Source organism: Muntiacus reevesi, chromosome 1, assembly GCF_963930625.1.
Source record: "Muntiacus reevesi chromosome 1, mMunRee1.1, whole genome shotgun sequence".
NCBI lineage: Eukaryota > Metazoa > Chordata > Mammalia > Artiodactyla > Cervidae > Muntiacus > Muntiacus reevesi.
The window spans coordinates 238,630,288-239,204,152 of record NC_089249.1 but is presented as its reverse complement, the minus strand read 5'-3'; the positions used below and the strand labels follow the sequence as shown (position 1 = coordinate 239,204,152).

The 573,865-nt window shown below is 47.2% G+C and overlaps 9 protein-coding genes, 2 long non-coding RNA genes and 3 other non-coding genes across 28 annotated transcripts; 6 read left to right on the top strand and 8 right to left on the bottom strand.

Moving 5' to 3' along the window:
- Window positions 1-18,350: 18,350 nt before the first annotated feature.
- Window positions 18,351-51,630, top strand: CAMK2A (calcium/calmodulin dependent protein kinase II alpha). Of its 3 annotated transcripts, none has more exons than XM_065918900.1 (15): window positions 18,353-18,471; window positions 18,581-18,653; window positions 21,554-21,656; window positions 23,018-23,101; window positions 23,242-23,336; window positions 24,357-24,479; window positions 24,850-24,933; window positions 26,427-26,469; window positions 28,945-28,985; window positions 33,546-33,578; window positions 34,567-34,615; window positions 41,205-41,280; window positions 43,901-43,995; window positions 47,980-48,208; window positions 48,454-51,630. In XM_065918900.1, the coding sequence occupies exons 2-15, from the start codon at window positions 18,627-18,629 to the stop codon at window positions 48,473-48,475; spliced, it is 1,104 nt and encodes a 367-aa protein (XP_065774972.1). In that variant the 5' UTR covers window positions 18,353-18,471; window positions 18,581-18,626; the 3' UTR covers window positions 48,476-51,630. The 3 variants fall into 3 exon arrangements, with proteins under 3 accessions (XP_065774974.1, XP_065774972.1, XP_065774973.1); XM_065918901.1 differs by having other exon boundaries at window positions 18,356-18,471; window positions 48,472-51,630; XM_065918902.1 differs by lacking the exon at window positions 33,546-33,578 and having other exon boundaries at window positions 18,351-18,471.
- A 9,235-nt stretch (window positions 51,631-60,865) lies between these two features.
- SLC6A7 (solute carrier family 6 member 7) lies at window positions 60,866-80,050 on the bottom strand. Its single transcript, XM_065935953.1, has 14 exons — window positions 79,982-80,050; window positions 74,892-75,075; window positions 73,100-73,231; window positions 72,755-72,989; window positions 70,961-71,099; window positions 69,507-69,641; window positions 68,522-68,625; window positions 68,275-68,399; window positions 67,469-67,581; window positions 67,015-67,146; window positions 66,420-66,519; window positions 66,129-66,229; window positions 65,386-65,553; window positions 60,866-61,774 (listed from the first exon to the last, which is right to left on the bottom strand). Exons 1-14 carry the CDS (start codon window positions 80,012-80,014, stop codon window positions 61,565-61,567), a joined length of 1,911 nt encoding a protein of 636 aa, XP_065792025.1. The 5' UTR covers window positions 80,015-80,050; the 3' UTR covers window positions 60,866-61,564.
- LOC136168471 (uncharacterized) lies at window positions 62,444-99,259 on the top strand. The gene is made up of 3 exons (XR_010663319.1): window positions 62,444-62,573; window positions 63,700-63,842; window positions 99,153-99,259. It is a non-coding gene; the product is annotated as an uncharacterized lncRNA (long non-coding RNA).
- Window positions 63,695-63,850, bottom strand: LOC136156528 (U1 spliceosomal RNA). Its single transcript, XR_010661066.1, has one exon. It is a non-coding gene; the product is annotated as a U1 spliceosomal RNA (small nuclear RNA).
- Window positions 88,171-104,361, bottom strand: CDX1 (caudal type homeobox 1). Of its 2 annotated transcripts, XM_065935934.1 has the most exons (3): window positions 103,917-104,361; window positions 89,202-89,347; window positions 88,171-88,377 (listed from the first exon to the last, which is right to left on the bottom strand). In XM_065935934.1, exons 1-3 carry the CDS (start codon window positions 104,359-104,361, stop codon window positions 88,171-88,173), a joined length of 798 nt encoding a protein of 265 aa, XP_065792006.1. The 2 variants fall into 2 exon arrangements, 1 of the variants encoding a protein (XP_065792006.1); XR_010663317.1 differs by lacking the exons at window positions 88,171-88,377; window positions 103,917-104,361 and adding an exon at window positions 94,986-95,104 and having other exon boundaries at window positions 89,216-89,347.
- A 10,308-nt stretch (window positions 104,362-114,669) lies between these two features.
- Window positions 114,670-151,950, top strand: PDGFRB (platelet derived growth factor receptor beta). 3 transcript variants are annotated; one of them, XM_065918897.1, is made up of 24 exons: window positions 114,670-115,092; window positions 121,928-122,035; window positions 130,511-130,556; window positions 131,654-131,977; window positions 132,503-132,769; window positions 133,483-133,610; window positions 133,726-133,897; window positions 134,485-134,677; window positions 135,357-135,472; window positions 136,812-136,935; window positions 137,372-137,583; window positions 139,869-139,963; window positions 140,861-140,993; window positions 141,530-141,634; window positions 141,973-142,083; window positions 143,104-143,263; window positions 144,297-144,457; window positions 144,992-145,110; window positions 145,351-145,473; window positions 146,232-146,343; window positions 146,762-146,861; window positions 147,416-147,521; window positions 148,383-148,615; window positions 149,913-151,950. In XM_065918897.1, the coding sequence occupies exons 3-24, from the start codon at window positions 130,517-130,519 to the stop codon at window positions 150,088-150,090; spliced, it is 3,312 nt and encodes a 1,103-aa protein (XP_065774969.1). In that variant the 5' UTR covers window positions 114,670-115,092; window positions 121,928-122,035; window positions 130,511-130,516; the 3' UTR covers window positions 150,091-151,950. The 3 variants fall into 3 exon arrangements, with proteins under 3 accessions (XP_065774969.1, XP_065774968.1, XP_065774971.1); XM_065918896.1 differs by lacking the exon at window positions 121,928-122,035; XM_065918899.1 differs by lacking the exons at window positions 114,670-115,092; window positions 121,928-122,035; window positions 130,511-130,556; window positions 131,654-131,977 and having other exon boundaries at window positions 132,516-132,803.
- A 51,385-nt stretch (window positions 151,951-203,335) lies between these two features.
- Window positions 203,336-235,653, top strand: CSF1R (colony stimulating factor 1 receptor). Its single transcript, XM_065918885.1, has 21 exons — window positions 203,336-203,535; window positions 208,299-208,556; window positions 208,986-209,270; window positions 211,292-211,428; window positions 212,089-212,248; window positions 217,552-217,738; window positions 220,317-220,432; window positions 220,565-220,685; window positions 220,761-220,948; window positions 222,518-222,633; window positions 227,984-228,110; window positions 228,245-228,349; window positions 228,798-228,908; window positions 229,583-229,745; window positions 231,858-231,949; window positions 232,065-232,162; window positions 232,739-232,861; window positions 232,940-233,051; window positions 233,621-233,720; window positions 234,571-234,679; window positions 234,770-235,653. Exons 1-21 carry the CDS (start codon window positions 203,487-203,489, stop codon window positions 234,905-234,907), a joined length of 2,895 nt encoding a protein of 964 aa, XP_065774957.1. The 5' UTR covers window positions 203,336-203,486; the 3' UTR covers window positions 234,908-235,653.
- A 133-nt stretch (window positions 235,654-235,786) lies between these two features.
- Window positions 235,787-292,723, bottom strand: HMGXB3 (HMG-box containing 3). Of its 2 annotated transcripts, none has more exons than XM_065918882.1 (20): window positions 292,308-292,723; window positions 288,878-289,016; window positions 287,823-287,997; window positions 283,975-284,472; window positions 282,539-282,637; window positions 277,268-277,399; window positions 273,115-273,521; window positions 270,820-270,995; window positions 270,585-270,682; window positions 268,212-268,310; window positions 266,514-266,663; window positions 261,222-261,523; window positions 260,345-260,472; window positions 247,544-247,675; window positions 246,468-246,652; window positions 242,090-242,309; window positions 240,746-240,879; window positions 239,875-239,991; window positions 237,996-238,205; window positions 235,787-237,047 (listed from the first exon to the last, which is right to left on the bottom strand). In XM_065918882.1, exons 2-20 carry the CDS (start codon window positions 289,012-289,014, stop codon window positions 236,580-236,582), a joined length of 3,867 nt encoding a protein of 1,288 aa, XP_065774954.1. In that variant the 5' UTR covers window positions 289,015-289,016; window positions 292,308-292,723; the 3' UTR covers window positions 235,787-236,579. The 2 variants fall into 2 exon arrangements, with proteins under 2 accessions (XP_065774954.1, XP_065774955.1); XM_065918883.1 differs by having other exon boundaries at window positions 266,520-266,663; window positions 292,308-292,441.
- Window positions 283,077-283,148, bottom strand: TRNAC-ACA (transfer RNA cysteine (anticodon ACA)). Its single transcript has one exon. It is a non-coding gene; the product is annotated as a tRNA-Cys (tRNA).
- A 176-nt stretch (window positions 292,724-292,899) lies between the features above and the next one.
- PDE6A (phosphodiesterase 6A) lies at window positions 292,900-413,606 on the top strand. 3 transcript variants are annotated; one of them, XM_065918888.1, is made up of 22 exons: window positions 292,900-293,013; window positions 349,927-350,079; window positions 350,700-350,789; window positions 351,337-351,477; window positions 361,160-361,234; window positions 368,720-368,784; window positions 375,314-375,380; window positions 380,169-380,216; window positions 382,702-382,851; window positions 383,398-383,541; window positions 385,240-385,305; window positions 385,527-385,673; window positions 386,583-386,690; window positions 388,521-388,630; window positions 390,168-390,255; window positions 390,460-390,560; window positions 391,086-391,193; window positions 408,998-409,061; window positions 409,327-409,401; window positions 410,065-410,148; window positions 412,431-412,578; window positions 412,977-413,606. In XM_065918888.1, exons 2-22 carry the CDS (start codon window positions 349,999-350,001, stop codon window positions 413,048-413,050), a joined length of 2,034 nt encoding a protein of 677 aa, XP_065774960.1. In that variant the 5' UTR covers window positions 292,900-293,013; window positions 349,927-349,998; the 3' UTR covers window positions 413,051-413,606. The 3 variants fall into 3 exon arrangements, with proteins under 3 accessions (XP_065774960.1, XP_065774958.1, XP_065774959.1); XM_065918886.1 differs by lacking the exon at window positions 292,900-293,013 and adding an exon at window positions 338,612-339,085; XM_065918887.1 differs by lacking the exons at window positions 292,900-293,013; window positions 349,927-350,079; window positions 350,700-350,789 and adding an exon at window positions 338,612-339,085.
- SLC26A2 (solute carrier family 26 member 2) lies at window positions 303,988-386,793 on the bottom strand. Of its 6 annotated transcripts, none has more exons than XM_065918891.1 (5): window positions 386,637-386,777; window positions 323,632-323,700; window positions 314,866-315,045; window positions 312,429-313,137; window positions 303,988-310,961 (listed from the first exon to the last, which is right to left on the bottom strand). In XM_065918891.1, exons 4-5 carry the CDS (start codon window positions 313,110-313,112, stop codon window positions 309,441-309,443), a joined length of 2,205 nt encoding a protein of 734 aa, XP_065774963.1. In that variant the 5' UTR covers window positions 313,113-313,137; window positions 314,866-315,045; window positions 323,632-323,700; window positions 386,637-386,777; the 3' UTR covers window positions 303,988-309,440. The 6 variants fall into 6 exon arrangements, with proteins under 6 accessions (XP_065774963.1, XP_065774961.1, XP_065774964.1 ...); XM_065918889.1 differs by lacking the exon at window positions 386,637-386,777 and adding an exon at window positions 325,634-325,859; XM_065918892.1 differs by lacking the exon at window positions 386,637-386,777 and adding an exon at window positions 325,208-325,226.
- On the top strand, window positions 349,230-349,336 carry LOC136156635 (U6 spliceosomal RNA). Its single transcript, XR_010661127.1, has one exon. It is a non-coding gene; the product is annotated as a U6 spliceosomal RNA (small nuclear RNA).
- Window positions 413,607-418,175: 4,569 nt separating the features above from the next.
- Window positions 418,176-531,515, bottom strand: PPARGC1B (PPARG coactivator 1 beta). Of its 2 annotated transcripts, XM_065918880.1 has the most exons (13): window positions 531,414-531,515; window positions 449,670-449,843; window positions 448,338-448,424; window positions 442,145-442,360; window positions 438,135-438,251; window positions 435,098-436,223; window positions 434,140-434,176; window positions 433,542-433,615; window positions 431,589-432,378; window positions 428,437-428,512; window positions 426,316-426,437; window positions 423,025-423,179; window positions 418,176-421,909 (listed from the first exon to the last, which is right to left on the bottom strand). In XM_065918880.1, the coding sequence occupies exons 1-13, from the start codon at window positions 531,489-531,491 to the stop codon at window positions 421,809-421,811; spliced, it is 3,153 nt and encodes a 1,050-aa protein (XP_065774952.1). In that variant the 5' UTR covers window positions 531,492-531,515; the 3' UTR covers window positions 418,176-421,808. The 2 variants fall into 2 exon arrangements, with proteins under 2 accessions (XP_065774952.1, XP_065774953.1); XM_065918881.1 differs by lacking the exon at window positions 448,338-448,424.
- Window positions 526,098-529,057, bottom strand: LOC136156268 (uncharacterized). The gene is made up of 2 exons (XR_010660920.1): window positions 528,800-529,057; window positions 526,098-526,425 (listed from the first exon to the last, which is right to left on the bottom strand). It is a non-coding gene; the product is annotated as an uncharacterized lncRNA (long non-coding RNA).
- Window positions 531,516-573,865: the final 42,350 nt, after the last annotated feature.

Here is a 573,865-nt window from a genome sequence, read left to right as displayed (position 1 = left end):
CACAGAGTCCCACACATGTGCTAGATGCCGGTGAATGAGACAAACCCTCCTTTCCTGCCCCTCCACTCCCTGGAATCCTCAGAATCTTTCCCAGAAGGGGCCATTGGAAACACGGTCTCTCCTCTGGGGCTTCTGAGAATCACGGCCTCCCACTGGGCAGGAACCTGAACGTCCTGGTCTGAGTAGGGTGGGCACCCTCCTCAAGTACCTGGTCCTGTTTCTGACACCCCAGACTGAAGCCCTCTCCCTGTCTAAGTTCAGTCCCTCTCACTTAAATCTACCTCCTGTTCCTATAGTAACATTTCTGGAGGCCCTGTTGGTCCTTAGGAACTCTGTCTAGAGGATGGACAAGCAGCCGTGGTCCTGGGTTAGGTGGGGAGGTGTGGTGTGCTGTGTCACGGGAGGGTGCTTCTCAGGGAGGGAGACCCGCTGGGCTGGTCCCTCCACGTGGAGGACAGGCAGAGCCACCCAGCTGGACAGTGGTCCGTAGCTGTGCCCGTGAGTTCTGGCCTTCCCCAGCTTTCCTACGAGGTCATATTTCCTGGCCTCTAGCCCACCTTCCAGATCTTTCTTCCTCATCCTTCTTCACAGTTTCCCACCCATTCCCTTCATGCTGCTCAGACACGAAGCCAGTGACAGAACACCCTGGGGCCTGTGAGAACGGGCATCTCTGCCAGCCTGCAGGCTTCCTCAGTGCCTGCCAGCATCCGCCCCTGCTCCCATTAGCTGCATCTGTGTAGCTGGGACCTGCCTGTGTGCTTAGGAGAGGGAATCAAAGTTTGGAAGATATGGTGGGGCATGGCCATGTCAGGAACCTGGGTGTGCAGGCCCGAAAGCGGCAGGCTCACTGGGTGGAGAAGCCCCAAATCTGGGGTGTAAATATCTGAGTTCAAAACACAGCACCACCTGTAGCTGGCTCTGTGACCTCATGCAATCTCCCCTGAGCTTGGGCTCCACCTCAGACTTAAGGAATCAGGATCTGCCTTTTAACAAGACGTCTGGGTAATTCACATGCACATTAAAACTGAGGAAGGCTGCACGGGAGACTTGTTTCTTGCCATTAGCCTGTGGTTAGGGTGGTAATAGAGCTTGGGGAGTGTCTGGCCCCTTAGGGGCCTCCTTTGTGATGTGAAGGAGTTGTGCCAGATAATGTTTGTAATAAAATGTATAACATGGCACCTAGATGCCAGATCTAGCCCTCAAACTAGTTTTGTTTGGCAAAATATTACATTTAAATTTGTTTTGATTTATTTATTTTTAATTGGAGGGTAATTGCTTTACAGTATTGTGTTGGCTTCTGCCATCTATCAACATGGATCAGGCCACAGGTATACCTATGTCCCCTCCATCTTGAACTTCCCACCCCATTCCACCGCTCTAGGTTGTCACAGAGCATTAGATTTGGAAATTTCCTGCATGACACAGGGAGCTAAATTTTTTGGAATAAGATACCAGTATTTAACGGAGAAGGCAATGGCAACCCACTCCAGTACTCTTGCCTGGAAAATCCCATGAATGGAGGAGCATGGTAGGCTGCATTCCATGGGGTTGCTAGGAGTCGGACACGACTGAGCGACTTCACTTTCACTTTTCACTTTCATGCATTGGAGAAGGAAATGGCAACCCACTCCAGTGTTCTTGCCTGGCAAATCCCAGGGACAGGGGAGCCTGGTGGGCTTCCGTCTATGGGGACGCACAGAGTTGGACACGACTAAAGCTACTTAGCAGCAGCAGCAGCAGCAGCAACCAGTATTTAAAATTTGGGAAATGTCACTAAAATATCCAGAATTTTAGTTTTTCTTTAAAAATCAAATAACATGGAAAATGGGCCACGTTCCACACGGCAACAATGTATCCTATGAGCCTTGAAACCCACAACCCTTGCTTCAAGTTCTTCCAGCCACAAATATTTTGAAGATAAAAACCCAGGAGCCTCTAAAAACACATGAAGAAAATGTTCAGCTTCACTCTTGATATAAGAATTCCAAATTAAATCTACATTGAGTCACCATGCTCCATGTCTCACTAGTAAAGATATAAAAGTTTTATCACACATTGTATTGACAAAGGCAGAAAGAGATGGTCCCCTCACATATTAGCATGAAAGTTGGTACATCTCTAAGATGGATCGTTTCTCGTTATCTTTCAGAAGTACCCAACAACACTTTTGTATTGTTTTGTCACTAAGTCATGTCTGACTCTTTTTCAACCCCATGGACTGTAGCCTGCCAGGCTCCTGTCCATGGGATTTCCCAGGCAAGAATACTGGAGTGGCTTGCCATTTCCTTCTCCAGGGGAAAACAACACCTACCCTTGACCAAATAATACCTGTTCTAGAAGTTTATTTGCAGACACTTGTATACATGAAAAGTGAAAGTGAAGTCGTGTCCAACTCTTTGCAACCCCATGGACAGTAGCCTACCACTCTCCTCCATCCATGGGATTTTCCAGGCAAGAGTACTGGAGTGGGTTGCCATTTCCTTCCCCAGAGGATCTTCCCAACTCAGGGATCGAACCTGGGTCTCCCACGTTGTAGGCAGACGCTTTACCATCTGAGCCACCAGGGAAGTCATGGGAAATGTAATTCTAAGGCACACATGTGAGGTTAGGCATTGCAGCACTGTTTGTCATAGCCATAGACTGCAGCTATAGACTGGGACTAACCTAACTGCCTGTCGATAGGGGACTGGCTAGGTAAGTTATAGGACAGCCACATGATTAAATGAGAACTCTTTATGTGTTAATATAGAAGGAGGATCTCTGAAAAAATTTCTGAAGAAGATGGTACAGAGCAGCATGCAGGGTCCAGTATTTGCATGGGGAGTGGGGGAAGGTATCTATGGAAAGATGCTCTGGTAACACTGGCCACCTCTGGGCAAGGGACCTTGGAGTCTGGGCTATAGGGATGGGAAGGAGTCACTTAACTATCCACACTTTTGTATCTTTTGAACTTTGAACCATGTCAGTGTGTTAACTACACAAAAAATAAAAAGCTGAAAACTTCCAGGGACCTGCTGCTGCTGCTGCTGCTAAGTCACTACAGTCATGTCCGACTCTGTGCAACCCCATAGACCGCAGCCCACCAGGCTCCCCCGTCCCTGGGATTCTCCAGGCAAGAACACTGGAGTGGATTCACTTTCCAGGGACCTAGATTCTGTGATTCTAACATTGCATGATTTTAGTGCTTTAGAATTTGTCGAGCCTAACTTAATATGACTGGACAAATCTCATCTCTCACGAGGCCAAGTTCCTAACGATTTACTACCAGTGGTTCCCATGGGTCTCCAGGCCTGCTCTGTCCCAGAGGTGTGCCACTAGCAGCCGCTAGGAGCTCGAGCAGCCCTGAGGGAAGGCTCCCTCCCAGCACAGAGCAGCTGCATGAGCTGTGGGGTCTCCTGGGAATGCAGCCCTTGGGCCCTTGCTCACCCTCTTTGCTTCTCTGTCCTAGGGGAGCCTTCTCAGTGGTGCGCAGGTGTGTGAAGGTGCTAGCCGGCCAGGAATATGCTGCCAAGATTATCAACACGAAGAAGCTCTCGGCCAGAGGTAGGTGCCATTTCCATGCCTGGCCCGCTCTCCAGGGCTCTCCTCCCTTCAGCCCTCCCTCTATGCCTTGGGTTAGAACTGGGGCCTGGGTCTCTCCTGGGTGATGCTGCTGTCAGAGCTGGGGGCTCTTCTTCCTGGGGGTACTATGAGAATAGACTCCTCCATATTTCTTCCTTTGGGGGTCTAGACTGGATGCCATAGCCTCTCACAGGTCAGGCTCTCTGTCCCTCATCCCTCAACCCAGGTAAACACTAAGCTGCCGGGTAGGCCTTCCTTCCCTTGCTTTTCTGCCATTCGCCTCCATTCTCACTGCCAGACCTCTGCACCTGCCTCTCTCTCTGCCTGGATGCTCTTACCTGGCTCCTTACAAGACTGGCTCTTTGTCAGCCTTCAGGCCTCAGTTCAATGTCACACCCTTTGAGAGACTTCCCTGACCCCCCAGATCTGAGGGTGACCTCCCCATTTTATGTCTCTTGTTACTGTTTACTATCTTTGTAGCTTTCTTCCAATGTGGAGTTATCCCATTTACTGGTTTGGTACCGTGTTTAATGTTCATCTTCTTTTATGACCATGAGCACCAAGAAGGTGGGGATGGGTCTCATTCCCTGTATGTGCCCAGCACGCGGGTCAGTACTGGACATATCTGGGTGCTCAGTTAGCGTCCCATGAACACCAGCTGCAGTATGCCTTGACCGCGCCGGTCTACCTTCTGGTTCCTAAATACTCCCTTGGACAGTGGCTTCCCAGCCTGGAATCCCCTGGAGAGCTTCAGACATTCCTCATGCCTGGATCCCACATCCCAAGGTTGTAATTTAATTAGCTGGGGCTGTGACTTGGGTTTTTGGAAATGATCCCCAGGTAATTCTAATTTGGATGTGGTTCTATACCCGCAGCACCAGCATCATTAGGAGATTGTTAAGAATGCAGATTCATAATTCCAGATGTAAGCGATCAGAATCTGCATTTTGACAAGACACCAGTAATTTGCATGGACTTTAAACTTTGGAGTGCCTGCTCCGAAGCTATGTCCTTGCCCTTAGCATGTGGTTAGGGTGGTGATGGTGGTGACCACAGCCAGCATGTTGGGGGAGACTGTCCTCAAAGATCTCCACTCTGAACAGTGGGTCTGAGCTGCCTTAGGGACCCCCAAGGTGTGGGGGGCATTCTGGTGGGTGAGGCAGGTACAGGAGGGGGCTGTGCAGCCATGGCTTGCGCAGCCTGGAAGGGGGTTGGCAGTGTCCAGGTGTTTGTCTGGCATAGCGGCAGCTGTCTGGGCCAGGGCCCAGCAGGTGTGGGTTTCACAGAGGCCGGGACAGGATGTTCACATCGGCCCCCACGGGCCTCCCAGCAGGCTCTGTGTGCACCGCGTGCTGCTGCCTTTCATGTCTCTGGCTCAGCGTCGCTGGGAGCCCGGCACTTTCTAGTTACCGAACTACCCTGCAGACAGATCAGCATCCTGCAGGGAAAAGAGGCTGGGGTGGCGGCGGTCCTCTGAAGACCGAGGCCCGCCGTGGCACACAGTCTGTGTGAATGCTCGTGTGGAAGGGCGAGCCCTGCGGAAGGTCCAGGGCCAGAGCCTGGGGCGGGGAGCCAGGGCAGGCAGGAGGGCCAGCCGGAGCACCGCCTCACACCCGGATGCCGGGGCTCGCCTGGCCACTGCTGTGTGGCTAGTGGCTGTCTGGTGCCCGCTCTGTGCCTTATATCACAGTTGGTCAAGGGAGATGTCCCAATCCCTGAGATACAGCAGGGGCAGGGCTAGAGCCATGGCTTGGGGTGACAGGTTGGGTTGCCCCTCCCCCGCCACAGTGAGGGAGAATCAGGAACCAGGGTCCTCCCGGGATGCTGGGGAATCTTGGGTCTGTTCACCACAGTCTCAGAGCCACATCCACACATGCACGAGACAGAAAGAAACACGTGTGGGGGAATGCAAGGAGCATTGCCTCTTTTCTGGAAGGTAACTAAGGATTTGGGGGAGTGTAGACTCTGGTCTGTGCGGTAACTGCCAAGCCCCTTCTCTGGTGATTTGAGAAAGCTCTGACCTCCTGGGAGGAAGGTGCCCAGGCCTAGGTCAGGGTGAGGGGCTGGGGGGAGGGTCTCAGAACCTTCCCAAAGAAGTCTGCCGACTGAGATGCTTTTCTCCCAGCGCGTGGGGGGGCGCAGAGCTTCCTTTAAAAGCAGGTTTCTTTGTTCATCCCTCCTGGGGCCTGTGGTGGGGAGTGTTTTAATGCTGGATCTTTGGCAAGACACTCCAAGCTTCTCCTGCTGGCACTCCTGGGTGACTCTGGCAGTTCCCAGCAGGGGGCCAAGCTCCCCGGGGTGTCCTCCACCCCCCACCCCGGGAGCTATGGCTTCCCCTTTCCCTTGGGGCCAGCCTCTTTTATTGAGTGGCTCCCAAACCCGGCAGATGATTTTTGTGTGTATTTTTAAACTACTCTTTTTATATAAAATGCTCGTACTATAAACAATTCCAAAAAGCCATAAAGAAATGAAATGAAAGGTAAAAATGTTTTCCTGTCCCATTCCCTGCCAAATCCCCCTGGGAGCCTTTTGAAAACTACAGCTGCCCCAGTTCCACCCCTGAGAGTGGGGGATTCAATAGGTGAGGGCCCAGTTCCTGCCTTTAGAAAGTCCTGTCAGCAGTGACAACAGCCAGTAGACACTCAGCGCTCACTCCCTGCCAGGGGCTCTGGAAGCTTCCTAGCCACAGCCTCACCAGGCAGACAAGCAGAAAGAATTAATCAACATTTTAGGGGATGGTGGGCCCATGGACCTGGCTAGTGCTGCCAGAGTTGACTGGCCCCCATCCAGCAACCTCCACAAGCCTCACTGTCCACCTGGGCGCTGGGGGGTCACTTCCTTGGCTCCCTAATGACCAGTCCCAGGATACCAGGTGGGAAGCATGGTATGAGCTCCTTCAGCTATCCCTGAGCTTTAGATTTATGCAAGGGAGCTTGCAAGGAGGCAGTGAGAAGCAGTTTTCTTGTCTTTCTCATCTACTTCCCCACCCCTTCCCCCTTCTTGGTCCTCCAGATTATTTCTCCAACTGCCCAGGATCTGGAGGCTTTTTGAAGTCCTGTGGAGGGAGGGGACATTTCCTGTTCTGAGACTAGAGGTCTATTTTCTGCCCTGGCTCCTGTGCCTCTAGCCAGAACCCCGCTGCCCACATACCTGCTGGAGCCCACTCACTCTGCTGGCAGAGCCCTCAGGCTTCCCCAGGTTCTGCTCTACCTCGTCATGCCCTGCTGGTCCTGTCTGGCCCCAGGAACCTCTCTCTCTCCCCAGAGTTTCCACCCACCCACTGCCTGCCGAGCTCTGGGCAGAGCTGGCTCCCTTAACCCCAACATCCTGGAAGTCTGCCCCCAGAGAGGAAGGGAGAAAATTCACAAAGCATCTATCACAATGAGTATTGGGAGCAAGGCTTCCTGGTGCCCAAGCAGGAGGCTGTAGACTAGCTTCTCTCAGATCTCTCACCATCATGGGATTTCACTGAACTGGATGGATTGATTTCTCAATTATGAAAATGGGAGGCAATACAGTACAGTAATTATGAACACAGTTTGAAATCCCAGCTCTGCTACTGCTTGGGTATGGGAAAAGCTGCTTATGACTCTGGGTCCTGGGAACATGGCAGAGACTGACAGTCAAGGTCTTGCTGTCATCACACCTGTTTTCTAGGGAGGAAGACTGAAAAGAGCATTAAACACACAAGTAAGCTGGGTATTTTCAAGTAGTGATGCGTGTTAACAAAGAAAATAAGGCAGGGTAATGGGGGTGTGATGGGGCTCGAGGAAAAGGCAGCTGGGGAAGCTAAGGAGGTGACATGGTGCTGGGACCTGCTTGAGGAGAAGGAGGCAGCCATGAGAAGACCCAGGAGAAGAGTATTTCAGGCAGAGGGCACAGCAGGTGCAAAGGCCCTGAGGTGGGAAGGGGTTTGCAGTGCCTGAGGCCACAAAGGAGACTAGTGTGGGGGGAGCTTCAAGGCCAAGATGAGGCAGAACTCAGCACCCTGCAGGGTCTTTCTGGAAGTTTTTGAGGGGTGTGGATTGTATTATAAATACTTCAGGAAGCTGTTGGAAAGTTTGAAAGCAGAATCTCATTTATATTTTAATAAGAAGTCCTTGGCTGTCCTCTTAACTATTGACTGGGGGGCTGGGGGGAGTTTTTAAGAGTGGTTCCTCAAAGTTCTGAGTTGTAACAAGGCTTGACCACATTGATGATTACCTTGATTTTATCAAGAGACTGCTTAACAGACCAAGGCCTCAGAGGTCAAGAGGAACTCAGTCCCTATATTTCTTGAAGTTCCCTGCATATTAGACAATGAAAACATTTCAAACAGAGTTACAAAAATTATTGTATAATGTATATGTTTACATTCAACAAATTAATGCTTTTAGCACTGAAGTTTGCAATGCAGTGTAATTGTACTATGCACAAGATGATTACAAGACTTATAAAAACAGTTCCTAGCATTTCCAGCAGTGACGTCTGGTAACCAGTCACATGTTTAAAGCTGTGTGACCAGCGTTTTCTTCTTTCAATTCTGTTAGTGTAACTCTGCTCCCAGGTGACCTTACATGGAGAAAAACATCAGAATTCTGGATTTAGGTCCTTTGTCCCCTGAGTGTGTAGCCTGAGCTAGGAGTCCCCTCGCCCCCTCTGATAGGTCCCACTTTGAGCTGCCTGGCTTTTGGTTCTGCTGGGGATGCGTGGGTGGGGGGCAGGGTCTGGAGCTGGAGAGGATTCAGTCATCCTTTGCTTACTGAGGGCTCTTGGCCAGCTCTGGATGGGGATCCCCCTCTTTTGCCTGGGAATTGACCTTCCTTCCCCTCCACCTCCCTACCCTGAAGGATTTGGAAGGAGACAGGGAGGGAGGAGAAACGAGGATGCCCCCAGCTGGGCCAGCCGTCCCCGCTAGCCTGCAGCTGCCTTCAGCTGGGGAGTGGAGCTTACACTCTACCAAGAGAGGATTGGACTTAATTGCTTTGCTGATGGAAAAGCCACATTTCAGTATTGATCTTGGTTTCTGCAGCCCTTGGAGGATAGCTGGTGATTCCGCTAATGGAGAGGGGAGGGGACAGGAGAGCTGGCAGCCTAGGGACAGGGCTGGGATTTTCTTCCTCCTCATCACCCTCCCTGGTGCCCACCTTCCCTGGAGGGGCCATTCAGAGAGCGGGGTTCTAGTCCTGGCTCCACCTCTGAGTGTCTGTGCGAGTTCCCTCCTGTGGGCCTGAATTTTCCCACTCGGGAATAGGAGGCAGATGGAGATGATAGTGATGAGTCAGGGTATAGAGACCAGGACAGCACTGGGTTTTGAGTTTTATTTTTATTTATTTATTTTTTGAGTTTTTTTTTTTTTTTTTTGCTGTGCCTGTAGGATCTTAATTCCCCTACCAGGGGATGAAGCTGAGCCATGGCAGTGAAAGCCTAGAATCCTGACCACTTGGCCACCGGGGAACTCCCCGACAGGGTTTACAGCTCACCCGTGGAGCCTGACTACCTGGATACAAAGCGTGGCTCCACTGCTCATCGCAGTGTGACTTTGAGTCAGACACTTAACCTCTCTGAACCTCTGTTTCCTCCTCTGTAAGGCCAGCACAATGGTAGCGCTATCCTCAGAGGATTATTGGGGGGCTTGAGATGTACATAAAGGGCTCTGCATAATACCTGACACATAGTAGATATTCTGTATTTGTGACTGGCTCCTATTATACTGTTAGGGTTTTTTTTTTAATTAAGGCATTAAATACCAACTTGTGAGAAAAGCACCACAAAGGAAATTGAAAAATGTTTTAAACAGGGACAGTGATGCCCACAGCCCGGGCTTGTCAGGAGGACCGAATGGGGTCATGTGTATGATTGTGTTCAGCAGTCTCAGAGTCAGAGATCATGGGTGCAGATCCTGAACAAGGCCTCTCTCCCAGGTGGGCAGGGAAATCTAGGGAATTTGGACAGAAGTCCCATGAAGCAGGTGGGAGATCTCTGGGTAAGCCTCCATGCTGCCATGGACAAGTTCTACCCTGCAGATTCTTTGGGGCTCTCTATGTCCTTGGTGCTGACTTCTCTCAAAGGAGGCATCTTCTGTAAATTAATACAACCCTTCTCCTGTAGAGAACACCCACTCCCTTAGAAAGATTCGTTTATTCAATCATTTGTTCTTTCATTTAGTTATTTCTTCTTCTTTTTTAAAGGTTTAGCTTTAGTCATCTTTTTATTTATGCATTTTAAAAATTGTATTTATTTATTTACTTTTGGCTGTGCTGGGTCTTCATCGCTTCGCAGGCTTTCTCTAGCTTTGGAGAGCAGGGGCTTTTCTCTAATTGTGGTGTGAGGGCTTCTCTTTGTAGTGGCTTCTCTTATCGCGGAGCATGGGCTCTAGGGCAGTTGGGCTTCATTGGTTGTGGCTCCCAGGCTCCAGAGCACAGACTCAATAGCTATGGCATAGGGGCTTAGTTGCTCTGAGGCATGTGGGATCTTCCTGCTTCAGGGATCGAACCGGCGTCTCATGCATTGGCAGGCGGATTCTTTACCACTGAGCCACCACGGAAGCCCATTCAGTTATCTCTTGAGCACCTTCCATGGGCCAGGGATTTAGGTAGATGCCAGGGGTACAACAGAGACCAGGTCCTTGCCCTCAAGGACAGTGACATCCCTGAGACAGAGTGGCATGTTCTGTCTAGGGGCCCTGGGAACGCAGAGGAGGAGCCCCCAGCAGCTGGCAGTCAGGGTGGGTTGCCAGAGAGAGTGACATCCAAGGATGGATAGGAGTGAATGATGGCCAGTGAAGAGCAGGTGGGAGGCTGAGAGGGAACTCTCCAAGCTGAGAGAACCACGTGTGTGAAGGTCCCAGAGTGGCAGGGTGTGCCTGGAGAGCTGAGGTTCAGCAGTTCCCCCGGTTGAGGTGCAGTGGGAGGGGCAGGGAGGGGGGAGGCAATCAGAGCCTGAAGTGGGGGTGGGGGTGTTCCAGGCTGCCTGGAGTTTGGCTCTGATACAGGCAGGAGATGCCCCTCGGTTGAGAATCCTGAAAACCGAGACCCAGAGCAGGGAAGGAACTTGTGCCTCACTGCAGCCTGGGTCTCCCTCTCTTCCGCTGCATCCCACTGCCTTCTTGGAGAACCCAGAGGTTCTGCCCAGGCGAGCTTGCCCAGGCCCTGGGAGGGAGAGGTCATTAGAGGCTGTGACAAGGGAGAGATGGGGTGGGTGGAGGTGCCTCCCTCCCCTGGACTCATCTGGGCATCTGTGTGTTTCAGATCACCAGAAGCTGGAGCGTGAAGCCCGCATCTGCCGCCTGCTGAAGCACCCCAACATCGGTGAGCATGGGGGATGGGCGAGGGGTGTGGGTGGGGCCTGGCCCAGCTCCCTTGCCTGCCCTGGTGGGTGTTTGTTGAGGGAAGGGGCAGCTGCTCTCTTCTTGGGGACGGCAGCAAATAGAGGTGGCAAAGGGGGTGTCTTTCATGGTTTCCATACTCCTCAGCGAGCAGCTTGGTTGGGGGGAAGGTGAAGAAGGGGCCCTTCCTCCCAGCCCACGCTACCGGCAGCCTCCTTCAGAAAAGCTGTTTCAGGAAAACTTCCGAAGCTCTGAGAGATGAAAATAGGCCAGGCTCAGCCTTGACCATTGTGGCCCACTCCCCAAGCTTACCCCCATGCTGAGTCAGCCTGGCACCATGGCCCTGCCCGCCTGCACGGGCCTGCAGTGTCGGCCTCTGCAGGCCAGCCCCAAGGTGGCCCCTGCCCCACCGTGGACTGAATGCAAGCTGCATGGGGTGGTTGAGCCCAGGGCAGGCAGGATGGCCCTGAAATAGCACCTGGCCGCCTGACCTCCCTTCCCCTGGCCCTGCACAGCTGAGGGGCTGTATCACTGCGTGGCAGGGCTCTGAGTCATGATGGGGAGGGAGTGCAGATTCTAGATATAGTTCTGTCAGGGAATGTCTGTGTGACCTTGGGTAGGAGCACTACCCTCTCTGAGCCACTTTCTCCCATCTTCGCAAGGAGAGGGCTGTCTGGACCAGCTGGGCATCTTGTTAAAAGGTAGATTCTATTAAAAAAAAAAAAAGTAGATTCTAGTTGAGTGGGTCCGGATGGGGCCTGTGGGTCTGCATTCCTAACACACTGTGAAGTGATGCCAAAGCTGCTGGCTCACCAGTCACACTTGAGCAGCAAGATCTAGGTGCTCTGTAAGGAACATTCCAACTCTGACAGCTACCATGCCTTCTCCCTCAGGAGGGAAGCATCTCTCTGTGTCCAGGGCCCCAACAGTTAACTCCCCTGCAGAAAAGTAACATCTCCATCTGCTATTTATACCCAGAAGGCACCTCCCCTTCCCCGTGCCTGGGAAAAGGAGCAGAGCTGCACAGACAACAGCTGGAGTCTTGGGGCTAGAGTCGGAGAAGGGGTAGCAAGGCGGCTGGTGGGGAGCCACCCTGGTTGGCCCCTGACCTGTTTATGACCATGGGCAGTTCCTGCCCAATCTGGGCTGGCCTCCAGCTCCCCAACTGTACAATGGAGGGAGTCGTGAGTGTTTTGTGACTGTGTAAAATTCCACGGTTCTTAGAAAGCCCATTAGTCCTGGAAGAAGGAGATGGGGTGTGTGTGTTTGTGCATGCGTGCATGTGCCACTGCACAATTGCATTTGTCTCCAGTCAACACTTCCTCATCCTTCAGTCGCTCATTCCCAGCTCTAGTAGGGAGCAGTAAGTTATGGGCTCTGGGGCTGACAGACTACAGTCAGATCCTGGGGTTGCTGCTTAATTGCTGTGTAACCCAGGACATGTTGCTTAACTGCTCTGAAGTTCAGTTTTCTCATCTGGAAAATAGGAACGATAGATACCTTGTAGGCTTATGATAATCAGACAAAGCATAGCACAACGACAGGCCCCAGGGAAGTGCTCTGGATCATTAAGCTGCTCCATCTTTTCTCAACCTACACCCTTCAACAGAACAATCTTACCGGAAGACTTACCTTTTGCCTGAATCTTCGTGTGATTCTCGTTCCTCTGAGCCATCAAGATTTTGGGTCATTGGTTTGGGGCACTATATATAATATGCTGGTTAAGAAAATGGAATTTTCAGTCAGACACACCTGGGTTCAAATCCCATTTCTACCTTTATTTGGTATCTCAGCTTGGGCAGGCTATGAACTTCTTGTACTTAGTACCCTCCTCTGTGAAATAAGGATAATCATGGTACCCACTTTCTAGAACTGTTGTGAGGGTTAAGTGAGATATTGCAAGTAAAGTACTTAGCACAAGCCTGGTAGGTGGTAGAATCTCAGAAATGGCAGCCATCATCTTCATCATCATCACTTGAGTTATGACTCCTTCATTCATTCACCTAATGTCAAAGACATCTGAGATCCCACCATGTGCCAAGGCCTCTGCTAGTCTCTGAGGACGTGTGGAAGAAATGAGGGTGGGAGAGGAGTGGGGTAGCTGATGGACAGGGAAGTAGAGAACAGAGTTGAGATCCAGAATAGGAAGATGCTTAGAAGAACCTTAAAGCTATTGTCAAGGATGAAAGGGTCCTCGGAGGGTACCAATTTCTGAGCCTCCAAGCACCTCAGTTCAAAGTAGTTGTAATCAGTCCAGAAGAGTGCAGAGAAGTCCAGATGTGGCTATAGAACCTGAGAAGTGGGTCTGTGCCCAAAGAAACTAGACTATTCAGCCTGCTTGGTGATCCTAGCCAAGCTCACCGCTCTCTGCCTGTGTGTGGCCACAGCCTCGCCTTAAGAGACTGTCAGGGAGGTCGCTGGCTCAGCAGAGGGGGAACAAGCTGTACCACACACAAAGCGTTTCCCTCCTAGATCTTGCTTCGGGGAGGACAGCACTCTGCTCTCTGTACCATTAGCACCTGCTGATGAAGTGGACCCCGCCCCCCTCCCCCACCTTAAAAGCCGCCCAAGGAGCAGGAGGAGATAACCTGAGAGTTTAGCAGGTGATATGGGGTGGCCAAGGGAAGTGAGGTTAGTGATGAAGATGGCGATGTCTTCACTTACTAAGTTCTTCCTAGTGATAAGCACTGTGTTGAGTGCCTTACTAGCTTCTTGAATTAACTCCTGACACCGGTCCTGTGTAGTGGTATTGGCTCTGCTGCTAGGAAAGGAGGCTCAGAGAGGTTGCATAATTTGCCCAAAGCCACACAGTTTCTAAGAGGTGGAGCTGGAAGGCAAAGTCAGAGAGTCTGACTGCAGAGCCCACGTTCTCAGTCCTGTGACCATCAGGAGTGTCTTGTTGGGGGGGCAGTGGCCAGAGGAACAAGTATGACCCTTCAATTTCTGAGAAAGAAATGGTAACTGTTGGAAATAGGACAGAATGTCAGAAGTTCACGAATCCAGCTACACAAATGAAAACTAGGTTACAGATTCGTTTGTTCTGTGACAGTGTAAGTTCGTGGGCACAGACATGCCGGTCTCCCCACCAGGCAGTGATACTGTCACATAGGCCATAGCCCTTGAATCCTTACCTCTCTTGGGCTCTAGGCTGAGTTTTTCCTCAGGGCGGCCTCCAACCACAGGAAGAGAGGTTTTGTGCATGAAAACAGCACTGAAATGAGGAATCCTGTCTCCTGTGCTCTGAGCCAAGATTTAGCCACCTCTTGGGGACTGAAGCCAACCCCAGGATCATCCCGCAGGTGGGGACTGGAATCCAGCCCATATCCCCCTGCTCAGAGGGCCAGCCTTCAACAATCAGCACAAAGGCACCATCAGAGCTAGAGGAAGCTCTGGAGATGCTCTCTCCCATTCTGTCCATTTCCCTGAGCCCTGAGGACCTTCTCTAAAAGAGGCTGAGGCTTCTGGCCGGAGGGAACCCTAGTCTTCTTGGAGCTCCTCCCAAATGGCTGTTGACCTGTTTCTAAAAACCCTTTTTTGAGATGGTTCAGGATGCAGTTTGGCTTCTCAGAGATTCTCACAGTCACAAAAAAAGTACTTTAAAACCTCAAACACCTGAGCAGAATAGAGGAGAAGGAGTTTGCTCCTGAAGAGTCCTTTTGGAGTAAAGGGTCTTTCTCAAAACTTTACCTTGGTACACTATTAAAGCAAGTTTATGGTAGATAAATGAGAAGACAAATAATTTTAAAGTATCTCCTATAATCTTAGCATCTGGACCTAACATTGATGATATATACTTCCATGTGGTATTTGATGTCTGTAGCTTCCTAAGGACATCTAAACATACAAGATCAGGTTTCCTAGGAGCAGAGCCTGAGGCAAGGATTCGGGTGTGTGTGGGAACGTGAGGGCGTGCTCCCAGGGGAGACCTGTAAGGACAGGATGAAGCAGGATGGAGGAAGGGGAAAGGAACCAAGCAGAGGTGTGGCTTCAGGCCAAGTCTAACTCTGACCTGATCCCAGGTGGAGAGTGTAGTGAGGAGGCCTCTGGAACATAAACCCTGTCTTGGAGCTGTCCCTCCTTTAAGGCAGACTGGCCCTTTGCATGGCCTCTGCCTCCCCACATTAGTTCATCGTTGCCTGAAGGCTGTAGATAACCTTGTGGGCAAGGTGGGCAGTTCCATCAGCAGTGGGCAGTTCTCCAGAGAAGGAAGGAACCTGTGCATGGTTAGCCAACCTCCCCCAGCAGCTGCAGGATGGCTGCACCATCCTCCTACAGGAGGTCTGAGCAGGGCACCAAAATAGGGCTTTCAGATTCTGCACACACAAAATATAAGATGCTCAGTTCAAAACACACATTTCAAAAGCCTATTCTTGCTTTGAAATGCATTTAAAAATGGAAATAGATTGAAGGATGAAGGGATGGATAGAAATATAGTAAGGCATATATAAGAAATGGAGTAGGAAATGACAACCCACTCCAGTTACCTTGCCTGGGAAACCTCACAGACAGAGGAACCTGGCGGGCTACAGTCCATGGAGTCACAATGAGTCAGACACGACTGAGAGACGGAGCATGCACACACATATGAGAAAACACTAATAAGAGAGTCTAGGTGGTATGTGCATAGGTATTCACTTGACTGTATTTTGAAATTTTTTATTATAAAATGTTAATTAAAAAATTAAAGCAGGACTAAATTATACATACTCAGGCTAGTTAGTTTTTAGTTTTGCTTTAAAACAGTTTAAAAACATATTTAAGTCATTATTTATAAATATATACTATTTAAGATTTAAAAAAACATTTTATTTAAATTTGTATCCCTTCATCCTCCATCTCAGGTCCCCATCTGTGTAGGCACCCACTCTCCAAACTTTATGCGGAGAATACTTTGGCCACTTGATGTGAAGAGCTGACTCATTGGAAAAGATTCTGATGCTGGGAAAGATTGAGGGCAGGAGGAAAGGGGGACAACAGAGGATGAGATGGTTGGATGGCATCACCAACTTGATGGACACGAGTTTGAGCAAACTCCGGCAGATAGTGAAGGACAGAGAAGCCTGGTATGTTGCGGTTCATGGGGTCACAAAGAGTTGGACACGACTGAGCAACTGAACAGCGACATGAGGGCCATATGCTTTAAGGGACTCAATATTGTATGTGGCAGAAATTCAGAAGGCACTAGGGCTTACAGTGAAAAGTCTCACCCGCCCACAACTCCAGCTGTCCTAATTCCCTTCCCCAAGGCCACCTCAGTGCCCACATCGCTGGATCATTCCAGAGAGACTGATGCTATACCCAAGCTGAAATGCATCCTCCTTTTTAGAAAGGACTGTGCATACTGCTTTGCTCTTTTACCAAACAACAAAATTTAGATATGATTCCAAACTAGTGAATAAAGAACTGCCTCATTATTTTAACATCTTCCATTGTGTGATGTACCATAATTCTTTGAGCCCATCCTCCCCCCTGCCCATGGACCTGTTTAGGTTGTGGTACAGGGAAGGACATGAACTTGACCTGGGAGGACTTGCCCTTGGTTGGCAGAGTCAGCCCCAGGCCTTGGGCTCTCCCTCCTTTTTTTTTTTTTTGAAAGAAGCTTAGGGGGTAATTTTGGAAGCTCTGGGCTCCTGGGAGCTTTGCCTCTGTTCTTGGTAAATGAGGTATGAAAAGATGACAGTTTCTCAGCAGGCCAGAACTCTGGGATTGCTGTCACTCCCTCGTCCACCAGCTCTGTTAGCTCCTCAGACCTGTAAGCGGAGGAGGGCTACTAGCTCAGGGCCAGCACTGAGTCAACATGGATTATGTGCCTCATGGAATTCTCATAACAAGCCTGCAATTCCAGGAGCTTCATTCTCACTGTCCAAGCAATGAAAGTGAAGTCGTGTCCGACTCTTTGTGGCCCCATGGACTGTAGCCCACCAGGCTCCTCTGTCCATAGACTTTTCCAGGCCAGAGTACTGGAGTGGGTGGCCATTTCCTTCTCCAGGGGATCTTTCCAACCCAGGGATTGAACCTGGGTCTCCCGAAATTGCAGGCAGACGCTTTACCGTTTGAGCCACCAGGGAAGCCCTCCAGGCAAGGAAAGAGGCTCAGAAAGGTATAGCAACTTGGTCAAAGATGCACAGCTAGCAAGTGGCAGCGATTTGAGTCACAGGCTCTTTCCATGACCCTGAAACTTCCCAGCAGGAAACTTCTCTTCTTAGAGAGGGAAGGGGGCTAAACTCTGACCAAAGCTGTGGTCTTTTGTCTTTACGCTCAGGCTTCTTTGGGTGATGCCTGAGGTCAGTGAGGGCTTTCCTGGTAGCTAAGACAGTAAAGAATCCACCTGCTAATGCAGGAGATGCGGGTTCAATCCCTGGGTCGGGAAGATCCCCTGGAGTAGGAAATGGCAACCCACTCCAGTAATCTTGCCTGGAGAATCCCTTGGACAGAAGAACCTGGGGGGCTATAGTCCATGGGGTAGCAAGGAGTCAGATATGACTGAGTGACTAAGTCGACAAAGGCGAGCCTTTGTTCATGCTTTGTCAAAGCGCCTGGTAACTGGCGTGAGCTCAGTGACTTTCACAGAAATTGGAATGTTGGCTATTTGATGGGTGAGAGGGGGGTGAGTGGGGAGCCCTGTGTCCTGCATAACCAGCTACCTTGGCCCCTCCTGCAGTCCGGCTCCATGACAGCATCTCTGAGGAGGGACACCATTACCTGATCTTTGACCTGTAAGTTTGGCCTCACCCTGGGGTGTCCAGTGGGGAAGGGGCAGCCCTGGCAGGGATGACTTCACTGGGTCCCTTGGTTTGAAGTGTCCCCACAGCCCCCAGATTGGGCTGAATTCTCTCTTCTGATAGACTTTGCAAAAATGTGGTAGGCCTGCCACCCAAGCAGTGCAGGCTGGTTTTCCTGACACACCAACAAACACTTTTAACTTTCATCATCACATATTTAGTTTTGCTTCTATTTGTGGCCAGTGATGCTGGTTTTCCATTTCTAGTGGTGCTCTGAAGTTTCCTTTCAGAATAAATTTAAAGTTTTTAAAGACAGGCAATTGAATGAAAAGCAATCACGAACTAAGAGGCCTCAGTGGTTCTCGGCCTCATCTGTAAAGAACAGCACTTGAGACAATGGGGGAGGCTGTGCATGGCTGGGGTCGGGCAGTGGGGCTATTGGAAATCTCTGTACCTTCGGCTCAATTTTGATGGGAACCTAGAGCTACTCTTTAAAAAAGTCTATTAAAAAAAAACAACAACAAAAAGCTCCAGCCCTTGGATTTCCAAGAGCCTGATGAATCATAGTGACATGTTCTGAGTGTCCCACCCCCAGTCCTGACCTCAGCCTGGCTCTGGTGGAGGAGAAGCCCGAGGATGCAGGGGAGGGTGGACTGGAAGTCAGGAAGGGGGTTATATCAGGGGGCATCCCCGTGGACTCTGGGGCCCCTCCCTTTGGGGCTGAGGTTCTGAGGTCCCTGCGCCCCATCCTTAGCTTCCTGGAGACGCGGCACCTGGGGCCTCTGTGGGAGGGTGACTCTCTGCCTGTCTCCCCAGCGTTACCGGCGGGGAGCTGTTTGAAGACATCGTGGCCCGGGAGTATTACAGTGAGGCGGATGCCAGGTGAGTGAGAGGTGCAGCCCGGCCGCGACGCCTGGGGGCGGGGCACGCCCTCCTGGGACCTCCCGGGGGAGGCCCGCCCTCAGCCCCGCCCCTTCCTCTCTCCCCCCAGTCACTGCATCCAGCAGATCCTGGAGGCCGTGCTGCACTGCCACCAGATGGGGGTGGTGCACCGGGACCTGAAGGTGAGTGACCCCCCCTCCCGCCCCCCACCCCAGCGGCCGGCTCACTCGGAGCCTGCGCACTTGCGCCCAGCCCCTCCCTCAACCTGCGGAGCCAGGGCTGTTCTCATAGCCCCGTTAGCTTTCCTGAGTTGGGCTGCGTGGGAAAATTTCCCCTACTCTTCAGATGAGGAAACTGAACTCAGGGTAGCAGAGCATCTGGACTCGGGACCCAGGCCTCCCGACTCCCAGCCTCAGGTGATTTGCCCCAGGCCAGGTGAGAGGCGGCTAGACTGCCAAGGCTGGCTCTGGTGGGGTCCAGATTCCAGCGAGGCCACCTTCTAGCTGCAGGGCCTCAGCTTCATTAGAGTGGGGGTTGCCATGGCAACCTCGGTACAGGGTCAGTGAGGATGTCAAAGGAGGCAGGACAGTGCCTGGAATGTAGAGGCGTTGTTAATCTTGCTTCCGGTCTCCGGAATGGAGTGATGGGTAGGAAAGCAGGCTTTGAGGCCTTCCGAGTCCTCTCTCTTCCCGCTTGAAGAGATGAGCAGGACTAAGCCGATGCTGGGTATAGGCTTGGCCCTGGCTGCACAGCCTGGCCCAGTCAGCACAACCGCATGCTGCTCCTCAGCTGGGCCTCACAGCCTCAGTGACTGGGAGCTGCCTAACATCATCTCCGTTTTGCAGAGCGGGAAACGAAGGCCCAAAGAACCCAAGGGGTTTTCCTGAGAACATGCAGTTCAGCCTGAGCTGGGGCTGGCGCCCTGGCCTCCTGACCTCAGGTCCCCTGCCCTCACTGGGCCAGGGCTAAAAAGCCACTGACTGCACCTCCTGTTTCTGTAGCAGCCCCTTCTAGGTGACCCTGCTGCGTGTCCATCAACCCTCTGCTTTTTGACTTTTGGTGACTATGAACTCACTTTTTATGGGGTAGCCCCTTGAACTGTTAGGAAATGTTCCTCCAGTTTTTCCCCATGGTGGGGGCTTCCCCTGTGACCCCCAGTTCTACCCTTTGGGGCCACACAGAGGTCAAGTTCCCAGCTCAGAGCAGCCCTGAAGGCACATGGGTGGCTTTGCAGTAGCTCCGGAGGCTTCTGCAGGATGTTCTCCATTCCCCCCAGGATGGAATTTCCAAGCCTTCCTCATCCTGGCCCCCTCCCTGGGCATCCTCCTGTCAGTTCAGATCCCTCTTTGGGGTGCAGTGCTCTGACCAGAACCCCTGCTCACCCCTGACGGTCACGAGCCATCTGGGGCTCTGCACCTGAGCCCAGGTGAGCTCCCCGTGTCTCAGTCTAGACCCGCAGGCAAGTGTGCATGCAAAGAGGGTCTCTGGCCAGATTGCAGGGCAGCTCTCCCCAGGGGCCTGTTCCCATTATAACCACAGCCCCTGACCGAGAGGAGGAACAGGGAGAGAGGCAGCACAAATTTAGGCCACTCTGGGTAGATTAATTAGTGGTGCCTTCATCAAATCAGGGCAGAACAGCTACCAAGACCCAGGGCATGCTGGGAACACAGTCCCCAGAGGACCAAAGAGGCCTTAACCAGGGGCAGATGGAGCTATACTTGTTTGCGTCCTGCCTAGCTTTGGGCAGTGAAAGGTCAGATGTGGATCTCCTAAGTTCTAGTGGGAAAGCGGGTCAGAGGAAACCAGCTATATGTAGAGATGGGGGTAGCCCACACCCCGCATCTACAAACAAAAAGTATGAGTACTGATGCCTATCAAACACTTGTAGGACACTGGGAAATGCTTTATAGGGATTTATTGCAATTAATCCATATGCCACCCCATGAAGTAGGCATTATTCCCACTTTTGGAGAAGAAACTGAGGCCAGAGAAGTGAGATGAATTTACCCAAGTTCCATAGCATAGAATGGCAGCACTGGGATCAGAAGCTAGAGCCTTCTAACTGGAAAGTCCCCACTCTTACTACCTCTCTGTCCTGAGGAGAAGGATTTTCTGTCCTCAGACTCAGCAGAAGATGGCAGCCTTCATGCCTCCATAGGACAGGTGGCACGTAGGAGGCCCTGCGGCAGTCAGTCTGGAGGGGCTCAGAGCGCATCTCTAGCCAGACTGTGCCTCAGTCTGGTTCTACCATCACCAGCTGTGTGACCTCGGTCGTGATTTAACCTCTCTGAACCCCAGTTTCCTTATTTTTATACATACTTCAATGCCTGCTAGTGCTGCCCACTGTTTTAGGTGCTAGTGATACATTGGTGGACAGAAACTCGTATTGCACAGAGGTGACAGATAATGAATAAGCACATAGACAGATGGGAAAACACTTAGAAATTTTGATGGGACTATGAACGTAGCAACAAGCTGCTAAGATAGAAGATACCTGGGAACTCCTCCTTTAGATAGAGTAGTCATGGAGGGTTTCTTGAGGGAGGTGACATCGTGAAAGCTGGATGATGAGAAGGAGCCACACCTGTGAAGCCCAGAGGGTGAGGAAATCATGCAAGGGGAGCAGGAAGGACAAAGGCCCTGAGGTGGAACGAGAGTGACTGTCTGAGGATGTAGGAAGGCCACTGGAGAAGGAGAGTGCTTACCCTAAAGGATTGTTGGGATGAAAAATCGAATGATGTATGCAAAACCCTTAGCCCAGTGACTGGCATATAGTAGAAGCACTGTCCCACTCCACCTCAGCCCCAGAACCAAACCCTGCTGGAAGCTGAAGGAGGGCTTGGCAGGCTGAAGGAGGGTCTTGCGTTTGCAGCAGACGGAGGGCTGCAGTGGGGTAGTCGTGTCTCTGGGAAGTGCAGGGGTCCTGTGCTTGGGGCTGGAGGGAGGCAGGGGCAGGCAGCCTCTGGATCGCTCAGCTGCTCCTCCTGAAAACCCAGACCTCTGGAGGTGAGATTCTGAATCTGCTCACTGTCCCCTGACTTCTGCCTCTCCCGTGTTTCCTCTTCTCTCTGGTCCTGGGAAGCCGGAGAACCTGTTGCTGGCCTCCAAGCTCAAGGGCGCTGCAGTGAAGCTGGCGGACTTTGGCCTGGCCATAGAGGTAGAGGGCGAGCAGCAGGCATGGTTTGGTGAGTGGGGTCAGGGGGTGGCAGGGGTGTTGGCGGCCAGCCTTGAGTTGACACATTGGCCTCTAGGAACCCTCTGCCCGAGCGGGGCCTGGTTGGAGGTGGCCATTGCCCCAGCCAGGACTCAGGGAGCAGAGGGCCCCTTACCCAGTCTCTTTGCGTCAGTGATTGTCGCCCATCCTAGCTCCCTGGGGTCCAGGCCTGGGACTTGGTTGTCATTAAAACAGTACATGACTTCTTCACATGTGCATCCACCATTGTCAGCTGGGGGCTTCCATGAGTTCCCCAGCAGCCTGGGTGCTAGATTATCATCTTGATTTTACAGATTAGGAACAGAGGCTAAGAAACTAAGAATAGGTGAAAGGAAATTAAAAGGGGTGGAGTCAGTTGACCCAGCATGCTCTTGAGACTTTGGCATAATTGAGTCCTTTTGGCTATCTGGGAATACTTTTTAGTGAGCAATGTTGGTCAGTGGTTAAGAGCTTGAGCTCTGGGTTCAGAGTTCCTGACTGTGCAATTTACAAGGTGTGTGACTTTGAGTGAGTCATTTCTCTGAGACTTCATTTCCTCGTCTGTAAAATGGGGACGATAAAAGTATGTTCTTTGGGACTGTGTGAAGATTAAACGAGATCAGGCATAGAGAGTTCTTAGTCTTGCTTAGCATACATACTCCTTAATAGGAACTATTCTCACAATAACTTACCAAAACATTTGGGTAACTTACCGAAACTTACCCAAAAAATTGGGTGTCCTTTTTTTTTAAGTAGTTCTTGCAACAGTGCTGGGAGGTGTTTAGGATAGAAATCCCTAATCCCTTGTTTCACAGATGAGGAAACTGAGGCCCCAGGGGAAAAGGGACCTACTTAAGGGGCTTAGGGCAAAGTCAGTGTTAGGGATAGGCCTCCTGCCACCCTAGGGCCAGATCCTGGATGGAATGGGGAGTGAGTGAGGGTTCAGCTCAGCCTGGAGCTGACAGGCTAGGACCTTTCACCTCGAGGATCACCAGCACTTGACTGGTGGAGGCTTCTGGGAGGGTTCTGCCAGAAAGCTGTGACTCTGAGGCAGGGCCCTGTGGGAAGGACCCTGGGATGGATCAGTGACTCGGCCATGAGGCTCTCAAGGCAGGTGGTGACAGTATACTCTGTCCTCATCCACCCTGGTCTAGAGGTGTTGCTGTCTTACCAGGTCAGGGCTTCTAGCTCTTGGCCAGCTCTGGGGGCAGGGGGTGTTTTCCCCATCTCCAGGGCAGCCTTATCCCTCTTCCAGCAGGATCTTGCTCCTGGTTACTTATGTGCCAGGAGGTTACTTATGTTACTTATGTGCCTCTGTGTATGTGTCTGCCTGTCTGTGTGTCTGGGGAGCAGGGTTCGCAGGGACACCTGGATACCTATCCCCAGAAGTGCTGCGGAAGGACCCTTACGGGAAGCCCGTGGACCTGTGGGCCTGTGGTGAGTCCATCTGAAGGTCCCTCCATCCCCCTGCCTGCCTGTCCTCTGGTGCCCTCTCTTTCCTTTCCCATCACTCTCCTCCATGTGCCCCCCATCCCTCCTACTTCTGGGGCTCAAGGTTCTCCTCGTCCTCTCCCCAGGGGTCATCCTGTACATTCTGCTGGTGGGGTACCCCCCGTTCTGGGATGAGGACCAGCATCGCCTGTACCAGCAGATCAAAGCTGGCGCCTATGATGTGAGTGGTGCTCCTGTCTCCAGCCTCCTTGCCAGCCCCTGGGCCCCGTCCAATGAGAGTCAAGGCCTAGTGAGGCCAGAGACCCAAGGACGCCTCCCTCCTGCCTTCCTGCCACTCTCTAGCTATGGGGTGGGGGTGACCAGCAGGTGGAGCCTGAGGGCTGACTGGGGCCAGACAGCGAACTGGCCATGCCAGTGACTGGAGCATCTAAGTGATGGGGATTTAGTCCATGGGGCCCCAGAAGGCAGAATCAGCACAAAAGTAGGGTGAGATATAGAGGGGGTAGGCCCCAGAAGCCAGATTATCTCTCCACAGTTATACACACACAATTATATATTGTATGTATATAGATAGACAGTAATAATAGCTAACACACATAGCAGTCTTCTAAATGCTTTCTATTATTATAATCTTCATACCAATCATGACATAGGTACCGTTATTACTGCTTTTTTACAGATAGGGAAGCTGAGACACAGAGAAGTTAAATAACTGGCCAGACCACATAGCTAAGAAATGGTAGAGCTGGGATTTGAACCCAGGCAGTCTGGCTCTAGTGTCCATGCTTCTGCCAACCAAATATATTGCTTTTCTACACAACTGATATCTATTGAGCCATGTACCATGCATTTTATATCATATTTAAGCCTTACAACATCTCTAGGGGTAACTTGAGGGGTCACATGTCCAAGGTGACTTGTCCAAGGTCACACAGCCCAGGAGGCAGAGCTGGGACTTGAACCCAACCTTCCAATTCTAAAGTCTGGGCTTTCACCACTGACCTGCTGCTCTCCAGATAAGGCACACGACCTCAGAAGAGCAGAGGGAGGCCTCCTTTCCCCCGGCTATTGCTCTGATCTGTCCTGGGGTCGGGGACCTCGCCCCAACTCCTCCTGGTTGTGGATGCCCGCATGGACGGGCAGTAGGACCCCTGCCTGCTCCCCTGCCAGTCAGGGGCTGGGGGATCGCAGGGGTGGCCTGGGGTAGGCTGGGCAAACTTGGCCCCTCTGCCCCTTCCAGTTCCCATCACCAGAATGGGACACCGTTACCCCGGAAGCCAAGGATCTGATCAATAAGATGCTGACCATCAACCCATCCAAACGCATCACAGCCGCCGAGGCCCTCAAGCACCCCTGGATCTCGGTGAGCCTTCCTCAGCAAAGCCCCTCCTGAGGATCCCTCCAGACCTCAGGATCAAGGCCCTCACAGAGTCCTGGACCTGCCCGCTGCCCCGCAGGCCCAACATGGGGCTGAGGGGGCTTAGTCCAAGAGACTGACTTTGCTGTGGTTCTCAGGTGGAGAGTGGCAGTGGGAGGCATTCTGAGTGGGCACCATGATTGGTGGGGGGGAGCTATCAGCTTCAAATGTCTCATGCCAGGATGTTTCTACCATCCCCTAGAACAGAGAATTGTTCTTTACAAGATACCCACCACATCCACAGGATATTCTGGGAGTGGGGGGACCTCGGGTGGGCCTGCCTTCCACTCACAGACCTCTCCCCCACTTCCTCCAGCACCGGTCCACCGTGGCCTCCTGCATGCACAGGCAGGAGACCGTGGACTGCCTGAAGAAGTTCAACGCCAGGAGAAAACTGAAGGTAACCGCGGGTCCTCATCCTTCGTGCCCACAGACAAGGGAATAGGTTGGCCTGGGTCTGCACAGAGGCCAAGAGGCCCTTTCACTAGTTCTTTCCTTCACTGAGTCAACGAGATTATCGACCACTGGCTGTCTGGGCTGGGCAGTGAGCGGTGGCGAGGACAGACCAGTGACCAGGACTTTACGGGGCAGTGGTGAGTGCTGTGACCGCCTGCCCTGAGGCTGTGGGGATCCACAGAGGGGCCAAAGAGGGGAACAGATCTGCATGGACTAGGGAAGGATCCCAGAAGTCTTTCTGGGCAAGTGGCATTTGATCTGAGATCCCGAAGGATAAGCAGGTATTAACAGTGTAAAGTCAGAGGGGCAGGTGTTCTAGACACAGAGAATAGCCTGTGCAGAAGTCTAGAGGCATGAGCTTGACCCCTTAGGGGGACAGCAAGTGTTTCAGTGGGGCAGGGAGAGGTTTCCAGGGATGATATGTGACCATGGCAGGGGTGAGAGACCGCAGCTGCCAACCGCTGGAAAGGAACGGCCAAGGGACTTGACAGGGGCTGTGCCCTGAGGAAGTTACAGTGTGCCCGAGGTGAACCCCGAGCTGCCGGCCTCTCAGCAGGTCTGTGTGTTCTCAGGGCTGTGACTGGTCCTGTCCGAGAGCTTGCCGGGGGCCCTGTGAGCAGGTAGGAAGGATGACCGAGGGGCCCCCAGCTGGTTGGAACAGAGAAGCCACCAGCATGCTGAGTGACAGATGCTGAGGCCCTGGCTCCTTGAGAACTTCCTCACCAGCTGCCCCCAGGTGTGGTGGCTCAGGATAGGGACATGGGCCAAAGGGTGGTGGTGAGCATGATGCCAGGGAAGCTGAGTCTCACCCCCAACCCCCAGTGGGAGCTGTCATAGATGTAGTCTCAAAATGTCAGAATCAGGGAGTCTTAAAATCATGGACCACTGGACTCAGAGAATTCGAATTGGCCATTGGTCTCCAGCCCCCTTATTGAGAGAGGAGGGTTTTTCCTCATTAATCCAAGGTTCTGAGCCCAGTAACTACAGAGAGGGGGATGAGCCAGTACTAGAGTGAGGAGCTGTGTGTCCAGGAAGAATATGGAGACAGAGAGAGCTGAGGGGTGCAGAGTCTAGTGTCCTTGGCCCAGCAGCAAACTTCCTTGGCCTTTAGGAACCTCCCCCAACAGGTGTCCCCGAGCACATCCACCAGCTCTGGCCAGGCCGGTGGGATCTATTAATATCTGCTCCTTGGATGGCCCTATCCCCTGAGCAGTGCCAGCTAAGGCCTAGCTCACCTCTGCCTCACCCTTCTCCCGGGAGGCGGGGATGGTCTCAGGGCTGTGGGGTGGGAGAAATGGAGGGCAAGGAGCTTCAGAAGGTTTTTGTGTCTGAATGGAGCCTCTTCCTCTCCTTCCCCACCCCCTCCCGTCTCTGTCTCTCCTCTCCCCTCACCTCTGGCCTCCTCTCCCCCAAACCGCCTTCTCTTCTCTGTTGCAGGGAGCCATCCTCACCACTATGCTGGCCACCAGGAACTTCTCTGGTAGGTGGCAGGACCTCGGATTCATCCTCATACACGTCCTGCGGGAGCTGGGGGCATTGTCGGATGGGCTATCTGGGTGCCCTCAGGCCAGATGGGGGCTGTAGAGGACCCAGTGACTAAGAGCTTAGCTCACCTGATACCACCTGCAGAAGTGGTAAAGGTCAAAGGTCATCAAGCCAAGGACCCACTAGGAAGGGTTAGAAGTTAACCCTCACCTCCCCTACCTCACAGCAGTGCTGGGTTCTCAGGCTGGACCAGCCTGGGGGAGGCATCCCACATGTCAGGGTCCAGATGTGGGAGGGACTGAGCCAGGCCCAGGGAGAGCGGCATCCCTGTTCCCCACAGTCACCAAGCAGTTCCCATGCTTTCACTCATGTGGCCTTTGTGCCAAGGCGATTGCCACCCCTGTTTTCTGAATGAGGAAGCAGAGGTTCAGGGAGGTCAACTCTGACCCACCCCAGGTCACGCTGCTAAAGGGAGCTTTCAGGGCAGGTGTGAGCAGTCCAGAGCACGTGCCCTTACCAGGCCGAATCACCAAGGAGTCCAGGGTAGGAACCTTTGGCCTTGGTCAAAGCCAGGCTGGTTAAGGCAGGGAAGACCCAGTGACCTGCGGCATGTGGCCCCAAAGAGAGAAGGGGAAGGGATTAGCATCAGGGCTTAGCAAGAAGCTCCCCTTGGCATGTTGGAGAGTGCCGTGGCCAGCGCCCGCCAGAGGCTTCTCCCTGGGGAGCCCAGGATGGCTGACGGGGCAGCTGAGCAGATATAGCAAAGCTTACCCGAGGGGCCCTCTGCCTGGGGCTGGTGCCGGGGCCAGCCAGGGAGGGCTGCTGTGGACAGCTGGCCAGCCCCACCACGAGGGCTCCGCTCTGGGGAGCTGCAGGCCTGGCTTCTCTGAGAGGGCCCACCTGACCATTTAAGCAGCTGGGAGAATGAGACCCAGGCCCAGGAAGGCCCTGGAACTTCAGATTTGGGCTTTCCCCACCACACAGAGCTGCCTTCCCACGCGCTCCCCAGACAGGGATCCTGCAGTTCCTTAAACTGAAAGATGAGCCACCCAGGCAGTCAGTGTCTTTTTTTAACAACTGAAGGGCCCCTCGGGCACTCTAGTCCAGAGCTCACAAAATGGAGTGCATAAGTTATTCCCTCTCTCTCCACGTGCTTGAGGGGCCAGCGGTGTTTAAGAAAAATTTTTTTTGGGAGGGGCAGGTGGTGATCAAGAGTTTCCAGCATTTAAAAACCAGGAGATTTCATAGAAAACCTCCTGAAAATTAGAATGCGTGGCCTCTGGGGACCCTCAGTCCTGTCATAGTGGGCTGGAGTGAGAGGGGGCCCCCTTGGAGGTGTGAGGGGCAAGTCCTCCCCTTGCTTGCTGTGTATCCTGGTCTAGCCCACAACGTACATGGAGGATGGAACAGCTATTCCTCTCGGCTTTGGGATCTAGAGGTACCCCGCCCCCCACTTGCTTTGCAAGGTGGAAACTTGGCAAGAGGGGAAAAATGCACGAGAGCCTGAGAGGGGTCATCGGTGGGAATGTGAGAATGATTGGGGGACTGGGCCAGCTATGAGTCCCATCTTTCCAAACCTCTGGGGCATCAACGTTCAGTACCACCCCTCCTCCCCAGCTTGCGCTCGTCTGGTGAAGGACTTAGCATGGCTACTGTTTACTGAGCATCTACTGCATACATGTCAAGTGCTATGTCTCATTTAACTTAAAGCCATTTGCTTGAGATCTGAAGCTAACAGAAGTCAGGCTGCGCAGGGCTAGGCGTTCATGCCTTGTCCTGACGAAGGAAGGAAATGGGAAATGCCAGGTGAGGTCTCCTCAGGAGTCGTTGCTCTGCTTTTCCTGGCCACTGGGGAGATGGCCAGCCCCAGCGCAGAGCTCTAGAGTTTGAGGATGGGGAGGCCTCTTCAGGGAATGGGTGCTCTAGCTGGGTTGGGTCCCAGAGGAGCAGGGAGTTGGAGGTGGGGGGGATCTACTTCTTATCACCGGCAAAATGCAGCTCGCAGCTGTCCAGAGTGAGTAGGCAGGGCTGACACATGACCTCCGCAGCAGCATGGGGCTAAAATTAGAGCCGGCCGGGAAGGGGAGGGAGCGTCCAGCCCTGGGCTGGGGAGCCGGGCCTCCGGGTTGGCCACCGCCAGCACGAGTGGTGACCGGGATCTGGAGGGAATCCCCAGACTGAAAGCGCTCCCACGGTCTGGGGCACAGTGGGCACCTCCTCAACCCATGGAGCCAGAGGGTCACGCCTGACATTGCTGAGAACCGGGGGGAGCCCAGGCCCACCGCTACGCAGTGGGCCACCGGCAGTCCCCAGGCCACCCAGCAAGGAATAAGAGCAAGAGGAGGAGGTCTCCTCGCGCAGCTGCTGCGGCTCCGCGTCCTCTGCGGCCTGTGGATGTTGCTCTTCCTCGCGCTGTGGGCCCTGGTGCCCTGCCTAGTGTTGATAACCCTCTACTTTTTCTCCTCTGCAGGCGGGAAGAGTGGAGGAAACAAGAAGAACGATGGTGTGAAGGTAAGCCCCAGCCAGCCCAGCAGGGCCTGCCTCTGGCTTGCAGGGCCCAGCTTGCAGGGCTGGGGTGAGAGCCAGGCTTGCCGACAGGGTTCTGGGCAGATGCGCTCACCCATCCAGCCTGGGGTCCCCAGACCCAGAGACCTGGGCTTCGGTGCCCACCCTTCCACCAGCATGGATGGGGGCAGGTGGGGGAAGGGAGGGTTGAAAGAGGGTGGGAGAGGCAGGTGGCTTACGGTTGGGGTGGGCATAAGGGTCAATTAAAGGAGATCTCTGTGATTCTGGAGGACTGGTGAGTGAGAGGTCACAAAGAAGGGACAGAGATGTCATGAGGGGTGACCTCCTCCTTCCCAACTGTGGGCTGGCTGGAATGGGCCCCTGACCCAATGCATGCCCCAGTCCAACCTACAGAGCCTGCAGGGGATGGACAGCCAGTCCTCTCGGATTTGACATCCAGAGGTACCCACCCCCATCAAGGCCTGCCGGTTCAGTGCCAAGAATCCCCTCCTCCCATCCCCCCACCCCACCCCACCCCCAACCCAGACCTGCCCCGTCCCCACCCCTGATGCCCGAGCTGCTTCCCTCCACACCCCGCTGACCCATCCCTCCCTCCTCTCTCTTCTCCCTCTGCTCTCTAGGGCCTGGTCCCCTGCTCTCTGCAGCTCCCTCCTCCCCTGCCACTGGCTCGCCTTGTGGGTTCTCCTCTCTGGAGACCCTGCCTTTTTCTGGGCTCGGAGCCCTGCCTGGCCACGGGCCCCAGGGCTGGTCTATGCCCAGAACACTGGAAGGTGTGGGATGTTGTCCAAACACAGCCACCCAGGTGGTCTGGTGGCTTCTTGGCTTGGTTCATAGTGGCATGTAGAGTCTCAGGCCCCTGGCTTTGATCTGCCAGGGGTTGCATGGAGGGGACTGGGCTGTTTGCCTGAAGCCAGGATATGGGCCTTCTCTCTGCTCTTAGCCCTCTGAAGGCTTGAGTCTCCCCATAAGTACAGTGGGGAAGCAGGGCGATGTGAACTCCATGATTTCCAAGATTTCAGCTTTAAAAACAAGCAAAAAATCATTTTCTCTTCTCATCTTGGGTGCTTGAGGAATATGTAATTATTTGGTTATCAGTCAAAGCCCATGATTTTCAAATGGAACTCCTTGGAGCCCAAAGCTTCTTGGGAGGCACCTCTGGCAGCAGCTGGAGAGGGACTGAAAAGTGGGAGGCTGAGCAGAGAGGCCGGGGCTTCCTCACCTACTTCAGCCAGAACAGCTCCACGGACCAGCTGTCACAGTGGTTGAGAGAGCCTGGGTGAGCTTAGGGCCCATTTGAATCTCTTGAATCTGTCTTTCTTTGTTCAAGCAACGGGTTGAAAGGGTCTCCCACCTCCCAGAGCTGTTTGTGAGGGTGTACTGAGACACTGTGTTTTGAGGACTTAGCACAGTCCTGGCGTGTGAAACCCGCTCATGAGAGGCTAGTCAGTGGTATTATCTTTTCTGCTCTATGTGTTGGACTTTTGGGTACGGTTTCTTCTGAAGTGTGCTCAAAAAAATATTTGGAAACCACAGATCTAAAGCCAGCCTAATTTAGAAAGTTGACACACATCCATCCCAGATGCTGTAATGGAATCCAGGATTGAGTTTTGGCTTACCTGCTCTTTGGGGTTACCCAAGAGTCACCCCCTCCTCTCCCAATTTGAAAGGGTGGTAGAGGGCTGTGCAGTGTGGGTGGGGGGCAGGCACGGAGCAGCCGGGGCTCAATCTGGCCCTTGTGTGTAGACACTGGGGGTGCTGGGTGCCATGGGAAAAATCCTATTTGGGGGATATGGGGCAGAGACCACAGGTGATGGTGGGCTGAGGCCCATGTAGAAGGAGGAGGAGGAGGGTCCCAGGTAGGGCTGCCGAGGTCTGCTTGGTACTCGGGTGTAACTCTGGCAAACTCTTGGTCAGGGCCTCCCTCAGGCCAGGTGGTGGAACGGAGCTGTAGTCTGGCTCCTCTCCTGTTGTGGCAGGAGGCGGAGGCTGTCTGAGGGCAAGGACATTCTATAGCATGGCAGGGCTCTGGTTGGTCAACGCAGGACCATCCAGTGGGCACAGCTGAAGAGCGTGCCTCTGCTCCCTGTAGTGCAGGACAGAATCCGGGTGACTTTTCAGGGTGGCCTGGATGTGGAGGAAGAGACACACAAAGGTTGTTCCTGGCCCGACCCTTTCTCTGCAGCTCAGCCTTCTCCCCCTGCTTGGGATGAAGGAGGGGGAATGTCTAGTAGGAAGATAAGAGTGACCCAAGGGGCTTGGCCCAAGATCTGGCTTACAAGATGTTGTTTTCGGAGGTCCATTCATGTTTTTACTCTGACTGAAACCGGACCTCAAGTCAAGAAGCCAGGGTTTTGAGTCTGGGCCCCACTGTTCCCTCCCTTGGGGCTCCGTGTCATCAGTTCCGTCATCTGTGCAAAAAGAGAAGAGCTGTTTTCGGGGTGCTGGTGAGGGTCTCCCACCGGGGCGGGCCTGGTGGAGCCACACCATGATGCTGTCTGGTAATCAGCATGTGCTCAGCCAAAGTGGGAAATACACAATTCCTCTTCCAACTCGGTCCCTAAAGACAAACCACTGATTCCACCATGAGCTTGGTTGAAGAAGCACTGATTGGTTCCGGCGCTGGAGGAAAAACTGGCTGGTTCAAGATATGACACAATACAGCACTTTATAGGCTTTTAAGGGCTTTTCAAGGCTAATTTTGACCATCGTCCATTTCTACCATCCTTGCCAACCTTAGAACCATCTTCTCCATGTGGTTCTAAGAGATGTGACTCTACTTCTGGTGACAGCCCACTTTTGAAATGAAACTAACATGCTGGTTGGTGTGGGGTTATTATTAGCTTCATCATCATCTTTATGATTCAGGAAAATTGAGTCTTTCCATTACCAAGAAGCAATGCCACCCGCCCCCCCCCCACCCCCGGTCCCAGCCACTACTAGGCCACTACTTCCATGAAGAGGGGCTGCTGCTCCCACCCCTCAAGCCCACTCACTGCCCCTGTTGGTGTCCCATCCGTGCGTCATGACCCCACCCTTCCATGTCCCATCCTGTCACTGTATGTCCGAATCTGATGCAGTCTCTGCTCTGTGTTTCCTCCTCGTGTCCCGCCTGGAACCTCCTGGCCCCCACGCCACTCTCGGGTTTCTGCTGACAGCCGAGCTGTATGGGCCTGTCCCATCCAACACGCACTGTGCCTGGCCCGGCTCCAGCCAGGAGTGAAGCCGACACTAGAAGGAAAGGAGAGGGGAGGAGATGAGAGGGGAGGGGAGGAGGTACTGGCTGCTGGCTGCGGAAGTCACACCGCCCGGGCCAGCTGGGGCAGAGGCAGGGGCTGTGAGCACTCACACTGGAAAAGCCCAGTGAGCCACCCTGGCCGCTTCTGCAGAGGCCCTGGGTGGAGAGGAAAGGATCTCAGGCTTCTGGACCTTGGAGTCAGAAAGCCCAGAATTAGACCCAAGGACCCTCAGAGAATACCCAGTGCCTCCCCTGGCAAAGGCCTACCTGGAGGGCATCTCAAGTCTCCCTGCTGGTCCCCACACAGAGCAGCTCAGGGAGCAGCCTCCTGGCCTCTCAGATGTAAGTGCTTCCAGGATGAGCCATGAGGAGCCATCAGGCTGTGGGTACCTGAAGACCTAGACAGGGCAGAGGGCCTGCATCAGGGGTTCCAGCTTCTTCATTGCTAGTAGCTATCTGAGCCACCCTGAGCCCGTTTCCCACCTGTGCAATGCAAGTGTCAGTCTTGACCTGCAACCTCCTATGAGTGTGAGTCTTTAAGACTCCAAGTTTAGAACTGAAAGAAGAAGAAGAAAAGTTATGTGCTCCTTTTTCCTTCCCTTGAGTCCCACAGGATACATGACAAATCCCTGCAAAGTTAGAATAGGCTGAAGGGAGGACCCTCAGGATTTTTGAGGGTACTTGGGGACTGGTTCCCACTCCTGTCTCTGCTTTGGAATCACCTGGGAATATCATTTAAAATAAATATGCCCAGGCTCTGACGCAGACCTAGTTATCAAACTCCTGAGAGGGGGCCCAGTTATGTATATTTTGGACAAGCTTCCTGAGTGACTGTGACACTCAACCAAATCAGGAGTGGGGTCCTTTCAGCAGAGACACAGGGAGAGCCTGGGAGGAGACACTGAGCCTCGTCTCCAGACCCGAGCATCCTTTTGTCCCTCAAGAGCTTTGGATTCTGGAGGTCTTGGGCAACTAGTATCTGAGACCCAGGATTTGTCTCCACATCCCAGTTTGGCGTAAGGGGAGCCCTGGTCCAGAAGAGGCTCGGCCTGGAGCTTGGTGGCTGGGTTGTTGAGACCCAGGCAGCTGCGCGTAAGGCCCCAGAACTCCAGGCTGGAGAGGACTGTCCCTGCCGGGTCAGCTGCTGCTGGTGGCCCTGACCTTGTCCCAACACTGGCTGGCCAGGGGCCACAGAGGATGACCCCGAGGCCCATCCTCCTTCCAACCCTCCCCTGTCGTTCGTTCCTCTGCTCCCTGCCGTTTTCACGCTGTGTCTTTTCCTGTCCCATCTCTTCTCCTTGTTTTTCCAGAAAAGAAAGTCCAGTTCCAGCGTTCAGTTAATGGTGAGTGTCTGCCGTCTCCCAAACGCCGGTAAATCCTGGGCCTCGAACCCTCGCTCCTGCCTCCCTCCTGCAGGCTGCAACGGGAACCCGGGGCGGGGAGAGGGGGCTCAGGGCGTGCTTGGTACGTGTGCCTCGTGTGACAATATGTGTGTTGTGTGTGCGTGTTGTTGGTGTGTTTCTGTTGACACCTCCAACTCCATGGCCCAGGCCAGCAGCCTGACAGTAGACCTGGGAACTCCCTTGGAAGCAAAGGTTGATTTGAACCCCATCCCACATCCAGCCCGTGGCTTCTCGCTTCTCCCCACCCTGGCTCTGGGAACTCAGCTCAGGGCTCGGTTTGTGCCAGTTGTGGCCGCTGGGGGGCTTGGTTTGGCCAAAGCCGTGGAGGCCCTTGTTGAGCTTCTGCGAGGCAGCCCAGGGCCTGCCGGTGGCAGAGGAGCCACCAGCTGCTGCCTCTGTCTAGGGGTTCGTGTGGTGGCATGGTGGCCCACGCCCCTCTTCTGACTCCATTGCTGTCTCCCTCAGTTGTGTGGTTTTTCTCCCCCTGAAAAGCCCAGGCTCTCTCACACTGGGCCTCCCCCTCTCTCTCTTCCTCCCCCGCCAGTGTGTGTACTCCTTCCCCATCCTGTGGCCACCACGTGCCTCTCTGCCCTCCACACCCCCTCTCTGCTCCCTCCAGCAGACGGGGCTCGGGACAGCCCGCCCCCACCGCCCCACCCAGCCCTCCCAGAAAGGCCAGGGCTCTCGCGCATCCACCCCTTTTCTTCTCACTCCGCTCCCCGCCACCAGCCGCCTGCTGAGTTGGGCCTGTCCCCTCCTTAGGCTCGGAAGGCTGATGGGATTTTTCAGTGCAGCATCTGGACGGCAGAGCCGATGAGGCTTACGGAAACGGGGCCGCAGCATCGGGCAGCTGGGGCAGCCCCCAGCTGACCCCACCTCTTTCTGCTTAGCAAGTGGGCCTCACCGCCTCCCGTCTTCTCTTTGGCAGGAATCTTCAGAGAGCACCAATACCACCATTGAGGATGAAGACACCAAAGGTAGGAGGGGTCTTGCCTTCAGCATCAGGGCTCCCAGGCCTCCTGGTGGGCCCCTTCACTGACAGTCTCCTGCCTGGAGGGGCCCCTAGGTCAACTTTGTGTCCCGTTTTTCTATAGAGAGCCTTACCTTGCTCCCTATAGGCTGGGTGCATTGTGGGGCAGCGTTTCCCCGTATGGCGTGCCTGGCCCACTAGTGGTATCTGGATGGACTTCTCTTATGGCAGCAGTTACGTGTTGACTTTAACATGTATTAAATTAATTCAACATGAAAAAAATTAACATAGTTAAGTCATAAATGTAGTAGTATACATTTTCCTTTGGAAGTGTTTTTGAAATTTTTAAAAAAGATGAGTTGATTTTAAAAACTTAAAGTAAAGGAAGGGAAAGCAGAAATGTAGAAAGTTCAACAAACTGGAATATGGGAAACACTGCCTAAGACCAACCCAAGGACTTCTCTGGTGGTCCAGTGGTTAGGACCCTGAACTTCCAGTGCAGGGGGCACAGGTTCAATCTCTGGTTGGGGAAGTTCCGCGTACCACTCGGCATGGCCAGAAAAAAAAAAAAAAGACCAACCTAAAATGCAGGGGTTGTAGCCAGTGACTAATAGTCTTCACCAGCACTCAGATGGAAGGGGGAGCAAGACCCCAGATAAATGTGATTTGATAGTAAGAGAGGAAATAATAGAATGGCAACAAGAATAATGGCTATCTTTTATGGGGCACTTGCTGTGGGCTAGACATGTTTCAAATGCTTGATATTCAGCCTAAGCTTTACAGCAAGCCTAGGAAGTAGGTACTGTGATTAACCCCATTCAACAGCCCAGAACCTGAGGGGTTGAGTAAATTTGCCCAAAGTCCCAGAGGTCATTAAGGGTACAGTTAGGATATGAACCCAGGCAGTGCACCTCCAGGGCCTGGCCTGTAACCTTGGCTGGGGAGGCCTTGCTGGGTGGAAAGTGTGCTTGGAGCTTAGAGGAGGGAGGGTGCGTGCTGACATCTGCACCAAGTCGTTGGTGCTGGCCTGCTCTTCTGCCTGTACCTGGCCCTCCTTATTGCCCCGGGACAGGGAGACCCGGCAAGGCTGGGGGTTCTCACACTCAGACATGTAGCCAAGATGCCTGGGGAGTCTCTGAGATCTAGAAAAACAGCACTGACCTGGAGAGACCACAGTGGTGCCAGTCGAGATATTTTCAATTTAGACGACTTGCTTCTAAAAGAATACAGTCATGAGGAAAAGTGTTTTCTTATGTAATACATATTCTGCACCGTTACCAGTCAGGCTGATTTAAGGCAGTTTTGACACGCTGAACACTGTGACTGCCTCCTGACTCTACCAGGATGTTTGGAAGAGTGGTCCCACCCTGTGTGTATCCCACTCTGGTCATTCCCAGCTGGGAGTGGGGCGGGGTGGGGGGCGGTCACTCCATCACCATTGCCTGGTGCCAGAGCAAATCAAGCTTCTACCATGGCACTCGGGACAGCCTTCAAAATGCATTATCTTGAAGAATTCTTTGGGATCAGGCCAGCATTCTCAGCCCCTCGAGCATTTATAACCGTATTCCTGGCCCTGCTTGTGTGGATCCTGATTCCATAGGTTTGTGGTGGGGCAATAGAGGGTGTGTCTGAGACATTGGCTGTATTTGAGGCTCCCGGTCCCAGTGGTAAGAGTTGGGTGCTGGGTGTTTTGAGGAGACTGGTTCTGGCCTCATAATCCTGGTCTCAGAGCAGACAGAGTCTGTGGAGGCAAATGAGCTCTGTGATTGTTCACTGGAGTCTATTTGCTGGGTGACTTTAGGCAACTTACTGAACCTCTCTGAGCCCCTGTTTCCTTAACTATAAAGAGATGCTGATAACAGTACCAAGCTCAGAGGACTGCTGTGCAAATGAAATAAGAGGCTGTGTCTAAAGTGCTTACACGGTGCTTGGCATATGGTCACTGTTTAATAAATCTTAATTTCTTTTCTTTCAAATTGGAGCTTATGGTTGAATGACTGGAAGCCATACAGTATTTTCCCGGAGCGCCGCTTTTACTCAAAGATTACTTTAAGATAAATATTTATATGTTAAACAGACAGAGAAATGTTTGAAATAGAATGTAAAGTTTGTGTGCACTATTAATGTAATGTGCAATGTGCAACGTGACCTGTTAAAGACATTTTCCACCTGGAGTAACGGCTCTGGGTTGTATCCCTAAGGCCTGACATTTACAATCATTATCTTCTGCTTTAGAGCTATCAGGATGGGAACATTTGTGAAGTCTTGAATTTTAGTTCATTTGTGTCCCTTTTAAAGAGGGGAGGAATAAGCTATCCTGGTGGTCCAGTGGTTAAGACTCCCCACTTCCACTGCAGGGGGCATAGGTTTGATCTCTGGTCGGGGAACTAAGATCTCACATGCCTGTAGCACGGCCAAAAATAAATAAATAAAATAAAAAGAGGGAGGCTGAAGCCCAGAGAAGAGAAAAGGCATGTCAGTGTTATTAATGGTAGGACTTAGAGCCCATTCCCTGCCTCAGTTCCCATACATGTAAAGGGCCATGTCTGCTGGAAGAGATGCTGGCCCATCCAGGAGCTTCTCCCACTGTCTGGCAGGAGAGAGGAGCCCTGAACCTCCCCCAGGTTCTTCAGGCCTCAGAGAAAATTTCCAGAGAACCATTTTCTGGTGTTAATTTGTTAAGTCTTCTTACTAAGTGAGAATAGCAGCTGGTAGGGTGGATTCTGACCTAACATTAAAGTTAATTAGAAATGTCATCCTCCAGGGAACATTTCCCCCTGAGCAAAGAAGGGGACATGAATATTTCAGAGCCCCTCAGGCTGATACACAGGCCTCTCACCCTCCGAGCTGCACAGGGCTCTGCTACGCTTCCTCCCCACCGCTCTTCTCCTGGCCAGCTCCTTTAAAACTCTGTTTCTTTTCCAAAGAGCTGCCTCCAAATCTGGGCAGAGACATTCTGGGAAATATTAGCTGGGAATGGTGATCTCATCTCAACCGCCGCATGCTGTGTGACCTTGAGAGAGTGTCTTAACCTCTCTGGGGCTTCAGCTTCCCCAGCTATGAAGGAACACTCTTGGTTGTCTGGGTGAATGCCTAGAAGATTAAAAATGCCAGAGTTGCTACTGAGCAGCTGCTGGATGAATCTTTCATAGAGCAGTGGGTCCGCTGAGGGCATGGGAGGGGCCAGCAAGAATGAATTTCTCCAGATCTAAGGAGCACCAGAGCCCCAGATCTTTGGTCCCAGAGAGTGAAGTGAGGGAGATTCCTGCCTGCCAGGCTTTAACTGTTGGCAAACTTGGTGTCCTATGTGGGTGAAGGCCAAGTTAGGCATTCGGGCCAACTTGTCTCGGGCTGCATTAATAGAGGTATAGTGTCCAGAAATGGGGAGGGGATAAAGAGTGCTACCCTAGGCCTTAGATTCTGCAATATTCTAGCTACATCTAGGACTGTGTGCTCATACTCACAGAAGCATCTAACAGCTTAAGTACCCCAGTAGAGTAGATAGCCAGCTTGAGTGAGATCCTGCAAACCACATGGAAGCTTTCAGCCCCGAAAAGAAAAGGCTGGTGGGTGGAAGGCATAAAGTCTGGGATATCAGGTGCACGGTGCAGGGCCCCAGTAACTAAGGGGCTTCTAGGGGGAAATTTCAACTTAAAAGAAGGACATGGGTGCAAATGGAAGAAGCTCTTCAGCAGTGTGGTGGCCTCTCAGGCAGGCTGCAAGCCCCAAAGCTTCAACCAAAACTGAAGCATCATGTATCAGGCTGCTGGGAAGCGTCCCGGCCTGGCTAGAGGCTGTCCTCAGGGGGAACTTCCAGTTCAGAGCTTTCCACTGAGGATAATCACAGCTCTCAGTTATGGAGCGCCGGGCACTGCTCTCAAGGCTTTACATAATGCATCATTATTTACATAAATGACTTGATATAAAGGGCTTGGAACAGTAGCTGGTTCTGAGTGAGGACCATATGTGTGTTAGTTATTTTTGTTGATATATTCTTAACTCAACCCTCAGAACCACCCTATGAGGTAAGTACTATTAGTAGCTCCATTATACATATGGGAAACTGAGGCAAGGGGAAATAGCTTGCCCAAGGGCACATAGTTATTTAGTAGAGCTGGGGTCTGGCTGCAGAATCTGTGCCCTTGACTGCTTGGCTAGTCTTTCTGACATGCTGGGGAGAAGCAGCCCACAGGAGACAGGGTGTTAAGCAGAAGCTCATGGAGTGTCAAGCAGGAAGGGTACGTAAAGCCATGCAAACAAGACAGGGGGAGGGGCTCGGGCCCCAGGGCCTGCCAGGAGCCTGAGAATTTGCCCTGGGTGGTCATCATGATTCCACGTGGGAGCGGCTGGGATGAGGTATCTCCTGATAGAGGTGCGTTTCTCTCCATCCTCAGTCTCTAGCTTGACCAGGAGACTCGGTTGTTGGGCTCCAAGGGACAGAGGCTACTAGGCAACTTGGGCAGTTCCAGGGAACAGGGCAAAGACAGCAGCCCCAGACCCTGACTTGGTTTATCCACTCATTCATTCATGCTGCCTATCTCAGCGCCAGGCAAGACCCCAGGGTCACCCGGCAGAGCTCATGGTCTAAGACACTCATTCCCAGTCCTGGTGATTCTTAGCGGAGCCAGGAGATAAAGACTGTGTGGCTCACTGTGGTGGCTGACACTGGAGATGGTAACTTCCAAGATGGTTACGTCTACGGAGCACTTACCACGTGCCAGGAGCTGTGCTGGGCATCGGGCCCTGCCCTGAGGGGCACATGGCGGGGCAGAGACGGTGATGATGGCTTTGTTGCTGCGCAGACACCGGAGCAGACCATTTCCCCTGTCACCCCCAGTGTGGCTGGAGCCCATCTCTGACTGGGGAGTGAGCAGCATAGGAAGCTGTGCTGCGAGGCTTCAGGCTCTAAGGCTTGAGCACTAGCACGCTCCCTCGCTCTGCAATGAATGTCCGCGGAGCCAGGCCTACTCCAGGGGCCAGTGAACCTTTGGAGTGCTCATATTAAATATTTGAGTTGGGGAAGAGACAGCCCATGGGCGCAATGTGACGGGGAATGTGTTGGAGCTCCCGGGTTCTGGGAAAGGCCCTGCGCTGGGAGCCAGACGGCACACCCGGGATGTTCTGTGTCCTTGGGCAGGCCACACCTCTTACCAGGCTTCTGTTTCCCCAATAGCTGGATAAGGAGGCTGAGTCTGTGGTCTCCAAGGTTCTTGCAGCTTGGGTGCTCTGTGATTCTGTGTCCTTTGGGCCTGAGGTGAGCTCCCCAGTGTGAGGTGAGGCAGGGTGGCCCCTGCAGTTGGTAAGGAAAAGGGCAGGCAGGGTCAAGGGCTCTGACAGGAGCAGTCTCCTTCCCACGCTGTCAGCCTGAGAGATGGGCAGTATGTCCACCCGTCTCACCTAAGGCTGCTCTGGCCAGCCAGCTCACTGACCAGGTTTGAGGCCAAGTTTGAGCCTGGGGAAGAAGGGGAGGCCCCAAGAAACTGAGTGAGGCTTCTGGGAGGACCGCTCTGCTGGGAGCCAGGACATTTGGCTTCCAGTTCCTTCATTGCCTCTTGGTGTCTTCATGTATCAAAGGTGAGGAAACTGGCCTTGGCTCCCCCCACCCCCAGGCCATGAGGAGCAGATGCAACAGTGCATGTGGGAGGATATAGAAAGTGGTACTTATGGTGTGTACCTTTTATGCGCCAGGCTCTGGTCCAAGTGCCTCGGGCATATCATCTCATCCCATAGTCATAACAACTCTGGGATGAGGGCATTATTGTCTCCATATGATGGATGAGAAAACAACTTTGTGGCCCATAGCTACACAGCTAATAAGGACCCAGGCTGGGATTTAGATGAAGGCTGTCTGATACTGAAGCCCAGGTTCTTTACACCACTTGTTCAGCACAGTATGAGAGGTGATAGCATCCCGATTTTACAGATGGGAAAGCTAGGGCACAGAACATCACACACATAATAAGAACACTGACATCTAATCCTCTACCAGAAAGCAGCTGTTTGTGGTGTTTCAGTGGCAGACAGGGGAGGCCAGGTATCAGTAACTGGGATTCATTATGCCTGGAAAGTTCTGGAAAGCTCAGTGCCTGATTCTTGTAGGTATGGAAATGGAATAAAAACTAACCCAGACCTAAGGGATAAATAAACCCTAAGCCCTTCCTTAGTGGCCCCAGTTTGGACCACAGGGGAAGCTCTGGTTTTTGGCTGCTGGTGGTGATCATCACAGGTAACCTTGCTTGGATTCAGGTGGCAAAACAAGGTGATGGAGAAGTGTATTTTGGAGTCAAGATGTGGGTTCAAATCAGACCTAGAGCCAGAATCATGCTCGCTCTCTGGAAACAGAGGCTGCCAACTAAGACACAGGCTCTACCCTTTGTGGTTGAGGGGACTTTCACACCCTTCCACCTTTCTGGGCCTCAGTTTCTTCTTCCATGAAATGGGAGTGATGACACCCAGGGACAGTGTGGGGACAACTGAGACAATGTGAGGCCCTCAGGGCAGGGGCTGGTGCGTGCGGAGGGCTCAGGATCCAGGGGCTGGCGCCACATCTCCATCACGATCACTATTATTTCCCTGTGTCCCCTCCTGCCTTACAGTGCGGAAACAAGAAATCATAAAAGTGACAGAGCAGCTGATTGAAGCCATAAGCAACGGAGATTTTGAGTCCTACACGTGAGTTGGCTGGGTACATCCTGCATGTCCTGCCTGATTCAGGGGCCACTGATGGCTAGCGTTGGGGGGTCTTTGTCTCTGACCCTCATTCACTCACACTGCATGTGCCATGAATCAGGCTGAACTCATTAAGTCTGGTGTGCCTTCAGACTTTATGCTTTCATAATGAAGCTTTTTGCTCACAGTACTTGTCTATATCTCAGTCCTGCTCCTCTGCCTGCTCCTATCTTGTTGTTTAGGAAGAATTCCAACAAAACTCTTTTCCTTCCCCAAGGAAAGAGGGGGTGGCTTCCACTGCAACATGGGCCTCCTCAGGAGATAAGCTGGGAAGGAGGGGAGGGAGGCAGGCCCTTCCTCAGTCCTGCCATGTGGGCCTGGGCCACACTGGACTTCCTCTGACCTCAGATGAGCAGGAGCAGGCAGGAAACCAAACTTCAGTGAACAGGCGGGGAGCAAAAGAACTGCAAAAAGCAATTCTGAGCCATCCAGGGATAAGGCAGAGTGCACAAAAATAGCATGATATGAAACAAATGGTGTGAGACATTCCCTACACACCTGGGCCAGCCCTTGAAGTGACCAGTGCACAAAGACTGGGCTGGAGCGCCCCCTGGTGGCCATCTTCAGCCTTGCTGGTCGAGGCCAGCAAGGACCTCAGCGGGCCCCCAGGAGAGCCAGGATTCTGGGCTGAGGCCTCAACGTCTTGGCCAGGGCTGACAAGGCCCGGGTCTGAAGCCCCCACCTGTGCTTTTTGGTGGACAAAAGCTGCCAACTAAGGGCAGAACGACCCTTGCCTGTTGGGTAAAGTAGGAATGACCTGGGTGGGCTTTGCTCCTTGGGCAGCCTGATCCTGGTTACTGCTATGCCCAGGAGTTGAGAAGTTTGTCTGTCAAAGGCTGGGCAGGCCAGGTGCATCCTGATCGTGGGAGGGTTTCAGCAGCAGTGGGTGACAAAGCCCCGGCAATCTGCTGATTATCTCTGGAGAAACAAGGACCCGGAAGGTGCAGGTGTGAGACGGAGGCCGCATGTACACGTGAGTGTGATGTACCTATGCACACGTAACATGCACGTTTGTGACTGCGTGCATAAGGGATGTGCATGGGTGTGTGTGCATCTGTGCCCCTGAGGGTTGCATAAGAACATGGAAATGTGCTCTTGAACAGATTTTGCATCTGGCCTTGGAAAGAATTAAGTCAGTGTTGAGAGAGCCTGAGAGTGACTCTGAGGACACAACTATAGGGAGGGAGGGAAGGAGAGGTGTCTCCTGTTGACCCCAAACCCCCCAAGTCTTCCACCTCTGCAATATCACTTCCTCTGTAGCCTAGGTTTTGACCCCTTGCTATGACCTCTGGGGCCTGTGGTGCTGAGTCTGACCCTGTGTCACCCTGGATAAGCCCCTTCATCTCTCCGAGTCTATTTCCCTACATGTACAATGGAACGGGAGCAGATGGTTTCTGAGTCCCTTCAGAGGCCCAGAGACCTCCTGCAGAGGGGTTCCTTGGAGAGAGCAAGGGGGTGCTTAGTCTTCCAGATGGTCAGGGCTCAAAGCCCTGCCTTAGAGAACTCTGGATCTGGAAGGATCCTGGGAATCCCACATGATCTGAGAACAACCCCGCTGGCCAATCCGTCAGGAGAAGCTGCGGTTCTGAGTGGAGAAGCGAGTTGTCTGGAGTCACACAGACAGAGTGGTTAGGGCAGAACAAGGGCAGGGCGCCCTGCACTCACCGCAGCTCCAGCTCACCGAGGCTGGGCCCTCCGCCGTTGTCTTCAGTCCCTCCCCAGGTTGGGATCTTTCTTTCTCCTGGGGTACTTTCTGTCCCTGGCTTCACTGTCATTGTCACAGGGGTCCACGTTGTGTCATAGAAGATCTCAGAGACCTAGGGACGGGGGAAACAGTTTTTTCCTTCCTCCATCTGGCTATTCGGGTCTCTCAAAAAGCAGACCGGAGTGGGAGCCCTGAGCTGAAAATACACGCAGAGGGCCCGCTCAGCCACGCCCCGGGCTCCTTCCTCCCTGGCGTCGCTTCTTGGACTGCAATTTTCCTCATCTTACAGAAGAGGGACCAGGGGCTCCCAGAGGATGCTGCTGCCAACAATAGGACACCTTTGTTTAGTGTAGCAAAACACAATCCCTCCAGGGACACACCTGCTTGGTGAACAGAAGTCAATTTAAAGTGAAGGAAAAGGTCCCCCTGCCCAAGGAAGACAAATTAGGAAAGCCCCCTCTGGACGCATCTGCTGCCTGAGGTGGGGGGTGTGATGTAATCTGGAGAGTTGTATACAGGCTGAGTTATCGCCGCTGGCATCTTGGTATGGCCCTCTTGCTCAGAGATGTTAAGCCATTGGTGGGGGCAGGGGGTGCGGTGGTGGTCTCATGGCGTGTAAGAGGCAGAGCCATGGTTTGGACCCAGGCTTCCCAGTTCCCAGGAGCACCTGCCAGTCAGCAGTGTCCACACTGTAGCTGTCCCAGCCCTGTCCCCTCCACAGCCTCATTGATCCTATGAGGTGGGTGCAGTCACCTTTGATTTCACAGGCTCACCTTCCTGGGGTCCAGGCTCTTGGAATTAGAGGGGGCACCCGAGAGGCCACCCCAGCCCATCTTTCCTCTGACTTCCTCCCCCCAGGAAAATGTGTGACCCTGGGATGACGGCCTTCGAACCCGAGGCCCTGGGGAACCTGGTCGAGGGCCTGGACTTCCATCGATTCTATTTTGAAAACCGTGAGCAATCCCTTCCCTCTGGGCTGCCTGTTGTCTGCTCTGTTCGGCGTCCTGCCAGATGGCACAGCAGGGTGACGGGCAGGGCCCCTGGGGCGGCCAGGAGCCAGTGAGGAGGAACAGCCCGTGTGGGCAGGGCTTGGTACCGCCTTGGTTCTCTCTCCGAACCCGGGCCCGTCCAACCGCTGTGGCTGCGGATGGGGACTTGGATCAGTGACAGGCCCTCCCAGCCCTCACCTGCCCATGACCCTGGGAGAGCCTGGGGAAGACCTTTATTCCCTTTCTACAGATAAGGGAGCCCTCCAGGGGCACACCCCCAAGTTACAGTCACCTGAATGCCTGCGGGCACCCCAGCTGACCAGCTGGTTGCAAACTGGCACGCAGGTTGTCATGCAGGTGCCCCGATGGGTGGGCATGGAAACGCGCTCGTAGGTGAGAAGAGGGGACCAAGCTCACACTGCTGTGCCCGGCCTGTTTGTCTAGGTCTCTGTCCGCATGTCTGTCCTTCCCGGGCCTCTCCTTTGCAGGAGGGACCCTGGTAGCTTTGCAACCCGGGGCTGGCAGGGGGCTGAGGCTGGGCCTGACCTCGGGCGCTTTCTGCCTGTGTCTGTGTCTCGCCTTGGCCAGGGGTCAGACAGGGATAAACCAATGCACTCGGAGGGAGGCCCTGAGAAGAGGCACAGTCAAGGTCCCCCAGAGGGAAGCACTGAGGCAACGCTCTTTGTTTTCCTGTTCTTGTGGGCACCCCCTGAAAAAGCACTGGTTCACACAGTGAGAAAGTGGGTCCCTTTCTAAATTCTCTTTCAATACATCTGGCTCTGCCAAGGGGAAAGGCTCACTTTAATGTTAGTCTCTCTTAAATACCTACCCACTTTCTTTCTTTCTTTCTTTTTTTTTTTTTTTTTTAGTTCTACCACTTTATTGCTACCAACCCAACTCCCTCCACCCTCGTGCACACATGCTCAGTCATGTAATCCCATGGACTGCAGCCCGCCAGGCTCCTCTGTCCATGGGGATTCTCCAGGCAAGAATACTGGAGTGGGTTGCCATTTCCTTCTCCACCTACCCACTTTCTAACTCACCTCTTTATCAAAAAGAGAGCAGCCTCAGGTCCAGGTGCCTTGTAGGAAAGAGCATGGAGCTAGGATTATATAATTTGATTTCATTTTCACTGGGCTTATTAAAAGTGTATTCTGTAAGACTGGTTACTCATTAATGATTGTTTTAGAAAATTGTCTTTTAAAGTAAATGTATATACATTAATAAAGTGAATTGATTTAAGGAAATATTTTCATAAAGTAAGTATGTGCACATGCTAAGTTGCTTCAGTCATGTCCAACTCTTTGCGACCCCACGGACTGTAGCCCACCAGGGCCCTCTGTCTATGGGATTCTCCAGGCAAGAATACTGGAGTGGGTTGCCATAAAGTATAGGTAGATGGTAAAAATAAAGGTAGTACGTAAGTAACTGGAGTTGGCTCTAGTCCAACTCTTCATTGTACAGAGGGAAAACTGAGGTCCAGAGAGAGGAAGCGACTTGTCCAAAGGACCCAGAATGTTGGTGGCAGAACCTGGTCCCGACTGCCTCCAATACCTCCTTCCTTCCCCGTGCTCTCCCCTCACCTGGGCACCAGAGCTGGGCACTCCTCTCCTGTCTGCCTACAGACTAATGGACTCTTGCAGAGTACAAGGGCTTAAGAGCATCCCCAAAAAGCTATGAAGAAGGAAAGAAGGAAGTTGCATTTTCTTTGACAAATCAAACTCTGCTTTTCCAAGGCTAGCAACAGAGGTAGAGTGTGAAGAGACGTGGCTGGACCCCACAGTCAGTCCCACTCACCCTGGAGCTCTCTAGCTCATCACCAGGGGCACCTCTCTACTGGTCTGTCCTCTAGGAGGCGCTGGTTCCCCACAATGAACACCACAATCCCTACAGAGCAGAGATCAGGCTGAGCTGCCTTTTAAGACTCAGGGATGCAAAAGGGGAAGGAGACACGGAAGTCTGTGTAAGCCCTTGGCCTAAACTCTGGCAGTGAGTCCCATCATAACACTGGCTCCCTGGACTCCGGGCTTGAACACCTGATCACATCAAAAGATCGAAACGAGCAAGACACAAGGTAACTTGCCCTGGGGCAAGTCTTACCCTCCTGCCTGCTTTTTCCTGCTGGAGGACCTGGCCCTTTCTCCCATGCTACCCACGAGGGTAGATGTTGGGAGCCTCAGATCCGTTCAAGAGATGCCACGCTAGGGTGACCACTGCTTTACAAATGACTCTCAGGACCCCAGCCCTGGCAGACAGCAGTAAGGCCCAGTGCCCTCAATGGTGCTAAATTCTGTCCCTTTGGGGATTGTTCTAGATTGTCCTAATTCAGTCACACCTAGAGACTGACTTCTTTAGGTTCTACTGCATTTCTTTCAGAGACTGGCCCAGCTTTTGGACAAGTCCAGTTGCTTCTCTGGACCTCAGTTTCCAGATCTGCTAAATGGAGGCATCGAATTAAACAGTGTTGAGAGCCTCCAACCCCAAATGCTGCTGAGGATGGTCACAGAGGCCTCCTTGCATTTTGTGGGAGGGTCAAGGGGTGACCTCTGATCTCTGAGGTCACTCCAAAGCTTATAGTGCAAAAGCTCTTCACTCTTGCTATACAAGAGCCCCAAACTGTAAAAAGCCTCTTAAGTTTACATATCTAAGACTCAGTGATTTGGGGTCATTTATCCAAAACTGGGGTATAATGTGAATATAATATTTAGGCCCAGATACTATTAGATGCTTTCTGCAGTTGTGAAAAAAATTTTTTTTTACATTTTTCAGGAAATCAGTGGCTCACAAACCTGGCTGAGTATCAGAATCAGAGGATGGGGAAGGGGAGGGAGCTTTTTTAATATGACAGATTCCTGAACTGGCATCTCCAAGGGTGGGGCTGGGCAATCTATATTTTGAATCAGCTCCCCCGTGGGATTTGGGTACATCTGAGGGAAGGTGTGAGGGTTCCACTGAAGCCCAAGATCCTAGTGACCCCTGTCCAGGCCCTCCCGAGGTGATTGTCTTCCTGTGTTTTGTTTTCTATCTTGCTGAAAAGAATTGAGAGTTCCTAGAACCAAGATGGTGATGATGATGATAGTCATAATTGCGACTCACATAGTACATGAAGAGGGCTGGTTTTGCTAGTTCTAGCGTGATTACGAGAGCTGTGCCTTTCCCCCTAAGTCTGGAAAGCTCCGCGACCACATCGCGAGGCGACCAGTACCATCCCTACAATTCCAAGATTCTACAGGTTTAATATTCTTCAAGTTTCCATAATTCTATACGTTGAGAATCGAGGTGCTAATGAGGTGCCCATAAGGCGTATCTGACTACTCGTGTTTCATGTGGTCTGCATGATGTTTTAAATTTGAAAGCAATAATTAAAACTGAGGCATTTGACATAGAAATCCAGATTTCTAGATTCTCTTGAAAAATGAGGTGTGGAATACGAGTCGCACTTACATAGCAAACGCCAGGGAAGCTGCGGACAGGGCACCTCCTTAGAAGGGACATGATGCACTATTCACCACTGTCTCCACCACTCCCCACTGTCCGCCTCACCCAGACACAGAGGGTCCGTAGCCATCTAGCATCTCGTAACCAGTTCAACGCCTTGTTTGTGTACTCCCCCGGCCTCTGTAGGGACCTGGGTTGAGACTCTGGTCTAAGCTCACCTGACACTACATTCAGCTGTATGTCTGAGATACCATGATTCTCTAATTCCATTCCCCTGCGTTTGAAGAATTCACCTTGTCTTGAAGTCCACTGTATCTCCGCTGGGGTCTGATCTGCAAGCTGTGCCCTGACTCCCAGGTAGCTGAGCCCTGTCACAGAGACCCGCTCCTCTGGACGTGAGGCAGGCAGAGGTGCTGTGCTGAGGCAGTTGCTGAGAAGTGGGGAAGGGGAGGAAGTGAGACGGAGGCCCCCAGGTGCAACTCCTCCGCCCCCTCCCGTCCCCGCCTACAGTGTGGTCCCGGAACAGCAAGCCTGTGCACACCACCATCCTGAACCCCCACATCCACCTGATGGGTGACGAGTCGGCCTGCATCGCCTACATCCGCATCACGCAGTACCTGGACGCCGGCGGCATCCCCCGCACAGCCCAGTCGGAAGAGACCCGCGTCTGGCACCGCCGGGATGGCAAATGGCAGATCGTCCACTTCCACAGATCCGGGGCGCCTTCCGTCCTGCCGCAGTAAGATCCCCTCCTTCCAACAATCAAAAGGACGGGGTGGTGTAGGTCTGGAGGTGGTACACGCTGGGGAACCCGGCTGCTGGTCGGGCCCTGAGGCGGGGGTGGGGAGACCACTGGGAGGAGGCCAGGCCTGTGGGTCCCAGGGGGTGGGGGAGGAGCCGCGGGTGGGACCCACAGCAGGCAACTTGAACCCCATCCAAGGATGTGGGCATGGTGCCCTGAGAAGCGCCCATGTTACCCACCAGGTCAACCGTATCTTGCAGCTGAAGGACCAGGCTGGAGGCCCTGTTTCGCAGAGATCCACTCTTTGTCTGTGGAATGTGGCTGCTGGTTCTCCCACTTGGATTTTGCTGGAATTCCCCCAATCACATCATCCCACCACCACCACTATCGCCGTCACCTTCATACCTGCATCAAGAAAACCTGTCCGTTCGCAAAAGCCATCACGACTTCAGAGCAAATGGCCACATCTCCCCATCTCCACCTGTCACTCTTGCTCTCTGTCCCCTGCTGGGGTGGGGCTTCCTCAGGCCCAGGTGCCCTGGGTGCTGGCCCCAAGGACCCCCCTCCCAGCTGTCATTGGCCCGGTCTTGCCTTGGCCGGAGGCCACAGTCCCAGCTGTGTGTTCACCCAGGGCCTGGGGAGGAGGGGCAGAGCCAGGAGGAATGTGGCACCTGCCAGAACCCCCTCCCTGATCGCCCCTCTTCTGGGGTCCTCGGGAAGGGCAGAACACCCAGCCCCCCGCGCCAGCCTCCCCGGTGGGAGAGGGCAAACGCGGAGCAAGATGTCAGGAGCCTCCTGCCTCAAACTGCCTTCCTAACTCTTCTCCCATCCTGTCCTGCCCTCTTGTTCTCCAGCCGACCCTCCTCCCTCAGTGTGGGGGGCTCGATCCTCTCAGGGTGCCCCCACTTCTTCCTTTCTTCCTTCTGCTGATGTTTACTTCCAACACTAGCTGCCCATTCCACCCATCCATCAGGCCTGGAGAATTCCAGCTTCATCATCCGAAGGAGAGAATCTGATTGTTTTTTGAAGGCAAAAGAAAACCTTTAGGTATCACTTCTACTTGGACCGCATGCCTTTTTATAGCCAAACTTCTGTGTGTTTCGTAAATGGATTTCGCGTTAATGGATATTTATGTAATAACTAGACCTCTCAAATTATTGTGAGAAGGTTTGGGTTGGGAAGGGAGGTGGGAAGAGGGGTGAGGGGTAGTTTGTTTTTTTTTTTTCCTGTTCTAGGTCTTTTTTTTTTTTTTGTCATCTCTGAGGTGGACTTTGTCACTTGTGGGTTATCTGGGGCTGAGGTGGACTCAGCCTGACGGGGAAGGATCTCTGACATTTCAGTCCCCAGGTTCCCTTGGGGACTGGAGAAGCATCAGATGTTAGTACTGATGAAGAAATAGCAAATCCGGGCAGAGAGTGGGGGAGGTTGTCAGGGCGGCAGTATCTGGACTTTATCTTGCTTGCCTCCCAAACTGAGGTCCTTTCTACCATGCTGCCCAGGATTCCATTACATCTGTGCACCACCCTCAGCGCCCCCCCCCCATCCATCCATCTCTGGGGGGTTCACAAGCATGTGTCTTCATGCGGGTCCAAAAAGAACACTGGGAGTTCTCCTCTTCACACCTCCTCCTGCGGCTGTGGTTTGCATCTCTCTTTTCCTTTCTCTTTCCCTCTTCCCTTGGGATTAACTCTGATGTGGAATGCCTTGGCACATCCACCTGGATCTACTGTCTGCACTGTTTTCTTTGCATGACTTTATATGCAGTAAGTATGTTGAAACAAAAAAAAAAAAAAAAAGAAGAAGAAGAAATAACACTCAGCAAAACCAATCTACATGTTTTGGACAAAAAAAGAAATAGAGGTTGTATTCTCAGTGTCCGACTCGGAATTATGTTGCTGCCTCTCTGTGCTTTTGGCCTCTGTGTGGCCGTGTTTTGCCAGCATGAGATACTGTCCCCTCTGGAGGATTTTAGGGGAGGAAGAGCCACATCTCCAAAGATTTGGAGGAATCTCTGATCCCTCCAAACCTCTGGGGTATCCTGGGTGTTGAGTAGAGCAGGACTGATGGGATGTGACCCAATACTTCCTGAGTTTTCTGATCATGAGCTGTCTGCTGGGCCCATTCTCTTGCACTCTTGCCCCCGGGACAGGTGAGGCAGGCTGGGCAGGGGCCGCAGGCCAGGAGAGAGTCGACTCAGCCCTCCTGGTCTCCAAACTGGTTGATCACTAGCCTCGCTCCTTGGCAGAGACCCTGCTGCCGAGGCCCAGGGCAGGCACTTGGTCTGTCTCAGGTCCAGAGGGCTTCCCAGTAAGGCCCAGTGATCCCAGCGTCCCAGCAGCAAAACTGCCTGCCTCGCTTGTGAGCTGCCAGCTCCCACAGCTGTCCCCAAGCCAAAGGTGAGGGATTGCTGCCATTACCAAGGCAAAGTCTGGTCCTTTCTTCAGCCTCAGTTTTCTCCTCCATTAAAAGGGTTAAATATTGCTGCCCAGCCTATGTTACAGGGCTGACGGGGGACCGGACAGAACACTGGGGTGGAGACTGAACACTGAATACATTCATGAGAATCGACAGGGTGAGTCACTGGCTGGATCCCTGTCCTTTCCTGGGCCGGCCAGTCCCCCTGCTCTCCCCCAGCTGCCCCTCAGCTCCCTCTTTGTGCCTGTCCTCTGCTAATCAGCGGAGGACTGCGGGGGAAAGAGCCACGTTTGGGGGTTCCTAGGATTTCCTTCCCAGCTCTGACCAGACTTGCTGTGTGGCCTTGGGAAAGTCCTTTCCCGGCTCACCCCTCGGTTCCCCACCAGAGGGAGCTGAGCTGGAGGACACCAGCATCCTGCCTTTTGTCTGCTGACACGCCCCCTGTCCACTCTGCCCCTCTCTGGATGCCAGAGAAGTGGAGGCTGGTCCCTACCCCAAGTTGAGATGGCTCCACTGCGAAGGCCACGCCTGCGGGTGTGCAGCCAGCTGATGTGGACCGCAGGGCATGGCGTGATCCTGAGACAGCAGGCAGGGAGACTGGCAGACAAAGTGGCCCAGGGCCCAATACCACCAGACAGTCAAACATCCCGTAGATGCAAAAAAATCCAGACCTAAGACAAGTCCTAGGCTCCAGCATGCAAACACGTTCACGGGAAAGCATTCTCCCGTGTGTGCGCCCAGCAAGCGCTGATCCTGACCCCGGCCTCCTGTCTCCCTTCAAGGGGAGACCCTTTAGGGGATGTATTTGCCAGACCCCCCGTGCTGGTATTTTTGTTACTATTTGTTTGGGGGTTTGTTTCAGTTCTTTCTTTTTTAAAATATGTGGCTGTGAACTTGAATGACCACTGCTCAAACTTTCTGCTATTGTGGGGTTGGGGGGAAGAAGGGGTGTCTGTTTTATTCTTGGTGTTTTAGTGCAATAAATAGCTACCAACTTCTGTGCACTTGCTGTCTCTCTGTCTTGGTTAAGCAGAGCACTGGGGGAGTATGTCCATTTCCTGTTCTAGTTCCTCTCGGTTGCAAAATAAAGGCCCAGGTCTTTATTCTGATTGGTCTAACTTGGTCACAAGCTCAAGGTTGAGCCGATCACTATGGGATTATGCCTGGACCTGTGTGTCCTAGCCTTATAGACAGGGATGGGGCTGGGGTGCCCTCAACAAGAGCAATGAGTTGCCACCAATGGCCAATAGAAAGTCTCCCTTAGGGACCTGGGGCAAGGCTCTTCTCCTCTGGGCCTTGGTTTCCTTGTACAGTGAAGAAGCTGTTCCAGAAGTCCCTTCCAACCCAATATTTTTCCTCTGCCAAACCTCACAGACAAGGCCTCAGGCCCCAGAGGCCTTGACAGGGGGAGGGAGGGGAAGGGTCTCTTTACCCACAGACTATATGTGAACCTAGAGTCTAGGTGCTGTCTAGTCTAGAACCTAGAGGCCTTGGGGCTGGAGAAAGGAGTGGAGGAAAAGCTCCATTGGGGGAAGGGAGGCCACTACCACATTAGAGGTTAGTTGGTTCCCCGACCTCAAGTTGGTCAGGCTGACCCAGGGTGGTGATACAGAGGTTTTGGCCCCCTCAGGCCATGACAGGGTGACCAACCATTCATTGCTGACATGAATTTTCAGTACAAAACCCAACAGTCTCATGCAAAACAGATGAGTTGATTACTCTAAGTCATGCCCCCACCTAAGAGATGTAACTTGAAAAAAAAAAAAAGCACAATGTGAGAGTTGCAAGGTAAGGTTTATTTGGCAGCAAAATGAAGACTATCCAAGGAGACAACATTTCAGAGAGCTCTGAGAAACTGCTCCAAAGTAGTAGAGGGGGAAATCAGTATATACATGATTCTGGTGAAGGGGGGGAGTACATGCAATCAAGCACATATTTTTTGCAGAATGTTTCTGCTAGTCACGAGGAGCAGTTGTCACCATGAAGGATTTTGGTGCTTTTCTAGACAAGAGGAGATACAAGAATCGGGCTCATAAAATCAGCACCTAAAAATATCTCACAATCTGAAGACCTGTTTTGCCAGTTTTTCCCAGAGCACAGAATTCCTAATTTCTGCTCTCCACCCTGAACTTCTTTCAAGGAGTATTAAGAATCAGCAGCTGCAGCAGCACATGATTTAATCCTTGTAGAGCTAGATCGCAAGTGCTGATGGCAAGGCCAGTTTGTATTTGATGAAAGCCTGATTCCACAGGGCCGGGGGGCGGGGGTGGGGGGATGACTTCTAGAGCCTACAGTCCTCTTCAGACCATGCTCTGGGTACCTGGGCTTCAGAATTCCCGCACCAGCTGCTTTCTGGGTCTATCCTGGCTGCTGGCATGTGAGATGGCCAGAGGGCATTTCTACAGGGCATATGCAAGGAGATTGGCAGTAAGGCTGAAAAGGGCAAGGAGGTGTGAAGCAGAGGGATCCAGGCCCTTCATTTGCACTCTTGTCTTGGAGTCTGGCATGTCAGCGCCAGGACAGCTTGAACCTGAGCCTTCAGGTGCCCTGAATCTCCCTCCTGGGCTACAGGAAGGACTTGAGAACTTGAGCTGCCATTGCAGATACTCGCCGGCAGGTGGCAGCACAGGAGCAGATTACAGGAGGTCCAGCGTTGTGTGAGTCTATGAAGCTCGGCGGAGAAGGCAATGGCAACCCACGCCAGTACTCCTCTTGCCTGGAAAATCCCATGGACGGAGGAGCCTGATAGGCTGCAGTCCATGGGGTCGCGAAGAGTCGGACACGACTGAGCAACTTCACTTTCACTTTCATGCATTGGAGAAGGAAATGGCAACCCACTCCAGTGTTTTTGCCTGGAGAATCCCAGGGATGGCGGAGCCTGGTGGGCTGCCGTCTATGGGGTCGCGCAGAGTCGGACACGACTGAAGCGATTTAGCAGCAACGGCAGCAGCATAAAACTCTGGGAGCTCCCGGTAAACCTCGAGGTATCCTTTACCTCACAGTGCCAACTCCACTTGAAGCGCTATTATTATCTACAAGAGCGTGATCTTATAGAGTTCACAGGGTGCTTTCACACCTCTTACCCTAGTCGGAACAGTCCTATTTCGAAGGTGAAGAAAATAAGACTCAGAGGCAAAGAGGCTTCTTGCAAGACAGAGAGTCAGGACTAGCGCAAGCAGAGCTCTAGGGTCTGTTTCCCCGTCTGTGGATAGCCAGCAAACAGTAGCTGCGATTCTCAGGAACCTCCCCCTGCTCAGCCCCCCTTCTCTTTAACCGCTATCCACTCCAGCTGGTGCCTCATCTCTTAGTTGTCTACATCTGTAATCTCCACCTCCTCACTGCCCATTTACTCCAGAACTCACTGCAGAGGACTGGATTCCTTTTTATTCCTTGCTCAGTGCATAGCAACATCTCGGCTCCCTTGAGGACACAGCTGCGGTACCTTCTCCAGGAAGCCCCACCTCCTTCCCAGCATGCACTGCGTTAGGTCCCTCCACAGGCTCCACAGTCTCCTCTACCCACTCCCAGCGTGCACTGCGTTATGTCCCTCCACAGGCTCCACAGTCTCCTCTACCCACTCCCAGCGTGCACTGCGTTAGGTCCCTCCACAGGCTCCACAGTCTCCTCTACCCACTCCCAGCGTGCACTGCGTTAGGTCCCTCACAGGCTCCACAGTCTCCTCTACCCACTCCCAGCATGCACTGCGTTAGGTCCCTCCACAGGCTCCACAGTCTCCTCTACCCACTCCCAGCGTGCACTGCGTTAGGTCCACATGTAGGCTCCACAGTCTCCTCTACCTACCTCACCAGAGCTCACTGATTTGAAGTCACCTGAGCAAGTGTCCACAAAACCATGAGCTTCTTGAAGGCAGTCAGCACCTTGTCCATGTTCCGGATGCACGCAGCAGGTATCGTCATCCTTGCCGAGGGTAGACCCCTGACAAATGTGTGCTGCTAAAATGTTCACACCTGACCTCCTTTATATGTGCTCTCTCACGACCCTCCGTTCACCTCTCTGTGGGGGCACTACGATTCTCTGCATTCCACAAATAAGGAAACTGTGGTGCAGGAAGTGAAGACACTGGCCCAAAATGGCCCAGGGAGAGAAGGAGGTGAGATTCAGAATCGGAACCACTCCGAACACCTGCTAGGGCGTGCAGCAGCCAGACTGGGCTCCGGGAAGGACGGCAGAGATGAGCTAGCTTGTCTCCTGTCCCCAGGAATCAATGACCCCCATCCCAGAGAGTGAGAACCAGCACTCAGGGCAGACTAGGGTGATGGCTGGACCTGGTAGCAAGGTTCAGGAGCCAGAAGACGAGGCAGGAGAGGGTGGCAGCGCCTCGGAGTTCTGGGAGGATCTGTATGGATGCTTAGCAAATTGAGATGTGGGGGAATCATGCAGTCAAGAGCTGGGCTGAGAAACCTGACCGGTGGGTCGGTTAGAGGTTAGGGGAGAAGGGGGCCAGAAGTGTCAGAAGGCTGCGAGTGCCCCTGACTCTACCGTGCTGCTTGCGTGCTAAGTTGCTTCAGTCGTGTCCGACTCTTGCGACCCTATTGACTATAGTCTGCCAGGTTCCTCTGTCCATGGGGTTCTCCAGGCAAGAATACTGGAGTGGGTTGCCATGCCCTCCTCCAGGGGAATCTTCCCCACCCAGGGATCGAACCCGCATGTCTTATATCTCCTGCATTGGCAAATGAGTTCTTTACTACTAGGGCCACCTGGGAAGCCCCCTATCGTGCTGGGGGCATGCCTTTCCAGGGCATGGGTGGGTCTCCAGCAATGGAAAAGGCCTTCCCCAAGCCAGGGCCATAGTAAATCTTTTAGGGAACATCCCCCAGCCGGTGCTGGGAGTGTTTGCAGAGGGCAAGGTGGGGCAGGTCCAGTCCTGTGGGAATGCCCCCTACTATGTCCTTCCTCCTGGGATGAGCCCCACCCTACCTTCTCAACCTGGGCCTGCCAAGGTCTCCGTGGCCACTTCCCTCTGGGCAGCCATCCTTTCCAGGGCCCTGGCCCATGGCAGGCAGGGAATGGAGTTATCTAGTAGTGGACTATAGCTTCCCTCAGGAAAAAGGGGTGGATTATCATCACTGTATGACCTTGGGTAAGTTACTTTCCCTCTCTGGACCTCAGTTTCCTCATTATTACAACTATGGGGGTAAACCTGGGATCCCCAAATATGAAAACTGGGCTGGCTGCTCAGAGCCACCCCAGAAGTTTGCTAAAAATACAGATATTCTAGGCTCCACCCTCAGGGATTAGGACACATTAGGACTGGGCAGGGCTCCAGACCACTGTTGTTTTCGTAAGGATCTAGTTTGGGAATTCTGTATCGAGCACCCCCCTTCCTTGGTTCCCACAGTCACACTGGGATTCAGTTATCGGCAGGCCCCACCCCAGCCTTCCTGCTTCCCCATCCTGCTCCCCTGACTCAGCTAGATCAATATTGACCATCGGCCCCTCCCCTGCCTCTGACTTCTGTCACCCCAACCCCTGAAACTCTCTGAGACCCTGACCCTGGGGCAGCAGAGTCAAGGTCAGAGCAAGGCTTTTGGCCCAGGGAACTTTATTCCTGTCCCACTCCCCGACCCCAACCCAACACCCCCCACTCCAACTGGTTTCGCAGAACATGCCAGCTCACTGAAGAAACCATCAGGGCTCCTACTCATGAAGTCCATCCTGCAAGTGAGGACAACCCCTGAATCTGGCTCCAAAGAGGCGGTGCTCCCCACATAGCTCTTCATGACACAGTCACTGACAAAAGGCTGAATTGAGCAGGCAAGGGCTCAGAGCTCCCTTCTGCCCACGGCTCTCCCTCCAGTCACCTTTGTGGGGCACAATGAGCTTCTTGTCCAACCCATTCATCTTATTGATGGGGTCACTGGCCTTGCCTCCAAGGAACTTGCTCATGGAGCTGGAAGGTGCAAGCCCTGCGTCTCCATTTTGGCCCTTCTCTGGCTCCAGGCACAACACCCTCTCTCTGTTTATCTGGACAGCAGGCTCATGAGAACCATCCCACCTGGAGAATTTCTACATGCCATGTTTTATGTGAAGCACTCTAATCATTTTTTTAAGCTATACATCAGCCAGCTATATTATCTCATTTAATTTCCTGTTATTCTCCCCATCTGCGTCTGAGGACACCTGGGTTCAGAGAGGGAAAGTCGATTCAGTTGGTCACACAGTCAGTGAGCAATGAAGTCAAGATTGGACTCTGGCCAGCAGATGTCCGAGTCCTCCTGGACTCCTCCGAGTCCTGCTACCCACTACAATACTCAAAGGGATACAATTCACAGCTGCGGTGGACTTTAGTGGGAAAAGTCTTCCCTCACCCCCTGCCCACACCTCGCAAATGAAAAGTAATCCTGGATAGGGGCGCTGGGAGGAGGCCTCCATGTGGCCAGAAGGGGCCGGCTGCTGCTCTGTCCTGGGGGAGAAGGTCAGGCAGCAGGAAGTCAGGCGGACATGGAGCAGGAGTGCTGACCATAGCTCTGCAGGCGGGAGGTTACTCTGGATGCCCTTCCAGGGCAAGACCAGCGTCAGTGAGGCCTCAGGCCCCAGAGGGAGCGGTCTGGAGCTCAAGGAGCCAAACTTTCCATGAGCCATTAGCAAAAAATGAGCCTGGAGAACAGTGTCCACCGCAGACCCGGAGACTCAGTAACCCTGGGTCACGTGGAATTCAGAGGGGCTGGGACTGTCTTAACTCTTCCCTGGCTGTCCCCAGAGCCACCAAGAAACTGCTTTCAGATTGATGCTACACCCATCGTGCAAAGCTGTGAAGTGGCAGTGTGGGTCCCCCAGGCCACACAGACAAGACAGGCAGAGCTGGAAATGACCCCATGCCTGCATGGCTGAGCAGTGCACCCATCCCTCCCATGGTACCCTGCTGCTGCCCCAAGCACTTGGGTCCAAGGAGTGTGAAAAAAATGTCTTCATAAGTCCATGAAATGGTTTGTCTCAAAAGACCATAAGTGCCCTGTGCAGACTGGGCTGGGCTGTCAGAGCTCGCTGGATGTAGGGCTGAGTCAGCCCCCATCAAGACTCCAGGAGTCCATACCTGGATGCTGAAGAGTGTATAGAGGTTGGCCCTAAAAGGATGGGCAGGATTCCAATGGGTAGATGGAGGAGGCACTAGGTCAGGGAGCCTGGACCTACACAGGGAACCATGCAGGGATGAACTTGGCTGGGGTGGTGAAGGGGAGCGAAGAGGGCAGGGCCTACTGAGGATCAAACACCAAGATAACCAGTGTGACCCCAGTGTTATCTGTTGACCCTCACTTGACCTTGGGAATATGGCTGCTCTAATGTGTGGCCAGAAGCCTCTCTCTCCTCTGCCCCACCCCCACCCCCATTTGCTCTCACAGATCATAGGCTGGAAGTCACTGCATTTGGTCCAGGGCCCCATCTCAGTGCCTCCCAGCATTGCCCAAGGAAACACCTTTTCTGAGGAATCCCAGAATAGGAATGGAGTGCCCCAGGCCACCTTCCACCACATCCCAGCCAGGCACATTCATTGCCTCCCAGAACCCTCCACCAGCCTCCCAAAGTCAGGGGTCCACAGACACAAAGATCAACTAAGACAGGAAGCAGAGTGCTGAGTAAGTGTGGGGTGCCCTGGGTGGGGCTGAACTCTAGGTTATTCTCACTGGGAATTCTCAGGCAAGCCCTGCCTCTCTGACTGCTAAGCCCCTAAGTCTGCCAAGCTGTTGGCCTGCATTGAAGGCCCAATAGGAGGCCTTAATTGAGCCATGCTGCTTTATATCTTTTGAATCATTTTAAAATGGGACATATTTTGTAAAACTTCAGATTTCCCTCTTCTCTTAAAAATCCAGAATATCTGGCAACCTGGGTCCATGCTTCTGAGGGGTAGCTGCTCCTTTAGAGAGACAGACCTTCTTTCCCAGATCACCACAATCCACACCAGGCCCTCTTGTCTCTCTAAAACTAAGGGTCAGCTGCCATTTACTCTCCCACTCACACCTACAGCTTTGCTCGCCCAGCTTCCCTGCCCTGTAGGCACCTGGGTTTGGCACCTGCTGGAACATTCTAGGATTCCAGGCTAGGGTTCTACTCCAGACAGGGCCGATGTCTTCTCTCAAGTAAGAACTGTGCCGTCAGGGTTTCCTCCAGCTGTGGGTCCCTGATCCCCAATCAACTCCCACTGCAATCGGGGCCTAACTGGCATCTGGTATAAGGCAGGGAGATATGAAGTCAGTATGGGGACCAGGATGGGGGCAGTGGGGACATGGTGTGGGCAGGGAGGGAGCAGGAGTGTGGTGTGGCAGGGAAGGCTGTGGGAGCAGTGAAAATGGGGAGAGCAGGAAAGACTGGAAGACTGGGCCAGGGAGAACAGTCCAGGAACTGCAGAGGCAGGGGGAAGCAGGGCAGATGAATGAGGTTGGAGAGGCTGAAGCTGGTGGGGGCCTGTAGAAACCTACAATCCTCCAAATGCAGACTTGGAATCTAGGAAAAGAAAAGTCTAAACTCTTAGGATCCTCCATTCCTGACTCCCAGCACCCAGGCCTACAGCTCAGTCCTAGGAGCTGAGGCTCAATCCTAGGTTTAGTCCTGAGCGTGCTTCCTCCAGGGCCAGGGCAGCTCTGAGCAGGCTGGGCACCAGGGGCTCTGTGAGCAAGGCTTGAGCCCACCCCCACCCCCAGGGTGTGGGAAGAAGCCTTCTGAATTGTGATGGCCATTCCTGCATCCTTTGCAAATTAGCAAACCCATCTCATCCCCCACCTAGAGCCCCAAAGAGGGGTGGGGCGGAGGGGGCTCTGACCCTTTGTTAGGGGAAATTTATTAATATCCGAAATATGCAGCAGCCCCTCCTCTCCACCCCAATCAAAGCCTCTGCAGACACCTGGGCCGCGCATTTGAAAGGCCCTGGGGCCCTTTTATATTGGCAAGGTCCTGCCAGATGGGGGTGGGTAGAACCAAGAAATTCTTCCAGCCTGGGAAACTCTTGGCTCCTCCCAGTCCCTCTATTGGAGCTCTAGCTGCTACTGCAGGTAAGGCTGAGGAAGACCTGGGAAGGAAAGGAGGACAGCCAGCCAGGGAAAAGAAGAGGACTGGTGGGCCCTGGTTTGTCCCCGGCTCTGCCTGTCTCCACTGGGTAGCCTTGAGCAAGTCTCTACCCCTTGGTGGGCCTTGGTTTGTCTATATGTATAATGGGAGACTAAATGGTCATTAAGGACCTTCCTTATCATCCTTCCTAAGCCCCACCCACCCAGCACTGCCGTGGACAAATCGCAAAGCTGGTGTCAGGCCAGGAGGGCCAGGAAAGGAGGCAGCTGAGCTTCAGTTTCCTTATCTGTCCACTGAGAACCAGAAAGTTCTGTGCTGCCCACCTTGTGGATCTCAGTGGCAAGGAGACAGGGTAAGGAAGATGACTTCATTGGTGTTTATTAACAATAAGCCAACAGGACACAGATGAGTTGGGGAGACATTGGGGGAGAGAGACAGCAGAGGCTGGACAACTGCTCCAGGCCGCCCTGCCCCACAGAGGATGCCCTGTGCAGGGAACCTGCTCAGGCATTTTCCCACCCCACCCTCATCCTTCAGGGACGGAGGGACCCTAGGGCAGCCCCTCCCATGCCTGGGGTTTGCAGACACCAAAGTCTCTGGGCAGCCTGTCCCCAGGTCACAGGCCTGGGGTGTCGGTTGCTCTCTGCCTCTACCCTCATGTCCACGCCCAGGGACCCGCATGCTGAAGCAGAGTGGGCAGCATTGGGACCAGACAGTCATGTGTGTGAACCAGCTCCAAGTCTCTTAGTTGCCCGTTGGTCCATAGCCAAGGTCAATTCCCCAGCAATGCCTGGAACTGGTGGAGACAGTGAGGGCTGCCAGGACAAGGAAGAGGGGAGGAGGGGGACCCTAGGTCCTGACTGTGACCCCTTGTCTCCACCTCCACAGGGCAGGGCAGGTACCCCCTCCCCCAGTCCTAATTGTGTCCACGGCTCCCTGCACAGGAGGAAGTGGGGTCCTCCTCCTTTCCTTTCCCCCCACCCGCTTAACACCCCAGATTAGGCATTGGCCCCTATGCTCTGTCCTCAGCAGTCTTCCCACCTCCACCCGGTGCACTGAGCCAGAAATATATTCTGTCTAAAGCACAGGGTCATGCAAATGGCCTGCCTGCCCATGTCCCTGCCTCCCCCACCCCTCAGTCTTCATTCGTACCCGAATCCTGTTGTAACCTGAAAATACTTGCTTCTCCCACCATTCTCCCTGCTCACATGCCCTTGGTCACTCCCTGGACTGCCTCCTGGCCCCAGGGGAGGAAAAGGGGGCCATATTCTAACCCCACCTTGACTGGGTGAGCGCCTTGTTCAGAGGCCCTCCCCACCCTGCCCTCCTCTTTTTCTCTCCCTCCAAATCTGCCCATCCTCCAGGGCCTCAGGCCCTACCTCCTTTAGGAAACTTGGCCTGCACCGGTGACCCCACAGGGATCTTTCTCCCACTTGACTTGCTAACCCTTGATGGGGCTTCACGAACCTTGGGACACCCAAGTGTCCCTGCCCAGCTCCAGATTCTGACTGCATTGAAGTGTATGGGGCAGGCTCCCTTAGGGAAAGAGAGGGGACTGAGTCCTGAACAGAGATGAGCGGGTGCTGCCAGCTGTCATGTGAGAAAGGAGCTAGCTGGTTAGCAGGCCTAGGGTCCAGTCCCGTCTGCCATGTGACCTTGGATAAGTCCCTTCTCCTTGGCCTCAGTCTGTCTGTCTATGAAGGAAGGGCTGAGCTGGCTCATCTCAGCTTTGAATGTCTGTGTGTGTGTAGGGAGCAGACAGAGGTTTTGGGAGAGGCAGAGGTCACAAAGAAGGACTTGCTTTGGGGACCAGCATCACCATGGCAGCCTCCAACAGCCTCAGGCCTCTCAGAACCCCAGAGGGTGTGCCGCTCCCCTTGGGGGCCGACAGGGCCTGGTGTCTGCCTTCTTTCCGTCTCACATCATGGATTCCTCCTCTTCTGCAATCTCACGGTCTACTTCGATAGCCGTGTTCTCGAAGCTGGTGATGCCCCCGTACTTGCGCATGTGCACCATCAATGGCTTGGGTGACTGGCTCCCAGCCAGCGTAGCCACGTACATGCCTGTCCGGTTCTCCTCCAGTGATGGGCCCCAATCCATGGTCGGCCGGCTCGCCTGCTGAAGCCGCTGCAGCAAAGCAACCACAGGGGTGAGAACCAGGGTTGATGGAGTGCTTCTTGCAGCTAAGCACTGGCAAAACCCTCACCAAGTCACCTGGATTAGTCTGCAAAAACTGGGGAAAGGGAGGGGGCGCTGTCACTTCCCCAGAGGAGTGTCACATGAGTGGAGAGAATCCTGCCCTGCAGCTCATAAGTTGGGTGGGTGGTCTTTGAGCATGAAATTTAAGCTCTGCTTTCAGCATCTGTAACTTGGGAAACAGGATGCCTTCAAAGGATGGTTAGTAAGACAGTGAGATGAAGCTCTCAACGGGGTAACTGGTAACAGAATAAGCCCAGTAAGTGGTGGCTATTGTTGTGGTTACGTGACAGGCAGTCTGGGAGTCCACTCTGGGTCCCTTCCACTAAATGGTGAGTCTTGAAGAGCTAGGAGCTTTGGTGGGACACCCATGCCCTAGGAGGATGGAGACAGAGTGACCATTTAGTCACAGTGAGTGGCATGTGGGATCTTAGTTCCTTGATCAGGGATTGAATCCACATCCCCTGCATTGGAAGCATGGAGTCTTAACCGCTGGACCACCAGGGAAACCCCAGAGTGGCCTTCTCTGACACCCTGCCTCTGTTTTACTCTGATGTCTAACCTTTCCCTCTCTCAGCCCAGTTTCCATGGAATGAGGGAGCTGACTAAGATGATGACTAAGCCTGGACATTATAGGGTTTCGTCTTCCTCAAACCACATTCCCAAAGTTCTCTGCCTGCCCTGCCAGGAAGAAGAGCCCCAGACTCTTCAGTGAAGAAAGACACCAACAGTAAGTGGAGCCACGGGGTGTAGATTCCAAGGGAGATAATGTATGTGAGCCCTGGGCTAAGGGCCTCACATCGCCCCATACTCAAAGCATAGTGATGTCCATTAAAATGTGTTTATTGAAAGCAAACTTGTCATCTCACTTGGAATGGAATCCAAAGTGCTCACCTGGCCTTCATGTCTTGGCCCCAGTCTATCTTTATGATGTTGGCTCCTGCCACACTCTCTCTACCAACTCTGATCCAGTCTCACTGACCTCCTTGCTGGCCTCAAACATGCTAGCCTCTCCTGCCTCAGGGCCTTTGCGTTGACTGTCCTTCTGCCTAGGATGCTCTCCCCTTAGACATCTAAACCAATCACCTTGGTGATGTAGTCAGGTCTCTATCACCTCCTCAGGGAGGTCTCCCCTGGTCACCCTGGCCAGAACTTCCTTCACTCTCTATTCCTGTATTCTGGCTTGGTTTGGTTTGGTTTTTAAGTATTACACTTACCACTGCCTTCATATGTTTGTTTATTGTCTATCTCCTGCATTAAAATACAAGCTCCCTGAGTTTAAGGACTGAAATTTCTTTCCAGTTGCACTCTAGTGTCTAGACCAGGTTTCTCAACCTGAGAGCCCTGCTGACACTGTAGTCAGAGAGGAGTTCTGCACACACAACACTGTGTAGCAGGATGCCTGACTTCTAGATGCCAGTAGCATCCTTCCTCCAACCATACCCTCTCAGGACAAGCAAAAAGTCTCCAGACGCTACCCCATGTCCCCTAAGGGCAAAATCACCCTGGATTTTGAGGTGATTTTGAACTGGCTTAGAACTGAGTCTCGTGCATCCCAGCTCTGTGCTGAGGATGGGATTATATAATCCTTAGAGTATCCCAGTGAGAGGGTATTATTATTACCTCCAGCCCCACAGATACTATCTGAAAGAATTAGTTAAATTGGCTAAGGTCGCATGGGGGAAGTAGTGGCGCTGGTGTTTGAACCCAGGCAGTCTTGACCACATCCTGAACTTGAAAAACACCCTGTTTTTCTGTGTCTCACAGTACTGACTATGTTGATGAGCTTTTTCTTCTCACAGCAACCCTATGGGCAGGTATCACTATACTCACTTTTTTCCTCCTTTTTTTCTAAGGAGAGAGTGAACTCAGCCCCCCACTACCACAAATTATGCAGTTGAGTTTTCTACACTTGGGCAAATCACAGGGGTCAGCACATCTGGAGTGCAATGGATGAACCACACCCTGTGGTTCGTGATCATGGCAAGTCCCCTGACAGGTAAGGACACTGCCCTCATTTTAAAGACAGAGAAAGCAAGGTTCAGAGAAGTGCATTCACTTGCTTAGGATCCCGAAGCTGGCAAGTGGCAGGCCCAGGAGTCCTATCCAAGTGTGTCAGTGATGGGTGGGAGCCCTGGTCTCTGAAGGTGGCACCCCTGAGCTGGACCGTGACTCCTCTGGGGGACTCACAGAACGCCCGTGCCCTGGCCCCGCTGCCTGGCTGTGGGTGGTGGCGGCAGCAGGACAGGAGGGAGACAAAGCCAGGCTTGGGCACCACAGACTTCCTCCTTCCCCTCGCAGACACCCTGGCTCTCAACATGGAGACAGCCTTCCTTTGGCAGCACAGGTGGGGCTCCTGCGGTTCAGAGAGGGAAGGGGTTGGCCTCAAGTCACACAGCAGTTGGAGACAGAGCAGTGGCTGGACTGCAGGGCTCCTTTGTGGTCTGTGCTGTGTGACCACAGTCCACTTCTGCCAGGGAAGGGCTCTGAGCTTCTCTTCAGAAACTGGAAGGTGGGATGAGGGACAGCCAAGGAACAGTGCAGGTGAACGAGCAGGTGGGCAGCAGTGTGCTGGTTAGCAGACTGGGGAGGAGTGGAGGGGTATAGGAGTCCTGATTCCTAGCCAGTTTCACTGTTATAATTATTCCCACCCTTGTCAATTTCAAGTTATTAATGCTTTCACCACTGGCTCACAGTTCTCCTGAATATTTAACAGTTAGCTCTCATGAAGCAGTGCTGGTGGGTCTAGCACACTTCTGATGGTGGGCATGTATGTGTGTGTGTCCCAAGGCTATCTCTGGGCCCTAGCATGCTCACTCAGCCCTGCTTACTCTGAAACCCTCTTGCCACCAGAGGACTCCCCGCCCACTGCCTCAGAAGTGGAGGACTCAGTGTGTGCAGGGCACTTGAGGTTCAGAGGGGGTGGGTCTCCAGCAGACGCAGCATCCCGGCATGTCCACTGACCCACAGAGGGCCCCGGCTCCCATATTCTGAGCCTCCAGAATCCCATGCCAAACGGCTTGCACTCTGTGTGCTTCCTGGGTCTCCCCACAAAGCCCTGGCCATGGGCAGGGCTCCTGGTCACTGGAGAAGGGTGACAGCTCATCCTTGGGGTCCCTCCCTGTTGCTTCAGACCCTGAGTTCCACAGGAAAGCTAGCAACCCAAGTTCAAGTTCTGACCCGTGCACAACTCACCATGGGATGGTGGATAAACCCCTTGTCCTTTCAGGTTCCCCCAGGACAGGTGGGCATTGACCAACATTAGTGGTCTCTGGATTGCGCCCTTCCCCTGCCAGAGGCCCCGCGTGGTATGAGGGGTCACAGAACAGGACTCTGGCCCTCAGAGCCTGCTGCAGCTCAAGCTGATCAGAGCTGATTCACAACTCAGGCTACTGGTTAGGAAAAAATGCTCTTCCCAGTTAAAGGCACTCTGCAGGCCCTGAAAAAGGTGTTGGAGCAGAGATTGTGTGCTCTAGAGGTTGGGCGCAGAGCAGGGCCATGGGGTTGGGGGCTGGGGGCAAGCAGGGGTGGGGCAGACTCACCTCCCAGAGCGAGCCCTCCTCTCGAAGCACGGCTACCAGCATGCCAGCTGGGATCATGAGGCAGGACAGCAGGCCCATCAGGATGCCCAGCAGCTCTGCCCAGGCTGGGAAGCGGTAGCTGCCATACACTGAGGGCTGGTACTTGACGATGCTATACACCAGCAGGGCCTGCAGGTGGGGGCTCCTAGTGTCACAGAAGGCCTTGGGCAGGCCCCAGAGCTTGGGATAGCCCAAGTCTGAGCTACTGTAAAGCCTGAGATAGCTCAGCCCAGGGCCATCCCAAGGCCTGAGAGAGCCCAGCCCAGAGCCACACAGTCCCTGAGAAAGCCCAGTCCTAAGCTATACCAGAACCTGAGCTGGTCCATCTTTGGAGCCTTTGCAAGTCCTGAGACAGCCCTGTCCAAAGCTGACCCAATGCCAAAGTCTGAGACAGCCTATCTCTGAGCAGCTCCAAATCCAAGGCTAAGAAGCACAGCCTCACCACCCCAGCCCTAAAGCTCTGAAGCCCAAGAAAGCCCCACTCATTCTGCTAATCAAACAGAGGGCCAGACCCAGCACAGCTACAAAAGCTGGGGACACCACGGGAGAGGGGAGTAGACCAGCATCCTGGTACTCACTCTATCCCCCAGCCCTGACAGAGGTCCACTGAGGGCCAGGGCAGTCCTCCCAGACTGAATGCCCAGAGGGGCCCTGCTCTCACCCCTGAGCCCCCAGCCAGCAGCCCTCCCTTCCACCCTGGTTACCAGGAGCGTGGCTGGGGACAGGAACAGCCAGCAGGCCCTGAAGTAGAAGCCCGGCTTGAAGCCCAGCATCATGTGGATGTCCCGGCAGAACCTCTGGATGCCTGCACGGGGAAAGGAGGAGAATGGCCCCACCCACAGCCCCACAAGCACCATCAGCCCCTCCTCCTACCAGTTGCCCCCACTGGAAACCCTGGTCCTTGGGACCAGGGACCCAGTGCAGGGGGGCTCCAGGGTAGACTCCCATTCTCCCACAGCGGGGAGCCTGACTCCGCCTCCCACAGCCCCTCTCACCATACACCCGGGTGACGGCGAGGCACGTGGTGATCACCACCACCATCAGCCCGAAGCTGGCGCTGTAGTCATCCAGAAGGACCAGCCAGTACATGCCCCCCTGGAACACAAGTCACAGCTCTGGAGTGCCCTCATCCCAGCCTCGATCCCCAATGCTGTCCCTTCTCCAGGCAGGAAGTGAGCAGGGAGCAGGCAGGCCAGTAGAGAGAGCAAGATGGTGAGAGTGTGACTGCTGTCTGCCTGCCGAGCCCTCTAGACACACCATCCGATTTGAGTCTCACAACAAGCCTATAGCCTATATGTAGACCCCACTTTATCAGTGGGAAAACAGGCTCAGGGAGGTGAAGCCACTTGTCCTGAGGTCACTCATCAAGTGCAGGAATAAGGCTTGAAGACTTTTCAGACTCCAAAATCAGAACTCTAGGTCATAGGCCAAGCTGCCTCTTGAGAAAGAGGGTCTGGGCTGGACTAGCTTCCTCCCAAAGAGGAAGAGGCAAATAGCTTGGGGCATGTTTGGCCTGGCCACAGACAGAACTGTGGATGTCTGCCCCAGCCTTGCCCACCAGCTGTCCGCCCACCCCACAGCACCACTCACATCTGTGGTGAGGACCAGCCCCATCAGGTACATGGCCACGCAGATGAGCCCCGAGAACACAGCCTTCTTGGGCCGAAGGTAGTATGGAAACTCGTCCGTAACAGCTGTCACAATGGTCTCCAAGAAGGCAAACTAGGGGGAGGAAGGGGGTCAGAGTTCTGCCCCCACCACACACATACAAATACACACAGAGATGTACATCCCACAGATCCAGATACACACACAACACACACATATCATCCACACATCACACATATCATACACACAGCACCATCACGTGAAGATACATACACAGATACACAGTCATACATTTCACACTTGGACAGATACACACAAACATAGATACACACACAGACAGAGACACCCACATCACACACAGATAACTCATGCAGCGAGACAGACACACATTGCAGACACGTACCACAAGGCACACCCACTGGCACGGGCAGCTCACCTGGCTGTCCAAGCCGAGAGTCAGCAGCATGAAGAAGAACAGGAAGGACCAGAAGGGTGACAGAGGCAGCATGGTCATGGCCTGTGGGTAGACGACAAAGGCCAGGCCAGGGCCTGGGCCAAGGGCACACGGGGTCAGCAGCCTGGGGAACGTGGGGGCCCCACATATGTACTTAAACACACATGGTTACTACTTACACCCACATGGGCCAAACCCAGAGATGTACACTCACTGCACACTTCCAACACTTTCTTAACTCCTAAGACACAGGCCAGCACACTGTCCGTGCTCCATAAACACAGGTTGATAAAAAAAATTAATTAATTATGAGTACATGAGTAAACACAAGACCAAATATAAACCCTCATTTGAATACACTTACGTGCACAAACATTTGCACAAACAGTTCCATGTACACACACACTCAGATACTCCCATTGGCACAAGACAGTGATTCACAGCATCATCCAAACCCTCAGCTCACTTACACAGGCATCTCCATACAGGATGTGACTCATCTGGACGAGCAAGGGAAGTTCCTGAGATGTGACAAAACACGACAATCTCCTCCAGAAAGTCACTTCTCTCCAGACACAGGGTGATACATACTCATTTGCACACCCATCCTTTTGCACTTGAACACTCAGAAAACAGTTCAGACACATTCATTTGCATGCATGCTATGCATGCACACACACACACACCATACCCATCCAAAGCCTTGCTGGTCCACATGTATGCTCACTTGCCCAGCCCAGCTGTGCCGGATGTACCCTCCACCCACCAGGGCCAGGCAGCCTGCCCACCTGCTTTGGCCACTTGGTCCACAGGTACACCCAGCTCCTGAGACATGTAGCCCAGCACGGAGAAGATGGCAAAGCCAGCCAAGATGCTGGTGATGGCGTTGCCCAGGGTGACAATGAAGGTGTCTCTGCCAGGAGAAGTCCAGGCACAGGCCGGGGTGAGTGGCCCCAGTCCTCACCCACAAGGCCCTCCCCGGCCAGCCACTCTCCTACCCACTCCAGCTGCCGGGGTCTGGGAGGCAGCACTGACCTATAGATATTCTGGTGAAATGTGTTGTAGGAGGCAAAGGTGAGGAGCCCCCCGAAGCCCACACCCAAGGAATAGAAGATCTGAAGAGCAGCTTCGATCCACACCTGTGGCAGAGAAGGATGCAGAGGGAGGGCAGAGAGGAGAGGCTGGCACACCGTGGTGCCCAGAGAGGGAAGGAGGTAGGGTGAGAGCCAGTTGACAGGCCCAGGGATGCTGTGGTGAAGGGCCTGGCTAGTGAGTGACAGCGTCTGGGAGCAAAGCCCGCTCTAACCCTGCAGGACTTGGTCAAGTCCCTTCATCTCTCTGGGCCTCAGTTTCCCCATCTAGAATCTAGAAGATACTCTCTAAGCTTGGTCCAGTTCTGAAGAAAGTAGTGCCTTGTATAAATTTTCAGTAGATGTGTACTGACAATCAGCCCCTGTAACCCTTTTACTGCCTCTCTAGAGTTGGAGGAACCTGGATTTGAATCCCAGTTCCCCCACTTTCAAGCTGTGTAGACTGTCCGAGCCAATTACCTCTCTGGGCCCCAGGTCCCCGTCTGTACTGAGGGGATAGGAATGGTACCTGCCTCATAGGCTGGTGGTAAGGATCACATGATTCCATTATGCACAATGCTAGGGTAGGGGCAGGCGTAGTCATCCACCAACAAATAAGAATGCTAGCTGTCAGGACCATTGTTTCTATTGTTATTACTAATACCCTCCTTAGGTTTTAGAGGCAGGTCTGGGTGGAAATCCCAACTCTGCTGCTCCCTAGCCGTGTGATCTGCTAATTCTTTGGGGCCTCAGTTTCTTCATCTGTAAAATGGGAGAATAATGTCTACTGCATAATAATAAAGGAGAAAGACACACAGTGCCAAGCACAGTGTCTGGTACAGGGGATTCACCATGTGGAAGGCCCTCCCCCCACTCCCTTTCCCAAGGGAGTCTTCCTTCCACTCCGTAGCCTGATGTCTCCCTTTACATGCTAGCCTTGAGGGTCTCACCTTGGAAGACAACAGGTGGTGGAATTGAGGGGTGAGATAGAACTGGATGCCCTTCCAGGCCCCAGGGAGGGTGACTCCGCGGACCAGCAGCATGAGCAGAATGAGGTAGGGGAACGTGGCCGTGAAATACACCACCTGAGAGACAGTACATGGGGACAGAAGGGGTGACCTTCTCTCTTCTCTCCTCCTCTTATTGAAACCCCCATCTCACTGACTCACCTCCCCAACCTTCACGTAGCCCAAGTTGGAAACAGCCACCATCTATGATGTTCTCCTTCCTTCCCTCACTCCCACCACACATCACTGCTTCCCAGGGCTATTCCCATCCATCCACTCTCTCCAGCCCTGCTCCCTGGTCCAGGCTCCCCACCCCTCCTCTCCTCCCACACAAACCCAGCCTGCATAGTCATCAGACACTGGACATGCCCAAATTCTCCTCTGTCCTGTCCTCACCTGTTCCCAAGCCTCCAGCTTCACCCTCAGCAAACACCAAGTCCCAACCCCCTCACTGCCTTGGCTTGCACCATGATGACCTCTCCTGGCTTTCTAATGGTCTCCATGCTTTCTAACCTTTCTTTTAATGATTCTTTTCCTCATGGACAACATCTCTCAGCACTTTGCAGAGAGATAAGTTCTAATTTATAAATGATTGAGTAAACCACTCAGAAGGTTTCCAACTCCTGAAACAGCTCTATGGCCCTTCCTGCCCTCCATAAGCTACAGTGGGCTTTGTCTCCACATAACAGTTGCCTGACTTTTCCACCTGGGGCTGATTCAATTTCCAGCTCCAGGCCCAGCCAAGCAGAGCACTCCACCCTTCTGCCCAGGGTGACTGGTCCAGAGATAAGTCTAAAACCCATCTATCCAGTGAGACTCAATTCTAGGATTTTTGAAACCTAGGGCAAGGGAGAACACTAAGTAGGAAAGATGTATGCCTGGAGTTGCTAGGGGCAACCTCATGAAGAATGAAGCCTGAGAAGTCATTCTGGAGGAAAGCATTGCTGAGAGACCAAGAGAACATTCCTGATCTGAACCCCTAAATCCAGCTGTACCTGAAATAGACCCTCTGGACTTTACAACTGAGTTTGATAACTGGCTTCTAGTCCTTGCATTTCAAAGAGCTATGACTCATGCCCACCCTCCAGGCATTCAATAAACACTTGCTGAGCTTCTCCAAAGTGTCAAGCACTAGATTAGGATACGAGCTTGAATAACAGATAGGTCCTGCCCTTAGCATGTTTCTAGTCTAGTGAACCAGCTTAGCCACCATCCAGCCCCATCTCCACATCTTGCTTCAGGCAGTGCCTCCCCCTTTCCCAGTCTCAATGTCTTCTCCCTTCCCCTCTTCCCAGCTGAAGTCCATTCATCCTCTCAGGTTCAGTCCACACCCTGCCTCCTCCAGGAAGCCCTCACCCTCCCCAGCCTCTCAGGCCTCCAGGGCCTCCCAGCTTCACCTTGCCCGAGGACTTCACACCCTTGAGGATACAGAGGAACACGATGACCCAGGCAAGCAGCAGGCAAAGGCAGAGGTTCCAGCGGATGTGCCCGGGACTTCCGATGCCCTGGCTTCCTTGGATGTGGAGGACGTAGCGGCTGTGGGAGACAAGGCCTGAATGTCCTCTGGTCCCCTTGCCATGCTCCACAGACACGCAGTGAAGCCGTGGCCAGCCCACAAGCCTATCCTGGCTGTTCTCTGCTTGATTCCTCTCCGTCCTTCTCTGATCAGCTCTGCACCCAGGAGTTGGGCCTCTAGAGACACTATCACCCAGGCTCCTTCCTCTTCAGTTTCCACATGGGTCTGGCTAATAGGAGGCAACAGCAGGAGACTGGATGATGGGTTAGGGTATTTGCATACATGCGTGTATACACGTGTAAGCATGCACACCTGCACACCATCAGAGGGTCTGGCTGTGACTACCTTTTCTACAGCACAGCTGGTTAGGTGGCCCTTCCTCTGAGGCTTTCAATCTGCCCTGGTTCTGATAACACTGCCTCCTTGCCTCAGGGGTGATATGACTATCTCTCTTGCTAGCCCTTGGTGCCTCACATTTCCATATGGATCCCTTCACCCCTGTGAAGTCCCTCCACTCACTCAACTCCCTTCAGTGAAGCCCTCTGACAGTGCCATCTGCTTCCTGCCTACTCCCCAAGTGATGCAGCAGGCCATGGTGTTGCCATGGAGAACCTAGGCAGCTGCCAGTGACCATGTCACATTCTTTGGTTTTTGGTTGCAGACCCAAGCCTGTTCTTCTCCACTGGTCAGATATATTCCTCAGCAGGTGCAGACACTTTAGATTCATTTCAAATGGACAAATGAATGAACTATGTAATAAATGCAGGTTGGAGGCTAAAACCTTTAAAAACATGGGGCTCATTTGGGAGAAAACTCCTAAGAGTAGCCTTTTGCAGGCAGAGGGGTATGGTTATCTGGTCTGTGTCCTCTGGGCCAATGGTCCCTACCTAGGAACAAGGCTACTCTGGAATGTTCCAGAACAGGACCAGGCGTCAGGAGGCCTTGGTTCCAGTACTGCCTCGGCTAGTAAGTACTGAGCAAGCCCCCAGGCCTTGTTTTCTCAGCTATAAAGTGGGACTTTGGGACAGGCCAATGGGCAGTGATGCCCTTCTGACCCCCACCACTCACAGGGGCTCATGATAGGGCTGGTTCTGAGTTACCAGTGTCATTCTCAAGCAGCCCTCTACTCTCCTAGAGTCTCCTCTCTCCTGTTAGACTAACCGGAGATGGTCCGTGTGACCATGGTCTCTGCTAAGTGTTTTGCCTACTAATATAGTCGGCGCTCAATAAACACAGATTGAATGAATAAACGAGTGACTGACTGATACCATCCTATGAAGCAGGGACTCTTACTGCCCCTTATACAGAAGAGGAAACTGAGGCTCCACATGTTGACAATGACTGTTATCATCAGCACCATTACTATCAGCTAGCATTTATTGAGCACTCACTATCCACCAGGCTGAACGGCACAATTTATATGCCTTCTTTCCCTTAATCCTCACAGTAGCCTTCAGATACTATCACACCCGATTCAAAGATAAGCATCACAAGCCAAATAAATTGTTCCCGGTCACACAGCTGGTCAGGTGAAGAGCTGGGATTAGAACTCAGAGTCCATCCAACACAACACCTGAACTCAACCTTTGAGGTGCATATAGAGCCCCATAGGAGCACGGGCACAATCCCGCCCTCTGTCCCTCCCTGCCTGCTGCTGGGCCAGCAGGGGCCTGACCTCCAGTACTCCTCGCTGGGGCTGACAGTGCTGGTGAGGTTGAGGGGCAGAGCCCCGTTGCCATCCGTGGAGCCTCTGTGCTCGAGGCAGAGGTCCGTGTTCCACCAGTTGCCGCAGTGTTCCCAGGGCAGGGTGCTGGTGAGGGAGGCGAGGAGGTAGAAGAGCACGTAGGCGATAATCATGTTGTAGTAGACGGCCACCAGGCCCACGATGAGCAGCATGGCTGCACCGGCACCTGCGGCAGGCAGGGGCGGCCTTCAGGCCAGGGAAGCCATCCCCCTGCTAGCGCTCACCCCCCTCCCTGCCTCCCCCAGGCTTTCAACACCGCCGCCCCCAAGGCCTCACCTTTGAAGAGCGGGCTGATTTTCCAGACGGCCAGGGGTCCCAGACTGGAGAACTGGCCCAGAGAGAGCTCGAGGAAGAAGAGGGGGATGCCGCAGATGGCCAGCATGAGGAAGTAGGGCACAAGGAAGGCGCCTGCAAGGAGGAGGGAGGGTGGGGAAGGTCTAGGGATGGGGGGTCAGCTCCCCTGAAAGCCTAGCTGTAGCCCTGCCCCCTCCCATGACTGGCAGACACCTTCACTTCTCACGTGGGGCTGGGCATTGCGGGACTGTCTTCTTTTCTGTCAGGAGATCACTGAGGGCCAAGTGGACGTATGGGGATTTACTTACCTCTGTAGCCCTAGTGCCCAGGCCAGGACTGGTCTCAGAGCAGACATTGAGTGAATGAATGAACAAATGAGTGAATGAATGAATGCATTCCCTGCCAGATAAAGTACAAACTCTTCAGTACAGAAATCGATGACCTTTAGAATCTGGCTCCTGTCTACCTGCTCCTCCCCTCCTCCCAATGCCACCTCAGACGCTTGTGGCTGCCACCTGTAGTCGCCTGTGCCCAGCATCCCTCCTCCTTTTCTTCTCATTTTGGCAGCTAGCTCCTTTACAGGACTGCCCACCACCATATGGCTCTGGAAGGGCTGCCAGTCACACCAGCCAACCCCTGCCCACCCTTCCTGGGCACATATCCCAAGGCAGGCCAATTAGAGACCTTCCCTGCAATTCAGCATAGATTCATTCAGAGGGAACAGTTCTGAGAAGGAAGTCATTCCATAGTTGTCTTTGGCCACCCCCGACACACCTGTAGGGAGGAAGTCTGATTCAGGGAAAAATGAGGTCAGCACACAGAGAGAAAAAGCCTCAGGAACCAGGGAGAGGGAGGGCAGAGACCACTGTGGACATCCCTGAGTTCCTGGAGCTTCAGAGGCTAGCACTCATCCCATACTTCCCCATCGTCCCAATTCATTTTGTCCTCGCTTCATCTAGTTTCACTTGCATTTCTGTTGCTCTGCCAATATGTGCTTCTTTAAGGAGTTTGGTAGACATGGGAGGAGACACGGAGTGCCGGCAGGAACAGATTGGCTCCAGAGATGATAACCCTGGGGTAGAACGTTGGGTCGCCACTGTGTGACCTTGGGAAAGGAACCTGGCCTCTCCAAGCACAGTTGCCTCATCAAGACAACAGTGCCCACCCAGGTGGTTGTCATCAGGGTTAAGTGAGGCAGGCCTGGGGTCTGGCAGATGGTGAGTGCTCAACCCCAGCTATTGGTGATGAGACTTAGAATAGCCACTTGATGAAGAAGCAGGAACAGAGAATTTAAGATGGAAAAGATGTTGTATTTGCAGCTTGAAAGGAAGGAACCAAGAGGCAAAGCTAGATTGAAGATTTAAGAACCCAGAAGTAACTGATTGATGGAGTGAGGTTCCAAGGGAGGTGAGGTGGGAGAGGAAGGGATGGGGAGAATATTGAGAGCACAGTAACCACTGACAGGCAGATACAGCCCTTTATCACAAAGCAGAGGCAGCCCCCTCTGCCCATCACTCAGGGCTCAGGAAGTGCCAAGGCTTAGGGAGAGAATTGAGTGAGTATCCACGCTGGGGATGAGAGAGGAAGGAAGGGACTGGGAGAGGAAAAGGGATGAGGCAGGGTGAGCTCCTACTTCCAGCCCAGGTCACCGCTTTCAACTAATTCCGCCCAGGGTCACATAGGGGACAGTGGCCAAGGTCACTTAAAACCTCACTCCACCCTGAGCCTTGGTCCATTGGCCTCGACGCCCCTCGTGCAGGCATCAGACTCATACCTCCTCCATTGGTATAGGCTCGATAAGGAAAACGCCAGACGTTCCCCAGGCCGACACAGTAGCCAATGCAGGACAGCAGGAAGTCCAGCTTGCCTGTCCAGTTCCCCCGGTCTGCGGCAAAGTCCACATCCAGGTCTACATCGCCCTGGTCGCTTGGGGTCATCAGCAGGTCTGGAGTGACAGGCTGCCAGTAAGAGACACCAAAGAGGTGAGGCAGAAAGGTGAGGCCAGGTTGAACTGGGATCCCCACCCTCCACCCCCATCTTAAATAAGAATATGAACTCAAACAGGGCTAAATGCAAAGAACTCTATTGGTTCAGATAATCAACTGCTCTCACTGTTAACCTGGGCTGACAGGTTAGCAGGCAGGAGATCCTCAAGATTTCTGGTGACTACAAACTTTTGAGAGTAGTAGGGTGGCTCTGGCACTAAAAAAGCTACTTTAATCTTAGTTTGGCTAACAGAGAGGTCAAATTAAGTGATGGTCCTATTTTGATGATGATCTTAATAACAGTTACCATGTGTGAGCACTTATGCACTCACTGTGTGAAACATTTTACTCATTTTACCTGATTTCATTCCCAAAACAATTCTGAGAGCTAGGTACAAACAAAGGTATGTGCATACTCAGTTGTGTCTAACTCTTTGTGACACCATGGACTGTAGCCTGCCAGGCTCCTCTGTCCATGGAGATTCTCCAGGCAATAATACTGGAGTGGGTTGCCATTTCCTCCTTCAGGGGATCTTCCCCACCCAGGGATTGAACCTGTGTCTCCTGCATTGGCAGGCTGATTCTTTACCACTGAGCCACCTGGGAATCTCTGAGAGCTAAGTATACATCAAAGGGAAACTGAGGCTCAAAGAGGTATGTATCAATGACACATCCAGAGTTTTTACAAGGCTGACTAGTGGGAGAACCAGGTCTCCAGTCCAGACTTGCTAATGCTGAAGTCCAGATCTTCAATCACCTAGGTCTGGAGTCCTGCTACTCCATTCTGGGCGCCGTATTTTAAGAATGATACCAGCAGTTTGGAGCATGTGCACAAAGCAGGTGGCTGGACTGGAGCATGTTCAGGAAAAGCAGTTACAGGAGGACAAGAGGAAGAAGTGGGGGCCCTTAGCATAGAAAGGATGGGGCGTAGAGGGAATGTGGGCTCCCTTGAGTTTAGATTTATGCTGTGTGGCTCAAAGAGGCCTGCTGAGGACTGTGAATTTTAGTTCCAAAGCAGGAAGAAGCTACTGAAGCCCCAGTCTGTCTAAGGAAATTGTGACTTTCCTGTCTCTGGAGGAGAGATGCTTGCACAGAGGGGACTGGGAGCCAGCTGTCCCTAAGATCCCCTCCCATAGTTTGAGGAGGGTGGAGAAGTTCACTGGGCATCCTCCCTTTAGGCTGGGGCTGGGAGATGGAGGCCCTCCTCAGGGTGCTTGCAATCCTGGCCCAAGGGATGTGAGGTGCGTGTCCATGAATTGTCTGGGCTTTGGACTTGAAAGGAAGCCCAAAGTCCCCAGGATGACTATCTAAAATTCACACAGCAGTTCCCAGAAGTGAGTCTGGGAACGGGGCAGGAGAAAAGGGGCAGTTAGACCTTTTCTGCTTGACTCTGAAAGCCATGTCCCACGTAGAGGAGAACAGAGCTGCAAAGAAGGCAGGTTATCAAATAGTGTCGTGGTTTTCAGAGAGGAAAAATTACCTCCTGCTTCCTGCTGAGGAACAACCAAGGGAAACAGTGATTCCACTAGACTGGACATCAGGAGATGATGATTTTCACCCCAGGTCTGTGCCAATTCACCATGCAACCTTAGGAAAGACTCTTCTTAGCCTTAATTTCCCCATATGGACACTGAGGAGATTTCCAAAAACAAATCACTTGAAATGTTTGTAGATGTTTGAGGGAACATGGGATTTTTGAATCAAAAAAGTTTGGGAAAAGCTGAGTTATCACAAGGTAAAACAGGTTTCTTTGTTGCAGGACTTGTCAGATCCTTTAATGGGCCACTATGCACTGTGACTCTCTGAGTAGGGACTAAAACAGACAAGTATCCTCCAATTCTACTTAAGAAAAGGGTTTCAAGGAGCTAGCATGCCAGGATATACTTGGCGGAAAGGCAGGTCTAGATAATCTTTAGTTAGTAGTCTTTTGGCTCTGATGGTCTGTGAGGCAAGATTCATCAAGGAGACTTCACTGCAGTGGTCACGAATCAGATCAGGTCCAAGCACAGGGATTCAGCAAACAGCTACTACCCAATTTGTTTTATCTCCTAAAATTGCCCTTCCTGGCACCAGCCCAAGGAGGTGTCTACATACACATCAGGTGACAGAGGAAACTTTGCTGGTGACTTGTCATGTGAGCAGTGCTAGAATGAAGATGGTGAAAGGAGGGTCCAGGTGTCACAGGACTGGAGGTTTCTGGCTGCGGTGGCAGAAATGTGGTAACAGCATTGGGCCCTCGGTGATAATGACAGCCATGGTGGTGATCCTGCCTGAGGCTGGCTATCGGCCAGAGGGGCAGTGGTGATGGGGGCAGCCTAGCATGATTATGGGTGATGGTGACAATGAGAAAGAGCATGAAAAAGCTGCTTTTCAAGTAACTGGGCTCTAAGGGTTGAAACCATTATGTTGTTGGTAATTTCTTAGCTGTGATCTCAAACATGCTGGGGTAAGGATAGCAGCAGCTCCCAGAAACCCACCTCTTCCTTCTGATTCCCCTTTCCCTCTCCAGCTGAATGGGTATCAGCCCTCTGGAGCCACTCACTCCCAGGTGAACTCTAAGAGGGATAGGGTAGCAGCCATTGACACTGGCCCCTGGTATTGGATGGGGAGGCAGGCCTGACACCCTGTGACTCCCCAGTCCCATTCAGGCCAGCTGGCAGGAGGGCCCGATAATGAGGTTCCTCTGATCCCTCCTGAGAAGCTGCTGCCCTTTCTGTGTTCACAGAGCGGTCCTGGCTCTCTGTTTCCATGGTGACAAGAGTTTCAAGAGCAGGATGCTGTCAGCTCCTCCCCCAATCAGAGGGAAACCTGCTTCTCCTCCAGGGACAGAGGATGGGGTCCTCCAAAGCTGAGCCAATCCAAAACCCATGTGGTGCCTCCATCCCCACCTTGGGATAGATCCCAGGGGCTGGCAGAGCGAGGATGGAACTAATTGAGAGACAGGAAAGCAACCAAACCAATGGGGCAGGCTGGAAGCTTAATGAGTTAGCTTCACACTTCTGCCTGAATGTGAGGCTCCCACCCCTGATCCCCCCGCTCCCCACCCAGAGTCACAGAGGAACACACATCTAAGTTTGCCAGATCCACACCCCTCTTTTAGGGACCAGCAAATGTAGTCACCAGCAGCAGCAGGTCTGGGAGAGGTAGGATTTCCCAAGCCAAGGCTCTCATACCTTCTTCAGGATGAGAGAGACAATAGGAATCTGGAGTCTGACTTCATCATTGTGCAGAAATGAGTTTCAGAGGAGAAGGGGTGAGTTCAAGGTCAAATGATAAGTTAAGGGCAGAGCAAAGCCAGGACCCAGACCCCTGGCTCCCAGTTGTATGCTCCTCTCTGATCAACACCATCCCTTTGCCACACTTGGTACTTTCTCACTCCCTGCCCCCTTCTCTAAAAGACCAAGAGAGGGGACCCTGAGGCCAAGGGCCCCACCCCTACCCTGTTGGTTTTAAGTTCCTCAGCTTAACCTTCAGGAAAGCAGTAAGTTGCACCCCTCTGTGCCTTGTCTATAAATGGGGGATAATAAGACCCAGCTCCCAGAATTGTTGGAGAATTACTTGAGATAAGGTTTCACACAACATGGGTATTTACATAATGAGTGGCCTTGTGCCAGTGAGGGGCGGGGGTTTTTGTGGGGAGGGAGAGGAAGGAGGAGAGAGTAGGATGGAAAAGAACAGCGGCTGGACTTAAGACCCAAAAGACCCACAAATGACCCTAACAAGTCACTCATGTCAGTAAATAAAAAGAACCCATTTATCACAGTAGTTCCACACTCAACTGCCCAAGGGCAGAGCGCTTGAATGAGTGCATGTTGGGGGTGAGGGTGTGGCTTGTGTGAGAGGGGGTAGTCAACAACACCAGCTGTTGTGAGTTCATGGTATCCTCCCACCCCAGGACTGGGGGGGCCTACTTTGGTGCCCCTCACTGGGGACGGACCAGCGATCATCCAGGTTAGAGAACATACTTGTCCAAAGTCACCGGGTAAGTGGCATTTGAAGAAACACTACCCAGGAGTTGGACTCCTTGGTTAATATTGGCACTTTTAAGTCCAAAGCCAGAAACTTCCCCCAAGACTCTCCCTTCTCAAGCACTTGCAACTTGGCTGGGAGGTCCAACCCCAAGGACAAGGTGGGGAGGGGCTGAGGTCTGGGCCCAGGAACACAGAGACTTAGCCTTCTCTCTCATGCCAGCTTCCACCCCACCTCCTGAGCTGTGGGGTCTTGCATTTTTTCCCTCCTTGCCTTTGCCTCCCTTGCGTCCTGCTGAGGGGCAGCCTGGGGTCTTAGCAGGGAAGCTAAAGCTGCCAGGAGAACGAAGCCGGTGGGGAGGAAGCAGGTGGTGGGCGCTGCAGGGCAGGAGCACCGGCAGGAAACCAGAATGCCCCTGTTGGCTCCTGGAGGCTCCTTCAGTGTAGCGTGCACAGATAAGGACCTGGTCCAAGCCCCCAACCCCATTAATCCAGCTCAAGTCTGTCTCAGCTATTCCAGCATCCCCCACTCCCCTAATTAGCTCCTGGGGGAAAGGGATGCAGGTACTGGGGAGGGGCGAGTGCCTAGTCCCAGCACCCCTAACTCCCGCCTCCTGTGGCTGCAGACACCTGTTCGCAGAACCCGGCCCAGTGAACCCTAGCCTCTCCCCGCCTCCCCTCCCCCCGCCCCCGTCGTCACACTGCATCCTGACCCCCAGATGGGGAAGGCCCCCCCCAACCCCCCCCACCCCGCGCAGTCCGTGACCCCTCCCCTCCCTGCAGTCCCGCTCAGTCGGCCTCCCCCAGAGCCCTCAGCCAAGCGTAGGTGTCCTCTCCAACCCTCCCAGGGGGCTCGAGAGGGGGCGGGCCTCTGCACCCCTCCTTCAGGGGGGCCTGCCCTCGTGCCCTACCTTGCGGAGGTGAGCTCCCTGGAGCTTCTTCATCTTGGAAGACAGGTCGCTAAGGCTTCCCGGCTTGGCTTTTCCTGAGCGCAGAGAGCGGGCGAGGGAGCAAGAGATCGTGCCGCTGGCCGGCTGCCGCGCCTTGGCCTCCGCGACTCCCGCACACCGGCTGGGGGCCGCGGGCGCAGGCGCTGCCGTCTGCTGCGGGCGTGGGGCGCGGGCTGGGCGCTGCAAACGCCCTGCCTCTCCCTGCGCAGCGCCCGAGGCTGGGGAGGGGTGCACCGCTGAGCCGGTGTAGATTCCCAGACTGATGGGCTGACTGATGGACAGCGGAAGAGGGGAGAGGCGGGGGGAAGAGATGCACACCCCCGCAAGCAGAGCTGCGGATTGGAGGGGCCCCAAGCGCGTGAGGAGGGGAGTCTAGGAAGGAAACCCTCGGTGTTGAGGCCTCAGCTATCGCTCCCTGCGTGACCTTGGGCAAGTACTCTGCCCTCTCTGGGCCTCCCTCTCCCTAGCTGGGCAATGAAGGAGATAGGCCATGCACATGAACACTAACAGCCCGGTCTTGGGTTCCGGCATCCCTGTGCCTCCTCTTTTCTGTGGAGACCCTGTCCACCTGACTTAAACTCTGTGCTGTCGCTTCTTTACCTGGAAAGTGGGAACAACAAGCTTACCTTCCTGACAAGGATGTGAGGAATCTAGGAAGTTTGTGCAAAGAAAACTTTTAGCATAGGGCCTGGCACATTGTAGGGGCTCAGTAAACATTTATGGACCAGTATGGGTTGTCCACTCTTGCCAACAAATGAACAGCCAATAGTCAGGTATTTATTCAATCACCTAACCTACCAATATTCATTGAGTATCTACAGTGCACCAGATCCTGGGCTGGTGCTAATATTTTCTCAACACAGTGACCTGGAGAAGAGGTTGTTCTCTTTATTTAACAGAAGGGGAAACCAAAGCACAGGGAGGTTGAGTTAAGTTCACAGAGCTAGTGAGGGACCTTGTGACAGAGTCAGGCCTCATGAACCTTCTAGACTAGTAGTAGTCCTGAACATGCCTCTTTCCTTGGGATGAAAGTGAAACAAGAACTTTGGGGTACCGAGAAAAATTAGGGGATGTACCACTGTATGGTGGTGATAATTAGCGACTTAGATCATGAACACATGGGTTCCTGTTCCCCAGAAGTATGACCTTGAAAATGTTCTAGTTTCCTATCTGTAAAGTGGGTCACCAGCCAATTTGGGCTTGGCTGACTTCTCAGAGTGTTGTGAGGGTCCAGTGAGCCCACAGATAGGATGGGAAATTACTAGCTAGGGCTTCCTAGGTGGTACAGTGATAAAGAATCTATCTGCTAATGCAGGAGATGCAAGAGACTCGGGTTCTTTCCCTGTGTTGGGAAGATACCCTGGAGTAGGAAATGGCAGCCAACTCCAGTATTCTTGTCTGGAAAATTCCATGGACAGAGGAGCCTGGTGGGCTATAGTCCATGGGGTCACAAAGAGTCGGAAATGACTGAGCAAGCACGATTATATGCATTGGTTTGTGGAACTGAACCCGTATTTGGTAGCAGGCCCAGCATATACGTTGCAAATCATGCTCCTTGCACTCTCAGAAGTGTCCCAGTTTAGACACTCACGGCATTGCCCTACTCGCAGCCAACATGGGGAGATCTCTGGGGAGAAAGAGATTAAGTGTCTGCTGCCTCTCCTCTCCATGGAGTGGGGGACAGGAAGAGTTTAAAGCACAGCACAGGATTGGATAAAGGACCTGGCGGGCTCCCAGGCCTACCTCTCCTCCCCAGGTCCCACTTGTTGTTATTCAGTTGCTAAATCGTGTCTGACTATTTGCAACCACATGGACTGCAGCATGCCAGTCTTCCTTGTCCTTCACTATCTCCTGGAGTTTTCATGTCCATTGAGTCAGTGATGCCATCCAACCATCTCATCCTCCATCACCCCCTTCTCCTCCTGCCCTCAATCTTTCCCAGCATCAGGGTCTTTTCTAGTGAGTCGACTTGTGGACAAAGTATTGGAGTTTCATCTTCTGAATCACTCCTTCTAAGGAATATTCAGCGTTGATTTCCTTTAGGATTGACTGGTTTGATCTCCTTGTTGTCCAAAGGACTCTCAAGAGTCTTCTCCAGCACCACAATTCGAAAGTATCAATTCTCTGGTGCTCAACCTTCTTTACAGTCCAGCGCTCACACCCATACATAACTACTTGAAAAACCATAGCTTTGACTATACAGGCCCTTGTCAGCAAAGTAATGTCCCTGCTTTTTAATATGCTCTCTAGGTTTGTCATAACTTTTCTTCCAAGGAGCAAGCATCTTTTAGTTTCATGGCTGCAATTACCGTCTGCAGTGATTTTGGAGCGGAGTGGTTTTTAGGTCCCACCCAGCTGCTCCTTTCTTTAAGCCTGGCCTCACAGGGCAGGCAGGGCCTCTCCAGACCCAGGAAGAAAGGAGGCCCTTAGCCGTGAATGTGAAGTGAAAGGGAATTCATTGAGCCCTACTGTGTGCATTGATGAGCTCATATCCAATATCTAAATTTTAGTTCTTTCCAACAGCCTGGAAAGTCAAGTTTGTGCATCCCCATTTTGCACCTGAGGAAACTGTCTTCGAGGAGTGAGGTTGTATGCCCACTTCACTAAAATCTTTGCGCTTTGAAGATAAAGCCAGGAGGGCCTAAGGCCATGCCTCAGTCAGTTCAGTTTAGTCACTCAATCGTGTCTGACTTTGCGACCCCATGGACTGCAACATGCCAGGCTTCCCTGTTCATCACCAACTCCCGGACCCTGCTCAAACTCATGTCTATTGAGTCAGTGATGCCATCTAGCCATCTCATCCTCTGTTGTCCCCTTCTCCTCCTGCCCTCAATCTTTCCCAGCATCATGGTCTTTTGCAATGAGTCAGTTCTTCGCATCGGGTGGCCAAAGTACTGGAGCTTCAGTTTCACCACCAATCCTTCCAATGAATATTCAGAACTAATTTCTTTTAGGATTGACTGGTTTGATCTTCTTGCAGTCCAAGGGACTCTCAAAAGTCTTCTCCAACACCACATTTCAAAAGCATCAATTCTTCGGTGCTCAGCTTTCTTTATAGTCCAGTTCTCTCATCCATACATGACTACTGGAAAAACTATAGCTTTGACTAGACGGACCTTTGTCAGCAGAATAATGTCTCTACTTTTTAATATGCTGTCTAGGTTGGTCATAGCTTTTCTTCCAAGGAGGAAGTATCTTTTAATTTCATGGCTGCAGTCACCATCTGCAGTGATTTTGGAGGCCCCCCCCCAAAAAAAAAAGCCTCTCAAGGTTTCCATTGTTTCCTCTTCTATTTGCCATGAAGTGATGGGACCAGATGCCATGATCTTAGTTTTCTGAATGTTGAGCTTTAAGCCAACTTTTTCACTCTCCTCTTTCACTTTCATCAAGAGGCTCTTTAGTTCTTCACTTTCTGCCATAAGGGTGGTATCATCTGCGTATCTGAGGTTATTGATATTTCTCCCAGCAATCTTGATTCCAGCTTGTGCTTCAGCCAGCCCAGCATTTCTCATGATGTACTCTGCATATAAGTTAAATAAGCAGGGTGACAATATACAGCCTTCATGTACTCCTTTCCCAGGTTGGAACCAGTCTGTTGTTCCATGTCTGGCTCTAACTGTTGCTTCTTGACCTGTATACAGATTTCTCAGGAGGCAGGTAAGGTGGTCTGGTATTCCCATCTCTTGAAGAATTTTCCACATTTTGTTGTGATCCACATAGTCAAACGCTTTGGCATAGTCAATAAAGTAGATGTTTTTCTGGAACTCTCTTGCTTTTTCGATGATCCAACAGATGTTGGCAATTTGATCTCTGCTTCCAGGCCATGCCTGGGGAGAGGCAAAAGTCAGTGGTTCCTGGATCCAGGGGCCTGTGGCTGCCATCACACCTCTTACAGGATGGGTGGCAGCTTGACTGAACCACTCCCTCTCATTGACTTGTAGATTTCATTAGACTAAGCAAGGTGCAGAGAAGCATGGGAACAGGGAGTAGAGACAAGGCATTGGCTCAGGAACCCTAAAAGACTTGCCTCCTTGTTGCCACTTCCCAGTAGCACCTGCTCCCCCGAGATCCAGCCCTGGAGGGAGCCAGCCCTAGAGGAGGAGAAGGGAATGGGGCTGGGACATTAGCCATTCTCAAACACATCATGAGGTGACCACCAAACAGCACCAGTAGTCACTGGGGCTCACCTTTCACATGGGGAAAGTAGGCCCAGAGGAAGCAGGACTTGGAAAATCATTCAGTGAAGTAGAGGCAAGTGAGACGAGGAATCAAGGAGCCTGACCCCACCCAGGCTCTGCCCTCCATATCGTAGCTTCCTCCATCTTCACCCTCATCACCACAGCCCTTGTTGGAAAAGTCTGTACTTCATACAACAAACAACCCCCCCAACATTTTTCACAAGACATTGTCCACATGAGTCAGTCACCCTCTGAAACTCTGATTTTATGATCATGCAACTGGCCATGAGTTCTGCCACTGAGCACATTTGACAGTTGTTCTCAACACTACCCCTTCCCCCTCCAAGGGGAAATTTGGGTACCACTTGGCAAAATAACTAGTTAGGAATCCAAACCTAATAAATAATCTATTTCTCTTTCCCCCTTCCCTCTCCCTCTCCTTTATTTTTCTTAGTCTCACATCAAACCAGAAAAATGGGGATATGTACTGGTCTTAAAGAAAATGTGAGATGAAAATGTACTTCCTTTTATTATATAGGAAGATATTTTTAAATGCATATAAATAAACATTTTTAGTTTGCTTAAATGTTCAGACTTTATCGCTGAAGAGCATGTGTTTTGTTACACCAGCCAGTGGTGACTGTGAAAGATGAGGATCCAGACTGCTAGTCCATCTGGTGAGATTCAGAGAAAGTAGTTCTGGAGCGGCCATACCCTCTGAAGCTGCCCCATCCTACACCTGCTCTGCTTCCAGCTTCTGTGTCCCACTGGTTGGGCATCTCATCCACTTAAAGCCAGGTCGGCTTCCTGGCTAGAGACCTCCCCTGTGTGGATACTCCACTCCCAACCCCGAGTCCCTCCCTGGTCTTGATCTGTGGCCCTCTCCACTCAGCCCACACCAGGCTCTTGGCCATCAGTGACAGAGTCTTGTCCACAAGACTCAGGTTCTCAACATGGTGTTAGGGGTCTACAGAAATGTAGTGCTAACACGCATGTTTCGGATTTGCTAGAGGCCATGACTAGGCCCTGGGCCTTGCACAGCCAGGCCAGGTCAGATTTCATTTTTGCCTCCACATTTCTCCCATCTCTAATACCAACTCAGGGCCTGCCACCCAGCCAGGGGAGAGGCACAAAGTCACTATATGCAATGCAGAAGCAGCACCGGTTCATTCCTGATAGGAAAACCCGAACACCTCTTAGCACTGGGGTGACTGCAGGATCTGACAGTACATGAGGGGTCCTTTTCCTGAGCCATTACAACACCCCAGATCTGGTGGAACTGTCTGTGTGGCAGGGAATGGATTATCTCACATGGCATCTCAAGACACTGCTTGGAAGTTGTCTTAGATCAGTTTCCTTTCCCATGAAGCTCAAACAGCAGTTGACAGGTGATGGCCAGCCCAACCTGTGGGTCTCACCCAACCCCCGGACTTTCCAGTAGACAGCAGCTGCAACTCCCCCAGCCTGCCAGCCTGGAGACTGACCTCCAGCCCCACAGAGGTCTTCCTGTAGCTGGGGACAGGTTTGTTCCGCCTCAGATCCTCCCAGCCGCCATCTGTCCTCAGCCCTGGGGGCAGGGTAGTTAGAGCAACAGTCGGGCCTGCCAGTGTCTCACCCTAGGATATAGCAGCCCTGGGAGCAGGTGGCTAAAACACAGGACTTATTGCATGTCAGGCCCCGTACTAAACACAATTCTGAGACAGCTTAGAGTATTTTATTTCCATTTGACACATGGGGATGCTGAGGCTCAGAGATGCTAAGTAACTTGCCTGAAGTCTCACAACTTGGGAGTAGCCAAGCTGGAGTCCAGGCCTTGTGACAACAAAATCTTGCTAACTAAACACTGAGTCACAGCTGAAGTGTGGCCCTCCAGCCCCACACTCCAGAGCACACAGTGTTCTGTGGGGTGCTGGTAGATGCCAGTAGGGGTCTCCTGGATAGTGAAGCATGAGGAATGCTGGATTAAAGAAAATTCAGGGGGTTTCTTTGCTGTGGGACTTGTCAGTCTTTGATGTGTTAATGCACCACTGTGACTATCCCAGAAGGGTTGAGTCTCCAGGACTTCCCAAACTTACTTGACCACAGTCATTTTTTTTCCCTTGATGAACAAGCTCCTTTGTCTTACAGATGGGGAAATGAGGCTCAAAGGGGGGAAGCAATTACCCAAGGGTCACACAGCAAATGTTTCTGAAGGTCAGAAAACTATATTCAATCACTGCTAGCCACCCTGCCACCAGTCTTCTTCCTCTGCTCCTGGAAGCCTGGTCCTTTCCCCTGGTTCCACCAGGTCCCCATGTCTTAGATGTCCACCATCCTCAGTTAAGCCATGATGCCTCCCAGGCTACCAGGAGGAGAAGGAGGAGAGAGAAGAGCCTCTACTCTTCAGGGACTCATGTGGGGACTGGATCCACCTCGCACATTGTTGTAATGTGCCCCAGGAGCAAAGGGCAGGCAGGCAGACTGCACACAGTTTTTATGGCTGGGCCACCTCCCAGAACAGTAAACAGAGGGGCAGGCAGCTGGCACCGGAACCCTCTAGGGAGTGAAGGCCCCAGGCAACAGACTCCTCTCCACCTCTGAAAGGGAGCTGAAAATAGCAGCTTTTCTCAGGAGTTTCTAAAAAGTAGACTTCAAGCTCATGTTGTTCATAATCTCTCTTTTTTTTTTTAACCATTCCTCCTTCTTGGCTTGACAACACCCACTAGTCCTATAGGCCTCACTTCAAACATCACCTTCTCCAGGAAGCCTTCCAGACCCTCGAAGATAAGCTGGGAGCTCTCTCTGGACTCCCTGGATGCTCTGCTCCCCTGATACCTAAAGCATAGCTCAGACTGGGAATTCTGGGGGCAAGGAGTGTGCATTCCCTATGCCTGGCAAGTGGGAGTGCCCAATGAATGTCATCTGTTAAGAGAAATCCCTGAGTGTTTGAAAAATTCAAAAGACTGAGAGATTGAATCTGATGATTCTGCTTACAAAATGGACTTAAAATTTGACATAGTCTCATAGACTTACTCTAATGATGTTGTGTTTTGATCTTTAAAATGTGTTTTAAAGGTGACCTTGTTGTAGGCCTGCAGAGACTAGGAGGGACTATGCAGTTGCTGAGAAAGATGAGGATGATTTACACTTTTTTAATATTTTCGTGCTATGTATAATGATTTTTATACATTTTTAAAAAGAGAAAAAAAAATTTATTCTTGACGCTGCATCCAAGAGATTCCATTCTCTGTGCAACACACTTGCCCAGTTGTGAGGTCTGTTTGGTTCAGAGCAAGTCCTCTGGGGGCTCTCTGAGGCCTGCTCCCCAAGGGACAGCCTGGTGGGGTGGTAGAAACTTGGTAGGGTAGACTCTGCCCCTGTGTCCCCTTCAGAGGCCTCCCCACAATCTGGAAACCCCACTGAGAATGGGTGTGAGGGGATATGCTGTGTAGATCAGAGAGGACGGTCATCTCTTGCCCAGGCTCAATCCTGCGGGCTTTGTGCTTTGCATCCCGCAAGGAGAGGGTTCGAGGCACGTGATTATGGGGGCAGGTAGACGTGAGCCTGCAGGAAAAGGCAGGTGGTGGCTGACACCCTTCCCTTGGACCCCCTCAGGTCTTGGTCTGCAAGCCATCTTCTCTGGATTCCATCTCCTTTCTCCAGGAGTCTGGTCCCTACAACAGCCTCCCACCTTTGAGCCTATGGAGGAGGAGCTAGCCCCTCCTCACCTAGCCCCCTGGGGATTAAGACTTCCCACCCCAGGCACCCTTATCCCCCTGAGGCCTAGAACACCAAAGCCGGGAAAAGGTCCTATTCAACAGGTTCACTGCACGGGTGGGCCCAGGGGATGCAGGGAGTAGGTGGGTGATTTGTCCAGGGTTACTCAGAAGGTCAGTGGCATGGCTTAGGACTCAGATTCCTAGGCCCCAACAGGAGCCACATTCCCAGCACCTGAGTCCTCAAGGCCCCCAGCCCACAAGGCTGGTCAGGGGGCTATGGAAGATATTCCTCCTTGACAGGCACTGGGGAGGAGGCACCCAGGAGGCTGGCCGAACTGGGGCACAGGCCCCCCAGGGGTGGCCCTGCTGGGGTGGGGGTGATGTCATGGGCTGGTGGGGGTGGCTGTGGAGGCTGCTGCTGTTGTTTCTTCTTGTTCACTTTGCGCTCCTTGGCCCGCCGGTTTTGGAACCAGATCTTCACCTGTGGGGTCAGAGAACAGAGATGGGGCGGGCAGTGTGGAGACTGAATGACAGAGCAAGAGGAAGGGAGAGTGCAGCGGAGCTCTTGTTTCTTAATGTGGCATTTGGGGCTTCCCTCCGGCTCCAGCTACCCCAACCGTTCATGTACCCTGAACATGTTCTCCCCTTCTGGAACTTATTCCCCTGCCTCTTTTTTTTTTTTCTGAAGTAACGGTAATATTTTTTTATCCTGCCCAGCAATATATAGGAGTTGCAGCAGTTCCTCCATCCTTTTACTTTACTTTTTATTTTAATTTTTAAATTTTATTTATTTTTAATTGGAAGATAATTGGTTTACAATGTTGTGTTGGTTTCTGCTGTGCAACAACATGTGTCAGTCATAAGTATACATGTATTCCCTCCCTTTTGAGTCTCCCTCCCACCCCCACAGCCACCCCTCCACCCCTGCTCCTTTACTCTTAAGACAACTTCTTCTGTAACCGTCTTCCTCTCCATCTTCCAAAGCCATGCTCCAATATCCCTCCTCCAGGAAGCCTTCTCTGTGCTCCCTGTGACTGCTCCCTCCTCTGGATTTAAACAGCACTGATCAAAGCCCGCTGTAGCCTATAATTAATCAGACCCCCTATCCCCCTATTGGTGCCCAGGGATAATAGGTTTTATTGGCCAGGGGATTTATGGCAGCAGCTCAGTTCCTGTTCTGTTGTATGACCATGGCCAGGAGACAGCCTCTCTGTTCTCCCTTGACTGAGCTCCATAATCTGCCTAGTAGCCTGGAGGCCAGACTCGCAGTACTGCTCCTGCAGCTGAAGTAGGGGCCCTACACACCTGACGTTCAGTGAGCCCCAGGTTGGCAGCCAGCTCTGATTTCCGCCGGATGGTGATGTAACGGCTGTAGTGGAACTCCTTCTCCAGCTCCAGGCGCTGGTGGTCGGTATAGACCACGCGGTATTTGTCCTTGGTCCGGGTCTTGCCTGAGAAGCAGAAGTGCCAGGAGGAGAGATGAGTGGGGAGAGGAGCCTGCAAAAGGGCAAGGCAGGGCTCCCAGCAGGAAGAGCAATCCAGGCCCCCTGAAGAACGCTGAGAGAGTAACAATCAAGCTTGGAGACTCCCAACCTGGGAGTCAAGCACTGTTCTCATGCTCAGCTGGGGTCCCTAACACTGGGAGAGAGGCTTCCCTGATGGTTCAGCAGGCAAAGTATCCACCTGTAATGCAAGAGATGCAGGGAATGTGGGTTCAATCCCTGGGTCAGAAAGATCCCCTGGAGGAGAGTATGGTAACCCACTCCGGTAGTCTTGCCTGGAGAATCCCATGGACAGAGGAGCCTGACAGGCTACAGTCCATGGGATCACAGAGTCGGACACGTCCGAGCGACTGAGCACAAGGCTCAGAGCCAGGATGCAACTTGCCCAGGGTTACCCAGCAAGCTGCAGGTGAAGGAGGGGTTTCAGCCAGGTCTGCTGACCCAGAGCCCTACTCTGACTGCCAGGCCCACCAGCCTTTATGCACCAGTTCCCAGGTGTGGCCTCACATAGACACATGGGGAACTTGTGAAAACCACAGCTTCCAGAGCGTCACTGAGCATGCAGACTAGAAAGCCTTGGGGTGGAATCTGCATCTTTCACAAGCTCCCCAGGTGGTTCTAATTCGGGGATCCTTGGAGGAACACCAGGCAGCAAGGGTAGGTTGAGATAGAGACAGTGGCTGCTCTTCTCTTCTGTGGTGGAGCAAGCAGGAGGGGCCGCCACAGCCAGAGACTGGAAGCAGGAAGTTTTCAGGAACTGCCCTGGGGTATATGCTCCTCAATTCCTGTTGAATGCCAATTGGTTGCTGGCCAAACAATCAGACAGAAAGTATTGGGGCTGCTGGTTGTTCCCCAGGACCTGTCAGGTTCCTCAAAAGACCCTGGTTCTAGACACAAGCCCTGAGCTGCATGCCAGGGGCTGGTCTGCTTGGAGCCATTCACACTCCAGCCTGAGCCCAGACCCACGCAGGAGTGCTCAGATCATCCCACAAATATTTACTGAGTTCCTGATGTGGGCCAAGTCCCGGGTACAGCAGTGAGCAAAATTAAAAGTCCCTGCCCTCATGAAGCTTAGGTTCTAGTGTAGGGAGATGAGTAAAAATTAAAAAATATGAAAATTATTTGTTATGTTAATTGATGAAAAGTATTTCAGAGAAAAAAGAAGGACTGGGAATTTAGGGAGGAGAGAAGCTATGATTTTAAACAGAGTGGTCCATGAAGGCCTTACCTTGAAGGGGAACTTGAGCAAAGATCTAAAGGAAGTGAGGGAAAGAACAATGCAGCTGTCTGGGGAAGAGGTGCCCAAGCAGAGGGAACAGTAGGTGCAAAGGCCCTGAGGTGGGGACGTGCCTGCTGTCTGAAGAGGGAGGAACAGTGAGGAGGCTGGTGTGTCCAGGATGCCGTGAGCAGAAGGAGTGGGCAGGTCATGCAAGGCCCACAGGCCATGGAAAGGACCCTGGGTTTTGCTCTGTCTGCGACAGGAGCCATTACAGGGTTTTGAGCAGAGGAGACATGAGGTTTGATGTAGGTTTTAAGATGCCTCTTAAGATGCCTCTGGCTGCTGCATAGAGAACAGACTGTGAAATGGCAGAAGTGTGGGGAGACCTGCCGTAACTCAGGAGAAAGAAGGTGGTAGCTTGGCTTCCCCATGAGACTCAGCCTTGGACCAGGAACTGGATGGGTTAATGTCAGGGATCTCTTTTGGGCTGGGATCAGAGGTCTGTCTGGAGAGACTATTAAAGAGTCATGCTTGGCCTGGGCTGCTGTGAGGGCCTGCCTCAATACCAGTGTCCTTTTGTAAGAAACTGGGCACATGGCTGTGATCAGGAGGCACACGCAAGCATTTTCAGACCCAGCCCTGCATCCCACCAGGGCCTGGTCGGTCTGAATAACCATCGACCCCCTCCCACTTCACCCAGATGCCCCCACAACAACCTGACCTTCATCTCCGTGGTCCCTGCTCTGGGCCTGCCTGTCCCTCAACACCCCTGCACTAACTGCCCCCCCAAACTGTTCCAGCCTCCGCCTTCCCCACCCAGCCCACACAGCTTGGCAGGACAGTGCTGGGCTTCCCAAGAGCCAAATGGTTTGTGGAGAACAGGAGACAGCAGATGTTCCTGGGCTCTTTCCCTTGAGTTTCCTGCCAGAGCAGCAGAACCACACTGGACTCTTCCACAACCACTGACCTCAGCCCATTGCCTGACACAGCACGAGACAGCCTCGGCCCTCAGCCAGGCCTAACCCAGGAAAGGGACCAGGGAGTGGCCGCCGAGGCCTTGGCTCCAAATGGGGCCCCTTCTTGACCTAGAAAATTCAACGCCAGCTCAAAAACAATTCTGCCTAATGCCACCACCGCTGGAACCCAGCAGATCTCTGAACCCACAGCCCTGCTGGGCTCACTGGGCCAAAGCCAGAAAGGGTCATAGAAGTTCAGTCTCCTCCCACATTATAGATGAAGATATTGACGTTCAGAATGGTTATACAGCAGCCAGAGGTCCAAATAAGAGAGGCCTTGTGAGTTCTTCTAGTCCAAACTCCCTGTACATTCAGGGTTACTGAAGCCCCAGGCAGTTACCAGGCCTGCAGCTCCTGCTCTAGTGCATAGGTCCTCACCCCGCCAGATTTGGGGTCCACAGAGCCTGCTCCATGGCCCTCTAAGCACTGGCATTAGGAGCTCAAATTGCAGACCCATGGTCTACTTGTATTTCTGAAAGGGAGGGTCCAGACCATGGTGAGGGCAGATCCCCAAAAGTCCTGGTGGGGGCTGGATGGCCCTCAGGTTGAAAATGCCCAAAAGATTCACTTTTGGCAGTAGGGGGAGGAGGCTTCCTACCCACCCAGACCTCAGCCTGAGAGATTATAAAGACATCCTTTTCCTCAGGCATCCAACCCTCACTCCTATCCTCCCTGATGAGCAAGTGGGGGAAATCAAGGCTCAGCAAAGGGCACTTGCTGAGGGTCATCCTGCCTGGTAGTGGTATCAATCTGGGCTCAGGTTTTCTGACCTCCAGCCTGGGCTCTTTCCCCCAACTCTGGGGGCAGTAGGAACTAGACAAGAGATGGGGTTCTGGCTGCATAGTTACTCCTCTCTGCATAGTTGCACCTCTAGCAAGACTGCCAGTGAAGACCCAGGACCTGTTACAGCCTCCTGGACCCAAGAGAGGGGCTGGTGGGCTCAGGAACCTACTGACCAACTTCTATCTGGGGAAGTTGCTCAAAGCACACAATTTACTGCGGAGAAAATGGCTCTGCCAAAGAACCAAATGTTTGAGATCACACTGTGTGGTCCAGGAACCAGAAAGTCCCATCTACTGGCCAGAGGGTGATAATGGGAATGTCCTCCTTGGAGCCCAACTTGGTGATCTCAGCCTCATTTAATATGCACATGCCCTTTGACTCCTGGCTCCCTCTTCCAGGGAGTGATCCCACAGAAAACTGCCCAGAGAGGTAGCTGTTTCAGATAGCACAAAAGTAAGGACAATGTACATGTCTGTGAGTCAGGACTGGTTAAGAGATGGTACATCCATGGAGAGGATCATTAGGCAGTCATTAAGAAGAAAGTATAAACCTCTGTATGTGCCAATATGGAGCAATTTCTAAAAACATTATGTTTTTAAAAAGGCAAAATGGTGTGAATAGTATGTTACTATTTTCATATAAAAATGGAATACACACACACACACACACTCAAATATGTTTTTGCACCCATAGAGTTCTTTCTGAAAGAATAGACAGGAAGCCAGTATCGGGGCTGCCTGGAGAAGGGACTGAAGCCTGGGGAGCCACAGGGAGGAGGGAGTCTTTGGGGTATTTGCATTTTTACCCCCTGAAGATGTGAATTTGTATTTTTAATGACAATCTGGCACCCTGGGCTCCAGTCCCAGTTCTGGGCCAGAACTCCCCACTGCTTTGAACAACCCTCCTTTCCCCTCCTGTTATCACCTGTGTCACCCTGGGGGCCCAGGAGGGAGGGGAGCAGGGAGGTGCGTGACAGCGGTGGGGCAGGGAGGGGGCCCGGGATGAATGATTTACAGGCCTTTGGGACACTGGGCCTAAGAGGGAAGTCCGGACTCCTGTAACAGGTGTCTGATGGGGGCCAGGCCACTCCCAGTCACCTAATGAATAACCCTCTGGGCCAGATGCCAGGGCACGTAGGTGGGAGAGAGGGTGGGAGTCCCCCACCAGCTCTTAGGGGTGAAGCATGGGAGGAGAAGAGCCTTGGATAACTCTCCAGATGAGAGTCTTTCTCTCTGCTCTGGTTGTAGGATGCTAGGAACGGTCCATCCATATGCATCAGGCTGCCATAGAGGTTAGCAAACTCCCCACCCCTAAAGCATGCACAACAGAGGCCCTGGGAAGCTCCAGGCTAAATGTCCTGACTCCTGACCAGCAGCCTCGAATGCCCGAGGAGCCTTTTAAAAGCACAGATTCTGGCCCAGAAGTTCAGACTCAGGGGGACAAAAATTGGGCTCAGGGATTTGATACTTGAATAGCTCTCCAGGTAACCATGACATGCGGTTGTTTGGGCAGGCAGACCTCTGGGGCTTGCTGTCTGGCTTCTCACTGGCTGGGTGATCTAGGACAGACCACCTTACCTTTCTGACCCTCATGTTCTGTATCTAGAAAATGGCGATAATTATTCTAATAACAGCCAATATGTCCATATGTCAAGAACTTTGTATACATCTCTCAACAACCTATGAAGCTGTGCAGGTGTTAGCCCCAGTTTACAGATGAGAACACTGAGGTCCAGCAAGGTCTGCACATCTGCAGGTGGGACCTGGAGACAGACCCAGGTCTGTCTAGTTTTAGAAACAGCACTAGAACCTATCACCCAGTGTAAGGTCTCCCATAAATAACTCTCACCCCGAGTATACAGGGGATCACTTGAGATGGATGAATGAATGATGCCTAGCATATACCGAACACAATAGTAGGCATGCAGGGAAAGGTAGATCCTAATGATTTCCATGGTGGGATAACCATATGGCAGGGATGCTGGGAAATGGATCTAAGCAATGGATTGTATGTTGGATGAGACCATTTATTTATAAGGTCTCTTCCAACTTGGAAACATGAAGCTCCCAATGTTTGTTGATGCTCTGATTATATTTGTTATTATTGCTGAAAGAATTCTAAGACTGATTTCCCTGTCTGAGAGTCTAGAAACAAAGTCTGCCCAGCTGGAGGGTGCGAGCAGGAGCCTGGCAGTCTGCAGTGGGGCCTCCTCATCCAGCCTGGGCCAGGCAGGGACAGAGTTCAGCCTCTGCCCCCAGGGCGGAGTTGGTGGCTCACAGAAGATCAAGTGGCCTCTGGGTCAGCACTTCCTTTGACCTCTTCCTGCTGAGTCTGTGGCCCTGAGGGATGACACTGCCAGCTCTGGCCCTCAGAGCTTGGAACACAAATCCGTGATCCCTCTCTGTGTGGTCCAACCCCACTGGCTTTACGTCAAAATCCCCCACACCCAACAGACATACACAGACACAAAGAAATGCACAGAGGCAGGCATGGATGCTTGTTAAAAATCCATATTCACAAGCTCGGGCCTGCTGCATCCTGGTCTCTCTACCATCTTTAACCAGCTTACCAGAGGGGGCTCTGAATCACCAGCTGGAGTCAGTAGGTCCCGGTGCTGTGCCACCTGTGTGGCCGTAAATCAGTTCCTTCTCCCCTCTGGGCCTGTTTCTCCTATGCAGCAGCAGAAGGTTGGGTGTCAGCTCCCAGGGCCCTGTAGATTCTGAACTTCTCTGTAGCTCTGAGCCCATCCTTAAGGACCTGGGCCCAGGTCTGCATCCTTAGCTAATGGATTTAACAAGTGGTTGAACTTCTTTGGGCTTCCCTTCCCCCTGGGGAGCAAAATGGATGTGAAAGCAGTTTGCAAAGGGCAAAGAGCTATGGAGAAGACAAGCTGAACTGAGCTATTTGTAGAAGCGGATGTTGGAGGGATCCCTTGGGAGAAGGAGGAATGCTGCCTGATGGGGGCCCGCAGGGCAAAGAACATTGCCTGGGGGTGGGGCAGTCTGGTTGGGCCACCAGCTGGACATGTGATGTTCAGCTTGGACCCATTTCCCCATGTGCATGACCAGTGGGTGGACTTCTGCTGCCCAGTTCTATGATGGATGGATATCCTCCCTGGGCCATGAGGCACTCTCTATTGGGCCCATGATTAGTCCTTGTTTTGGATGGTTTGCCAGTCCTAGCTGCTCTAGCACAATTCCTCATTCACTCCTGCTCATTCCTGGAGCAAGAGTGAGGCTAGCATGGGTGTGGGGGTGAGATGAGAGGATGGCCAGACCAGCCACACTCAGGGTCCCTGCAGGTTTATGCAAGTTTCTCCACCCCTGTCACCCTCCTTGCTAGGCAATAAGTTCAGTCAGCACCGCCCCCTCCTCCTCCCAGGCTGCCTCTGCATCTTCCCCTCACCCGGCTTCTTCAAGGAGGTCCCCAGTCTGACTTGGCTATGGGAGGCAGTGAAGAGGACAGAAAGTTCATAGTCAAATAGACCTGATGGTTCTAACCCAGCCCGGCTGTGGGCTAGCAGTGAGAACCCAGGCAAGCCACTGAACATTTCTGAATCCCATTACTCATCTGTGAAACAGGACAGGAATACTTCCTTCAGATATGGAAGCTGTGGAGACTAGATGTGATCATGTATTTAACAAGGTATTATTTAACAAGATATTAATAAAAGCTATCTGTGACCATGGAGAAAGAGGGGGAGGGAGGAGGGGGGATAAGAGGGAAAGGAGGAGGAACAGGAGGAATAAGATGATAATGCAGACACAAAAAGATGATGACTGCAGAGACAAAAGAGGCAAGAGAATCCTCAGTGGAGAATAAGGGGCACATCAGGAATGGATTACCATTCTAGGAACTCTGGAGAGGAATTTTCCTGCACTGTCCCATATGACAGCTACTAGCCACATGTGGCTACCTAAATTGAAATTAATTAAATAGAATTAAAAATTCAGTTTTTTAGTCATGCTAGCCACATAGCAAGTGCTCAGTGGACACGTGTAGCTCATGGCTAGCACACTGGCTAATGATGGCTAGAGCCATCATTACAGGAAGTTCTGTTGGACAACACAGCTAGACCAAACTCCCAGAAAAGTCCAGATGCCCACACCCTCATAGTGTATACCTAACCCGACTGCCTGGACTGTCTGCAAAGCAGCCTGTCCTTGCGTTCATCACACAGTTATATTCTTCCTAGGATGTTCCACAAGGTGCACCAGAAATAGGGGGCACCTTTGGCCTAGAACAGCCCTTCTGAGAGTTACAAGCAGCAACTGCATCCCTCTGTCTTCTGGGCTGAACAACCTACAGCCTCTCAACTGTCTCCTGGTGGAGTTTCCAGGCCTCTGCCCTACCCTGGCCATCCTTCTCTGGTCTGGAGGTGAGGTCCCTGCCTAATCGTCTACAGGTGTGGGTCCTGAAGAATCACATCTGGGGCAGAGGTGCAGGGAGGGAGGGGCTGTGGACCCCAGCCCTTTTCATGCTCACTGAGGGACCTTAGCAAATCCCTACCCCTTGGTTCCTGGCTCCCTACATGCTCCATGATGGTAGAGACCATGCATCTTGCTCATTTGGTTCTACAACTGTGCCAGACACACACAGTGAGTACTTGATGAATCCTTTTTAAACTTAACACAGACTCACTGCTTCCTGGCCTTCTCCTCACAGTAAATGGCCCCTCTCCTCCAGACACTCAGGCCAAAAGCCTAGGTGGCAATTTCCCTGCTCCCCACATCCCATCCATCAGCTGGTTGGCTTAACCTCCAAAGGGCATCCTTCTGTCTAACTCCACTGTTTGCACAGCCTTAGTCACAGCCACTACTCTAATAGAGAAATGTGTTGTTCCGGGGTCAAAAATACTTGCATTTAAAAAATAGTGAGTACTCAATAGATGGTAGTGCATACTATTATTACTATGGGAAGTGCTTGGTACTTATTTGTTAAATGGTTCATTCCCACTTTCAAGGGTGGGGGGTAGATTAAAAACGAACCAGCATAAGAAATAGTTACGAACTGTGATTAGTGTGAAGGAAAGGAAGCATAGAGCTCAGAGCATAACCTCACACCCCTTACAGTTATGATTAAGATGTGGGGGTGGGGTGGCAGGGGGCAGAGAGCCTACTTTATTTAGCTTAAGGAAAGTGTCCTGGAGGAGGTGACATCTAAACCAAGATCTGATGGTTGAGAAGGAGGTCTCTATGCCAGCAACAGGGAAGAATATCCCAGGAAAACAGAAGAGCATGTGCAAAGGCCCTAAAGCAGAGAGAGTAGCAACAGAGGGCCAGACCCCCAAGGGACCCCATGTGCCTTGCCCTGGCAGGAATCCCCAGCACCCAGCAGAATAGAAGAAAGACTCGGAGACTAGCACCACCTCCTGCCTCATGAATGAATGAGAGAGGCGAGAGAGGAGGCTGAAAAGGCTAGCAGGGTTTTGAGCCCCAGAGTGAGGGGCTTGGGTTTGACTCTGACTCTGAGAGCAGTGGGAAGATATCAGAGCCTGGAGGGTCAGTCTTGGCTTCCACTGACACCTGTTCCCTCTCTCTGTTGATGCTGAGGGGTCTTTGTGGGGCACCCCTATAAGGCTGAGGGGCAAGTATGGCAGGGGGAGGGCTTAGCCTCTTAACATGGTGATGGACCTGACTCCAGACATATATGTTGTTTCCAGGTCCCAAGAACTCTGGGACAGAAACTTGAGGGGCATCTCATTAAGATAATTCCCACCGATAAGAGAGACCTGCAGCTAATAAAGCTGTTTTGGTCCTTCAGAACAATTCCCCAAGCTCTTGGCAGCAATATCTGCAAGGTGGGGGGAAAACACCCAACCAAAAAAAGCCTTCTGCCACCTTCTAACTGGGTCATTCCCCCTTTCCCAGCTACATCTGAGAGACGAGGTGTCGAATGGAGCTTCTGCCTGGAGAACGGGTTTTAAACAGCCTGCTGTGCCCATCCTCCCCCTTCAGCCTCTTACAGCTCATCACTGCCTGGCCTCCTTTTCCCCACCTGGACTGGAATGCACATGGGGAGAGGGGCTTGGGCTCCCATTCTGAGTGTGTTGCTTCACCTGATAGATGGTCGTCAGGCTGTAGAGGCGAGGTTTGAACCCTGGGCAGCAGCAAACCTGGCTGTGTGAGCTTTGGCAAGTCACTTTACCCTCTCCAAGCCTCATTAACTCTATCTGTAAAAATGAAGCTAACAATAGATCCTCACACCTCTTACAGCTATTATGAGACTTAAATGAGATCACCCATGCGGAGTTTTTGACACAATGCCTGGCACGTGGTAGAGAATCAGCTGATATCACAGTTATTAGCTTTTTCATAAGCTCCTACTATGTGCAAGGCATGAGGAGGAGGATGAGACTGACTAGGACTGTTCCTTGAGGGGATAACACATGGTAGATGGCAGAGATCAACAAGACAGTCAGTGATAAATGTTCAAACAAGGATCTGATACAGTGCTGGGAGGGGAGGGAACCAAGGAGGGCTTCCTAGAGGAGGTGGCCTTGGAGAAGCAGCATTTGACCTGGTAAAGATAGAGGAGGACAGTTCAGGTCAAGGAACCCACACTAGAGAGGCAGGGAATATGAGGTATGTGCTCTCATGCACCTGCTAATGACAGGTAGAGATCGATAGTCACTGGCACTAGTACACTCAGTACCTACTGTATGCCAGGCTCAGGGCTGTGTTTTACAGGAACCATCGCTTCAAGGTGTAATCCTGTTATCATCTTGATATCACAGTGGAAGAAACTGAGGCTTAGAGGAATGATCCACATCAATTTGACTGCAGCTAATGAAGCTTCTAACAGAAATACAATTCCAGGCTTGAGGCTCTGAAGCTGGACTCTTAACCGTCCCAGGTAAGCATTTCTGTATCTCAACAAACTAATGGGAAAGTGGCTTCAAGAGTGGGTTGGGGCTGGTTCTCAAGAGGACTCTGAAATGGGGCTGAGTTTTCACTACAGCAATTGAATGGTATAAAACAAAAGGGCAATTCCACGGCAGTGGGGAGCCATGGGATGCTCTTGAGCAGAGGATGAGCTTTGAGAAGGTAAATCCAGTAGTGGTTTAGAACAGTGCCCCCCCCTCCAACTTTTTGGCACCAGGGACTTGGAAGACAATTTTTCCAAGTGTGGGTATGGGGGATAGTTCAGGTGGTAATGTGAACAATGGGGAATGGAAGATGAAGCTTTGCTTGCTCACCCACTGCTCACCTCCTGCTGTGCCAACCATTCCTAACAGGTCACACACCAGTACCAGCGGGTTGGAGACCCCTGGTTTAGAGGACATCGAGGGCAGTAGGGGGGCTTCCCAGGTGGCTCAGTGGTAAAGCATCTGCCTGCCAATGCAGGAGACACTGGAGATGCAGGTTTGATCCATGGGTCAGGAAGATCCCCTGGAGGAGGAAATGGCAACCCCTTCCAATATGTTTGCCTGGAAAATCCCACTGACAGGGGAGCCTAGTGGGCTATAGCCCAGGAATTGCAAAGAGTTGGACACAGCTTAGCGACTAAACAGCAGCAGCGGCAGCAGGGTATTGGGGAGAGGCTGAAGGTGAGAGTCCAGGTTGGTGGCTGTGGCAATGAGCCAAGGGAGAAGGCCTGGAACGTAGTGGGGGAAGGAGGGTTCATCCCCTCCACGGGCCTCAGTTTCTCTGTCTGATAGCTAAATAGGCTGGACCAAGATCCAAGCCCTGCTACAAGTCTTATCATCTGAGTGGACATTTCCCTACTTGTATGGGACTTCAGCCACACCAATGGGCCATTAACCTGTGAAAAACTATTTATTGATACTGCATCAGAGACTGAGCCTTTGACAGAGGATGATTTATAACATTCCTAAAGAAAACATTTATAGACGCAAAAGGGGAAGACAAGAATAGAGCCGCTTGCACTCATTTACCATCCTGGCCTCAGTCAAGTGAGAGTCATCACTCAGAACTGGTTAATATTTTGTATATGGACAGCATAATAGCCTCTCCCACACCTTCCTGAGCTTTGCTGCCTTCTCCTTAGGTAAAGCTGACGTTGTAGTCCCAGCCTCAGCTCCGCCAATTCCCCACGTAAGAACAGAGTACTGACCATCCATGGAATAGGGAGAAAGGGGCAACCAGGCTTCCACCACTGTCATGAGCGGCTCAGCTGGACAGTTGTGGGTCCCATCTTCAGGTCTAGATCTCATCTCTCCTCTGTTCTCCCAGAGCTGTCTTACTGTCCTTCAGACACTTGCCCTGTTCATTCATTTAACAGAAAATATTGAGTACCTACTAAATGCCACACATGGAGCTGGGTGCCTGGAATGCAGTGAAGTGAAAGTCTCTCAGTCATGTCTGACTCTTTGTGACCCCATGAACTATACAGTTCCTGGAATTCTCCAGGCCAGAATACTGGAGTGGGTAGCCTTTCCCTTCTCCAGGGAATCTTCCAAACCCAGGGACTGAACCCAGGTCTCCCACATTGCAGGCAGATTCTTTACCAGCTGAGCCACAAGGGAAGCCCAAGAATACCGGAGTGGGTATCCTGTCCCTTCTCCAGCAGATCTTCCTGACCCAGGAATCAAACTAGGGCCTCCTGCATTGCAGGCGGATTCTTTACCAACAGAGCTATCAGGAAAACACAGTCATGGGTCAAATAAACATGGTCCTGGACTTCATGGGAGTTTACCTTGGTGGGTTGGTGTGGGAATAGACACCACACAAACACACAGATAAGTAAGTTAATGTTCTGAAGGAAACAAGGCAAAGATTATCAACGGGTATGTGGGGGAGGCACCGACTTCAGAACGTCATGGAGAACCTCTCTGAGGAGGTGGCCATTAAGCTAAGTAAGACCTGAAAGGTGAGACAGCTTGCAAAGAGTCTGGGGCAAGAGTTTTCCTGGAAGAGGGAATACAGCAAATGTATAAGACTTGCCTGTAGAAGCACATATAGCTTTGTAGACCTCAGGAAGGAGTGTAAATTTTGCCTTAAATATAATGGGAAGCCATCAGAAAATTTTTAAAGGACTCATCCAACATATACCCCAGCCCAGCCTCCACCTGTGTAAAACCAGAACATTCCCTTACAATCTCCAGGCTTCAGTTTCCCATCTGTATGTCTGGTCTCTAACTGTCCAGTCAGATATTCTAGAGTGCTAGAAGCACAGAAGGCAAGGAAGGGGCAGGAATGATACCATCAGATCGGGGACCAGCAGCACTGGGCGGGGGCGGTGGAGGGGGATGGCGTGCACTAACCTACCCTCTGCTGTTCCAGACAACAGCGTTACCCAGGAAACACCCCTGGAGACCCCACATCTTCATTCCCCAGAGGGAGAAACTGAGGCCAAAGAGGAAAAGGGCTTGGCCCTCTCTCAGGGAGGGTCTGTAACCTCAACCCAGTTCTGCCCTCGCCTCAAGAGCACTGGTCAGATTCAGATGCCACCTGAGTGGACAGGCAGCTTCCAGCTTCCTAATGGCAGAGTGGTTCTCACCTGGCTTCAGGGGTGGCCACTTTCCTTGGGAACCCCCAAACCTCCCTTGGCCCACCCTTCTACTTTCTGGTAGTGAGAGTGAAAGAATGTTTGCCTTTGGGCAGTGTTACTCCTAGGCCTCCAATGTGCCCAGGGCAACAATTTCCAGATGACTTTTGAGACCTGAGCCGAACTGGGTTTGGCAGCTCCAGTGCCCAGAGAGCCAGGATTTGCCTGACATCACACAGCCTGGAAGCTCCTCAGTGCTCCTGCCAGTCCTCTGACCCCCACAGGCCCCTGGAGAACCTCCCCATCCATTTCCATAGTCGGCTGATGAGCAGGAAGTAGCAACTGGAATAAAGGAGCAGGACAAGTGGACTTTCTTCTTCAGAGAAGAGACACAGAACCGCAGTACCCCAAGTGTCTGTGGCTCCAGACACTTTCTCTCATATAATCTAAGGTAAAATTATCAACTGAAGTTTATGGATAAAGCTTCTAGGGGCCTTTGGAACCCCTGAAATTGTCTGCCCAGTTAGAAAACACTTTTTCTTTTTTCCTAGGGAGAACATTTATGCTTTCCACCACATTTTTCAAAGGAGTCCTTTTGTAACTCAAACAAATGTACAAGACCCTTCTCGCTCATGTCACAGCTGGTAAAACTGAGACCTAGAAAAGATGCCTGATTTAAGGGACTCTGTTGAGAGGATTAGAGCACAGGCTTGGTCACATCCCAGCCCCACCATGTACTGGTTACAAAAGTATAACTATATATGTCCTACTTTGTCATCTCTCTATGCCATAGTTTCTTCATCTTGAAAATGGGGGTGATAATAGTCGCCATGATAAAGTTAGAAGGATGAAAAGATCTTAGGTCAGCGCCTGCTCTGTTAGTAGGTACTCTGTAAGAATTAGCTGTTATTTAGCCACAGAGATAAGTGGCACAGCGGCAGCAGAAACCTCAGTCCTCTGAGGCCTCTGGAGGCAGATAGGAGGTTCTGCGTCCCGGGGACTCTCAAGGAGGCGGTACAGTTGCAGTCAGACCTGTAGCTGCTGATCACCCGCTCCGCAGCATCTGCCCCAGGATGAGCTGTCCGTGTGGGGGGACATGGGGGTGAAGAGAGAGAGGGCGGGGAGGTGGGGAAGGCCCAGGCTCACTCACAGCTGGGGGAAGGGGAGGAGGGGCTGGACATCAAAGGGTGGGCAGGCCAACTTCCCGCCCCTAAGGCCAGGTGGCCTTTGTCAGGACAGGCCAAACACAGTCAGGACAATGGGGTATCATGTTCACTTTCCGGCCGACAGGAGTCACTACCGAGCCAAGGCCCAGTCTGTTACATGACAAAGGGGGGACCTATAAAGAGGTCAGGCTGCCCCCTATTAAAGCTGAGCCTTTGTCCTGTCCTCTCCCCTGCCTTTGAAGAGGGTGGATCCCAGAGGCCTGCCTGGGGGCAGGAGGTTCACAGGCTCAGGAGCCAAACAGTAGCCACCTTCCCAACTGCTGCTGCTGTCCCCTCCCCCAGGGTCAAGAGTTCAGGGAGAGTCCTGGATGGTAAGGTGGGGACCCTCAACCACCACCGATGTAACCAAAGAAGGCTCTTTTTTAGCCCAAAGGATATGACCTGCCAATCTCTTCATTATATGGATAGGGAACAGAGACCTGGAAAGGAAAGTGACTTGTGTGTGTACACAGATAGTGCATGTCCCTTGGGGGCTTGCAGCTTGGAGCCTGGGATGGGGTGCAAGGAACAGATGACCACCTGGACCAGTGCTGCCAAAACTTTACGCGGGGATAAAGGTCTGGGGACCTGTGTTTAGTTCCTACAGGGCGTATTTCTTCATTGCTTGGGTCTCAGTTTCCCTACCTACAGGGAAAGACAGGTTGTGCTTTCCAATGCTCTGGCAGGCCGGGATTCAGAAGGGGGCAATTGAGAGAACAGCCTCCAGGGAGAGTGGTCGGGGGCCACATTCTGGAACCCAAGCAGGGCCACGGCAGAGGTCAGACAGCACCTGCTGGCGCCCAGGGGAACCATTCGGAGGCCCAGAGCGAGAGAGGGATCCTTACCGCTGCCACCGCCGCCTCCAGCCGCCACACTGCGCCGCATCCACTCGTAGGGTGTCCGCCTTTGCGCTCCGGGTGAGGAAGGTGTGCCTGGGCCGCCGAGGGGCTGCGCCAGGAGACCCGGGCCAGGCCCCGGGGGCGTGGGCACCGCGCCAAAGTCCGGAGGGGGCCCGAATGCCAGCGGGGCCGGGCTGGCGGTGGGAGCCGTGGGGCCCGGGCCGTAGGCAGCGGCCCATTCGTCCTTGGGCGCAGAGAAGGGCGCACTCCAGGCTGCAGGGGGCACGGGGCCCGGCTCCACGTGAGAGTAGCCGGTGAAATCAGGGTACTGCGGGGGTCCAGGGGGCGGGGGCGGAGGGCCGTAGGCTTGCGGGCCCAGGCTGAGACTAGCGGGCCTGGCGGGGCCGGGGTACACGGGGGAATCCTTGTCCAGCACATAGCCCACGTACATGGTGGCCGCGAGGCCGCCCGCGCATGCTGGGCCCTGGAGCCGCCGCAGCCGGCTGCCCCGACGAGCGACTGCACACCTGAACGCCCAGCCCCGCTGCCGCCCGCCCCACCCAGGCCTTTTATAGCTCCGGGCCGCCGGCCGCCCCAGCCGCGGCGGGTTTGCATTTCAAAGCGGGGGGAGCCTCCAGGCCGCGAATCAAAGGGGGAAACCCGTCGGGGGCGGGGGGTTCAAAAGGAGACAAATTGCCGCCCCAAGCGGGAGGTGGACTCTGGGGCAAGAGAGGGTGGGGGCGCGGAGGGCGCATCCCGGCGAGCATCGAGGCATCACTAGGTATGGGAGCCTCTGCAAGGCCCCGGCCTAGCGGCCTTGGGGCTAGTCCTCCCCGCGGCTTGTTCTCCCTGCCGCCACACCGACCTCTCCGCAACCCCCTTTTACAGGTGAAGAAAGGGGATCTGAGTGGTGGTAGTGGGGGGACTGCAGGTTAGCGTCACACAGCCGCACCGGGACTGTGGCACAGTCGGTAGGGACCAGTTTGAGGTGAAAGGGAGGAACCGCTGACTTCAAATAGGGTTCTCGTCTTTAAGGTAGCGGGTCCTTATATCTTTTTTTTTTGGGGGGGGAGGGGTCACGACCCCTCTTAGTCTCTCCTGAAAGCTGTGGATGTTTTTCCCCTGGGGGAAATGCACATATGCACATACAAGAGTCTGCAAACAATTGGGGAGTTCACCTGAGTTGGCGCTGCAGAGGAAGTTCTTACAGAAGTCGGGTAGGAGCATTCTTTTAGAGATATTCTAGGGAACCTTTCACAATTCTCTTGACAACCCCCCCTCCTCCCCACCCCTACCTTCATCTTAATGAGAAGTTTCCAATACACACAAAAGTAGAATTGTAGAGTGAATCACTATAGACCCGTCACGAGCTTCAACCATTATCAAGATTCTGCCACACTTATTTAACTGTCTCGCCTCCCTTTTCTTGCTAAAGTATTTTAAAACAAATTTCCAACATCGTGTCATTTTATCCCTACATACTGCAGCATGCATCACTAAAACAAATGGACATTTTCTTACATAATATGCTATTATCAAACCTAAGAAAATTTAACGCAAATTTCGGTGTATTATCTAATACCCATTCACATTCAGAGTATTTCAGTTGATTTTTTAAAATGTCTTTTTAATAGTTGGTTTATCCTAAAGCCCTAATCCATTTATTATTATACCTGGGGACCTCTTGGATTTTAAATGTCTCATGCATCCCCCCCCATCCTACCCAATTAAAGACTGTCAAACATTTCAGAGCTATGATGTAGGGCGGGGGGGGGGGTGCGGTGAGGATAAAGAGTTGAGAGGCCATTAGTGAACTGAGAGTGGGGAGCGAAACTGAGGGTTTGGGGGAAGGATTCATGAAGAACAGGGCTCTGGATCAGAAGGCCTGTAAAAAACCCCTTATGGGGTTTGATCCTCCAGTGTTTCCTGGGAGCCCCCTAAATGTGCAGGGACATGTGACCCCGAAGGTGGAATCAGAGTCTTATCTATTCAGCTTGTCCCTCCCTTGAGTTGCCACACTAGCCAGGGCAGGTCAGCATCATTTCAGGACTAGACAGATATGTCAGGATGAGGATACAGTTCACAGGGCCCAATACAAAATAATGTGAGATCCCTTGTTCAAATCTCATTTTAAATTTTAAGATGGTAGCCGCAGAGTGCACAGCCAAGCACGGCACCTTCTAAACACTGGGCCCTGCGTGACTGCACCGGTGTCTCGGTCATGAGGCTGATCTTGGTCAGCATCTTGTCCTTCTGGGACTCTGATGGATACCATAACCGAGTGAGGGACAGTGAGCGCAGGATGCCCTTTCGTGCTTGGAGGGGCTCTTTTCATTGTACAGGGGGAAGCACCAACATCCAGAAAGGAAAGGGGTTGTGCCCAGGTCTATGCAGCAAAATGAATGCTGTTCATGGAAGAGAGGAAAGAGGGCTTCCTGGTTTGTGGCTGACATGGATGAGCTCCCTACAGCTTCAGCAGGGAAGGTCAGGAAGTGGACGTGTTGGGGATGGTTTGCTCAGAAGCCATCTGAACCCAGGACCCAATCTTTCAAGGGGTTGGTGAGCAACCGGGAAGTACACAGAGAAGGGATAAGAGACCCCAGAGGACTGGGCTCTGTTCTCTGAGCTGGTGTAACCAGCACTGCTTAGACTGGACTGCAGGAAGAAAAGACCCGGAGGGTGGCTCGAAGGTCTGAGTTTGAAGAAGGAAACAGGGCAGACCTAAGACCTGAGAGAGAAAGCTGCAGGTGCAGACAGATTTCAACTCCTCCATAATAAAGTGCTCTCTAAGGGGCCGTCTGTCATGAAAGGACAGTTGTGAGAGAGTGAGTTCACCATCACAGAAGGTATGCAAGTGATTGTTGGAGGTTCCCAGTCAGGGATGCTGCTTACAGGATGCCTATCCTGGGAGGTGAGGACGTTGGTGCCCTCTAGGTGCCCTCTGGTTCCAAGAATATGTTACCTTAGAGCTAGATGGAAGGCTTAAAGTTTGGGAGTAGGTATAGGAATTCATTTGTTCGTGTATTCCTATGTTTGGTGGTAGTTAGTTGCTAAGTTGTATCCAACTCTTGCGATCCCATGGACAGTAGCCTGCCAGGCTTCTCTGTCCATACGATTTCCCAACAAGAATACTGGAGTGGATTGCCATTTCCTTCTTCAGGGGATCTTCCTTATCCAGGGATTGAACCTGGGTCTCCTGTATTGCAGGCAATCTCCTGCATTGCAGGCAGTTCATATGTTTGGAAAATGTGTATTAACACTCCTCCTTTATGCTGACATTGTGTTAGGTACTATGTGAGGCTCTGTCCTTGGGGTGCTTACAGAATGGGAAGGGGGAGAAGCAGGTATGAATCAAATGATCACAAATAAGGGTAAAATTACGTTTTGGAGAGGGCCAGGAATCCAGAGAGTTCTCCCAAGGGAAGGAGACTTGGCAGTCTTGCAAGAGGATGTGACATATGAGTCAGGGCCCTGGCGAGTAGGAAAGGGCACTGTGGTCAGAGCGACAGTGTGAGCAGAGGGGCTGACGCTGGGGACACGTGGTCTTCCAGAACTGAAAGAATGATTTGGAGTTCATTGATGGTGGCGGGGGCACAAGACAGGGGCAAGAGATGAGTGTGGGGAGAGATAGAGCAAGGCTTGGCAGAACAAGCTTGATGAGGGATGGGGGGGTTGTTATCAAGGGTTTTGCTTGGTGGGAAGGGGGCTATGGCTGGTGTGTGGAGAATGAGCCAGAGGAGAGGCGGGAAGCCCAAGAGCTACAGGGAAGCTGGGCAGGGGTCCAGGAGTGATGAAGTGTTCGGGACTTGGGTGGTGGCTGAGGGAGGGGGGACTTTCCAGGCAAAGCAGGGACTATTTCGCTAGCCAGGGAGAGAGCAGAGTCGGGGAGACCTGAGGCCTGGAGTTGGGGGTGCGTGGGGATGGGGGGAGGGCTCCATGGCCCCCTCATTGCCATCCTCTCCCAGGGTGGAGGTAGGGGTGCCTACCTCTCCACAGACATCTCCTGGAGAGGCCTCTACCCATCTCTTTGTCACCCCATCTTGGGCCTGTTCTTTCCTGAGCCCTGGGTACTGGTGGGACAAGCTGCCCTCATTTGCTGAATGAGGAAAGGAAGCAGAAAACATGGAGGGGCTAGGTGTCTGGCCGGAGTGACACATGGCTGGGCACAGAAGCTGGGTGCCTTTCTTGCTGCCCAGCCCAATTACCCGAGGGCTTCTCAGCCAGCCTGGCTGATCCTCCAACTCACTCCTTTTACAGATAGAGAAACTGAGGCCCAGAAGCCTAAAGAAAGCAGGGATTTTTTTTTTCCAGGTTCCCTCAGCAAGTCAGCACTGTACTGGAATCAGATCCAGGTCTTCTGATGCCCAGCTCAGCACCCTTTCACTTAATCTTTCTGAGGTTGCAGTGTTTACTCTTTCACCTGTGCTGAAATAATAATAACAATAGCATCATTATTTGTTGAGCATTAATAAATAATGCATAATAAATATAAATAGATGAATAATCGGTAAATGATAATATAAAGCATCATTATTTATGGAGTGCCAGGCATCATACCAAGTTGTTTGCGTGTATTAATCTCATTTCATCTTCACACAACCCAGTAAGGTAGGGTCATTGTTATCCCCAGTTTGATTTGCAGATGAAGCAGCCAAAGCTCAGAGAAGTGAAGTTACCTGCCTGAGCCCACACAGCAGGTCAGGGGCTTGTCTGGAAGTTTCTCTTTCCTCTCCAGCTGAGCTGCCTGGAAGGATAGTGAGTCTGTATGTGCCTCTCCTTCCCACCCAGGGTTTTGCCTAAACAAATACTTAGTTCTTCTTCCTCTTCTGGCTTCCTCATGCAAAAGAGCCTCAGCTACCCCCCACCCTCACCCCTCTGTGGACCCCTCAATCAGAGACCTAAACTACCCGTCATGTTACAGGTTAAGAGGACACTATAACCTTGTTTAAAACTTTCAAGCTGGGCACCTGAAATCACAGGTCTTCCCCCTGCCTTGGCCTCTGACTCACCATGTGACCTTGAACCCTTGCCTCCCTGGGCCTCAGTGTCCCCAAGGTACCCACTGGGGGCTGGCTGCTTTGGACAGCCATCTAGCTGTGGCACTGAGACCCTGTATAGCAGGAGAGCCCCCACCCCCACGTCACAGCCTCTTCCTCTGTGACAGCCCCTTATCTCTGGGAGCGGCTGTTTACTGGGCCCCTCTTCCCTCTGGAAGTCCTCCCTCTGGGCTGCTCTCACACACCCAACCAGGGCCTTCTGGGGTGGGGTGCAGAGACAATGGCCTCATAAAGATCTTGGTGATAACTTGGTTTTTAAATCAGGTTTATGGCCCTGAAAGAGAAGAGGTTCTGGGCCCAGCTTCCTGTTGGAAGTGATTTGCCTAAAGAGAAACTGGTGGGCACCAGGGCCAGCAGGAGGCTTACCTGGATTGCTCCCCAGTCCCAGCCCAGCCTCAACCTCACTCTGTGACCTTGGGCAAGGAACGCTCCCTCTCGGAGCTGTTCCTGAGGTGGAGGTGGGGATGGCGACCTCTGCCTACCTCCAGGGGACAGGTGTGAGGCTCATGGGTGTGTGCTGGGGCTCCTGGGAGCCCCTCCCCACCTCCGTCTCCCCTCTCATCATGGTCCCCTCCACCTCCTGCCCCTCCGGAGGCTGGGGGTGCCACCTGCTGGCTCTGCGAGGAACTACTCAAAGGCTCACTGGGGGCTCAGTCTCCACCGTGACACAGGATGTGCTGATTCCCCTCCTCGTGCAGAAACAAGAGGCGTAGGGGAGGGAGGCAGTCTCCAGCACACAGCTACTTAGGGAGCAGAGGGGACACTCGAGCCAGAGGTCCAGGGGCGGAATGTGCTCATCCGAAGGAGCACTGTGTTGACCTGTTGTTCAGAGGAGATGCAGAGGCCGGGAAAGGAAGGTTACCCTGTGAGTCAGAGGTCAAGCACGGACTAGGGCTGAGAAGTTCCAACTCCCAGTTGGAACATCCTCCAGCCTCTGGGATGGACAGAGTCAGGGTGGGGACAGTCAGCTCATAGTCGACTACCATAGCCTCCCCACTAGCCCCCTGCCTTGCCTGACCTCTCACCTCTCACCTCTCACCATCCTCCTCAATGTACCACCATAATCCCATCGATCTCCTATTTAAAATCCTGCACTGGCCCCTGCTGACCCTCAGGACAAAGGCCAAACTTTATTACCTCTCCAACTTTATACCCCACTATGTCCCCTCTGTGCCTCAACCACGCTTTTCTTCTTGTTCACACACACCAGGCTCTTTCTGGCCTCCAAGCCTTTGCACATGCTGTTTCTTCTGTCTAGAACACTGTTCCTGCCCCTGCATTGTATGTAGCCCTTTAACCTCAGATGTCAGTTGAAATATGTCTTCCCCAGAGAAGTCTTAGCCTACCTAAACAAGAACCCCTATATCCAGCCTGTCATCCTCTGTTTCTTTCATCATTTTTTTTCTTTTTTTGGTGTGGCATGTGAGATCCTTGACATTAGTTCCTTGACCAGGGATCAAACCTGTGCCCCCTGCAGTGGAAGCACAGAGTCTTAACCACTGGACTGCCAGGGAAGTCCTTGTCATAATTTTTATATTATTAATTTGTGGTTTCCTTAGTGTTTGTTTATGAGCTCTATGAAGGTAGGGCTCAGTGTAGGTGTTCCACTAACTTGCATCGTTTGAGAGAAACAGAGAACCTGAGAGTCAGAGGTCCCACTCCAGACCTGCTGTGTGCCCTTAAGAGGATTCTAGCCTTCTCTGGGCCTCAGTAGACCCAGTGAGAGGGAGGTATGTGGCCTCTGTGGGCCCTCTTGGTCTGATGATCTGTGAGCCATCTGTGTTCCAGAAGGACACACCCTTGTTCCCAGGGGCCCTAAGACCAAGGCCAGCTGGAGGCTGGGGAGAGGCTGAGATGGGCAAGGTCTTGAAGCCCTTATCTCCGGGGACCCTGTCAAGCCTTGGTGGTGACAGCCTGGCCCAGCAAGAGCAGTTCTAGGAATCTAGGGTGGGAATGTGGCCTGAAGTCCCCGCTGGCCCCTCTGCCCCACCAGATAGCCACTGTGCGGAGTGTCCGGGAGGGGGAGGGGCAGTGTCCTCTGTGTGCCTCTTTTGGTTCCCTCGCTTTTAGGTACAAGGACCTACCTGCTCAGGGTGTGCAGGATGGAAAGACGCTGCACTGGGCGTCAGGAGTCCTGCCTTCCCGGTCCCTTCTGTCTCTGCTGACCTCAGGCAAGCCCCTCCACTCTCTGGGCCTCGGTGTCTGTGCCTGTCCGATGGAGGCACTCTTAGGGCTCTTCAGGGCCTGACATCCAAGATGACTGTGCCAATGTGTGGGACATGCATGCTGCGACCTCACCCCAGGCAAGGGGAGCCTGGAGGAGGGGCAGTGCTGGGAGCGTGGGAGAGCCAGATGTGGTGGCTGCTGGCGCTGCCTGATTGAGTGCTGAAGCGGCCTACTGGGAATTCTCCCACTCAGGCGCCCTTTCTGGCCCCCCTCCCTCACCCTACGGAGAGCTTCAGCTTCCGGCTCTAAGGAGCGTGGGTGGGGGCTGAGGAGGGGGGTCAGTTCAGCCTGATGCCCTCCTTTAGAGAAGAACATGGTCCTGAGAGTCCAGACCAGAACCTGGGTGCCTGTCCTGGACTCACCTCATAGTCACTCTCCATCCCTGGGCCTCAGACATCCTGGCTGTCAAATTAGCGGTTGCACAGGCTTTCCTCCAGCCCTGGTGGTGGACTTCTGGGACAGCAGCTCCTGGTGACACCAAAGAATCAGGCATCTTTTGTGGAGCTTTCTCACTCTGCCCTAGTCCTTGAACAAAATGCCGTTGGTGCATCACTTACTCAGGCCTCTCAACAACCCCATTTTACAGCTCAAAACACTGATGCTGTTTGAGCTCAATTCATGTAATGTGTCCACAGTCACACGGCTAGGACATGGCAGAGTTGAATTGGAACTACCCATATTAGAGCCTTGGTTCTTAATCCCTGAGCATGACACTGTGCAGTGGGAAGGGGATATACTGAACCCCAAGGCCTGCAGCTCCTCTTTCCCTCTGCACTCTCTACCTCAGGCAGGGCTCCCCACACCTCATGCTCTGCCCACTCACCCTCACCCTAGCCTCTCCCAAGACAGGATGGTCAGAGGACCATAGCATCTGGACAGGTGGGAGACTGCTTGTGGCTCGTCCTGTCCACAGCGGGGCTGGGGGCCATGCTGACCACCCCAGTGTGATGGCACTGCTCTGCCCACTGCTCACCCTTTCAGAGTACCCAGGGGAAACTGAGGCCCAGGAGTTTAAATGACTTGCCCAAGATCCTATAGCTTCGAACTGCTAAAGCTGGGATTTGAACCAAGCTCCATCTCCATTTCTGAAACCTGCCCTGTCAATCATGACCCTTCTTCCTCAACTGTCTAGCCCTCGATGAGTGCCCTGTGGTGTTCCGTGTGATTCTGCATCCCCTAACCCCATCTCAGCTGTGAGGAGGCGTAACAGCCCTGGTGCCTGCCAAGGGTTAATGGTGGTAGGGGCTAAGTGATTCCAGATGGGCCAGCCGGACGGCCGGGCTGGCCGGAAACCGGCGGCCGCCAGCTTCCCAGGGGAGCAACCAACAGCCGCCCCCTCCCCTCTATGCTGCATCTCTGGCCCCCAGCTGTCCCCTTGCCCTGGGGCCCACCCGCCTCCTCTCCCTAGCTAGAGTCCAGATCTAAGAAACTTGTAGACAGAGCATCCCAAGGGCCCTCCAGCACAGTGAGCCCATGCCTGCTATGAACAGATGGGAAAACTGAGGCTCAGAGAGGACAAGGTACCTATCCAAGGCCACACAAGAAGTGCATAGCTGGGTCTTGTGACTCCCAGACTATCTGGTTTGGGTATTAGGATTTGAAATGCCTCCTTGTTCTCCCCCACCGGCCCCACTGACCTGGTCCTAGCAGCTGGACCATGGTTTCAGAGGTGAATGGCCAAGGCAGATGCTAGGAGGGGAGTTGCAAAGACTGATGAAATCTTTGGACAGGAAGGCCTGACCCTGCGGTCTTTGGAGTCCCTGGACTTCCCCTATGACTCCCTTGCCACTGAGCTGGACCAGGCGCCCTCCCTTGGGAGACTCGCATAGCCCCCACCCCAGCATGTGCACCTAGCCTGAAGAACCCTTCTCCCGCTGTGTGGTCTAAACCAAATGTTCTCTTGGGCACTCCCCACTGGGACAAGACCAAGAAATGAGCACAAGATTGGTGACCATGGTTGGCATGAAATCCTAACCTCCTTCCCCCATGAACAGACACCTGGGTTGACGTGTTGGAGGAAAAAGGGTGTAGAAAGAGGGCAGGATGGAAGGAACTCTGGGCAGAGTCAGGTCGGGTTCCACCTGGGACACCTCTCTTTCCCTCTCAGGGACTCCGTTTCCCCATGTGTTACATTAGTAGGGATAGGGTGACACAACCCAACTCTCATTAAAAATGATGCCCTTGGTCAGGAATCTGTGATTAGAGACTTGTTCTGATCTAAGGAAATGAGGGTTGAAGAAATGAAAGGATGGGACTTCCCTGGAGGTCCAATGGTTAAGACTCTATGCTTCCACTGCAGAGCATGTGGGTTCAATCCCTGGTCGGGAAATTTCTGCATGCCATGGGATACAGGCAGGAAAAAAAAAAAGGAGAGGGTGAGAGGTTCAGGGGCTCCCAGAGAAGCCTTGGCAGACCTTGGTACAGAGGTTGGAAATGGAACACAACAGTCCTGGAAGATAAATGAGAGTTGGGGAAGGGATAACAAGGAAGAGGGTAGGATAGGAGGGCCAGTCGACACTGCGGTGTGGGTCTTCCGTTGAGGTCAGAGCACCTGAGTCTGTTCTGGTATATACAGACCTGATCCTGCCTTAGCTCTGCTGTAGCTCTGTGAGCTTGTGAAGCTCATCTGACTCCTCTGGGCTTCAGTTTCTTGTCTATACAACAAGGAAATAATCCTTTCCTGGTCCTCTGGGGATTTTGAGATGATAGAGGAAGATGTCTGAAAATCTGAAGTTTGCTGGGTGACCTTGGGCATGTCTCTTTCCCTTTCTGTGCTAATTCACCCATGGACCTTGATTTCTTCTTTTGAGAAGTGATTGATAACCTCAGAAGGGCTTTTTCTCTCTTCTAAGTCACCTTTTTTCAGAAGCCCTTTCTGATTCCCTCAAGCCTCAGGGAGTGCCCCCCTTTCCGGGCACTGTATCTCCCACTAGCTGGGTACCCTGAAGTCAGAGACTGTAGCTTACTACTGCAACCCCAAAACCTGGCACAGTGTCTGGCACGGAGTAGGTGCTCAGCAAGCTTGTTTAATGAATGAGTGTCGACTGAGTCACCAGATGGGTTATCAGAGCCCCCTCTGCAGATGGGAAAGCAGAGGCCCAGAGAGGGGACCCACCCCTGGGTGCCACAGCCAGGGGAGGCTACCACCCGAGACAGGCATCAGGCTAGTGGGCCAGGCCACTCTTTAATAAAAGTGACTCAGCGGCTGGCTGGCGTGGGCTGTGGAATTTCTAAACATCCCCTCACATCCTGAGTGAGCAGGCTACGGGAGGGAGCAAGCAGAGGGAAACGAGGAAGAAAAACAAGAAACTTGGGGGAAAAGAAAGAGGGAGGGGGAAACTAAAATTGAAAACAGACACACGCGTCCACCCTCCCCGCCCCCAGCCCCCCTTCTCCCAGCTGAGCCAATCAGAGGCTGCTCTGCAGCCTTTCCCCCAAAGTAGGGGGGTGGGGGCAGGGAAGCCCACAGTGGTGTGAGCTCCTGGGGCCGCCAGCGGCCCGCAGTCCCTGCCCGCCCTGTCTGGAGCCAGAGAGAAGGAGGGACTGGGAGGAGAGAGCCGGGGCCCCTCTGACCAGCGCCACCAGGCAGCAGCCCTGCGCTGAGCGACCCAGGCAGCCAGACCCAGGGCGGCCCCTCCTGGCAGCCCTTCTCCTCCACAAGGATGCTTTGGGAGTGAGGCCACTCCTCACCCTGCAGTCCTTCACTCCCTCCATTCTCCTGAGGCTCTGGGAGCCTGCAACGCTCCTCACTGTCCTCCCGCTCTGCCACTGCCCCACTTCAGGTCCAGCAGAGTCCTTCTGATGACAGGGGAGAGTAGGCAGTGAGGAGGTCTTCCTGGAGGGGGTGACAGCCCAGAGCCCAGGACTTTGCCCACACTTCAGAAGGCATCAGCAGCAAGGTAAGCGCTGGGAAGAGGAGGGAACCCCAGACTCTTGTCCTGTCCCCTTGTCCCGGACTGCGCCTTCTTGGGTAGGTCAAAAAATGGAAAATATTTTTAACAAAACCAGATGGGAGGAGGCTCTGAGATTGTGGGCGACATCTGGGCTGGAGGAACCAGCTCTCTCCTGCTCAGGCTGATTCTGGGGTGGGTGCCCCTTGCCCTCATCAAACAAATCCCAGGGGTTTCTGGCAGTGAGGGGGGGAGGAGAGGCTTCCAAAGCAAAGCACTGCCTGTGGGGGGCCGCGAGGAGAGCTGGAAGGAGTATGAGAGAGGAATTGGGAGATGGATCCGGGGATGTATCCATGTATCCGGCCAGATACATAGAAAGGGAATCTAGCAGGGGGCCGGGGACCTCAGACGCACAGCCTCTGTCCCTGGGCCCAAGCCTTGTCCCTAAGAATCTGTCTGGCTCTAGGCCAGTCGGCCGCCAGGCAACCTCTCGGGATTTAAATGGATTTGCAAATTTTCCGGATTCCTAAGATGTCCTTCCAAACCCCCAGCGGCTGGGAAAGTGCGAAGGCGAGGGGCAGAGGCAGGCCCGTCCTCATGCAGGCTGGGCTGGGGGTCTGGGATTCAGCCTGGGGGCCCCTCTGTGAAGAAAGGGAGTTGGCTGTTGGGCCCTTTCCTCTGGTCAAAAGCAGTTTCTCAGGCCTTCTCATCTCCCGTTTTTTCCGCGCCATCCTAAAACATGTATCTGATCACCATCCCTTCCGTGAGTTTCCCCAGAAGATGGTACCTATGAAGCCCAAACTCCTAACAGCAGCTGCCACTCATTGACACATTGCATGCTAGGACCATTCAGGGTGTTTTCTATGCTGGATTTCATGTAGCATTCACCAGCAAATTCGAAGGCAGGGACTGATTTTATACCAAATTTATGGGTGAGGAAACAGAGACTCAGGGCAGCCACACAGCTGGTAGGTGGCAGAGCTCAGGAGATAGTAAGCTCCCTGCCTCATCACACCAGACTTGGGTTTTGTGTTCCTGCCAGTCAGATCCCAGGATTCCCAGAGGAATTTTCATGATCCTGCCTGTAGGCACGCCCTTCCTCACTACCTTCCCTTTTCCTTTAAGGACCCTCCCTATTCTACCTCCTCCAGGCAGCCTTCCTTGGTTCCTCCAGTCTTCTAAGAGCTTGCCATGCCCATCATCCTGGAGCCTTGTTGCTTGACCCTCTGTTTGTGTTCTGTTTACATATCAGAGATTGTTTGGGTCTCAGGCTTCCCCATCCTGTGTTCTGACCCCAGTGTCCATGGGAAGGCAGTGGGACTGAGCAAATGTGGTTGTAAAGGGGAGAAGGGACCTACTGAAGACTTTGTGTTTCCAAGGGTGAGCCCAGAACCCAGGCCTCTTATCTTCCTTCCTTATCACCCTCTGGGTGCCTATCCAGTATCTTACATGGTCTTCCCGACTTTTTCCTATATTAAGGGGGGAGTGTTCCTGCCTCTGTGATCCCAAAGTACACAGAGGCCTCTAGTGAGGTCTTCTGAAGTCAGGCCATCTTCCCTTGCCTCCAAGCAGCAGGGCCTTGAATCCACAGCAGTTGGGAACATGCAGATTATGTTGGTCACCATCCTGGAGTGCTTACTCTGTGCTGGGTAAAGAGCCTGGAACCTCTCAGGCCTTATAATCCCCATCGCAGGTCTTTAGAAGCAGTATTATGGTTACCCCTGATTTGAAGACAAGGAAAACAAAGCTCAGAGAAGTTAAGTGACTTTCCCAGGGTCGCACAGTTGGTAGAGTTGGTATGTAGGCTGAGGTCTGCCTGAAACTAAAGACTTAACCTCCTTGCTCCCAGGGAGGCTCTGGTAGGAGGGGAGTGTCTCCATCTTCCCGCAGAGCCTGCTCCTGGGTCCAGCACCTTCTCCAGCAGAAAGTTTAGCTCCCGGGTCCATGCGGCCCAGGCTTGGTCCTGAGTAAGGAGGGAGACCATCTGGTGAGCCCCCTCCCTGCAGTAGTGATCAGGCAGCCCTCCTCCTCTGTGGGAAGAAGAGCTGAGACTTCTAATTACCCACAGATGTGGGGCAGCGGAAAGCACCGTGGATTCAGAGTCAGGAGACCCAGTGCTGGTCCTGGCTCAACTCAAATCCTCTGTGTGGCCAACCTCAGGCCCCCACGTCCTCTTTCTTGCTGCGTCTGCATCTGGAAGGCAGTGGGCATGGTGGGTAAACAACACCAGTTTCGGGCATCCGATGACGCCCCCTTGCCTCTAGCTAACTGTGTGACCCTGGGCCAGTGCTCTGCCTCTCTGGGCGACAGGCCCCTGCTCTGTGAGCAGTAGGGTGGGACGCAGGGTCGACAAGGTAATAATATAGATAAGGCACTTAGCGTGGTTCCTGCATCTCGTGCGGCTGGACCCAATGCCTAAGAGAGCCAACAGAGTGCCTCTGCTCTCCCCGCCTCCTGTACAGGACGACACGGCTGTGAGACTGGCCTGCACCTCGTGAAGGGCTGTAGCCAGGAAGGGAAGGGACCTGGGCGTCATGGCTGTGCTGAAGGCTCACTTCCATCCTCCAGGCGCAGTCTGGCTCTGAGACCAGCTGCCTTCTGGGCTGAAGGAGGGAATTCTGGGCCTTTTGCTCAGGTTGGGCTACTGAACGGTGAGGAGGGAGAAAGGAATGAGAGGGCCCCAGGCACTCCTGAAACCCCATGCCCTACTTCTGGCAGATGGTTCAGAACCCGCAGACAGTGGACCCTTGGAAGGGGGAGGTCTTCCCCCACTATTTTCCACACCTCCCCCCTCTGCCCATTGGCCATGTCTTCCCATCATCAGAGCTTGAAACACCTCAAATGGGAAGCCGTGTGTGAGAGAGGACAGAACTGGGAGCAGCCTTCTCTGAGCACTTTCACTGTGCTTTTTACATCCATTACCATCAAGTCCACGGCTGTATTCCTCAGCACTTAGAACAGGCCTGGCATTCAGTGACTGCTTAATAAATATTTGCGGAACTAATTTAATCACCGCAAACTACCTCAAGGAGTGGACGTAAACTCTCCATTTTATAGATAAAGAAATGCCCAGAGAGGTTAAGAGGTTAAGTCAGTTGCTCTAAGTCCCACAGCTAGGATATGATGGAGTCGGGACTCAAACCTGGTGTTTTTGACTCCAGAGTCCATGACTGAGGGACTGGGTGGGGCCGGGCTTCAGCCGTGGGGGCCCCCTCAGAGCTCTAGAGGTGGTCATCAGACCCTGGAACCCATCCTGTATGACTGTGCGTGAGTCAGTCCCTCTCTGGGTCTCAGTTTTCCCATTGGTAAAATAAGGATTTTGAAGGAGATGATCCCTGAGTTCCTTCCAGCCGTAAAACAATTCCAGGATTCCAAGCCACGCCAGCCCAGATTGGCAGCCACACAAGCCCTGTTGTGTACTCAGGGATCATGCATATTTAACTTCACAATGAAAGGGTTTTTTTCTTACCCTTTTTCTGCACGTTACAGAAAGCGGTCAGGATCGATGACCACTAATGGAAAATGGTGCCCTATAATCAAGAGGAAGAACTTTCTGACAATCAGAGCAGCCTGGAAATGCACTCTATTTCTTGGGGGAGCTCTGAGGGTGTGTTTCCCCAGCACCCACAAGCCCATTTTTCTTGGATACTGAGGAAGGAGGGTCAGGAGGTGTGCCTGTGAAGGGTTGTGTGTGGATGCTGTGACGCTTTGCTGATTTTTGAACTTCATATGGTCTGATTTCAAAGCAAGGCTTTGGCCCGTGGTAGATGGACAAATGGTGGGGTCCAGAGGCAAGGGAATGAATACAGAGACCCACATCTAATGAGAAGAGTGTGGAATTCACATACTGTTGCTCCCAGTGTAGAAACCAAACCCTAGCCCCTCCCAAGACTTCAGGCCCAGAACCCTCAGGCCAAAGAACTTCCTGAACCTCCAGGCCATGGCCCCAGGAACCCCCTTCCTAACCCCAGCCTAGTGCAGGAGGTTGAAAATCAGTGTATCGTTTTAGCTGCATTAGCACCCTCTCTTCTCCTTGCTTCAGTTCAGAGATCTTTAATTTCTCAGGTGCGCAAAACCTTTCATCTGCCAGAGGTACCAGCTTCTCTGCCCTGTGATGGAAGGGGTTGTCACTTAGGAGGTGGGGGCAGCAGGGCCAGGGGGTCAGACAGCTCCTGAAGGTCAGAGATGAAAAGGACTATGGGGATCACTGTGTTCAACTTCCTTGTTGTATACAGGGGAAACTGAGGTCCAGAGAAGAGGAGGGATGTGCCTCAGCTATAGCACTGAGCCCAGCACCCAGACTGCTGGCCTGGACTTTCCTCTGTGCCAGCACATGTTGGATCCTCTCCATCCATCTCTGTGGCCCAGGGCTAAGTCTCCAGCTCTCACTAGGTTGAGGCCACAGGGCAGAGTTTAGGCTGGAATGTAGCAATGCCACCCCAATGAGGGATGGGACCCCCTCTGGGTAGTCTTGTGGACCATGGAGCCTTTGATTACATCTTTGATTACATCACTTCTCCATCCTGGCCATAATTTCTTTTTATGCAAAATGAGGGGGCAAGGGGACAGTTCAGTGACCCCAAAGGTTACATCCCGCTCCATCCTTAGCCCCTGAGAGCTCCTGTTGGGCTTTGTGTGGCTGTGTCTCATCTTATTGCTGTCCTGGTTACCTTCTGTCTTGGTAAGTGGGGCCATAAGGGCTGTGACACCCTCCTTTCCCTCCTCTTCTAGCTTCTCTGCTCCTGAGGCTGAGCCTAAGAGGTGGATAGTGGGAGGAGGTTCCAGGATCAGCCCCAGGGGGCAGGGCTCAGATTTACAAACCTGTCGCTGAAACCCTGACTTCTCCTAGCCCAGGGCTTTGGGCATGAAGGTAAAGGCTCAAGGGTGACTCAGTAGACTGTGGGCTATTCCAGTCTTACCTATATTTATGTTCTTATCACACTAATCTTATCATGTTCTTAATCAGGCCAGGGCCTTTCTGTTGAATGGATAGTAAAAGTGATAAGTACATGAAGAGATGGATAAACAGGTTGGTGGATGGATGGATGGACAAATAGATGGCCTCTGCTTTAGTCCAGGGAGCAGGGATGACTTCATAAGCATTCAACATGTGCAGGCACAGAGGATTTCATGCTTAGAATGGCCTTACCTTGAAATGCTTAATAGTTTTTTTTTAAACAAGGGTCCTGACATTTGCATTTTGCCCTCAGCCCACCAAATTATATAGTTGGTCCTGCCAAGGAATTCAGGCTGGGTTTGAGATGGCTTCATCCCCAAAGCTGGTCTCGCTGCCTCTCCTGTCCCCATCCTAATCTACACCATCCCACAAAATGCTGGGCCACTCCTGTCACTCCCCCTTGTGGAGGCCCTCCATCCCCATAAGTGCTTAGATGTGCACTGTTGTCACCCCAGGCAGCAGCCAGCTCCCCACCCTCACTGTCAATACCCTGACAAGTTGGCTTCCCAGTGCCTCCAGGGCAGAGCCCAAGTCCTTACCCACATCCCAATCTTTTCCCAAAGTGACCTCTGCCCTCCTTCTCTGCCCATCACCTGCCTCTTTGCTGACAAGCCCCCGTTTCCAGCCTCACAGTACTTTCCTTGCCATCACCCGATGCCTCACGATCTCCCACTTCCTTAACTGCTCACACAGAGCTTCTGTGGAATAGCCTTCCCTGACGTCATCCCCTAGAGAGTCCCAACTCACAGCCTCTCCTCCCCCTCAAACCATCCTATAATCATAACAGTTACCATTGACTGAGCCTGTCATGTCAGGAGCCTTTCATCATCATCTCTAACCCTCACAGCAATGGAAAAGGGTGTCTCTTTTGTGGTTTTCCAGGAAAATGGGACTCAGGGAAGTTAAACTCCGAGAAGTCGCGTGGTTACGAGGCAGTGGATTAAGTGGTGGTATTGCTGCTCCTGGCCTGGCCGAGCCCCTCCGTGTGCTTTCACTTCCCTGGGAGGCATCAGGCGCCACCCCTTGGCATCAGAGTCCCATAAAGCTGTTCAGTCCCCTCATCACCCCGAACCATCACCTCCCTAGATGGGAAGGGTCACCATCACCTATTATCCCAGTGTCCCAGCCCAGGGAGTCCCGAGTCATTACAGGGCAGCTGACGACCAGAGAGCTGACCTTCCACAGCCATTTGATCTCTCATGCTGAGTAAGCATCTATTGAGTACCTGTGTGCATGCTAAGTCACTTCAGTCATGTCTGACTCTTTGTGCCCCAGTGGACCATACCCCGCCAGGCTCCTGTGTCCATGGGATTCTCCAGGCAAGAATGCCAGAGTGGGTTGCCATGCTCTCTTCCAGGGGATCTTCAGGATCCAGGGATCAAACCCACATCTCTTATGTCTCCTGCATTGACAGGCGGGTCCTTTACCACTAGCGCCAGCTGGGAAACCCATATTGGGCACCTACTGTAAGCCTAATCCTATATGAGGAACTTGGAGATATCCCCCAGATTGTTGGGCTTTCTCTTTTGTGAAAAGTCGAACTAAGGGACTAAGACAAAGAGCAGGTTGGCAGATAGTGGACTGGGAGTCATTAGCCTTGGGTTCTGGTCCTGGAGGAGGAGACCCCACCCCCACCCAAGCTGAGCCTGCTGACACCTAGTAACAAACAGCAGCGACGCTTCTTGGCTTTCTCACTACCCCGTTTCCCACACAGACCCCTTTGCTGACAAGCCTAGCCTAGCCGGGTCTCAAGGCCAAGTGAGTGAATGAGTGAGTGACTTATTCTCCCGTGAGTGAATGAAGAAGAGTCACGTGGCCACTGACTTGGCCGAGGGCTGTGCGCCAGGCCCTGCTCTGTGCATTTTACTTGTATTAACTCATTTGAAGGCCTCGACAACTCGATGACGAGCCCGGACTTACAGAGGGGAGACCGGAGGCACAGGGAGGCTGAGTAACAGTGAGTGGGAGACTCAGGGTGAGCACCTGGAGGAAGAGGTGAGAGAACAGATGTGGGGAAAATAAGGGGACTAAAATGTGGGAGTTTTCTCCCCTCTGGTTCTGCCGCGCAGGAGGGCTATGAGGGGAATCTCAATGCTCTGTAATTGGCATCAGTTAATGGCAGGTTCTTGTTAGCTAGCTGCCCCGCCCGATGTGTGGACTCTGGGCTGCTGGGGGAAGGCCGCGTGCTGGTGGGTCAGTCCACACGGCCGAGGCCCACCTGCCCCCTGCCCACTTGGCTCTGAGAACCCATTCTCTGTGCGGCCCCCACCCCAGCCGGGGGCTGATCCCGGGCTGGCAGCAGCCAGGGGAACAGAAGGTTTGCTTGTCTGCGCCTGCCGCACCCCCCTCCCCAGTCTGAGCCTGGGACCCCTCTCGGGGGCTCCTTTGGCTGCCAGGGCCTGGCGCTCTCTGTTGCCATGGCACCGGCCGGAGATGAGGCTCTGGGGGGCAGTGAGGGGCGGGGGTTGAAGGGAGGACAGCCGAAGGATGATGGAGGCCTAGAACTCTGCAGCTGCAGGGGCCACTGGGCCATCTGAACAGTGGAAAGGGGGTGCTGGGGCCCCAGCAGGGGTAGGCCTGGACCCCGAGTGCAGCATAGCATTGCACCTAGCCCGACGAGGCTTTTGGGACAGGGCTTGTGGCAGACCAGAGCCCTGCTGTCCTCAGCAAAGTCTCCTCTCCTCAGTGTAGATGCTGATCCTCAGGCTCCACAGTGATGTCCCAGAAAGGTTCTGAGATCCCGCCTTGCTTAACTTCCAGATTCGTGGGTGAGCTGGGGTAGATCCCCTGCTCAGGACTCTGACCTCTGAGGACCTCAAATACCTGAGAGCTTGACCCCGTTAGGGTGAACCCATGTGGGAGTGTTTCTCTGTGAACAGACCTGTTTCTGGGCAGAATCCAGGCAGTCCTACACAGCGGTTAAGAATACATGTTTGGAGTCAGTCAGATGGGCCTGAGTTTGAATCCCAGCTTATCACTGGCTTTTATTCATTTGCTGTGTGACCTTGAGCAAGTTGCCATACCTCTCTGAGACTTAGTTTCTTCCTCTGTGAATAGGAATAGTGATTGTACCCTCCTCACAGGATTGTTGTGAGGATGAAACCAAATTCCCAGGTCATGTCATTTAGCAGAGTGCTTGGCTCTGAATTAGTAAGGGCTTTTGTTTGTTTTCACATTGTGGAGCATCAGAAAAATGAACGGGAAGAAAGATGCCCTGCTTGTGGGAACAGGGGGGCATTGACAGTGGTGAATGGAAGCAGGAATAATGGGTTGAGGATATAAAGAGATAGACTGAGCACATGTAATAAAAGTTTTCAAATAGCCTGACCCCTGAGGAACCTGAGCTGTCCAAGAATGGAACAGGCCATGGTGAGGTGGTGAGATCCCTATCATGGGAGGTGTGCAGTTGGGAGGCTGGACAACCTCTTTGTTTGCAGAGAGCCTGAGGAAGATGTGAAGTAGGAGGACTTACAGCCCATCTCACACCTAAGAAGATAGGGTTCTGTGAAAGATGATGTGACTGTCTGCCTCTTTGTTCTGCCAACTTCAGTTTCACCCGGCTAAGAGGGGAGAGGTTAGGAAATACAGGGTGAACAACAAGCCTGCTGACTCCTTTACTGAGCTCATACACTGTGTCAGGCACTCAGAATCTGCCTCCTGCCTTAGAAAGGCTGTCACATGGGTGTTGATCCTGTGTGCTCTGGGATGAGTCCACCCGGGATCGAGCGCGGCTCCACCACTGGGAACTCTGTGACCTCGGGCAAAGGATTTGCACTCTCTGTGCCTTGTTCTCCTTATCTATAAAATGCAGAAGCAACACCGATGTCATGGATTGTTCTGAGACCATTCACATTAAGAGCTTGGCCCAGGCATTGGGTGATAAGAACTAAATCAGAATTAGCTATTCTTCTTATTTTCAAGGTCTTCTAAGTCCTTGTTCCTTTTCAAAGGGGGCATCGAGGCCCAGCTGGAATCCAGAGGACTCTAGTCCAGGGATCCACTGGGCCTGGGCAGTCAGGCCACAATGGCCCAGGGGGTGGCCATGGGGACAAGCAGGGGGCCAGTGAGGCGCCGGAGGAGGCAGGAAGCGTTTGCTTGGCGGGCGGGTGGACAGGGGTATGTGGCGGGCCTCCCTCCCTCTCTGACCTCCTTCTCAGGCCGGTTCCCAGCCTGTGTGGGGACCCAGACCCCCTCCCCTGGGCCCCCAGTGGCCGTGAGGCACACACTGAGTGCTTTCCCACGAGCCGTTCCAAGTAACTAGGTCTGCTCCCCCTACCTCCAAGCGCCTGCTCTGCTACTCTGCGGCGGGTGAGGGGTGTGTGGCAGGAGACGGGGGCTCGGACTGGGAGGGATCAGTCCATGTTTTATCAACCTGGCTCCGATCCAGACAGATGTTTCGTTTTATTTTGAACTTCCAGAAAAGAGGTCATTTCTTTCCATTGTGTCCCTGGGGAGGCCTCCTGGGGAGAGAAGAACAGAGTGAGTGACAAGAGCGTGGGGGCCTCGCTTGGGCCCCCAGGGAGCTGGAAGGACAGCATTCTGCCCCCTCTGTGGTGATGAGCTGTCTGTCAGCAGGGCAGGGCGTGAAGGTTCTTACAGGCCGGGCTAAGAAGCCAGCCTTTATGTAGGGTGGATGGAGAACCGTGGAGGCACCAGGGAAGGACATGGTTGGGTGGGGATTTCAGGAAGGTTCCTCTGGTCAGGGGGTGAGGACAGGCAGGAAGGCTCAGACTAAAGGCGATATGGGAGTGTGTGGTACCATAGGGTAGCCAGAGGCCACCAAACTCGTGCTGGAGGGGGTGGGGTAGGGCCATCAGAGTGATGTTCCATGGAACTGGCACTGTCCTTTCACCCCACGTGGACTTCCAGAACAGCTGGATCCCATTGCAGGCCACAACTTCACTGATTTCTGCTGCTTTGTTTGGAGGACCTCATAGATACCTGGAAAACAGGAAGGTCCTCTGGGTCTAGAAGCAGCATGGCAGAGAACTGGGCCTGGGTGACTGTGTGGCATCGCTGTGTACCTCAGGTCAGGTTGCTCACCCTTTCTGGCCTCCACGTGATCCTGAGGTTTGTGGGGAGGTTCAGTGTGTAGGGTGGAATGCTGACCTTCAGCAGCAGAAGGGGCACTGGATTGAGGGAGGCAGGTGAGCGCTCCACAACCTCAGCCACTTTCTAGCTTTCTACCCCCTGCCATAACTATCTCCCAACCCAACAGACCCTGCTCTCCTTCCTGGCTCCCAGGATGGGGTTCCATACCCATGCTCCAAGATCGCACCTCCAGCTCAGCCCACTTGGGGTGAGCCCACAGAGCCACACCCTCTGCCATCACTCTCATACTCCCCCGACTGCTGACGGGAGGACTCAGGCTTTGGCTCCAGATCCTTCTTGCCCCCACACACTCCCGGGCCTGGAGCTGGCTGCCTTCTTTGAGCTGAGTCATGACATCCTGGCCAGGGCCCCTCCCCAGCACCCCACCCCCACCCCAGCATTTCAACTCAGCACGACTCCTTCCAGACCAGGGTCCTGAGAGTCACCCATGTCAGCCCCAGCAGTGTTCTCAGGACAGCCCTGCCCACCCCATGTACAGATGGAGAAACAGGCTCAGAGAGGGGCAGGACTGTAAAAGCAGGTGACAGAGCTGGGCTAAGCCCCATATCCCCTCCTCTCAGCTGGGGATCTGCCCCTGAAGTTTGTGTCTGGGGCTGTGAAGTGTCCGTGGTGTGCAGGGGGGAGGACCAGACCACCAGGCAGGAGACTGGAGTCTGCATCCCACTTCTGACAGCAACTTAGCAAGTCGCCTCCTCTGAGTCTGTTTCTAATCCCTGTCTGGCTGGGACAAGGCCGGGAAAGTGATATAAAGGCCTATGTGTGGTGGGTGGGGGCAGTATCCTGTGGGGAGGGAGTGGATAGCAACTGTTGTTCAAACCCTGGGCCTTGAACCACCAGCTTCACATCAAAGCCAGGGCTGGAGGCAGGGGCTGCCCAGTCAGATAAACTACAGCGCCCCATTGGCCCCCTGAACATGGCCTGCTAGGTCGAAACCCTGACACTGGTCCCTGTCCTTCTCCAAGCCTCAGTTTTCCCGTCTGCTCAGTGGTGCACAGGAAGAGGGTTGGATCAGATAGATGGTCCCTGAGGGCCTCAGAGCTCTGACATTCCAAGACTCTAACCCCATGACCCCAAGGCCAGGCCTCCCCCTCCCTCTGGCATCTTGTTTATTCAGAGCATCCCTGGCCTGAGACTGCAGGCCTCAAGCACCCCTCCTCTGTGAAGCAGGGCTTCCTCCCATCCCCATCTCACTGCTATTTCTGCCCAGCCTGATCCTTGCCTCCAGACTGAGTGTTCCCCTGTTCCCTCAGGTACCCACATCCCCTCCAAATCCTAAAACCAGCTCAGGGCCAGCTCCCACTCCTGTTCTGCCTCATTCTCATCTCAGAAAAAGATATTGTGCCTCTAGGACAGACACATTCCTGCCCCCTAAGTACTCCAAGCCAGAAATAGGAGTGGGGCTCATTTAGGATACCTCTTTCTCCAGCCCCTCTACGTCCAGTCACCACATCCTGTCATTCTGAGCTGGACAAATCTCAGTCCTGTCTGTTTCCATCAGTCCCCGCTGACGTTGGAACAGCCAAACCTAGTAAACACAGTAGTGCTGGCAGAGACATCTGCCTTGGCTCAATCTCTGCTCTGTGCTCTTAGGCAAGTAAATAAGCACTCCCTGCCTCAGTTTCCCCATCTAAAACAGGGTGATCCTTGTATCTGTCTACCTCATAGTGTTGTCTGAGGAGCAAGTGAGCCAGTCTGTGTCAAGTGCTCAGGATAGTACCTGGCGCAGTAAGGGCACAGCACACCTTGACTTTGTGGCTTGTCTGTGCCCACATGTGCACGTGTGTTCAGGTGAGTTTGGGGTCCCATGGGCATATGCTCTATGCATGTTGCATGTGCGTAGCTTCGCTTGTGCTAAGTACATGTGCGATTTAACCTGCATGTGTGTACCTCACATGGGCACGTGGGAGAGCACCGAAGTGGTGATCCAGGCGCAGTGGAGCTGCATACTCCATGCATGTGTGGGCGTGCACGTCTGGTGCTGGCGTGCGGGCTGGGCACACACAGGGCCCGCCGCACATGGGTGTGTTTCAGAGCAGTGTGTGAGCGAGCGCGTAGGCAGGAGCCTGTGCTGTGTGTGCACGTGCTCTCCGTGTGTGAGCCTCCCCCACTGGCAGCCGTGCAGGCCCCCCTCTCCAGCCTGCCTGTGTCGTGGGAGCCTTGGGACCCTGAGGGAGGGAAGCTGCTGCTAGCGGATGTGGCCAAGATGGACTGGATTTATTTAGATTAAGGCGGTGGGAAAGGAGTGGAGGCTTGTATGAGCAAGGCTGAGGCTCTGAGGAGGAATCCTCAAGCACACTTGTTCCTCTGGACTTTAGGTCTTACCCTGGATGGAGGGGGTACCTCTGACTCACTGTGAGGAGCTGGGCAATTATCCCATCTGTGGATCTCTGTACCCCCAACCTAGCCAAAATAGGAAGAATCACGAGAACGTCCCACACAGCACTCGCCTCACAAACAAAGGGGAGATCCCTGAGGGTCCCCTTCCTCTCTGTGCTCCAAGGGCTTTCTGAGGCAGGAGAGTGTGGTAGGAAGGGGATTCCTCCTCCCTATGACACCCACTTTGTCCCAGGTGGCTCCTCCCTGGAACGCAGTCCTGCCCCTGAAGAAGAGAAGTGGTCACAGGCAAGCCCTCTTCCCCTATATCAGCCACCTGGGCCTTTCTGGGGTCGGCTGGAAACATACAGCCCCTGGGAAGCACAGAAGTCTATAGGTAATGGGTGGACCACTGGAGGGGTCAAGGAGTCATCCAAGATGGCCCAGGAGGTTGGGTCCCAGTCCCCAGTCTGGTTCTTCCCAATCCACCAGCTTGTTGCCCATGCCACTCTTCCCCTGTCACCTCCACAGGGCCATATTACCTGTTTATTTGTCTGGAAGTCACCTGAAAAACAGAAGCCCAGAGAGGGAAAGAATTTGTCAAAGTATACACAGCAAATCTGGGACCAAATGGTTAGGGAATTGAATCCATGGAATGAAAATGGGTTATGGATGCTCATTTTGCTCCAGCCTCAGGAATGTCGCCTTTCCTCTCATCAACAACCCCATGTCCCCAGGCCACCCCAGCAGGAATAATAGTGACTAGAACCTTCTCTCTGGCAGTGTTAGAGCAAGGCTGGCTCTCTGATATGATCCATCCAAACCTCTCCCTGTATGGAAGGGGAAACTGACTCCCAGAGAGGGCTGGAGACTCAGTCTCATGGTGGGTCTGAAGCCCCATGTGAAATGCCCATTTCATGGAGGGAGAAGCCAGTTCAAGGTCCCTGGTTATCTGTACTCTCCCTAAGGTGTCTCCCCTCTCCCTGAGCTCCTTTGCCCAACCCATCCTCTCCCTGCAGCCTGATTCTGCCTTTTTGATGTGACTGGGCCATGACTCTGTCTGTAGTCTCTGCTGCCTGTTCAAGAAGGCCCCTTCCAGCTCAGAGCCTCAGGGACTCAAATCCCCCTGAGCTGCAGGCCTAGCAGAGAGGAGCCAGGGTTGGGATCTGCTCACCCAGGGGCCTAGCCCACAGCCTTCCAGAGCCAGGCCAGTCCTAGTTGTCATGACCTCCCATCTCCAGGCCAGCCGACCAAATTCCTCCTTTAGAATAATAAACAGTGTGGCCAGCCAGGGAGGTGGGGAAGGGATGGGCAAGGAGGCTGAAATGACCCCTTCCCCCAGCCTCCACTGCTAATGATTTTCTTTGGCTGAGATCTCTAGCAGGAAGGGGGGATCCAGAGAGGCACCCACTAAGGGGCAGATAGGCCTCTGTGGGGGCTGCTGGCTCCACTGTGGCGCTGCTTCGTCCTGCCGGAAGCGGTCTGGCAACCAGCTGGAGGGCTGCAGCAGGAGGGGTGGGCGGGGGGCACTGGGGATGTGGCCTCAGCATGGCTGGGCTTTGAGTCTAAAGCATTTGGGAGAGGGGAGGGGGCCCTCAGGCAGGCTGGTCTGAAGGAACTGGGAGAAAGAGGAAGAGGAGAGCAAATTTATTCAGGGAGTTCTTAGGGTGCTGAGCAGAGAGCTGAGGCCAGCGGTCCCCAGTCCAGGGCCCTTGCCTGTGTCCCATGATGAATGTGTAAACACAGCCCTGCAAGTGAGCCACTTGCCATCGTCCTTTTTTTTGAGAGCTGGAGATGGAGGCCACTGAAATGTGATGGTGCGGGAGGTAGGCCTGCTGGGGCTCAATCTCAGCTCCTAGCCCTGTATTGCAAACTAAAAGGGATGAAACGAGGGTGGAGTGGGCGCAATCTGGCATGGACTTAGGAGCCAGGCCAGGCTGGGCAGCCACTCAGGGAAGGCAGCAGGTCTTCTGGTCTCCTTGCCACCTGGTCTCTCCCACATTTCTGGCCTTAGTACCCCCACCCACTTCTGGCCTCCTTCCTTTTGATACTGCAGTCAGAACTTTGCAAACCTGGTTATGGCTGGTTCTTTTGGACCCTCGGATGGGGCTGCCAAGGGCAGGGAGATGGTAGGACCCATGTGGTTCGATCTGTCTCCCTTTGTGTCCCTGCTTCTCTTTCTGTCTCCATCACTGGGTGATTCCAGTCTGTATCTCTGAGTCTTTGTCTTTCTACCCGTATCATTCCAGTCACTTTGTCTCCCTCCAGAACAAGCTCTGCCATGTAACCTTAGGCAAACTTCTTCCCCTCTCAGAGCCTCAGTCTCCCCATCTGGACACTGAAAGTGTGGGTGAGGGGGCTTGGATTCAGTAGTTTGCAAGGATGCCTTGCTGTGTGGTGAGGCCTCCCCTGGGTCCAGCCCCTGGCCCCTCCCCCTGGGCCTCCCCGTGCAGCTTGGAGCTGAGTTAAGGGGGCCAGGCATGGGGGTGCCCCCCCACATTCCACAGCCCCACTCCCCCGCTTCCCTTCCCAGAGCCGCCTCCACTTCCTGTTGTGCTTGTGGAACTGTGGGAGTTCTCTGGGTTCTGGCTTACCCCCTCCCTCTCCCTCAGGCCTTTCATCACACTTTCCTAAATATTTGTCCTGGCAGATAAGAGCCTGGTATTGGAACTGTCACCCAGAGGACAGGCTGTTAGAACCGGTGGGCCCCTGAACAGCATCCAGGCCAAGACCCCACCCCCACCATACGTGCAGAGGAACTAAGACCCAAGGAGAAGCAGGGGGTTCAGTCAAGGCCATCGGAGAAGAAGAGGCAGAGCCAAAGCAGGGTCCAGGCACCCCGAGACTTGGCCCAGTTCAGGGGAAAGAGCCCCTTGGGCATGAGTGCCCTCTTGGTGTGGAGTATGGGTAGTCTTTGACTTTAGCCTAGTGGATCCAGGGGTTGGGTGGCTCAAGCTGGGGCTTACTCTACAGGACCCAGGGCAAAGACGGGCTGTGGCACTGCCTCTGGCTACTCTGGGCCCTGACTCCTGTTTAACTTTGCAGGATACCATGCAGCTTCCAAGCACCATGCGAGCTGTTGTCCTCAAAGGTAGGTAGCCTTGGGCAGGGATAGAGGGCCCTGGGGAGCCTCCAGGTAGGACCCTGGAGCTGGCAGGGTGGCTCATGCTAGCACCAGGGCCTGGGAGCCCAGGGGCGCTGCTCTGCTTTTGATCTTCAGTTCCCTGCCTTTCTAGTGGGTCTCAGTGGAGGCCTCCTTCCAGTGTCCACCCCTCAGCCCAGAAACCTCAGTGGACCTGTGCCTGTCCAGAGCCATCAGCTCAAATCCTTGGGTTGGCCTTCCATAGCCCATGTCCCCTCACCAACTGTCCCCACCCTCTTCCCTAACAGTCACCCTGGTCTCCCATCTCTTATCAGCACTTACTGGTATCAGTCTGGCATGTCTGTTTCCGGTGAGGGACCCCTCCTATTCATGGACCCCTCATTGGCTGTGAGCTCCCAAGTCTGGGTGGGCTTTTTCAAGCAATCAGTGCTGACCAGGCAGTCAGTGACCAGCCAAAGGTTCACCCAAGGATATCTGACCCACTGGCTGAGCACCCACCCATCTAAACGGGTACTTGTTTTCACCTCCAGGGTTTTCAGCTGCTGGGGCTGGGTGCAAGGCCTACAGCGTCCTTCCACAGGGCATCAGCAGGCAGAGGGAAAACCAATCACTAGACATCCCCAGCACCTTCAGCCTCCAGGGGCCTCAGTCTCTTTTCTGACCTGATCTGCCCCACTCTGGACTATGTTGGCCACCACCTCCCCAAGCAGGGCCATCTCTGGGCTTTGGGCACAACCTGGGCAGCTGGGGCAACTGCAGGGAAGAGGCTCAGAAAGTGACCTGGGAAGTAATGCAGGAACTGGGGGCCTGGGAATTGCTTCCCAAGGATTTCCTGATGCCTTTGAGAGAACATGCCTGCAGTCTGAATGCTGCACTGCAGAAGGACTGCAAGGCTGGGGGTCTCTTGGCACTGAGAGCAGGAGGCCAGGAGTCCCTGGGGACTAGACCCTGGGCAAGCAGGTCTCAGAGTCATGGGTTCCAGTCTCTGTTTTCTGTGGATTAGGGAGGTGTGTTCCTCAGGGTCAGCTGTGGAAAGAGGTACTATTGCTCTTGTGCCCTGATGTCTGATGCCTCCTCTTCCAAAGGCCAGGTGCTATTGCTGCCCCTGCTGTTTCTGCTGGGACCACGGGCCTTCTGGGGCCTGGTCATCATACCCCCGGGGCCAGAACTTGTCCTCAACCTCTCCAGCACCTTTGTTCTGACCTGCTTGGGCCCAGCTCCAGTGGTGTGGGAACGGATGTCCCAGAAACCCCCACAGGAAATGACCAAGACCCGGGACGGCACATTCTCCAGCGTGCTGACACTGGTCAATGTCACTGGTCTAGACACAGGAGAATACTTCTGTGGCTACAAAGGCTCCCATGGGCTGGAGGCCAGTGAGCGAAAACGACTCTACATCTTTGTGCCAGGTGAGGATCCCTGGCCTATGTGCTACACCTCTACTGCTCTTCTTAGCTGCAGGCATCTGGGGGAAGCTCAGAGAGCACTTTACTGATATGGTGGAACATAGCCATCTCAGAAATGCAGATGAATCAGGGAATCCAGCCTGGCTCGGTCCAGGAGTATGTCCACTCCCACCCCTGGGTCTGGATATTTGTCTGCTGTCTGCCAGTCCATCCCATTCCTGGTTCCCAAGAACGCTGCATTCTCAGTTGGTTCCAATATGCACCCCCTTGGCTTCCACACCCCATCTTCCCCATTTTCCAAGCTCAGGTACCAACTGTCCTTCAGCTTGTGACTTATCTTCTTTCTCAGGTTGATGCTGTCCATATCAAATGCTAAAGCTAGAAGGGACCTCTGAGAGCATGCTTCTTCTGTAGAAAGTAGACTGAGGGGCAGAGAGGGAAGAGACTTGTTCAAGGTGATAGAGTAAATCAGTGAAGAGCCAGAAACCCAGCTCCTCTGACTCACATTCTTGGCTCTGCCCCTGGCAGATCCTTCTGTGGGCTTCCTCCCTGTCGACCCTGAGGAGCTATTCATCTTTCTCACGGAAATAACTGAGACCACAATTCCATGTCGAGTGACGGATCCGAGGCTGGTGGTGATGCTGCATGAGAAGAAGGTGGATGTCCCCCTGCCCATAGCCTATGACCCTCAACGTGGCTTCTCTGGTACCTTTGAGGACAAGACCTACATCTGCAAAACCACCATTGGGGACAGGGAAGTGGATTCCGATGCCTACCATGTCTACAGCCTCCAGGGTGAGCCCCCTTTCTTGCCTGGTGCTCAGCCAAGGCAAGTATAACTGTCCACAGAGGGACTGACCTTTTCAGATTATCAAGTATGCAATTCCATTTTCACTGGATTCTCACTACAGCTATGGAAGGCAGGTGTGTTGCCCTATTTTACAGATGAGAAAACTGAGACTCAGAAAGAGGATGAAGTATGCCAAAGGTCATGGGAAGCATTAGTGGTGGAACTGGGCTGTATATACTGTGGTAGGCAAAGGTACAGGCTTTCAACCAGTGGGATTTGAATCCCAGCACTGCCACTTCCCATCTGAGCAACTCTGCACAAGGCAAATAATCTCTCAGAGTCTGCTTCTTCCTCTGTAAAATGGGTTTAATACAGACCATTTACCTAGGATTATTGTGAAGATTTAAAAAAAAAGATGGAGAGTAGCTGTTAGTGCTCAGTAAGTTTCTTTTGTACTTAGGTACCCAGAGAGTATTTTGATTTCAAAACATTCTAGAATGCCAGTTTCATGAGGACAGGAATTTTGTCTGTAGTATTTCCTGCTAAAGCCATAATACCTAGAATAGGACTTGGCATATAGTAGGTATTTAATAAATATATGTCAAAAGAATGAATCTTTCACACACCAGTCATGCCCTCCCTCTGTGGACCCTGACCCCATCCCTAAGCTGATGCTGGTGGTGACTTCCTCAGCCCTAAGCCAATCTCTTTCCACCAGTGTCATCCATCAATGTCTCAGTGAATGCAGTGCAGACTGTGGTCCGCCAAGGGGAGAATATCACCATCATGTGCATTGTGACCGGGAATGAGGTGGTCAACTTCGAGTGGACATACCCACGCATGGAGGTAATGCCAGGCCACAGGTTAGAGGAAGGGTCAGGCAGGGATGGATATTTCAACTTATAGCCTGACTTCCTGGACCTTTTCTGATGTGGGGGGCTTGCCCCAACTGTCCCTACAGAGTGGGCGCCTGGTGGAGCCAGTGACTGACTTCCTCTTTGAAATGCCCCACATACGTTCTATCCTGCACATCCCCAGTGCTGAACTGGGAGACTCAGGGACCTACATCTGCAATGTGTCAGAAAGTGTGAGCGACCATCGTGATGAAAAGGCTATCAATGTCACCGTGGTTGGTGAGTGCCTTGAGCTTAGCCCCAGCCTTCATTCTGAACTGGACCCAGACCTTGTCATAGCCCTGGGGTACTGTCAGCCATGTTCTAATCCAGCTCAAGCCTCAGTGCCAACCAAAGCCCCATTTCCAGGATCAACCCAACCAAAGCACAGTATCGGCTCCAAGTCCAGTCCCAATCCCAACCTAGACTTCCCAGCTAGCCAGAACCCTAGCCTCAACCCGATTTCTAAATCCCTACTGCCATTCCAGGCCCAGGCCGCCCCATCCCCAAAATGAAGCAGGCTGTAACTCATCTCAGCCACAATCATCAGACAGAACACACCTAGAGAGCACTGCAACTCTAGTCCCAACCTTGAACCCTGCCCCCAAACCAATATCAGACTCAAATTTGGTTCCTGCTCCAGTCCATCCAAGTCCCAACCTGAACCCCCAAGCTCAGGTTCAGTTACTAAAGCCTGAAGCCCCGCCTCCAGGACGCTGGGCTCCTTCTGCGTACAGCTGATGCCCCGCCCCAGGAGCCCCGCCCCCAGGAGGTGCTGCCCCATTGGCTCAGGGCACAGCCCCACCACCTACGGCTGCCCCTTGCAGAGAACGGCTATGTGCGGCTGCTGGGGGAGCTGGACCCTGTACAGTTCGCCGAGCTCCATCGCAGCCGGACACTGCAGGTGGTGTTCGAGGCCTACCCGCCGCCCACCGTCATGTGGTTCAAGGACAACCGAACCCTGGGTGACTCCAGCGCCGGCGAGATCGCGCTGTCCACGCGCAATGTGTCTGAGACTCGGTGAGCAGCCGCCCGTCCACTCTATTATAGTTATTGTTCTCTGCAGCCGCCAGGCAGCCCACAGCCTTAAGGCCTATCGAGGCCCATCTTTCCTGAGAGCCTACTCTGTGACAGGCACCCTGCCAGGCCACTGTGCCAGGCACTGGGGACACTGCCTGAATAGAGACAGACAGTCCCATCCTTCCTAGAGCTTCCTCTCTAGAGGGGAAAACAGACGCTCATCATATGACCGCCCAGATGTTTAGTTGTCCATGTGATGGGTGGGGCCAGTAGGAAGCAGCCCTGGAGGCAAAAAAGAGGATGACTAGGGAAGAGGGTCCCAGGCAGGCCACTGCCTCCTATGCAAGAATGTGTCCCTGCAGGCTGACCTGAGGTGCTGTATGTTAGAGTAAGGCAGTGTCAGGCCTTTCTGAAAGGGATGAAATGTGGAGGAAAAGAGATGGTGCTTCCCCTCCACCATGCCCTCCACCCCAATCCTTCTAACCCTCCATCTTGGCTCACTGGAGTTGCCTATGGGTGGAGACCCAAAAGTCCTGGCACTGCTACTGACACCCATGTGACCTTGGCAATCCTCTTCTACTCCCTGCGCCTTGTTTTTCTTATCTTTACAAGAAAGGTGGGGGATGTAAGAGTTCTTCCAGCTCTGACAGCTGGTCCCCTGGTCTGTCCTCCTCCTCAGGTATGTGTCAGAGCTGACACTGGTGCGGGTAAAGGTGGCTGAGGCTGGCTACTACACCATGCGGGCCTTCCATGAGGATGCTGAAGCCCAGATCTCCTTCCAGCTGCAGGTCAATGGTGAGGAGCCTTCCACCCTGCTTTCCTTCCCCTGACCCTCCCACCTCTGTTCTCTCTCCATTCCTACACTGGCCATCCACCCAGAGGAGGAGCAGAAGAGGGAGTCCAGGACTCAAAGGGCTGGATTCTAGACAAGGCTCCAACACTGACCACTGCTGTATGCACATCCCCCCTTTGCACCTCAGTTTCCCCAGCTTTTTAAAGAAAGTCATTGCACTAGACTGGCATTTGCAAAACCTCAGGCATTCATGTCCCAGTGCCATGATTTTTCCTTCTCACACACCACTTACACTATACTACCAATTAGATATTTATTGAGCAGCTACACTATGCCAGTCCATTCAAGGTTCTTGAGGCCCTGCCACGGTAGAGCTTGAGTGGGAGGAAGAAAAACATTCAGTGGGGGAAAAAACAGCAAGCCAGGTACAAGGTTAGAAGGTAACAACTGCTGTGAAAGAAAACAATAAAAGCTAGGTAAGGAGGACAGAGACTCCTGTGGACTAGGGAGTGAGGAGAGCTACAGTTTCAATAGCATGATCAGGACTGACTGCATGGAGATGACATTTGTGTGAAGACTTGGAGAAGGTGAGGGCATTAGCCAAGTGGCCATTTGGGGAACGGGCACACCACGCAGTACGAAGGCAACACTGAAAGACTTGTGTGGCCGGAACAGAGTGAGAGATAAATGGTGCAGATGAGGTCAGAGATGACCTTGAACAGTGGGAGATGAAGTCAGAGCTGAGATGGGCAGTTGGGGGCCCATGGGAGGATAGATAGTCTAGGCCCTCATGGGCCTTGTATGGACTTTAGCTTTTACACTGACTGAAATGAAAAGCCACTGCAGGGTTTTGAGCAGAGAAATGAGACAATAATGACTTAATGTTTTGTGGACTGACTTCCTAAAAATAAATTTATTTTGACTGAAAATTGAACCTCTCCATTGTAGACGGAAAATCAGCATCACATGTCATAAATATAAAGCAACCACTAAAATAAACTCTGAGAAAACAAAAAAAATGCTATTAAATCCTGGCTCCATGTTCTTGCTGATCCAGGACTCTGATCCGAGGCTTGCCCTCTCTTTGTTAAAGGGAAGATTAGAAAATCTTAGGTGTTAAAGACAGACTAGCTCCTTACAGGCATTCCCTTTGAAGTACCCAGAAGGGGAATCTGTCAGTTTTCACGTGGGATTCCTTGTATTTAAGGCTCACCTGCAGTCTGCAGTTCCCCTCCCCTTCCCCCAAGGGAGACTCTGGCCCAGGTCTTCCCTGAGGGCCTTGCTCACTGACTGTCAGTTCTGACCTCTCCACCTCTCTCTGCCTGCTCCCTCTTCATGCAGTGCCTGTGCGTGTGCTGGAGCTGAGCGAGAGCCACCCTGCCAATGGGGAGCAGACAGTTCGTTGTCGCGGCCGCGGCATGCCCCAGCCACACCTCACCTGGTCTACCTGCAGTGACCTCAAAAGGTGAGCAGACCCTCAAGCCTCAGTTTCCCTGGGTACCCACAGCTAACTAGGTGGACTCAGTGAAAGTCATCTAGTCCGGAACCTTCCTCCGGGAACACTGTTCCAGGCTAGAGCCATAGTCTAGAAGACGTGGCTTCTTGGAGATGCTCTGCATGATTTAAACTGTCGCTTTTTCTTACCTCGACGCTGAGGGTCAAACGAAGGGAGTGGATTTTGCAATCCAGGGTTCCCAATTCTAGGGTAGGAGCGCCCCTGCTGGTCAGTCGAGAGATCACAGGAGGAACCCACTAAGGAGCAGGCAGTGGGTGAAAGAAACTGGTCATGCCCGGCTTCTTCCTTCCACCACCACACAGTGGCGCTGCCTGCTATGGCCTCAGTTTTCCCGCCCGTGTAGGGTGGGAAGGGACTGGAAGTCGACCTGGCCGGTTCTCTGCAGGTGTCCGCGGGAGCTGCCGCCCACGCCGCTGGGGAACAGTTCCGAGGAGGACAGCCAGCTAGAGACGAATGTGACCTACTGGGCGGAGGAGCAGGAGTTCGAGGTGGTGAGCACACTGCGCCTGCGCCATGTGGATCAGCCGCTGTCCGTGCGCTGCACGCTGCACAACCTGCTGGGCTACGACGTGCAGGAGGTCACCGTGGTGCCACACTGTGAGTCCTCCATCCTCTGTGGCCCCTTGACAATCCCTCACCCCCGCCTCCACCCTGCTATACTTGGATCTGTGTCTGTATGCCCATGGCAGGCCAGAGTTGGCGGAGCAAGGGCACTCAGGAGCGCTGCAAGTGTATGTTCCTATGTGCTTACACAACAGCACAATATTGGCGCACGTGTGTGTGTCCACGAGTGTATGTGTGTAAACCATGACTGTGAACAACTCTATCTCCTTATGTATGTACTTTGTATATATGTGTGCTTGAGCATGCCTGATCCTTGGACGTTGGTTTAAACCCTCCAAGTGTAGATTTGTAAAGCAGGCAGTGAAGTATGTCTGGTCCCCACATACATGCATAAAGCTTGAGCATGTGTTTGTAAGCATGTACACAAGCATATTTGTGGATGTAAACCTAGTAAGTATAGGTTTGTAAACCACATACATGAGCATCCCAATCTCTGGGCAGATATGTAAATCCACAAGTGTATGTCTGTAGGTGTGTATATGTGGTACACAATCCCCATATAAGTGTGCAAACAGCACATGTACAACCCCTGTGCAGCGTGCACAGTGGCATAGTGCATGTCTGTAAGCATGGAGATGCAGCACACCTTTCAGTAAAAGTGTGCAACCCAATCCCCCTACATATATGCTTGCTGTGCCGTGCATGTCTGGTAGCAGACACACATCCATGCATAATTCTCACCCATATGAACAGTCACTATGGTGCCCCTATGCTTTGCTACCTGGCAGTCCCAGTGCATATATGGACCTGTATGCATAAACTTCATTTATGCACCTGTTTCCTCATTCAGTAAATAGTCACAGGGTCTCAGCTTCTCTCTGGAGAAAGCCCAGCCCTGCCTGTCCTCCTTGTGCCCATGGCCCAGAAAGGACACAGACAAGGAACTAGGCTACCTCACTGTGAGGGTCAGCTTCTGGGGGGAAAGCCTAGAGGAAGAAGGAGCTCCATCCCCATCTATGGGATTCAGAAAAGTATCCTGGTGAAATGAAGCTTTAGGCCAATACCTGAAAGATAACTAGGAGTTAGCCTAGTGAGGAATGGTGTTCCAGTCAGAGGGAACAGCCTGTGTAAAAGCCCAGAGGCAAAGTGAATTCGGAGCAATTAAAGGAAATCAGTGTGGTTGGAGAACAGAGTATGTATGCATTTAGGGGTTGGGGGAGGAGACTACAGGAGAAGCCAGCAGCCAGTGTGAGCAGAGCTAGGAAGGTTGCACAAGGTGTTTTAGACACACTTATACTGGCACCTAGGTAGGTCTTTGGGCTTGTATAAGCAGATACTTCTTTATACGGACCTGCCTTCCCCTGCCCTGTGGTGGCATGGGTGGAGGTTTTAATGCCTTATCTCATCCACACTCCCACACATGCATTCATATTCCTGAGCAAGTGGGCGCCTACTGACCAACTCTGAGCAAGGCAGAAGTAAAGCTTTTGTGTGCCATCTGAGGGAGAAGCCATATACCACCCCACTGGGAACTGTCATGGCTGGGTTAAGTCCCCTCTTTTTGCTCAGAGATAGCTCCCTAGAAGATGTAGGCTCCCTAGAGTTCTCTAGGGAGCAGAATAGGGCCTGTGGGGGACAGGGGAGGAGGGAGGGAGTTCCCAAGGAACTTCATGGGTGGCCAGAGGGGCAGGACAGGGTTGATGAGGGTCTGGCTGAATGTGGAGGGAGTGGGAAGAAGTGGGTATGTGCAGCAAAGAGGCTGAGGCTTTGAGAGTAGAGGAGACTCAGGGTTTGGAGGCCCAGAGTTGGCCCTGTTTGGTTACCCCTGTTTCCTGGCCCCTGCCTCAGTCTGCTTGACTGTTGCCATCACCATGGGGGAGGAAACAGGCTCCTTTCTGGAGTCTGTATGCCTCAGGCTGTGGGAGTTCAGTTATTGTATCCATTGGCCTCCATCCTAGCTGTGACAAGCCCCCATGAGGGCATAGATTCAGAGGAGAGGTAAACCACAGCCCTGTTCTCAGGAGTTTGTATTCAATCTGGACCTGTGGCAGACAGGCCAGACTGACCCTGGAAAGGGCTGAGGGGATATGGAGGCCAGTGGTGATCCAGGGGGAGTTACTGTGGGATATTTAGGGTGAGGCTGGAGGTGTGGCCCAGAAGGGAGAGGCTAAAGGTCTGACATCATAGGCCAAAGTGGGGATGCGGCTGGTTCCATTCTGGGCAGGATGGGCAGAGAGGTTTTTGCAGAGGTAGATTGCAGGGAGGGGAGCTGCCAAATGCCCTGTTTATTCATAAACATCTCTTGTCTCTGCGTCCAGCCCTGCCCTTCAAGGTGGTGGTGATCTCGGCCATCCTGGCCTTGGTGGTCCTTGTGATCATCTCCCTCATTATCCTCATCATGCTCTGGCAGAAGGTAAGCCCCACCTTTGCCTAATGGGTTCAGAGTGGCACACCATTTTTTTGCATGGACCTCTGCCATCCTCTAGTGCTGCAGGATCTGGCCATGTCTGGGGCCCAGCATGGAGCTCAGGTGATAAAAATGATATAAAGTGATGCGGGGTGTCTGAGCTACCTACAACCCCAGCAGCCTGGACCAACATGGGCCTGGTCCAGACCATCTGGAGTGCCCTGACTCTGCTGTGCACCCTACTCCCCACCCAGCATCCTGCTCGGGCATCATGCCTGTTTATCCCAGTCACAGGACACAAGACCTTCAAGGTGGACTGCCTGGGTTCCAACATTCTTCCAACTCTCACCCACACACCTAGGATTCTACTGAAAGGCATTCTAATCCTGCTAATCTCTCATTTCAATGGTCTGTTCTGTGGTTTCACCATTCCATGATTCTACCATAGAATTGCTGCACTCGATTCTGTCATTCTAAGATTCCAATCCTGTGATTCCAGCATCTTATGATTTCAACATTCTAAGGTTATATTTTTCTGAGATTCCCACTGTGACTGACCCGGCATGGGGAGGAGCCAACCACATCTAGTAGAATGTCCCTGCCTCGTGTCACTTTCCTGGGCTACATATTCCTTATTGCCATCCGAGGAGCAGCTGAGGTTCTGGGAGAAGCTGGTGAGGAGGTTCTGATGAACCTGCCGCTCAGCTGTCAGCTGCTTCTCAGCCACCTCCTCCTTGCATCTGTTCCCATGGAGCCCATAAAGGCCTTGGCTCTATTGATAACTTGCCGTATGACTTCAGATAATCTTTTCTGGGCTTCAGTTTTTCTTGCCTCATCTGTTTCATAAGGAGCTGGACCTAGTGGTTCCCCTCTGATGATCCATCCCTGATCTTGGTTCTGCAGAAGCCACGCTACGAAATCCGATGGAAAGTGATTGAATCTGTGAGCTCTGATGGCCATGAGTACATCTATGTGGACCCTATGCAGCTGCCCTACGACTCCACCTGGGAGCTGCCACGGGACCAGCTTGTGCTTGGTCAGTCCAAGGAGGCCTCAAGTGGCAGTCTGGGGACTTGAGACGGGTGGGAACACTGTCTGACACGTGGGCCCAGCCTTGCCATGATTGGCTTGAGACCTAGGGCTGATGTCTTGCCTTCTCTGGCCCTCAGGCCCTGCCCTCTGTACAATGGGTGTAAGATGATCCCCTTGAGGCCCTCTAGCCTTTATGTTCTATGATCCAGAGATGAGATGAGATGAAACCCCTTTGTGGAGAGAGAGGAAGTATTAATGAGTGCCAGGCCTGTGCCTAGTCCAGCTAGAGAAGCTGAGAGGGTACGGAGAACCTGTGCTCCCCTCTGGGGGAGAGGTTTTCCAGGGACTAAAGAGGGGCCAGAAAGCAGGCAGGACTAGGGTGAGACCAGGAAGGACCACAAAGCTCTGTGATTTTAGGAGCCTTCATGGGAGAAACACCTTAAGTCCAGGGTGGCTTGAGGGATGACTAACTTGACCTCAGAGAGCATACATGTTGAGATTCTTTGTGGGTCAGCAGCTGAGAGATCATCTCTTTCCCAGGCCGCACCCTGGGCTCCGGGGCTTTTGGGCAGGTGGTGGAGGCCACGGCTCACGGCCTGAGCCATTCTCAGGCTACCATGAAAGTGGCTGTCAAGATGCTGAAATGTGAGTCCTGGGAGCCCGCCCCTCTCTCCCCTCACCCCCAGCTCCCCCGCACATTCAGGCACTCCCAGAGCAGGTCTTGTGCTGATTCTCTGGGCACAAAAGTACAGGCATACCACAGCCAGCAACACTCCCGATTCTGCTTTGGGAAAGAGGCTTCCTCGCCCTGCCCCCTCCTCCAGAAGCCCCCCCGCCCACCCTCCTTCCTTTCTCCTGCCCGTGGGTCCTCACCATCCTTGACCACATGGGTCTAACAGCACAGACTGGGGCAGATGAGCCAGAATAGGCTCCACTTAAGCCTCCGTGACTGGGCCAGGCCTGAGGTCCTCTCTCTCCCTCAGCCACAGCCCGCAGCAGTGAGAAGCAAGCCCTCATGTCGGAGCTGAAGATCATGAGTCACCTTGGGCCCCACCTGAACGTGGTCAACCTGCTGGGGGCCTGCACTAAAGGAGGTACAACCATCTCCCAGAGAATTCTGGGGAAGTGCCAGTGGCCAAGGCCTGGCCCCTGCCTGCCCCCTCCCCAGTCCAAGGACAACAGGACGCTCCCCCTGGAGAGTCTGTGCCTACCCAGTCCAGTGCTCTCACTTCACAGAGCCAGATGTGTGTCGGATTAGCAAGTCACAAAATCACATCACCTCCAAGACCAAAGCACCCTTCAGGTCACCATTCCTAGCAGTTTCCAAATCAAGGAGTCCTCTGACATTTTAAACTTTTCACAATTGATTTTAAAAAGGGTAATAAGTAACAGCTCATGAGACATTGAAATGAGCCCTTCCTCTGGAGACCACCAACCGGCTTGCTCACTGAAAGCTGCTTTCACTCGGAACGTAGAACAAGTAAGGTCTCTCCAGTTGAGTGTGTTTATTTGAAACTCTGATTACAAGTTAGGCCGCAAAAAAAAAAAAAAAAAAGTTATCACTGTTTGCAGCTGCTTATTGTGAGATTTGGGATTTTCCTCAGTATTGTGCAACCAAAACAAAATACAGAAGTACACTATGTGCGTGGACCAATTTATGTCTGCAGTGGTCACACATTTCAAAATGTTTGATTCTACCAGTATCTTCAAACTGCCAAGTCAATGCATTATGTTTGAATTTAAACAGTAACCTGGTAATAATCAGTTGACTTTGTTTGCTTTATATCCTGGGCTCAAAATTCAGCTTCATCAACAACAGCTAACTCTGTGCTTGCAGTTTGTCAAGCCCTGAGCTGAGCTAACCAAAGGCATTATCTCATGAATACTCATGAGATACTTTGGGGTGGGTATTACTAGCCCCATTTGATAGTTGAGGATAGTAAGGCTCAGGGAGATTGCCTTGCTCACAGCCAGGAAAATCCAGGTTTGCCTGGGGCCTGAGCCTGTTTGCTGTCCCACGTGCAGCCTGTCATCAGCCTCATGGCTCTGACCGGAAGCCTGACCCCACCCCCACCTCCTGCCCTGGGACTGTCGCTGAGCCTGTCCTTCTGCAGGGCCCATCTACATCATCACCGAGTACTGCCGCTATGGCGACCTGGTGGACTATCTGCACCGCAACAAGCACACCTTCCTGCAGCGCTGCTCGGACAAGCGCCGCCCGCCCAGCGCCGAGCTCTACAGCAACGCCCTTCCTGTCGGGCTCCCCCTGCCCAGGTACCGCCGGGGGGCTGGGGCCTGAGTCGGCGGGGAGCCCTGAGGAGCACCTGCTCACCCCTCCTTGTCCAGGACAGGAAGCTGAGGCCAGGGTGGGCAGAGCTGCTCCTCGAGCCAGCTGTCACTTGTTTCACCAGCCAGCCTGCAGCCTGGCCCCCTTGGCCACCCCCGAGGTGGGCATGACAATAACAGTGGTGAGGATGGTGGCTGCCGCCTGCTGATTGTAGGTGTGCCAGGCCCTGCACTGAGCACTCTGCAGATGTGACCCCCTTTGACCTCTCACCAAACACACATCATTGTCTCTCCATCAAGGGGGAGCACTTGTTGACTGTTCCAGGTTGACCCTCACTGTAGCGCTCTCCACTCTACTCCTCCCTTGCTGCAGCCTTCCCCCTCCTCCACACAGCAGTCTCTCCAGTGCCTCCACGGTAGCTATCCTCTTTCTTCTTCTTGTCCAAAAATAACATTTCTTTTCTCTTTTGCTGATGGCAAAAGCAATACTTGTCTATTTCAGAGGCAAGATTCAGTTAAGAATAGCATAAAAAGACATTAAAATTCATCCATGTTCTCGTCAACATTTTGATTGATTTCCTTCCAGTCTTTTTTCTCCTCCTAGAGACACATGTGTACTTCGTCCCACAGCTCTCTGGAGAGCTGATGCTGCAGGCAGAGACATTAAGGTGATTCACTGCTCACTTGCAGGGCCTTATGGCTGGGCAGTGTCCTTCCTGTGACCCTTGTCTTTGGGTATTGGAATCGCCCTGGGCATGAGTTCTCTGAGTATACAACCTAGGTCTTAACGTCATCTTGGCAGCCCCAGTGCCCAGCTCAGGATGGGTCTGAGGTTGGCTGGAAGGTCTCACTACATGGTCGTTCGTATTGTGACAGATTGTGAGTGGAGGATGCTTGAGTGAGGGAGAGAAGAAATGCTTAAGTGACAGGTCCTTTCTGGCCCCAGTGGTGAGCAGAGGGGCAGGGGGGATGAGCGGGGAGAGCCTGTGCTACTGCCTCTGTGATGCTCCTCTGCCCCCAGCCACGTGTCACTGCCTGGGGAGAGCGATGGTGGCTACATGGACATGAGCAAGGACGAGTCGGTGGACTATGTGCCCATGCTGGACATGAAAGGAGATGTCAAATACGCAGACATCGAGTCCTCCAACTACATGGCTCCTTATGATAACTACGTCCCCTCTGGTGGGTGCACACAGGGTCCTCACACCTGTGTTGTCATATATTCTTTCCAAACCCTTTCCTCCACCCAGTCTGGAAACAACCCTGCCAGGAAGGTGGCCTTGTGCCCATTTCATAGATGCAGAAACTGAGGCCTGCCACCTGCCCAAAGCTCCTGTGTGGTGGAACCCCAATATCAGCCCCTGTTTCTGGGTCGAGAAATGTGCACACAGCCTTCAGGGAGGAGAGGAGTTTGGGTTGGAGGGGATGCCTGACCTGCTGGGGCCTCAGGAAAGAGTGGTCTGCTCAGAGCAGGCCCCAGGCTGACTAGTGCCCAGATGAGCAGGCAGACCAGGCTGAGCAAAAGTGGCCCAGGGCTAATGCCAGAAGTTTTTTCTGGAAGTCGGAGAATTTAAGAGATATTTGAAAATTATTTTCCTTTTGGGGAAACCTTAGAGGATCAGGAGTCTCCTCTCTGGGCCATCCAGCCTCTGCGAGCCAGAAGCCAGGGTTCTGTGGCCCTGGGGGGACTCAAGACGTCCTTCTGCTCTTCCCTAGCTCCTGAGAGGACTTGCCGGGTGACTTTGATCAACGAGTCCCCAGTGCTTAGCTACACGGATCTTGTGGGCTTCAGCTACCAGGTGGCCAATGGCATGGAGTTCCTGGCCTCCAAGAATGTATGTGTAGTCACAGTGAGCAGAGTGGGGTCTTGGGGAGGGGGGGGGTCCCCTGACCAGCCAGGGTCCTCCAAGTATGTGACCCGTACAGCGGCCTTCTGGTGGCTGAGGATGGCCAATGCCCTCACACCTGGTGGCCCCTCACACCTGACCAACCATGTATTTTTCACAAAGCCCTTGACCCGGAGAGCCTTTCCCACAATCGCCCCACAGTCTCAGCTCTGTCCCTTCTGTCCCCAGTGCGTCCACCGAGACCTGGCAGCCAGGAACGTGCTCATCTGTGAGGGCAAGCTGGTCAAGATCTGTGACTTTGGCCTGGCTCGTGACATCATGCGGGACTCGAACTACATCTCCAAGGGCAGTGTGAGTGCCTTCACCGTCATCATGGTTCACGTGGCTTTGGCTCATGGGAAGTCAGGCCAGAGTCCTCGTGGGCTCTGCCTGCCTGGCCCTGTGTGTAGGGACAGGAAGAGGAGCCACCAGCTGGGCATGGGGAGGGGTGGGGGTGAGATACCCAGGCCTGTGGGGTGGGCCAAGGGCTTAGCTTTGCTGGGCATGGCAGGGGCCAAGCGGCCAGCTGTAAAGCTTCTGGGGGAGGATGGATAGGGAGCAGGCCAAATGTGCTTCTCAGCAGTGATGGCGGGCAGAGGCCGAAGCCCAGATGAGGGAGTGGCAGGTGGTACTTGGATAAAAGGTGACCATCCTGCCTTACACTCATGTCCCCATTTTCCACACAGGGACAGAACTGGAGGGACACTAGGCTCCAGAGATGTAAGGCAGCTAGGATGAGAGCTGGGTGACACCTGTGCATGACCCTGCCACCCCCCAGCAGGGGTCAGGAAAGGGATCCTGCTCCCCAAGGAGTCTCAGACCCTGGGGCTCTTCCTCACAGATAGGGGTTGCTGTGTCCCCAGCTTGTGAGAAGAGAAACTCAGCCTCCTGATCCTCTGACTAACCAGCATTGGGATGGGTGTGGGAACCGGGTATCGGCAGTGATGGGCCCTGGGGGGACCAGGAAGTGAGAAATAGCTGGGGTGGGGACTGCTGGGCTCCTCCTGCCTCCCAGGTGCAGAGTGGGGCGCAGTCCCTCCTTGCGCTCAGCAGTCTCTGCCCTCCCACAGACCTTCCTGCCTCTGAAGTGGATGGCCCCTGAGAGCATCTTCAACAGCCTCTATACCACCCTGAGCGACGTGTGGTCCTTCGGCATCCTGCTCTGGGAGATCTTCACCCTGGGTATACTTCCCTCATTCTCCAGGGCTCACCCACACATGGCATAGCGTCCGCCCTGAGCGCCCACACCTCCATCCTAGGGGAGCAGTGGGACAGGGCTCAGAAGCTCTGCTCTTCTCTTGTTCCTGTGTGACCTTGGCAAGTGTCTTGCCGTCTGGATCTCCTTACCTCTGCATCTCAGTATAGATGGACTTGGACAGTGACGTCAAGAAGCCTGGCTCTGGTGTTCTCTGGTTCTGATTCTGGGGAGGGATTCAGTCTGTGTCCAGAGCCTATGAGGGGGTCCGCATTTCCCAGTGCCAAAGCCACGATACCCACACCGCTCGCTGGGCTGGTGTGCCTCTCCCTGTCCTGTAGGAGAGGATTCCTGCCACTTTCCCAGCACCCCTGAGCCTGTGTCTCTTTCTCTGCTCCCTAACAGGTGGCACCCCGTACCCAGAGCTGCCCATGAACGAACAGTTCTACAACGCCATCAAGCGGGGCTACCGCATGGCCCAGCCTGCCCATGCCTCTGACGAGATGTGAGTGGAGCCTCTGGGAAGATATTTTGGGCTGCAGACAATACATATCCAACTTTACCAGCTTAAGACAAAAATAGATTAGTTCAGAGATGTAGAAAAATTAGGTATAGCTGGATCCAGTTGTTCACAGACATCATCCACAGTCTCTTGTTCTATCCTGGGGCTCTGTTCTCCTTCATGTTGGCCTTACTTTCAGGCTGGCACCATCCAAATAGCTTCAGCCTGGCTGCTTTCACCATAGTTGCAGCAAAAGACCCAGAGGTGGCTGTCAAGGGCTCTGCTGGGGTCACAGGCCCATCCAGAACCAGCCACTGAGCTGAGGGGATGAACCCCTACTGGCCAGACCCGGTCATATGCTCACCAAGGTGCGATCAACCCCATGGAAGCACTGAACTGAAGGTGAAGGAAGGGCTTCTCAAGGGAACATGCCGGAGCAGTAAAGGGAGGACCCCTCCCCTCCTCCCCTCCCACCTCTTTTTATTTATTATTCACTTTGTCCTTGGAGGCAGCAGGCCCTGAGCCTGAGGCCCTGACCTCTCTGCCCCTTTCCCCAGCTACGAGATCATGCAGAAGTGCTGGGAAGAGAAGTTCGAGATCCGGCCCCCCTTCTCCCAGCTGGTGCTGCTTCTTGAGAGACTGCTGGGTGAGGGCTACAAAAAGGTACGCTGAGGCAGGGTGGGGGTGGGGCCGGAGAGCACCAGTCCAGAAATAGACACAGGGTACAAGGCTCACTGTGACGCACTGCTGTTTGGGGACAATCCTTGCCCCTCTCTGGGCCTGTTTCCCTCTTGGTGCCAATAAGGGATGTGAGTGTAGTTTATTTTAGCAGCACAGAATTTCTTAAAGTGAAATCCTACTTGGAAGCTGATTAATTTAAACTGGAGGCAGGGAGCCTACAGCCCCCCACCTCATCCTGCATCCTTCCACTTGCCTTTGCAACCAGACCAAAACGGGGCCTCCGTCCCAAGTCTGAACAGCCCCAGGCGCAATGACCACTAAGGACCTGACCGCTTAGACCCTGTGGCAGGCTCGTACAAGGCAGATGTTGCCAGCGGGACCTTAAAACCCTCCCTTGCCCCGCTGCAAAGCTAGTGCGAGGGGGATGCATGTATCCTTTGTGCAGACACAGCCTCTTCCCTCAGTCCATTCCTCAGCCCGCTCCCAACCACGTCTGGTTATCGCTCCAGGACCAGTAGTGAGGGAAACAGGCCTCAGCGAAGGAGGCCGTGGCAGGCAGAGAACCCACGCCTGTCTCCCCTGAAGCAGGGGGAGTTAGGGTCATGGGTGCTGGTCTGAGTACTAACCCCTTCCCAGGTGACCCTCAGCTCACCTTGTCTGTTGAGAGGCCAGAGAGGAGGGTAACTTAATGGCTTTGGGCAATTCTCCTTCCTCTCTGAGCACCAGGGACCTTATTTACATAATGCTGGAGGGGCTGGCTCAGAATCTACCTGTTAGATGATCTCTAAAGTCATTTCTGGTCTGACCCTCCCTTGTCTCGGATTCTTCCTGCCCCCTGAGCAGAAATATCAGCAGGTGGATGAGGAGTTTCTGAGGAGTGACCACCCAGCCATCCTTCGGTCCCAAGCCCGCTTGCCTGGCTTCAGTGGCCTCCGATCTCCTCTGGACTCCAGCTCCGTTCTCTACACTGCCGTGCAGCCCAATGAGGGGGACAATGACTACATCATCCCCCTGCCTGACCCCAAACCCGAGGTTGCTGATGAGGGCCCACTGGAAGGTTCCCCCAGCCTTGCCAGGTAGCTATTCCTACCTGCAGCCCAAAGCAGTGGTGTACATAGTGTGTGTGTGCACACATGCGTGTGTGTCTTCGTGTGTGTGTGTGTGTGTGTATCAGTCTGTATCTTCATACCTTCAGACCTGGCTTAGAAGTGAGTTACCTCAGGTGAGTACTTATTCCTGCCAATGAGTAGAAAAAAAGAATGGAACTCATTTGACCCTTGATGACTTCAGGTGGAAATGGCAGGCTGGTAAGAGAAAGAATGGCATGGGATGTATTTGCAAAATATCTGTTTGCTTTAAAGGAGCCCCCACAGACCATCTACTTTGTTCCCTCTCTCGGCTGTGACTTAGCCCTAAGGAGGGAAAAGGAAAATCTAATTTCCATCCCCAGCACCACATGTATTACTCTGTGATCTGGCCTTCAGCACCATGCCCTGAGGACCCCAGGGAGCATGGAACAGGGAGGCAGAGGTGTCTGCAGAAGTTCAGGCCAAAAATCAGACTGGGGAGAAGATTCATGCTTTTCTTTTGCCTTGGGATGTGAAGATCAGCATGAGGAGAGGGTTTTGGAGGAAGGCCAGCTATTGCCTGGACTAGATGTTCCGCATGAGGCCAGACCCACGCCCAAAACAAGATCCACCCTGTGGTGAAATGGCTGGGGCTGCAAACTGGATCCCAGCTGTATCTCTGCCACTTGCTGCAGTGAGACCCGGCCAGGGACCTTCGCTGTGAGCCCATCTCTCTACATGCACTAGGGGCACACACAGGACTTAGAAGGCCCTCACCACCCTGTTTGAGAAGCTAATATTCTAAGGCTCCAAGCAGCCAGTGTACAGACGAGTTCAGCTAAGTTCAGACAGCTTGGGGTGTGAATGCTGGGGCTGCTCTGAGCCTTCAGACCAGCTGCTTCTCCTCTCTGAACCTCAGTTGCCTTGTCTGCAAGATGAAAACAGTAGGAGTACTTCAATTTGGAGGTTGTTATGGGGATTGAATGAGGTCATTATCCATTCAGGCATGTGGGAGATGGAGACTGATGAGTAAGCAATGGACTTTGGAGTCAACTAGGTCTGCTCTAAGTCCCCACTCCTATACTTAGCCACTTTGTGATTCAGGGCAATGATATAACCTCTCTGAGCTGCACTTTCCTCACGACGCCTGCCTCGTGTAATCTCTACAAGGATTTTAGTGAGCTGAAGTGTGTAAGGTGCATGCAGCCAGCTCAGGTAGATAGAAGGCTCTATGTTAATGCTGTTATGCTGTTCTTTCACTGAGGTTCCCTCCAGCCTCTCACTCACTCCCCCTCCCCGCCTCTAGCTCCACCCTGAATGAAGTCAACACCTCCTCTACCATCTCCTGTGACAGCCCCCTGGAACCCCAAGAGGAGCCAGAGCCGGAGCCGCAGCCCGCCTCCCAGGTGGAGCCAGAGCCGGAGCGGCCGCCGGATTCCAGCTGCCCGGGGCCTCGGGCCGAGGCGGAGGACAGCTTCCTGTAGGGGCTGGCCCCCACCCGGCCTGCCCTACTCGAAGCTCCCCTCTACCTCCCAGCACCCTGCACCGCCTGGCCGGGCCCGGCCTCCCGTCAGCCAGGCTGCTCCCGTCAGCTGTCCCTTTCCGGAAAGCTTCTGCCCCGGCACATCATCCCCAAACCCTGGGGCTGGCTTAGGAGGCAAGAGAACTGGAGGAGCCGTGACCAGTCCTCTGCCTCTTGGAGCGCCGTGTGACTCTGAGCCAGCGCTCTCCCAGGGGACTCAGTTTCCCCATCTGTAAGATGGGAATGGTGGGCTTGGCAGCCCACAGTCTGGGATTCTCACCCTGCCTGACAGGTGTGGAGGATGGAACCCTCAAGTTTCGTGAAGTGGTGGATTAACTCTTTTCTGTTCAGCCAGCTGCCCCTCAAGGAGCTGCAGCTCTCTCCTTGCACTTTTTTCTCCAAGAACTGGGGAAGGGAACCCAGCGTCTCTGGCTCCTGGCCGAGCTAGGGCCTGGCCTTGGACAGTGTTGCCTCATCCAGGAGACACCTGCCCTCAGTGCCAGTCTTTGCTTTCCCAGGCCCAGGCTGGTCTGGGGCCTTCTGTGCCTAATTAATGCTGGGGGCTGAGCCACGTACAGGAGGCCCTGGCCTGTAGCCCCAGGCCCAGGCACTAAGGGTGCACCTCCCCATAACATGCCTTGTCCATGTCTTCCTGGCCCCATGGATCCAGAGATCTTCTTCCTCATCACTGCCAGTCTTACTCCACTCACCAGAGTCTCCAGGGCCAGATGAGCCCCACATCTCTGATGCGTGTGTTGACATGCCTGCAACAGGTGCCTGCATGTGTGGACCAGTATGGCATTGGACCTACTACAAGAACTTGGAGGATTCCTTCACCCTCTCTGGGGCTGTTTTCCCTGTTGAAAAATGAGCGTTTGGACTCACTGACTTCTGGTACCCTGCCAGCACTAACATTCTAGAGTATTTCAGGGGTTGTACACTTGCCCAGATGAAGCAAAGATAAACACTCCAAACCTCTATCCTGGGATCAGCTGGGGCCTGGGGAGGCCCTGATCACACATCACACATATCCGGGCATTCAGGAACTGGGCCCCTTCCCCAGGGCCCTGGCAGGTCCCCAAAGGCCCAAGCCTTGGCTCTGAGTGATAGCCAGTGTCCTGGAAAGCCCCCAGAACCTGCCCCAGGGATGGAGGGAGACCATGGGATCCCTTTCACCACCCACATGACCTCTGGCTGGAGCTATCCTGGGCAAAGGAGGCAGGCAGCAAATCGGAGCACCTAGCGCATCCCACCACTCCAGCACCTTTTGTCCAGGGCTGTGCTGCAGCCCTCACTGACGGACAGTGAGAGGACAAGACGTCTTGAAGGGGGGACCTGAGGAGGGGATGCAAGATGTGGGTACTTTGCAGGTTGCCTTCCCACCTTCCAGCTGCCCCACCCTGAGGAAGGAACTGTGGGAGATGGCTTTGTCCGCCCAGGGGTGCTCACCTCATGCCTCTGCCAGCTCATTGGGCAGTGGAGGGGCCTGGAGAGTGAGGGCTGTGGCCAGGACCATTGGCAGGGGAAGGGCTGGATAGGGTGGGGGTGGGTGGGTGAGGGAAGGTCAGCGACTCTGGGAACCAGCCTCCTGTGTTGGTTGGCACATCCCTGCCCTGGGACCCCCAAAGCCTGGTCAAGGAGAGGGCATGGGTTCTCACTACGGTACCAAAGATGTAATCACCTAGGTTTACAAGTATTTTTAGGACTCACATTAACACACATTTATATGACAAAAGTGCTATTTTGTACGCCATCAAATTTTCCTCTCTGTGTACTTTTTTAAGAGAAAGATTTTAATATTAAACCTGGTGCTTCTCACTCACAGACTTCGTGGTGTCCCACAGGTGTGGGTCCCTGGGCCCGGGAGGTGGCAGGAATGGGGTGGGGCAGCCGGGCTCACCCAGCCATAGGATCCCCACATGGCCCCTCGGCTCAAGTCCATTTCCATCTGTGAGATGGGGTTTTTCACACTTCCCCCTGCCCTTCCCTGGTAGTTGGGGGACCTGGACCTCAGACTTTGGTTTTCCAAGTTGTGAAAGAAGGCTCTTCCGGCTCTGTAGTGCTTGGTTCTGGGTGGTGGCCCTGAGCCCCACTGCCACCCCCACCCTGCCCCACCATGTGCTTTGGCTTTGGCCATTAAGCCAGCCCCGCTCCTTGCAACCTGTGGCCCAGGTCCAAGCTGGTGTGGCTCATAAGAGGCCTTCGCTACAGCCCAGATCCCAGGCCCTGGAGACTGGTGGTCAGGGAGACAGACAGTGTGCCCGAGGGAGCAGAGCGGAGGAAGGAGAGAGAAGAAGAAACAAGGAAGATGTGGGTGAGTGTGGCCACAGCACGGCCAGGGCAGGGAAGCAGGGGCCCAGTTGTGGCTCTGAGCACAGAGTCTGCCAGGCTGGGAGAGGGGTGCAGACTCACCCCTCATGGCTGTGGCAGCTCAGTCGTGTGGGGCTGGGATGAGCCAGGCATCTTGGTGTCCACTGGCCAGCTCAGTACTGGTTGTAGGCTCCACTTGCCAGCCCAGGTCTGGGAGACCAAACAGCAGAATGGGGCCAGGGCAATAGAGCTGCTGGGGCAGAGGGCAGAGTACACAGGCCCTGGCCCTCCTGCCTGGCCCCTTTGCGACGGGTCACCTGAGGGGACACCAGTGTTCTGCCTGAGACCTGTCTCATCTCACTGTGTGACCTCGGCCATTACTTGCTCTCTCTGAGCTGGGGTTGGGGCATCTCAGTTTGCTTCTGGGGACTAGCACCTCCTTTCGGAACCACAGGCCTCCCTGGACTGCCTCCAGAAGTCTGGGGCCGTGGCTGCCAGTGGGGAGAGGAACAGAGACGTGGGGCAGCTCTGACTCACGGGCCCAGCCGCCAACTCAGGGGCAGCTGAGCCGCCCCCAGGGAAACCCCCCTGCCCCACCTCCCCTGTTGCAGAGCCTGGCCACACAGAGCCCACCCTCCTGGGGGTCCTGGCCTCGAGCCCATGACCCCATCTCCCCTGGCTGTGTTAGGAGATGAATAAGCCACACCCGGATCTACCCTGTAAAGAGAATAAACAGCCACATTCCAGATGGGGATTATCCTTGCCTCTGAGAAAGCCTCCATCTGGAGGTCAGAGGACCTCGGTTCGCTTCCCCTCAGGCCTGCTCCTTGTGGGGTCTTGGGTGGGCTAGACCAGCAGTAGATGGAGCTAAGGCACCACAGAGAGAGGGGGGAGGACTCTGCTGGTGCCGCTTACCGAAGAGTTCCTCTGTGCCAGGGCTGCCCTGATGCTGCACACATCTTCCCATTTGCCTTCACATCCACCCTGTGAACCTAGGGCTGCTCCTGTCCCCGTATTACAAGGGGGATACCAGTTCAGGAGAGGTTGAGGTGACTTGCCTAAGGTTGTCAGGTTGGTACAGCAGGGAGGTGATGAGCACCTGGGCCTGGCCGAACCCTGGGTCAGCTCTCAGGGGGGCGAAGGGAAGCCTGGGTCCCAGCTCCTGTTTCCTGACTCCAAACCTCTAGGGCTGTGGGTCCCCAAGAGAAAGTGCTGGGGGGAAGGAAGAAGCTAAGAGACTCTGAGGGCTAGGTGGATGTAATAAACAAGCATCTGGTGGGCTGGGAGCCCACACATCCCTGTGCAGAGGGGATGGGGAAACCTTAGCTCCTGTGGCTCTCCCATCCCCACCACACAGACGGGCCCATGGGAACTGGTGAGTTGGAATTTTCCTCCCAGACGATGAGCCACTTGACTACACAATTCTTCCACCACCCTATTCACAGCCAGGGTCCTTGTTCCTGGAAAAAGAGAGAAAGACTGAAAGCTTTTGCTTCCAGGGCCCTAACCCTCAGCTGATGAGGGGCCCCACAGCCCCATTAATGTGCCTTCTTTGAATTAGAGCCCTGTCTCCACGAGTTCTCTTCTATTTCAGTTTCTCATTCAGCTTCATAAACATTTAAAATTACTTTTATAGAAGCAATTATATAATATATGCCTGCATTAAAAAGTACCCATTAGCAGATATATAACACAGAAAGAGACCCAGGAGACCCTGGCTCTGTCTCTGTCCCTCATCATTTAGAGCGGGTTCTGCTCTGTAAGCCAATGTGATGTTCACAATAAAGCTAGGCAACAAGCCAAGGGAAGACCCAGATGAGAAAGCTAAGGCTCAGAGCCATGAAGTGCTGGTCTAAGCTCACATTGGGAGGCTCATTCCTGCCAGTCTGGTTCTTTGCTACTGCCTTCCTCAGGGAGATTTGGAGTCCAGTTTCTGGATCCAGAGGGGATAGCAGGCTGAGAAGCCATTGAATCAGGTTGCCAGCCACCCACTCAGGGTGAGGGTCTTGGAATTCCCTGAGTAGGCTCCTCCTCGGAGGGAGCTTCTGGGGCTTCTTCTGGGCTGTGATCAGTTCCCACAGCTCAGAATACCATTAGCCATGACTGCTTTGGAGCCTGATGAAGGGGCCTCGGCCTGGGGCAGGGGCCTGGGCCTTCTCAGGATCCAGCAGGGACTTGGGGACATCATAGAAACCAGACTATCTCCTTGTGGTCCCCTCCAACTGGCTCAGACCCTGCCCTTCTCTCTGGACACCTATGGCCTGAGTGTCGGCTCTTTCCAATGGCTTCTTTCCACCTGACAGGATTGGGTCAGTTCCAGTCTCTTTCTGGTTTAGGGTTTTGTGGGTAATCACTGCAAGGAACTAGAAAGTCACAAACACGGGGAAGTAACAAAGCTTCTGGAAAATCACAGAATTCTCAAGTGTGGTTGTTCCCCTTCTGAAGGGACAAGATGGCAACTTCCATGTCTGAAAATTGTTCTTCTCCGTTACCGATCTTCTTGAAGCATACTATGATCTTGTCTCTCTTTGCTCAGATACCTTTGATGGCTCCCCATGGCCCAACAAAGTCCAGACATCCTTATGTGGTCATGAAGGTCCCTCCTGACCTGGCTTCAGCGTCTTTCGCCTCTCCCATGTCTGCGCTCCAAGGCCTGTCTACTCCTGTGTGGACCACAAGCTGTCCAACCTTCCCGCAGTGCACAAGGGCTCCCTTCTCTCCACATCCCACCAACACTTGCTGTTGCTTGTCTTTCTGATAGTAGCCATGCTAACAGCTGAGAGGTGATTTCTCATTGTGGTTTTGATTTGATTTCCCTGATTATTAGTGATCTTGTGGATCTTTTCATGGGCCTGTTGGTAATTTGCAAAAATATCCATTCATCTGTCTGTGTTTTAATTGGATTATTTTGCTGTTGAGTTGAATGAGTTCCTTATATTTTGATATTAACTCCTTAGCAGATACATATAATTTGCAGATTTTCTCCCACTTAATAGGTTGCCTATTCATCATGTTGGCTGTTTCTTGTGCCGTGCAGAAGAAACAGCCTGCCCCTGCACCTCTCTGGGTGCTGCCCTTACCACCTGGGACACTCAGCCCTCTATGACTGAAAGGAAAATTCTTGCTCTAACTTCCAGCCCAGCTCAAAGCTTCCTCCTCCAAGAAGCCTTCCTGAAACCCAGCTGGAAGTGGTTTCTTTGCCCCGTCCTTTGCTTGTGCCTCTGATGGGCCCTCATCAGTCCACTAATGTCCTATGTGCTCTCTCACCTCCAGGCCTTTATCATGCTATCTCTCCTTCCTGGGAAATTCCCACTCCTCTCTGCATCTCTCCCCAGCTCCTTCTCAGTTCAGGCAGACTCTTTCTTGTCTCTCCTGCAGTGCTCCCAGGATGTCTTGCAATGCCACTGCCATCCTGATTGTTCTTCACCAGCTGGCCGTGAGCTCCAAAGAGGAGCTATGCCTGCCATGTTCAGCACCATTCCTAGGGCCAAGCAGAGTCGGTGCTTGATAAATATTTGTTGAATGCACTTCACCTACCATTATTGTCTCACTGAATCTGAGTTAGTAACCCTTCCCCTGTTTTACAGACAAAAAAAACAAAAAAACAAAACCTTAGAGGCCAGGACCTGGCTGTGATCACACAGCTATGAGAGGGGAATGTGATTCCCAGTCTGTCTGGCTCCAAAAACCAGGCCAGTCCCCCTCTACCCTAGACCTTTCTAAGAGCCCCAGCCATTACTGAAGCAGGTAGTTAAACACATGGGCCCTGGGGCTGAGTTCCTCAGTTCAAATCCACCTCTGCCATGTGTCAGCTGTGTGAGGCTGAGCAGAACACTTAACATCTCTGAGCCTGTTTTTCCTTATCCATACCTATCATCTAAAGCTATCCCCTTAGATGGTTATGAGAATCAGATGAGATGACTTGTACAGAGAGTTTAGTCTGAAGATTCTCACAGAGGAAGTGTCTAATGAAAAGGGGACTCAAGACAGCCCCTCTCTGTGTAATTGTTTTACTGCAATTGTCAATGGCACCCCTTTGGGTCTCAAAGGTTCACATTTGGATGACAAATCGAGCAAGAAAGATTGATGTGAGTGTTATCACTGCATTATAGTACCACTGCTAAGGACGGGGAGGGACCTGCAGGTAGGAGACAGCCCTGAGTCTCTCTTTCCTGGGCCCAGAACAGGGCATGGCTGGTTTCTGAGAGTGGAGAACTCCTTTCACTCTCTTTTCGTTTGTTTACGGGCTTCCCTGATAGCTTCCTCAGCTGGTAAAAATCTGCTTGCAATTTGGGAGACCTGTGTTCGATCCCTAGGTTGGGAAGATCCCCTGGAGAAGGGAAAGGCTACCCACTCCAGTATTCTGCCTGGAGAATTCCGTGGACTGTTATAGTCCATGGGGTCACAAAGAGTCAAACATGACTTAGTGACTTTCACTTCACTGCCTGCAATGCAGGAGACCCTGGTTCAATTCCTGGGTTGGGAAGATCCCCTGGAGAAGGGCAAGGCTACACACTCCAGTATTCTGGCCTAGAGAATTCCATGGGCTGTATAGGCTCAGACTGCTGGTCTCTGAGAGTGGAGGACTCCTTTCACTCTCTGTTTATTTGTTTATATATTTACTCACTTATTTGTGCATCCAGCACTGACTGAGCTGCCACCACCTGCCAGGCATGGGCCAAGAAAAGAGGGTGTGGGGAAACCAGGAGAGGTGCAGGACTGGCTGGGAAGCTGTGCTGGGGGTGGATGGGGTCAGTCAGCAGGACGTTACATCAATAACGTTCCCCACTGAGAACAGCCCTTCACTGAGAAGCGCTGTGACCTCAGCGGGCCAGTGTAAGGCAGACACTGGAGGAGGGGTGAGTACAGACCAGACAGAAGAAGGACCACATCGAGCAGTAAGAGAGCAGGGTGAGTTCAGGAGCTGGGAACTCGGGCTTCAATCCTGCAGGGAGAGCAGGTGGAAAGAGCAGAGGAGCTCAGGCCAGGTGTGGGCAGGTAGCAAAGGCCACTGCTAGAGCGTGGACCTGACCTACACCTCTGGGCTGGAATAGTAGATGGGAACAAATACCCTTGGTAGCCTAAGGCAGACACTAGAACTCTCTATCCTCAGTCCTGATGGGAGTCAAGTGTCCTGATGATAGTCCCTGTGTCCTGGCTTGGGCCCCTCCTCTCCCTGGTGGGGAAACTGCCTGCATGGGCTGGGGCTGGGGTTGAGTGGTCAGGAACGTGGGGGCTGAGCTTTCCCTGCCACGGAGTCTAGAGGTGCCAAGACCCCAGAGCCAGGCAGGGAGATGAGGAGAGACACTCAGCATGTGCAGGAGTGTGACAGGCCCACACAGTTGCTTCAGGATTTCCCAACATTTGGGCTGACATGCAAATCCTTTGCAAAGTTCCTCTGCCACAGGAAGCAGTGATGTCAGTCTGGAATCCCTGTTCATCACCCTCCTAGCAGCATCACTGCAGCTTCCCCAGCCAGGGGTCACCCCTACATCACCCCCACTGTGCCTTACAGTGAGCCCAGGGCACTTGCACCCACATTCATGGGTGGTCAGCATCCTCACAGTCGAGAAAGACCCGGGGTCACATTGTGCTTTGTGGGGGTCATTAGCAAAGTCTCTGCAGCCAGCTCGGTCACTGCTGGTTCTGAGACCTGGGGCAAGTGCCAATCTTTCTGAGCTTTGCCCTCCTCATCTGCAAAATAGGGATAATTAATAGAACCAGCCTCCAGGTTGAGAGAATTTAATGTGATAAATATGCAAAAAGCCTGGCATGGCATGATACCTGGCATGTAAACAACACATGAGCGATGTTAGGCCTCCAAATGCCACATTTCTAGGAGGGCAGAGTGCCTTCCTACTCATAGAACTTTGGAACACAGCATTCATTCACAGATTCATACATCCCTCAAACATCTAAAGTCAGTGGGTCAGAATGTTCAGGTACACCACAGGCTCAGGAGGCAGAAATACCCTAACCAGCTGTGTGATCTCAAGAAAGTGACTTAACTACTCTGAGTCTTGGGGTAAAAGCCACACCTACCTGTAAGTGTGGCCTGCAAGTGAGGCAAGAACTGAGATGGGGGTGAGCCCAGAAGGCTTGGAATGCATAGGAAGGACAGGAAGGTCCCTTCGAGATAGTCCAAGCTGTTGGATTTTCCGGGTGGACAGAAGTAATAGGACAAGCAGCTGAGCAGCTTCCTCTGATCTCTGGGACAGGGACACTCTCTGCTGAGGCCACCCCTCAAGTCCACTGTTGACTTCCACTACCCACCCGGGCTAGACCCATCTCTCCTCCACCTCTCCACCCTCCACCAGGAACAGGTCTCTGCCAGCCCCAGTCAGGGACTCTGAGAATCTCATGGAAGCTGAACACCCTACCCCAAGACCAGAGACAAACTTCTCCTACATCTTAGAGATTCTCAGGTTTCCACAATGCCATTTGTGAGCTTTCAAGGGCAGTGGCCTCAGACATTAGTAAGCATCAAAATTCCCTAGAGAGTCTGTCTCCTGTGCAGATTCCTCTCACTTCTAATTCTGCAGGATGGCCCTGGAATCTGCTTTTTAACAGGCCCCCTTGTGATTCTGAGGCTGGGATTCCTGGACTGTAGTTGGAGGTACTCTGTCTGCCGGCTCCCAGGAAAAACTGTGGCCTTTAGGATAAAGCCTAAGCTCCTGGCCATGTGGTCAGTGATTCTTTGCACTTGGATGTCACCCCTTCCTACCTCTACCTCTGCACCCTTCCTCTGGGGAACTCTGACTTTTTGTCCCCTGCGTCCTCATGCCAGGGAGTCTCCTGAATTTCCTTTCTGCCTCAATGACTCCTCTGAGGACCACCTCCAAAGTCACTGCTCATGAAGGCCTCAAAGACTCTTCATCCTGTGCCCTTGTGAAATCTGACTGTGCTCCTTTCACCATACAAAGGGGCTCCCTCCAACTGGGTGGAACGTGAAAAAGTTAATGTCACATTGGTGACCCTGCATATTGTTGAAGATCTGATGAGGGTGAGGCTGACCAGATGTGCTGGGAGACCATGTCCCAGGAGGGACCTCTAAGGGACCAAAGTGTTTGACTTGGAGACATGGTGTGTCCAGGGACTCAGGGGAGGCCCCACATTCCTGGAGGCCTGTCAGGGGACAGGGAACAGAGGTACCTGGGGATCCTGAGTGCAGAACCAGGAGCAACAGGGGGTACCCCAAGGAGACAGTTCTGTTTCCCGATGGGAAGCACATGCTGAAGCTTTCTAACTACTAGATGCATGCAGGTGACCTGCCAGGAATGCTATGAGTGTACGGGGAGTGGTTTGAGTGGATTAACTTGATAGCAGGGAGCCTCTGAGAATCCCAATTCCCGCTCCAACTCTTTCCTAAAGTCCGTATATCCTGAGATAAGTCACTTACCCTCTCTGACCCTTCTTTTTCTTATCTGGTGGAGATACTATGCAACACACTGAGTCCCTGTGGCCCAGGCGTGTATGAGAAAATGGAAATGAAAGTGCCCTGTAGACAATTAGTGGCTCAGCCTTCCTCAGCAAGGTACAAAACCCAGAAACCAGAAATGAAAACACCAGCAAATTTGACAACATACAAAGCTTCTGTTGTAAACTTCTGTGTAAATAGAGAGAAAAATAGAAAGCTGAAAGAGATGTGGTGGACTGGTAGAGAATATTTTCAACATATCTGATAATAGGGTTAATAGACATAATACAGAATATAAATAGTGGCAACAAATCAATAAATGATAAGAAACAGAAAATGGATCAAGGATATATGCAGAAGAAATCCCAAAAGCCAAAATACATGTAAAAAAAGTTCATTTCACAATCAACCATGGAAATGCATATTAAAATCTCAATGAAATAACATTTTATTTTTCCGTTCATGTTGGGAACATTTTTAAAAGATCAGTAACAGCCAACGTCAGCAAGAATGCAATGAAGCTGGGTTTCCCCACACACTTTTGGTGGGAATGCACATTTATACAGCCTTTTTTAGAGGGCAAGTGAAGAGTAACTGCACATTTAACTGTACCTACCTTCAGACACAACAATCCTTCCTCTAGGAATGGATTCCACTAAAGTGATGTCACACACGCACAATGATTCACATGCTCAGATGATCACTGCGATGGAGAAGAATCAAGTAACTAAAGTGTTCATTCAGTAGAGGAATGGTAAAAAAATTATGGGATATTCACATCATCAATACAAGAAAGCAATTTAAAAACCAAGGAGGTAGCTGTCTATGTACCCTGCATATAAGCTAAATAAGCAGGGTGACAATATACAGCCTTGACGTACTCCTTTCCCAATTTGGAACTAGTCTGTTGTTCCATGTCCAATTCTAACTATTGCTTCTTGACCTGCATACAGATTTCTCAGGAGGCAGGTCAGGTGGTCTGGTATTCCCATCTCTTGAAGAATTTTCCATAATTCGTTGTGATCCACACAGTCAAATGTTTTGGCATAGTCAATAAAGCAGAAATAGATGTTTTTCTGGAATTCTCTTGCTTTTTCGATAATCCAGCAGATGTTGGCAATTTGATCTCTGGTTCCTCTGCCTTTTGTAAAACCAGCTTGAACATCTGGAAGTTCACAGATCACGTATTGCTAAAGCCTGGCTTGGAGAATTTTGAGCATTATTTTACTAGCGTGTGAGATGAGTGCAATTGTGTGGTAGTTTGAGCATTCTTTGGCATTGCCTTTCTTTGGGATTGGAATGAAAACTGACCTTTTCCACTCCTGTGGCCTCTGCTGAGTTTTCCAAGTTTGCTGGCATATTGAGTGCGGCACTTTCACAGCATCATCTTTTAGGGTTTGAAATAGCTCAATGGTGATGGAATTCCATCACCTCCACTACTTTTGTCCATAGTGATGCTTCCTAAGGCCCTCTTGACTTCACATTCCAGGCTGTCCGGCTCTAGGTGAGTGATCACACCATTGTGATTATCTGGGTTGTGAAGATCTTTCTTTGTACAGTTCTTCCATGTATTCTTGCCACCTCTTCTTAATATCTTCTGCTTCTCTTAGGTCCATACCATTTCTGTCCTTTATTGAGCCCATCTTTGCATGAAATGTTCCCTTGGTATCTCTAATTTTCTTGAAGAGATCTCTAGTCTTTTCTGTTGTTTTCCTCTATTTCTTTGCATTGATCACTGAGAAAGGCTTTCTATCTCTCTTTGCTATTCTTTGGAACTCTGCATTCAAATGGGTATATCTTTCCTTTTCTCCTTTGCCTTTAGCTTCTCTTCTTTTCTCAGCTATTTGTAAGGCCTCCTCAGACAGTCATTTTACTTTTTTACATTTCTTTTTGGGGGGATGGTCTTGATCCCCGTCTCCTGTACAGTGTCATGAACCTCTATCCATAGTTCATCAGGCACTCTGTCTATCAGATCTAATCCCTTAAATCTATGTTTCACTTCCACTGTATAAGGGATTTGATTTAGGTCATACCTGAATGGTCTAGTGGTTTTCCCTACTTTCTTCAGTTTAAGTCTGAATTTGGCAATAAGGAGTTCATGATCTGAGCCACAGTCAGCTCCCGGTCTTCTGGTCTTGTTTTTGCTGACTGTATAGAGCTTCTCCATCTTTGGCTGCAAAGAATTAATCAATCTGAGTTTGCTGTTGACCATCTGGTGATGTCCATGTGTGGAGTCTTCTCTTGTATTATTGGAAGAGGGTGTTTGCTATGACCAGTGCGTTCTCTTGACAAAACTCTATTAGCCTTTGCCCTGCTTCATTCTGTACTCCAATGCCAAATTTGCCTGTTTCTCCAGGTGTTTCTTGACTTCCTACTTTTGCATTCCAGTCCCCTGTAATGAAAAGGACATCTTTTTTGGGTGTTAGTTCTGGAAGGTCTTGCAAGTCTTCATAGAACCGTTCAACTTCAGTTTCTTCAGCATTGCTAGTCAGGGCATAAACTTGGATTACTGTGATATTGAATGGTTTGCCTTGGAAACAACAGAGATCATTCTGTCGTTTGAGACTGCACCCAAGTACTGCATTTCAGACTCTTTTGTGGACTATCATGGCTACTCCATTTCGTCTAAGGGATTCTTGCCCACAATGGTAGATATAATGGTCATCTAAGTTAAATTCACCCATTCCAGTCCATTTTAGTTTGCTGATTCCTAAAATGTCGATGTTCACTCTTTCCATCTCCTGTTTGACCACTTCCAATTTGCCTTGATTCATGGACCTAACACTCAAGGTTCCTATGCAATATTGCTCTCTACAGCATCGAGCCTTGCTTCCATCACCAGTCACATCCACAAGTGAGTGCTATTTTTGCTTTGGCTCCATCTCTTCAGTCTTTCTGGAGTTATTTCTCCAATGATCTCCAGTAGCATATTGGGCACCTACTGACCTGGGGAGTTCATCTTTCAGTGCCCTGTCTTTTTGCCTTTTCATACTCTTCATGGGGTTGTCAAGGCAAGAAAACTGAAGTGGTTTGCCATTCCCTTCTCCAGTAGACCTCATTTTGTCAGACCTCTCCACCATGACCAGTCCGTCTTGGGTGGCCCTACACGGCATGGCTCATAGTTTCATTGATTTAGACAAGGCTGTGGTCCATGTGATCAGATTGGTTACTTTTGTGTGATTGTGGTTTCAGTCTGTCTGCCCTCTGATGCCCTCTCCCAGTGCCTACCGTCTTGCTATGGTTTCTCTGACCTTGGATGTGGGGTATCTCCTCTCGGCCACTCTAGCACTGTGCCGCTCGCCGCTCCAACCTTGTAATTCTTTAAGTGTCTATAGGATTGCTGGTGATGTCCACTCTTTGATTTTTGACATTTGTAGTTTATGTCTTTTTTTTCTTGGATATTTTACTCTTTTTTTTTTTTTCTCAAAGAAATAGCTTTTGGCTTTACTAAATTTTCTTTAACATTTTCTGGATTTCATTCATTTCTGTTGTTACCTTCCCTTCCTTATAGTTACTATGAATAAGTGTTCTTTCTCTAGTTTCCTATGCAGAAACTCAGATCATTGATTATTTTTTCATTCCATTAAAACAATTTTCTAATTTCCCACGTGATTTCTTCTTTGACTCAAGGGTTGCTTGTAAGTGTGTTGTTCAATTTCCATATATTTGAATTTTCCGGTTATCTTCCTGTTAATGATTTCAAGTTTAAATTATTAAACCTGCACAAGAATTGTGCAAGTTATTGCGCAATATTTGTATGATTTAGATATTTAACCTTTGTATGCTTTTAAAATTTTTAATGGTTTTTCATATAGATAAGGTATGGTACATCTAGGTGAATGTTCCATGTGTCTGTAAGAATGTGTATTCTGCTGTTAAGTGGAGAATTCTATTAATATCAATTAGGTCAAGTTGGTGTAGAGTTTGGGTCAGGTTTTCTGTATTCTTACTGACTTCCTATTAATACTTGTACGGTCTATTAGTGACAGAGAAATGTCACCACAGATTTTCTATCTCTTCCAGTTCTATCAGTTTTGTTTCATGTATTTTGAATATCTGTTCTAAGGTACCTATACCTTTAGAATTATTGTCTGCTTGAATAATTGACTCTTCATTTGTGATATTCTTCAGTATTCCTAGAAATATAACTTGTTCTGATGTCTATTTGTCTGATGTTAATACATCACTCCAGCTTTTTTTTTTGACTACTGCTTACATGGAATATCTTTTTGCATTCTTTTACTTTATCCGACCCTTGTCTTTCTATTTGAAGTGGTTTTCTTTTTTTAAATATTATTGATGCATAGTTGATTTACAGTGTTGTCTTAGTTTCAGGTGTTCAGCAAAGTGATTCAGATATATGTGTGTATGTATGCATATATATATTCTTTTTCAGATCCTTTTCATTATAGGTTATTATAAGATATTAAGTGTAGTTCCCTGTGCTATACAGTAGGTCCTTTTTATTTGAATATTTTGTATATAGTAGTGGGTTTATGTTAATCCAGATTCCTAATTTATCTCCCCCTTTCCTCTTTGGTAACCATAAATTTGCTTTCTATGTCTATGAATCTGTTTACTTTTATAATTAAGTTCATTTATATAACTTTTGTAGATTTTATATATAAGTGATATCATGTGGTATTTGTCTTTCTCTTTCTGACATCACATAGAATGATAATCCCTAGGGCCATTCATGTTGCTGCCAATGACATTATTTCTTTCTTTTTTATGGCTGAGTTACATATATACGTATACAGATAGATAGATAGATAGGTGTGTATTCTTAATGAAACCAGCCTTGATCACCATGTTGGAACAGGTGGGTAAAGGAGAGACAAGGAAGCAGGAAACAGGAAAATTCACCCCAGAAGAACATCCCTGTGTCTGGCCTATAGGAAATTTATACAGCTGGGCACATTTTGATTCTTCCTCACTGAGAATTTTAATCCTCTTTTGCATGAGCCAAACAAGCAGGGTGTTGGCATCAAATGGCTTTTAAGTGTGTCTGTGTCCATAAAGGAAAGTTTGTCTTGAGAAACAAAGATTGTGGTGGTGCTAAGGCCACATGCCATGTGAGGTCTTGGACTGAATGTTTTCTACTTGGAGATTTCCCAGATGATGATGAGCTTGTTTTTGATATCTGCTGGGGAGGTAAAATGTTGTGGTCATCTACCTGGAAGATTAAGCCCCTACATGCTCAGAACATGAGGGAGGTCTTGGATATCTCAGCCTGTGTGCTCCTGAAATCCCTTCTCAGAGTCAGCCCTGACTGAGTCTCAGACAGCCCCCTCCTCACTTTGGTTTTTTCAAAGGCATAGAGCCAGCTCCTTCACCTGCCTCCTCATGGGGGAAGTTTTCCAGGTAGTGAGACAGAGTCTGGCCTCTCCTAGGCTCCCCTGCAATGGGAAGCCTGCCCTCAGCACTCAGGGAAACTCTTAGGAGCCTCTAACCACAATGGCTACAGTCTCAGAACTGCCAGGACAGATTCCTGGGCAGCTGAGCAGCACCCAGGACCTGTAGGTAAGTGGCCCCAAGTGCTGCCTATAAAGAAGCAAGTATGCTCAGAGCCTCAATTGGCAAGTCTTGGGGCTTCCCTTCCCCTCCCATGAACGCTGGGGTTTCCTAGGTGCAGCCAACTTTGCAGGGTCTCGCAGCATCACGATGGGCCCAATCCATGAACACTGGGGAGAAGCATCAGGCATTTGGTGAAGATAGTTGTTACAGGCTTTTCTGGGGTTTTGCTGGCCAAGAAGTAAATTATCTTGAGCACCACAGTGGAGGAAACCCAGTCAGCCAACTGCAGAGCCGAGTCTCTCTAAGGGTTTGGTTTTCTTCCGTGGATAAACTCCTGGCTGTTCCGTATCAGCTCAAGCATAGGTAGGTAGGCACAGGACTCTGCTTGGAGCTGAGGTGCTGACACAGAGGGAGGTGGGTGTTCTGCCCGTAGTCCGAGTCCCCGGTCAGGAAAGAAGACTCCTCGAAACAATGCAACTCGCAATAGGGGAATTTATTACTGACTCGAGCCAGGGCCTCCCGCCCTCACCAGGTGTGTGAGGAGGAAAGGCCCCGAGCCCCAGTTCTCTCGAGTATTTATTAGGTCAAAATAAGCAGCAGGTAGTTGGCGCAAGCGGATTGGTTACACAGTGGGTAGTTGGCATAAGCGGATTGGTTACACAGTTGCAAGGTAAGTTTTGTTGGCCCAGCGTGGGGCTTTCAGCTTTCCCCTGATAGGTTCCCTTTTTTCTGGCTAGGCATATGTTGATTGGCTGGCTCCAGGAGGCCTGATAATTATGTTACCCCGGGAAACCAGGCCTACTCCTAATCTAGGCTGCCTGCCATGGCGTTAGCTGTGACAGCCTCACAGTGGGGTCCTGGGGGGTGGGGGCGGTTGAGGGGAAGGAGATAAGCCCACAGTGCAGCCCCGGCTGGCAGTCCAGTTGGAGAGCGGCTGAGGCCGGGCTGGGGCAGTACCAAGCGGCAGTCACGGAGTCCCCAGTGACTGTGCCAAGTGCTTGGAGTGACTGGCAGAGCAAGGGAGTAGGCAGAAGGGAGGAAACTTTGCAAGTGTGACCCAACTGAATACTCGGATTGGGAAAAAGAAATGGAGGAAGTAGGATGAAGGGCAGAGCGAAGGCTCCTGTCTACAAAGGGGATGATTCTTCACCCTTTACCCCTTACCCTCCCTTCAGAGTATACCCTCCCTTTAGTTATATGACTTTCTTCTGTGTTCGATCCCTGGGTCAGGAAGATACCCTGGAGGAGGGCAAGACAACCCACTCCAGTATTCTTGCCTGGAGAATCCCGTTGGAAGAGGAGCCTGGAGGGTTACAGTCCACGAGTTCAAAAGAGTCAGACGTGATTGAAGCAACTTAGCACACACCCAGTTTGTCCCAGGGCCTACTGTGCCTCAGGCAAGGCAACATCCTTTAAGACAAATTCCCTCAGGTCTAGAAGATCAAGATCCACTCAGGGTGTTTGTGTGCCCTCCCCACTTTTCTACCTCTGATCTATATAACTGTAGGAAAAAACTCACACCTAAAGGGCAGCTCTCTCTGTATGCCTGTATATTCCCTTTTGGGGAAGAGATCTACTAAGAGAATTAAATGATTTTCTACTTTTCAGGAGAAAGTAGGCATTAAAAAACTTCCAGGTCCATGCTATATCCTGACACTGTGCTGTTAGAATCAGGAGACAAGCCTCAACCAGAAGTCTCTGAACAAATGCTACAAAAGGTTAGGAGTGGATGTATGGGCTGACAGGAGGCCAGGAAGGGCCAAGAGGCTGACCCTGGAGAAGTTAAACTCTGTAGATGCCAAGGCTCCAAATGTAAAGCAATACCTTTTGAATTGGCGTGGGCAGGAAGATTCAAAGCCTCTGATAACCACCTTTCTTAAATGCCTGTTAATATGACCCTGTGAATCCCCATAGAACACTCCAATTCTACTGATACAAAAACCTGGAGCCAGAAATTATTGTTTAGTACAGGATTGGAAACTGCAGAGGATGTGTATCTGGTTCTGTCAAATCCTTACACTTGCTTACAACTTTATCTGGAAACTTTTGCTGGCTTATATTTCTGTCCTTGTTGAATTATAGGAGATATATCTACATAGATAGATATATTCTAGATGCTTAACACTCATATATATTTTGCAAATGATTTCTGCCATGCTATGTTTTCATTCTCTTGATGGTATTCTTTGTACAAAAATGTTTAATTTTTTATGAAGTCTAATTCATTTTTTGGCTGCTTGTGGTTTTGATTGCATAGCTATGAAATCACAGTCATATGCTTTCTTCTAAGAGTTTTATAATTTTGCCTCTTATAGTCAGGCCTTCGATCCATTTTAGATTAATTTTTGTATATGGTATAACACAAGGGTCTGACTGCATTCTTTTGTATGTGGATATCCAGTTCTCTTAACACCGTTTGTTGAAAAGACTGTTTTTGCCCATTGAATGGCCTTGACATCCTTGTTGATAATCAATTGGTTGTAGATGTGAAGGTTTTTTTTCTGAATTATAAAGTTTATTCTATTGATCTCTGAATCTGTTCTTATGCCATTCCACACTGTTTTCATTTCATTAGCTTTGTAGTAAGTTGTAAAATTTAAAATTGTGACTCCAATTTCATTTTTATTTGTTATTTTTTTCAAGATTGATTTGGCTATTCAGCATCCCTTGAGATTCCATATGAATTTGAGAATCGTTTCCACTTCTGTAATAAAGGACACAGGGGTTTTAATTTTGAATTTATTTATCACTTGGAGGTATTTTCATCTTAGCAATATTAAATCTTCCATTATGTGAACCCAGATGTCTTTAAATTCATTTAGTGTTCCTAATTTTCTTCATTAGTGTTATGTGGTTTTCAGTGTTTATGTCTTGCATCTCTTTGGTTAAATTGGTTCCCAAATATGTTACTTGACTCATTTTAAAGTTATTAAAAAACAATTATTCTTAAATTTTTCTTTTCAGGTTGTTCATTGCTTGCATATAGAAATACACTTGAGTTTTGTATGTTGATATTGTATCCTGTGACTTTGCTGAATATATTTATTAGCTCTAACATATTTTGCGGGATAGTAGATTCTTTAGGGTTTTTCTCCATAGAGGATTATGTCTTCTGTGAATAAAGAAAGTTTTATATCTTCCTTTTAATTTGGACACCTTTTATTTCTTTTTCGTGATTGCTCCACCCCTAATACAATATTGTATAGAAGAGGTATGAGCCAGTGTCCTTGCCTTATTCCTGATGAAAATGATGTAAGGCTGTGGTGGGGGAGGGAGGTTTTTTGTTTTGTTTTAATGCCCTAATTATGTGGAGGATGTTCATTTTAATTCCTAGACTTTTGGACGTTTTATTATGAAAGCATGCTAGATTTGTTAAGGTCTTTTTTCCTGCATCATTTGAGTTAATCGTGTGAGATTCTGTTGTTCTGTTGATGTGGCGTGATCAGTTGATTTTCATGTGTTGATCCATCTTTGAATTTCCAAGATAAAGCCCACTTGGTCATAGTGTGGCTCTTTATTTTAATATGCTGTCATCATTTTAATATGCTGTCAGATTTTGTTTGCTAGTGTTTTGTTGAGTATGCTTGCATCTCTTTTTCTAAGGTATATTGGTCTGTAGTTTTCCTGTGATGTCCTTGTCTAATGTTGGTATCGAGATAATGCTGGCTCCTAGAATGAGTTAAGAAGTGTTCCCTCATCTTTTTTTTTTTTTTTTTTTTTTTAATGAGTTCAAGAAGGATCCAGGTTAATTCCTTAAATGTTTGATGGAACTCACCAGTGAAACCGTCTGGTCCTGGCCTTGTCCTTGTTGGTAGGTTTTTGATGATTGATTCAATCTCTTTGCTAGTATGGTTCTGGTCAGAATTTCTAGTTCTTAATCAGTTTCAGTTGGTATCCATGATTGTGAAAGGTATAAAGCACTTTGCTAAAACATTAAGATTGGGTGAGTGAGTGATAGTCACTTAGTCATGTCCAACTCTTTGCAACCCCATAGAGTATAGCCTGCCAGGCTCCTTTGTCCATGGAATTCTCCAGGGAAGAATACTGGAGTGCCATTTCCTTCTCCAGGGGATCTTCCTGACCCAGGGATTGAACACAGGTCTCCTGCATTGCAGCCAGGTTATAAAATTTGTATATCTAGGTGGATGGAACGAATGTCTGGGTAGACAGAAATAACAGGGCAAACAGCTTCCTCTGATCTCTGGGACAGGGACACATTCAGCTGAGGTGGCCTAAGCCACCCCTCAGGGCCACTGTGACCTCCAAATCCCTGACCAGCCACATCCCTTCTCTACCTCAACACCCTGGTGGGTGTTCAAAGTCAGGGACTTTGAATTACATGGAGCTGAGCACCCTGTCCTGAGACCAGACACAAACTTCTCCTACATCTTAGAGATTCTCAGGTTTCCTCAACACCATCTGTAAGCCTTGGAGGGCAGTGGCCTCAGACATAAGTAAGCATCAGAATCTCCTAGAAAGCCTATTTCCTGTGCAAGCTTGTACTTTGGGTCTGGAATGGCCCTAATTTGCATTGCAACAAGTCGCCCTGTGATTCAGAGGCTGGGGTTCCTGGACTGTATGTAGTTGGAAGTACCCTGTTTGTTGGCTCCCAGGAAGAACTGTGGCCTATAGGATAAAGCCTAAGCTCCTGGCCACCTGGTCAGGGACTCTTTGCTTTTGGACGTCATCCCTTCCTACCTCTACTTCTGCACGCCTCCTCTGGCCTGCCACGAGGAACTCTGACTTTTTGTCCCCTCTGTTCTCATGCCAGTCAGTCTTCTGGATTTTCTTTCTTCCTGAATGACTCATCCAAGGACCACCTCCAAAGTCACTGCTCATGAAGCCCTCAAAGACTTTCCATCCTGTCCCCTCATGACATCTGACTGTGCCCCTGTCATCACATGAAGGGGCTCCCTCCAACTGGGTGGGACGTGAAAATATTAATGTCACACTGGTGACACTGCATATTATTGAAGATCTGATGAGGGTGAGGATGACCAGATGTGCAGACCAGGTCCCAGGAGAACCGCTAAGAGACTGAAGAGCTTGACCTGGAGACACTGTGCCTCTGGGGGCCCACGGGCGGTCCCACATCCCTGGAGACCTGTCAGAGCACAGGGAACAGAGGTATCTGGGGGTTGTGACAGATGCTTGTCATGACTGATGGGTGCCCTGAGGGAAGCATGTGCTATAACTTTCCAACAATAGACATGCAGGTTACCTACCAGGAATGCTGGGAGTGTGGGGATGAGTGGGAATGAGTGTGTGGGGAGTGGTATTAGCCCATTGACCCCAGCTGTCAGGAATGGTAGCCTGGCCCTGACTCTGAGAATCCTATTCCAGCTCTAAGTTTTCTCCAAAGTACCTGTGTGACCTGAGATAAGTCACTTACCCTCTATGACCCTTCTTTTCCTTATCTCTGGTGGAGATACTAAGTATCACACTGAGTCCCTGTGGCCCAGGGCTGCATGAGAAAATAGAAATGAAAGTGCCCTCAGCAAGATACAAAACCCAGAAACCAGAAATGAAAACACCAACACACTTGACAACATAGATAGCAAAAAACAAAGTTGAAAGAGACATGGTGGTGGTAGAGAATATTCAACATATCTGATAATAGGGTTAATAGACATAATATAGAATATAAATAGTGTTGACAAATCAATGAAAGAGAAGTAACAAATGGGAAAATTGGCCAAGAATATCTATAGAAGAAATCCAAACAACCAATATACATGTCAAAAATTTTTTTTTCTTGCTTCTCCATCAACCAAGAAATGCATATTAGAATCTTGATGAAATAACATTTTTCTATTGGATTGGGAGCATTTTTAAAGATCAGTAATAGCCAACGTCAGCAAGAAACTAGTGAAGCTGGGTTTCCCCACACACTGTTGCCGGGAATGCACATTTACACAGCCTTTTTTGGAAGGCAGTTGAACACCACCTTCCCATTGTACTGTACTTAACCCTAGGACCCAGCAATCCCACCTCTAGGAATGAATCCTGCTCAGATGATGTCACACATGTACGGTGATTCAGGCACTCTGATGTTCACTGCAGCATTGTTTGGAGAAAAATCAGTTAACTAAAGTGTCCGTCCAGTAGAGGAATGGTGAAAAAAAGGAATATTCACATCGCGAATATGATAAGGCAATTAGAAAAACAAGGAGGTAGGTCTCTAGGTACTGACATGGAAAGGCTTCTGAGATATATGGTTAAGTGATAAAACCCAAGCACCTAGCCTAATATCATATGAGGCTATTTTTTTTAAAACCACAAACTCTGGTTGAATGGATGGATGAATGGACACATGGATGAGCATGCAGACACACAGACCAACATCAGGAAGGGTGTATTGTGTGCACGATTCAAACCAGTGACTGTTGCTGGGAAAGAGGCTTGGTTGGGAGAAGGCGGGGGAGAGTGGATCCCTCTTTATGTGAGACCATGTTACAGTGAGCACTGTGGGAGCAGAGAGGACTGTAGCACCGTGGTGGGAAGGAATTCCTGGCTCTGCTGCCCTCTGCCTGCTCCTGTAACTGGTGGTGGTTGACTAGCAGGTCTGCTAATTGCCTTTGCTGTTCATTTTCTAAATGCCCTTTTTTTTCTTCCTTGCCTCTGCATGGCAAAACACAACCCTCCCCAGCCTTGGCACTTATCCCAGCTCAATACATTATTAGTTAGCTTTTCTTGTATCACAATCAAGCAAACAAACCCCCACATCTCACAATAAAAATTTAAAAAAGAAAAAAAAAAAAAAAAAAACATGTCCTTCTCTCTCATCTACACCTTGTGCAGCTGATCTGGTGGCCTTAGTAGATTAGTAGGGATCACTCATGGATCTACAGGACAACTGGGGGTTCTGCTCCAGGCTGGGTTTAGAAGAGATACCTTAGGTGGTGCAACCTTGCTTTACATGTTTTCCTTCCTCCTCTTAGGAGCAACAGGCCTGCTCAGTAATATTAGAAGCATCTTCTTACCTTTCCAGAGATTTGTCCATTTTATCTAGCTTGTTGAAGTTATGTGCCTAGAGTGCTTCATAGCATTCCCTTATTGTTCTTTTACTGTCTAGTGACACTGTGGTACTGTGTTCAGAGGCACTGTAGCCCCTGGCGTAGTGTATCTAAAGGCACTGTAGCCCCTGGCATGGTGTAGGCCCTCCCCTCAGCTCCTGAGAAGCCACCTAAAGCAAATTTGTGTAGATGGTCAGCTGTTGGGTTCCTATTCCCTGGTCTGACTCTCCAGGCTCCTCAGTGCTCATTTTAATTTTGAGAGAAGAAATGGCTCCTACATCAGATGTCTTTGTGGTGAGCAACCTTGCTAAAATGCACCTGTGTCTACATTGGCTAATAACCCCACATTGTTGGTTAGAGTTCCACCCCAAGGGAGACAATATAGAAGGTTAAAGCCACTGACTTATGCAAAAGATCCATCAGTTTTGAGTTCCAGACCCTGGGTTGGATCCCCGCCTTTGCATTGGTCCCCATCTGACTGTTTTCTTTGTTAGGACTGGCTAATTCAGATTGGTGTGTCGATGACTGTAGCAAATGGCAACCCACTCCAGTATTCTTGCCTAGAGAATCCTGTGGATGGAGGAGCCTGGTGGGCTGCTGTCCATAGGGTCGCACAGAATTGACACAACTGAAGCGACTTAGCATGTATGCATGCATGCATTGGAGAAGGAAATGGCAACCCACTCCAGTATTCTTGCCTGGAGAACCCCAGGGACAGAGGAGCCTGGTGGGCTGCCTCTATGGGATCGCGCAGAGTCGGACACGACTGAATCGACTTAGCAGCAGCAGCAGCAGCAAACTTTCTTAAACCTGATTTTAATGGGGGTCCTCTGATTTCAGGGGATAATCCTGTTGCTCCCTGGCTAAGCTTGCCTTACAGAGATGTCGGGAGTTTTCACCTGTGTTTAATATGATTGCTGGGAGGTATTGATATAGGTGTGTATTCTTAACGAAACCAGCCCTGATCACTTGGTTCGGACAAGCGGGTAAAGTAGAAATGAGGGAGTAAAAAGCAGAAAAATTCACCCCAGAAGAACATCCCTGTGTCTGGCCTATAGGAAGTTTATACAGCTGGGCACATTTTGATTCTTCCTCACTGAGAATTTTAATCCTCTTTTGCATGAGCCAAACAAGCAGGGTTTTAGCATCAAATGGCTTTTAAGTGTGTCTGTGTCCATAAAGGAAAGTTTGTCTTGAGAAACAAAGATTGTGGTGGTGCTAAGGCCACATGCCATGTGAGGTCTTGGACTGAATGTTTTCTACTTGGAAATTTCCCAGATGATGATGAACTTGTTTTTGATGTCTGCTGGGGGGTAAAATGTTGTGGTCATCTACCAGGAAGATTAAGCCCCTACATGCTCAGGACGTGAGGGAGAGTGGGTATTTCAACCTGTATCCTCCTGAAATCCCCTCAGAGTCAGCCTCACTGAGTCCCAGCAAACCCCCTCCTCACTTTGATTTCTTCAAGGGGATACAGCCACCTCCTTCACCTGCCTCCTCATGGGGGAAGTTTTCCAGGTAGTGAGACAGAGTCTGGCCTCTCCTAGGCTCCCCTGCAATGGGAAGCCTGCCCTCAGCACTCAGGGAAATTCTTAGGAGCCTCTGACCTCAATGGCTACAGTCTCAAAACTGTCAGGGCAGATTCCTTGGTGGCCAGGCAGCACCTATGATTTGAGGCTACAGTTCTGACAGCCCTCCTCCTTCAGAGAACCTTCAAATGCAATCTGGTCATCTTTGGGACTGCCCATTCTCCCCTGTGTCTTCTCCAGGGAATTCTTACGGTCAAGTTGGACTTCCCTGGTGGCTCAGATGGTAAAGCGTCTACCTACAGTGCAGGAGACCGGGTTGAATCCCTGGGTCAGGAAGGAGATGGCAATCCACTCCAGTATTCTTGCCTGGAAAATCCCATGGATGGAGGAGCCTGGTAGACTAGTTTACGGGGTCACAAAGAGTCGGACACGACTGAGTGACTTCACTTTCACTTTCTTTTCACTAGTACATTTGCTTGCTGCTTTCCAGAAAGCATGCTAGGAGATGAAACTGGATCTAAAATCCTCAAATTCTTGCTTTCTCTCTCACACTTCTTAAAGCTGTCTGAGTTCCCTCTGCTTTTATGAGGGAGTGAGGGAAGGTCATTTCCTAGAGACTTGAAACCCACAGACCATTCTCAGCTCTCAGATTTGAAACCTGGGATATTGACCCAGTCAGCCAACTGCAGAGCCCAGCCTCTGTAAGGGTTCAATTTTCTTCTGTGGATAAACTTCTGTCCTTCCTTTATCAGCTCAAGAGTAGGTAGGCACAAGCCTATCCTTGGAGCTGAAGCACTGATGCCCAGAGGGTGGGGTGGGGGTGGGGGTGGGACTGGGGGAGTGAGAAGGAGGTGATCTTGGGGGAGGGGAGCAGCCCACTACAGCCCTGGCTGGCAGCCAGAGCACCAGAGGCTAGGGCTGAGGCAGCACCAGGTAGGACCCCAGGGTCCCTCTAGAGCAGCTCCCAGTGGATGTGCTGAGAGCTTGGAGCGAATGTCAGAGCAGGGGAGTAGGTAGAAGGGAGGAAACTGAATACTGAGGCTGGGAAAAAGAAATGGACAAAGCAAGATGAAGGGCAGAGGGAAGGCTCCTGCCTACAAAGGGGATGACTCTTCACCCTCTACCCCTTAGCCTCCCTTTGGTTGTCTGATTTTCTTCTTTTGTTAAGAACACCTGGAAGCAGTGCCTCCTTCAGGGCTGTCTGGGGGCTCGGCCCATCCACTTCCTGGGGTGCGTGCCTCTCCCTCTCCCTAGCGTCCCTCCCCCCTCCCAGGTGCCCGCTGTTCAGTGGTGTAGATTTCTTCTCCCAGATGCGGGGCACATGTCCCAAGGGACAGGACCCTCTCTCCTTAGTCTTGGCTCCTGGAGCTCTTCATAAGGAGCTGGGGGAGGGGGAGGCACAGGAAACGGGAACTGAGCTGAAGCAGGGGCTGAAACTGGGCTGGTTGAGGGTGCTCCTGGCTCCCAGCCTTCCTGGGGTTCTAGCTGCTGCTCCCAGGCAAAATATGGTCTCCCCTGCCCTGCTTGTGGGCCCCACAGTGTGATGCTGTGTCTCTGTGTTCTACACAAAGGTACTGTCCTTTCCCTTCGTAAACTACATTTGATGTGGATTAAACTCGTAAACTCATTTGATGTGGCTCAGACAGTAAAGCGTCTACCCGCAGTGCGGGAGACCTGGGTTCAATCCCTGGGTCAGGAAGATCCCCTGGAGCAGGAAACGGCAACCTACTCCAGTACTCGTGCCTGGAAAATCCCATGGATGGAGGAGCCTGATAGGCTACAGTCGATGGGGTCGCAAAGAGTCAGACACGACTGAGTGACTTCACTTCACTAAACCAGTTTAAACAGAGTAGATAGGTACAATGTTTGAACAAGACTGGTTTTTCTAAGTTATTTTGCAAAATAAATTTGAAGAAGTGATGTAAAACTATACCCTATACCCAATTTGCCCCAGGGCCTACTGTGCCTCAGGCAAGGCAGCATCCACTGAGACAGGTCTAGAAGATCAAGACCCACCCAAGGTGTGTGTTTGTGTGCTCTTCCCACTTTCTACCTCTGATCTACATAATTGAGGGAAAAAATCCACACTTAAAGGGCAGCTCTCTCTATATGCCTGTATGTGCCTGAATATTCCCTTTTGAGGAAGAGATCTATTAAGAGAAATGAGTTTCTAACAGGAGAAAGTAGGCATTAGAGAACGCCCAGACCCATGCTATGCCCTGTACGCTGTGCTATTAGAAACAGGAGACAAACCTCAACCAGAAGTCCATGAACAAATGCTACGAAAGGTAAGAGTGGGTATATGGGCTGATGGGAGGCCAGCAAGAGCCAAGAGGGCTGACCCAGGAGAAGTAAAACTCTGCAGATGCCAAGGCTCCTAATGTAAAGCAATACCTTTTGAATTGGCGTGGGCAGGAAGATACAAAGCCTCTGATAACCACCTTTCTTTCTTTTTTTTTTTTTTTAACCACCTTTCTTAAATGCCTGTTAATATGACCCTGTGAATCCCCATAGAACATTCCAGTTCTACTGATACAAAAACCTGGAGCCAGAAATTATTGTTTTGTACAGTGTTTGAGAGTCATTAACACAATCATAGAGGATGTGTATCTGGTCCTGCCAATCCTTACACTTTGCTTTTAGTTGGAGACTTCTCTGGGTTTATAGTTCTGTTCTTTTGTAATTAATGGAGAGAGATATAGATATATTCTAAATATTTAGCCCTTGTGTATAGGGTTTGCAGATGTTTACTGCCATGTTGCGTTTTTAGTTTCTTGATGGGATTCTTCATACCAAAGTGTTTAATTTTGATGAAATCCAATTCATTTTTTGGTTGCTTGTGTTTTTGATGACATAGCTATGAAATCATTTACAAGTCCAGGTCATATGCTTTCTTCCAGGAGTTTTATAGTTTTACCCTTTATATTTAGGTCTTTGATCAATTTGAGTCCATTTTTATTTATGTTATGAAGTATGGGTCTGACTTCATTCTTTTTTATGTGGATATTTAGTTGTCTTAACAGCATTTGATGAAAAGGCCTTTTTTCTTTTTCTAAGTCTCGGCATTTTGTTGAAAATCACTTGACTGTTGAAGTGAAGGTTTTTTTGTAAACTCTGAAGTTAATTCCATTGACCTCTGAATCTATTAGGCCGATACCACACTGTTTTCATTTCTTTAGCTCTGTAGTAAGTTGTGAAATTGAGAAGTGTGACTCCAGTTTCCTTTTTCTGTTTAACTTTTTTTTTCAAGATTGATTTGGATATTCAGCATCTCTTGAAATTCCGTATGAATTTGAGAGTCATCTTTTCTATCATAAAGGCCATTGGGTTTTAATAGAGACTGAATTTTTTGTTCACCTTGGGGGTATTGTCATCTTAACAATATTAAATCTTCCAATCTGTGAACACAATGTCTTTAAATGTATTTAGTCTTCTTAAATACTTTCAGCAGTGTGTTGTGGTTTTCAGTGTTTACATCAGAATCTCTTTAAACTGGTTCTGAAATATTTTACTCATTTTAATGCTATGATAAATACAAAATTATTTTAACAATTTTCTTTTTAGGTTGTTCACTGCTCGTGTATAAAAATACATTTGAAAAAAATACACTTGAGTTTTGTATGTTGATCTTGTATCCTGTGACTTTGCTGAATATACTTATTAGCTCTAATATATTGTGGGGGGTTATAGTCTTTTAGGGGTTTTTTGTATATTGGATTATGTCATTTGTGAATAGAGAAAGTTTTATTTCTTCCTTGCAGTTTGGGTGCTTTTTATTCCTTTTTCTTCATGATTGCTCTGACTGGAACCTCCAGTACAATGTTGTAGAAGCTGTGAGAACAGACATTATTGCCTTGTTCCTGGTGTAAGGATATAGTAAGGGAAGGAGTTTTCATTTTATCATTGGGTTAGCTGTGAGTTTTTATATATGCCCTTACTTATGTGGAGGATGTTCATTTTAATTCCTAGCCTTTTGGATGTTTTATTACAAAAGGATGCTAGATTTTTTTAAGGGCTTTTTTGGGATCAGTTGAGTTAATCATGTGAGATTCTATTGTTCTGTTGATGTGGTGTGGTCAGTTGATTTTCATGGGTTGAAGCGTCTTTGCATTTCTGAGATAAAGCTCACTTGTTCATGATGTTTAATCATTTCAATGTGCTCTCAGATTTGGCTTGTTAGTGTTTTGTTGAGTATGTTTGCATCTCTGTTTCTAAGAGATATTGTTCTATAGTTTTCTTTTCTTGTGATGTCCTTATTTGATGTTGGTATTGAGATAATTGTGGCCTCTGAGAATGAGTTGAGAAATACCCCCTCATCTATTTTTTGATTGAATTCGAGATGGATCTGGGTTAATTCCTTAAATGTTTGAGGGAACTTACCGGTGAAACTATCTGTTCTTGGGCTTTTCTTTGTTGGGAACTTCTTTATGATTGATTTTATCTCTTTGTTAGTTATGGTTCAGGTCAGAGTTTTTAATTCTTGATCAATTTTGGTTGGTATTCATGACTATGAAATGTTCAAAAAACTTTGTGGAAACATAAAGATTAGGGTTATAAAATTTGTATATCTAAGGAGATGGAAAGAATGTCCAGATAGAAAATATCAGGGCAAACAGCTCCCTCTGATCTCTGGGACAGGGACAAGTTCTGCTGAGATGGCCGAGGCTACCCCATGGGACCACTGTGACCTCCACCTCCCTGACCAGCCACATCCTTTCTCCACCTCAACACCCTTCACCAGGGAGGAGTCCCTGCCAACCCAGGTCAGGGACTTTGAATTACATGGACCACTGTGACCTCCACCTCCCTGACCAGCCATATCCCTTCTCTACCTCAACACCCTTCACCAGGGAGGAGTCCCTGCCAACCCAGATCAGGGACTTTGAATTACATGGACCTGAGAACTCTCCTGAGACCAGACACAAATCTCTCCTACATCTTAAGAGATTCTCAGGTTTCCTCAAGACTGTCTGAAAGCCTTGGAGGGCAGTGGCCTCAGACATAAGTAAGCGTTGAAATCCCCTAGAGACCCTGCTTCTTGTGCAGGCTCCCACTTTGGGGCTGGGATGACCCTGATCTGCATTTCAACAGGTCCCCCTGTGACTCAGAGGCTGGGGCTCCTGAATTGTATTTGGAGGTCCCTGCCTCTGCCAGCTCCACGAGGAACTCTGACTGGTAGTATAAAGCATTAGCTTCCAGCCATGTGGTCAGAAACCTTTTGCAGTTGGATATTGCTGGTTCCTCCCTCTGCCTCTGCCCCTTTGCTCTGGCCAGCCACAGAGAACTCTGATTTTTCACCCTGGAAGGCATCTGATTGTGCCCCTGTCACCACATGAAGGGGATCCCTCCAACTGGGTGGACTTGAGGAACAGTTAATGTCACATTGCTGACCCTGCATGTTGTTGAAGATCTGATTGTATTGAGGATAACCAAGTGTGCTGGGAGACCAGGTCCCAGGAGGACTGCTAAGAGGCTATTCCACAGCACTGGAGCCCTGTCAGGGGACAGGGAACAGAGGTTCCCGGGGGTCCTAAGTGCAGTGACTGGTCCTAAGTGCAGTGACTGGTGTGTGCCCCAGGGAGGCAAATCTGTTCCCTGATAGTGAAGCATGGGCTACAACTTTCTAACAAAAGGCACACAGGTGAACTCCTAGGAAAACTGTGAGTGTGTGGAGAGTGATATTGGCAATTGACCTGGGCAGCTGGTAGAGATAATCTGGGCCAGACCCCTGAAAACCCCAATTCTGATTTCAAGTCTTCCTGAAGTTGCTGTGTGACCTGAGATAAGTCACTTACCCTCTCTGACCCTTCTTTTTCTTATCTCTGGTGGAGATCCTATGCACTTCACTGAGCCCCTGTGGCCCAGGCCTGCATGAGAAAACAGAAATGAAAGTGCCCTGTAGACAATACTGGCTCAGTCTTTCTCAGCAAGATATAAAACCCAGAAACCAGAAACGAAAGGATCAACAAATTTGACAACATATAAAGTAAAACTTTTGTGTAAATAGAGATAGCAAAAAAGAAAGTTCAATGAAATGTCTTATAGGTTGGTCAATAATTTTTTCTTTTTTTTTTTTTTTTTACTATTTATTTTTAATTGATTGATGATTGCTTTATAATACTGGTTTGATTTCATCATACATCAACATGAATTAACCATAAGTGTACATATATCCCCTCCCTCTTGAACCTCCCTCCCATCTTTAGCCCATTCCCACCCCTCTAGGTTATTACAGAACCCCAGTTTGAGCTCCCTGAGTGATACAGTAAATTCCGATTGGCTATATATTTATGTATGTTAGTGTATATGCATCCATGATACTCTCTCCATTCATCTCACCCTCTTCCTCTTCTCCCCCACCCTTGTCCATAAGTCTGTTCTCTATGTCAGCGTCTCCACTGCTGCTCTATGAAAGGTTCATCAGTACCATTACTTTAGACTTATATATATATGTGTTAATGTACGATACTTGTTTTTCTCTTTCTGACTTCACTCTGGGGAATAGGCTCTAGGTTCATCCACCTCATTAGAACTGACTCAAATGTGTTCCTTTTTATGATTGAGTAGTATTCCATTGTATCCATGTACCACAGCTTCTTTATTCATTCATCTGTCGATGGACATCTAGGATGCTTCCATGTCTTGGCTATTGTAAATCGTGCTGCAGTGAATATTGGGGTACATGTATCTTTTTCAGTTCATGTCTGATAGGGTTAACAGACATAATTGAGAATATAAATAGTACTGACAAATCAGTATAAGACAAGCAACAGATGGGAAAATGGACCAATATAGAAGAAATCCATATAGCCAATTACATGTCAAAAAATTTTTTTTACTCTTTTCACCATCAACCTCAGAAATGCACATTAAAACATCAATGAAATAACATTTTTCTATCGGACTGGGAACATTTTTTAAAGATCAGTAATAGCCAACGTCAGCAAGAAAGTAGTAAAGCTGGGTTTCCCCACACACTGTTGCCGGGAATGCACATTTACACCGCCTTTTTTGGAGGGCAGTTGAACACCACCTCCACATTTTACTGTACTTTACCCTAGGACCCAGCAATCCTGCCTCTAGGAAGGGATCCCGCTCAGATGATGTCACACAGGCACAGTGATTCAGGCAGTCTGATATTCACCACAGCACTGTTTGGAGAAAAATCAGGTAACTAAAGTGTACATTCAGTAGAGGAATGGTGAAAAAAGAACTACAAAATATTCACCCCATGAGTATAATACAGCAATTTAAAAAATAAGGAAGTATAGATCTCTATGTACTGACATGGAAGGACTTCTGAGATGTGTGAATAAGTGGTAAAACCCAAGCCCCCAGCCTAATAAATAGCATATGAGACTATTTTTTTAAAACCACAAACTGGTTGGATGGATGGATGAATGGACACATGGATGAGCATGCAGACACACAGACCAACATCAGGAAGGGTGTATTGTGTCCACGATTCAAACAAGTGGCTGTTGCTGAGAAAGAGGCTTGGTTGGGAGAAGGGTGTGGAGGGACTTCCATCCTGGGGAGAGTAGATCCCTCTTTATGTGAGACCATGTTACAGTGAGTGCTGTGGGAGCAGAGAGGACTGTAGCACAGTGGTGGGAAGCGATTCCTGGCTCTGCTGCCCTCTGCCTGCTCCTGTAACTGCTGGTGGTTGACTAGCAGGTCTGCTAATTGCGTTTGTTGTTCATTTCTTTCTAAAGGTCCTTTTTTTCTTCCTTGCCTCTGCCTGGCAAAACCCAACTCTCTCCAGCCTTGGCATTTATTCCAGCTCAGTACGTTATTAGCTTTTCTTGCATGGCATTCAAACAAACAATATCCCACAAATCCATAATAATAATAATACAGTTATTTCTCTCTCATCTACTCCTTGTGCAGCTGATCTGGTGGTCTCAGTAGGGATCACTCATGCATCTACAGGACAACTGGGGGTTCTGCTCCAGGCTGGGCTTAGCAGAGATACCTTAGATGGTACAGCCCTGCTTTACATGTTTTATTCCTCCCTTAAGGAGCAACCAGTCAGCTCAGTAATGCATCTTCTTGTCTTGCCAGAGATTTGTCCATTTCATCTAGCTTGTTGAAATTACATGCCTAGAGTGCATTATAGTATTCCCTTATTACTCCTTTAGTGTTGATAGGGTTGATGGTGATGACCACTCTTTGATTCTTGACGTTTGTAATTTGTATCTTTCTTTCTTTTTTTTTTCTTGGATACTTTATCAATTTTTTTCAATGAAACAGCTTTGACTTTACTGATCTTTAACATTTTCTGAATTTCATTCATTTCTGTTGTTATTCTCTTTCCTTCCTTATAGTTACTATGAATTTAATGTGTTCTTTCTCTAGTTTCTAGTTTCTTAAACTAGAAGTTCAGATCATGATTATTTTTTCATTTCATTAAAAATAATTTCTAATTTCCCATGTGGTGATTTCTTCTTTGACTCATGGGTTGCTTATAAGTGTGTTGTTCAATTTCCACATATTTCAATTTTCCAGTTATGATTTCAAGTTTAGTTCTGCTATTGTACAATAAATACTTTGTATGGTTTAGATATTTAAACTTTATATGCTTAAAAAATTTTTTTAATGGTTTTTCATATAGATAAGGAATGGTACATCTAAGTGAATGTTCCACGTGTCTCTAAAATGTGTATTCTGCTATTAAGTGGAGAATTCTATTAATATCAATTAGGTCAAGTTGGTGTATAGTTTGGGTCCGATTTTCTGTATTCTTGTTGACTTTCTACTTGTACTGCCGGTTACTGGGAGAGAATTGTCACGACAGATTTTTTTTGTCTCTTCTTTCAGTTCATTCAGTTTTGTTTCATGTATTTTGAATGTTCTAAAGTGTATATACATTTAGACTTATTGTCTGCTTGGATAATTGACTTTTTGTCAATATGTGTTATCATTCAGTATCCCCAGAAATATTCTTTGTTCTGATGTCTTCTTTTTCTTATATTAATTCAGTACTCTAGCTTTTTTTTTCAATTACTGTTTACATGAAATATGCTTTTCCATTTTTTTACTTTTATCCTGGTGGTGGTGTAGTCACTAAGTCATGTCCGACTCTTGTGACCCCATGGAATCTAGCCTGCCAAGCTTTTCTGACCACAGGATTCTCCAGGCAAGAATACTGGAGTGGATTGTCATTTCATTCTCCAGGGCATCTTCCTGACCCAGGAATTGAACCTGGGTCTCCTGTATTGCAGGCAAATTCTATAAAGATAATGACTGAGCTATGAGGGAAGCCCCAAAATGGAAGTTTTAGGTGTTGGCTATTAATTCAGCCTTCTCCTAACACTACCTGTGTCTTTATATTTAAAGTGGCTTTCTTTTTTAAATTATTATCTACTTTAAATTAATGATGTATAGTTGATTTAAAATGTATTAGTTTCCGGTGTACAGCAAAGTGATTCAGATATATGTGTATGTGTGTGTGTATATATATATCTTTCATACTCTTCTCCATTATAGGTTATATAAGATATTAAATGTAATTCCTGTGCTATAAAGTAGATCCTTTTTGTTTATGTATTTTGCGTAGTGTGTTTGTTAATCCCAAACTCATAATTTATGTCCCCCCTTCCCCCTTTGGTAACCATAAGTTTGTTATCTATGACTCTGATTCTGTTTATCTTTTGTAAATAAGTTCATTTATTTAATTTTTGTATCTTTCACATATAAGTGATATCATGTGGTATTTGTCTCTGTCTGACTAGACTTACTATGATAATCTGTAGGTCCATCCAGGTTGCTGCCAATGGGATTATTTTATTCTTTTTTATGGCTGAGTTATATATTCAAACACACACACATACATATACAGGTGTGTATTTAATGAAACCAACCCTGATTACCTTGTTAGGACAAGCAGGTAAAGGAAAAACGAGGGTGCATGAAGCAGGAAAACTCTCTACCCTAGAAGAACTTACTCTGGTTCTGGCCTAAAGGAAGTTTATACAATTGGGCACATTTTAGTTTTTCCTTACTGAGAATTTTAACCCTCTTTGGCATGTTTAGAGAAAAGGGGGGAATTGAAATAGCACCTTGTTAAGCTGGTTTTGCCTCCTTAAATGTGTTGTTGATGAATCAAACCTTTATTTTATGGAGACAATAGAGCCCTGCTTGTGTGCAAGATGGGAACCCATGCCTTCAGGGTAACCCCAGAACAAAGAGTATTTAGTCTGTTAAACTCAAAGAATAGAAATGTTGCCACCAACGTGCTTTACAAAGTGAGAATCCTTCATAAGTAAAATCTGGTTTCCAACAGCATTGCAAGTAGCTTATATGGACTGATTTGAGACTAGCCAATCAGCTTCCAAGCTTGAAATTTCCCTGAACCCCTTAAGTGGAAGTGAGTGAAAGTTGCTCAATCCTGTCAGACTCTTTGTGACCCCATGGACTATACAGTCCATGGAATTCTCCAGGGCAGAATACCAGAGTGGGTAGCCTTTTCCTTCTGCAGGGGAACCACACAACCCAGGGATCGAACCCAGGTCTCCTGCATTGCAGGCAGATTCTTTACCAGCTGAGCCACAAGGGAAGCCCAAGAATACTGGAGTGGGTAGCCTATCCCTTCAGAGCTGACCCAGGAGTTGAAATGGGGTCTCCTGCATTGCAAGTGGATTCTTTACCAACTGAGCTGTCAGAGAAACCCTTAAATTTCACCCTAAATCCTGATGAAAAGAGATTTGAGAGCTTTACCTCTTATCTCCTTGCCAGTAGACCTCACAATGAAACTTTGTTTTCTCAAAAGCTAGTGCCATAATATTGAACTTCTCTGCATGTCTGGTACTGAGTCCTTGCTGGGTAACAACCAGGAGTAAATTTCTGAGTCATGCGGTAATTCTCTGTGTAACTTTTTGAAGAACTCAAATTGATGGCTGCAGCAACTGCACCACTTTAAACTCTCATGAGGGTTGTATAAATGTTCCAATTTTTCCACATCCTTGCCAACACTTGTTATTTTCTGATTTTTTTTAATTGTGGGCAACCTAGTTGGTGTGAGGCAGTATCTCACTGTAGTGTTGATTTGAATTTTCCTAATGACTAATGATAGTAAGCATCATTTCATGTACTTGTTGGTCATTTGTATATCTTCTTTGGAGAAATATCTATTCAACTATTTTGATCACTTTTAAATTGAGTTGTCTTTGTTGAATTACAGATGATATATCTAGAGGAAAATATACATGATACTTAACCCTTGTATAAGCGGTTTGCAAATATTTTCTGCTATTCTGTGTTGTGTTTTACTCTCTTGATATTCTTTGCACCAAAATGTTTAATTTTGATGAAGTCCAATTTATCTTTTTTTTTTTTTTTTTTTTTTTTTGTCTCTTATGGTTTTAGGAACATAGCAATGAAAACATTTTCAGGTCCAGGTCATGGATATTTACCCCCATGCTTTCTTCTAAGAGTTTAATAGTTTTAGCCATGTATTTACACTTTTGATTCAGTCTGAGTTCATTTTTGTAAATGGTATGAAGTAAGGGTCTGACTTCATTCTTTTGAATGTGGACATTCAGTTCTCTTAACACCATTTGTTGAAAAGGCTGTATTTTTCCCAATGATTTGTCTTGGCATCCTTGTTGATTATCAATTGGCCGTACATGTGAGGGCTTCTTTCTGAACTCTCAAGTTTATTCTCTTGGTTTCTGAATCTATTCTTATGCCAGTACCACACTGTTTTGATTTCTCTAGCTTTGTAGTAAATTGCGATATTGGGAAGTGTGAATCCAGCTTTGTTATTTTCAAGGTTTATTTGCTATTTGGCATCTCTTGAAATTTCATATGAATTTGAGAATCAGATTTTTCCATTTATGCATTAAAGGCTATTGGGATTTTGACAGGGACAGTGTTGAATCTATAGATCACTTCGGGGAGTATTGTCATTTTCATTTTGTGTGTGACTTCTCAGTTGCTAAGTTTTGTTCTACTCTTTGCTACCTCATGGACTGTAGCCTGACAGGTTCCTCTGTCCATGGGATTTCCCAGGAAAGAATACTGGAGTGGATTGCCATGATCCAGGGACTGAACCTGCATTTCCTGCGTTGACAGGTGGATTCTTTACCACTAAGCCACCTGGCAAGCCCGTGTTAACAACACTAAATCTTCCAATGTATGAATACAAATATCTCCCCACTTACTGAGCCTTCTCAGTTTCTTTCAGAGTGTGTTGTGTTTTTCAGTGTTTATGTCATATCTCTTTGGCTGCCAAGTGTTTTATTCATTTTGATGCTATTGCAAATACAGTTGTTTTACTGGATTCAATGCTAGTGTATATAAATGTGCTTGAGTTTTGTTGATCTTGTATCCTGCAACTATGTTGAATACATTTATGAGCCCTAATAGATTGGGGAGGATTATAGATTTTTTAGAATTTTTCTGTGCATGGGATTATGCCATCTGTGAATGAGATGGTTTTATTTCTTTTTATTTGGATGCTTATTCTTTTTCTTCATGATTGCTCTGACTGGAACCTCCAGTACAATGTTCAATAGAAGTGATAAGAGCCAGTGTCCTTGCCTTGTACCTGATGTAAAGAGGTGGGGGAGGGACCTTTCAGCCTTTTATCATTGAGTAAGCTGTGACTTTTTTGTATATGCTCTTAATGTGTTGAGGATTTTTTTTTTATTTTAAAAATCATTCCTAGTGAAACATTTATTTTTTCAAATAATTGTATTTGGATTTAGTTGATTTACAATGCTGTATTAGTTCTGCTATATAGCAAAATGAATCAGTTATACATATACATAGACCCACTCTTTTTTAGATTCTTTTCCCATATAGGTCATTACAGAGTATTGAGTAGAGTTCCCTGTGCTATACAGTAGCTTATTATTAATTATCTATTTTACATATAGTAATGTATATATGTAAATCTCAAACTCCCAATTAATCCCTACCTTCCCTTTCCCCCTTAATAACCATAGGTTTTTTAAAATATAAATTTATTTATTTTAACTGGAGTCTAATTACTTTACAACATTGTATTGGTTTTGCCATACATTGACATGAATCCACCACAGGTGTGCATGTGTTCCCCATCCTGAACCTCCCTCCCCATCCCATCCCTCTGGGTCATCCAGTGCACCAGCCCTGAGCACCCTGTATCATGCATTGAACCTGGACTGGCAACTCGTTTCACATATGATAATATACATGTTTCAACGCCTTTCTCCCAAGTCATCCCACCCTCGCCCTCTCCCACAGAGTCCAAAAGACTGTTCTATACATCTGTGTCTCTTTTGCTGTCTCGCATACAGGGTTATCATTACCATCTTTCTAAATTCCATATATATGTGTTAGTATACTGTATTGGTGTTTTTCTTTCTAGCCTACTTCACTCTGTATAATGGGCTCCAGTTTCATCCACCTCATTAGAACTGATTCAAATGTATTCTTTCTAATGGCTCAGTAATATTCTATTGTGTATATGTACCACAGTTTTCTTATCCATTCGTCTGCTAATGGACATCAAGGTTGCTTCCATGTCCTGGCTATTATAAACAGTGCTGCTATGAACATTGGGGTACACGTGTCTCTTTCAATTCTGGTTTCCTCAGTGTGTATGCCAAGCAGTGGGATTCCTGGGTCCTATGGCAGTTCTATTTCCAGTTTTTTAAGGAATCTCCACACTGTTCTCCATAGCGGCTGTACTAGTTTGCATTTCCACCAACAGTGTAAGAAGGTTCCCTTTTCTCCATACCCTCTCCAGCATTTATTGCTTGTAGACTTTTGGCTAGCAGCCATTCTGACTGGCGTGAAGTGGTACCTCATTGTGGTTTTGGTTTGCATTCATCTGATAATGAGTGATGTTGAGCATCTTTTCATATGCTTGTTAGCCATCTGTATGTCTTCTTTGGAGAAATGTCTGTTTAGTTCTTTGGCCCACTTTTTGATTGGGTCTTTTATTTTTCTGGAATTGAGCTGCAGGAGTTGCTTGTATATTTTTGAGATTAATTCTTTGTCAGTTGCTTTGTTTGCTATTATTTTCTCCCATTCTCAAGGCTATTTTTTCTCGTTGCTTATGGTTTCCTTTGTTGTACAAAAGCTTTTAAGTTTAATTAGGTGCCATTTACTTATTTTTTTTTTTTTTAATTTCCGATATTCTGGGAGGTGGGTCATAGAGGATCCTGCTGTGATTTATGCTGGAGAGTGTTTTGCCTATGTTTTCCTCTAGGAGTTTTATAGTTTCTGGTCTTACATTTAGATCTTTAATCCATTTTGAGTTTATTTTTGTGTATGGTGTTAAAAAGTGTTCTAGTTTCATTCTTTTCCAAGTGGTTGACCAGTTTTCCCAGCACCACTTGTTAAAGAGATTGCCTTTTCTCTATTTTATATTCTTGCCTCCTTTGTTGAATATAAGGTGTCCATAGGTGTGTGGATTTGTATCTGGGCTTTCTATTTTGTTCCATTGATCTATATTTCTGTCTCTGTGCCAGTACCATACTGTCTTGATGACTGTGGCTTTGTAGTAGAGCCTGAAGTCAGGCAGGTTGATTCCTCCAGTTCCATTCTTCTTTCTCAAGATTGCTTTGGCTATTTGAGGTTTTTTGTATTTCCATACAAATTGTGAAATTATTTGTTCTAGTTCTGTGAAAAATACCGTTGGTAACCTGATAAGGATTGCATTGAATCTATAGATTGCTTTGGGAAGTATACTCATTTTCACTATATTGATTCTTCCAATCCATGAACACGGTATATTTCTCCATCTATTTGTGTCCTCTTTGATTTCTTTCACCAGTATTTTATAGTTTTCTATACATAGGTCTTTTGTTTCTTTAGGTAGATATATTCCTAAGTATTTTATTCTTTTCATTGCAATGGTGAATGGAATTGTTTCCTTAATTTCTCTTTCTGTTTTCTCATTGTTAGTGTATAGGAATGCAAGGGATTTCTGTGTGTTCCCTTTCCCCCTTGGTAACCACAGGTTTGTTTTCTACATCTCTGACTCTATTTCTGTTTTATAAATTAGTTCATTTGTACCATTTTTTTAAGATTCCATGTATAAGAGGTATCATATGATATTTGTCTTTCTCTGTCCTACCTCACTCAGTATGACAGTCTCTAGGACCACCCATGTTGCTGCAAATGGCATTATTTCATTCTTTGTTTATGACAAGTAATATTCCATTGTATATATGTACCATATCTTTTTTATCTATTCATCCATCAGTGGACATTTAGGTTTCTTCCATGTCTTGGCTATTGTAAAAAAAAAAAAACACTGCAATGACATTAGGATGCATGCATCTTTTTGCAGTGTGATTTTCTCTGAATAAATGCCCAGGATTGTGATTGCTGGACCATATGGTAGCTTCATCTTTTTTAAGGAACCTCCATACTGTTCTCCATGGGGCTTCTGCAATAGCTCAGATAGTGAAGAAATCTGCCTGCAATGCAGGAGACCCAGGTTCGATCCCTGAATCGGGAAGATACCCTGGAGATAGCTACACACTCCAGTATTCTTGCCTGGAGAATTCCATAGACAGAGGAGCCTGGCAGGCTACAGTCCATGGGGTCACAGAGTTAGAATTTACTAAGTGACTAACACTTTCACTTTTTATACTGTTCTCCATAGTGGCTGTAGCAACTTACATTCCCACCAACAGTGTTAGAGGGTTCCCTTTTCTCCACACCCTCGTCAACTTTTAATGTTTGTAGGGTTTTGTTTTGTTTTGATGATGGCCATTCTGGCTGACGGACTTCCCTGCTGGCTCAGATAGTAAAGAGGTTGCCTGCAATGCAGGAAACCCAGGTTCGATCCCTGGATCAGGAAGATCCCCTGGAGATAGCTACCCACTCCAGTATTCTTGCCTGGAGAATTCCATGAACAGAGGAGCCTGGCGTGTTACAGTCCACGGGTTTGCAGAGAGTCAGACACGACTGAGCAAGTAACACTTTCACTTTGATTCCGACTGATGTGAGGTGATACCTCATTGTAGTTTTGATCTGCATTTCTCTAATAATTAGTGATGTTGAGCACCTTTTTAATATGCTTTTTGGCCATTTCTATGTCTTCTTTGGAGAAACAACTGTATTTAGATCTTCCACCCATTTTTTCATTGGACTGTTTTTTGATATTGTCCTTCATGAGCTGTTTGTACATTTTGAAAATTAATCCCTTCTTGGTCACTTTGTTTGCAAATATTTTCTCCCACTCTGAGGGTGGTGTTTTCATGTTCTATATGGTTTCCTTTGCTGTGCAAAAGCTTTTGAGTTTAATTAGGTCCCATTTATTTATCTTTGGTTTTATTTTCATTATTTATTTCATTTTCATACTTTATTTCATTACTTTCAGTGAGTGGACCAAAAAAGATCTTGCTGCAATTTATGTCAGAGAGTGTCCTGCCTGTGTTTTTCTATAAAAGTTTTATAGTAGGTAGTCTTAAATTTAGGTGTTTAATCCATTTTGAGTTTATTTTTGTGTATGGTGTTAGAGAATGTTCTAATTTCATTCTTTTACATGTAACTGTCCAGTTTTCTCAGCATCATTTATTGAAAAGACTTTTTTTTCTCTGTTGTATGTTCTTGAATCCTCTGTCATAGATTAGGTGACCATTGGCATGTGGGTTTATCTCTGGATTTTCTATCCTGTTCGTTGATCTATATTTCTGTTTTTGTGTCAGTACCCTACTGTTTAGATGACTGTGTCTTTACAAGGTAGTCTGAAGCCAGGGAACCTGATTTCTCCAGCTCTGTTTTTCTTTCTCAAGGTTACTTTGGCCATTTAGAATCATTTCTGTTTCCATACAAATTGTAAAATTATTTATTCTAATTCTGTGAAAAATGCTATTGGTAATTTTATAGGGATTGCATTGAATTTATAGATTATTTTGGGTAGTAGTGTCATTTTGACAATATTAATTTTTCCAGTCTAAGAACATGGTATGTGTCTCCATCCATTTGTGTAATCTTTGATTTCTTTCACCAGTATCTTACAGTTTTCTGTGTTCAAGTCTTTTGCCTCCTTCAATAGGTTTATTCCTAGGTATTTTATACTTTTTGATGAGATGGTAGATGGGCTTCTTTCCTTAATTTCTCCTTTTGACCTTTCATTGTTAATGTATAGGAATCCAAGAGATATCTGTGTATTAATTTTGTATCCTAGAATTTTTGTTTTAATTCATAGTTTTTTAGGTGTGTTACCGTGAAAGCATGTTAGATTTTGTTAAGGACTTTTCTCTGTATAAATTGAGATAATCATGTAAGATTCTATTGTTGCTTTGTTAGTGTGATGTTGATTTTCCTGTGTTGAATCATCTTTGCATTTCTGTGATAAATCCAACTTGGTTATAGTGTATAATCATTTCAATATACTGTCAAATTTGGTTGCTAGTATTAAGTATCTTTGTTCATATTAGTATGAACTTTGTTCATTAAGTATCTATGTTCATAAGGGATATTGGTCTGTAGTTTTCTTTTCTCCTGATGTCCCTGTGGATTGATGGTATTAAGGTAATCCTGGCCTCTTAGAATGAGTTGAGAAGTGCTCACTCATATTCTAATTTTTTAATGAATTTGAGACAAATCTGGGCTAATTATTTCAATGTTTGGTAGAACTCAACAGTGAAACTACTAATATCTGATCTTGGGCTTTTCCTTGTTGGGAGGTTTTGACGATTGATTCATTCTCTTTGATAGCTATAGGTCTGGTCAGAGTTTCTTATTCTTGATGGTTTTGGTAGATGTTCGTGATTAGTGAAGATTCAAAACACTTTACTAAAACACAAGTGTATCTAGAAAATTTATATAGCTAATGAGATGGAAATAATGTTCAGATAGACAGAAATAACAGGGCAAACAGCTTCCTCTGATCCCTGGGACAGGGACAGGTTCTCCTGTGGTGGCCTAGGACACCCCTCAGGGCCACTGTGACCTCCATCTCCCTGGTTGGTCACTTTCTCCACCTCAATATCCTCCACCATGGAGGGGTCCCCCCTAGCCTGGGCCAGGGACTTTGTGACAGTTGTATGGAAGCTAAGCACCCTGTGCTAAGACCAGAAACAAACCTCCCCAATATCTCAGAGATTCTCAGGTTTCCTCCAGCCCCATCTGTGGGCTTTGGAGGGCAGTAGCTCAGACATAAGTAAGCATCAGATTCCCCTAGAGAGTCTCTGCAGGTCCCCACCTCCCACCTCTAATTCCACAGTCCTGGGATGCCCTGAAATCTGTAGTTTAACAAGTCACCCTGTAATTCTGAGTTTGGGGTTCCTGGGCTGTACTTGGAGGTCCCCACCTATACTGACTCCTTAGGCTCATAGAAGCTCCAGCCACCAAAATGTTTAATTTTGATGAAGTTCAATTTATCTGTTTTTTCACTTTGGTTACTTGTAGCTTTGTTGACATAGCCATGAAACCATTATGAAGTCCAGGTTATGAATATTTACCCTTATACTTTCCTTTAAGAGTTTTATACTTTTAGCTTTTGTATTGGGAGAAGGCAATGGCAACCCACTCCAGTACTCTTGCCTGGAAAATCCCATGGACAGAGGAGCCTGGTAGGCTGCAGTCCATGGAGTCACGAAGAGTCAGACACGACTGAGTGACTTCACTTTCACTTTTCCCTTTCATGCATTGGAGAAGAAAATGGCAACCCACTCTAGTATTCTTGCCTGGAGAATCCCAGGGATGGCGGAGCCTGGTGCGCTGCTGTCTACGGGGTTGCATAGAGTCGGACATGACTGAAGTGACTTAGCAGCAGCAGCAGCAGCCTTTGTATTTATGTCTTTGATCCATTTGAGTTAATTTCTACATACGGTGTGAAGTCAGGGTCTGACTTAATCCTTTTGCATGTGGATGTCCAGTTCTCTTAACACATTTGTTAAAAAGGCTTTCTTCCCCATTGAATTTTCTTGGCATCTTTGTTGAAAATCAGTTAATTGTATATATTAAGGTTTCTTTCTGAACTCTCAAGTTTATTCCATTGATGTCTGAATCTATTCTTATACCACACTGTTTTGATTTCTTTAGCTTTGTAGTAAGTAGTAATGTTCAAGAGTGCGACTCTAACTTTGGGTTTTTCCTGATTGATTTACTATTTGGCATCTCTTGAAATTTCAAATGAATTTGAGAATCGGCTCTTCCATTTCTATCATAAATACCATTGGAATTTTGTTACAGACTGATTTTGTTGGTCACTTTGGGAATATTGTTATCTTAACAATATTAAATCTTCCTATCTGTGAACACAAATGTTTTTAGTCTTAACATCTTTCAGCAGTCTGTTGTGATTTTCAGTGTTTATGTGTTACATTTTTTTGGTTAAACTGGTTCTCACATATTTTATTCATTTTGATATTATTGCACATAATCTTTTAAAATTTCATTTTTGGGTTCACTGCTGACATGTAGAAATACACTTGAGTTTTTTTGTGTTGATTTTATATCCTAGAACTTTGCTTAGTGCATTTATTATCTCTAATAGTTTTCAGAGTATTTTGTAGATTCTTTCAGGTTTTCTATATATAGGCTTATGTCCTTTGTGAATAGATGAACATTTACATCTTTTAATTTGAATGCATTTTAATTCTTTTCTTTGTGATTGTTCTGACTAGAACCTCCAGTAAGTGTTGAATAGAAATAGTTAGTGACAGTGTCCTTGCCTGGTTCCTGATGTAAGGGGGTGAAAGAGGACATGGAGCTTTCAATCTTTTATCATTGAATTAACAGTAAGTTTTATATTTAAACTTTTAATAATTTTGAGGATTTTAAAAAATTTCTAGTCTTTTGTGTGTTTTATCATGGTAACAATGTGAGGTTGATTTTCCGGAGTTAAATTATTCTTGCATATGTGGGGTAAATCCCACTTAGACACGGTGTGTAATCATCTTAATACTCTGTCAGATTTGGTTTGCTAGTATTTGGTTGAGTATGTTTGCATTTATGTTTATAAGGGATATGTGTGCTTCATCACTCATCATGTCCAACTCTTTGTGATCCCATGGATTGCAACCTGCCAGGCTGTTCTATCCATTGGGATCCTCCAGGCAAGAATACTTTAGAGGGTTACCATGCCCTCCTCCAGGGGACCTTCCAAACCCAGGGACTGAACCTAGGTTTCCTACATTGCAGGCAGATTCTTTACCATCTGAGCCACCAGGGAAACCCAAGAATACTGGAATGGGTAGCCTATCCCTTCTCCAGGGGAACTTCCCAACCCAGGAATTGAACTGGAGTCTCCTGCATTACAGGCAGATTCTTTACAAGCTGAACTACCAGGGAAACCCATAAGGGATATAGGTCTGTAGTTTTCTCGTGATATCCTTGTCTGTTGATGGTGTCAAGGTAATGCTGGCCTCACGGAATGAGTCAGGAAGTGCTCACTCATATTTTAAATTTTGAATGAGTTTGAAATGAATTAGAGTTAATTCTTTAATTGGTACAACTCACTAGTGAACCTATCTGGTTCTGGGCATGTTCTTGTTGGGAGGTTTGATTCAATCTCTTTGCTCGACATAGTTCTGGTCAGAGTTTCTAGTTCTTACCCCAACTTTGGTTTGTGTTCACAATTAGTAATGGTGCAAACACTGCTAAAACACAAATGTATTTGCAAAATTTCTGTATCTAAGGAGATGGAAAGAATGCCCTGGTAGACAGAAACAAGAGGGTGAATAGCTTCCTCTGACCTCCAGGACAGGGACAGGTTCTGCTGAGGTGGCTTAGGCCACCCCGCAGGGCCACTGTGACCTCCAGCCCACTGGTCAGCCCCCTTCTCCACACCAGGAAGGGGTCCCCAACAGCTCCAGTCAGGAACTTTGTGACAATTGCGTGGGAGCTAAGCACCCTATCCCAAGATCAGACACAAACCTCTCCTACATTTTAGAGATTCCAGGTTTCCTACAGCTCCATCCACTGGCTTTTGAGGGCAGTGGGCTCGAACATAAGTAAACTTCAGAATCCCCTAGAGAGCCTGTTTACTGTACAGGTTCCAACCTCCTACCTCTAATTCCACAGGCCTGGGTTGGCCCTGGAATCAGCATTTTAACAGGTCCCCCTGTGATTCTGAGGCTCACGTTCCTGAACTAAATACTTGGAGGTCCCCGCCTTTGCCAGTTCCCTGGCTTATAGGATACAGCCTAAGCTCCAGCCACCAAAATGTTTAATTTTGATGAAGTTCAATTTATCTATTTTTTCTTTGGTTGCTTGTGGTTTGATGATATAGCTATGAAACCATTATAAAGTCTCGGTTGTGAATATTTATCCCTATGTTTTCCTCTAAGTGTTTTATACTTTTAGCCTTTCTATTTATGTCTATGAGTCATTTTGAGTTAATTTTTGTATATGGTATGAAGTCAGGTCTGACTTCATTCTTTTGTATGTGGATATCCAGTTCTCTTAATGTCATTTATTGAAAAGACTTATTCTGCCTGTGAATGGTTCTAGCATCCTTGTTGATAGTCAATTGCCTGTAGATGTGAAGGTTTCTTTCTGAACTTTCAATTTTATTCTATTGATCTCTGAGTCTATTCTTAAAACAACACTACACTATTTTGTGTTTTTATTTCTTTTAGTTTTGTAGTAATTATTGGGAAGTGTCAGTCTAGCTTTGTCTTTTGTTTTTTCAACGTTGATTAGACTATTCAGCATCTATTGGCTATTCCATATGAATTTGAGAATCAGCATGTCCATTTCTATATTAAAGACCATTGGAATATCTACAGACAGTATCTGTAGATCTCCTTGGGAATATTGTCATCTTAACAATATTCAATCTTCCAATCTGAACACAAATGTTTTTCCATTTATTGAATCTTCTTAATTTCTTTCAGTAGTGTGTTATGGCTTTCAGTGTTTATGTCTAGCATCTTTTTCATTAAATTGTTTTCCAAGTATTTTATTCATCTTGATACTATTGCAAATGCAATTGTTTTTACATTTTTCTTTTTGAGTTCTTCACTGCTAATGTATAGAAATACACTTGAGTTTTGTGTGTTAATCTTGTATCCTATAACTTTGCTGAATATATTTATTAGCCCTAGTAAATTTTAGAGTTTTTTTGTGGATTCTTTGTGGTTTTTCTATATATAGATTATGTCCTCTGTGAGTAGAGAAATGTTTATTGCTTTTATTTGGACGCCCTTTATTTCTTTTTCTTTGTGATTTCTCTGACTAGGACTTCCAGTATAGTGTTGAACAGAAATAGTGAGAGATGGTGTCTTTGCCTTGTTCCTGGAAGATGGAGGGTAGGGAAATGTCAGGGTTGTTTTTTTTTTTAATCATTGAATTAGTTGTGAGTTTTTTATATATGCTTTTAATAATTTTGACAATATTTGTTTTTGTTTCTAGTCTTTTGGGTGTTTTACCATGAAAGCATGTTAGATTTTCTTAAAGGCTTTTTCTCTATCAATTGAGATAATCCTGTGAAATTCTATTGCTGTTCTTTAATGTAATGTTGATTTTCTTATATTGAACCATCATTGCATTTCTGTACAGTGGGATTAATCCCACTGGATCATGGTATACAGTCATATTAATATGCTGTCAGATTTGGTTTGCTAGTATTTGGTGAGTGTGTTTGCATTTGTATTCATAACAAATATTGTTCTGTAGTTTTCTTGTGATGTCCTTGTCTGTTGATGGTATCAAAGTGATGCTGGCCTCATAAAATGAGCTGAGAGGTGTTCGATCATCTTCTAATTTTTTAATGAGTTTGGTATGAATAGGGGTTAATTCTTTAAATGTTCGGTAGCACTCACCAGTGAGACTTTCTGGCTAAGGGTTTGTCCTTGCTGGGAGGTTTCTGATGATTGATGCATGTCTTTCCTAGTTATAGGTCTGTCAGAGTTTTGAGTTCATGATGGTTTTGGTTGGTGTTCATGATTAGTAAAAGTTCAAAACGCTCTGATAAAATACAAATGTATTTTTAAAATTTCTGCATCTCAGGAGATAGAAAGGATGTCCAGATAGACAAACAGCTTCCTCTGATCTCTGGGACAGAGACATGTTCTGCTGAGGTGGCCTAGGCCACCCCTTGGGGCACTGTGACATTCATGCCTCTGATCAGCCACCTTCTCCACCTCAATACCCACCACCAGGAATGTATCCCCAACAGCCTGGCCAGGGACTTTGAGACAATTGCATGGAAGCTAAGCACCCTATCAGAGACCAGACACAAATCTCTCCTGCATTTTGAGATTCTCAGGTTTCCACCAGCTCTTCAATGGGCTTTGGAGGGCATTGGGTTCAGATATAAGCAAGCCTCAGACTCCCCTAGAGATCCTGTTTCCTGTGCAGTTTCCCGTGCAGTTTCCCTCCTCCTGCCTCTAATTCCACAGGCCTGTGATGGCCTCAGAATCTGCATTTTCACCGGTTTCCCTGTGATTCTGAGGTTGGGCTTCCTGAACTGTACTTGGAGGTCCCCCACCTATGTTGGCTCCCCAGCTTTATAGGAAACACCTAAGCTCCAGTCACCAAAATATTTAATTTGATGAAGTTCAATTTATCTATTTTTTTGTCTTGGTTGTTTGTGGCTTTGGTGACATGAAACCAATTTCACATACAGGCTGTGAATATTTACCCCATGCTTTCCTCTAAGAGTTTTATATTTGTAGCCTTTCTATTTATGTGTTTTGATCCATTTTGGTTAATTTTTGAATATATATGAAGTACGGTTTACTTCATTCTTTTGTATGTGGATATTCAATTGTCTTAATAACTTCTGTTGAAAAGACTGTTTTTCTCCCTTTGAATGGTAATAGCATCCTTGTTGATAATCAATTGCCTTAAATTCTTTCAGCAATGTGCTGTGGTTTGCAATGATTATGTCTTGCATATCCTTTATTAAATTGGTTCCCAAGTATTTTATTCATTTTGATACTATTGTAAATATGATTATTTTTAAATTTCCTTTTTTTTCATTTATTTTTATTAGTTGGAGGCTAATTACTTTACATAAATTTCCTTTTTGATTGTTCACTGGTAGTGTATAGAAATACACTTGTGTTTTGTTTGTAGATCCTGTATCCTGTAACTTTGCTGAATACATTTATCATCTCTAATATTTTAAAGTGTTTTGTAGACTCTTTAGAGTTTTTCTGTATATAGAATTCTATTCTCTGTGAATAGAGAAAGGTTTTCTTCTTTTCATTTGGATGCATTTTATTTCTTTTTCTTTGTGATTGCACTGACTAGAGCCTCCAGTACAATGCTGAATGGAAATAGTGAGAGCTGGTATCTTTGCTTTGTTCCTGATATAAGGTGTGGGGTAGAACCTTTCAATCTTTTATCATTGAGTTAGCTGTGAGTTTTTTATATATGCTTTTGATAATTTTGAGGATTTTTTAAAAAAAATTCATAGTCTTTTGTGTGTTTCTCATGAAAGTACATTAGATTTTGTGAAAGACTTTTTCTGTGTCATTTGAGATAACCATGTGAAATTCTGTTGTTCTGTTAATGTAATGTTGATTTTCTTTTGTTTACCCACGTTTGCTTTTCTGCAAAGTGGGCTAAATCTCACTGGTAATGGTGTTATTTATTTTAACAGGCTGTCAGTCTTGGTTTGCTAGTATCTGGTTGAGTATGTTTGCACTTATGTTTATAAGGGATATAGGTCTGTAGTTTTCCCATGAGGTCCTTGTCTATTGATGGTGTCAAGGCAATGCTGGCCTCATAGAATGACTTGAGAAGTGCTCAGCCATCTTGTAATTTTTAAATGAGTTTGAGACAAATCAGGGTTAATTCTTTAAATGTTTAGAAGAATTCAGCAGTGAAACTATTAGTATCTGGTCCTGGGTTTTTCCTTGTTGTGAGGTATTTGATGATTGATTCAACGTCTTTGTCATTTATAGGTCTGGTCAGAATTTCTCGTTATTGACTGTTTTTGTTGGTATATATCATTAGTAAAGGTTCAAAACATTTCACTAAAACACAGATGTATCTATAAACTTTATATATCTAAGGAGACGGAAAGAATGGGCAGATAAACTAAATAACAGGGCAAACTGCTTCCTCTGATCTCCTGGACAGGGACAGGTTCTGCTGAGGTGGCCTAAGCCACCCCTCAGGGCCACTGTGGCCTCCATACCCCTGATCAGCCATCTTTTTCACCTCTACATCCTCCACCAAGAGTGTCCCCACCAGCCCGGGTGAGGGACTTTGTAACAGCTGTATCCCTCCTGAGACCAGACACAAACTTCTCCTGTATCTTAGAGATTCTCAGGTTTCCTCTATCTCCATCCATGGGCTTTTGAGGGCAGTGGGGCCAACATAAGTAAGCATCCAAATTCCCAAGAGAGCCTGTTTCCTGTGCAATCCCCACCCCTAATTCAGCAGGCCCTGGCCCTGGAATCTTCAGTTTCACAGGTCCCCCTGTGATTCTGAGGCTGGGGTTCCTGAATTGTACTTGGATGTACCCACCTTTGCCCACTCAGTGACCTTATAGAGTACACTCTAAGCTCCAGCCACCAAAATGCTTATTTTTTATGAAATTCAGTTTATCTGTTTTCTTTTCCTTTGGTTGCTTATGCCTTTGGTGGCATAGCTATGAAAACATTTTCAATTCCAGGTTATGAATAATTACCCCGATACTTTCTTCTAAGAGTTTTATACTTTAGGCCTTTATATTTTTTCTTAGATCCATATTGAGTTAATTTTTGTATGTAATATGAAGTCAGAGTCTGACTACATATAGAAGAATGTATTCTTCTATATTGTGGATATCCAGTTCTCTTAACACCAGTTGTTGAAAAGACTTTTTCAACATTGAATGATTTTGGCATCCTTGTTGAAAATCAGTTGACTGTGGAAGTGAAGGTTTCTTTCTGAACTCTCAAGTTTATTCTATAGGTATCTACATCTATTCTATGTATTTCACCATGCTGTATCACTAAGAAAAACTGGAAATGTCCTTTGCCTTTTAGGTTAGGGTGTATGTTTAAGACTTATAGCCCAGAAATTCATTACACACTCCTCATAAAACCACCACTCTGGAATTCAATTTATTAAAAAACACACTCCAAAAATAAGAAATATCCACACTCCCAATTTTAAAATATTTACCCTCCTGATTGAAATATTTACTTAACCTGGAAAACCTTAACCAGCAGAGGGCAGACAGAATGGAAACTACAATTACAGAAAAATTAACCAAACTGATCACATAGACCACAGCCTTTTCTAACTAAATGAAACTATGAGCCTTGCTGTGTAGGGCCACCCAAGATGGACGGGTCATGGTGGAGAGTTCTGACAAAACATAGTTCACTGGTGAAGGAAATGGCAAAACACTTCAGTATTCTTGCCTTGAGAACCGCATTAACAGTATGAAAAGACAAAAAGATATAACACTGAGAAATGAACTCCCCAGGTCGGTAGGTGCTCAATATGCTACCGGAGATCAGTGGGAAAAATAGCTCCAGAAAGAATGAAGAGGCTGAGCCAAAGCGAAAACGATGCCCAGTTGTGGATGTGACTGGTGATAGAAGCAAGGTCCGATGCTGTAAAGAACAATACTGCATAGGAACCTGGAATGTTAGGTCCATGAATCAAGGCAAATTGGAAGTGGTCAAACAGGAGATGACAAGAGTGAACATCGACATTTTAGGAGTCAGTCAACTAAAATGGACCGGAATGGGGAAATTTAATTCAGATGACCATTGTATCTACTACTGTGGGCAAGAATCCCTTAGAAGAAATGGAGTAGTCATCATAGTCAACAAAAGAGTCTGAAATGCAGTACTTGGATGCAATCTCAAAAATGACAGAATGATCTCTGTTTGTTTCCAAGGCAAACCATTCAATATCACAGTAATCCAAGTTTATGCCCTGACCAGTAATGCTGAAGAAGCTGAAGTTGAACAGTTCTATGAAGACCTACAAGACCTTCTAGAACTAACACCCAAAAAAGATGTCCTTTTCATTATAGGGGACTGGAATGCAAAAGTAGGAAGTCAAGAGATACGTGGAATAACAGGCAAGTTTGGCTTTAGAGTACAAAATGAAGCAGGGCAAAGGTTAACAGAGTTTTGCCAAGAGAATGCACTGGTCATAGCACTCTCTTTCAACAACACAAGAGAAGACTACACATGTACATCACCAGATGGTCAATATCAAAATCAGATTGACTACATTCTTTGCAGCCAAAGATGGAGAAGCTCCATACAGTCAGCAAAACAAGACTGGGGGCTGACTGTGGCTCAGATCATGAACTCCTTATTGCAAAATTCAGACTTAAATTGAAGAAAGTAGGGAAAACAACTGGACCATTCAGGTATGACCTAAATCAAATCCCTTACAGTTGTACGGTGGAAGTGACAAATAGACTCAAAAATTAGATCTGTTAAAGTGCCTGAAGAACTATGGATTTATCACTTTATCACTTTAAATTAGTCATATCCATTCTTTACTGAACATCAATAAGGACATGGAATTTTTTTTTTTAACTAGATGAAAGCAAAAGTACATTTTGTAGTGGTGTAATCAAAGTCAAAACTTTCCTGGTGGCTCAGTGGTCAAGAATCTGCCTGCAATACAGGAGAGACAGGAGATGCAAGTTCCATCCCTGGGTCAGGAAGATCCTCTGGAGGAGGAAATGGCAACCCATTCCAGTATTCTTGCCTGGAAAATCTAATGGACAGAGGAGGATTTTCTGTATATAGGCTTATGTCCATCTGTGAAGAGAGAAAGTTTTACTTCTTTTAATTTGGATGCATTTTATTTCTTTTTCTTTGTGATTGTTCTAACTCAGACCTCCAGTATAATGTTGAATAGAAATAGTGAGGGATGTTGTCCTTGCCTTGTTGCTGATGTAAAGTTGTGGTGGGAGGTGTGGGGGCAGGGAAGCTTTCAATCTTTTATCTTTGAGTTAGCTGTGGGTTTTTTAATATATGTTTTTAATAATTTTTAGGATGTTTGTTCTCATTTCTAGTCTTTGGGGGTTTTATCATGAAAGCATGTTAGATTTTGTTAAAGGCTTTTTTCTGTGTCAGTTGAGATAATCATGCAAAATCCTCTCATTCTATCATTGTGATGTCAATTTTCTTGTACTGAGCCACCTCTTCATTTGTTGGATAAATCCCAGTTGATCATGGTGTATAATCATTTTAATATGCTGTCAGGTTTGGTTTGTTGGAATTTGGTTGAGTATGTTTGCAGTTAGGTTCATAAGAGAAATTCATCTATAGTTTTCTTATGATATCCTTCTTTGTTGATGGAATCAGTTACTGCAGCCCTCATAGAATGAGTTGTGAATTGCCCAGTCATCTTCTATTTTTTTGAATGAGTCTGAGACGAATCAGGGTTAATTCTTTAAGTGCTTTTCTTTGTTGGGTGGTTTTTATTGATTGACTGAATCTCTTTGATATTTATAGGTCTGGTCAGAGTTTCTACATCTTTTAGTTTGTTTTCATGATTTGTAAAGGTTCAAAACACTTTGCTAAGACAGAAATGTATTTGTAATACTTATATTTCTAAGTCTATGGAAAGATTAATCATTTTCCTGGATCAGTGTTTATTGAGTAGTTCTTTTTTATTTTTTTTAGATTCTAGAATTAATTTTATAGCCATTTAAAAAAATTTTTATTAGTTGGAGTAGCCATTTATTTTTTTATTTTTTGGAGTAGCCATTTAAATAGAAACAAAAACACTGAAAAAATAAACTAAAAGTGGTAAATGCAATTGCATCCAGGAAAGGGGACAGAGGAATGCTAATTTTCTTAGAAGTACAGCAGCACAGTGTAACCCTTTGTAAAAATTAGTCCAGAAGAAGGCAGTTCTATAGTCAGGTTGTTGTTGTTGAGTTGCTAAGTCATGTCCAGCTCTTTGGGACCTCGTGGACTGCAGCACGTCAGGCTTTCCTGTCCTTTACTATCTCCTGAAGTTTGCTCGAATTTATATCCATCGAGTCAATGATGCTATTCAATCTTATCCTCTTCAGGTTGTCTAGATCCAAATTCCACCTCCATTTGGTAGCTGTGTGACCTTGGGAAAGTTTACAGTGTTTGATCTCTCTGAACCTCAATTTTCCTATTGTAAAATGGGAATGGTAAGAGTACCTACTGTATAAAATTTTTGTGGGAACAAAAGGTGACAGTGGTATGTAAAGGTTTGGCTGGTGAGTGTCCTGTAAATGGAAGCTTCTTGATACTATCTGTTATCAGGCTTGTCCAGACCAACCTAACTTCCTTTTCCACTTAGCAAGAGCCCCCTGCCGCTCTGGAGACCCCCGTGTGTACAATCAACTGCCCGTCTAACATTGGGCATGTCTCTTCTCTCAGGGCCCCTTAGAGGTGGTTTCGGAAGGGCCCCAAACTTAGCCAGTCCTACCCTGACTCCAACCCCGCCCCCTGGGGTCATGTCTTTATTTTGTTTTTTTTTTTTTTTCTTTAACCAAGATTTCCAAACTCTGTGGTTGCCTTGCCTAGCTAAAAGAGGAAGAGGGGGATCAGCCCAAGGAGAAGAAGGAAGAGGAAAACAAGACAAACAGCCAGTGCCAGTGGAGAGGAACGCATGTCTAGGGGGTCTGGTCCCGTCAGAGCTAGTGTCCAAGAATTCTGTTCTCTGCCCATCCCCAAGCCCTGCATCAGCCTGCCGCTTTCCTGCTGAGGCCATGGGCCCACGGACCCTGCTGATCCTGCTGGTGGCCACAGCTTGGCATGGTAAGAGCAGAACCAGAGCCTTGGGGGGTGGTGGGGGTGAGAGGGTTGTGACAGGGTTCCTAAGGAAGGACTCTCTAAACCTCTGCCCCTCACTAGGGGTCCCCACTCTGTGTTTTCATCTCCCAGCCCTGGACTGTGGGTGTGTGGGTGTCTGCTTCGGAAAGGCAGTGGAGGGGAAAGCGGGTATGAATGGGGTGGAACCAGCCTGGCCAGGGCTGTGGATCTCACCCAGCTCAGATGGTGACTGTCCATGTGTCCTGAACACATCCCTATGTCCTCAGGGCTCTTTAGTGCCTACTGAATGGTCAACGGCATGTTGTTGGGGGTGATGGACCAGACAAAATGCTCCTCAAGCCCCACTGTGCACACAGATCCCCCAGGGATCTTGTTACAGTGCAGACTCTGACTCGATCCGTGTGTGACCTGAGATTCTTCATGACCAGTGAGTTCCTAGGAGATGCCAGTGCCGCTGGTCCAGACCTACACTGAGCAGAGAGGCCCAGAAAGCCCCTCATAGCTCCACTGGCACTGCCAGCCTGGGACTCACGAGGCGAACTAGGCAGGATATGACCTGGAGGGATCTGAAGAAGCAATGGTCCCTCCTTGGGCAGCTTGGGCAAGAGGTCAGAAGGAGAGGTAAGAGGTTAGCCTCTCTGGCCCAGGGCTCAGGAGAGGTAAATTTTGGATGAGAGAGTACAGGGCTAGCAGCTTGTCTCGGGGGAGGACAGTTGAGGGTCTGCTAGGCTGAAATCCTCCCAAACACAGGCCGCGGGGCCTCAGGACAGAGAGCTTTGGAGCAGACCCCACCTGAATCCCATCCCTCCGACAGCATCAGTGATGCAGGATCTCCTGCTAGGAGGGTCCTTAACTGAAGCTGGGGGCTGGGTGCTGGACTCGTATCTACAGTAGGCCCAACAAACACATGTTAAGTTCTTTTGGCCACTCCGTGCGGCATATGGGATCAAACCCATGCCCCCTGCACTGGGAGTGTGGAGTCTTCACCACTGGATCACCAGTGAAGTCCCTAAATTTTATTGCATATTTGGAGGAACTCTAGGGAAGGATGGGGACTGTGGGTGCGGTAGGAAGGCAGCAGCATCTCCAGCCTTCCCACAGTCCTGTGGCTGCAAGACGCTGAGGAATAGGTGTGTCTGGTCGCTGAGGAGGAGCTGGCCCACTGAAGGGCTTTTTTGGGCCCAATCAGTTCCACTGGGCTTGCAAGTCTGTCCTCTTTTGTTGAGATGTAATTTACATGTAGTAGAAAGCACAGATTCTTAAGTGTCCCTGTGATGAGATTTGACAAGTATATAAGCTTGTGTCCCCACCATCTCAATTTAGATAGAGACTATTCCCCTCATCCTAGCAAGCTTTGTGGGTTTTATTTCACTCTTTTGTCCTATATTCCTGCCCAGAAAATGCCCGTGGGAGACTGATGGGGGATGGAGGGGCAGTCCAGCAACTCGCCTGCAAGGAAAGAAGAAATGGGGACTGCAAGCTGGAAGCCTACGTTTTCAGTAGACCGGTGATGAGTGAGGGGCAGTTGTGACAAAGTTAAGGGACAGAATCAGTGTATCCTAGAGACCAAAAGAAACTTGCTAAGGCTCTGGGCCAAGGAGGAGGCCGTGCCCCAAACCTTGGCATGCTGTATGTGTGTATGTTTCTGTGTGTGTGTGTCTATTTTTTGTATGTGTATGTGTGTGTATGTTTGTGTATGTATGTGCGTGTGTGTGTTGGGGGAGAGGTGGGGGGTGTGGGGGCACACCCTGGCAGCTGATGATGAGGGGGGTCTCCCAAGCAAGTGGGAGGGGGTGAGAAGGTTTGGGGAGAGAGATGGTGGGGTGAAGGGGCAGAAGGGGTCCAGCCCCTACCCAGGGAGTAAAGGCCTGAGCAAGCTTTTCCTTCCCTCCGGTCAAGCCAGCAGTGGGCAGCTGGAGCGGAAGCTGGGGGTGTCAGCCCTGTCCTGCATGAATACTCGAGACGACAGGACAAAATAAGATAATGCCTCTCTGACTACACTTCCAGGAGGCCGAGGCTGGAGTTAGAGGACAGGGGAAGGGCGGGGGAGGGAGAAGGCGCCTGTGAGACCCAGCAGGGGCAGAAGCGGAATATAAGTCACAGAAGCTGAGACCGCGGGATGTGACGCGTAGGCTGTGACCTTTGAAAGTTAGCACTTCAGCTGTGAGAGTGTCAGGATTTGAGAGGAGGTTAGAGTAGTAACTGAAGCAGTAACACAGGACAGGAGAGCTGACTCGGGCAGAGGTTGTTTATCACCTCCTTGAATCCTCCCAGGACCTTTCAGAGGTGGAAATTCGGATTATTCTCATTGAAAGAGTAGCCTGAGGATCAAAGGTTGAGCAGTCTACTTAGTTAGCAAGGGAAGAGCCAAGTTTTAGACCCAGGTTGGCATGGCACAATGGTAAAGAATCCTCCTGCCAATGCAGGAGATGCAAGAGACTCGGGCTTGATCTCTGGGTCAGGAAGATCCCCTGGAGGAGGAAGTGGCAACCCACTCCAGTGTTCTTGCCTGGAAAATTCCATGGACAGGGGAGCCTGGCGGGCTACAGTCCATGGGATCGCAAAATGTCAAACATGGCTGAGTGACGACCGGCTGACATGAGCCCACAGTCAAGCTCTTCCCTCCAGCACCCCACCCCCACCCTATGCCCTGCATTGCTGCAGCAGTGATAGGCCAGCACCTGCTCTGTTGGGACTTGCCAGCAGCCTGCCCAAAACGATGTTTGCCCCTCTCTCTGGTGGTCAGCAGCACAGGGAAGCCTGGCTTCCGCAGTATTTCTCTGGTCACTCCATCCTTTATGAGAATCAGAAGCTTGGACAGAGAGCCTACACATCTCTGATGTGTACAAAATCAAAACATAAATTAAGTCATCCTTAAATAATTTGACAGGATCTTTCTGATTCTGGGGTTTGTGGTGAGGGCAGGGTGCAGTGGGATGGAAAGACCCATTTAAGAAGTTTTTGTGCAGTACTTCCCTGGTGGTCCAGTGGTTAAGAATCCACCTTCCAATGCAGGGGATGTGGGTTCAATACCTGGTCGGGGACCTAAGATCCCACATGCCATATGGCAACTAAGCCCACACACCGCAACTTTAGAGCACTTATGCTGCAACAAAAGATCTCACATGCTGAAACTAAGACCAGATGCAGCCAAATAAATAAATATACTTTTTTTTTTTTTAAAGAAGAAGCTTTTGTGCAAGATGATGAGGAGTCCCTGAATTTTCCTAGCTCCCTCAGGCTTGGGATGTCCGTGGCCCCATCACTGGGACAGACAGATTGGACTCAGTAGGGGGTACCTCGTAGGTCAGTGGCAGATCCGGGTCCCACAGCCTGGGACATACCTGTGTCCGACAGGTGGTACTGCCTGTTTCAGGGGGTGAGGGGGTCTTTCCCCTAAAGGGGACAGCGGCCAGGAAGCAGAAGTGAGAGCCTCCCTGGGAGAAGGACTGCATGCTGAGCGGAAACGGGGGCTAGGCCGGGTGCCAGCAATGTGTTTCCTCCTGCACAGGCTGGAGGGCGCCTGGCAGCCCCTCCAAGTCCTTGAATCAGCTCTCACTTCCCTCCTTTACCCCTATTTTAGGCCCTGGAAAAGTGCTGACACTGCAGAGGCAACGGGCCTTCTTCCCGGAGGGCCTGAGATGAGTTTCAAGTTCTCTTTTCTCCTTCAAGAAAATTTTCCTTAAAAGAGATTGTCTCCCTAGTAAACACAGCAGGGCTGGGATGTTATGGTGGGCTTCTGGGGGTAGACTAGATAATAAATAGAATGGCTAACCTTTGCTGAGTTATTTATATTTGGTGACGGGTAATGTTCTAAAGCTTTCTGTGCATTTAAATCTCCCAACATCCCAATAAATGGGTACAATTTTGGTCCCCATTTTTAAGTGGGGAAACTGAGGCACAGAGCCTCTGAACCTCCCCACTGTGCTACAGACCAGATGTCCAGTGATGAGAGAAGGCACACCAGAAGACTCTGAACTCTGCTATGCTAAGATCCCGCACCCCTTTTCTTCTTATTTCTTTAAAATATTTTTTTTAAAGTATATGCATTTTTATCTGGTTTTGGCCATATCATGTGGTATGTGGAACTTCTCCCACCAGGAGTCAAACCCGTGCCCTCTGCAGTGGAAGCTCAGAGTCTTAATCACTGGACCATCAGGGAAGCCCCTTTTTCTTCTTCCTCGTGTGAATCAATTCAGAGCACTTTGCCACAAACATTCTATTCATTTGTTTCTTCCTTGCCTGGAGAATCCCAAGGACAGAGGAGCCTGGTGGGCTACAGTCTACAGGGTCGCAGAGAGTCAGACACGCCTGAGCAACTTTCACTTTTGCTTGTTTGAAGCCCCTTCTTTGAGCTAGGTGCTGGACTTCGTAGCAGGAATGCAGGCCATTTATTACATCAGGCCGAAGGAGTCCACTCCTGGGGAGAATGACGCAGTCATGGCCAGGAAGGCCGAGGCCAGAGGCTGGGGTAGCCCCCACGGGACAGTGGCTGGGTGGGAGGCCAAGAAAGCCCCCAGTCCCCTTCTCTCAGACATCAGAGATGTCAGTCCATCATGAAGGTTTGGGGTAGGGCCTGAGTGGGTGACCGGAGAGGGGCAGGGACTTGTTTGAGGTGATCCTGTGGGTCGTGACTGAACCCCAGAACCAGCAGCACCCTGCCAGAGTAGCACCCATCTCAGAGGCAGGGTACAGCCAACGGGGTGTCACCTCAGCCCTTGCTTCTGTTTGCCACTTCCCATCACCAGGTCACGGGGTCCCGGTGATAGAGCCCAGTGGCCCTGAGCTGGTGGTGGAGCCAGGCACAGCGGTGACCTTGCGATGTATGAGCAATGGCAGCGTGAAGTGGGATGGCCCCATTTCCCCCTACTGGACTCTGGACTCTGATGCCTCCAGAAGCATCCTCACCACGAACAATGCCACCTTCATACACACGGGAACGTACCGCTGCACGGAGCCTGGAGACCCCTTGGCGGGCACTGCTACTATCCACCTCTACGTCAAAGGTGAGGACTATGAGTCCCCTCCCAAGAGGACTAGCCCAGCACGGCCCACCAGGAATGCCCAAGAGGGCTGGGCCCTGACGTGAACCATCATAATAAGCCAGCTCCGGGTTTTCTGAGAACCTGCCGCAAACAAGGACCTGTGGCAGTGCTTCTAATTCATTCCTCACAGCAACCCTGTGAGAAGGTTCTTGTTTCTCCCCATTTTCCAGATGCTCAGAGAGGTTGAGTCATTTGCCCAAGATCACACAGCATTAAATAGTGGGGCTGGACCTGGCCTCGGAGCCCCTAAGCCTCAGCTGAGCTTCCTTGGTATTATGTGACCTCAGGCAAAGGAAGAACATCTCTGAGCTTCACTGTCACCAATGCCCAGGGACCGGTTAGCCTGGCGGAGAGGGGGCAGTTGTAACGCTGTATCTCTGTGCTCCCCAGACCCTGCTCGGCCCTGGAGGGTCCTGGTCGAGGAAGTGACGGTGTTGGAGGGTCAGGACGCGCTGCTGCCCTGTCTGCTCACCGACCCGGCCCTGGAGGCGGGTGTCTCGCTGGTGCGGGTGCGCGGCCGGCCTGTCCTTCGCCAAACCAACTACTCCTTCTCACCCTGGTATGGCTTCACCATCCACAAGGCCAAGTTCATAGAGAGCCAGGACTACGAGTGCAGTGTTCAGATGGCTGGCAGGACGGTGAAGTCCCTCAGCATCCGGCTTAAAGTTCAGAAAGGTGCGTGGACAGGGTGGACCCGAGAGCTGGTGTCTGGCCAGAGGGGAAGTAAGGGTGGGTGCTTCGTTTCACCTCTTCTTTCCAGTCGTGCCTGTGTCGTCCACGGGGCACCTGCTGGAGCGAGACCAAGAGGTGTCGGGTGCTGGGAGGCAGACCGCACGTACGCTGATAACTCAGCTAGCAAGGTAGTCTCAGGTCATGAAATAGGCTATGAAAAGCGCTGAACAGGGTGGTGGAATAGAGCGTGTGGGGTGCTCGTGGAGAGAGTGACATTTTATTTGAGCGGAAATGTGAATTATGAGAAGGGGGAGACAGCAGAAGAAACAACAGGTACACAGTCGTGAGCTGGGAACAGGCTTCAGATGTTCCAGGAACGGAAGGCGGTCCCGAAGCTCTCCCACCCCTTCAGACTTGGATTCCTACTCAGGGCCCACCAGGTGCTGGGTGCTGAGCACAGGAGAGGGGGGCACCGTGAGCAATGCCATGGGGTGTCATGATGGCAGGCGCATGGGATGCCTCTGGCTGGGAGGCATCAGTGGTGGTGAAGTGTCTCTCCTGTCTGCTCCCACCTCATTTCTGCTGGGCTGGTAGATGGGATTCTGGTTTCTGGGAGGACTGGTGGGAGTCAGCAGGACCCCAGGATCAGAATCTGAGCCTGAGATAGGAAGCAAGCACCTGTAATGAGGCCAGGGTCAGAGTGGCAGGACTGGCCCAAGGCCCTGTGCCCTGAGCCCACAAAACCTGTCCAGGAAGCCAAGGGAACCCACTCTGTGTGCAGAGGAGCCAGGCAGGCCCTTTTCCTGCAGCCCACCTTGCAGAGGGATTCTAGGGCCCTCGTTTTGCCTTGACTCTGTGACATGAGTGAGCTCTTTATCTGACCCTGAGAAACTGAGTCAGGTTATCTATCTTTCAACAACAGCCACAGCCACAGATGTTAATTCATCAGCTAGGGCTTCCCTCATAGTTCAGTTGGTAAAGAGTCTGCCTGCAATGCTGGAGACCTGCGTTTGATTCCTGGGTCAAGAAGATCCCCTGAAGAAGTAAATGGCAACTCACTCCACTATTCTTGCCTGGAGAGTCCCATGGACAGAGGAGCGTGGTAGGGCCCCAGAGGTCCATGGGGTCTCAAGAGTCGGACACAACTGAGCGATTAAACCACTACCAGCATGTTTTGGGCACTGCATTAGCTGCTAGGGATACCACCTTCATTTACTGGGGATGACGGATGAGACAGAAAGTAAATAAATGTGATGAACAAGAAACCAAACTGAAGAGATTTGGTCGGGGGAATCTGTGGGATTCTCCAGGCAAGAATACTAGAGCAGGCTGCCATGCCCTCTTCCAGGGGAACTTCCCGACCCCAGGGGTCGAACCCGAGTCTCTTACGTCTCCTGTGTTGGCAGCTGGGTTCTTTACCACTAGTGCCACCTGGAAGGCCCAAAGCTAATTCAGCTCACCTGTGACAGGAGGCTCCTCTGAGGAATGTTTGAGCTGAAGATGTGAAGATGAGAACAACCACTCAAAGTGTGGTTGTTGCAAGGATCATGCATTCCCACAGGAAAGAGCAAGGGCACATCTTGGGTGGGAGGGGCCACAGCGGCTGCAGAGCAGTGAGGGGTGGCAAGTGCATCCAGGTCGGGAGCAGGGTCTGGGGAGGTGCGAGGGGCTGCAGCTTTTAGTCTGAGAGTGGTGAGGAGCCGCTGAACATTATTAGCACAAGAGAGGAGCGTGATCCAATCTTCCTTGTAAGGAGCTCACGTTGGCTGCTGTGAGGAAGCAGGGAGGCCTTCCAGGTGGCTGCGGGAGTCCAGAGCAGAGGGGAAGGGTGTGACTGGGGAGAGGCGCTGGTGATGGAGCCAAGGGGACTCTTCCAGGTCCATTTAGGAGATGGGACTTGTTGTGGGGAAAACTGAGGTGTCCTGCCTCCCAGGATTTGGGAAGGGAGCCTGGGCCCATGTCAGGAAACAGAGTGATAGCTCTGTCCTGGGTGCTCATGGGTGCCTGCCTTCCCCTGACCTCAGTCATCCCAGGACCTCCGACCTTGACACTGGAGCCTGCAGAGCTTGTGCGGATTCAAGGAGAGACTGCCAAGATCATGTGCTCAGCCAGCGACGTTGATGTCAACTTTGACGTCGTCCTTCAACGTGGAGACACAAAAGTCAGTCCTTGGGGGTGGGGGTCGGGGGGTGGGTGGGTCTGCCTGTCCTCCTGGCACTCCAGGCCCCACCTCAAGCTGGCTCTGGGAGCTGAGGGTATAGCTCAGGACCAGAGAGGGGAGTAACTCACCCAAGGTCTCACTGCTGGTCAGTAGATGACGCAGAAGCAAGTCTCAGGCTCCTGCATCTACACTTTGTGATGGGAGAGGGAGGAGGCAGTATTGCACCCCCTTGACCCATGACCTTTGTCCTAGCCTGTAGACAAGAGGCATGTGTCAGCTCACTTCTGACTTTGCAAGGGGTTTCAAGGCCACCTCTGAGGCCCAGGAATGTAAAGATTATTTCAGAAAAACTCTAGAGAGAGGAAGAGGGGGTTTTCTCAGGAGGAAATGGTATTAGGCTGCTTCTAAGAACATAGTTCCTCCGCATGCCTTCCACATGCCAGGCCTAGTCCTATGCCATTTGCATGTTCCATCTCACTTACTCTTCACTACAACCCTAGGAGCATGGGCCAGTGTCAGTCCCAATTTGCAGTTGAAGAAACTAAGGCTCACAGCTCAGCCCAAAGAAAAGTAGATAGTAATCCTTAAAGGCTGAGAATTAGAACCCAGCTGTTTGTAATTCCTAAACAACCTCAGCGTTTCTGTTCCTTCTGGCTGCAGCTCGCAATCTCTCAACAATCCGACTTCCGTGACAACCGTTATCAAAAAGTCCTGACCCTCGAACTCGATCACGTAGGCTTCCAAGATGCTGGCAACTACACCTGCGTGGCCACCAATGCCCGGGGCGCCCACTCCACCTTCATGGTCTTCCGGGTGGTAGGTGAGCATCGGGGTGGTGGGGGAGGGTCAGCATGGATCCTGGAGCAAGGGGGGTGCAAAGAGGGAGCTGATGTTAAAAAAAAAAAAAAAAAAAGAGCAGACACTGTTAGAATAGCTCACTAGAATCCCCCTTTTCTTAGCCTGGCTAAGGAGCCATGTCTGTGTCAGTCCTCTGATTCTTCCTCTCTCAGAATCCTCCCTCTCTCCCACCTTGGAGGTCCCACAGTACACGGCTGCATCTCATTCCAGCATCATTTTGTTGTGTTTTGGGGATTGATGTCCAGTAGCTCCCTCCTGGACTTTGCTGTTAACTCAGTCATTCATTCCTTCATGCCTGGAACTCACATCACATGGGCATGTGAACAGACAGCAGTCACCCTGGGTGGGCATGGGAGAAGTCTGAGGTGTCCTGGGAACTCCAAGGGGGACTCCCCAAGAAAGGCTTGGACTAAATGGACTCTAAGCTGGGACCAGAAGAATGGAGGTGGGTTAGCCAGGAAGAGGGGAGGGAAAGAAAAGGGAACAGCACTTCTGGCAGGGGGAACAGCATATGCAAGCCTCAAAGGCAAAGAGAACAAGAGCAACAGAGACATCCAGAGAAACCGACAATAGCAGGGACGTGAAGGGGTGGGGGGGTGGTCACAGGAAAGCGGGGCTGAGGGTAGTATCTGCGAGCAAGTTGAACGGGTAGCTTGCATCATCTCTGGTGGGCGGGTGTCAAAGGTTTTAAGAGGAGAGGGATGAAATCAGATGGAACAGAAGATGCAGGAGTGGTAGTCAGGAGCCCGCACTCCTGAGCCACATTCCAGCCTGCCTCCACCAGTGACTTAGGTAGGTTGCTTAAACTGTTTCCCCATCTGCAAAATGGGGATCCTAACAGTAACTGTCTCACAGGTTTGCTCTGAGAATTCATTGACTGTATCTAAACTAACTCGGGCAGGGCCTGGCACAGGGTAAATGCTCAATGTGCCTGAGGAGGTGTCATTTGAGAAAGCTCAGCCCTGTGTCATGTGGAGTGGACAGGAGACTTGAGGCTGGAGACCCATCAGGGCAGTTAACGCAGTGCTCCAGGTCAGAGACGGTGAAGGGTGCTGGATTGTGGTGGGTACCCCGGAGAGTCTGTTATCCAAAACAATCTAGGAGGGGCAATGGCTTCTGGGACAGAGCAGAAAGGAGCCGAGATGACCAGAGTGATTGGGGAGGAGGCAGTGACAGTCACTGGGCTGAGACTCCAGAGCAGAGAGCAGCTTCTTCAGGGTGGGGACAGGTTCAGAGTGCTTTCAGTTTGGCCATACCTCATGTATCAAACTGGGAGCCCGAGGTGAGATGGGAGGGCGAGCCTAAGAATTATTACCCTCACAGAACAAATAATAGATCAGGCTTGCAGGAACACCTAAGCTCTGTTGTGGGCCCGTCCTGGGCCAGCAGCTCTGAGGGCTAAGGCAGGAGAGGAGAACAGTGAACTGTCTCCCAGTTATGGAGTCTAATCCTATCCATTTTGCAGTGCAGACCCACAGTAATCACTCAGCAAATGTTGTTTTCCTTCACTCTTCCCTCTAGATTGTTTTCAGTGCTGGGGATCCAGTTACAAATGAGAGAGAAAATGCCCTGCCCACAAGGAGTTTGTATTCTAGTTGGGAGAAGATAAGCCATAAACAAAGTAAATTATGAAAAAGATAATTTGACAGGGTTTTCAGTTTAAAATTGGGTGATCATCAAGGAAGACTTACTGGGAAACTGACATTTGAGCAAAGACTAGTTGGTGAAGGACCAAGCCATGTAGAATCTTGGAGAAGAGAGCTTCAGCCAGAGGGCAAGCAGTGTTCTTAAGGCGGGTCCGAGCTCACCACATGCAAGAAGTCAGCCAGTGTGGCTGGTGGAGCTTGAGGGGAAGTGTAGTACATGATGACGTCAGAGGTGAAGGGGAAGGTCCGGGAGGCCAACGTAAAGACCTGGGCTTTTCCTCTTGAGAGAGAGGGGATACCATTGGAGGGTTTGAGTAAAGGAGTGACATGATCTGACTTGAGAGTATAAGATGTAATATGGCTTTCTGGTGCTTTGTTGAGGATTGTCTATTGGGAGACGAGGGTAGAAGCCAGGAAACTGTTAGGAAACTACTGCTAGTTTGAGCCAGAGGTGATGGTGGCTTGATTAGGGAGGGATATGGTGGAGGTGATAGGAAGTGGTTGGAGTTTGGATGAATGAATGGCTGGCTGGCTGACTAAGGGAGAAAGAGAGAAGAAAACAGCCTTGCCCTCAAAGCTCACAAGCTTGGAGAGAGAAGACAGCTACCAAGGGAGGACCAGATGCGTGAAGTAGTGTAGTGGTGGTGGTGGTTTGGTCACTCAGTCTGTCCAACTCTTGCGACCCCATGGACTGTAGCCTGCCAGGCTCCTCTGTCCATGGGATTCTCTAGGCAAGAATACTGGAGTGGGTTGCCATTTCCTGCTTCAGGGGATCTTCCCAACCCAGGAATTGAACCCAGGTCTCCTGCACTGCCGGCAGACTCTTTACCAACTGAACTACGAGGGAAGCCTGAAGTAGTGTAGATGTGGTGCCTAATGACTGTACAATCTCAAAGGGCCGCAGCGGTTATCCTGCTAAGTGAAGTAAGTCAGAGAAAGACAAGTACTATATGATATTGCTTATATGTGGAATCTTAAAAATACCACAAAGGAACTTCCCTTCTGGTCCAGTGGTTAAGAGTCCACCTTCCAATGCAGGGGCTGTGGGTTCAATCCTTGGTTGGGGAACTAAGAACCCACACACTGCAGGATGCGGCCAAAAATTAAAATAAATAAAACTTGGGGAAAAAGAGCCTTTAAATATAAATAAATTTAAAAATTTAAAATGACACAAACTAATGAATATAACAAAAAAGGGGCTGACTCACAGAGAACAACTAGCAGTTACTAGTGGGGAGAGGGAAGGTGGGAGGGGCCTTCCTCCCACCCCATTAGGGGATTAAGAGGTAGAAACTTTTATCTCTAAAATAAATAAGCTACAAGGATGTGTTATACAACACAGGGAACATAGTTAATCATTTATAATAACTTTAAATGGAATATAACTTTTAAAAATTGTGAATCACTTTGTTGGATAGCTGAAACTTATCAAATATTATACATCAATTATACCTTAGTTTTTAAAAAAGCAAAACAAACAAACAAACAAAAAGCAAAACGAATCAAGAGGAGGGAGTACTCCTTTAGCCTGGAGTGATGGGTGGAGTGTCCCTGATGGGGGGGGTCTTAGAGAATGAGAAGGATCTAAATAGAAGAAAGGAAGAATATGGAGTTCCTGGTAGAGGAAATGATTGAGCAAAGAGCCCAGGTTGGGACTACTGTGGGGTGTTCTGGGGATATGAGGACACCAAGATGGGTGGAGAATTGTGTGTGTGTCTGTGTGTGCACATCTGTATAGGAAGAGCGGCCATGGCTAGATGGGCTTCAGTTCAGTCGCTCAGTTGTGTCCGACTCTTTGCAACCCCATTAACTGCAGCACGCCAGGCCTCCCTGTCCATCACCCAAACCCATGTCCATTGAGCTGGTGATGTCATCCAACCATCTCATCCTCTGTCATCCCCTTCTCCTCCTGCCCTCAATCTTTCCCAGCATCAGGGTATTTTCAAATGAGTCAGCTCTTCGCATCAGGTGGCCAAAGTATTGGAGTTTTAGCTACAATATCAGTCCTTCCAATGAACACCCAGGACTGATCTCCCTTAGGATGGACTGGTTGGATCTCCTTGCAGCCCAAGGGTCTCTCAAGAGTCTTCTCCAACACCACAGTTCAAAAGCATCAATTCTTCTGTGCTCAGGTTTCTTTATATTCCAACTCTCACATCCACACATGATGACTGGAAAAACAGTAGCCTGGACTAGATGGACATTTGTTGACAAAGTAATGTCTCTGCTTTTTACTATGCTGTCTAGGTTGGTCATAATTTTCCTTCCAAGGAGTAAGCATCTTTTAATTTCATGGCTGCAATCACCATCTGCAGTGATTTTGGAGCCCCCAAAAGTAAAGTCAGCCATTGTTTCCACTGCTTCCCCATCTATTTGCCATGAAGTGATGGGACCAGATCCCATGATCTTAGTTTTCTGAATGTTGAGTTTTAAGCCAACTTTTTCACTCTCCTCTTTCACTTACATCATAGGGAGACCTAATTGAGAAGAGCCTTGAATGCCAGGCTGAATAGTGGAGGTAATGGGGAACAGAGTTGGCTTTTTGAGCAGGAACATCAGATTAGAAGAGTGAATTTTAGATTTCATAGACTTGAGTAAGAAAAGGAGCCCTGAGAGATGATCCAGTCCAGGGATTTTTACAAAGCCTTGGGATTTTAAGAAAACATTTCAGAAGGATCTATGAGTGGCATGGAGAGTCTGTGGATGGGGGTACCTCTCCTTTGCCTGCAATTCAATCAGAGTAGCTTGATTTTAATTCATGCAGCATTTAATTAGAAGGAACCAGTCAAGAATCTTTCAGGTATAAGTAGCAGAAATCAACTCAAACTGACCTCACCAAAAGAGGATCTTATTGGCCTTATAGCTAAAGCAAAACAAAACAAAACATGGGTATGAGCTTCCGGGACAGTTGGATTTTGATGTTCAGATGTGGACAAGAGTCTATTGCTTCCCAGCCCTCGGCGCTATATTTTTCTTGTGGGGCAGCACCAAGCTTGGAAACCCCAGTGGAATGGAAGCTTCTCTTTTCCTCCAGTCCCAACAGAAATAATAGGAATGAGTGTCATGGACTCACTCATTCCTACCCCCAAACCAACCACAGTCCAAAGGACACAGATTGCCCTGATTGGCTGGCCTGGGTCACATGCCCACTTTAGAAGTGGATCACATGTCCACTTTAGAACTGGGTTTGGAAGTTGCATTGATTAAACTTCTACCAGAAAAAGGGGAACTATAAACTACTACCAGAAAAGGGGAACTTTTTAGCTGCTAGAAAACATTTTATACAGTTATAACACAATAGATATATTCTATTAATCTCTTTATTATGTAAACAAAGAGGTAGAGGTGGCAAGGAGGATAGGAATTTGGCCAGGTTCTTTCAGGAACTTGGAGAGAAGAGTTTAAAGCCCTGGGCTCTTGAGAGGGGTGGGAGTGGCAGGAAAAATATGAGAGGGGGCAAGTTTTGGTTACAGGTCGGGTCCGTGTGACTGGCACATCACATGCTAGGTACTCAGGGAGGGTCCAGCTGAAAGACTGGATCCACAGGCAGATCACCAAATGAACACGCAGGTGGAGATTGTCCCACTCATGCCAGATTTCTCTGCATTCTGCTTTCCAGAGAGTGCCTACCTGAACTTAACCTCTGAGCAGAACCTCCTCCAAGAGGTGGCCGTGGGTGAGAAGCTCGAACTCAGAGTCAAGGTGGAGGCCTACCCAAGCCTGCAAAGTTTCAACTGGACCTATGAGGGTCCCTTCTTTGGCTCCCAGCCCAAGCTCAACTTTGAAATCACCAATGACACATACAGGTACCACCCACTAGCTCCCATCTGCATGGCCCACAGCCAGACAGAGAACACTTTAACCGAGAGTCAGTACATTTGGGTCCTGTCTCAACCTTGACTAGGGGGTGAGTCCTTTCCCATTTCTAGGTCTCAGTTTTCTTGACTATGTAGAGCCTCAACATCAGTCATCTGTGTTTGAGATGTAGATGACATTAGTGTAGCCTCTGTGCTGTATCCTTGGGAAATTAAATGTCCTCCTCAAGAATTCTACCATTTCTTGGGTGTGTGCATTCTGACAGTCACCCAGGTTCTGCCGAGCTTATTCATTCTCCTCTTTTGTGACTAATCCAAATGCAGAAGACCATCCCCATGATTTCCACTTAGAGTCACACTCCTGATGGCAGTTGCACGAGGTATGTGCCTCACACACAGGTTTGGGGGACTAGAGGGAATTAATATCTCTCAGTCACAGATACATCGAAAGTTCTTTAAAAGCCTGTGGCCATCCACCAGTGGTTTCTAAACAAGAGAGTTTCTTCCCTAAGGAGGTACACTGATAACAAGTGTGAAAATAATAATTTCTCTGCCCGGTTCTATTTCTAAAATTTTTCCTGGAGTAAGGAAACAGCAACCCACTCCAGTATTCTTGCCTGGAAAATCCTATGGGCAGAGGAGCCTGGCAGGCTCCAGTCCCTGGGGTAGCAGAGTCGGACACGACTGAGCATGTACACACTCCCGTCCGTAGCTGCTTCACAGTGTTGCGTTAATTTCTCCTGCACAACAAAGAGAATCATCTATGCGTATACACACGTCCCCTCTTTCCTGGACTTCTTTCCCATTCAGGTCAGGACCACAGAGCATTGAGTAGCGTTCCCTGTGCTATACAGTCGCTTTCATTAATTACCTATTTTATACATAGTATCAATAGTGCATATATGTCCATCCCAATCTCCCAGTTCATCCCATCTCCCACTTCCCCCATTGATATCCATGTTTGTTCTCTATGTCTGCCGCTATTTCTGCTTTATAAATAAGGTCATACCAATTTTTTCAGATTCCACATGTATGTGTTAATATACAATACTTATTTTTCTGACTAACTTCACTCTCTATGACAGTCTCTAGGTCCATCCACATCTCTAAAAATGACCCAATTTCATTCCCTTTTATGGCTGAGTAATATTCCTTTGTATATACATACCATATTCTCTTTATCTATTCCTCTACCATTTGAATGAGGGAGTACAGCTCCATTAAGGACAGCAAATATGTGGTGTACACGCAATCACATCTCCTCCCACAGCTGTGATGAACAGCCCTAATTCAGTTTTGAACCACTTCCTGCAGTGTCTAAATGCAACCTCAGAGTCCTTAATACAGTCTTCAGGCTATATTTCCATCATAACTGGCTCACTTGAGGAGACCTGCTTGCCACCTCTGGTAGATAATCCCCGGATATCTTCCAACTTCCAAACTCTCTGGAGTTCTCTTTCTAGTTCTGGAAGCCCAAACTTCTTTGATTCCTGGATTCTTGTTTGTTGATCATCAGAATCAACAAAGATGTTCCCTTGTCCTCATTTTCTTCTTCCCAGTTCCTTTCTTGTCCTTTCCAGCCAGGATTTCTAGCTTCCTCTGCTAAAGCAGAAGTTCTGAACTGGAGTCTGCAGACCCCTGGAAGGAGGCTGATCCATGGATAGGTCTCAGGGGTCTGTAAGCAATAGGGACACTGTGGAAAGGAACCAGAGAGGTGTCCTTGAACTCGGTAACCTGGGGCCTTTCAGCACAGGGCACCAAACTGAGGCCATGTGGTAGGTGTGTTCATCATGGTGATTTTGACTCATGCAAAAAGTTAAACTCTTTCAGTTTAAGAAGCAGGTATTAACTAATCTCAAGAATTGACACATGTTAGAGGGGTTCTATATGCCAACGAACTGGCTGAGTAAATAACCATGTGTTTCAATCTAGTAATGGCTGCAGATATTTTCCAATAAAGGGGCAAATGTCTGCAATGAGTCAGGCTCTCTGAATACAGATCCCTCTAACCCTTAGGCTGAGTCGGTGAATTAATTACTCTAAGTGTCACGCTCACAGAAAAAGAAACAAAGGGACAGAAAGGTTAAGTGTCCTTGCCTAAGGTCACACAGCTGGGAAATGCAATACTAGGACTTGAGCCCTGGTCTCTGGAGCCCTGGTCTCTGGCTGCATCCTGCCTCCCTTCCCTCTCAAAGCCCCCTCCTGGCAGGGCTGGCGCTTTGGGAATAGAAGCTGACCAGGTACTGGCGTTTTCAGCAAGGACTGTTTAGCCCAGTGATGGTGGTGAAAGGAGATATATTCAGCGAGGCTTGTGAGGTGCCTCCCAGCATCAGCACTTTACAGACACTGCCTCTACTAAATCTCAGAACTGAAGTGCTTTGTGGATGAGAGGGACAATTAAGGAAATAGGGTTGATGGTTTTTCCATGTCTCAGTGGACCCAGCCTGGGTACCTGGCTCAGCCAAGGCCTTCATGCCCCAGACCCTTGACCAAAAATAAAGCCACCCCCTCTAAGGTGGTTGTTGGAACCCTCTGTCCTCACCCCAGACGGCCTGCTCTTCCCACACAGATACACCTCCAAGCTCACCCTGCCTCGCCTGAAGCCCTCCGAGGCTGGCCTCTACTCCTTCCAGGCTAGAAATGCCAGAGGCGAGGATAACCTGACCTTTGAACTCACCCTTCTTTGTGAGTAGAAGGGCTTGGGGATACAGGGTTCCTGGGGCGGCCCAGATAGACGAGCTGGGGGAGGTTGGGCTGGGGCAGAGAAGGCTCAGGGTGGGCAGTCAGGCGAGGAGACTCAGGCCCTCTCTACCTCAGACCCCCCGGAGGTAGAAGTCATGTGGACCTTCACCAACGGCTCTAAAGCCCTGCTCTGTGAAGCCTCGGGGTACCCCCGGCCCAATGTGACGTGGGTGCAGTGCAGAAGCCACACCAACAGGTAAGTGACTTCCCTCCTCACCTGGGCTCGGGGGCGGGGCACCCCAAAGCTCTGACCACATTCTGCACTTCCCAGATGCGATAAGACCCACGTGCTGGTCCTGGAGGAGCCGAACTCTGACGTCGTGCGCCAGGAGCCCTTCCGCAAGGTGACCGTCCAGAGCCTGCTGACCCCGGGGACCTTGGAACCCAACAGGACGTTCGAGTGCAGGGCCCAGAACGGCGTGGGGCACACCTTCGGGGCCTTGGGGCCCATCTCCATAGGTGAGCCTTGGACCCCTGCTCCAGGCTATGACAGGAGGGGGGGGGCCGGGGAATACCCCCACCCACTCCTAGGAGCCAAGGACCAGAGTTCCAGCGCCGACCGGATCCCAGCCGTACCGAGTTCTAGCTCTCCGTGGGTGACTCGAGGCCCCTCGTGACCAAAGGCTGCAAGACGTGCAGTCTAGAACCCAGGGGACTGGAGTAGTAGGGGAGAAGGGCAGAGGGGAAGCAGAGATCTTGAGAGGAAGCAGCGGCAGCCTAATCTGGCCCCTCCACTCTTACTCCTGCTCTTGAGCTGACTCTTAGTTCACAGGTGTGTATTTGAGACTCACAGGGGAGCAGGGCCTCCCCTGGGCTTAGAGTCTGGTGACCGGGACAGGCGACTAATGAACCCAGGCCCCGCTCCCAACCCAGGGCCAGCCTCGCCGGCCTTTCCCATCCTTCCCGGACTCCCTTCCGTCAGAGACACAATCCTATCCACCCGGGGCCGCTGTGCAGTGGGGGTGGGGGGCAACTGCCGGAGCAGCATCGTCTGGAGGAAGACGCATCCCTCTCTGCATTGCACAAAGGCTGCATGTGGGTGAGTTCTCTGATTCTGAGAGTCCCTCAGGCCTCTGAAAAGCAGGTTCGGCACCCACTGTGTGCCAGGCCCAGAGAGGACAGACTGGGCCTCTGCTTGGCTCCAAGGGGGCTCCTGGGGCCCTAGCCTTTGGAGTCCCAATTCCACATGCCCTGGCGGCTCTGTCTCAAGCTGGTGGTCCTATATTACAAATAAGAAAGCCAACATTTCACTGAAGGCTTACACTGTGCCAGGCATCATGCTAAGCCCTTTGCAAACATTATTTCAGTGCACTCGCCTAGCCCTGGGAAGTTCCTTTAGTACAGTCTGCCTTCCCTCTTGGGGCATGGTGAACCTGAGGCTTCGGGAGAAGTCACAGGTTTGCTCTCACACCTCCTAAGAGGTAGAAGTGAGGCTGAGTCTCAGATTCATGCTGCTGATCTGGCCAGGGGGTGGAAATTAGGTCCTTCCCAACACATCAAGGGAACTGGGGCTACTGATGTGGGAAGAGAAGATCTGGGTCCATGAGTCTGGCTTTCAGACTCTCGGAGGGGTGTGTGGTCCCAGAGGGCACTCGGGGATGCTGCAGGGACCTCCTGGGGAGGCGGATTTCAGTCCAACCTCTAGAAGGTCTCTCCGTCCAAGCTGGCCAGAGGTGTAGGTAATGAGCCTCCACATTGGGGGAGGGTACAAGTCACAGCTGAGCCCCAGAGGCTTCTTGTACAGGCAGGGGGTGGGTAGCGTGACCTGAGGGGCTCCCCCGGCTGCAGAGGCTGTGAGTCTGGGCACAGTTTAGAGCTGGGTGTGAGCAGGGCTGGAGGTGGGGGGGTTCTCCCTGCCCCTGGCTAGGGGAGGGTCTGCAGGCTTCCTGCTGAGAGGACACCTTGTTCAATCAACAAGAATTTGGGAGGCACCTACTGTGTTCCAGGCCAGTGGCCTGTCTCAGTGGGGCAGGGGGTCTCAAAGGTCCCTTCTGCCAGCTCACTCCCCTGCCCCGCCCCTTCATGCAGGAGCCTCCACGCAGCCCCGCGATGAGCCCCTCTTCACACCGGTGCTGGCGGCCTGCATGTCCATCATGGCCCTGCTGCTGCTGTTGCTGCTGCTGCTTTTCTACAAGTACAAGCAGGTGAGCCTGGGCGGGGCGGGGGCAGCCAGACCCTGGGGTAGCACTGCCAGGTTGTGCGGATCCGCCCGGCAGGACCACTCATCCATCAGCCGGCCATTCACCGACAAGAGCTCTCCAGTGTGTGTTAGTGTGAGTGGCTGTGTCTGAGGTTCTGCCCTCGTAGGCTTCACTGTCTAGCACAGGAGGCGGCCACTACCGTGAAAGTGGAGGGCGTTGATCAGAGGAAAAATGCCGTGGGAGTCGGGGAGAGGGTGAAGGTGGGATCCTCTCCCAGCTGGGGCTTCCGGGGGCACAAGAGGGGCCCCAGGGACCAGGCCTGTGTCTCTGTCAGGTGGCAGGTGAGTTTGTGGAGGGAAGGCCTGACCACCATCATCCTCTTCATTATTTTTTAAAAAGACTTGTTTGGCTGTTTCAGGTCTTAGTCAAGGCACACCAGCTCTTGATGGATACCCATAGGCTCCTCTAGTTGAGGTGCATGGGCTTATTAGTTTCATATGCACACTTAGCTGCTCCGCGGCATGTGGGGTCTTAGTTCCCCATCTAGGGATCGAACCCATGTCCCCTGCATTGGAAGGTGCATCCTTATCCACTGGACCACCAGGGAAGTCCCTATCCTCTTCATTGTGCATGCTAAATTGCTTCAATTGTATCACTGCGACCCTGTGGTCTACAGCCCGCCAGGTTCCTCTGTCCTTGGGATTCTCCAGGCAAGAATACTGGAGTGGGTTGCCATGCCCTCCTCCAGGGGATCTTCCCAACCTAGGGACCTGACCCAGGTCTCTTATGTCTCCTCCATTGGCAGGGCGGGAGGTGCTTATGTCAGCACCCAGCATGAGGAGGCAGCTCTGAGTGTAGCCTCCAGAATCCAGGGCCCTAGGTCAAGTCTTCAGGGATCTTTACCACTAGCCCTACCTGGGAAGCACCTCCTCTTCATTATTTAACATTATTGTGAATCAAGTCTGCTATTAATTGCACTTTGACATTTAGTACCCTGCCTGTCACTTTGAGTGCTCAATCAGTGATTGAGCAGTGACTTTAGGTGCATTTTTATGACATGTGTTACCTACATCCTCTCATTTACTGCCCTCAGCAACCATGGCATGTGGATAGTATCACTAACCCCATTTTACAGAGCTGGAAACTGAGGTTCCAAGAGATTGAGACAGATGACCTAGTCTACAGCTGGCCAGTGGCAGAGGCTGGTTTTGAAAGAGTCATTTTCTAAACCATTTTGCAAAACATGAAGTCATCTTATTTTACTCTCACGGCAGTCTGGAGGCAGGGACAAGAGCAGTCAGCATTCTACACAAAGGAAATGGGCTCAGCAAGGTTGAAGGACCTGCTCAAGAAGCCCAGTTGCTTCCTACCCCAGAGTCCACGGTCTCCACCATTTAGTCTCACTGCCAGTCTATGTGAAAGACCATTTCCGGTGCGGTTGGGTGCTGACAGGGCCAGGCCAGAATGCTGTGGGAGGCCAGAAGTGAAGGGACGGTTTCTGGCTGGCAGGGAAAGGAGTCTGCTTGGAGGAGGTGGCCTGGCGTGGGTGAGACAGGCCATGGAGGATGGGGCAGGCAGCCAAGGGAAGAGGAGATTCAGGGCAAGGGTGGCTCTGGGGAGAGGGCAGTGTGCACAGAGTGGGGAAGACTGCGGGGAGCACTGGAAATACTGATGCCTGGGAAAGGATGCAGGCGGGGGCACATTGGAGGTCTGGACCCCATCCTGAAGGTTCAGGAGATGTGAACAATAGGATGAAGGGAGTTACAAGTGAATAGCCCACCTGTGGGCCCCTTTGCTGCCTTTTCTTCCCTGCACCTGCCTTGAGGGTTTTAGTGTAAGTAGAGGACCTGGAGTAGACAGGTAGATGCTGTGTCGGGGGGAGGGAGGTGGTGCCCCAGAGGTGCACAGGGTGCTTGGGGCTTATGTCAGCACCCAGCATGAGGCAGCTCTGAGTGCAGCCTCCAGAATCCAGGGCCCCAGGTCAAGTCTTCAGGGATCTGGGTCCACCTCTGACACTGGCCGTGTGACCTTGACTGGCAGACTGCAGACTACTCAGCAAGGTCCTGGGCTTGGACAGGGCTGAGACTGGACGCTGAACATGCCGGGCCCAGGAGGAAGCTGGCTGGGGAACCTGAGTTTGCTCACGCATTTTGGGATTGGAGGGCTGTCTGAGGTTGGGCATCTCCTTGACTACACGCCCAAAGTGGTTGTTGGGCACTGCTCGCCCACCTCCAGGGGGACAGGACTTCACTCTCGTGGCCTCCCGTTCCTTATCTGAGCAGCTCTGTTGCAAAGTTCTTCCTTATATGGAACTGAAATCTGCCTCCCCAGCCCCGCAGATATTCCAGAGAAGGGCCCAGTTCCCCCTCCAGCCCTTTCTGCCTTGGACTGCCCGGACCCCTTGGTCAGTTGTTGTTTGGGAATACTCTACCTTCTCTTCAAGTGACCATTTTTGGAACGTGTACGCCCAGGCATCTCTTATCCCATTTAGGAAATTGAACTGGCCCCAGAGCCCACCCAAGGCCAAGAGGAGGAGGGTATCCCAGGAGTCAAGATGGCCATGCCCTAACGTGATGGCCATGCCTGAGGGCTTACCGTCCAAGTATCCTTTGCTTTGCCCTTGGGGTTCTGACCCTCACCCCTTCCCTGGGGAGCCAGCCTGGCTTGTCCTCACTACCCAGGCCTGAGGGGAGGGTGGCCCCAATTGGGGGAAGGGTTGCTTCTGTCACCAGGCTGAGTCATCGCCTTTCTGGCCCCCAGAAAGACCACAAGGGGGGCTGAGGGGGAAGAGAAAAGGGCAGGAGTCAGCAGGCTAGAAGCAGGAGGGACGTGCGGAAGAAAGGATGACAGTGACAGGAAGGAGCAAAGGGGATGGTGGGAGGGGCAGTGGAGAGGCTAGCATTTTCTGGAATGGGGGGCATAGAGGGGATGCACAGGAGGGTCCCTAAGATTTCTGGTGAGAACTGTTCAGATCTTCCCCTTCCCAAGACAGAAAGCATCCTCCCACCCAGACAGCAGGCCTACATAGGGAGTTGTGGGGACTTTGATGATTCCATGCCCACCTCGGTCGGCAAGGGGAAGTGGCCTGGGCCCGTTACAAGGAATAAGTGAGATGACGCACGTTGAGTGTGGAGCCCAGCGCCCACTCACAGGAAGTGATCTGCAGGCACGCACTGACAGCATTCTATTCCGAGGCCACCCAGAGGAGAGGCCCCTCTGGGCAGGAGCTCCCAGGAAGAGCCACGTGTAGGCGTGTTGGAGGCTGGGCAGAACTGGAGGCCGCCTCCCAAGAAGAGGGGTGGGGGCGGCTGAGACAGGCGGGAGAGAGTGGTGTCCTCCTCCAGTGATCAGCTCTGGGATTCAGAGGCTGAAGTTCCAGCCGGGCAACCTCGCTTGCCCTGATCACCCTCCCCTTCCCCACTCTCTCCTGCCTGGCTTGGGGTGAAGTGGGGAGGGGGCTGACTCAGGCCCAGCTGCAGGGCCAGAGGAAGGAGAAGTGGCAAGGAGGAAAAGATAGCCTTCACCGCAGTGGCTCCTGGAGATAGAAGTGGCCAGGAGAGGAAAAGGAATCCTTCCTGGTACTGTCTCTGTCCTTTGAGCTGGAAAGGTAGTCACAGGCAGGGTTTGAATCCTCTGATGCTCAGGAAATCTTCCTGTCCCATTTCAGACTGTCTGTTATAACTCTAACATGGCTGTCCTGACATTTACCCATAGTCTCTTGTTATGAATCAGAACCTGGAAGTTCTTCTTTATGTCTAACTACAGTCTTTCCCTCCAAACTACCATCTGGATGTTCTTCCTGATGGCTACCTGGAGTCTTTTCTCTAACCTGGGAGACTTCAGTCACAGGCCACGCTCCTCCCAGCACCCACTTGAGCTCCCCCCACCTCAAGGGGGGTGCCCCATGGAGGATCCCAGCTGCTAAACACAGCCCAGCTGGCCTCCATGCCCCACGAGTGACCGGAAAGAGAGTTGGACTGCTGATCCGAGGCCTCGGTGTTCTCCACCACCCCACCCCAGCTTCCACTTTCCACCTAAACTCTGTCTTCCATCAGCACTTCTCGTGGGCACCCTCTGGCATCATGCCCCCATGCAGCTGCCACCCTGGGCAGGAAAGAGAGCGGCAGCCACTCCCCGCTGTTCAGGCTCTGCCACCGGCCGGCTGGTTGGAGCTGCATGGAGAGCCTGAGTGGGTGCGCCAGCTGCTCACTGCTGTGTGCATGGGGTCTCTCTCCGTCTGTCCTTTAACTTTGTCCGATGCATCACTCACCTGCAGAGAAACCAGGAGGTTTCTCCTGGCACTGAGAGAATTCACTCAGTGACTGGCAGCCCTCAAGACTTTCCTGCCTTCAGAACTGTGCCTGCTCGCCTCCACATGGCACCTCCAGTCCCTCGGCCTCTCCAGGACCTTTGCCACATCCACACCTCTGTTCTCCCCGCCGCTCCCCTGGCCAGCACCCTCTCACCTCCCGGGGGGCTCTTCCTGACTTGTCTTCCATTGTATTTGTAGTCCTTTATATGTATTTATTTGAGTGGAATGCCTATCTTAACCACTAGAATGCAAACTCCAGGGGACAGGAACCTTGTTCTGTTCAACTCTGAATCATTGATGCCTGAAACAAATAGGTGCTCAGTGGAATATTTAGATGGGAGTAATACTCAGCCTTAAAAGGGGAGGCAACATTGATATAGGCAACCACACAGGTGAACCTTGAAGACATCATGCTGAGTGAGACGAGACAGTCATACAAGGACAGATTCTGCATGATTCCAATTAAATCAGGTCCCTGGGATGGTCAAATGCATGAGATAAGTGGGAGGTGGGAACAGGGAGCTGTTGTTTAGTGAGCACAGAGTTTCAGTTTTTCAAGATGGAAAGAGTTCTGGAGATGGGTTGCACAACAGTGTGAATGTACGTACTGTGAGAAATGGTTGATTTGGGGAGTTCTGTTATATGTTTCTCACCACAAGTGAAAGTAAAACAGCTGATACTTGGATGGGAGGGTGGATGTGTGAATGGACCTATAGTTTCACTCTCCCTCCTAGCTCAGGAATTACCAAATTATCAGAGTTGTCAAGACCCTCAGACATGATCCTAAGTCTTTCAATATACAGTTAAGGAAACCGAGGCTTGGAGAATGGATGGTCCCTTGGTAAGGCCAAGCCGACAGGGACTGGGCTCTCGGTGCCATGGGCATGGGGTGACACGGCCCCTCTCACCAAATCGCAGGCCGCACCCACCTCCTCCCGCCGTGCAGTGGGACCGCCCAGCCCCTGTCCTCCTGGGTCGGGATGATGTCCCAGACCCACCTGGCAGACCTGGCTGATCCTTCCCCAACTCTCCTCCCAACAGAAGCCCAAGTACCAGGTGCGCTGGAAGATCATCGAGAGTTATGAAGGCAACAGCTACACCTTCATCGACCCCACCCAGCTGCCCTACAATGAGAAGTGGGAGTTCCCCCGGAACAACCTGCAGTTTGGTGAGCTGGAGTCTCTGCACCCACCATGCCCTCCTGTCACAGGGCCGGCATGGGTGGCGGGGAGCCTGTGGGCCCTTAGAGAGAGGCCCCTCTGGCACCCCAGGACCTGAGGAGGCTGTGTGTGTGTGTGGCAGGTAAGACCCTCGGAGCTGGCGCCTTTGGGAAGGTGGTAGAGGCCACGGCTTTTGGTCTGGGCAAGGAAGATGCTGTCCTGAAGGTGGCCGTGAAGATGCTGAAGTGTGAGTGTGGGAGGGGCTCAGGGGTGGGGGAGCGGGTAGGAGGTAGTAGACACCACCAGGATGGTCTGTCCTGTGGTCACGGGGCATTGCCCGAATTTTCAGCCTGTCAGAGCCTGGGATCAGGGGTGAAGCCGCTGTTTTCTTTGTGAGCGCCAGGCTCCCTCTTACTCCTGGGTGTGGAAGGGCTTCTGACTGAACCCCAAAGGGGCTGGGATGAGAGGCCACCCTGGGGTCTGGCTTGGCCACAGCTTGGCCTGCCACCCAAACCAGTTCAGTGACGGACCACCTCTCCTCTCTCTCCCAACTCTCATCTGTATGTCCTCATCTATTCTGCCTCTCTTGGCTTCTGATGATCTTGGGCGCTCTGGGTGCCCCCTGCTTTGCTCCCCGGTGCCTCCTGTGTGTGGCTCTCCACGTCCTGTCCTTTCTCTGTGGCCCCATCTCCCAGCCACGGCGCACGCTGACGAGAAGGAAGCCCTCATGTCAGAGCTGAAGATCATGAGCCACCTGGGCCAGCACGAGAACATAGTCAACCTCCTGGGAGCCTGTACCCACGGAGGTGAGGGGCCCTGGCAGGCACGTGGGGCCGCGGTCTTGGGCGTCTGAGGACCCCGGGGTGGCCTCACTCCATCCATCTTCCCCTTCCCACAAAGTGAAGGTAGGATCCCTGTCTGGGCACCCCTTGAATTCCTAAGGCCAGATGCCTGGACTGGTCAGAAGATGCTTGTGGATGACAGGCAGTTCTGGGAGCTCTGACCAGTGGCTCTCAGACATGTGTGGACATGTCACCTGGAAAAGGAGAAAAGAATGCAGATCTTTGGACCCTGCTCCAGGGAGTCTGATGCTGTGGGTCTAGTGAAGCCCTCCAAATCTAACTTTAAGCCAGACTCAAAGAGGCTGGGCACTCACCACAGGACCCGCTGAAGTGTCCCAGGAACCATTGGGATTCAGTCTGCCCCATCCTATTCTCCTATAGCAGCTATGACTTATACAGAACTGCCTTAGTTTTCCTTGGAAGAAAGAATTCTTCAGCTAGTTTTTTGCGGGTCCCTCTGCTCTATACAGATGTGGTCACCAAGGCCCAGAAAGCATGGAGGGTTGCTTACAGTCAGGCAGGATTAGAATCTGGGGCTTCAGTCACAGTCCAGGTTCTTATTGCCCTTTCCCCACATCCTTATCCAGGTGGGGTGGTGGATTAAGGGTGCACTGACCCCACTCTCTTGGCTGCTCTAGGCCCTGTCCTGGTCATCACTGAGTACTGTTGCTATGGTGACCTGCTCAACTTTCTGCGAAGGAAGGCTGAGGCCATGCTGGGACCCAGCCTGAGTCCAGGCCAGGACCCCGAGGCAGGCACTGGCTACAAGAACATCCACTTGGAAAAGAAATACATCCGCAGGTAGTATCCTGGCAAAGGCCAGGACTGGGAGGTGGGGCCCCGTGTCTGGTCCCAAAGTCAGCTCAGGGTTGGGTGGCTGTGTGGTCTTCACCTTCCCGTTCGTGCTGTGGGGAGTAGCCACCCGTATTATGTGGGCACTTAAGTTTGTTTCCTACTTATTCCCATCACCCAAGGAATATTTGAGCCCCTACTCAAATATTCTGGAAGTATAATGGGCAGAGATAGGCAGCTCACAGTCTGGTGGAGTCAGGCGTTAATGGATCATTTTATTGTGTGTATAAGATCCATTTGGGGCCCTAGCTAGAGATAGGCAAGTCTTGGGGATAATGGCCCTACTTCTCCCAAAGCATGTGCTGTGAGGCCTGGAGGGCACCCATCCCAATTTTGAGCAGCCATGGGGAAGTGGGATAGAACCTGTTCCTTGTTGGATGACAGGGGGCAAAACAGCATAGCCGTGGCCAGGTCCTTGGTCCAATTGAGCCTCAGTTTCCCCAACAAGCCATCGAGGCAGAACCTCTCAGTCTTTCTGCTCTCTCTGTAATGCTGTGATTCCTGGAAGCCACACAGAGGCAGATGGACAGAGCCACATGGGGAACCACAGAGAGGAAGTGGCCAGCTTTGTGTCATACACGAGGCAGAGGCAGAGGCGGGGCTTGGTTGGACCCTGCTGCTGCCTCCTTGCCCAGTGCTCACCTAAGCCATGCCACTCTCCTCAAAGTGTTGGACTCAGGGCCTGTGAGGCCTCAGGGCCAGGCTGCTGCGAGCTGCAGCAGGATCAGAAGGGTATACACTGGGCTCCTATCCTACCACTGTCAGCTACCCGGTCTGGGAAGGCAGAAGGGGAAGGAGACCATGTCACTCTATCCAGTGACCTCAAGCACGGAGGCTGGCAGGATCTGCTTCCTCTTCGGAGTCTCTGACACCCTTTGGAGAGGGTGGCTTATACTGGGCCTCAGCATGCTGGGAACTCAGGGCAGATCAACTCGAAATGAGAACAGAAATCAAGTGTTAGCTTCCATATTCACGATTTCAAGGGCAAATGGCATGTGACCCAATCTTGCTAATAGTATAGTTTCCAGACCAAGAGAGAGGATGGTTTTTCGATGGTCAGACTACAAATAAAACACTGGATTGTTTTCCTAGGAACACTAGAGTAAGGACATTATCACGGTACACATCTCTGTCACAGAACGGGGCAGGAGGTGAGAGGTCCAGGCTCCTATCTGGTTGGAATATTAGAAGCCGTGGTGTTTCACAATCTTAGAAAGTGGAAAAAGTGTCACTCAGTCATGTCCGACTCTGCGACCCCATGGACCATAACCTACCAGGCTCCTCTGTCCATGGGATTTTCCAGGCAAGAGTACTGGAGTGGGTTGCCATTTCCTTCTCCAGGGGATCTTCCCCACCCAGGGATTGAACCCAGGTCTTCTGCATTACAGGCAGACGCTTTACCGTCTGAGACAGCAGGGAAGCCTATCTCGACCTTAGCAGCTACCCAAAGCACAAGCTCATAGTCTTCTGAGAGCTGTTAGGAATGTCAGACGTGCAGTCAGAATCTGCATTCAAATAAGATTCTCCAGGTGATTCACATGCACATGAATTAGTTTAAGCAGTTCTAGATCAGGCCTCCACTCTGGCTGCAGACCAGAATTGCCTAGAGAAACTGGTGAGTGGGAATGACTAAGTTTTGTCCCTGGTTTCCGAAGTCTTTAGTCTGGTGGGGGGGGGGGGGGTCTGAGTATCTGGAGCTTCCCAGGCTGAAGCCAGAAGGAAGAGGCACAGTGCAGACAAGTGGCCTAAGCTCAAATCCCCACCGGGGCGTTCCAAGGACGAGGGAGACGCTTTTTGAGGGCAGAGTGAGGACCAGGAAGAGGAACAGTCCCAGGGCAGACTAGCATTAGGAACAGTGGAGAAACTTCTAACAGGCAGAGCTGTTGAAGATGGAATAGGCTGTAGGCACCCTTGCTGGATGGCCAAGCACGGGTCACTGATCACTCAAGAGAGGGTGATTCAAACTGAAGTCCAAGTTGACTCAGGTCCCTTCCTCTCTGCCGAGTGGCTGGGCGAGGCCTGAGCTGGGCAGTGGGAATGATAGGCCCCTCTCCTCTGCAGGGACAGTGGCTTCTCCAGCCAGGGTGTGGACACCTACGTGGAGATGAGACCTGTGTCCACTTCTTCATCAAATGACTCATTCTCTGAGCAAGGTGCGAGGAGGTACCCAGGGCTGAGGGAGAGGAGAGGGGCTGCTGGGTCCGTGGTGGGGCCGGGGGCCGGGGGCAGCAGTCAGCGGGGCCGCCCTGATGCCTCTCCCAACCCCAGACCTGGACAAGGAGGACGGGCGGCCGCTGGAGCTGCGTGACCTGCTCCACTTCTCAAGCCAGGTGGCCCAGGGCATGGCCTTCCTTGCTTCCAAGAATGTAAGTCTCAGAAAACAGGTCCCTCTGTGTGGTCACCCAGGGGGGTGGGGGCAACTGAACCCGTGAGGCTAGATGGGTGAGGACACGGGAAAGAAAATGGGAGTTTGTGAAGGGGGCCATGCTCCTCACAGCACAGACTGGGGTGTCTAGAGCTCGAATGCTGGCTCCGCCACTTGTGTGGCTTTGAGCAATCGCTGAACCTCTCCAAGCCTAGGTTTCTACACCTATAAAGACATGCAATCGCAGGATGGCATGAGGGTGGCAGCCGCTGGTCCTGTTAGCAGCTCCAGAGCTCACTGTTTCTAGGCCTGTGCAGACCACCGAGCTTCTGAGGCGGCTCCTGATGCTCTCAGCCAGAGGGCCAGTCATGGCTGTTTCTCAACACTGCCTGTCTGACCACATGACATTTTCTCAGACTTGGGTCATGGTAGAAGGCAGGGCCTGGAGCCAGGGTATGGGACCAAAAATGATGGCCACTGCCTCATCCCCCAAGCCCTCTGGGGCCCTGGCTGCTCCTCCTGAACCCTGGGCTCAGGCAGGGAGGGGCCAAGACTGACCCTCAGCGCCTTCCCCCAGTGCATCCATCGGGATGTGGCGGCCAGAAACGTGCTGCTGACCAGCGGCCACGTGGCCAAGATCGGGGACTTCGGTCTGGCTCGGGACATCATGAATGACTCCAACTACATCGTTAAGGGCAACGTGAGTGCTGGGAGGGCTGGGCCAGGCTGGGGAGGGGTGGTGACCTGGGCCCAAGGTGACCGGGGTCTGCTCTGCCAGGCTCGCCTGCCCGTGAAGTGGATGGCGCCAGAGAGCATCTTCGACTGCATTTACACCGTTCAGAGCGACGTGTGGTCCTATGGCATCCTGCTCTGGGAGATCTTCTCACTCGGTGAGCCGCTGGCCCGGTCAGGCTCAGCGTGGGGCTGGCTGGTGCTTGGTGATCCATGGCACCTGCACCTCCTGGAGGATGCTGGCCCAGGATGCCTGGAGGTCAGCGCAGAACAAGGGCTGCCGAGGGCGCAGGGGCGGGGGAAGCATCTTAAAACCAAGTGTCACGGCTCCAACGTGGGCTGAGCCCCTCTACCCTGACAGCACTCCCTCCAGGCTGTTTCCTTGCATGCTATTTCCTCTTTCCTGTCTGAGACGTGCATGTCCCTGAAGACCTAGCGCCTGTTTCTGGGGCACTAAGACAAGTACCTGGGCTCATCCCATCCATGTGCTCCTCCACCAACCAAAGCCTGTGCTGGAATTCCGCAGGTGTAATGAGACCTGAGCAAAGGTTTTCTATATCCTCGAAGTCTATACACCTTTTGCAGTGCCTGGCCCCGTAGTAAGCGCTTGTTAAGGGGAGCTGCTGTTCGCCTACCACGTCCAGCTGGGACCCGACACCCAGCCCCGCCAAGCTGCAAGGGGGAAGGGGACGGCGGGCACCGGGCATCGTGATCTTACCTTTTGCAGGGCTCAACCCCTACCCTGGCATCCTGGTGAACAGCAAGTTCTATAAGCTGGTGAAGGACGGATACCAAATGGCTCAGCCCGCGTTTGCCCCAAAGAACATGTAAGTGAAGCACCCTGGGGTTTGGTGGAAGTGGATGGAAAGGTGTGTGGCTCATCTTTCCAGTCCAGTGTTCCAGGGCCAGGTTTCCTCTTGCCCACAGTGGACTAACGTAGACCCCTTTTAGCAAGTTTAGGGTTTCCACAGGTTTTCCAGGTAGCATGGAGGATATTCTCAAAGAGGGATCTTAACAGGGGCTGGCCCCAAGACGGATGATGAATGTCTCATTTGGACTCTGCTATTATGAGCCCAAGAAGGCTCTTCTCTTTGCTTCTGTCCTGGCGGCCGGCCTCTTGCTCAACACAGCCACCAGCCACTGCACTCTCGTAACCGCCTCCCGACAGCCGGCCCACCACAAGCTCCTCACTGGCTCCCTGCCCTCACCACAGCCCTTCCGCAGGCCCGCTGGCCCGTCTCACCCACTGCGTCTTTCTCCAGCCACTGTCTCCCCACAGCTGCTCCCTGCGCCACCCAGGGGCTCCCTGCCAAGGTGGATGCACGCAGTCCGCTAACCAGCGCCTCACCCACTTTAGCACTACCACCAAGCAGTCGCTTAAACCTACCTGCAGGCAGCAAGGGTGCCCCTTTGTGCCAAGAGCTTGGGCAAGGTAGCATCCCTGAGCTTTTCTTAATTTTCAGGTCCATTCTGACAAAAAGCCCCCTTTCCCAGGGTTACCAGAAATATTAGATAAAGCACACCAAGGACTTCACACTGGTCTTGTGCTAAGCTCACTTCTGACTCGGTTTCAGGACCTCTGCCAGGCAGGAGTGTGTATGTGTGTGTACGTACGTGTGTGCACACGTACATGATAACTCCCAGGCCCATAAGCGGCTGCTTCCTCTCCCGTCTCAGATACAGCATCATGCAGGCCTGCTGGGCCCTGGAGCCAACGTGCAGACCCACCTTCCAGCAGATCTGCTCCCTCCTCCAGGAGCAGGTTCAGGCAGACAGGAGAGAGCGGGTGAGTGGGGTCAGGCTCACGGTGGGCAGCTTGGTTAAAGCTGAGCCTGACCCTTCGGGACTGACCGTTTCCTGGCCTCTCTGCACCCAGGATTATAGCAATTTGCCGAGCAGCGGCGGCAGCAGCAGCGAGCCAGAGGAGGAGAGCTCCAGCGAGCACCTGACCTGCTGCGAGCAGGGTGACATCGCCCAGCCCCTGCTGCAACCCAACAACTACCAGTTCTGCTGAGGAGGGGACCACAGGGAAGTACTGCCCTCCCCGCCTCCAAGCTCGCACTCCTCCATGGATGGGGCACCACGGGAAAAACACACAGACTCTGCCCTCCGTCTTTTCCCTCAACAGCCCGGCCCAGCTCTGAAACTCAGGAACGGGGCCTCTATAGGAGGTTGGTGAGAACCCCACTCCCAGGGCCTGGGCCATCACTGCCAGTTGGGGACTGGGGCTGAGCCCCACCCCACCCCACCAGTTCTCAAAGCTGTGGCCTCAGCTTCACTATGCCAACTGGGAGGACACCCAGCTCACTCTTAACCGCCTCCCGTCCATCCCTCCTGTTTCAAGGGAAATGGACTGATTTGGTGATTGAAGTTCCCAAGAGGAAACCAAGGTTCCCTGGGCTTTGGCAGAATGGAAGGGACAGCCACTGAGTGGCTGGATGAGAGCAGACAGATGCTTAGGACTGTGCTCAGGCCCTGGGAGCAAGTTGGCTCCTCTGGAAGAACCTAATTGTCCCCCTCTGCCTCTAAGCCGTCTCTTCACAGCCCCACCCCGCCCTGGGTCTGGTACTGCTGCAATGAGCCAGGTGGCAGCTAAAAGCTTGGAGTGTTCTGTCTGGCCCCCACCATGCTGAGGTGGGAGGCAGGGGACCTGTGTGGCTGGCCACACCAAGCAAGCAGCACCCGCTCCAGGTTGACTCATCATAACTAACAGTCACACAGTGGAATGTCCCCGTCAGCATTAAACTAACCCCATTAACACAGCCGGCCTCTGTGTCTCTGTGCCCCGCAAACTCCCAGGGACTCCCTCCGTCCTTCCACGGTGAGTGACCCTCCCCAGCACCTCTGAGGCCCAACCACACTCTACCCCACACAATGAGACTGGAACTGACTCTTGTTGCACCCAAACCATATAATTTAATAAACTTTATTCCGGTCAGGGGAAGAGGGAGGGGGGGAAAAGCCATCTATCCCACTCCTCTCAATAAATTAAATAACACGGCCAGTTCCCGTGCCCTAGGCAAACCATGGGCACTTGAGCCAGTCCCACTGTTTCCTTACGACCCAGTCTGCTTCCCCTTCACAGAAGGGAGTTTTCCTGCTGCCGCCAGGTCATGCCATGCTCACAGGCCACTTCCTCTTTAGGGGAGGAAGGAAGCTGCAGCAGCAGTGGCCAGGAGGGGTCCTCACAGCTTGAGGCGGAGGAGAGTCCTGGAAGGGAGCAGTGGCTCGCCCCCTTCCACCCGCTCAGCTGCCCCCAGATGTGGGTGCAGAAGAACAGGAGAGCGATGCATGCCTCCTCTGGGAGAACAGAGCCTACAGGGACCCTCAGAGCTAAGGAAGGCCCCGCGGCAAAGGCAGCAGGCTGCGGGGGAGGGAAACGGCATCCCTGGCCCAGCCAGGGCCTCCACCCCGACCCGCAGGCGCCCTGGGGAAGCAGCAGTCTCCCCAACTTCTCAGCCTTCCTGTCTCTCTCGTGGACACATGGTGCCACCCATTTAAGTGTGCCTCTGGGTCTAGTAAGGAGCGTCCCGGTGCCTCTCCCGACCTCTGGAAGGCTGAGAACCAGGGACCCCAGGCTCCACCGAGCTCAGGAAATGGAAGCTCTTTGGTCAGTCCCAGCCTCAGAGGCTGGTCCCTGGATGGATGTGCCTCGGGCAAGGGCCTTGCTATGGCTTGAGACGTGCTTACTCTGTGGCCGTGGCCCCGTCCTCTTCCTCACCGTCCTCCTCCGCCTCTGTCTTGATCTGAGCAACTCCAAGGCGGTATAGGGTGTCACGGATGACCACCTCACCAGGCTGGCAGCTCTGCACAATGTCGTGGATCTGCCGGTTGACGATCTCGCGGCTGGTGAGGAAGTCCATGAGGCGGTTGTAGAGGTAATAGTGGGTGGCATTGTCAAAGGCAATGGGCCGCTGGCGGACACTGTTTGGTTTGCTATCTGCAAAGGAGGCCAGGATGGCTGCATAGGGTGCCAACTCAGGACACAGGGCCAGGGAGTGGTGTCCAGCACTAGGGTCGCCAGGACTGGGCTGTGTGCCTGCATGGACGATGCGCCGTGCGGCAGTCTTGGTGACCGGGTGCTGGACAGAGTGCTCAGCCTCTGTCATGTCCACTGTATAATGCTGGTCCAGGAGTTCTGGGCAGGACACACTCTAGAAGGGAGATGAGAGGGAAGTCCAAGCTGTGTGAAGAACGGTGTGAAAACTGCGGGCTCAGTCAGCTCTGTTTCAATCCTCCATTGCCACAGGGCAGGCACATCTCCCAGGGTAATCCCCCGTTCCTCCTCCCCTGGGCCTCGTGTGATGCAGGGGACAGTAACAGTGGCCACCACGCAGAGCAGACTCGGGATTACCGGAACTGCTCTTACTCTGTCCGTATCTCATCAATTCTGCCCAGGGCTGCAGGGGAGGTTCCCCCAGAGGCTCTGATGTCCTGCAATGCCCCTCACAAACTCACAGGGCGAGCAATGCCCAGGGAATAATAAGAAAAAGGCAAGTGACGACAACGATGTCCCCTTCCTCCTACCAGTCTAATGTCTCTTCCAGCAAAGGGCACGTGCCTGTGCTAAGAACCCAAGCTTGAGACAATGCACTAGGACACAGAGGCCAGAGCTCTGCTATTAATCTGCTGTGGGACTCAACCAGTCCATTTCCCCTTCGTCGCCTTACTTTCCCCTTTTAATTAGAGGAAAGAGGCTGATAAGGTCAGCATTTTCTAAGCCACTGTGCCTCTAGATCACAATACAAGGAATGCCAGGCAGCAGATTCAGGCAAAGCCAAAGCAGGGCTGCTCTGGGCCTACAGCATGTTAGTGCACAGTGTCTTTGAAGGTGGCAATCTTCTAGGCTCATATGCAAGATCATCCCTTTGACCCCCACAATACCTGTGTTTTCACCCTGGGTACACTAAATGCCATGCTATGGCCTCACACACAAGGTCAGTAGAGATTTGTGGCGTAAATGCTGGTTCCAGTGTACTGAGACAAAACACTGGTGGAGAGAAAAAAAGATGCTGGATGGGTCACAGAAGACCTGCCCGAAGAACCAGGGAGTAAGATACGGTCAGCTTCGTGGGATCCCAGTTTCTCAGAAGGGAACGTACCACTGGTGGCTCCGTGGGGCTAGAGAAACAGCCCTGATTCCTCCCCCACATCTGGTTGGTCAGCTCCGGATAGCAGAGGTCAGCACACAGGGCCACGGGTGTGGCCATGTCAACCACGTACACAGGAGGCCAATGGCGGGAAGAGACAAGCAGATCCACATGGTCAAGGGCACTCTCGCCCCGCACAAGATACTTGGAGCCGCAGACCACCTGGTGGAGGCGGAGGGTATAGCACAGGGTGAGGAAGGCAATCTGCAGAGATGGGTCCACTCACTTCCTCCTAGGATGGTGAACAATCGGGTTTCATGCCTGAAGTCCTGCTATCCTACAGGAGCCTCCTGCTCCTGTCCCCAAGTGAAGTCGCCAGTTCACTCCCACATGGGAGAAGAGCACCCAAGCCTCAAATGAGGCTGAAACACACCCCCCACCTCCCCAAGGCACTGGCTCCAAACTCCCCTCAACATCGCACCCCTAAACCCCATCTAGTCCGATGGTTACCAAGATGCATGGTGCCTGCAGTTCAGAGATGGTTAGAAGCCAAAGTCTCCCTCTGAATCCACAGAATCAGCCTCTGGGGGTGGAGTCTGAACACCTGTATTGCAAGCAGCCCCCTACCAGGCCCTGAGGGAGCCGTCCAGATGGGAACCTCTGGTGAAGGCTACACCTCCCCCAGCAGGATTCCCCAAATGCCAGGCTACCAGCTCTGTGTCTACTTTCTGTCCACCGTGTCCAATTCTGCCTCTACCTCTCTCCTCCACAGCAGTGCTGGCTACTGCCTCCAGGTACTATTGCTGCCCTCTCACAGCCCCCAAATCTATAGCACTCACACCCCTCTGAGTCCTCCTCGTGAGACGGATGCCAGTCACATAACACGATGCTCAGAGAAGGCTCTGACTTGTCAGGTGTTATAAAAAAAGGGCTGATGACCTCACTCCCTTTTGGTGGCCAGTCCCCTGCCCACTCTGAACTGAAGGCTTTGTGAAGCTGTCTTCCCCATTTAGCACTTACTTTTTCAGGAGGTTTCCTATCCTGGCATCTCCTTAGTTCGGATGACTATCATATAGGGCACAACCTTCCCAGAGCAATCCTGGCAGCCACATACCCTAGGCACACTCTCTACAGACCTAAGGAATGATCTTCTGAGAACCCAAATCAGACCACTTCCCATTCAAACCATCCAAAGGGCCCCTCACCACTCTTGGAAGAAAATCCAAACTGTTCCTCTGGCCCACAAAGCGCTACATGATCTGGCCTCTAGAGACCCCTCCCACCTCCCTCCTCTGCTCACAAGGCTCCCCTCTCAGGACAGTGGTCACACCCCTTCCCCAGCTCACGTGGGGCTCTCGGCCTCCTCTGGCAGCCCCACTGGGCAGCAGGCTCCTTCCTCTCGGCTGCTTTCTATCTCTGATCCTTGTCTAGGTCCTGCAGAGCCGTTGCCACGAGCCATGAAAAAGTTGCTGAGTCGTGTCCAACTCTTTGCAACCCCATGGACTATACAGTCCATGGGATTCTCTAGGTCAGAATACTGGAGTGGGTAGCCTTTCCCTTCTTCAGGAGATCTTCCCAACCCAGGGATTGAACCCAGGTCTCCCGCATTGCAGGCGGATTCTTTACCAGCTGCTGCCACAGCCATGGTGACTTTATTTCTCAATATGAGAGCACTGAGGAGGAGTGATGTCTTTGCTGCTCACCCTCGTACTCTCCACCACTGATGCAGAGGCCAGCACACAAAAAGGCGTTTACTACTCACTGGTGATGACCAGGAGCTGTTCCACAGCGGCCCAGCGACCTAAGTGCCAGCTCCAGGATGAGCTGGAGGGATCAGATCCTCTGTGTGGGTAAACTGACATTCACTCCGAGTTCCTCGTCATCCTCTTACCTGGTGGGGGCACACCTTGTAGACTTTGCCCCCTGTGAGATGAGGTGGGGGCTGTCGAGCTCTGGCTCCATTCTGAACAGATTCGTAGAGGGCCAACAAGGAGAAGCAGAGCTGCTCCTAAGCAGAAGGAGCAGCTTGGTTAAATGGTGGTAAATGCTCAGGGGCCAGGACTGGTCCACAGCAACTAATGCTCGCTCAGGGCGAATGAATCAACTGGTAAGGCCAGAGCGGGCCTTGAAGCCTCACCAGCCCAACGTCCTGTACCTAAAGGTACGGATAGGAACACCGAGGCCCTGAAAGGACTAGGTCACAGAGACAGCCACACTGCTCCAGCTGCCAGGCTCTGAGGCCTGGGTTCTCCTACTACTTTTAACAGGGCAGAGAAGGGATCAAAGAGGAGCCAACATTTGGATCTGAACTTAGCACATAGGATTTTTAAGCGTGAAATACATAATATATGGGTACAATATGCATACACGCACGCACACTCTATGAATGCTACAGCACTTCTTTTATAAGAGCCTAGAGAGGTGATAACCAGACACTGCAAACATCATGAGGCTGGTATTTTGGTTGTCGTCACTTTGCAAATGAGGAAAATGAGGCTCAGTTTATCCAAGGTCACACATAGTCAGCGGGAGAGCCTGGATTCTTGAACCCGAGTATGGACCCACTACCTTCCACAGAGGAACTGCCTGGATGCAAAGGCCTCACATACAAGGCCTGACCTGGCTGCTGGCTATCTCCCAGGCTCCCCTGCCCGCCAGCACCCTCTGCCCCAAACAAGTACCCAGTCACGGGGATTTGTATCCCTGGCCAGAAAAACTGCCCACCAGAAAGTCCCTGTCCCCAGCACCGCCCTGAGACCCACCTTGGAGTCTTCTGCCCCAAAGGGGATGCCACACTGCCTCAGCAAGCACTGCAGCTCCTCCTCGCTGTAGGAGCCGATCTCCTCAAGCTTACATGCGCCCTCCTGGAGCAGCCGCACCAAGGCACTGCCGTTGCCTGCAAGAGATGACCAGCTGATGGGAGGCGCTGCCACAGCCACCAAACACCCTAGGAAGTCCCTCACACGTGTGGAAGGACAAGCAGGGGGCCCAGTCCACAGTCGAGCAGGCTGTGCCCCAAGCAATGCCTGGCGGCTGAGAGAGGGGAACTCAAGGCAGGCCTCAGGGTGTTCTACAGACACACGAGGTCTCGGAACTGGCCTTCTGCTTCTGAAGGTCTAGGGGAGATATCCAGCAGAGCACTGGTGCAGAGAGCCCCCAAAACGGGTTGGCTTTTAACCTTTTAAGGTTTTTCAAAACCATGATCACAGATGCTTACCACACCGCAGCAGCTCTCATTTTAAAAATACTCTTGATATGCTACATTCCTGAACCTGCTGATCAACAGAACTATGTGGGGGCCTTACTTATAAAATCAATTTAGCAGGCCATAGCAGAGTTGGACACAACTGAAGTGACTTAGCAGCAGCAGCCAGGATTTTAAAAATGAAATAAAACAGCATTTGTTAAGGAAAAGGACGGTTTTATGAAAGTTGTTACTTACAGACACATACGCACGTGCTACTTAAATGAGCAGCACACTGGGTAACAATGTAGAACCTACTGCTTCAAGAAATTGAACCTACTGCTTCAACAAGAAATTCAGCTAACAGCTCACTTAACCATCACAACAACTTAGGTGGTGGGTAGCAGTATCATGCCCCTCTGTAAACAACACAACAGAGGATAGGGCAATGAAGAGATGTGGCAGAGGCCACATGGCTACTAAGTGGCACAGCTAGGAATCAAACTCAGGTTGTCGGAAACCAACATTCTCAAAAGAGCACCTGAGGGCTTCTCAACATATAAGCACAGAGCACCTGCAAAACCGCCTGAAAGACCTGCTGAGCAAGCCTGCCTCCCCCACATCTGTCTGTGAGAATCTCTGGGCTGGAGCCCTGTCCCCAGCGTTTTTCACAGGGTTCTCACTGTTCAGTGCAGGGCATGCCAGAAGCCTGACAAGTTCTATGGGTCAGTCCTAGACAATGTGGCTGACAGCTCTTCAAAACTCTGACTCTCCAGGGGATTTTGTCACAGGTTGTCACTATCTTTCTAGAAAGCTCTCTGGATGGCCTTGGCCCCCTCTTTACCACTCATGTTGTCTGGCTACAATGTTCCAGACTCCACAGGACCGTGCCCTGACCCCAGTCACCAGCAGGTGGCCTCACCAGGTACTGGCTGCATGTCCAGGCTCTTGTCTTTCTCGGTGTTGACGACCACAGCTCCTCTCATGAGTGGTGGGAAGAAGGGGGCAATGACAGAGGCGTCAAACCTGGTGATGGGGATGCTGGCGGGGAAGGCCACCTGCTCAATCACCTCTGTCTCCATTGTGGCCCAGAAGTCCTCCACGTTGACCTCACTAGATGCCAGGAAGTCAGGCCAGGTGAACTAAAAGGTCAAACAGAAACAATCAAAACACAGGAGTCACAGAACATCAGCAACACAACACGTAACAGCCTACCGTCTCAACACAGGCTGAGTAGGGGGAGGGAGATTGAGAGCCGTGTCCTGCTGGGATACCCCCAAATTTAACATCTCAGTGCCTCGCCTCACTGCTCCCTCCCACATCACTGTATTCCCCAAGACCTAAGTTCCTTCTGCATCTCCGTCTTTATTCCCGTCATTTTCACTGCCTCGCCAGGAGAGGTCAGCTACCACAGCCTGTCATGTGCCAGACACTGGCCAGACACTGGCTAATTAACTACTACTATACAAGCCAGAGGGGGGCTGAGGTAAGACCAGACCACCAGAGTGAGGGACAGAAGGAGAATGTGAACAAAGATCTAGTGCCAAACCCTTAATCCCTATGCCTGGCTTGCAGGAATCATGAGAGTAAAATTTAGCGGCACTCTGCCCACTTTAAAGGCCCTGTTGTTTCCTCCCTCCTCAAGAAGGTCCTCCCAACATGCAGTGATCTCTACGTGCAGCACGTACCATCCACTGTACACATCTAACCTTGTGCTATTCAATTCTCCTTCCTGTGAGCCCTGTGATGCGACCCTCAAAGTAAGACCCTGATCCTAGTACCTCATCAGATTCATTTGTGTTCCTCAGCAATGCTGATACCCAGGCTCCATCTCAACCTGGATGAACTAAATCCCTAAGTTTGCATTTTTAAAAGTGTCCCTAGGTGAGTGGTTCTTGAGGTTAGCCCTGGATCAGAGGCAGGAGTACCACATGGGAACTTGTTGAAAATGCAAATGCTCGGCCCACTCCCCATGCACTGAATCAAAAATCCTGGGGGTGGGGCCAGCAAGCCTCACACCAGGAAGTTTGCAAGCCGCTGTCCAATGTAATTCTTACGACCACGAAATCAGAACCACTGCTCCACATGTAGATGGCCCAGATGCTTTTCCTCTACACAGTCCCCAAGGGGAGGGGCCAGCTCTACAAACTCCTCATGGACAACTGCGTATTTGTTTTATACCTTCCTGTTTTAGTTCACAGACTTTAGAACACCCCCATCCCATTCTCCTCATATGCACTATCCAACTTTGCATCCCACACACAAAAGGGAGAAAACTAAGTCCTAGTCTCTAAACACCCAGAAACCCTGAAAAGAAGAGACATGCATATGGAAAGTGAAGGCAGCGCTACTCCATTCTACGAGAAAAGAGCTTTGATCAGGACAGGGCAGGTGCCAAGGAGGACTAGGACACATGAGCTTTGCAGGAAGGTGGGCTTCTCTCTATTCTGGAGAGCAAAAAGTCAAGCAGTCTGTGACCAGATGTGTTTCAAAAACTGGAGCTCAGGGTCCCAGGAGGTACTGGTGAATACGGCTGTGCTTAAGACCTCAGACTCTACAGTTAAGGAGCGAGACCAAGGCCAGATCTCAGCACCACCCCTTCCTGGCTGGATGAGCTTGGAAGGACTTCAGTCCCTTCATCTACAAAAATCTCACCGGGTTGAGAAGTCAGTCAGAGAGTAAAGCATTGAGTACAGAGTAAGAACTTGACATATGTAATAAAATGCTCAATAAATCATAGCTGCATTACTATTAACATTTCCACAAGATAAGAAGATTTGAATGAGTCTGGAAAGAGCCTTTTTCGCGATAATAATACAAAAGCAGTTCATTTTACCCACAAGGGACACTCAGAAGGCTCCAGTGGTATTATGCCAGTTTTCAAACATCTCATTATGCACCACCACCCCCTTAAAAATAGAACTGTTTGATCAGTATACTTTTTTTTTTAATTGAGAAGAAAAAGAGGAATATGCATTAAATCACTAATACACTCAGCTGGTCAGGCTAAAACACACCAGAGGTTTTCTTCAGAGGTCCTGAACCATGCCCAGTGGAGTGAGCTACACATCTAGTGTGTAAAGACTCACGTGGCAGAGTTCAGAGATGGAAAGTCTGCACCCCTGTGACTACTAGCACACTCACTGGGTACCCCAAACCTGTGCAGGCAGACCAGCCCTCTCAGCTTGATGACAGGGAAAGCGTTCATCTGTGGGATTTTTTTTTAAAGAATTCCCAACACTAGGTTAAAGAATTTTCTCTATCAGTCTCAATTTGCAACAAGTTTTTATCACAAATGGGTGTTGAATAAAACTGAAAGCCTTTTTAAGACATCCAGTGAAATAATGAGTTTTCTCCTCTAAACTGTTAAGTATTCAACTATATTAGTATATTTTCTAATGTTGACATAATTCTCCTTTCCTGGGATAAACCTAAGTCATGAGTTTACTTTACATGTTGTTAGATTTGTACTCATTACTAATTATTAGATTTGCTATTATCTTATTCAGGACTTTGGTATCGATATTCATGTGTACCATCAGCCCAAATTTTCATCTGATATTAAATGTTTGGTTTTGTTTTCAGTTATATGGCCTTATGTCTTATACCAAAATAAATCTACTTTTGCAATTCTTCTATGAGTAGAATCTTATTTCTTGGATATTTGTTAAAATTAATGTATTAAGCCATTTGAATTTGTCGTTATCTCTGTGTGACATTTTTCAGTTAAGAACCTAAGTCAGGTCTTCCCTAGTGGCTCAGTGGTAAAAACTCTGCCTGCCTGCCAACACAGGGGAGACAGGTTCGATCTATGATCTGGGAAGATTCCACATGCTGCCAAGTAACTAAGCCCGTGTGCCACACTATGGCGCCCGTGCTCTCGAGCCCGGGAGCTGCAACCACTGAGCTCACGTGCCCCAGAGGCTGCTCTGCAACAAGAGGTGTGACCTGTCCTCAGTCACTCAGTCATGTCCGACTCATTGCAACCCCATGAGCTGTAGTCCACTAGGCTCCTCTGTCCATGGGACTGTCTGGGCAAGAATACTGGAGTGGGTTGCCACTTCCTTCTCCACCCAGGAACTGAACCCGCATCTCTCGAGTCTCCTGCATTGCAGGTAGATTCTTTATCACTGAGCCACCGGGGAAGCCCACAAGAGAAGTCCCTGCACCACAACTAGAGAGCAGCCCCTGCTGCCACAACCAGAGAAAGAGCCTGCACAGTAACAAAGACCTCGCACAGCCAAAAACACACACACACAATTATGCATACATATATTCAGAGCAGGCCACTCCTTCTCAAAACCCTTCGCTGGCTCTCCATTTCACTCAGCAAAAGTCCTTACAACAGCCTGGGCCGCCCAAAGCCTCTTAAACCTCACATATCCTACCAGTCTCTCCCCTACTCACAAAGAGCCAGCCACATTGGCCTCCTTCCTCAACTATGCCCAGCAAGCCCGCTTCCGACTCCGCTCCTGCTGCTCCCTCTGCCTGAAAGTTTCCCCTGCTGAAATCTACATGGGCTTCAGAGCTCTATTCTGATGCCCCTCTGTCAGAGAGGACTTCCCCAACCACCCTCTATAAAGCAAGAATCTCTTCTTCCTGCCACACTGCTCTCATCTCCTACTGTGCCTTATTGTTATTGTGTTACTTTTAATGAATATGTATATTAATAGTATATCAATATAACATATACAATTATTAATGTTTGTTTCCTATCTGTTTCCTCAAATCAGAAAGTGAGCTCCATAAGAACTCCACGGGTTTAACCGCCATTTCCCAAATGTCTAAAAAGTGCACCTTCTGCTGCTGCTAAGTCGCTTCAGTCGTGTCCGACTCTGTGTGACTCCATAGATGGCAGCCCACCAGGCTCCCCCATCCCTGGGCTTCTCCAGGCAAGAAACACTGAAGTGGGTTGCCATTTCTTTCTCCAATGCATGAAAGTGAAAAGTGAAAGTGAAGTTGCTCAGTTGTGTCCGAATTTCAGCAACCCCGTGGACTGCAGCCCACCAGGCTCCTCCGTCCATGGTATTTTCCAGGCAAGAGTACTGGAGTGGGTTGCCAATGCCTTCTCCAAAAAAGTGTACCTAGTTCATGTTTAATAAATTAGTTGAATAAGTAACAAATGCCCCCATTTCCATCCAGCCTTCCTTAGATGAAAACCCGGGCAGTGGCGGGAAAAGGCTCCTCGCCTTACTCAGGAAAGAATCAGAGCCATCTGCTCCTGGGACCTCATGCAGGAAGGTGGCTGTCAGTGTGAGGAGGTGTCTAAGAGTGACCTGTGGTGACCAAGAGGCACTTACCTCCACACTCTTTAGTGCCAGCACATTGTTTTCACTCCTCTGGGCAACTTCCACTTTGGGGGCCACTCCACAGATGCCACAGATCATGTCATTGTAGTCTCGGACAGTGAGGCACTCGAAAGCCCAGTAGCCGTTGCACAGCAGCTCCTGCAACTGGCTCAGCTCCTCCGAGGTAAGAGTCTTCTCTGGAAGGAAAGCAAGAGCTCTGAGAAGTTCACAGAAAAAGATCTGGAGGCCACGGGTGATGAACAATGGCCAGGGAGAATAACAATTCTGTAAGAATGCTTCTCTCCTAAGAACATCTAAGAGTATTAACCACCGGAGGGTCAACCACCGGGGCTCTTAGGTGTTCAGGGCAATTGCCATCAGAGTACTGATGGGCGCACCCAGCACCCACTGGGACCCAGACGCTGTGCTGAGAGCTTTGAACACATTCTCATTTAACTCACATCCTTAGGAACCAAGAGCTGTTGTTATCTTCACTGTGTAACTTTAAAAACTGAGATATAAAGAATAACTTACTGAAACCCACAATGCCACTAAGTAGCAGAGGCCAGAGTCAAACACAGACCCGAGGACCTTGGCTCTACTCCATCTGACCTCATAGCAAGGAAGGGACAGGGGGCTGGCTTCTATAGGAATGAATGGAAAAGCGTAAACAGAAAGAAATGAGGGAAGCAAGGGGAAAAACCATTTCAATAATAAAAAGTATGGTGCCCATGCTTAGGTCTCAGTGTGAACTTTGGAAATGGGGGAAGATCTCCAGAAGCTGTGTATTCAGAGTGAACTTGATTAGCATGTACTAAGGCCAAGTCTACCTATGACCAAAGAATGAGCTTCTATAAAGTCCATTCGATCTTGTGTTGAAGGCTGCTGCACCCGTGGAAAGACTCAAGTTTTCCAAAGTTAGTTCAGCATTTGTAAAACTCAAAAGGAGGAGTGTGTTAGGAAGCCAATGTCTCCTTTTCAAAATATCAGACCCTCCTCCAGGTAATTTTTTCAACAAAAGTCCATCACTGAAAATCCCCAGGGAGCCTAGGACTAACCTTGGAAAAAGGGAGAAAGCCAACCTTTACCTGTCTGCTCCTGCACTGACTTTAGGAGAGTGCTGACGGACACTCTGGGGTCCTCCCCCAGCTTGATCTGGTTTCGGATTGCAAACAGCAAGTCCAGGCTCACTAGTAGCTTATTTCCCACATTAAAGAGACCTGCAGATTAAAAAGTGACAACAGAGAAATTCACTGTTAACAACATCCATGATGGCAAAACACTGGATACTAACTAGGTGCCCATCAATGGGGAACATTAAAAAAATAAACCACGGTACATTCATATAATGCAAAACTAGAGGTCACCTGCAAGTTGGTAACCTACAAGCAGCTATGAAGGAAACTGTTTAACTGGATTCCATTGTACCCAGACCATAGAGCAGCCTTCGCAGCACACAGGAGTTGCTCAAAAAAATTGTACGGAAGATGGCAGAGTAGAAGACGTGGGCTCACCTCTTCTTATGAAGACACCAAAATCCCAACTAACTGCCAAAAAACCATCAACAAAGAAACCTTTTTAAACAAAAAAGACCTTTTTAAACATGATACCAAAGGTTGAGACCACAAATGAGAGGGTCCAAGTCCTGATCACATAAAAATTTAAACAAGGGGGGAAAAAAAAACCACACACACAAAAACCCAACTCTCATGTCCAAAAAAATCAAATTTAAAAGACAACTAATAAACTGGTGAAAAACTCCATCAACAAAACAATCCCAAAGAATGAAAATGTTTACAAAAGAAATTCATGAAACAGACTGAAAAACACAGAAAACATATAATCTTCCCAGCTGTCAAAGAAATACAACAGGAAGAGAGTGACCAAGACAGTGGAACAGTAGGGCATGGAGCTCACCTCCTCCTACAAATAATCAAAAACACATCTAAAGATGGAACAATTCATACAGAACATCTAAACACTGCAGAAGATCTGAGACTTCCAAAAGGGCAAGAAAATCTCCATGTAACCTGGGAGAACAAAAGGGCGGGGGGTGGGGGGTATGGGGGAAAGGAGGGCAGTCAGGATGTGACCTGTGCCCCAGGGAGGGAAATGTGAGAGAGGAAAGGTTCCTGCACCTTGTGAAGCCCCAGCACTGGTGGGGAAACCAGCCTGGAACCAGGAGGAGCTTAGACGCCTCAGGGGGAAAGCGCAACAGTCAGTGTGAGGGAGGCAAATCAGAGACACTTTGCACGGGTGGTCAGTATGGCCTCCCTGCACTCTCCTGCCTGAGATGCTAACCCACCTGTGCGGGCAGTGGGTGCGTGCTGAAGCTCGGACTTCGGAGATCACATCTGGGAAGAAGACCGGGGTTGGCTGCATGGAGACAGTCTGAAGGGGCTGGAGTGTGGTGGCTGACTGTGTACGTCAAAGAAGCCTTGGTCTCCTAGTGAGACGAGACACCACTGTTGGGGGGTGTACAAGGAAAGGGGCAGGAGACCACAGGGGTGCTTCTTTCCCCACACATGTTCTCAGTCAACAGGACACTACCTATACAAGCTCCAGGAGGCAACATGAGCTGCTGCTGCCATCACAAGCTCCAGAGGTATGCGCAGGCCACCCCTACTGCTAAGACATGCACGAGCAAGCACCAATCACTGCCCCCTGCTAGCATGCAGCCCCAGGAGCACAGGTAGGCCACTATACCTTCATACTCCCTATCATAAGGATGACGGCAAGCATGGGCTAAGCAAAGAGGTAACAAGCACCCAAACTAAAAGCAACAAAAATATTAAACCTATACAAGGATGCTCCCACATATAGTGCTCCAAGACTATGGTAGATAATTGTTTCTCCTAAACTCATACAGTAAGAGAAATGTAAGTAAAATGAACAAGCATAGGAACCATTTCCAGTTAAAAGACCAAGAGAATTCCCTTGAAGGAACAAACAATAAAAGATGTTTTCAATCTGAAATTGAGTTCAAAAAAGTAGTAATAAAAATTCTGAAGGAATTAACAGAAAGGCCATCGACAGAAACACAGATTACTGTAAAAAGGAACTAGAAACTATAAGGAGTAGCCAAGAAAAGTTAGAAAATTCATTTGCTGAGACAAAAGATGAGCTAAAGGCAATGGACAGCAGAATAATGCAGAAGAATGAGTAAGTGATCTGAAAGATAGAATAATGGAAATCATCCAATCAGAACAGGAGACAGAAGGTGAAATAAAAAATGAAAGCAATATAAGAGAACTATGAGATAACCTAAAGCATGCTCGTCTATGCATAATAGGGATTGCAGAAGGAAAAAGATCAAAAATGTATTTGAATAAATTATGGCTAAAAACCTTCCAAATCTAAAGAAAGAAACAGATAAACAGATACAAGAAGCAGAAGGTCCCAAACAAGAGGAACCCAAACACACCTATGCCAAGACAATAAAAATGGCAGGGAGGGAAGGGACATGGGTGTGCCTATGGCTGATTCTTGTTGATGTCTGAGAGAAAACAACAAAATTCTGTAAAACAATTATCCTTCAATTGAAAAAGTAGCCAAAAAAAAAGAAAAGAAAAGAAAAGAAAAAAGGCAAAGTTTAGAGGATTCTAAAGGCAGCAAGAAAGCAACCAAGTTAATCCCAATGGACTCCTCCCCATAAGGCTACTCTGAAGGCCAGAAAGGAGTGGCAAAATACATTCAAAGCAACCTAGAATATAATACCCAGCAACATTATTTCTTAGAATAGGAGAAGAAATAAAGAATTTCTCAGACAAGCAAATACCAAAAGAATATAGCAATACTACACCTACCATAAAAGAAATATTGAAAGATCTTCTCTAAATAGAAAAGCAAGAAAGGCACACAAAAAAGGAAGTCACAATGGGAAAGTAAAGCACAAAAAAATCTTATTTGTGAAAGTGAAGATAAACACAAGGAACAGCAAAATGATAAACAAGAAGATGTAAAATAAAATGTGGCAGAGAGGAGTAAAAACATTTAGATTCTTTTTTTTTTAAAAAAGAATGTGTTTGAGTCAATATGACTATCAGTCTAAAGCAAGTAGATATAGGAAGGGGTTAACATACTTGAAAAACAGGGTAACCACAGATCAAAAGCATATAAAAGACTCATAAAAAACAGAGAATACAAGCATAACATAAAAGGAAATCATCAAGCCACAAAAAAATATGATAAAAAGGAACAAAGAAGAAACATAGAGCCAATAGGAAAACAAGGTTTAAAATGACAATAAATACATATTTTATCAATAATTACCTTAAGTATCAATGAACTAAATGCTCCAGTCAAAACACAAGGTGGTAGACTGGATTAAAAAACAAGAGCCTACAACATATTGCCTATAAGATTCACTTTAGGGCAAAGCACATACACAGACTTAACGTTAAGGGATGGGAAAAGATATTTCATTCAAACAGAAATGACAAGAAAGCAGGGGGTTACATACTCCTACCAGATAAAACAGGCTTTAAAACAAAGGCCATAAAGCAAGCTAGACCTTATATAATGATCAAAAGGGTCATACAAGAAGAGGATATTACATCCATTAACATATATGAACCCTCTATAGGAGCATCAAATTATATAAAGCAAACATTAACAGACATAAAAGGAGAAACTTAGAGGAATACAATAATAGCAGGAAACTTTTAACACCTCATTCACATCAATGGACAGATCTTCTAGACAGAAAATCAGTAAGACAACAGAAACCCAAAATGATACAACAATTATGAGGCTCAATTATTTCAGGATATTACATTAAAAAATAATAATAAACATTATTTTCCAATGTACATGCAACATTCTCTAGGACTGACCACATACTAGGGCACAAAACCAATCTCAGGGAATTCAAGAGTATAAAAACCACTTCAAACAATCTTCTCTGATCTACAGTAGAATGAAACCAGAAAGCAACCACAGGAAAACAAGTGAGAAAAAAAATTACATGAAGAATGAAAGCATTTTACTAAAAAGGCAATGGATCAATACGTAAATCAAAAAGGAAAATTAAAAATACCTTGAGACAAGCAACAATGAAAACACAATCATACAAAATCTACACAAGGGAGCAAAAAAGTTCTTAAAGCTAAGAAAGCTCACAGCTATACAGGCCTTCCTCAAAAAACAAGAAAAATCTCAAATAAGCAACCTAAATTACCACCTAAAAGGCTGAGAAAAAGAAGAACAAGCAAAGCCTAAACTCAGCAGAAGGAAGGAAGTAATAAAGATGAGAGAAGAAATAAAACAGAGATTAAATAATAGAATGAAATCAATAAAACCAAGTGCTGGTTCTCTGAAAGGGTAAACAAAATTGCCCAACTTCTGGCCAGGCTCACCAAGAAAAGAGGAAGAACCCAGATAAACAAAATAAGAAACGAAGAAGAAGAAATAGCAACTGATACTGCTGAAATACAAAAACCAGAACAGAATCCTACAAATAATTATATACCAACAAATTCGACAAACTAGAAGAAACGGACAAATTTCTAGAAACATACAGCTCACCAAAATTGAATCAAGAAGAAATCCATATTTGAACAGACTGATTACTAGAACTGAAATAGACTATGTAGGTAAAAAAAAAAAAAAAACCAAAAAACTACCTACAAATTAAAGTCCAGGATCAGATGGCTCCACAGGCAAACAATACCAAACATATAAAGAAGAACTTCTACTGATCCATCTCAAACTTTCAAAATACTGAAGCAGAGGGAACACTCCCAAAGATATTATACGAAGCCACTACCACCCTGATACCAAAACCAAACAAAGGTAATGCCAAAAAAGGAAAACTGTAGGTCAATATCCATGATGAATATAGATGTAAGAATTCTCAACAAAAACACTAACCAAATCCAACAATACATAAAAAAGATCATATACCATGACCAAGGGGGTTCATTTCAAATTCACAATGATGGTTCAATATACACAAATCAATTAATACGCTACACCACATCAACAGAAGAGAAAAAAACACGTAATCATCTCAACAGATGCAGAAAACACACTTGACAAAATTCAACATCCATTCACGATTAAAAAAAAAAAGACTTAACAAAATGCATATAAAGGGAACATATCTCAATATAATAAAAGCTATTTATGATAAACCCACAAATGATATAATACCCAACAATGAAAAGCTGGAAGCTTTCCCACTAAAATGTGGAACAAGACAAGGATGCCCACTCTCACCACTTCTATTCAACAAAGTATTGGAAGTCCTAGCCACAGCAATCAGACAAGAAATAAAAATTGGAAGGGAAGAGGTAAAATTGTTGCCACTATATGCAGATAACATGATGCTATACACAGAAAACCCTGAAGACTTCAGAAAAAAACAGAATTGATAAATGAATTAAGCAAGGCAGCAGGATACAAGATTAACCCACAGAAATTGGTTGCAGTTCTTTACACTAACAGTGAAGTAGCAGAAAGGTAATGTAAGAAAATAATACCTTTAAAAACCACACTCCCCCAAAAATAAATAAATAAAAAATACTTAAGAATACTTTCACCTAAGGAGGTGAAAGACTTCTACACTGAGAGTTATAAAATATTAATAAGGAAACTGAAGATGATTCAAAGAAATGGGATGATTTCCCATGCTCTTGGTTGGAAGAATTAATATTATTAAAATGGCAACTAATCAAAGCAATCTACATATTTAATGCGATCCCTATCAAACTACCCAGGATATTTTTCACTAGAACAAATAATCCTAAGATTTATATGAGACAATGAAAGGCCCTTAGGGAAAAAAACAAAGCAGAAGGCACAACCCTTCCAGACTTCAGACAACACCCCAAAGCTACAGTAATCAAAACTGTGGTACTGGTACAAAAACAGACATACAGATCAATGGAACAGAACAGAGAGCCCAGAAACAAACCCACACATCTATGGTCAGAGGCGGCAAGAACATACAATGGGAAAAAGACAGTCTCTTCAGCCAAGTGGTGTAGGGAAAGTTGGACAGCTGCATGTAAATCAATGAAGTGAGAACACATCCTCATACCATCCACAAAAATAAACTCAAAATGGCTTACAGAGTTAAATATAAGACATTATAAAACTCCTAGAAGAGATCACAGGCAAAACATTCTCTGGCAAAAATTGTAACAGAGTTTTCTTAGGTCAGTTGCCAGGTCAATAAAAATAAAAACAAAAGTAAACAAATGGGATTTAGTCAAATTTACAAGCTTTTGCAGAGTAAAGGAAACCACAAACAAAAGGAAAAGACAACCTATGAAATGAGAGAAAATATCAGCGAACAACGTGACCAACAGGGCTTACTCTCAAAGACATACAAACAGCTCATGTAGCTCAACAACAAACTAAACCACCTAACTGAAAAAGAAGCAGAAGACCTAAATAGACATTTACCAAAGGTGACATGCAGATGGCCAATAGGTACATGAAAAGATGCTCAACATCATTATTAGAGAAATGCAAATCAAAAAGCTGGAGACAATGTGGAGAAAAGGGAACTACCCTCTCCAGTGGTGGAATGAAAACTGGTGTAGCCACTATGGAAAACTAAAAATAGAACTACCATATAATCCAGCAATCCCACTCCTGGGCATATATCCAGAGGAAAACATGGTGTGAAAGAATACACGTACCCCTGCAGCAGCAATATTCACAACAGCCAAGACATGAAAACAACCGAAATATCCACAAGAAGGATGAACAAAGAAGGATGGATACACACACACACACACACACACACACACACACTATACTGCTGCTGATGCAAAGTCACTTCAGTCGTGGGTTGCCATTTCCTTCTCCAATGTGTGAAAGTGAAAAGTGAAAGTGAAGTTGCCCAGTTGTGTCCAACTCTTAGCGATCCCATGGACTACAGCCCACCAGGTTCCTCTGTCCATGGGATTTTTCAGGCAAGACTACTACTGGAGTGGGGTGCCATTGCCTTCTCCACACACAGAATACTACTCAGTCATAAAAAAGAACAAAATAATGCCATTTGCAACAATAAGGATGCAACTAGAGATCATCATACTAAGTGAAGTCAGAAAGAGAAAGACAAATACCATACGATATCACTTATATGTGTAATCTAAAACAGCACAAATGAATCTATGTATGAAACAGAAACAGCCTCAGACAGAGAACAGACTTGTGGGGGAGGGTGTTGGGGAGGGATGGACTGGGAATCTGGAGTTAGAAGATGCAAACTATTACATATATACTAGATAAATAACAAGGTCCTTCTATAAAGTACAGGAAACTATATTCAATATCCTGGGATAAACCATAATGAAAAAGAATATAAAAAAGGATATATATATGTGTGTGTGTGTATAACTATGTCACTTTGCTGTAGAGCAGAAATTAACATTATAAATCAACTATGCTTTAATAAAAAATAAGTTTAAAGAAAGGCAGTATTGTAACAGTTTCTATGTATCAAGTTGACAAAGCTGAAAAAATTATAATGATGAGGAAGGACTTATGGTTCAAGATGGCAGAGTAGAAGGTATGCACTCATCTCCTGCAAGAACACCGAAATTGCAACTAGTTGTTAAACAACCACTGACAGGAAGAAGCTTGAACCTACCAAAATAAGGTACCCCATATCCAAAGACAAAGAAGCTGCAGTGAGATGGTAGGAGGGGTGCAAAAACAATAAAATGAAATCCCATATCTGCTGGGTGGGTGACCCACAAACTGAAGCACAATAATACCAAACGAAGTTCTCCCACTGTTGTAAAGGTTCTGAATTCCATGTCAGGCTTCCCAACCTGGGGGTTTGAAAAGGGCCTGGGAACCCCCTGCCAATCTGGCCTTTAAGGCCAGTGGGATTTGATCATAGGACTTCCACAGGACTGGGGAACTATAGACTCTAGTCTTGGAGGGCACAAACAAAATCTTGCCCACACCAAGACCCAGAAGAAAGGAATAGTGACCCAACAGAAGACTGAACCAAAACTACTTGCTAGAGTTGGAGGGTCTCCTGTGGAGGCATGGGTTGGCAGGGGCTCACCACAGTGACAGGGGCACTGGCAACATCAGACCAGGAAGTTCCCCCTTAGCGTAAACCCTCTTGAAGTTCACCATTAACCCTACCATAGAGCCTGTAGGCCCCAAGGCTGGGTCAAACAACTGCCCCGGGGAGGGAGAGCAACCCCACCCATCAGCAGATGATTGGATTAAAGCTTTACTGAGCAAGGCCCTGCCCACCAAAGCAAGACCCAGTTTTTCCCATTGCCATTCCCTCTCTTAAGGAAGTTTATATAAGCCTCTTCACCTCATCCACCAGAAGAGCAAAAAGAAGCACAGTCCCACAGCAGCTAAAACAAAAACCGTATTACAGAAAGTTAATCATGATAAAAAGCAGAAAGTTATGTCCAAGATAAGGAGCTTCCCTTGTAGCTCAATCCATAAAGAATCTGCCGGCAATGCAGGAGACCTTGGTTCAATTCCTGGGTCGGGAAGATCCCCTGGATAAGGAAATGGCAACCCACTCCAGTATTCTTGCCTGGAGAATCCCTGGACAAAGGAGCCTGGCAGGCTACAGTCCATGACATCACGAGAGTCAGACATGACTTAGTGAGGCTTCCCTGGTGGCTCAGACGGTTAAAGAATCTGCCTGTAATGCAGGAGACCTGGGTTCAATCCCTGGGTTGGGAAGATTCCCTGGAAAAGGGTATGGCAACCCACTCCAGTATTCTTGACTGGAGAATCCCCATGGACAGAGAAGCCTGGTGGGCTACAGTCCATGGGGTCACAAAGAGTTGGAAAGGACGGAGTGACTAAGCACATGTCCCAGATGAAGGAACAAGATAAAACTCCAGAAAAACAACTAAATGAAGTGGAGGAAGGCAACCTTCCAGAAAAAGAGTTCAGAATAATGATAGTGAAGATGATCCAGGATCTTGGGAAAACAATGAAGATGCAAGAAATGTTTACCAAAGATCTAGAAGAACTAAAGAACAAACAGAGATGAATAATACACTAGAAGGAATCAATAGCAGAATAACTGAGGCAAAATAGATAAATGACCTGGACGACAGAATGGTGGAAATCACTGCCACAGAACAGAATATAGGGGGGAAAAAAAAGTGAAAAGCAATGAAGACAGCCTCAGAGACCTCTGGGACAACATTAAATGCACCAACATTCGCATTATAGGGGTCCCAGAAGGGAAGAGAGAGAAAGGACCTGAGAAAATATTTGAAGAAATAACAGCTGAAAACTTCCCAAACATGGTAAAAGAAATAATCAATCAAGTCCAGGGCATGATAAACCCAAGAAGGAATACATCAAAACACATACTAATCAAACTGATAATAGTTGAAGACACACATAAAATATTAAAAGCAAAAAGGGAAAAACAACAAATAACATACAAAGGAACTCCCATCAGGCTATCAGCTGATTTCTCAACAGAAACTCTATAAGCCAGAAGGGAACGGCATGATATATTTAAAGTGATGAAAAGAAAGAACCTACAACCAAGACTACTCTACCCAGCAAGACTCTCCTTCAGATTTGATGGAGAAATCAAAAGTTTTCCAGACAAAGCAAAAGTTAAGAGAAGTTAGCACTGCCAAACCAGTTCAGTTCACTCACTCAGTCGTGTCCGACTCTGCAACACCATGGACTGCAGCACTCCAGGCTTCCCTGTCCATCATCAACTCCTGGAGCTTGCTCAAACTCTATCGAGTTGGTGATGCCATCCAACCATCTTATCCTCTGTTGTCCCCTTCTCCTGCCTTCAATCTTTCTCATAAATAAGCATAATGTATATATTTTAGAAAACTTATGAATTTTTGCCTAACTAAAAAATTTATGACATTTTGATTCCACTTGTTTGACTTACCATGAATAGAATGCTATAGTTAATTTAAAGGACTAAACATGCAACAATCAATGAAGGTTTACTTTATAGCACAGGGAACTATAGTTAGTACTTTGTAATAACCTATAATGGAAAATAATTTCAAAAATATTATATGTGTGTATGTATAACTGAATCACCTCGATGTGTACCTGAAACACTGTAAGTCAACTATACTTCAATAAAATACATATATTAAGGGAAAAAAACATGCCAGGAAAGAAATTATAATGCTAATCTACTAAAGTTCTTAAAGTTAATAAGTGAGTTGTACAAGGTCATTGAATAAAGTTCAATAGATAAAACCCAATTATGTTTCTAGACTAGCACTGAACAGTTAGAAATTGAACCATGTCATTTAACACTGAACAAAATTAAATGCCTAGGTATAAATCTAACAAAATACCTACAGGACCTATATGCTAAAAACAATGAAACACTGATGGAAAAAAAAAAACACCACCTAATCAAATCGAAAGATAGACTATGTCATGTATTAGAAAGACTCAATATTTTTAAGCATGTCAAACTTCCGCAAGCAGGTCTACAGATTTAACACAATTCCAATTAGAATTCTAGCAGGATTCTGTAAATACTAACAAGTTGATTCTAAAATTCATATGGGAATGCAAAGAAACAAAAAGAGTTAAAACAATTCAGGAAGAACAAGGTTGGAGAATTTACACTACCCAAAGGATAAGAGTTACTACAAAGCAACAGTATTCAAGACACGTGGTACTGGCAAAAGGACAGACAACACAACCAATGAAACCGAGTGCGGAAACAGACCTACATACACATGACTAAGCTGTTTTTCAATTAAGTAGCAAAGGCAATCCAAAGCAGAAAGGACTACTTTTTAACAAACAGTGGAATAAATGGATGTCCACATGGAAAAAATAAACCTCAATCTGGACCTCACACTTTACGTAAAAATGAATTAAAAATGGATTACAGACAAAAACTATAAATTATAAAGCTTTTACCAGCAAACATAGGAAAAATATTTATGATCGTCACCTAGATAAAGACAGCAATAACATCAAAACAATTGCTAAAATAAAATTTAATCAATTGGTCTTTATCATACTTGAAAATTTTTGCTCTGTGGAAGATTCTGTTAGGAGAATGAGAATATAAGCCAAAAACATAATAAAATATCTGCAAATCGCTTATCTGACAAAGGATGTATATGAGAATATATAGGGAATATTCAAAACTCAACAGCAAGAAAACTACCCAGTTCAATGGGCCAAAGATGGAACAGGTACTTCACCAAAGACATACAGATGGCAAATAAACCCACAAAAAGATGCTCAACTTCATTAGTGTTAAATACAAATCGAGACCACATTAAGTTATTACTACACACACCTATTAGAATGGCTGAAACATACACACACAAAATAGATAATACCAAGTGCTGACATATGAAGCAAATTGGAATTCTCACCCATCATTAGAGGGAACACAAAACGGCACCAACATAAGTAATCAGTTTGGTGATTTCTCATAAAACTAAACACACACTTACCACATGGCCCAGCAATGTGACTCCTAGGGTATTTATCGAAAATAAAATGAAAACTTAAGTTTAAACAAAAGCCTATACATGAATGTTTACAGTTATGAATACAACTGTCAAAATAGGTAAAAATCCAAACATTCCTCAAGGAATGAACAGACAATCAAGTGTGGTGCTCTACACAATGCAAAACTACTCAACAATAAAAAGGAAAATCTACTGATATACAGAACGATATGGATGAACTTCAAAGACATATATATATAGTAAAAGAAGCCAGACTCAAACACTATTCACTATAGATTTATATGACATTCTGGAAAGATAGAAATATATGGAATGAAGAAACTATCAAACAGTTGCCAGAGGTTAGGGGTGAGGGGTCATTAAGAGAGAATGGCGTTATTAAAAGGGACATTAAAAGAGAATGCTTTGGAGGTGATGAAACTGTTCTATATACTGATTGTGGTGGCAGTTAGAAAACTCAGTGCATTTGTCAGAACTCAGAACTGCATAACAACAAAGTTTACTGCATGCACATATAAAACATAAAGTTATATATTAAAAAAAAAAAAGAGAGAGACTCCAAGTGCTATAGGCTGAGACAGACTGCAGGGAAATGGCACTCTCATTAGTTGTTGAAGTAGTACAAGCTCAGTCTGGCAATATAAGACATTAAAAGCATGAATTCAAAATAAGGCACCATAAGGTTCTGAAGACAAGGAGACTAATAAATACTTCATCTTCAGCACTCAATTGTACATGTAAAACTCAAGATTCAAATTCTCAAAGTGGTTAGTACATGGTCAATGTTCAATGAATGATGCTGATGAATAGAGGAAAAGGGTGAATATACAGCAATTCCACTTTTGAGCATCTGCCCAAAGGAAATAATTAAGGCTGTACACAACGACTTAATTATAAAGAGAACTCTAAAATGGAACAGGGTCATATATTTCTCCTTAAATATGGGATGCATTTTGCCACTTGCCAGCACAAGAAGATACCTATGATACATCGCGAAATTTAAAAACAACACTCCAAAACAACATCCAGCACAATCCCATTTTTGTTCAAAGAAAAACTGTTAAACCTATAAATCCTATACCTTCTTTTATTTTGTAGGGATGAAAAACACATCTGAAAGACCACAGAATACAATGTTGAATATTACTCTCATGACAGTAGGATTACTACTGATTTTTAGTTTTTTCTTTTTACTTGTCAGTGTTTTGTTTTTTTCCACAACGAAGATCTGCTATTTTAAACTTAACTTTGTTTAAAAGAGCCCTAATAAGAGAGTCCTAACACTTCAGAGATACACATAATCTTCTGGGGCTGCTCTATCCAGGAGCAAAGATGTCCTCTTCCTCAGAGGCCTCATCTGAGGGAAAATCCAATGCTCACAGGACCAGAGGTGTGACCCAGAGGCTGTCCTCAAACATGTCCTTTGAGGGTAAAAAGGCTGGCACCCACCTGTATAGATGTCCATGAAGCTGTGCAGGGCCAGACAATGGGGATTCAGACACATCTTCACCTGAGCAGTCACGACCTGCAGCCAACTGGCTGTCAGCAGCCAGCATTCCTGGGGCCCCGCCAGAGAGCTAGTACCAAGAATATTTAAAAAAAAAAAAAAAAAAAAAAGAAAAGAAGGAAAATCAACCTTTTAATGCACTTCCTAGCAAACTCAAGACTTTAAATGTAGTAGGAAATGAAGGTGCTGGACCTTGTGCTCCAAGGATTTTCTTAGGTGGGTGTTCCCCCTTTGTTGGAATTGGGCTTATGGAATCACCCCTAAAGTTAACATAATTCTGAACTTATTATCCAATTTAACAACCCTAATGATCTCCCACGGAGAAGGGAATGGCAATCCACTCCAGTATTCTTGCCTGGAGAATCCCATGAACAGAGAAGACTGTCAAGCTACAGTCTATGGGATCACAAAGAGTCGGACATGACTGAGCCACTGGCAACCCACTCCAGTACTCTCGCCTGGAAAATCCTATGGACAGAGGAGCCTGGTGGGCTATAGTCCATGGGGTTGCAGAGTCGGACACAACTGAGCGACTTCACTCACTCACTCAACGAATTCCCAAATCCAAGCATTTTACCGGGTAGTCCAGAAGTAAACTAAATCCTAAGCTGGGGACAGTATCATTTCAATAGAAATAATAGATAATCACTATTATTATTATAATTTTATTTTTGGTGATTGCAAATGTAAAGGAAACCTAAGAAAACCTGAAAAGAACATCTGCAAAGGTTACAGCCTTAATTGTATTTGAAGAAAGGGTGATACAGGTTAAGTAAGATGGGGCAGCAAGGGGAGGGTAAATCTGAAAGGGGTGCTTACTTTTGTCCCCCTTTGAATAATGGGCTGCTACAGAGAAGGCACTGCGTGGATGGAGACTCGTAGTAATTCGACCAAGAGGTTTGCTCGATGGTGACCGTCTCCTCACTCACGTTGGACAGGACGAGCCGAGAGCTATTGAGTTCATGAATCAAAGAGAAGACCTCGGCCAGCTCTGACTCATTCTCAGGAATCTGCAGGACTTTGCGCAGCAGCTGCAGTGTTGACTGGCGCTGGATCTCCCTCTGGGCTGCACTCAGGGGCTCTGTGGCACTTAACACATCCGGGAGTGGTGAGCTTGCCTCCTGGAAGAGAGCAGATCCATCACGAAACACCATCAAGGGCAAAAAAGAGGTGGCCATGGGCTAAAACCATGAGAGGGTGGGACTGGCAAAGTGAAGGGCCTATGATTGAGGTGGGAAACCTAGGTCCCTAAGCCACTCAGCTAATAACTCACTGTATGACTCACAGCAAGAGTTTTCTCTCCCTGGCACTATTTCTCTACCAGTAAAATAAGAGGATTATATACACCTCTTGGTAATGGTTTCAAGATTCTGCTCCCATTCACCAGCTGTGAGGTTTGGAGGATAACAGACCAGGGGTTCAATTCTGGATATGCCACTGAAGAGCTGTAAATGGGTAACCGCCCGCAATACCTCCAAAAATGAGGGATCAAAATACTAATAATCTCCTAGAGTTGTTGCAGAGTAAATGAGATAGTGCAAGTATTCAGCATGCAACAAAAACTCTATGAATGGTAGTTTTGATACGTAAACAGGCACCTGTAGAGCTTGAGCATTTATTTTTAACACCGTGTGGCTTCTGAATACAAGGGAACTTTATACACCAGTCAGAGGCTTCCAGGAAACAAGGTTCTGAAACGCTCTCTGAAACAGGTCCTTCTTATACAGGTCCCTTTTCAATGGAGGTCCTTCCCTGATCTGTGCAAATGTAGCATCAATCACTCGCTCCTTCACGCTCCTATAGTCTACTCCTTTACTGCATATTTCATTTTCTCATAGGTGGCAAGTCATTGTTCTCTCCCCTGCTTATTTACTGAATTTCTAATACCACCACTGAGGGTACACAAAAGATGCTAACTCATATTTGCTGGACATATTATATGCTGTTTCATGGAGGTTAACTGCATAACAACTTATTAACTCAGTATACCTATGACAACTCTTGTCTTGCTATCTGTAATAGTTTGGTTACCTATCTTCCCCCTAAGCTAGACTGTAAGCTCCTAAAAGGAAGTGGGCATGTCTTATTCATCTTTGTATCCCCCAAAGCTGACCCATAATAGGCTTTCAATACATGCTTGCTGAAAAAATGAATTTGAATGAATGGCTGTAGAAGAGCTGAGTGACACTAGAATGAGCTGCCCCAGGACGCTGTGTGTTTTCTCATTTACCACTATGTTGAACCATGGGACGGTACTACCCTTTGGCTCTGAAACACAGATGAAAGATGGAAAGGAAAGAAGGCCATTCCAGCCCAGAGATACTGTAGTCTTAATTACAGCCACTGGTGACAAACTGCATAGGAAATGTATGGTCACCAGGGGGCTCCAAAGAGAAGGCACATAAATTTAAAGGTCCTTGGGTTTCTGAACACTGTTTTGTGGAAAACAATTATTTTCTTTTTGTTTCTCTAAAATTTAGACAATTAGAATGTGAGGGAATGTATGAAGATGAGGGTCATGGGGATAGGCAGCTACCAGCTAACCAAAGAAAAAAGAAAATAAAAAAGAATGGGACTTGAAGTCAACTGTCAAAAGGTCCCCAGATAATTCTTGTATGACCAAGAAAAGCTAAGTCACTTCACCAGTACAGACCAACATCCACTTTCATAATGCAAGTCACCATCGACAGCTACAATGAAATAGGAAAAAGGAATTCAGAGCATCTACTTACACAGGACCCAATTCCATTCCATAATCACTGATACATTATATATGCAAGCTCCAGCATTAGAAATATGGGGACTGGCAATTCCCTGGGACCAGTGGTTAGAACTCTGTGCTCTCACTACCAAGGGCCTGGGTTCAACCTCTGGTTGGGGAACTAAGATTTCACAAGCCACGTGGCCAGAAAGAAAAAGGAGTATGGGCCAACAGATTACACTTGCCTGACAAGTGATTGTGGTCTTACAGGGAACTAAAAGGGTGTCAAGACAGGGTGTCATCAACATTTTCTTTTTGTTTTAAACTTTTTATTTTGTATTGGGGTGCAGTCGATTAACATTGTTGTAATAGTTTCAGGTGAACAGGAAAGAATGTTTATATCCACAGTTTTACAGAGTTCTAAGCAAAGTACTGATGTTGAAGCTGAAACTCCAATACTGTGGCCACCTGATGTGAAGAACTGACTCATTTGAAAAAGTCTGATGCTGGGAAAGATTGAGGGCGGGAGGAGAAGGGGACGACAGAGGATGAGATGGTTGGATGGCATCACCAAGTCAATGAACATGAGTTTGGGTAAACTCTGGGAGTTGGTGATGGACAGGGAGGCCTGGTGTGCTGCAGTCCATGGGGTTGCAAAGAGTCGGATGTGACTGAGCAACTGAACTGAAGCAAAGTACCCAGAACATCTGAATTTTTTACACTTATCAGAAATTATTTCCATTTTGTAGACTAATCACAATCTTTTTATGCATTAATAATTTACTATTTATTAATAATTAATATTTAATTATTGTTCTGTCACTAAGTCGTGTTCGACTCTTTGCAACCTCATGAACTGCAGCATGCCGGGCTTCCTGTCCTTCAATATTTCCCTGAGTTTGCTCAAACTCCTATCCCACTGAGTCAGTGATGCCATCCAAACATCTCATCCCTTGTCACCCCCTTCTACTCTTGCTCTCAGTCTTTTCCAGCATCAGGGTCTTTTCCAATGAGTTGGCTTTTCACATCAGGTGGCCAAAGTACTGGAGCTTCAATACCAATGAAAATTCAGGACTGATTTCCTTTAGGATTGACTGGTTTGATCTCCTTGCTGTCCAAGGGACTCTAGAGAGTCTTCTCCAGCATCACAGTTCAAAAGCATCAATTCTTCAGCACTCAGTGTTCAACTGTCACATCCAAACATGCTACTGGAAAAACCATGGCTTTGACTAACAAAGGTCTTCCAAGAGACCTCTGGTGGCAAAGTGATGTCTCTGACTTTTTAATACGCCATCTAGATTTGTCACAGCTTTTCTTCCAAGGAGCAAGCATCTTTTAATTTTGTGGCTGCAGTCACCGTCCGCAGTGATTTTGGAGCCCAAGAAAATGAAATCTGATACTGTTTGCACATTTTCCCCATCTATTTGCCATGAAGTGATAGGACTGGATGACATTACAATTTATTTTATTTCAATGGTAGACACAGGTTATCTCTAATTTTATCTGTTATAATTATAGAATGTGTGATGTTTCAGACGGGCTTTATTTCAGATATTTTGTTTAATTCTGGGAATATGTATTCTCGTATTTGTCTAAAGTATCTGTTCTGAATTTGAGTCCCAACACTTGTCAAGAACCATGTAGATGTATGTTTGTATGTGAGCACTGAAAGTTTTACTCTGGAAACTGACTTAAGGAAATAGTTCAAATAAACAAAAAGTTAATCTGGGGTACAAAATTTATACCCTGGGGTATAATCTGGGGTATACATTTATAGATCTAAATCAATTTTCTTTATATTGCACTGGAATTATCCCTGTTTATTAAATAACAGTCACTTTCTTGAAGGAAAAAAAAAGACAGGGTGGTTGATGTGCTGTGAAGAGGAGCACATTAACCACATGAGGAAATCAGGAGGAAAAGCTCACTGCCAGCAGAGGGCACCCTGTGTAACAGAATGTGACAGAAGGTATGGAAGCATTCCACATGCAGTGTTGAGACTCCTCGAAGCTCAAATCGAGTTTTCTCTAGTGCTCATGGCCCCAAGAATAGAAGGCCCAGATCTAATCCACCTTGCCTGCTTTGTTTTACTGATGGGGAAACTAAAATTCAGGATAGGGAAAGCAAGCAACTTAGGGTCACTCCAGGCAGGTCTCTCAACTCCTATTCTCAGTGTTTTCCTTTTAGTTCCACTTCTCTTTCTCACTATAACCTCAGAATACTACCTCGAGCACAGAAAGAGATCTGAGGATTAGGGGTGAGATTCACTGCTGGAAAACCCCCTCCCTCCCGTATACACAGAAAACTGAGCTTGAAGAAATCCTCCCTAACCTCTCTAGTTCTGTCCACTCACAAACCCCTTGACCTCCTGACATAACCTTCTGGGCCTCTCCATGGCTCAAGGACATTCAGTATGACCCCACTGCCTGAAAAACAAACTGCCTAGTCTTAGCATTAAAGATCCTCCATGATACACGGTCCCAATCTTTTAAGACGTCTTTTCCATACTCCTCCCTATACACTCTCTCCTCTAGCCCAATGGAACATCAGACTGCCTACCTCCTCATCTCTACTCATGCCTATCCTTGAGGATATTGCACACCTTTCCCTCCCACCCACATCCTGCACATCTTGTGAGGTGTGGGTTAGATCTGGAGTGGCCAGGCTCCATTTTGGATCCTGACCTGTTCTGTGAGCCATCCTCTTTCCATCCAAAGCATGAGTTGAGATCTCTATGTTCATCCCAGTCATTCTGTTCACTGCCTTAGGTAGGTACACTTTCTGTTCACTTAAAAAAAAATTCCTATGTGGAATTCAGAGGTCCCCTGAAACTGCCCATTTTCCCTGGTTCTAGTAAACAAACAAACAACAAAAACAAGCCCTGAGGAGCCAAGTGGAATGTGTTTTACTATCCAGCAGTTTGGTCCCACTTCAGGGAGCAGGCCTGCCAAAACAGCTAGAAGTAAAGCACTATGGTTGGCCAAATGCTCTGCAAGGAACCTGAGTAGCAGCAATCTCATCCACAAAGTCCTGAGGCTGGCACTCTGTATTTACCAAAATTCTATTTACAGGTCCTTCAACAACCTCAGAGCTAAAACGATGTAACCTCTCTAACCCTTTCTTCTTAAGAATCCTCACTAAGGCCTGTGTTGGCTATTTTTTTCTCTGTGAATGAACTCTTGGTCCACTGAGCTAGAAGGTTCTTGGAGATCAAGGTATCTGATAATATCTTAGCCAAGAGGATAAGGAAGCCCAGAAAGAAGACACTGGCCAGGTTCAGAACCTAGAACCTGGCTCCAGTCCTGGTGCTAACTACAATATGTACCAAGAAATCCTTTTATTTCTCCTAAAGCTGACTGCTAACAGAGCCCTGTCCAAGATTGGGAGGTGTGTTTGGGGAAGGAACTTACGAGAACCTTGGTGGTTTTCTCAGTTCGGTCTTTGGCAAGGTTAAAACCACAGCTGGGACAAATCCGAGGTTTATGCCGGTTGGTGTAGACATAGCTACAAGAGGGATTCTTGCACTTTCCCCGACCTCGTGATGTAGCCAGGCCCAAATCCTAAAAAATAAGACCACATTTCAATTCTACAAGTCAATTTACACCTGTGCAGAACCAAGAATCAGGATGACTTGCTATTGGTAAAACAGAGGAGAGTGGCAATTACAAACCCAGATTTAGACCAGCTCTCAAAGAGCCTTGAAACAAGATACTTTTTCTGTGGTTATCCCCTTTCAGTCTTAATATAGCCTAAACAGTTTTGGCAAGTCCTCCTATCTGTGAAACAAATGAGTTGAATCTCAAAGGTCAGAAATTCAAATGCCTTCAGGGTCCAGACAATCAGCAGTGAAGCAGGTCTATTCTAACAAAGTGCCAGGGGGACCAAAGACTTCAAGCTCCATCTGCAGAAATATTGTGACCTGTGGCCTCCACAAGCTCACAGCTCTGGCACTGAGGCTCTTACAACAAGCTGCAGTCTAATCAGCTGAAGAGAGGGTCCTGGGCAGCTCCCACCAATTGATGCCACCAGTGGCCTCCCATAGCCACAGGGGAGACAGTGAAGGGATGGACGGCACAAAGAAGGGAGTGATTAGGCCTTTGGAAAATGAAGCCTGAGCAGCTCTCCAGGATGAGAGAGACCCTCTTCCCAAGATAGGGCTGGACAAGGCAATGACCCACCATACTATGTTGTCTTGTTCTTACTAAATGCCCAAAACAGGGCATGGCACAAAGAATGTGCTCAATAGAAGTTTTTGAATTTTTAAAAATCTTGAATTTTAAAAAATCTAGCTGCTTTCTCAAAATCTGTGCATCTCTCTCATCCAGGGAAACTGCCAAAGGTTACCTGACTGGTTGGTACCTTAAGGATCAACAAAATTAGAGAGTATTGAGCAAGAGAAGCCCCAAAACATGCTGTCTAAGCCAACAGAGTATTTTACAGTGAAAACTGAGGACCAGAGAAGGAGAGAGCCTGAAGGTCAGGTAGCATGCCAGCAGTAGAGCCAGAACCACTTCTGCACTAGGTCTTCCGACATCTAGTATTCATTTCACTGCTCCAGGCTGCTTAGCCTGCAAAAGGATGACCCCAGAGCCACACAGTCGTTTATTGGGACGTTAATATGTTATGTTAAAAATAAAAGCAGGGGAGGGAAAACCCTGGTGGGAAACACCAGGCTGAACAAAATAAGTTGCTTTTACTAAATAACTTCTCAAATCCTATCAGATATTAGTACCGAATGTGACTGTTTTAGGGAGAAAAAAATACATTTCTCAAACTTACATGTAGAGCACTAAAAGGTCTAAAGACGGCTGAAAGCTGAAGCTAGAATGAATTCTCAGTGACTTTCCAAGAGAACTACTCTCAAGAGAAATAACTTGGTCAGCAGGCCTACACTTCATGGATCCCACTTGGGAAAAACAAGAAACCTAGCTGATTCACTCAGTAACTACTATGATTTTTTCCAGTGACGAGATGTTTCGAATCAATGATTGAGCCTTCACCCTACCCTCACTTCCAAGTACCACCCCCCACGCCCCTCAGACTCCTACTCACCCTCCACCACACAACCAAACCACGCCTGTGTGCACCCCTCACTTAGTTCCACTTACCAGTGTGACAGTGCAGCTGTACTTATATGGAGGAAACATATCAGGCTTGACCTCCACAACCTTCACCTGAGATGTCCTATTGGCTTGGCCATTTGATAGCTGCAGATCAAAACAAATTACTTAGTGCTTTTGAGCCTCAGTCAAGTTCTTGAGGTCCTATGTACTGAAACAGCTTGAGGAAACAGTTGCCCAGGAAGTTGTAGAGCTATGCTCCAAATGAGCCCCCTGGGATGCCAGTCAGCAGTAACCAGCCCACCAAAGGTTGAGTGTCGCTTTCAACGCCCGAGGTTGCCACATTCCTTTGCACAGCTTCTAACATTGCGTATTAGTAGCACTATAAATCAGATTTACAACTACTATCAAGTGAGAAAAGCATATAATTGCTCTATACACAAATATGTGGTTGAATTATGCTGACATAAAGAATTCTGTGGAATTCCCTGGCAGTCCAATGGTCAGGAATCTGCACTTCCATGGCCAGGGGCCTGTGTTTGATCCCTGATTAGGGAACTAAGATCCCATTTTTTCAGTATGGCCCACCCCCCCCCCAAAAAAAAAAATGAAGTCTGAAAGATTATTCACTAAAACGTCACAGGTTGAGGGGAAGATAATGGTTGTTTCCCATTTTACCAGTAGCTATAAAATTTTCAAATGTTCTATACAAAATGCAAAAAAGATGAAGAAAGCATTCTAAATTAAAAATAACTATTCTGTAATAATTTAATTTTCAGAATATAAGACCTCATGCAAGTTAACTGGTTTAAGACTACTAGCAAGAGCGCTTATGGCTTTTTACAAATACCGAATTTGCAAATTAGAAGGAAACTGCAGAGGAGACTGGCAATTTATACACATAAAGGGATTCTTAGGCCTGGAGATCTAGGAAGTAGCCGAAGCAGACTCATTACCATCCTTCTATACTCAAAGATCACACATGCACCCAGAGGTGTCACCACTACTGGGTGAAAAAAGATCAACCTTCAAAGTAGAAGCTGGCTGATACCCTTGTTGGGACAAATTTAGAACTATCACATAAAAGCAGTTACCTGACAGCACAGGGCAAGGGAGAAGGCAGACTGATATTTCTATTCCAATCTGGTCCCTTTTGGGGTTTTCAATTTCAAACTGAGGGGTCATGAAATTAATTTAATGGGCTGAAATCAGGATTTTGAAAAAGAAATGGAAAAATGACTGCATTTAATATGGGCATAGCTTCATTAAGCTTTTAATGTGTAGCTGTATGTATATGCCTACTGATGTAGAAATGTGTTACTGACAGGCATGCTCAGAAAAGTGCTGATTTAAGGAATTTTGATCATATTCAGGTCACATATGGCAAAGAGAACTAAAACAAAATATCTAAGAAAAACTGTGCTTCAACACATGCAATTTTGACACCTGGTAATAAATCTTTAACAGCTTTATAATTAAATGGAATGAACTGTACTGGTTACAAGCCAGTGGATGAGATGATTGGATGGCATCATCGATTCAATGGACATGAACTTGGGCAAACTGGGAAACAGTGAGGGGCAAGGAAGCCTGGTGCGCTGCAGTCCATGGCATTGTGGAGAGTTGGATTTCACTTGGTGAATGAACAAGCAGCCAGTATATGGAAAAAGAGCCATTCTTTTAGGTTTAAAAGATTACATTTAAAACATAAACAGAAAAATGCAGGAAAGCACTTGAGGGCTGAAATAGTACACACCAGACTGTCAATAATTGTTATTTCTAGGTGACAGGATCCTAAGACTTATTTTCTTTCTGCCTTACCTGAATTTTCTATATTTTCTATAGCAATCATGCATTCATTTTTTTCTAAAAAGATATGACAACTAAATGCAGTATCTAATCCTAGACCAGATCCTGTACTGAAGTAGAAAATGCTATAATGGACTTACCTGGGTGAAACTGACAAAATTGGAATACAAATGAAAAAATATCAATGTTTCATTCAGTAACAAACTACCTCTATTTTTAGGAAATGCACAATTAAGCATTAAAGAGTAAAAGGCCATGTTACCCTTAAATTATGCCTATTTTAAATACACACACACACAACGGGGAAGATATATGAGCACAAACGATAATGCAAAATGGGCTAATATGTTAACAGTAGGTGACGTTAGTGCAAGGTGCTCTTTGTACTACTTTTATTCTTACAACTTTTTTGTTTTAAATTGTTTCTAAATAAAAGTATACATAACAAGAAATTAAAAAATAGACATGTCATTCATGCTAAACCTACTCCCAGAGCTCTACCAGTATAATAATGGGGGCTTTTTGCCTATGGCTGTGAGACACTCAATGGAAGCCCTGTACTCAGAGCAGCCAGCACCCCCAGGGAGCTCCCCCTCGGGGGAATGGTCTTACCTTCACCTCACCAGTGCTAGATGGCTGCTGGATGGGCTGGCCCAGCTGCTTCAGCGTGCTTGGCTTCAGGCCACAAGTCCTCACAGAGGGAGTCTTATCTGAGACAACCAGGAGCCAAACTGGTGACTTAAGTGCATTCAGAGTCGCCCTAAGTCTCTCCTCTCCATGCTCAACCCCCACTCCTGCCCCCTTCCCCTTCAACAGTCCCTCCTCCCGGGTCTGTCCCAGGCGTTACCGCTCAGAGGAAAGGCCTGCCTGGCCCTGGGCAGTCCCAGGCTGCTGCCTCGGCCCACATTAGCGGGGGCTGGAAGAATTGCTCTCATGGGTCTTGCTGCAGCCAGTAATGACGGCTTGCCCCGTGCTCTCCCTTTAAGCTCTGGGGCTCTGGGCATAGGAGAGAGCAGGTCAACTCTGAAAAAAGAGAAAAAAAGAAGGAAACTCTCTTAGAAATTCCAGACCAAAGGGAAGAAAATCAAAATGCTATCTCCAGATGGCACTTTATTAGAGGAATACCGTCCTGGTTAAAATGTCAGACTTTAGACATTAATTAAACAATTAAGTAGCTCTGTAATCCTAGGCAAGAAAACTCACTTCTGTTTACCTCAAGTTTCTAATACGTAAAATGGGAAAGTAATTACAGGTACTTCATGGGTCATTTCAAGATTTTAAAAACATGCAAAACCGTGCCTACAGTGAGGAATTATCAACAGCCAATGTAGTTATAACATCTAATCCACCCCCAGTCAGCTCAAGTATTTAAAGTATATCAGTCTCCCACATGAGGGCTGCTGAGAGACCCTGGAGAACAAGGTCCACGTTTTCCTCATCCCTGTAGCTCCAATTTGAGCATAAAGCCTGTCCATAGGAGGCCTCAATACACCTTGGCTAAAGTGCTTCAGCTGCCCAAAGCAAAAGTGCACAGCATCCTTCTCTAAGGATACAGAACCATCTCAAAGTATTGATGTATTGTTAAATTTTAAAAGGCAATGAGTCAAAGTATGTATGTTACACTGCCATTTGTGTAAAGAAAGGTGGGGGGAAAAATACACACACACACACACACACAACTGACCTTGAACAGCATGTATTAGGGGAACTGACCTACACATACTCAAAAGCTCAGTGATAACTGCATAGCCCTTCCTCCATATCCAGAGTTTCCCATCTAGCAGATTCAACCCACTGCACACGACATAGTACAACAGTATGTGTGTATTGGAAAAAATCCATATGTAAGTGGACCCACACCATGCAAGTCCATGTTTGTTCAAGAGTTAACTCTGTATGTACATACATCACATGTATTTTTCCCACTTTACACAAATGTTAGCATAACATACATATTTTAATATCTTGACTTAAAAAACTTAATACTATTATAAATACACAAACACACTACTATCTGTTTATATATACATATATATATATATACAGAGATATATATATATATATATGTTTATATATAAGATAAGATTATCTCTAAAAACACAAAGTTGGGAACATTGTCTCTGGTAAATGGGAACGGAGCACTGAAGTATGGGACAGAAAGATTTTTTTCAGGATGTATTTCTTACATCTTGGAGTTTGAACTAAGTATATTTTCTATTCAACAATAAAAAATTTCATCATAATAATATAAACCAGAATTTCTAAACCATGACACTACTAACATTTTGGGCCAAATAATTCTCTGGCACAAAAGGCTGTCCTGGGCAGTGCAGGATGTCTTGCAGCATCCTTGGCCTCTATCAGTAGATGCCAGTAGCACTCTCTCCCCAATTGTATCAACCAAAAATGTCTCCAAACACTGCCACAATGTCCCCTGGGGCACTGTGCCCCTTTGAGAACCACTGATATAAACAAATAAGGAATTTCCATTGTAAGATGATAGCTGCCTCTGGAAAGCAGCTACATAGAGCATCCAGTTAAACCTCTAAAAAGGGGAGGAAAAACAGCCTATACTTACGGACTTCTCCTATCTGAAAGCTTTACACGTCACCTTTTTCAGGCAGTATGATCAGGCACTGAGGATATGATTTTTTTTTTTTTTTAAGAAGACGCACCTCAAAATTTTCCAGAGGGGGAGAATCGGTATGAAGTGACTGTGCCCAGTCAAACAGAAGCCCAGGAAAGAGTCACAATCAGAATTTAGTTCTCTGACCACCAGGACAGAAATCTTTACATAAGACTCCTTAATAATGCCTCTCTTTCCAAATGTAGGAGCCAGGATTGGATACTAGGGCTGTAACACTGCCCACAGTCTGTACTAGCAAGACTCTACAATAAATGCTTTAGGGAGACTGACAAGAGATGTATAAGGATACAAGACAGTAGTGAAAAGACAGCAGAGTATAGGAGAAAGGGCAAATCAATGTCTCTAGGCCTTGGTTTCTGTATCTAACATAGAAACCATGAATTGGGCTCTGTTGCCTCTCTCAGGAATGCTATAAAGACATGGACAAAACAAAGACAGGGCACTTCACAAGCTGCTGTTCTAAACGCAATGCTACGTATAAACACACGGGGTTACCCTGTAGGCTTTTTAGGAGCAGGGAGTGAACCGGAGGTGCTGGTCCCCTCGGCTGGCGGTGGCACGTCTAGTCCAGGACTGTCATTTTCAGTTGTCCCCAGAGAGACCTCAGGCTTGACCACTGGCGTCTTAATGACTGCTGTATCATGATTCCCAGGAGTTTCCTTGACCAAAACATGGGCATCTGAGATGATCACTTCCTCCCACTCATTCTCCTCACTCACTTCTCTTGGAGGAGCTACACTGAGGAGCTGGCTTACAGCTTCTGAGTTCTCCAGAGTCAGTTTGGAAGTGTTTTCCTTAGTGGAATTTTGCTCCGTGGTGACAGGTTGCTGATTTCTTTTAACCACAGAGCCTTTGGAGGAGACACCAGAAGTCAATTCCACTTTGACTTTGGCTGGCTTTTCCTAGAAAAAATAAGAAAACCTTTTATGCATGTGGCATTTTACAACTGACAACACATTTACAAATATTCTCTCATTTGATCCTCATAACAATAATGTATAGGCAACAGATAAGAAGCTGAGGCTGAGAGAGGAAGAGGCTGACTTCAGGTCCCAAGTTTTATAAAACTGGCCTGAACCTAAGTCTTCTGATTCCAGTTTCCTTTCACCATAATATTCAAGGCTACAGTTAGGATAAACCTATTCTTCTAATAAATTTCTTAATGACATGCTTCTTTAGGTTTCAGCAAACAAATGCTAGCATTTTTTATCTTGACCTCTGACTGTCCAAGGCCTACTCCTTAAAACAATTTCTTAAAAGTGGTTATGTCCAGAATGTGTCTCAGAGGTTTTTTCTTCCACATGAATAGTGAAAGGCACTATAAACTATAAGACAAAACACAAAAGCTGGGTTCTGTCTAGGCTCTGCTTCCTTGTAACTGTTTATGTCACCTGAGGCAAGCTTCATCTGATTCCTCATTTCCCATTATGGAAAAAGAGAGCTCTTGGGTCAACTGCAGGAAGACAGCCTTTTGGGAGACTTAATTGTTCATGGAGGAGGAGCAGGACCCCTCTTTGCATTTTTCAGGAAGCTCAGTACCTGTGGCCAATGCCATTAAATTTCAGTATTGTCTCCCAGTCAGTGACTACCAAGAACCCCTGACATTTCTAAAGTCCCTCTGGGCCACATGGTGCCTGTGGCTAAGAACCAACAGAGACGACCTTTAAGAAATCTCCAATAAAGCATTCTTAGGTTCTAACACACAAGGACAAACCATGAGGACAAGAAACATTCTTAGTAAAGTGTACCCGGCTTCGTGACTGCTCAAGAGGGAAATCAGCAGAAAAACAGGGGACACGTTAAACCATGAGATATTTGAGCAAAGTGTTGCCCACTAAGTAGGCTATAGACAAAAACTCTTTGCAGGAAGACTGAGTAATTTAAGCAAACAGAGCAAAAAACCTTGAGCTAGTGATCTCACATTTCCTTCACTCAGCGTACCCTTTTAGATGTCACTTTCTTTCAAGATGGAAGACAAATACTACCAGTTCCTCATGCAGAGGCCTCAATTACTGCTATAGGAGTGAGGCCTTGAGCTAAAGAGCCTTATATACCATCTTTTGTTCCGTCCAACTCACTGGGAACTGTGCCACATGTTTCTTGGGCTAATTTTAGCCAGTATGAACTGCAGAACAATATAAGAAAAGGTGAGTCATTTCCTGAATGGCATGGACATATTTGGAACTTTCAGAAACTATTTATACTTGCTCCTTCAAAAATCAGAACTCAAGAAATCTTAAGATTCTGCAGCCAATGCCTGCAGTTTGGTTCAGTGGAAAAGGCAATAGCATAATTAACAATGTGAATGTAACAAGTCATTTCTCTTCAATCTATTTTTCCTCAGCTGGAAACTGGGAGTTGAACTAGATGATAACCAAAGTCACTTTTATCTCTAAAATTTTAAATGCATTTATGCTACAATGTTACTGTTTCTCTTCTCACACTTATTCTGTTTCAAGGAGACTTAGAAGTCACAGTACATGCTCTTTACATGGTAATTCTTTTTTAAAAATATTTACTTATTATTAATTTGGCGGCATTAGCTCTTTGTTTTGGTGAATGGGCTTAGTTGCCCCCAAGGCATGTGGGATCTTAATTCCCCAGCCAGGGACTGAACCTGTGTCTCCTGAATTAGAAGGTGGATTCTTAACCACCAGGGAAATCCCTACATAGTAATTCTTGGAAGAATCTTGGAGAAAAAAATTCTGGCTTAGCAAGTAAAGACAGGAGACAAGCAGCTAAGAAAAAAATGTATGCATGTCATGAATTCGATCTCAGAAAGAGAATGGCTTAAAAATTATTTCAATAAAAGGGAGGGAAGAAGACAAAATGAAAAAGGAAAGAAAGCCAAAGTCAAAACAGAATCTGAAGCAGATTATGCACAGGATCGGTTAGACTATTTCACACAGGAAACAAGGTCATTTGACAGATCTGCTGTGCATCAGTGAAGAAGGGCCAAGGAGGAGTTCAATTACTACCCAATTCAATCTTCCTATCGCAGCTGTGGAAGTATATTTTGGGAGAATAATTAGGGTGGGAATAAATGAAATGGCTTCACAACAACACAAAAACTCCACAAAGCCCTAGGTATTTCCTGCCCCTTGAAGTGTTAATGTTCACAGCAATAACAGAGACAATTATACTACTGCCAACAATGGGAGCAGTGCACCCCTACAATGATTGAATATATAATTACACTAGAAATGAACCATCCACTTTGCAAGGATAATTTCATCTGACCCCTCCAACAACCCTACTGACGTAGGTAATATTATTAATTTCTATTTACAAATGAAAGGAAGCCTAAATCAAGAACAGAAATGTAGAATGACTTTCCCAAGGTTACAAAGTTAAATACCTGAGAAGTATGGGTTTGAACTGAGGAAGCTGACTCCAGAATTATATTCTTAATTATTAACCTATTCTGTCTCCAAAACTGGTGCTATCCTGAACTTCAATACTTAGCCAGAGGGCAAAAGTCACTATCCTGATAATTTTCTGAGAAATGTTCTGTGGAAAATGCCCCAAAGGAACTTAGTAAGTATGACACTATGTAAGTTTTCTCTATAGAGAAAATAAGTTTGGACCATGAGTTGAAACACATGATGAACACAATCCTAGCCTAAACTATTTTCACAAAAACAATGCCTTTTCTTTTCTTTTCTATCGACCCAAATTCTATTGCTCTTTCCAAACCTCCTCTTCTATAAAACTGCTTCTAGTTTAGTCCTTTTGTCCCTAGATAATTTATAGTCTTATATTAAAAATGTGGCAAGTATGTATGCTTTATAGTCAGTACTAAGCATACAACAGGTAACCAAAAACGTGTTCTGAACTGAACATCACAGGGGCACAGCTCTGAAGCTCATTTATTTACTGAGCACCATTTACTTGGCAAGTTAAACTATGGCGGAGCTTGAATATTGGGTTAAAGACCTCCACTTTTACTAGAAGCTATAGGAAACTAAGTACGCTTCCATGGTGGCTCAGATGATAAAGAATCTGCCTGCAATGTGGGCAACCTGGGTTTGATCCCTGGGTTGGGAAGATTCCCTGGAGAAGGAAATGACAACCCACTCCAGTATTCCTGCCTGGAAAATCCCATGAACAGAGGAGCCTGTTGGGCTACAGTCCATGGGATTGCAAAGTCAGACACTACTGAGCAACTAACACTTTCCACATGAAACTAAAAGGACTTGGAGCTAAGGAATGAGATGTGCCCTGTGTTTATGAATAGCTAAGCAGTTAGAGTGGAGGGTGGATTGCTAAAAATGTGACCCTAACAGGAAATGAATAATTTCACATAGTATAGTCATTCATGGAAAACTATGAACCAATTAAAGTTAACGTTTTTGAAGAATATTTAATGATATGGTATGGTGAAAGAAAAAAGACAAGATATAGAATTTCTATATCCACAGATAAAGACTAGAAAAAATCTTAACAGACACTGAAATCTTAACAACGGCTTTTCTTTGGATGGAGGTTATGGACAACATTTTATTCTCTCTTCTTAAAAAGAAAGAAACTGACTTATTTGCAGCATCAGAAAAGTTAAATGAACATTAATTTAAGTCATCTGCTCCTAAGCGGAACGGCCAATTTACTCTGTGGGGTTTCTGAAGCAGTGATGGCCAACAGGCTTTACCTTTGGGACCCACTTCCCTCCAAGGAAGTTACCACAGGCCGGGCACTTGGGCGGTTTGTGCCTGGTGACGTACGTGAAGGAGCAGCCCGGGCTGGTGCACGCCCCGTGGCCCCGTCGGGTGTATGTAGTAGTCTGTTAAAAAAAAAAAAAGAAAGAAAAGGTCAGGATCGATAGTACAATCTAATCTCTCTTAGATCCTGATGATTAGTATAACCCCAACAACGGCAGGAGGATACCAGCTTGCAAAAAATCAGCCAATTCATGGTCTTAAAAAGGCCAGAGTTGGAAAGACCCTAAAACACAACTAATTAGTTCACTTTTCAGAAATGGAGAAAGTGAACGCAAATGAAGAAAGACAACTGCCTAGGGTTACAGAGTTAGGTACCAGAAGAATAAAGATTATGACAGTTACAACTAACTAGGCGAAGTACCACACAGTGCTAAACATTCTATCGATATCTCATTTAAAGTTCTCAGCAGTACTATGAGGTAGGTATTACTACTACTGAGGTTCAGAGTGGTTAAATGCTTTGTTTCAAATCATGAATCATGTTGGGACTCAAGGACAGAGCCAGGCCTAGAAGACAGATCTTTTTGATTCCTCGTCAAAACTCCTTCCATGCATCCTGCTGCACCCTACGGCTCTCCATACATTAAAGAACTTGCTTCATCTTCATTCTTATTAGTTAAAAATCAGAAAACCTAGAATTTAGGATTCAAAGATATAAAAACAGTCCAGTCACTAAAAAAAAGAGAGGGAACTCCAGTTGAAACCAGGTCCTTTGACACTCAACAGAATTTGATTATTTGCATACATATATTCAATCACTGGCACACATAATCTCTGGTGATTTCACTTTGAACAGAATGTATTACATTTCAGCTACAAATAGAAATTAGCCACGCTCCATTTCTTGATTAATGCAGGAAAGAAAACACTTCCCTGTCAGATCTGTTTGGTCACTTATAAATGGCTTACTCAGCTACTAATCCCTGTCTCCCTAGCCTGGCCAGAAAGCAAAAACCTCCCTTGGGAAACACCAAGCTGCCTCTAGGCTGCCTCTGGCCAGAACACCCGAGGAGAAAGGGACATGACAGTGGCGGCAAATGAGGGATGAGTGTGGAGGTGGGTGGCGCCAGGGAACAGGATGTGGGCTCCAGCTTCGCCACCAACACACTGAGTGAGCTGGGGTGTCCATCTTGCTCTCGGGCCCTGGGTTCCTCGTCTGTAAAACCACTTGCCCTTTCTGCTTAATGGGTATGTCTTGAGGAACAAAGAGCTTGTGAGACTATTTTTAACAGAAAATAAAACATTTCTCTTTTCTCTGACTGTGGACCCACACAGAATATTCATTCTGAATACATTCCCAGAGAAAAGTTAGTTCCATAAATAAATCACCACCAACTTGGAAATACTCCTAAACAGCAGCTTACAGAAATGACTTTAGAAAATAATGCCAGTGTTCAAGGCTGATGTTGCCTTCTTAAGTAGTTCTAGAAGAGTCTGATTAACATTTATTAGACCATGAAAGAACATTAATTTCCTGAAGAGGAAAGGCTCAGGAAAAATAATTTACTACAACTTTCTTACCTAGTATTGTTTATCTGTAGCAAGAATTTTAAGAGGAAAAGGCAGACTATGACAAGTTAAATATATATACCTAAAAGAAACCATGTATCCTAAAAAAAAACCAATACAGTAACAAAGACAAAGTTAATAGGCCATAGACCAATAAACGAGATAAAATGGATTCGTTAAAAATATTCAATTTGGAGTTCCCTGGTGGTCCGGTGGTTAAGAATCCACCTGCCAATGCAGGGAACATGGGTTCAATCCCTGGTCTGGGAAGATTCCACATGCTTCAGGGCAACTAAGCACATGTGCCACAACTACTGAGCCCAGGAGCTGCAACAACTAAAGCCCATACACTCTAGAGCCCTAGTTCTGCAAGAAGAGAAGCCACTGCAAGGAGAAACCCGAGCACCACGCTACAGAGTAGCGCCCACCCACCACAACTAGTGAGAGCCCACGTGCAGCAATGAAGACCCAGGGCAGCCAAAAACAAGTAAATAGATTTTTAAAAATATTCAAGCATTTCAAAAGAAAATATAACATAACCAAAATAATATAACAAGAAGTAAGAGGACATATTTAAACCAAATCATATTAATAATCACATTAAATATATAGTGCCTAAATACTAAATACCTAAATTACAAGGCAGAGAGTCAGATACGTCTACAGCCAAACTATATTGTCTACCAAAAAGGTACTTTAAATACAAAGCTACAAAAAGGTAGAAGGATGGAAAAAGATATAGTTTGTTAATAACAATAATCAAAAGAAAGCTTGATATCAGAACTAAGTAGATTTCACAGGCAATAGTGTGAGAGATGTCATTTCTTAATAAAGGAGCAATAAACTTATCCAGAGGATTTAACAATCCTAAACGTTTATGTACTTAGTAACAGTCAAAGTACATGACACAGAACTGCAAAAGAAATACATAAATCTACAATGACTGGTGGATGCTTTCTTAGTAGTTGAAACAGCTGACAGAAAATCAGTAAGGAACATTATAAATCAACTCAACCTAACCTGAAATGTACAGAACACTCCATCCAACAGCAGACTACACACTCTTTTCAAATGCACTTAGACCATTTATCAAGAGAACCCATACTCTGAGCCATAAAATAAGCCATAATCAATTTAAAAGGATTCAAGTCTTAGACAAACTACAAAATTCTAATCACAATGGAATCAAATCAGAAACTGATACAGAAAGGCATCAGGAAAATCCCAAATATCTGGAAAGTGACACACCTCTAAATAACTCATGGGTCAAATAAGTTAGAAAACATTTCAAACTGAATGAAAATGAAAACATACCCTACCAAAATTCATGGGATGCCACTAAAGTAGTGCTTGAAAGTGGAAGTCTGACTCTTTGCAACCCCAAGGCCTAGACAGCCCATGGAATTCTCCACGTCAGAATACTGGAGTGGGTAGCCTTTCCCTTCTCCAGGGGATTTTCCCGACCCAGGGACTGAACCATTACAGGCAGATTCTCTACCAGCTGAGCCACAAGGGAAGCCCAAAGTAGTACTTGGAGGCAAATTAAGCGCTGAGCAGCTACATTAGAAAAGAAGGTCTCAAACCAACAACTTCAGCTTCTACCTTAAGAAACTAGGTAAGACTCAAATCAAACCCAAAGCAAGCAGAATGATGATAATAAAGATCATTGCAAAAATGAGTTAAACAGGAAGCAGAAAAACAATAGAGAGGATCAATGAAGCCAAACGTTCCCTCTCTGAGAGCAATAAAATCAATAACCTCTCTAGCCAAGCTTATCAGGAAAAAAGAAAGAAGACTCAAATTACCAGTGTCAGTAATGGAGAAAGAAAATCACTACATATTTTATAGACATTAAAAGGGCACAGGTTCCTCAAATCTTTAAACACTGAATTATCACATAATTCAGCAATGCTACCCTCAGGGTATTACATCCAAAAGAACTGAAAACAGGGACTCAGACAGACATTTTTATACCAAAGTCCATATCACCACTATTCACAATAGTCAAAAGGTAGAAATAAACCAAACATCCAACAATGTTTATGAATGGATAAACAAAATGTAGTATACACACACAATGGGATATATTTTAGCCATAAAAAGGAATGAAATTCTGATACATGCCATAAGATAAATGAACCTTGAAAACATGTTAAAAGAAAGAGTCAGATTTAAAAGGCAGTATTTGCATGATTCCACTTATTTGAGGTACCCAGAATACACAAATTCCAATAAAGTAAAATAGCTATTACTAGGGCCTAGGGTAGAAAGCAGGGCCAGGGAATGGGGAGTAACTGTTTAATATACAGTTTCTGGTTGGAATGATGAAAAAGTTCCAAAAATGGATAGTGGTAATGACTGCATGACACTATGAATATACTTAACATCAATAGCACTTGAATTGTACACTTAAAATTGACTAAAAGGGTAAATTTCATTATGTATATTTTACCAGGTTTTTAAAAAAAGAGTAAGGGAATGTTTTGAACAATTTTATGCCAATAAATTTGACAATTTAGATGAAATGGACAAATTCTGTGAAAGACAAACTTTCAAAGCTCACTCCAAAATAGATAATCTGAATAGTTCTATATATATTTTAAAAATTGGACTTGCCATTATAAACCTTCCCAGAAAGAAATCTCCAGGCCCAGATGAATTCATTGGTAATTCTAACCATTTAAGGAAGAAATAACGCCAATACTATACAAAACTCTTCCAAAAAACAGAAGAGTGGAAAATATTTCATAGCTCATTCTATGAGGTAGCATAACTTTGATACTAAAACAAGAAAAACACGTATAAGAAAATTAAGAGGCCAATAATATCCCTCATGACTACAGATACAGAAATTCTGAACAAAATGTTATCAAATCCAACCCAATAATACATTAGAAGGATAATATATCATTGCTAAGTGATGGAACACAGAGTTAACATTTGAAAAATACTAATAATCCTACTAACAAACCAAAAAAAAAAAAAAAACCAAAACACCCAATCATCTCTAAAGACACACAAAAATCCAATATCCAATCCTGTTAAAAACTTCCAGCAAGAATAACTTCCTAAACATGATAAGGGTTATCTATGAAAAACCTACAGCTAATGATGAAAGACTAAATACTTTCGCCCTAAGAAGACAGACAAAGATGCTGGCTCACACCACTTCTACTCAACAGTTTACTGGAGGCCCTACACAAAACCCTGAGACAAAGTCTCAGCCCACATGCTGCAGTGTGTGACGGAAATAACACTGAGAATCCAAAGGCCTGGGTCCTTGCTCTGCCTTGTTTCGCAGTTCAGTGATCCTGAATCACAGAACAAGTCCTTTCTCTTCTTTGGATCTTTTCCCTAACCTGCACAGTAAGAGGACTCAATTATATCAGTGATCTCTCAAGTTTTCTACATCTACACTTCAGGAAATATGATAAAAGCCATGGAACCTATCCCAGGAAATTACTTTCTCAAAGAGAAAAATCTGTATGTAACTTGAGGAGTTCAAGGATCCTGTGGAGCTCTATTCACAGACCCGCCCCCGCTTCCTCACCCCCAGTTAAGAATATCTGAACCAGAAAATCTCTGAGATCTCTGCCAGTCCCCGTGTCCTAAGTTTGTCAACAATTTTAGAAAACCACCTGATAGAGAATTCTTACGGAGCCATAATCTCCATCAACTCCCCACATACTAACCAGTTTGATGGAGGTGGGGTTCTCCACAACCGAGTAGGCAGGAAGAGGCAACATGATGAACTGTGTGGCTGGCGCAGAGGAGCTACTCTCACCGGAATCCTGCGGGTACAGGAGAGAAGACTGTTTTATTGAGATGGAGTGAAGAACAGCCAGAAGCACTCATAACACTGAAGACAATCAAGTCCAATAACCAGAGATAACATGCTTATCCGGTGGATGCATCAAGAAAATGTATGAATCTACAATTATCTCAAAATAAAAGTTTAATTAAGGACAAAGAAAACCACTACCACAGGGAATGTGCTATCCTCATTTTACAAATGAGAAAACTGAGGTTAAGATACTTAAGACTCCTAAGATCACATAAACAGTCAAAGAAACCAATTCTTGTGACCCTGTCAAACGTTCTTAAGTGAAGTCGCTCAGTCGTGTCTGACTCTTTGCGACCCCATGGGCTGTAGCCTACCAGGCTCCTCAGTCCATGGGATTTTCCAGGCAAGAACACTGGAGTGGGTTGCCATTTCTGCTCCAGGGGATCTTCCCCACCCAGGGATCGAACCTGGGTGTCCTGCATTGTAGGCAGACGCTTTACCATCTGAGCTACCAGGGAAGCCCTTAGCAACCTATTAATCTACCTTAACAAGGCCAATGGCATGCTTCCTTACTGTATACAGCACTGCGGCAACAAGGAATAAAATTTATGCCTGGCAAGGAATCCTTTGGAGGGCTATCTGCTCTCATCCATCCAGGCTGCAGGGGCCACTGCATGCTGGTCCTCTTAGACTGAGTAGGACAACTAACTCTCTGAGGATGCCATCCTACCCAGGATGAGAGATAGCCTGGTGGCAGCTCCCCAACTCTTCACTTCCAGGGTCCACGCTGTGGAATGACTGAAATCACTGCTCTTTCCCCTCAACTGGGCATGACTGGAAAACCACTGGGAAGAGACCTCCCCCTTCTTTCTCGGCTATTAGTCCGATCAACCTGGCTGTGAAAAGAACTTCCTTCTTCTACTTACTCTGTGCCCAAGAAGACAATTTACAATCCCTCCTGAACAGTTTTCAAGATGCTATTGTGTTTGCTGAAACAATCATAAGGGAACATAAAATTCTAACCAATGCTAACAGCCTAACAGATCCTGGCTTTGACTCATGGACAGGCCAGATATCATTCCCATCCCTCCTGCTAATGTACCTTATCTCATGTGAAGAAAACACTGGCTAAACTGAGCAAGAGGAGATGTGCCTAAGAGTGCCTAAGAAACTGAAAAGGACTTTGGACCAAGCCTGGGGGCAAAAAGGTTCAAGAGGACTGCAATCCAACTCAGAAGTGCCACACCAATTCCTAATTACCACTACTCCAGAATCAAACTGCATGGGACTAGCTGCCTTTTTAACTCTCTCAGGTAAAGCAAAATCACAGCACCTGTCACTTACCCTCATGACTGTTACTACAGACATACTCTCCCCCACCTGGGGATGGGGCACAGCCAGGCTTCCAGTGGTGAGGTCTGATGAGCCGTTCACTAAGGTCTCTTCAATAACCAGGCTTGTCTGATAAGGTTGATGGCTCTCCCCTACCTCCAGGGAAGCCTCATTTAGGAGCACATCCTGGCCGAGGATCTCTGAGGTGGCGATCTCCTGTACAGCACCAGGCTGGGCAAGGGCTCCCACATCCTCAGCTAAGGCCTCCACAGCCAGGCATTGTTCTGCCATGCCTGCATGGCCAGGCACTGTCTCCAGGGCAGTGTTGGACACAAGAGATGATCCTTTGGGGGATATCTGGTTCTGGGCCACACACAGCTCTAGCTGAGGGCAGCTCCGCTCCTCCTGCAGGCTGCTCTTGGGGATGATAATATAATCTGAGCGAGGGAGAATCTTGCGGAAACCTGGGATGTCCGGAACCACAGCAGTCAATCCAGAGAGCTTAGAGTTCTGACGATGAAGCAGCCAGGTCAGGGAGACAAGCAGAGATAAACAGAGTAAGATCACATGGATATACACATATAAGCTTTTTTTTCCCCACAGAAGAACCAGAAAGATTCCATTCTCTTGACCTATGACTTAGATAGGGTCAACCTCTGCCAAAAGCAATGTCATCTTCATTTGAATCACACTTTAGCCAATGTAACTTACTCACTCAGTCACAAAGGAGACAGAAAATGGATTAGATTCTATAAGGAGCACTGATCTTGGCGTCATGCAACTGTGAGCTGAAATCCCAGATCTGGTGGAGTCTTGAACAAATTCTTTCCCCTTTTTAGGCTTTGCTGCCCTATTTGTAAAACAAGGGAACTGAATCTGGCTATTTATGAGTTCTTTTCCAGCTCTGACACTTTAGGATTTCAAAGTAGCTTTAGATGCCAGGATGTATAATGCTCAATGAAAACATTTAAAGCATAAGATACAAACCAATAGGCCACTCTGGATCTCAGGGAAGCAAGCAAGAATTCTGACATCAGAGCTTCTCCCAGACTTGCAAAGAAGGCTTCACAATAGAATGTGTATAGGGAAGTGGTTATATGATAAGGACATGAATCTATTAGGGGAGGTAGGAGAATATAAACATTAACACTGACCTAGGAAGGTTTAGAAAATACTTCTTAAAATCAATACTTTTAAGTCAGGTACTATTATCATGCCCATTTCTCAAATGAGGGAACTGAAGGAGGGTAAACTTTCCCAAAACACACAATTAGTAAGTAGTAAGACTGAGACTCCAGGCCAGGTCTTCTAAGGAGCTAGAAGACCAGGTACTAGAACACTAGAAGCCACAGCTCTGCATGGCTACCTGGAGCCAAGAAAAGGGTGCTTGTGTTGTATTTTTTCAGTTTAAACTGAAAGTTACCCAACAAGGAAAATAGAAAAGTTAAAAGTGAACAGATAAGTGAGAACGGAAATTAAATGGACCAAAAACTAATTTTAGAAGCATCACTTAAAAAAAACTAAATCAATTACAAAAGGATCTTTAAAAAAAACAAAAGAAGTGGATGAGACTCTTAGGCTACAAAGGAAGCACTCAGGTGAAACTTGAAAGCAAACTGTCCAAACCCATTATGGAGCCTTTACTGGAGAGATAATGAAGAAATGATATTCTCAAGTCACCCTTTGAAACCAACAGGTCAAGAGAACCAAACTAAATGGTGGCAAATACAAAGGCTGGTCTGGACTTTATCAGCAAATCCAAGCCCAGAGAAACCAGGGCAGCCTGAATGGCATTCATCTTACACACTCTAAGGAATGACACCGCAACCATGGGCCCGCCCCGCAACCTGGCAAGGGACCTAAGGAGCTGCAAGGGACACAGCCCACCACAAGGTCTCCAACAGGTTCCCACAGTATGCAGGTAGGAGGGTCCCACCTGCACACCACCTAATTGGGGAGAGGTCAAAGAGCATATAAAATCTCACCTGGTATTGGTACATCCCAGATGCTCATTAAATGTCTTTTCTTATTACGTGGTCACTAGACGTTTAATCTACTAAAGAGTGATATTTACTGACCAAGTCAATATGGTCCAAGAACTCAGCCAGGTGTTTTACATTATCTATTCTAAACACTGCGAACAGATACTATTATCCCCATTTTACAAATAAGAAAAGCAGGACTCAAAGCTTAAATGATTTTTTCAAGGTTATAGCTAGTTAATATTAGAGCTAGTTTACTCATAATAATCTTGGGGATAGTGGTGGAGATGATGGTAGATACAAATTTACATATGGATAAAGAAAAATCATTATAGATGATCTACTTAAATTTTTTAAGTCCTAATAAGGACCTATAATAGTCTACAGCCATACCACCCTGAACGCGCCCGATCTCGTCTGATCTCGGAAGCTAAGCAGGGTCGGGCCTGGTTAGTACTTGGATGGGAGGACCTATAATAACAGCCAGTTTTAAAAGCCATGTCAGGGGACTTCCCTGGAGGCCCACTGGATGAGACTCTGTGCTTCTATAATAAAGGGGGCATGGGTTCGATTCCTGGCCGGGTGAACTATGATCCCACATGGCCAAAGAATTGAAAAATTTTTAAAAATTAAAAACCGAATCACTTCAGGATTAGGTAAAATTTTCTTGTATCATGGGCAAAAAGTTTGTGACTTTACAATAGGGAAACCAAAGAAAATACATGTACTTTTCCTAGACTCCACCTCTCCTCCACAGGGATTGTTTCCTAGACTCACAGTTTACAAACAAATCATCTAGAGGAGGAGTAGAGTGGCATCTCCCAGACGGTAGGTAACACAGAGCTCTTCTAAGACAAATGCCAAGCCAACAAGGACAAGCTAATCTAAACGGCGGTCAGTGGCAGATGGGCTCCACTAAAGGAAACATAATCTGTTTTGCTATAACACTGTCATTGCATTCCTGAAGAACCTTTGCTCTACACGATCAAAAAAGTCAGAGACTGCTGTTTCAATTGGAAAAAAAAGAGTCACAGTGAAAAGGTTTCAGCTTACAATAACAAGGTTATTTTTCCTGCAGGAATTTTAGTTTTTTTTAAAAAAAGCAGTACTAATAGTTGTCAGTACATTTTATTATTGTGAACAATAATAACAAAATGGCTGACAGACACAAACCAAAGAGCTTTCTTGCTTATTCTTAAATGCAAACGTTCAAATGCTTAGTCCCCTCCATGAACTTCAGCTTTAGCCTTACACTGTTCGTTCAATAGTTCAATACCAGTGTTAGAACAGAGTCTTATACAAAGCAGCTGTGTCTACCTCTAAACTCACAAGCCTGATTGCTGATTATGGGATAAGTGATAGTGGTCAACACAACACAAACTAATAATATTCACACTCAACTGGTAACATGAAAATCCATGGTGTAGGGAAAATGTCTGTAGAAGCTACTTGATGAAGGGAAAGGAACACTAACTACTCACAAGGACGAGAGGCTCCAAGTTTTGCCAAAATTCAGAAAAGGAACCTAAGGCTCATAGGAGATAATGTACTGCAGCAAGCAAAGAGTACAAGAGAGTGTGGGGCATCATCTAAATGGAAACAGAGAGGGAGTTCCCTGGCAGTCCAGTGTTGGGACTCAGTGCTTTCAATGCCATGGCCCAGGTTCAAGCCCTGGTCGGCTTGAGATCCTGCAAGCCATGCGGCACAGCCAAAAAAAAAAAAAGAAAGAGACAATATCAGACTCAAGAAAGGTAAAAATGACTCAACTTAAAAGTTTTCACAAGAGAAGAAAATAGGAGAACAAGAGGTTGGATTCCCCAAGTCTCACCACTACAGCAATGGAAGTATTAGCTGAAGGTGGGAAAAAAAATTACTTACAGGATCCAGACCTTCTTTCTCTAGTTTGGCTTTCTCCAAGTAGTAACTCCTCTCAGCCACACTGAGAAGCCTCCAACTCTCACTAATCTTCTTATTGATCTCAGACTGAGGGAGGTGGGGGAGCTCCTGCTGCACTTTCAGGTAGATGTCGTAATAGTACAGAAGGTAAGCAGACCTGAGGAAGCAAGGACTTCATAAGTTTTCCCCTCCCTCAACCAGTAAATTCTACAATATTTGAGTAGTGAAGAGTTAAATACAAAACCCAGCTTTTCATTTCAAAAACATTTCTGTAAACAGAGACTGAAGCAAAGAAGCATTTAAATAATACCCCCAGAGGGTAAATGACGGGAGGTTTCTCCCTCCAGAAACCTGGAAGCAAAGGCTTGCCCGGTTTACTTCACCACCACCACTTTTTCTGCAGGGATGACGGACTTTAAAACCCAATATGGGCAAAAACAGATACAAATGTTCTGTCATTCCACTTTCAGGAAAAGGTTAGAGGACTGATTACCACTCACATCCTCCTACACAGCCTTTGGTGATCTCATTGGTAAACAGCACCTAGCCGAGGCCGAGAGGGAAACAAGCAGACCTATCGAAGTGACCCAGAGCTGGGAGCGTCAGCAAGAAGCCTGGGGAGTTCACAGTTAAGGAGATTAGAGCTACAATCTGGATATTGTTTATAGGTATCATTGGTGCTACTTATAATTCCATATTTTTATTGATGCCCTAATTAAAAATTTAGACAACAGTGGTATTAATAATGCAGGATGTGGTTCTCTTGTACAAAACTTCCCACCATTTGTATGCCTATTTCCTGCTACAGCCTAGAAACAGGACCAAAATTTGGAAAGGAATGACAACTGCTAACATCAACTGGCCACTTTCTACTCCCCAATTCCCTCTCCCCCCAACCCCACTACCCATCAGGAGACTTCAAGAACTGACATGGCACCCTCAATGAATCTGGACACAGTCTAAAGTCTTCTTGTTCAACAGAGCTCTCTAAGCAGATTCTGTTTATAAATGCCAGCTACCAAAATGTGTTGGCTAACCTGGGTTTCTTGGCCTTTTCTCCATGTATTTTATACTTTTTCTTCTTCTTGGGTGGCCCAGGGGAGGTGTAACAGTAGGCTTCCTCAATTTCCTCCATCACGACAGTTACCTCAGTACCATCATATGATGCATCCATGGCTAGAGGAAAGTCAAACACAAACAAGTGTCAAGAATCTACCTGAAAGGGGACAGCAGCCTCCCAATCCAAAGATCCCTTATCTCTGCCAGGGCCTTAAGACTCAGTCACTTCCCAAACTCAGCGGATGGATCTTCAGCACCACCTGGGGGACTTACTAAATATACAGATTTTAGGATTCCACCTCAGCCTTCTAATCTGAATCTCTAAAGGGTATGGCAATCTGTATCCTTAACAAGATTTTTGTGCCATGTGCTTAGTTGCTCAGGCATGTCTGACTCTGACCCTTTGGGCTGTAGCCTGCCACAGCTCCTCTGTCTGTGGGATTTTTTTCAGGCAACAATATTGGAGTGGGTTACCATTTTCCTCCTCCAGGGGATCTTCCTGACCCAGGAATTAAACTCTCGTCTCCTGTGTCTCCCGCAATGCAAGCAGATTCTTAACCTGCTGAGCCACTGGGGAAGCCCTTCATGCTCAAGCTCCAATACTTTGGCCACCTGATGCAAAGAGCCGATGCTGGGAAAGACCTGATGCTGGGAAAGATTGAGGGCAGGAGAAGAAGGGGGCAACAGAGGATGAGATGGTTGGATGGCCTCACCGACTCAATGGACATAAGTCTGAGCAAACTCCAGGAGACAGTGAAGGACAGGGAAGCCTGGCGTGCTGCAGTCCATGAAATCACAAAGAGTCAGACATGACTCAGTGACTCAACAACATCCTTAACAAGGGCCCCAGGCGATTCCCCTGACTAGGCAAATCTGGGATCAATAGCTTAGCCCTTTCACTTATATTCACTCATGAGACACTCAGTAATCCTTCAACTCAAAGATTTATTAGCCCCATGTTATGAGAATTCCATATGGTAACAGGGCTGATTCCCTGGTGGCTCAGATGGTAAAGCATCTGTCCGCAAAGCAGGAGACCTGGGTTCGATCCCCAGGTCAGGAAGATCCCCTGGAGAAGGAAATGGCAACCCACTCCAATACTCCTGCCTAGAAAATTCTATGGATGGAGGAGCCTGGTGGGCTACAGTGCATGGGGTCGCAAAGAGTCGGACACGACTGAGCGACTTCGCTTTCACTTTCTATGGTAACAGGTGAATACTTGGCCAGGAGTCATTTCTGGACGCTCCCTCATGTTTCATGCCTTAAGTAAAATGCTTCATTGATTTTCATTCATTCAAACGTGTATTAAGTGCCAATATATAGGAAGTTTCTTTACACTCTGCCAGCTTGTGTGACTTTGGATAGGTCCCTAAGTTGCTTTATGTTCAATTCTCTTTTTAAATAATAAAAACCAATGTCTCATCCACCTTACCACAGATTTACAGTGATAAGGCTCAAGGAACAGCAAAGTGCTATACAAAAATCGTTCATTATTAAAGATGAATAGGCTGTGACGGAGATGCTTAATGACCTGCCCAAAGGGACACCACATCCAGGGACTCGAAAAGCAGATTTTTTTTTAACTCAAAAATTCAACTGTGAGCCTTCTTTCATTACACTACACTGCTCCCATCTCCATTAGGAACATTCTAAATCAGCACTGTTCTATTAACATTTTGAAATGATCGAAATGTTCTTCATCTGTGCTCCTCCAATATGGTAGCTACTTATAGTTACTGAGCACCTGAAATACAGATTGTGTGACTGAAGAATTGATTTCATTTTATTTAATTGTAAATAGTTTAAATAGCCACATATGGTTAGTGACTAAGGTATTTAACCACTCAGGTGGAAACAGTAATCTGACAGACAGACATTAACTCTCCAGAACTGGTCTAAGAAACAGATAATCTACTAACAGCCTTTCCTAGGAAAAGGAGGGCATTACAAAAAATTTCAATGACTAGTTCAAGAAGAGTTAGTTTATTTGTGGCCACATTCTAAGTTGGAGTTTTACCCATAGACTCAATCCTTGGACGCAGAAAGGTTCCCAGAAACTTCATTTTACAAGAAATAATACAGTTGCTCCAGAGAATCTGTGAGAAGATAATTTAGGATTCTAGGAAGAAGGAGCTGTGTAAGTAAACACAGAACTGCTATGTGTATTACAAGGTCCACTCACATTTCAATTTAGAACTCACTCTACAAATGATGAAGTATCTGATAAGTTGTAATGAGAAAAAGAGCACTGCATGTTGAGTCAGGAGACCTGGATCCAAGTCTAAATTCTAACCATGCGATCTCAGGTAAGTCTATTCCCACACTAAAATTCTGCTGCTCCTCAAGTTAAGACCGAAGACGCTGAAATCTGTGGCTCCTAACCTTGAGAGGCAAGAATACCTTTGAGAATGCTGTGAAAGTGGAAATACTCTCTCCCAAAAAATGCAGATATTTCACTTTTAATTTTTAAAGATATACTGAAGGCTAAAAACACACTATTCCTAAAGTTCTTTCTACTTCTGTACCACCTCTAAATGATTTCACTTACCACTAGAAAACATAACAACCCCCCACCCCCCAAAAAAAAACCCAGCCTTCTGTTACAGCACAACTCTAGAGAAGAACATAACCCACATTCGACTGGATCAGAAACAGGCCAGTGCCTTCACTGAGTAAGGGACCCAAGGCTTCAAACCAAAGCTACGTGAGGATGTGCTTTTTTTTTGCCTTCAATAATTGACTCCTCAGCCCTTGAGTCTTACAGAGAAAAGCAATCACTGCAGGAGAGCTGCTGTAAAGAATGACATAAAGGGTTTTAGCACGCAGAGCAAAACAAGTTAAAAAACAAAGTCATACAAACACATCGAGGGTTAGGGGCAGGAAGAGGTTACCCTGGGTGTTGGCTTGTTTGACTAGCCTGGCTTAAGCCGGGGTTCAAGTGTGTTTTCAGATCCTAGTCCCCAGTACAGCAATGCAAAAAAAAAAAAAAAAAAAAAAGGCCAAGATAATATAAAGGGTAAAAACCAAGGGCTCTGGAGGACAGAAGATCAGGGTACTAATTTAATTCACGCACTTTAACAGCACGCTCACAAAGTTCTATGACCTTGAGCAATCTACTCTCACTGTCGAAGCCTCAGTTTTCTCCTCTTGTAAAAGAAAAGTAAGGTAATATTTGAAATATGTGACACACTCTCACTGTCCCATCAGATACCCCTCGGACCCTCATTAAAGGGCCTTTGACAGCACAGCTGTGGGCCACGGTTGGCCTATGGGCCTTAGACGAATGCGGGAGGAGGCTAAGGCACACTGCTCCTAAATTGAGGAAGAGGCAACAGCGTTCAGAGAGCCGCAGCTCCCAGCTCGTGGGCGCCCAGCTCGTGCAGCGCCACGCTCAAGGGCGGGACTTACCTGGAGAAGAGTGCAAGCCGCGCGGTTCACATTCCCGGAGGCGCCCGGCCAGGGGGCTCGACGAGGGGGCTGGCCGGCGCACTCGCGCTCCCCGCTGTCGGCGAGAGGCGGCTCCAGTCGTGGCAGTGGCAGCAAGGAAGTGGAGACGAGGACTCGCGCGCGCATCCCGGGGGCTAGAGGAGCCCCGGCCCCGCGGCCCCGCCCGGCGACACACGGCGCGGAGTCGCGACAGCCCCTCTCGCTCCCCTTCCTCGGAGTCGCGATATGGGGTCGTGGAGGGAGGGTGTGGAAGCACACGTTCGCCCCGCAGGCTCTTCAATGACGCCTGCCGAGGGCCCCCGGGGTCAAGCCCCGGGAATCCCGAGGAAGAAAGCAGGGACACGGGCGTCACCGCGGCACCGGCTCACCCGCAGCAAGTGGCGGCAGCACCAGCAGCACACCTCGAATCGCCAGGGAGACCTGTCCCGGCGGTCCTCGCGGCGCACCGGAAGAGGCCGGCGGCGCGTGACTGCGTGCGACCCCTCGCGCAAGCGCAGTAGTCCCGTCTCAGACTGAGGGGCGGGCCCATAGAAACTGCTTAGACACTTAGATGGGGGCTGCTAAGGAAGACGGACTGCTTCCTGCTAGAGGTTCCGGGAGACGGAGGAAGCTGCGGCCGCCCGCGCTGGACGCCCTCAGCCCCTCGGGTGTTGCCGTGGGCGTTCAGGTAAATGGGGCGGGGCTGTGCCGAGGGCGGGGATCGAGGCCCCGCCTCTCCTGTCAAAGCTAAGTTGGGCCAGAGGAGCCTCAGCACGATCTCCCAATACGGGATGCAACAAGGCATGACCCCATTCCTGCTCTGTCACCGCATGTTCAAGATAGGGTTGTTAGTTCTTAGCGTGTCATCAAGCCGTCCTCACCCAGTGATCTGCCCGCAATCTGTCTCTCCCACCGTCCCACGCACAGTAATGGCTGTGACTGATTCAAATGGAACTGAATGACATGTGCAATCAGATAACAATTGTCCCTTCCTGCCGATGTAACAGATCGTCCTACATTGGTACAAGTCCCTGCACTCTTACTACTATGCAAATCTGCTTATTTTCTCCTTATACCACTATCACCTTTCTCCATCTACCACTATCACCAGCCTTCCCCCAGTCACCTGCCTGGACTGATGCAGTTTCTTCCAATCTCCTCTCTTTTCCCTCTACAATCTATTCTCCACACAACACACAAACATATCTTCTTGTATTGTAAATCTGATTAGGTCACTCTCTGCTTAAGACCTTCCAGTGTCCTCTTGTTTACTTAGAATAAAATTCAAATTTATCTTGACTTCCAAGGTCTTGATTTGGCTCTGAGTCATTCTTCCACATCCCTTCTCAGTACTGGTGTTGTTCCCAGAACAAGCTATATCGCACTCTGTAGTGTGCAGAATGCTAGCTTTGTGCTGAGCTTCCTTGGGTTTGAATTCCAGTCCCATCGTATATAAGCTGTATTAAGCATGTAAAGTATTAATAGCAAGTTATGTTTACAAAGAACCAATAATTGGTACTCATTTCAGTAAATGGCATCACCATTCACTCGATTGATAAGTGCTCAAGCCAGAAATCTGGGAGTTATCCTTGACTCCTCTTGCACCTCACATCCAATCCATCAGGAAGCTCTGAAAGAACATAGTCCCAAACCGACCACTTCTTACCATCTCCATTATTACTCTAAAACAAGCCACCATTATCTCACATCAGGACTCCTGCAACAGTCTCTAGTCTCCTCCTTTTTCTCTGACACCCTTCCATTCGATTCTTCACACAGCAGTCATCTTTCTCTTTGCTTAAAATCCTTCAGAAGCTTCTTGTTGCACTCGAATTAACATATCCCAACTATATATGGCCTACTAGGCTAGCCTGCATTTATCTTCAGATTTAGGGCCACCTCTTAGGAAAATGGACTTTAACCATTAGGTACTCCACCTTGCAATCAAAAGACTTTCTAAAGTGCAAATCTGATCATTTCATTCCAAAAACAAACAAACGAAAAAACAAAACTCTAAAGGCCTCTTACTATCCCAAGATCCTTGTTTTCTTCTCCAAAGACACTTCCCCCCCTGACAATGCCTTTTTATTTTCTACAGTACTTCATTGCCTTTACACATAGTTTCTTCTACCTCATGAGTTCCTGTTTGTTTATACTTTAACTCCTAACATCAGTCTTGTTTCCTCTTAGAAATACACTGCCCATCTCTGTCCCACCCAGTTGATCATCCCACAGTACACTGTAGCCTCTATTAAAGTACTCCATACACTCTATAGTTTTGTCTTCCCTGCTTCCCTAGTAATGTCCTCAGTGGTAGGCACTATGCTGTATTCCTCTTTGTATGGCTGACATCAAGTACAGCGCTTAGCACAGAGAGGATGTCGTGAATGGATAGACATGTGTAGAGGTAGTGGCAGACGTCTCACAGCCTAAAGTACAGCAGCTTCTCTTGTTCTCAGAGGATTCTCATGATAAAAGGTTTAAGCAGGCAGTTTCCAAAACTGCTACCGCTGGATTATTTCCTTCATAGCACATATCACACTCTGGATTAACAAATTTTTCTGTTCAATTATTGTTTATCTCCCTACATCACATTGTATATTTCATAAGGGCAGGAACCTTGACAATGTTGTTCATCACTGTATCCTCACCACTAGGCACCTGTAATTATTTATTAAATGAATGTGTGGCTACCAGAAACATCTTCCCACAGTGAAAAATCCTTCCAAAACATGGTGACAGAGCTATAAAGATTTCACTGTGGTGGGATTTCAAGCAGGACTATAGATTGGAAGAAATAGCACTAATCTGAGTCAAGAAATCTGAGCTATATGAACTTGGGTAGGTCCCTTCCCTGGGCCTCAGTTTCTGCATCTATGAAATGAGCCTGATAATAATTCCTTGAATTTATATAATGCATTGCTATTTGCAGAGATTTTACCATCTATTATTTCAGTGTAGCCTCATAGCAGACAGAGCAGACACAGTTATTATTTTTATGAAGGCTCAGAAAATCTAAGGAAACTTGACTAGATCTCTTCTATTTCAAACATTCTATTAATATGATGAATCTGTATAAGTAGTCTCTACAATAAATCAGTAGCATGAATCCCATCTTCTCTTGACTTTGGCCTTATCATTTTTTAATATGATTTTAAAAAATCTGAACCCATCTTTTAGGGGGAATCCATTATCGTTGGTTCCTGATAGGCACTCCATTTTGTCGTATCAGTTTTCCACACTTGTAGCAAAACAAGCCAAGAAGAGGAACAGACACAGCCTTGGTAGTTGTGACCTGGCCCTCATTCTACAGATATGGCAAACAAGGGGAACAAGAAGCATCCGCAGTCCTCCCTGGAGGAGAAAATGAGTTGTGGAAGCTGTAGACTCAGGCAAGAGGAAAGGCAATGTGGCAAAAGAATTTGGCATTACTCCTTCTACTGTCTACATTGTTAAAGTGAAAGTCACTCAGTCGTGTCTGACTCTTTGTGACCCCCATGGACTATATAGTCCATGAAATTCTCTAGGCCAGAATACTGAAGGATCGTGCCAAATTTGAAGAAAAGATGCAGAAGGCATGTATGGGACCTCAGCAGAAAAGGATAAGGAATGCTTTTTATGATGACATCGATAAGGCCGTTTTTGCCTGGTTTCAAGAAATCCATGCCAAAAACGTTCTTGTGACTGGTTCTGTCATTTGGAAAAAAGCACTAAACTTGGCCAATATGCTTGGCTATGACAATTTTCAAGCAAGTGTGGGCTGGCTGAACAGACTTCAGGATCGCCACTAAATTTCTTTGGAAGCAGTCTGTAGAGGGGAGAGTGAAAGATTAATGAACAGTTAATAAGTGGCATGCAGAGGAAATTATAAAACTAGTTGCTGACTTCAGCCCAGATGATATCTTTAATGCTGATGAGACAGGAATGTTTTTCCAGTTGCTTCCCCAGTACACACTTGCTGCTAAAGGGGACCATTGTCGAAGGGACAAGAAAGCAAGGCAGCAGTTGACAGCACTCTTTTGTTGCAGCGCTTTAGGAACTGAAAAAATGAGACCGTTGATTGTTGGTAGGTCAGCCAACCCACGCTGCCTCAAGAATGTCCATTCCCTCCCCTGTGACTACTGAGCCAACCAGCAGGCATGGATGACACAGGATCTGTTTAATGAGTGGCTGATGCAAGTGGATGCCAGGATGAAGCAGGTGGAATGCTGGATCCTTCTGCTGATCGACAAGTGCTCTGCTCACAGCATGCTTCTTCAGTCAGGTGTGGTTTCTGCCCTCAAACTGTACTGCCGTCCTGCGGCCACTGAAGCTTGGCATAATTCATACCATGAAAGTGCTGCACAGGGGCCACCTTCTACAACTGATCCTCCTCAAGTTCAACAGCAGTGAGGATAAAGAAAAAGTGGACATCAAGCAGGCTGATGACATGATTGCTGCAGCATGGTGGTCAGTCAGCGGTCCACAGTGGTGAAATGCTGGCAGAAGGCAGGCATCGTCCCTGTGGAACTGACAGATTCTGACAAAGAAACAGTCACCGGTGAGCCAGGTATTGCCACTGAAAAGTTGTGGCACTTGGTGGCTCTTGCCACCTGTGTCCCAAATGAAATAAATTTCCAAGACTTTGTCATTGCAGACGATGACCTCATCATCTCTCAGGAGCTGTTGGACACAGAGGTAATCCAGGACATGGGAGCCAGCGAAAGTACTGATGAAGCTGGAAGTGAAGATAAGGGGGAGGCATCTTTACCACAGCAGCCAAAAATCACTATCACAGAGGCCATCTCGACGGTTCCTTTCCACCTGTGCTGGTGCTCCTGATGCCATTTTTGGAGAGCTAAATGGCATAGATGAATATTTAATGAGAAGAGTGATGCAAACTCTTGTTGATTCCAAAATTACAGATTTCCTCCAAACAAAATAATGTAGAAATTAACTGCCTCTTTTAATTCAGAGGATGTAGTTTATAAGAATAAATTTCTTTAGATAGGATATTGAACTTAAATTTTGAGCAATATTATGACAACATTCCAGTTTTCTGAAATAATCAAGAAACTTTCTTGAATGGAATTTGGGACCCAAGGCTTTTCATTTCTAATAAGTTCCCAGGCGATGCCAATGCTGATGTGGTCCAAGGTCCGTGCCTGAGAACCACTGGTCCTGCTGGGTTCTACCATTTCTCTTTTTAACTAGCCATCTAAATAACTCCCAATCACTAACTGTCAAAAAAAGAAAAAAGCATCAGCTGTTCTTACTCTAGAGCTGTAACTCCTTCCTGCTGATCTAGTAACTCCAGAACCTTCTTAGCTATTCTCCTGAATGCCCTACCAAGTATTCAGTAGAGGTACATTATGTCAAAAGAATTACCAAGAGCCATCTAGCCTATCAAAAGCATCTTTTAGTACTTGAGGATTATTATCAGTAGGGTGCCAGAGTATGGGGAAATAAAGTGCCTGAAAGAGGAGACATGCTACAACCTGGAAAGCATGGTAATACCAGTGTACCTCTCAAACCCAGGCAAGGCGTGAGGAACATTTATAAGAGAAATGACCTGTGTGAGAATGTTTGGATTATTCGGATAATCCACAGTGGTCCTCTGCACACCAGTGGATGACCCAGCCTGGACCATGTCATTAATACAAGGGCACACTGTTTGCCTTCACTACAATTACCTCATTGCTGTTGTTCAGTCGCTAAGTCATGTCTAACTTTTTGCGACCCCATGGACTGTAGCCCACCAGGCTCCTCTGACCGTGGGCTTTCCCAGGCAAGAATACTGGAGTGGATTGCCATTTCCTTCTCCAAGGGATCCTTCCAGGTCAAGGATCAAATCTGCATCTCCCACACTGGCAGGTGGATTCTTTACCACTGAACTACCAGGGAAGCCCATAAATCACCCTTGTTCATTTGTATTTGTTTTTCAAAGAGTCTGTGAGAGCAGAGTTAAGTTATTTAAAGCTGTATAAATTTATCATCAAATTTATATTAAACACAACACTGTAAAGCAGTTATCCTCCAATTAAAAATAAAAAAATAAACAAAATTATATTAAAAGTTTTTCTCCTATAAAAAGGCATGCTTAATACCCTTTGAAACCCTAGTATCTATTCGTCATGAGTCAGATAAGTGTCAGGTTCATTTTTAGAAGGTATACACAATACCTGTTACTGTTGTAGTATGGTTCCCTACCATAGGTTAATTTTATGGCTATTTCAGAAATCCATAGCAATTTAGTGACTTTTCTTCCTGTAGTTACTTAATTGAAACAGATGTATAAAGCAGATTAATCATAGAAAATACCACTTCCATGTTGAACAAAAGAACAAACACACAGCAGATGCTTAAATAGATGCGTTTTTTTAAAAAACCTTATTATGGGTATTTTTTCCTTTTAACAAACTAATATAATTTGAATTAAAGTTACTATACATATTTAAAATTATTAACACATAGGAGAGGAAAACAGTATCTTCTGGCTAAGTCCTGTGGTTCTGTCTCACTGTCAGCACCTTAACTGCTCTCATCATGTGTCAAGATTACTGTCGAAATTTCTAATTTCTTTCCTCATCTTTCTCCTCAAGTCCATTTTGCACATAATGTTAGAACTCTTTCCCCTCCCCAATTATCTGTGGTGTCTCAAGTCCATTTTGCACATAATGTTAGAACTCTTTCCCCTCCCCAATTATCTGTGGTGGCTCCCAAAGACCTACAAAAGCAAGACTATTTAGCTGAGTTCTAGCACCCTCTGGAGTTGACTACAACCTGCATTTCCAGCTTGGTTGCTCAGCAGTTTAGTGTGTGTGGCCCCCACCATGGGCCACTGTCTTCACTCCATACCCATGTCTGCCAGTGTGCTTTGGCCTGAATGCCTCACGCTGTTCTCTACCAAGCTGGGCCTCACATATTCCTCAAGGACTAACCAGAGTCCTCTTTCTTTCAGCCCTTCTTGAAGACTCCAGCACCTGTTCCACCTTTCTCTCCCTCAACTCCTCAGCACTACTGTCCCTATCATTCAGTTAAGCACTTAAACGTTTTGTCAACATCCTGTAGCCAGACTGTAAGCTCCATGAGAGCAGGAACCACTCTGCCTTTGTAACTGTAAAGGTGGGTAGCACTGTGCTGGGAACATCAGTAAACATCAGTAGGCACATTAGTAAACACTGGTGTATACATTAACGTCAAGTAATGTCAAAGCCACCTTATTTTTAAAGCTGCCAGAAGCACTGATCCTACTAGAAAATGATTTGGAGATAAGATAGTGCTGCCCTCTATTTTAAAAGGACTTGCAAAATTTTTCCATGAATCATTGCTCAAATTTTATTCCAGTCCAGGTTACAATCTATTCTTTGATAATGAAGAATTCTAATACAGAGTTAAACCTATTTCCTTGCACAGAAAGTCACTGCAGGAATCTCCATTTCTGTAAGAGAAGACTTTGGTGTGAAAGGCTTTGTCTCAGTTCTTTGTATATAGTAATATTCAGTAAGTATGTACTTAAACATGCTCTTTAAAAAAAGAAATCTCACATTCTTGACTCATTTAACATATCATATGAATTATATCCAAGTAGATGGAAATCAGATCCAGGAAGGCTTTTGCAGTCTGGTTTATGTCAGGTGAAACTTTGTTCCTCTTGGATATTGGTTTTTGTTGTTGTTGTTGCTGTTTTTTTGCGTTCTGGAATGTGGGATCTTAGTTCCCTCACCAGGGATGAAACCTGTACTCCCTGCAGTGAAAGCACAGAGTTTTAACCACTGGACCACCTGTAAAGTCCCCAAATTAGAGGGTTTTAACACTGTTTTTTAAACTAAAAAAGGTTGATACTATCCCTCCTTGGTCTACTGTCTTCATCAGGCCCTCTCTGGCTTCTCTCTTTCTGTTCCCTCCAACCCCACTTGAGGATATAGTTTTGTTCCATCTGACCAATCCATTTTGTAAGCCACCATTCTGGGATTATGGACCTACCTCAATTGTGCTGTCATGAGGATAAAAAAAGTATACCTGTAAATGCAATCTGTTATCATCACTTGCTTCCCAAGTAGCGCAGTGGTAAAGAATCCACCTGCCAATACAGGAGGCACAAGAGATGCAGGTTCGATCCTTGGGTCGGGAAGATCCCCTGGAGTAGGAAATGGCAACCTGCTCCAGTGTTCTTGCCTGGAAAATTCCATGGACAGAGCCTAGCAGGCTACAGTTCACGGGGTCACAGAGTTGGACACAACTGAGCACACACACACACGTTGTCGTTACTATCCACCCAATTTGGAACCTGACCATCCAGAGGCAAGGACCTGCCTTACCACTAAAATATCTTGGGATTCAGTGTTCCAGAACCACCCAACCTGAGAAATAGATAAAACTCAAGGAGTTGTCTTTGCCCTATTCCTATGAAGGGCTTTCATTAAAAAGGAAGAAAGCTAAGGAACTTCCCTGGTTGTCCAGTGGCTAAGACTCCATGCTCCCAATATAGGGGGCCAGGGTTCAGCCCCTGATAGGAGAACTAGATCTCACATGCCACAACTAAGATCTCAAGCAGCCAAATAAATATTTTAAAAATTGATGTGTAAAAGAAGAAAGCTAAGACTTACTGAGTGCATATTTATGTCAAGCATTGTCTCACTTCTTATCATTTAATCTTTCCAACAAATAATACCAAAGGATAGATAGTTACCTTCAAATTGGGATATGGTAGAGGGCTTCCTTGGTAGCTCAGTTGGTAAAGAATCCTCCTGCAATGCAGGAGACCCCAGTTCGATTTCTGGGCCGGGAAGATCCTCTGGAGAAGGGATCAGCTACCCACTCCAGTATTCTTGGGCTTCCCTTGTGACTCAGCTGGTAAAGAATCTTCCTGCAATGTGGGAGACCTGAATTCGATCCCAGAGTTGGGAAGATCCCCTGGAGAAGGAAAAGGCTACCTACCCCAGTATTCTGGCCTGGAGAATTCCATGAGCTGTATAGTCAATGGGGTCACAATGACTCCGACACAGATGAGTGACTTCACTCACTCGCTCAGAGCATATTCCTGCCACCAGAGGGCAGAGGTGGGCTACATGAGGGAGACAGTTGAGCCAACCGAAGAAATTAGGAGCAGCCACTTGGAATTTCTGACATAGCAGAGACTGAGAAAGTAGACGAGGAAGGGGAGAGGAGACACGGGATGTGGCATTTGTTCAAGCAACTGATTTAGAAATAACTGTACCTTGAGCTTCCCTGGTAGCTCAGTGATAGAGTCTGCCTGCCAATGCAGAAGACATGGGTTCGATCCCTGGTCCAGGAACATCCCACATGCCAAGGAGCTACTGCTAAGCCCATGTGCCACACAACTATTGAGCCTGTGCTACAGAGCCCTTGCACTGCAACTACTGAAGCCTGTGTGTCCTAAAGCCCGTGCTCCATGACAAGAGAAGCCACAGCAATGGGAGGCCTGCATACCACAACTAGAGTAGCCCCCAATGTCCACAACTAGAGAAAAATCTGTGCAGCAATGAAGACCCACCACAGCCAAAAATAAAATTATTTTTAAAAAAGAAATAACTGTACTTCAGACTACCCAGTCGACACCATTATACACACTTATCCCTTCAACTATTGATAACCACATGCCACATAATTGACTCTGGGCAATAATTGACAGGCTCTGCAAATAAGCCAGTGTTAAGAGAAATAGTCACCCATCAATATATCCATGCTTTCAATAATCACTGAAATGTTGGACCTTATAAAATACCCACTGCTGACCTGAGAGGCACAAAGAATGAATTAAGTTCATGACCCTCCCCTTAAGCAGTTCAGGAAGCAGAGATCAATGAGAGGGGAAAAAATAATAAAGTTGTAAATACCATTTTAGAGAATAACCAGAGAATTTACAGAAGTACAGAGATAGAGCCCAAAGGAGCCCCTGCATGAGAAGAGGAATTCAATAGGAATTGTTGCTAAGAGCCAGGGACATTTAATATGAAGTGTCTGAAGGAAGAGTAGGGAGTTATGTATAGGGGGCTGGGAAGCAATCCCTGGCAGAAGGAACAGCCTTCTATAAAAAGGCCTGAGTATTAGAAAAAAAAATGGCCCATTTGGGAAAAGCTAAGGTTAGAGGTAGGGATGTCAAGCAAAGGATGTGTGGTAGGACAAGTGACTGGAGATGCAAACAAGAACATAGTTTTTAAGGTCCTGTTGGCTAAAGCATTAATCTTGAACTTAACCTAAAAACACTGGAGAACCACTTATAAGTGTCAAACTTCATTTTTGTAGAAATTGAGAACTAATGTAGAGGCTGAGCCGCAGAGATTCAGGTAAACTAGTTAGGCTGTGACATCATCCCGAAGAGAAACGATACACATTGATGGCAAGGAAGAGGTGTTGGACTTCAGACTTGTCAGGTAGATGGCTTTGGTGTGAGAGATGAAGAGGAATGTTCTAGAATTTCCCAGGATTCTGGCTTGAGTAGCTAGCTCATGCCATAATCAAGAGAGGTTAAATAGGAGGCACTTGGAGATATGTTGCTTATGAGATGCCCATGGGATCCAGGTTGAACTGTCTAGTAACAGCTGTGGAGATTTATACACAGACAGACATGCTGGTTAGTGTTTAGAAATGTCAGGCTGGAAATTAAGTTTGGCTGGCGTTAGCATACATATAATAAGGGAATTAAAGCCATAAATGTGGATGCAGTCATCTGGGGAGAGCTTACAATGCAAGGTGTTTGATATGAGGGTCCATGAACCAGTCTTTTTTTTAATAATCAAGTGTCTGTACATATATGCACATGTGGCTGTTTCTCCAAGAAGAGTCATACTTTGATCAGTTACAGTGGATCTGGAAATTCAGACTTTAAGCAGTAGTGCTCTATGAGGAGAAACAAGGCCAAGGGCACACGCACTGAAAGGACCGATAGGACAGCAGAGCCCTCCAAGTTGGTCAGAGGAGATGCTAGAGGAGTGTGTGAGGCACTGCAGGGGCTCTGGATCCTAGATGCTGCGTGCAGACAGTTACACACTCCTTCACCCTGTGGGGTAGGTATGAGTTTAGGAGCAGAATGCCCAGGGTTACCAAAGTACTGCCAAAGGAAGACTGAAAACTGCCCTTAACCCTACACACACACTCCCACTTCTCCACAGTTGAGAGGCAGATGAGGGGGGACATTCCGAGAGGCTCTCGGCAGGGATGGGGAGGGGTTAGTGGTATAGAGTCGTCCTTACAAAGTGGAACGTGCTCCAGTCAGGAACGGCACTCCCACTTCTCTCACTTAGCTGGTATAAGGTGTTAGCTGCAATTTGATGAGGAAAATGTACTTCAAAATTCAGTGTTCTTCAAAATACAGTAGTAAAACATAAGCCAGGTTTGAGTCTTCTGATTTCAACACAGTAACGAACAGGAGTCATGCAACATAAGAACTGGCAGACTCTGAGCAATCCAGTCCTCTTCCCCTATTTGACTGACAGAAAAATTGAGTCCCTAAAGGGCCCCAAAGCAAAGAGGAAAGAACTAGGCTTTTTTATGCTTTAAGACTTTCTGTAAAGACAAATACTTTTGTCTGGCGGAAAAACTGAATGACTAAATCAGTTGTAAATGTAAAGAGATGGTATTTCAAATTTCACTGGTGACCTAAATGTGCTTAGTTAGAAACACTTCCCTCTTGCACTTGAATAATTTATACACAGTAATATTTTATTAGCATAACAATTTATTAGCAGACAAATGAAATGACACCTCGAGATCTCAACATATACAGGATCTTATTAATAAACATCACAAACAGATCCCAGAAGAAAAGGAGCTGCTATTAACCAATTGCCCCCTCTCTTGAAATAGGCTGTAATCCATCAATAACTCATCCTCAATCCATGGAGGATTAAGTATGACTTATGTAGAGTAGCATCAAGGCACTTGTTTTAATTTAAACAAATATACATACATGGTATAAAACACATTCCCAAAAGTCATTAGCCTTGAATAAACTGGAAAAAAAAAAGCAGTATACTTTTTTAGTGAATAGACAAGACTAAGAATTTAAGTTCATTCAGCTCTAATCCTAATATTGACTTGACTTGTATATAAAACTGAAAAGGAGACCAAAAAAGGTAGCGTTTTATATAGATTGGTTTGTTCACACTAATTTGAGGAATCATGGCAGCATCAGAACTCAAACAGTAACTCCCCAACTGATTTGAATTGAAAAGGCAAGAGCAAAAAAAAAAAAAAAAGAAAGAAAAGGAAAGGCAAGAGCAATTTCATTCCAAGTAATTTATTATTTTAGGGATGGGGATTGGGGTGTGGGAAGAGAACTTCCCTAAAACAAGTTTCTTTAAACTGCAGTTAGAGATCCTTTGTGCCTAAGGATGCTTGTCTGTTTGCCTAGTAAAAACCCTTTGTTAGAAATTCTGTCATTGGTATTTTTAATAAGATTACAATTATTTGGCCAATTTCAGAGTCATAATTCAAGTCCAAGAAAGGTTATTCAAAGTTCCAACGTAGATTTATAAACGTGGTGGCTCCAATATAGGCATCTAGTGTCCTTCATTATTCCAGTTTTCATTATTCAGTATCTCCTTCCTATCACTAGGAGAAAAATATACACAAGAAAAAAGTCTACTATTTGGTATATGCTTATTTTACTTTCCTAACTGTATTAACATGTTTACTTTAAAATTTCAGGTGCAAAACACTTGTTTAAAAAATAGTCCTTGTCAAGATAAAAACTACCTTATAGAAATAAATTTCCCCCACTTCTTTGTTTAAATTCTCCATTTCTAAAGTTACTAACATCTTTTTTAAAAACCCAAAATTGTATATAGTATTTCAAAAGTATTTTACTTTAATAATGATAATAGGCTATAATAATAAACTAGTTGGTATAATATTTTGGCCTACTGCATTATAATTTTCATTCTTGTTATTAGCACTTGAATCATTCCATTCATGATTTCTAAAATCCTTACTCCACAAGAAAAAAAAAAAGCTTAATTAGTTCATAGCCTAAAAGCTTTCTAGATCTAATTTCTTCCTTTTGCAGTTCTTAAAGCCATTTCAAATAAGGCATCACTAGACCAGATAAACGGAGAAGGCAATGGCACCCCACTCCAGTACTCTTGCCTGGAAAATCCCATGGACGTAGGAGCCTGGTAGGCTGCAGTCCATGGAGTTGCGTCAGACATGACTGAGCAACTTCACTTTCACTTTTCACTTTTAAGCATTGGAGAAGTAAATGGCAACCCACTCCAGTGTTCTTGCCTGGAGAATCCCAGGGATGGGGTCGCAGAACAGATAAAATAGTAGTGGGGAAAAAGAGAAACATCAAAGAACAGAAAAATTAAAGTCTGGATCCTATCGACTGGATCCTTACCTTGTCACTGTGAAATCATTCCTTGAGCAGAACAGGGGCATCCTTGTTTGCCTCAGTTGCCTGCCTTCCATTCAGACATCAGTCCAGGTTCAGCTTAGGCCCTCCATAAAGCAACTCCAAGTGCTGCCATGTGTTACTAGAAAAGTTAGCATATAGCCCACCTACTGGATTTAAGTTCCAGCATCTGGCCAGAGCCCTGGACTCCTGCTTAGGTCCTCAGGATGTATTTGAGGTACTGTCTACATTGATGTTATGGCTCATCTATAGGAATACATAGAGGAAAACAATTAAGAACATAAATAAGGAGCACAGAGCTTGAATTTATCATAACTTCTAGGTTTGACTTAAGTTCCCCCAAAATTCACTACAACCCTAGTCTTTTATATTAAGCTCAGGGCTAACACCTCATGTTCTTAAGTAACTAATTATTAACAGAATACCCCTGCAGGGAATTACTTTTCTTGTTAAAATGTGGTCATGAGCATTAGGATAGTCTGATGAACTCATCTAATATATTGACACAGTTTAAAGATCACCGCTTACCATGCTATAAATTTACCAGTAAATTTTGGTTTCAGTGTCTACTGATGTTTAAAAGCTATGTCAGTTTATCCAAATTTTGCTCCTTAAAAAAAGTCAATTAGACATCTGTCAGTTCTACTGCTATCAGAGGCTACAGTCACTCAATCGAGAGCTCTGCTGGTCAACCCCGGCTCTGGCCTCAACCTTGGCTACCAGCTCTTTCACTTTAGTGAATCTGTACACTCCTTCTAGAAGCAGAATCCAGTTCTGAGTCTGCTCTCACAGTAAGCTGTGGCTCTAAATCCTGGTCTCCCTGCTTATGGACAGTCATGTATGACGCTAACCAGGGCTGAATTCTATTCATCTGAGGCCCTCTTCTTTTCTCCCTTGCTTGGTCAGAGATCACCTTTTTAATAGTCTATTCCCTTCACCTCTCTTGAACATTACCGTTTGATTCTAGGTGAACTCTACCTCACTCTGGCTGTATGCATTTTAACCATCAAGAGTGTACATATATTTCAATTAAATGACCATTGTAAGATATTCAGAATTTTGTACATTCATCAATAAGCAATACAGATACGCCTCAGTTAGACTGTAAAGTTCAGAGTAAGCAAGACATTTTTGTGTCAATGAAGTGTGTGAAATATCACCTAATCAACTAAATCAACCAAACCTTTGAGCAAGAAAGCAGATTCCTTTGGCTATGGTTTCAGGCTTGATTCCTTTAAATACCAGCAATCAAAAAATCTTAACATGAAAGTACAGGCAGATTTCAAACCAAGCAGGCAAGGTAAGAATTAAATTCTAGTGTATCTTCAATATTTTTACAAGTGGCTTTCAAAAGCAGATCTCTTACTTGTTCAGGTAGGTAGGAGAAAAACCAGAGCACAATTCAAGAATCTGCTAATTGCATAAAGTTCCATAATTGTTTATATCTACATTTTGGACAGAAATGGAAAGTAAAGGTCAAAGCCTGTTATTCTGTCCTTTTAAGAGATTTTCTAAATTCTTCGGACTCTTTTCTAATTTCCCCATGGTAGGGTTTGCTAAATTATAAAGTCATCTTGAACATGTATTCATTACATGTACTCTGAACACGGCATTAGAGAACATGTACTCTGTCACATGGCATTAGGTATTTACCATGATCTGGATTCAAACTTGGCTCGGGTGAGGTACAAGACCGGGTTGAAAACAAATGACAACCAAGATACTTTGATTTTACTATTCCTATTGGTAAGACTGGAGAGACAGAGCAAATATTTGCTACAAATAATAAACAAAAGAGACACAAATACAAACAGCAGTTAACATTTCTGCAACTCAAGACTTAAGTTCTAAAAGGATGTCAAAACTCTAAGGACACTATTACATTTAATCGTGATGTCAATCACCTCAAGGAGAGAAATCTAGCTCCTGAGAAACTGCTTTGTTTTAATGATAGAAAGGCATTTTTCATGTAAACTGATGGGCAGAGCTCTATCAAAAGAAAACCAAGACTGCAGTTTATGGAGCCAACAAGAAAGATGTTTAAAAGTCTCCCACTTCAGTAGATGCGTTATACATAGGGTTTCTTTCTCATAAACATACTGTTTAGAATGTAGGAGAATGGGTTAAAAATGATTTTGCACTTTTGTAGTTTTTATCTTGTTTGTTTAAAATGGTGTGCTAAATGTTTCAGTCTCATATAAACTAGTCTCCTAATCCTAAATTTGGAAAATCTGCTTTTTTCCCTCACCCATAAAGGTCTAGATACAGAACTACAAGCTTTCAATGTTGGACATACTTTTCCAAAGGAAATATTTTTGTACCACACTAGTGACCAGATATGATAAATAGTACATCCCCAGAACCTGGGTTATATGAATGTGATGCTTCTAAATCCTTTTACACAATAGTTTTAGGTGGCCCAAAGAGCGAAAAGTAGTCACTGTCATCAGTATTTATTATACATCAACAGGGTGCGTAGCAGTAAGATTAGCTTTGTTTTCACTAACACATCTACAATTATTCACCTTCTTTTGGAAGCATTCTGTCACTTCTGTGCATTTTTCTCCATTGGTCACAATAAATTTTTTTCTTACAGAGTAAAAATGAATAGCAGCTTCTCAAATATTAGAAAGACAGTCAATTCCCAGCTGACTCTCGCTAAACAAGAGAAGGAAAGAAAAATTCACTACTAAATAAACAAATTCTTAAGGGAAGAATTTGTTTAAACAACTTAAGGGAAGTTGTCAGTCATTCCTTTTTTTGCAATCTGTCCGGAACAGTTTGCCTTAACATCACTCTTAAAAGGCTACATGAAATTGCTAAGTCAGCACCATGCCTTCTGTCTGGCAAACTTGTCACTCACTGGCAATCAGACATAGCGGTTTAGAACAGATTCCATGGGAAACACACTAAATGAAAGTTAAAACAGAGCTTAATGGCAGATTAATACTCAGAAACAAGGACAGACAGGAATCACAGAAGAGACAGAAAGGATTCTCACTATGTTGACTGGCATGAAGAGCTCTTTTCTCACCTACTTACCCTAACCAAAAAGGCTGACTAAAAATATCAAATGTATCACACCAAGAGCATTCTGTATAATGTGGGACTGGCTAGTAGGGTTTCACAAACCTGCTCTGCCATCAGACTCCTGATAAGACTGTGCCAGAGAGGAATGATACTTCCCTGTAAAAAGCCAGAGATCTGACTGCCATCTGGAGAACAAAGACAGGGGCTAGAGAAGCTCAAGTGAGAACAAGCTTGTCTAATTACTACCCTACGCTCCAGAAGCCTCTTGACTTGCTGTTACAAGAGAAGACGTAAATTCTTTCCCTACTTCCTTTCTCCTCTCTCTCCAAAGAGCCATGCTAAACAGGCTCCAGCACCTCTTATGTACATGCCAGCTTTACCCCTTTACCTCCTGGAGAAGCAAGAGTCCAGATGCGTATCTCCTAAAACAGGATGGTAATTAAGTTTGGGGGCTATTTTACAGTTCAACAGATATTTATTTAATTCCAAGAATATCTCATATTTACGAGAAAACTTAAAACCACATTTTCTTATTTTGATTCTGCTTAACTAAAAGCTCTGCTGCATTTGTATCTACAAAGGCCATCAACTTCAAAGGAAGAATTCTGCGTAGCCAAAAGGTTAAAATTTCTAGTGTGCAACAATTTCCAGTTTCACAGTATAAAATGCTACACACTTGAAATTTTAACCTATTGACTAGACGGGATTCTTCTTTCCATCTACCTTCTCAATCAATCACTGGAAAAACTTGGACCATTGGGAACATATCTCTCTTTTTGATTCTGAGAGTCTTCTGCAAAAGTCATTGCTTCATATACACTATAAAAAAGAAGGTTTTCTTCATCCTTTTTGCAGTACTCTCCCCGGGCCAGGGAGTCCCTCACAGAGGGATTGCATTGAGCCAGCAGAACCTGGATGCCAATAGCTTCATAATCTCTGCGAACTTCTTTCAGTGTATGGATCCCTGCTGTATCTAAAAACTGTATTGCACTACAGTCAATCACTATTGTATGGAACTCTAAGGGATCATGGGAAAGTTGCACTGAAACTTCGTCCTGGATTCCACTGAATGTTACTGTTTCCCTTTTGATCTTTTTCTTTGCTGCCTTTCTCTGAGCTGCTTTTACTAAGACTGGGTTGAGAGTTTTTTTGTATAAAGCAGATTTAAAATATTCTTTGTTTACATAGTAGAGTGGGGCCACAAAGCGGAAAATCTTGATGCCTGACTTGGTCTGAAGGTTCTTGTAGGCAGACATGGATTCAAAGACTTCAGAATCTTCCACCAGGCCAAGCAATGAAGTCCTTGGCTTCTGAGTGCGGAGAATGACACAAAACATAGAAAAACAAACCCCAGTAAGCAGGCCTATTTCAGTACTGATCAGTGCAGAGGACAGCATGGTAACAAACCAGATAACTGTGTCCATTCTGCTAATCCTCCACATTTGGGGCAGATCCTTAAATTTACGTAGGGCTCCCCGGAGATTTACGATAGTTATCACACCAAGGACACTTTTCTGCAGGGAGAAGAACAAAGGAGCTATGACCAAGAGGACCAACAGAAGAACCAGAGCTGTCACCACACCAGAAACCTGAGTTTGACAGCCTGTGGATTCCTTTACCAGTGTCTTTGCAAGAGCTGCACTAGTAGTGAAGCAGTGGAAGAAGGAAGGGATGATATTGCAAAAGCCAATAGCGTACATTTCCTGATTAGCTTTGACTGTGTAGCCATGTTTCTTGGCAAACATCTCAGAAAGTGATACAGTGATAGCAAACCCAATGATAGCAATAGCTATTGCATCTACAGCCACTCTAGGAATTAAGTTCCAGTCAGGTGCTTTGGGTGGCATAAACCCAGTGGGAATATACCCAGCAATACTGGTGCCGTAATTCTCATTCAGTTTTCCAAAATGAGAGGCTAATGTGGCTGCCACAACAACAAAGAGTTCAACAGGAATCGGAGACTTAAGCTTGGACTTGAAGCGCTCATTGAGTTCTTTGGTTGGCAGAAGAACCAGAAGGCACAAAAGGCTGGTGATGAGATCACAGATATTGGTCTTCTGAATGTTTCTGAATACATGTATCCAAGTAGTGATGAGTGATCCCACTCCACCACTCCGAGGAAGGCTGAGTCCAAGGAGGTACTTGACTTGAGATGTAAGAATAGTGAAGGAGGCACCAGTGACAAATCCACTCAGCAAGGCATCAGAGAGGTAGACTGAAACAAAGCCCACTTGAAAGAAGCCCATCGCTACCTGGAAGAAAGGATATACAAGTGTTAAATATAAATGGAGAAGACCTTATAAATCCTATATTCCCCTAGCATTTCTTTGTGTGGAGACACACTATCAGAGCACCACAGAATGTCAAAGCTAGAAACAAAAACACAATCATTTATCAATCCCCTCATTTTACAAACAGAGGGCTCATTTTACTGATACTCAGAGGCCTGAACAAGTTGCCCAAGGTCACAGTGTTACTAACTAGCCCAGACAAGAAGTCAGGATTCCTACTTTCTTGTTCAATGTTTCTTAAACTTGAATAAGGTTCAGATTGCTTTGAAAAAGAAAGTTTCCCAAGGATCTATGAGAAATCCTAAAGATGCAAACTGGAAAAATTCTAACTTAAAAAACATTTATTTTTCTTTAAATCACATATCTTTACTGTAAAGTTTTAACTGATAAAATAAAAAACTAGATTCACATCAAAATGGAATCACACTTTAAAAATTATACACTCTCTTTAATCTAACTTCAAACTGAGAAACGATTTTCAGCCAGTGTACGTGTGCTTATGCCATACTGCCCCCCATGTTAATTCTACATCCTCAGAGATACAATATTTTATTTCTTTTTCTTCCTCCCAATTAATTCTTCCTCAAAATTCTAGTGTACCCTTTCTCATTCTTGGTGAGGCATACTAATGAAAAAGCAAAAATGAACTCTGAGGACACAACTCTTCTGTTAACCAGTCTCTTCTCCCTTCCCTCCTACCCAGGCACCTAATAAGAGTGAGCTACTCTTTTGCGTCCCATGTTGGTTCTAAATGTCTCTAACAGAGAAAGGGTTAATGCTGGCACTGACTCCTGAATGCCAAAAGGCACAGGCATGATGATAATGGCAGATCAGTGGATTCTGTGGAGACCCAAGAACTTCATTTCTAATTCTTTTCCTGGCTGATAGTATGAAATAGAGGTCCCCAACTTGTTTCCTCCCCAACAGTCCGAGAAAACTACAAACTTTAGTGACAGTCACTGACTAGAGCAGCAATTCTAAAAGAAAGGGGGAAGTCACCTACAGTTTAAAAAACTTGCACTCTTCCTCTCTCAACACCCAGTCACCCTCTTGCCTGTTAGTGCTGACTCTGCCAGTAACCAACCACAAGTAACTTCAAGCAAATCTGATAGTTCTTGATATATAAAATTAAGAAGTTGAACTAGGTGGTCTGAGGTCCCTTTCTGGTCTAAATTTTTACAACCAAATAATTAAATTCTGGCTGGCTGACATTCACTAGTTAAAAGGCAGCCTAAAGTTGAGAAAACAGAAGCGGCCTGATCTTACTTGTGGAGTCAAACCAGGGTTTAAATTTTGGCGCTACCTCTTCCATATCCTGGGCACTCAATGATAGCTTTATTATGATTGCTAAGATCCCTGACAGAACTGAGACTTCATGTATAGTGATTTCTTTTGCCAGAAAGAGTCACTTATTCCATCATTTCTTACCTGATAAACTCCAGCCACAAAGGTTACAGTGCTGCCAACTATAATTGCATAGCAATTTCTGTCACATGTCTTGTCTGACATCTGGTTTACTAATGAGCTCTCATTTGAAGAAGCATGGACAGTATCATAGCCAGCTATGTATAGTTCTCGGTCAACTACTTCACCAATCATAAGGCACAGTACTCCAAAAATGCCTACAGAGATGTGACGGGAGGTACCCAAAATGAAATAAATGAGGCTGGCAAAAAAAGATGTGTACAGACCATAGATAGGTTCTTGGCCGGCCAAGAGAGAATAAGCAATGGATTGGGGCACCAATAAGATGCCCACAATCAAGCCAGACATCACATCTCCTAAAATGTTTTTCTTCAGATCATATTTTGGGAGCCACTGCAAAACAGGAAGGAAACCAAAAATGATATTTTTGGCTTTGGTTGAATTGCACTGGCAACTCTTCTCTAGTTTTTTGATAACAAACTTCTTGAAGTTATTATCTGATTTCTCTTGAGGCTCTAAATAGATCCTACGGTGTCTAAAAAGATCACTGGACTCAAACTGCCGGAAGTCATTACGTGATTCCTCTTCATGCTCCAGGTGGATCCCAGATGGAGCTCTGTACTGGTCATTTCCTTTAACTGAGTCCTTGGGTGAAAGATCATTTTGCTCTTCATTTTTCAAAGACATTTCTGGAGATAGATGTTTCAACCTCCTATCCCAGAGAAAACAGCAGGGTTAACTTATTATGTAATTCTCAGTACTCACATATTTTAACAGTCCTACTTGTCATGCATGAGAGTTAAGACGAGTTCAATTTGGGGGTAGGTATCTTTCGTTCACTCTCCTTAGTTGAGCCTCATTTGTCTTGACCCAGGAAAAAAGAATCAGACCGTAAACAACCAAGTTAAAGCAAACAATTTATGGAGTACAGGGCTTCCCAAAAGTATAAACTATCAAGGATTCTTCTCCACCTCTGCTGGCACCTTACGCAGTTTTTTTCCTTCAGAAACAGTATCAGGGTAGCCTGTTTCCTCCTTTCTACCTGCTACTAACTATCTTACTTTCAGGTTTTTTACTCTAAGGAATTCTGAAAAGAGGTTCTAGTCTCAAACCTTGACATCTACCTTACCTGCAACAGTCCCTGAAACAAGGAAGATGACTGGTTTTTTTTTTTAAAGAGGCGGGGCCCTTTTAAAATAACCTACTAACTGTTGAAAATAAACAGAAAGGAAATGTGAGTGACGCAGTAAACTTAAATATTTTGGGAAATTAAAAAAAAAGAAGAAGAAAAGGACAGGATGCATTTGGATCTTTGAACATATTCTAGTTTGGTAGAAGAGAGTTAAGGTGATAAGGGACTGTTGAAGGAAACAAACCACCAGCATGGGTGGACTGATGGGGCAAGTGTCTGATACATGCTCTGAAAGGTTTTGGTCTATTCATTCTACTTTGTTTTGGTATAGTCACACCTGTCCTGTGTGCAGGATCTATACACATGCACAGACAGCTTTGCTTTACTATTCCAAGTACACACTGTGAAACATAAGCTGAATGGAGGAATGATGGTGCCCAACATGTCAACTTGGAGGGCGATCCAGGTGACCCCACATCTCTGGGTCCTAAAGCACAAAACCAGTGCCACATGACCTGTCACTAAGGACTACAGGAAAACAAAGAAGTTAGAAACAAGTAAACAGAGAGGAGGGACAACAACAACAAAAAATAAGTCTTGTAGTAAAAGAGAAGGAAAAAGAAACAGGCCTTCAGAGGAACAGAGTGTCAACTGGCAAATACTTCACCAATCAGCGTCTTTGTGTTAGCTGTTTGCTTAGCTTAGAATGGCCATCCAACTCTCGCCTATCAAGATCCTAACCATTAAAAAAAACCAGTTAAAAATTCCTTCTCTTCTTCAAAGCACTGACCAATCTTCCTCAGTCCAAATGAATCTTAATCAACTGGCACTTCACACCTGCACTACAGTACTAACCACAGTCTTATATTAAGAGTCTCCCCAGCTCCTGGGGGAAAAGGATATCTTGTTCATCTTTGTAATCATCAACAATGTACAGTAACTGTGAGACAGCAGGCTTACAAAATGTTTGAATGAAGGAAAGAATAAATGAATAAACAAATTTATGAGTGTGGCCAATAAGAGGTGAAATAATATTAAATAAAGGACTCAGGGAGTTTCCCATTTCAGAATTGACAGAAAGATAGGCCCTTGTGAGGTGCCATAAGCCTAACATTGCCAAGAAGTCATAATCCAGGACCCATGACCCATTCAAGCACATAGTATTTGTAAAAGCAACCCACATTAATTTTGTTTAGGATAAAAGGACTGTAGCTGGTCATCCCACTGAACAAGAGTAAAATAACAGTTACATTGATGGTCTTGTTAAATAAACAAGGAAGGAAAGAACAGAATTAGATGACTACTTACCCTGAGCAAGTCAATCAGACTGATGAAAACACACAGAAGCTCTTCATTCCTCAATGTAACTGGTCCGTAACTTTCTTCTCACCTTCTGCTTTCAGGTCAAGCTTGCTTGAGTGCATTCTTTATGTCATTCTATTTTGGAATAGCTCTTAGTGATTTCTGAGTCAAAAGGCTTTTCCAAACCTAAGGTATGCAAAAGAGGCATAAGAAAAACTAATAAAATTCAAATCTTGCCCTATATGACAGCTAGCTGGAAAGGAAAAGGTAAAAATCAATACTAGAAAGTGCGACAGAGTGATGGAAACTGTAAGGAAGAACTGAGATGAAATACGCAAAGTGAGAAACACAGTAACAGAGATAATGAATGCCTCTGACAGGACCATCCGACCTGACAAAGCCAAAGAAAGAATTGATGAAATTGAAGATAGGTCGATAGAAATTACCCAAACTAAACAGAGAAAAACAGAATGAAAAAAAAATCAAAAACAATAAGAGAACATTCAAGAGTGGTGGGGTGTATTAAATAATCAAATGTATGCATAATTAGAATCTCAAAAGGGGAAGACATAGAGTGGGTAGAAGGAATATTTGAAGACATAATAGTCAAGAATTTTCCAAAATTAGTGACAGACACCAAACTATAGATCCAAGAATCTCAGAGGATACTAAGAAGGACAAATATAAAATGAAACCAAACAACATAGCACCACACACCTACACAGATTGTATTCAAACTGCTGAAAACAAAGATAAAGATAAAATTCTGAAGACAGCCAAAGGAAGGGGGAAAAAAAACATGCTAAATATATAGGAACAAAGATATGGGTTATAGCAGACTTCTTTTTGGAAACCATATAGGCCAGAAGATGGAGTGATACTTTTATCACAGAAATATAACTGTTAACCCAGAAAAAAAACGGTTTTTGAAGGATGAAGAAGAAATAAAAATTTTCTGAGACAAACACGAAGAGAATTTATTGCCAGCAGACCAGCACTACCACTACTAGTGCACACACATACACCAGACAAAAACTCAGGTGTACACAATACACAACAAAGAAATAAAGTCTAGGAAATGGAACAAATGAAAATAAAATTTATTTTTTAATTAAAACTCTTTAATTGCTCTAAAAGATAACTGCCTAAAGCAAAAATAGAAATGCATTTTGTTTACAGCACATGCAAAATAAAAAGCGTAACAGTACAAATTACAGAAGGCAGAATTAAGGATTCTAAGATCTTGTACTATATATGAAGTAGTATAATACTATGAAAGATGTATACTGTAAACTCAAGGGTACCCACTAAATTTTTTAAGATATAAATAATAAGCTACTTGTGGAGATAACATAGAATTGTAAAAAATTCTCAATTCACCCAAATGAAAAATGAGATCCAAAACAGATAGAAGACATTGAAAATAGCTAGGAAGATGGTAGAATTTTATTCAGACATAAAAAATCGCATTAAGTGTGATTTAGTGTGAATAGTCTAAACATACCAATTAAACAGATTGCCAGATAAGATTTAAAAAGACCCAATTACATGCTGTCTATAAGAAACCCACTTTAAATATAAAGATACAGATTATAATAAAGTGAAATGACTTACTCAATTTAGTAATTCATGTAGCTTGTAAGTAACTTAGCCAGATAATAAAATCCAGATTTTAAGACTCTAAGAATAGCTCTTTTTTGAGCATGTTACTACCCATATCACTAATTAGCTTTCTTTAACTTCACTTATCTCTAAACACTTTGAAATTCAGGTACCCTATAGATCCCAGTTTCACCTACCTGCTACCCAAAATGACCTAGCACTGACAACAACAAACTTGTGTCCAACTCTCCTTTCTCTATGTTCATGGCCTTGGTCCTTTTCCATCTCCAGCTCTCAAAAACTTACGTGGAGATAAAACAGGTATTCACTCACAAGTACTAGAAGTGGAACTGATTTAGCCATCAGTTTAAATCCAAAAACTATCTATAGTCTTTTACTGATCCTAGTCACCCTCTAGAACCCTTCTCAAAAACTATGTTTTTCCCTTTTTCAAGCCTATTTTAAAACCCCAAAACAAAACTACATTAAAAATTATCTTAAACTAAATTGTAGGTATGAGCTCTGTATGAATTAAGCTCCTTAAGAGCAAGTTCCATTCTGGTTCATCTCTGTATCCCCTACTGTGTCCAAGTACATGCTTTCCAAAACAGGAATGAAAATATTTGCTAAATAAATAACTGAAATACAGAAAAGGTAGGATGCAAAGCAGTATTTATTTTCAGGTGGGAATATCTACTTTGGAACACATTTTTCAAGTATCCTTTTTTTTGCACAAAAATCCTCTCATTCCCTCAAGCCTATTACCACTTAATTATAGTATTCACTAACTGCTTCATGAAAATTAAGAAGTTATAGTATTTATCCTTGAAATATAGTTAATAGCCAGACCCCCATTTTTAAAAAGTTGAAATACCTACTATATATTCCATGAAATTCAATAAAGTAGAATTCTCCTGTATCATACAGGGTAGTCTCTCCCTTTATCAACATTGATGTTTGAGAGTGAGAGATAAAAAAGGCTCAGGAGGAAAACGCTGAACCTTTCACATTATCTTGCAGGGACTGGAGAAAAATAACCAACAAAATATTTGAAAAATACATTTACACATTCATATATTAAAGTATAATGGCAGTTCAGGCAATACAGAAAGAACATTTCTGTACTTTCTTCTTTGATCAGGCACATGAAGTTGTGACCACTTAGTTCTCTTTTCCTGGTGATGAAACAGCAGCACTGGCACTGTTTTCCGTGTGAATTACTGATTCTGGGAAAGATTGAGGACAGGAGGAGGAGGAGGCAACAGAGGATGAGACAGCTGGATGGCATCACAGACTCAATGGACATCAATCTGAGCAAACTCTGGGAGACAGTGAAAGACAGGCAAGCCTGGTGTGCTGCAGTCCATGGGCTCCCACAGAGTCGGACACGACTGAACAACTGAACAACAACAAAGAGCACTGAACTAAAAGAGAGGGACATCCCTTCTGTGTAAGCCTGACAGCAGTCGGCCAACTTCTTTTTGGGATTTTGCAGATATAAGAGAAACAATGTCTACTTTTGGTTAGTAATTATAGCATATTTTAACCAATAGTGTATATAAGACAGTTTTGCAATTTGTGAAATTGAAATGCCTTTTTGGAAGGCAATAGTCTTCAGAGATTGGTAAAGTCTCCCTCTGAAGCATAATGGTTCCATATTCATACTTTGCTCTACTGTACTTTAGACTCTAACTGTATATTCTCTAACTGTATATTAGACAACTCACTGTTAAATAAACTCGAAGCTGCCAGCTACTATGATCAGAGCATCTAAGCAGATAAGAAATCTGCAAGAGATGAACAGTTTAGCCAGGCTTCAAGAGAACAACGTACCTACCTGGGCTCTGAAGTCTGGGTCAGAGAGGAAAGAATGAAGACTTGGAAAATAGATGAGGGAGAAGAAAACACAAACAGCAATAGTTCTGGGGTTGGAGGGAAAGAATGAGAAATTAGTATGAATTGTTTAAAGCACAGGTGCACATGGAAGATCAGTGAAAGAGAAAGCAGCAAAGGTACTGTGCAGCCTTGGAACTCCAGGGAAGAGAGGGAGACTTTCCTGTGCAGGTAGCGCGCGGGCCCTGAAGGTTTTTGAGAAAATCACTTACTGTATCACTCATTTGATAATCATTATCTATTATCTCATTACATCTTCTGGTCTGTTATGCTATTTAATTCTTTTTCAACTAAGTAATTAGTATTTTACTTTTCTGCCCTTTATGAATAAAAATTAGTTTTAAGACTATTTAAAAACAAAAAAACTAAACCATAAACAGGTAAAACCAAGACAGAGTCTCCATTTACACAGTTCCATCTGATCCTCTAGCTCACCGTTGCCAGATAAGTTCAGGGAAGATCATGACGTTGTGCAGCCCGAGAAGCTAAAAGGATGAGCTAAAGCTTCTGTATCCAGCTCCATCCCATCCACAGGTGCCTGCAACCAGGATGGCTCAGCCCAGGTCACTGATCCAGGACAGACTAAGAAGTTCAAACACTATGAGATGAAAATTTAGACTCATCTTTGTTCTGTGGGCCTGCAACCCCTGCTTACTCCACAAACGTTCCTAAGTGTCAACAAGCCTTCCAAGGATGGACTGGTTAACTTTCTATGTGAGCTCCTAGAGACCGAGTACTGGTCTCCCCATCTACTCTCAGCTAACCACTGTGCTAGACACAGTGCATCAGCACCTAGACTACAAATCCAAGGGTCAATTTTGCTTTTGCTTAACCCCCCCACACAGCCCTCCCCCACTCCCCATCCGCTCTATCGTAAATATATCCATCCTCTCCCCACTGTCCAAAGTATCTGGAATCCAGTCACTTCTTACTTCCCTCCACCATCAGATCTTAACTGGGCTACTCCAACAGCTAATAATATCTAAACCCTGTCCAAGTCTCCACCCTCATTTCCTACTGGTCTTCTTGCTGTTACTGGAACATGCCAAATAGATGCCAAGTTGATTCCCTTCTTAAGGTCTCTGCGCTTGCTCAACTTCTCTGCCTGGAACAAACACACACTCAGATCTGGCAGGCCTGTTCTCATTCTTCAGGCCTCAGCTTATATATCATTTCCATACAATGGCCTTCCTTGACCATAACAAATAATATTGCCACTCCTCTCAAAAATCCTTATCTGGTTTTATTTTCTTCACAGCACTTTCATAGACTTTTGAAATTATATTGTGCATTTATACTTTTAAAAAATATTATTTATAGTCTTTCTCATATCTACTATATCCCCAGTAAGAACAATGCTTAGCACATAGTAGGAGATCAGTAAATTCATATGAAAATGAATAAGAAACCCAGTTTCCACCCACAATCAGTGGGTTAAGACAGATTTATAAACAGATAAACTATAACACTCTAAGTGCCATAACAGAGGTTTGCCATACTCTGAGAGTAGAGAATAGGCTATAGGCCAGTGTGAGGAAGTTGCAAAGTAGGTAAGAAAAGAAAAGAAACCCAGGCAAGTGGGAAGTCCCAGAAAAATCCAAGACCCAGGAAAAAGTCACCTAGATTGCCAGATTTCTGGAGTGAAACTGCAGAAGGTAAGACTGGAGTGCAAGACAGATCCTTATGTAATCCCAAGAAGCCTGGACTTCATCCTGTAAGCTATGACGGACAAAGACATAAACTCCAAGACAGTGCAGGGAAGGAGGTTTGATATTTCAGAGGTGCAGCTAGACAAAAGATGATGCTTGTACGAAATGGACACATCTAAGATGAATTCTGAGGGGGACTACACAAAAGGATAGTGCACGGGACTATGGAGGAGAGAATGGAAAGATAGGAAGCAACAAAAAGGTTGCCTTATATTTCATAGGTTTGAGATTTTTAGATATCCAAATGAGAATATCCAGTAAGCAATTAGGAATGGGCATTTTGGGGACTTTCCTGGTGGTTCAGTGGTTAGGACTCTGGCCTTCCACTACAGGGGTCGTGCATTTGATCCCTGGTCAGGGCACTAAGATCATGCATGCTGCATGGTGTGGCAAAAAAAAAGAAAAAAGAAATTGGGGGGTGTCAAGCATAGGAGAGAAGCCAAAATTGAAAAAAATAAATGAGGAGGGGAAGAGAACATAGATCATCAGCACATAAACAGAATCTCATTTTTCTCTGAATTCTCACTGTTCGGATGTTCAATAAATGTCTGCTGAATATATATTTTATCTTTTCAACTAGATTAAAAATTATTCAAAGAGCTACTTTATGCGTTTTGTGAACTCTCACAATACCTTGCATAGAACTGGGCACCCAAGAGGCATGTACTAAGTTTTCTGTTGATGGATAGATTGGTTTTTATTTTTAAAAGTTATTTTAACAAAAAAGTTTTTTTCAAAAACAATTTTTCACTTTGAAACATAACTGATGCACTGCATTAGGAATGTAAAATGGTAAAAACACTGCAGAAAAAGTTTGGTAGTTCCTCAAACAGTTACACAGAATTACTATAGAACCCAACAATTCCACTCCTAGGTATATCCCCCAAAGAACTAAAAACAGGGACCAAACATCTGTACACAAATGTTCACAACAGTGTTAGTCACAATAGTCAAAAGGCAGAAATAACCCAAGTATCTGTCAATAGACGAATGGAAAAAAAACTATGGTCTAGGCCACACAATGAAATATTACTTAGCCAATTAAAAGAAATAAAGTTCAGATACTCTTCATTTACAGCACAGATGAGTGAAAGAAGCCAGACACAAAAGGACAAACATTATATAATTCCATTTATATACTTAATGCTACTGAACATTTAAAATGGTTAATATGGCCAATGTTATGCTATATATATTTTAATATACACAAAACCAGGAGCGAGCATAGAATTGCATCTTACACTATACATGAAATGATATAATATTACTTGAAGGCAAACTGTAATAGTTACAGATGCTATAAACTCTAAAGCAATCCCATTAATAACAAAAAGTTTTGTGTTTTTTTTTAATAACAAAAAGTTAAGGCTAATAAACAATGGAGATAAAATGGAATCACAGAAAATACTAAATAATTCAAAAGAAGACAGAGAAGGGTGGACTTCTCTGGTTGTCCAGCAGTTAAAGACTCCATGCATCCAGGCTCATTCATGTTAATGTATGGCAAAAAACACTACAATATTGTAACTAGCCTCCAACTAATAAAAATAAATGGAAATAAATAAATAAAAGCCTTAAAAAAAAAAAAAAAAAAAGACTCCATGCATCCAATGCAGGGGATGTGGGTTTAATCCCTGGTCAGCGAACTAATATCCCACATGCCATGTCGTCACAGGCAAAAAAAGAAAGAAAAAAAAGACAGAGAAAGGGATATAAACAGTTACTATATAAAATAACCTCAATCTAAAGTTTGTGGAAAACTTGAGAAGTCTTAACATTAACCTAATATTAATGTGAACAAAAAGTCTCTTTTCCGAAGTGGAAAATCTCAGTTAAACTGGGCTGGAATAGGTGTGGACTGTGTTGTTTGGAAATAATTTTCCAGTACTCACACAGCTTTTAAGCAATAGAATCATGATGAGAATCAAGACCTGTCTGATTCAAACCTACTCTCTGTCTCTGAATGGCTTATTTTGAAACCTTTCAAATATTCAGAGAAGTTGAAAGAATGATACATGGAACACTGGTTATTCATAACTCACCCATTTAACAATTTACCAATTGTTAATGTTTTGCTGTATCTGTACTATTTTTGCACTCTTTACACATACCAGTTGGTTTGTTTGGTGATTTTTCTCTCAACTATTTGAAAGTTGAAGACACATTTCAGCCTTAACACTGAATAGAACCAATGTTTTTAACCACCATCCCATGTTGCCTCTTCTTCAAAAGGAGTATTCATTAACAACATGACATCAAATTATTTGGATACACACTCCAAAAATCTGCAATAACTCTCTACCTCCTTGCATATAGTCAAATAACTTTAGTCTTCTGTGAATAAGCCTACAGCTCTCTTTCTCTTGCTTCTTTTCATGCACCAGTGTTCCAATCACCAGTCCATGAAAATACTAAGCAGTCTTTGTCCTTTGGGGCCCTTGCTCATGTCATTCCTTGGTTGGGATGCCTTTCCCTTCTCTCTCCATCTGTCTTGGTCCTTTTTCTAATCTTTCAAGTCCCACCTCAAATGCCATAGAAGAAGTGGGCTGAAATTTCACAGGCTATGTTTCTACAACAAATGACATGACATTTAGCACTCAAGTTGCTCAAGTTTACATGTCTCTCAAACATGAGTACCATTTCAGGACAGACACCAAATCATCCTAGTGTCTACATACCCAGAATCTAACACAATGCCTCCAACTTGCTATGTATGGCTATAGATTTATGTTTATTGAAATGAAGAAACAGGTGTAGTTCCAAGTAAATATAGTAAAGACAAAAAGAAAAAATTCCTGGACTTCCTTGATGGCACAGTGGATAAGAATTTGCCTGCTAATGCAGGGAAGATGGGTTTGATTCCTGGTCTGGGAAGATTCCACATATGGAGGTAACCCTGTGTGCCACAACTAATGAAGCCCATGGGCCTAGAGCCTGTGCTCCGCAAGAAGAAAAGCCACTGCAATGAGTAGCCTCCGCTTACCGCAACTAAAGAAAGCCAGTGCAAAGCAACCAAGACCCAGAGCAGTCAAAAATTTTTAAAAATAAATAATTTTTAAAAACCCTCCTGGGGCTTCCCTGGTGGCTCAGTGGTAAAGATTTTTGCCTGCCAATGCAGGAGATGTGGGTTTGATCCCTGATCCAGGAAGATCCCACATGCCTCCAAGCAACTAAGCCTGTGCGCCCCAACTATTAAGCCTGTGCTTAGAGTCCGTGCTCCTTAATAAGAGAAATCACTGCAATGAGAAGCCCAAGCACCACAACTAGAGAAAAGCCCCTGCTCGCCACAACTAGAGAAAAGCCTAAGCAGCAACAAAGACCCAGCACAGCCAAACTTCAATAAATAAATAATTTTTAAAAATTCCCTACTTCTCAGTTATCACAAATGATTGACAATGTCCATTAATGTCTGTGATGCAAAAACCATCACCACCAAAAAAAAAAAAAAAAAAAACCATCACCACCACAGGGCTTTTATCAGTAGGATAAAGCACTATGATATATTGTTTCTCTTATAAAGTCCAGTGTAAGATAAAATAATAAAATACTCAAGAGGAAAATAACTTACTGTAAAACCTTGGTAAAATAATTAAATAGTTCCTTGCACAGCACTTCACTGCTTTCAAAAAATCTTCACCTAAGTAAGAAAAAAAATTTTTTAATAAAAATTTAGTAAGATTTCATCAACATCTTCCACTTGCCTTCTCAGTAAATCTGAAAACAGAGTATGAATTCCTATTTTCCAGTATGAGAAAAATCAAGTTTAGTCACTTGTTCAACTGGTAGAACCAGATTCTCAATCCTCATTTTCCAATTTCCAAGCTTAGCTCTCTTCCAAAATACCACACGGCCCCCAAATTTGTTTCCTTGCTCAGAGGTCTTAGGAGCTAGTTCAAAGCAGTAATTTTGTGGCCAACTACTCAAACTCATTTCTGAGTCTATTATTAATTTTAATAATTAATGCAGTTTGCAACTGTATCCCCTGTACCTTGAAACATGTACAGCACCTAATAAGAGCTTAACAAATATTTGTTAAGCAAATGGATGAATAACAGTTTAAGAGCTATGTTGATGGAGAAAAGGGAATTACTCTTCCCCCTCCACCCTCATACACCATAACCAAGTTTTGTGTCAAGAAATTAGTTTGGCAAGCATCTATCTGACAGTTTATACCCATTAAAAGTAACATCAATGCTCAAAACGACCCCTGGTGAATCTAATTTAGATCTTGTCAAATCCCAATACATCATCTCTAGATTTTCCTCCAGGAGGCAGCAAATTATATTACAATGATACCCAACATGGAGATCTGTTAAGATGCAGATTCTCAGACAAACCCAGGGATGAGATTCAAGACAGCCCCTTGGGTGATTGAGCCAGTAAGCAGGCTGTGGGCCATATCGGAAGAATCACTAGGTATGTTCTGAAGTCAGAAAGAACTCTAATCAGATCCCAGCCTCACTGTTCAACATCTGTATGGCATCAAGTGAAAAACTTCATTTCACTCAGCAGTAATTTCTCACCTGTAAAATGGAGATAACATTACCTAACTTAAAGTGTTGTTTCAAAACAAATCCAATTAAAGTACCTAGCACAGTGCCTGGCACATAGCATTTGCTTAAAAAATGACAGTTACTAGTCTTCATCCTTTGAGATTACTGAAGAGAGAAAAAAAAAAAAAAAGGACGTATTTCTCGCCAGCAGGGCTCTCCATTTCTCATTCACTCAACTTTCGAAGACAAGAACTTCTGTTTAATTCACTATTTGCTATCACATTAGTTCTGGATTTCACATAAAGAGCCCTAGGAAGGAGGAAAAAAGGTTCTAGAATGAGTGCCAGAAAGGAGTTTTAAGTCTTGAATGCTTCTAACTCACCGTGGTCCAACAATCTGCGCAAAGGGGCCCAGTTTAATAGCCTATGAGTCTGGAAGAGCTGGGTACAAGTCCTAGCTCTGCAAATGTGACTTTCAGCAAGGCTCTGTCCCTTTCTGTGTCCTTTCAGTGTCTCCGTCTCACCAGCGAAAAGATTTCAACTTCAGTCTATGAGTCTCAAAGAAGTAGAGGTCTCATTTGTACTTAACCTGGTGTGTAGTTTTTAAAACCAAGATAATCAAGTCCTCTCTCCTGCCCAAGGCTCAGTTTACCCATCTAAAGTGGTGAAGGTGGCCCTCATCTCCTCGGTCCTGCTCCCAGATATCTGGGTTCCAGATGGCACAACGAGGACTTCGGCGGAAGAGCCGCACCTTTACCTACGAGCTGAGGAGCACCCAGCGCGTTCGATGGGGTGAGGGACAAACAGACCTCAAGCGCAGAAGCTGGGTCGGGTTCACTGGGTGGGGATGTGGGGCTTCGACGCTGGCCCTGCCTCCGCCCCTGCCAACAGAGGAAATAACCCCGAGGCACGCCCACCTCTCACGGCCCAGCCACGACTGCCCGCAGAGACCGTCGGCGAGGGGGTCCTCCCACCACACGTGAGACAGGCGAAGACGACTCCAAGAGGAGCCAGCTGACCAGCGCGGAGGTCAGAACATCTCACTCTCCCCGATCTCCAGTCCCTCCCTTCGCCTCACCTCTCGAATCTCGGCCGCACCGTGCGACCCGGCTCCAAGGCGCGTCCTCCGCTGTGGCGGGACCGAGGCGGTAGCGTGGCGCGAGCGGAGGTAGCCCACTCTCGGGCCGGCCTCCCTTTAACCCGCCAGTCCCCTTGCCCGCCCATCGCCCGGCCCCAGGAGGAGGTGTGGCCCGGCCGGGCGGGACTGAGGCGAGCTGTGAGCAGGAACCCGCCGGGAAGTGCGGAAGGCGACTATAGAGCGAAAATTCAGCTTGCGCAGTCACGTGGCACAGCGAGAGGGCGACGCGACTATCAGCCAATGACGCGGCCAGAATCGGCAAGAGTGCCGCCCCCAAGCCGCTTTCCTCCTCGCGATTGGCTGTCCTGTACAGAAGAAGCCACGCGTCCCTGATTATAAAGGAGATTTAGTGTGTTGAAAGTGAGCAGGTCACGGGTCCTCCGGCTTAAGGTTGGGGGTGATGCGAGGACTCACTCTCGGAAGAGACGTGGAAATGCTCTAAGGAGAGCTTAAACTGTTCTTCCTTTAAGAGGGGTATCGTTTTCATCTTCGACTTTTTGGCGCACCCCCCCCCCCCTTTTACTGATAGAGAAAAAAACTGCTAGTCGCTCAGTGAGTGTCGTGTCCGACTCTTGGAGACCCCATGGACTATTGCCCGCCAGGCACTTCTGTCCGTGGGATTTCCCAGGCAAGAATAAGGGAATGAGTGGCCATTTCCTTCTTCAGGTGAGCTTCCCGACTCAGGGATTGAACCCAGGTCTCTCACATTGCGGGAAGATTCTTTACCGTCTGAGCCACCAAGGAAGCCCATTGATAGAAAAATGGAGGCCCTAAGTGGGAAAAGGTCTGCTACAAAGTAAGAGGGCCTCTTGCCCCAATTTAACTTCCTCTCCACCGAAGGTACCAATACCCAAAGGTTCTTTTAAAGATGTAAATGAGTATATAAAAATAAATATGAAATGTAATTCCAGTCCTCGTTTAAAATCCTCCGAGGCTTTCCTTGACATTCATAGATAAGGTCAAATTTCTCCCTATGCCCCCAAAGTCCTGAATGTCCTGGGCCCCGGCCCCTTCCTTCTAACGTGGCAACTCTTCTTCCTTCAGCCCTCTCCACCCATCCTAGCCTCCTTTGACAAGCTTGTTCTCTTTCTCGACCTAGACACTGGTTCCAGTACCTGGTTTCTACTTATTTCTCCAGTGTCAACCTAAAGACCTGCCTGCCCTTTCCTTGGCGACTGTCCTGCTAGTCACTTTCTAGCATGTAGTCTTCATTTAATTATGTGCCACAAACTAGGCACTGTCCAATATAGATTTTATGTTCATTTGTTTATTTTCCATCTTATATTGCCTATAGAGGGGTTCACAGATGATGATTGCATAGAATGATAGGATAGATGGGAGTGAAAGAAAACCAGTGAAGAAAGCAAAATGGTTAACTTCCTTTTCTTCCCTTTTCAAGAACGCATTCAAGGAACTCCCTTTCTTATCCTGAGATGAGCCTTAGGTTTCTGTCACCCACCAGACTCAGAACTTCCAGAGTCACAAGCCATATCAGGATCAGAACACCTGGGTTCTGCTCCTGGTGCGATCTCTTAGCAATGAGGACATATCGCATAATCTCACCTTTCCAAGGGTAATTAATGGCCCCACACTCAAGAGTCCTGGAGAGGGTCAAGTAAGACAATGGGTATTAATGTATTTTGTGTACTCCTTATAAGTTGCAAAACAAACAGAAGGCAACAGTTAACAATTTCTGGTTATTTATTTCTGGATGCATACAACTTCACATTTATTATCTTATTTAGGCCTCATAGAAGCTTTTGTGGAGAAGGGAATTGCAACCCACACTCCAGTATTCTTACCTAGAGAATCCTGTGGACTGAGCAGCCTAGTGGGCTGTCTTAGCAGCAGCAGAAGCTTTTGAGGGGGTGTTATGTTATGATTCTCCCTTTTTAGGTGAAGAAATGAGACTCAGAGATGTTAGGTGACTTGTCCACAGTTCCACGGTTATTAATAAATGACAACAGCATGATTTCAACCCAATTATAGCTGCCTGAAAAGCCCACTCTTAACCACTACACTCACTGTGTTAGTCAAATGTAAGACTCTATCTCCATCCTTGTGTGTAATAGATACCACTAAAGATTGGTTTAATATAATAATGGCTATCATTTTCTCTCTCTTATTCCATACGTTCTTGTCAACTTTTGTTGTTTTTGAGTTGCTAAGCCATGTCTCATGGACTGTAGGAGGAGTTCTCCTATAGGCTCCTCTGTCCACGGGGTTTCTCAGGAAAGAATATTGGAGCAGGTTGCCATTTCCTTCTCCAGGGCATCTTCCCTATCCAGGGATAGAACCTGCATCTCCTGCATTGGCAGGCAGATTCTTTACCAATGAGCTCCATGGAAGCCTCTCGTCTACTTTGCAGATGAAGAAATTGCAGCTTGGAATATTGTTACTTAACAGAGCCACTCAACTGACAAGTAGTGGATGCTGAGGTGGGACAGGGAGGGTTTTCTTTGTTATAGCTGTCTCTCTCCCAAGCTTCTCATTGGTGCCTCTCACCCCCCTAATTCAGCATCCAGGCTGCTATTTAATGTTGTGGTCCTCTCACCTACCCACATACAAATCCCCAGGGGCCTCATACAGCTAGGCTTTGGTCCACTGTTCCTACCGTGCCTTCATCATGCTCCAATTCTCTGCAGCAGGAATCTTAAGGTGTGAAACAGATAACCAAATCCCTGCTAAAGGAGAGCTGGCTAAGTAATAATCAGCTTTTCCTCAATAACAGCATGTCAGCAGCCCAGCCAGCCAGAACCCAGATCCCTTCACCCCTCCCAATCAAGCCTAAGTGTTTTCCATCCTATTGGTCTCAGGGTGCACAGAGGTGACTGGCAGCCAGAGGGTTGCACATTATAGCCATTACTCTGTCCCAAACTATTTTCCAAAGAGTAACTAATGATGTGTTAACTGGGGATGTTATGGGCCAGCAAAGAAATCATCTCTGGTTAGGGATTACTTCAGAATTCAATTCCTCAGCCCTTCCTGACTACCCACTCTTCCAGGAAGGATAGGTCACTTCCTCTGAGACCCCACTATTGAGTGACTGTTACTGATTTGCTATTTGGGATTAATTTCTGCTGATACGGCTATTTTACTTTTTTCATTTTCTTTCTTTTTTTTTTTTCTTTTTAATTTAACTTGATTGTTCTTACGTAGAACTCACTGGTAGCTCAACTGGTAAAGAATCTGCATGCAATGCAGGAGGCTCCAGTTCAATTCTTGGGTCAGGAAGATCCCCTGGAGAAGGGATAGGCTACCCATTCCAGTATTCTTGCCTGGAGTATCCCATGGACAGAGGAGCCTGGTGGGCTCCAGTCCATGGGGTCGCAAAGAGTCGGAGACGACTGAGCAACTAGCACTGATTATTCTTAGAAATAGGTAACGTGTACAAGTAAACAAATTCAAAATGCCAAAGAGTTTACAATGAAAAGTAGATCTCTCTCCTACACTATCCATTCTTACCCCAGCATCCTTTTCTGGAGGCAAACACAGCACCAGCTTCCTGTGTTGCCTTCCAAGTTAGTCTATACCAGAAGTTCTCTACTCTGGCTACGCATCAGAATCTCTTGGGAAACTTTTAGAAAATAAAAATACTTTGGTCTCATCCTCAGATATTATGATTGAGTTGGGAAAGAGTGGGCTCAGGCATTGATACTTTTTAAAAGCCCACCAGAAGATTCTGATGTACACCTAGGGTTGACAAGCCAGTGATCTATGCATGTACAAGAGTCCCCCAGTCAACCAATCAATTAGTCACTCTCATATATACTTAAAAAAAAAAAACAAAAACGAAATGGGCTGGGACTTCCCTGGTGGTCCAGTGGTTAGGAATCCATCTTGCAATGCAGAGGACAGACATGGGTTCAATCCCTGGTCAGGGAACTAAGATCCCATATGCCTTGGAGCAACTAAATCCACCTGCTGCAATACTGAGCCTGCACGCTCTGGAGCTTGTGTGCCACAACTAGAGAGTTCATGCACTGCAGTGAAAGATCCCGCATGACAATGAAGATCCTGCATGCTGCTGCTAAGACCTGACACAGCCAAATAAATAAATAAATAATTTTTTTAAAAAAAGAAATGAGCATACAATATATTATTATTCTATACTTTTAGAAATTAATAATACTAAACTTTGAAGATTGTTCCATCTCAGTGCATAAAGAGCTCCTTTATGACTATCTATTGCTAAGTAACAAATCACTCCAAAACTTAGTGGCTTAAAATACCAATAGTAATTTTGTTATTTCTCATGGTTTCTGTGGGTCAGAGGTTTGCTGAGAGTTTCCATGGGTGGTTCTGGCTTGGGTCTCTCATAGAGCGATATAGTCAGATAGTGGCTAGAGTGGAGACAGAGAATGAAGAAGCTGAAGGCTGAACATCTCTCTTCATGCAGACTCAGGGCCTCACCCTGTGTCTCTCTGTATGGGCTAGTTTAGGCTTCCTCACATCATGGCAGTTTCAGGGCAGTCTGTGCTTAAATGACCTCTGAAGACTTCAAGGGTTCCAGTAATAGGAGGATGCTGTATAGCCTTTTAGGATCTAGCCTCAAAAGTCACATACTTGCAAGTCTCAATAAGAGATGTATCAAAGTCACATTATAAGTAGGACATGTGGGGTGGGGAAGGAATATTGGTGTGGCTATCTTTGGCCATAGCAGCTGCATGGTATCCCACTCTTCATGGGGACCATCATTCATGTAAGCATTGATGGACATTTATATTGTTTCCATTCTTTTTAACTAATTAATTAACTTGACCATGCTGGGTATTAGTTCTGGCATGCAGGCTCTTAGTTGTAGGATCTGGTTCCCTGACCAGGGACTGAACCCGGGCCCCCTTCATTGGTAACAAGGAGTCTTAGCCACAGACCACCAGGGAAGTCCTTCCCACTTTTCCTCATCTCCCTCTCCCCCAGTTCCTAGAGGGAGCTTGGCCCTTCTTGATCACTTGCCTCTCAAGGATGCTGTGTGGCAGGATAGGAAGTAACTATTCTCACACTCAAGGAGAGATCCTCTCTTCTTTTTGGCCTTTGAGGGAAATTAGACTGAATCGTCCCAGAGAGGGAAAGAATGGAGGAGGAAAGGAGATTTTTGAAAGCCTCTGCCAAGAGGGCTCGGCTTGGCAGGATCTACGAGTGACAAGGACCTGGGCCTCATCCTGCCCTGGGGAGGTGGGAAGGTTTGCCATGTGGGTGCCTTTTGGTAGCTCTGGGAGCCTGAAACCATAGCAAGAATCCTAGAACCCTGGCCAAGAACAGCAATGTTTCAGGGGCATTATCAGTTTGGATAAGGGGCACATGTGTGGACGCAGAATGAACCAAATAAGGTTACAGGGCTTTTCTCCAGCTGAACTGAGTTAGACCAACAGGACTTCACATGACCCTGGGGTGGAACGATAGTCACAGTAATTATTGAGATTGGATATCCTGCCATCACTGTGGGGTGGGGACTTGGACATATACAATTTGATTTGGAGGAAGAAAAGAAATATGACTCTTACACTGGGGGTGAAGCAGTACAAGTCACCCTTGCTATAATATTTAGGTACAGAAAGTGATCTGTTACTTGGCGTTTCATAGTGATAACAAGCCCCAGCATTCCAGATATGTTCTTTCAGGATTCTGGGCCAGGTGCTGTGGGAAATGGTCATTCAAGATGGAACATGATCTCTGCACTAAAATATTGACTTTCTCAACATTTCTTTACTTAAATGCTTCTATTTTTGGATAGCCAGGATAACATCTTAAAAGATTAGTAGTTGAAATTGTTCTTTCTGTTCATATTTTTATTAAAAGGTGACAACAATAAGAAAGTGCACAAAGATTTAGCAAATGTTCTTTAAGAATACCAAAGAAAAGAAAAAAGAAGGAAAAAAATCAGCCTAAATAACCAATAGTCAAAAATATGTTAAATTATGGTACAGCCACCCAGTGTAACTCTGTGAGGCCATTAAAAGTCACATGGTAATGGAATATTTAATAGCACGGAAAGGTGTTTACATATATGTTAAACAAACAAAATATCTAGGGACTTCCCTGGTGGTCCAGTGGTTAAGACTCCATACCTCCAAAATAAGGAGCAGGGGTTTGATCCCTAGTCTGGGAACTAAGCTCCCACATCCTCTGTGGTGCAGCCCAAAAAGTATTAAACTACCTCTATAGGCGTCCCTGGTGGTTCAGGTGGTAAAGAATCTGCCTGCAATGCAGGAGATCTGGTTTGATCCCTGGGTCAGAAGATCCCCTGCAGAAGGGAATGGCAACCCACTCCAGTATCCTTGCCTGGAGAATCCCATGGGCAGCAGAATCTGATGGGCTACAGTCCACAGGGTCACAGAGAGTCAAACATGACTGAATGACTAACATACACTTTTTATTGAGAACTAGCCACAAAAAAAGTTCTATACATACACTGCCACTAAGCCTCACCACAGTTCTATAAAATAAGTATCATTATTATCCACAATTTACAAATGAGAAAACTGAGACCAGATTTTAGGAAATTGATCCCTGTTCAGGGAACTAGATCCCACAGGCCTCAGATAAGAGCTCACATGCAGCAACTGAAGATCCCAGCACAGACAACTAAATAAAAACGAATATTAAAAAAAGAAGAGAAAATATAAATGACGTAAAGGTTAAAATGCATCTAAGGAGAAAATTTTGCACGGCTCATCCATCACCCAGGTTAGATCCTCAAAGTAAAACAAAGACAACTTCACAGACTAGCCACGCTCTGGAGGCAGACTCAACAGGAAACCCAAGTTGCTGAATAAAGGCGTTAAGTCAACGTCAGGAGGCAGGACAGTGAGGAACTGACATCAACTCTAGGTCAAGGATAAGAACAAATGAAATATCCAGACAGCCAAGATTAAGTATAAAATGAGGGTGTGTTTGTGTGTGTGTTCGGTCGCTCAGTCAAGTGTGACTGTTTGTGGCCCCATGGACAGTAGACCTTCAGGCTCCTCTGTCCGTGGAATTTTCCGGGCAAGAATACTGGAGCGAGTTGCCATTTCCAACTCCAGGGGACCTTCCTGACCCAGGAATAGAGCCCAAGTCTTGTGTGTCTCCTGCTTTGGCAAGTGGATTCTTTGCCATTGTGACACCTGAGAAGCCATAAAATGAAGGTGCAGCCCAATAAAATGAGGCTGGAGGCCATTCCAGCAGTTCCAAGGTAAGGCCAGGAAAACTTCCCTTCTGTGGCTTCACAGAGGGTGTGCGGTTTGGCAAGCCAGAGGTGAAAGTCCTCCAATCAGGAAATGGAGGCTAAATCAACATTTAATGCCAGCAAAATGTCCTGAAGGGGGACACTCAACGCCCAGTGACGTAAATTACCCAGGCTGGCAGCACTGTTTCTCAGGCCCTGTCTCCCAGTCAACCAATGTGTCTTCCACACCTTTTTCTTGTTTCTGTACCCACTTCCTTCTCTCCAGTCTCTCAATCCTCATTCTAGGCCAATTCCTCATTCCTCTGGGAAAATTGCAAATCAACTATACTCCAATAAAAATTATTTTAAACATATTTGCAACCACTTCCTTACTGATTAACGGGAATCATCTTCCTAGTTAAATGCTGATATTCAAACCCTCTGCCTTGTCCTGGGCTTACCTACCTTCAATGACAAGGACTTGACTACCTTTAAGGTAATCTGGTTAATTTTCAATAGTTGTGATAACTAATAATGATTGGATGACTACTATTAAATTGAACACTCTGAAACTGCTGTCCCTGGAGGACAAAATTAGTCAAAGAGGAGCAATTTTATATGGTTCAACTTAACATGCACTGGGTACATAGCTGCACATTACACAATATATTATTTCATCTCCACAATCACCATGTTAAAGAATTCTAATTTTATAGCTAGCAAAGTGAGGTCCAGGGATATTAAATAATTTACACACCACCTCTTAAGCATTATGGGTATTGCTTTTTTCTTCTTCCCTCACTGCAAGGCTTGGGCTATCTTAGTTCCACAACCAGGGATCGAACCTAGGGCCCTGGCAGTGAGAGTGCTAAGTCCTAACCACTGGAACGCCAGGGAATTCCTTGATGTTGCCTTAGTATAATAACTTTTGTCTCTGACCTACTGGCTTGTCTGGCTCTCTGGTTCCTCACTGAATAAGCTGGCACACTCCACTCCCAAAAATCTTTCAGAGCCTCTTCCTAGTTGAACATCCTCAGTTCCCTCATCATTGCTATTAACACAAGTGGTGAACAGTAGGGGCCTGTGGACACCACTTCACCTGACACTAGGCTTTGTGGTGGCCACTGACATACAACACAACCCATTCCCATTCTGGCAGGTCCTGAATTTCAGGCTCCTCTTCTTTCCAAAAAGGTGCCTCACAAAATACCTTTCCACACATACCTCTCCTTCACCCAGTTGATTCCTTGCTGTGCCCTATTTTTTTCCTTTATTCCCTCCTCTTTACCTCCAAACTCAGAGTCTTAAAACCACCTATGGACCCAGCAGTTCCACTCCTGGGTATATACCTAAGAGAACCAAAAACACATGTCTACACAAAGACTTGCATAGCTAACAAGTGAGAATAACCTACATGTCCACTAACTAATAAATGGGTAAATGAAATGTGGTATCTATATCCATCATAATGGAACATTGTTAAGTCATAAAAAAGAATGAAGCTCTTTGGATGGATAAACCTTGAAAATATTATGCTAAATGAGAACGGTCAGACACAAAGGCCACACACATATTGTATAATTCTATTTATATGAAATGCCCAGAATAGATAAATCCACAGAGAAAGGAGATTAGTAGTTACCAGAGGATGAGAAAATAGATTAGTGGGGGCACAACCGAAGAAATACACTAAAAACCCCTGAATTATACCCTTTAAAAAGATGTTTTTATGTAATGTGAATTTTATCTCAATCAACACATATTTTAAAATTACCTATGATTTGAGTCACCTAAATTTTCAAAGATTTTCAGTGAAATATAGATCTTGGGGTAGAGATTATGTTAAATAAGTAGTTCCAGCTTTCCTTCCGGGAGGATCCTTTGGCAAGGCTTGTGGTCAGAAACAGAGAGGTCAGCCATTCCTGGTCAGTCTTGTCTCATCCCAGCCCATTTGGAGTCATGGAACCAGGAGTGCTAGAGATAATGTTATTCAACTCTTTTGTTTTGTTCTTAGGAAAATCAACAGAGCCTTGAGAGAAAACAGAACATTTTCAAGGTCACAGAATGAGTCAGTGGCATTGCTGGGCCTACAGTCCTGTTTTCTTCTTTCAAGTAGAACATGTTCATGTTTAGACTGGACTACAGAAAGCATTCTCTTCTAGGCATACTGGTAGCCCCTGTTTCCAATGAAAGAAGCTTCAAGTTTCCTTCGCTGACATCTGAAATCAGGCGCATTGAACAGGCTTATAGGAGGTGACCTGATGCAAATACTAGCTTATCCTACCTAGCCAACAACTAGCACTAAAGTTTGTTAGCAGATTTGACTATCTCATTCTGGCATAGTGAAAAATAAGGTAAAAATAGATTTCTTGCAAAAGAGTTGCTTATATTCCCAGCCAGAACTAAGCCCGGTGGGCATATGACAGGAAAGGACATGGGCTGGGCTGTTGTAGAGACTTTTTAAAAGGGGTAATGCTTTACTCCTATCCTCAAAGACTTTGAGTTTGATGAGAGTACAAATGTATAGAAATAACACAGCGTAGAATGTAGAAACTCCTGTTGACATGGAAGCAAACCAATAGTTTGGAGTTCAAAGTAGAAAAAGTCTAACTGGAGCATAAAGAATCCATGGTGGGAACAGCATTTGGACTGGGTGGTATGGGACAGGCCAAGAGCTCAGCAAGAATAAAGAGGCAAAGTCAGAGAGAATGGAAAACACTAGGGTGGAGCTTAGAGCATGTGTAGAGAAACTGTACAAAATAAAGAAAGAAGGAATATTGGGTCCACATTTCAGAGTGCTATTAATGTCAGGATTAAGAAAGATTGCTCAATTTTTTGAGGGGTGCAGTAGAGGTTAGAACAGCCTCACACACTCTGATAGAGCCTTGTAGAGCAAAATTCGCATTATTTATTCAAACCCTTAGATAGCTGCAAGCTCTTTGGGCCTGGGATTTCACTTCTAGATATTTCCACTAAGAAATATAAGTGTTCATTAGAGCATAATTTATACTATTAGAAGATTAGAAACAACAGAGGAGTGGAGCGGTTGTTCTCAATAGGAATAATTTGATCTCAGGGGACATTAGGAAATGTCTGGAAATATTTTTTATTTCCACAACCTAAAGGGGAGGGAGTGCTATTGGCATCTAGTGGGTAGAGGCCAAGAATGTTGCTAAGCACCTTTATAGTGAACAGGACAGCGTCCCACAACAAAGAATTACTAAGCCCAAAATGCCAAGGTTGAGAATATATGTATAGATATAGATAGATATGGAAGGATGAAAAAATATACAAAGACTATTGGTGACGATAAAATCTGGGATTATGTTTTATTTCAATTTTTTCCTTTATAACTTCCTGTACTTTTTAAATTTTAATCGAGAATATACAGGATTTTGTGGGACTTCCCTGGTGGCCCTGTAGTTAGTTAGGAATCTGCCTTTCAATGCAGGGGATGGGCGTTCAAACCCTGACTGGGGAACTAAGATTCCAGATGCTGCAGGACAACTAAACCCACATGCCACAACTAGAGAGAAGTCCATACACCTCAGGGAAGACCCAGTGCAGCCAAAAAAAGAAATATAGGACTTTGTATTAGTCAGAGTAATATAATTCAGTTTGAGTCCAAGGGACGAAGGTTTAAGTCCTAGTCTGAGTCCAAGAATCAGGAGTGCCAACATATAAGGGCAGGAGAAGATAGATGTCCCAGCTCAAGCAGAGGGCCAATTCACCCTCCCCTCACCATTTTTCCCCCCATTCAATCTCCTGATGGATTGGGGGATGCTCACCTGTGTTGGGGAGGGTAAAATTCATTACTTTGTCTACTGACTCAAATCTTTATCTCTTCTGAAACACCCTTAATGACAAACCCAGAAATAATGTTTTACTAGCTACCTGGGCATCCTTTAGCCCAACTAACACACAAAATGAACCACCACTAACATCATTTAAAAACAACATTACTGAGCATCAAGGATTATGCTAGGCAGCCTTGCAAAGGCTCAGGAATCAGTCCTGACAGGTGTCTGCCCTCACTAGAGCTCACAGTATAGAGAAGAAGACAGAGTAGACAAACATAAAACAAGAAAACACATTTTAATAGTAATAGAGGAATTAAATGGATGATATGACAGGCAGGAACTGGGGAGAGAGTGACTGGGGCTCCTTGAGATAAGACAATTAGGGGTGACTAGCATGAGCTGAGACCTTGAGGCTGAGGAGCTGGCAAGCCAGGGATTCACATTCCAGACAGAGGGCTCACGTTAGTTACGGTGGATGTATTTGGAAAAGTCGTTGCAAGGTCCACCAGACCAAGGGTCATCTGTATACACAGTGTTGAATAGACACAGTGTCCCGGGAATTAATTAATTACACTCTACAATAAAGCAAGTGATCTATTAATACTTTCCATTAAAGTTCACTTACACAGCTCAAAGTGCCAAGCACAGTCTGTGATCCTACATTCCACAGTGTTTACAACACAGGTGTGCCAGGCTCTCACATATATATATCCATAGTCACTAGAGTGTATTTCATCCAGAAAGAATGCACTCTTTTCCTGCCCTAGTGTGTTAGGAGAGACAACCCGATGAGGATTCTGGTATTTTGAGCCTCACTGGAGCTGATAAAATCCACACTATTGTGTGCGTTTCTGACTGACAACCCAAGAAGATACTGACTGAAGCCAGCAAAAGCACCCTAAAATGCCAAACCAAAGATCAGGGACTGAGGACAATAGAAAGTTAAGCCTCTACGTAAAGCACAGAAACAAAAATGTTAACTAAAGGTTACCTCTGAATGGCAGGATTATGGGTGATTTTAAGGGTCTTCTTGTGTGTATTTTCTATAATAAACATGTGTATTGTAATAGAGAAAAAAAACTATGAAAGGTGTTGTTTTTATAAAGTGAAAAGTGAAAGTCACTCAGTCGTGTCCAACTCTGCGACCCCATGGACTATACTGTCCATGGAATTCTCCAGGCCAGAATACTGGAGTGAGTAGTCTTTCCCTTCTCCAGGGGATCTTCCCAACCCAGGGATCAAACCCAGGTCCCCCTCATTGCAGGTGGATTCTTTCCCAGGTGAGCCACCAGGGAAACCCTGTTTTTATAAAGGTCCTTCAAATTCAGAGATGTAATGTGGAGATTTGGCCCATAATGTGCACAAGGGAAGCAGGTTCAGTGTCGAGCATGCAGAGGGAAGCTGTTGTTAGGGAGATCATGGGGATAGGGGTGCAGAAGAGTGGGGTGAGGGGCGAGGGGCAGGAGGTGGATGCCCAGTTCCTCTCAGCTCTAGCCATTTCTGCCGCAGAGGAACTGGATATGGAGTTGTTAGATCTTCTGATTCTCTGAGAAGCTAAATGAACCTCTTAAACAGTAAACATGGGCTTCCATGTTAAATGTTAAAGAAAAATACCATACAGGGCAGAGAAAGCATGTTTATAACAGTATGATGTCTTGTGTTAGCAGTTTGCAGCCTCTGTTTTTGGTGTTTTCTTTTACTTGATCTCAATGCCAGCTCTGTGCCAAATTTTCTTCTCCTATTAGCGGATCAAGGTGAAAAAAGAACTCTCACCTCTCCCATCTGGGGCCCAGGAGCATCCGGAACACCTGATCCTCATAATCCTTGTTCTGGGGAAATATTAATGATTTAATCTCCCAAGGTCACTCACTCTGCTCTGCAGCCACACCAGCGAGGTTCACAGACAAGACTCAGAGAAGTCTAGGCCAGGCTCACCCTCATCCACAGAAATAGACAGTGCAATTCCCAGTCATGGGCGAGGTGACGGCAGAGGAGGTAGAGAAGTTTCTGGACTCGAATGTTGGCTTTGCCAAACAGTACTACAACCTGCGCTACCGGGCCAAGGTCATCTCAGACCTGCTGGGACCCAGGGAGGCAGCCGTGGACTTCAGCAACTACCACCCGCTAAGCAGCGTGGAAGAGAGTGAAATTATCTTCGACCTCCTGCGGGACTTTCAGGACAACCTGCAGGCCGAGAAGTGCGTCTTCAATGTCATGAAGAAGCTGTGCTTCCTGCTGCAGGCCGACCGCATGAGCCTGTTCATGTACAGGGCCCGGAATGGCATCGCGGAGCTGGCCACCCGGCTCTTCAACGTCCACAAGGATGCTGTGCTTGAGGAGTGCCTGGTGGTGCCTGACTCGGAGATCGTGTTCCCGCTGGACATGGGAGTGGTGGGCCATGTCGCGCTCTCTAAAAAGATCGTCAATGTCCCCAACACAGAGGAGGTATCCTCTTCCCCGTGGGAGTGGGGGGCAGGGAGGCATTATTCCATGGGGTTAGGAGGGGAGGGTATATGGGATGGGGAGCTGTCAGCCACCAAGACGAGGCTGGTGACCACTTGGCACTTTTCTTTCTTTTTTCACTTGTCTATTTTTTTAAATTAATTTATTTTTTGCTGCTCTGGGTCTTCGTTGTTCTGTGAGGGCTTTCTCTAGTTGCTGTGAGTGAAGGGCTACTCTTCCTTGCAGCATGTGGTGGCTTCTCTTGTTGCGGAGCTTGGGCTCTAGGTCCTTGGGCTCAGTAGTTGCCACATAGTGGGATCCTCTTGGACCAGGGATCGAACCTGTGTCCCCTGCATGGCCAGGCAGATTCTTAACCACTAGATCACCAGGGAATTCTCTCTATTTGTTTATTGATAACTTTTTATTTTGAAAAAAAAATCAGAAGAGTTTAAAATACAGTACCAAGAACTGTATATTGTTCATCCCAATTCATCAACTGTTTACACCTTACCGGGTTTCCCTGATGGCTCAGCTGGGAAACAATCCACCTGCAACGCAGGAGACCTGGGTTCAATCCCTGGGTTGGGAAGATCCTCTGGAGAAGGGAAGGAGAATTCCATGGACTATACAGTCCATGGGGTCTCAAAGACTTGGACCCGACTGAGCAACTTTCACTTTCACTTACCCCTTACCACATTTGCTTTATGTCTCCATTTTTTCTAAGGCATTTGGGAGACAAACACAGACAACATGTCCTTTTAACCCCAGGAATTTTTCTGTGTATTTTCAGAACAAGGACATATCTTACATAGCCAAAGTACAATGATCAAACTCAGGAAATGTGACAGTGGTCACAATACTCTTATCTAATGAACAGTCCATATTCAGTTATTTGCGAATCGTCTCAATGATGCCCATTTAACACTGTCTCTTTAGTCTCTGATCTGAAACAGTTTCTCAATCTTTGTTTTCCATGACGCTGTTTTTGAAGGATACAGGCCAACTTGTTCTGCAGAAATGGCCCTCCATTTGGGCTTGTCTGATGGGTCTTCACATTTAGATTCAGGCTACGCATTTCTGGCAGGACTATCACAGAGGTGATATTATTTTTACTTTGTGCTTTGCGTCAGGAGACATAGGCTGACAGTCATTGCGGAAATGCTAAATTGACCACTTGGTTAAGCACTTGGCTCTGTCTTCTAAGAGTTTAGGGTTCTGTGGGATTCTCCTGGCAGCCCTGACAAAGACTTCTTTGATCACCTACAGCAAATCATTTAATGCAGTTCTCCTCATAACCATCAGTCAGGGTCCACTCCTACTCATCCTTCAGATCTTAGCTTAAAGTTCACTTCCTCAGGGAGACCCTCCCAGATCCTTCTCTAAGTTTTCTCCCTAAAACCATTTACCACAATAAGCCCTGGAAGCCAGGGACCATGCCTGCCTTGTTGTCCACTTTATACCAAATGTTTGTCCACTTTATAGCAATTGTTTACTTTATAGCAATGGTTTGGCACAAAGAAGATGCTCAACAAACACTTAGCAAAACGACTCACACTCAGGTAATTTTGCAATAATCCCTTTAACACCTGTCTCACCCCAATATTTGCCCTATGCTGGCAAGGCCCATGTGGGTCTCATTTACTGCTGCACTGGCCTAACCAGGAGCCTGTGTTCAGTCATTCCCAAGATCCAGCCTGGACCTTTTGTGACTTTGTGTTCCCCTTATCTCTAACCTAATTTCAGATTAAAGGTCTTAAAATTAAAAGCTGGGGAGGTATGGGGCTTCAGAGATTGTCTCATCCAGCTGACTTGTTTAATGGATGAGAAGTCTGGAGTCAGAAGATCTTGAGAAGGGGCTTGCCCAAAGTCACCAAGGCATCAGAGCAGAGCTTCCTGGACTTCACATGCACAGCTGTAAGAATTCCAATGGATTATCCTTTTGACTTGGGTTCCTTTTTTGAAAAAAATTAATTCTTTCATTATTTGACTGTACCAGGTCTTAGTGATGGCACGAAGGATCCTCTAGTTATGGCATGGGGAAATCTTTAGTTGGGGCTGGTGAATTCTTAGCTGCAGTACATGGGATTTAGTTTCCTGACCAGGGATTGAACCCTGGCCCCCTGCACTGGGAGGGCAGAGTCTTAGCTACTGGACCACTAGAAAGTCCCTTGAGTTTCTTGGCAAGATGAAAGGCACAGACTTGGGCCTTTGTGGAACCTGGTTTTCTTTGAAGTATGCTAGGCTAGATCTCCTATGGGGTTCCTCTCTCCTTGCCCCTCCTAGGGTAAGGGTAATTCTGCACCCTGGGAACTTTCCTGAGGACTCATCCATCTGGACTAGAGCCTGTTCTCCCTTCAACTCTCTCTAGACTTCAACTGTAGCCAACATGGGTTGTCACAGACTTATAACTGATTATCCCTGTTTTACATATGATGAAATTGAAATCTTTTCTCAGTCACACAGAAAACGGCAGAGCAGGGATTTGAATTCAGGCACTCTGACTGGTGCCACACCCATCACTGCTCTGCTATTCTCTACTTCCTCCTGGCCTATAAAATGAGAGCATTAAACTAAGTGCGGTGTACAAAAAACAGGTTGTTTCATATCACGTGGCAGAAAATTGAGATGTTAAGCTTTGAGGGCAGATCTGGGTGTGAATCAAGACTCCCTTTCTAATAACATGGCCTTGGCAAACAGTTTAGCTTGTTTGGGCTCACTTCCTGATTTGTAAAGTAGAGGGAGAAAGTCTAGCTTCTCTAAGTGTTGTGTAGGATAAAATGAGAGAATTCTTTCTCCTCTAGCATAGTTCTTAGTGCATAGTTTAGGCTCTTACTGGCAGCTTCTCCTCCTTGTTAATATTACTACTACTTTGTTGTTGCTGTTAAGGAATTTATTCTATGGAATAGATGCTGGATCATGTCTGTGTGGGTCTTGGAGAGGAATCCAGTCTTGTCTTTCTGGAGCTTTCAGTTTAGATTTTGTTTGTGGGAAAAACAGAGAACAGAGGTGCTGAAAGCTTCTGTGGACCCTGGTGTTGAGGGCCTGAGGATTTAAGTAGACTCTTTGATCCTAAAATATCCCTAAGAGTTTGCTGAGCCCCTGCGCTAAAGGACAACCTGCTGTTTCCTTGTCAGCCCCAAAGTTCATCCTGGACGGGATGACTGTATTCCTGGGAAGCTTTGGGCCAGGCAGCCCCCTTGGTGTGTGCCTCAGGTCTGGAGTGATGTCAGTTCAGGTCAGCAAGCCTGTGTCCTTCAGTTGTACATCTTCCTCCTTGAGATATCATACTTTATTGGGGTCTGTGGACAGACACTGGGAGCTGGATGGAGAAGAAGCAGGGATATGGTGTAGACTGGGGGGTGGGTGGTCCCTGAACCACTAATAAGTGATACTCTTAGCCTTTAGCATACTTCCCAGCAGCCCCCACCAAAACCTGAAAGTGGTTGTAATTACTGCATTGAAAAATGTGAAACCATGAATGGGGTTTCCCGTGGTTGTAATGTGGCTCCCGTGCTCTGCCACATTCTTACTTATCCTTGGGATCTTCTCGGGGGCAGCTTGTCATTAGGGCTGCTAGATATAATGTAAGCTGCCCAGTTGAATTTTAATCTTAGATAAACAAAGAGTACTTTTTTTTTTTTTTTTTTTTGGTTGAGCTGCACGGCATGTGGGATCCTAGTTCCCCAAGCAGGGATTGAATCCATGCCTCCTGCGATGGAAGTGTGAGTATTAACCACTGGACCACCAGGGAGGCCCCAGAGAACTATTTTAGTATGCGTTATGTGCCAATAACTGTTAAACTGTCAATAATCAATGCTGTGACTGGACAAGCCCTTGTGTTCTAATGATGAATGCAAGATACCCCTTAGCACTAGTGATCAGGAAACTGAAAAAATAAAGGCTTATTACTTATAAGACCTGGAAATTACAATGCATACCTGGGGCCGCACAAGGAGGTCTCAGGTTAGAGAGGGAGAGAGTGGGCTCTGGCCTAGGACTTTCATGAGGGTCGAGGATTTCACAGACTCACTTTTTATTAGTGAATTTAAAACGTAAGAGCAGAAATTGAAATCTTGGTAAGAGAAAATAGAAAGCAAAAAGTGGCTCCAAATGATCAGTTATCAAGATCAACCAGGATCTTTAAAACAAAGGAGCCTCAGTGTGAGGAGGTGGCATGGCTCTTTATCTAGTGTGTGGCTGACAATGTGTCTACTTGAGATAGCCAGATAGCCATCTTTGACATGGATGTCAGCAATCAAAGCCTCAGTCATACACTTACATCACAAAAATGAAAACAAACAACTACCAAGAGTGTCCAGCTCACACTATAGTATACCCTATGCAATATATGATATACTAAAAAAAATGCTTACCTGAAATTAAAATTTAATTAATCCCTGTGTTTATTTGCTAAATCTGGCAATCCTACTTGACATTCAGTGTATGTCTGTGTATTTATTCTTTACCCTTTCTCGTTGGGAAAGCCCACAAGGCTTGTCTATTCCTGCATATCTTATTTACCATTACTGGTCCCCAGACCCAGCCCAGGGCCTGGGACAGAGTGGGTCCTCATTACAGTTTATTGAGTGAATAATAAGTGATGGCCCTTTCCCAATGGGCTGTGATATTGTGATTTATAAAAAGAAATATTTATTTGGTCTTTGTCCTGGTTCCTGACACAGAACTGACCCTTGTAATTTCCTGAGTGATAGAACCATCTGACACAGAGCTCCTAAGTCCCTTGGAGTTTCCTGGGTGGTAGGTGGTCTTTTGTTCTAAAGAGAGGACTCTTGGTGGACTCCTGGATGGGGACCAGAAAGATAAAGCCTTGATTAGACACCTGAAACCTTCAGCCCATCCCCTATTCTCTTAAGAGGGTTTCCCAGGTGGTGCTAGTGGTAAAGAACTCACCTGCCAATATAGGAGGACATAAGAGATGCAGGTTCAATCCCTAGGTTGGGAATATCTCCTGGAGGAGGGCAACGGCAATCCGCTCCAGTACTGTTGCCTGGAGAATCCCATGGACAGAGGAGCATGGCAGGCTATGGTCCATAGGGTTGCAGAGAGTTGGACTTGACCGAAGCGACTTAGCACACACCCACCAATGCGAGAGATTCAGGTTCCATCTCTGGGTCAGCAAGATCTCCTGGAGAAGGAAATGGCAACCTACTCCAGTATTCTGACCTGGGAAATCCCATGGATAGAGGAGCCTGGCGGGCTACAGTCCAGGTGGTTGCAAAAGAGTTGAACTCGACTTAGCAACTAAACAACAACATTCTCGTAAGAGGGGAGAGGGGCTGGAAATGGGGTTAATAATTGATTATGCCTTTGTGATTAAACTGTCATAAAATACCTCACAAGTACAGGGTTCCGAGAGCTTCTGGGCTGGTGAACACATGCATGTGCTGGGAGGGTAGAGTACACCCTAACTCCAGGGGACAGAATCTTCGGCACACAGGACCTTTCTGGATCTCACCTTATATATCTCTTTATCTGACAATTCATCGATCGGTACCCTTATTCTATTCTAAAACTGTAAATGTAAATACTTCCCTGAGTTCTATGAGCTTTTCTGGCAAATAATCAAACCCAAGGAATGGGTCACTGGAACCTCGATTTACAGTCAGTCAGGCGGAAGTACAGATGACAGTCTATGACTTGACATTAGCCTCTGAAGCAGGGGCAGTCTTGAAGGGCTGAGCCCTTCAGCTGTAGGTTCCTGTTCTCCAAGTAAACAGTGTCAGAACTGAACTGAATTGTTGGATACACAGCTAGTGTCAGAGAACTGGTCAGTGTGGGGGAAGAAAAATCTACATATCTGGTTTGCAAAGTGTTGTGAATATGGTAGTTATGTGAGAGTAAAGGAAAACAGTGAGTTTCTTTTAGACAGTGATAATCCCATTTCTGAAGACTGAACCTGAAAGCACTGTCATTTCCAGAGGCTCTTACACTGGTTGTCCTGCTCTCCTTCCCGCTCTATGACACCTGGAACCCAGCATGCCAGGCCAGAAAGAAACCTCAGAGAGGACCTGGTCTGACACTGTGATTTTGCCAAAGAGGAAATTGAGGCTCGGAGAGGTTTCAACTCCTGACAGGCTCATGAAGCCACTCAGAGAACAAGTCACTACCTCCTGGAGCCCCAGGATACCATCAATCCTCTGGGGGCTTTCTTCACATTATGGCTTGAATTGTGAGTTCATACTTTACATGATGTCCCCACTATACAGTGACAACCCACTGAGGACAACCTCACCTTTCTTCCTGGTCTTGGCAGACCCAGTGCCTCTCACAGAGCCAGTGCTCGGTAAACACAAGTGGATGAATGAATCAATTCGTCAATGAGCCGATCAGTGTATCAGTGAATGAATGAATGAATGCAGTGGCTCTGCCATTTATGAGCAGGAGAATTGTCCATAAAACAGGGAAGGAAAAAAAAAAAAAAACAGGGAAGGAGAGAGTTCTACATGACAGGGAAGATGTGAGAGTTAATGAATTGTCTGGCTCTGGGCCTAGTACATCATTGAAAGTGAAAGTCATTCAATAAATAGATCTCATCATGTGACACACTGGAGCTTGGCACAGAGGATGTTTGAAAAGAGAAACTGGGTTTCCAGGAATGAGAAGCAGTCATGAATTACATTGAAATAAAATCTAAGCTCTTCTAGTGGCCTCCAAGGCCCTGTCACATAAAGCCTCTGCCCACCTTTCTGAGGGGCTTCCCTGGTGGCTCAGATGGTAAAGAATCTGCCTTCAATGCAGGAGACCTGGGTTCGATCCCTGAGTTGGGACGATCCCCTGGAGAAGGAAATGGTTACCCACTCCAGTATTCTGCCTGGAGAATCCCTTGGACGGAGGAGCCTGACTGGCTACAGCCCATAGAGTCACAAAGAGTCAGACACGACTGAAGCAGCTTAGCATGCACATAGGCACGCATGTCACCTCTCTGACTTCTTTGCCCTCCAATCTCCCTCACTAAGCAGGTTTTCTTCCTGTTTTTCGGATCAGTCAGTTCATTACCCCCTGCTCCTTGGCATCCTCTGTGCCCTCTGCCTGGAATACATTCCTGTCTGGCTGGCTCTTCTGAGCCTTCACTCTCTGCATTACCTCTTAGAGAAACCTCCCTCCCGCCAGGGACTGACCAGAGCAGGTTCAACCTACCCCCGCTTCCATCATTTTCTATAGCATCATCCAGTTTCTCTTCTTCAAAGCAGCTGTTTATTTGCTTTTTGTCTGTTCACACCGTTTGAGTGGAAGCTTTACTAGGGAAAGATATTCACCTGTCTTGTTCACTGCCTAAACTACCTAGCATACATTAAAGGCTCTCTGTTAATGCCAACTGAATGAATGAACGCCTTTGGGCTTTTCTCCACTCGACTTCTGATTCCTGGGCTTTAAAACAGATAGGTTAGTGACTTCTCTGGTGGTCTAATGGTTAAGAAAGTATTCCCAATGCAGGAGGCCCAGGTTCAATCCTTGATCAGGGAACTAGATCCAACATACTGCAACTAAGAGTTTGAATGCCACAACTAAAGAAAAAGATCCCTCATGCAGCAACTAAGACCAGACACAGCCAAATAAAAAAGAAATAAACAAAGTAGTTTTAGCAAAGTGGCCTTTAAGGCCCCTCCGTCATTGATAAATTGAGGTTCTGTGACACAGCTGAGAACTCTGTATATGCTGAAAATATAAGGATGCCAATGATTATACAGACACCAGTCAGTTGGCAGCTGTGCTATTAGTGAGAAAGTTCTAGGGCTGAGAACTCAGTGGGAGGGAAGGTACTGGTGGCTTCAGGAACATCTGCCTCAGATGCGGGTAAGGCCCAAGTACTGCTTTCCTTGACAGAAGTGAATGCTGAAAGACTGAGCTGACTTGGTGCAATGAGTCTGGGCATGTCCCACTCAGGCTTGTATTTAGGGATTCATCAGTTGTCCTTAGGGAGTGACATGGAAAACCCTTGCGGTTAATACCTCTTTAGAGATTTTGCTTAATCCTCCAACACTAATTCAAGTTGAGCACTACCGGCTTCTCTTAATTCCTTTACCCTTCACCTGGTTTGAGACAGCTTCATCGACAACAGGGCCCGTTTATTTAATCCCACTCCAACTGGAAGAACCCACAGATGCAGAGCACCACACTCTGAACTTGTGCAGTGTGAGAAAGTTCTAGTTCTAGCACAGCTCTGTGAATTGGCTCCGCAAAATACATTTCCTTCTCAGAACAGCATGAACTGTACACATCTCAGCTGGCTTCTGTTCCCAGCAACGCTGACTGTTGGGCAGAGTGCGACCAGGAAACAGAAATGTGGATTCTTTGGGATTTAAGACAACAATTCAGCCTCTGTCTCCACTTTCTGACCACCCAGACTGTACCGCCCTATACTGGCCTCTAAGTTTGCCTTCAGGGTGGGGTGTAGGGGGGTGCTCCTCTGCACTCCTACTGCTTTGAGCCAACATTTATGTCCTGTGTTACTGTTAACACAGGACATCTGTGTTAATTCTGTGTGGTTCATCTGTGTGCTGGCCTGAATTTTAGTCTTCCCTCTATCCCCAGCGCTTAGCATAAGGCCTGACACAGAGTGGGGCTTCCATTAAGATTTGTGGAATGGGGATATTCATTGGACTGGCTGTGTGGTGCTAGAAATGGATCGCAAACAAAGTTAAAAGCGGACTTCCCTGGTTGTACAGTGGATAAGAACCTGCCTGCCAATGCAGGAGGTACGGGTTCAGTCCTGGTCCGGGAAGATTCCACATGTCTCAGAGCAATTAAGCCTGTGAGCCAGAGCTACTGAGCCCAGGCTCTAAAACTCACGAACCACAATTACTGAGACTGTATGCTGCAACTACTGAAGCCTGAATGGCCACAGCCTGTGCTTCACAAGAGAAACCACCACAGTGAGAAGCCCATGAACCGCAATGAAGAGTAACCCCCAAGCCACAACTAGAGAAAGCCCGCATGCAGCAACGAAGACCCAATGCAGCCAATGAATAAATAAATAAAAGCTGGAAGTAACAAATTCTTTGGTTCAATGACCCAGACCCAGGTCTACCCTTATCCAGGCTTCCCTGAAATGAAGCTTCCCTGGATGAAGCAGCAGAGCTGAGGGCAGTTTCTTGAATCACATACACATACAAGTAATAAGTAATGTTAATCTTGAGTTTCAGTTCCCCCTTCATAAGATGAACTACTAATAGTCCCATCTCTTGGGTCATTGGGAAGAATACAGTGAGCGCCACACACAGTACCTGCTAGCAACTGCAATGGTTATATTCACTAAGGTCTTTTCCTCACTCAAGTTTCTGTTTTATGCTTAACTGTCATCAGTGGAAGAGAGCCTTCTCAAAATCTTCCTCCACAGACAAAGCCAACCCTCCACCTCCACGCTTGGGTCCCTCCAGTGCTTTGCTCACATCTCCATAACCCTTAGTGTATTTCAGACTTTCTTCTACTGGATTTTGGGGACTTCCAGGGCAGAAACCATCTCTAATTGCCTTGTCCCTGATGAACGGGAGTAGATGGAACTGGTTTCATTCTTGTGTCAACAAGAGAATGGGGAGCCTCTTTATCCCATCACTACAACAAAGTGTGGGAAATTCTTAAAGAGATGGGAATACCAGACCACCTTACCTGTCTCCCGGGGAACGTGTATGCAGGTCAAAAAGCAACAGTTAGAACTGGACATGGAACAATAGACTGGTTCCAAATTGGGAAAGGAGTACTTCAAGGCTGTATGTTGTTGCCCTGCTTATTCGACTTCTATGCATAGTACATCCTGAGAAAGGCTGGGCTGGATGAAGCACAGACTATAATCAACATTGCCAGGAGAAATATCAATAACCTCAGATAATCAGATGACACCACCCTACTGGCAGAAAGCAAAGAGAAACTAAAGAGTCTCTTGATAAAAGTGAAAGAGGAGAGTGAAAAAGGTGGCTTAAAACTCAACATTCAAAAAATGAAGATCATGGCATCTGGTCCCATTACGTCATGGCAAATAGATGAGGAAACAATAGAAACAGTGAAATTTTATTTCCTTGGGCTCAAAAATCACTGCAAATGGAGACTGAAGCCATGAGATTAAAAGATGCTTGATCCTTAGAAGAAAAGCTGTGACCAACCTGGATAGCATATTAAAAAGCAGAGACATGTGCTCGCTTCGGCAGCACATATACTAAAATTGGAACGATACAGAGAAGATTAGCATGGCCCCTGCACAAGGATGACACGCAAATTCGTGAAGCGTTCCATATTTAAAAAAATAAATAAAAATAAAAAGCAGAGACATTACTTTGCTGACAAAGGTCCATCTAGTCAAAGCTATGGTTTTTCCAGTAGTCATGTATGGATGTGAGAGTTGGACCATAAGGAAGGTTGAGTACCGAAGAACTGATGCTTTTGAACTATGGTGTTGAAGAAGACTCTTGAGAGTCCCTTGGACTACAAGGAGATCAAACCAGTCAATCCTAAAGAAAATCAACCCCGAATATTCATTGGAAGCACTGATGCTAAAGCTGAAACTCCAATATTTTGGCTACCTGATGTGAAGAGCCAACCCATTAGAAAAGATCCCGATGCTGGGAAAGATTGAAGGGAGGAGGAGAAGAGCACAACAGAGACAAGATGGTTGGATGGCATCACTGACTCAGTGGACATGAATTTGAGCAAGCTCCAGAAGACAGTGAAGGTCAGGGTTGCGTGGTGTGCTGCGTCCATGGGGTTGCAAAGAGTTAGACACGACTGAGCGACTGAGCAACAGCAGTAACCATGGGCACCTGGGGCTTTGGGTTGCTCTCCTGTCTTTGTTCTTCCTCTGCCCATTCACGCTTGTCTTTGTCTTCCTTTAGGATGAGCATTTCTGTGACTTCGTGGACACCCTCACAGACTACCAGACTAAGAACATCTTGGCTTCTCCCATAATGAATGGGAAGGACGTGGTGGCCATAATCATGGCTGTGAATAAAGTGGATGGGCCCCACTTCACCGAGAATGATGAAGAGGTAAGAGTGCTTAGAAACTGTCGGGCAGGCCATGCCAGCACATTCTCCCAGCTCACAAATCCTCTGACCCTTGCTATTTGTCCTGAACTTGGCTTTCCCCTCTGTAAGACAAGGAAGTTAGTGGTCTGATGATCTGTGGGGGAGGCAGGACAGAATAGTCATTAAGATGTTGGGCTCTAGAGATAAGAATGTAGGGATAATGGTTCTGGTTCTGCTAATATCTGTTTTGACTTAGGCACTTTTTTCTGAACCTCAGATTTCTTATCTGTAAAATGGGAATGATTTTATAGTATCTTTTATAGAGAGATCTATAATATCTCTTGAGGTCATTTGTGACCATCAAGATAACATACATACATGACTTATCACAGGGCCTGCAAACTCAATGAACAGTAGCAACTTCTCGTGAATATACTTCTATTAACATTGAGATTCTACATTCTGTGAGTTTTACCTTCACATAATGCAACATTTTATGAGTCATCTTTCCATGATCCATCTGCTCAAACTGTCTCAGATGACGCTTTGAAAATGTTCAAACTTAGCGGCTGATGGTGGAAGTGACCAGAAGAGGAACTTCTCCTTCTCATCTGTTTCTCCTCATGCTGTTTGATTTTCAGATTCTTCTCAAGTACCTCAATTTTGCCAATCTAATCATGAAGGTGTTCCACCTGAGTTACCTGCACAACTGTGAGACTCGACGTGGCCAGGTAAAGGGCTTGACTTGAGGGAATGAACTGGACTGAAGGTGTCCTCTTCCTTAAGCAATGATGTGCTCAACTAGAAGGCAGTAATAACAGAAGTGCCTGGGAAGTATCATACAGTCTCCCCCAGCATCCCTGGGGTGCATGAGTCATGGATGTCTGTAAAGCTGTAACCCAGGGTGACTGCACGTATACGCTTTCATGTCAGCCAGCTTGTATTTGAATCCTTGCTAAGCCATTTACCGGTTCTAAGACCTTGAGCAAATCACTTAACCTCTCCAAGCTTCAGCCTCCTCTTTTGAAAAATGGGGATAATTATGGGATATGGGATAAAGTATGTAGGGTACTTGGGCTCTGTCAATGTTTGTTATCATCATTAACAACCTAGGAGATAAAAGAATTGGAAAGAGTTGGACCCAACAGAAACTGCGCCATTATTCACCTCTCTGAACCCCAGTTTCTCCATCTACAAAACAGGGGCAGTTATTCTTGGTTATTGTGAGCCGCTGTTCTGTGCCTCAGGAACACTAACTATGTTTTTGTATTTCTTCAGATACTGTTGTGGTCTGGTAGCAAAGTCTTTGAAGAGCTTACAGACATTGAGAGGCAGTTCCACAAAGCCCTGTATACAGTCCGCGCCTTCCTCAACTGTGACAGATACTCCGTGGGGCTCTTAGACATGACCAAGCAGAAGGTGAGAACACAAAGAGCAGACATTTCCGAGAACAGGTTAAATATATACCAACTACATACCAGGTGGAACCCAGCCTTGTGTCATGAATTCAGTTGCACAGGGAAATGGCTGGCAGGAGGTGGATGGTTATGAAAGGTTTTTCATAGGTCTTTTACACTGAGGAGAGGAGTACCAGCCTTTCCAGAGAAAAAGTCATTCCAGGGCACAGGGGAGTAAAAATAACCTCTATCTTCCCCAGTCCATAGGGAAAAAATGAGCATGTGAGAAGAAGGCATGATGAGGTGGTAAGGTGAGTGATAAAGAAGCTTCCATGTAGGGCGAAAGAGCAGCAAGAAGAAAGTTGCCAACTTCAGAAACTACACTCAAAGGTGGGCAGAAACCTTTCCTATGGTGTGTGGAGACCAGAGCTCATCCAGGCCGTGAAAGTGGGGGTACATACTTAGATCTGGTCCCTCAGAATGCTCTGAGGCCATGTTGGCTAAGGAGGCAGAGAGACTCAAATGGCCTCCAGTCAGGTTCTTCAGCTAGTTTTCACCAAACTGACTCTTCTGTTGTTCTTTCTCTGCCTGTCTTTGCAGCTAATCATTTTATGTCTTGGCACAGAGTTCCAGAATTATCTAGATACACTTCCTCTACCAAAATCCTAAGACTAAACTGTCGGTTTCATTCTGTGCCCTTTGTCATACTGCATGCGGTACACAGCCCAGTGGAGACCCTCCAAATATTTGGTTGAATGAATAAATGAATTACAGAATCTGGGGTTGGAAAAGACCTTAGGTCTAGTCCAGAGGCTCCCAAATGTGACATAAATTAGAATCTTCTGAGGAACAGTTTCAAAATTGTTGAGCTAATCATCAAAAAGTCTTCAAGTAATAAATGCTGGAGAGGGTGTGGAGAAAAGGGAAACTTTTCTACCTCCTACTCTGTTGGTGGGAATGTAAAGTGGTACAGTGACTATGGAGAATAGTATAGAGGTTCCTCAGAAAACTAAAAATAGAATTACGATATGATCCAGTAATCTCATCCCTGGATATATATCCAGAGAAAACTGCAATTCAAAAAGATACATGTATCCCTATGTTCATAGCAGCACTGTTCACAATAGCCAAGACATGGAAAGAAGATGTTATGGAAAAACTCAAATGAACTTTTTGGCCAACCCTATACATATAATGGAATATTACTCAGCCAGAAAAAGAATGCAAAAATGCCATTTGCAGCAACATGGAGGGACCTAAAGATTATCATACTGAGTGAAGTAACTCAGACAGACAAAGGCAAATATCTTATGATATCACTTTTATGTGGAATCTACAAAAAATGATAAACTTATACACAAAACAGAAATAGACTCACAGATTTTGAAAACAAATTTATGGTTACTTGAGGGGAAATGTGAAGGGGAGGGATAAATTAGGAGTTTGGGATTATTGTACACACTAATAAATATATGAAATAATCAACAAGGACCTACTGTATAGCACAGGGAAATCTACTCAGGGAAAAGAATCTAAAAAAAGAATGGATAATATATTTACATAACTGAATCACTTAACTGTACACCTGAAAATATCATAACATTGTAAATCAACTATACTCCATTAGGAAATAAAATTTAGGACTTCCCTGGTGGTCCAGTGGTTAAGACACTGTGCTTCCACTACAGGGGGCATGTGTTCGATCCCTGGTCAGGGAACTAAGAGCCCACATGCTTCGTGGTACAGCCAAAGTGATAATTATTGTAAAAAAAAAAAAAAAAGAAAATAAAAATTAAATTAAAAAGAGTAAATAGAAAATCTGACTAGATCTATAACAAATAAAGAGATAGAGTTGGTAATTAAAAAAAGAAAAACTTCCTACAAAGATATTTTCTTCCTACAGTCAGATATTTTCACTGATAAATTCCACCAAGTGTTTAAAGAAAAAATAATACAAATACTTCACAAACTCTTACAAAAATAGAAGAGGATGAAACATTTCCCTACTCATTCTGTGAGGCCAGTATTACCCTGATACCAAACATATCACAAGAAGAAATCCTACCGATCAATATATTGTCTGAATACAGAGGCAAATTATCTTCAACAAAATACTAGCAAACCACATATAAAAAATTGTGGTCACATATAAAAACCGTGGTCAACTGATTTTCAACTAGGGTGCCAAGACCATTTGAAGGCAAAAGAATAGTCCTTTTAACACATGGTGCTGGAACAACTGAATAGCCACATGCAAGAGAATGAATTTGGGGCCCTATTTCACATCATATACAAAAATTAACTCAAAATGGACCACAGACCTTAAACTATAAAAACTCTTAAAAGAAAATATAGATGTAAAACAAGTGGTACCTAATTAAACTTTTAAAAGCTTTTGCATAGCAAAGGAAGCTATAAACAAGATAAAGAGACAACCCTCAGAATGGGAGAAAATTATAGCAAATGAAACAACTGACAAAGGATTAATTTCCAAAATATACAAGCTGCTCATAGAAGTCAATACCAGAAAAACAAACAACCCAATCAAAAAGTTGGAAAAAAAACTTAAACAGACATTTCTCCAAAGAAGACATACAGATGACTAACAAACACATGAAAAGATGCTCAACATCACTCATTATTATAGAAATGCAAATCAAAACTCCAATGAGATACCACCTCACACTGATCAGAATGGCCATCATCAAGAGGTCCACAAACACTAAATGCTGGAGAGGATGTGGAGAAAAGGGAAGCTTCTTGCACTGTTGGTGGGAATATTGATACAACCACTATGGAAGATGGTATGAAGATTCCTTAAAAAACTAAAAGTAAAAACACCATATGACCCAGCAATCCTATTCCTAGGCATTTACCCTGAGGAAACCAAAATTGAAAAAGATATATGTACCTCAAGGTTCACTGCAGCACTATTTACAATAGCTAGAACATGTAAGCAACCTAGATGTCCACTGATAGATGAATGGATAAAGAAGCTGTGGTACATGTGTATATAATGGAATATTACTCAGCCGTTAAAAGGAATGCATTTGAGTCAGTTCTAATGAGGTGGATGAACTTAGAGTCTATTATACAGAGTGAAGTATGTCAGAAAAAGAAAGATAAATATTGTGTACTATTGTAATATTGTCCATCCCTGGTAGTCCATTGGGTAGGACTTGGAGCTTTCATTGCCCAGGGCCTAGGTTCAATCCCTGGTCGGGGAACTAAGAGCCTGCAAGCCATGTGATGCAGCCAAACAAACAAACAAGGAATCTAGAAATATGGTACATACGAATTTATCTGCAGGGCAGCAATGGAGAGGACACAGCGTGGTGGGTGGAGAAGAGAGAGTGAGATGTATGCAGAGACTAACATGGAAACTTATATGACTTTATGTAAAATAGACAGCCAATGGGAATTTTCTATATGACTCAGGGAACTCAAACAGGGGCTCTATGTCAACCTGGAGGGGTGGGATGGGGAGGGAGATGGGAAGGGGGTTCACGAGTGGGGGGACATAGGTATACCTATGACTGATTCATGTTGATGCTTGACAGAAAACAAAATTCTGTAAAGCAATTATCCTTCAATTAAAAAATAAGTAAATTAAAAAAAAAAGAAAATATAGATGTAAATCTTTGTGGCCCTGGATAAGGCAATGGTTTCTTGGATATGACATCAAAATCACAAGTAACAAAGGAAAAACAGATAAATTGGGCTTCATAAAAATTTAAAACTTTTGTGCTTGAAAGGACAGTAACAAAGAAAGCTTTTGAAAAGACTACTATGTAAAATATAAAAAGCACTCTTAAAATTAGAAGTGTAGGACTAACAGATACAAACTTATATATAAAATAGACAACAAGAATTTACTGTATAGCACAGGGAACTATACTCAGTATCTTGTAATAACCTACAATGGTGGTCCACTGGCTAAGACTCTGTGGTCCCAATGCAGGGGGCCCAGCTTTGATCTTTGGTTGGGAACTAGATCCCATGTACCGCAACTAAAAGTTTGCATACCACAGCAAAAGATCGAAGATCCTGTGCACTGCAATGAAGACCAGGTGCAGTCAAATAAATAAATAAATGTAAATAAATAAATAAATAGTTATGATGCATTTGTTAGTTTAAAAAATAATGGAAATATATATATATAATAATCACTTTGCTGTACAGCTGAAACTAACACAATATTGTAAATCAACTATATATACTTTCATCTTTTTTTTTAAGTTTGATGTTTGCTCATGAAGGGGAAAACAAAAATCTCTTACTACTGAACAATAAAAAGATAACCCAATTTAAAAAATAAAATAAATTGCTGGGCAACACGATAATCTGTCTTTTTTACATAATGCTCTACAAACATAATTGCATAGTAGTACATGCGGATTTTTAAATGATATACATACATATAACAAACACACAGAGAAAAGCACTATTACAGGAAAATGGTTCAGTGAATTACCGCAAAGTGAACATCCCACATAACTACCATCAAGATTAGGAAATAGAACATTACTGGCCCCTCAGAAGTCCATTTCTTACATCTCTCCAGTAACTCCCATTCCTTCTTCCCAAAAGGTAACCACTCTCTGACCTTTAAAGCCATGTTAGTTTTTCCTAATTTTGAAATTTATATAAATGGAATTATACTCTTTTGTGTCTGACTTCTTTTGATCAACATTTGAGTTGTAAGATTCAATCTTATTGCTCATCATAGTCATCAATTTTCATTAATTAGTTCATTAATTTTCATTCTTGTAGAATATTCCATTATATGAGTAATCCACAAAGTATTTATTTATTCTACCATCAATAGACATTTGAATTTTCCAGTTTGGACTTTCATGAATGTTGCTATCATGAACACTCTGGTACATATTTTTTGGTACACATATATATTCTATGGTTCCTCTTTCTATAATCTGCTTTATTTCTTGATTTTTCAGTTAATCCTTATCTTGTACATGCCCATTTATTTTTGTTTGAACACTAGAAATCTGTATAAAATGTTTTAGAGATGATTTGAAACTCTTGGCAATGTTATATTCCTCCAAAGGGGATTTATGTTACTTCTGGTTATAACTTGAGACAAAGGCAGAGTACCTGAATCCAATCAAGGATGGAGCCAATTTGAAGCTTCTTCAGTTTTTCTGAGGGTTATTCTGTTTCTGATTCACTTTTACTCCTAGAGTATAAATCTTTAGGAAGGACCAGCTAAAAACCTGGGTTGTTTTCAAGGATCCCTCCTTTTTGACAGGCCCTGAATTTCAACCTAGTCCTACAAGTCATGTAGGTCTACTGAAAGCTTTGCACACCTTTCCAGTTGCTCCACAACATCTTTGGTATCAGTAAGAGGAAAAGTTGAATCAGACATCAGGCTCATATCTCTGGGCTTCCCTTGTCTATGAGATCTTGGCCCATCAAACTATTGCTGCCTTACTAGCGCTATGATTCCTTCACATAAATGTTTATATACATATACACACATACATATACACAGTCCAGATTTCATGATAATTCTCAGCTGGAGGATTGGTTTGAAACAGACTGGCTACCATTGATAGTAGTAGAAATCCTCTTTCTTTGTTCTTTAGTCCACATAGATTTACCTCGTTTTTTAAAATAGTATAGGTATACCATAATTAATTTATCCTTTCCCCTATTTCTGGGCATTTAAATCTTTTCTAGATAGTCTTGCAATTAAAGGCAATGCTGTAGTGGACAACCTTGGAGTTAAATCCTTGCGCACTAGAGACTATCTAAAGGACAAAGGTGTGGAAGTAGATTACTAAGAAAAAATTTTTATTTCACTTTCTCCTCTAAAGGCTAAATCATTTTATACTCCTACTTGCACTGCATGAGCGTTCCCTTTCTCCAAACTCCGGCCCCCAATTCTGTGTATCTAAATCTTTTTTATTTTTCCTACTTAAATGGGCAAAAAATGTTGTTATTCTTTTTTCTAATTGTTTTTTCACTGATTATCATAGAAAGGTAAATACATTTTATATATTTATTTGTAATTTAACTTTTCTTTTTACATATATTGCCCAAGTTTTTCTGTGCAATATATTGCCCATTTTTCCACCGTTAAAATTGAATTCTTATTCTATTTCTTATTAAAATATAAGAGTGCTTTATATTATATAGGCTATATATTGTTACCTAGCTGCAACCAATATTTTCCCTTTCTGTGGATTATATTTTAACTTTGTCTATGGCATATTTCATCATACAGAAGATTTAAATTTTATGGCTTCTGTGTTTTGAATTTTGTTTAAGAAAGACTTCCTCAACCTTAATATTATAGTCTGAAATAACCTGATGTGTTTTGATTAATATATTTTCATCTTTTACTCATCTTGAAATTATTAGTATGTTATTAGATAGGGATAAATTTTGTGATCCCCTCATAATTGCCCATTTAAATAATAGTCTACTCTTTCTCTACTGTTTTGAAATGCCACCATTTTGATATGCCATTTTACAATATACCAGATTTTCATATATTCATGGGTTTATTATTCTGATTTTTAACTTTAAAATATCTCCCTAAGTGACTCTGGTGCAGTTGAGTCATATACTGATTTCAGGGAACTTCTGGTTTTAGTGTAGCCATCCATTTGATTTTGGTAAATTCCTGAAACAAATATTTTGCCAAACATGGCTAAATCCAGCAATAACACTCTGAAACTCCTTCAGAAAGCACTAAGTGAATTCATATAAATGAATGGTTCTTTTTTATTATTATTAATTTATCTTTCATTGAAGGATAATTGCTTTACAGAATTTTGTTGTTTTCTGTCAAATCAGCCATAGGTACACATATATTCCCTCCCTTTTGAGCCTCCCTCCCGTCTCCTGTCCCATCCCACCCCTCTAGATTGATACAGAGCCCCAGTTTGAGTTTCCTGAGCCATACAGCAAATTCCAGCTGGTTATCTATTTTACATATGGTAATGTAAGCTTCCATGTTACTCTTTCCATATATCTCACCCTCTCCTCCCCCCTCCCCATGTCTATAAGTCTATTTTCTATGTCTGTTTCTCCATTGCTGCCCTGTAAATAAATAAATTCTTCAGTACCATTTTTCTAGATTCCATATTTATGGGTTAGAAAACAATATTTATCTTTCTGTTTCTAATTCACTTCACCCTGTATAATAGGTTCTAGGTTCATCCACCTCATCAGAACTGATTCAAATGCATTCTTTTTATGGCTGAGTAATATTCCATTGTGTATATGTACCACCACTTCTTTATCCATTCATTTGTCAATGGACATCTAGGTTGCTTCCATGTTTTAGCTATTGTAAATAGTGCTGTAATGAACAATGGGATACATATGTCTTTTTCCATTTTGGTTTCCTCAGGGTATATGCCTAGGAATGGGATTGTTGTGTCATATGGTGGTTTTATTCCTAGTTTTTTAAGGACTCTCCCTACATCTTCCATAGTGGGAATGGTTCTTTTTTAATCAGAATTTCTGAGTAGTTGAATTCAAGAGTCCATTTTAAGGTGCTCAGTTTGTATCTTAAAAGATCAAAACACAGCTTTGAGCTGCAGTTCTGCCCTCTGTTTCTTTTGAACTCTCCCTCAAAAGGGAAAGTCACATTTAAGTGAGAATATCCTGATTTAGTCATCCCCAATAGATGGAACAATCTAGCAATTAGAAGTGGGCTGGGTTGCCTATAATCACTCTAAGAACCAGTTCTCTTCCCCCTCCCCTGCCCTCTTGCCCTACCCCGGATAGCTAAATTCTTAACTGAAGTATTGACATTATGAAAAATGTCAATAAAGGCCACTGAATTGTACACTTAAACTGGGCGAATCACATGGTGTATGAATTATATCTCAGGAAGGCTGTTTAGAAATAAAAGAGACGGAGACAGAGGAAGGCAGGCACAAACATGCCCCACAGTCCAGCCCACCCTTTGTTGACATCTGCTTCTCCTCAGGACAGTCCTCAAAACCATGCAATGCTTGACCTTGACAGTGTCAGCCTGATAGCCTTCTTCTGGTCTCCTCTGACATTTGTGTTCTCTTTTTATTACTGTTTTGATTCTTACCCTGGCTACCTTACTAAAGTCACTCAAGGGCTTGTCTTCTCCATGAGATAGTAGATTCCTCTGGGCATGAACTGTATCTTGCCTCTAGCCAGCACGAAGCATGTTGTGGAGCTTAGGTAGGTCCCCAGTTCTCATTTTCACCCAGAACTGAATTGCTTCCTGTTGTCAATAGTCAAGAGGAAGAGTTCAACAGGGCAGGAGGGTGAGGACATGAAATGTGAATGTCATGTGGACATCACTTCCCATCTGCTTGCCCTCTGGATGATGTAAGAGCAGACAAACCACCACAACAAATATGTTCAATGAGAGAGAGAGAGAGAGGTCAAGAAGCAGAGGGGCTTGACATCCTGCCCATGATAACCCAGAGTGAGTGGATCACTGTCTCTAAACACAGCAGATAAGTGAACAGAGAGGCACTGGAGGACAGAGGCCTCCTCCTCAGGCCCGGATCTGGCCCAACCCAAGTGTGCAGCAGCATGCATTGTAGAAAAACCAGTGGAGAAGCAGAAAGGAAGCCTGGGTGGCATCCTAGTCAGTTTCTTCTCCTGGGGCTGCATGACCATGCAGAGTCTTTGCTGACCCTTTCCTCTCCTCTCTCTGCCCCTGTCTTTGCCAGTTATCTTACAGACGTCATCCTTTCCTGTTGAAGCTCAGATAAAGGTCTATCTGTCCATATTTGGCACCATTGCTTCTCCTTCCTTATTTGGGAAAAAAATTTTTTATTATGAAAGCCATACATTTTATTAAGGAAGAATTGCTAAATAATCTCATTCCAATTCCCCCGAGAAAATCAATTGTTAATGCTTTGTTGTAAATTCTTTGAGAGCATTTTCTATATAGAGTTAAACCATTGGGGTCACATAATCTATGTATCTTTATCATTTCACATTTTTTACTCATTGATGTATCATGGACATCTTTTTAATCAATACATACACATCTGTAATATGCTTGTTACTAGATGTACCATAATTGATTTAATAAGTCTCCTCCTTTTGGATACTTCCTGCTCAGTCACTAAGTCATATCCAACTCTTTGTGAACTCATGGACTGTAGCCCTTTGTCCGGGCTCCTCTGTCCATGGGGCTCTCCAGGCAAGAATACTGGAGTGGGTTGCCATTTCCTATTCCATGGGACTCTTCCTGACCTAGGGATCAAACCCATGTCTCCTGCATTGTAGGCAGATTCTTTACCACTGTGCCATTGTAGGTTTTTTCTAATTTTTCACCGCTATAAATGATACTGCAAGAAACATTGTTCTAGCTAAATATTTGATCACATGTTTAGCAGGTTTGTAAGGTAAATTTCTTGGCCATTGAGTCCTCTTTTTCCTTCTCATGTCCCACAGCAGAGGAAGTATGCGGTTGCTCTTGCTTAGCTCCCAATTCTTGGTTATTGATTAAACAGATGCAGTTCTGATGATATTGATATATTTTGAAGCACAGACATAATTGACTTTTTCCAAGTCTAGAGAATCTTGCAGTCCTGCCAAGCTTAGGTTCCACTGAGTTCTTCCCATCTTCCAAATTTCAGGGATAGATGAGTCATCCAGGTGAGTCTTCTTTTCTTAATCTCCTTTTTCAATCTGCTTTCAAGACACATAATTATTGTTTTTCTCAATCCTAGGAATTTTTTGATGTGTGGCCAGTCCTGATGGGTGAGGCTCCACCCTACGCTGGTCCCAGGACTCCGGATGGAAGGGTAGGTCTCTCTCTGGCCTGTTCAGTATGAATAAATGTTTAATGAAATATAATGTAAGGCACTATAGGCCCTGCTGAAGTTTCTCTACCACCTAGGTATTTATCTCTTCTGGATTGGGTCGTCGCCTTTGAAATTATGGTAATTCCTCATGATTGCTCAAACCCTGTTATTTGCAAGGTGTTTTAATATCTCACTGGAGTTTCACAACAACCTGGTGGGACTGACAGAAGAGGAAAAATATTCTTATTCCATAGATGAGGAAAGAACTCCAGAAAGATCAAGCAACCTGCTTAACGATTCACTCAGCAGAACTATAGACTATTAAAGCTGTAAAGAATCTCAAAATCTAATCTAGATGTACACATTGATAGCCAGAAGGTCATTTCCAGTCAATAGATAAATATGTTTAGCTATGAAAGTTTTTCAATTCTTTATTTCCAATAAATGTCTAGATTCTCAGATCCTTTTGAAAAGGTGGCAGATCATTCAAAACTGCACAGTCCCCCCAGCCCCATCCCACAGGGTAAATTTGATTGGAGCTGAGTAGCAGCTGCCTCCTTGCAACCTGGCCTGAGTTCCCTAGTTTGCCATAGTCCCCCTGACTCCCTCTTGTGTACCCCTGGCTGCCTCCTCTCTTTTGTTTCTATTAGGTCTCCCTTGGCATTTCAGTGTGTGACCTCTGGCCTCCTACTATTGCTACATTTTAAAGATGGGACATAAACACTTTAGAGAAGCTGTAATGAAATATGTGGGGATGCAAAGATGAAGCAGGATAAACAGACCTGGCACTCAAATGGCCTATAGAACCTGTAGAATGTCTTTAGCTGAGGCCACATAGAATAAGTAAGCAGCGTAGCTATGTGCTGGATTGAGCTTTAGTCCAGTAATTGTCTCACAAAACCTTCCAGGCTGTCTGAAATGGTATATCATTTCTGCTAAGAGGCCTGATTTCCCCCAGCCAATACTGCTGCTGCTGCTAAGTCGCTTCAGTCGTGTCTGACTCTGTGCAACCCCATAGACGGCAGCCCACCAGGCTCCCCTGTCCCTGAGATTCTCCAGGCAGTAATACTGGAGTGGGTTGCCATTTCCTTCTCCAATGCATGAAAGTGAAAAATGAAAGTGAACTCGCTCAGTCGTGTCTGACTCCTAGCGACCCCATGGACTGCAGCCCACCAGGCTCCTCTGTCCATGGGATTTTCCAGGCAAGAGTACCGAAGTGGGTTGCCATTGCCTTCTCCATGACAGACCTTATTTAACCTTAATTCAGACTCTAGGTATTCAGAATTAACACCCTGGCTGTGAGCTTCATATACACACCAGAAAAGATTTCAACCTTGGAATCAACAATGTCTGCTGAGCTTTATCCAAAATGACCTTTATAATCTGCCGCTGTCCAGTTTAAAACTACTATTTTGCCCACACAATTTCATGTTTTCATTTTGGAGGACTAACTCTGCAAAGCTAACATCATGTGCTGCTGTCAGAAAACTGTTTGCGGACATTTTTTTGTTTTTAAGTGCAGCTTGCTGTACTGGCATAGTTGAGATGTTACTACTGAGTTTCCATCGAATTCACATATGAGTTGGTTTTGTTTCTTCCAGAAATTTAGAATTTTTGGAACTGAGGTAGAGACCACTCTAGCTTTCAGACTCCACCAACTTCAATTAATTTCAATTTTCTGGGCTGCTTTAATATTCAGCTCTCTGAGCTGAGCCCTGTAGTCAGAGGTCATCTCCAACTCCAGAAGGCCTAGAGAAATATCAGGCCCTATCTAACTTATCTGGTTCTTCACTCTTGAGGATCCTTATCTTCAAGATTGAACTGAAGATGGGGGAGAAGACACATTTATATGTATAGCTGAGGCCCTTTGCTGTCCAGTTGAAACTATCACAACATTGTTAATTGGCTATACTTCAATATAAAATAAAAGGTTGTTTTTTTTTTTTTTTTAAAGATTGAACTGAAAAGGACATTTTCTCACTAAGCTCCAGCCTAAAAGGGATGCTCATCATCCGATCATTTCAGAAGCTTTAGTTTCACTGATGTGACCAGCACACTCATGGGTAAAACTTTTCTTCCTCAAACCCTCCTCCAGCTCATGCAGCAATGACTCAGTCTTTGTAAGAGTGTGACATGTTACGTTGCAATGGAAAAGGCCAGAAGACAAAGAACTTTGGTCTTAGTGGGTTGCTAGCCTGTAGGGTGAGCTTGGTCAAATAACCCCTTAGGGTCTCCATTTTCTCTTCTATGGAATGCTGTCACCAAATTTATCTCCAAAGGCAGTTTGATGTTTAGGACACAGTTGGTGAGGAAAACACAGAGAGGCCTGAGCTGGGGCCCAGACACAGCAGGACAGGACTGGACAAAAGCAGATCTTCTGAAAAGAGCATAGGGTTGAAGGGAGGAAGACTAAATTCAGGTCCCTGCTCCAGCAGCTGGCTGTGTGGCCTTGGATGCCTCTCGGAGCCTCCCCTTCCTCATGTGGAACACCCAGGTGATCAAGCTGACCTAGGAAGGCCATGGTGGCTAAAGCGCCTCACACTGACTTGGTAGGCACTCCGACAACCATGGCGACATAAGTCTCACTCTCTGCCGGGCACTTCACCTGGAGTCTGTGAATATACTCTTCTCATCAGTTTATGGAGGAGGTATCCAGGTAGGTCAGTGGTAGAGAATCTGCCTGACAAGCAGGAGACATGGGTTCAATCCCTGGGTCAGGAAGATCCCCTAGAAAAGAAAATGGCAACCTACTCTAGGATTCTTGCCTGGGAAATCCCATGGACAGAGGAGCCTGGCTGGCTACAGTCCAAGGGATTGCAAGAATTGGATACAATTGAGCAACTAAATAAAAACAACATTCTCTTTATGTCTGTTGGATAGTAGAGGACATTAAAGGCTTGAAGGGGAAAAATCATTTACACAGTTTCAAACCCTGGATGCTTTTCTTTCAGGTAACTATCATTGCAATCATGCTGCTTAACATCCCCTGTTGCCTTCTAACATCACTCTCACAATTGATCTGCCATGTTCACGCTAGAAACACAGTTTCTGTCTGGATTTTGACCAATTAAGCTCCCCGAATCTTGGGTCTGAAGCTCTCCCAAAGCAGCTCTACCTCACTTCATCTCCTTTTAAAAATAAAGCATTGTATGTGTGTGTGCTTTCATTATGAAAAACAGCTATGTAGGCTTCATGAAAAAAACAAAAATGGCACTTCTTTTAAAACTGGTATATTTCCATGCATGATGATCTGGCTCTGGTTATATCTGGCTCTTTCAAAGACCCTGTGTTACCGTGTCAGCTGCTTAGGTGCAAGGTGACAAAGGCATTCATTGATGGCTTGGTTTTGATTTTCCAAAAGCGGGTGGACTCCTACATGAATATGGCCTTGAAAGTAACTTGGCTGAGCTACTGCGTGTGGAAAAAGTTCTATTTATCTAGAGAACACTGACTTTTCTGTTGCTCTCTGTGAAGGTAAAACTGAGTCTCATGTTAAGTTTAAAAGAAAAAAGTCAAAAAAAAAAAAAAAATCCATCTCTCGTCTTTCTAAAGGAAGCTGGTAGAGACCTTTGGGTAGGGCAGTCTACCAGGCCCAGAGAGCCAGCAGGTTGCCTAGGGGAGCAGTGAACAGCCCAGATTCAAGGACAGATGACCCCGAAGCAAGAAAGCCATCTCCCCGGCCAGGAGGAAACAGCTCTGCCAAAGGCCCAACAGATTTCTAGAACTGCCCATAGGATATGACTTCATAGTTTTAAAATGTTCTTAGCACAATTGTTTATATTTACTGAAAAAGTAATACATGAGAACAGAGAAGAGCTCACACCATACAAAAGAGTACAGTACAGAAATCTAGCCTGCCTTGAGGCAGCTAGGCAGCCACTATGAGTGGTCTATCTTTCTCAAATGTCTATGGATATTTCTGTATGTACATATACAAGCTGGGTTTAGAAAAGGCAGAGGAACCAGTGATCAAATCGCCAGCATTCATTGGATAATAGGGATTCCCAGGTGGCGCTAGGTGAAGAATCTGCTTGCCAATGCAGGAGACATAAGAGACAAGGGTTTGATCCCTGTGTCGGGAAGATCCCCTGGGGGATGGCAACCCACTCCAGTATTCTTGCCTGAAGAATCCCATGGACAGATGAGCCTGAAGGGCTATAGTCCATAGGACTGCAAAGAGTTGGACGGGACTGAGGCAACTTAGCACTGGATCATAGAGAAAGCAAGGGAATTCCAAAAAAAACATCTACTTCTGCTTCATTGACTACACTTACGCCTTTTTCTATGTGGATTACAACTAACTGTGGAAAATGCTTAAAGAGCTGGGAATACCAGACCACCTTACCTGCCTCCTGAGAAACCTGTATGCAGGTCAACAAGCAACAGTTAAAAGTGGACATGGAACAATGGACTGGTTAAAAATTGGGAAAGGAGTACATCAAGGCTGTACACTGTTACCCTGCTTATTTAACTTTTAGGCAGAGTAATCCTGGGCTGGATGAATCACAAGCTGGAATCAAGATTGCTAGGAGAAATATCAAAAACCTTAAATATGCAGATGATACCACTCTAATGGCAGAAAGTGATGAGGAACTGAAGAGCCTCTTGATAAGGGTAATAGAGGGGAGTAAAAAAACTGGCTTAAAACTCAACATATAAAAAACTAAGATCATGGCATTTGATCCCATCATTTCATGGCAAGTAGAAGGGGAAAAAGTAGAAGCAGTGACAAATTTTATTTTTTGGGCTCCAAAATCCAAAACTTCAGATGACTGCAGCCATGAAATTAAAAGATGCTTGCTCCTTAGAAGAAAAGCTATAACAAACCTAGACAGCATATTAAAAAGCAGAGACATTACTTTGCTGACAAAGGTTCATATAGTCAAAGCTATGGTTTTTCCAGTAGTCAGGTATGGGTGTGAGACTTGGACCATAAAGAAGGTTAAATACCAAAGAACTGATGCTTTCAAATTGTGGTGCTGGAGAAGACTCCTGACAGTCCCTTGAACTGCAAGGAGATCATTCTGGTCAATCCCAAAGGAAATCAACCTTGAATATTCATTGGAAGGACTCATGCTGAAGCTGAAGCCCCAGTACTTTGGCCACCTGATACAAAAAGTCAACTTATTGGAAAAGACCCTGATGCTAAGAAAGATTGAAGGCCAAAAGAGAAGAGGGCAACAGTGCATGAGATGGTTAGATAGCATCACTGACTCAATGGTCATGAATTTGAGCAAAATCCAGGAGATAGTGAAGGACAGGGAAGCCTGATGTGCTGCAGTCCATGGGGTCTCAAAGAGTTGGACATAACTTAATGACTGAACAACAACAAATGTATGAATTCCACCACCACCCACCTTGACAAATGAGATAATTCTATTCTGTGCCTTACTTTCCCACCTGAGAATATTTGGCATCTTTCCCTATCAGCACAGATACAACTCTGGAGACAAGCACTCACTATGCACAGGCACTGTTTTTCAATCATCTCCAAGGGATGGACATCAGCTATTTCTAGGCTTTTTAAAGGAGTCTGGCTGAGAGCCCTAGGTGGGGAAAACAATGCTTTTACCTACATTTGGGTATATATCTATAGGATTTATTAGCATATGTAGAATTACTGAGTCAAAGAATATGTGCATTTTAATCTATAAAAGGCTATTCATGCTTACTATCCACCTACAATCTTAGACTCAAAGCTGGAATGGGCTTTACAGATTCCCCAGTTCAGTGTTTTAAATTCTCAGATTATCGTTAGAATCCTAGGTTTCCACAGTGGCTGCCTCAGCCGGGGGTGAATGGGGCAGTAGAGGACAGAAGAGGGAGTGAGAGAGAACCCAGAGATGCAGGATCTTGAGGTACCAGACTCTGCTCCCATCAGGGTGGCGTTACTTTCCTCTGCTTTCTAGGAGTAGGGCCTATGCTTTGTGAGGAGAAAGAGTTCTGCTACTTGATACTGACAACAAACAAGCACCACCCATGTTACAGCTGGGGCCCAGAGAGGACACCAAGTGGAACCAAGACCAGAGCCTGAGTCTTTGCACTATGGATCTATTCCTGACTCCATTTCATCGTGCTGCGTGGGGCACCTGGCCTCCCCTTGCATGCTTCCTGTTGCAGGGAGCTCCTACCTACCCTGGAGCAGCCATGGGTGCTCTGAAAGGGTTCAGTCACTGTAGCTGCTTCAAACTGAGCCCTGAGGGGCAGAGTGTCTCCTTCTCCCTCATGATCCTGCAGGTCACAATTACCTCTCAATAGGCACCTTGACTAGATGAGGAATTTCTATTTGTGGAGGTTCTGGATCAGGTGGCCTGGGTGGGCTCAGATATCTACATTTTAAACTCTAGGGCGATACTTCTCAAAATGCCTGTGTTAAGGAATAATTTTTTAAAATTTCCAATTCATTCTGGACTAATACTTTTAAAGATATGACAAAGGTCTATATTTGAAAAAATTGTCTTCTAAAAATTTTAAAAGACATACAAATGTTAAGTCTTTTAAAAATTATTAGTTTCAGCAGACATAACCTAACTCAGTCAAATTCCTATAAAAGTTTCTAAACACTGACTGCCAATTTCTGTTTTTATCTAATCATGGAATAGTAATAAATAGTGTACAGACTGATACCAATCCAGGGACCACACTTTGAGTAACCCCGTTCTAGGTGAGGGTGATACAGAGAGGAACACGCTATTTAAGCCAATGAACCTTAAGTGACACAGCACAAAGAGCTCTCAGCCTGGAGTCAAGGGCCTAGGTTCTTATCCTGGTTCACTGTCTTCTAATAAATGTGTCCTTTCTCCTCTCTGGGTCTCAGTTTTCATATTTGTAAAATGCTAACATGCCTATCACATGTAGGTGTTTAGACATTTTAATAAGGTAATGGATTTTTCCCCAATTACATTTTTCACGTAACTGAACAGATCTACTGTAAGAGAATGCGGGTTTTAATGGTGCAAGGAGGTAGGAGGGATGGAGGAGGTGGAAAGTGAATGGGGTGCATGGGGCATGATTGGGAAGGCAAGTCTGAAAGAGCTGATGAAGCAGAGAGAGGAGCTGAGTGAAGGAGGAAGGGGCTGTGACCATGAAGCTGACTCTGCATGGAGGATGGCTGGGTTGACGATGATGCTAATGGGACAAGAGCCCCCTTCCATCTTCCTCTCTCACTAGACTCCAGCAGTAATCTTTTCTCCTTGTACTGAACCCCCAGGCCCCCTCAGAACACTTCCTACTCCTTTTTGAAGTCCCAGATCCCAGCCCCTGCCTGGCCACTGTGAGCTGGCTCCAAGGAAGAGCAGGATGAATCTTGAGACTCAGCTGGCAGTGAGCTCCAGGGGCACTGGGACACGCCCTCAGAGGGTCAGGCCAGTGCTTCTGGAAAACCCCAGGGCACAGGGGAAAGAACAAAGCCTGCCTCAAGGACACACTCCTGCTGGAGTTCTGTCTCAGACTCTGAAAGTATATATTTCTCTCTCTTCTGCCTAGGAAATCAACTTTTACAAGGTCATTGACTACATCCTGCATGGCAAAGAAGACATTAAAGTCATCCCGTAAGTCTCTTCTCCAAACGTGCAGAATTGCAGGTGCATTGGTGTCCATAACACACTCATTCAAAAATCAACACTAACCAAACCCAAGAAGGCCACCCACTCAAGCAGAGCAACAAAGAGACAATGCAGAAGGGTGGGAAAGATCATGCAGGCTAGAAAATGAGGCTGGATTCTTAGTCAGCTGCTGTGAGTTCAAGTCCCAAGTCCAGTTTAGTAAGTGGCCTCTCTATGGAATGAGACCATGGATCTGATCAGGGCTTTACAATGGTTTTCTGTGGAGGCACATCTGGGGCCTAAGGCAGAGGATGAGGGAAAGGCAGGAAGTTAGCAAAGGAAGTGACTCAGACCCCAAAGAAAGCTTACTCTCTAGTGTCTTTTTTTTTTCTGGTTGCACCATGTGGGATCTTAGTTCCCCAGAGATTGAATCTGCACCCTCAGCAGGGACAGCTGAGAGTCCTAACCACTAGACCACCAGGGAAGTCCCCTCTAATGTCTTAGGTGATCAAGGAGGATAACGAAAAGGCTAAAATCCCAGAGGGTGAGGCCTGCCTGCAGGTGGTGGGGCCTCAAAGGCCATTTTAAGATTCCAACAGTCAAGAATGTTTTGCATATAAGCATGAACTTTTTGGTCAGGAGAGCATGTCCCAAAACTCAGTTGTCTTTTTATCTATTTGAATCCTCTGTGGGTGCCAGGATCCATGCCCACAGTTCTGTCTGAGGCTTGGCTGTTTCCCAAGTGAACTTCAGACTCCTTGAGGCCAGAATCAGCCTCTGTGGAGAGCCTCACCTTTCCTCTCATTTCTGGTTCACATGTAGAGATTTATTGCAGGTCACCTCAATCCTTAAACAGTGTGTGTGAGAGGCCTCAACTGTTGCCAGAGAATTTTGATAGTGCAGTCACTCAGATAACCCAGTTCTCTGGTTTATCTTTTCCTGATGAGGGATGAGAGATTTCTTTACGTTCCTGAGTTTCTGGGTTTTCTCTGTTCAGTCCTGTTTATACAATGACTAAGTCTTTTCTAAACTCATTTCTTTCCTTTTTTTTTCTTGTGAACGGCATACTCTGCCCCCATCCTGTTCTCTGACCACTTCTCTAGAGGTGCCAGTTTATCAGACTCATTGTCTGTGTTCAGAGTTATCACAGCTCACAGGGTTCCCCATCTCACCACTTCTCACCAAGCATCACATCCTCTAGTCTCTGATAACATCCACCTTGCTGCCTTCTACAATGGGGCTATATCCACACTGAACTTAATATAAATTCCCAGAAGTAACTTCAAGAGATTATACTATGATGCAACACCAAAACAAAAAGCAGCTTTGAATGGCACAAAGAGACAGGAGAAAGATGCAAGATATGATAAAAACCTAAATCTAAATGCTAAACGAGCTCTGTTGATATTCATAAATAATTTTAAGTTCAAAAAGCTTTGTATTACAGATTAACTGGCAGAATATGATCTTTCTCAGGTGTGTATAAGAAACGGTTCCTGGGCATTTCCTGGGAGTCCAGTGGTTAGGACTCTGCACTTGCACTGCAGGGGTCAGGCAGTTAAGATCCCACAGGCTGGGTTCTTCTAAGAACTGATGAGTTTCAAGATATATTGATATATGAAGAAATACCATATATCCTGTTTACAAGAAACCTATCTAAAAGATCATACAGAGAAAATGAAAGAATGAACAAAAGATATGCCTCGCAAATGATAATCAAAAGAAAACTGATGTAATAACTATGTTACTATCAGATAAAAATAGGTGTCAAGGTGCACATTAGTAAAGATAATCACTTCTTAATGCCACAGGACTGGAAAAGGTCAGTTTTCATTCCAATCCCAAAGAAAGGCAATGCCAAAGAATGCTCAAACTACTGCACAATTGCACTCATCTCACACACTAGTAAAGTAATGCTTAAAATTCTCCAAGCTAGGCTTCAGCAATACATGAACTGTGAACTTCCAGATGTTCAAGCTGGTTTTAGAAAAGGTAGAAGAACCAGAGATGAAATTACCAACATCCGCTGGGTCATCAAAAAAGCAAGAAAGTTCCAGAAAAGCATCTACTTCTGCTTTATTGACTATGCCAAAGCCTTTGACTGTGTGGATCACAATAAACTGTGGAAAATTCTGAAAGAGATGGGCATACCAGACCACCTGACCTGTCTCTTGAGAACCCTGTATGCAGGTCAGGAAGCAACAGTTAGAACTGGACACGGAACAACAGACTGATTCCAAATATGAAAAGGAGTACGTCAAGGCTATATATTGTCACCCTGTTTATTTAACTTCTATGCAGAGTACATCATGAGAAACGTTGGGCTGGAGGAAGCACAAGCTGGAATCAAGATTGCCGGGAGAAATATCAATAACCTCAGATATGCAGATGACACCACTCTTACGGCAGAAAGTGAAGAACTAAAGAGCCTCTTGATGAAAGTAAAAGAGGAGAGTGAAAAAGTTGGCTTAAAACTCCACATTCAGAAAACTAAGACCATGGCATCCGGTCCCATCACTTCATGGCAGATAGATGGGGAAACAGTGGCTGACTTTATTTTTCTGGGCTCCAAAATCACTGCAGATGGTGACTGCAGCCATGAAATTAAAAGACGCTTACTCCTTGGAAGGAAAGTTATGACCAACCTAGACAGCATATTAAAAAGCAGAGACATTACTTTGCCAACAAAGGTCTGTCTAGTCAAGGTTATGGTTTTTCCAGTGGTCATGTATGAATGTGAGAATTGGACTATAAAGAAAGCTGAGTGCCAAAGAATTGATGCTTTTGAAGTGTGGTGTTGGAGGAGACTCTTGAGAGTCCCTTGGACTGCAAGGAGATCCAACCAATCCATCCTAAAGGAGATCAGTCCTGGGTGTTCATTGGAAGGACTGATGATGAAGCTGAAACTCCAATACTTTGGCCACCTGATGTGAAGAGCTGACTCATTGGAAAAGACCTTGATGCTGGGAAAGACTGAGGGCAGGAGGAGAAGGGGACGACAGAGGTTGGGATGGCTGGATGGCATCATCGACTCAATGGACATGGGTTTGGGTGGACTCCGGGAGTTGGTGATGGACAGGGAGGCCTGGCGTGCCGTGGTTCATGGGGTTGCAAAGAGTTGGACACGACTGAGCAACTGAACTGAAATGAACTGAATGATAAAGGGGTCAATTTAACTTGACTTTCTAGGAAGAATTTACAAATGTGTATATGCTTAACAATGTGGCCTCAAAAAGAAAGCAAAAACTGACAGAAACTTAAGAATGCATAGACAAATTCATGTTTGCTAATTGTTACAGTAGACTAAAATAAACAGAATAGAGAATATTTAAATAAGATAATTACCAAACAATCTAATGGATATATACATTAATAGAACATGACATCTCACACCCAAACTACAGAACTCTCAGCCTTTTCAAGAATACCTGTGCATTTACGATAACTGGTGATATAACAGACGATAAAACAAACCTCAAATGATTGAAATCATACAGAGATGTCTTCTAGTCACAATGAAAACATGCTAGAAACTAATAACAAAGAGTTAATTATAAAAAAAATCTCCATATGCTTGGAAACTAGAAACTACTTTTATGGGGGAAAAAAAAAAGGAATACACTTCCATATGATCCATGGGTAAAAGAAGAACTCAATGGAAATTATTATATTTTCTGAACTGAAGAGAACGACAATATCACATGATATGTGATAAAACCAATGTGATGCAGTGAAATCATACCTAAGGTGAAATTTACAGTATTATACTTTCATACTAGAAAATAATAAAAAATAAAGTAATAAACTATATACCAAAATTATATCAGCCAGGGCCCCAACAGATACTAGGTGTCACATTTAAATCAGGGTATTTTGGGGCTTCCCTGGTGGTCCACTGGCTCAGGCTCTCCGCCCCCAGTGCAGGGGGCCTGGGTTTGATCCTGGTCAGGGGACTAGATAGATCCCACATGCCCCGCCTAAGAGCCTGAATGCTGCAACTAAAGATTCCATGTACAATCACTAAGACCCAGTGCAGTCAAAGAAATATTTTTTTAAAAATCGGGGTAAATCAAGGAGGGTTTATTTCCAAAGGGATGAATTACAGAGGTGTGTGTGTGTGGATGGAATGAAGGAAACCAACCACAAGAGAATATTTTAGTAGTAAAGTTGTAAGCACTTCTGGGCCCTAAGGAAATTTCTAGAATGTGGTGACGAGAAACAGTAATGGAGAGCAGGCCATCCTTAGAGAAGTGCAGACAAAACAACCTCAGAGCAACGCTGCCAGGAGGAACCCAGGGAAATAAATAGCCTGACCTTTCTGTTCTACCGCCCTGTAGTCTTGGCCAGGTCTCCTCTTCAGTCTAAACTCAGTCAGAAGCTAGAAGGTCAGACACCTTGTTGATGGAATCCACACACACTGGCCTCCCGTGACAGAGAGAAGCAGGTTGGAAGTGGCTCTGGAGGGGCAGATGGGAGTTATCCATCACATTATCTCAAGAAACTAACAACAAACAAGCATACCCTTCCAAAATAATAAAGATAAGCCCAGAAATTAATTAAATATTAACAAAATATTGAACAAATGCCAAAAGTTGGTTTCTTGGATAGATTAATCAAATTGATGAATTTCTGGCAAGACTGAGCAAGAAAAATAGGAACTTGAATGAACTGTATCAGGAAGGAAAAGAGGAATAACCACAATCATACAGACACTAACAGGATACAATAAGAAGATATTATGCCCAGAATATTTTAAATCTAGATGAAAGAGGCAAATTTCTATAAAAATAAAACCTACTAAATATAAATCACAGAGAAATAGAAAATCACAATAGTCTTATAACAGTAAAATACATTAAAACCCTTCCATAAATACATTTCAGGCTCAGTTGCCTTCAGAGATGAGTTTTACTAAATATTTAAGGAAGAAATAACACAATTCTCATATAAATTATCCAAGAGAATAGAGGGGAAAAAAATGACTAGTATAAACTTGACACCAAAACTCAACAAAGTCTGTATGAAAAAGGAAAATTCATACCAAGCTTACTTGTGAACCTAGATGCAAAGATCCTAAATAAAATTTTATCAGATAATAATTAAAAAGGGTTATACATCATGACCCAATTGAGTTTAGTCCAGGGATGCAAGGCTAAAATTATAACAATCAATCTATAAAGTCTGTCACATTAACAGAAACATGTTATAATTATTTCCATAGAGAACTTTATTAATCTAAAAATATTTTTTTTAATGTTTGAAAATACTAAAGCATTGACAGAGACATGGAGCAAAGGCAACTCTAATATACCACTGATGGTAGTGCAAATTGGGTTTTAGAAAACAGTTTGACTTTCTTGAGTAAAGTTGAAGATATGCATATCTTATGACCCAGTATTTCTACTCCAGAAATACCACATGGAACTGAGAGCATGCATACACCAGAGTGTTGGAAGCAGCAATACTCATGTTAGCCTCACACTAAGGGGATGTCCATCAACATAATGCATAAATTATATGCAATCTTACAAGGAAAAATAGTTTAAGTCTATCAAACAAATGAATCACAGTGACATGAAAAAAGAAGTCCAATAAAATAATGCATGTTCATTGAATGATTCCACCTGAATGAAGTTGAAAAATATGTGAAACATGGTACAGGAAATCAGGTGGTAAAACTCCACAGAAAAGCAAGAATCATAAAGCTGGGACAACCGTTCCCTTTGGGGTTCAGGAGAAGGTTGTGAGTGGGAGGGGCAGGTTAGGGATTTCCAAGGTGTCAACAGGTTATTAGAGTTCCATAGATGTGGTTCCATAGGTGTTCACTTTCAAATAACTGAAGTTCTTAATACATTTTTCTGTGTATTTTTAGCAATAAACAAGTAAAAATATACCATCTAAAATAAATATATAAATCTAAATTTTGATACTGCTGTGAATGTTAGTCACTCAGTCGTGTCTGACTCTTTGCAATCCCATGGACTGCAACCTGCCAGGTTCCTCTGTCCACGGAATTGTCCAGGCAAGAATACTGGAATGGGTTGCCATTCCCCTCTCCATGGGATTTTTCTGGCCCAGGAATCAAACCCGGGTCTCCTGCAACACAGGCAGATGGTTTACCATCTGAGTCACTTGGGAATGAGGGATAAACAAGTATGTAAAGCGCCTAGCTTAGTGCTTGGCATGTGGTAGGAGCTCATCCTAGGTGGGTTTCCCTCACTCTACACGGTATTGAGCAACTCACTCTCTGTAAGGACTGGTGGAGGGAAATGATGGCATCTGGTTTTACTCGGCAGCCAGTAACCATCTGTTGGATCAACTTTGTCTCTTAGAGAGCATGAAATCCATAAAACTGATTTATGACTTTTTTCTCAGTGTCTACATTTGGACACTAAGATGCTTAGCCAAGATTTGGGGCTTGATCTTGGGGGGTACTTGAAGCCACCAGAGAGCAGAGGGAGGGTAAGATCCAGTTTCAAGTTTTTAGTCCATCTGTCCCCACCTAAAAAGTCACCACTGTGTTTGGTCTTGACAGGAATCCACCTCCAGACCACTGGGCTTTGGTGAGCGGTCTCCCCACATATGTTGCCCAAAATGGCCTGGTAAGTAATATAATATTCAAGGGGGAGAGTTTTGAATCAGGTGGAAGAGTAAAGGGATTTCAAATCAAGAGAGTGGGAAAAATTATGGCAAGTATGGGTCTCTCAAAGCTTGGTTCTCTCGTTTCTCAACTCACTTGATGGCTAGTCCAAGGGGATGTGCACAAAATTGACATTTGAAGAAACATGAGACAGAGAAGTGTAAGTCTCCCTGACAACCAAAGATACTTATGCAACTATCAGGGATAATGTCATGACTGACTGGTCCATGAGGCTCACCACAGAGCAAGACCCAGCCTCTTATCCCAGAGACCTGGTTGCCCCTCCCAAGCCCCCATCCCTGCCACATTTCTAACCTTACAGTGGAGCTCAGATGCTCTGTCTCCCACATGCCCTACCCACAGGGTCCAGAGTAGAGTGATAGCATCCCCTGCCCTCGAGAAAAGGGTCATGAGTATTAGCAGCACGTCACCCCTGGATTTGAGGCCACTCATCTCTGTATCCTTTCCCAGGCACACACTACACAGTACTGTTCATGTATCAGGGTGTTTATTTATTGTGCATTCTCTATGAGCCAGGTGCTGTAGCTGGATGTGGGGATACAAAGATAGATGAGTCAAATAATTTCTGTCCTGAAGCTCATCATCAAATGGAAGATATCTTTATGAACAGATACTTATATTATAATGCAATGGGATCACAATAGAGATGTACATGGTATATTCTAGGAACACAAAGTTGGCGGGGAGGGGCATCTAAACCAGCTTTTACTTTCCAGGGTGTTTTGGTATAAGTTGAATTTTAAAATAAATAGGGGTAAGGCAAGTAGGGACCAGGAAGCAATATGGTGGAGAAAACAACACGGGCCAACAACTCTAGCTTGGAGACTGGGAGCAACATGGTGTGTGCAGTTTGGACTAGCTGGAGTGTTAGGTTTGAGACAGGAAGATGGCAAGAGATGAGGCTTGAGAGGGAGAAAGGGAGGGGCCAGATCACAGCAGCTTTGGATGGTAGATCAAGAGGGTGGAACTTTAATCCACAAGTGACAGGTTTTTAAGTAAGAGGTTGACACAATAAATTTCATTTTAGAAAGAAAATTCGGAAAGCTCCCTGGAAAATAGATCTGAAGAGACTTAAGATTGGAAGCAGAGAGAAAAGTATGTCATCACAAACAAGAGGTGATGAACATCTCAACAAAGGCAGAGGCAGTAAAGAACACTAAACAGCCACCGAGTTCTTATGATACGCCAGGCAGTAAATACATTTGGTCATTTAATACTCACGGCTCAAACAAAGATGAGGTGGAGAGAGCAAGATCAGAACTCAGATCTAACAGTGAGAGGGCTTTGTGACTGATTGTGAGCAGAGAGACAAGGAGAGAAGAGTCAAAGCCAATTTCAGATTTCTAGACTGGATGGATAATGCCGCCACCAGGTTTGGAAGTTACCTGCTGAGATCAGTTTCAGATAAGGTGCGACAGAGACTTTTTTCAGGAATAGGTGTCCAGCAAATAGCTAAAGAGATGACTCTGCCACTGTGGAGCTAGATAAGGGATAGAGATGGAGATTTGGGTCAACAAAAGGTAGAGGTTCATACCGACTACAATGCAGAAGATATTATAGCATAGAAAATATTATCATCCTTGACCACTTTGCTCCTAGTAGCAGATGGTACTTGAAACCCTGAGTGTGGATAAAGTTACCAGGGAGAGTGAGGGGGACTCAAGTAGGATATTGGAGGATGCCAACATTTAAAGATTGAGTGGCAGAAGAAGAGTGTGTGAAGGAAAATTGGTAGAAGGGTTCAGAAGTGTCTGGAGACCCAGGAGTGGGTAGTGTCATGGAAACCAAGGAAGTGGAAGATTTCAGTAAAGAGAGAGAATACCAAATGCAACAAAAGTGATCCAGTGAGATAAGAACTGAAAGTCCCCATTGGGTTTGGCAACTAGGAGGCCACTGATGTCCCTAATGAGAACAGGCTTGGTGTTAAGGTGATGGGATAGGGGAGTGGGGACAGAAACCAGCAGGTGGTCTTCTGAGGTGTGAGTGGGTAATGAGAAGGTAGAGAATGCAAGAGAAGAAAGAGAAAACCTGGATGGTTACTACTGGGTAGGCCAAAAAGTTCATTTGGGTTTTCTGCAACATCTTATGGAAAAATCTGAACATTGGCCCCATGGGCAGGGCTCTGGAGGGATCAGATAAGTATCACTGGCGCAGTAGAGTAAACAGGCCTAGTTGTCAGGAGAGAAATTTTGCAACATCCTACCAGAGCTACAGCACTTTTTATTTCTTCATCTGCTGTGACATTTATACCACAAGAAAAAACTCTTGCCCAGCAAAACAAATATAATCATTTCAAAAATGTTTACGGTAGCATTATTTATATTAATTAAAAAAAAAACTGGACATAATCTATTTCTGAACAAAAGGAGGAAAGAAAATGGGACACCTTACTATAAAGCTACAGTAACCAAAACAGTATGGTGTCAGTACAAAGACAGACTTACAGATCAATGGAATAGGATAAAAAGTTCAGAAATACACCCATAAGCTATGGCCAACTAATCTACGACAAAGGAGGCAAAAATATACAATGGAGAAAAAACAGCCTCTTCAATAAGTGGTGCTGGGAAACTGGACAGCTATGTGTAAAAGAGTGAAATTAAAACATTCTCTAATACCACGTACAAAAATAAACTCAAAATGAATTAAAGACCTAAATGTAGGACCAGAATCTATAAAACTCCTAAAGGAAAGCAGAGGCAGAACACTCTCTGAAATAAATCACACCAATATCTTTTTAGATCCACCTCCTAGAGAAATGCAAATAAAAGCAAAAATAAACAATGAGGCCCAATTAAACTTAAAAGCTTTTGTGTAGCTAAGGTAACCACAAACAGAACAAAAAGACAACCCATAGAATGGAGAAAATATTTGCAAAGTAACCAACAAAAGATTAATTTCCAAAATTTACAAAAAGTTCATACAGATCTATATCCCCCAAAAAAGGACAACCCAATCAAAAACTGGGCAGAAGATTCTAAATAGGTATTTCTCCAAAGAAAGCATACAGATGGCCAAAAACATATGCTCAACATGACTAATTATTAGATAAATGCAAATCAAAATGACAATGAGGTTATCACCTTACACTGATCAGAACGGCCATCATCAAAAAGCCTACAAACAATAAGCTAGATTCCACATATAAGTGATTGCATGTGATATCTACAAAGCACATGCTATCAGGTATGTATGGAATCTAAAGAAAAAGACACAAATGAACATACATACAAAACAGAAACAGACTCACAGACTTAGAAAATAAACTTACTGTTACCTAAAGGGGAAAGGTAGCGGGGGCGGGGGGAGAGGAGGGATAAATTCGGAGGTTCAGATTAATATGTATACTCTGCTATATATAAAATAGATAATCAATAATGATCTACTGTATAGCACAGGGAACTCTACACACACTCTGTAATAACCTATATGGGAAAAGCATCTGAAAAAGAATAGGTGTATACATGAAAAGATGCTCAACATCACTCATCATCAGAGAAATGCAAATCAAAACCACAATGAGGTACCATTACACGCCAGTCAGGATGGCTGCTATCCAAAAGTCTACAAGCAATAAATGCTGGAGAGGGTGTGGAGAAAAGGGAACCCTCTTACACTGTTGGTGGGAATGCAAACTAGTACAGCCACTATGGAAAACAGTGTGGAGATTTCTTAAAAAACTGGAAATAGAACTGCCATATGACCCAGCAATACCACTTCTGGGCACACACACTGAGGAATCCAGATCTGAAAGAGACACGTGCACCCCAATGTTCATCGCAGCACTGTTTATAATAGCCAGGACATGGAAGCAACCCAGATGCCCATCAGCAGATGAATGGGTAAGGAAGCTGTGGTACATATACACCATGGAATATTACTCAGCTGTTAAAAAGAATTCATTTGAATCAGTTCTAATGAGATGGATGAAACTGGAGCCCATTATACAGAGTGAAGTAAGCCAGAAAGATAAAGAACATTACAGTATACTAACACATATATACGGAATTTAGATAGATGGTAGCGATAACCCTATATGCAAAACAGAAAAAGAGACACAGAAGTACAGAACAGACTTTTGAACTCTGGGGGAGAACGTGAGGGTGGGATGTTTTGAAAGAACAGCATGTATATTATCTATGGTGAAACAGACCACCAGCCCAGGTGGGATGCATGAGTCAAGTGCTCGGGCCTGGTGCACTGGGAGGACCCTGAGGAGTCGGGTGGAGAGGGAGGTGGGAGGGGGGATCGGGATGGGGAATACGTGTAACTATATGGCTGATTCATGTCAATGTATGACAAAACCCACTGAAATGTTGTGAAGTGATTGGCCTCCAACTAATAAAATAATATTAAAAAAAAAAAAAGAATAGGTGTATGGATATGTATAACTAAAAAAATGAAATATGAAAAAAAAGCTAATGTAAAAAAAGAAAATAGGACACTATACAGCTATTAAAAATGACAAATTGTAGCCTTAACTTTCTCAAAGCTTAGAAATGACTCAGAAGTAAAGCAAATGGTAAGAAGTCATGTTTATAAGGCAGCTTTCCTGTTTGGTAACCTCAGTTAATAATTCAAAACCATCTTGAGCACGTCTACCTAATGAAAAGAATGTGAATGCCGTGGGCAAGGATGTGGTATTTTTGAAAATAGCATGCCCAGTGCCCTCGATGTGTACTCTATCAAGTCTAATCAAAACTCCATTATTCCTCTCCATGGCTTTCAGATTTGCAACATCATGAATGCGCCTGCGGAGGACTTTTTTGCATTCCAGGTAAATCACTTTTCATTTGCTCTCTTAGTTATATGGTATTTTTCCCCCCAAGGAGGATTAGAACGCATTAGAATCCGTCTACTTTATTGGGAAGCAATCTCAATAAAGTGAAAATGTGAGTGGAAAAAAGTCATGTGCCAATGGAAGTGGGGAGAGAATTAATTTGGTAAATGCCAAGGTTCCATTTGGTTTTAAGGTTTATAGCCTTTGCTTTCTGGCCTCGGGAACTTTGCTTATGCAGTTCTCTCCCTCACCACCATCTCTTGCCCAGATGCCCTCTGCCCTTCAATGACAGACTCAATGCTATGAAACTTTTATGAACTTTTATTCTGCTTCCCCTGGCTGAGTATCATTTCTCTCTCCTTAAGATGATCACAGAATCTTGTTTAGTATTCCATTTGATGTTGTCTGTGTGTCTTTTTAAATAATGTTTGTGGAGGGCACGGTCTGGGCCAGGCATTGGCCCAATGCTACACTGGCTACAGAGGTGGACCAGACAGGCACGGTCTGTTCGCCAGGAGCTCATGATCTCTTGGGAGAGAGACATATGGAGTGCTGGCCAGGAGAAGGGTAGAGGAGGGAACCTCGGGGGGGCCTGAGTTCATCTGGAAGGAATCAAGGAATGTGTCCTTGAGAAATTACGCTTGGGCAGTAAAAAATGGAGAGAGGATTGCAGGAAAGAGCAGGCCTGTGCAAGGAACCAGAGTAGATCATTGAGCCTGAGGGGAGAGTGGCAGGAGGAAATTCTAGAGAGGGAGACAAGTCAGGTAACACGGGGTCTGGAAGGCCGTGCCAAGGAGTTTGTCTTCGTCACTCCATTTCCCTTACCTCATATTTTATGTTCCTTCCTTGCCTTTTAGGCTAATTCTTCTTGGTAAAATACTGGCTTTCTTAGGTCAAAGGTTGTGGCTTATCTTTCTTAACATCTTCAGCTGCATGTGCCCTGTCAATATTTTGAGTTTAGCATGCTAGGTATACGGAAAACAAATCATAAGCGGTCAGAAAATAATGAAGAAGGAAATAAAAATGACTCATAAAAATTAGTGGCTTATGTGTTTACTCCTTAAAGAGCATTATGAAAGACCTTAGAGAGACTATTCTTCCAAGGTTAAAACTGTGTGTCTTGTGTTGTGATGTTGACCATATCAGTATGACAAGGCAGATGGTTGCTGAGAGTTGCTACCATGATTATAACCAAAAGCGAACTTGGTCTTTACCCAAGTCATCTGATTATAGTTTACTCATATTCATGAACCAAATCTGACCTTGTTTTTAGATCATTGTCTTCTATCTCCACAAAGAAGCCCAAGTGATGTTTTAAAAAAACATAGGTTGTCTCAAATAACTTCTCTCCTTAAAAATGTTTAATGCTTTCCCATTTCACTCTTGATAAAATCTGCCGCCGTTTCAGGGCCTTCAAAGGGAAGGGACTCCCCCAAGGTGAGGAAGAGAGTGGGGAGGAAGGCAGGCCGTAAACTCAAGTTTCCTGACTGACAGCCTGGCGCCCTTTGGACTATGTTCTGCATCCCTCTGGGGTCACTTTCCTCACAGGTGCTAAGTTCCAGTGTTACAAAAATAATAATAACCATCATCTTGCCACCTTCAAAACCTTGGAACATCTGAGCTGGAAGACTCTCCGACTCCAGGAAAACTTTCTTGACTTCCTTCCCTTCCCTGGCTCCCACAGTACCTTAGAGAACTTCCTGCATGCCTTCCGATGGCCTCCTCCTTACCTTCCAGATGATGGGCAACTTGAGAACACCACCTGTGCCTTACTTGCCTTGGTTTCCTCAGATTCTAGCTCTTGCACATTGTAAAACCCTTGATAAATCTTTAACGAATCAGTGGGAAAAGAGCCTAGAAAGTATTTAGTCTAGTTATTCCCATATTTATAGATGATGGAAGTGAGGCTCAAATAGGAAATGACTCACAAAGAGCACCTTCTAATTGACCAAGAAATTTCACCTCTATTTTCTCATTTGTCCCATGAGGCACATACTCTTACTACTATCCCCATGTATAGATGAGAAAATTGAGGCCCATGGAGATAAAATGACGTGCCAAAAGGAACACAGACAGGCAGATAAGCAGTCAAAAGGTGCAGGTTATACCTACTTGATGAGTTCAGAGTTACAAGTATCACCGGGGCCCCTGCTAAGCCAGTCAGCTCCTGTATCTGAAAGGGAAACACTGCCTCCCTGTACTGTTTGTGGGCATCCTTAGAGCCAGCAACACACAACTCACTGCCTGGCACATAACAGCCCTGATATCTTGGGAATGTAAACAATATAGCTATTTGGCTTATGGAGCTCCCACCAGATGGGCAAACGGTTCGTGGCATTTGGTGACTAAAACCAGGCATAATCCAACAAGGTCTAACCTGCTACCCCCTCAGCCAAGCAAGGTCACAACACAGCATGAAATCCGTCATGGATGTTTCTGTAGCCTGGTACCCGGGCAACTTATTCTGGCTCTTCTCTTGCAGAAAGAGCCTCTGGATGAGTCTGGATGGACAATTAAAAACGTCCTTTCTATGCCAATTGTGAACAAGAAGGAAGAAATTGTTGGGGTGGCCACATTTTACAATCGCAAAGATGGGAAACCCTTTGATGAAATGGATGAGACTCTCATGGAGGTATGGTTTTTAAGGAGGCCTCAGAGGTGACTCTGAACATGGGACTTCCAGAGCCATGTGGTAGGAACCTAGCATGCTGCTGCCCCAGCGCAGGAGGGATAGGGGCTCACCTTGGAGATTCTTTCCTGATTCAACATTTATGTTTGGCTCTCCTTCTGCACTGCCTTGGTTTCCAAAGAACTCTATATTCCCTTCTTTAAAAATTAACAAACTTTACCTTTTAGAGAAGCTTTAGGTTCACAGCAAAGTTGAGCAAAAAACACAGAGTTCATTTATATCCTCTGTCCCCACATAGGGACAACACATTCCCTTTTTGTGAAGTTGTTATGCATGAGGATGACACTTGGTGCTAGAGCTTTACTCACAGTGTATTCTCAGACATCATTTCATCTTATCCTCACAGCACCCCTTTGAGGAGGCCAGCACACAGCTAACCGCACCTGTTTTATAGCTGAGAAGATGGAGGCTAAGGGTGTTGCCCCAAGTTACAGAGAAAGGACCAGACCAGAATGTTCTCCCTCTGATTCTTCCTTTCTTTCCTCTCAGTCTCTGGCTCAGTTCTTGGGCTGGTCTGTCTTAAATCCTGACACTTATGAGTCGATGAACAAACTTGAAAACAGGAAGGATATTTTCCAAGACATGGTGAAATACCACGTGAAGTGTGACAATGAAGAAATCCAGACAATCTTGGTGGGTAGTGGTTTTTCCCTGTTTCTTCTCAAGGCAAGGCTGTTCTGGGAACAGTTGTCCCTCTGAGGGTTACCTCAGTCTTAAAACCCTGTTGTGGCTTAACAGCTCTAGAAACTCCATTTTCCTCTGTGTTCAGGGCTGACTTGGTTGGTACTAGAGATGGAGTCACCAACCACAATTCCCACTCTGAGAGGAAGCTCTATCTGTCAGACCAATGGACAATCGTCAGTTGCTCAGAGCCTCCCTCCATGAGGTCAGCTAACCACACCTATGTTACAGCTGAGAAGATGGAGGCTCAGAGAGTCTTGCTCTAAATTACAGAGGCAGGATCAGACCTGCCTTAGAAGGTCAAACTTTCTGAGCAAAGAAATAGTTCAGAGGGTAGGGTCAGATGTTGGCAGGAAGCCATCACATAGCTTCATCATTAGAGAGTATATCCGGTATTTCATACCTATGATGCCCAGTAAGATGGGCAGGGTAAGGATTTTCACCCTATTGTAGACATGAAGAAACTGAGGCCCAGAAGGGGGAAGGAAGTTATCCCCCAAATCACACAACTCACTAAATAGCTTTCATTTAACATTTATCAGGATAATGAACAAATTATCACCGTTATGAAAGGGCTTCCTTGGAAGGTAGTGAGCACCCTGTCATGGGAAATATTTCAACACAGGCTAGATGAGCACATATCAAGGATGCTATAGAGGAGAGTCCCACGTGGGTGGGAAATGGGATGGCAGGCTTTCCAAGATATGTGAGAATCAGCAATCCACCATTCCTGAAATTTTGGACTCAAAAAAGATCAAGGTTTTAGAAGCAAACTGAATTAACCAAAGAGCATTAGATATGATGACCAGCTGAGTTTCCAAGACTTGTTGGGTTTATGCACTGTACAAGTTGAAAAAATATAAGCCAATGTGTTCAGAGGGCATTTCTTAAGCTGGAAAGATATCACAATAAATCAGATCATTTTGATCCCAATAACGAGAAATTCAAAGAAGAAAATATCTAGTTTGGATGAACTGGTTAATGGTTTGCTTGTCTCAGTCCACAATTTTAAGGAACATGATGGATATGTAGACCCTATGGAGGCAGAGTGAACCAGTTACAAGTAGGTAGACTCTGCTCTAGATCAAGAAATCTGGAACAAGTTATTGGGTCCAAGTTCCTCTCCCCCTATAACACAGAGGAAATGGGACCAGAGGGGAAGGAACTTGGCTCAAGTCACATAGTAAGAGGAAAAGCCAGGGCCATGAGCAAGACCTCCAGACTCCCAGTTAGTAATAAAAACAGTAAGAATATCAACAGCATTATTTAATCCTAGCACTCACTATATACCAAGCACTGCTGTCAGTGATTTACATGCATTATTTTAATTTCATATACATTTTTTAAGATGACTTTAGATAATCTAATTTTAATCTGCCAGTTAAGTACTTTTAGTATCCCCATTTTTCAGATGAGGAATGAGGGATCCAATTGGTAGAGCCTGAATTTGCATGCAGGACTCCATGACTCCAAATCCCATGACCTTGAATTTAATTGGCAATAAACACTGAATGGCAGCCTCTCTGAGTTGGCAGCTCTGTTGCAAGAACTTTGGAGGAAGAAGAAAAAAGGAAATGGAAAAGTAGAGACATACTTTGACCTCAGATGTAGTAAACTAATGTTTTTCTCTGCTCTTTCGGGCCCTGGCAGAAAACCAGAGAGGTATATGGGAAGGAGCCGTGGGAATGCGAGGAAGAAGAACTGGCTGAGATCCTGGTGAGCTGGGCAGCATCACTGGTCCTGACCTGTTACAAGCGCAGGGCGTGCGTGCCCCCAAGCATGTGTGGGGAGCATCTCTGCCAAGTGTGACCCTTGCCACTCTGCTCTGATCCTTCCAGCAGACTCAGATCAGGGACAGGGCTGGTGGGGGGTGGGCTGAGGGAGGGACCAAGGAATTCCTCATGGGCCCCAGTGACTTGACTCCATGTTTCATACAGCAAGGAGAGCTGCCAGATGCAGAAAAATATGAAATTAATAAATTCCACTTCAGCGATCTGCCCCTGACGGAACTTGAGCTGGTGAAATGTGGAATACAGATGTACTATGAGCTCAAAGTGGTGGATAAATTTCACATTCCTCAGGAGGTGAGGTTGAAACAAACCTTTGGTTTCCCTTTTTTCCCCTTCCTTTCTTGCTTGCTTAAAAAACAAACAAACAAACAAAACACCTCAATCTGTAAACTGCCTTAGAAAAAGTGTACTCTCAGCTTTTAAGATTTAAAGCATTAGTCACATCACACCGATGAGTCATTTACCAGAAAAGAGACACATGGTTCCTCTGAACCATGATGTTTCTCAAGGTAGGTTCTGAGGTACTGAGTTTTGAAGGTTGTGGATAAAAGCGATGCAAAAAAAAAAAAAAAGTTCCTACAGTTTCAACAGGGTGGGAAATGTGTATTAAATCCGTTTAGACAGGGCTTTTTTCCCCTGCAGGATTCCTTAGGTGTGCTGTGCATCTAGAGGAATGGGGATGGACAGAAAAGGTGGAGCTGGGCATGTATTGTGTGCAGAATTTCCCAGCCTTCTTTGATTAAAGCAGCAGTCCTAACTGTGCTTTAAACCACACCAGTATCACCTGAGAAAGGATCAATGCCTGCACGGGTCCACCAACACCCACACATACACTCTCTTTCTCCCCCTCCTCTCTCCACTGGCTGTGAGGAATCAGAAATTGTTTTAACAAGACCTTCCCACACCCCGCAGTGATGCAGACATGCACTCAAGTTTGAGGACCACTGATTTCAACATGCCTTTGGTTTTCTCTCCTACAGTTCCTGCAAGCTTCTCCCAGGACCTTGTTTCATAACCACGTCCATTGTCATAGTATCCAGCCCTTTGAAAGTGCTCTCACAGTCTTAGTGCATCTATTGCTAGCGCCCACTTGTGGTCCAGGGTGGGAATTGGAACATGGGGTCTCAGCCAGGCAGGCGCCCCCCGCCGCCGCCCAGCCCAGCGCGGTGCTGCGGCCTCTCAATGTGCTGTGTGTGTTCGCAGGCCCTGGTGCGCTTCATGTACTCCCTGAGTAAGGGCTACCGCAGGATCACCTACCACAACTGGCGGCATGGCTTCAACGTGGGGCAGACCATGTTCTCCTTGCTGGTGGTACGAGAACAGTGGGACCCAGCGGCGTGGTGGGAGGGACCTCGGGCTGCTAGGGGCTCCCGCTACCCTGGACACCTCAGTGCAGCTCCCCAGGCAGCAGCGGCATCATTCTTCTATTTATTGCCTTTTTAAAAAAGAGACAACAAGAGTACATGCTTAGCATAAATGGATTCAAAGATGAGAGAAGTATGTAAAATAAAAAGTGAAAGAAATCTAGTATTCTACTCCCAACCCCAAGCCAGTATTTGGAGAAAACTATGGCACAGCTCCTTCCAGATTTCCTTCTAGAAGCATCGAGATAGATTTGTTCACACACACATACACAAAATTTTTTTTATTTATAACCAATTAAATAATATGATTCTATAATATTTTCATTATATTTTATTTATATAATATTTTTATATTATATTTATATTATAATATATAATTATATAATTTTTATATATTATATTTTATATATAATATATATATTATATAATTATAATATATAATATATATTATAATATATATTTTTATTATTTATCAAAAAATATTTTTATTTGCTAATATATAAATATATCAATCACATTTTTCTATATATATTTTTTATTGTGGTAAAACATATATAACCTAAAATTTACCATTTAAGTCATTTTTAGGTACACAATTCAGTGGCATCAAGTACGTTCACAGTATTGTGCAACCATCACTACTCTCCGTCTCTAGAACTTTTCCAACTTCCCAGACACCCTGTCTCCATTAAACAACAACATTAATACAACTTCCTGTTTCCTCAGTCTCCAGCCCCTGCGGACCAGCATTCTACTTTTTCAGTCTCTATGAATTTCCTTTCTTATGGGTACCTCACCTAAGTAGAATCATACAGTATTTGTCCTTTTGTGTCTGATTAATTTCACTTAGCATAATATCTTCAAGGCTTATCCATGATCTAATTTTATGACTTCATAGTATTTTGCATTGTTTAAGTAGACAACACTTTCTTTACCTAGCTCCCCTATTGTTGACATGAGGAGTGCTTTTGATCTTTCGCTATTACAAACAACGCCATTATGTCCTTGGTTGGACATACCTATGTGTATATGTGTGAGTCATTTTGTCTCAGAAGGTTTGGAGTTTTTATATTTCACTTAAAAGTGTTTTCCCACCCAGGTTATGACACAAATCTTTGCCCTTGCCCTGTGTCCCCATCCTCATTCCTTTCCCTCGTGGTTGGAATGGTCAGGTCAGAGAGAGCACAGGGGCCTGGGGGCAGGAATTATAGCCAGGCTGCCTCCGAAGGTGAAAAACACACCACTTAGATGTGATTTATTTCTTAGAGTCACGAGTCAGCGGCACCTCCTCAGGGCTCTTTCCCCCCTTGACTCCAACACCCGGCACAAACAAGGAGTTAAGTGAGGACACCCAGGGAAAAATTCTTCTGAGCTGTGTTTGAACCAGTAGACCAGGTTTGGAAGGTTTGTTTTACCAGTCTGGACATGTTCCAACACCGTCTAAATCCTCAAAGTCCAGGGCTGTCTGTTTCTCAGCAATCATCCAGTCTGACGCCCTCCACTTTAAGGCGCAGAGGGAGGTGGGACCAGCGAAGGTGACTCGGGAGCAAAATGACCCACCGTCACCTTGGCCTGGACTGCCCCAGTTCTAGCAGAGAGAGTCCCACCTCCACACCTCAGTCCTGGCAAACGTCTGGCCATCCTGTGGCCCAGGGGTCGAGCCAAGACCAGCCCTGTGTTTCCAAGCTCCAGGCCCTCCGCCTTACTCCTGCTCTCTCAGTCCTGCTTCCAAGCCCCACACAAAAGGAGTGAGTAGCATCTCTGACTGCTCTTCCAGACCGGAAAGCTGAAGCGATACTTCACAGACCTGGAGGCCTTGGCCATGGTCACCGCCGCCTTCTGCCATGACATTGACCACAGAGGCACTAACAATCTCTACCAGATGAAGTGAGTCAGCCCTTACTGGCCCTTCTCTCTACCTCCTGCCTCTGGGATTGATTACCTAGATCTGAATGGGTCTTAGACAGACTCATTTGCCATGGGGAATTCCCACGGTCCACAGCTTCCCACTTCCTCCTACCCTTTGGTTCTGGGTAAATTCCTGTGATAGAATAATGAAGCTTAAATATGTCCACACCCCAGTGCCTGGGGGCAGGGGATATGTTACCTTACATTCAAAAGAAACTTCATAAACATGATTAAGGATGTTGAAATATAGGGATTATCTTGGGTTATCCAAGTGGACCCCAAATGGTTAGTTAGGAGGGTCCCTGTAAGAAGGAGGTAGGAACTCAGGGAGGACAGAAGATGCTACACTGTTGGCTTTGAAGATGGAGGATGGGTCACAAGCCAAGGAATTAGGGGCCTCTAGAGGCTAGAAAAGGCAAGGAAACATTCTCCTCTAGAACCTCCAGAAGGGAAGCAGCTCTTCAGACCATTTTAGACTTCTGAACTCCAGAGCCTAAAGACACTAAATTTTTATTGTTTTAAGTCATTTAAGTTTGTGGTGATTTTTTAGAGCAGCAACAGGAAACTAATATATTAAGCTTTCTCACTCAGCTCCTTCCTCTCCTACCTACTGAACTAATTTAAGCCAAGGTGTTAGTAACTGCTAATGATTCATTTATTCACCTTGGGTTTATAATGCGCAAAAGGCCAGTGTGGTAGGCCCTATGTTAGGCAAAGGTGGTTCCATGGTGAACAAACCAGACACAATCCCTGACCTCACAGAGCTTATATTCTAGATAGTCTCTGAAGTAGGGGCCATGAACCATGGTCTCGGCGGACCCTCATGACCACCATGTGGACTGGGCAGAGCGGGGACTAGTGTCATACCCAGGCTCTGCCCAGGGCCCACAGACTGTAAGTCATGCTTCTGTGAGTCTTCTTACTTTTTGCCTGCTGCTGCAAGGTTAAAGATTATGTTTACATTTTACCTTGTAGAAGGCGAAGTACTGATCTCAGTGCTTGGCACACAACAAGGGCTTAGCAAATGTTTATTGAATAAAGACGTGAATAAACATGTTGCTTGTGGGAATCCAGTGACTTCTCAGAATCAGGCTTGGAAGATCTGGGGCTTGGTGATCTTTAAAGTACTGGCTTTGAGAAAGAAAAAAAAAGAAAAAGTAAAGTACTGGCCAAGTGCCAGGGTCCATGGATGGCTATGGGGATGGGTTTGTAAAACTGCATGTGGCATTGTGTTTGTGCCTTTTTCTGGGGATAATGGTCCACACTTCTAGGGAGGCCATGTCCCCAAAGAGGCCTAGAGTTAGTTATGGAGAAAGTTAAAGTATAAGAGCCAGGACACCTGCTATCTAGTCCTCTTTCTCACTGTTGTACTGTGTGACAAGTCCCTTCTTATTCCTGCACGTCAACCTCTCTACCTGCAGAATTAGGAGGTGACAGGAACAGATGATGTCTTTAACGTTCATCTCAGCCATTCCATGTTAATCCTTTCTCTGTGTGTCTCTTTCTCCTCATTCAGATCCCAGAACCCATTGGCCAAGCTCCATGGGTCCTCCATCTTGGAAAGACACCACTTGGAGTTTGGTAAAACACTGTTGAGAGATGAGGTAGGATGAGGGCCCTCTGCATTGGCTTTGGGGCCTGAGAAGGAGTCCCCATCTCACAAGAAGCCTGAGTGTAGCCAGGCATTGGCCTGGGCTGTCTCTCTGGTCACCTGGAGCAGCCATCGGGAATTGAATGACTTTACTGCTAGCATCACTTCTCCCTTCTCTCCTTCTCACATCACTTTTCCCCCTCCATTTTCTCTTTAGAGCCTAAATATCTTTCAGAACCTCAATCGCAGGCAGCACGAGCATGCAATCCACATGATGGACATAGCGATCATTGCTACAGACCTTGCCTTGTATTTCAAGTTGGTGTTTCTTCTCATTTTAAGAATAAAAGTGATTAGAGAATTCCCTCCCAGTTTCCAGTGGTTAAGACTTGAGGATTTTACTGCCATGGGCCCAGGTTCTGTCCCTAGTAGGGGAAATAAGATCCTGCAAGCTGGAAGGCACAGACAAACAAAAAAGAATACTGATGATTATAAAAATAATGAACACCACAGTTCTAACTGATTTAGTGAGTTTTCTGTGCCAGGTACCACACTTGCACTATGGACACATCCATTCTCACTACAGCTCTGAGTTAGATAGTCTTACCCTGTTATACAGACGGGGAAACTGAGATTGGGGGAAGATTAGTTAAGATCAGATAATAAACCCACGGTAGAGTCTGAGTTAGAACCTATGTCTTCACTCCCAGGCATTAGTTCTTTTCACCTTTCTTTTTAAAAATTACATTGCCGTAATTAGCCTCTGAAACACCCAACATTAGAAGGCCAGGGGTTGTCTTATTCTAATATGTGCCCCTTTAACAAACTGGTGTTTTTTTGTAGGAAAAGGACAATGTTTCAAAAGATCGTGGATCAGTCTAAGACATACGAGACTCAACAGGAGTGGACACAGTACATGATGCTGGATCAGACACGGAAGGAAATTGTTATGTGAGTTGAGACAAGACTTAAACCCTGATTCCCTTAAGCCCAGGGTCAAAAGGCAAGATGCTAATACTGACAGGGCTCTCTGTCTTCAAGAGAGTCCTGCAAAACTTCTCATTCTGGAGGCCTCTGACACATGAAACAAAGAAGTTATACCAAAACAGCACTGCAGAAATGATATGTTTACTCTTCATTCTAGCACAAAAATACAAGACAGTACCTGTGGCTCAGTAAGTAAAGAATCTGCCTCCAATACAGGGTACCACCTGTAACACAGGAGACATGGGTTCAATCCCTGGGTGGGGAAGATACCTTGGGGAAGAAGATGGCAGCCCACTCCAGTAGTCTTGCCTGAAAAATCCCATGGACAGAGGAGCCCAGTGGGCTACAGTTCATGGGGTTGCAAAGGGTCAGACACGAGTGAGTAACTGAGAATGCATGCATGCATGCATACCTCTCTGTATACAAAAAATACAAGATTTGAAGTACTTCTATGCTAAAATGCAGAATTTTGATGGTAAAGTGATGTAACTTTTGGTGATAAAGTTTTTGATAAAACACAAAGAGCATTAAACCAATTATGGTTTGAGTGATAGCTAAGTGTCACTCAGAATATATGGGCTTAATCTCTTTAGCGTTCCTTTATACATGGCAAAAGCAGGCATGCAATTGACAAGTTAGTTCCCTGGTTTCTATGACATTCATAGTGTTTTGTTGGCACGAGGTCTAATAATGCGACTCAAAGTTTTCTGGTGAATATCTTCTTTTAGTTTCTCAGTATGCTTCCGTGATTCACCTCAGTTGATGATGGGGTGAGAAATGCTGATTTGAGTCTTTTCATGACTATGTGGCCCAAGGCAATGGGTCCCCTGGCTTCCCTGTGACAGGTCTTGGGTGATATTAAAGGAGACAATGCCCGACCCAGGACCCAGAGAACTGTTGTTTGTTTATCCCCAGATGCTTCTGCAGAGGTGAGGTTTAATCAAGTCACGAATGTCACAAGTCCAAAGAAGGGACAGCTACTGGGACAAGCTCAGGGAAGATGGGTCAAGTGGCCAATTGTCCTTCCCTCAGCTGTGAAATTGCCCAACCAGGCCTCCCCAAAGGTCCTCCCAGCCTGGGGAGCAGTGTGATCTGCGCCCACTGAACAATGAGGCATGCTCTAGCTATAGCTGCTCCCACGCAAACCAGGAGCTGTTCCACGACATTTCAAAATGGTGCTGCAGAAGGACTGAATGAGTGGAAAGAACCCTAAGTTCTTGGACAGGGGGACTTATTATTACAAAGCTGTCTGTTCTCCCTATTTAGTTATTTACTTAAAGTGATTCCAAAGAAAATATCAACTTTATTTTGTGGAGAATTAGGAAGCCAATTCCAAAATCCTTATGAGAATTAAGTATGCAAAAAGAGCCAGAAAATTCTGAGAAAATAAAGGAAATAACAGGGGCCAGCAGAACTGAAGATAGCTCAGTCCTAGGTATAAGCAGGAGAGGTCAGTAGACAGACTCAAAAGACAACGCCTGTGCTAAAAGTGGATTTTCTGCCAGTGGAGAAGGATAATTTCATAAATGGTGTTAGGACCATGAGGTGATCTGATGGATCTTTTTTTCCCCCAAGACCAGTAAACAGTTCTCCAGTGCTCCGTGAACACTGACAGGCTGTCCTACAAATTTAACTCAAATCTCACACTATCTACCTGGAGATAGCGTCAGACCCCACAGACTAAGGGCTCAGCCTCACAAGACTGGCTTCTTTTCAGATGAAGCCGTCCAGCTTGCCCGTGCTTCTGATTGCCCAGCTATAAACTGGAAGTTGCTGTGTACTCCTCCTTGGGTTTGATTAATTTGTTAGCATGGCCCACAGAACTCAGAAAAGCATTTACTTACATTACTAGTTTAGTATAAGGATTATTACAAAAAATACAGAAGAATAGCCAAAGAGGTACATAAGGTAAGGCCAGAGGGTCCTGAATGCAGAGGCTTCCATTACTACCGAACCGGGGTGTGTTCATCAATGCTAATGCTTATTAAATCTTTGTTCAAGAGTTTTTACAAAGCTTAATCTGCAGCTCCCCCCAACCCTTTCCCAGAGACCCGCGGGTGGGGTTGAAAGTCCATCCCTCTATTCCCTTGGTCTTTCAGGTAGGCCTGAACCCATCTAGGGACCCTACCCTCAGTCACTCTAAGTCACTTCATTAGCATAAACCCAAAGGGGTCTTCTTGGGAAGGACAAGACACTTGTATCACTAGGGAAATCCCAAGGGTTTTAGGAGCTCTGTGTGAGGAACCAGAAGAAATATATTTCAGATTCTGCCATTGGTGGTCACAGAGGCAGACCCCTACTTCACTCCTATAGCAAACAAATTCAAGATGAATCAAGGATTTAAAAAATAATGAGAAAATAAACTAAGAATATGGAGAGAGGAAAAAAGCTTGGGAGAATTAAAAAGAGTAAGTTTTTCTAAGTGTGACATAAAATTCAAAAGTCGTAAATAGATTGATAAATTTGACTGCATGAAACTTTAGAGATTTCTGAACAACACCCACAAGAACTCAGAGCTAAAGTCAGAATTTAAATGATACACTGGGGGGAAATATGTGCAATGCTTCTGACAGAAAAAGAGCTAGTTTCCTCAGTAGTGTTAATATAATTTAAGAAAAAGACTAATCCCACAGGAAGATGAGCAAAAGGCGTGAGCAAACATTCCCCAGAAAAGGAATTACAGTGGGATATAAACACGTGAAAAGATGATGACCTTAGCCATAGTGAGACAAATGAAAAATAAAACTACTTTGGGATATAACTGTTCATCCCTCCTATTGGCAAAGATGAAACATTTGCTAACATGTGGTGTTGGGCAGAGTGAGGGGCAACAGGCAATCCTATTCACTGTGGTGGGAATGTAAATAGGTGCAGTTTTTGTTTCTTTGTTTTTCAATGTTGGCTTATACTTTTTTTGACCACAAGATTTTAATACCCTGACCACCCGGGGCCGTGGCAGTGAAAGCCTGAGTCCTAACCTCCGGATGGCCAGATAACTCTCCAATAGGTGCAGTTTTACAAAGGGCAATGCCTATCAAAATGGAAACCGGCCATACCCTTTGACCCAGCAAATCCCAGATCCAGGATTTACCCTACAGAATTTCTCCCACCTGTGCTACAAGAAGTATGCATAGAGTTACTCATTGCAACATTACTTATAATCACAAAAAATATTGAAAAAAACTTAAAAGACCATTGGGGGGACCAGGTTAAATACATTATATTATTTTCACACAGTGCGGTGTCATGCATTTTACAAAGATATGACATGAAAGGTTTCACAAAAAAAATAAAGCCAGGCAAGACTTCTTGAATCATTGTAAAAGCCAAGGTAGTCTTAAGCAGAAGTCTTCAGACCCCACACATAGCCCTTGCAAAGCCTTCCAAGACAAACACAGGCTTGGATGGCCTCAAGGGAATCTGTATTTTCTCTCTTTACATCATCTTCCAGAGAAAGCACAGTAGTTGAGGCATGGTCAGTTCCTCACTCTTATCCCATGTGACAAAATAAAGGCAAACTTGTCCTTTCTTGAAGTCTATAGTGTGAAGACCCCTGGGGCATCAAACAGAGGGACAATAAATACTGGTGTTTTCAAAGCTCCTTTTAATCATGGCGTTATAAACTCAAGGAAGGGCTTTGGACCTTCCCTGTCTTATATATTTATTTTGTTACGGCGTTACAAGTGGAGAGCTTTGTCCTTTGATTGTACAGTGGGGCAGCAGGAGCTGAGCATCCTCTTCCTTCAGAGAATGAACCACATTCTCTGCTGTCAGGGATGTGGGATGGCCCCCTGCTATCAGGGCCATCAAAAAGGTAGCAGTACTTGATTTCATCCATGCTTCTGTCTGTCTATCCGTCAATCTATCTAGTCTACCTACATACCTATCCATCTATCTATGAATACCTCTGCCTTTCTTAGAATTAAGAATAAAAAATTAGGTGGGTGTCAGCAGAATGCATTCTAATAACATGCTTATGTGAAATGAAAAATAAGGTTCAGATTCTTTCTGAAACAAGTCTTATCTGCAGGCTTTTGTTGACAATATAAGACTGGAATTTCCAATTATGTTACATGGCAGACATTTCCAGAAATAAACGAATCACACTTGAAGATTCAAAGTTTTGATGAAAATATAGCTAAATGTTGTGATAAGATAAAAGCACTTTATAAAAAATACAGCACTGGGATGGGGAGGGATAAATTGGGAATTTGGGATGACATATATACACTACTATATTTAAAATAGATAACCAACAAGGACATGCTGTACCGCACAAGGAACTCTGCTCACTATTCTGTAATAGCTAAATGGGAAAAGAATTTGAAAAAAGAATAGATACATGTATAAATAAATCACTTGCTGTACACTTGAAGCTAATGCAACATTGTTAATCAAATTGCTCCAATATAAAAAAAAGTCAAAAAATATAAAATTGGAAGATATATTAAAATGAATAGTGTTTTCATTGACCTAACATATTCTGAGTATCTTGGGTTAACCAAAGTGCCACACAGAAAGTGTCTGGGGTACAATTAATAGTCATATGAGGAATCTTAGTCAAATCTTTATGGCACATTTCCCAGAAATTGAGGAAGTGAATGACTCTAATGTTTGCTTTAGACAAATTTAAAGGAGAATCTGATTAAACTGTCAACTGATAATGTGGAAGAATTTAAAGAATGGAATGATGTTGTAACAAAACTTTTTCCATTCCCAGGGTTTCTGATTGTTGCATCTAATTTGTCTTGCAGTATGAAATATTCACTAACTCATTTTTGGCCATGTCACATGGCTTATGGGATCTTAGTTCCCTGACCAGGGATTGAACTCTCGCCTTGGCAGTGAAAGCTCAGAGTTCTAACCACTAGACTGCCAGGGAATTCCCCATGCATTAACTGATTTAAAAAAAAAAAGTCCCATCCTCTCTATCAATAGATAAACTTCCAAAAATATTTGTGTTTTTAATAATTTCTAAAAAATAGGTAATATATTTTATTGTATTGGTTAATCATGTAATAACAGTAATTCAATCCAGAAGAAACATTTTCTATACTTGGAGATCTATGGTCAAAGACAACAATATTTAGTTACATATTTCAATTAATAGATGTATTTGGTTAAAAATCAGTATTAAAAAGTGATCAACACATTCCATATATATATTTGAATACCTGTGATATATATACAGTTATACACATATATAGATACACATACACACACACACACATATGTAAAGCCTTAGGATAAACCCTGTAGGGGAAGTTAACTGGAAATACATGTTTATGGAGAAAAAAAATGCAAAGTTCCATACTTTTTTTTTTTTAATTGAAGCATAGTTGATGTACAATATTATGTAACTTTTAGATGTGTAATGTGGTGATTCACAATTTTTAAAGGTTATACTCCATTTATAGTTATTATAGAATATTGGCTATATTCTGTGTTGTACAATACATCCATGTAGCTTATTTTATACATAGTAGTTTGTATCTCTTGATTTCTTATATCATTATTCCCCACTTCCCTCTCCCTACTGGTAACCACTGTATCTCCAGTTTGTCCTTTTTATCTGTGAGTCTGCTGCTGCTTCTTTTATCATGTTCACTAGTTTGTTGTATTTTTTAGATTCCATGTTTAAATGACCTCATATTGTATCTGCCTTTCTCTGACTGATTTCACTTAGCATAATAGCATCCAAGTCAATCTATGTTGCTGCAAATACAAAACTTCATTCTTTTTTAGAACTGGATATTACTCCATTGGATGTATGTATGTGTGTGTGTATACATATACACATATATATATACATACATGTGTATATGTATGCACACACACATATACACATACACACCACATCTTTATCCCTTCATCTGTTGACAGACACTTAGGTTGCTTCAATATCTTGACAACTATAAACAGTGCTGCCAAGAACATTGGGATGCATGTATCTTTTTGAATTAGTGTTTTTTTCCCCCAGATATATAACCAGGAGTGGAATTTCTGGGTCATATGGTAGTTCTGTTTTTAGTTTTATGAGAAACTGTCATACTGTTTTCCACAATAGCTGAACCAATTTACATTCCCACCAACAGGGTATAAGAGTTCCCTTTTCTCCACACTCTCATCAGCATTTATTTTATTTTTTTATGATGATGGTCTTTCTGACAAGTGTGAGGTGATCTCTCATTGTGATTTTGATTTGCATTTCCCTAATGATTAGCAATGTTAAGCATCTTTCCATGTTCCTATTGGTAATCTGCATTACCTCTTTGGAAAAATGTCTATTCAGTTCTTCTGCCCATCTTTTAATCAAATTGTTTGCCTTTTTATTTTTAGGCTGTTTTTTTGAAATTGTAGGAGTAGTTTATATTTTTGGATATTAAACTCCTTATTGGACATATCAATTGCAAATATTTTTTCTCATTCTATGGGTTGAATCTTTGGTTTGTCAATGGTTTCCTTTGCTGTGAAAAAGCTTTTCAGTTTAATTAGGTCCCATTTGTTTATTTTTGCTTTTACTTCCTTTGCTTCAGAAGACAGATTCAAAAAAATATTGGAACAATTTATATCAAAGAGTGTTCTGCCTACCTTGTCCTCTAGGAGATTTATGGTTTCTGGTCTTAGGTTTGTGTGTGCATGCTAAGTCGCTTAGTAGTGTCTGACTCTTTGTGACTCTGGGGATTGTAGCCCACCAGGCTCCCTTGTCCATGGGATTCTCTAGGCAATGTCTCTTATATCTCCTGCATTGGCAAGCAGGTTCTTTACCACTAGCACCACCTGGGAAGCCTTTAAAACTCCAGAATCTTAAAGAAAAGCTGGTTCATTTGTTTTTAAATGGATGGTACACTGATGGTTGGTATGAAAATGCTATGCTATTTAGATTTCTTTATATTTAAAGAATAATGCAACCATTTTAATAGTCAAGATGTTAACTTAAAAATGTACAAGAAGGTAAACATTTTTCAGAATTCTTCTGGTAGGCACTCAGTGAAAAATGTTTGAAGATCTATAAAGTAGAGTTCTCAGTCTTAACACTGTTGACATTTGGGAGCAATAACTGTAATAGGGGCTGTCCTGTGCATTTTAAGATGTTTAACATCATCCCTGGTTTCTACTCAGCAGATCCCAGTAGCAGCCCCTCCTCCCCAGTTGTGACAAGCAGAACTATCTCTAGACATGGCCAAATATCCCCTGGGAGCAAAAGTGGCACCTGGTTGAAAAGCACTGTTGTGAAGCAGTCTTGGGGCTGGTCCATCTACTAGGTGATTAGACACAAAATTAGAGCTACTACACACCCAGGTATAGTGTACCTGTTACACACTTAGGTCTTCAGCTCCAGAGGGTCTGGTCTCATCTCTCTTGCTTATTGGTGGTTGACCTTGAGCAAGTAACTTCACTTCTCTGTGCCAGTTTCCTCATCTGCTCAAGGAGAGTAATGGTAGTATCTACCTTATGGATTATCACAGGGGCTGAGCTGGGACACATGGAGGGCTGTGATGCATTACTCATGGCAGGCGTGGTGTCAGGCTCTTCCTGTGATATAAAGAGATGTATGTATTTTGGCCTTTGTCCCCATTTCCCAACACAGAGCTCTAAAACCCTTGATAGCAATATGAGTCATAGACTTGATAGGAGTGTCTTTGGTTCCAAGGGTTTCCCTGGTGGCTCAGCTGGTAAAGAATCCACCTGCAATGCAGGAGACCCCAGTTCAATTCCTAGGTTGGGAGATCCACTGGCGAAGGAATAGGCCACCCACTCCAGTATTCTTGGGCTTCCCTGGTGGCACAGCTGGTAAAGAATCTGCCTGTAATGCAGGAGATTTGGGCTCAATCCCTGGGTTGGGAAGATCCCCTGGAGAAGGGAAAGGCTACCCACTCAAATATTCTGGCCTAGAGAATTCCATGGACTATACAGTCCACAGCGTCACAAAGAGTCGGACACAGCTGGGCCACTTTCACTTTCTTTTGGCTCTAATGAGGCAACTCTTGGTGGAACCCTAGAGGGCTTCAGGGTGGGTGCTGATCACTAGAAAGACAAAGATTTCATTAGAAGCTTGGAACTTTCAGCTCCAGCCCAACCTCTGGGGAGGGGAAGAGGACTGAAGACTGAATTAGTCAGTGGCCAATGATTTAACAAATCATGTTTATGGGGCAAAATCTCTATAAAAACCTCTGAAAAACAGTTCAAAGAGCCACTAGGTCAATGAACACATCGACATGCTGGGAGGGTGACGTGTCTGAAAAGAGCGTGGAAGCTCTGTAGGTACTCCCAACCCCATACCTTGTCCTGTGCATCTCTTCCATTTGGCTATACCTAAGTTACATCCTATACTGTAAACTGGCAAACAGAAGAGTTTTCCGAAGTTTTATGAGTTGTCCTAACAAGTTTTTTAACCTGGGGTTCGTGAGAACCCCTTGCCTCTATAGTCAAGTCAGAGGTGTGGTAGCCTGAGGCTCTGATACTTGCAACTGACTTCCATGGTGAGGGCAGTCTTGTTGGACTGAGACCTCCAACCTGCAAAGTCTGACACTAGTCAAGTGTTAAAAGTGAATTGTATTGAATTGAATTGAATCAGAGGACACCCAGTTGGTGACCGAATTGGTTGTTTTGAGGAAAAAACCCAACACTTGCCTCCTCTGCTCTGATTATCTTGGAGTGCTCCAGTCAGTAAGCTTCATCTTATTTGAGGTCCACACCTCAACCCTTGAGTTATCTTTTTTCTTTTTTTTCTCCTCATCCTGAGGTATGTGGTATCTTATTTCCCTGATCAGGGATCAAATCCATGCCCTTTGCAGTGGAAGTCCCTGCAGAGTCCTAAGCACTGGACCACTAGGGAAGTCCCAACCACATTTGTGAGTTTCCTGCTTTGCTATCTCTTGGGTCACCCTAATTCAGTGTGCTTACTGTAGGACCAGGATGTTACAGTACCTTCAGAATCAGGGCGTGACTTCCACTTGTCATTAAATCCTTTCGGTCTCCAGCTAATTACCACCTGGTAATATGACAGACCACGCCCTGGATGGCTTAGAGATCCTCCATGGCTAGAGCGTGAGGCCTGCCACCGGCCATGAGCTAAGAATGGCAATTACCTTTTTAATGGCTGGGGAAAAAAAATCAAAAGAATAATCAATTCAGTTCAGTCTCTCAGTCGTGTCCAACTCTCTGTGACCCCATGGACTGCAGCATGCTAGACCTTCCTCTCCATCACCAACCACTGGAGTTTACTCAAACTCATATCCATTGAGTTGGTGATGCCATTCAACCATCTCGTCCTCTGTCGTCCCCTTCTTCTCCCACCTTCAATCTTTCCCAGCATTAGGGTCTTTTCCAGTGAGTCAGTTCTTTGCATCAGGTGGCCAAAGTATTGGAGTTTCAGCTTCATCATCAGTCCTTCCAATGAATATTCAAGACTGATTTCCTTTAGGATGGACTGGTTGGATCTCCTTGCAGTCCAAAGGACTCTCAAGAGTCTTCTCCAACACCACAGTTCAAAAGTATCAATTCTTCGGCGCTCACTTTTCTTTATAGTCCAACACTCACATCCATACATGACCAATGGAAAAACAATAGCCTTAACTAGGCAGACTTTTGCTGGCAAAGTAATGTCTCTGCTTTTTAATATGCTGTCTAGGTTGGTCATAACTTTTCTTCCAAGGAGTAAGCGTCTTTTAATTTCATGGCAGCAGTCACCATCGGCACTGATTTTGCAGCCCCAAAAAATAAACTCTGTCACTGTCTCCCCATCTATTTGCCATGAAGTGATGGGACCAGATGCCATGATCTTAGTTTTCTGAATGTTGAGCTTTAAGCCAACTTTTTCACTCTCCTCTTTCACTTTCATCAAGCGGCTCTTAAGTTCTTCACTTTCTGCTATAAGGGTGGTGTCATCTGCATATCTGAGGTTATTGATATTTCTCCTGGCAGTCTTGATTCCAGCTTGTGCTTCATGCAGCCCAGAATTTCTCATGATGTACTCTTTAAATAAGCAGGGTGAAAATATACAGCCTTGATGTACTCCTTTCCCCATTTGGAACCAGTCTGTAGTTCCAAGTCCAGTTGTACCTATTGCTTCCTGACCTGCATACAGCTTTCTCAAGAGGCAGGTCAGCATCAGGCAGGTCTGGTATTCCCATCTCTTGAAGAACTTTCCACAATTTGTGGTGATCCACACAGTCAAAGGCTTTGGCATAGTCAATAAAGTAGAAATAGATGTTTTTCTGGAATTCTCTTGCTTTTTTGATGATCTATCGGATGTTGGCAATTTGATCTCTGGTTCCTCTGCCTTTTCTAAAACCAGCTTGAACATCTGGAAGTTCACAGTTCACATACTATTGAAGCCTGGCTTGGAGAATTTTAAGCATTACTTTACTAGTGTGTGAGATGAGTGCAATTGTGCAGTAGTTTGAGCATTCTTTGGCATTGCCTTTCTTTGGGATTGGAATGAAAACTGACCTTTTCCAGTCCTGTGGCCACTGCTGAGTTTTCCAAATTTGCTGGCATATTGAGTGCAGCACTTTCACAGCATCATCTTTTAGGATTTGAAATAACTGGAATTCCATCACCTCCACTAGCTTTGTTCGTAGTGATGCTTCCTAAGGCCCACTTGACTTCACATTACAGGATGTCTGGCTCTAGGAGTGATCATACCATCATGATTATCTGGGTCATGAAGATCTTTTTTGTACAGTTTTTCTGTGTATTATTGCCACCTCTTTCTTAATATCTTCTGCTTCTGTTAGGTCCCTACCATTTTTGTCCTTTATTGAGCCCATCTTTGCATGAAATGTTCCCTTGGTATCTCTAATTTTCTTGAAGAGATCTCTAGTCTTTCCCATTCTATTGTTTTCCTCTATTTCTTTGTACTGATCACTGAGGAAGTCTTTCTTATCTCTCCTTGCTATTCTTTGGAACTCTGCATTCAAATGGGAATATCTTTCCTTTTCTCCTTTGCTTTACGCTTCTCTTCTTTTCACAACTATTTGTAAGGCATCCTCAGACAGCCATTTTGCCTGTTTGCATTTCTTTTTCTTGGGGATGGTCTTGATCCCTGTCTCCTGTACAATGTCATGAACTTTCATCCATAGTTCATCAGGCACTCTATCAGATCTAATCCCTTGAATCTATTTCTCACTTTCACTGTATAATCATAAGGGATTTGATTTAGGTCATACCTGAATGGTCTAATGGTTTTCCCTACTTTCTTCAATTTAAGTCTGAATTTGGCAATAAGGAGTTCATGATCTGAGCCACAGTCAGCTTCTGGTCTTGTTTTTGCTGACTGTATAGAGCTTCTCCATCTTTGGCTGCAAAGAATTAATCAATCTGATTTCGGTATTGACCATCTGGTGATGTCCATGTGTAGAGTCTTCTCTTGTGTTGTTGGAAGAGGGTGTTTGCTATGACCAGTGTGTTCTCTTGGCAAAACTCTGTTAGCCTTTGTCCTGCTTCATTCTGTACTCCAAGGCCAAATTTGCCTGTTACTCCAAGTGTTTCTTGACTTCCTACTTTTGCATTCTGGTCCCCTATAATGAAAAGGACATCTTTTATGGGTGTTAGTTCTAGAAGGTCTGGTAGGTCTTCATAGAACCATTCAACTTCAGCTTCTTCAGCATTACTGGTCAGGGCATAGACTTGGTTTGCCATGATACTGAATGATTTGCCTTGGAAATGAACAGAGATCATTCTGTCATTTTTGAGATAGCATCCAAGCACTGCATTTCGGACTCTTTTGTTGACTATGATGCTACTCCATTTCTTCTAAGGAATTCTTGCCCACAGTAGTAGATATAATGGTCATCTGAGTTAATTTACCCATTCCAGTTCATTTTGGTTCGCTCATTCCTAAAATGTCGATGTTCACTCTTGCCATCTCCTGTTTGACCACTTCCAATTTGCCTTGATTCATGGACCTAACATTCCAAGGTTCCTATGCAATATTGCTCTTTACAGCATTGGACTTTACTTCCATCACCAGTCACATCCACAACCGGGTGTTGTTTTTGCTTTGGCCTCGTCTCTTCTTTCTTTCTGGAGTTATTTCTCCAATGATCTCCAGTAGCATATTGCACACCTAACGACCTGGGGAGTTAATCTTTCAGTGTCCTATCTTTTTGCCTTTTCATACTGTTCATGGGGTTCTCAAGGCAAGAATACTACAGTGGTTTGCATTCCCGTCTCCAGTGGATCACATTTTGTCAGAACCCTCCACCATGACCCATCCATTTTGGGTGGCCCTAGACGGCATGGCTCATAGTTTCATTGAGTTTGACAAGGCTGTGGTCCATGTGATCAGATTGGTTAGTTTTCTGTGATTGTGGTTTTCATGCTGTCTGCCCTCTGATAGAGAAAGATAAGAGGCTTATGGAAGCTTCCTGATGGTAGAGACTGACTGAGGGGGAAACTGGGTCTTGTTCTGATGGGCATGGCCATGCTCAGTAAATCTCTAATCCAATTTTCTGTTCATGGGTGGAGTTGTGTTCCCTCACTGCTATTTACCTGGGTCCAAACTATGGTGGCATCTAGTCAAGGCTATGATTTTTCCAATGGTCATGTATGGATGTGAGAGTTGGACTGTGAAGAAAGCTGAGTGCCGAAAAATTGATGCTTTTTAACTGTGGTGTTGGAGAAGACTCTTGAGAGTCCCTTGGACTGCAAGGAGATCTAACCAGTCCATCCTAAAGGAGATTAGTCCTGGGTGTTCACTGGAAGGACTGATGCTGAAGCTGTAACTCCAGTACTTTGGCCACCTCATGAGAAGAGTTGACTCACTGGAAAAGACCCTGATTCTAGGAGGGATTGGGGACAGGAGGAGAAGGGGACAACAGAAGATGAGATGGCTGGATGACATCACCGACTCGATGGGCATGAGTTTGAGTAAACTCCGGGAGTTGGTGATGGATAGGGAGGCCTAGCATGCTGTGATTCATGGCGTCGCAAAGAGTCGGACACGACTGAGTGACTGAACTGAACTGACTGAACTGAAACGATGGTGGAGGTAATGAAGATAATGGCAAATAATATTTCCTGATAAATAGAAATTATATGAATTCCAATTTTAGTACCCATAGATTGATTTTAATAAAGGGCCACATTCTGACATTTGTGGGTGGGTCATAGGTACTTTTGCCTTAATGGCTTCTTCCTCCATTTAAATAAATAAAAATCATATTTCATGACTGTTAATATAAATGCAAATATAATCCAGGCTTAACTCATTATTCATATATTCACTATTACTTTTTTTTTTTTAAAGAAACTAAAATTTAAATATTTTCACAAGTTCCTAAAAGTATCCTGAACCCTACTTAGGCACTGCCTTAGAGATAAGTGACCCTGTCATTTTCTTTCTTTTTTTTTTTTTTTTTTTTACTCAGCAGCTCATCCTCCCCTTCCCCATTCATCCAACCATCTAGAAATGAATGTTAAGAATTTAGAATCTGCCCACACTCTTGTCTGTGGAGTGTTTTCCTCCCATGGCCACTCTTGCCTTTTGAGACAGACCACATTCTGTCAATGGAATGTGTACCTCAGTCCTAAGTCCTCAGCAATCTGTCTGGGGCCTGGCATGCAGTGAGCACTCAGCAAAGGTGTTCTGGGTGAGTTAACAACCTCCAACTCGCCTCAAGCCCCAGTACACGAAGCCCAGGCCTGAGCAGCACCTTTCTGGTGCACCAACTGATCTTATCTGTGGCTGCTTTCCCATGGCGATGATGAAACTGAGTAATGCAATCGAGTCCACATGCTCTGCAAAACCTAAAATATTTGCTATCTGGCCCTTTACAGAAAAATTTGGCACCTCCTGGTCTCATGTTTTACAAATGAAAAAAATGAGGCTCAGACAAAGTGACTTGCCTAGTGTTGCATGGGCATTCGTGGAACATCAGCCAGGTCACCCTATCCCCCTCCCATACACCCACAGCTTTTCTTGGCTTCCTTCAAACTTCCCCTGCAGGCTACCCACTTCAGACCAAGGGTAATTCCAGGGAAAGTCTGAATGCCTCACAAGGGTGCCTGGGATGCTTCCACAGTCAAGCTTCGAGCCAAGGGTCAAGAAGAAGCACTGCTGAGCATCCCAGCTGAGCAGAAATAATGTTTGCTTTGGGCCTGGTGGGCAGGAGCCCATCCTGGTGATTAATATGATGCAGATGATAGTGATGAAGATAAGGACCATGGTAGCACTTATAAAATCATCTTATGTGTTGGTCACAGTAACCCCTAGGACAGATATATTGCATTGAGCTCATGAAATTGCTGACTTTCAACTGCTTTTTTTTTTTTTTTTTAACTTTTTTATATATAGCTGGTGAAAAATGGTGTGATAGTTTCAGGTAAACTGCAAAGGGACTCAGCCATACATATACATGTATCCATTCTCCCTCAAACTCCCATCCAGGCTGCCACATAACATTGAGCAGAGTTCCATGTGGTATATATTAATAGTAGGTCCTTGTTGGTTATCCATTTTAAATACAGCAGGATGTACATATCCATCCCAAACTCCTTAACTATCCTGTTCTCCATCCTTCCCCCTGGCAACCATATGTTTGCTAAGTCTACTAGTCTCTGTTTTTTAAGTTCATTTGTATCATTTCTGTTTAGATTACATATATAAGGAATGCCATATGATATTTCTCCTTCTCTGACTTACTTTCCTCAGCATGACAATCTCTAGGTCATCCATGTTGCTGCAATTGACTGTTTCTGACCCACAAAATCAGAATTTTGTACGACAACCTAATGTGACTATCTCATTTCACCAACGATCAGAGAGAGCCTCAAAGACATAAGTCACTTGTCCTGGACATGACAGCTAAGGATAAGAGCGAGGATCTAATTGCTCAGTCTGACTCCAAAGCCTTGCACTGAATTTCATACTATTCAACTTCACCCCCTCCGACTGATGACTCCCACCCACCTTGAGGATAGGGTTCAGATTTCTCCACAAGTCTTCAGGACTTTTGCTGTCTTCTCTGTAATAACCACGATGTCCTCTTTCATCCTGACACTACCATCTTCCTCACTCTGCATGTCTAATCTATCCCCAAGCCGTGCTGAGTTTATTTTTAAATGCCTTGTCTGTCTGGATACTTCATTTTATTGCCACATCCATCTCTTGTCTGGACGCTTCAATGGCTTCCTAACTGGGCTCCTGGGACCTCATTACTGAAGTCACTGTATTGTTCTCTGCAAAATGCAAATATGACCCCTCCCCTACTCTTCAGTGACTCTTCCTGTTGCTCTTAGTATGAAAATGTCCCCTCACCTGGGCTCTGGGTCTACCCTGCTCATCTCGGGTCCCCTCTCAACCCCTCTTCCATCTACTCCCTGAGCCCCTCCATGCTTCCAGGCTTCCTTCCACCAAGGCCTTTGCACTAGATGTTCTCTCTGCCTAGAATGTGTTTCCCCTCTGCTCCTTACATGACTCCCCGCAGTCCTCTCTGGGTTCCTAATGCCTAGCATAGCATCTTGGTCAAGGAACACCTAAGGCCACGGTGCTGAAGTGAATGTAATGCCTTGTCTTTAGGACATGAAGCTTGGGGTTGCCTTTCTGGTGTCCAAGTGTCCCCCACCCCCAGCGCCCATCCCATGCACATACCAAATATCTATCTATAAGACACTTAGGTGTTTCCCTAATTGCTGGGAGTAATTGTCACACGCTTTCTTCAGCCAGGGAAAGTAAACATCCAGAACTCCCCTGAGTCCACTCACAATGTGGACACTGTCAGGTAACAAGGAATCAGTGACTCCTGGATGCACAACCAAGTGTTCATTTGCTTAATGTGTTTGACAGTAAATGTAGCATGTTGACAACACTTAACATTAAGCATCAGGCATGTGTTTTGATGTTATTACAAGGAATAAATGTTTTTCTATGGGACTTCTTTGTAGCTCATATGGTAAAGAATCTGCCTGCAATGCAGGAGACCCAGGTTCGATCACCGGGTCAGGAAGATCCCTAGAGAAGGGAATGGCAACCCCCTCCAGTATTCTTGCCTGGAGAATCCCATGAACAGAGGAATCTGGTGGGCTACAGTCCATGGGGTCGCAAAGAGTCGGACACAATTGCACGACTAACACTACCCCTAAATGTGTTTTTAAGAAGATACAGGCATTCCTGAAAGCTTATTTACTTAAAGAATTTTTTGAGTTTTTGAGGGTTTAATTAAGGATAGTTAAACTTGTTAATATTTCATAACTCTTAAGGCCTCCCAGACCAGCTTATGTAACCTATGCCAGATATAGCTGGTTAACTGTAAAATCATCCAAGTGCTAGTTAGGCTCAGAGCCTCAAGCTTCTCCAACTATCCCCCACAGTCCCTGCCCGTCTTCTCACCAAGTGGGGTTGACTCTACCACATGGGGTTGATCCCATGGTCTCCCAGCTAGGAAGTTCAGGCCCTCCTGCAGTCCTTCCTAAACTGCTGCAGCATCTCTCCTTCCTTCCTTCCTCCCTCCCTCTCTCTGCTCTATCCTACAGGTGCTACCAAGCAGCTCTGATGAGGTCATGATCTGACCTGAAATGTCAATGCACTCCCTGCTTATTGGATACATCTGCACTCCCCAGCACGGGATTAGCACCCACAGCACATGACCCTGGATTCCCATCCCAGACTTCATGCCACTGTGCCCCATCTGTGAAACACCTTATTAAATTCCCTCCTCTTGCTCCAATTCTTTTCACATGTCCCTCCCCTTTCTGTCTTATGTCATACCTACCTATGTAACAATACCTCTTACCTTCCTTTTACTGTGAAAGTCCTTTAAGAGTTTACCTTTTAATCCTTTCTTTCTTTCCTCAGTCTGTTCCTCTACTTCTTAACATATGGCTTCCTCACAATGACCAGGGTTGTCCTCCTTTCATCATGCATTACCTGATGGGGCAAAAAGTAGTTCTCAGGAGAGAAGCAAAAAGATCTTAGATAATTCTGTGATCTGTGGCCCTCCAGAGGTACAGTATGTCTGTGTTATTAAAATTTCATGGTGAGGTGGTTATAGGAAAGATGTATAAAAAGGTTCTTTGACAATAGATCAGGGAGGATGAAGAGAAAAAAGGTTGAGAAATACTGTTCCATTCTAGTCAGAAGGAACTCTGAGGATGTGATGAGATTTAAATGAAATTGATATTTATAAAATGCCTAGAACAGTGTGGGGCACATAATGTATAGAAACCCAATATATGTTCCTGATAATTGCCAGTTTATTGTGCACATGGGCTTCTCTGGTGGCTCAGACAGTAAAGAATCTGCCTGCAATGCAGGAGACCCCAGTTTGATCCCTGGATTGGGAAGATCCCCTGGAGAAGGGAATGTCAACCCACTCCAGTATTCTTGCCTGGAAAATTCCATGGACAGAGGAGCCTGGCAGGCTACAGTCCATGGGGTCACAAACAGACACGACTGACTAACACACACACATTGTGCACATAATATATCTAGGCACCATGCTAAGATTTTACATACATTATCTCATTGAATCTTGCACCCACTCCATGAAGAAAGTACCAGTATTGTTACAGACAAGGAAACTGCAGCACAGAGAACTTAGTTTAATTGCTTAATGCCGAACTCCTAATAACTGACAAAGGCAGGATTTAAATCTGTTTGACTTCAAAACCTGACCTTCAAATGCAGTTGGGCATTGACACCTCTGCTCACAATGGGATGAGGCCACCTACTAGTAGGGGCAGAAAAAGGAGAGAGAGATGGAATTATCCAGATATATAGCACTCCCTGCCTCCGGACTGATGGATGGTGTCCTTGTGTGCAGGGCCATGATGATGACCGCCTGTGATCTCTCAGCCATCACCAAGCCTTGGGAGGTGCAGAGCAAGGTATGCACTCCTCCAGTCCTGGGAGGAGGAGAATCCCAGTCCTGGTGACAGCAGCTAATGCAGCTTGGATTCTCTAGCTGCTGAGGCAGCCGACTGCTCCATCATCCTCTGGCAAGATGTGGCAATCCCTTGTGATGACATAAAGTGGGATGGTAGGGCAGGAGTGGGGTGTATTTGCTGAGCTGGAAACCCAAGTGGGATGGGAGCAGGGGCAGGAGGACTGGGGCTGGGACCTGACTCCATGGAGGGTGTCTGCCTGCTGCAGGTGGCTCTGCTGGTTGCTGCTGAATTCTGGGAACAAGGTGACCTGGAGCGCACGGTGCTGCAACAGAATCCCATTGTGAGTAGAGAAGGGACCTCAGCCTGATACTGGGCATGTGATCTTGTGACCTGGCCATAATGGAGAGATGTGTCCCTTCATCCTTGACACACAGATGTGTGACCTTACCACAGAGATGACCTTCCCCTAATGCAGTGTTTCTCAAAGTGTGTTCCCTGGAGACCACCATCAACCTTATTACCTGGGTACACATTAGAGATGCAAATCCACAGACCACTCCACCCCCTCCCCAACCCCCCCCAACCTGTGCACACCCTGGACCTACCTAGACAGAAACTCTGGGGGTGGGCCCAGCAACATGCTCCCTCCTAAGGTTTGGAGACCCTGTTCTAAGGTGTATCCTTGGCTCAGTCAGCTCAGTAGAGATTGACAAGTGGCCAAAACTTAGATTTCCCTTTCAGTCCCGACAGTCTAGAAGTCTACCTCCCATAGCTCTGTGCTAACAGCACAGACCAGGCAAGGGGAAGACCTGTCCAGCTGTGAATCTATCAATGTTGAAAGGAAACTTGACTGGAATGGTCCACTGGCTCCCCACCAGACTCAGGGAGACCAGTGAAAGGGTTTTTGTTTTGGAAGAATGTTTCACTTCATAGGTAGGATGGGCCCCCTGCTGCATCAGCCCAGGAGAGGCCCAGTACAGTTAACTCTCTCTGTCCCTGACAGCCCATGATGGACAGAAACAAGGCGGATGAATTGCCTAAGCTTCAGGTCGGCTTCATCGACTTTGTTTGCACCTTTGTCTACAAGGTAGGTCCTTCGCTTTCTCAGGCCCAACAAAATGTCTCTGATGAGCCTGGGATTCCCAAATGATATCAGGAATAAAAAACCCTGGCAAGTGACCTATGAGTGCTACTTTACAAAGTGCATCTCACCTCCAGTGGCATTTGGTTGTCAGGACAGCCCTGAAAGAGTTTCTGCAACTTTTCACCCAGGCCAGAGCCTGGAACTTCATACATCCTAAGTGAAAGTTTCTCAGTCGTGTCAGACCCTTTGCAACCCCATGGGCTATACAGTCCATGGAATTCTCCAGGCCAGAATACTTGAGTGGGTAGCCTTTTGCTTCGCCAGGGGATCTTACCAACCCAGGGATCTAGGTCTCCCACATTGCAGACAGATTCTCTACCAGATGAGCCACAAGGGAAACCCAAGAACACTGGAGTGGGTAGTCTATCCCTTCTCCAGTGAATCTTCCTGACCCCAGAAATCGAACTGGGGTCTCCTGCATTGCAGGTGGATTCTTTACCAACTGACCTATCAGGGAAGCCCAGAGTTGCTCAGTAAATAATTGTGGGTCAAATGACATATCATGTTTTCAGGCAGAGAAATGGGGAGCATAGCAGGTACGTGTCCAGTTAACTTCCCCAGCTGGCGGGAATATGACAGGTCACAATTACTCAATTATCAAAAGAGACTCTGAATTTCCTCTTTGAGTTCTGGCTCAATGTTAAAGTCTCCCTCTTGAGAAACCCGCCATGCCCCTATCCATATTATCTGTGCCACCATCCACCTCCCATTGGTTATTTTTATTTTGGCTATGTTGCACGAGGAGACAGATGCCAGAGAGGAGAAATGACAGGGCCAGGACACAGCACCAGAGCAGGGAGCCTGACCCTGAATTTGAGGGTTCTTTCTGCTACGTGAGGGCTTTCCTGATAAACTCATTGGTAAGGAATCCACCTGCAATACAGGAGACCCCAGTTCGATTCCTGGGTCAGAAAGATCCACTGGAGAAGGGAGAGGCTACCACTCCAGTGTTCTTGGGCTTCCTTTGGGGCTCGGCTGGTAAAGAATCCACCTGCAATGCTGGAGACCTGGGTCTGATCTCTGGGTTGGGAAGATCCCCTGGAGAAGGGAAAGGCTACCCACTAAAGTATTCTGGCCTGGAGAATTCCATGGGCCGCATAGGCCGTGGGGGTCACAAAGAGTCAGACATGACTAAGCGACTTTCACTTGAGCTGCAGCCCTTCTGCCTGCAGGGGGCGCACGAGTGTATCTCTGATGTAACGCAGACTAACCAGGATCCTCCAAACAGCAGGGCCGGGTAGCTGATGCTCTCTGTGATCATCAGTAATATACAAAACAATTGGGGACTGGTCTAAGAGCTTTACGTGCATTATCACACCAACTCCATGAGGTACCGTTCCAGTTTCAAGGGGGCCTGCCCAGGGTCACACGGCTAGTGGCAGAATTGATCTGAGCACAGCGAGCTCTGCAGTGGACCCTGGATGTGCCATTCTCACTGTATGCAAATCTCTGCCCATCTGCATCTCCATTTCTTCACCTAAAAATCTAGGAGTGAGGAGTCTCATTGTCCCACCTGGCAGGAGTTTTCTGAAGACCCAAGGGGACACAGTGCATCGTAACCTGTCATGTGCTGTGCTCAAAGGCATCATTTTTATTCTAGGGCTAAGAATCCTTTTTGCATCCTGATCTCCTTCAGCAAATACTGACTGACTGTCTTTGTGCCCCAAACCCTGTCCTGGGCCAAGGTCACCCCAGTGAACGAGCAGAGATGTGCCTGCCTCCCCAATGCATAGCTCTGGAGGCAGACTGGCAGAGGGAGTCGCTACAGTGAAATGCGATGTGGGAATGAAAGTTTTGGGGAGCTGCTAATAGAGGACTCAACTTACCTTGGGGATCAGAAGAGGCTTCCCTGAGGAAGTGATGTCTGAGTAGAGCCCTCAAGAGAAAAGAGTGGGAAGTTAGTTCCAGCAAAGCGACGAGCTGGTGTGAGGCCCAGAGATCTGGAATTTCCGGAGGCTTCCAGTTGGTGACGAGGAAGCCCACTGGGTCTGGGAGCCTTGTGAAGGAGTTTGTGCTCCATCCTGAAAGCCAGGAGGAGGGTATTACGCAAGCGAGGTATGGGACCCTGTGACTGAGGGTCCTGCAGTGTCGTCTCAAGCACCACTGGGTGACGGAAGCTGTCGCCCGCCTGGGGAAGCTCACTCCAGCGAGGACATGACAGACTGCTCTGCCTGGAGCCCGATCCCGGGGCTCCGCACCTGTGCCAGAGCCTCTGTCTCTTGCAGGAATTCTCCCGTTTCCACGAGGAGATCACTCCCATGCTGGATGGGATTACCAACAACCGCAAGGAGTGGAAAGCGCTTGCTGATGAGTATGAGACCAAGATGAAGGGGCTGGAGGAGGAGAAGCAGAAACAGCAGGCAGCCAACCAAGGTTTGTGGAAGGGGGAGGATGGGGGGTCCCAACCCCACACACACTGGGCGCTCGTGACCTTATACACGTGGGCCCATTCAGGCCACTCCACAATACAATTGCCCCCATTCTACATATGAGAGCACAGAGGCTCGCAGAGGTGAAGTGTCGTGGTCAAATCACACCGTTATCGGTGGCCCAGCCTGGTTCCCAAGACTGAGGCTCCCAGCAAAGGAGCCTCCCCTCTACTCCTCCCCGACTGCCCCTGACCAGAGTAGGACAAACTCCAGTAGTAAAGTGGTGGATGTAGGGCCTCCAAAAGCCCTTGAGTTTGCAACTCTTGGTCCAAACAAGGCCAGAGGGAAAGCCCGCTGCAGCCTCCTCTCACCTGGTGTGTTCTCTTTCCTGTCTGATTGCAGCAGCCGCAGGAAGTCAACCCGGTGGAAAGCAACCTGGGGGCGGGCCTGCATCCAAGTCTTGCTGTGTCCAATAGCAGAGTGAGGATCCAGGGCCCAGGCCGGTCCCACCCTTCACGGACGAGAGGACCCAGGCCGGTGGGAAACCACACACCACCTGCTCGAGAAGTCAGAGTTGTGGGGTTTGAAAACTGAAAGAGAATTTAGTTTACATCTTTCCTAGTGGCTTTCAAGCCTCTTTTTCAGCTGTGAAAACTTTTTATTGAGTGACACCGACATTTTAGCTTTCACAGACTCAAACATTAGTACCAGACTCACCTGCTTACATAGAATCTTTTGTATTCTTATACTTTCATTTTATAGTACACAAATATGCAATCATTCACAAAAGTAGAGAATTACACAATGAATTGCCACCTACCCATCACGCAGATTCTAACATCAGGATTTTTGCTGCATTTGCCTCATCTGTCCTTTTAGAGTTTTCATTTTTTTCTTAGCTGAAATATTTAGAAGCAAATTCCAGGCATATCATTGACTCCTCCACTACGCATCTTTAAAGATGAATGGGTGTTTTCAAACATAATCACATCATGATCACATGCCACACATGAACCCCTAGTATCCAGTTGTGGCGGATGCTGTGATGAGCTGCCCAGACCCTGTCCTGAAGACCGTGGTCTCAGCAGTGACGAGCCCTGTCAACAGACAGCCCTCGGTCTCAGTCCCTTCGGGATTACCTCATCCGCAGGGAGACAGTTTGCCCGAGGGTGGTGGCCTGCAGCCAATGACAGATCCATGCCAGGTGTTAAGGCCTGTCCATCTTGGCTTAACCCAGGACAACTTCGCAGCAATAACACACACATCCAAGATGAAAGGTCCTGGAAGATGCCACTCTTCACTGCTCTCACTGGGAGTAAGTAAGCAAAGGAAAATGTTTCAAGTTCACCCAAATATGGTACACAATTCAAGTCTCTTTTCCATATTCTCTGTCCAGAGATTGCTTCACAGTTGTCAACTGGCAAGTGTCTTTGCTTGAAACCATAATGTCAAAATATCTCTTTTAGCACATATATGTAGTGTGTTTGTGTGGAAAAGTGGATATACCAAAACAAGGGAGTCCTTGTTCAGAAGGTGGTACAGCTTTATAAAAGTCATACTGGCAAAAACCTGGGAATGGAGCGATGTTATGGGAAGCAAGTCTGAATGGTTCCTTGTGATCCATGAAAAGTGCTATGGAGAAAGGACGAGTAAACTTGGAAAATTTTGGAGAGGCACCCTGGGCTGAGGTCTTCTCTGAGAGATGACCCTGAAACTAGAAGCCTTTTTCTAGTTAGTAACCGGAGCAACCCTCAACAAGCACATAGGACCCAATAAAGAAAGACACACCTGAGCAGAGCTGCGGGTGATATTTCCTTTTTAATCTCCATACTGTATTTGTTAAGTTTATTTATAAGCAGATCACTTCACTATTTACAGTACATGAGCATAGAGATTCTACAGTTTTTGTGATGTAAACAATAACTCCACAGTGGGAGTTTGAGAAAAGAAGCCAGTTCTTAAGTATTTACAGACGTTAAAATAGAACTTTATACTCACAGAATAATAATACATAGAGCAATTTGGTTAAATTATCTATGAAACTATAGAATCTGACAATGTACAAATACAGGAAAACATTTTCTCATTTAGAAGGTAAGACAGATAAATCACACCAGAAATAAAATAGGGACAATGACAACCACAATAATTAAAAGCAAAGAAGTTTTCTTCCTTGCCTCTCACAGATAAAGTATTTATATAAATAAGGACACAACCCAACAAAATGGAAAAAATATATAAAAAATCCTCTACCAATTAAAAAAAATAGCAAAACTAAAAACTCGATTCTCAATCATTAGCAGTGTCCTTTAAAAAATTAAAATTTAGCTTTCTATTATAAATAACAAAGCAGATGTGTCCCTCTGTGTAGGTGAAATTCTTGCACCTTTCTCAAGAAATGCATCAATGTAATTCCACACACACACAAACATAGGCGTGCAGACACACACACACACACACACACACACACACACACACACACACAGCCTTGCACTCACGCACCCCAGGCTGTAGTTACCTTGTTGAGCTTCCTAATAAATAATGCCCCCTATGGTAGTACCCCTGGGGATACCCAAACCTCACAAGGTGAGCCGTTCGCTGGTTTGACCCTGTTACAGAGCCAGGGAAAGCCCTGGCTTCCTATTGCTCAGAATTCTCTAGGCTGCATGATCACACCAAGAGAAAAGAATTTGAGTCCAAGATTTGGAAATGCTGGAAGGGACCATAGGGACCGCCTTGCCCTGTCAATTAAGGCTAGCTACAGACACCATCTCTTTAGAAACCTGGGGTGGGGGTGTGGAGGAATCTTGGGTTGGTTTCAACATTAGCAGCCACCTATGGAAGAAGCAGATGCTCCAAGCCAATGCTAATGCTAATATCGCAGCACAAGGAAGTGAAGGGGGTGGGTGGGTGTGAATTTCCGGAGCAGACTGCCCCAAGTTGGACTTCTGGATGGTCATCTTCCACTGAAACCATTTGGAAATCCAAGCGGTCCACTTCCCTGGTCCACTGACCACCCTGACCACACACCCCTTGAGATTTCCAACCTCTTTCTGTTGGAATCAGAACATTCCTCAAGAAACAAAGTTGGGAGTAGTTTATGACTTTTTATTCCTAACACAAAAACATTTGACAAGATTTTTAAATACAAAATACAAAACAAGCAAATAAAAGCTGTTTGGCTATTCGGTAGACCATATCAAAGGCCACGGCCAGGCCCCCACAAAATCCTCACGCACAACCTCTCTGCTTGTCCTGAGGGTCCCGTGGGGGCCACCTAGCAGAGGTTCACTTAACAAGGTCAGCAGCTGGGCTGCCAGTATTGCAGTTACAGTAAACCCCTCCTGGGCACCTGGGCCAGGTCCACTCGTGTTTCCGCTGCCCTCAGGAGAACTAGTGTATTTTTCTGTCTGAGTGGTTGCTTCTGGGGCTTCTGACTGGTGTTACCCTCGGCTCTAAACACACAGACAGTTCGCTCATGTCCTTGCATTTCATTCCCAACATTGGTGTTGGACTGCAAGGTGGTCGAAAGGCTTTATTCGCCTTCTATCTGGGTAGCTGGTGGATACAGTCTTTGGCCACTAGATGGCGACTAGACATTGATAAGGCAAAGTGCGGAGGTGGAAGCTGGCCAATCCCTTCAAAAGTCACCCATGAGCGAGGCTGGCAAAGTGGAGGTCTGGAGGATCCTTTGACAAAACATACAGCACAGAGGGGGTCCTAGCTATAAAACACCTCTTGGAGGCGTTGTTGCACAGCCCAGGGACTGACCACCTACAAAACCCTATTCTCCGAGCCCCCAGTTTGGGCAGCTGGGTTTCTGTGCTGCTTCTGACTGTGCAAGGCATTCAGATGAACTGGAGTTTTCTGAAAATCTGCCCCACAAAATCTCAGAGCCTCAGCTACCACTGCTATACCATTAAAGAAACAAAAAACAAAAGCTGCCCTAAACATATGCAGTGTGATCCATGCCTCCTGTTGCCCCGTATGTTTTACAATCATTTGAAACAAATGTGTGAAAAGTGCCTAAGTTAAGCTGTTTTGCAGAAACAAGTGTATTGCTAGTATTGTCTGAGAGCAAGAGAGAAACAGCCAAGTGGTCACAACATTCGGATTGAAAGCTGTTTGGTGGGGACGATGACAAAGCTAATGTGAGATCTGACATCACCATCCAGCCAAGCTGGGGTTTAACTTCTCACCATCCCCACCAGAAACTATGGCTTAGATCTGTCCTGGGGAGCTGGCCTCCTCATATAAGGTAACTCGGCCAGGACCATGTGGATTTGAATTCCCTGCTAGTGTGTTACCTTGCAGAGAACTCTCACCCTGAACATAAGCTGGGCACAGCCAGAGAATGGAATTGGTTTCATGAGTTAATGATGGTTTCCCGATGCTCCAGGATGGGAATCTTAGCCCATCAGAGGTGAAAGGGACTTTAGTGCTCAGCCCATCCAATATTCATTCCCATCTGTAAATGAGGAAACAGAGGCCCAAGATCACATGGAAAGTAAGAAACATTGGGTTTCTCACTTTAAGATGGCTTATAGGTAAGTGACTTGCTCTGCAAACCCATTTCAATTGGCTGTGCTGTCTTCATTTTTTTTTTTTTTTACAAAAATAGGTACCAGATCAAAAAGCATCGCTCCATTTTCAGGACTGGCCATAGGATGGGCTCTCCCTTGGCTGATGTCTATGAAGACATCTCTGCCTTCCTCCCTCACCAGCCCCTTTGCTGGCCCCTGTCCCAATGCCTAGGAGAGGACCTCACATCACCCAGGGAGATCCATGTTTGCCAGTGTAGAAACATGGAGCCAGGCTTAGTGGCATGGTTTTCTCAAAGTGCTTTTATTGGTTTAATGCAAAGTCAGCCTCTGTCTGCTTCCTGGGCATTCTACAGCCGGCTCCCAGGGGCCTTCTGCTCTATGTCTGTTTTGAGCCAAGGGCATCTCTGTGCACGAAGGTTTCCCAGCTCCTGAGCTCTCCCTCCATTTACCCTGTACCCCTTGACTCAGCAGACAGTCCTGGAGCCCATCTATGTGTGCAAACGTCTCAGGGACTTGGGGCCCAGCTTAAACATATTGCACATAAGCATCAACTGGTTTCCTTCTGCCCCAATGGGAAGGATCCCTCTTCTTTGGCCATTGAAACCATTAGGTTCGCTAATTTGCTACTATACATTCAGCTTCTTTCCTTGGTCATGTCTGAGGACAATTGCTAAGTCACAAACGGTAAGAAAAGACTGCAGTTTCGACATGAGTGAGTCAGATCAACAAATCCTTTGGGTTGATTCTGCTTCACAGTTGGGACATCCCATCGCTCAAGCTGGGGGCTCGGCTGTCATTTCAACTGAACCCGAGGCCTGGAATAGGGTTTCAAGCTGTCCATGCAGAAGGGCTGTGCTGTCATGCCGTCCCTGTCCCCTCGGCGTGCATGTTGCATACACCTAGAATTGCTCTCCAAACATCAACAAACACAGGCTTTAGGCGAGAAAGATTTCTTACTGCATCTCTTCCCACATAAGGACCTGAGTACTGAGTCTTTGCAGTTCAGAGCATCCCACCCCGCCCACCCCCCCCACCTTCCTCCTCCCACCCTGGAGCGCCCAAAGCCTCGCCTCTCTCCTGAGCACATTCCACACACAGGGCTATGGGAGCCCACGGCAGCTGTAGACACCTGACTGGTGCTCTGTATTGATACCTCAAAGCAGTGTTCTGGTTGGGGGCAAGGTGTGACGGCGAGAAGAGGGTCAGGGCCTTAGCTGCACTCCATCCACTCATATTCTTTACCTCTTTGATGCATTTTCCTTCATTAACCAGAGCCCCCGAGAGTGAGGATTCTGATTCAGCCTTGTACCGACTGAGGAAGGAGATGGAAGAATTCCACTTAGCATTTAGATGGAACATATTTGGAAAACACCAGCACGGCACAGAGATGGACAGTACAACCTGCCTTGTGTGGGTGGCTACCAACACAGTCTACTGTAAGCTTGTATGGCAATCACATGTAAACATGACGGAGAGCAAATACTAGGACAGAGCTACAATGAGATGGTTGCCAATGGCAGCTGCTCCCTCTGGGTGACTCCTTAATTTGTTAGGAAAGAGACCAAGGTTGACTGGTTTTCCTGGAGAGACCTTGGAGTCTCCTTGGTAAATAATACACAGCACCGAATGAGTCTTCGGATGGAGGTTGTCTGCAGGGTTGGTCAGTTTTAGAATTTGTATCCTTTTACGTATGGGATGGTGAGAAGAAACTGCTCAATGCCCTCAGCAGGCACCCTCTCCCATCCGCAGGCTCCAGCCCCAACCTTAAGCATATCACCAGGACTAAACTCAAATCTCTGCTCAAGAGCTAGCATCTGACCACCTACAAGTGCCTTGTATTAATCTGAAGTGAAAGGGCGGCTTCAGCTGACCCCGTAGAGGGAAGAGACTTGCCCTTCGCTAAAAATCTGCATTTCTTCACCCTAAGGTACCATCTGCCCATGGGAGAACCTCTGGTCTAGTGCAATCAAGGAAGAAGCAAACAGGAGAGGCTTAGAGATCTTCTAGTCCAACCCCTCCTGAGACTTAGTGAGACTTAGGGAGAGGAAGGGACTCTGACTTACTGAAGTCACTGAGTTAGTTCTTGGCAAAGCCAGTACTCAACACAGCTCTCTCCACTCTGAATGTATAGTTCCTTTCTATTTTTTCCACAGGATGAAATTTCAGTTTACTCATTGGTGCAAAGCAGGAGTTAGGGGAGGCATCAGGTGGATTTAAATTCTATTCCATTCCATTCCATTCTATCCCATAACGATTTACTGGGTGCCTACTGTGTGCTAGGCAGTGAACAGCTATAAAGGGAATTTATAATGTTCAGACTCATGCCATGGAAAGTCTTTTTGGTCTATCCTCATAAACCCTGCCTTCTCCAAACATATTCCTGTCCACTATTCCTCTTGGCCCCCACCTCCAAGCGGGATTGTATTGGAGTAGTACTGGGAGTCCCGCGCCAAGGAACGGTTTAAGGGCAATTTTCTCTTCATAGATCAGGACATGACATAGAGGGATGGGCCAGCATGAAACCTGGCCACCACAGGGTTCTGTTTGACAGAAACCTTTCAAAGATTAGACCAGGATGTCAGATAGGTTAAACTCCCATCAACTAGTCATGACTGCTCAGAGCACTGTGATGAGGATTGTTGAGCATGACCAAGTTCAAAGAACATGAGTGCAGTGGTCAACTAGTTATGTCTGCTACTGGCCAAGGATGTGGGAATAGTGGCCCATATGTCATGTACTTGCTAGATACCACCTTAGAAGCCACAGCTATCAGAGCTGGCATGGACCTTTGAGATCAGCCTGCCTAATTCTCCTCCTTGGTCCATTTCACAGAAAAGAAAGCTGGGGTCCAGAGAGGTGAAGTGACTTGCTACACAGGAACTCATATTCCCTGTTTCTTCCTGTGCCAGTCTCCTCCAACCTTCTCTGTGGGCTTGAAGTATGCTCACCTCTCAGGACAGGCTTATCGGCCCAGTTAACCTACTGAGGTATTTTATAATCTTCAGAACATAAACAGAAAACCCAAACCCCATAACTACCAATTGCCAAAGAACAGGGCTTGGCATTAGTAATATATTATATCACTTTGATTAGTTAAATGAGCCAAGTTCAAACTTTTTTTAAGCAGCAGGATCTTTTTTCTCTTCTTTTCTTTCAAATACAAAAACTCCCCAAGGAACTCTGATGTGTGAAAAAGACCAAGTTGGAGCCACTCTGTCTGAAGCTGAAGCAGTGCGCTCTTACCCTGCCAGGCCATGCTCCCCCTCACAAATGGCCCCAAGGCACCTCCCGAACATCCAAGCTGGACATGGGTTTGATATCACTCAAGAACACAAACTTTAAAATAAAGCCCAATGAGAATGTTTTCTAAGTTGGAAAGGAGCTTGGAGATTGTCTTATCTATCCCCACGCCTTACATCCCCTCCTGCTCCCTGTTACCCCTGCCACCTGAACAACTTCACAGGTGGAGAAAAGGGAAGTCAAGCTGAAGGAGGATGAGGTGGTAGCTGGCCCCAAAAGGGCGACTGCTCCAGATCGCCTCTCTGCATCACTCCAGGTGCATCCTGAAGCTCTGATGGCGTGTCCAAAGGTATAAGCACACCCAGGACCCCTTGGATCAACACTGGTGCCAAAACCTGAACTTGCCTGATATTGACAAGGCAGCTGCCAACTCACCCCCCAAAATGAGCCCCGAGGTGCCTAGCCTGTTGTCCTTTTCAGTTGAACCCACCTCTACCAGTCCTTGCAACTTTGCCTCTTTACCCTAGCTAAGGCAGGAGGAGGGACCTGGGCTGGGCCACTATAGTCTCACGGGTTGTGAAACCCTGGGCAAGTCATTCTGCCTCCTGGGGCACTGCAGGCCTCACCTGGAAAACGGGAATAATGCAGCTCACCCCACCTTCCTTCCAAGATCCGCGGGGATCTGCGCACTCATGGCCAGGCACAAACTCTGAGTGTGAGCTGGGCACCGGCTATAAACGAGCCCCAGCTTGCTGAGACAAGGCAGCGCTTGGCAGAACAGGCCCAGAAGCAGGCCCTCTCTCCAGCGCTCCCGGCGGTGGCTGCATGCCTCTCTCCCTGGTGACCAGGCTTCCGGCCGCCAGCACCTCTGGGGCATTCTGGCAAAGGGAGCGGTGCAGGTCAGTGGCAAACACCTCACGACAGTGCATAGTTAACAAAACCAAGGAAGCAACACAATAATCCCAGGCACAGGACGTCTGAGCCATAAATACATTGTTGTAAGGATATACTTTTTTTCTTCAATTAGAAATGAGTTTATAATCCTGATTCTATTCACGAGTAACGATTTCATCATCACACACTACAGACGAGAAATGGTATGGTGAACACAGCTGCACGTCTACGAGGGGACGTCGGTCGGGGAGGAAGGAGAGGTGGGTGCCGGACCAAGCATCTGGCGCCCACCCAGGACAACCCGTTGGAAGCAAGGACACTAATGTGGCAGTGGAACATCAACACCATGGAAACTCACAGACAGAAGCAGCTTTGTTCAATGTAAACATTGATTTTTTTTTTTTAAAAGGACAGCAGTTCTGAGTTTCTCTCTCTCTCTCTCTCTCACGCGCTCGCTCTCTCGCCTTCTCATATATTTAATTTCTTTGAAAACGTAAACATTTTGGAAGGGCCTTGTCTGAGGTATTGAGGTATTCCTCGAAGGTTAAGGCTGTTATCAGTGCAGGCTCTGCTGGGCCTCCTTCAGTAAGCTGTCAAAATCCATGGCTTCATACTTGGTTTTCACTGACGCAGGCAGGGCCTCTTCTGAATTAGAATCTGGGCGGGGGTGGAGGAGTCAGTGAGAGGGGAAGGCAATGAATGATTCAGAAAGCCTGCCGATCAGAAAATCCGCCACCAGGGTTAGCCCCACGGAGCGGAGGTAGCCTGAGGTTCCAGAGAGCAGCGGGCAGCGGCTCTGCGCTCCTCCGGGCCACCTCTGCCATGTGGGTGGTGTCTTGGGGGCTTGGCTGCCCTGGTTGCAGGCTGGGGATGCCTGAACCAGAGCCCTCCTCCCAGGACTCCTTTCCTGCTCCAGCAGCCTCTAATTCTGCTTCCCCTAATGGTTTCATGCCCTTTAGGAAACCAGTGCAGAAGTCACATAAGGCAGACAACTACGATGTCCTCAGTACGTGGCTGGGGAACTGAGTCCCCATGGGGGACACAAAGTCAGGAGCACTGCCTGGTCAGGTGCCTCCGGGGTCTCCTGACACTCAGATCTGCACTATGGAGGCTGCAGCAGACAGTGGCCTACCATGAACTCTCTCCCAACTTGTCCCCAGATGGTGAGGGCATGGTGACAATATTGTTTCGCTGTGGCCCAGTAATGGACAAGGCTGCTGTCTGTCAGGGCCACCGTGGATGGCAGGGCCTGTGAGGTCAAAGAGACGGCAGCTGTGGTTCTGCCACCTCGCTGCGAACACGAGACTGGACCTTCCAAGAGGCCACAAGAGGCTTCATCTCTTTGGTACCAGTCCTGGCAGAGGGCAAGACAGACCAGACGCCAGAAGGAAAACAAAAGGACAGCTTCCAGGCCAAGTGGCTGCCAAGTTATTCCCACCAACCTGGGGGAGCCTGGTCTTCCCCCATGGCTCAGGGGTAAAGAATCCTCCCCAATGCAGGAGACGTGGGTTCAACCCCTGGGTCAGGATGATCCCCTGGAGAAGGAAATGGCAACCCACTCCAGTATTCCTCCTTAGGAAACCTCATGGACAGAGAGCCTGGTGGGCTATACTCCATGGGGTCACAAGGAGTTAGACACGACTCAGCGACTAAACAATGACAGGGGAGCCTGGGCATGGGAGCCATGTCCAGAGGGGACTTTAGGTTTCAATAAAGGAGGTCACTGCCCCCAGAACGTTGGTGAGCGGGACGTGCAGGGCCTGTGTACTCACCGTAGTCAGTGTAGCGGGGCCAGCAGAAGTGCCGGAGCCCCCCATAGCTCAGCTGGAAGGAGGGCTCGCTGCGCTTCCTCAGGGCGGCGCCATTCCGCAGGGACAGGGCAGCGTGCTCAGAACACCGGTAGGTGATGAAGCCATACTTCTCGCCTCTGGAAGGAGAGGAAAAGGGGAGCGTGTCACTGGGCCAGGCCGGTGGACACTGTCTGACCACCTGCTACCAGGTGAGGAGCGGGAAAACCATGAGTCATGAGTCACTGCATCGCATGGCTCCCCGACAGACATGATGATGGTCACTGGGTTGGCAATAAAATACTAAGAAGTGCTGGCCACCATCCGTCGCCTCACAGGCTCTTCAGACACCCTGTGACCGAGGACTATTATCTGTCCCTCTGGGATGAGGAACAGGCTCTGAGTTTAGGATTTGCCCAAAGACAGGGGGCAGAGTAGGGAATCAAACCCAGACTTCCTGCCTTGAAACCTGAGGCTTTTCATGCTCCTCTCTATTTCCTTCACAATGCCCATTTTTCAGGATCAGCCACACCTACGCTCCATCCTACCACTCCCACACCCTTCAAAGTCAGCCTCAGCTGTCACTTCTTCTTTTTTTTAATTAAATATTTCATTTATTTAGGCTGTGCTGACTCTTTATTGCAGTGCGTGGGATTTCTCTAGTTGTGGCACTCAGGCTTCTCTTCTTGCAGCACATGGGCTCTAGAGCACACGGGCTCAGTAGTTGTGACATGCGGATTCTCTAGGGTCTCTAGCCGTGGCACACAGGCTTAGTTGCCCCATGGCGTATGGGATCTTAGTTCCCCGACCAGGGATGGAACTCACGTCCTCTGCATTGGAAGGTAGATTCTTAACCAGTGAACCACCAGGGAAGTCCCTCAGGCACCACTTCTTTGGCTGTTAACCCGTCCTTCACCTTTCCTAAGATTGCTGGTATTGCATATACATGTCCTCCTTCACGCCTGCCTATTCAGCATTATCTCCCTGCCCTCTGACAACACCACCCAGTACTCAACTGGGCTCAGGGCACCAGGGTAAGGCACAAGGCACTGACCCTCCTTGGCCGTAGTGATTTGTTCAAGCATGAACCTGTCACCCAAAACAGAACCCCAAAGATTCCATGCCATATCTTTGCTGGAACTCCTGCTTCCCTGGGTAGGAGATATGCTTACAGCTGGAGGCAACCACTTTGCTAGCATGAGGGAAGCTTGCCTGAGAAGAATGCCAACATGAGGGGGACCTAAAGTCAGATCTACTCTCACCAGTTTCACAATCAAATGAATCCTGATCTATCGGCCTGCTACTCAGACTCCACAAGGACAGCACCATCCTACCCCTCAGGCACAGGTCTACTGACTTCAAGTGCCTCACAAACACGCAACTGAATTGCATTTCCTGACACCTCTCTGAATCAGGCCAAGGCTGGAACCCTCTGACTCTATATATCTGAGACTCATGAGTAATTTTTAAATCTTAACAAATTGAACCATCTCCTTAGAGAATAATTTTCTTGCTTTGTTTTTAACATGTTACCCTCATGTGATATCCCGAAGACTGCACACAACATAAAATAGTTTGTGTCATGACTTTTTCAAACAAATTATGACAAAAATACACACCATAAAATTTACCATCTTTATTATTTTTCAGTGTATGGTTCAGTTGTGTTAAGAACCTGCGTGCATGCTAAGTTGCTTCAGTCGTGTCTGACTCTTTGCGACGCTATGGACTATAGCCTACCATGCTCCTCTGTTCATGGGATTTTCCAGGCAAGAATGCTGGACTGGTTTGCCTACTCCAGGGGATCTTCCCGACCCAGGGTTTGAACCCTTGTCTCTTACATCTCCTGCACTGGCAGGTGGATTCTTTACCACAAGTGCCACATTGTGTCAACTTACACTGTTGTAAGATGGATCTCTAGAAATGTTTCATCTTGCAAAACTGAAACTGTGTACCCATTAAACAACAACCCCCTATACCCTCTTCTCCCAGCCCCTGGCCACCACCATTCTACTTTCCATGTCTTTGAGTTTAACTTCTTTAGATCCCTCATGTAAGTGGAATCACACAGTATGTGTCTTCTTGTGACTGGCTTATTCCATCCAGTATAATGTCCTCAAGGTTCATCTATGTAGTAGCATGTGACAGGATTGATTCCCATCCTTCTTAAGACTAATATTCCACGGCATGCATATATATCTTGCTTATCCATTCTTCTTGAGTTGTTGTCAACTCTTGGCTATTGTGAATAACAGTGCTATGAACATGTATTTGCAAATATCTCTTCAAGATCTCGCTTTCAATTTTTCTGATTATATACCCAAAAGAGGAATTGCTGGGTCAAATGGTCAAATTCTATGTTTAATTTTATGAGGAACCCCCATACTATTTTGCACAGTGGTTGCACCTTTTATTGGCTTGTTTGGGTTTTCCATAACATCAGTTGGAAAAAACCCAAATGAACTTCTTGGCCAACCCACTACATTCTGACCCATAGCGCACAAGGATTCCAGTCTCTCCACATCCTCACTTGTTAGTTTTCTATAGCCATCGTAAGGGATGGGAGATGTGTAATGATTCTTACGTAGAAACTATTTTCTCACTGAAGTTTTAAAAAGTCATTATTAAATTAGAATTTTAAAAGCTTAATAACTTAGTTTGCAAGTAATAACAGGAGATACTTCAGAATTATTTCAAATCTGACGAAGTTTTGACACCTAAGTTGTGCATTTATATGCAACCTATTCTTGCAGATTTCCCGAGAGATGAAACACTGCTTCCCGGGTGAGTGAGACACAGGGCTGCAGCTGTAGAGGAATGGAGGGATGGAGTAACATGGGGTTTGCAGCCAAGAGTGCAATGCAAGCGTGCCTTCAACCACCATGGGCTTTTGGCAGCCCCGTACCAGCTCTAGGATGGAAAACCAGAAGTGGACACATGGGCTGCAGATCTGGCTCTGCCACTAACTAGCTGCTCAGTTAACTTATCTGAGCCACCCAGAAAGGAAAGCAATAGAAAGAGTAAGGCTGCATATGACCTACGCAAGTTGGAAAACTGAAGTAAGACAATGCACGAAAGTTGCCTCGCACTTTTAGCAGAGTATCAGTACATGTTTGCGGTGATTCCTGGGCTGCACAACTGTTACATGTCCTCCCTTCTCCTGTACCTGATGGTAGGTTTGTCCTGGAAGTCCTCCTGGGCATCTCCAATGTGGTGAGCCCTGAATTGGGACCTCTGCACACCCTTACTGCCCTCCTCTGTGAGAGCCTGACTCACCTCTTGCTTCTCGTGAGCACCTGGCACTCCACAATCTCTCCAAACACTTCAAAGCGCCTCTTCAGTTCACGCGAGCTCATGTCACTGGAGAGATTTCGAATGTACACCACGCGGCCTTCGCCCTGCCGGAGGGCGACACAGAGGGACCTGTCATTTGGGTTGCCCCCTAGATGGCGGGTTCCCACGGAGTCCTCGTCCCCAGTCCATGTCACCTGGCTGAGCAAGCGACTCCAGCTGGGACTGGAGTCAGAGATAGGACCATGACAGTCACTATCCCAGAGGACCCTGCCTTATGGGAGGAGGGGGTTGTTAAGCATCGATGGGAGGTGGCCCGAAAGGAACCGACTGTGTACTTGAAGGGAATGAACAGAGACTGGGCGGAGACAGGAGAGGGAGTCACCATTACTACTGTAACTGCACCCTGAGTAACTTCTGTATCTGTTTGGAGTCTGACTTCTGGTATTGGGGGAGGTGTTAAGGATGCTAAAGGGCGGGCACTGGCAGCCAGGTTGCTACAGGTCAGAGGGGACAGGGGCATAGGATGTGGAGCCACCATTGCCTTTGGTTTTGCCAGGGTACTCTGTAGACACTTGTCACCTTTAGGTGCTGGGCCCTTAGACCTGCCCATCAGAGGGGGTGCGTCGGGGAAGCCCGGTTGGGACCTCCCCCGCCTCCCACCACCATCTAGTGACTGGATCCAGTTAAAGGCATGGCCATCGGAAGAGTGGCTTTGATTTGCTGGAGAAACTCCAGCTGTGCTCCTGGTGGGCAAGACCACCAGGGTCTGGTCTAGACAGGCTTTCTCTGGAACAGATTAAGGCCAATGATTCTCCAGCCATGCCCTCCTGCACCTCAGAGGGCAGCAGTCCAGAGAGGGCACTGTTGTACAGTCTCAGACACCAGGTACGTTCCCCAGGGTGGCCCAGTTCAGCTCCGTGTAAGAATGCACGCCCCCTGCCCCCTCCCCATCCCCGCCTCCTCCAGCACCTTGAACTCACAGGCCCTTTCCGGCTTCTGCACCCCCCACCCCCTCCGCCGTCCTCCTGAACCTTTGCTTGGATGGCTTCTTCCATCCCTTGGGGCCTAGCTCTCTGAAGATGCCCTTTCCAGACAACCATGTAAATAAATCCTCCCCACAAGTCAAAACATGATTTGTTTCAGACATCTTAGTCGTGGCGTGATTAATTTCACAGTGCACCTCCCAATCTGTAATGACAGTGTTTATTGCTTTGCTTATGAGTCTGTCGTCTCTCTCTCCCTTCTGGCCCAACCATAGGAGTGGAGACCTTGTTTGTCTCATTCGCTGTTGCCATCCAGCACCTAGAACAGGGCCAGGCATGCCACAACTGCTGAATGGTCACACAAGGATCCCAGAGGATGCTCCATGTGGTTTTAAGTACCTGCTTGCAGACAGCTGCATGTACACACCTCTGGGGTATGCATACCTCGAGCATGCCCCGCCCTGAAGCACCACGCTGTCGGGGGCGGGGTGTGGGGGCGGTGGGGTGGGGGATGGAAATCCAGTGAGAGTCTGTCTGTGCTTCTGTCTTACTTTCCCTTCCCTCCTTTCTAATGATATGAGGACACTGACTCCAGCTTCCTAATGACTTTTCCCTGTGTGGTGCTTTGCAACAGGTTTACCAGGCACAGCCTGGGCCTCTGGACTAACTCTGGGGGAGGACTAGAGAGTCGGGCAGGGAGGAAGAGACAGGCTCTCTTGGTCCTTTTGCCCAGACCACACCAGGGGACCCTATATACAGATGAGTAAACTGAGGCTCAAGGAAGTTGCTCAAGGTCACACAGAAGTGGAAGCAGGGCTGGCTCTGCCCCCTCATCAGTGCTCACCCCCTGTGCCCTGTTGAGCTTCTGATACTGAGCCCTAAATCCTCACCAACGGCACACTACCCCACCCCACTCCCAGACCAGTCCATTGGCTGCATTTTGCACATGCCACCTTTGATGCCCTTTGGTAACCCTTGTGCTTTTGTAAATGAGAGAAATACAGCTATCTCCTGCAGGCCAGATGACCTCAAAGCACTTTGGGTCTCTGAAGCCCCCACATTTCCTGATGCCCCTGCTTGCCCCCACTCACTCCGGGCTCTGGGGCCCCAAGTCACTTACAATGGCCTTTTCCCGCTGCTTCCTGGCATGCCGGACGCTTGGCGTTCCGTCTGAACACGACCCTCTGCTCTCACATCTGTCAGTGAACAAGCAAAGCAGACTCACTCACTCTTAGAAGGGACCACAGTGGGGCGGGAGGACTTGCTTCAGGAGGCAAGCGATGTTTCTTCAGCTTTGTTAGGACTTGTTCATTAGTGAAGGTAGAACTAGGAGAGGGAGCCCAGTTCTCCACCTCAGCGGTCACCACCCAGGGCCGCATGTGGGTCTGAACATGTGACTGACACATGCCTTCTATGTTGCTAACCATAATCCCTGTGAATCTTTCTATGCTGTTGGGGGTGGAAAGGCCCTTTCACTTCATTATGATAGTTGACCTGATGAAAAAATATCCTCTGAGGTCTCATGCTTCCCCATTTTTCAGATGAAAATCTTAAGGCTCAGGTTCAAGATGAAATTTGCCCCGAAGCTAAGAAGTGGGAAAGCCAAAGCTAGTAGGAGGTCTGCTGATTCTAGACCCTCCATTTGTGCTCCCCCTCCATTTGTGCTGTCTGGCCAGGCAGCAACCTCGGCCATCACAGCCCCTGCACCTCAGGCAGCCAGTGGGCTACTCAGCTGGAGAAGCTCCTGGGTGCCGCACGCCTGCGCCCTCCCAGGCACCTGTCTGCACAATGCCCTCTCTCCCCAGTGGCCAAGCAGCTGGAGGGGAAGGAGCACAGCATGTGAGGGGGGTTGAGTGCCGACTGCCACACACCGTTTGCATCCTTGGGAACACAGCAGAGAATGAAAGAGAGCAGGGGCTCCAGAGTCAGGTAGCATTCCAATGCTGATTCTACTACCTCTCTGCTGGTGACCCGGGACCGGCTACTTAAGCCAGTTCTTCATCTGTAAACTAAGGAGAATCAATTGTATTTGCCTTCTCAGCCATTTGGGAGAATCAAATCAGAACATATGTGTTCATGCTTAGCTCAGGAATGGCTCAGTACTGGCTGGCTATATTTTTCTATTGAAACTCTTTGAGCCTCAGTTTCCTCATCTATAAAATTGGGATGAAAAGCACTTGAGCTTCCCTCAAGTGCCTCTGTGAAGCTCAAAGAGGGTAATAGAAAGGGATGTGACTTGCAAACTTTAAGTGCTATATAATAAGAGTATCATTTTCCACTTGCTGCAGCATTGGAAGTCTTCCCCCATGAAGAGCTCAGAGTGACTTGAAGGTGCTGTAGGGCTTGTTAAACCAGCTCAAAGCCTTCCTGTTGATTATGTTTGGTAGCAGAAGCACAAGTAGAGAAATGCTGGTCTGGAGAAGGCTGAAGACTAGTTTATCCAATTGACTAGACATCAAGCTCTGCCAGACAGCTGAGTAAGAACCAAGTTAACCAATTAACTTTCTCCAGTGAAAGCCAGCCTGAACTTAGCCCAAAAGTGAGAAAGAGGAAAAGGAGAATCCAAGGCGGTTGAGAGAGGCCCCTGACTTGTGTGCCAAGCCCATGGGTAAAGGGCCTGAACAGGTCAGGAGGGGAAGGAAGCCAAGAAGCTCCAGCTCTGGCCTTGGGGAATGTGCTTCAACAGGAGAAGAACCTTAGTAGCTTCTGAACAGACGCTGCAGAAGAAACCAGCTAATGTGAACAACAGGCAGACTAGCTCACAGCGACCCTCTGGGGAAAGAAGAACAGAGCTGGAAGTGGGGTTCGGAGAGGTCTGACAGAAGATGTCTCTGACTAACTGTTCTGGCTTATTACATAGACAGGCTTTTAGAGAAATTGTTCAAAAGAAGTTCATTTTAAATAACAATTCAGGGCTTTGGCACAATAGTGTCTGGGGGATCCAGAAGTCCCCTAAAATCCAATGCCCAGTGAGTTGTCTGCGTACATTTTAATGGGGAAAGGAAGCTTTGCTTTCAGCAGATTTTCAATTAAGAGCCACCGGTAGAGATAAGAAAATATAAAGAGGAATTTTTCTAAGGTTATCTTCCTACTACCTGAATTCTGTTTCTCGGAGTATAGCACTCTAGCAATGTCATTGTTACCCCGGAACTTGTTAGAAATGAAATTCTCCACCCCCACCCCAGACCTACAAAACCTGAGGCTCAGGAGGCGGGGCCCAGCCACCAGCTTGGTAAGGAGGCCTCTCCCGGATTCTGCTTGCTGCACTGCTCTGAACCCAGGAGCACCATCTGGTGGTCACGCAGGTGCATCTTGGGCAGAGGGTTTGGGACTTGCACCCACGCTCCTACGGCCTCCCCTCCGAAGAGCCAGGTCCTGCTGTCATCAGGGAAGAGAAGCAACCTGTCTTCACCAAAAGATGCCAGACTTTCATTCTTTCTGCCCAGCTCCCCCACAGAATTCTGGAATGGCTCCTTCTACAGTCCTGTTCAGTGAGCAAAGACAGTATGAGGAAACGCTCATGACACGTCATCCTGGTGCGAAGGAAAAAGAGCTCTCCCACCGGGTGACTGACTGCTGGAAGACTGCGCAACTCCGCAGCACCGAGAAACGGGAATAAACCTCATCACTGCTTTAAATCCGGGTTTTGGGGGGGCTTTTAGAACACAAATTAGAATTATGCTAATCTTTGTTTTACAACTGAATTCACATAAGTATTACACTGTGTACATGTGTTGACCCTTGAACAACACAGGTTTGAACTCTGAGAGTCCACCAACACTGGGGTTTTTTTCAGTAGTAAATACCACACTGTCAGAAGTTGCTGAATCTGCAGATACGGAGTTATCTCAGATGAGGAGGGCTGATTACGTTACACACAATTTTTGACTGTGTGGAGGATTGCTGTCGCTAACCCTCACCTTATTCAAAGGTCAACTGTATATATTTACACAAAAACCTACCCATTTTACAAATATAAAAGCAGAAACAGATGAATAAGGTCACAAAAAGCCAGAAAGTGTGTTTTCTTCCTCCCTCGAGGCCAGGAGATCTGGACCACTCCTCACTGGACCACTGGACCACACAGCAGGCTTCACCTGGCTTCAGGACTTGCCCATAATGCCCCCAGGAGTCCACCTCCAGGCCCTCTGGCCAGGACACAGGCCACAGGAAGCTGCGGCCCTGCTCTCAGGGCCCCTCTCTCCCCTGACACAGACTTGGGGCTGCTCGGCTGCCCACCACCCATCCTGAGGCCACCCACCCATCCATTACCTGAAGGTCCTCCTTGTGGCTGGTGACCGGGAGCGGCAGGATGAGGAGCCAGAGCTGGAGCGGCTGCGGGGACAGAGCCGCCGACTGGCCTTGCTGGGTGGGCTCTGGTAGGGGCAGTGGTCAGAGCGAGGGGGGCTGACCCCTGAGTCCTCTTCTTCCTCGTCGTCCTCCTCCTCGTCTTCCTCCTCCACCAGGAAGGTGCTCTCGCCACTGCTGCTGCTGCTGTCCTCGAAGACTGTGTCATACTCGGGGCTCTTGCAGGAGGCCAGGTCTTCCTCCTCCAAGGCTGTCTCTAGGAGCCCAAAGTGCTTGGTGAGGCTGGCACGGATCTCGTGGTCTCTCAGCAGTGTGCTGTCCTTGGTGGGGGCATCAACATCACAGCTTCCGTCTCCCTCCCTGCCAGAGGCCTGGGCCTCAGCCCGTGGGGCTCCTTGCTGGGGCCAGTCCTTCAGGTGGGCCCCAGACGGCTCCCAGGACCTCAGCACCTTCCTCTGCAGGGCGCCGTCTGGCTTGAGCACCTGGCAGTAGTCATGGTCGCCGAAGGAACAGGAGAAGGGGCGCTTCTGACCAGCTTGGGAGGCTGGCTGGGCTGGGGTATGCCGCAGGTGGGACAGGAGCTCGCTCCGCTCTGGGTGCTTCTTTGGCAGCTTGTGGGCAGCCTCGGTGGTGGCCCCAAGCTGGGGACCCTCCGAGTTGGGAGCTCTGTCTTTGCCTGGGCTGTGCTTGATGTCTGGCTTGAAGGGGTCTTCCTCTGCGGGCTTGTAGGGAGGCGTGGTAGGTGGAGTGAGTCCTACCCAAGCAAGAGGAACACCATGAGACAATCATTTCTCCAAGGAGCACTGAAACCCTCGTTTGGGATGGCAGAGAAATAGCATGCGTGTCACCACTCCCCAGACCCAGTGGATAGCAGGCATTGCTAATCGATCACTGCGCTGCTGACTGAGCCTGGACATAGCCTGGGACTCCATCTCATACAGTCCGTCAACAGTTTTTCAGAGCTGGCATGTGATGAAATCCATTTGCTATTGCTTCTGTAGCCTTGCAGAAGCCTCCAAGTTGTCTGAGATCTCTCTTCCTGCTCCACATTCCATCATTCCACAAGCCCTCCCAACTGGTCATCCCAAATACCTCTGAAGTCCCCCAGGGTACAGGCACCTGTACCCTGTGGCAGGCACCACAGGCAAAAACCTCCCATCTGGATTTGACCACCACAGTGACCTTAGGTGGTCCTGCAACTGACCTTAGCCTTCACCCTCCCCCAGGTACCAGAGGGAATTGGCCAAAATGCCAGCGATCTCTTCCTTTCTGGGGCTTCTGGAGCCTTGAGGATCTACATGAAACCCTTCAGCCTGACATTCCTCTCAGCCTTTGATATTCGCTCTTGCCTGACCCCCCAGTTCTCCCCACAGCACTGCCATGTGGCCGGTCTCCCCTGATGCACCTGTACTTCCACTTCTCTGTGCCTTTTTGCTCATGCCGATTCTGCTGCCAAGAATATCCTTCTCTTTTGTTTTTGTCTCCTCAACTTCTACTGCCCTGCAAACGTAGCTGAAATGCTGCGGCTCTGGGTACCCGTGCATCTTCTCAGGCCACATCCTGCCCCTCCCCATACTGTCCCTTCCTCTATGCTCCCAGAGCTCTTGCAAGGTCTTTGGAACAAGCACGTGTCAAACAGTACTTGTCATGATGTGAGTCTGTTTCCCACATAGGACTGCGGGCTGCTTCAGGGGAAGACATGCATCTCTTTTTTTTTTTTACATCAGGTCATGTGCCAACTGTCAGCAGCCGAACAGCTGAGCCTGGGTCCTGACTCTCCTTATCTCTCTCTCAATGGGAATCTCAAGATCCAGTGTAGCCTGTGCAGTGGTGGCAAGGAGGGCTTGCTGGAGTACCCCCTTACTGCCTGAAGTGCTTCCTCCCCAAGGGTACCTCCCCATTGAGCCCCTAGCTTACCTGCTGTGCCACAGAGCTCCACCGTCAAGGTCTGCTCGAAGGTCTTCTTGCCAAAAGGAGGGTCACCAGTGGGGCTGGAGGACAGGAAGGAAAGATGCCAGTCAGTAGCAGATTCCACCTGCCCGAGCATGCCAGGAGGGCAAGGGGACACTGTGACAGATCCTGCTTCTGCGGCCCATGAAAGTGAGGCCTGGGGAGAATTTGCAGGAGAATCCCCATCCTGGCTGTTAGAGGAATTCAGAGCTATACAGCTTTTAGGAGACGTGGGAGAGATCTGAGGGAGGTGGAGACAGGACAATCATTGTCAACCTCCTTATTTTACAATGAAACAGCTGAGGCCCAGAGAGGAGAAGACACTTGCCCAAAGCCATATAGCACTGTCAGCTTTTCCCCATGAAATTCTCCATCTCTTAGGCCTGCAGAGGCCAGCTTCTAAAAACCAAACTGCCTACCAAGGAAACCCAGCTCCTGAGAACCCTACATGGTAAAGAGGGCAGGGGTGTGGGGACAGGATCAGGCTCAGTGGCCAATGAGTCACCCTACACACAACCAGATAAGGTCTCATGGAGTAATAAGCCAACAATTTCCAGAAATCTACCTTTGCGACAAGGCCAGCATGAGGCACCTGGGAGAGTCTGAAAAGAAGACAAAACAGAAAAATAAGATTTTTCAACATGGCATTGCTAGAGAGGATGTTTCCCTCTGAACTGCACTGGTACCAAGCACAGCTTCTTTCAGGCATGTGACCCAAAAGCCTCTGCCATTTTTAGGGACGAGTAGGAACAGCTCAAAACCTTCATTCCCCCAGACTCAGCGACATTTACAGCTGCCGGAGCTGCGGCTTTTGCAGCATTGATGGGTACTAGGGCAACCCCTTATGGCCAATCAGTATAGCGCGTGTGGTGAAGCATTCCCACTTCCAAGGCCAGCATCTGTGGGCTCAGCCCCAAAGAGATGCAGGACTAACTAGTTGACTAACCATTAGACACCTATGTGCCTTTGTTTCCATGTCTTAAAACAGGAATTACAACAGCACCCACCACATAGGTTTCCTATGAGGATCAATGGGGATAATCCGTATTAAGTCATAGACCAAGCCTGGCAGAGCAAGCGTAAAATAGACGACTGCTGTATTATTATCCCCGCTTGTGTTACCATTTAAAATTCAACCTCACTGTGGAGCTTAATTTAGAGACTCACACCGTCCATCACATTGCTACCCAGGAAGTCTTCTTTAGAGGACTTATCACAATTTGTAATTACTTTCCTTTCTTGCTCACTTTATGATTGCCCATCTCCCCCACTGATACGCAGGCCCCAAGAATGCAGGCATCTTGCTCCTTGTTCATTAAGGACGCCTGGCCCATGCATGATGAGAAACTCAGAGATGCTCAGGGGATTCCTGAAGGTCTGCCCAGCTAAGCCCATTATACAGGAAGGGAAGTTGAGAGCCAGAGAGGGAGAGGGGTTTGCCCAACCTGGGGCTCCTGGCTCCAGTGCAGTGGGGTCAGCCACACCTCAGCCCCGCCCCCTCTCGGACCACCGACTCCGACTACCTCTGGAAGAGAGCCTCGGGCAACTGGGGTCCTCGTCTGTGTCCCCACACCCACTCTCACAGGGGCTCTCCAGAGCTGGGATCTGGGGTCCCCGCAGGAGCGGCTGGTCTTGGCCACTGTCCTCATCCGTGGGGCTGTCAGGCTCCCCCTCCACATCATAGGCTTCGGGGGCCAAGCGCGAGGGCAGAGGCCCCTGGGGATCTGCAGGGTCCGTGGGCTCATCAGTGAACGTCAGCCAGGGGCCGAGCTCGGGGTTCAGTCTCCTGGAACGCCGCACGGGGCACACGGAGCTCTCTGGCTTCCTCCCCAGCTTGGTCCATGGCAGGCCTCGCCCTGGCCTTTTCCGGCCCCACTCCTCCTCGTCCTCTTTTTCTTTTTCTTCTTCCTCCTCCTCTTCTTCCTCCTCTTCCTCCTCCGGCTGCAGCCTGGCCGACCGGCTGACATGCCCTTTCACCTGCAGCCGCAGGGGGCGCAGGCTGGGTCTGGGCCCCGAACTCTTGGGTGAAGGTGAGACCCTCACCTCCTCCACAGGGCCCGGGTGGCCGGAGGAGGCCTGGCTGTCCTTGGGCCGGGGCCGGGGCGTGAGGGAGGCGTAGACAGGTGTGGCCAAACGGTAGGGTTTGCTGACATCGCAGAGGACATCTTGAGCCAGAAGTTCCCTCAGGATGGAGAACTCAGTCCAGGTGGATTTGGAAGGGTGCTGGGACCGAGGCCGGGGTCTGACCTGCTTGGCGGGGCTGCTGCTAGGCTGTGGAGCTGGCTCTGGGGCCTGTGTGGGCAGCTTCCTCTGTGGGAGGCAGTAGGTGTGCATGTAGCGGATGAGCTGCACCATGGCCTGCATGTCCTCCTGGGAAACCTGGGCGCTGGGGTTTGTCCTGCCCAGCGCTGGTGAGTCCCCGGGGGAGGCTGAAGCCAGCTGGGGGCTTGGGCAGTCCTCGCCCGCGTCCTCATCCTCCTTGATGGGGAGCCATGGACTCAGGGATGGTGGTGGCTGCAGGCCTCTATCCGGGGAGAGGGCTTTAGCCCGAGGGCAGGCCGGTGCCGAGGTGAGGTGCTTGTGTAGCTCCGTGCAGCTCCGGCTCTGAGAGTGCGGAGTGGGGCCCTTCCTGTCTTGGGGGCCATCCATCTGGAGAGGGGAAAGAGGCCAGAGTGAGGAGGGAAACCCACACGGCTTCTCCCCGCTGCCCACACCTATACCACTGGCCAGGCTCAGCCTGTCTCTCCAGGATGATCACGCCGGGTTTCATTGCTCCACCCCCAGCTTCCAGCACAGAACTGCACTTGGCAGCACTCAGGGGATGAGGATGAAGGAACGGCCAGCCTCCTAACAGGGACCCCAGCTATGGACTCCGCCCTTTCCAGGTTTACCGCCAAAGCCCTGTTCTGACTACCTTGCTCCCCTGCGCGGAGCCCTCAGTGACAGCGCCAAGAAGTACATTAGTGGCTGTCTGGGGCTGGGCGTGGGAACAGGGACTGACTGCAAATAGAGACACTGGTGATCTTCCCGGGAGGATGGAAATGTTCTAAAACTGGATTGTGGTCATGGCTGCACAACTCTGTAAGTTTATTAAAAATCACTGAATCATACTTTTAAAACAGGTGCCTTTTATGGTATGTAAGTGGCACCTTCATAAAGCTCTTTAAAAGAAAAAAAAAAAAAATTCAGTAGCTTTCCAGTGCCTATGTAGTAAAGGGGAAGCCCTTGGTCAGGGGTGCTCTGCAACGTGGCCCCAGCCAACAGCCCTCCCCAGACTTATCTGCCCTCACTCGTCCATACACGGGCTCCACCCCCAGAGCAACCATCTCTCTGCTGAGGCCAGGTCGGCTGTCCTGCTGTCTCTCATGCCCCATCCCCCGGCAATGCTTCCGAACCTTCCAGAGGGCAGGCTGGCTCACAGAGGGGCTTAGCTGCTGCCTCTGTGACAAAATGGAACATGAGGGATGGCCCTCTCTTTTGGGATGCCAGCCAGGACAAGTAGGGAGGGGACACAGGGAGAGGGCCCACCCTCCTCCCCCACCTCCGGGCAGACCAGGAGGGGACAGGCCCCCGCACCGGGCCACTATCTGAGAAAGATGCTATCCTGAGTCTGCCTGGAGGGGTGGGACTATCCGCAGCAGTCCATGCCAACGGTGTCCGGGAACAAGAGGAAGGGGCGCGTGCAGGCTCTGAGTAACGGGAACACTGGGAAGTCACCTTGGAAACCCCTCCTTGGAGGTCTCAGAAGATGGAGCCCAAGAAGGGAAAAGGACTTGCTTCCCTCTGGGTGTTCACGATGGCGCTTTCAGCTCTCTGATGCGCCCCAACCCCAGGAGAAATTCAAACTCCTCCTTGTGGTCCCCACGGTACCAACAAGGATATTATGCTGGGTTCTGTCACCTCATTAGAATAAGCTTCCTGAGGGCAGGCCACAGCCTCCTTGTCCCCACTCTAACTCAACATCTAAGACTGCCTGGAACACTGAAGTAGAGTTGGCTTTTTTAAAAAAATATTTATTTATTTGGCTGCGTTGGGTTGTAGTTGAGGCATGTGGGATCTAGTTCCTTGACCAGATTGAATCTGGGCCCCCTGCATTGGGAGCGTGGACTCTTAGCCATTGGATCACCAGGGAAGTCCCTACAGTTGATTCTTGAACCAGACAGAGGTTCCACACAGTGGAAAATTCACATGTGACTGATAGTCAGTCCTCAGTACCCACTGTTGCTCTGCATCTATGGATTCAATGAACTCAGATCCTGCAGTACTGTAGTATTTACTACTGACAAAAATCCACGTAGAAGTGGTCCTGTGCAGTTCAGACCCATGTAGTTCAAGATCAACTGTACATGAAAAAGTCCAGGGCTCTTTCTCAAACCCCAGACCAGCCTAGGTTTCAAGTAGTATCCAGGACATCAGCAACAAGGGTTGTGTGAGGAGCAAAGAGTGAACTGTGAGTGTATTGAACTTGATGGCCTCTAACAAGAGTGGAAGGGTGCACCCCCTGCCCAGAGACCCTCTTGGAGGAGTCCTGGGTGGGTATGGGGGCATGCGTAGACATACCTTGACACAAGGCCGCGGATTTCTGGACCTGAGGCCTGCCTGGCGCCATGCGGTCCCTTCCTTCTGGCTATCAGAGGTCGAGGCTGGGTAGGACGTGGCGAGAAGGAGTTTCTGCAGCTGTGGGAGGAGCAGATGGGAGAAGCCAGGGCTGAGCTACAGCCAGAGACGCAGGGAAGCACATCTTAGGGAGAAGCCCAGCCTGGAGCCAACCCCCCCCCAGGAGTGACCACACTCTGACCCCGTCATCACGGGAGCATGGAAGAAGATAGGGAGGGCACTGAATGACCCAGAATACATTAAGTACAGAAAGCAGGTTGTGTAGCAATGCTAGACAGACACAAGTATCCCAGTAAAAAGTAAAGTCCTTTTCAGAGTGAATAACCCAAGAGAAATATCTATGATCTGCAGAAACCCAAACAGATCTTGGGTGATGTCCACCCATGCTACCACTGAAATGTGATGCACACACTTAATTCGGACACTATACATACACTTGTGGTTAAACACATGCACACACACGCACACACATACACAGTGTGGATGGTGAGGCCCCAAAATGTTTCTTTGGTGTAGGATTTTAGCTGATTTTCCTTTGTTCTTTTTGTTTAATCATACTGTTTAGGAAATTGATTCTTTAATAATACTTGGAAATGGTGGAAAATACACATACCACAAATACTAACGGGTAAACAACTGGAAGCTAGTCTCCCTCCTGTCCAAGGTCCCAGAGGCAACTGCTACTAACCACCTTCTTGTGACCCTTTCCAGAGGTGGGACTCAAAAATATATACACACACAATGCAAGAATGTATATATGTACACATCACCTCCAACCAAGCCAGCTGTTTTTACACAAGTGGAAGCATACTAAGCTGATGCTTGTCTGGCTTTTCTAATTTTTCTATAAAAGTTGATAAGCTTTTCACACTTCTATACCCAGAGGAAAGGTGCTCAGTGTATTCCAGCCAATCAAGCAGGGAGGTGAGCGCACCTGGGGGTTTCGCCAGGGATCCTACCACAGCCGAAGTTGAGAACAAGTCAGGAAGCATGAGCGGTTTTTGTTATAGCACTGAGTGTTTCCTCAGGAGACATGACCCCCAGGTCACCCCAATGGGATTGCCAAGGGCCCAGGAGCCAAAGAAAAGGCCACTCCCACTGCCCTAGGAGCTGGAGGAGCCACACAGCCCTATGTGCATGTGCATGTCTGTGATCCTCTGACATGGACAGGAAAAGATGGTCATACCAGAGCAAGGGACCTGGTTCTAACCCAGTTCAACCCAACTCACTGTGAGACCTTGGGTGAATCCTTCCCTTTTCCTGGCCTTGCTTTCTCCAAGGTTGTGAGTGTGTATGGATGTGTGTGTGCATGTGTGTGTGTAAAACAGGAGCAGGCAGACTAAATAATTGGGTCTTTTTTGATCCAGGGATCCCTGTAAGAATACAAGAGAAGCTGCTAGCCTCAGAAAACACACACGTATGCAGAGGTCCATGGGTTCTGCAGGTGGACTCTCTGGGACCCATGACTCCAGGTTAAGAATCTGTACAAATTCTCAGGGCCTTTCTAGAACTATGTTGGAATGTGGGGAGTCTAGATGGCAAGTCGAGAAACAGAAGTACAGTCTAAGGCACAAGAGGGAACAATCAACCAGTGACCAGCAGGGGTCGCTCTCTACCTCTCTACTCAGGTGTGGTCCCTCTGCAGAGTCCTATACAGAATTCCTCTCGTTACTATTACTACTGGGCTTCCCAGGTGGTGCAGTAGGAAAGAATCCACCTGGCATGCAGAAGATGCAAGAGACATAGGTTTGATCCCTGAGTCAGGATGATCCCCTGGAGAAGGAAATGGCAACCCACTCCAGTATTCTTGCCTGGAAAATTCCGTGGACGGAGGTGCCTGTGGGCATGTCCATGGGGTCACAAAGAGTCGGACGTAACCGAGCGACTAACCACACACGTGCTCACATGCACAAAGTATTCCTACTACTGATACTGGGCTTCCCTGGTGGCTCAGCTGGTAAAGAACCCACCTGAAGTGCAGGAGACCTGGGTTCGATCCCTGGGTTGCGACGATCCCCTGGAGAAGGGAACGGTTACCCACTCCAGTGTTCTGGCCTGGAGAATTCCATGGACTGTATAGTCCACGGGGTAGAAAAGAGTCAGCCATGACCAAGTGACTTTCACTTTCACTTTTTCACTACTAATACTACTACTAACACCATGGCCGACTGTTGTGACTATCACTTAGATAGCGTTTATTGAGCCATTTCTTTGTACCTAGCACTGTTCTAAGTGCTTTACATGTATTATCTGCTGTACTCCTCACAACTGCCTTTGAGATAAGCACTGCTATTAACCCCACCTTACAGACCAGGAAGCTGAGTCAGAGAGAGGCACAAGAGCATTCACTGGTGAGGCTGAGATTCAAACCCAAGAGGTCTGATTCTAATCAGAAAGGACATTCGACCCTCAACAGCAGGAGCCATCACATGGGACTGAACACACTCCTGAGTCTGGCACGCATAGGTGCTTATTAAACGTTCCACACTGCTTTGGGGAACATGAAGTCAGCAGGAGAGAGGGAAAATGGTCCTGGACTAGGAGTCAGAAGACCTTGCTGGCAAGTCAACTTGTGTGATCCTGGAAGAGGCCCTCCCCTCACTGGGCCTCAGATTCCCCAGAGGTGCACTTTATGATTACCAAGGGCCTATTTAGCTCTAACTCTCCATGACTGAAGATCCCTGCCACCTCTAACAGGCCCTGACTTTTCAGCTACGTCTCATCAGCCCTAGGAGTGCCACTGATGAGGTAAGAAGCCTCAGACAGATGAGCTGGACTTCACAAGCCAGTACATCTGGGGTTCTGGCACCTTTAGCCTGCGACAAGAGCAACTGCTTTCGGTAACTTCTGAAATCCCTTTGGAATCTGAAAAGGCTGAGACTTTCTCCCCAGAAACCTGAAACACCATGCGTACATTTCCACATTCCACATTGATTCAGGTAGCATTTAACTTTTGCTGGTCAGAGTATGAACTGGTCCAACCTCTTTGGAGGGCAGGCTGGAAGTACTTGCCTAAACTGAAAAACCACATACATTAAGACCCAGGAATTCCTTTTCTAGGAACGGATCCACTTCCTCCTGGTGAAGGACACAGTCTAAGGCAATGGAACAATAAAGGAGTTGAAACAATGCACATATCCACCAACCAGAGGATTAGTTAAAGAAGTTATGGCACCTTCTTATAGGGAACACTATGCAGCTGACAAAAAGGATAAAACAGAGCTACCTCTGCTCATCTGAAAGAGTTTCCATGCCACACAATTCACTGAGAAAAGCAAGGTTTAGGCTGTGTGTAACGGAGGCTCTTTTTTGTCGTTAAAAAAAAGAAGTAGAAGAGGAAAGTCACACAACAGATCAGTAACCATGGTTACATCCAGGGAAAGAAAAAGCCATTATGAGATGGGTAAGGAGGTTTTTGCTTTTAACTCTCCATACTTCCTGCTTGAATTTTTCACTGTGTGTATATATGTGAAAATGAAAGTGAAAGTCAGTCGTTCAGTCATGTCCAACTCTTTGCAACCCCATGGACTGTAGCCCACCAGGCTCCTCTGTCCATGGGGATTCTCCAGGCAAGAATACTGGAGTGTGTTGCCATTCCCTTCCCTTCTCCAGGGGATCTTCTCGACCTAGGGATCGAACCGAGGCCTCCCATACTGCAGGCAGATTCTTTACCGTCGGAGCCAACAAGGGGTGTGGAAAATATTTGCATCTAATTTCAAGGTTTAACACACACTTAGGGTAAATCCATGAAATCCCAAAGGGCCTACAGAGTCGCAGGTTAAGCCCAGGGAGGCTGCCCACCACCAGTCCAGGCTGTCTGCCCTGAACCCTTGCCAGTGATGCACAGAGGTTCCTGCAGGGGTTGGAGCTGGTTTCCCTGCATCCACCACCCTTACAACCACACACCACATCTCAGGCCACCACCATCACTTCAGTTGGAAACAGATTCTTACCAGCGAGAGCTCGTCCACCTCAGGGGCCGAGGCAGGGGGCCCCTCCAGAGAGGGGCTGGGGGGCGCAGAGGAGGGGACAGGTGATGCAGAAGCACAGGAGGGTGTGTCTCCATCATCCAGGGCTGGCAAGGCAGCCAGACTCACAATATCCTCAGGGATGTCATCCAGGGTTTTGGTGAGCGCTGCCAGGAGGGCCTCATTCTCATTGTCGATTATCTGCAGTGAGCAGAGAGGGGACACGGTTAGCCAATGCCTTGGGCTCAGCGACTTTGGGTAGAAATCTGCTCTGTACCTGCAGCTGTACCACCACCGCCATCACCTTCCTGTCACACCTGCTCAGATCTTCCCAGTTTCCTAGGAAAGCAGATGCTCAAGAAATGTGCTATGGACTCCAAGAATCAGAGATTTTCAAGCAGGCAGCAGGTGGTAACAGAAAGGGCCTTGGCTTGGGGTCACATGCTAATCAGGGGATGCCCACCCCTTCCTCCAAGGACAGTCACTTCATACCACAGCCTCCTGTGTCCAGATTCCTGGACAGAGTACTGAGGCTGGTCTGTGCCGCTGGCAGCCCCAGGTGAGCCTCTCTGACCCTGGGGCCCATACAGCTGGTAGAAAAACTGGAAGCTTCAAGGTTCAACCGTGACAGTGATGAGCAGAGCAACAGGACAAGAGCTACCGTGCCCCTGTGGGTTCCCAGGGCCTGCAGCCTCATTCACTCATGGACGGGCAGGGCAGTTAGTGTGGTGGCTAGGAGCTTGGGATCTGGAGCTGGGGTGGATCCCAGATCTCACATTTACCAACTGTAACAACAGAACCTACTTCATAAGGTTATTGTCAAGGACTGAGTTAACATATGTAAGATGCTTGGAAAACAGAGCCTGGCACATAACAAGCACCAATTACTACTACCATCACCGCCACTGCTACTAGTACGACTCCTGCTATAATGATGATGATGGTGATAATGAACGTGGTGACGACAGTGGTGTGGGGTAATGGTGATGATGATGGCTGTGGCGGTGGGCAACTCCTTCCCTCCCCTTCCCCCTCTTCCTTCTCCTAACACACATGTACCACTACTCTGTGCTTGACAATGATTGGAGACTGGTGATACAGACAGGTAGCTCATGGAGTTTACCCTCGAGTAGAGAAAAGAGTTAAACAAGGAAACAAAACTAGATCATTTCAGAGAGTGAGAAAGCTCGGGAAAAAAATAAAAGGAAGCTGTGATGCAGAATAAGAATGCAGTAAAGATTTATAGGCTATTTACAGCAGTCAAAGAAGGCTGCTCTGAGCAGCTAATACTGAAACTTAGGCTTGAAAGATGAGAGGGTACCAGCCAGGCAAAGAGCTGAGGAAAGATGATTCCAGGCAAAGTGAAAACCCAGTGCCAAGGCCAGGGACAAAGAGTTTGGCTGATGAAAGAAACAGAAAGGCTTTGTAAATACTGCCTCAGGTAAACCCCACAATAACCCTTGTGGGGGTGGGGTTGTTGTTCAGTCACTCAGTCGTGTCCGACTCTTCGTGATCCCATGGACTGCAGCACGCCAGGCTTCCCTGTCCTTCACCATCTCCCAGAGCTTGCTCAAACTCATGTCCATTGAGTCAGTGACACCATCCAATCATCTCATCCTCTGTCACCCCCTTCTCCTCCAGCCTTCAATCTTTCCCAGCATCACGGTCTTTTCTAAGGAGTCGACTCTTTGCATCATGTGGCCAAAGTATAGGAGCTTCAGCTTCAGCATCCATCCTTCCAGTGAATATTCAGGATTGATTTCCTTTAGGATGGACTGGTTTGATCTCCTTGTAGTCCAAGAGACTCTCAAGAATCTTCTCCCACACCACAGTTCAAAAGCATAAAGTCTTTGGTGCTCAGCCTTCTTTATGGCCCAATTCACACATCCATACATGACTACTGGAAAAACCACAGCTTTGACTATGGACCTTTGTCAGCAAAAAGTCTACTGTCATGTTAGATGGTGACTGCAGCCACGAAATTAAAAGATGCTTGCTCCTTGGAAGAAAAGCTATGACAAACCTAGACAGCATAAAAAAGGGGGGTGGGGTACTATTCTAATTGCCATTTTGCATTTGAGGAAACTGAGGTTCATGGAGGTTGACCAGCATGCCCTGGGTACATTTCATTCATTCACACAGCAAATCTGGGGCAGAGGCAGGGCTGACACAGAGCATAGCACACACAGATGAACTGACAGGCTTCCTTCCCTGATGTCTCAGATCTCTGACACGAGGGTCAGCATGCACACTCCCAGCCCACCAGCCCTGCGCAGAGATCACCCTGCTTCCAGGTGAGGCACTGAGCGTCCCACTCAGTAAAGGCCAGCTACTGGGCTTGTTCTGGCAGGAGGCCTGTCTGTCACATGATGTCTTAACCAGCGCTCTTTCCCATCCCAGGTCAGGCTGTTTATCCTTTCTTCAGGAAGTTCATCTGAAATACACATCCCGTGACGGCCTTTTGGCTGCACTAAATCTGTTCCAGGCCTTGCAGCCAGTGCAGCAGTTGAGTAATTCGAAGGGGGACATGGGAAAAGAGAATAAATGTGGTTGTGACTTTGCAAGATAGCTAAGAATAAAAGAAAGGTCAAAGGAAGGTTTCAGTTAAGCCTGACCCGGGCCCCCAGGATGGGGGTCCAAGGGCAGGTCCAGGAACTCCGGTTCAGGAATGCAACAGGGCTCAAGTGGCAGCCCAAATCCCCATCCACAGGCCGGACCCCAAACCTGTGTTTCCAGAGCAATATGTCCAGCCTGATAGGGAGTTAAGATCTTGGACCTGGGGCTCAAGGACCACTCTTGGGGTTGACTGAGGGGCACTCTACCACTGACAGGGTAACCTTGGGCAAGTCATTTCCCATTTCTAAGCCTTGCAGCTTTGGGGGAAGACCTGATCCGCAGTCAGTTTCCCTCCAAGGGTTACTAGGGAGGCTGGTCTGGAAGCAGCCACACAAGGGCTCTGAATTGTTCCTCACCTAGCTCAATGCCTGGGGCGTGGGAGGCTCCAGGCAGATTTGATGAATGGAAGAATGAGTGAACCAAACAATGAACTCTGACCACTGCAGAGATAAGAGTCTCAAAGAACCCATTCCAGAGGGAAGTTATTCAGAAGTCACTCAGTGTCATCAGCACTGGAAGGAAGGAGGGGTCCTGCTTTCACAGCCAGAGGAAAAAGGCCCAGAGATATTCTGAATTATCACAAGTATCAAGAGCTAGAAGGGCCCGTGGGGGTCACACAGAGACCAGGGAAGTCAAACATGCAGCTTGTGTGCTACTGGTGGATCCCTCATGCCCCCACCCAATGTTCCGTCCACGCCCTTTCTTAACACAACCCTCCAGGCAACACTGTGGATCATCTGGGTTGGAATTCACCGGGAAGCCTATTTGCCATTCTTTTTTGTGGCAGGTCCAGTTCGCAACAGCCAGGCAGGGTCGGGGGTCCTGACTCTGACTGGGAAGAGAGTCCAGCCCTGCCCTCGGCATGGTCCCACCAGCACCCCAGGATAATATATCACAGGGAGCCACACCGCCCCTCTCCTCTTTCCAGGCCCATTAGCTCAGCTCTCCCAGCTCTGCTTAGAAACGGAGTGCAAATTAATGGAGAGTTAATCAGCTGAGGAAGGGATATTAATAGGCTTGGCCCCACCCCCAATCTTCCTGAGTGCTCTGAGGCTGGAGAAAAAGGAACCTTCAAGAAACCAGAGGGAGAACCTTCATTCTGAGCACCTAGAGGGGCTTGAGGGAATGACAACAGAACAGAGTTCAGGATCCCAGGGGCAGAAGAACACTCAGAGATTGTCCCCCATTCACTGGGGTGCAGGAAACCCAGGAAGTCAGTTTCCCTGCCTTTTTTCTGGGGGTAGGTCCACAGATGTCACAGGAGTCTAAAAAGGACCCAGTGGCGCTTTCCCTACAACAGATTAAGGACCGCTGATCTAATCCGTGCTCTTTCCTCATTTCTCACCCAGGGAAACTGAGGCCCAACAGGAAGGAGCTACTAGCCCAAGGCCACTCGGCACACGGTGACAGAACCAAACGCCCGCCTCCTCCAAAAATATTTACTAAGTTTAGCCTACTGTGGCCCTGGCCCCAATACTCTGGGCACACAAACAGAAGGTACTGTCCCTGCCTCCAGGGGCAGTTGTCAGCTCTTGTAAGGATAGCTGTTCTCCACTCTCCCGTCTGTTTCCATAGCAATGGTGCCACCTGACTTGTGAGAACATGGCTCTGACAGAAGGCAGCATGGCTATACGACTGCCGCTGGTCAAATGAGGACTCTGTCCCAGTCAGTGGCAGGGCACATTAGAACCTCTGGGCTCTGAATTCCAGCTCAAGGACTTCGGAATGGGTCATGTCTGGTCCTTGGCAGGAAAGAAAACATTGCAATCAGTTTCTTCATTCAACACCTATGACCAAGTCTTTTTAATTCAATGTGCAAGGGCCTCACAGAAGAACAAAATACTGCTTGTCCTCAAGGAGCTTGAATTCTGAAGGTCACATGCATGCACAGGACGGGAGCCCAGAGAGGAAGTGACTGACCACCTGCCTGAGGAACAGCTAACATGAGAGCTGGGTGTTGAAGGATGTATTCATATAAATATTTTTTTTTAAGCCCAAAGAAAGTGCCGGTCTCTGTGCACAGCCTGGGACCATGACAATTTACAGTGTTGTATCAACCCCCAAGCTCCAGGGGTGGGTATGGGGCCGGGGAGGAATCAGCACTGATCATCTAATCACCCTCACAGAGGGGGCACTGGGGTGTGATGGGAGGCGCAGGTCATGGAATGCAGGGCAAGAAGGGGAGAGAGGCAGGGTACGCAGAGTTCCACCACAGTCCTGACCATCTCTGGAGATTCTTCTGCCTTCCTTGCTGTGCAGAGCCCAAGGGCCACACCAGGCTGACCTGTGTCTGAGGCCGTTTCATGCACATAGCAGGCTCCTGGCAGGAGCTTACTACTGGGTCTGGCCAGTCTCTGAGTAGGCAGGGCCTGTACAGTTTAGGTGGGGATGGTCTTTAACTTGCTAAGTGAAAGTCGCTCAGTTGTGTCCAACTCTTTGCAACACCATGGACTATAACAGTCCATGGAATTCTCTAGGCCAGAACACTGGAGTGGAGTGGGTGGCCTTTCCCTTCTCCAGGGGATCTTCCCAACCCAGGGCTCTCACGTTGCAGGTGGATTCTTTACCAGCTGAGCCACAAGGGAAGCCCAAGAACAATGGAGTGGGTAGCCTATCCCTTCTCCAGTGGATCTTCCCGACCCAGGGATCGAACCAAGGTCTCCTGCATTGCAGGCAGATTCTTCACCATCTGAGTTATCAGAGATGGTCTTTAGGCAGCATCCAAATCCCTCTCGCTCATCAGTTCTCCATAACCTGAAAGTGTTTCCTGGAAGGTGGCCCCACTCTGAGGGAGGAAATAGCAGAGCGCAGCTTACCCCATTGTTGTGAGAAAGAATGGAGGCTGCAGAAGGAGCCAGAACCAGAGCCCAGTCCTGCTGATCCTCACACAACAGCGAGGGGGCTGGGTTCCTACATTAGAGTAAACACACTAACCCTTCCTAACTGTGTGGCCTTGGGCAAGTTACGTAACCTCTCTAAGCATCACTTTTCTCATCTGTAAAATGGGTTACTGATAGTTTTTTTACTGATAGGTTAGAATAATCTTGGGGAAAATCCAACTCCTTCCCTGGTGGCTCAGACAGTAAAGAATTTGCTTGCAATGCAGGAGTCCCAGATTCTATCCCTGGGTCAGGAAGTTCCCATGGAGAAGGGCATGGCAACCCACTCCAGTATTCTTACCTGGAGAATTCAATGGATGGAGGAGCCTTGTGGGTTACAGACAATGGGGTTGCAAAGAGTCAGACACAGCTGAGCGACTATCACTTTCACTAATATGACCCAGAAGAGCATGCATAATCTGGCCCCTGCCTAGCCCATCCCCACCCCCCATTTCCTGACACTTTCCCTTTAGCTACTGCCCTCCAGCCCTTCGGTTCCCCAACACAGCAATCTTTCCTGCTTCTTGGCTCTGGGATCATCATGAGGCTCCTTTGTCCTCCTTCAGCTGAAGCATCTCTTAGAAAGGACTTTCCTGACCATCCAGTTTCTTCAGATGCTCCTCATCCCAGTTTAATTCTTATTGTGCCCATGTCCCTAGTGACCACTGTTTGCTATGTATTACCTGATCTAGGGTCAGTCTTCCCTCTAGACTGTAGAGTCCACTGTTGAATGCAGTGTCTGACACACATAGGGAGCTCCATAAACATTTCTAGAAGGAATGATACAATTTGTCAGGAGAACTATTTGAGAGGATGCTCATGACACAGTGACTTGGCACATGGTATGCTATTATTGTTGCTATTGTTATTGCTATTATTATTATTATATTGTCAGATAGGCACAGGGAGATATGCATTCTTCCTCCAATGTTTATAGAGGAGCATATTTCAAGGGAAGAATAATAACTCCAAATGTACTCATTACCCAGCTTCAACATGGCCAATTTTATTTCACCTATTACTCTCCATGCCACACACCCACACATGCAAATGCATGCAGGGATTGCTTTATTCTGAAGCAAATCCCAGACATCACTTTATCCCACATTAGAGGCCTTCTTAAACGAAATGTGCCTCCAAAACTGGGGCTCACAGGGCAAGAGGCATAGATATGAACTGCAGGTCCTGGCATTGCTTCTTCTTAAAGACCCTCTATGGGAGGGGGGAAGGGAGGCTCAAGAAGGAGAGAATATATATATATATATAATTATGACTGATTTGCATTGTTGTACGGCAGAAATCAATACAACACAGTAAAGCAATTATCCTCCAATTTAAATTTTTCTTAAATAAAAATAAAGAAAAAACAAATAAATAAAGAACCTCTAGGCACCAATGGAAATATGGAGATAAATACACTCCTGTCTGAGAGTTGTTAATAAAATTAAGTGAGTGAAAATACACACACAGGGACAGTCCTGCCGCAGAGAATGGGAGTCAGTCCCATTATGATTTCAGCCCTTATGGCGTCAGCATGATTATAAAGCTCTGGCTTAGGAGGCAGGCAAACTGCGTTTCAATCTAGTTGAGCTGACAGGGTAAATCGCCCTAGGCATGTAGCTAAACTTCTCCAAGCCTCAGTTTCCTCATCTGTAAAATGGGGAGATAATCTCACTTGCTTCACAGAGTGGGAGAGTTCAGTGCAATCATTCAAGGAAGGCAGGAACTCGCTCTGGCTCACAGAAAGACTCAGTTCTGACTAGGAGCATGGAGAAAGTAGCTCTTCCCAATCCCCACTTCCCAGAGGCAATAATACTACCTCTGAGAGGACAAGAGCTGCCCCAGACCAAGTGCAGACCCAGGACGACAGACAGGGTCCCAATAGCCGGAGTGGATGAAGAGACTTCTTTGCATGAGCAAGTGGAGAAGAAGAAGGTGACTCAGGGCAGAGCCAGGCTTTCAGGGGCAGAGAGAGGCACAGCGAGGCAGACGGTGGTGAGGTTCGGAGGGCATACCTGGAAGAGCTCCGCGTCATCAGGGCTATACTCGCTGGGGTCAGTTTCAGAGTTCTCTGGGCACCACTGCAGCTCCTCAAAGCAGGTGGCTGAGTCGAAGTCGCTGGCATCCAGCTGGGAGAGGTCGAGCTCGGGAAAGTCAGCGCAGAGTTGTTCCTCCCCAGATCCCCCACCCTGAGGAGACAGGTAGAAAGGAGGTGGGTCAGAGCTGAGCCTGGCTAGATCCAAGAAGGGACCCTCCTACTTAGGATGCTGCCAGTCTGAACCCTTGGCTGCCTTTGTCTAGGGCCTGATTTTGCCAAGTGACCAAGAAATGGAAAGATCTACCTCATCCTCTTGCAACTGCTGAAGCTACCAGGAGGTAGGTCAGGCTCTAGCATTACAAATGCCCCTGCCTTCTATATCTTCCCTTCTCCTCCACACTCCTTTACATCCTTCAAAGCCCTGCCCACATAGGACCTCTTATCTCTTCCCAGAAATATTTGGTTGAAAACTCTATTACAACCTATAAATAGAGATCTACTCCTTTCTATAACTGTTCCCATTTGAAAGGGGATTTCTAGAAGGCAACAATCCTTCTATATGAATAATGAAATAACAAAAAAGCAAGAACTGACATCATTTAGTGATTGCTGCAATCTAGAAAAACACTCACCCAGGTTCCCAGAAATAATTATCTTGTTTAAAAAGGTAGAAGATCACCCATCAGCAGACAATAGGTAAGTAAAACTATAACCATCTATATCATGGGATATTACAGTGCTGTTGAAAAGAATGAGGGCATTATGTATGTTCTCCATATCATGTTAAATCTAAACTGTAGAACATCGGCAGGTAAAATACTATCCCACATGTATAAAAAGAATGAGACAGACTCAAGCCACACACTGTTCATGATAATATATATGAGAACACAGTGCCAGTACATAGGAGGTCTAGAAGGCCATAAGTGGGGGGTGGGGTAGAAGAGAGTCAGGAAGGACCTGGTAATAGCACCGACTAAACCGGTGCTTCTCAGAGTGTGGTCCCAGGACCAGCAGGGGCAGCACCACCCGGGAACCTGATGGAAACAATGCAGGTTCTCAGCCTAACCCAGACGACAGACTCAGAAAGTGATTACTTTCTCACCCTGGCCTCCCAGGTTTAACAGTTACCAAGGGACTTCCCCGGGGATCCAGTGGTTAAGACTCCAAGCTTCCAATGCAAGGAATTAAGATCCTGCATGCCACTGGGAGCAACCAAGAAATTAAAAAATGTTACCAATAGAAGGGTACCTTGCAGATTCAGAAACAGCCTGAGTTGGGGGAGGCTGACACAGAAACAGGATACCATAGACACTGGGGTCCAGCATCTATGAATCACAATCCCCAGCTGTGATGCCTTGGGCAAGACCCTTCACCTCTTTGAAGCCCAACTATCTCATCTGTAAAATGGGACAATAACACCTGCCTCATACAGTTAATATTAAATGAGGCAATGCTATAACTTGGCTTGGTAAGTGCTCAATAAATGGCAGCAAGCAGGAATGGTGACAAATTTTAAAAAATAATATAAAACAGCAGAGTTTCATGGCAGGCAGAGATGGGTGGAACCTCCTCTGAGAACAGAAAGAGGCCTGCGTGACACTGAAGAGAAATGGGTTTTATCCAGGCCTATTCCTTAATTGTTACCACTTACTAGGCCTCATAAATTATGAATAAATGTATATTATTAGCTCAACTTGACACAGGAAAAAGGCTTTTATCCGAATTTGGGTCAAATGTCTTAATTGGCATTTTGCAAGAATCCTGTACACCCAGGCAGCAGCAAGGCCGTTTCTCGCAAGCGGCCAGTCCCTGCTTTCAGGCCAGGTAGCACGTGTCCAGAGAGTGCAGCTCCAGGGACACTCCCACCCATGTCTTCCCTCTATCTGCCCGGTCTTCCTCCAAGCCACACGTGTTCAACACTCATGGGAATTAAGCCCTGTGTCACTTGGTGAGGATTCTCAGCCGTCTCCTGGGGCTGCCTCCTCCCCCCCTACTGAGTTGGCTCATGGGGGTACAGCGGTCTTGCCTATTCTAAATGGATATTTGGTTTGTTTTCAGTTTTGGGCTGTGATGAATAAGCCTACAGTACTTGTGTACAAGTCTTTGCATAATAAAGACTCATACATCATACAATTTTCTCTCTCTTGGGTGAGTATCTAGGAGTGGAATTGCTCGCTCATATGGTAAGTGTCTGTGCATGCGTGCTCAGTTGTGTATGACTCTTTGCAACCCTATGGACTACAGCCCGCCAGGCTCCTCATCCATGGAATTCCCCAGGCAAGAGCACTGGAGTGGGCTGCTATTCCCTTCTCCAGAGCATCGGTGTGCCTTGATAAAACCTGCCTGAGAAACTGCTCTTCAATGTGGTTGTGGCATTGCCCACTCCCATAGGCGGTATGGAAGTTCCTATCGTTCCATGCCCTCACTAGCACTTGGTTTTGTCAGTATTTAAATGAGCCATGCATGATAGCGGGGGCCTGCAAACATTATATTAAATGCTACTGTAAGGCGGGCCCTGTGATGTGTAAGACTCAGTGCTTTCCTTCATGATTTGCCGTCTCAGTGGGAAGAGAAAACACAAACATATTTCATTACAGGTTGTGTTAGTGCCACAACGGAAACAAACCAGGTGCACTGATGGAGGACAAGATGGGGAGGGGGATCTACTCAGATGGGGTTGACCAAAGGCTTCCTGGAGAAGCCAACGTCTGGTTTGACACGTGGAGGAGCCAGGCAGTTGAAGATGTGGAGAAGGTTTCAGGCGGAGATCCAGGTGGGGACCAAGCCTAGAGTGGCGGGCACTCACCACAGGCCAGTGAGGCTGCAGCTCAGCCCTGGAGTAGCGGGAGGGAGAGGATGCCTTCAGAGAGGCCGTGGAGGCCCGCACAGGTAGGGGTTGGATGGACTGGGGCCTTACGCCAAGTGTGAGGAGGGTGGTGGCAGTACTGGTAACGAACCCGTCTGCCAACGCAGGTGACATGAGAGATGTGGGGATTCGATCCCAGGGTTGGGAAGATCCCCTGGAGGAGGACATGGTAACCCACTCCAGTATTCTTGCCTGGAGAATTCCCATGGACAGAGGAGCCTGGCGGGGTGCAGTCCATGGGGCTGCAAAGAGTCAGACACGACTGAGGCGACTTAGCACACAAGCACGCACATGGTGGGGTGGGGCCAGTGTAGAAGCAAGCAGATGGGCTAGGCTGACTAGTATCCAGAAGAGACGCAGGCGGGAGGGCCGGGAGGACTGCACTGAGGGCCTGCGGAGCAGGAGGAAAGGCCAAAAGCAGAGACACAAAGATGCTGGGCAACTGGCACCTCGCTGGCCAGCAAAGCCCCCACCTATAAGCTCTCTGGGGAGCTCTTTCTTTATATATTCCAGAATCAGCCCATCCTAGTAACTCAGAGCAGCCACCTCTGTAAGAATCGCCTCTTGAATCTTATAAATCAGAGTTCCAGAATTCCAGACCAGCAAGGAACCAGCCGCCCCAAGAGGTTGAGCATGCAGGTCATTGTGGACAAGTCAGGAGACCCCTTCCAGAACCAGATACGGTACGTGTGCACAATGCATGTGTGTGCAAGGAATTCAGACTTAACTTCTAGGCCTTCGTAGACACAGCTAAGAACTGACTCGCCTTCACTTGGCACATATGGAAACTGAGGTCCAAGGAGGATAATGGATTAGCTCAGGGTCATCCAATGAGTATCCTTCCTATGAAAGCCATGCCACTGCCTTTATAAAATGCCATCAAGTGGCCATGACCACTGCACTTATTGATTTACAGAGCAGCTCGACACACTCAGAGTGTACCTAGGACATAAAAATAAAGAAACCTCAGCATCGCGGCCTTGTCGATTAGGGCTGAGGCCACTCTCTAGCTAAAAACCATTAAGTGTTGCATTAATAGTGACTTCTCTGGCCCTCTCCATATGTAGAGAGGCTTTTGGAGGGGTGCCTCAGGTTACCCAAGGGCCTCTAAAGCGGCCGGCTCCTGTAGGCCCCACTCACAGAATGGTGGGAGGCAGGGGCGTCAGAGCACAGGAGTGCCATCTATACACCGTGGATCAGGCCAAGAACTTCATCTGCATTCTCTCATTGGATTCCTCTAACAGCACTGCAGGGCAGGTGTCACTGTCCCCTTGTTACCACTAACCAGGAAACTCGGAGATCCCGTCACTTGTATCGGTCTGCCAAGGCTGCCGTAGAGAGCACCACAAACTGCGTGGCTCAAACAACAAAATATTTTGCCTCCGTGTTCTGGAGACCGGAAGCCTGAGATCAACATACTGGCAGGATTGGGGCTTTCCGAGGCCTCTCTTGTTGGTGAGTGGATGGAGTCTTCTCCCTGTGTCTCTCCCCATCATCTTCCTCCTACTCATGCCAGGCTCTGTGTCCAAACTTCCCTAAATTAGGCCCACCCTGATGACCTCATTTTAACTCGATAACCTCTGTACTAGAGACCCTGTCTCCAAATAAGGCCGTATTTTTAGGTACTGGGGATTAGGATACCAACATATCTTCACATGGAGGATACAGTTCAACCCATAGCACCCAGGGTCCCAGAAATGTAAAACTGAGATTCGAACCCTGGGTCTCCTGGTTCCCTACAGAGCCTGTGCCATTCTCTGACATCCTGCTTCTGAAGGTGAGAAGGAACTTTTAAAATCATTTCCTCCCATTTATGGGCTTTCCTGGTGGCACAGTGGTAAAGAATCCTCCTACCAATGCAGGAGCCGCAGGAGACACAGGTTCAATCCCTGGCTCGGGAAGATCCCCTGGAGGAGGAAATGGCAATCCACTCCAGTACTCTTGCCTGGAGAATCCCATGGACAGGGGATTCTGGAGTCTGGCAGGCTACAGTCCTTGGGGTGGCAAAGAGTCAGACACGACTTAGCGACTGAGCATACATGCATGCATTCCCATTTATGGATGGGGAGACAGAGCTTTGGGAAAAGTCTGAGAAAGACGCAAGTCACAGGGTTAGTTTGTAGCTGAGCAGGGACAGGCCTGGGGCCAAACATGCTGTGTTGTGAGCTGGCCCCCGGCACACAGCCCCCCGTGGTCCCCACCACAAGTCTGCTTATGCCACTGCGGCAGGAACACCTCTGGCTGCTGCATCATCTGTACCCATTCCTCCAGCAACATCACACCCCATATCTAAGCAGGCTGAGGCTGCCCCAAGCCAGGGAGATAAACACCCCTGGCAATGGATTAATGGTGCTTCATCCAGGTTCACATAAGTGCCTTCATTGGAAGCTTGTGCATCTTGTCGGAAATCGATTCCCTGTTTAAGAAAGAATGCATCTGCAGGAAAAATTGGTGGCTCCACTTCCCTGACTACAATCAGCAAATCGCCTAGCTTAGCGTGCCTGGCCCAGAGCACATTCTCAGAGTTAGACCTGGTGGAAGGAAGCGAGAGAGGGGGAGGGGCAGCTGCACTAAGAACCTGGGTGCTGGGCCTGCCCGCAGTCACTATGCCTCCTTCAGTGGGGTGCCCCCTCTCTCGGGTTCTCACTGCCCCCTCTGAAAAAGAGAATATGAAACACACAGACCCTATGGACCCATCGTGCTCAAGCGGTTGATACAAATTTGTAGTTATCTAGTTTCTGTGATCCACATAGACTTTGGGATGAAGGCAGAATAAATAAATGAAACTTATGGAGGGGGAAACAAAGGTACAGAAGGAAGGTCTGCCTTAACATGGAAAGAGGCCCAGACAAGAAGGACAAAGGGCTAAGCCTGGCTTGGTTACTGACACTCATCCTTTGAGGTCAGGACCAGCCTCAGTTTCTATCAACAAAATGAGGATAATAAAAGAATCCTACTTCATAGTGTCCTTACAAAGATAAAACAACACAGGTCAGACTCAGGTCTGGCATGTGTCAGATACCCAGTGAATGGTGGTCATAGAGCACTTCTGGTTGACATTCAAGTGACATTCACAGCTATAGCCTCATCGATACCTTCCCAAGAGGCAGGAAGGTAGGCAGTGGTCAATGTTCCCACTGCACTGATGGGGAGAGCAGGGCCTCTCAGAAGGTCAATGCTTGGAGAACTTGTCTCCTGACCCATCCCCTCAGTCCTAAACCTGTTGACGCCCTCAATGCTATGCTCCTTCAGCCTGCAGCAGCCCCCACTCCAGTGTTACCGTGGCTCGTGGTTTCCCTTGGAGGATGATCTTGCCCTAACAGACAGACCACACTGGCTCTCTCCGGGCCTCACACACTTCTTGACCGCCGTCTTGGATGTCGTAAGCTGCCCTACTGCCAGCTTGGAGCCTCCATCACTGACAAAGTTGTATTAGATGGTCTCAGGCAAGTTTTCCCTTTTAAATGATTGGGCATGAGATCTATTAGGGGCGCAGGTATCTAGCACTGGGCTCACCCTTCCTGCCTCCCTAACTGTAGCAGACACCACTAATCAAACATGTCTCTACTTCCCAATGAGCCCCAAGCATTTGCAATGAGGAACCTTCATGGCCACTGCTAATCCATAGACTAGACCTATGAGCCTGTGCCTCTATTTGCCTTCTAGGAAGGGAGGGAAGTAAGCATGTATGAAGTCCCCACAGAGTCATTTCACCATAAAGATGTTTTCCTTTTTCTCCTCCCACCTCTGCCATTTGGCTGGTCTCCCAGCCATTCCCCTTCCTAATGATGGCAGCCCACTGATCTTCCTTGGGGACGTCATCCCTCCTCCCAATCCAGTCGGTCCTGGTGAGTATAGTCTGGCCAATTTAAAGGGTTTCATCCAGTGATCAGGGCAACTGGTTCACAGCGGTGGTTCAGGGTGAACACCAGGAATGTGCTGTAGCATTTGGCCAAGGGTGCCCAGCTGCTTGAATGTAATTCTGGAGACACTGAGAGCCATTTTTGCTTCTTCCTGAGAATGAAGCCAGCACAGGGAATGCAAAGTCAAGAAGCAAAGAGAGATGTATTCCTGAGAAAACAATGTAAACACTTGGATCCAGCTGTGCCTGAAGCCAGTCTAGTCCCTGTTTTTCACGAATATGTGAGTGAGTAAGTTTCCTCTCCAGATTAGGTGCCAGCTGGAGTTTATCATCTACCAATGAAAAAGTTATAATTGATTCATCTCTCTTACAGCCAAAAGGAAAAAAATCTAATCTTCCCACTGTCTTCCAAATTAGTGCAAAATTCTTAAAGATGCTTCCAGGAGAATAGTAGGGAAAGTAATTGATTTTTAGACCCCAAAGAAATACTACCAGCCTCCTCTGAAATAAGACTCAGGAGTCATAGACACAAAATTAAGCTCCAGGAAGAATAAGTAGAAAATGCAGGAGCTCTGAGCCCAGCCTAAAAGAAAAAAATACTCTGAGCTTAAAGATAAATCAGACCATTGAAAGGATCTTCCACCAAGACACTCAAGGCTAAGTATTTCAAAATGTCATGGAGGCCCTTTCCACATGAAAGCGTCAGTCCCAGGCTTGTTGAGTGCAAACTCAGTGATGTTCAACCCTTTTCAACCAGGTCCCAACCCCCAGCCACACAGCTGACCACTCAGGGCTTAGTGTAAGGTGATTTGATGGAAGATCACCAGATCTGGTGGGAGTGGGTCCTCCAGCCCAGAGAACAAAACAGGTCCAGGGCTCAGAACTGGGCTACAAGGCCAGGCCAGACCCAGACAACCAGGGAGGATGACAAGTTAGTTACCAGTGACCTTGAGAAGGCAGCTCTGATTGGTAGACAGGTGAACAGGATGGAGGAGGTGGGGTCCCTGATATTTCGAAGCGCCAATCAAAACCTTGCCATCAAACTATCCTAATCAGGCCCTGTCAGGCCTCTGGTACAACAGACGCTTCCCTAAGCAACAGGCCAGGTTAATACACACTCTTCAATCCCTCCCGTAACAACACACATTACTAAGGCCCACGGTGCCCCAGTGTCTCAGCGACAACCCTCCAGGTCATCTACACACCTGCCTCCAGTGGCTGGGTTTTTTGTTCAGTGTTGGTTGTGTTTTCTCCCAAACACAACTATAATTACAGACTTTTTTGTTTTCGCTGTGCCATGAGGCATGCGGGATCCTAGTTCCCAGACCAGGGATCAAACCCATGCCCTCTGCAGTGAAAGCGCAGAGTCCTAACCACTGGACAACCAGGGAATTCCAATCATTACAAATTTTATTATTTTTTTAAAATATTTGTATATTTGGCCACACTGCACAGCTTGCAGTTCCCCAACTGGGGGGTCAAATGCAAGGCTCACAGCAGTGGAAGTATGCAGTCCTAATCACTGGACCACCAAGGAATTCTGATAATTACAAACTTTAATGAAATGGTTCATCAAGAGAAAATATGAGGATAAGAGAAAAGACTGCAATGGAAACTAAGTTGAAGGCTATGGAAGGAGTCAATAAAGTTGAGCTGTTTTTTTTTTTTTTTTTTCTTTAAAAGAAACACAAAAACCCTGCTGTCAAATTATGTGTGGGTGAATTGATAGTAGAAGATTAGGAAGGCATTGGCAAGAATCTGAAGAACTCTGCACTTAGATTGCTTGAAGAGAGTCTAAATTCTTAATCCAATTGAGTGCATCCCCAGTCTGGAAATAGGAGCCCTGGCGGTGTGGGTGTGGACTAGGCAGGAGAGAGAGCTTGGGATTTCAGTGCCAGCAGCACAAGCAGTCCCAGAGCAAAGACTGGCAATAATGAATGTGCATGCCATATGGCTTCATTAAACAACCACGGTAGGTATTAGGTTTTATGGTTTTGTGCTTTCACTGACTTTGTCTGAGGAATTCCCCTCTCTGGCCCTCCACCTACCCCTCCAACCCCCAGCTGTAGTTCCCACTGTTTATCAGATAAGGTGACTATTATACATGGATTGCATCCTCAAAAGCACAGAAAATTAATCCCTACAATGGACTCCCAGAACTGGGGCTTTAGGCACTGGAGGAGCCTAGGGAAACACTTCCAGAGACAGAAGACTCTTATTTTGCAGATAAGGACACTGAGGCAGAAAGTCTCCTGGGACAGGTGTTATCTTAGTCGTATCCTTTCTTTCTCCCTGTTGCCTTCCAGCGGCCCCTTTGCCAACTGAGATCCCTAAGATCTCTGAGAGCTGTGCCTCAGTGAGGTGACCTGGGGTGGAGCAGCTCCTGGATGTCCTGGCAGGTGGCTGGCACCAAGGTCTTAGGGGATGCCATCAGTGCCCCACCACCCGTCTGGCACCTGCCAGCCGGCACAGGCTGCCCCTGGCTTGGAAAGGTGGTGTTTTGTTTATTTTTAAAGCATAACGTATACTCTGTGACACGAGTGAACGAGCGAGTGAGGGTGTTCCAGGGGCAGTGCCATTCGCACACTGTGTTCCCCTACAATTGCCATCAATTTTCTGCACTTGAATTCAAGGGCCTCTTGAATTCAAAGGAAAGCGGCAGGAAAAGCGCTTTGTAAACTGTGAAGTGTGTGCAGGTATCCACCTGTCGTTAAGAATGGTTGAGGAAGACCTGGCCCTGGCTCATCACCTGCTAGTTGCAGGGCATCCCCTAGCCTCTTTCCATCTCCAGGGACCAGCCTGCGACACAGAACGGTTGTGTGGCTTGAGTTTCCACCCTGGGGCCTCTGTGCCGGCAGCTCCCTCGGCCTGGGAAGATTTCTCTTGCTTTGATCTGCGCACAGCTGGTCCTTTCTTATCAGCCCCAGCCCAGATTAAGTGTCCCTCTGAGACCAGCCTTGATGACCACTGAATCCTGAAGTGGCTGCCCATCTCTCTCCCGTCACCTGCTCCAAGTTCCTCAATTAGCACCTTTTGCGCTCTGATGTCTCCCTCACCACCTTTGCTGGTAATTTTTTTAAATTGTAGTAAAATATACATAATATAAAACTTTACATTTTAACCATTTTTAACTGGGCAATGAGGTGGCATTAGTATATTCACACTGCTGTGTAACCATCGGCAGCACCCCTCTCTAGAACTCTTCCCCGTTTTCCATGTATCTACTTGTATATGTCACCTCCCCCAGCTAGGAGTTGCATCAGAGCAGAAGCTTGTTCCCCGCTGTTTCCTCAGCACCTAGCAGAATGCCTAGAATGTAGTGGCTGCTCAATAAACAAAGTGAGAGCCATGTGGAAGCGCCCTGTAAACTGTAAAGGGTGGTGCACAAGAGCAAGTGAATGCAACCTGGACATCTATTCCATAGAGTCTTGAGACGAGGCCTAACTGCCTGGCAGCCTCAGTTACCCGATAATGATTTTTGTCCTACTCTGTGAGGGCAAGAGCACCAGGAGCTCCTTTTCTTCCCTGGTTCCAGCTCCCTTTGAGAGGTCAAGAATGAAGATACATGATCACGTAAGCCACCTGACATTGACACTCACCATTTCAACACATCAGCTCTACCCAGAGCAACATTTTATCAGTCACTGAAGGGCAGGCACAAAAATAGATGGCAAGGATCAAATGCCACCCTGGTTAAAAGCCCTGGCATACGAGGTTAAAAGCCCTGGCATACGAGGACTTGAGGCCTGGGGACCTGGGAGGGAGGGGGTCCTCTGTCACAGGAGGGCACAGACTCTGGAAGGTGGAATCAGGGCTGGGATTAGGCTGAGGCGTGGGAGGTACCAACCTCGGGCACCAAACATCCAGCAATCGAGACAGATCATATTTAATGTAATATTGTGAAAACAATAAAATTTAATGCCCACCCCCCAATCCAGGATGAGCAAAACATCAAAACTCTAAATAAAGACAAGGTCAGTGGTACAGACTTTTCCTTTTGCTTCAGACTATTTGGCTCTGCATGGCAGTCTTCCTGCCTCTAAAGATGTGATATTATTATGTTCAAAATGGATATTTTGGTATCGACTATTAACAAATTAACTAACACATTATCTATGCAATATATTTAAAGTGTTGCATTAAAATATGACTTATCTTGATTACTGAACTTTCTGTCATCTCAACTTTTGTGCCTGAGCCAAGCGTCTCCTTTGCCTCACCGTAATCCCCCCTAATCCTAATGAGAATGCGTTACTGTGTGTTCTGGTGACTGAAATGAGATCAGATCCTGTCCTAGATCTTCACTCTGGGGCCTCAGTTTCCACATCTCTACAATGGAGCCCATAACCCTAGGTATTCCAGTCCTATCCAGTGAGGCATTTGGGACTCTGAAGTGCAATCTATAGGGGAGGAACTGTTATTACATTTTTATCAAAGGTCGTAAATGGTCCATGACAATGGTGGGCAACATTCAGCTTTGAGGTGAGTTGCAGGAAACTTGCCTGATTCATAAAGAAAGGAGTGAAGCTTGCTAAATGAATAGATTTTCTGAGCAGGACCTCCTCTCCCATTCTGACTCCTTTACTGGACGGGAAGGAAGGCAGAGGGCTACAGTGAGCCTGAGGAAAGCATCACGCCTTGCAGCTGGAACGAGCGACCCCCCAAATCCCTGACCACACTGCAGGATCGCTCTCCTCCCCCGTCACATTTTCTGGGATTCCCTCAAAATCAGAATAGGCTCAAGGGCAGGGAAGGAGGGACTGGCATGCGTTAGCTATCCTCAGATGCGAGAAGGATAAAGAAACACCTGGAAAATGGATAGTGGTGCTGTCTGTACAAAATAGTGAATGTACTTAACGCCACTGAATTGTACACTTAAAAATGGGCAATATTATCTTATGCATATTTTACCACAATCAAATTAAAATAAATGCTAAAAGTTCCAGAGACCCAAAATAAAGTGCCTGGCCCACTCCTTCTGGAGGAGTTCTCTGGGGTCCTACAGTGTCCATGTTCTTTGCTTCTATTTATGTGTAACTTGCCGTGGCTGGCAGGAGACCCGGGGGGAGCTGGGCCAGAGCTCAGCTGAGAAGCCCTTCTGCCTGTTCACACTGTTATAAATAACCCAGAAAGAGGCAGAAAGAGGGGCCTGGCATGAGAGTGAAGGTCAGGCAGCCCCTTCGTGGCATTAGAGGAAATGTCATGCCCACCGGGCCAGCAAGGTGCCGGCTCACATCTCCAGCCCCCAGCTGCCCGGGGCTGACTGCGGCCATGCTGTCGTGCCAGGGAGCATCGCTCCCACTCTGGAAGGGCAGCCCCAAGGTGGCTGGCTCCTGGAGGTTCAAGCAGAGAGGAGACCACGGGGTGAGTTGGGGGAGCAGAGAATAGCTGAGGATCCCCCAGCCCAGTGGGCAGGGAGTGAAGTCAACTTCCCAAGAACCCAGGCCAGGGCTCAGCCACCAACACAGCAGCCTCAGATCGTCAGCCAATACACACAGCCCGTGGAGGGAGAGATGACTCAGCAACGCACAGCCCACAACTGCCCCTGCTGGGGCTGCTGCGCAGCGTGGGAGCCAGGAACGGCCTCACAGCCCATCTGGTCCTGTGGTTCCCACGCTGGGCTCCCTGGGGAACCCCCTGCATGCTCTCCACCCCCGCATCCCGCCAGCGCCCTGGGCTTTGAAGTGGGAGGGATGATGAGGGAGCTAATTAATTAGGTTTTCCATTTTTATTAACTAAAAACTACACAGTGGCAACGCATCATACTCCTGTTTAACCTGAGTGAATTCAACATTATGAGCTTGGCAAAAACCAAATACACAGGAAGCCAAATTTCTGTTTCTTTCTTCCATATTAGAATTATGATGACATTACGTTTTGCATATGTGAATTTTATACTTCCCCATACCCACACACTCATACCTATTATTCACATATGCTATTTTGTCGGCAATTTAAAGGCTTTACCGGGTTCATTTGAAATCTCAGACTAAGAAGCCACTTTCCAAGTAGGTGGTATCTACTACCAGAAAAGCGGGTATTCCCCTATGGTACCGATGAAGAAGCTAAGACTCGGGGAGGTAACATGACTTTGCAAAGCAGAATGTAAATGTTGGAGAGTCTTTATGGGCTCAGGAAGCCCAGGTAAGAAGGTTCTGTGTAGACCACAGAAGATACCGCCAAAGTTGGGGCTCGCCCACCATCCCCAGGGAGCTGGAGGCACAGCTGAGACTAGGGGCCGTTGCTCACCCCCCTGCACTTGTATGAGCCTTCCCTGACTTGTCACCGCCCTTGACAAAAACACAAAGTCCTCACCTGCCTATGAGGCCTGGCGCGGCCTGGGCCTGCCTCCTCTCGCACCAATTCCTGGGCCCTCTCACCCTTCCCATGCTGCGGACACAGCGTCCTTCTTCTCCTTGAGTGAAACTCTCTCAGCTGGGGCTCTCCACCTGTGACACCTGTGTCTGTCCTGCCTGGTCCCAGGTTACTTATGCAGCGCTGGGTCTCAGTGAGAGGCCTTCCCCAACCCCTAACCTGCTATGGACCACGTCCCCGTGTGTTATGCACAGCATAAACCCAGGGACTGTCTGTCCCCTCCAGAATACCAGCTGCAGGAGAGCAGAGGTCCAGGCTTGTCCTCTGTTGAATCCCGATGCCTGGGACAGTGTCAGGCACAGAGTAGGCGCTCACGAGATCTTTGTGGGATGGGTGGAGGTGGGCCCGGCGAGCAGAACTCCAGTTTCCCAGGTCAGTTCAGGCAGCTCTGCCTCACGATGCTATGAGTCCTGCAAGGCCTTCCTCTCATGCACCCGCCTTTCCTGGGGAGGGGGGGGGTGTCATTCTGCATCCATTTATTCCCTTAAGGAAATATATTTCACAGAGGTCAGATGATGAGAAACCCAGACCCATGGCTCCCAGATAAAGCTGGTGGGAACCGGATTCTCTCTGGCCCCAGCAGGCCGTCCCTGGTTATGTGGTCAGCGAGGGCCCCCTCACTCACGTCCCCCAGGCCCAAGGCACCGGCGCTCTCCAGCCACAGGTGAACCTGTCCATTGTGGAAGTGTGTTCACCGGGTGTGTAAAGTGAATCGTTGTCAAGCAAATCATACCTTTCCATTCCCTTCTTCTTAAGTAACAACAGGGAGGTGGTCCACAGGGTGATATCGCCACTGGTTTCCCAACCAGAGCCAGGGCCCTCACGGTGGAATAGCAGGCACCGGAGTTAGGAAAGGGGCACCATCTGACAGAGCCTGGTCACCACCCAGCCTGCAGGGAAACAGGCTGGGAGTGGGGGTCCTCCAAGGCAGAACAGTGAGGTCTTTCAGGGAGTGAAGCTCCCGCCATGGGAGCCCACTTTTCTGACCTACCGGGCTCCTCCCACCCTGCCAGGATTAGGCGTCTCGGGGCTCATAAAAATCCTTTACATCTGTAAACTAGACATTCTCCCAACTGACCCTTACCATAGGGCAGAGGCTAAGCCATTTTTTCTGATGGGGAAGCTGAGGTTCAGAGAGGGGAAGTAACTTGCCTAAAGTCACGGTGCAAGTTAAAGAGAGGAACAGGACTAGAACTCCCAGACCTCTGACTCAGTTGAAGTCAAAATATCACTGATTAGGAGTGGCAACCTTGAACTCTCTGCTTGAATGGCATGGGACCTCGGACGAGTCCCTCCATTTCTCTGAGCCTCAGTTTCCCTATATTTCAAAACTGGCTAGGCTTGAGGACCGTGGTCAGTCAGCTGGGCTTTGGGACATGCAGGGTCAGCCTATGATGTCCTGGGGGTATAGTAGGAAAGCCTTAGCTGCCCCATTGGCAATTCCCAACAAGGGGGAGAGGTGGAGGAGATGGAGATGATGACCACTGCAGGAGGCATCACATGAGGTGTGTCTGCAATGGCATTGTGAGAGGGCATGTGGAAGATCTGCTAGCTCCTGACTCTGCTACTCAAAGTGAGGTCCATGGACAGCAGCACTGCCCAAGCCTGGAGCTTGTTCAATTCTGCAGAATCTCATGCTGAAGCCTAACACCTCCTGAATCAGAACCTGCATTTTAATAAGGTCCCTAGGTTGATTCATAGGCACATTAAAGTGTGGGAAACAAATTTTAAATCGGAAGACCAATTGTAACATGTGACCTTCGGTTCAGCACCTAAATCCTCTGAGCCCCAGCGTCTGCATCTGTGGAGTAGAGATAACAATGTGTGCACCTCACGGGACTGCTCTGAGCATTGTTAGATCATGCATGCCAACAGTCTAGCCCAGTACCCAGCAGGTAACAGCTGCCCAAATTGCTAGTTCCTTTCCTTCCTGAAAGGCCGGAAGGAAGAAAGCCTCTGCTTCCATTCCAAGTCCTGCCTGCAACAGCTGGGAGGCAAGGAAAAGACCCCCGTGGGGCAGCAACAGATGGGGACAGGGTGGGAGCAAAGGGAGAAAGGAGGAGGGCAGAGGAAATGAAGAAGCAAAATAAAAACAAGCAGCAGAGACCATCTGAATCCCCAAGAGGCAGGCGACATGTGAAACCCAGAGACACAGCCATTTCAGCTCACGTCAGACGATAAAAGGCTGAGGATGGAGGGGCAAGGGCCAGGGGGCTGTGTCCCCTCAGGTCACACACAGCCTCTCCAGCCCAGCTCTGAACCAGTTCTTGTGGCCAGGGTGGGCACAATGCCAAGGGTCACTGGAGCAAACAGACAGAATCCGGGGGGCTTGGGCTGAGCCCCAAGAAGGGTTAAACTTGTCTGGAGGACACTGATCCAAGGGTTGGTCAGCCCAGAGGAGCTGGACAACAGGGGGCTGAGCTGTGTGATTTTTGGCTGAATGATTTAAACTCTCCAGGCCTCAGTAAAACAGGGGGTGGTAATAATAGTCACAGGAATCTTATGAGGATTTAATGAGAAGGGCTTGCATTGTGTCAGGCACACGTTAAGTGCTAAAAAGATAACGGTCATGCCTGAGATTGTTACACAGGAGACCTGAAGCAACTGCTGGAACAGAGGCAGCCCTTTGGGATTCCAGAACTTCCTCTGTACCCCATCACTGTGCTAACCCTTCCAGCTCAGACTGACCCAGTCCAACCACTATCAACTCACAACTTACTGGCAGCCATGGCTTCCTGCTTCTACTCCAGCCCCCTCCAGGCTGCTGGGCAGGGGGCAGCCATAGCCAAGTGCTTTCAAGTCGCAGATCTGACTGTACTGGACCCTGTTTAAAACCTTGCTTGTTCCCAATTCCTTCCGGACAAAGACTCAAGCTCTTCAGGAGGCCTTTAACATTCTGCATGATCTGGCTTCTCTCTACCTGTTCAAAATCATTTCCTGGCATTAACCCACCATCCGCCCAACTTTCAGCCCCACTGACCTTCTCTCCAACACTAGCACTTGTCAGGACCTCGCTCCTGGCAAGGTCAGGACCTTCGCATGTGCTATTCCCTCTGCCTGGAACATAATCCCACACACAGATGCTCTGTCTAGTTATCTCGTATGCACCCTCCACTCTTTACCTCCTGAGGAAGGTTTCCTTGAGCCATGCAGACTGCAGGAGCCTGGCCTTCTGGAGGTCCTGAGCCTTCAGAGCTTATCACAGTTGTTAATTAAAACATTTACTTGCATGGGCATGTTATTATTGCTCACCAAGGTATCCTTGGGCTTCCCTGGTGCCTCAGTTGGTAAAGAATCCACCTGCAATGCAGGAGACCTGGGTGTGATCCCCAGGTTGGGAAGATCCCCTGCAGAAGGGAATGGCAACCCACTGCATTATTCTTGCCTGGGAAACCCCATGGACAGAGGAGCCTGATGGGCTATGGTCCACAGGATTGACGAGATCGGGCGCGTTCAGGGTGGTATGGCCCTAGACGGTCCACAGGATTGAAAGAGTTGGATACGACTTAAGAGACTAAACTACCACCACAATGTATCCCTGGCACCCGGCACATAGTAAGTGTTTAACAAACACAGATAATAAGTGAACAACTCCATTCTCTGGCAACCATCTCACCGCCCTCCCCAGCCCTAGGAAGTCCCACCTTACCCCTCACATCTTTCCCTAGGCTTTAATTCTCTATACACACATGGGACAAACCCCAGGGCTGCCTGGTCCTCAGCCTCCACCCCTGACCTGCAGGACCGGTGCCAGAGATCCGAACGTTTCTAGATCTGATTTTCTTGAAAGCAGCTTTGGGCTATGGCCAGGGGAGGCATGCGCCGCCGGCCTCGGCAGTAAACGCTGATGAAGCTGTCTGGACCAGCTGAGCTGAGATCAGGAAATGCCAAGATTTAAAAGCATCCGGAACCCATTTATTTATTGTTGTTCTTGCACTTCCAGGCTATTTTAAGCTTCAGATCGATCAGATCCTCTCTCCAAATATCGCTCCAGAAACACCCACCAGGTACCTGGCCCTACCTGTCAGGGCTCAGTTCCCCCTGCCCCATCTGACACACCACCCTGACGACAGCAAAAACAAGCAGCTAGTCTTGTTGACTGGGTACCTCTGTGAGCTGTAAAGTGAAAGTCCCCAAACATCTCACAGGTAGGTTGTATTAGCTTCATTGGGAAGATGGGGAAACTGAAACTCAGAGAGGTAAAGAAACTGGTCCAGGGTCACACAGCTAAGAACGTGCTGGAACTGGGATTCATCCCCAGATCATCCGAATTCAAACGTCAGCCTGGGTTCCTAACCACTCAGATTATTGCTTCCCTCATTCCCCTGCCACAGCTTTTCATACACACTGTGGGGTTTCTCATCTTGCCCGTGCCCTTCCAGCCACCTGCAAGGACCAGCAGAGTTCTCATGCCATAAGTCAGAGCCACCAACCCCCATGTGTGCTGCTATGGGAAGGTTGCCAAGCTGGGCTGGTAAGAGAAAAGGGGAAGTTAACGTTACACGATCACGTTTATTTTTTTAAATGATGCATGGATGGGGAAGACGGACAGATGGTTCATAGATTACCAGCTGAGCCACCAGGGAAGACCAGATTATTGCCAGAAGGACACAAAAGAAAGCGCCAGGAGTTGGGGGGTGGGTTTCGGGAATAAGGAGTTGACTGGGGATAAGGGATATCAGAGAACACCTTTCTATGTTACATCTTTCTTTCCTCTTTGAAGGTTTTTATTTTCATTGATCATATACAGGCTTCAACCCATCCTTCAAAGGCCAATTCTGACTTCCCTAGTGGTCCAGTGATTAAGAATTCACTGACAATGCAGGGCACACAGGTTCTATCCCTGGTCTGGGAAGATTCCACATGTCTCGGAGCAACTAAGCCCATGAGCCACAACCACTGAGCATGTGCTCCGCAACAAGAGAAGCCACCGCTGCTCATCACAGCTAGAGAAAGGCTGTGGGCAACAACAAAGAGCAGTGCAGCCAAAAATAAAAATAAAAAAATAAATGGTCAATTCACAGACCACCTCCCCCAGGGAGCCTGCCCTGATTGCCCCTACTTGTCTCTCCTCTGCATCGCTACCACATTCTGCCTGCATCTCGCAGGGCAGTTAGGCCACTGAGCCTGCATCCTCAAAGTGCACATACCCACGGGAGTCCCCAGTCAGACAGGAGCCTGGGTCATTGTCCTGAGCCTCTGGGGTCTCCCCAACACTGAGCCTGAGCCTCTGCTGAGGCAGGGGTGCAGAGAGGCCTGCTAAAGGAACACTATGTTGCTTTCTAACTTGGTCCATGACCTCCTAAAGCCAAGGAAGTTGGAAACTCTAAAATGGAGCTGGGGGATGGGGAGGAGAGAAGAGGAAAGCAGAGAATCAGAGGGTAAATTCAGCTCCTGGAAACCTGCCCAGCGCGCATCCCTGGGAAATGACTCAAGCACAGCTGAAGCCAGCAGACAGTCCATTTGGGCCCTGAGGTCACCAAACCTCATCACAGCCCTGCTTATTAAATATAGAGGCGCATGAAATAAAGCCACCAAGCTGGTGTGGGGCTCAGAGGAAGGCGCAGAGACAGGGATGAGAGGCAGGGAGTCTGGCCTCCACTCCCCACCCCTGACTGATCACCTAGGAAGCTCTGGGCTGTGGCTGAGACTGGACCCTTCGCTCAGACTTGGCTCCTGGTCTTGGAGGGAACTTGGTGATGGTCCCACTTCACCTCCCGTGCAACAAGGGGGTTCCTGCCCCTCTCAGCACCCACCCTGCCTGAGGACCAAGGAGAACTCGATAACCTGTGGCCCATGATAATCACAACCTTTGGCGAGCCTCTCTTTTATGCCATGCACTCTACAGCCATCTCATTGATCCTGTCCAACCAAATAAAGAAAGGCAGACACCATCCAGTCCATTTTACAGATGAGGAAACTGAGTCCCAGTAATGTAAGTAATGTGCTTGAGATCACACAGCCAAGTTAAGTGATGCTGGAACTAGATCAAGACTGCACAGGGGAAAAGCCAGAACCAGAACTCCATTGGCTGGAACTATGGGGCCACAGCCACCGGGTGACTGGAGGCCTCAGCTTTCTCATTATCTCGGGGCCATTGGCCTAAGAGTCACTGAGTTGAGACCATGCCTCTCTGTCTCTGATCACATACCCACTGGAGGCGTAGTTGTGGGCTGAGATACTCCAAGGCACAGGCCAGGTAAGGTGCCTCTTCTCAGAACTCCCTCAGAATTTCCCTCCCAAGACCTGGCATAAAATAAACTTAAATTATTTCACTAGTAAGAAAAATTTTCTTCTAGTATAAAAAACAAGAGTATGCTAGGGACTAGAATGTAAAAGCCATAATAATTTTTTTGGATAAAATAACAGTTTTTGTTTAAATTGGTTGTAGGTTTAGCTGATGGAACTACGTTGGAGGCTGTGCCAGGACTGTTAAGAACGAACTGTGGGATCAGATAGATCTGCATTAATTTGGGCTCAGCCACTCAATCAGCTGTGTGACCCTGGCCTGATCTCAACCTCTCTGAGACTTAGCTTCTAAATTGGGAATGATAAAATCATGCTTGCGAAGTAGGAGTCCTTAACCTTTTTTGAGTCATGAATCCCACTGACAGTCTAGTAAAAGCTATAAACTTCTCAGAATGTTTATGAATGCATAAGATATAATAAGTGAAATATTTTTAAATGCATAAAATAAACCAGAATTATTTAGGAAATCAACACTATCAAAATACATTTATAAAATATTAAAAAGATGAAATTTATGTTACAGTAATATAGCAGGCTTCCTTATTACTATACTAAATAAGATGTAGTAGCAAGTGTATTAATCACCAGTAATTTCAAAGTAGCAATGAGTATAAGTATTTTTAGGTATCCGAAAAGACTGTAATGTGATATGAAAATTATGTGATTTCCATTGGTGACAAAGTCAAGGTACCACTAATACTTCTACAGTTTGTCACCTACATTCACAATGAGAGGAAATGCTAAATTTCACTTGGAGGTTGGCAAATCACAAAAATGTGATTTTTTTTTCCCATCCAAGTTCCCAGACCTCTGAATTCTATTCCCTGGGGTTAAGCAACTCAGTTGTAAAGCAGTCTACACAGGGCCTGGCATACCCTGTGAATGTTCTTCAGGTTAGCTGGTTCAAGCTATGCCAGACTCTGCCCCCAGGCACGACAGGGTCCACGGTTCCACCTGCATGCCATTAGGAGTCCTCTAGGGGAGGGGTTTGAGCAGCCCTGCGCCCATCAGGGGTTCAGGGAGGGATGTGGGTCATGCAAAGCTGTTAGGTGACTACGGAAAGCTCTTAAAGTTAATCCAGAAGCTTAGGACTGGCAGAGGGTTAAGCCCCAGCTAGATATGCACTCAGGCTGTCTCAGCTCAAAACAAGCTCCGTCCTTCCATGCATTAGCGTGTCCTCAACCACTCTGCAAAGCAGCCCTTTCACATCCTACCTCCTGACAACTCCACTTGGGTAGCTTATTGGGATCTCAACCTTATGTCCAAACTGAATTTTATTTGCACCCAAGCCAGTGTCTCTTCAGTTTTCCCAGAGTCAATAAATGGCAAACCCTTCACCCAGCTACTCAGAAGAAAACCTGGGCTCCTCTTTCCCTCACTGCCCGATTCAATCCATCAGTCCTGTCCACTCCCTCTCCATCTCTGCTGTCACCACACAAGCCCATAACATCACCACCACCTACCTAGGCTTTTACAGTGCTGCCCAAAAGGACTCCACTTCCATCTTTGCCAATCCCACCCCATCCTCTCTGGCTACTTTCTGCCTTGCTCATCATGCCCTAGGCATCCCAGCATTCTTTACATCAGCGTGCAAAGTAGTCACTGCCCCAGGGCCTTTGCCTAAGTTATTTTTGCATGGCTGGTTCCTCCCTGACATTGAAACCAAACGTGCCCTCTTCAGAGAGACCTTCCCTGATCATTCACTATAAAGTGGTTACCCCTCCCCACACTCTGGCAAACTCTCCATCACAAGGCTGCATCTCATTTCTTCATGACCCACGTCACTGTCTGAAATTAACTTGTCCATTCTGTTGATGTGTTTGTTATCTGTCTACCTGCACTCAAACAGAAGCTCCTGATTGCTGAAGACTAGTCTGTCTTGCTTCCTACTATGCTGGCACACAGTAAGCACTCTTCAGATTTTACTGAATGAGCTTTTTACTGTGTAGGGGAAATGGGCTGAGTTCTGGGCAGGCACTATGTCATGCAGTCCTTACAGCTGCTATTCTTTCCCTTATACAGAGGCAGAAACTGAGGAGGCCCAAGGAGGTTCCCCAGCTGGTTGAGGGCTGTCTGATCCCAAAGCCGGATTCTTTATCACTTCATCATACACTTAAAAAAAAAAAAAAGAAAAAATTATCCCTTCCCACTCCATCTTCTCCAAAAGTCATCCCCAAAGAGAAGACCAGGGATGGATGCTTCTACAGAAAGATGCAGAAGTGCAGGGCTGAACTGATGGCATTCCAGGACTCATGATGCTGTGACCTCATGCTGCTCAGAGGCTGTTCCCCTGCTGGACCGCTCTGCCCACGGAAACTGGCTGGCAGGGATGTGGCACCCACACCTGGACTCACATTTGCCTGCAGCACCCTGGAAACTCCCCATGGCTCCTTTCTCCTCAACTGCTTTTTCCAGGCCTCTAATCTCCAGATCAGGTTTCCAGAGCTGGGAGTGTTGTCTGCGTAAGAAATTCCCCAGGCAACACTGGGGCAGGAAGGAGACCTACCTGAGAGGCTGGAGATCTTGAAACCAGAGCCACAGAACCCCAAGCAGGAAAAAAGCCTGACCGCCAATCAGTCCAACCGCTCTCCTTATGCTTTAACCAAACAATAGCTTCAGGTGCCTCATGGGATAGGTTCCCTTATAGCTCCATTTCACAGATGAGGAAACTTGAGGCCCACAGAGGTCTGCTAATTTCCCTTGGAGACACCCCGCTAAGTAAGTTGTTAAGCTGGGATGGGAACCCAGGAAATCTGACTCCCTAAGCCGTGACATCTAACCTCCATGCTAGAATAAAAACAAAACTCTTTTTGTTTCAGAGCCTCACCAAGGGAGGCACAAGTGCCCGAATTATCAGAGTGAAAGGGGCCCTTAGACAGACCTGGCTCTAGCTCTCCTATTTTCCAGAAGAGAAAACTGAGGTTCTGAGCAGGAGAGTCTAACTGCCCCTCTGACTGCACCAAGCTGCCCCTGGTGAGCTCCACCCAGCCCAGACGCCAGGCAGGGTGTGCAGGCCCCACACGTGGGTGGGCAGTGACCCCCACGAAGGACCAGCTCCGGGAGCACTCGCCCCTGGAGTCCGCATTCCGATCGGGTTAGAGCAGGAAGGGCAGGTGCTGGGCAGACAGTGCTCCATCCGCGGCGGGCGGGCGGCAGCTGTTGTGCAGAAGCCTGCCTTAAACAGAACTCCCTGTTTCCATTTTAGCCCTGTTGCCATGGGATGGGTCTGGCTGGGACAACGGCCTCCTTATATAGGGCAGAGCAGAAATCCTTGCCCCCCTTCTCCTAATGCAAAGGCAACTAACACAGAAAAAGACAAAATAAGCAATGGCTCTTTAGAGGCAGACACATCTCTTTGCCATGTTACTGCTTAAAGGGTTTTGCTTGTGTGTGTGCGCGCGCATGCGAGAACACACATGGGTGTATGCACACAAGCATGCCACAGAACAGCAAATCAGAACAAAGTGCTCTGGTCTGGATTTGACACTGCGAGCTGCCACCACCATATGCTCCCAACAAAGACCCCTTGCCTCCCCAGGCCTCAGTTTATCTGTTTCTCCATATGGATAGGCAAGAATCAGATGAGACACTGGTAACATCCTTCTTGGCCTTAATATTTTACAATTCTATGAAATGCTGATGATCTGAAAACTTTTCCATTCATTAAAGAATCAACATGTGAGGAACAACACCATCAGCCAGTCTGTCTGGAAGTTCTTCCCCAAGAGACTTCACTCCTCCATTCCTCCTGGTCTTGTTCTAACACAGGTTGAATTTATTTTTATTTTGGGGGGGGAGAGGGGAATGCTGCATGACATGTGGGATCCTAGTTCCCTAATCAGGGATCAAACCCACACCCCATGCAGTAGAAGTACAGAGTCTTAACCACTGGACCGCCAGGGGAAAAGGTTGAATTTTAACCCTTCCTTGGTAGCTCAATCATCAGGGGTTGGCAACCTTTTCCTGAAAAGGGTCAAATGGTAAATATTTTAGGTTTTTGAGCCATACAGTGAACTACTCGGTCCTGGAGTTGTAGTGTAAAAGCAGTCACAGACATGTGAACAAATAGGCATGGTGCCTTCCAATAAAACTGTATTTACAAAAACAGGCAGTGATTGGATGTGGCCCTTAGGGCCTCACTTTGCTGACCTCCAGGACCATCATCTTAACCACCACTCCCTCCAAGTGGTCCTCAGCTCTGACAGTGCTGCCCCTCCCCTCAGGACTCAGATCTTCGGAGCTGCTGGTCTCTGCCCTTAGCAATCACCTCCCCTGGACAGTTGGGTGCTTGGCTGACCCATCTTCCTGCTGTGAGTGTGCTGTCTTCAAGAAGCTCCACCCTTCTCCGCTTAGGTACCAGTTCTAATCAACAGTGGACTGGTCAACCAGATCTCAAAGCTGAAGGCTCCATCTAAAACAAGAATCAGGGACTTCCCTGGTGGTCCAGTGGCCAAGAATCCACTTGCCAATGCAGAGGACGTGGGGTTTGATCCCCAGTCCAGGGAGATTCCATGTACTGAGGAGCAACCACCAAAGCCCGTGTGCCTACAGCCTGTGCTCTGCAACAACAGAAGCCACTACAGTGAGAAGCCTGCACACTGCAACTAGAGAGCAGCTCCTGCGCGCTGCAACTAGAGAGAACCTGTGCATAACAACAAAGACTCAGTGTAGCCAAAAATAAATAAACAGACAACATTAAAACAAACAAAGACAACAACAAGAATTCGTGGGCTCTGAAGGAGACTCACTTGGGGTAGTGCAGGGCCTGGGCCCTGTGGTCATGATCTCGGCTACCACAGGCTCTGCTCTAGACTCCAGAAGCCGTAGGCTGCTGGATGAGATGTGTCTGAAGGCATGAGGAAACCAGGGTGTGATCTGTCCTCCCCACAAACATTTGTTGCATGAGTGAGGCAGCACAAGAGCATTTTTCTAAACAATGGGCTACTTATATTATCAGTAACAGCATAGGGGGATTTGGGGAAGACAGAGGATGCTCGAATGAACCAGCTTCCTTCTGTCCTTCCCTGGACTTGTTGATAGAACCCTTTTCCCTCTGACAGGAAAACATCTCCTGTGACTCAGGGGCTCCTCCTGGCAGGCAGAAACCACTCCCTTGTCCAGGAAGCACTTGCCCACCTCCACCCAGTTCTTAGGCAGGCCAAGAGGAAAGAGCAGGCAACAGCAGCTGCCCCCACAGGCCTTTTTGTGGGGTGAGGGAGTCACTGGACCAGCAACCCCAACTGCAAGGGCAGGGAGGCCCAGAGAGGTGGAGGACACACCCACTGCCAAACCCAGTGGACTGGGCTCTGATTACATGTCCTGTCCCAAGGCTGTGGTCACTGTTATTTTATCTGCACATCTCTGAAGGTCAAGGAGAAGACACATGAAGCTCTTTTAGGGGCCCCAAGGGCAGATCCAAGATACCAGTGGGTGAAAGCCACATTTTTTCCCATACAAGGAAGAATGAAGGCAGTGAAGTCCTCTTTGTTGGGATTTATACAGCGGCCAGCAGTGCAAACTGCAAAGGGAACTCAAGCACCCAAGAAGGAAGATGCTATAACTGATCAGTATGACTAGGTACCAAATCTGTGTTCCATTCGAGTTCTTACCCTTCATCAGCATATTCTTTTAGCCTCACATCAATCCTCAGGGTACAAACTAATGATCCACTTTCCAGATGGGAAAAGCTCAGTCAACAAAGGCTGTAACAGAGAGGCAGAAGCGGTGTAGCTTGCCAGGATCCGACCCCAGCTCTCTTGTGTCAGTGTCTCCATAAAATAACATTCTCTGGTACTTCCCTGATGGTCCAATGGCTAAGACTCTGTGCTCCCAGTGCAGGAGGCCTAGGTTCAATCCCTGGTTGGAGCTCTAGATCCCACAAGCTGCAACTGAGAGGTCGTATGCCACAACTAAAGATCCTGAATGCCAGCGAGATGGAGGATCCCAAATGCTGCAACTAAGAGTCAGTGCAGTCAAACAAAAATATACATTTTTAACTGCTTTTTTTTTTTTTTAATCACATTCCTTTAATGACACTCAAAACTCCTAGTCCCATCCCTACTCCACCCTCAAAGTAGGATGAATCATTCTGGGAGGTGGTCTCAGCCTTTCTTTGACTCTTGCCTCTGGGGAGCTCCTGTGAAGAGCAAAGGGGTGGGGACCCCACATCTTAAAGGCCCCAAGGAAGAACTCTGTCTCCCTCTGTCCCCATCTCATCCCTGAAGGATCAGAACCACCCTCAGGAGGACTGGAAGGGCTCTCTATGCCAGGCCTGTTTGCTAATGCCTATTTTATAAGGTCTGCCCCACCCCACTCCACCCTCTACTCCAAACAACTGATGGTTCCACCTCAGCACCTTTGGACGTGGTGTTCTACCTTCCAGCACCCCACCTGCTCCTCCTCCCCAGTACGGTCACTCTGTCCTCTTCCAAACCCTGCCCTCCCAATTCTTGCCCCAGGATACCATCTGCCCAGCTTATATCTCTCTGAGCGTTTAGCATCATTCCCCCAAGGACAGGCTTTGAATCATGTGTGTCCCAGGGTCCCCTGGGGCCAGCAGGTGCTCATTTATCCCATGTGTGCTGAATGAGTGAAGCTTTTATAGACGTACCCTTTTATATTTAAACAGGAAAACCGCAAGGCACTGGGATATGGTTCCTCATTTTAATCTGTAAAAGGCTGTAAAAACAGGGGAAGGGAGCCGCCAGACACCAGGCCAATGATGGTAGCTCTCCCTGTCTCAACTCATTGGGTCTTCAGTTAAGAGTGTCTGCAGAGGGGAAAAATGTCCTGGGTGAAAAAATAAAACTTCCTTCAGGCTCTAATATTCCCTAATTACCACTCATTCTGCAGAAATTGACTTTTGCTATAAAAGACTAGCCTCTTCAGGCAATGAAATCACAGAATCAATCTCAGCACCAGCATCTGCACATAGTCGGCTCACAGCCCCAGTCCAAGCAGGCAGGCTCCAAGTCCCTTACACACTACAGAGATGGGGAGCCCATGAAGAGGTCGAAAGTCAACTCTAGAAACTTCTAATCAGAAGTTCTGGGGGTCCTGCAAGGCTTTTCACCCCCAAGAGTTGAAGTTGGAATGGCTGAGAAAGCAGAGTTAAGGAGAAACGTAATAGCGATTGAATCAAAGGATATTCTTAAGAAAGACTCAGTATTTCCCAAGGATTGGTTCTCTGACCACCTGCTGCAGAATCTCCTGGGGGAAGCTTGTAAAAATGCAAGTTTTCCAGGACCCACCCCAAAGGCCCTGAATCTATCACTGGAGGAGACCCGGGAATCCGCCTTTTAAACAAGCTTCCCAGTGATGAAGCAACCATTACTGTCCTCTGCCCAGATTCCTGCCCCAGCCCAGGAATCTGTACCTGTCACACACTGCCCATGGTCTGCCAGGTCCTCCCAGCAGATGGGAATGTCTCCAGAGTGACTGAAAGGAATGCAAAGCCCTTGTAAGCTTTCTCACTCATTTCTTTACTTCATCAGGTCCAAAGCCAAGAGCACTTGTATACTTCCAGATGTCTCATCCTAGAATCAGTATCTCTTCCGGCTGTGCTAGCTCCTTTTATTATAATTCTGAAGCCTCAAAGGCCCCTAGGAAATGCAGGCCACAAACCAGCTCACTCTGGATCTGGCTAGACACAGGGTGGACAGGGAGTACAGCTGGAGGCGAGCGAACGGCGGGAAGAACTGGTGAGGAAACAGGCACGCCCAGGTGCCTGAGTCGTAAGTCTGGGGGCTGAGGGTGGGGTGGGGGTGGTAGCTTTCACTTGGGAGGGGAGAATTTCCTCATAATAAACGATGCTGCAGAAAGAAGAGTCCTGGTCCTCTGCCCAGTCCTGAGAGAGGCAACTCATGCCCACCATTTCAGGTCCCTTTAACTTCTGCACCCCTCCTCCCATCACCTACACTGAGTATTTATTATGTTACCAAGCACATCCCTTACATTATGTCATTGACTCCCTATAATAATCCTACACAAAAGGTATGATTTTCACCTCTATGTACAGGTGAGGAAACTGAGGCTCAGAGAGATTAGGGAACTTGCTCAAGGTCAGCCAGCTAGAGCCAGGAGATGAACCCAGGCAGCCTGACTGGAGATTAGGAGCAGACCCCTAGATTTACCCTGCTTCCCCTTCTGAACCCCCACAAGTGCTTAGAAAGGTGTCACTGGGCTGTGAAGGGTTGGCACACAGACCACAGCAACCTCCGTGGGTCTTAATGAGAGGGTAGACAAATGAGGCATTTCTTGAGCAAGAAAAGAATTAGAGGTACTGCTTTAGGTAATCCCTTTCTGGTGCACTGCACTTTACAGTTTACTGTGGGAAGCATCACAATGCCTAATAAAGTGATCCAAAGCAGTGACACCTGAACCAGGCTGCCTGGGCCTGAGCCCTGCTCCCAGAGTTATATGATCTTGAGCATGTGACAACGTCGGCACCTAAATACCACTTCCTATAAAATGAGGATAACAACAGTAACTACTCCACAGAGTTATTCTGAGGATTTAATGAGGATGTAAGTAAAGCACTTAGAACAGTGCCTGGCCCATAAAAAGTGTCATTTAACTGCTCGCTGTTATTGTAAGTATGATAAAATGATCTCACATTTAGTCCTTTATTTTATCCTCATAACAGCCCTGCTTGGTCCACAGGACTGGATTATTTATCCCAATTTTCAGATGAGAAAAGCAAGTTTCAGCAGGGAAAATGAATTCCACAAGGAAACACAGACAGCAGCATGAGTCTCTGAATTCTCAAAGTACCTCCCAGGCAAGTCCCCATTTTGCATTTGCTTTTCTTTTGAGCCCTGAGGTTGCCTCCATTTGTTCTGTTGACTTATATCTGAAGTGAGAGAGCTAAAAAAAGAAAAAAGTACAAGAATGGTTTACCACACAACAAACATGCCAGCACTTTCAATGCCTATGTACATGGCTGCTGCTGCTGCTGTTGCTAAGTCACTTCAGTCGTGTCAGACTCTGTGCGACCCCATAGACGGCAGCCCACTAGGCTCCCCCATCCCTGGGATTCTCCAGGCAAGAACACTGGAGTGGGTTGCCATATCCCTCTCCAGCGAATGAAAGTGAAAAGTGAAAGTGAAGTCGCTCAGTCGTGTCCGACTCCTAGCGACCCCATGAACTGCAGACTACCAGGCTCCTTTGTCCATGGGATTTTCCAGGCAAGAGTACTGGAGTGTATATGGCAGACACCACAAACCAATCATAGGCCTTGTTCCTACCGAGCTTGGGCATAGATATGGACTCTCCAACACAGTATTCTTGACAGTCATTACCAACTGATCACAGATGGTAGATGATCAAACCTTTCATTGTGTAGACAGAACCTTCTATTCAAACTTGGACTATTTCCAAATTTAGTTTTGACTGGGAGACAGGGGTACTCATAGCCTAGTCCCATTACTACACATGTCAACCTCCCTGCAGATACTTATAGATTATAGTGTCCCTGTGAGTAGAATGTGGTCACAGCAACATTCATCTTTCCCTACACCCAAGAAACTGATCAACATAGATGCCTTGCTTAGCTGGTCCCGCATCATGACTGGCAATTATGTCAGCTCTCGGGGGAAGCACTGGACATCATCAGGTCTCCTCTGATTATGGATACTGGTGAAAGGTATGGGAGGTAATTAGTTACTAATCTATTTTAAAACCCCAACCTGAAGAATGATTTGGTTTTTAATTAATGTAAAATGGAGCAATTCAATGGGCACAAGGGTTTTTACCCCTCCACCATCCTTCATTAGAAGGAGAACAATACCTTCTTAACCTGGATCTCATGGGTCAGTGATGCTGAACCTACATACATACTCTCGCTCCAGAGGTAGACCCATGGTCCAGTCCTGGGCAATCAGAGAGCCACATTCCCAGACATCATGACTGGCTTAAAGCTGAAAAATGTACTGCCTAATCCAAACAAAGAGAGTCAGTCCTAGGATGTTAGCTGGTGCTGTTGGGAAAGAATATTCTCATCCTATTGCAGTTGCTAATCTGATCCACGAGAGGCCTTGTGGCCCTTTTTTTCATTGACTGGAAAGAACCTGTGTGAGAATGGAGCTCCAGTAAAGGAAAGCTACATTGAGATCATGCTCCTGGATCAAACTGAACCTGAACCCCACATTCTCCAGTTATAGAAACCAATAGATTCCTTTTTTGGAGGTGACTTTGAGTCAGCTCTCTTTCACTCATAACCACAGCAATCCTGACAGTTAAATACACACATTCTCATGTGGTTAGAAAAGATCTCCAGCAGGAACATGGGTCCTGCAGCTTCTCTCACCCAACTTACAGCTGATAAACTGGACACACAGGAGTGAGCCTGTGTTCTCTAACATGCATGTTGGGGTAAATTTTTTTTAACAAGTTTGAGAATCACTGAGCTTGACCCTGTGTTCTTCTACTGATGTCTCTTTTCTACCCTAGGCACCTAATAAAATTGATAATACTTGAGCCAAGGGAGTTATTGCTCTGCTTCTGAGGCCTGGGAAACAATTTTGCTTCTATTGGCAGAGGACCTTTATTCATTTATTGGTTCATTCATTCCTTTGTTTATTTCACTGACATTTGTGCTTTTGATGGTCTTCACTTCAACCCTCTGAATTCTCCTCCATATTCTCTACTACCCGAGACATTCCTCCCCTGACTATCTCAAATTCCAGTTTCTGCAGTCTATAGCATGGATGCAGCTGGGTTACACATAAGGCTACCCTATGACAGGGTGTCCAGGTCTGCACAGATACTTGGATCTTGGATCTTGGCTGCTGCCTCCGGGGCATCCTCCCATCAAGAATGGATGTCAGGCTTGGTCCTTGGCTTGCCTTTGCTCTAAGCCCAGCCCAGCCCACTGCGGAGCTAATCTAGTACATATGAGGGGAGGGGGTCAGCCAATGATCCCATATTCTGGCCTCATTTAGTGCCAACCTGGGATGGGGTGCCACAAGCCCCCAACAGTCACAACAGCAATCACAGCAGGCTCCACAGACACATCCAAACCACTCATGTGAACCACCACCAGGAGACCACAAGGTCTTCACTCGGTGTGAAAGACGGGGACTGGGATCTCAGGAGAAGTAGAGGGCAGGACCAAATACACAGGGGTCATTCTATAAATACTTGGCACTAAAAGTTAAGAGGAGAAAAAAGAATTTTCCTTAATGATAGCAATTTATGAGTCATTTGAACTGCCACATTTCATCATCAGATTGTAAACTAAAAAGGAAGGGGTCCCGGTTTACTGTGTGCTTACTAAGTGTCAGGCACTATGCTGTCTCACTGGAGATCACAGAAATGAGTACCTCCACCTCCTTCACAGATGAAGAGACCAAGGTTCAGAAAGACCCCAGGTCACCTGCCCAGCGAGTGATGTAAGCCACGATTCATATCTGGGTCTGTCTGGCTGCAAAGTCCATGCTGTTAGTCCATCATTTTTTCTGCCCTACCTTTAGAACTGGAACAGCCCTCAGACAAAGGTGCCAGGTCCAATCCTCAGATAGGAGATTGAGGCCCCAAAGGAAGAGGCCTGCCTGGGACCCAAGGTTGTTGCTGCCTTGGGTGGGGTTTCTCTCTAGACTCCGGAACCCTGAACACAGTATGGAGAAAACCTGTCATCCCGAGGGTACATGAACTTCCCTCCTTCCTGAACTGTCACTTCAATGCTAACCTGAGCCGTGCTTCCAAGGATCAGCAGGGATAGAAAGAAGGCATCCCCACCACCCAATCAGGTGGTCCCCAGGCTAGTGCCCAGGTGATTAGAACACAAAGAGAAGGAATTGAGAAAAGTTCAACCGGCTGGAGTGAGGGTCAGGGATGAGGATCGGGGGAAGCAAACTGAAGGAATTCTAGGCCTCGATGGGGAGGTTGCCCTTTGCCCCACGATCACGGAGCTTCACTGACAGCATTTCTGCAGGACAGTGACCTGATAGCTCTGTGCTCTAGCTGCCATGTGGAGATGCAGACAAAAATGGCAGCAGGAGGCCCAACTGGGTGGCTGTCCCATTGGCCAGAGTGACACAGTGGCTGCTAAGCGGAAGGAAGCAAAATGAACAGAAATGAACGGACTTGACTGATTGCCGACAGGGCAAGATGAGGCAGATGAGCTGATTGGTCAAGACAAACTCCCTAATCCCACTGGGGGCTGTGCATCTCAGTGGAAGTTAATTAATGGGCTTCTGGGGTATTGAGTGTGGCAGGAGGGAAAGAGATGTGTCCCAGGGGTGAGGAAGGCCTGAGTGGGCCACCAGTCTCTCTGTAATTCCAGTGTGACACTGAGACAGTGACCCAGGAGTTCCGATGCCCATTCCAGAACCTCTGCCCTAAGCACCTTGACCTTCTTTCTAACCACTTGCAAGTGCAGAAAACCTGGCTAGGACAGCCCCACCAGCTGCCTCCACACAAGGTCTTTCTTCCCTTCCTCTTTTCTCCCCACTCCACCCCTGCCACCCCAGTCCCAGCCAGTACTTGGCAGCCCCCCAGAGGCTTGCTGGGGCTCAGGAGGGAATGTTGAGCATCTGGCCAGAGCCCAGGCCAGCCCTGTGGGTTCACATTAGGGCACCTGCTAACGTGCAGGACCCTGAAGGCACGCCACCCTGTGATTGGTTGGCAAGACCAGGCATCGGGGCCATTCCAGCACCCAGGGCCGCGTGACCCCGAATCCTGGCTATAAATAGAAGAGAACCTGTCAGCCCCCCCGGCCCATACCCAGCCTCCCCTCCCTCTTGGCGAAGAATGAAAGGGCGCCTTGAAGTGGTGCAGAGGCCCAGATGCCCAGCTCAGTTGCTCTGGACCCAAACCTTCTGCTGATCTCAGGGAAAACACTCCATCCTCTAGAAATCCAGGGATCCATCAAGCTCAGGCCCCACTCAGCCCACATCTCACTTCTATACCCAATAACTCTCTTGGTGTGGTTACTGCTTCCAGCCCCCAGATTTCTGAGTCATTCGGGTCACACTTTAATATGCCGCTACCAGCAAGGCATTCATTAGCTAGTCACTGCTGGAGGAGAAGGGTGTGTGTGTGCACTGGTCTTTGCAGAAATATTTGTCTTTTAACACTTCTTCACAGCTTTGAGGATATGAGACCAACCCTTGCCCCTTACCTTACACAAAACATATGGGCCTTGAACTTATTTACAAAATACAAACAGATTCACAGACTCAGCAAGTGAACTTACAGCTGCCGGGGGGCAGACGGAGGATGAGGGGAAGGGATAGTTAGGGAGTTTGGGATAGACATGTACACATTGCTATGTTTAAAATGGATAACCAACAAGGTCCTACTGTATAGCACAGGGAACTGTGCTCAATATTATATGGAAGCCTGGATGAGAGGGGAGCCTGAGGAAGAATGGATACATGTATACGTGTGGCTGGGTCCTTTTTCTGTCCACTTCAAACTATCACAACATTGTTAATCAGCCATACTCCAATATAAAATAAAAACTTTAAAAAATAAAATGCATTAAAAAAAAAACCCCAAAAAACCCGGAATGGGCATTTCCCAAGGTCACATAGTAAGCGGGTAGTAGAACAGGGACAAGACTCCCAGGCCAGTGCTCACCACAGTCCCTAGTGGGATCACGAAACCCACTCCCAACCCAACATCACTTGGGTTTTTGTTTTGTTGTGCTCAGTCATTTCTGACTCTTTGCAACCCATGGACTAGACTGCCAGGCTTCTCTGTCCATGGATTTCCCAGGCAAGAATACTGGAGTGGCTAGCTATTCCCTTCTCCAGGTGCCCTTCTTGACCCCAGGAATCAAACCTGGGTTTCCCACATTGCCGGCAGATTCTTTACCATCTGAGCCACCAGGGGAGGTCTTTGCTTATGCCATGTCAGTGGCCTGGAGTGCCCTTCCCGCTTCTTTCTTCTCTCCCCTCCGTCCTGGACTCAGCCCATTACCACCTCCAGCAAGAGGCTTTTCCGATCATTTAACTTACTTCACAGCTGTCCTGACCCCCAGGCCCCACCAATGCAAACACTTCCCTTAATGCATTTACTGAGTCACTTGCTTGGCACTGACCAAGAATGGCACTAGTATTTATCTCCCTTTATTAGGAGTAGCTAATAGTCTATCTCACAAGCTAAATATAAGTTTGGTAGTAGCTGCCATCATGTGGGTAAGGATCTGCAGGAAAAAGTACGGTGATTGATTAGTGATGTCTGCCCCGGCCAGACAAATTGTCAGTACTCATGTCAGCTTTTGTCATATCTGCTTTAGTATCTACTCTTCATTCTTCTCCCCCAAAGATTAAATTTCTTAAGACAGAAGCTCACTATATAGATCAGTCAGCTTGAGCTATGAGTGCAGGGATTCTCCACTCCCTATGCGTGTGTGCTCAGTTGTGTCTGACTCTTTGCAACCCCATGGACTACAGCTTGCCAGGCTCCTCTGTCCATGGGATTTTTCCGGCATAAATACTGGAGTGGGTTGGCATTTCCTCCTTCAGGGGATCTTCCTGACCCAGGGAAGATCCGCTGAGCCGTCAGGGAAGCCACTCCCTGCCCACCACCAGACGTCAGCATGGTAGCAAGTAGACATCACAGAGGAGGGGAAAAACCAATAATTATTTCTTGCTCAAGCCTGTAGCTGCACCACACAAATGACTCCACAGTTGTCACCTCGGCTAACCTGGACAGCAAGGCTGAAAGGCAGACGGGTATTCTCTCCCTTTTTCACATAAGGAAACTGAGGCACATGGACACTAAGTGACTGTCCCTGGATCAAGCGACAGGTGTCAGGCCTGAACCCAGGTCACAGGAGGGCAGCCACGCAGAACCAGCAAGCATCGTCCCAGCCAACAGGTAACCACCCACCTACCCTCTCATACCTTGCATGACAGGAAATGCCCTGCCACCCAAGGCAGGCCAGCTTGTTCCATCTGGGTCAGTTCTAGACATCGGGGAAGCTCCTTACTTGCCTGAGTTGGAAGCTTTCCTCATGAAGGGGTGGCACCCCCCTCCAGTGCCACCCCTCGCCCACGTCAAATATTCGCAGGCAGCTCGTGCCCTCCCCAAAACTCCTTCTTTCTTTGGTTGCGCACTTTACAGCTTCTGCCATTTGGAAGAACACGTGGTTTCGAGCTACTCGCTGTGGTTCCCCTTTCTCTGACAGCACATCTGTTTGCCTACTTTGTTGAGGACCACCTCCTCCCTAGTTCTAGACGCCAGACTTCTATTAATACAACCAAGCATTCAGAAGTACCCATAACTTTTTGAGATTCAGCATGCTTCACACTATACACCTACTTCCCCCAAATATCCCTGTTCTGCAAAACTAGAAAAAAGTAGAATAATAGACTATCAGAGCAAGAAGGGCCTCAGAGATCCCAAGGTCAGACTTCTTACTGCATGGCTGAGGGAGAAGAGCCCTGTTTCAGATTCAATGGTGAAATGGTGGAGAGTCAGACCAGAACCCAGATATCATCCTCTCCCTCTTGGACTCTGCCCACTAACCACTAGGTAATGTTTGACTTGAAATCCTACACCCGACTCAAGGTCAGGTGAGCCAACCTGGGCCTTACTGAGGACTGCTGAGAGATCAGGATGGGAGTCTGAACCCAACAGGTCTGGGGTCACACTTGGCTCTTGCTGCTCTGCACACGGGCTCCTCTCCGTGTTAGAACCCGTGCTGGTGACTTCGCCTCCCCGGGTGTGTGGGCTGACCACCCTTCAACTCCACACAGCTCTGTGCCCCACTCCTGCCCACCTCCAAACTCTGCAGCAGGAATAGGCCTGCGAGTTCACCACAGGCTCCATTCCCTCCACCCCACGGAGGAGGAGGCCCTTTCACCTAGATCTCCTTTCAGCTTTGGGTACAGGGATCACATGATGCCAGTCAGAGGGTGTTTGCAAACGCCAAGTGAAACAGGAGAGCTCCCATGCAGGACTGGGAGTGGGCTCTGGGTAGCCCTCTATCAAACATCACCGGCCCTGAGCAGCCCTGGAGCCCAGACACCAGCACACAGCACGGCGGGGTTCGTGCACACCTGACCTCATCACAGCCGGGACCTGCTCCTGTCTCCCTCCCCTGTCCACCTGTGTTTCCGCCACACCACCCTCCTCTTCTCTTGAAAACCCACCCTCCCCAGGCTTTCAAACACTCTTTTGTGCCTGGTGGTCTCAATAGTCAATCCCAGAACAAGCCTTTCCTGATGCCCACCCCCCATCATTATTTCCTCCTTCTGCACCACCCCACCCCACAGTCTGTCACCAGTGTCCCCTGATTTGTTTCCTTCTTTCTGTGTCTTTAGAGCTCCACAGGTGCAGCGACTGGTCAGTCCTTACACTGTTGTATCCTCACTGTCTGGTATATAGCAGATGTTCAATAAAAACCTGAAGGCATGAGTGCTGTGTGGTACCTGAGGCAGTCTACCCACACTCTGGGGACAGAAGAGGCAGCCGCTCCCCCAGGCTTGGGGGTGCCTATTGTCTGCTGTTTACCAGTTACTGCGCACTTGTGATGCACCAGGAACTAACATGCAGCCTACAGAATCCCTACAACACTCGCCCTACCTAAAAAAAGATGGGGAGACGCAGCAGAGATGGGATTCAAAATTCAGGACTCTTCCATGGGCTGCGCTCAGATTTGGGGCCTGGCTGGGATCAGATGGTGACAGGCCCTCGCCTGGATTTTTATCTCATAGCTAAGAGAAATCTGAGGAAACCCTTCTGAGGAAAGGCTGGCGTGGGCCCTTCAATCTGGGACCCTCAAAAACTAGGTCTTGGACTTCCCTGGTGGTCCGGTGGTTAAGAATCCATCTGCCAATGCAAGGGACATGGGTTCACTCCGTGGTCTGGGAAGAGCTGGTATGTCTCGGGGCAACTAAGCTGGTGTGACACAACTACTGAGCCCACGCGCTGCAACTACTGAAGTCTGCTCAACTAGAGCTGGTGCTTCGCAACAAGAGAAGCCACTGCAATGAGAGAAGTCCTCACATCGCAACGAAGAGTAGACTCCACTCACCACAACTAGAGAAAGCCTGTATGTAGCAACGAAGACCCAGTGCAGTCATAAATATATTTTAAATTTAAAAAAAAAAAAAAAAAAAAACTGGATCTTATGAATGATTTCTTGGGTACCTGCTCTCCGAAAGATTGCCTGCAAGTAAACTCCTTGTCAGACACAGACAGTGTGCACAGGCTGTCTGCCCTGTGAGATGTTTCCAGAACCTTCTGGATAATCTCTTTCCATGGAATTCTGGAAACCTGGAGACGGTTCTGAGGTCACACAGTCATTCACACTTCCCTTTTTACTAACAAAGAAATTGAGTGCCAGGTCTTGCCTGAGATCCCCCAGCCACAGCCAGGCAGTTACAGATCCTGGATGGTTGGCCTGGGGTATTGTGAGGGAACCTGGTGGGAAGAGGGGATGAGGGGCTGGGACTGGCAGGAGGAGAGAGCTTCCTTCTGTGAGATCCCATGAAGCTGAGCCAGGGCCAGGGTAGCAGCTGAAACTGCCGCTCATTCACCCCGAGGAAGCGCCTGCAACAATCCAAGCTGCCCAAAGATGGTCACAGGCAGCCCTGTGAGACAGTGAGGGCTCTGTGACCCACGAGTGCAAACACAGACTGCCTGGTGGACGGCAAGGCATGCATGCAGGAGATGGTGGGGGCGGGCTCAACGAGATAGCCCTGTGGTCCTCCCAACCCAGAGAGCCTGGGAGCTCTGCTCTGAGCCTCTTCTCGCAAAGCCCGGGGTCTCTCTGGCTCCTGAAGGCCCAGGAGGAGTCAGGAAGCCTCACAGGCCTCTTTCCCACCCCCACCCCTCACCAAGATGCAGGCTGAGGCTGAGAGACAGACTAAAGTCTTCTTGCCGGGAATGTGGACCTCTTCCCCACTCATGGTTCAGGGGCTGCCTCTATAAAATGGGCATGCACCTATAAAATGTACCAGCATCCGCGGACACCCAGGTGATGCTGGTCCATGCATGTGAGCAGCCGGACACGGTGTCTGTGTGATTTCAGAAGAGAGTTTTGAATCCCTCCTTCTAAGAGTTCCTCTCTTGGGGAGCTAGAGCTCTGGGAGGAGGATGGGGCGGTGCGGCCCTCAAGGGGAGAGAGGACCAAAGAAGGCAAGATGTTAGGATGTAGGGGGAGGGGCAGTTTCCGGAGGAGGCCCAGGCTGTAAAAGGAGCGAGGCCTCCATGATCCATGAGGGACAAGGCAGATACTTAACTCTTCCCTCCCAGCGTGGGAGGGCAGCGGAATTTCCCAACACATTCCCGGGCACCAAGCCCAGCGAGCCCCCTCTCACTCCTGGCTGTGGGCGCAGCTCTGGCCAGTCCTCACTACTGAGCAGGGCTGGCAACAGCCCCGGAGAAGTGGGCTTTTGGAAGGAGATGGGAGAATTTGGGGGCGAGGGAAACAGACCCTGGAGACAAAGAATGGCCTCAGATCCTGGCTGTGCCAACCTGGGCGGTCTTGGCCTGTGATTTGGGACTTTGCTCAGAAGTTTCCACATCTGTGAAGTGGGCAGACGATGTGTGAGAGATGGATGATTGAGAAAATTGCTCTAAAGCCCTGGCACACATTTGCTTGACTAATAGTAGATAAAGCAAACCACGAAACTACTGCGACAATCATAACAGCAAGAATGCATCCACACAGAGTTCAGCCCAGGCGCTGCTGCTTAACTAAGATGAGCTCTGTCACCTCTTCTGAGCCTTGGGCCCTGCATCTGCTGAGTGGGAAATGATAGCAGACTAAAACGTGCAATACACTGGGACATGGTCATCCCTAGTGTGGAAGAGCTGGGTGGAGGGGAGGGTAAGGGCTCGGGGGCAGGCACGAGGCAGGAGCATGAGAGTGTGAGCACGTGTGTGCATGCATGTCGAGTACAAATGGCCTGGAGAGCCCCACCCTGTCCGCTGCCAAAGGGAAAAGGTTACTGGGCTATTTCCCTCATTCCCTGAGAACTGCACACAGTCCTGTTCAAACCTGTCTGAAGCCTCAGAGCCAGTAAGTGGCCAAGCAGAGCTATGAACTCAGATCTTATTGCTGAAGCCTTGGTCCCTCTGTTACTCTACAGTGTTGGCCTCTGGTTGGGGTCACTCCCAGGGTCTTGGATGAATTCACTGCAGTTCAGTTGCAGCTGGTACCAGAAGGCTGCCCAGGTCTCTGCAGGCCAGCATTCACCTCATCCATGACCTCAAGACCCCTTGGTCTATGGATGCCAACCACAGGAGGAACCACTGCCATAGGCATTTGGGAGTTCCAGGTTGGCACAATGATCTGACTCAGGGACCTGGTGGCTATATTTCCTGCACAAAGAAAGCTGTCCAGCCTAAAGAAATTTCTGGTACCCCTTTAGGGAAACACACAGGCAAACTTTCCAAAGCACAGATGGGGAAACCACTGCCCACAGAGGAAAAGGAATGTGCCAATGGTCACACAATAAGCTTGCAATAAAAACGAGGCTGTGGTTCACTCAGCTCTTCCTGCTCTGGGTGCCGTGGTCCTTGCATCGTCTTTATCGCCAGCATTCTGCTGTCTTTTCTAGGATATCCGTTGGAGTTAGATCAGAAGGGGTCCAAAGGAAATATCCTTGGATGAGGATGCTGACAACAATCACTGTTGAGGAGGCCTGGGCAGTCAGTGCTCTCTTGATGCCAACCACTAGGGGGCAATGTTGGCTTCACACAGCTTGGTTGTGTTGGAAGAATGTTAAGAGGCCATCAGAGAGAGGAAATCAGGAGAACTCCATTAACTGACTTCTATCTCACCCGATTTACTTCCCTTATAGACTGTCCAGTGTGCCTAATGCCATGATTCCCTTCAGTGCCACCTGTGGAAGGAGGCACAGAGGGAAGAGGGACATGGAAAGAGGTCCAGAGGCAGATGCAGGTCAGATAAGCTACAGAGACTCAGAGGACCTCCTAGCTCCCATCCAAAGACAGAGGAAGAGGAGTGGGTATCTCTAGCTGAAGCCTTCAACGCAAGACAGGCCTAGCTGCAAACTCAGCATCCCTTTCTAGGTCTCTTAAAGAATGTTTATCTCAAATGCCAGTTCCAACTGACTGGGAAGATCTGTTCTGCAGAGGGTGCTGAGACATGTCCAGGTTCATGGGGAGAGTATGGTGCCTGATCAGTTCTGTCCACCATGGGCATGTCACAGATCCCTGTGAGCTTCAGCTACTGTACCATCTCAGTCATGACCCTTCTTCCTTCCAGGAAGCCTCACTCTATTGCCTCCTTCAAGGGGCCTGGGCAGTGGACAGGGCAGAAGCAAGTGAGCCCCTCTGAAGGGATGGGAACTGAAGACTCACAGGGCCAGCAGACTGTCCCAGGGATTCCATGTCACTGACGGTAACAGGGAAGAGAACCTGGGTAGGGGGCTCCATCTCCCCTGTTATTACTGCAATGCATCCACAGAAGCGTGTTCTCAGTTGCCTCTGCCCTCATGGGGTGGCCGTCAGGGCTTCTTCAGTGAAACTGAAAGGGGTGAGAGTTCAGCCACATGAGGCTGTGAGAGGCTGTTGCGGTCTCCGCGGCAGGGAGCTGCCCTACCTCACCCCTACACACCCTTCACACACCCCTCAGTTGCCCATGAACACACCCCACCAGAGAGGAAAGGGGAGGTCAGTCCAGGTGAGGTTGTGCAACCAACTCCATCCATCTGCACCTGCCTGACAGCTGCCAGCATGGGCTGCAGCTCCCCCTGTTCTGACGGAGAAGCGTGTTGCTCAGAGGGTCCCAGCCTGAGACTCAGATGAGCCCACCTCGACCCTGGAAGATGCTGGTGTGGAGTCACCCCCCTCCTCCCAAAAGGCCATGCTGCACAATGGGAGGAACACTGGACTCAGAGTCCAGAGTCTCAGATTGAGGCTTCAGCTCTGCCACTCACCCACCCTGAGTCCTTGGCCAAGTCCCTACCCCACCCTGGGCTTCCGTTTCCTCTCTGTTCCATGAGGGTTCATGGCCTCCAAACACCACGAACTGTGGCCAGCAGCATCAGAGCCACCCAGGCACAGGGCCAAATCCCAACCCCAGATCCAAGTGAAGACCTGGGCATGAGGCTTGGAACCTACGCTGTGAAGCAGTTTCCCACAGGACTCTGAGATCTCAAGATAGAACTCAATCCCCCAGCAAAAGGCCCTCAGCTGCCAAACCAGCAACGTCATCTCAATGACTTCCTTGAGCGGGTCCCTAAGCAATCTCAGCCATTTTCTGAGCTGGCCAATGGGTGCAGGAGGTGGAGGGAGGCTCAGAGCCGGCCCAGCAGCAGGATCGAACGTCGGTGGGCGGGTGGAACAGCCCAGTCAGCTCATCCCTGAACGCTGGCTCACCCTGAAAAGACCCTGGCTCACTCGGGGTGCAGTCTCCTTGCTGAATGAACATACAAATTTAAAAGCTGGAGTCTGAGAAATCACCCCAGCAGAATCAACCTCTTCTCAAAGCTCAGATGTGATAACTGTGGTCAGGCCAGTCACCATGGGGCCAACCCCAGAAAGATGAGAGTGGCAGCAAATCTTTATGAAGTCCTTACCCAGTGCCAGGCCTACAGTTAACTGCATTACCTGTGAACTTCACAACCCCCGGGAGCATGTGATATATTTAGCTCCATTTCACAGGTGAGGAATAGGGGGCTGGTATACACAGTCAGTAAGCTGCAGCACTATGGGGCCCTCTCATCAGAGGGGGACAGGGGGCTCCCCCAGGCTCCCTGCTTCACAGATGCTATGAGATGCCAACCCCAGGCTTCCCGATGGGGCTCAGATGCCCATAGCATCCTGGCCTCTGCCAGAAGGGCATCCAAGTCAGAGCTAAAAGGGGGACCCAGGACAAGTGCCTCACTTGTTCTCCTAAGTGGTGCTAAAATGACTCTGAGGCACCCCTGCAGACACTTCCTTTCTGACTGACGGGGTGTGCAGGCACCAGTGGGGGCCACGCAGGGCTGCATGGGATCCTGGGCACAGAATAAGCTGGGACCTGTCCATAGTCACCCAGGCCAAGAGTCACCATCAAGCCAGACAGCTGGGTCTCTTCCCTCAGAACTTCATAATCGGCTTACTTCCCCAAAATTCTGCCCTCCTGCCCCGTCTACTTCCACCTCACTCCAGTCTCCAGCTTACGGCCACCCTGCCGGCCCCTCCTCAGCCCACCTCCCTGGTTGTTGAGCCTCCAGCCACGAAATCTGTGAGCTTCATAACACCCTCCCAGTGTGTAATTACACGTTGAGGTAGATACTTAGTTAGTGTCTGTCTCCCCCAACAAAGGCAGGGACGCTGTCTTATTTGTGTTTGCCCAGTGCTGGAAAATGGTGGGCCCTCAATAAATGCTTATCAAGAAACAAGGAAATCCAGTAGGAGGCAAAATGCAAAGTTGAGAGTGAATGATCCCAGTAGCGAGGACTGACAGAACCCCAAATGGGCAGAAATTGATCAGAGTTGGGGCAGGTGGAAGAGAGGGAGTCAGTCAGGGAAGGCCTCCTAGAAGAGAAGTTGGGCTTCAAAGGGTGAGTAGGAGTTCAGTGGTCATTTCAAGAGGGTGGACCCTCACAGGGCAGAGGTGGGGCTGTCCTTGGTGGGAGCAGTCCAGGAAGGGGTCAGACTGAGACTCCACCTCTGAGAGGAGAGGCTCCCTCACACCATACTGCCCACCTGCCAGAGAAAGAGCAGAGGGTCGGCCCTCCTGTGGGCAGCAATGGCTGAGAAAGTTCAATGCCAGGTTCATTCAAACACTCAGCATTCCTGCCCATAGGATATGAGGGTACACAGGGCTGCCCCAGTTAAGCTTTGGGAGGCACTGTTGTGTTTCCTCTGGAGGCTGTTCTCATCAAAAAAAGGTGTGGAGGTCTGCAGGAGCCACCACCTCAGCCATCCCTGTCCCCCAATGCCATCACAGTCTGTGTGGTCCCCCGTTCCCATCCCCAAACATCAAGAAGGTAGAGATAAAGCATCAGCTTTGCCAGCACCGTAGCCAAAAGCACCAGTATCGCACCCACGAGAAAACGCTATCCTGCAACACTAACAGAGCTGACCAAAACCTTCAACTCCAGGTACAGTCACGCTACGTCGACACATCGTTGTTGTTCAATCACTAAGTTGTGTATGACTTTTTGTGACCCCATGGACTGCAGCACGCCAGACTCCCTGTCCTTCACTATCTCTCAGAGTTTGCTCCACCTCATGTCCATTGAATCAATGATGCCATCCAACCATCTCATCCTCTGTCATCCCCTTCTCCTCCTGCCCTCAATCTGTCGTCCCAGCATCAGGGTCTTTTCCAATGAGTTGGTTCTTCGCATCAGGTGACCAAGGCATTGGAGCTTCAGCTTCAACATCAGTCCTTCCAGTGAATATTCAGGGTTGATTTCCTTTAGGAAACATTGACACATCGTACCAAACCTTAATTGCACCTTCACCTGGTCACAAGCACTGGCGCACCCAATCTGACCACATTGCCACCACCTCCGTCACTCAGCAGTTACAGAAAACACCACGAACACCACAGCAATGCCACGCAGCCCCACAGCCGAATCCATCACCCCAGGCACCTTAAAGATGTATCATTAACACAAATCCCACATCCCATGACAGTCAGCAGGACACAAATACCATCATCACAGCCTAACCCACTAGCAACATGTTATAACCACGCCACTACGGAACACACTCGCAGTCACACATCACAGTTGCCAGCCCAATCAGCTCACAGCAAAGGCCTTACCTGCCAGAGCTTATAAAACACACTCGGACCTAACATCCAATATTGCCCTTGTGCCTGCTTATCCAAGGGTCCTAGGGCTACCTGGAGTGGGCCTTTCGGAGAGCCCTCACTGACTGGATGTGTAGCCCACCAGACAGATCTGGCTCTGGATTCCACTGGTACCTGCCCCCACACAGTACAGTGTCCCCCCGAACACACCCAGAACACAGCAGGCCAGCAGCTACAGTGGGTCCCCATCTCTGTGCCCCACTCAGCCCCTTTGGGACCTGCCTTCTCTACCCCACCCAACCCACACCAATAAGCCAGTCACGCTCTCCAGATAAATGCCCCATCGGTGGCCCTGCCTGATTTCTCAGAGGAAGTCCTAGGAGAATAGAAGGGCTTTTTAAAAAGCTCCCAGAGGCTCTGACACGGAATCCAACCCCCAGGGAATCCCTGTGGTTAAAGCCTGACACGAGGACCAGAGGGAAAGAAACCCTTCGACCCTCCATGCCTTTGGGGTGATATCCAGCCCTCAAGACTCCATAGCAGCAGCCCCGCTCACCAGAAGGGGACCTTGGGGGTGATCTGTCTCCCTATCTGCAGAATGGGGACCTCCATCCTGTCAAGATCACCCCAGCTGGTCCCTGCCGAGCAGACACTCCTCAATACCTCTCGCAGGGCCAAGCCTCCTGCAAAACGGTTGGCAGGACACTGCTATAGCCCTGGGGCCTTAGCATATTATTAGCTAGGGCTATTCAGCTAGGGCTGCCATAACAAAATACCACTGGGTGGCTTAAACAACAGAATTCATTTTCTCACAGTTCTAGAGGCTAAACATCAGCCAACAGGGTTGGTTCATGGTGAAACCTCTCCTCAAGGCTTACAGGGCAAGTCTGCCTTCTCGCTGTGTCTTCACATGGCCTCGTCTCTGAGGATGAAGAGAGATCTCTGCTGTTGCTTCATCTTCTGATAAGGATGCCAGCCCTACTGGATGAGGGCCCACCTTTATGACCTTACTTAACCTTCATTACCTCTTTACAGGCCCCATCTCCAAAACAGTTGCACTGGGGTTTAGAGCTTTGAAACATGAATTTCAGGAGGGAAACAATTCAGCCCACACAAGGGGGAAAGACTTGAAGGTTTGGCAGTCTGACAGGCCTGGGTTAGGAAACTTCACCTTCTGAGCTTGCTTCTTATCTGTAAGTAGGAAACAAGTGTTCACAGTGTTGTCTGAAGATGAAAATAAGAAGGCAAGGGGACTGCCTTGGTGCTCCTGTGGCTAAGACTCTGCTCTCAAAATGGGGGACCTGAGCTCCATCCCTGATCAGGGAACCAGATCCCACAGGCTGCAACTAAGAGTCTGCGTGCTACAACTAAAGATCCTGCATGCTGCGATGAAGACCAAAGGTCCCACATGCTGCAACAAAGACTGGGCACAGCCTAACTAATTAAACAAAATGAAATAAATATTTTTTGTTTTTAAATGAGCATATAGAGCAGATGAAAGCTGGAGCCAGCTTGGAGAGATCGCTCAGTAACATTCCGTTGGTACTGTGAAATCAGCTGTAGGTAGGCAATTTACATCATGGAAACTGGTCAACCCTAAAAATGATGGCCCCCAGCCCATCCCGGAGCCCACTGTTACACATTCACCAGGACACCACTGAACACGATACTGTAAATACAGAACTTTCTACTCAGTGCTGCCAGACAGCCAAACAGAAAGAACAAGGAAAAAGGAATGCCACTCACTATCTTCCTGTGCAAAACCAACAGAGCGAAGGAAAACACTTTCCTTGCTATAACTTATGTGAAACATTATAGGTGTTTCCCGTTACGCTATGCTTTTGTTTGGATTCTCTCCACTCCCCAGGTCTGGCCTCATAGATCTATGGCCACACCCAGCTACTCCCACCCTCATGCCGTTGTCTCGCACTGCCTGCAGCGCCCCTCTAGTGTCCCCAACAGCCCAACAGACCGGGCCATCAGGGCCCCTGCACTGGGCTTTGTTTGCATCCTTAGAGGGCTTGGTGCTGGCCCCCCTCCAGCAACACCCTCCGGACCCACACATGTCTGCCTAAATGGCCCTCTGCCTGCTTTCGGGGCCCATGCTGGCCTCTGCCCTGGATCCATCATCTGCAGGAGGACTGCACGGTATGTGTGAACGCTGAGGCCCAGGGGTGAGTGAGCAGTGGCTCTCTACATTCCCTGGTAGATGGAGGGGTGAGTAAGCAGTGGCTCTCTGCATTCCCTGGTAGATGGAGGGGTGAGTGAGCAGTGGCTCTCTGCAGTTCCCCCATAGATGGAGCTTAGATGTGCTACTGGGGGCACCATTTGTACTGCCCCAACTGCAACAAACCTGCCATTCAATTTCTTCAAGGTTCTAGAAAAAGAAATGTGTCAATGTCGATGATGATGATCCTTCAAAGCCTAAGGTCCTCCTGTCCTCCATAAGCCATAAACCATAGCCAGCCCTGCCCCTAGAATAGTTTTGTACCACATTTAGTCACTTAAGTCATTATGACTGCTTTGATGTGACCACTCAAGGGTATTTCAGGTTATTCCAATAAAACTTTTGTATTTCTATAATAAAATCTGTTTTTATTCTCAATACAACTCGTGGGGGGAAAGGAACATGCTATTATTTCCACCTAACACACAGAAGACTTAGAGCTATTAAGTTACTTGCCCAAGGTCACATAGCCAATCTGGCCATGAAGTCAAAAGTCTGCATGGGTGCTTATGTATGTCTCCCTCTAATTGGATGATCAACTCTCTTGAGGGCGGGGATAATGTCTTATATTTATCTGGACTTTGAGGGGCTACTGGGCAACAAAAATACGGTTCCTAGAAGTGTAAAGAGGGCTTTGCAGGTGGATCAGTGGTAAAGAATCCACCAGCCAATGCAGGAGCCACCAGAGACACGGGTTCCATCCCTGAGTTCAGAAGGTCCCCTGGAGGAGGAAATGGCAACCCACTCCAGTATTCTTGCCAGGATAATCCCATGGACAGAGGAGCCTGATGGGCTATAGTCAATGGGGTCGCAAAGAGTCGGACTCGATGAGTGACTGAGCACTCACACATGAGATGTAAAAATTAGGTCCCTTTCTTTTTTTTTAAACTTTACTCATAAGAAACTGAACACAATGTGACAGGTGGAGAAGGCAACTTCAGGACTTCAGAGCTCCTCCCCATCAAGAAGCCAGACCCAAGGGGGGACCGGGATGGGGAACACGTGTAACTCTATGGCTGATTCACATCAATGTATGACAAAACCCACTGAAATGTTGTGAAGTGATTAGCCTCCAACTAATAAAAAAAATAAAAATTAAAAAAAAAATTAAAAAAAAAAAAAAAGAAGCCAGACCCAGCAAGAAACCAGGGGGTTCCTTCAACCCCGAGGAGGCTTCGGTGCAACTGAGGGGGACACTGAGCTGTCACAGAGCTGAGGGGACTCTGGAGATGGAATACTGTCCCCTGAAGATGCCCATGTCCTAAACCCCCAAACCTGGGACTAGGCTAAGTTATAACGGGTTTTGCAGATGTAATGAAATCAAGGATCTTCAGATGGGGAAATTACGTTGGGTTATCTGGGTGGGTTCCATGTAATTACAGGGTTGTTATAAGGAGGCAAGAGAATCAAAAAAGGAGATGTGATGATAGAAGTTGAGGTCACAGCAACGTAACCACAACCAAGGAATGTGTACAGCCTCTAGAAGTCTACAAAGGCAAGAAGACAGATTCTGCCCAGTAAGAAATGAAGCCCCGCCATTGGCGCAAGTCCAGTGAGACCCATCTTGGCCATCTGACCTCCAGAACTGTAAGAAAATAACTCTGTGTTGTTTTAAGCCAATGAGTTTGTAGTGATTTGTTAGAGCAGCAATAGGAAGCTAAAACAACTCCCGTTCAATGTATAAGAAATTGAAATCCAGAGAGAAGGCAGTGGCCCTCGACTATGAGGACAGACCCAAGGAGAAGCAGAGTTCATGGTACCCTTGATGGACTTCTAGTCTCAGTGAGAACCACTTCTCCTGCAGTTTGCTATTTAGACATCTTGGTTACCATTTGTAAGGAAGAAACATAAGACGTCATGTGGAAGAATATAGACAAATGCTACAAAGTTACAGGGGAGCAGAGTTCATCTCAATCAAAGGAATATGTGAGCTATCAGATGTAACCACAGTGAGAATGAATGTCTTATCCCTGGAGGTGACAGCTGAGTGGGTACAGCATTTTCGGGGATACTAACAGAAGCTTTCTTACTTTGGAAAGTTAGACCAAAGGATATCCACAAATTCATGATTTGAGAGGATCCTAGATTTCTAGAATTCCTCTATACTGAGTCTCCATTCCCCTGCAGTTTCAAGATCTCCACTCTACCCTTCAATAAAGCCTGAGACCCCATGCTTGTAAGATGTCTTTACGTCATCTCTCCACACATCCTCAAAGTTTCCCGGTGTCTCTGTGGAGTCAGAGGAAAAAGCAGGAAGAAAACTTCCCCTGGGAGCCCTGAATTTCTAAACAATTATTTTATTACCAAGGAATCTTTCCAGCCAGCCTCACTCAGACCACATCTTCTGGATCTAGGAGAAAGGCTGGGGGCACAAGAGTGCATTTGTGGGCTCCTGCACAAACACCCCCTCAGGTTCCCAGAGCCCACCTCGGTGAAATTTACACCCCAACCCACACCCTTCCCTCCCAGCCAAGCCAGCGTGGGAAATAGGCCGAGATGTCTAACTCTGCAGAAAGAAGACTGTTGTTTCCTAGCACAGGCAGACTTCCTCCCCTGGCGCAGGGGATGTTCTTGCAGGGTGGGTTGTGGAGAGCCAGGCCAGGGAGTTGCCAGGACAGCTTTCCACTCGCTCAATGCAGGAACCCTGTCCTCATCTCCAAGTTAGCCACACTGGCCACTCCAGGTGACACCACCAACCAAACTAACTGGGAAAGGAACCTGCTGGTTTTGCTTACCCCTCACACCCCTGCCACCCCCCTATCCCAGGCTGGTTCCATGCTCAGGTTCGCAAAGTATAACCAAGTATCTGCTTCACTCTGAGTCATTCAGAGAACATCCACCTTTCCCAAAGAGGACAGCCACCTGACTTTGTAGGGGGAGGGGAACAGGAAGTGGGAGAAGAGATAATTCCATCATCTCACTTTCGCCTTCAGTCAGATACAATGAAATTATGATGGTGCTACCACGCTCTGTAAAGGACATAGGCAGGACTCACGGCATAAACCCAGGCCCTAGCGTGATGCAATGCGTCCTCAGGCCAGCTGCAGGCAGAAACCAAAAGCTCAGCCTAGTAAACCCTCTGGGATCCAGAAACAGTATGGATATTTGGCCTGGCCTTTGGTGAGGGGCAATAAAAGGGTTAATATTTCTGGGTATTTATCTGAGGAAAACAAAGGCACTAACTGGAAAGGATCGTCTGCACGGCCATGTTCACTGTAGCACCATTTATGACAGCCAAGACATGGGAACAACCTGTGTCCATCGACAGATGAATGGATAAAGATTATGTGATATATATTTTATGTATATAATTATTTTAGGGGCTTCCCAGGTGGCTCAGTGGTAAACAATCCACTTGCCAAGGCAGGAGACCTAGCTTCAATCCCTGGGTCAGGAAGATCTCCTAGAGAAAGAAATGGCAACCCACTTTTGGTATTCTTACCTGGGAAATCCCATGAACAGAAGAGCCTGGCGGGCTACACTCCATGGAATCACAAAAGAATCAGACATGGCTTAGCGACTAAACATTAGTAGTAGTAGCTATTTTATATATGTATAAGTAACTATATATATAGTTATTTAGTCATGTCCGACTCTTTACGACCCCATGGACTGTAGCCTGCTAGGCTCCTCTACCCATGAAATTAATGAGTTACCATTTCCTACTCCAGGGCATCTTCCTGACCCAGGAATAGAACCCACGTCCCTTGTGTCTCCTACATTGACAGGAGGATTCTTTACCACTGTGCCACCTGGGAAGATATATATAGATATATATATGTATACACACACACACACACACACACACACACACACAAAAATTCAGTCATGAAAGCAGGAAATCTTGCTATTTGCAATAACATGAATGGACCTTGAGGGCATTATGCTAACTGAAATAAGTCAGATAGAGAAAGACAAATGCCATATGATCTCACTTATACACAGAATGTAAAAAAAAAAAAAAAGAAACTCAATGATACAGAGAACAGACTGGCAGATTGGTGGCTGCCAGAGGCTGAGGGGTCTGGAATCAGTGAAGATGGTCAAAGGAAAAACTTCCAGTTATAAGTCCTAGGGATATAATGTACAGTGTGGTAATATAGTTAATAATACTGTATTGCACATTTGAAATTTTAAGAATAATTTTTTGAAGAAAGGGCTAAGATCACACACAAGCTTTGGAATCAGACTGCATGTTAACTCCCAGCTCTGCTGTGTGAGGTGAGGTGTATGTTGTCAGGCAAGTTAGTTACTTTCGAGCCTCAGTTTCCCCTTTTGAAATATGGCACTAGTAAGTAATACTGATCTTGCTATGAGGAACAGACTACAGAGGAGGTATGCAAAGGGCTAATCAAGTTGCCTGGCCTATTAAGAAAGAGCTTATTTAGTACTCCCTTTAAAAATATATAGGGGGCTTCCCTGGTGGCTCAGAGGTTAAAGTGTCTGCCTGCAATGCGGGAGACCTGGGTTTGATCCCTGGGTCAGGAAGATCCCCTGGAGAAGGAAATGGCAACCCACTCCAGTATTCTTGCCTGGAGAATCCAATGGATGGAGGAGCCTGGTGGGCTACATTAGTCCATGGGATCACAAAGAGTCAGACGCGACTGAGTGGCTTCACTTTCACTTTCACTTTCGCTTTAAATATATAGATTTCTGGATCATTAAGGCCCTACCAGGTCTGGTATTCCGTAGTTAACCTGGTAAAGATACTTTAGCTTGTCTTTCCCGGTTACCCTGTAACTACATGACTTAGATTTTCTGATCTATCTCCTTTCAGACCACCCCATTCAAGACAAAAATAAAATATGATGACAAAAAATAAAACCAAAAGAAAGTCCTGCACCTGCAATTTGGGTGATCTGCCACAAAGTGGCAAACTTCTCGATGACAAGGTCTCATAAGGTCCAAGCTTTGCCAGAGGAGTCAGAAGTAATACTGGTGACAGATTAGTAATCAATTTTTACACGTATTCATTTTTATAAATTTCTTTATTAAAATAGCAGCTTTAAGTAAACTGAACAATATCTTCTAGGTACTGTCAAATGCTTAACCTCATTCAACCCGAAAAACAATCCCACAGAAGCTGGCATTATTATCCTAATTTGGGGGAAATACAGAACTGAAGGCTCACAGCGGTGCTGTGGCATGCCCAAGCCTGAATCTCTTAAAGGCAAGAGAACTTCAGGTAAGAATGACCACCGCTCTCCCCTTTCCACCCTGAAGTTTTGCCCTCAGCTGCAAGTGGCTCCAGTCGCAAGTGCTCCAGGCAGGCAGTGAGGTCTCACCAACGAGGCCCCAGCTGACTGCCCCTGGGCCTCCCACAGGGAACGAGCACCTGCCAGGCTGGCCTCTACTGGCTGTCCCTCCCTCAGCTAAAGGAGGTATTGTCTTCCTTTAATAAACAAAAGGTGAAGAAGAGGGTTCTTCCCTCCTTTCCTTCCATAGGATTAGTCTGCCTTAAAAAGAAAATTCTGAGTTATCTCGGAAAGGGAAAGTGTTAGTCGCTCAGTCGTGTCCAACTCTTTGCAACCCCATGGACTTTAACCCACCAGGCTCCTCTGTCCATGGAATTCTCCAGGCAAGAACACTGGAGTGGGCTGCCACTTCCTTTTCCAGGGGATCTTCTCGACCCAGGGATCGAATCCAGGTCTCCTGCACTGCAGGCAGATTCTGTACTGTCTGAGGCACCAGGGAAGCCCCTGTTATCTCGGGGTACCCCCTTAACACGTCCCTACCTGTCAAACATCAGTTGGTTTCCTTCCAGCCAATCCGAGGGGGAAATGCCCATTCTTGCCTTTTGGCCATCAATAACTCTTTGTTGTTGCTGTAGTCACTCAGTCATGTCCACCTCTTTGTGACCCCAGGGACTATAGCCTGCCAGGCTTCTCTGTCCATGGGATTTTCCAGGCAAGAACACTGGAGTGGGCTGCCATTTCCTCCCCCAGGGGATCTTCCCGACTGAGGAATTGAACCTGCGTCTCCTGCTTGGCAGGTGGATTCTTAACCACTAGCGCCACTGGGGAAGCCCTGGTGGCGCTAGAGGTGAGTAACTCTAGTTTCATTCATTAATAAGCACCTTCCACTTGCATTTTCACACTCCTCCCTCCCCCAGCACCCTGAAGAAGTTGACATTCCAATGACAGGAGGGACAGTAAGCAGTACACAGATAAGTGAATCAGACACCATCCTGAAGGTCTGCAGACTTGCTCCAACCAGCAGACCCTCCTAGGGAGGGGCACCTCCATCATTTCCTGCCATTTGTATACTGGCAGCCCCAGTCACCGTCCTGACTGAGCCTGCATCCTCCATGCCCTGAGACAGCCAAGGCCTAACTGAAGCCATCACTGCACAGGCCCAAGCCAGCTCTCCCAGCCTCCCTATCTCACAGACCAGCAGGACATGTGGCACTGTCCCTTTAGTTTCCTGAGTCACAGAGGTAGGAGCAATCGAGGCTAGAGCCCAGCCCCATGTCTTTAGGCTTCAGCTCCCAGCCGATTCTGCTCCATCAACCTGGAAGAGGTTGAAGCTCAGGTCCTGGAGAAAAGCCCTAAGTACTCCAGGCCCTCTGGGTCCCTCTTTTGCTGCACTATTCTTGGGAGAAAGCCTGCCTTAGGAGGGAAGTAGGGGGCACAAGAGTTCGGGGCCTATGCTTTGCCCTAAGGGGAGCCCAACCTTAGGGCAAAGGACTTAGAATTCAGGACTCAGCCGGGGTCAGTCAATGGTCACTAGAGTACTATGCTTCCCATGCCAGCTGCCTGAGTCTTACTGTATCTTTGTAATCCCTCCAATGATTTTTTTACCCCAAATTTTTCTTTAAATCCTTTCCTTCTTTTCTCCTTAGATTCATCCTTGTAAGATACACACACACACATACACACACATATATATAATAGCTACATTTTCTCAAATGCACCTAAATAAATACTTAACTATTAAATGAAATAACCTGATTTGCTAGCTGCCCCAAATCAACAAGTAGACCACCCACACTTCCTTTGGAACTCTGAAGTCATTCATTCACACGCACTGACTTTATCCTAGCTGCCTGCCCTTGCTGACTCAGGTCTTCCCCTGGAAAATTCTGAAACAGTGGCAGCTGAGGTCTTTTCAACCCAGCACCTGGCCTCCCTCGGTCTGGCACCTTCACTGGCCAAGGATCACGTCATCCTTGTACTGGAGCCTGTCTTGATGACACAAATTCACAGGTTCCATATCTTTCACCAATTCCCACTCCCACTCTCTAGTCCCCATGTTTGATCCAGCCCCCTCAGTGGGGCTGGAGGACATCACATCCTGAGCCTTTGTCCCTCAGGGTCCTTCTCACCTATCTCCCTCCCCGTCCTGGCACACCCCACCAGCCCTGCTCCAGGCTGAGCCACCCGGCCTCTTGGGCCTGCTCTGAGCACTACTTTCCTCCCCAGCCTCCCTGCCCTCCCACCATTCAGTGTGAAGTGTGGGGGTGCTTCTCTGGACCTCAGTTTCTCTGTCGGTACAATGAAGGAGGAAAGACTGAGATAAAAGTTCTTAGGTGGGGCCTGTACCTGGCTTTCAGAGTCAATGAAATCACATGCACACTTGTCTAACATTCTTACGTAAAACAAGTCCACACTATCTTCAGAGTCCCACATGAGGGCTCTGACCCCGTTTTAGTCAGCCCCAGGAGCACAGGCTCTCTGAAGGCCTTGGGTCTCTCATGCTCACACCCTGAATCCTTGGGATGTACACACTCCCCACACCACACCCATGACCCAGTGTACAATGGGCCTCAATAAAGACCTAAAACACCCTCTCTTCTCCACGAAATCCATGCTTCGTGAACAACAGTCCCTGACAACAAAATAGAGAGAGAGAGAGAGAAACACACCAAGCGCTTGATGCCTTTTATTCAACTTGAGAACCAAAGCAAGTTAGCAACTTTTATAACAAAAAAAGAAAAAAGTTCAAGAGTCACCCCAGGGGTGACTGGGGCCTGGGGCCATGGCAAAGCTCTCATTCCAGAGGGGCTCCCCCAGGAATCCAGACTGAGAATTGGAGGACCAGGGCCAAGGACCAGAGGGAGGGAGGCTACAGGGCCAGGGAAGGGGAGAAGGGGGTAGCAGGGGCCAGCCAGTTCACCTCCCCAAAGGGACCGAGGGGGCTCCTGGGAGAGCCAAAGGATAGAATTCACAGATTCAGCTCAATACCCACATGTCCCCAAAACTGTCCCCCCAACAAAACAGGGGGCCTCCAGAAATAGCAAGTGCCCTGTCCTGCGTGCACAAGCAGCAGCTGGGAAATCTAAGCCCTGTCCATCCGAGAGGATGTTGGGTGGGACGGTCTCTAAAATCTCTTCTATTCTTGAGAGCCTTGGAATTCTTCCTCAGGACAGAAGAGAAGGCTGGGGCCTGGGAAAGCACAAGAACCATCCGGAGAGAGGCCTTAGTGGGTGAGTTAGGGCAGAATCAGCAGAGAGGCCCGCGGAGGCCACCACGAGGGCCTCCTGACCGAAGTCACTCCATGTGCCCCTCTGCTTGTCGCTGCCCTTGCACTTTACACCATCACTCACACCAGTCCTCACGGAAACCCAGGGAAGATGAAGGTCTGACCCGAGAACAGAATGGGGAGTAGACAGAGCTAAGGAGGGAACAGCAAGGCAGGGGCAGACACTCTAGCTGGAAGAGCAAGCAGCAGCGCTCACAGCAACAGGCACTGTGCACTAAGCTCTTTAAACATGTGTTATCCTGTCCCCGCCCCCACCCCCAGTCCCACGGTGAGGTGGTGCTGCCGGTGCCCATGGGCCCACGAGAGAACATGCGCTCCCTCGTTCTGGACAAGGAGACTGAGGACAGCAGGGACCCGCGGCCTGTCAAGTTAATAAGCCATAGAAGCAGGATTAGACTCTAAGCAACCCCTCCAGGGCCCACAAAACCAAAAGAGTGTTGAGGAGTGTGTGAGAAGGGGCGGGACGCGGAGCCAGCATCAGTCACTGAACAAAACCCCCAGACGTCTTTCACTGTTTAAATAACTAGAACAGCAGGAAATATGCCCGATTCCAGAAGGAATTCACCCTGCTCCCCTCCACCCTGACCTGCAGCTCAGGGCAGGAGTCTTTTATCTTTACTTCAGAGAGGGCAGGTTCTCCCAGAAGGCTCACTGGAACACTGGGCGTGCACTGTGGGACCAGGTCAGATGGGATTCTGCCACACCTCAGGGCAAATTCCAGAAATGATTCTGCCTCTACCAGGGGCAGCCAGACACAGCAGGCCTCGGGGGCTTTCTTATTTGCGTGGCAGGTGCTTAGATGGCTGGTAGGGCAGTGTCTGTCATATTTGCATAGCATTTGGGCTCCACTTACATTTCACTCCACAGCAAACAAGCAATGCCAATCCCAAGCATGTCCCAGACTTCTACATACCTGTTGCTGTGAGGGACGGTGGCAAAGAAGTTAGTGAGGATAACCACATGACTGCTGGAGACACATGATGTCTGTTTATTATCATTTTATTCTTCAGTTCAGTTCAGTTGCTCAGTTGTGTCCGACTCTTTGAGACCCCATGGACTGCAGCACGCCAGGCTTCCCTGTCCTTCACTAACTCCCGGAGCTTACTCAAACTCCTGTCCATCAAGTCAGTAATGCTATCCAACCATCTCATCCTCTGTCATCCCCTTTTCCTCCCACCTTCAATCCTTCACAGCATCAGAGTCTTTTCCAATGAGTCCGTTCTGCACATCAGGTGGCCAAAGTACTGGAGCTTCAGCATCAGTCCTTCCAATGAATATTCAGGACTGATTTCCTTTAGAAGATTAGAAGATTTCCTTTAGAAGACTCGCAAGAGTCTTCTCCAACACCACAGTTCAAAAGCATCAATTCTTTGGCGTTCAGCTTTCTTTATAGTCCAATTCTCACATCCGTATATGACTACTGGAAAAACCATAGTTTTGACTAGATGCACCTTTGTCAGCAAAATAATGTCTCTGCTTTTTAATATGCTGTCTAGGTTGGTCATAGCTTTTCTTTCAAGGAACAAGCATCTTTTAATTGCATGGCTGCAGTCACCATCTGCAGTGATATTGAGCCCAAGAAAATAAAGTCTGTCACTGTTTCTATTGTTTCCCCATCTATTTGCCATGAAGTGACGGGACCGGATGCCATGATCTTAGTTTCTTGAACATTGCATTTTAAACCAGCTTTTTCATTTTATTTTCATTTTAAAAGGATGCATCTTGCACCCTTTTAAAACAGGGTAGGAGGCTCAGAAAAGTCAAGCAACTTGCCCAAGGTCACACAGACTGTTAAATGGCAGAATCCTCAGACCCAGCACTCAAGTAGATCTGACTCAAAAGCTCTACCTTGAACTGTCTTCCATGTGCCAAGGCCCTGCTCCTGCCTTCAGGGGCCCTGCAGCTGGGGCAGCCCAATCTCAAGTCCCAACCCCCAGCAGTTTTTCCCAGCAACTGCCACCCACAATGCGATGTCCCTCACTGAACTGATTCAACAGCCTCGACCTTCTGACAGCTTGCCGTCTGCTGGTTGATGTGGTCTGCCTGCTCACGGCTGTGTGCGCAGTGCAGACCATGGGTGTATGCTGAGCAGCTGAATCAGTGGATGGCCCTGCTGTGTCCTTGGCCCTTGCTACATTTCCTGCATTATATGTACAAAGACTGCACCCCTTCTTTTTCTGTCCCCCCCACAGCTCCTTGCACATAACAGATGTTCCATCACACTGGGTGAAAGAACATGGAAAATGTGGTAGGAAATCTCTGGATCCAAATCTCAGCTCTACCACTAACACACTGCCTGACGTGTGGGTCACTAGCTCAGTCCCTCTGGGCTTCCACACTCAGGGCAGGTGTGGGGAGCCGCCAGTTTGGGAGGCTCTTGGAGGACAGGCCCTTCACCAGCTCCCAAGGAGCAGCCCTGCAGCTGGCCCTCGTTGCTACTAGAAGCAGGCCTGGTGCTGGATGTGGGTCATTCTTAACCAAATGCACTTCCTCTGGTTTGTGAGGACAAGGGAAGGGGCCAGAGCTCCGTCTCTACATTCTATGCCTACCCAGGGAGCAGCCCAGCACCCCGAGTTTTTCATTTATAGGCTGCTCAAGTTCAACTCTGGTCTGCTGTATAAGGCAGGTGACTTGAGTCTCCAGCTCCTGGCCGCTGAATCAGGAACAGTGGTACCCCTTCCCTCACCTCCTGCTTCATGGTGGCAGAGCTACTGGTACAGCATTCTCTAGGCACCAGGCCCATCTGTTCATTCAACCTGCACATTCACTTCAAGAGGCAGGTACAGTAATTTCTCCCTTTTACAAATAAATAAAGAGGCAAACAGGAGTCAGTTACTTGCCTGAGGTCATGAGTAAAACATAACTGAACAAACCACAAAATAGAATCTCTAGCTATATCCATGAGAAGTATTAACTTGCTGGTATCAAAGCAGTGAATTTAAAAAGTCCAGGGAAGGCCAGGGAAAAGACCTTCTATAAACCTTAATAAAGATTAATGAGATCTTAATAAAGATATATCATCCAACATAATGCTAAGTGAAAAAGTCACAAAGACAATATGATCTGATCTCTTTTTCAAGGAAAATTGTTCATGGGAAAAAAGAAACATTCATGGTGGCCACGTCTGCATAGTGAAATTATGGGTGGTCTTTATTTCCTTTTGGAGGATGTACCTATGCCTTTAACTTTTTTCAAAAAATATTTAATTCTTTTGTAATTAAAATTTTAATAAATGTTTATTTTATACTTCAAAGGGATTTCCCTAGTGGTTCAGGGGCTAGGACTCTGCGCTCCCAATGCAGGGGGCCCAGGTTCAATCCCTGGCTGGGAGAACTAGATCCCACACGCTGCAACTAAAGATCCTGGCTGTTGCACCCAAGACCCAGTACAGCCAAATAAACATAAATAAATAAAAATTTAAAAAGAAAAAAAGAAAAACAAAGCAGAAGTAACTCTTTTGTGAACCAGAGGAATTGTGAATGCATAAAATTACTGTCCAATTCTTTAATTAATTATATCTGCTTTAAAACTGGAAGCAAAAATGTGAAAAATGTATAAGTATAAACATTTGTGATTATTCAAATATTTATTGAATTAAAATAAAAAGCAAGATATGACCCCACAACAGAGACAGAGGACACCTTGGAGCCTGGAAGGAAGGCTCAAGCCCATGGGCAGAACTGGCCTGCAGACATCTATGCATCCCCGAGGCAGGGAGCCCCCAGACAGGACCCCTGCTCCCACAAGGTGGCACCTGGCCCAGCACGTGACCACACAGGAGATCCCGCCTGGATCCAAACCCCCAGCCAACTCTCGGTACTTATCTTTTGAGGTTCGTCTCACAACAGTAACTGATGGCTTCAATGATAAGTATAATCATAATAATGATGCGTTTGATGCACAGGTCCACTCTGTCCTCTTCCCAGAGCACTGGAAGACAGTGGGGACAGTCTGTCCTGCTGCGCCTGTGCCTCTAGCTCCCAACACAGTGTTGGGATGGATGATGGATGAAGTGAATGAGGGAATGGATGAATAAGTGAATGCTGATCTAAGAACAAGGTGGAGGCTGGATTTGTCCCAAAGGCAGGGTTACCTAGCCAGTAGTCCACACCACACAAATTGGCTTCGTATACAACCTTACCACCTTTGAGCTCACACGGCCACTACGTGGTAGACCTGTCCCCACAATCAGCTGGCTTTGCCCACAGACATTACCATGTGTGGGATGGGGGATAAGGGTATAAGGGAGATGGAAGGAGAAAAAGATTCCATCATCTAGGCTGTTGCTAGGAGAGATTAATCACCAATGGTCCAGTGGCTAAGACTCCACACTCCCAATGCAGGGGGTCCAGGTTCGATCCCTGGTCAGGGAACTTGATCCCACATGCCACAACTAAGAGTTAGCATGCCACAACTAATATAGATCCCACATGCCACAAAGAAGACTGAAGACCACCCTCCAAGCCACATCTAAGACCTGGCATAACCAAATAAATAAATACATATATTTTTCTAGAAAAAGACCAAAAAAATGTCCCAAGCTGCCCACCTGGTCTTTTTCTAAACTTCTGGGGCAACAAGACTCCCTCCCAGGGCAGCGGAGTCTGTGGGAGTCCAAGGCCTCCACATTCACCTTTGTCACTCCAACTCTGTGATCAGCATTTCCCTCTGGCTGGGCCTTCCTTTCTCCTCCTGGCCTTGCCTCCTCCTCTAGTCCTGTGGTTTCTCCACTCTGTGACCCTGCCCTGGGCCCAGTTATTCCAATTCTAAGAATCTCCTTCTTATTAAGCAACCCAATTAGCCGCACTGACCTCGACTCTCTGAAGCTCTCCGAGCAGCCGGGCGTTAAATCGCAGATCTAAGTGGAAATTGACTTTGCATCGAGGGTGCCTTAGGACGCTGACACGACTAGATGGAGAGCCAGTGAGGAAGCCTTCATCTGTTAGGACAGCCTTCCAGAGCTCCTCTGAATTAGCAAAGGCCTCCACTCTGTAACTTAGAAAGGCCTTGTGCATTCTACTCATTTCAAAGAAATATTGTAGCTTAAGCGATGGGCTAAAATACAGATGTATTCACTCAACTCTCCCAAGCAGATCCCCTCAGGCAGGGCTGCTCTGATTTATAACTAGCACATCACCTGCTCTGAAAAGATGCTCAAACTCCAGGTCTCCATGCAGCCTCCCCTGGGATCCTGGTTGCCCAAGTAGCGAGCGGGTGTTTCTTGTGAAGACTGACCGACCCAGCTGCTCCAGGCTTTTGCCTGTGCTGCTCCCCACTACCTAGAACATCTTTTCCCCAAAAGGTTGCTTCCTTTTTTATTTCTCAGGCCTCTGCAAAATGGCTTCCCTGATGGCTCAGCAAGTAAAGAATTCACTTGCAATGTAGGAGACACAGGAAATTCGAGTTCCATCCCTGGATCAGGAAGACCCCCTGGAGGAGGAAATGGCAACCCACTCCAGTATTCTTGCCTGGAGAATCCCATGGACTGAGGAGCCTGGCGGGCTACAGTCCAAAGGGTCACAACGAGTCCGTGTCTTATTTGTTCTTAAAGTTTATTACTAGCTGAAATCATGTTCCTTTTCTGATTCCCTATGTCAGTTCCCCACAGTCAGGACTGGGTCTATCACTATGTCGCCTTGTCCAACCACAGGAAATGGGCATTAAATACAGGTGGAGTGAGATGGAAACTCCCTACAGCCAAAATAACAATGAACAAAGCAGGGTGATCCAGGTCCAGGGGTCAGGAAGCCAGAAACTATCTCCATGGAAAGTCAGACAAGGCACTGGATCTTAGAACTTCAGCTGCAGTCAAGGAAGCGCTGGTCCCCTCCACTCACGGGTCATCAGATGAGCCCCGCCCCCACTCCTATCCCTATTTGGAGAAGGGGAAGGCAGGTTGAGTCATATTTTCTGGGATTACGGAAAAAGAACATTTCACAGGAAGTGATTTGCAGAGTCTACAAGGAGCAGGAAAAATCCCCAAATCCCCTCAGAGTGTGTGTCCTTGGGGTTCTAGGTCAAGCGGAATCCACATCAGGACCTAACTATGGCCAGACTCTGCAGCCCTTTCTATGACCAAAAACAACAAGAAACTAGGATGTAGGCTTCCCAAGGCCAGGGACCCTGCTTCTTTTTGCTAAATCCTCAGTCTGGACCAGTGTCAGCACATAATAAACACTTCATTCATTAAGTATTTTTTAAATAACTTATTTTTTTATTTGATGCTTCCTACATGGTAAGCATTTTATATACAAAGTTCAGTGATTCTTCAAATCCATTCTGTATAGCCAGGACTCCTAACACCTCCTCAGAGAGGTGAGGTAAGATGGCCAACCAGCAAGGGGAGGACAGGGCAAGGCCTTGAACCTAAGGTGTCAGACAAACAGTAATGATGACACCACCTACCAAGCCAGACAGGCAAGGCTCTACCATTGTGGTCTCAGTAATCCTTTCAACAGCCCTCTCTGCTCCACAGAGAAGGCAATCATGGCCCCAAATGGTGAAGTCACCCAGCGTAGAGTCTACAGTCAATGCTGGGCAGAACGGGGATTCCAACCTAGATATCTCTCAGCTCTGAGCCACTGGCTCTTGGGGTTCAGCCGCAAGGCACTCCACTGAAACAGAGACACTGTAGTAGAAGTTAGAATAATGAACCGCATGAATCATAACGCTCTCAGAGAAACTGCACATAACCAAGACGTTTACTGTGGTAAGTCAACTTGGGGCCCTATTCTGGGCCAGACCAGCCTCTCACGTGGGCCTCTGGCAGGTCTACGCTCTGGGCCTCACTTTCCCCACCTATCTGATCCCTATTTAACCAGATGACACGGCTCTCAAGTTTTAAGAATCTAAAATTTTTTTTCAGTCATCTGAAACTAAGTAAATATTCATGCAATTTTATGTTTTTACAATTTTCTACAGCTTATAAACACTTTTTTTTAAATAAACACTTTTTAGGTTGATTATCTAATCTATCCAACAGCCCTGCTCTTGAACTAACAGCCTCACTTTACAGAGTGGGAAAAAGTGACTCAAAGAGCTTAAGTGACTAGTCAAGTCACACAGCAGGTAGGTGTCAGGACCAGGATCTAGATTCCAGCTCTAGTCCACAGGGCTTTCCCCTTCACCTGGGGTGCTAGAGAGGAGGGTGGCGCCCAAGAAGGTGCCAGGGCATTGTAAGGGAAAGCAAGCACATCTATATAAATCAGTAAGGATCAACAACACAATAGGCAGTCCACCGGAAAGGAAACACAAGTGACTCTTAACCATGAGAGAAAGCCTGCAAATTAAAACTTCCATGAGACACCAGATTAACAAAAATCAAAAACATTTAATACCATGCTGTGTTACTGAACAAGCATTTCCTATTCATTTCTGTGGGAATGCAAAACTGATGTAATCTCATGAAGGGGAATGTGGTACCATTCATCAAAATTTTAAATGCAAACACCTAGGACTTCCTTGGCAGTCCAGTGGTTAAGACTGTGAGCTTCCACTGCAGGGGGCCCTGGTTCGACCCCTGGTGAGAGAACTAAGATCCCACAGGCTGCAAGGTGTGGGCCGAAATAAATAACAGTGTTAAAAATAATAATAATAAATGCATACACCCTTTAACTGGGCAATTCCGTTTGGCAGTATTTATCCTAACATATCTACTCACACAAGTGTAAAATGATGCTCATACAAAAATATTCACTACAGACTAGTAGCAGCACTAAATTAGGAATAACCAAAGTGTCCAATCGAAATCTGGTTAAGCAAACTACAGTCAAGACAAAAAGTGAAGTAGATCTTTCTTTATACACTGATAAGAAATGATCTTTTAAGATATAATATTAAGTGGAAAAAAAGCAACCCGAGGCAATGATCTTAGCTTGCTACCATTTGTGCAAACAATGGAGGCAGAAGTTTGACCATATATATGCTACACAGCTTTTCTCTGGAAGAACATTTTAGAAATTGGTAGCAGGGTTGCTGTGGGGACAGGAGCACAAGAATGGGAGAGAGGACTTCCCTCTGTAACTTTTACAATTTTTTTCAAGGAGGATCACATATTAAATTTTCAAAATAAATGCGAAAGCAAGTCTATTATCTCTTTCCCATTGAACAATGCTGTATGTTGAAACCAGTATGAAAATTAACTTGCTAGATGGCTGGATCTTCCCAGGACCTGCTCCACATGACCCCCACCCAATTTCTTCCCCTTGGGTCAGCTCCAATTGCAGCCTCAAGCACAAGGTGGATCAGTTAACACTTTAAATGGTCTGGCTGTGTCAAGAATTCTAAATCAGGAAATCTGGGTTTAAATACCTTCTCTACCAGCATGGGTGCTTAATTTGCTCTGTACATACTAACAAATATATATAAAAAGTGTGTGTGGGGGGAATGTGTGTGTGGAATAAAAGCCAAATCTCTGGGGTGATTAAATTCTGGGAGATAATGGTGATGGGTCATATGAAACACTTGGAGGTGATCAGATACTGTCCAAACTTGATTATGGTCTGAGTTAAAACAATAGCAGTCACTGTGGTGGGTACAGGCTGGTGAAGTAATAACACTGCCTTACATCTGTTAATGATACAATGTGCAATTAGCTTTGAGATCCATGATAAATGCATTCTCAAGGCAATGCAGGGGTTGATCCCATGTTATGAAGAAGGACAGAGGTCACATGGTGGGCAACATTTAAGCCAAGACTTCAGTCAAAGTTATCTGTTTCTCAAGGCCATGGGCAGAAATCAGTTCATAAAGGACTGGAAGGCGGAAGTGTGCCCAAGGAGGGAAGTTTGCCTGGTGGTGGAACAAGCCAAGAAATAAAAAAGGACTGCTTATGACTGGTTGTTCCTGGGTGTGGGATTCTTTGTTTCCTTTTGGCCTATTTGTACTCTCTTAAATTTCAATAATAAATTAACAGTTGATACTTTTACAACAAGAAAATACAATGTACATAAAAATAAAACAGAGTGACAAATTCAGTTAAAAGGCATTTAAACACAAGATGCTAAGAGTGGTTATTTCTTGAGGGCAAGAGATTACAAGATGGGGGTGGCCTCTCACTTTCTCTGACAAGTTAGCTCCTAACATTCAAAAATTTTTTTAATGTTTTTAAATTTTTTTATTAAAAACATTTTAATATTTTGAATATTAATTTAAAAACATATATGTTTGTTGGAAAAAACAACAAAGATATTAAAAAAAAAACTTAAGGCAATAAGTTATTTCTCCAAAACACTTGAGGATTAATGGCAAATTATGGAAAAAACCCTGATGCTGGGAAAGGTTGAGGACAAGAAAAGGGGGCGACAGAGGATGAGATGGTTGGATGGCATCACCAACTCAGTAGGTTTGAGCAAACTCAGGGAGATAGTGAAGGACAAGGAAGCCTGGTGTACTGTAGTCCACGGGGTCGCAAAGAGGCAGACACAACTTATTAACTGAACAACAACAAAATGGAGCAATTAGACAAATGTCTGAGTTACAATGATATCAGATTTTTTGTTTCAAATTCCATTATTGTTAGCTTCCTTTATTACCCAACAAAACTGATTTTTAACTAACTTGTTCTGGAAGGCTCAGAGCAGAGCTTCCCCTGGATGCAGGCGGATGCTATCTCTCGGGCTGAAGCCGGGCCAGGCTGCCTGCGTGCACCCACCGGGCGCACGTGGACCTGCCCATCAGTCCCTCTGTCACCTAATCCTCCCAGCTGCAAGATCTGGCAGCTGGCGCAGGCCGGAGGGAGTTGGGTAGCTCTGGTGTTGAATTGCCTGTTGGCCACATGGTACGGTAAGTGCGGTCGCTCTTTTTCCACTTGCTGTGAGCTTTCTTTAAATAATTGCAGACCTCGTGGCTGAGCCAGCAGGAGCTGCATGTGGAAGACTCCAGGGGCCAGGGCCCACGAGTGGCCATCCTGAGCCTCAGAGAGCACCCACAGCCAAGTCTGCAGTACCCTTGGGGTATCTCAGAGTTCACTAACACCTTCCCTCCTTTCTTAAATTATTTTTTTTGAAGTAAAACAGAGAGGAAAGCTGAAAGGCAGTTTTACAGATAAAAGAATGATTCCAGATAGATAACATAGCACTGTGGGGGGGAGGGGGAGGGAGGAAGAAATTAATTTTAGATATAATCTATCAATAGAGGATTCTGAATAATTTGCTCCTTTAAAAAATCTGGCCTGAAGTTCCTGATTTTCACCCCATCTTTCCACCCCCATGAGTATCTTATCCAAGTGTTCCGTGATTCACTGGGGAGATTGGAAATCAGGGACTCTCTTGCCTGGAGTTCCTCCTCCGCCTTCTTCTCTTTACAAACCCACACGTTTAAAGCACATGATCTCATGACAAACTTCTTCCAACTTGCAGTTCAAAGACAAGTTGGCACCCGTCACCAGCAAAGGAGCCACCACCTGGGAAGCTGAGGGCCTGACACTGGCTTTGCCCCCTGGATGGAAGGAAATCACGTGCCATCCGAGATGTGACAGTCCCCCAGCTCCGTCTACCTCCGGTATCCAAACTTCTCCCTCTATCCAGCACCTGGCAGTTCTGCCCCAAACAAAATTTACAAAAGCAAGGCAGCCTCCATGACAGAAAAAGGATAAGTCACGGCATGGTAGAGATGGGAAAACTCAAGCCCAGAGAGGAGGCCAGTGGAGAGGGATGAGCAGGACCTGAATCCAGGCCTTCCTCCAGACCCTAAGAACTACGCTCTCACCATGGCACTCTTACCTCTCTCATCTCCAGGACAGCTACAGAATTCTCTAAACTCTTCCCTGACTCAAAGAATAGTTGCTGGAAATTAAACTTTTCTGGGGGAGATGCAACTATTGCAAAATCACACTGTGGAAGGCTGTTGCAACTCCATAAAGACGGGATCATTGCCCCAAGGAGAATTCAAGATAATCTTGGGAACTCAGTCTAGACAAGGCACAGACGTGAATGGCTGAGGGGCCCTTTCCAAAGCCATGCCTTCTTCACCAGGCAGAACTTGGGGGCCACAAATGCCATATTCTTCTCAAATTGAGAAGGTAAGACATTGACCTTATTGGGTAAGACATTTCAATATCCCTGGGTCTCAGGTTCTTCATCTGTAAAATGAAAATGGAAATTGTCATGAGGTTGTAAAATACTATGAGAACTTCCCAGTAATATGCTAAAAGGGATAATAGTAGAAGTGAGATGAGTAATAGTAATAATAATTATGGCAATAATTATCACTATCATCATTAAATTTATTAACAGCTCCTTCTGTAAAGCTACTAGCCTTCTCCCTGTCCATCAAGTAGTCGGTGGCTGTGTGGGGCTGGCCCCACCATGATGGAGATTATTGCCTCATTGGGCAAAAGGACCTTGGTCAGGTCTGCAGGTGAGAAGCTGTGCCCTAGCCTTCTGCCTTCACTCTACACCTAGGGCTGCATAGACCACAGGGTGACAGCATTCATTCCATCCTGCCTGCGAGGCTGGGGGAAAATCTAGTCAACCCCCACTCCCAAGACCTCCCCACTCCGTCAGAGCAGCCTCCTGCTAGTTCCTACAGGTGGAAATCTTGGTGCTCCTGCTTGTGATTCTTCTAGACACTTAGCTCATCCTGCATGTTCTTCCCCCTCACAGGAGTCATCCAGCCAGCTCAAAGCCTCCATCAATGAGGAAGGAGTCCACGTCCCCCCTGCAGTCACTCACTGCTCATTCACCAGCCACAGGACATGCTGGGCCTTATGACAAGATGGTCTCTCTCTAGGACACCCTCCCCCACTGGTCAGCTAGCTCACTCCTCAGTCTTCTTTCTGCTGCACGAGCTGCCCGGACACTCCCTCTGTAATGGCCACCCTCCACAGCCATCTGTGGATCTGTTTTTCCCAGGATGGGAAGCAGGGCTTGTTCAAACCTGCAATTGTAGCTTCCTACACAGGGAAAGGAAGAGATTATCAACTGATAATCAACGGTTCTGTAACTCATGGGGTCTACTGGTTTTTGCCATCCATCTGTCATCAAACCAGTCACTAAATGCCACTGTTATGGAGAAGAACCACCTCCACAAACCACACTAAGTTCTTCAGACACTATATCGTTGCAACCATTCATCGATATACTTACTATCATCCCATTTCACAGTTGAGGAAACTGAGGCTCAGGCAGATTAAGTAATATGCCCTAAGCCACTCAGGTGCTAAATGACAGATTCTGGACTCAGGCCCCAATTCAGAGCTCCAGTCTTAACCACTGTTCTGGTCTGCCTTCCACTGACCCTCACAATCCAGACCCCAGGCTGAGTCCATTACTGGAACCAGCTGACACTTCTCCTCCTCTGGTTGTCCCACAACTGGATCCTTGAAAATTTACTGTGAGGTCACCTGAGCAAATAAGAGATGAAGGTTTGATACCCAGGTCGGGAAGATCTCCTGGAAGAGGGCATGGCAACCCTCTCCAGTATTCTTGCCTGGATTATCCCTTAGACAGAGGAGCCTGGCAGGCTATAGTCCATGCGGTCGCAAAGAGTTGGACATGACTGAAGTGACTTAGCATGTAAGAACTTGAGCAAAAGAGGACTTCTCATTCTGGGGTAGATTCTACATTTCCCTCCTCCCTCTCATGCTTTTGACCTCATTCTCTAGCCCAGGGGTCCCCATCCTCCAAGATCTAATGCCTGATGATCTGAAGTGGAACCAATGTAATAATAATAGAAATAAAGTACACAATAAACGTTATGTGCTTGAATCATCCTGAGACCAGTATTCCCCTTCCCACTGGTCCATGGAAAAACTGGCTTTCACGAAACCAGTCCCTGGTGCCAAAAAGTTTGGGGACCACTGCTCTCGCACACTCTGCTCTCCCCACATTTCAATCCACTATACTGGGCCCACTTTGTCTCTAGGGAAACAAGCTTCTAGGAAGGTGGTGCTAGTGCTAAAGAACCCACCTGCCAATGCAGGAGATGTAAGAGAGGCAGGTTCCGTCCCTGGGTTGGGAAGATCCCTTGGAGAAGGGCATGGCAACCCAGCCCAGTATTCTTGCCTGGAGAATCTCATGCACAGAGGAGCCTGGCAGGCTACAGTCCACAGGGCCACAAAGAGACACAACTAAAGCAACTCAGCACACATGCACAAGACACCATCATTGTCCTCTAGGCTCACTTGCTGCACTGCCTGGTCTGAGACCACCTCCAGAGGTGGGAGACAGCCACATTCCTGCAGGGGGCTGGTCTACACAGTGCATGCCAGGCAGCCACTCCCTTGGCCACCAGGGCAAAGGGCAAGTGCTGGAGGCCTGGGTGCTGCTGGACAGATGCCCGTGGTGACACCCACAAGAGAGGGTGGTGCTGTTGCCCAACCCAAGGAAGAAAGTGACATGAGGTTACTGGGGCACTGGGGCATGACTCCTTGGGGGCAGGGTGCTATTGGGACCCCAGGTGCCTGTGTGTGGCTTGAGCAGCAGAGGAGCTAGTCCCCCGGCCTACACTCACCCTCTGAGCCTCAGGCCCCTCATCTGAAGTTTGGGGCTCTATGTCCTGGGGTTGTTGGGAGAGTTAAGTGAACTCAGCACCATAGCCAATACAGATTAAAGGCTCAACCCAATTCATTCATTCAAGGAACATTCAATGAACGCCAACCGTGATGAGGCCCTAGGCTAGCTTCTGGGGGTGCAGTGGGAACCAGATAGACAATATCCAGTCATGATGGGGCAATAGGCACTCAATGGGGTGAAAAGTAATAAACAAGAAAGCATCTGGGATGGCTAAATACCTTAAAGAAAAGAGAACATGGTACTGCAACAGAAAGTGGACAGAACAGGAAGATCAGGGAAGGCTTCTCTAAGGAGGTGATGTCTCAGCAAATCTGCAGGAGGTAAGGGGGTCTGGGGAGAGCATTCCTGACATAGGCAACAGCATGTGCAAAGGCCTCACTACAGTAGCTGGAATATTACTCCTGTTATCACTGGAGCCAAACCCTTATAGAAGCAGCACATAGAGCTGGGAAGACAACCAACTGGGCATCAGGAGAAGTGGCTTACAGCTCTACACCATCAGAGGGCCTGGTAGGACAACCTGTACCAGCCTGCAAATGAGTCTTTAAGGGTTTGTAAGCAGCCTAGGTTCCCTCGAGCTCCCTTCTTTCTCCCTCTTCCAACCCACGCCCTTTGCAGTCCTCACGATCCGCACCTCCTGAGTTACCCAAGAAATGTATGTGTGTGTGGTAGAGGCTCTAGTGGGACAGACAGAGGGATAAAGACAAAGATCTGATTCACTGCAGGATCATTATCAAAACACCCTCTTCAGCTGCACTTGCCCCTCTGTAAAAAGGGAAAGCTGTTCAGGCGGTGCTAGTAGGAAAAGAACCTGTTTGCCAGTGCAGGAGACGTAAGAGATGTGGGTTCGATCCCTGAGTTGGGAAGATCCCTGGAGGAGAATGGCAACCCACTCCAGTATTCTTGCCTGGAGAATTCCCAAAGACAGAGGAGCCTAGTGGGCTACAGCTCTTAGGGTCCAAGAGAGTGGGGCACAACTGAAGTGAACTAGCATGCACATACACTCTCCTCTTGCTATAACATGAGATTAATGTGAAGGTCAAGCAGAAATGCCAGATAAGGGAGCCACCCTGCTTTACACAGGCATCATAAAGGGGCCTTCTATCTGCTTCTGGGTCATTTGTATCCTGTGCTCTGGACTAAGACTGGAAGGACAAAGAAGGGAGGAGACAACAGAGTTCATTCCAGACACTCTACAAATAGTATCTGATTATTTAGGACCAAAGCAGGGTGTCTATGACAGGGAGCTTTCGAAAAACACAGACACTTAAGGGGTTGCTCTCAAAGATCCTCATTCAATAAGTCTGGGATGGCCTCAGACATATAATTATTATTTTTTTTTAAACTACACTGATGATTCTGATATGCAGTCATGGCTGAGAACTACTGATTAGTTCTACCAACTCTGGCAGGTAGGAGCTATTATTATTCCCATTTGGGAGCTAGCAAACAAGAGCACAGAGTGGCTAACTCCTTGGGTCACACAGCTAATAGCCATAAAGCTAAGACTTAAAACAGACGGTCAGCTTTCATTCATCACAGAGCTACACAGTTTCTTGAAGCCAATCAGCATGTGCCATAGGTCCTTTCTACTACTCCATGCAGCCTTGGAAATCCAAAAGACAACCTCTCACGTGACAAGATGGCATCAACTTTCAAAGAAACTTTTAGAGCTAGACCAACTCCTTCTTCATCAGCCATTATCAAGAAATAATGTGTGCTCACAATAAGCTTCATTTATAGACAACTTTGAAATTTTTCCTCCTCTTGAGAGACCTGTTTTAAACAGTGACACCAAAATACATTTCACTTTCTTGCTTCCTTGAACAGAGGCCATGGATCAGAATAAACCTTTCCTCGGGGATGATACACTGTCTCTACGATGCATTAGCTTTGTACTTTTGCACCGTAATGTATTCAGAATAAGGGGGCTGCTTGCTCAGGCCCCAGTAGCCTTCAGTGCTGAATCCATGTGTTTCTGCCTCTGGTGGAACCGTACCCCGCACCCCACGTTTGCATGGACACACTAACAGAACTGACTTGCTGCTTCTAATGTCCTGAGGCTTGGACAGGACTGCCACGCTTGTGAGAGCTGTGTGTAAACAAGTGAATTGGCCCTAGGCGGGAAGGGTGAGGGGTGATTTTCTACGGAACAGACTGAGTCTCCAGGCGATTCTGAGCAAGGGATGATTGATCTGGCTTGGAGCTAATCCTCTTGGGCTGGAGAGTACAGTCCTGGGTTCCTGAATGATCCCTTTACCTCTCTGAATTCCCTCTCTACTTTCTTCCTCCAGAGTGGAGGCCGGACCCAATGGAATAAGCAGCTGGGCAATGGACATGAGGCCCAGTGCAAGGTGTTGGTTTTGGTCTCCCTAGAAGACATAGCGACATTTGACCAAATCCCTCCCTGTAGATTCTGGAAGCTCTGAGTCCCTCCCCAGTCGGGCCAGAGCAACAGACTGGATTCCTAATGTGTTTTAACATTCCACAAAGACCTGCCCGCTAGAGGTGTGTTCTGATAGGGGGTTCTGGAGGCTCCAAAAGATGTTTGTCCTTTGATTCCTTTGTGTGCAAGGCTTATCTTGGAGACAAGGGCAGTGGGTTCCTTGTGGGGACTAGCACAATCCTCCTATACTCCCCCCCCAACACACACATCCTAGCTTCACACACAGAGAAGGGGCTTCTGTGGCCAGGCAAATGACTGGTGACTTTCCTGAAAGATCAAACGGCATGTGTTCATTCATTTAGTAATTCAACAAATATTTATTGGGGGCCTACAGCCCCCAGCCGCTGTCAAGGCATTGGGAGATCTGATGTTGAACCAGCTTGACAAAATCCCTCTCCTTAGGGAGCTCTGGTCCTGACTGGTTAGAGAAGAGAGAATAAAGAATAAAGAATTAACACATAAAAGTTATCACAGGCTGGGACCAGAGTTCTGCATTTAACAAGGCTCCAGGGAAGGCCCAGAATAAATAGAGGTCTACTCCCCATACAAATCTTCCCACAAAGCAAATTCTCCCTGAGCCCCACACCACCCCCATCTCTGCTATAGGGACGCCACTCTGAGCCCCCTGCACTCTCATCTCTTCCACTTTTTCTTTCACTTCCAGTGAGCATCCCCCAGCTGAGGCCAAGTTTAGATGCCTCCATCCTGCTGTCCATCACCCCCATTCCAGTCCTTGCTATATGCTCAGCCAGACTGATCACACTGCAGTGGGTAAGACCATGTGCTCTGAAGCCAGGCAGACCTAGGCTCAAATCCCAGCCTTTCCATTGTCTGTCTGGGTGACTGGGAGCAAGCCACTGAACATCTGGTAGCTTTAGTTTTCTGGTTTGTCATAGCACCGACCTCTCCAAGTAGCTGAGAATCCTTTACCTGACAATGTACCTGAAGGTCCTAGCTTAGTACCTGGCACGTATTACGTGGTCATGAAATGTTAGCTACTTTCTATGCTTACTGTTATTAATAACAATACTAATAAAAACTTTTGCTGATGCCTCACCAGGACATTCAAAACCCTCATAGCCAGTTTCCCCACGTGCTTTGTTTTGGAGTGGCTAAAGGGCAGATATAAACTAATCAGGGTGACAGAATACAAAATGAAGATAGGAGATGCAAATTCTGTCATAGACTATAGGATCACAGAGCAAAAGGGGAGCAATTCTCAGAGGGGGATTTAGGGGAGGTAGCCCTTGAGGCCTTGAAGGATGCTACTGGAGTTAGGGAGGGGCAACAGATACCCATGGTAGGTGTCCTAGGGGTTGTCAGGTGTAGGAAAGAAACTGCAAAACAATATTAGCACCATAAACTGGAAGTCAGCCTCAGTTTACCCCAGTTTACCCAACTGCAAAGTTGGGTAAACCCCACTTCATGGGGTTCCTCTGAAATTAAGTGCTGTTCTTGAAAGGGTTAGCAGTTTTTAACTGTTCTCATTATCATCACTGTTGAAGGATATGGTTGAAGAGGAAGGCAGTCTAGGAACACCAGGATTCATGTTAAAAATAATATATTGTTCTGCTCTTGTGGCAGTGGGTACAGTGTTGCATGGTCAGCAGTACTGGAATAACAGATGAACAGACAGATGGATAAACGGGTAAGCATTTGAGGCCTTGGATGCTGTACTAAGGAACTTGCTTCTGCAGGTCACTGAGGATGAGCCTGCAGATGTTTCGAACAGGGGTTGCTGGGGTCTGGGGTCACTAGCAGCATGAAGGCTGGGTCATCCTCAGTCCCAAAGAACCATGGCAGGGCCCTCCCCAATGTCCTGGGTACCACACTTCTCTGAGAAGAGCCTGAGACCAGAAATAAGGTTCAAGCAGCCACGTTGCCAAGGCTGTTTGCCATGGCAACATCAGGGAGCCACTCGTGGGCCGGCTGCTGCAACTGCTCAGGGCCTGGTTTCTAACGTCTCTTTGCTCTCCCTCTGCTAAATGACTCTGTTCTGCCAGGCAAGCACAAGGAAAAAACACGGCAGCAGAGCTGCCGAGGAGCATCCATCTCAGCCAAGCAGGGCTCGCCCGGCTGAGTTCCCAGACAGTGGGTCCCAGACAGTTGAGTCCCTGCTATGCAGAGCCACCTCTGGCCAAGCAGACAGCAGCCAGACTGGGAGATATGAAGGCATTCCCTAGTCTGCTCCCTGTCTGCTTCTTCACCTCAAGGTAAGGGCATTGAGCAAGATGGTCTCTAAGCCACTCCCAAGCCCCTGAAAGCTAAAGTTTACCTTGGTGTATTTACATAATTACCACTGTCATCTTCACAGTGGCTTACTATATGTCAGGTGGGTGCTTACTATATGTAAGGCAATGTGGCAGGCACATTTCTCACCTGCAGTTATCTTAAGAACATACTATAATTATCCCCAATTTTGCATGAGGTAACTGGGGTCAGAGAGGTTAAGACATTTGGTGAAGGCCACATAGCTAGTAAATGGTAGAACACAAATTTAAACCCTTGGCAGTTAAACTCCAAAGCCCAGAGTTCTTAATCACGGATATTTCTTCTCCTCTCTTTAAGTAGCATCTAACTGGATTTGCTTTTCGAAAAGTCAGCATGGGAACACTTGGCTAACGCTGGAGGGGATTCTTCTCCAGTCCCCCCAGAAAGACATAGTGAAGGAAATCATAATATTAGGAACCTCAGGGCTAAAACAGGATCAAGGACCAAGAGTTCAGTGGGAAGATAAATAGCAAGGTCTGAATTATATTTGTCTGTTTTTTAACAATGGCTCCTATATACTAAGCTTTTCTAAACACTTTACAGGCATCATCTCAAACAGCCTTTCATAAAATCCCTTGAAAAAGTTAAAGTGTTAGTTGCTCAGTCCTGACCGACTCTGTAACCCCATGGACTAGCCTATCAGGCTCCTTTGTCCATGGGATTCTCCAAGCAAAGAATACTGGAGTGGGTAGCCATTTCCTTCTTTAGGGGATCTTCCCGACACAGCGACCAAACCTAGGTCTCCTGCATTGCAGGCAGATTCTTTACCGTCTGAGCCACCAGTGAAGCCTGAGTGAAAGTGTTAGTCACTCAGTCGTGTGCGTGACCCCATGGACTGCAGTCTGTCAGGCTCCTCTGTCCAGGGAATTCTTCAGGCAAGAATACTGGAGTGGGTTGCCATTCCCTTCTCCAGAAAACCCCTGAAGTACGCTACTATCAGTTCTATTTCTTAGATAAAAGTGCTGAGGCACACACACACAAAAACTCTTGTGCCAAAGGCCACAGGGCTCACCCCGTGAGTACAATCCTAGGATTCAAAGCCCCCTCAGCCACTGAAACAAATAATTAGAGCAAACCTTTGTTTTCTTCCCTAAAAGACAGAGCAGTAATTACAGGCCTTTGGGGATAATTAATCAAAGACTTTGCCATGACTTGTAAAAGTCTCTCTGGTCTCCTACTCTAGACCTGGGGCCCCGGGTGGCAACTCAGGCTCTGCCTTAAAGGAAGGGCAGGGTAGGAGCCCTGGAGTCTTGCTGCCACCAGAGCCTAGCTAGCCATGTGCCTTCGGGCCAGCTTCCTCTCAGCTCTGTCCACTCCCAACCCTGTCCCCCTTAAGGGATGGTCCTGAGCACCTAATGAGAAAACCCAAGGTCAACTGCATGTTAAAAAGCAGAAACATTACTTTGCCAACAAAGATCTGTATAGGCAAGGCTATGGTGTTTCCAGTGGTCATGTATGGATCTGAGAGTTGGACCATAAAGAGGGCAGAGTGCTGAAGAATTGATGCTTTTGCACTGCAGTGTTGGAGAAGACTCTTGAGAGTCCTGTGGACTACAAGGAGATCAAACCAGTCAACCCTAAAAGAAACCAATCCTTCATGTTCATTGGAAGGACTGATGCTGGAGCTCCAATACTTTGGCCACCTGATGGCGAAGAGCCTACTCATTGGAAAAGACCCTGATGCTGGGAAAGATTGAACACAGGAGGAGAAGGGGACAACAGAGGATGAAATGATTGGATGGCATTACTGACTCAATGGACATGATTTGAGCAAGCTCTGAGAGTTGGTGATAGACAGGGAAGCCTGGCGTGCTGCAGTCCACAGGGTCGAGAAGAGTCAGACTCGACTGAGCCACTGAAAAACAGTCAATTGCAAGAGGAACCGGTGAACCCACTGGGGTTTCGGCACAGTGAGAGCTGGAAGAACGTGCAGTCTGTCCCAGGAGGTGGTGATCTGCACCCCAGGACTCCACAGTCACCACAAAGCCTGGCCAGCTCGGGCAGCAGAGTCTCTCCTCCGACCATCACCCTGTCCCTCCCCCAGAGCCAAGACCCACCCTCCCCTCAAGTTCTGATACCAGAATAAAACTAGTCAGGGAGTAAGAGACCTGGGACTCCTCCAGCAAGGTGGCTTCTCCTTCTCTGGCCCAGGGTCCCTTCTTCTGAGAATGGTAGGGGTCGATTTGATGTGCTCCAAGGTCCCTCCCAAGCCGAGGAGAGTGAGCTGCTCAAGAACCCATGTTCAAATCCCAGGTTAGACACTCACTAGCTCCAAGACCCTGCGTGACTACTTTAACCCCTCCATGCTTCAAGTTCATCACTTACAAAATGGGGAAAACAGAAGCAATCTCACCGTTATTGGAAGAAACCATTGCGACAGTATTCAAAAGTCTCTTCACAGATACACACTGAACAGCCACAGATGACATGTGGTCTGTGAGTGGACAAACAAGAGTGGCCGCTTGTCAAAAATGGCCAAAGCTGGGTGGCATGGATATTCCCGATTCCCTTCCTGCCACTGGCTTTGGCTGTGCATGTTCGCTATTTTCCATCGTAAAATGTTTAAAATACAAAGTTCTTTGCAGAGAACCTGACACCTAGTCATATAAAACATTCTCCAGCTCAAAAATTTGCCTACTTAATGGGTAAACACAAAACCAGACCAGGATAAAAATATGTTTTCTTGCCCTTCCTAAGCCGTCATTCTAGTTATAGGGATAAAAGCACACAGGCATGGCTTTCTCTGGCAACCCAGTGGTTTAGACTTCGCGCTTCCATTGCAGGGGACATGAGCTCGATCCCTGGTCAGGGAACTAAGATCCTACATGCTGCACAGAAAATAAAACAAAGCACTAGCAGATAATAAGTGGCACCCTCCATGTCAGCAGAAGAGTGTGCTTCACAGGCTTTCCAGAGTGGTCAAGTGTGAGCAGGGGCTTGAAATGCAGGTAGGCTATGAATATATTAAAATGCTGGGGATGGATGTCTGGAGAGGAACTTTCAGGTCATTCGAACAGATTTTTTAGTCTGCCTCGTCTGAGCAACATGTGCTCTGAAAAGGCTCATAGTCTAGCTCATTTATTCACCCAGTGAGGATTCTGAATGGCTACTGTGTTCCAGGCATTTGTCTATTCACTATGAGAAAAAAATGTTTAACAAAGTGAATGAAAATCCATGCCCTCATGGAGCTTAACAACAATCTGGAATGATTTCCTAAACACTTAAGGAGACATGTTGCAAGAGATGCACCTATCATTGGGTGCTTCTATGCCATGCATTCTGTTAGGTGCTTTAAATCCATTTGTCCTTTGATTTTCATTGACTCCGTGTGAAACAGCTTTATCAGGGAAGTACTATTTATCGTTATCTGTACACCTGAGGAAATGGAAGTTCGAAGAAGTCACGTGACCTACCAAAGGTTTCACTGCTGGTAAATCACAGAACCAGGACTCAAACCCAGGCAGGCTGACTTCAGAATGCTCTCTGCTACACATGGGATGGAGCAGTGGTACCTGCATGTGAGATGTCACCAAAATGATGGTGTGGGAGCTGAGTCTTGTGCAGGATGAATAATGGAAATAGTAGAAATTGCAACAGAAGACAGAAAATAGCTGCATGAGCCAACGCCTCCTGGAAGATTCATGACATAGCCTGGGGCAGGCCAGGATCCCAAAGAGAAAGCAGACAGCTTGGGATAAAGTCAGGGACCTAACTCTTCAACCTCAAGTACCCGAAGGCCCTTGCCCCATGAGGTTAAACTTTAGGTTTTCATTTAGAAGTACTTGGTGGCTCAGACAGTGAAGAATTCGCCTGCGATGCAAAAGACCGGGGCGGGGTTCAATCCTTGAGTTGGGAAGATCCCCTGGAGGAGGGCATGGCAATCCACTCCAGTATTCTTGCCTGAAGAATCCCCATGGACAGAGGAGGCTGTCGGGCTACAGTCCATGGGGTCGCAAAGAGTCGGACACGCCTGTGCGACTAAGCACAGCAGGGAGCCACGCATGATGTGTGAGCAACAGGGCGGCATCAGACACGTGCTCTAGGAGGACTGATCTTCCACTGGGGCTGAGGACAATCAGGAGAGGATAAAGTCTGGTGTGATAGTAAATGCAGGAACCCAGATGTGAATGGACAAGGACCCAGACCGGAAGTCAGGGAGAGTTACAGGAAAGTCAATCCAGTCCAATTGATTCCTCATCAGCTGAGTGTCCACAGGATGTAATTGAGGCATTCAACTATGTTGGAGAGGGAGAGACAGTAAACAACCCTGTTCATTCTCTTCTAAATGACTTTATTTGGGTTCCCTCCATCCTTATCACAAGAATTGTGCTTCCCTTTCTTACAGAGAAAAGGTTGCACGGGCAGGAGTTAATTCTATGCTTCTATCCTTGATCTTGCCCTTGTAAAGTATTTCAGAGACAGAAGGATTCCAAGTTTTGGTACAACAGATGCTCATTTTATGTACATTCTATTATTTAATTTCCAATTCTGAGAGTTAGGGCCTAGTATCCCCATTTCATAGATTGAGAAACAGAGGCTTAGAGAAGTATTTCTGCCTTCTCTCTTGACAATTTGCCTTCATTTGCTCAAGGTGCTGGAAGACGATGAATAGAAAGAGAGTAGTCCCTGTCTTCACGGAACGTGGAATCAAGAGGTCCAGGGACTTTGCCCATTGATCCTGGCATTTTCACTTATTCCAAGGTAATGTAGGTAGACCATCTTCAGCAAGTCAATGAGTTTTCTGAAACTGTAAACGCCTCAGCTGTAAAATGGGAATAATGGCATCTATACTTTGTAGAATCCTTATGAGAATGATAAGCAATAACGCAAACAGAAGGCTCAGCAGAGCACACAGCACATAGAGGATGCTCAATAAATGGCATTGATGACAGTGATAATGCAGGAGGAGATAGCTATTAATACTGCAATGCTCATGTTAGGGACTCGCTTCCCAGCATAAGCCCCCATTTGCAAGGCTTCTTCTGACTCAAACCAGTATTCCTTCTATTGTTCCAGAGAGAGAAGGAAAAGGGTGACTCACATCCTGGCAATGATGAAGCTTCTGGCTAGCCTGCAACAGCTGGGAAGAGGAGGGCCCCAGGGTAGAGAGGAAACATAAACCCCCAGGGGCCAGTTGCTGGGCCTTTCCTGGGTTCCACAAGCATCCTGAGCATTAGCACCAGTCAGGGAGCCCCAGTGAAAGTGAACCCTGGGTCTCTGGTAAACAGAGCCAGCAAATGTGTCCCCTTCTACGCTCAGGTGAAAAAGTTAAGTCTCCTGGGTCTCACACAGATGAAGAGTGGGTAAAGGCACCCAGCATAGGTTGCACTTCAACCTGCCCCATAGATGGCCAGAACTTTGACTTGGAAAAGAAGTTAGCCCTGGTTTCAGGGGCTGTGGAGGCAGCAGCCTTCCAGAACAAGCAAGTCAACACCAGTCAAGTCATTTTTTCCAGTTCTCCATGTGGCAGGTGCTCCTTTGGGTGTTCAGATCCAGTTTTAGAACAACGAGCAAACAGGATACCAACTGAAAAATGGGCCAATTTCACTAACACAGCATTTCACAGAAACAGACCATAAAGGGCCCATAATTATTTGGGGGAAAGGTTCAGTAGCACAAGTCATCAAAGAAATGCACATTAAAACAATAAGGTGACAAAATTTATTGATGAATAGACTGGTAAAAATGAAAAACAATTAAAATGCCAACAGTTTTCTGGGTATGGGGAACTGGGCATTCCCATACAATGCTAGTGTGCAAATTAGCACAATCTTTCTAGAAGGCAATCCAGAAATGTGTTTACCAAACGCCTGCATAGTTCCTTTGACAGAGTAATTCATTTCTAGGAATTTAAATGAAGAAAAGAAGACATACGCAGAGATATTCATTTCAGCACAGTTTACAAGAGCAAAAAAAATATATATATATATATATATATATATATATATATATATATATATAAACTACTTAAATGACTAACAAAGGATTGATTAAATACCTTTTGGTTCAACCCTCAATATTACATAACCATTAAGATATTAAGATACTAGGTAGAATACTTGCTGATGTGGAAAGTATATTGTTTGGAGGACAAAAAAAAGCATGTTAGAACGGTGTGATTCCAAGTTAACAATTACCATACAAAGAATGATTCCATTTTTGTAAAAAAGATATAATCCATAGGAATAAATAGGAAAGAAAAAGTCAGAAAACACATAAAAATTAATGGTGGTTATGTTTGGGTAAGATTACATATTTTCATTTTTTTTCTTTATGCTTCTCAGTTTTCCCTAACAATTCGATTATTAAATATTTTTAAATGATAAGGGGTTGGACTTAATGACTTATAACGATCCTGCCATCTCTGACAGTGTGCACATCTATGATTGATGTCCCAAGTGTCTTCAAACAACCCATATTTAGTGTGGGCTTACTATGTGGTCTCTGGAGCCTAAGTCACTGCCCAGAGCTGCAGCCCTCTGCATTCCTCTCTCCCCATACTCGGCCCAGCTGTCCCCCCAACCAGCCTGAGAGCGTCCCATGTCTGTCATTTCCGTGCCTAGCCAAGAGCTAAGCAAAGGCGCTCAGCACGGTGACAGGTGAACAGAGGGGCACAAAGACATGAAAGGCACCACTCTAGCTCCAGAATCTTACTGGGCCACAGGACTCACACACAAAATGCTTGGTTGTATAACACAGACTGAGACAACCAGAGGCTAGAGAAAGCAGGGCAAGCTGGGCTAGAGAGGCCTGCCAGAGGAGAGGGCCACGCAGGGTTGGTGGGTGAGGACACTACAGACAGGGGCCCGGAACAAAGAGGAGACAACACAAAGTCCTTTGGGACACATGCCCCAAACCTTCCCAAGAAACTTTCACAACCCTTAAGCTGTTGAATTTCTGAACTTTGACCTGAATGGGTATAAGTTAAGTCTCCACAACAGAAATCCTCCCTCTATCTAACTCTGGATTAGCTGCCAAAGACAAGTCTTTGGGATAAAGCGGATAAATTACCTTTCTACTCACTCCCCCACCCCTTCCAAAGGGGGAGGCGGTGGAGGGGAGGGTCAGGGAGGGTCTGGGGGGAGGAGAGGAAGTTACAGGAAGGACCAGACATCTCACATGCAAACAGTGCTCACCCCCAACCACGGGCCTTGGGCTTCTCTTGCAGGCACCACCAGCCCCATTTGACAGATGGGGGAAAGGAGGCTCGAGGGTTAAAATGGCTTGCTCCGGGGTCACCCAGCCAGAGAGTGGGGAAAGCGACTCCACTCAGGCCTTCTGACTCCAAGTCCAGTGCTATTTCGAGGTAACACACAGGACCTGGAGTCAGGAGCCCTGGGTGGCTCTGTCACCCACTGGCTGCATGGTCCTGTACCAGCCGTCCAGCCCTCACAGCCTCGATCCCCAACTGTAAAATGAGGAGGCCCGCGAAGACCCGCCCAGGTCCTCTTCCGGCTGGCTCTCGGAGCCTTCTAGGGGCGGCGGCAAAGCTCCCCCTATCAATTACACTTTCCTAGTTGGGACGGCAGAGATCACCCGAAGGGCCTCAGCCCATCACGTGGTTGCATAAAAAAAGCAAAACGTCCCAGATTAACTTCCACTGCACTGCCTCTGCTGATACACGATTACCCAAATTTCTAGTTTCCTTAGGTGAAATTTGCCTGCTGGGTAGGCACTCTGGACGGCTAAAAGGGCAAATGTGAGCCGAAGAACACAGAAGATGGTGTTGAAACCTGGGGTCGTGTCCAAAGTGGACGAGTTCTTCCTGTGGGTCTCTGAACGAGTATCTGGCTATTTCAGGCCTCCTACATCCGCGTCTTAGTAGAGGGGTTTGCAGACACCCCCGGACAAGCGAGAGGGCCGAGGGCAGAACTTTCGTAGCAGCAACTCGGCCCACCCTGTATCCAGTCCCTCCGGCCCCACGCTGTCGGTTAGAGGGCTAGGGGCTAGGGGACTGTGGGCGCGGCGGTGGTGCCGAGGCTGGGATCGGCCTTCGGAGCAGACAGGGACCGGGGGAGAGTGCCGGCGCCCGGTGACTGCCGCTGGAGCTCCACTGCAGTTTCGTCAGAGGTAAAGGTACGCGCCCGGTGCGCGCGGCGTGTGCACACAAACACACACTACCGCGCGCAGACCATTCATCACACTTTTCCCCTGGCCTGGAGAAGCGCGATCATACGCCACTAGCCCCTGCGGCCCCTGCCCGGAACCCACCCAAACGATCCCGCCACCGACCACGAGGCCCCGCGACTCCCTGACGCATGGACGTCCGCAGCGATCAGGGAACGGCCTTCTGCGCGTGGCGGGCTTCCTCTCGGCGCCACGCCGCGCGGTTCCAGCAGCCAGCGGGACTCACCACCCAGAGTCCCCCAGAGCTGAACGTCTCGGCTGCTGCGTCCCCTCCAAGTCGCATCTCACGGCAAGGAGTCAGCTAGCAAGCCTCTCCCCGCCCACCCGGTCCCATGACAGCTGCTGCCGCCCAAAGACAGGCAGATATAACAAGAAGCAAAGTTTCCCTCTCTCCCCTCCCACATCCCGCCCCCCTCCCCCTCCCTTCCAGTGTTATGCAAAACAAGCCGGCACCGGCGCTCAGACTCCAGGTACCAAACCAGCCCTAGCGAGCCGCGCCCGGTAGAGCCCAGCTGCCCCTCTCTGCCTCCGGCTTGCACCCGCATCCGGGGTCTCATTCGCGGCTCGGCTGCACCCCCAGCCTCCCCGCTACCCGCGCCGGGGTGGCCGTAGAAAAAACCCTAACTATGGGGCCAAACTTTATGCTTGCAACAGGCATGGGGTGGGGAAAACTGGGGAACGGGTAGGGGGCGCGCACTCCCTGTGCAGGCATTTTCCGAGCAGTTTATCCCAGCAGCAACCCCCCCCGCCCGCGTTTCCAAGTAACCAGCTTCCTCGCCCCTCCCGGCCCAACGGAGCACCCTCTCCTGTCACGCGCGTGTCGCCAGTGGGTCTCCCAGGCGCAGCCTGATCCCGGTTCGCCGCTTCGCCTTCCCTTCCCCCAGCATCGCCGAGCGCGCAGCAGGGGCCGCGCGCAGCAGGGGGACCCAGGCGCCCCCAGACGGTCCTCCGGCCCCATCCTGCCAGGCTTTCGCCCCCGGGGGCTCCCCCGGGTAGCGAAACCAGGAAGGTGCTATCCCCGCCCGCATGTCCACGTGCCCTGCAGACCCCTATGCCTCCAGCGGGCAATTGGCAGGAAACTCCGCGCTGCAGGAGCTTTTGGAGAGCCTCGGGGGGGCTAGCTGTAGAAGACCGCGTACCCGAGACCGGAGGATCAGGGGACTCCGGGGACCGGGACAGGCGCCTGCGCCGGGGCCACAAGTCCACGTGAAAGTACGGCAGCAAGTGCCGGGAGCCTGAGGGCGCGCCTTCTGCACCCAGACCCAGCATGAGGGTCCCCCACACCTGACGCTGCTCAACCTCTTCAAGGAAGCACGGAACCCCCCCCCCCCCCAGCTCAGCGGTCGGGGGTGTGGGGGTGGGCCGGACTCCAAGCAACCAAGGCTAGACCCTCGCCAGCGGCCGTAGCGACCGCAACGGTCCGGCATGCGTGGTGGGGGGACCTCCAGCTCCCTGTCCCCAGAAAGAAGTGCATCGCAGAGTGCATGGAAGGGGGGCTCTGCAGTCTGGAACCCCCGATCCCCTCAATGCGCCCACCGCTGCCTCCCGGCCTCCGCGGCTGCGGCGGCAGCCCCCGCAGCTCAGCGGCCCTGGCTCCCGGCCCGTGGCCCCTGCTGATCTTACCTGCGTGTCCGCGAGATAGTTGAGGAAGAAGGAGGAGAGCTCCTCATCCAGCAGCGAGCCGCAGTCGTTCCCCGCCATCTTCCAGCCGCGGCTGCAGCGTGCGGCGGAGTCAGCGCCGAGCCGGCCGGGGGGAGGGAGGGAGCGAGCGAGCGAGGGAGGCGGGAGGAGGGAGGGCGGCCGGCGGGAGGAGGGAGGGCGGAGCTCAGGCCCCGGCTGCCGCAGGGCCGCTGGCTGCGGGGGCGGGGCCGCAGGGCGCCCGCGCAAGCAGGGGGTCGCGCCCCCACTTCCCTGCGCAATATGTGGCGCCGGGATCCTCGCCCGCGGCCCCCGGCCCAGGAGGAGAGCGCCCGCAGCCGGGTGACTGTACTCAGCCGGCAGCCCGATGCCTGCGCAGCAATGCAGGCAGCCCACTGCTCCTGCCGACCGAATCACGTTGCGTTAGCGCTGGGCGGGTCCTTACGAGACAACCTGCTTCGGCACAGCTGGGGAAACTGAGGCCTCAGAAGGCAGAGGACCTCGTTTGAAGCCACAATGTAGTTTAATACCGGGAGACAAAGCCCAGGTCTGACTGCCCCGGAGGCTTGAGTGTCTCGCTGGACTGCAGCCAGAGAGGGAGGGATACCATAGGTCAAAGGTGGAGAAATCAAGGAAGGCTCCTCGGAGGGGGAAGCTTTTTAAAAAAATCTTTTCTTTGGAAGATGCGTTGACCCAAATTCTTAACCATCTCTCTATGTCTTCCTTCACGCTGTATTTCGCCCCGGAAAACTTCAACGCCTTCTCTGACCATAGCCACAGTGCCTTGAAGTGGCCAGCTTTCTGCTGGCCCACTGGCCTCCCCGTTTCTTGAGTAAGCCATCTGACTACGGAGTACTGTTTCCTGTCCACGGGTATTCACGGAGTAAACCTGTATGTTTCACTGTATCCTTCCCTGCTGCTCCTCGGACTGTCAACTCACTCCCTCTCCTGCCACTTCCAACATTCCCAGTTGCTTTAGCTCTGCAGACCTTTAAAACACGTAACAGTTGCCATTTTACCGTAGTCACAGGGAAGATTTGATCTTCAGACCTCTTCTACTAGACTTCACAGACCCATGAAAGCAGGGCCTGAGTTTCTTTTTGCACATGCTGTCTCCAGTGCTAGGCACATAGTCGGTTCCTAGTAATGTGTTAACTAAAAATTCCAGAGGATTTAGATCTCTCGTTACCATCACCACACATTTCGTAGATAAGAAAACTGCCTAGGGTCAAGAGTGTGCATGGAGTGAGTGCCAGGGCCAGACCCAGAGCCCCCAGGCCTCCTGACACCAGCCTTGAACTTTCATCACCATGCCCTGCTGTTTGCCAGCCAGGAGATGAGGGCACCGCCTGGATAAAGGCAGAAAGGCGGGAAGATTTCAACCTGTTTTATTGGGCCCTTCTGCTCTCCTCCCATCCCAAGCTAGCAAGGGCTGCCCCGCCCTGCCCACCCTCCCTGGTTCCCTCCCAGCCGGAGCAGGAAAGGAGTACAGGGAGAGTCCCTAGACACCTGCTCAGACTTGAACACCGGAGCAGGAGTTTCCTTGTTCTCCAGTCTGAGGTTCCCAGAACCAGACGGCGTGATTTCACTCTTTGGGCTTTAGTTCAGGGCACTTTTAAGGAACAATGGATCCCAAGAGAAAGCCTACATGGAGCTTTGGAGCGCTAGCCTGGGAGTCAGCAGTCCCAGGCTCTGGTCCAGCCCATCACATCTCACTCCAATATTGGGTCACACAGGGAGTTAAGAGCATGGGCCCTCTAGTCAGAGTGCCTGGTTCTGAGCACCTGCAAGTCATTTATTCTCAGGCTTTGGTTTTCTCATCTACACAAATAGGGACCATAGAATTACTTAATAGGGGTGTTATGATGATCCAGGAGCTAACATATGCGAAGTGTTTAGTACAGTACCTGACTTCATGGGGGAAGTGCTAACCTCTCTCTGGTACTCTGTTTCCTCATCTGTAAAAATGGGGGTGAAATATATGTCCCTCGAAGACCTGGTCAATGTTATTTTCCTCTCTTCCAGAGCTTATATGCTGCTGGCTATCTTGAACTCCAATAGGTCTGAATTTGAATCCTGGTGCTCACTAGCTTTGTGCTAGTTTACTTAACCTAAGCCTCAGTTTCCACTAGGTAGGGATCTTGAGAAAAGTGGACGGAACAATGCATGTAAAATTAATTACTTGGTTCTGTAGCCTGCAAAGAGGAAGTGCTGATTCTCACACTCATCATCATCACTACCGTTACCAGTGTCATCACCTTCAGCACTAAAGACATGTGCTCTCCTGAGGCCATGCTTTTTTGCTGCTGCCTGTAGACATCAGAGCCAGAGCCTCCCAGCACGCTGTTTCCAAGAAGCATCCCTCCCAGATCCAGTCTCACCTCTGATTGGTGTTATGCCCCCTTATAGCCCAGAGGCCATTCTTGGAGGGTCCCCAAGGCTAGCCATCTCCAGCCTTGGCCTGGCAGAGCTGTAGTGCCAGATAGGGCCCCCCAGGGAAGTCCTCAACAGTGCCACCCAAAAGCGTTTGTCTTTAATTGCCCAGCTACAGGGTCTTTCTCACTAATCCCTGTGTCCTCAGAATAGGCTACTCATTGGCAAGAGATTCAGATGAGAAGGCACCTGACCTGAGATATCTAACTTCTTTTACAAAAACATCTTATCCCAAGGATTCCTTTATTAAAGGCCACTCAATGGATTCTCAATCTCTTCACATTCTCTGATCCATAAAAGCCCTCAAGAAACCTAATGGGCTATATAATCTTCTGCAATTACCGTCCCCCTCTGAGGCTGTTTCCATACCTGTAGAAAACAAAAGAGTTGGGCTAAATCGACCTCTACTGAACCCGCTAGCCCAGATATTATGGGCGTTTATAGGTACCAGCCCAAACTTAGTTTCTCTCTTCTGCGCATGTGCCAGACAACTGAGCTTATTATCATCTCAGATTGTCTTCAACAACCCTGAATATTTGGCGCTGTGATATCCATTTTATGACTGAGGAAACAAATGCTTAAAAGGGGTTGAAATGATTAGTCCAAGACCAAGCAGTTAGAGACACAGCTGAGATCTGAAGCTAGATCTGTGCATGCTGTAAACCCCAGACCCTTGAAAGGGATTGAGGAAGACTTCACACCAGCACCCCCTCCCAGAACACTGGGATGGTGGCACATTTCCTATTTTATGACTTTCAAGTGAAGGTCAATAATCATGCCAAACTCGAACTTCATGTGGCTTGACTCCTATCTCTCCTCTGCCTTTTTTTATTGGCCTTGCCTCTCCCAAGATTAGTGAGTTTGCCTTGCTCATACCCTCGGTGAAGACCAGACTGCTACAGACTGAATGGAAATGCCTTTCCATTGGAATGGAAATTTTCCAATGGAAATGCAGCAAAGTGAATCTGTTTGACTTCAGTATTCAATCACTACCAACAAATGCTCAAAAGTAAAAACAGTGTTTTCTCCCTTCTGATAATAGGAGAATCCTTTATTCAGATTTTACAGCCATGATTCTCAAACTCTGGAGTCATGACAGATACCTGGTCCCTGTCACCAGAGATTAAAATTCAATAGGTTGACAGTGGGCCCAGGAATCTGCATTTAATAGGCTCCCCTAAATGACTGCGCCGCAGGAAACTACCCATCAGTCAATAGACATCTGATGAGCACCCACTATGTGCCAGCTGGGATGATGTGAACCATGGATAAATCAGTGAACACAACAGCTGCCACCCTGCCCACATTCTATTCAGAACAATTGCTTAGTAAATTTTTGCTAGTGAATGAGGGAGAGGGCACGTGAGTCTTGATCATCACTGAAGTTTCCTGCCATTCGCCCACAACTCGGTGATCCTCTCACCCAGGCCAGGGAGTCTGAAACACCTATTTCCCACCTATTTCTCCAGTCCCAGGAGGCAGGAATTCAAGCCAAGAGGAACTAAGAATTCACCTGGTTTGTATTGTTAATTTAGAAAGCTGGCTCCGTCTCCTATTGAATTGTAGAACTTGAGAACTGTGACGTGTATGTTACCCACCAGCTTCACTGAACACGTAGCAGAACGTGGCCAAAGCTGCACACCCCTTCGGGACTGAGCCAGGACTAGAAGCCGGGGCTCCAGGCTGGATGCATTGTGCTCAGGTGTCTTCACGGGACAGATTTCTCCTCACGGTTGAGCCTGTGGAAGAAACCACCCAGCTGTGTCAGTTGAGGGTCTTAGAATTGGGGACTAGAGCTTTTTGGTGCTTGAAATTCTATCATGGGACTTCCCTGGTAGTCCAGTGGTTATGACCCCATGCTTCCACTGCAGGGGGCATAGGTTTGGGGAAGTTCCACATGCCACACAGTGGAGTCAGAATAAAAAAAAGAAAGTCCATCATAAGCAAAGCATTTCTTTATGTTGCCCTCTTCTCCCTGTAGGGTCAACTTATAAACTCACCCATACATTTAGGGGATACATAGCAGATCACTGTCTCTTTTACACACTACAAATGATGAAAAGGGTTCCCAAATCAGCAGGTGAGGGGCACTAAATAGCTGTTAAGTCACCTGTGACTGGGAAATTTGCAAGTGCAGGTTTTCATTCACTCGCCTCTGCCTTGTTAATGACTGTACACAAAGCATGGGAATAATGAAGCGGGGTAGGAATAGAAACACCTGCTTTTTCCTCATCTGTCCACAGAGCAAAAAGATCCTAGACAGCTGTGACAGGTATAATGGTCCCTCATTATACCCATTTGATAGATGGAGAAACAAAGGTCCAGTGAGGTGAATTATTCTGTTTTTTCACAGAGATGTAAATTCTACTAGATTATTTTATATATATATATATATAATACATAATTAGATGTATAAAATACATATATTTATGTATTACATATATAATACAGCAACATTTAAAATACATATATGTGTGTATTACATATATAATATAATACAGCAACATTTAATACCTGAATTAAAGGGCAACAACTAAATTTAGTATCTCTAGCAAATAAGGCAAGCAGATGGTAAGAATGCCTGAGTACCTATTGTTTGTGAATATCTTTATGCTTTTATCACTTTGGGATCTTTTTAAGGATTGACCTGTCTGTCCTACCTGACCTAGAATTTTGTGTGGATCAAATTCACTTACAAAGGACTTTGAACTTCACATTCACTATCCTAAATCATCAATAATGCTCCTTTGGAAACATATCCTAAGGATCTGATTCAAAAACTGGGACTGCTACAGCATAATGTTTGTGTAGATAGATAAATAGATAGATAGATTCAATAAATATTTTTAGAACCTTGCCAGATGCTAGGCACTGTGCTACAGGCCCACAAATGGTAAGCATAATATAATCTTTGCTCTCTTGTAACTCATAGCTCTGATCTCCACAATATGCAGGGGAGAGACTAGTCAACATGAAGTTTGCTAGGGTGTAGTAAGTCCTTTTTTAAAAAAAGATTATTTCTGAGTACACCAGGTCTTGTTGCTGCACTCGGGCTTTCTCTAGTTGCAGTTCGAGCCGGGGCTACTCTCTGGTTGTGGTACTCGGGCTTCTCATTGCAGTGGCTTCTTTTGTTGCAGAGCACAGGCTCTAGGCACATGGGCTTCAGTAGTTGTGGCATGTGGGCTCAGTAATTGCTGTTCGTGGACTCTAGAGCACAGGCTCAATAGTTGTGGGGCATGGGCTTAGTTGACCGATGGCATGTGGAATATTCCTGGATCACGGATCGAACCCATGTCTTCTGCATTGGCAGGTGGATTCTTAACCACTGGACCACCAGAAAAGCCCTGTAATAAGTTCTTTCATGGAGGAAGCTGGGGGGCTGAAAGCTGAGTGGGGCTGGGAGAAAAGTGTGTGGGAGAGGTGGGATCCTGAGCCAAGACAATGAAAGTAGTAGGAGGGATCTGGAAGAGTGAATGGGCGGAGGCCACATTTTAGAGTGGGAACCACGAGGCTTTTGTCATAGATAAGAAATAATGGGCTGATTACAGGGAAGAGTCAGGACTTCCAGGTTCTGGCTTCAGTGGATGATGAGTCTTCGAGAAGAGGCAGCTCATAAGGGTTCTCTTGAGTATTTTCAGACGACTGTGGGACAAGAGGAGACATACAGGGGGAGCACACTGATACCAAGCAAAAAATTGGTAAGAACCTCAGCATCTAGTAAAGAGCAGTTCAATTCCACACCTAGTTACAGACAGTAGACAAGAGCTCACACATGTGTACAGAGAACTGTGTTCAAGGGTGTTCATTGCAGTATTATTAATTATGGTAAAAAAAAAAATACAGGTTACAGGAAAAAATGAACTGTGTGGTGAGATCACACAATGGAATATTAGACAATTGTGAAAATCAATAACAGCTGCATGAATCCACAAAGACAAATCACAAAAGCAATGAGTGAGATAAACAGGCAGCCTAAGGATATATGCAGTATTATACTATGCATATAATATTTTTAAATATGCAAAATAACACTCCATTGCATTGGCCAGTACATATATATCATATGTAAAAGCATAAACATGGAACAGCAAAGGCACAGCTCATTTCAGGAAAGTGAGAGGAGAGGGGTGACCCAGGGCTGGCTTTATGGGTGAGCCACCTCACTCATGCAGTCACACTGGCCTTGCACGTGGTTAATTACTCTGCTGCTGCTGACTTGAAATTCATGATGATTTTAAATAAGGGTTCCTGCATTTCATTTTGCACCAGACCCTGTAAGTTATGTAGCTTCTCCTGGTGGGATTAGAGTACATTGTATGTAAGAGAGCTCCAGTTGTACCTGTGATCTTGTTTATAATCTCAAAAATATTTTTAAAGTATCAGTATTTGTTAAATCTGTGCAGTGTATTATTCCTTGTGCTTTTCTGTATGTTCAAAATATTTGATAATTCAAAAACAATGAAAATACTCTGCAGAAGGTAGAAAGCTATATGGAAAATGTACAGGAAAATATGTATAACATTAAGTGAAATAGGGTTATAAAAATGTTTATAAAGTGATTGTAGTTGTATGCATAAATGTACATGTAAAGTGTATATGTTAGAGTGACATAAGGAGTGTGAACAAACAAAACATGATGAGGATGGCGGAAATAATTTTTTTTCATATTTTCATTTGTGTTTTGTTACAATTTTGTTTTTATAATAAATAAAATGTAACTTGCCATCTATGTTATTTAAGTAGCCTATTTGCATTGTAACAGGGACATTTCAGAGACTTCAGATCTCAACATAAAGGAGTAGCTATGATGGAACTGGTAGGAACCCTCCCTAAAATGAGCTTTGAACTGGATGTCAGTTTGGAGTCCAACTTGGGCACGGAACTCACGTTTGGATAAACCTCTTCTCCATGCTGAAACTCAGATTCCCCGTCTGCACAACAGTGGGGTTGGACTGGGTGGGCCATCCAAAACGCGCCTTGGATGTGTGTCTCCCCCAAGGCCAGTGCCCTGACTGTGAGATGCTCTGATTCCCTCTCCCCTTTGCAGGGGAAATCATTCAGGCCACGTGTAGTTTGGCAGCAGAGACGGTTGGAGTCGGGATCCTGAGCGGAGAATCCAGGTCAGTAGGCCACCCTAGGAGCGTTTTATATCGGGTGGAAGCTCTTTGGCTCCTGGAGCAGCCAGAACTTCAGAGTCCCCGGGAAAGGGGCGTGGCCTCACAGGCTGCGGAAGGTATAGAGGACATAGTGTGGCATCCTGGGTGCCGCAGAGCATCCTGGGTGCCGCAGAGCATCCTGGGTATAGCATGATGGGCGCAGCTCTGTGCTCTTCAGCTTCCCTGAAGAATACTGGCAGACAACGCCAAAGACAAAATATCAGTTGAAAGGGAATATTCCACCTTCTGTCAGAGTTATTATTTATCACTGTAATTTTTTTTTTACTTTTCAGCCTCGCCCTCTGACATGTAAGGATCTCAGTGCCGCAACCAGGGATCAAACCCACACCCCCTGCGTTGAAAGTGCGGAGTCTTAACCACAGACCACCAGGCAAGTCCTCCACTACAAATTATTTTAAATTACGTGTGATACAATTATTTTATCCTTGTGTAAAAAACGCAAACAAGAGACTTCCCTGGTGATCCAATAGCTAAGACTCCATACTCCCAGTGCAGGGTGCCCCAAGTTCAATCCCTGGCCAGGGAACTAGATCCCATATGCTGCAACTAAGAGTTCACATGCTGCAACCAAAGACCCAGGGCAGCCAAATAAATAAGTAAAATGAATATTTTTAAAAAACAAAAAATGTAAACAATACAAAGAAAAGACAAGCTTCTATGATCACCTTCACCCAATATCACTCCTTCCCCGTAGGTGCCCACCGTTACTGTTTCATGAATTGCCTTACAGAAAAGAAAAAAAGAGAGATTTTTCTTTGCTTTTTATACATAAAAAACCTAGAAACCCTCAAAGTTTCAATTGAGACTTTTAAACAAAAATGGAATCCTACTATAATTACTATTTTGTAATTTCCTTCTTAATATGTCTTAGAGGTCTTTCCATATCAGTACATACAGATCTACCTATTTCTTCAAACTGTTGTTCAGTCGCTAAGTCACGTCCAATTCTTTGCAACCCCATGAAGTGCAGCACTTCATGCCAGACTTCCCTGTCCTTCACTACCTCCTAGAGTTTGCTCAAACTCATGTCCATTGAGTCGGTGATGCCATCTAACCATCTCATCCTCTGTCGCCCCCTCCTCCTCCTGCCCTCAATCTGTCCCACCATCAGGGTCTTTTCCAATGAGTCGGCCCTTTGCATCAGGTGGCCAAAGTATTGGAGCTTCAGCTTCAGCATCAGTACTTGCAATGAATATTCAGAGTTGATTTTCTTTAGAATTGACTGATTTGATCTCCCTGCTGTCCCAGAGGCTCTTAAGAATCTCCAGCACCACAATTCGAAAACACCAATTTTTCAGTGATCAGCCTTCTTTATGGTCCAACTCTCACATCCATACATGACTACTGGAAACACCATAATTTTGACTATATGGATCTTTATCAGCAAAGTGATGTCTCTGCTTTTTAAAACGCTATCTAGGTCTGTCATAGCTTTTCTTCCAAGGAGCAAGTGTCTTTTAATTCTTTCAAATTGCTGCATGGCTCTCCCCAGGGTGAATATGCCATGGATTTGATTTGTAACTATTGGTGCATCATGTTTCTAGACTTATGTTCTTCAGGTGGTTATATGGCCCTAGTTATATCACTAAAGACTATACAAAGCTGGAGATAGAAAATAATGACATTGGATGCATTTTATTCATTCAATCAACAAAAGCCTGTGGAATGTTTCCTATGAGTATAGACTTCATCTTTTAATACACAATCAAGCCAGACCTGCATGTATGAGTTTAGTGAATAATATCAATCGTGTTGCTACACTGTTTGAAACTCATTCATCATTCCTTCATGAGCCATCTACTTTGTGCCAGGCATTCTGCTAAGCTTTGTGGGACTATAGAGTATTAGTTGTGGCTGCTTTGGTTGCAATTAATAAAAAACCCTACTTAACCTGGCTTTAACAGATAATATATTGGCTTTCATTAATTAACACATTTAAAGGAGGAATGTCACCAAGAAGACATGGATGTTCATTTCTCAGCTGTTTTCCTCTGAAAGCTTCATTCTGGGACAGGTTCTGTCCTGGTGATGGCAAGGTGGTATGCTCCAGGCCTAAACCCAATCCTCTTAGCAAGTTCAGCAAAGGAGCTGTGCCAGTTGCCTAGCAAAAGACTAGGATTCATTCTGATTATATCAATTTGGCTCAAATGCCTGTCACTAGGCCAATCCCTGCTCCGATTGGTCAGTACTGGTTTACATGCCCACCTCTGAATCTAGGAGTCAAGCTGTTTCATACAACACCCCTGCTATCCCTAAACCAAGGTTCTTAAAAAGAGACCATTAATTTGAATGGGAAATAATTATATCTCTTTCTGCTAATTTCTAACTGAAATTTAGCATTTCCTTCTATTATGAATGTACCAAACATTTCACAGTAGTATTAAAAGTTCCTATAACTTTGGCACCAATAGAAATCACAGATATTTCATATTTCATCACAAAATGTCATTTATGTTCATCACTAATTCGAAATTTAGGGTAACTATCAGACCAATTAGATCTTGCTATTCATGTGTTAATAAAGAAATATATATATATTACTATAGCAAAATTTCTTATGTGGCAACTGTTTCAATATAATTGAGTTTTTAAAAGTTGTTTGTAGTTGATACTAAGCATTTAAAAACATCAACATGAGGAGGGGGCCATAGCCCACGAAAAAGGTCTACATATAATATGGGAGAGATATATAATATCTAGATATTATATGATTCCCTCCCCAAAAGGACATCAGGTGCCTTTGCCAGAGGTGCCTCTGCCCCACAGGGAACACTAACCTACACAGCTCAGGAGCAGCTGATCCTCATGACTCTGCTGACTTTATTGTCCCCCAGAAGCCCCGAAGAGGTTCTCCATACCAGGAGCCAAGATTTCCTCTGTCAAAGGAGGTGCAAAAATAGAAGGAACAAAATGAAACCTGGATCTCCTTTGTGAAGAGGAGGAGGAAACTTAGCAAGATGCTTAAGGAGAAGCTCATGAGATCACTTTGCTCTGCAGATGCCAACTTGTCTCAGCATAGAACCCAGCAATAGGCCTGCCCTTTGACCAGGATTCCCTGTTCCTGGGAGTTCACCTTAGAAATAAGTAGAAGGAAGAGAACAAGCTAGCCATGCAAAGATATTCACTAAGGTGGGCTGGGGCTAGGGAGGCTGGGTCTGGAGCCTGGAGTCAGGCAGGCCTGTGTTTGAAGCCTTGCTCTGTCACTATCAAAAGGGTAACCAACAGTGCCTCCCACACACATGAACATCCCTCTGACATCAGGGATGGGGTCTAGTTCTTCCCCTGGATTTCAGCCTAGCTTTCTGACTTGTCTTGACCAAGAGAACTCAGCAGAAAGGATGCTACGCCAGTACCCCCCTAGGTGTCAGGACAATGGGAGCTCCTGCTTTCACTCTCTGGAAAGCCAGTCACTAAGTAAAGAAATGCTGCTAACATGTCAGATAGACCATGTAGAGAGACAGCGGCCCTGAAGGATGAGAGGCCACAGAAACAGAAACCAGCTGACTTGTAACCATTTTAGCCTCCCCTGCTGCAACGCCAGGCATCTGAATAAAACCATCTTGGAGCCCCCAGCCCTAGTGAAGCTGCCTCAGTCAGTACTGTGTACAGCAGAGATGACTCAGCTCCACCAAGCTCTGACCACACTGCAGAACCATGAACACATAAATAGTTCTTGTCCCTTAAGCTACCACATTTTCATTTTCTAAGTGAGTGAGTCTCCGTTTTGTAAGTTCATTTGTTTCACTTCATTTTAGATTCCACATATAAGGGATGTCATATGATATCTTTCCTTCTCTGACTTATTTCACTCAGTATGACACTCTCTAGGTACATCCATGTTGATGCAGTGGCATTGTTTTTGGTTTTGTTTTGTAATGACCAAGTACTATTCCACTGTATATATGGGCACAACCTTTAAAAGAATGACAACGTCCGAGGTCACAACATAACTGATTAGAACCAAATAGGTCCAAGATGGTAGACAAGTCAACTTCCACTAGACTGTGAGCCTCAGTATACACTCATTTAACATATCAGCAAGCTGAATGACAAACCCACAGGTTCCATGACAGTTCCGAGGCCAACCATAAAGGTCAAAAAGTGAAAGGTGGCCCAATTCCTGGAAATCCCTGTCCCATCCCCAAAATAGCTGGAGTATTCCTTCTACTCATTAGCCTATGAAATTACCCACCTCTATAAAAACTGACAACTCCATACCCTGGGGCCACTCTCACCTCCTGAGATGGCCCACACTCTGTCTGTGGAGTGTGTTTCTCTCTAAATAAACCCACTTCTTACCTATCACTTTATCTCTCACTGAATTCTTTCTGTGATAAGTCATCAAGAACCTGAGCTTCATTAAGTCCTGAGACCAGGTGTGTGATCTCAGTCCTGGCCCATAGGTTCTAGTCCCATCCTGGGTTTCGGCTGGGTTTGAGTCCCAGCCTGATTTACACAATGTTAATAATATGTTATAATTTCCTGCAGGGGTTGAGTTTCTCTAAGTTATTGGAATGACTCTACTGGATAGAATAGCACAGAACCATTAGAAATCATAAACACAAAATTCATGAACTTTATTTATTATATAATTCAAAGTAAAGAGAGTCTTTCTGATTCTAATGAAGAAAAAAATTTCTGAATAAAAGTTGTAAGGCAATAGGAAAAATAAAAACTGTTAGTATACTTAGGTGGTGGGTTTTATTTACAAGTGTATTTTAAGGATTTCTGTAGTGTTATTCTCAGCTTCTTAATAATAAATCATTTTAATGTAATTTCCAAATGGGATTAAGCTTTGGAGAAAACATGGAGAAATGAAGACTATGTATTTGAGTTTTGATTTTAGTGAAAATGTGCTCAAATTTTCTTTAATTTGATCTTGATAAAAAATAATTTTAATGCAATTATTAAATAAAAAACTGGTCATTGTGTAATTTATCTAGTGCTATTATGAGCCCAGCAGGGAACTAAGTGTTTGTGTTCCTTCATTTATTCAACAAATAGTGAAATCCAGAGCTCAAGGGGACGGATTTCCATGCTTTGTTCTTTGATGCCTCCCAGCGACTCTATGATGTTGGTGGTGTTATTATCCCCTTTTCACAGATGAGGAAACTGAGACTCAGAGAGGTTACGTTACTTGTCAAAGTCATTCAGCTTGGAAGTGGCAGGACTAAGATTTGAACTCAGGTCTCTTGAGACTGTCTTCTCATTATCATTCACTTCTTAGCCCACAGCAGTACAGACTGCTCCGATTAAACAGACTGACTCAGCAAGTCTGTAAGCACTGAGAAGCAGCATGCTTTTGTCATAAAATAACACCATGGAGTCAGGAGACCTGGACTTGGATCCTGGGTCACTGTGTGGTCACTTCCTCTGTACCTTCATGGCCTCACAGGCTAAATGAGGGATTTGGATAAATACTTGGAAAATTCTGGAGAATAACCCAAACCATTACTTTACTAGCGTGTTAGATGAGTGCAATTGTGCAGTAGTTTCAGCATTCTTTGGCATTGCCTTTCTTTGGGATTGGAATGAAAACTGACCTTTTCCAGGCCTGTGGCCACTGCTGAGTTTTCCAAATCTGCTGGCATATTGAGTGCAGCACTTTCACAGCATCATCTTTTAGGATTTGAAAGAGCTCAACTGGAATTTCATCACCTCCACTAGCTTTGTTAGTAGTGATGCTTTCTAAGGCCCACTTGACTTCACATTCCAGGATGTAGGGCTCTAGGTGAGTGATCACACCATTGTGATTATCTGGGTCGTGAAGATCTTTTTTGTACAGTTATTCTGTGTATTCTTGCCACCTCTTCTTAATATCTTCTTCTGTTAGGTCCCTATCATTTCTGTCCTTTATTGAGCCCATCTTTACATGAAGTGTTCCCTTGGTATCTCTAATTATCTTGAAGAGATCTCTAGTCTTTCCCATTCTATTGTTTTCCTCTATTTCTTTGCACTGATCACTGAGGGAGGCTTTCCTTTCTCTCCTGGCTGTTCTTTGGAACTCTGCATTCAAATGGATATATCTTTCCTTTTCTCCTTTGTTTTTTGCTTCCCTTCTTTTCACAGCTATTTGTAAGGTCTCCTCAGACAGCCATTTTCCTTTTTTGCATTTCTCTTTCTTGGGGATGGTCTTGATTCCTGTCTCCTGTACAATGTCACGAATCTCCATCCATAGTTCATCAGGCACTCTGTCTGTCAGATCTAGTCCGTTAAATCTATTTCTCACTTCCACTGTATAGTCATAAGGGATCTGATATAGTCAAAAGACATTTGATAATGTCTTGGACCTTAACTTTAACTGATTAGAGTATGTTAGTCTTAAAATTGTGGAACAAATATCCCAATTGTACTCAAATACTATTGTAAGCAGTATTTGGGCTTAAAGTTCCAAGATTTGGGTTCAAAGATTGGCTGTGCTTTTGAGTGACTTTGGGTCAGTTTTCTAGCTCTCTGACTTTCAGTTTCAAGGGCGATAGCAATCCTAACCTCACTTGTTGATTGTATGGACCCGGTGTGGACCCAACCCAAGTGGAAGAACTGAATAGTCAATAAATAAATATAATATGTATGTGTATATATAGATCTTAAATGAAAGACACTTTAATGAAACATCACAGTAAAAGTACATAATATATACAATTAGTATAAATCTGTTTTGATGTTTTATAATCACTTAGGAATTCTTTGATAGGTAGATATATATAATTTGAATATGTGTATACTACATATGTGATACAGGTGATATATAATATTCAAAAATATATTTTAATATGATAAATGAATGGTAACATGCCTACATCTCTGTGATGATAGAATTTCAGGGGAAGCTCCCCCCAGCTCCCTGCCCTACCCCCACTCAAGTCTTCCACCCAACATCACACCTGGCTGGAGAGTGGTCTTCCCTGTATCCTGGGCTTACCATGATTAATGCACTAACACCTTGAGTGAAAACATTTTCTCCTTTAACTATCCATTTCCCGCTACAAGACTATGAACAAATCAAGGCCAGGAATTGAGTCTCATTCTTAGATACAACAGCTCTCACTGTAAATGATACAGAGTAAGTAAATAAATATTTGTTAAGCTGAATTGAACCTGTAGAGCTTGGAGATTCCTAAAAGCAGAAAGTATTGTTTTAAATTAGATCTATTTTGTGTGAATAGCAAATAGGCACATGGAAAGATGCTCCATATCATTACCAGTCATAAGGGAAACATAAATGACCATCACAATGCTATACACTATCCCTTCCCTGTGATGACTGAAATTTTAAAATCTTGCCATACTCAGCATTTGTCACAATGTGGAGCAACTGAAACTCTCATACAATATTGACAGGAATGAAAAATAATTCAAAGACAAAATGACACCACTTTGGAAAATAGTTCACCAGTTCTTTAAAAAGTTAAACATATACCTTCCAAATGACCAAGAAATCTCACTCTACGTATTTATACAAAAGAAAATTTTTTTAAAAGTTTACACAAAGATGCACAGGTGAATCATCATAGTAGATTAACAACAGTCAAAAACTAGAAAAACTCCAAATGGCAGACTGAGTAACAAATTGAATGAATAGACAGATCATGGTAATAGCTATTCAATGAATACTGTTCAGCAATAAAAAAGAACAAACTCCTGACATATGCTACAACAGAGAAGAATCTCAAATTCATTATGTTAGGTAAAATATGCCAGACTCAAAAGATTGAATAGTGCATCATTCCATTTAAATGAAATTCTAGAAAAGGCACAATTTTAGTAAGAGGAAGTAGAGCGCAGAGGTTGGGAGAAATGATAGATTACAGAGCAAAGTTTGGGGACTTGTGGTGGTGGTTACATAACTGTATATGTTTTTCAAACTAAATGTTATACTTAAATTGGTGTATTTTATTGTATGTAAATTATACTTCAACAAAGCTGATTTTTAAACCATATATCTATTTTCATGTTTTTCATTTTTTAAACATAGATTGCTTTTTAGAGTAGTAAGTGTCCTATCCCCAGAGAATTCCAAAGACCAGCCAAATGGATATGTGTCAGGCATGTTGTAGAAGGGATTCCTGAGTTGGGTGCAAGCCCAGATGAGATGGCCTTTAGCATAGTTACAGTTATGGAATTTAGGCTTAAGTGAGTATTGCCTAATGCATAGTAGAAAGAACAATTGTCTAGTAGTCAAGAGCTGTTCATTCATTTATTCATTATTTACTGAACACCTTACACAAGCCTGGCAATGTTCAACAGCGTTGAGCTTAAGTTAGAGTTGGGTTTCTACATAGTCACACCTAAAAAATCCTAACAAATATAATCCCATCAAGAGTGCTCATTTGCTCAGATATGTCTGACTCTTTGCAACCCAATGGACTGTAGCCCACCAGGCGCCTCTGTCCATGGGATTTCCCAGGCAAGAATACTGGAGTGGGTTGCCATTTCCTTCTCCAGGGGATCTTCCTGTCCCAGGGATGCAACTTGCATCTCCTACCTTGCAGGCGGATTTTCTACCACTGAGCCCCTAGGGAAGTGGGATAATCCCATCACTCACTATTAAATTGGGTGATACTCCTCTGACACTCTTCCTAAGTGCCAAGTGAGGAGATCAGTGAGGGCCTGAGGAGGCAGGGAGACTACCTATTTTTCTCCGTCTCCATCACCACCACCTTGGTCCAGGTTGCCATTGTCTCTGACCCTGAATGATTACAGCAGCCCCCTTTTGGGTCTCCCTAAGTCCACTTGACCTTCCTTAGGTTCGTTTTATACACAGCATTCAGAAATCCAGAAATCCACCATCTGAAATCCAAATCTGACTCTAAAAATTCTTCCATGCTGTTTCCTTTCCCCAAATTAAAGTCCCAATTCCTCAACATGGTTCCAGAGCCCCCTGTGACAGAGCCCTGAATTGAAGGAAGATCAGTTAGGGAGATGTGTGGCATCCTATGGGCTGGTGTGGGGAGAAAGAGCAGGAAAAGATGGACCGGAGAGATGTTTTGGAAGCAAAAACCGCCTGAGTTCAGGCACTGGCTGTGCTGTTGCCCTGTGTAAACTGAGTCTCAGTTTCCAGATCATCCAGAGATGAGACAGGTAATCACGAAGGACTGTTTCAGTTCCAGAGTTGTAGGTTTACACTTCTAGGTATGTTTCCTAGCTGTCCCTCCAGCTCTGTCTCTCTGTGTGTGCCTCTCACTCAGCAGACACCTTTACAGAAAATTGTTATCTGCGGATATGAGTCACAGATTATAACTAGCTCAATCTGCAGGAGGCTTCACAGCCCATCCTGCTGACATGATTCTCTGCCCAGAGGAGCTCGAGGGTCATGTTACTGACCTGAAGTGCAAAAGAAAACCTGGTGAGTGTCCTTTGAAATGGGAGAAGAAGGATTGCACTTATAGCTACTGACACTCTCCTGGACAATAATTGTCCCCTGGAATCCAGCAAAAGGGAGTGAGTGGGAGAGGGAATGGTCCAGCCTTTCAGAACTTTCAGATGCTGTGTGTCCAAGGCACTCAAATACTACCCTGGAGGTGCTTCCTTCCAGTCAAATGGAAAGGTCACTGAACTGGCCATGAATCAATGGGCTACTCAGTCACTCAATCTTGGCTTGACCTTGACAATGTCACTTCTAGCTCAATTTCTCTACCAACCAGTCAGACACAGTAAGGACAGCTTCAATTCATCCAACATTTCCCATTATTTTCAATTTCACAAGCAGTACATGTTCCTTAAAGAAAATGTAAAGCATGAATAATCATAAAGGAAAAATAAATTCCTTAATCTCACCATTCTGACATGAACAGATGTTTTTCTATTTTAATCAAAATGGGACTGCAATTGCACATTCCCTCCTGCACCCAATTATTTTCTTCAACAATACATTGCAAACATCTTTCCACGTCATTACACTTTCCTCCGCGTTACGATACTCAGATGTGACTGGATACCCACGGGTATTCTCCAATTGAGGCCAGTCTCTGTATTTCATTTCACCCTTCAAAAACACATCAAATCCCAAAAGAACCAGCAGGCACTGCATATTTCACTGAAGACTTTGTGGGCCATGGAGAAGAGAGTTGCACTGCGCACCATCCAGCAAACACTCTCAAACACCCCACTTGGTACTCCACTCTCTCTATAGTCTGACTTTGCTCTTCCTTCAACACAGTCTCTCAAGAACCACCACTAGCCCTTCTGGTCTACTTGTATATGCCATGTAGCAAAACAATAGTAAGGGGGCATTCCTCAAGGACGGCCCTGGGAAATTAATTTGACAGTGTTATTTATTCATTCATACCAAACACCTTTATATGATGGACATTGTTTTGGGTGCTGAGGGATTTTTCATTCAACGAGAGGAAAAAGATCTTGTTTCTCATGGGGCCTATTATTTTTCACCATTTACACTGCTAATGAAGAGAGTCTTATAATGTATTTCAAAAGTCAACTCTTTTTGGACTTCAGTGTTATTTCCTCTTCTCCACCTCCTGGTGGTAAACAGTGCCAAAGTGAACATTTCTGAGGCTTAAACTCCCATTTTTCAATTTTTAAAGATCTTTATCTTGTTTTAGTCATAAGAATCTAAAGAGGCTTTACTGAAAAAGAAGGTAAGGGCCAAGAGAAAACAAGTCATTTCCCCAGGGTTACATGTTTGGCTATTTGGTGGCAGATTAAACAAACAAACACCTTTTTAAGAGGAAAACATGAATTCACAACAGTATGAGTCAGATCACATTGAGTCCTCTCCCCTTGAACAGCAGTAGCTGATGTTTACAGAGCATCTACCATAAGCATGACCCCAATACATGTGTGCTAAGTTGCTTCAGTTGTGTCTAACTCTTTGAGACTCTATGGACTATAGCCCACTAGGCTCCTCTGTCCAAGGATTTCTCCCGGCAAGAATACTGGAGTGGGTTGCCATGCCCTCCTCCAGGGGATCTTCCCGACCCAGGGATCAAACCCATATCTCTTACGTCTCCTGCTCTAACAGTTGGATTCTTTACCACTAGCACCACCTGGGAAGTCCCAACCCCAATATATACATCTCATTTACTCTTCCTTAAGCTATCAGCCCCATTCCACAGAAGGGCAATGGACAGCAAGTGACAGCCAGGTCGTGGACCCAAGCAGGTCTGATACCAAAGCCTACACTCTGAAGTACTTGTCACCTGGCCTCACTACTATGTGTGTCCAATTCCAATCCCAGCAAACTTGTCTTTAAATCTTAAAAACTGCATAGGAATCTGCTAGTGCTTCCGGCAGATACCTTTATAGGCAGGGCAGTTGTCATTAGTTCACATGCTGTTTAGCATCATAATATCTTAACAATTTTATATATTATTTTAATTTCCCTGGCAGTTCGGTTAAGACTCTGCACTTCCACTGCAGGGGGCACGGGATCAAACCTTGGTTGGGGAACTAAGATCACACATGCCACATGGCCAAAAAAATAAAAAGTAAAAATACATACGTAAAATAATACATTGAAAAATCACTCTGTGTGACAATTTTACATTTTACAATCTCACATGCCACCATCTCACTTGATCCTCACAACAAATGCTCATCCTCCAAGGCTCAACCAGGCATCTACTTCTCCAGGAAATGCTCTTTAATTGTCTTCAGTTGAGAAGTCTCCCCTCTTCAGCCTTACAGGTCACCAGACTGTGGTTCTTGTAGGCTGTGTTGTTATTCTCTATCCCTGAGAATGGTGACCAAGGCTTTTTCACCCCTAATGTCAGGCACTATGCTTGGTTCACTCTGTAAAAAGTTTGTGAGCACCACAGCTTACACTTGGTTCCTAGGAAGAAAATGAGGATTAGAAATCAGGGTTCTTCACTCCAATTCCTCACTGTAAGATTTTTCCTACCACACTTGCTTTAAGCTCAGACAGTTCAAGTCACTGGAGCCCTGTCTGGTGTTAATGATGGTAAAAATGAGCAGATGACTGCATAGATGGGAGGAAGGAAAGAAAGACTGATGGACAGACAGTAGGATGAATGGTTGAATGAAAGAAGAAAGAAAGGATAACTGGATGGATAGATGAAACGAAGGAAAGAAAGAAATATAGATACATGATAGGATACAAAATGATAATGCAAGTATGGGAGGAGAAAGAAGGGGAGAAGGAAAAATGGCAGGAGGATGAAGAAAGAGGAGACAGGAGAAAGCAGGGATGGAGGAATAGAAGGTGGGAAGGAGAGAGAAGGAAGGGAACTGTGACTTGGCTGAAGAGAAGATTCAGGATTGATTTATTTAGAACCTCACTCAAAATCACACACCCCTCAGAGGATCAAGCATGGGAGCCCTTCTCTGCTGAGATTTTGCATTCCAGCCAGTAACCAATATTTCACGTGCTGGATTAACCAAGGGCTCAGAGAAGTGAAAAGTTCATTCTTTCAACCAAGAATTAAGTTCATCTAGACAGTCAAACTGGATACTTAGGATTCCAAAGCTAAATCTCTAAAGGACAATAAAATCAATCTTTAAAGGAGCATTTGCTTTCTAATCTATAGACGAGACAGTTATAAGAGGCACAGAAGGTCAGCAAGGAAACAGAAGTCTTGTAGTAAGCCAGGTCGACCTAATAAATACCTGTTATAAACCAACTAGACCTAATAAACACCCATTTGAGTTAAGCAAACAGGATCAATTTTTGTTAAAATTTTGTGCTTGGCCTTGGGCACTTCCCATCCCTGATGCTCTTGAAATGCCTGTACTAGAGCTTCTGAGACTGTTTCTGAGAGAGGGAAACACACTGGGGTGACTACGGCCCAGCCTAGAACTGCTGCTCAGACCTGGACCATCTGTTTCCCTGAGTCCCTCTGGGTCTCCCCACCCCTGGGACACAGCCTTGGATTCAAAAGCCCAGAACTGATCAGGCAGTAACTTCAAATGGAGACTGACTGTCACCAATTTGCAGCTACTGCCTCAGAGTGATGGTTGGGGTGGGGGAGGTCCCCCCTATCCTGGAGGCTGTGCAGATGGTAGGGGCCCAGCTCCAGCCCCTGGCCCAGAGAGCCCCCACTGCCCCAAGACAAGCCTTAAGACACAGGAAGCCCTTCCCTGGGTTCTGGAAACACAGAGATGAACCAGATGTGGGACTACCTTTTCAGAGCTTCTAGACTATTTGCGGAGATGAAGCCAACAAGTACTACAAAGTAGTATGAAAAGTGACCAGAGTCATGTGAGGGTGTGATGGGGAGGGTCTGTGGGATCTCCAAGGAAAAGGAGTTGTTTCTGGCTGGGACTGGGTAAGGGAGTGTCCTAGAGATGGAGACTTGGAACTAGAGCTGGGCCTTAAATGTTTGGAAGGATTTTACCAAGCTAACAGAATAGCAAGAGCAAGGTCACCTGGTCCACAGGCCCATAGCAGAGAATTAACACATGTATATGTATGGCTGAGCACCTTTGCTGTCCACCTGAAACTATCACAGCATTGTTCATCGGCTATACTCCAATAGAAAAATAAACTTTTTAAAAAGGTCCGTAGAACATTTGGGTGCCAGGAACTTTCCAGAAGGGCTGCAGTGGGTGGTGAGTGAGATGAGAGGAGGGAGATGGGGCTGGCGGGGCAGGAGAACTGAAGTCCAACATGCCTTACTCAAGAGCCTGGCTTTAGTGTGAAGTGTGGTAAGACTTTGCAGGCTTTTGAGCAGATATCATCTGCATCTATAATCCCTGTGTTTCCTTTGTACACTGGCTTGAGGATCAAGCTCCTCTGGAGGACTTGGTAAAATGCAGATCCCCAGACCCAAGTGCAGGCAATTTTGATCCAGTCTTTCTGGAAAGTGGGGGTATGGATAGGGACAAGCACGGTTTTGATCAGTCCCTCAGATCAGAGCTCAGCCTCAAGTCTTTCCAAGTCCTCTGTCTACCTCGTGTTAAAAACCTCTAGCCTTCAGCTGTGTCAGGGATTGGGGGAGTAGATAAACCAAGCATGGGGAAATTTCCTGTGGTGTGATGTGTGGGAGGACCAACGGGGCAATGTCTCCTACCCCAGTAACATCAACCCCAATGAACCTGGCCCAACACTCACGGGGCTGCAATCAACCCCTCTCTCCTCCACAGCCTCATGGGTGTTGGAGGGAGGCAGCCTGGCCAAACGGCATGAACTTTGGCCTAGTGTTATCACTTTTCCTGAGAAACTCAAAAGTGGCCAAGCAATTCAAAGGTCTATTATGACCAAGAGGACAAAAGTCAGCTCCAACCATTAGCCATTAATTATGCCTCACCACACCTTGGATGAGATCCTTGTCCCAGTTTTACAGACAGCCTTAGGGTTATTCTAACAGATATGATGCCAAGATGTCATACCATACTTCCAGGTAGGCTTGTTCAGAGAGAGAAGTCTTCTAAACTCACAACTGCTAAAGTTGTGAGTGCTCAGGTTGGAAGGGGTGCTCAAGGTCTCGACCAGCAGAGGAAAGATTTACAGTTAAAATCAGGATCTCCATAACAGCAACAACAAAATAGTAATTATGTGAGGTGAAGGATATGTTAATTGTGGTATTGTGGCGACATTTCACAATAATTACATGTATCAAGTCATCACATTGTACATGTTAAATTTATACAGTGTTATATGTCAAGCCTGTATCAATAAAGCTGGTAATCAATAGTAAATCAAACCAAGATTCTTCCTCTCCTGGCTATAACAATCAATATGAAAAACTTTTAAAAAGCTTTAGATTCTTTGTTTCAGCAATTCCATTTCAGGAGTCTCTCTCAAGGAATTAATCCTCAGCACGGACAAGCCTTCAGACACAGAGATGTTCATCTTAGAACTGTTCATGAGAGCCAAAAAACCAGATCAACCGTGTCTATGCTAGCCATAGATGAATTGTTAACACTTATTGCATTGGGCTGTTGGCAAAGCATTTCACTAGCATTACCTTGCTGAATCCTAGCAGGAACCCTGTAAGGTAAATACTGGTATTTAGCCCATTTTGCAGATAAGGAAACTGGGGCACAGAGAGGGTAAGTAACATACCCAAGGTAACATAGCTAATACCACAGCAGAGCCAGGATATACAGTAACATGAAAAAAATACTTCTTTTGAAACGGGTTTTACTAAACAGGGTCAAAATTTATATATGGAATGATTACAACTATATAAAACAATAATAATAATAATGACTCAAACAGTTATTCCTAAAGACTTCAAGGAAATACTCCAAAATGTCACAGTGATTATCTTTAAGTATTGGGTGTGTGGATGTTTTGTGGCTTTAGCAAGGGTCGGGGGGCATCTATTTTTTTCTATTTGACACAGTTGTTTATTTTTATAATGCAGGGGAGAAAATGAACTTCTCATTTGTTTTTAAATAGAAAGTTAGAAGTGATAATGCAAAGAGGATAGTTCCCAAATCAAGCGATTTTAGGCAAAGGGTGGGTAGCCAGGAGCAGTAAGGACCTTGCTACAGCAGCTACCAGAGGACCTTGGAAGTTTCTGACCAGTTCACTTTGATCTGACCTAGCATCACCTCCGAGGTGTGCACAGAATAGCAGAGCAGAAAAGTCATGATCGGGAAAGACTCAGAAAAAAAATCTCAGAACAAAATTTCTAAATTGTTGGTCCTAGACCATGGTGCAGACCAGGGAGGTTTTCCAACAAGTCTGGAGACAGGGAGGCTGGAGGTGTCTTTGTTTTCCTTTCCCCTCTTCAGGGTGGGGACTGACAGCCAAACATAGAGTTCTCCCCACTGACGCCACACAGGGGGTCAGGAAGGGTGGTCCCGGAGCTGGCTCACTCCTTCATCTCCATCAGTTTCCCCCACACCTGCATATCCCCTTCTTTAAAATGGACAGTTTAAAAGGGGACAATTAACGTTTGCTCAACCTAACAAAGCATGAATAAAAAATTCTTTGGAAAACATTGTTTTTATTTGACTATAGCATACTATTTGTTCTTTAGTCACTGAGTCATGTTTGACCCTTTGTGACCTCATGGACAATAGCCCTCTAGTCTCCTCTGTCCACGGGATTTCCCAGGCAAGAACACTGGAGTGGGTTGCTATTTCCTTCTCCAGAGGTCTTTCTGACCCAAGGATCAAACCCACCTCTCCTGCATTGGCAGGCAGATTCTTTACCACTGAGCCACCAGGGGAGCCCATAGCATACTATTAGCATACTGTCAAAGTAGAAATCTTACACTTATTGGACAAACATATCTTCCAAAGAGCCCCCATGTTCCTCCTAGAGAGGAATCCGGAAGCACCTTGCTCTCCACTGTGCCCTAATTCCACCAGCGAGTCCCAAGGGTTAAGGAGACTTAAGATGGGGACTGGTGAACTGTTTGCCAGGCACGGAAGGCCATCTGAGGGCAGCGGGAAAGGCCAGGCCCAGGGTCTGAGCCAAGGAGGCTGTAGAGAGTAGGGCCAGAGGGAAGGGTCCAAGGGCTGCTCGGAGGTCAAGGTCAGATCAGCACTGCTTCATCAGCAGCTTGAAACTGGCAGTTTTATGTTGAAAAACTCAGTTAATTACAGACCTTTTCCAACATGGAATAATAGATGTCATTATAGAAAATTCAGAGGAAAACAAAAGGAAAAGGGATGTTAAAAAACAAATGACCCTTTCTCTGATACCTTTCTTTTACTGAAAAATATTTTATTGTAAGCGTATTTTCCCTTTGAAAGTAAGCTAGGAGTAGTCTGTGTATACGTTAAAGATTTCTGTGCTGTTTGAATATTTTTTTAAAATATCTGTCTAATTTATGTTAAGTAATGCCTGTTAATTTAGTAAATATAAAATAGGGCAGAAACTAACGAGTGTTTTTTAACCTAAATATTTTTTTATTCTATGTTTCAGAAACTTTGTTTTTATGACATAAAGCAGGTACGCAGGAAAAAATACATATATCTTTGAAAGTCCAGCTACCACATTCAAAAAGTACAGAGAGCAGTTGTTATTGCTGATCTTTAGTTACTAAGTCGTGTCCGACTCTTTTCCGACCCCATGGACTGTAGCCTGCCAGGCTCCTCTGTCCATGGGATATCCACTCCAGGCAAGAACACTGGAGGGGGTTGCCATTTCCTTCTCCAGAGGATCTTCCTGACCCAGGGATCAAACCTGCATCTCCTACACTGGCATGTGGATTCTATACCAGTACGCCACCAGGGAAGCTCCAGCTGCAGTTAATAACACTGTATTGCATAACCAACAAGGACCTACTGTATAGTACAGGGATCTATACTCAATATCTTGTAAAAACCTATAATGGAAAAGAATCTAATGTATAGCATTATATATGTGTGTATTTGAATATATATATAATGTATATAACTGAATCTCTTTGTTGTACACCTGAAACTAACACAACATTGTAAATTAACTATCATATATTTCAATAAAAATTTAAAAAGCAATGCTAGATTGCATATTTGAAAGTTGCTAAGAGTGTAGAACCTAGAAGTTCTCAGGACAAGAGAAAAATATTTGTACTATGTATGGTAATAGATGTTAACTAAACTTACTGTGGTGATTACTTCACATTATACACAAATATGAAATCATCATGCCATATATACCTGAAATTAATATTATACGTCAATTACATCCCAATGAAAAATGTTTAGTTTTGATGAACTTCAATTTATTTTTTCTTTTGTTGATTGTACTCAAGGTTATGAAGACTTACCCCCATGATTTCTTTTTTTAAGAGTTTCATAGTTTTAACTCTTATACTTAGATCTTTTTTCCATTTGAGTTAATTTTTGTATATGCTGTGAGGTAATGGTCCAACTTCATTCTTTGCATGTAGACATCCAGTTGTCCCAGCATCATTTACTGAAGAGATTGTTCTTTCCCTCATTGAATGGTCTTAGAATCCTTGTTGAAAACCAACTGAAGATGTATAGATTTATTTCTAGACTCTCAATTCAATTCCATTTATCTAAATGTAGGCAATCTTTACACCAATACCATTATTTTGATTACTGCAGCTTTGTGGTAAATTTTGAAATCAAGAAGTATGAGTCTTCATGCTTGTTTTTCTTTTTCAAGATTGTTTTGGCTTCTTGGAATTCCTTGAAATTTCACATGAACTTCAGAATCAGCTTTTCCACTCCTAAAAACAGAATTTGTGGGATTTGAAGCTTTTTTTTTCATTGTATCTGTAGATTGCTTTAGGAAGTACTATGTTCTTAACAACATTGTCTTCAACCCACAAACATAGATGTCCATTTATTTAGACTTCCTTTAATTTCTTTCAGCAATGTTTTGTAGTTTCATTATATAAGTCTTGCATCTTTGTGGTTAAACTTATTCCTACATATTTTATTCTTTTTTGGTGCTACTGCACACAATTTTTTTCCAATTATTTGTTATGGTAAAATACAGATAAAACTTATCCCCTCATACGTTTTTTAACTGTACAGTTCAGTGGTATTAAATACATTTATAATGTTGTGATACCATCATCACCATCCAATTCCAGAACTCTTTTCATCTTATAAAGCTGAAACTATATATTCATTAAATCATAACGCCTCATTCTCCCCTCCCCTAAAGCCCCTGGCAGCCACCATCCTACTTTATAACTGTATAATTTTGACTACTCTAAGTGACTCATATAAGCAGAATCGCACAGTATTTGGTTACTGGCTTATTTCATCTGAGCTTCCCTGGTGGCTCAGATGGTAAAGAATCTGCCTGCAATGCAGGAGACCTGGGTTCAATCCCTGGGAAGGTAAGATCCACTGGAGAAGGGAATGGCTACCCACTCCAGTATTCTTGCCTGGAGAATTCCATGGACAGAGGAGCCTGGTGGACAGTCCATGGGGTCTCAAAGAGTTGAACACAACTGGACAACTAACACTTTCACTAATTTCATTTAGCAGAAAGTCCTCAAGGTTGTTGCATCTGTCAGAATTCCTGTCCTTTTTAAGGCTGAATAATATCTCTTTTGCTTATCCATTTATCTGTCAACAGACACTTGGGCTGCATTCATGTGTTATCTACTGTGAATAATGCTGCTATGAACATGGGTGTACAAATATTTCTTGGAGACCTTGTTTTCAATTATTTGGGGTATATATCCAGAAGTGAGATTGCTAGATCATATAATAATAGTTCTCTTTTTAATTGTTTAAGGAACTGTCAAACTGTTTTCCATAGTGGCTGCACCATTTTATGTTTCCATCAACAATACACAAACTTCATAATTTCTCTAAACACAACTTATTGAATCCAAAAAATTTTAACTTAACATTTGGACCTCTTTCCATGTTTGTGGTATAGAGTGGATAAGTGGCCTATCTTATCATTTATGGCACTTTATGGATATATAATATGTTTCAATAATCCCTTAATATTGGCTATCTTTTTAAAGCGCTAATGAATGTTGCAAATCGTCCTCCAAAAATATCAGAACTCTGAAGAGCAGTGGGTGAGGAGCCTGTTCCTTACACAAGGTCCAGATGATTTTTCCCCAGTGTCACTTCCAGAACGGCAGAATGGGGATCGTCACATATTCCTTCACAAGGCAGAAACCTTGAACACATCAGAAACAGTACCATTCAACAGACATGTCTTCCTCTAGATCTAGAAGGGCCCTCAGCACATCTTTATTAAAATTTTCTCCATAAAGACAATTTGTCTGGTTTTTGTTTTTATCTCTTACTTCCTCTAGACTGTAAGCTTCATGTGGCATGGGACTGCGTCTGGCTTGTTCACTGTGAGTGCCAATGTCTTGCAAAGTGCCTGGCACAGGGAAGGTGTCAGAAAAGGTTACTTATTATTAGGATGGAGTAGAAGACAGATTACCACAAGCTGAAATTCCCTGAGAACAGGAACAGCGACTATCACTGACTTTTGTGCCTCCAGTGCTGCCACAGCCTCTGGCACAGGGTGGCAAGCTCAGGGGGTATTTGTCAAACGAATAAAAGAAAGTGCCTGGCTCTAGAGTGTCGATGGTAATAGCAATCTGAAGATTTACTAACCCAGCCTTGTCTCTGTGCTCTGCACCCTCTTACTTTATTTGAATGTTTGTACTGGATTTCTGTCTTTATGGTCCCTTGGTTTCTGTGCTTCAGCACAACAGCCATATTTCTGCTGCCAAACAGACAAGCATGGGACATCACCTGTCAGCAGTTCTGAAGTTCCATCTCACACTCTCAAGTCATTTTTCAGTGGTGAGGACAAGGGTGGGAATTTCCCCATGTGTGCCCAGCCCTGGCCCATATGTGCCCCCTTTGCTTGGATGATGTTCTGCGGGCTGGAGTCAGCATGAAAGCTATTTTTGACTAAGTGGCTACCTAATCTTACATAACCCTCAGCGATTCAGGCCAAGGTCATTCGGCTTAGTACATGAAAGACACATCACAGAGAGTGACTCCCCCTTCCCCAGAGCCCCTCCAGAGCTTGGGAGCTGCGAGGGAAGTGCTAGTGGTTCTGGGTCTTCATTGGGAAGCCCAACTGGAACCTTCTGAGCACAGCTCAACTTTGCTAACAATCCAGGGGAAATTTTCCCTAATAACTGGTTTCCCAGTCTCTTTGGCACATGTGTGGAATTACAGAACTCAGGGTGCAGGAAGTTTAAATACTCCCTCCCCCCTACCTCCCAGTTCCTTCCCTAATGTGGGGATGCCTGAGCTGAAGACACTTGAGAGGCTCCATGAGTGGGGAAGATCTTTGTCTCTCCTAGGGGAGAAGGGATAAATTCACATCCACATTTTAAATTTGTGCTATTGGGAAAGAGATAGAACAACAACATTCAAAGTCTTCTGGAATCTAATCCCAAATAGCTTTTCTATCTCATCAGCAAACCCTTAGCCAGAAGCCTGACCTGTCACATATGCTCCCTAAATGTTTAGCGAGTGAAATTCACTGGCTGCTCCCTGAGACTTCCTGCTACACCCAATTCCCTGCCTTCTGCAGGTCCTGCTGGTGGACTCTGCACTTTGGATGTGCTGTTTCCTTCACCTCATAAGCCCTTTGCTGCATGTTCCACCTTCCTAGATCAGTACAAAGCCCAGTGCCTCCACACCACCTTCAAGATCCTTCTACACAGAATGTGTTGTTCTTTGGTCTATATTTTCCTAGCTTGCCATGGACACTTCTGTTTTAGGCTTCTTATAACTGGCCAGGTATTCATCTGTTTCTTCTTCCAGACTGTGAGCTCCTTGAGGGCAGGGTCTGGTCTTTAGTCATTATGGCATCTTCAGCACATATTGCTGGCTGGCACCCATTGGGTTTCCTGTAAATATCGATTCGTTGGATGGATGGATGACTGGAGATGTGAATGAGGTCTGTAGTTCACAGAATTCTTTGTTTTTTCAAATCCCCATGAGTTGGCTGAAGGAGAGAGCCATGAATGACAACATCCCAAGTCAATGTTCTGCACTCACAGGACCAATTATAACTTTTCTCTTTCCAATAAATTAAATATTACAAATGATTGGTGTCCACTGTAGGAAACACAGCACAACTGCAAGAAAATCACTTTTAATGTTTTAGAATATCTTTTCAGACATTTTTACTCCTATGTTTTTACAGAAACGGGGCCTCACTGTGCTTACTCTTTTGTTATCCGTTTCTATCACCAATAGGTAGAGGATCACTGAGACTGCTGGTCCAGTTCCCTTTCCTGGGAAATGATGTTTTTTGTTTAATTCAGGAGCTTTCATTTTGTCAAAGAGACCCCTCCCTAGTCTTACTGGATTGGTCCAGAGGCAGGTCTTGACCCAGTTGGGCCAATCACAGTGCCTAGCTGCCATGCTCACAGTTGATTGGTTGTGATTTGAGCACTTGACCTAAGGTAGTCAATATATTCTTTGCTTGGGATTCCTGGATTGATGGTTAGAGACAGTTTCAGGTAGACTCTTGTGTTCCAAACCTTGCTCCCTGCTGTCTGGTCTGCAGTGAGAAAGTCAGTCTTGTACACAGGGAGAAGCAAACATGGCAGATGAAGAGTGAGTCCTGGAGCTGAAACTGGATTCCATTTCTTAAGATCTGGCTACACCGTGGTGCTTCCCAGATCTTGACTGTTCAACTCTCCTTTGGATTCCATGGGCCAACAAATCCTCCCTGTGCCTTTCCCATTTTGAGATGGATTTATGTCACTTTCCATTTTTTTCACTGTGATAAGCAATGCTACAGTAAACATCCTCATAAATTCATCTTGCTTCCATGCATTATTTTATCAAAATGAGTTCCTCAAGGTGGAATTGCTATCAGTTCAGTTCAGCCACTCAGTCGTGTCTGAGTTTTTGTGACCCCATGAATCGCAGCACGCCAGGCCTCTCTGTCCATCACCAACTCCCAGAGCTTACTCAAACTTATGTCCATTGAGTCAGTGATGCCATCCAGTCATCTCATCCTCTGTCGTCCCCTTCTCCTCCTGCCTTCAATCTTTCCTAGCATCAGGGTCTTTTCCAATGAGTCAACTCTTCGCATGAGGTGGCCAAAGTATGGGAGTTTCAGCTTCAGCATCAGTCCTTCTAATGAACACCCAGGACTGATCTCCTTTAGGATGGACTGGTTGGATCTCCTTGATGTCCAAGGGACTCTCAAGAGTCTTCTCCAACAACACAATTCAGAAGCATCAATTTTTCAGCACTCAGCTTTCTTCACAGTCTAACTCTCACATCCATACATAACTACTGGAAAAACCATAGCCTTAACTAGACAGACCTTTGTTGGCAAAGTAATGTCTCTGCTTTTTAATATGCTGTCTAGGTTGGTCATAACTTTCCTTCCAAGGAGTGTCTTTTAATTCCATGGCTGCAATCACCATCTGCAGTGATTTTGGAGCCCCCCAAAATAAAGCCTGTCACTCTTTCCACTGTTTCTCCATCTATTTCCCATGAAGTGATAGGGCCAGACGCCCTATCTTAGTTTTCTGAATGTTGAGCTTTAAGCCAACTTTTTCACTCTCCTCCTTCACTTTCATCAAGAGGTTTTTTAGTTTTTAGTTTCTCTACACTTTCTGCCATAAGGGTGGTGTCATCTGCATATCTGAAGTTATTGATATTTCTCTCGGCAATCTCGATTCTAGCTTGTGCTTCTTCCAGTCCAACATTTCTTGTGATGTACTCTGCATATAAGTTAAACAAGCAGGGTGACAGTATACAACCTTGACGTACTTCTTTTCCTATTTGGAACCAGTCTGTTGTTACATGCCCAGTTCTAACTGTCACTTCCTGAGGTGCATATAGGTTTCTCAAGAGGCAAGTCAGGTGGTCTGGTATTCCCATCTCTTTCAGAATTTTCCACAGTTTATTGTGATCCACACAGTCGAAGGCTTTGGCATAGTCAATAAAGCAGAAATAGATGTTTTTTGGGAACTCTCTTGCATTTTTGATGATCCAGCAGATGTTGGCAATTTGATCTCTGGTTCCTCTGCCTTTTCCAAACCCAGGGATTGAACCTGGGTCTCCTGCATTGTAGGCAAATTCTTTACTGTCTGAGCCACCAGGGAAGCCTGGAATTGCTATAGCAAAACGCTTTCATATTTGTTAAGGCTTTGTGGCACAGCTTTTGAGCTCTTCACATTTTTTGACTATTGCTTCTTCCAGTGACACTGTCCACACCATCATTGGATGCCTTCATGGGATTATATTATCTTGGACTGAGTTGGTCCCAGTGGGTTTGACCTTCATTGCTCATTGTGGGGTTGTGGAGGAGGGGGAGAAGGGGTATCCAGGTTTTGGCTCCAATCTGCCTATAAACCATATCCAAGTACTCTGCTGAAAAATGTGTGGAGTCAGTCAGGGGCTGAGCAGTTTCAGAGGATTTTGTAGAGACAATGACAAGTCCCTGAGGGCACAGTAGGCACCTGGGGTGTAGACCAAAGAATGTTCAGCTTCAAGGTCACTGGTTGGGTCCTGAGGGTTTATTCCAGAAGGTCAGGGAAGAACATGGCTGTGAGGATGTCTGGCATCCAATGTCAGGGGGCAGGGCACAGTCCTCAGTCTGGGAGGTCGTGGAACAGATCTGTCTACAGTTTCTGTGCTGAGTTCTGGGCTCAAGAGCCAGATACTCGAGCAAATAGGACCCAAGGCCAGGCTAAGTGGCTTGTGCTGAGAACTCTTTCTTGAGTGCAATGGGAGCTTTGGAGGGGACAGCAGGGCAAGATGCAAGTCATTTCCCTCAGGGGGAAGCAGGGACAGATTGAATGCAGAAGTAACAGTGTGTTTCTGCTCCCGTGGCCTGTCCCAGTGGCCCACGCTGGTGGAAACCTTCTCTGCCCATTACAGGGGGGCTTCCGAGCCCTGAACTCAGTCCTTCTGCAGTGTGAGCCAAATCCAGGGCCTCAACCAGCCCTCTTGGTTTGGCTGATGCCCTTGTGTGTCACCCAGGCTCCCAGCCCAGAGCCTCCTCTTTGAGTGGATAAATATAGCACGTTCACGGAACAGCACACGCCTGAGTACATCCCTACTTTCCACATAAAGAAATAACATCCCCCCCGGCCCCACCCCCACCTTGCCTCCCATACAGACAGGAATCTTTGTCATGAAATTAAATGGAAAGAGATAATGGAACTGAAAGTGCTTTGAAAAGGAAAGAGGACTAGAATGGGGGATTTCAGTTTTGTTTTGTTTTTTTTTTCCCTCTTAAGCAGCTGACTCTTCTTCAAATAAAATCTTACTGTACATCCATTTATCCATCTGCTCCCATGATGCAGCCTTTGGGGACATCTCACATTTCACATGTCCAAAACTACTATCCTCTTTAAATCTGCTCCTTCCCTACCTTCTCATCTTCATTCAGGTACCTCTTCTCACCCACGTGTTCATGCTGGAAGTTGGGGTGGGGGCAGCCATGATGCCTCCCCCACCCTCAGAAGTTGTCAGTTCCCCCCCCAGATCATCACCCTTCCTGTGGGCTCTTCTCCAACATGTGTCTCTAGTCCATTCTGAGCTCTCCATCCCTCCCCCATCCCTCTGGACCAACCACTACTTACCTGGATTCTGTAACAGCTCTACCTTTTCTCCCTCAGACTGCAATGCCCACTTTCTAGTCTAACCTTCATTGCTCATTTTGGGGGTGTGGAGGAGGGGGAGAAGGGGTATCCAAGTTTTGGCTCCAATTTGCCTATAAACCATATCCAAGTACTCTGCTGAAAAAAGTAGGTGTGGAGTCACTCAGGGGCTGGAGCAGTTTCAGAGGGTTTTGTAAAGACAAGGACAAGTCTCTGAGGGCACAGTGGACAGCTGGGGTTTGGACAAAAGAATGTCCAGCTTCAGGGTCATTGATTGGGTCCCGAGGGTTTACTCCAGAAGGCCAGGGAAGTACATGACTGTGAGGATGTCTGGCATCCAATGTCAGGGGGCAGGGCATACTCACATACTGGCCAGAGTGGAATATACACAGAGAGTCATGCGTAAATCATAACCGGTAAGCTTGATGAATTTGCCTAAACTAGTTGTTGTGCAACCAACACCCAGCTCAAGAAACAGAACATCACCTGTATCCCAGAAGTCCCCATATGCCCCCTCCTTCAGTTTAGTTCAGTTCAGTTCAGTCGCTCAGTCGTATCTGACTCTTTGCGACCCCATGGACTGCAGCACGCCAGGCCTCCCTGTCCATCACCAACTCCTGAAGCTTGCTCAAACTCATGTCCATCAAGTCGGTGATGCCATTCAACCATCTCATCCTCTGTCATCCCCTTCTCCTCCTGCCTTCAATCTTTCCTAGCATCAGGGTCTTTTCCAATGAGTCAGTTCTTCACATCAGGTGGCCACAGTATTGGAGTGTCAGCTTCAACATCAGTCCTTCCAGTGAATATTCAGGGCTGATTTCCTTTAGGATGGACTGGTTGGATCTCCTTGCAGTCCAAAGACCTCTCAAGAGTCTTCTCCAACAACACAGTTCAAAAACATCAATTCTTGGGCACTCAGCTTTCTTTATAGTCCGACTCTCACAGCCACACATGACTACTGGAAAAACCATAGCTTTGACTAGACAGACCTTTGTTGGCAGAGCAATGCCTCTGTTTTTTAATATGCTGTCTAGGTTGGTCATAACTTTTCTTCCAAGGAGCAAGCGTCTTTTAATTTCATGGCTGCAATCACCATCTGCAGTGATTTTGGAGCCCCCAAAAATAAAGTCAGCCACTGTTTCCCCATCTATTTCCCATGAAGTGATGGGACCAGATGCCATGATCTTAGTTTTCTGAATGTTGAGTTTTAAGCCAGCTTTTTCACCCTCCTCTTTCACTTTCATCAAGAGGTTCTTTAGTTCTTCACTTTCTGCCGTAAGGGTGGTGTCATCTGCATATCTGAGGTTATTGATATTTCTCCCAGCAATCTTGATTCCAGCTTGTGCTTCATCCAGCCCAGCATTTCTCATTATGTACTCTGCATTAAGTTAAATAAGCAGGGTTACAATATACAGCCTTAATGTACTCCTTTTCCTATTTGGAACCAGTCTGTTGTTCCATGTCCAGTTCTAACTGTTGCTTCCTGACCTGCATACAGATTTCTCAGGAGGCAGGTCAGATGGTCTGGTATTCCCCTCTCTTTCAGATTTTTTTTTCCCCCCCAGTTTATTGTGATTCACACAGTCAAAGACTTTGGCATAGTCAATAAAGCAGAAATAGATGTTTTTCTGGAATTCTCTTGCTTTTTCGATGATCCAGTGGATGTTGGCAATTTGATCTGTGGCTTCTCTGCCTTTTTAAATCCAGCTTGAACATCTGGAAGTTCACGGTTCACATATTGCTGAAGCCTGGCTTGGAAAATTTTGAGCATTACTTTGGTAGCATATGAGACGAGTGCAATTGTGCAGTAGTTTGAGCATTCTTTGGCATTGCCTTTCTTTGGGATTGGAATGAAAGCTGACCTTTTCCAGTCCTGTGGCCACTGCTGAGTTTTCCAAATTTGCTGGCATATTGAGTGCAGCACCTTCACAGCATTATCTTTTAGGATTTGAAATGGCTCAACTGGAATTCCAACACTTCCACTAGCTTTGTTCATAGTGATGCTTCCTAAGGCCCACTTGACTTCACATTCAAGGATGTCGGGCTCTAGGTGAGTGATCACACCATCATGATTATCTCAGTCGTGATGCCCCCCATCCCAGTCACCCGCATTACTCTCCCAGGACAATTACCATCCTTATTTCTAATATCATAGATTCATTTTGCCCCTTTTTGAACTTTACATACAAGAATCAATACAATGTGTATTTTATACCACTGTGTTTGAGAGATCCACCCACATTGCTCTCTGTGTAGTTAGTTTGCTTGTGTTCATTGTTGTATAGTATTCCATTGCCTAAATTATCATTATTTGTTCAGTCAAACACTGAGAGACATTTGAGTGGTTTATAGTTTGAAACTTTCTCAAAGTGATGTTGTCAATATTTTTGTCTTCGGTGTATGTCAGTATGTATGTGTTGGGTATCTACTTAGGAGGAGAATTGCCTCATCATAGATTATATGTATGTTCAAAGAGTGATATCTTTACAGCATAAGCAGATGGCAGCATTCCTTCACTTAAACCCTCCATGGTTTTCTATTGGCTTTAGAATAATGTCCCAACTTTTTATGTCAACCCACTTGGGCTTTGCATGCTCTGCCACCCGCTCACTTCTCCCTCCCTGCCTCAAACCCTGCTCTTATACAAGGTGTTTTTCCACCAGATCGGTGTTCTAGTCCATTCTTTCACCTTGCCAAGCTTCTTCCTCTGCCAAAGGGCCCACTTGCTTGATGTGCTGCAGTTTCCAACTGATCAGTTATTCTTTATGTTGCTGGTCAGATAGAATCCTCAGAAAAACCTCTCCTGATCTGCTAATGTAACTGAGCAATCACTGTTATTGTTTCTCATTGCCCAGCTCATAATTGCACGGAACTGAATGTGAAATTGTCTCATTGTTAATGACTGCCCCACCCAGCAGACTAGGCAACAAGGGACTGGGATTGTCATGTTCACTGTTAGATCCTCAACACTTTGCACCAGGTAGGAACATAGTAAGGAGTCAATAAGTAACAATACTCCTGGGACTTCCCTGGTGGTCCACTAGCTAAGACTCAGTGCTTCCAGTGCAAGGGGCCTGGGTTCAGGCTCTGCTCAGGGAACTAGATCCCACATGCCATGACTAACAGTTCACATGCTGCAATTAAAGATCCCACATGCTGCAATGAACACTGAAGATCCCACTTGCTGCAACTAAGATTCAGCACAGCCAAATAAATAAATATTTAAAAATTAAGAACAAATAAATAGGAGCTTCCTTGGTGGTTCAGTGGTAAAGAATCCACCTGCCAATGAAGGAAACATTGGTTTGATCCCTGATCTGGGAAGATCCTACATGCCTTGGAACAACTAAGCTCATGAACCTCAGCTACTGAGCCTGTGTTCTAGAGCCTGGAAGCCACAGCTACTGAGCCCATGTGCTGCAACTACTGAAGCCCGTGCACCCTAGAGCCCATGCTCCACAAGAGAAGCCACCACAGTGAGAAGTCCATGCACTGCAACTAGAGAGTAGCCCCCACTCTCCATAACTAGAGAAAAGGCCAGGCAGCAACAAAGCTCCAGAACAGCCAAAAATAAAAATTAATAAATAAAATTTTAAAAATAAATAAATAAAAAGTAGCAGCACTCTTACCTACACTGTAGAACTGAGGCCTGGTAGTCACACAGGGAGCAGGGTACAAATCTTGGCTCCATTACTCACTACTCTTGTGCTGTTAGGCAAGTTACCTAGGTTCCCTGGGCCTCCATTTCCTGCTCTGGAAAACAGAGATAATCCTGTAGCTTGAGAATGTACGTGAGTATATCACCTAACACAGTGTCAGTCACGTGGTGCTAATTAAGCAGCGGCTTTCTATGCACCAGCTCTTTGAAGCCTCACTACAATCCCAGGGGCAGGAACTATTTTAAATCCCCATCTCATAGATGAGGAAACTGAGAAACTAAGGCCCAGGGAGGTTAAATACTTTGTCTAATCATTCTGGCTCCAGGCCTTAAGCCTTCCTTCATGACAGTGTGGGTGGTAGCATGTGAAAGATAATAAAAACAGAGGAGAGGGGCAGAGGTGAGCTCCAAATAGCCAACCCCACTCACTCCCACCCCTTTTACATCCATTCATCCCCATGAAACCCAAAGGTTAGGACCATAGCATGAAAACCCCTGGGTTACACAAACATCCATGATCATTAATAGCTATGAGGGAAAAAATAGAAAGATCTGATTACAGAAAAAATTGAAAGTTCTATATAACAAAAGACATCACAAACAAGGTCAAAAGAGAAATGAGAGTGTGGGAGAAAATATCTAAACTTCATATAATAAAGGTTTACTCTGCCTGTTATGAACATACTCCTGCAAATAAACTGGAAAAATACAAATGATCCAATGGAAAAATAGGCAAAGAATATGAACAGAAGAGGAAATGACAGTGGTCAACAAACAATGTGTAAGCAGAGAAATGAAAATTAAATAATGAGCTCCTGCTTGTCTCCTAATATTAGCAAAAATGAAAAATATTGGTAACATTCATGCTGATGAAGGCATAAGAAAAGCAACACTACAATACCCATCATTTAGCTGTAAAAATATTGGAACTTTTAGGAAACATTTTCTAAAATATTATGAAACAAGTAATATACAACAACTTTCAGAAATTAAAGCAATAATGGATGGTGATATAAACAGATACAAAAATAGTCATTTCAACATTTCTGTAATAACAAGAACCTAGAAACACTTCAATTGCATCAATACAGTTATATATTACACAGCTATTAAGTGAGGTAGATCCATATGTGCCAACTTAAAATTATCTCTAAAATGAATAAAGTAAAAAAGAATGTCAAGGAATAATATCTATGGCTTTAGTCTTCTGTTTCACAGAAAACAAAAATAAACATAACCAAATCACCCCAAACACTTCTTTTAGCAGTTACGCAGTACTCTGGTGACTTAAATGAGAAGGAAATCCAAGGAAGAGAGGATATATGTATACACGTAGCTGATTCACTTTGATGGACAGCAGAAATTAACACAGTATTACAAATCACCTACATTACAATTAAAAAAAAAAAAAGCAGAGAAAAAAGTAGGAAAATCAAATTTCTAATTACAGTGTCAAAGGAGTCAGACTGGAGGGTCTTTGGCTTAAGACACATCTTTAAGTTTAAATTGTTGCAATGAGCATAAATTTTATTAAAAATTAATTAATAAGCCATGCTCATTAATAATGACTCAAGAAATACTGCCTACCTGTCTATTCTTATAAAAGTCTTTCCTGATTTAACATTTACTTTGCTTCAATTCCTACAAATAAGCTGCTGGATTGGAGAGGAGGTGTTAATTGTCTTCTGAACAACTTCCTCTGATTAACCTTTTGGCTTGCTCTGCTGCCCAGCCTCTCAGGAAAAAGAAACCTGATATCATTATTATTCTAAAAAGAAACCTATGTTCTGAACATACAGTACATGCACGCAGTAGAAAATTCAAAATGAACAAAAGAGTATATAGTAAAAAGTGAGTCTCTTTCTCTCCCTAGTATCCAGCCACCCAGTTCTACACTGTTTTCTTACCTATCTTTTCAGAGATATTCTAGGCATGTATATGTATATAGTCTATTTTTTAGAACACTAATGCTATACATAATGTCTATATACATGGATACATTTTGTGATTTCTTCTAGCCAGAGCCTGATTAGTTCCAAGGTTGCACTTTTTTCCTGCTTGAGAAGTCAAATTTCCATAGCAGTGGCAGTTTATCAATCCATTCATCCATCCATCAGTCTATCTGCCTATCCACCATTCATCTAATAGCATCCACTGACAAGGGTTTGGTGACCACTCACTCTGTGCCAGGCACTAGGTTAGAAGCTGGAGATAAAGTGATGAAAAGATAAGGTCCTTGCTCTCACCCAGCTGGCCTTCTGTAAAAGTAACAAATTATGTAGAAGAAGACAAATAATAAAAGAAAACTAACATATTTCAGACAATGGAACATCCCTTGGAGAGACTCATTCTCAGTTAAGAGAGGAGGGAAGGAGGAGAGCTAAAAAGGAGAGGGGAGGAGAAACAGGGCTTATTTTAGGTGGATGGTCAGAGAAGATCTCCCTTGTGAGGTGACATTTAAGCTAAGAATTGAGTGACAAGAAGGAGCAAATATTGCAGGTTTCCCTGTTATGCTGACTTTAAAATGAGCAATTCCATGGACAGAGTCTCAACCTAATCTGAGTGGTGATGAGGGTCAGCTCTGAAGACCTGGTGGCATTCACTTGAACCCCAGCTCTGCCACTGAAAGCCAGGGGAGCCTTGGGCAAAATGCTTTAGCTCTCTGTGCCTCAGTTTCCTCACCTGTAATACAAGGTCATATAAAAATAGTACCAGCTTAAAGGATCACAGTGAAAATTAAGCGGGTTAAGCAATGTGGTCTGCCCAGGCTGGCACAAAGAAAGTGATCAAAATATGACAAACTTTTAAAAAATTATGTCAGGTATAGTTCTCAGATGAAAAGTCAAAAGCATGCTCTATAAAAGAAGACAGTGATAAAAGTTTTTATCCAAATTAGAAATATTTGCTCTATGAAAGACATTGTTCAGAGAATGAACAAATAAGTTGCAACCTGAGAGAAAATATTTGCAAATCACTTATTGGACAAAAGGCTTATATCCAGAATATACAAAGAACTCTCAAAACTTAGTAAGAAAACAATCCAACTAAGAAATGGACCAAAGACTTGACCAGACACTCCACCAAAGAGGATGCATTATGCAAAAACACATGAAAAGATATTTAACAGCATTAGCCTTTATGAAAATGCAAAATAAAACCATGATGAGATACCACTACACACCTGTAAGAAGAATCTGATGGGATTTCCCTGGTGGTCCAGTGACTAAGACTCTGTGCTCCTAATGCAGGGAGTAGTTCCCTACTCAGGGAACTAGATCCCACATACCACAGCTAAAGAGCCTGCAAGCTGCAACTAAGACCCAAGTGCAGCCAAATAAAAAAATAAATAGTTGTTGCTTTTTTTAAGACTCTGACCATATCAAAATTAAAAAAAAAAAAAAAAAAGAATCTGGCAATACCATGTGCTGACAAGATACAGAGAAACTACAATCCTCATGTATTGTTGGTGGAAGTCCAAAGTGGTACAGCCACTCTGGGAAAAACAGTTTGGCAGTTTCTTATAAAGTTAAGCCTTTATTTTACATATGCTCATTCCTAGGTGATTACCCTAGAAAAATGAAAACTTATGTTCACATACAGACCTATACACAAATAGCAGCTCTATTCATAATCCTCAAAAACTAGAAGCAACCCAAAGGTCCTTTAAGGGATGAACAGATAAACATACTGTGGTAAGTTCATACTACTAGAAAGCTAAAAAAAAGTACAAACTCTTGATACATGCAACAGCTGAATGAACAGGAAAGGAGCCAGTCTCATATGGTTATATACTATGTGATACCTTTTATATGACATTCTTGAAAAGACAAAGCCACAGCAATGGAGAACAGATCAGTGTTGTCAGGGGCCGGTGTGGGGAGAAATGTGACTACAGAGGGACAACTCCAGGTGGTCTGGGGCTGATGGAACTTACATGCATCCTGATTATGCTGATGGTTACACAAACCTACATGCACATCAAAATTCAAACAAATATACACCAACAAGTCAATTTCATCACATGTTAATTTTTTTAAATAAGAAAAATAAAAAATGATTAATGATACTGTCATTCTAACTCAGTCACTCACTCACTTCCAATCTCTCCTCCCCCCTTTCTTCTTATTTTCTGTAGCCAGAAACTTCTTCAAGAAGAGGCACTTCTGCCCTCTAAATATTTTAAGACATACTTAATAACTTGGGCTTCCTCCTGGTGGCTCAGGTGGTAAAGAATCCGTCTGCAATGCGGAAGACCCAGGTTTGATCCCTGGGGTGGGTAGATCCCCTGGAGAAGGAAATGGCAACCCACTCCAGTGTTCTTGCCTGCAGAATCCCATGGATAGAGGAGTCTGCCAGTCTGCAGCCTGTGAGGTGGCAAAGAGTTGGACACAACCAAGCCACTAATGATAACTTGGCTTTGTTTCTCTGCATACAAAGGTAATACAATTTTGTTGGAAAGAAAAGAAAAAGGAAGGGAAAGAGGGAGGGAGTCAGGAAGAATTCAATCATTACAGAAATGTGTGACATAGAAAGCAAAAGGCATCAGGAATCCTGCCCTCCAGAATTAACCCCTGGGAGGAGCTTCTGCCAGAACCATTTCAAAGTGATTTTATACTGTTTGCTTACAAGGTTCAGAACCCATATGGTGGGATTTCATTTGATTGATTGTTCAAGGAAACATGGAGGGCCTGGGGAGAATGACCTTAAAAGGTCAACATCCAGTCCATTCTCATACCAAGTCAAGCCTTTTCACAGCTGGATGAAGTCTAGGGTGATCTAGTTCATTAAAGGTCATCCAGTCGCTTCCTATCCCTCTCTGCTGTGACTCCTACAAGACTCCATGTCTCTCACAGCAGCCTGTTCCCCTCACCTTGAGCTCTCCCTCTGTGCCCTGGCTACCTCTTCCCTCTCACCCAGCTCCATTTGCAATCACTGTTTGGATCATCCAGTCAACGTGCAATAAATCACTCACTATCTGTTCCTTCCTCCCTTCCTTCAAAGATACTTGCTGAGCACGTGATATGTGTACTGTGCTGAGGCATAGGAATACCTCGGGAACAAGATCCACACAATTCCCACCCTACCAGAGCCTCCATTCTAGTCAGAGAGACGGCAGCTAACTACAAAATGATTCTAACACATATTCAATAAGAACTATGCTAAAGCCTGGAAAATGCAAATACATGGCATGGTGGGAACAATCCCAGCCAGGGCAGGCTTCACTGAGGAAGGGCAGTTAAGCTGAGACCTGCAGGAGGAGCAGGAGTTGGCCAGGTTCACAGCAGAGGGAAGGAAATTGCCAATGCAAAAACCCGAGAGGTCAAGGTGGCTACCATGCACCTTGGGGACCAGCAGGTGCTGGGGTCACAGCAGTGGACAGGGCACAGTGATTGCTCTCCAGGGAAATGCTTTGGGGATATTTGCCACTGGCTTTGTGGCTTTCCTTGCCCTTTCCTTCCCTTAAAGTCCTGCATCTGAAACAGAACTTTCCCTGTAGGGCTTAGGGCATGGGATTTGGAATTGGATCTAGGCTCCATCACTCCCTATGCAAGGACAAACAAGCAACAGCTTACTCTCTGTAAGAGTAAGCTCATTTTCCCCCACCTGTAAAATGTGTATGAAGCTGTAACATGGGAGGACTTCATGAGATAACTCACATAAAGTCCTATAAAGTCATGATCACAGTGCTTGGTACCTAGGTTCATAGTGGCTAGTGTTATCATTATTCATATTATTAGAGGCCCTGGCTTCTCTGGTGGCTCAGACGGTAAAGAATCCCCCTGCAATGCAAGAGACCCGGCTTTGACCCCTGGGTGGAGAAGCTCCCCTGGAGAAGGGAATAGCTGGCAATCCAAGTATTCTTGCCTGGAGAATTCCATTGACAGAGGAGCCTGGGGGGCTACAGTCTATGGGGTCACAAAGAGTCGGACATGACTGAGCGACAAACACTTTCACTTTTCTTTAGAGGCACCGTGGTGCCTGACCTTGGAGGTGCAGTCTATATAGTCTAACTCTATTCAACTCTATATGGTCAAATACAGAGTTCATACAGAGCCAGGGGCTCCCAGTCTCTGGATTCCTATAGAACCAAAGTCCAAGTGATGATCCCTTTGGAATGAAATTCTGTGAATCCATCAAGCATGTTTTGGGAGTGGACTTGCATTTGGTTGGAGAGTAGAGGACAGGGAAGACCCAGAAATGTTCCTTAGATGACAAATGTGTGCCGCCAGTTGACATCAACCCACCCCCTTCTCC

What these genes read in the sequence shown, in the direction of transcription:
- PPARGC1B (XM_065918880.1), bottom strand. Translation starts at nt 531,491, where the DNA reads ATGGCGGGGAACGACTGCGGCTCGCTGCTGGATGAGGAGCTCTCCTCC. An exon ending in ATGACGCGGAGCTCTTCCAG is followed by an intron (nt 448,425 to 449,669) that starts GTATGCCCTCCG and finishes CATTCCTTCTAG; the next exon opens with AAATGTTTATGGAGCTCCCT. An exon ending in ATCCGCGGCCTTGTGTCAAG is followed by an intron (nt 436,224 to 438,134) that starts GTATGTCTACGC and finishes TCCCCTCTCCAG; the next exon opens with ATGGATGGCCCCCAAGACAG.
- SLC6A7 (XM_065935953.1), bottom strand. Translation starts at nt 80,014, where the DNA reads ATGAAGAAGCTCCAGGGAGCTCACCTCCGCAAG. An exon ending in GTGTGAAGTCCTCGGGCAAG is followed by an intron (nt 69,642 to 70,960) that starts GTGAAGCTGGGA and finishes ACTGTCTCTCAG; the next exon opens with GTGGTGTATTTCACGGCCAC. An exon ending in TGTCCCCAGCCACGCTCCTG is followed by an intron (nt 65,554 to 66,128) that starts GTAACCAGGGTG and finishes CCCCACCTGCAG; the next exon opens with GCCCTGCTGGTGTATAGCAT.
- PDE6A (XM_065918886.1), top strand. Translation starts at nt 338,612, where the DNA reads ATGGGCGAGGTGACGGCAGAGGAGGTAGAGAAGTTTCTGGACTCGAAT. An exon ending in ATGTCCCCAACACAGAGGAG is followed by an intron (nt 339,086 to 349,926) that starts GTATCCTCTTCC and finishes GTCTTCCTTTAG; the next exon opens with GATGAGCATTTCTGTGACTT. An exon ending in ATGTTGCCCAAAATGGCCTG is followed by an intron (nt 375,381 to 380,168) that starts GTAAGTAATATA and finishes CATGGCTTTCAG; the next exon opens with ATTTGCAACATCATGAATGC.
- HMGXB3 (XM_065918882.1), bottom strand. Translation starts at nt 289,014, where the DNA reads ATGGATGCATCATATGATGGTACTGAGGTAACTGTCGTGATGGAGGAA. An exon ending in GAAAAGGCCAAGAAACCCAG is followed by an intron (nt 287,998 to 288,877) that starts GTTAGCCAACAC and finishes TTGCTTCCTCAG; the next exon opens with GTCTGCTTACCTTCTGTACT. An exon ending in TTATTCAAAGGGGGACAAAA is followed by an intron (nt 260,473 to 261,221) that starts GTAAGCACCCCT and finishes TCTTGGTACTAG; the next exon opens with CTCTCTGGCGGGGCCCCAGG.
- CAMK2A (XM_065918900.1), top strand. Translation starts at nt 18,627, where the DNA reads ATGGGGGTGGTGCACCGGGACCTGAAG. An exon ending in TGGTGCACCGGGACCTGAAG is followed by an intron (nt 18,654 to 21,553) that starts GTGAGTGACCCC and finishes GGTCCTGGGAAG; the next exon opens with CCGGAGAACCTGTTGCTGGC. An exon ending in GTTCCAGCGTTCAGTTAATG is followed by an intron (nt 33,579 to 34,566) that starts GTGAGTGTCTGC and finishes TCTCTTTGGCAG; the next exon opens with GAATCTTCAGAGAGCACCAA.
- PDGFRB (XM_065918896.1), top strand. Translation starts at nt 130,517, where the DNA reads ATGCAGCTTCCAAGCACCATGCGAGCTGTTGTCCTCAAAG. An exon ending in TCATCATGCTCTGGCAGAAG is followed by an intron (nt 139,964 to 140,860) that starts GTAAGCCCCACC and finishes TTGGTTCTGCAG; the next exon opens with AAGCCACGCTACGAAATCCG. An exon ending in GGTTCCCCCAGCCTTGCCAG is followed by an intron (nt 148,616 to 149,912) that starts GTAGCTATTCCT and finishes CCCCGCCTCTAG; the next exon opens with CTCCACCCTGAATGAAGTCA.
- CSF1R (XM_065918885.1), top strand. Translation starts at nt 203,487, where the DNA reads ATGGGCCCACGGACCCTGCTGATCCTGCTGGTGGCCACAGCTTGGCAT. An exon ending in TATCCACCTCTACGTCAAAG is followed by an intron (nt 208,557 to 208,985) that starts GTGAGGACTATG and finishes TGTGCTCCCCAG; the next exon opens with ACCCTGCTCGGCCCTGGAGG. An exon ending in ACTACATCGTTAAGGGCAAC is followed by an intron (nt 232,862 to 232,939) that starts GTGAGTGCTGGG and finishes CTGCTCTGCCAG; the next exon opens with GCTCGCCTGCCCGTGAAGTG.
- SLC26A2 (XM_065918894.1), bottom strand. Translation starts at nt 313,112, where the DNA reads ATGTCTTTGAAAAATGAAGAGCAAAATGATCTTTCACCCAAGGACTCA. An exon ending in TTGTGGCTGGAGTTTATCAG is followed by an intron (nt 310,962 to 312,428) that starts GTAAGAAATGAT and finishes CCTTTCTTCCAG; the next exon opens with GTAGCGATGGGCTTCTTTCA.
- CDX1 (XM_065935934.1), bottom strand. Translation starts at nt 104,361, where the DNA reads ATGTACGTGGGCTATGTGCTGGACAAGGATTCCCCCGTGTACCCCGGC. An exon ending in TGGAGGCGGCGGTGGCAGCG is followed by an intron (nt 89,348 to 103,916) that starts GTAAGGATCCCT and finishes TCTGCTTCTCAG; the next exon opens with GCAAGACCCGGACCAAGGAC. An exon ending in TGGGGCTCACTGAACGTCAG is followed by an intron (nt 88,378 to 89,201) that starts GTGTGTAGGGCC and finishes CTGACCCCACAG; the next exon opens with GTGAAGATCTGGTTCCAAAA.